Source organism: Papio anubis, chromosome 16 (assembly GCF_008728515.1).
Source record: "Papio anubis isolate 15944 chromosome 16, Panubis1.0, whole genome shotgun sequence".
Lineage (NCBI taxonomy): Eukaryota > Metazoa > Chordata > Mammalia > Primates > Cercopithecidae > Papio > Papio anubis.
In genome coordinates this window covers 41774188-42350903 of record NC_044991.1, presented here as the reverse complement: position 1 = coordinate 42350903, position 576716 = coordinate 41774188, and the positions used below count along the sequence as shown (strand labels likewise).

General features: G+C 41.0%; 2 protein-coding genes across 15 annotated transcripts in view; one reads left to right on the top strand and one right to left on the bottom strand.

The window, feature by feature from the left end:
• Positions 1 to 29366, top strand: part of MACROD2 (mono-ADP ribosylhydrolase 2) — a 2100238-nt gene extending 2070872 nt beyond the window's left edge. For 2 of the 3 annotated variants that reach the window (XM_003905088.5, XM_009216566.4), the window contains 3 exons: positions 20602 to 20679; positions 23951 to 24019; positions 29139 to 29348. In XM_003905088.5, coding sequence (XP_003905137.3) covers positions 20602 to 20679; positions 23951 to 24019; positions 29139 to 29185 — 194 coding nt within the window. In that variant the 3' untranslated portion in view covers positions 29186 to 29348. Of the gene's footprint in view, positions 1 to 20601; positions 20680 to 23950; positions 24020 to 29138 lie in introns of all 3 variants that reach the window. The other variant, XM_021921837.2, reaches the window with a different exon arrangement.
• Positions 29367 to 250407: 221041 nt separating this feature from the next.
• On the bottom strand, positions 250408 to 558965 carry KIF16B (kinesin family member 16B). 12 transcript variants are annotated; one of them, XM_009216573.3, is made up of 27 exons: positions 558751 to 558950; positions 513277 to 513346; positions 511001 to 511114; positions 500450 to 500566; positions 497761 to 497858; positions 496343 to 496452; positions 492879 to 493021; positions 490943 to 491111; positions 490643 to 490774; positions 489282 to 489457; positions 482657 to 482722; positions 479328 to 479387; positions 409816 to 409935; positions 408913 to 408964; positions 406972 to 407109; positions 386579 to 386661; positions 384712 to 384800; positions 361526 to 361558; positions 361118 to 361171; positions 358210 to 359568; positions 353684 to 353836; positions 351339 to 351435; positions 350251 to 350301; positions 335146 to 335268; positions 314563 to 314652; positions 290987 to 291070; positions 250408 to 251880 (listed from the first exon to the last, which is right to left on the bottom strand). In XM_009216573.3, exons 1-27 carry the CDS (start codon positions 558795 to 558797, stop codon positions 251722 to 251724), a joined length of 3987 nt encoding a protein of 1328 aa, XP_009214837.2. In that variant the 5' UTR covers positions 558798 to 558950; the 3' UTR covers positions 250408 to 251721. The 12 variants fall into 12 exon arrangements, with proteins under 12 accessions (XP_009214837.2, XP_003905139.2, XP_021776944.2 ...); XM_003905090.4 differs by lacking the exon at positions 361526 to 361558 and having other exon boundaries at positions 558751 to 558965; XM_021921252.2 differs by lacking the exon at positions 314563 to 314652.
• Between the last annotated feature and the right edge of the window lie 17751 nt (positions 558966 to 576716).

Genomic DNA, 576716 nt, shown 5'->3' with positions numbered 1-576716 from the left:
TCCACCCAAGACTGGGTTAGATGGTCTCTCCTAATTCAGAATAATCCTGAATCACTTTGACTTGCAATCACATCAGTCTGTGGAGGGAAGACTGTGTCTTAGATATAGTTGCTTCTTTGTTGCCTGTAAAGAGCTTGGCCCATGGAAGATGCTCAGCGAATGTCTGCTATGTAACGAAGGCAAAGTGGCGTACTAGACGTTTAGTGGGTGCTTATAGATGAGGACATTGATTTTCTATCTCATACTTGGGCTAAAATTTATTATTAACAAATTCACTCTTCCTTAATTAAGTACTGCATCTTCATTGCAGCCAAGAACTTCATCACTGACTAAAAGCATGCAGCCACATACAGGTGGGATGGGGGAAGGAAATCCATCCCCATGGCCAGAAAGTTAATTCAAAGCTTCGCTCGGCTGTGGTCACAGTCAGCCCATCTTTTTCACAGACAAAAATCTGCATGTCTTCATCTTACATTAATTTACATATGTAATTTACATAATAGGAAAATAAGGAAGCACAGTGTTTGAAGTGTAATCAAATTACATTGTTTAGAAAACAGAGAAAAAGAAAGCTTCCTGGTGCCGGCGGGTCAACAAAGATCTCTCAGTAGCTTACTCATCCACCAACTGAATCAGTCCCCTGTTCCTGTCAATGCTTCTGCCATGACTCATTCTGGTGGGCAAAGTTTTAATAGAAAATGATAAATTCAGGGATATTCACTTTAAAAATATGACAACATTTCCCAGGGACATGAAAAGAAGCAGTATTATTCTCCAAAAGTTAAAATAATACCTGTATTCAGAACATGAGTAGCAACCACTGTCTTCCCCTCACCCACACTCTCCGTGACTCATGATCGCATTCTCTCCCAGATTTTGCTTCATCAGTGACTGCCATCTCTCCCTCTCTGACTGATTTTTGTGTTGGATCCTCCAAGAAGTAGACACCTAGTTGGAGTTAGGAGAGCACAGGGCTCATTGAGGAATAAGACATGCGGAAGTCGAAATGAAGCAGCAGAGTTGTGCAGGGAGAGACAGAGGTGGCATCACCTGCCCAGGGTGCACAGCTAGTAAATGGAGAAGCCAGGATCAAAACCAGGCAAAGCGAGCTCCAGAAACCAGTGGCCTATGCACTGCCTTGTACTGTCTGTGTCTTCCCCTGCCCAGATGGATAGTGTATTTTATTCATACTGAAATAATAGTTGTTTATAATTGGTTATTATAAGCCTAACACTCCACTAAGTGCTTTATTAAATGCATTACCTATCTATGAGGTAGGCGTGGGTTTTCTGATTTTCACTTATTAGGAACCTGAATCACAGTGAGGTTAAATAACATGCCCAGAATCACTTGGCCAATGAGTCGGAGAATCAGAATTCACATCTCAAATTTATGTTCTCCACTCTGACTCTAGGGTCTTTTATACTGCTATTTCTTTCTTTTTTTTTTTTTGAGACGGAGTCTCGCTCTGTCTCTCAGGCTGGAGTGCCGTGGCGTGATCTCAGCTCACTGCAAGCTCTGTCGCCTCCTGGGTTCACGCCATTCTCCTGCCTCAGCCTCCCGAGTAGCTGGGACTACAGGCGCCCGCCACCACGCCCGGCTAATTTTTTTGTATTTTTAGTAGAGACGGGGTTTCACCATGTTCGCCAGGATGGTCTCGATCTCCTGACCTCGTGATCCGCCCGCCTCAGCCTCCCAAAGTGCTGGGATTACAGGCATACTGCTAATTCTTTTGAGTTATTTCTATTCATCTTTGTAGTTACACAATCCAACAAAATATAAGCATTGAATAAGAGCTTCCTGAATTAATAAATGAATGAATGAATAAAGTACTTTTCCAGAAATTCTGCCCAGAATTATGGGTGTTGTGGTCACTTAGCAAAAAGTAGGTCATTTTAGTAAGCAAATACTGCTCCCAATGTTTCCGTTTCTTTTTTAATTTTGGTTACAGCTTTTATGTAATTAATAAAATTTCTAGTAGTGAGTACGTTAAACATGCATAGTAGAAGAGGTCCAAAAACCTTAACGTTGTTGTTTTGGTGAAAAGCAATCAGTAAGCCAATGACTCTCAAGCTTTCACATGTACAAAAATCACTAGGGCAGCTTGTTAAATTGCAGATCACGTGGCTCTGCCAATCACAGGTTCTTATTCCATACAGCTGGTAAGATGTCTGGAAGTCTACATTTTATAATAATCCTGAGTGTATCCAATGCAGATGGTTCCTGGACCACATCTTGAAAAATTCAGATAGATGGACCAGTGGGGCTGGCAGTTGTCTAAGCAGCCTCCATGTCACACATGAGAAACTGTGAAACACACACAACTTTTCCAAAGGATAGAACAGTATGATGTCCATTATTTCCTACAATGATTTCAGAGCTTTACTGGAAGACCTGAGACCTGTAGCACAAATGCATGTATGTGCCAACTGGATCATACATTGTGCATGAATGCATGTATGTGCCAACTTTGCTTAACTGAATTATGCTGCACAGAGCACTTCATAACTATTTAAAACTTGGTATTAATTTTTAGAAGAGCTAATGACTCATTTTGTGTATTCAATGTGTTTATGGTATCTCAGAAGAGTTTTATTTTTCTGCTAATGATATCTTACTGGAATTAAGGTACCTTTCATTGTAAGAACAACTCTTCTGTATATGCCACTGAGAAGGAAAATAAAAAGCTCAAAGTGGAGAGTTTAATATAAGACAACAAAGAGCAGTATCCTCGGATGAGATTGAAGAAGATATAAGAGATGGTGCTGGTCGGGCACGGTGGCTCAGGCCTGTAATCCCAGCACTTTGGGAGGCCGAGGCGGGCGGATCACGAGGTCAGGCGATCGAGACCATCCTAGCTAACATGGTGAAACCCCCTCTCTACTAAAAGTACAAAAAAATTAGCCGGGCGTGGTGGCGGGCGCCTGTAGTCCCAGCTACTCGGGAGGCTGAGGCAGGCAGGAGAACGGTGTGAACTCGGGAGGCGGAGCTTGCAGTGAGCTGAGATCCTCCTACTGTACTCCAGCCTGGGGGACAGAGCGAGACTCCATCTCAAAAACATAAAAATAAAAAAAAAAAAAAGATGGTGTCTTGGTTTATGGCTCTCTAAAAGCAGATCCGTAGGCCAGATCTTGAGGACAGGTGGGTTACCTGGGAGGCAATCCGAGGAAGCACATGTGAGGGGGTGGGGAAATGTGAGGGGTGGGGAAATGAGACCGAGAAGGGAAGGCACCCATTGAAGTATGATCATGAGCAGATTCTCATTCTTAGCAGTTGGGACTCAATCCCACTGAGGCTCCTGTAAAGAATTCTGTAGAACGCACCTCAGAATTGCACAGTCATGGGTAGGGATGCTGGGCTGTTACCCAGTGACTCCCTTTCCTCATTGGTTGAAATTTGTCTGAGGGTGGGGCAAGTAGATCTCTAGCACTTTTAGTGAAGAGCAGCCAATAAGCAAATGATTCCCAAATCCTATGCGCTCAGGATCCCTGGGCTGTCCTCTGCAAGGGCTGAACAAGCTACATTGGTGCTTTTGGTGGAGAAGTAGAAAAATGTAGGCACTTGAGGAGGGATACCATCAGAGTGCAGAGATACTGTCCCCTGCAGCTGCAGTGGAGCCCAGAGGTGGGCTGGGGTGATGGCCCAGGCATCAACAATAGCTGCTCCAAAAGCTAGGAGATTTAGGTATCTTAATTTCAGCATTAATTAATGGAGGTTTAAAAAATGTCCCCTTAATAATTTGGATCACAGTCTAATGTTAAGCAAGTTTGTGTCCTAAATTCATACAAGTGTGGTTCATAGAAGCCTTAGTTAGGGACTTTAAATGATTTCAGGTTGATAATGCTGTCTAGTGACTAAAAAGCAAGTGCAAATCCTCTCTGTCTGAACATGGCTTCAATCCGGGTTAATAACAATTGTAAGGCTATTGATCATTCGATTCATTTCAACTTCTTCAATGTGAAGATGCAGAAAAAATGTCTTCAAAACAATGAAATACAGTAATATCAAATAGCCATGAAATAAATACAGCTTCCTTTCTACATAATAAAAATGTAAAGAGCGCTCCTTTTTCCCCCAACCCATGCAGCCATGTTCACACATACACACAAACACACACACACACACACATACACACACGTCCCAACTACCATGTAGCCTCTTTATAATGGAGGACACTGGTAAAGGGGAACCTGTCTTCTTTCTTTCTCTCAGGTTTACAACCACACAAATGATCAATATTCTATTGAAGTCAGCCAAATAGCAACCAGATTAAATGCAACAGAACCAGGAAGCTGAAAATTGAGGGTAGCTATTCGTATAACTCTTTTATTTGCTCAAAGGAAGCCACAGGGCAAAGGGGGAGGGGGTGTTCCTGCTTCTTACTGCATTATTTTCAACTTTCAAATATGTTTTTTACAAGCAAAAATGTCTATGTAATTCTATAAAGAGAAAGAAATTAACTCTGTTGGTTTTTTGGGTTTTTTTCCTCTTTAAAAAGCCTGGTTTTCAGGTTTTTATTTGCAGACTTGTCCAGGCTTTTTTTTTTTTTTTTTAGAAAAGCATTGTGCCCTGAGATCAATAAATCAAAATTGGATTGCCTTCTCCTCAAAGGTGAATTGTTATCTGGCCGAAGAGGTTATGTGACAGAATCTATAGTTTGGTAAAAATACATGAACAAGAAAAGGATTAAGACTTCTTTGCCTGAAAGGAAAATTCTGGATGCTATTTTTTTCTATGAGAGGGAAAGTTTCCTGAATTGTCTCCTGGAACAAGAGATTAAATGTCAGGAGCTAAAGCAGCTGTGGGCCCATTATTTAGTGCTCACAGAGCCCATTCTGTCATTGGAGGCGCTGTTTTCACACAGAGAATGAAGTCAGCTTGACAACTGCAGGAACAGCTGTGGCAGCCTGAGAGATGGGGCAAGGAAGCAAAGCCCAAACAGAGGGCAAAGAACATCTGTTTGTTGTCATCATTCTGAAAAAAGCAAAGGATTCTTGACTATGGGAGAGACCAGGGTACCTGGAGATATCAGCAGTCAAGACAAAAGCAATTTTCAGCAGTCAGAAGTCAATCAAGCTTAAAGGAAAAGGCCAGTTAAGATGCTTAGCACCCAGGGGTGCTGGAAGAGTGCTGAGCCACCCAGAGATGTCAGGCCTGAGCGGGGCTGGTGCTTTGATATGAATTCAGGAAGCTGCCTGGGGAGGGGGGGTTGGGTGACATCATCACAGACCCAACTGCTGTGGATTGACCTCTGCCATTACTTCTGGGACCCCAGGCCCTCTGGTGATCAAGAAAACCATAAAGCCTTGTGCTGCCTCATTTTTAGAATCTGTCCCCTGGCATTCTAAACCATGCCATAATGCATTTCTAACCACAGGGATAAGAGTTCCAAAGCAACATTAATCTGGTTTTCCAGAGTAAGGCCACAGAGTGATCCCATCTTAGAAAGGAGAATTGACCAGGCATGGTGGCTCACACCTGTAATCCCAGCACTTTGGGATGCCAAGACAGGTGGATCATCTGAGGTCAGGAGTTGGAGACCAGCCTGGCCAACATGGTGAAACCTCATCTCTACTAAAAAAAAACACAAAAATTAGCTGGGCGTGGTAGTGGGCACCTGTAATCCCAGCTACTTGGGAGGCTGAGGCAGGAGAATCACTTGAACCCAGGAGGTGAAGGCTGCAGTGAGTCGAGATTGCACTGCTGCACTCCAGCCTAGGTGACAAGAGCAAAACTCTGTCTCAAAAATAAAAAAATTTTAAAAAGGGAGAATCAAACCACCAAGCTTTGATCCTGAAACATCTGAGGGGGAATGAAGTCCATGCTACAGGGCTCTGCAAATTATGCAGGAGGGGAGAGCCTCAGTACACCACCATTTTACTATAGTCACTGCCACAGATGGCGCAGATCACAGGGCTGTCCCTAGCATGTGACAGGAACTTACTGTCTTCATCGTGACTGAGTTTACTTGACTGTGCCTCCCCCAAGAATCTCAGGAATATGGAAGATGTTTGAGTCAAGTGGATTACAGTTGACCAGGCAGGCCTGTGAAAGAAGGTTTAGGGCCACCTTTCAAATTCCAGCCTCATTTCACCTGCCTCTGCAAGGCTTTCTCACCACTGTCACTAGTGATGGGGTGGAAATATCCCAGAAGTAGAGTTAGGAGAACTTCTGGTCCCAACCTCATTGCTGGGTGGCCTGGAGCAGTCATGCCACTACTCTGGGGTCCTCTGTTCACATCTCTAAGGAGTTTAATTGGACTGGGAGACAGTCAAGGATTTTTTTTTTTACTTTTTGAGGAAAGTGGCCTTTTTCAGACAACAAAAGACAACACTTGTTGATACGCCTGAAAAGTGGAATAAAGCCCCTATGAGGAGGGTTTTGGCAAATATAACATCAACATCTCACAGGTAGCTTTGACTTCTCCTTAGCCAAAGTTATCTGGCTGAGTTTAGTAGCACTTTTGGTTGCACGTTAAGTGAATGGGACCTAGACACTTTTTCAGGAATGTGTATGTGTTTGCTCTGGGAGTAATTACCTCTCAGAAGGCATAAAAATGGTTAAATCCAACAAAGTTCAAAGATTAAGGCCCAGGTATATGTGATATTGCTTTGAGAAAATAAGCTGCCTAGAAAATGGGCTTTCACTGAATGCAGATGTGTTTGGAAACTTCTAGTAGGAAAAAATTCTATCATTTTTCTCTGAAGCTGAAAGAATTGGTGTTGAGAGGCTGAGACCGGAAATGGAATTAACTTAGCAGAACCACATGTGTTTACTTCCAGTTCGGAGCTCTCAGACAACCTTCCTCTAATGCTTCTGTAAACCAGCCGATTATTTCTTGGATGCAGTGTACATTTCTAGTCCTTTGGTCGTGGACAAAGGTGATGCACTAGAGTTTATTAAATATTCAGAACAAATTATGAAATTTAGGAAAATGTGACCTACAAACAGGACAAGATCTAGTGCAAATAATTAAAGACATCTCTAATTAAGAATGTATACAATTAAGTTATTTTTTGACTGAAGAGCTAGATATGCAATCATGCAGGATTTCAACCCTCGCAGTCAGAGATGCTTTCTTTTGAGGGCCTTAAGTGTATGATGAAGTTTCCAAGAATTCAGCCTCGGTTATTTTCAGCACTAAGTTCCTTCCTTGTGAGATTTCACATAAAGAACCATTGAAAAGACAGAAGTTGCCCCTACTGTGGCTCCTTACGTAGTTAAAACCGTATTAGAGTGAAAGAATCAAGAAACTCCTCTGGAAAAAGTACATATCTCTGTGTTCACTAGGACCCTGCTGTGTACAGATTTAGCTGGTTTCTGCAGAGAAACAAAAGCCACAAAGGGTGCGTGATGGGGTGGAGGGGAGTGTTAGCGACACCCAATTTGCATTGTTCCTGCTAGAAAGACCCACAACTGAGATCAGCTCTGGCAGCCCCCAACTGAGAAGGGCCTCCTTATAGTCTTCATTTCATTCCAGCCAAGCCCTGGAGGGGTGGAGAATGCATAATGAGGCTGAATGAGAATTAGATGCTTAATTGAGGCCTGGAAAAGGGAGAGAAAAAGCCAGACACGTGGAATGTGATCAGAATGCAGCTCAGTTAAGCCAAACATGATGACACCTGGGAAGGCTTCAGTGGTTGGACCACTTACAGAGAAGCTGCAACTCCTTTGAAACTGACTCATCCATCTAGTTCCAACTCAAATGTTATTTTCTTGTCCTCAGAGGTTTTTCTTTGTCCTCACAAAAGGTGACTCACTCTCTCTTTTGTGCATCCACCATGCTTGGTTCATATGACAGTGCTTGCTATTTGGCCTCGTGGGTTGTGGATGACTTTCTGCGTTGGCTGGCTTGTGAACTCCATGAGGGCAGAGGTGTGCCTCATTCATTTTGTATCCAGCACATAATAGGCACTGAAGTATCTGGTGGACATTCTTCTTTTTTTGCTCTTCTTCCTAAATATTGAGTTCTCTGTAGAGTAGTTATTCTGACAATGACTGATGATGCATTTCCAAACCATTCTCAAAGTGGCATATGGAGGCATATTATCTGGCCAAACATAAAACATATATCAGGATCTCGTGCTCACCCTCAGCTATCATCACTGCCTTTCATCACTTAGTAAAGACAGTTTCTGATTTTGATTAGGGTAGAGTATTCCCAATTAATACATGAAAATTTCTGATGCCATGGAAAGGGATTTTTGTAAAAACAGGCACATTTTCCACAAGTATGTTCCTGTCAGTGTTATCATTCACTGTTTGACTTTGGAGAGGGGGGCAAATGTGTGTGTCTACAATGTTTGTCCAAGGGATGAAAGAGGTTCGGTGGTCCAGTAGCAGCTTTAGGATGGAGGCTATTTGGAGAAAATAGACTAGGTGAGTAACAGATGGCATACAGTCAATTGTATCTTTGTCCTAAAGACGCACGGGCTAAGTGTAAATCAAGCATATCCATCTGCTCGGCTGCCATAACAAAATACCATAGGCTGGGGGGCTTAAACAACAGAAATGTATTTCTCACAGTTCTGGAGGCTGGAAGTCCAAGATCAAGGTGCTGCTAATTTGGTTTCTGGTGAAAATGTGCTTCCTGTTTCATAGAGAGCCATCTTCTCACTGTATCCTCGCATGGCAGAGCAGAGAAAGATTTCTCTCTTCTTCTTCATATAAGGCCACAGGCCTATCAGATTAAGGTCCCCACCCTCATGACCTCATTTAACCTTAGTTGTCTCCAAAACACCCTGTTTATAAATATAGTAACTTGTGGGTTGGAGGTTCAACCTTTGAATTTTGGGAGGACACAAAATATTAATCCATCATTTCAAGTCTGATCAGAACCATCATTTGAAAAATATTCTTGAAACCAGCTGCTGGCAAAGGCCAGGTGCATGTGACACCCACAACGAATACCCAGAAGTATCAAGAGACTCTGAAGACCTGATCTTGGGTGAAAGGAGGTGGTGTGAAGTCACATTTTAAAACCTCACTCTCCCCGAAATATAACAATATGAAGGAAGAGAAGTTAAACAAGCAAGCAAGTATCATCAACAAAAACAGTAATTAAACAAAAGAAAGGGTGGGTAGCCAGCAAAAGGAAGGCACCTTTCCAGAAATGTGCAGAAGGAACGAGCCTGGTGTTGCCCTACCCCATCCCTAACTATATAGGCTCAGAAATCATCCTGAATAAGATCACACCAACTACCATTTACCTCCATAACTAGCAAAGAAAAGGCCAAGGAAATTTCCACAAGAGCATGAAGTCAGCCATGAACACCTTTTACTCAATCTTTCCCCAGAGAAACAAGAATAACCCACTGTAATCCTCCATGTCAATACCGCTGAAGGAAAATGGGAAAAGGCAGACCAATAACAAATGACTAGAACTAATTATCTCTAGCAAAATCACAGGAATTTCACAAAATAGAAAATTTAAGAGGACATACATAAGGCAAGGTCTCTGGGGTGAGCAAGAAGCAGGGAAGGTGATGCTAGCAGGCCCCAGGTGATGCTTCCTTGAAGAAGGAGCCACTGTTGCTCCCTGACAAGGCTGCAGACGGTTTATCACCTGCTAGTGTGGAAGGCTAAGAAAGAAAACAGCAAAAGAGAATAGAGGAACTTCCAGACTGACTCTTTCTCCTAGAAAGTTCTGAGTCTCATGTTGAATTGAAGGAATTATCCAAGCCCTAAAGATAGCTCCCACTATGGGAAGTCCAAGCCCCAAAGATAGCCCCCACTATGGAAGTCCAAGATGGCAACTGTGCAGACAAATTTGGAGGGAACCTGGGCTGTGCGTGGGATATGCTATACACTTGTTGAGAAATCCAACACAACGAATGTGGCTGCTTTACCCCTCCCAAGGAAAACCTCCAAATGAAAGGCTTCTAGGCAGCTGCTGGAGGACCAAGAAGCCCCAGAGCAAGTTAGAAAGAAGCAGCTTGCTAACATGCATGTGCCATACACATCACCCTGCAAACACACTGAAACCTTGACTGAGAAAGAGAGGGAAGGAAGGAAGAGAGCAAGTGAGCATGCAACCCATTAAAGGGCAGATGAAGAATCTACTATGGAAGAAAATATAACCCAAGAGAAAGATCCAAATTCCCTGCAATGACCACAGATGAATTTTGAAAAAATGTTAACGAACTTGAAGATGCAGTGATAAAAATAACATAACTGATCTGAAATGTAAGAACTAAGGAGATAAATTTTCCACTCTTAGAGAAATAAATCAGTTAAGAACAGCAAAGACCAAATTACTGACAAAGAAAAAAGGTTGAGATTTTCACAGTGAAAAAGAGCACAATGACTCTAAAACAATTAGAAAAAATAATACATATGGAAGAGAAGTAAATTGCTCTATGTGAGAATGATTGGTGTCCCTGGAATTTAGAAGTCAATGTATAGAACAGAAAATGTCTTAAAACAAAGGGAAGCTGAATTGATGATCTAATGGGTAAACCATGTTTCAAAAAATCAATACAGAAATCTCTTCCTGAAACACATCTTTGATAAGTTTAATGATTTTTAATGAAGAATTTTATAGTTGTATCGGCACATGACATGTCACTTAAAAATATCTAAAACTTTTAGAAGAATACATAGTTAGATTTATTCAATGTATCTTAAGGAAAATAAAAAGATGACAATTCAGGAGAAAATGTTGTCAACATATTAGACAGAGAAGGGTTAATTTTCTCAGTTTAGAATATATAAAAATCATGGGAAAAAACCAAATAGGAAATTGGTAAAAATAGAAAAACAGATGACAAAAGACAGGGAGGAGGAAGAAAAGAAGGGAGGAAGAAAGGGTAACCTCACTTATAATGTAATGTAAACCAGAACAATGAGGACATACTATTTTCTTCCCTGAAGTTTGAGGATACTCACAGCTGGGAGATTGCCGAGAAATCATTATCATTATCATGCCCTAATTGGAGCACAGATTGATCTGACCTTTTTGGAAGGAAATTTTGTAACATCTATGAAGATAAACAGTGCATATACACCGGATCTAGAAATTCCCTCGGAATTTTTCCTCGGGAATTATTTACAAAATCTTTCCAAAATATAAGTGCAAGAATATTCACTGAAGCTGTTTGTAAAAGCAACAGTGTAGAAACACATCATAAGTCCACCAATGTGGGCCTGGATAAGGAAATTAAGATATATCCATATTTATGCAATGAGATATTAACACACAGATTACAATGGCATGCTCATTGATATATAGTAAATGCATATGTTAAATAGGCACTAAAATCAATGCACATATTAAAATACAATACTAATCAATGCACGTATGCTAATACTTATTAATAAAGTATGTACATATTATAAATACATATATTTATGTAGAACATAAAAAGGCCAGACTGCAGAGAATAGAACGTATCATCTATATTTTATGTAAATGAAAACAGAGATGAGAGAGGGTATGAAGTAGGGCAACAGTGGGAGAAGAGCAAAGAGAGAGAATGAAAGAGATGGGAATTGTGTGCATTATTTTTTTCTGGGAAGATAATAGGAACGTTTTCACATGGAAAGAGTTGTTCAGGGTCATTTTTCATTAGCATTTTTCTGAGCAGTTAATTATGTGTAAGTGCCCTTTCTGTTCTTGTTTTTTAATGTCACTACAGTTATTTAAGGGTTAGGTTTATTGAGCTTTACCTTTATTTCTATTTGGAAATAAATGCATGCTATTTTAAAAAGTTAGCATGTAGTATGTTTTCATATGTAAGTGGGAGCTAAGCATTGAGCACACATGGAATAAATATGGGAACAATATACAATGTGGACTTCTAGAGGGTGGAGGGAGTCGGGTGGGTGAAGAAACTACCAATCAGGTGCTATGCTTACCACCAGGGTGACAGGATCTGTACTCCAAACCTCAGCATCATGCAGTATTCCCAACTAACAAATCTGCACATGTACCCCTGTATCTAAAATGAAACTTGGCAATACAAAATTATATATTAATAGCTCATTAAATTGTAGTTTGTTTTGGTTAATTAAATCTTCATAAAACATGAAGGTGTCCATAAAAACAAATCTTAAATTCAAGGAAGAAAGGAAGAAAGAGGGGAGGGAAGGAGAAAGAAGGGAGGCAGGGAAGGAGAGAGGGAAGGAAAGAATGAGGATGCAGGAAGGAAGGTAGAGGAAGGAGGGACAAAAGGAAGGAAGAAAAGAGGGAGGGAAGAAAAAAAGAAGGAAAAAGGTATGGATGAAAAGAGGGAAGGAGAGAAGAAATTAGGATGCAGGAAGAAAGGTGGAGGAAAAAAGGACAGAGGAAAGGAAGAAAGGAAAGAAAAAGGGAAGGAAGGAGGGAAGGAAGGGAGGGAGGGAAGGAAGGAAAAAAGGAAGGAAGGGAGAGAGGGAGGGAGGGAGGAAGAACAGGAAAGAAGGGAGGGAGGGAAGGAAGGGGAGGAAAAAAGAGAGAAGGAAGGAAGAAACAAAAGGAAAATGAACAAAAGGTAAGAGGAAGGAAAGGAGAGGAGGGGAAGACTCTGGACACCCTATGTACTAAGAGGTAAAAACTGAAAGTGCCTCTGAAATGCAGCACAATGGGCTAAAAGCCTTTGACTTATTTTGCGTGACTGTGACTGAAGAATTTAAACATTACTTTTGACTAAAAAAATTATTCCTGGCACTTATTAATTAAAACAGCCCATTACCAACTAAAAACTGAAAGAGTGAGAGTAAAATAGATACATGTTAATAAAGTTTTTATATGGAATCTGATTTTTAAGTAAAGACTGGACCAATTTACCTATAGTAAATTGAAAAGAATGAGTCTTGTTCCAAAGTCAGAAAGACAATGCGTGACATTTTATTTTTGATACTTGTTCTTCATGTAGATGTAGAATGTAAGAAAGCTAATTATGGACAAGGAGAAGGAATGAAAGAAAAATGCAACGCCAAAAAGCAACAGTGCTTTCTCCTCTGAGATGTAATCTAGCTACATCAGAGCTCTAATCCATTTAACTCTTTTAATTAAGCGTCATACATAGTAGGTATGCAGCACAACATGCTGACTGTACAAAAGAAGAATGAATGAATGATACCCCAAAGGAGGGATATGTGGTAAATTATTGAATGATATGAAGAGGTGATTCAGCTAAGTTTGTGTTCTTAAGGGTCAGTGATGAAGAGATATCCAGAAGTAGCCAATAAATATTAATCAGGCATTTATGATAGTCAGTCATTATGTCTTTCGATCCTCCAGTTGTATGAGAGAGATATCATTAACTCCCTCTGTAAGTGACAAAACCGAGACTCTGGAAGTGAACAGAATTTGCCCCCAAATCACATAAATAGAAATGCCAGGACTTGGATTTGAAATCAGCTCTGCCTAAGTCTAGTGAGTTAAACTCCATCCCCTTTCACTAATAGTGACACCTCTAAGAAAGATAGCCAGAAATAAGCAGACTTGAGGTTCAGAACCTATCACAGTAGGGGGTGGGGAGGGAAAAAGAGAAAGGGAGATAGAGAGGAAAAAAAAACAAAGGCATACTCAATGAGAGAAGGGATTTATAGAGGCTGGAGTTGTGGGTTGTCAGATGGCATTTGTTGTAGGGAAAGTGGGGTAAATTGCTACCTGTTTTGTTTTGCCTCCTTTCACACTGGATGAATTTTAAGAGCAAGTGTTTACCTCTTACACCCGTATGGATTTTCACAGAATATCTGGATATGAAACCTGGACATGACTACAGCTATGTGAATGAATAAACCCATGCCATTATCAAGGACTGGAATGCTCTTTCAGAGGTTAAATTTATTTAGTTTATGGCTGTTGGAACCACATGATGATTATTTTAGATAGTGCTGGTGACTTCATTATAAGGAGCAGTTTGTGGGAAAGTATCATTACGGCATGGTGTACCGTGGACTCAGCTTCTCTTCAAGCGGGTGTTGATATTGACACTGTGTTATTCCTATTTACGTTGGTCTTTGATCTCCTTTCACTTAGTTGCACATGCATTCTAGACCTAGATAGTGAACTTGGAAATCTGGCGGAAAATGAAATCTAATTGAGCTCATCTTTTCCAACAATCGTTAGCTTAAAAAGAACATAAATTCGTGTCTATGCATGTGGAATAATAGCCTTCTTCCATTTGAGCCTGGGAGTTAAATGTACGTGCAGATGCCCCAAACTCCAAAATGAGTTTTCTCCCATTTTAGAACCATACCGCAGTGAGCAGAGTTTGTTTTATTTTTTGTTTGTTTGTTTGTTTGTTTTTGGTATTATATTCCGTTTTAACACTTTACTATTATTATTATTATTTTATTTTTCCATAAGTTATTGGGGTACAGGTGATACTTGGTTACATGAGTAAGTTCTTTAGTGGTGATTTGTGAGATCCTGGTGCACCCATCACCTGAGCAGTATGTACTGCACCATATATGTTGTCTTTTATCCCTCGCCCCCTCCCACTCTTCCCCCTAAGTCCGCAAAGTTCATTGTCTCATTCTTATGCCTTTGTGTCCTCATAGCTTAGCTCCCACATATCAGTGAGAACATACGATGTTTGGTTTTCCCATTCCTGAGTTACTTCACTTACAATCATAGTCTCCAATGTCATCCAGGTCACTGTAAATGCTGTTAATTTATTCCTTTTCATGGCTGAATAGTATTCCATTATATACCAGAGTTTCTTTATCCACTCGTTGACTGATGAGCCTTTGGGTTGGTTCCACAATTTTACAGTTGTGAATTGTACTGCTATAAACATGCATGTGCAAGTATCTTTTTCAAATGTAGAACTCCCAGTTGATCCAGCAACCCCACTACTGGGTATCTACCCAGAGGAAAAGAAGTGAGCAGAGTTTAGCCTGTTAAGGGACTTCTCCTTTGTATACATTAATTCAGTGTTTCTCAAAGTTTTGTACATGCACCATTTGTAGTTTAATAGATGGTTTTAGGTCATGTAGAGATTAACACATTATGACATGTTAAAAAATTAGCCACAAATGAAGCTCATGATTTCATAGCTATAATTTCTATGGGACAAAATTGAGACAAATGTAGGACTGAATCTATTAGAAGTATATTATTAGGTGTGTTAGTTAGCTATCACTACAACAATGCTTCACATCAAACCATCTTCAACCTCAGGGGATTTAGAACAGTTGTCTGTTCTTTTGCTCATGGATATTAGGATCAACTGCAACTAGTCTGGACCAGGAAGTATGTCCAACTATGAGCTTAGTCCTAGTCCCATCCTCCTCGGATGAGCTGCCCCTAAAACATGTTGTTCTTGGGGTAAAAGGTAGGAGAAGGAAAGCCCCAACTGTCAAATGCATTTCAAGTCTCTCCTTGACACGCTTCTGCTAACATCCCATTGGCCAAAGGAAATTTCATAATTAAGCCCAGCGTCAAGAGAGAGTGAAGTAGATTCCCATGAGGGTGGCAGGTAGGAAGGAAACCATTTCTGAACGAATCATCTAATCCAATTACATTAATAGTGAAGTTGGAACATAGGTATGGAAAAAGTTGTCAAGGTGGTTCAGGAAGGTTTGCTTTGGGTTGAAACCACTTTAATTCGGTACAATTGAGTCCAGACAGGCCCTGCTGTCTGTACCTATCATGTCACCTATGCAACTACAGATTCTGCCAAATAATTACTTGTAATTCTATTTGTTGTGTGAAGTTTACTGTCAATACACATCTCAAAAGAAAAGCTTGGAGAACCCCCCCCCCAACATATCTCAAATTTATATATTTAAAAGTCTAATTAACTACATTCTGTGTGCATCTCAGTATCTTTTCTTCTATGATGACATCTGCCTCATTTATTACTTTTTATGTAAGTCCACTAACCTAGAAAAAGTTGCTATAATCAAGGGTTTGAGGAGTACAGTTGCAGTTGTTGATAGAAAATGAAAATAGTACTGAATGTCCCAGACTCTTTCTATTTCTGCATCTTTTATCCCCTGCTAGGAGCTCTGGAATGTACCTCTTGTTTGTGTTTCAACAAGCAGCAATCAAAATGGAGGGAGGGACAGGCAAACTGGAATAAATAGGCCACAGAGGCCATTTTTGCTTTTATCAGATTATGTTGTCTATGTGAAATGGATTCATTTCTGTAGGGCATTCAGTTGCACTGCCCAGCAGTGTCGAAGCTATTAGGATAGTACCAGTCATGACAGAGTAAGAAATATCTGTCATTCCTCTCCCACTTTCCAAACAAACAACACACACACGCAGCATGCACATGCAAACTCACATAAACATAGCATTGCACACATATGCATCATATTCACAGTACATGCACACACATACACAAAAACCTCATGTGCACTCATGATATTAAATTAATGAACAATCTCTACCAAACATAGTATTGGAGTCTATGCCAATCTAACAGACTATACTTCCCTCTGCTCCAGGAATATAGCGGTATACAGAGCTACAACTTTGATTTCTGGTTTTTTTTCTCTCTGTTTCATGGATTTCAAACCTGCCATTGAATCTCATACTAGTCTGTGCCAATACAGTGGCACAACCTGAGATTTCTCACACATTCCATTGTGAAATGAGGTTAGAAGGACAAGCATAGGGCAAGAAATTTCAGTGTTTACTGTTTTCTGATTTACTATTTGCATTTTGCTTTCTTCAACTTTTTCCTCTCTCTTATCTAACTTTTGTAAGTGTTTTGTACCCTCCCTTATTTCACTAAGCATTGTTTAGTACACTAGAATTATGCCTATTAGATAGAAAGTTCTCTGTGATACCAGAGGGGTTTCTCCATAGTAATGTAAGCAGGGTTATTACCACTGAGAGTAACAACTTAGAAAGATACTTCCTGAAAGAATCAGCTACAGGTACCTCTAGATCCCATCACAAACAAGGACCCTATGAAAATAGTCAAGAAAGTCATGCTTAGATAGAGTTTATCAATTAATTTTTTCCACAGTAATCCTTTCTTATAAATAATAATAATAATAATATATTTTAAATAGCTCTGATGATGTCCCAGAGAGTTAAGATGAGTCAGAATATTTTATAATCATTTCACTAGTGAAAAAGCCAAGGCGCTTAAGTGCCATGAGATTTGGTCAAAGTTATTGAAAAAATTAAGTGACCAGCCACAATATACTCTTTTGTGACATGTCTGTTTGTGTCTTGCCCACTTTCTGTCGGGTTCCCTGTCTTTTCAAGGTTATTTTGTATGTTTATTTCTTATATATTCTGTAAAAGAGTCCTTTGGCTTATTTTCCTCTCCTTAGCATGTTTTGATAAACTTATTTTAATGGTTGGTGCTTTGTCCTGTGTAAGAAAGTTTTGCATAATGATGTGAAGGTCTTTGTCCACATTACCTTTCACATTTATTTCTTTTTGAGGGTAGTGGAAACTATTTCTTCCGTATAGGTCTGTGGACATCAAATTCTCTCAGTCGTAGTCTCCAAAAAATATTTTATTTCAAATTCAAATTTGAATTTCTTTTTTAACACTTCAAAGATGTCATTGCATTATCTCTGGCTTCCATTATTTTTGTTATGAATTTATCTATAAGCCTTATTGTTGTTATTTTGAAGTTAATGGATCTTTATTCACTAGATAACTTTATTTTTTTTCTTTAATGTTTGCTTTCAGCAGTTTCACAATGATTAGACTGAGTGATAGTTTTTTTTTCATTAATTTTGCTTGGGAATCATAACAGTCTTGAAACAGTAGTTTGAGATTATATCTTTCATTCATTTTGGCAAATTATCAGACATTATCTCTTAAAATATTCCTTTTGCTCCATTTTACATAAGATAAATCCTATCTCATATGGTTTCTTCACTCTTACCTGCAGTTTTCATTTGCAGTTTAGGCTTTATATCTTTTTCCAACCTACCTTTTGGCTAACTAACCTCCTCTTCAACTGTGTCTACCTGCTGTCAAAGTCACCTATTGAATTCTTAACTTGTTTTTGTGGGTTTTTTTTTTTTTTTTCCAGTTCTGGAATTTTCATCTGACTTTTGAAAAAGTATCCAACTCTCTGATAAACTACTATGCCATAAAAATTATTCAACTTGGCATCCAATTTCCAAAATACATTAATCGTTATTTAAGCTGCATCTGCAATACCTGGATCTCTGATGTATATCCATATGTCATCTCTTTTATTCTCTTGGTTTTCAGTGACTTGTTCTTGTTCCTCTGAAATGCCAGGTAATTTTCGTATTGAATTCTGGACACCGTGTTTGAAAAACTGTAGAGATAACTTGAGGCTTTTAATCTTCCTCCAGAGAAGATTCACTTTTGCGTCTGACAGTCAGCAGAGCGCTGTAATTCAATCAGGAATTTTATTAATTAAAAGTTAGACTTCAGGGTTTTTTTAAAGAGCTGGTCTATTTCAAGTTCATCCTTGCCCCCAGGATGTAACCCTTCAGGGGACCCCACCGAAAACCTGAGGTAGTTAGCAGGGTACCTCTCCTTGGTAGAACCCAACCTTCAAGTTTTGCTCCCTGCCCCAGCCTTACAAAACACCTGCAGGCTCTATTCAACTTCTTGACACATGTGCAATATCAGCTGTATCATTTTGCATTTCCTCGGGTTTGTCCTGCATTCATGGCACTCTGGGGCCTTACAATGCTATTTTTAAATAATTTATTTGGTGTTTCTAGCTGTTCTCGGTAGAGGGTTAGTCTGCATCATGACAGTCCACCTTAGGCAGAATCCCTTTCTCATTATAATTTTAATTTGCATTCCTCTTGTTGTTAGCAAAGTAAATTACCTTTTCATGTGTTTTGCAGGCCATTTTTATATCTTCTTTTATTAACTGTCTGTTAAATCTCTTGCCCATTTTCCTATTAAGTTGGTGGTCTTCTTCATCTCCGTTTTTAGAAGGCCTTATATGTTAAAGATTTTAGTAACACTTTGTCTATGATAAAAGTTGCAAATATTTTCCCTCAATTTGTAGCTTTTTAAACATTTCTTTTGCTATTTTTTCCATTAAAAAGTTTATTATGTTTATAAAATCAATTATTTTGTTCTTGGTCCCTATTACTTCTGTGTTTTAAGGCATAATTAGCAAAGTTTTCCTGCTCCCAGGCTTAGGGGAGTTCACCAATGGTTTCTTCTGTAATTGTGTGTTCAAGGAGTATGTTGATGAACAATTGAAAAATGGTACATTTCTAGAATAGGCAGTGTGAGAAAGGTATTATATAGTGTTAACGAGTCCAGTTGGAAGTTCCAAGTTTTATTTTTCCTTTTCCACCTCATTCTCAGGAACTAGTGAAAAGCACTCTGGACACAGTGACTTTCATCTTGTCCTTGAAGAATTGAGGAGACCATGAGTCCTTTTTTTCCCTTGTGTTATCGTTTTCCCGAGTTCTTTCATCTACTCCCATACTACGAATGTTACCCTATTTTGGTGTCCCCCAAATGCCCACATGTTCCATTCATAATTCTCTCGTCATAATTCTTTCCTCAATGCTAGATGCAAAACTTGTTTGATATCTCACATAAATGCCCCTGCACTTCAGGCTTTAAATCTAAAAGACTTTCTTCTTCTTTTACCACACTGCTTGTTTTATATGTCATGAATTAATGACCTCTCTGCCATTTGTCTACCTAAGCTCAGAGCCCAGTCACCTTTGAATCATATTTCTTAATTGTCAACCTCAATACATCATTACCAAGAGTACACATTTTGCCTCTGAAGATCTCTTCCTTTGTAGACATTATAAACTGGATCTTTCCTGTCCTTGCTTTTTTCTTGTCAATAGGCACATGAAGTTTAACATACTCTGGGCACAGTAAGTAATCAGGTAATGAAACTAAATTTAATCCTCTCTTTAAAAATGTACAGAGATCATAAAACCTTTAAAATTATGGGTTTTCTAGCACTTTATATATGTATTTGTATTTACAAATGTCCTTGCGCTTCAAGTTATAAAAACTTAAGAGAGATTTAACTAAGAAGCAAGAAATGATTGTCCTTTTGAATACCTGGAAATGTTTTTGCCATATGAAACACAATTCCTTTACTACACTGAAGCGTCTCATTGAAGCACCCTGTGAAGCTGTGCAAATAGAGGCCAGTCACAAAGGAGATCTACTGATGACTAAATTCTCAGCAATCCAAAATGGGAGCATCAGAGGTCTCCTAAGGAAACAACTAAACCATTCATTTCTGTTTAAAAAACAAACAACAACAACAACAAAAACTCTCACTACCAGGCAAATGAATCTTTCAGCTTTCAGACATGCCTAAGGCAAAATTCATTTTCTCTGTTTCCTCTTCTAAGGTTAAACGACTTAAACTCTCTCTCACACCCACCCATGCATACAGACACACTTCCCTAAATTTAAACTGTAGGTTGTTCTGAGGAAATCAACTTTTCCTGCTGTCATGCTACAAGATTTCTAATTTGAGAAACTATATATGTATATATGTGATCATCTCACAAATTGAAGAGAACTTACAAGGCCGCACTAAAGTATTCAAGCAATTCAAGCCTCTGTTTCCTCTTTTAACATTTCTGCAGAAGAAGTTGAATCCCAGGAGTATTTTTGAATTGCAAAGGGCAATGGAGGGTGACAGAATTGATTGGCCCTCAGGCTGTTATAATTCTCTATTAATCAGGGACTGTGGTCTTTTTCTCTTTCAGCTCCAGGCGAGGACACACCTAGAGTGCCTGGGAAAAGTGAAGGCTCCAATGACCTAGAAAATACTCCAGGTCCTGATGGTAAGGTTCTGAGCTATTGGAGCCCATGCAAACTACAAATCTGGCATATGTTCTATGTGTAATCTAGGAATAAGGGAGCTTATCTGTTCTATAAAGCAACATATTTGGTTAGAACAGGGTAAATTTCAAAAACCATTTTGTATTACAAACTAATAAAAATGGCAGCCTCTTATAAAAAAAAAAACAAACCTGTTGCTGTTTTAAAGCATCATATGTCTTGGTTTAATCATATCTTATAATACTGAGGACTCAATAGATACTTTCAAGACTAAAGTGAACTGAAGTCTACCTAGTGAACTTTATGGAAGCATTACTTAACTTCTGCAAAAGGTACTTAGCCTCCTGTTACCCTGCTCCACTCAGCATTCGGGAGAGCCTTACCTTGGGTGTGGGCTAAGATTGTTCCTGTACCTTCATCACTTCACTCCACTCTATCACATCCAATGCCGTGGTTAAAAACATAGTGAGTCTTTAAAAGCACCTTAAAAATAAATTTTCAAAAAACCTTTAAAAACGTACATCTAATTTTGTAGGCATCTAAAGAGTCTGAGTCTCAGGAATATTAATATCCCTTTTCCCCTGCACAATGATGCTAAGGGCCCTTTGAAATACCATCACTTACACTAGAGAAACAGCTATTTGAGCCTATCTGATGTAATATGTATTTGATTCCACTGGCCCATAGAGTTTAGGAGAACCAGAATTGGTTAGGTGATCAGTCATTTAAGTATCTTGCCATTTGGGTTATTTTAGCCAAAGGAAAAAAACAAATTACTTTGAGTTGATAATGACCTTGGAAAACATTTAGCTAATGGTGGATGTTATTTGTAGTCTTAAATAGAATTTCCTATACCAGGTATTCCCTGCTCCCACTGGCTTATCATCACCCGAATTGCCTCCCTTAATTATAAGCCTGTTGGCTTATATAGCCCAAGTTGACCTTTTACTCATGGGCATGCATTGCCCATGAGAATGTTTCTAAGCCCCAGACGCATCCATTAAGAGCCACTGCATGTTAGTTATGAGCAGTTGAACTAAACCTGCTTCAGCTTGGTTGTGATGCTATAGGCATGATTCTTAGCTAGTTCTTTACAAATCATGTTTTGAGGAATATCAGGCCCATGAATAAAAGAGAAGTAAATGTGAAATACTAAGTTTTAGTCCTCGCTTGGAGATTCGCCATACACAGTAAGGGATTGCAGGCTCTCAGAAGTCTCAGAGGTAAAGAGACTTGTTTAACATGATTTATAGTTGCTTTTCCCAAACTTATTTGATGATGGGATGCTTTTTATAGTACCATTTATTAGTAGGTTTTAGAACTAGTATCCCTTGATTGGAAGAAGAAACACTATTTTATCCTGCACACTCCCCCACGGAGAAGGGTAAACTTACAATAACTTTGCAGAGCAGGATGGACAGTGGATGAATGCTTATACTTACGTAGGGTTGCTGCATCTGGCCAGTTTATTTATGGGGTTTAAAATGAGTTCACACATCATTAGAAACTCAGGGCAGTTTGCAGGTGAGAACAAGGAGACCTGCTTTTAAAACCTTCCTTATTGGAAGAGAGTTCGGTGGATGCTGTATAACATCATTCTCTCAAGCCTCTTTGAAGCGTGAAAATCAGCATCTGCCACAACTTTACACTAATTTCACGTTTGTGAAAAAGCAGATATAGGCTGTTGGTTTTGTGCAAATACATGAAAACGGCCCAAATGAGAACAAACAGTGGTTACTTATTCAAAGGTAACTGTAACAAAGGTGGCCATTATCACTTGTGTTTGGCAGGCTCAAAGGCGGGCAGGGGATGGGAAACCCCCCTTTACAGATTAAAAAAAGGGAATACTTCAAGCATCCTCTGATTGGAGGTTGTTGGCATAGAGAAGCTGGGCGTGGCCAACTAGCAGTGGGGCACCTTAAGTGATTGTATTAGGGAATACATGTGACTTTCCCTGGTTGGTCCCAAGTTGGAAGCAGGGGCAAAAAATAGGAATGCTGACAGTCCCTGACCAAGTCCTGACCATTCTGAATCAATTGCTGCAGAGACTGTGTTTTGGTTGCCTTGGCTAGCTTCGGCAGACGTTTTACATAAGAATTCTATCATTATATATGATCTGGTCATTGTCTATTTGTATATTCAGTCTCTCAGCTTATAATGCGGACTCTGATGCTTGAAAAAATACCAATCTAATTAAACCTACTGACCCTTGGAAATTTTTAGAGTGAATGCTATGCCTGCTGTGGGCTACTTCTGGAGAATGGCAGTAATCATGCATTCTATTTTTATGCAAATGCTCACATAGAATACACTGAGTCAGGTAAAAGCACGTGTTTTATCACGACTATGGGATCTAGTTAGATGGTCGGCTTTTTTATTTCATGGCCGCTCACTGCCACTGCAGCAGCTATCTGCAAGTCTGCAAGGTCTGTTTTGAATTCTGAAATTGAGAGTACAGCAAACCAAACAGGCCTGATACTGACATTTTGGAGCGAGCTGCTTACCTCTGCATGTCAGTGATGTGCTTTGCTCTGCCTTCTCTCTTTATTTTCTTAGATATCTATTAAAGCCTTTGAATTTATCCAAGAATCATAATATGTACATCCAAACTGTCAACCCCAAAATCTGGTCTGAAGTGATAACTCAGTTTCTACAGTTGAGGGAAGAAGGCAATCCTGCCCTCCTCCACTGGGTTAGGCCGTTTTTGTGTTGCTATAAAGGAATACCCAAGACTGGATAATTTAAAAAGAAAAGGGGTTTAATTGTCTCATCGTTCTGCAGTCTTTACAGGAAGCAGGGTGCCAGCATCTGCTTCTGATGAGGACCTCAGGAAGCTTACAATCATCATGGGAGGGGACGAGGGAGCATGCATCTCACACAGCCAGAGAATAAGCAAGAGAGAGAGGCAACATGTCACACACTTTTAAACAACCAGATCTCACGAATGAGCTCATTCATCACTAAGAAGATGACACTAAACCATTCATGAAGGACACATTCCTGCAATTCAATCGCCTTTCACCAGGCCCCACCTCCAACACTGGGGATTACATTTCAACATGAGATTTGAAGGGGATGTCTGAGGTATATCCTCTCCTCCCACCAGTAAAAATCTACAAGAATAGTCCCCAAATCTTGAATGAATGAAACAAATGGAAAAGAGGCAACAAATAGGAAATCAGGAAAGTATCAAATCATGGGCCATCTTGATGTGTCTCAGAGATTTAGGTTTAATGAATATTTAACTTTTTTTTTTTTTTTTTCTGGTGACAGTGGAAATGAATAGTCAGGTTGACAAGGTAAATGACCCAACAGAGAATCAACAAGAAGATCAACTAATAGGTAAGATGCCCCTTGTGGTGAGATTTTCAATTGATCGACTAGCCATAAGAACTATTTGCAAATAACATGTTGGATTTCCCTCGGTTTTTGCCAAGTTCCCACAGCATGGCTTGGGATAAACTTTGAAAATCTTTAAACCAAATAACACAGCGTAAGGGGAAAGGATCACCCCTAGAAGCTTGCCATCTTGAAGGGGAAAAGATGAGCTACAGCACATTCAAATCATGTATACCCTGGTTTTCTGTGTTTTGACAAGTAAAATATGTCTCCATCCATCTCACCCCTGGCCTCCTGGAGTGGTCAAATTATTTCAGAAACTCCAAGGTGATTCTGAAGCATTGCTTTTCTAGAAGCTACCTGCTGAGTTACTTGGTATATCTGTCTTTAAGCATAACACTCAATCTTTGCCCTGGAGTTTGTATAAAGGAATATGAGTGTGTTTGGACAGAAACAAGCCCGCCTTAGGTCCTGTTTTTTCACACCACTACCTGTGGACTCGTGCATCTGCAGGAAGGTTTGTTACATTGAATGAGCTTCAGGGAACTCCCAGGAAAATAAAAAACCTGGTCCAGACCATGTTTAGGAGTTTTTCCAGACCAACATTCTAAATCTCTCAGTAGAGACTAAAGTATATTTAGAATGATGAGGGTAACTGAGTCCAAAGCCAGTACTGCTTGCTTCATGGCAGCCAATTACATCAAGAGACAAGGTGTTGAGGCAAGGAAATGACTTTATTCCAAGAGCCAGCAAACCAAGAAGATGGCAAACTAATGTCCTAAGGAATCACCTTAAATTTATAGAATTTTAGGCTCCTTTTATCTTTGAGGAAAGAGAAGAGGGAGGTGGTTGAGATCAAGAGGTGACAGATATCTGGGCTACAGCAAGGGTCCAAGGGGGAGTTGTGAAACTTCTTTGCCCTTGGTCAGGTCACATTGCTCCTATAAATCTTTAATATAATGTTGTTACTTGTGTGCTTACTGTCTTTATCTCTTGCGTGGTTAGTTTTGGGAAGGAACTATTGTCATCTTTGCTTTAAAGTTAAACTATAAACTAAATTCCTGCCATTGTTAGCTCACCCTACATGAAGAGATGAGCAAAAGCAATTAACCTAAAAGATATCACTGGACGGGGGCAGCGGGGAGTAAAATGGAGCTAGTCATGCTAAGCCTCCTTTACACTGCTACTTGAATGGTCTGTAATCCTCTTCCATACCCTGAGGGCTGATGAGAAGAATTGGAAGAAGGAAATCGTGCTTGCTTTTATAACTGTTCCAACTCTTGGTTTAAAATATTTAGTTGAAAAAAAAAAAAAAACCTATGGAATAAATGAATCATGGGTCATCAAGTGTAAGGCACAAATGATACGTTGACACCCTTGCCCCCTATACCTCCTTGCACTCCCTGCATGTTCTTGATGGTTCTCTACACTTTCCTAAGAGGCTTGGCTGTACCATTTTTGTGCTCCAGCATCACAGAAGAATGAAGTTTGGGAATGCGTGAAAGAATACATGTCTTCTTTCTGTATGGTCTTGAACATCCTTTAAAACTAAATGTAATGGTATCTGTGTAATGCATGTATAGCATAAGACTGCTAAAAAGTATAAGCTTATACAAACATGTTCTTATAAACATTTCTTTTTTTTTTTTTTACTTTCTTTATATATTTAAAATATCCTGCTAAGCTGCAGAAATGATATGGTTGAGGAGTTTCCATTAAAAAGTAATGAAGTGAGACTAAGCCTGAACAATTTAAATGCAAGCACCTCGGTGTTTCCTTTCCTTTTACCCTTTTGCTGCCAATAAACTATAGACTTCTTGTCTAGATTTTTTTCTTACAGACATTATTACTTTCCTGTGTGACCAGCATCCAGATAAAGTGCCAGGATTACTCTGTTTTTCTTGGTTAATATCAAAATGATATTTTTCTTGAAAATAAAAATGAACTTATATGTTAACCCAAATGAATCAGGTGTCAAAACCCTTTTTTTTTTTTTTTTTTTTTGGAGACACAGTCTACCTCTGTCACCCGGTATACAGTGTAGTGGCACGATCTTGGCTCACTGCAACCTCCGCCTCCCTGGTTCAAGTGATTCTCATGCCTCAGCCTCCTGAGTAGCTGGGATTACAGTTGCATACCACCATGACTGGCTAATTTTTTGTATTTTTAATAGAGATAGGGTTTTGCCATGTTGGCCAGGCTGGTCTTGAATTCCTGACCTCAAGTGATCTGCCTGCCTCAGCCTCCCAAAGTGCTGGGATTATAGTCCAGGTATCAAAACTTAAAGTCCAAAATTAGTTTAAGGAAACTAAATTCTAGGAAGGAGAAGTGACATGCACAGGGTCACCTGGCTCATAAATGGAAATTTAAATACTCCAATTCAAAATTCTGCTCCCTAAGCAATAGCAAGTTTCTGGACACAGTTGTCACAGAGGCAGAATGAATGACTTGTGCAACATCACTGACTCCCACAGCAATATTTACACAGAAGGGTTTGTTAAGGTGATCTGGTCATTTGACAGGAAGAAGGAACCTTTGCTCCATGAATCATACCTTCCAGGAAATTAAAGAAATACAGTGAAATAGAGAGTTCAAAGACATAATACAAGAATGTTTGGCGTTGTATAATTTGTAATTGTAAAAAATCAGGGGTAGCATAAGGATACAACAGGGGGAGGGTTAAATGAATCAATGGAACACTTTCCAAATGTAAATGTTTTCCAACAAGTATTTGAGGGCAGTAAAGATGGTTATGGAATCTCAACCTTTGGTTCTGGAGAAACATGGAAGACTGAATGTGGCTTCTAGGTTGAGCTTTAAGAGGCTTGTAACTTCCATTTTTGCACTCTCATAATGCTCGCTGCCTGGAATCCAGACACCTTGGAAGAAGCCCAGGTTATCCTATAGAATGAAGGAGGTCACATGGAGAAAAGTCCTAGAAAATGAGAGTCCCTTTCAGATGTTCTGGCCCCAGCAGGTACCACCTCAAGCAGATGAACTGCCCAGCTGAGTCAAGGCCAGATGGTAAAATCATGAGAAATAATGAATCACTCATATTATAAGCCACTAAATTTTGGGCTTCAGATTGTTGATACAGAGACAGGCCTTTATGGCCACAGTCTTGCATTTTAATGCCCACCTTGGACCTTGAACCACTCAAGGTAAGGAGTTGGAACTGATACCTCTACATAAATAAATCTGGGACTTCCAGCTCAAGAAATTAACAGAAAGACTTGGATCTGCACCAGGTACTGCATGGGGAAAGAAAAAGGCTCCCGAGATAGATAGAAACCACAAATACACTGTGAGTTTGAAACACAATTTTATGTGATCCAAAGTCATGCAGTAATAAACAAATTGAAAAATGAACTTAATAATTGATTACAGACCAGTGTGATCCCTGGTGTATGTGGCAAATGGAAATATGAAACTACCCCATGGAGTTTCTGCAAAAGAAAAACAAATTCTGAAGCTGAATTTACAGTTTCAAGACTTACAGAACACACAAGGAAATGATCCATTTTGAGTGAGAGTCAGTAGGTAAAATTACAGGACAATTAGCACTATGAGAATATAAGAGAGTAGGGAATTTTGAAGATTTTATAAAATAGCTACATTTGAATGACAAAACAGTTAAAAGCAGACATAAAACAATCAGAAAAGAGCAACACTAAATAATTAACAGCAATAGAAAAAACAAATTAAAATGTAGTAATATAAAAGACACATGAAGAGACAGGAAGGAGAGCAAGAGAATAACCAAGACATGTTAAGTTCAATAAGAGTTCTACAAGGAGATAAAGCAGTGTAGGGCTATGTATTTGACTGATACCCACCAAGCCTCTCCAGGCTTAATTTAATTTGGACTGAGATTACTGAAAACCAGGGACCGCAGATATAAAATACAGAACCACAATGAAATCCCGCCATGCTCCCACTAGTGTTGAATTATAAAGTTAACACCACCAAATGTTACAGAGGATGTGAAGCAGCTAGAACTCTTACACGTGGCTGGGGAACATATAAAATGGTTCAACCACATTTTAAAAAACTGTTAGTTTCTGGTAAAATTAAGTATATATCCATCCTGTGACCCAACAATTCTGGTCCTATTTGAGAGAAATGAAAACCTATATTCACAAAAGCCTTGTACAAGAATATGCATAGCAGATGTGCTCACAAAAGCCCCAAACTTGACACGACACAAATGTCTAGCAGCAGGAAAATGAACTTTAAAAAGTGACATATACATACATGGGAATTCTAGTTAGCAACGAAGAGGAACAGATTAACAAAGCAGCAACATGAACGAATCTCAGAAGCATTACGCTGAGTGAAAGGAGATAGACACAAGGAGATACTTGTATGATTCCATTTGCAGGGAGTTCTAGGGCAGAAAAGAACTAATTTATGGAGATAGAAATCAGATCATTTGTTCGTTCCAGCAGGAGTGGGGTAATAGGGAAGGGAACTTTCTGGGGTGATGATATAATGTATATCTTGATGGTGCTGTGGGTTTAATGTATGCATTTTTCAAAACAGATTGAAATGTATGCTTAAGATCTGTTTTCCTGTAGGCGGATTACACCTCAATTTTAAAAATCTAAAAAAATAAAACGTATAGGCTCTTCTGGGGCACAGTGTCTTCTTAGCATTCCCTCATGGGTAGTGAAAAAGGCAGATAATTTAATAAATACAGTCTGAAGTGATGGCATAACCATCAATGACTTTTGCAAAGCAGCATTATGAAAATTGTTATTTTTATATGCCGATCCCTGGAAACTAGAGTGTGTGCATGGGCCTGAAAAGGGAAGCCACATCAACTCAGGGTTACAGTTTTCAAAGAATACTTTGAAGAATTGAGTGAATCGTCCCCATCAGCCAAAGCTCGTTGTCAATGTGGCATACATTTATTAGCAGTGATTTATATGCTCTTTAAAGATACCATGTGCCAGCAATTACAGCTCAGATATCCAAAGCTCTTTGATAGTCAAATAAGATATTCCTGGGCCTATGTGAGGGGTGAGAGACATTTAAATGGCTGTATTAAAAAGGTATTCCTTGCTAAGCCTGTGAAGGTGTCTTATCTTTAATCTAACAAATGGCTTCTCTTTGTCTTCAGCAGGGGCACAAGATGAAGCGAAGGAACAAAGAAATGGAACTAAATGACAATCCTCGGTATCGCAAGGCCTCTCCTGGCTCTGGGGGAGTTCGGGAAGATAGCAGCACACGCTGTGGAGGAGGGTGGGGGTGGGGGGAAGGCAAGTCCCACAGAAGGACGGGGAATCCTTTACTCTAATTTCTCCAGCTGCATTTTGTTCCGTTTATCTGCAGAAAAAGAAAGAAAAAAAAGAAAAAAAATTCCTTTAATTTGGTGGAGGGATCCACGTTAACGCATCTTTCAGGCATTATCCTTGTAATCTCTGTCTTTTCTCTTACAACTTGGCCCCAGGGTCACAGTGGCTTGGTTGAACAATCACATGTGTATCCTGGCCCCGTCTGCTTTCTTGGTTATTTCACAAAGCTGGTCACACAGTGGTGTATTCAAAGGAAGGGGAGGAAGACAGTTGTTTAATGAGCTGCAGGCTACATTTTAGGAATCAATGGGCCCAGCAGCAGTATAATCCCCAGACAGAGGAGGCAGGATAGAAAATGGGCAAAAGCCTTGGAAACCACTTGGAAAAGGTCTGGACAGTACGGTGAAAATATTTTCTTCAGGGATTCCCAAGGCACAGTTTATTCCAAGTGGCTAATGAGAAATATGGAAGGTGAATTTTTTCCAGAGCAGAGTGCAGAGGCATAACAGAAGGGTGGGCCCTGGCAGCCATCTGGGTCTCTTCCTTCCTAACCAGGGTGGCAGGTGCATCCTTCTTTCGCATTGACTTTCAGCAGAGCTTACTTGGTTCACGAGGTCTTCACATGGAGACCACCAGTGAGAGGTGCCTCTTCGCCGGATAACTGTAAAGGAGGGCCCTTTGCTAGGTGTTGCAGTTAAAAGCTAAGACAAGGGGCACTGCATTTAGGACCCAAACATACGCCTATGAATATCAAAAGCTCCTCCTGAAATCTCTGTATGTGTTCCATAAAAGAACATCCTGTCTTCACCCAAGGCTTGACAGCCCACAGAGTAGTCTCATTTGAAATTACAGGAAACTAGAGTTTTTGCTTGCAGTTCTGTCTTCCTGGTCTGTGTTTAAATGGTGTCACTTGTTTATGCCAAGTTCAAGGCTGATTTGATGGTTGTTCCCCTCACCCAGAAAACCCTGAAGGGGAGGATACAGCCCTGAAGGGGAACAGCAGTACTAAAACCCCAAGATGCCAGTGGGCACAAGGGATGGCGATCTTGAGGAGGCCAGGCGTCGTCACCGGTATCTATCCTAGAGCCAGTATAAGGCCAGACGCCTACTTCCCACAGCCTCCCCGGGTTCCAAAGTCATGTCATTGTTTTCAGTGGAAACATATCGTTTGTTTCATATCTTCTTAAATCCATCTTCCTTATAAGGGCTTTAGAGTTAAAACTTATTTATATTGTTTTTCCTAACAGAGGGAGAAAAAGAGTGGATTGAGTATTATTTCTAAAATAAAAGGATGTTCTGTTTTCTAAATATTCCATCAAATTCTTCAGTTTTGTACTTTTTCGATGGAAAACTCATCTTCTTATCTTCCTATGACTTTAGTTTTAGCCTTTCTGAATTTGTTACCCCTTCTGGATGGCTTATTTGATATACTGGAATAGTTAACAAGTTATACTTCAGCATACGCCATATATTCTAACAAAACTTTTTTAAATAAAATGAAGACATCAGCAAGAATGACATTTACGTGACCTCATAATGTGGGATTATGGCCTTCTGTTGCTATTCCAGTTTGATATGGAAGCATCTATATCCTCTATTGCCATTAGATGTTGCTTTTTGGAAAAGCAAAGAAAAGGCTCATTTTAAGGAATCCAAGAAATGATGTCATCCAAATATTGACAGTTTCTATATTTCACGCCATCTTTATAACTCAGTTGAAAGTTGCCATCATTCTTGTGAAGTGTTTGACAAGTACAATCTGCTAGAAGCTCGTTTTTCTCGTGACTCCCAAATGTTAGTGCTACTCAGCCTCAGTAATGAGTTACAGTTGAAAAAAACATGAGGGAAACAGAGGGACAGAGATTTTCTAATGAACAATGATGGAAGAGACCTAATGTCCTCGCTAGAAACAGCCAGGATGGGAATTATCCAGCCCTGGCATTCTCCTTATCATCAATGACAGTCATTTAATTCGTTTATTTTAAATTGGGTGGGGTAGAAGTGGAAGGAGGGAATTCTCTGCCTAAAAATTCTAGAAGAATGAAAGTAATCTTTGTATCTAGGAAGCTAAGAGAATGAGGAATAAATATCTTCAGCCCCACTCCTGAATTTGATTTATCTTCAATCTGTAATTAGATTGTGTTTTAATTTTTGCTTCGTCATGCTTGTTGGTTGCTATTTGGCTATACAGTTTTATGCTTTAAAACAAATGATAAAGTTAATTTCCAATTCAATAGTGAAATATTAACAATCTAACTATAGCCAGATCAAAGACACCTGAACACAGAAAACCTTCATTTGCTGGTGCTGCCATTGGCTGGCTGTACAATGGAATAGATTTGAAAAGCTGATTGATTTTCCTGCACATAAATTCTGGATGTCAATTTCCAACCAAACTCCAATCCAGCTATGTGGCATGAAGGGTTACAGGAAGGAGGGAGGAAAATAACCCTATGTTAGTCATGTTTGCATACAGAGGACCAAAGTAGGCCTTCAACATAATAGTTCTAATTAAAATGGTCCTCGCTGTAGGAGAGACAAAGGGGCTTTTCCTCTAGCTGGTAACTATTCAGATGATGGACAAGTCTTCTTTCATAAAAAATTACAAAGAAGGCATCCGAATCACTGTCTGTGATACTGGGTCACATATTAATCACCGCAGCTAATTGTAAATCTTTCTATGAAACACTGAAAAGCCTCTTTGTGAATTAATACAGTTCTGCTTGATGCACTTGATTTGAAAAGACATTTCTCTGTATGTGGTGCATGTCGGCTTTGCTTTGAAAAATAACAAAGTTAGCAGAATATGTTCAATATATTTTCTTGGGGAATAGGGTTTTTATTACATGATTCATTAAGGATTTGCCTTACCCTGACATTTGTGATATAAAGGAAAATCAGAAAAAAAGTAATTTTCTTGATCAAGGTATGTTTTTACTTAATGCAAATAAATGTAGTCTGTTGCTTGCAAGGAAAAAAAAATGGCTTCTGATATCTGGTATAAACTGCTAAATAGGATAATACGTGCCTCTTTTGTTAAACCAGCATTTAAATGCTGGACTGCTTCTAAATCTGTTTGTTTCTTTTCATCTGTGCCATACACTAAAAAACAACTGTTGCCTTCATACTATATTTGTTAGAGCAGAATACAAATAAAATTTGAGAGGATAATGTGAAATTATCTGTGTTTTGTGAAATTTGTTCTTTAGCCACAAGTAATGAGTAATGAAAAATACTCAATACGATTTGACTGCAAATATATGTGAGAGTAAAATTATTCCTGTAAGTCAGCTTTAACTTACTGATAGTTTTCCCTTACTAAGACTGGTCAGCGTGTTGGCCGTGTTTTTCTAATTTTAAACTATAGAGTAGTTTTGTATAGATACAAATCCCAGTGTCTAAGTTTTCGCTGAATACCAGATAATTACTTACCCCTAGCATCAGCCTCTAAGATGCAGGATATAAGTTGTTGAGATAAAGCCATTGGTCCTGTGAATGTTGGTCTATCTTTCAGAACCCATGACCATTGCTGGAATTTTTAATGAGCACCTCTTATGAGCCAGTCACTACGCTGACACGACAACCACGGCAGCAACGATTCTCAGTCTACTGTTGATAGAACAGACAGAATTACAGAATTATTAAGAACTTAGCAATGGGTCACCAAAAAACCACTACAGGAAAAACTCAGCGTTCCTTTGAAAATGGAATATGCTTTCCATCAAATGTAGCTCCCTTCATCTCCTACAGAAGTGGCACCAGTGTTATTATTTGAGGAGGCAATAAAGAAAGCCAACCGCTTTATCAAATAAAGCCAGATACTTAATAGTTTAAGGATAACAAAGTTTTTCAAACTGCTGTACCACCAGAGTGTTTTCCCCATAATAAACAAGGTTGGATGAGACAAAAATTATAGATAGGACAGTCTTACGCTGCAATGGACAACCTCAACACAAATGCTTCAGAATGGCAGTGAGGATAATGTGACATGGCCAGGTACAGTGGCTCACACCTGTAATCTCAGCACTTTGGGGGGCCAAGGTGGGCAGATCTCCCGAGGTCAGGAATTTGAGACCAGCCTGGCCAACATGGTGAAACCTTGTCTCTACAAAAAATACAAAAATTAGCCAGGCATGGTGGCGGGAGCGTGTAATCCCAGCTACTCGGGAGGCTGAGGCAGGAGAATCGCTTGAACCCAGGAGATGGAGGTTGCAGTGAGCCGGGATCACACCACTGCAATCCAGCCTGGGTGACAGAGACTCCATCTCAAAAACAAACAAAAAAACAAACAAAAAAGAACAAAAAAAAAAAAAAAGAAGAAGAAGAAGAAAAAAAAAAGATAATGTGACATGATTCTAGCCCTGCTAGATGCAGTTTTTCATCTCCAGACAATTTTCATATCTTTGCCTGGCCCTCTTACGTTTCTACCCCAACATTTCTGCCCCCATGCCTTGCACTGACCAAAGGTGCCAACAAAGATTGCTTAACTCTGCTGGTGGTTCTCAGGGCTGAAAGGGATAATGGTACCAATTTAAGTTGTTCTCGCCAAGACTGGCCTAGCTGTGGGGTTTTGAGAACTAAACTGCCTCTGTTTCTTGGTTTAGAAGATGTAAATACTAATACATAACTGAACTCTCTTACAAATGTAAACATGAATAAAATGCCAAAATATGATACTTTAACGTGTGGAAAAGCACTTGGTAAATTATTAGCATCAGGTTATGCTATTCGGTACTGTTGGCAAATGGTCCTTTCTCTAGCTGAGGATGCTCCACAAAAAGAAGAAATGATTTTTACAATTAGTAAATACAAAATTTTATTCTACTGAAGTTGATTTAAACTTTGCCCTCAAATTAAGGACCCATGAGGTTAAGGAAATTGTTTTGCTATAATTTAGAGAAGTGGGAAATTTGAGGTCTTAAAATTAAAACATCTACACACTGACAAAATTACTGATGGCGTGAATTTTTTAAAGTCATCATTTCTCTGATAATAACTAGCGAATCTGTAAAGAAAAAAGGTGGTACACTTCTCTCTACTTCTTGGTCCACATGTATAAGAAGGACATAGACTAGCAAGGAGATAACTATACCAATATGCTCTTCCCTTCCCCAGGGGAGGATTCTACTTCCTCGTCCTACTGAAATTGGACATCACTGTGTAATTTCGTTTGTTCAATATGTGGGCAGAAATGGCATGTGTCACATCAGGCAGAAGCATGAAGACTCACACTCTATTCTTTCCCCTATGGTAATAATCAGCAATATCCCAGACAGGCTGACCTGTCACCATAGATCCAGGAGTGAAGACATAGAGTGGAGTTTCAGGCAACCCCAGTGAGAAGGTGGCATGACTGAGAAATAAACTTCGTTTTGAAATTTGGGGGTCATTTGTTACCCTGTGGTAACCTGTCCTATACTAACTGATACATAGGCCATCAAAACATTTAAGTAAAAAGGGTAAGAATCTAAATTATCCTCTTTTCCAACCTCTTCTTTGGTGACTCTCAACTTGGTTTACGATGATGCCAGCATATTGGCCTTCCGTCCACTGCTAGAACAGGCCAAGTTCCTTCCATCCTTAAGGCCTCTGAACTTGAAAGCTCTTTCTTCCCATTCTCAAGGGTCTGGTACTTTGTCATCCCTGAGATCTTAGCTATAATGTCACTTTCTAGACATGCCTCCCCTAGTGGCCAAGTTGAAAATAGATCTCTTTTCCCTACTTGTGTTTGCCTATCTAACTCCTATTTGCTACTTCAGAACACTTACAATAATTTTGTAATTGTTTATTTGTTTATAGTGTAGGGATAAAAATTATATGTCACAACTCAGATGTACAAAATAATGTAGCTGCTCTCCAACCCCTGACCCACGCCCCGGCCCCCAAAAAAACCCCTGAGTTTATCTTGTTTCCAAGCTCTATTCAAATGGTCAGAGGGAGTTGTGGTAAAAGAATTTAAATTTGTCGCGTAAAGGTATCTAGTCATTTCCAGTGTAAAATGCTTTGGAATAAAGATTTGGTCAGATTCAAGGTTTAAACTCCACACTAATGCTATTTCCTGTCACCTAAATTTTGCTCCCTTCCTTCCTTCCTTCCTTCTCTCTTTCTTTCTTTCTCTCTCTCTCTCTCTCTTTTTTTCATACAGAGACTTGCTCTATTGCCTAGGCTGGAGTCCAGTGGCACAATCTCAACTCACTGCAACCTCTGCCTCCTGGGTTCAAGTGATTCGCCTGCCTCAGCCTCCCAAGTAGCTGAGCTTATAGGTGCCTGCCACCACACCCAGCTAATTTTTGTATTTTTAGTAGAGATGGGCTTTCACCATGTTGGCCAGGCTGGTCTCGAACTCCTGACCTCGTGATCTGCTCGCCTTGGCCTCCCAAAGTGCTGGGATTATAGGCATGAGCCACTGTGCCCTGCCAAGGCCTTATTTTTTAATCACTATGCAATAAAACTGCCAATAAATATTAAAATAGTAGCTACTATAATATTTTAAAAGTAATTCTCTAAATGTTTTCTCAAAGAGGGTATCAAGAATAAAATGATGTATTTTTTAGAAAGTAACAAAACCAAGAACACTGCTATGGTCTGAATGTTGGTGACCCCCACCCTGCCTCAAAATTCATATGTTGGAACCTAATACCCATGTGATACTGCTATGAGGTGGAACCTAATACCCATGTGATACTGCTATGAGGTGGGACCTGGAAGAAGTGATTAAGTGTTGAGGGCTCTGCTTTCACGAATGGAATTAGTGCCCTTATAAAAGAGATAGACAAGAACCACCTTGCCCCTGGTGCCATGTGAGAACACAGCAACAAGGTGCCATCTAGGAAGCAAAGAGCCCTCACCAGGCGGATAATCTGCTGGCACCTTGATTTTGGACTTCCAGCCTCCAGAACTGTGAGTAATAAATTTCAGTTGTTGGCAAATTACCCAGTCTAAGGTTTCTTGTTATAGTAGCCTGAACAAACTACAACAAACACTGTTAAAAATGTAAGATGAATCCAAAGCACTATTTAGTAGAAAATTTAGTTTTACATGCTCTAATTGTGCATTACAGCATTTTTTGCATTAAAAATAAAAAAGAAAATAGTATTAAAAGCATTCAAATTAAGATTTTTGAAACACAAAAAATCCAAAGAAAATGAGGATTTTATATATATGTATACACATACATATATGTACATAAAACTGAGAAATTTTAAAAACAATAAACTATAAAAAATCAAACTAAATCTGAGTTCTTTGAAAATCCATTGAAATAGATAAATAATCTAACTCTTATGAGTAATTTTTAAAGGATAGTAACATAGAAATTAAATTTTGAGGATGATATTAAATTTTATTAAAACATGTATTAAAATATTTATTAAAACATTAAACCAATAACAAGTCAAAGAAATTGGAGATTTTTTTTTTTTTTTTTTTTTTTTTGAGACAAAGTCTCGCTCTGTCGCCCAGGCTGGAGTGCAGTGGCGCGATCTCAGCTCACTGCAAGCTCCGCCCCCCGGGTTCACGCCATTCTCCTGCCTCAGCCTCCCGTGTAGCTGGGACTACAGGTGCCCACCACCACGCCCGGCTAATTTTTTTTTTGTATTTTTAGTAGAGACGGGGTTTCACCGTGTTAGCCAGGATGGTCTCGATCGCCTGACCTCGTGATCCGCCCGTCTTGGCCTCCCAAAGTGCTGGGATTTTTTAAAGATAAAATTTACCAAGATCAATATAACATGAGGCAGAAAACCCACAAACAATTTCATAGCAGAATTGAGAAAAGATACCAAAAAGCCACCCAGGCTAACTATATCTATCTACACATATTTCAATTGATCATTCAATCTATCAATCTAGCTATCTAAGAATTATGTACCAATTGTCAAAAACTTAAGAACAATCACAGATAATATTCTTGATTTGTTTTCATTTCATATTATTTCTGTAATTGAATCATACTGTATATCATTTAGGTATACTACTTTTTCAAGTGGTTGTACCACAAACATTTCCTTGTCAGTTAAGGATTTCCCCAAGTCATTTAAAAATATTTCCTCGTATGGCTGTAATTTTTACTTCCACTTCCCTGTCATCTGTATACCTAGGTTCCTTGATTTTTTTTTTTTTAATGAAACGACAAATAACACTTTTAGTCACAAATTTTTGTTTACATCAGGGTATATTTCCAAAAGAAGATTTTCAGGGTTCACAAACAGTTGATGTTTATTATCAAATTACTTTGCAAAGTCAAACTGCTAGCAACCAAAAGTAAGAATTTCCATTTTGTAGTACCCTCACTGGCCTTGAGGGGCCTATAAATATGGACACTAAAACATGTCAGCATGAGAAACATTTGTCATTATTATTTAACCAGCATTTTTTGTTTACTAAGGTGAGTAAACAAATTTCTATCTATTTTTATTTCCTGATTAAGGAATTAATTTGTTCATGTTGTTTGGTCATTTGTCAATTGGGATTTTAATTTTTCATTGATATTTATGAGTACTTTATATACCGAGAGTATTGTCTTTTTATCATATTTCCTGCAAAAAATTTTCTACTTGTGCTTTGCTTTATAATTTTGATTGTGATATTTTCTGACACACAGGCGCTTTTTATGTTTGTACACAATCAAGTCTCTCCCTTTGTGCTGGCTTTCATCACTTTTGGAGTTGACATTGATGGTTTTTGCCTACTAATCATCCAGTCCTACTGCTTCTGGGGACGAAGCCCTTCAGCCCAGGAGAAAACTCTTCTTATGCAATTTCTGGAACTGGCCTTTCACTCCTACTTTCTGTCCAGACAGGCACACATAGGACCCAGGCTGGACAATCAAAGGACTTTATCTCCCTGTTTTCAGTGATTGATTAGAGAGAACATGTGACCCAAACTGTGCCCCTCGATGTCTTCCCCAACACTTTGATTTGGGGAGCCTTTGTTCTGACTCAGGAATACGAGCCAGTAAACTCCTCTTTTAAGAAAGTTTGAGTCAGATTTCTGTCTCATGTGACTGAATGGCTCTCCAAATCTCCCAAAGAACAAAAGTCTTACAATGTCTGAAGGGCTCCCTGTGATGTCATGTTGCCCTCTTCCCCCATATCTCTGCAAACTCATCCTCTGCTATTCTCCCCTATGGGCTTCTCTACTCCAGCCACAGTGGCCTCCTGAAATATGCCAGGCACGTTTCTTGCCTTAAAGCTTTGCACTAGCCCTTCTAGAATTATCTTCTTGTATATATGCATATACATATATGGATACATTGCTCACCTCCTTGGAGTCTTCTCAAAGCTTTCTCAGTGAGATCTGCCATGATGACCCTTTTTAATTCTGCAAACAACCCCCAACTGAGGCCCTGCTCATTGGCTCTACTTTTTCCCCTTTCCATGGCACTTATGTAATTCACCTATTATTAAATTCATTTCAAAGAAAACCATATTGAAAATCTCCCACTGCTTGAGGAAAAGGTAGTCCCTATGAGGACAGGGATTTTTATATGTTTTGCTCAATGAAGTACCCCAAGCATCAGAACAGTCCCTGACACATATTAGGTTCCCATTTAGTGTTTACCGAATAAATGAAAGAATTCCACTGACTACTGTGTTCTGGGAAACACTTGGCAAAACCCCTTTTATGAGACTGCTGACCACCTGGCTAATGTCTCTTTCTTTTCTCTTTGGAGAAAAATGTAGAGGAGAGATGAAATTCAACTCTGATTATTACACAAGTTAATAGGAGGCTCTGCGCCCTGTCCCAGAAGAAAAATATTAATGAAGAACGATGAAAGAGCAAGCAATGTTTGCAATATTATTGTGAGAACTCCCTTTTGGTTCAGAAATTATGCCTACTCCATATTTAATGCAAAAAAAGGGGGAATCTGTTCATTGATCCTTCCTCAAGCTGAGCAAGGGATTGGATTTTGTTTTGATGTTACCATGTTCCATCTTTTTATCTGAGAGTTGATGATGGCAAGAACTGTTTAGGTAGGGTTGGCCAGGCTACCTTAGGAAGACAGTGACATCTCTATGGGTGAACACAATGAAGGTTGACTTGCAACACACCCCTTGTGAGTTGACCAGCTTTCCTACAGGCTTCCATCCTGCGGTGCTGTTACCTTCAATGTGTGGCCTTCACGGTCACCATGGAACAAGAAGAGAGAGTGGAGATTATCAGCCAGATATAGGAAAGATCATACATCTCCACTACCCCCATTTCACTGGTCGCAACTCGGTCAACTGGCCCCACATGATCTCCTGGAAAATGTAGTTTGCCCAAGTACCTAGCAGGAAAACAAATGTTTGGTTATTACCTAGCATTGCTTCTACCTTCCCTCCTTTGAGTCATATATGTAGGCTGTGGACCAGCCCTCAATTTTCATTCCCCAAGACCATGTCAGCCACAGTGGCTTAGGGAAGACATACCACCTGTATATCTTAGATGCTCATGGCAATCTCACATTGGGCAAAGGCTTAATAGTGGAGTGGAAAAACTTGAATGTTGCTCTACGTTGCCTTGTACAGAAAGTTGAGGATGCAGTAAGATAAGCCTTTGCCTGACTTTGTTGTCCTAGAACTGACTTTTTACTTGTTTTTGAGAACACCAAAAGAAAACCTGGTCCAAGGGAGGTGTGTATGTCTAATTTTTCTAAGTCCTAAAATGTGCAGCTTTTGAACTTCAAAAGTCTTTCCCTGTTCAGAGATAGGGAAATGTTCCACCAGATGTTCACCTATATTTTCTTTTATTTGTTAGAAATTCTTTGTGTTTGGGTGTGTGATTCCATTTTTTTACACCTATATCTTTAAGGCACTTTGAATTTATTTCAGTAGTTGGTATTTAGAAGGGAATAACTTGGTTGAGTAGCTTTAAAACTAGTCCTAGCACCAGCTGGGTGCAGTGGCTCACACCTGTAATCCTAGCACTTTGGGAGGCCGAGGTGGGCAGATCACCTGAGGTCAGGAGTTCAAGACCGGTCTGACCAACATGATGAAACCCCATTTCTACTAAAAATACAAAAAGTTAGCCAGGTGTGGTGGCTCATGCCTGTAGTCCCAGCTACTCAGGAGGCTAAGGCAGGAGAATCATTTGAACTCAGGAGGTGGAGGTTGTGGTAAGCAGAGATCATACCACTGCACTTCGGCCTGGGCGACAGAGCAAGACTTCTCAAAAAACAAACAAACAAACAAAAACTAGTCCTAGCGCTAATTATGAAATAACACATCCAGATCTTTTTGCTCCAAGTTTATTTCTTTAACATATACTTATTTTACGTTTATACGAGGATCTATTTTCTTGGCAACATTTTCCTTTGGTTTCTCTAGTGCTATTCTGTTTTAATTAGTGTAATTTTAGAACATGTGCTGATGTTTATTAAGGCAAACTCAATACCTACTCTTCTTTGCTTTCAAATGTTCTTGGCTATTACTTATCTTTTAGTGTTCTAGACGAATCTTAAATTAACCTAATCACATTTCCCTCCTACAGTCCCCCTTTTGTAATTCTCCCTCTCTCAATATCCCCAGAAAAATGAATAAGCCAGTCAGTTTAGCCAGCCCATGCTTAGTTTAGACATTAAAGTGGGAGGGCATCTGTTATAAATGCAGCTTCCTGAGATGTTCCAGAGAAGAACAACATTTCTGTTCATCTCTGGCCTCCTGACAAGGCTGGGCTGTGGTATGAATAATGATTGGTTTCTGAATATTCTGTTACAAAGCCTTTTCCTGACTGTCTTGGCCTCTGGTCTCATCAATCTCATCTGAGTTATTTGGTTCTGCATAGCGAGTCAGGAGGCAAAAGCTAGGTAAATATCACTGTGTCTTGAGTGATCATCCTCTTTAAGTAATCATCCGCTTTGCAGACAAATGCTGAAGGGTTCAACTGAGCTGGTCTACAGGACTCTCAATCTGCAGGCACGGGAATACAGCGTTTGGTTACACATGGCATAGATCTGGGTTATTCTTCAAGAAAACTGAAACAAGATCAGCCTAGACTGTTTAGCAGCCTGGCCTTGCAAAGACTTACACACCGCAACCTCAGAGATGCTGGGCCCTCTTTAAATGATCCAGGCCAGCCAGGGGGTAAAAAGTACTGTTTTTTTGTTTGTTTGTTTGTTTGTTTTGTTTAGTTTTTGGTGAACAGAAAGCATCATAATTATAAACAGAGAACGTATAAATAGCTAATGTGAAATAGCTCTTTTTATTGTTTAAATAACTTCATATATAATTCATTTAATCTTAACAAAAATGATGTAGGTACTATGATTATCCCCACTATACAGATGAGCAAACTGAGGCACCAAGAGACAAAGTAATTTGCAACAAGGCCACCCAGCCAGTAAGCAGCAGCACCGTCATTTGAACAGGAAGTTTGGAGCCAAAGATTACTATCCTAACCACTATATTAAAGGCTCTCAAACTTGGGCCAGCATCAGAATCACCTAGAGGCCTTGATCAATCACAGATCCTGGACCCCAACCTAGAGTTTCTCATTCAGGAGGTTATGGGTAAAAAGCTGGGATTTTGCACTTCTAACAACTTTCAGATGATGCCACTTCTGCTGCTGCCCAGGGACCACACTTTGCAAACCACTAAAATGGTCCCGTGAAGGTGAAGCAGGATGAACAGACCTGGACAATGACTAAGACCTGCAGCTAATTCTCAGTCTCTAAAATCAGAATATCTATATTCTCCTAGTCCCTAAACAACCCAAAGCTGGCATTGCCTGCAAGGTGCCAGCTTACTCTTATTTCCATTAGGTTTATAGGCAGCTATCAAAATAGTAGACAGTATTAAGACCACTGGCTGCAGCATCAAAACATCTGGGTTTAAATCTCAGCCTCATAGTTTACCAGTTGATTTAACCTCTCTAAGATTCTGTTGTCACATCTCTAAAATACTGATGATCATTATTTATCACTTACGATTTTAATAAAGGTAAATTTTATACACACACACATTGCTTAGCATACAGAAAAAAATGATGGTCAATTATTTTTACGAGAAAGAGGTATCTGATCCCCTGCCTTCCTCTCAAATACCAGCAGAGGTATTTATCTCTGAAAAGGCACTGCAGAAAGACTTGTCAGGGTCACATGGGGCACTCAAACTTTCTTTACAGCTTATAACTGTGGCAAGGATAAAAGAGAAAATACACGTACTTGACAATCTGCTCCCGCCCAGTTCTCATCTCTGAGGCCATCTTTCTGTGTGCAGAAGAAACAGAGGAATTGGAAAAATGGGAAGTCCCCAAAGGAGGCGTGCAATTAACACAAAGGGAAGCTGGGCAACTGGTAAAAAGAGAGATCACTTGAAATCATTTTAGTCAGCGTTATAAATGAAATATCCTCTGCAGCAATTATTGAACTTAAAAAAAATTCCTTCTAGCTACTATTTCTTTCATTTATTTAACAAATATATATTGAGTCCCAGTTTTGTGTCAGCCACTCCCCTGGGTTCTGAAGATGTAGGGATAAACAAAACAGGCCGATTCCCTCCACATGGAGCAGGGGAGGGTGATGTGAGGATGTAGGGGAAGAGGTGAGCCAGACCAGCAGGTAAAGACCTGAAGGAAACGGGGATATAGCAGCATGGTCTCCTGAAAGAGGAGCATCTGGCAGTGGCAACCGCAGGAGCAAAGGTCTGGAGGCTGACTCGTGCCCACCTCCCCGAACTGCCAGCGTGAGTAAGTGGGAAGTGGCCAGGACAGAGGGGTAGAGCAGAGACCACCTCCCATCATGGAGAGCCTTGTAGGAAGATAGGTCCCCACTCACAGGATTTTAAACAGAGGAGAAAAATGATTCAACTTTGAAAGTGACTCCATGTCAGTGTTGCATGAGGGAGCTGGGCTGATACCAAATGAGGTCTCTAATTCGGGACTTGGATATAGAGGTGGAAAGAGAGAAAAAGAAAATAAAGAACAGAGGTGCAGGAGAAAGACCTGGGGAGGGACCAAACCCGAGATGAATCCAGGTTCTGTCGACCCTTACTCTCTTCCCCAGCCCCTACCACAGTTTTCATATGACTCTAAAGGGTAAATTGCTAAGTATAATGGCCTTGTCCCCACTACATTGGATCAGAGTACTCAATCTTAACTGCACATTAGAATCATCTAGGGAATTTTCCATTCTATTCTTCCCAAAACCAAACTAAAGGACACTCTACAAAATCGCTGGCCAGCATTCTTACAAGGTGTCAAAGTCATGAAAGACAAAGATTGCAGAACTGTCCCAGATTAAAGGAGGAGAACAAGACGTGACAACTAAATGCAATGTGAGACGCTGGCAAAAAGCATGTGTGCGGCAATTGGCAAAATCTGAGTAAGCTCTGTAGAACACGTCACTACATGCAATGTGATTTTTTATTTTGATTATAGAACTGTGGTTATGTGCATTATGAACATGAGGGAAAGCTGAGTGAAGGATGCATAGTAATTCTTTGTACCCCTTTGTATCTTTTCCGAAAGTCTAAATTATTTCATAATAAAATATGCAAAAAAATACCACTGCTCAGGCCACACCCCCGACCCAATACATCAAGAGATTGAGGTCTGAGGTATAGGCACTTTTAAAAAACTCTCTAGATGATTCCGAAGTGCAACCATGTTTGAAAATCAGCACCTTAAAGTTTTAAAGCTTTCAGGGGGCTTTGCCTGAAAATTTTCTTCCACCCAGGGCAAAATGTCCACAGAGCACACAAAGGCCCTCTCTTCTGAGGCTGTGTCAGCTCCTCCCAGTTTGCCTCCCTAGGCCCAAAAGGAACCTCTTCTGGGTAGGATCAGATATGAGGCCAGAAGGACGGGGAAGGTAATCATGCAGTCACAAGAGATGCATCCTTTGAGACTCTAGCAGAATCTGAGTCTTCCTCCTGGAGAAGATCTGCACTAAGCTAGCTAGCTATTGTTCCCAAGTCCCTCCCTGCCCCTTTGGGAAAAGGAGAGAGATCAGAGGGTCTCTTCAGATCACCTCCAGCCTTGGACAAGTGTTTACCTCCACTGTCAGCTTTGGGATGTTTCTTTTTCCAACAATTTTATCTTATTGCTAAACAGTAGGATGCTCCCTTCCCTGTGGAAATTGGGAATGCTAAATACCTATGTCTCCCAGGAAATACAGCTATAAGAAAATGAGACTTAATCTGTTTTGATTAACAAGGAGAGAGCAAAAGGCTGACCATGCACTGGAGGATGCAGGAGGAAAAACAAAAGAGAGGTAGAAATGTGCCCAGAAAAGCAGAGGGAAAAATCATGGAAGGTTAAGCAACAGAAAAAGATCTCTGGATTCTGATTCAATTTTAGTGGTTGCAAAAACAAGGCTCTTGGCTATTTGCATATAAATGTGCTGGGGGCAGGGGAGCCACAGTACTCAGCTGCGCATTCTAACTTTCTCCTTAAAATCTGTTCCCAAAGCAGCTGCAGAAATCAGCTGCAAATTCCAAATCTAAAAATGAAAGTCACATGGTTGAACTTTGGAGGAGGAAAGGAGAAGAGGGAGAAAGGGCACCACATGGTGCTCCAGTTAACCCATTGGGGCCTGCAGCCCATATGCATTGCCTGGGAGCCTCTAAACACCCAGATAATTAAGCTGCACCCTAGAGCAATTAAATCAGAATCTCTGGGGGTTGGGTCTAGGCATCAGTATGTCTGGAAATTTCCCAGGCAATTTGAATCAACAGCTTTAATTGACTCTAGAGCAGGGGTCAGTCTGCAAACTTTTTCTGCAAAAAGCCAGATAAGTAAATATGTTAGGCTTTGCGGGCTTTTCAGCCTCTGCTGGAACCACTCAACTCTGCGATTCTTCAGCCATAGACAACACTAGTGCGTGTGGCTTGGGCAATGTATGTATTTACAAAAATAGTTTGCAGCCCCTATGCTAGGCCCTTGTTATCCAAAGTGTGGTCCTTGGACTGGCAGCATCAACCTTTCGTGGGAGCTTGTTAGAAATACCTAAGCTCCAAACCCACCCCAGAACTCTCCTGAATCAGTCTGTTTTTAACAAGATCCCAAGATGACCATAGCACACTGAGGTCAGAGAAGTAGGCATAAGGTGAGCGACACTGAGAGGTGACCAGCTGTGGGAACCCCAGAGAGCTGGGCTGTCTTGGAGCACCAATTCCTTTGTCTGTAAAACTATCCTTAGCACTTAGGGTGGTCCATGTATTTAAGGGGCATTTTACCTGTATAAGGACTTTGAAAGGTACAAAGTACTGCAGGAATGTGAATTGTTGATAATGGCAGCAAATGCCCTGGCTTCTCACCAGTGAGGGAACTGTCCCTTAAGCAGGTACTCCGTCATCACTCAGGACAAGGCTGGGAAGGCCTGGCCAGCACAGGCTTTCATCTCAGAGGCCAAGACACTTAAATGCCAGTCTCTGCCAAGCCCACCATTCATAGCCTCACAACTGCAGAGCCCAGGGGCAATGATTGTGAGTTTAAAGAACTCAGCCTTGGAATAGGTTGGTGAGGCCGAATGCCACCAACCTGATTTAATCACTCTAACATGTGGCTTCCTGCTTTTACATCTATCCCTACCCCATGCAGGGAGGTGGCCTGCTTGCTATTGCATCCCAGTGCCTGGCACAGGATCAGAGCTCAAAAATCACTGATGAGTAAATAGACTCAGAGGATCAGATGCTGAATGTTTGGTGGCATCAGTCTTTAGGTCTGGAGTATCTGTAATTGACCAGTGGCCTTCATATATCAGCATGCAGAAGGGGCCGGAGGTTTTTATTTGTTCCAAATGAATTGTCTCTACTTCCCTTGCTGTACAAAACTCTGACAAATGACAACAGAAGCTCTTTTCTTTTCTTTTTTTTTTTTTGATCTGTTGCCAGGGGCAGATGGCCTAAGGCTCTGTGTCCTGGCCCACAAGGGTTAATGGGACTTCCAAAGGCGCTTCAAGTACATTGTGTTTTCCCGAAAGCCTGGGCTGAGGCATTGAGCAGGAAGGTAATGAACTGAGCAGCTCTCTCCAAGTGCCCGTCTGCCAGTCAGCTGGGACTAGCCTGTTGTCAGAGGATGTTTGCCATGTCCTAGAAAAATGCTCTCCCTGCAAAGTCCTGCCAGTGATTAGAGCATGAAGGAAGTGTGTACACACCACTTCATAAACCCTTGCACCTGCCTCTGAGGTGTCTCTGTGGAATGCAGTTTTGACACATTATGTGTAGTGGACTTGGAGAGGAGGCACGAGGGGACATTACAAAGCACTTGAGGTCTGAGATGATGCCCTGGACATCCGCAGCCAGAGGAGCTAATTTGGTATAGAGAACTATTCCTCAAATCTATTGTGCAGATACATCACCTGGGCATCCTATTAGACTCCAGTCCCCGACGCTGGGCTGAGAGTCTGCATTTCTAACAAGCACCAGGTGCTGCTACTCTATGGATAACCTTTGGAGTAGCCCAGGCATAGACTTGTCATTACAATACCCGGGCTAGTTCTCTTCCTCAGACTTCCCCCAAAGCATAGGGTGTAGCAGGTATATTTTCCAAAGATATCTCTGTCCTCACAATGTGACTTAGACTCTCCTCCTATTGCAAGGTAGGGCCTATGTGCCCTCTTTTTAAATTAGGCTGGGTTTGCAATACCAAGAAGTGATACTGTGACTTCTAAGGGTAAGTTATAAAATGTGAGGCCGTTTCCTCATGGTTCTCTTGGGACCCAGCCGCCATATTGGGAGAAAGCCCAAGCATCGTCCCTGGAGAGACCCAAGTGAAGCGGCCATGGGGGCCATTTGCCCCTTGGCCCAGCAGAGCTACCAGCTGACAGCCAAAATCAACCTACCAGCCACATAAGTGAGCTGTACATCTAAAAGCTCCCCAGGTCCATCTTGAAAGTGGATTATCTCTTTCCCATCAGGTTGCACCATCTGGAAGTATATGGAGTAGTAATGTACCCACTGGTCCCTGCCCAAACGGCAGGTTTATGAGCAAAAGAAATAATCCTTGTTCCTTTTCACCTCAAAGTTTGGGGGTATTTTTAAATGCAACCATAGTGTTTAAAACATGGCTTTACTCCCTGGGTCTTCTTTTCACTCTGTATTTTGTTTTTGCACAATCTGACCACTCCCATTATTTAAATTATTATCTGCTTGGACCCCTCACCCCACAGACTACAGAGCTGTATCTCTAATTGCCCATCAGATATTCCCAATATACACAAATCTTTCTCACCTCCTCCATCTCCTTCCCCTCTTCAGTCCCAAACACCTTCCTCCAAGTTTATTTGGTGCTGCCATCAATTTGGTTAATTAAGCGAGCATTTCCTGACCCAAACTCCATCAGGTTGGTATTGCCGTCAGATTGACACTCTGGTTTCTGTTCATCCCACTGCCTTCTCACGGATGTTCACTATCCGGGCTTGTATACGCACTGTCTCTATCCTGAGATGTTCCAATTATTCCTGGGTGCATCTATCATTTCTTAGACACAGAGTCACTATCCGCCAGGCTATTACCTCAGTGATCTTAGCTCTCCCATTCACTGACTCCCTGTGGTTTTGAGAATGAAGTCTAAGAATCGCATGGAATGCCTCTCCTTCATGGCTTGGTTCTAGCCTATTGATCATATCTAGTGCCCAGCAGTAACTGCCTTGCTCTGAGTTGATGTCTTCACAATCTCAAGCTTCATATTCCCCCAGATGCACCCTGCCCTTTCATCTCTGTATCTTTGTACATGTTCTCTCTGGCTAAAATTGTGCTTCTCATGAGTCCTCCCCATTTGACCTGTCCTTCTAACCCCAACTCAGACACCACCTTGACCATGAGGCCCTTTCTAACCCTGTTTCCTCTGTCTGTACACAGTTCTGTTATTTGCTCATCTATTTACTTGCTTCTCTTTGCTGCTAGACTAGTGCTTCTCATACCAATAGCATCAGCATCATCTTGGAAATCTGTACACAGTTCTGTTGTTTGCTGACATTTTACTGCAGCTTACCTATTTACTTGCCTCTCTTTACTTCTAGACTAGTGCTTCTCAGACCAACATCATCTGGGAAATTTTTAGAAAAGCAAACTCCCAGGCCCTACCTCAGACCTACTGAATCAGATGTTCTGGAGTTGGGGCCCAATAACATGTATTTTGACAAGCTCTCCAGGAAAGTCTGGTGTACACTGAGATATCAGAACCACTATCCTGGATCAGTTGGATGGAAATTAGAATCACCTGGCAAGTTTTCAAAACTCCCACTCCAACTAAGTCAGAGTTGCTGGGTATGGGACCCAGGTCTCAGTATTTTTAAAGCTCCCAGTAAATTCCAATATGTAATTACGGTTGAGAACCTTGCTGTTAGATCCTTCCTTCTGAAAGTGTCATCTCCAGACCAACAGCTTAAATAAGCATCACCTGAGAACTTGTTAGACCCACAGATTTGCAGATTCCATCCCAGAGATACTGAATTAGAACCTGTGCTTTACCAAGATTCCCAGGTGATTTGACTGCCTGTTGACATTCGAGAAGCACAGCCTTGTACACCTCTGTATACCAGCCCCTAGCAAAGAGCTTGGAACGTAACAGCCACTTGATAAATTCTAGATAAATTTTAATAAAAATGTCTATTCTGATTCTCATGGTCTTGAAGAATAAGATGGAAACTTATGGTAATGTGCTTTGTAAACAGCTTTATAAATATGAGGTACTAATATTAACCAATACATGAATATTAACTGATATATGAATAACTGGTTCATTATGTCACTCATTCCAAATATTCAATGAATGCCTACTATTTGACAAGTATGGTTTTAGACACAAAAGAGATTGTAGTAAACAAGAAAGGTCAAGACTTCAAAGTCTAGTGGGAAAGACAGATATTAAACAATTAATTACATCACTAGTTGAAAATATAATTTTGATGACTGCCACAAAAGGAAAGCAAGCTGTGTGGTGAGCACACATTGTAACCACCTCCCTGTGTCTCAGTTGAGTGGGTTTTACTTCTCTGAGCTCCCTACAAGGTGCAGTGGGAATATACCTGAGTAAATCAATGATTCAAGTCAAGAGACTTAGAAGGATTTGGATATAAGACTTTGACTTATTTGGGTTTCTTTCAAAGCAGAGTCTGAGACAAGGACGTGGGTACAGATAGCTTATGTGTGAGGAGATCTCACGAAACAGAAATGGGTGAGGGGAAAAAAGGGAACCCAGTAAAGGGAAGACCAGTGAGAGGCTGGGGGTCAATACTACTAGGGACCCTTGGGGAAACTTGGTAAGACATACTTTAAACTTCAGAGTCATCCCATGTGATGTCCAGGAAGTAGAAGCGCATTTATCCAATGACTTCAATTACCCATTGATTGAGGGTTTCCAGGGGACATGAACTCTCCTAACCTTCCAAATTATATTTTTGAGCAGCTGAGCAACCTCACTGAAATGTGGTTCTTTTTTAAAAAAATAATTTCAACTTTATTTTAGATAGGGGGTTCATATGCATGTTTGTTACCTGGGTATATTGTTTGATGTTGAGGTTTGGGATATGACTGATCCCTTCACCCGGGTACTGAGCATAGTACACAACAGTTAGTTCTCTAATCCTTGCCCTCCCCCGCCTTCCTGCTCTAGTAGTCCCCAGTGTCTCTTGTTGCCATCTTTATGTCCATGAGTCCCAGTCTTTAGCCCCCACTTATAAGTGAGAACATGTTATATTTTGTTTTCTGTTCCTGCATTAATTTGCATAGGATAATGGCCTCCAGATGCATTCAAGTTGCTGCAAAGGACATGATTTCATTCTTTTTTAATGGTTGCATAGTATTCCATGGTATATATGCATCACATTTTCATTATCTAATCCACCATTGCTGGGTACCTAAGTTGATTCCGTCTTTGCTCTTGTGAATAGTGCTATGATAAACATACAAGTGCATGTGTCTTTTTGGGAGAATGATTTATTTTCTTTTGGATATATATCCAGTAATGGGATTACTGGGTAGAATACTAATTCTGTCTTAAACTCTTTGAGAAATCTCCAAACTGCTTTTCACAGTATCTGAACTAACTTACCTTCTGCCAACTGTGTATAAACATTCCCTTTTCTCTGTACTTTGCTAGTATCTGTTGTTTTCTGACTTTTTAATAGCCATTCTGACTGGTGTGATATGGCATCTCACTGTGGTTTTGATTTGTATTTCTCTAACGATTAGTGATTTTTTTTTCATATGTTTATGGCCACTTATTTGTCTTATTGTGAGAAGTGTTCATTCATGTTGTAATTTTTAAATGGGGTTGTTTTTCATCTGTTCAATTCTTTAAGTTCCTTATATATTCTGCATATTAGACCTTTGTGAGATGCACAGTTGGTGAATATTTTCTCCCATTCTATAGGTTGTCTGTTTATTCTGTTAATAGTTTCTTTTGTCATGCAGAAGCTCTTTAGCTTAATTAGGTCCCACTTGTCAGTTTTTGTTTTTGTTGCCATTGGTTTTGGGGACTTAATCATAAATTCTTTCCCAAGGCTGATGTCCAGAATGGTGTTTCCCAGGTTTTCTAACTAGTATTCTTATAGTTTAAGATCTTAAATTTAAATCTTTATTCCATCTTGAGTTAATTGTTGTATGTGGCAAAAGGTAGGGGTACAGTTTTATTCTTCTACATGTGGCTACTCAGTTATCCCAGCACCATTTATTGAATATCTCCATTGGTTATTATCATTTTCATCGACTTTGTTAAAGATCAGATGGCTGTTTAAGTGTGCAGCTTTATTTCTGGGTTCTCTATTCTGTTCCACTGGTCTATGTGTCTGTTCTTGTACCAGTACCATGCTGTTTTGATTACTGTAGCCTTGTAGTATAGTTTGAAGTTAGATAATGTGATGCCTCTGGCTTTGTTCTTTTTGCTTAGGATTGCTTTGGCTATTCAGGCTCTTTCTTGGTTCCACACAAATGTTAGAAATTTCTTTTTAGTTCTATGAAAAATGACATCGGTAGTTTGATGGGAATCTCATTAAATCTGTAGATTGCTTTGGGCAGTGTGCTTATTTTAATTCTATTGATTCTCCCAATCCATGAGCATGGAATATTTTTCCATTTGTTTGTGTCACCTATAATTTCTTTCAGCAGGGTTCTGTGGTTCTTCTTGTAGCGATCTTTCACCTCCTTGGTTAGCTGTATTCTTAGGTGTGTATATATATATATGTATGTATAAACAGCTATTGTAAATAGAATTGTTTTCTTGATTTGACTCTCAGCTTGAATGTTATTAGTGTATAGAAATGCTACTGACTTTTGTACATTGATTTTGTATCCTGAAATTTTACTGAAGTCGTTTATTAGTTCCAGGAGCCTTTTGGCAGAGTCTTTAGGGTTTTCTAGGTACCGAATCATACAGACTGCAAAAAGAGATCATTTGGCTTCTTTTTTTCCTATTTGGGTGCCCTTTCTTTCTCTTACTTGATTGCTCTGGCTAAGACTTTGAGAAAAGTGGTTCTCAAACTATGATTCCTGGACCACCATCAGCAGCCACAGCATCCCCTGGGAACTTTATAGAAATGCAAAGCCTTGGGTTTCATCTATGACCTACTGATTCAGAATACCTGAGGGTGGAGCCCAGCAATCTGTATTTTTAAAAGCTTTCCATTGAATTCTGATGTTCACTGAAGTTTGAGAACCATCTCAACTTAGGTTCTTAAACTCATAGAAAGGACTTAGGCATAAAAGGAGAGTTACCAGGACTTGAAGTGTTAAGCCGAGACTGTCCCGAGAGGGGCAACTTAGGTGAACTCATGTGGGTCATGGGGTTATGGGCTAGAGTAGCAACCACATCCATCACAGTCTGCCTGATTTAACCTCATGTAATCTAGGTTTGTCCATTCACCCACACAAGTATTATTCAGCCTTTACACTTTGTCAGGTACCATACTCAGGGTTCACAGCATATTAAGAATGAGACAGAGATGCCCCTGCCCTCATGAATTTGTAGTCTAATGGAGAAGACAGTTGTATGTGATCTGGTCTGAGAGGTCAGGACAGGTTATCCAAACTTTATTGTTCCAAACTTTATTGTTCATCTGAATCACCAGTAGATTGTGTTAAACAGAGAGTCAGTTAAATAGAGTTGGAGTGGTAGTATAGGAATCATATTTTGAGTAGCAAGGCCCTGGAGGACACTTAAGCTGAGACTTGAAGAACAAGCAATAGATAGCCAGGTTAAAGATAGGTAGACCAGCTGTTCTGGTTTGCTTGGCACTGAGGAGTTTCCTGAGACATAGAGCATTAAGTGCTCAAACTGGACTGGATGGCCACCTGGGAAAAAGGGTGAAAGGATGAGGAGGAGTAAGCCTAGTGTTCATGAAGTCCTTGAGGTGTGCTATGGTCTGCATGTTTGTATCCCCCCAAATTTACATGTTAAAATCCTAACCTCCAAGGTTCTGTTGTTTATAAGCCACCCAGTTTATGGTATTTTGTTATGGCAACTTTAGCTGACCAAGAAAAGGTGAGAAGAGCATGCTGTATTATAGAAATGGAATAAGGAAAGAGTGTTAACATCTGGACATCAACAGTCTGCTTTAGCCAAGCTTACCAGTCACTTCTGAGCAATCCACCTGCAGCTGACAGTTTCTATGCTTTATCTCCAGCTGGATATTTCACAAGGGCCTCCATATGGAAGCCCCTACCACATGGAGATATTGATTAACCACTCGAAGTATGGCTAGTGCAACTGAGGAATTGAACTTTTAACTGTATTTAATCTTAACTATAAATTTAAATATAAATTGCCACATGTGGCTAGTGGCTGCTATATTAGACAGTGTGGGTACAGAGAATAGATTAATTCGAGATAAACAAAAGTGGATGCTAGCATACCAGTGGGACAACTATTTCAGGACAGAAATGATGTTGGTTTGAATAAGGTGTTGGCAGCAGGAAACAGAGCAAAATAATAAACCTGGCTTAGACAGGAAGAAAGTATGAAGGATGAGAGAGAGGAAGGAGTTAAGGATAACTTCTAGGTGCCTGGTTTGAGCAACTGGACATGTGGCAGAGCCATACACTGTGGAGTGTCAGGTTTGGAAATAGCATGAGGAAAAGACATTGACTTTGAGGTACTCACGAAACATTCAAGGGAGATGTGGAATGGAAAGTTCCATGAGTAGGTGAAGAGCTCAGAAGAGAGGTAAGGCGGACATCTAATGTTTGTTCTCCTCAAAACAGTCACCCCCTGGCCCCAACGTGCTGGTTTAAATAGGGATGCCAAGATCTTCATGTAGCCCTCACTCCTCCTTAGTCAAGGAATGAGGGGAAGACATGATGTGAACTGGGCCACAGGTCCCTAACTACCACGATGGCCCAAGGATGGGCAGCTGACCCAAGTGCAAGTTCTCAGAGCTCTTCCCAAAGCTTTGCAGCTTAGAGTCAGAAAAACAGACACTCAGACTCTTAATAATTAATCAACTAAATGTATGGGCATTTCCTTCTTATGAGCCACCGTACTGGGCTCTGAGGGAGCAACAGAAACACATAGACCTTTGCCTTAAAAAGCTCACTGTCTATATTGGGGAAGATAAACTGTTAACAAAAGTTTAACAGCAGTAAAACTGGAGGCCACTGCAACAGATGGCAGACCTGAACGTATAGTGGGGTCTTTACATTACTTTCTACTATATTCGCCACACCCAGTAAGTTGATAAAACTCGTCAACTCTGTGACAAAATACCTGTTAAATTAATTCCTCTTTTATAACCTGTAAAAGGATGCATGTAATTATAAATGAACACTATCACAATGAAAAAATAAAACCAAGCATTTTTAAATACCCAAATTATCGAATAAGATGAATAGAAAATGCCATTCGGTAAATAAATAAATAAATAAGCAAACCCAGGAGAAGGATTGCTAGGAAATTGGGTCTTTCCTACCTAGATTATTCTTTTTCAACTCAAGGCCTTTAAAATACATGGTAATTAATCAAAACCTTAGTTTGTGTTAACATTTTTCTAGAAATAAGTCCCCAGGTTAAAACTCTCCAGTGGCTCATATCGCATTTGAGAATAAAATCCAAATTCCTTGTAATGGCTTCTAACATCATCTATTCTTACCATTTTCCTACCTCATTTCCCACCACTCTGCCTCTCATCTTTACTCTCCACAGTCCACCTACACTGGCTGTTTTTGTTTCTAGAATGACCTCTTCACTTGATAAAGGATTCTTTCCCCAAATTATTTCTGGTCTCAGCTTAAAAAGACACATTCCCTCACTCTCTGTGAAATAACCCTGATTTATTCCCCCTCATAGTACATGACCTATTTAAGCATGTGTCCACTGTTTATTTTCTGTCTTCATTAACAGAATATAATCCCTCTGGTAGCTGAGACATTGACTATCCTTTACTACATTATTCTCAAGAGTTCAAAATATGCCTGGCACGTGGTAGACCCTCTAAGCAACAGGGGATGGGCAGGAGGCAAAGGATTTTATCTTGAGATGTCTCTTATCTTTTAAATGGGAAGAGTAAACGCCCTAAAATGCTTCCCTCATGCCTCATTGGTTTGCGTTGGATCATGTGTTGATTTCTGGACCAATCCATGGGAAAAAGAAATAGTATTATTGTGATTGGATTTGACCTATCATAACTCATTCCTATGGAGAGGTTAGGCATCCTGGAAATCAATGGATTATCACTCACTACCTAAAAACAAAGTTATAATTCTATTAGCAAGGAAGAAGGAGAGATGACCATCGGGTAGGCAAAGAGTAGAGTTGGCCATTGTGCAGGATGTCTCATTTCCATGTTGGAGTCAAATCTCTTTGAGTCTATGAAGACTATCTTTGCACGTCAAACCTATGCAAGGTTGTGTTTTTTGCAAAGCCTTTGTGATAGTTATTGTTATCAGGTGTATGTGCGTGAGAACCCTCCCTTCATGGCCTTCTCTGGCTCCAGTTTTCAGGGTTTTAATACCGGTAACTTCATTCTGATTCTGACAATTCTCACGCTTCTCTCTTGATCAAGATCTTGACTCTGAATCCATTACTGATTAATCATTTTGTAGTTAGGTTTTAATTGTTCCTCATTGCTGGAATGGATCTGTCCTGGCTTGTTAGTCTGATCCCACATCACAGGGAGTGATTAGTGGTTAGGTATCAGTGCTAAAACAAACCCTTTTAGCCACATTTGAGCTACAAGAGAGGCTTTGAGGGAGTGGCTCAGGCTAAATCTACCTGGAGCCCACTGTTAAGTTCAATTGTGTTTGTTTCATAGGTGTTGTTTATTATGTCAAAGTGCTGGGCAAGTATTATTCTGTTAGAAGTTGTATCACTGCAGAACTTTAACAAGTAACAGGTACAAAGTTTTAAAAAAGAAAAATACAAAGTAAAATTAATAGTAATAGAATGATCTCAGTTTGCATAGTAGTTTTGAGCCATGAACTTAGGCTTAAAGAAAATCAGTTGAATAAATCAAATGTCCATGGAAAATTAGGTAAAACCTGTTGTAACCATGTGGCCTGTTCTCTTATTTTGTGTATGTGGGTCTTAACTTCCCCAGAGAAATGTATACAGATGCAGTAGGTAGTATTAGAAATAGCACAGGCATGTCCTTATTTAGCTAATAAATAATATAGATCAATTTATCATCTAGCACCCCATGACCCGGCTGAATTAAAGCACAGTGAGCAACAGTTATATTAGGGATACTGCCAAAGTTATCCACTAGGTAGACTAAAGGATCTCTTAGGTCAGGTTCTGTCAAGTTACCAGCAGAAGCTACTGATGGTATAATTTCAATTATACTATTATTCTGCCAAGTGAAAAAAGAAGGCATTAAGAGACATAAGTTTTAATATAATATGGAGTCTTGTTCTGATGTCTTGGGAAAAGCTGTCTACAGCATGAAGCCATCAATTTCTCAACCTGGTTTGCAGTTTGAACATCTCTGACTATGGCATTGGGTAGTTTGATGAATTCTGTGTGGTCCACACATCAGGAATGATATTTTTTCCTTAACATTTATTTAGTTTCAGCTTATGGACTTTAGGAGCAGAGCAGTTTCCATTCTTAGTAATTCTGTGGAAGAAGTTTGGATTGGAGGAACCTAGAAAATTTCAGAATCTAGTCCAGTCCAGATAGAAAATAAAATCTTGAAACTAATATATAGGGCTACAATTTAATAACAGGTATATTCCAGCTTAAAAAAAAAAAAAAAAAAGTAACTTTTTCTCTACAGTCTTCCATTTTTTACCAAAGATAATCAGAGTAAGACAATTTTTTTTCTAAAATAAGTTTAGTTTTCTCAATTATTTACATAAGTACAAATAGGATAGTGATGGACTGTGTAGCAATCTCAGATGTTTTAAAGCCTCTCGAGGCTAAAAAGCCAAATTGAGGACTGACTTTAGATTTTGCCTGCAGTACCTAATAAACAAATTAAATAGGACATTTCAAAGCCTTAGTATATACTATTTTTTATTGTATCCTATCATGAAGAGAGCAAATTCTTATTGACATAAAAATATGAATTCTTACAAATAGTTTCAGAATTTTGGAGGGGTTAAGTAAAAAGAAAAAGTAAATTTTTTCTTTTAAATAAAAATTTACTTCACCAAATTGTTGCAAACTATAGATAGCTTAAGAGAGAAATTTACTTACATTTGGAAAACATTTAGGTAAAGAACTACGTTTCAAATAAAAGTTATAAAAACATTATCTTTATTAGTTATTTAATTTTATGTAATTTTTGTTTGACTTCATCTACATTAGCAGTTTCATGAATGTGTAGGTTTTTTATTTAGAGTATTAAAACATTTTTATTTTGCCCATTGATCTTGTAAACCAAAAATAAAATTTGAAGGCCCCCCCAACCCCCCACTGCACTTTAGCCTGGGCAATAGAGAGATACGCCATCTCTTAAAAAATAAAAATTAAAGAAAAAAGATTTAGCCTCTCTTATAATTTCACAATGTTTTTATATAATCTAATATTTCAAATAAGCCTGAGTTAGTTTAATATCTCTCTTTCATAAACCTTTGAGAGGTGCTAGGACCCTCTGGAACATCCCAAAGTTAGTTTGAGATTAAAATAGACAATGTAGAATTTGATCCTGGGGAAGCCTGCCAAAGATTTTAAAACGTTTAAAACACTTGATTAAAACAGGATCACAGGTCACCGTGAAATAACAGTCATTCATTTCACCAGAGTAATAATCAAAGACTTCAAAAGCAATATAGAAAGTTACATGGTTATTAAAAAAAAAAAAAAAAAAAAGAACTGTAACCCTTTCAAAGCTACATTTTCCTAAGCAATCAAAAAAATCCTAATAAAGACAACATAAAACACAGGAAATGATTTGGCAAAACATAAAATCTTTGTTTTGTAGGCCATTTATCAAAAGGGTAAAGAAAAACCACTTGCAGTGTGATTTTTTTTTCTCCTTAGGAGAAGCCCTTTTAGATAATGGGGAAGTCAAACCTGATAAAAAGATACTTAAATTTAATCAAACATAGAAACAGTGTCTGTTCAACACTGTGAGTATGCAACATAGTATAGAGGAAGATAAACAAGAAAACTAGTACCTTGAGCAGAAGCATATACGGCATTCCACAAAACAGTGGAAAATTTTCTGGTTATATAGAACAATTCAGAAGCCAGGAGTACAGAATCAAGTTATACTGGAGAAAAGCACTGCTTTTCTAGGCCTTCAGTACAAACAGTTCAGCATCAGGCCATCATAGCAGAGTTAGAACCAGAGAAAAATGTTTCAGGAGGTGAGAAGAAAAATTGAAAGAAAGTGTTATCACTCCAGCCAAGCAAAAAGATGTACCTTCTCAACGAGAGAAGGAGGAGGGGCATGTATGACCAGCAAATCACATGCAGTAAGATACAGCAGAGTTCTTACCAAAAATACATATTCGTGCTTATAACTTTTTTCATATCTTTCTCCTATTTATTTGTTCCTTTGTATCTTGCTTGTATTTCCTTCCTAAATTTACTCTTTGAAACGACCTTAAATAACATCTGAATTTAGATAAAAGTATGCTTTTTTTCAATAAAGAACACATTTTTAATGACTTTTTTTTTTTTTTTTTTTTTTTTTTTTTTTTTTTGAGATGGAGTCTTGCTCTTGCCACCCAGGCTGGAGTGTAATGACACAATCTCAGCTGACTGCAACCTCTGCCTCCCGGGTTCAAGCGATTCTCCTGCTCCAGCCTCCCAAGTAGCTGTGATTACAGGCACCTGCCACCACGCCCAGCTAATTTTTTGTACTTCTTTTAGTAGAGATGGTTTCACCATGTTGGTCAGGCGGGTCTTGAACTCCTGACCTCAGGTGATCCACTCTCCTCGGCCTCCCAAAGTGCTGGGATTACAGGTGTGAGTCACTGGCCTTTTAAATTTTTTTAATCAAAAACATGTCTTACATTTTTGGCACACTTTATGTATATAATTATATATATTAATTAGAATTTTCAACTCTTAGTAGCCTTAATTTCTGGTGAAAGTCTAGCTAGCAGGTAATTTTGAACTGTCACATATCAGTATTTGATAGCTGAGACCTATTTTATAATTTTTAAAACATATTTCCCCCATAACATTATTTGTATGTGTATTAATAGATCCAAATATATTTAATCTTTCCATAAAATTTAAGAAGACAAAAATAAACTTACATTTCTGTTCAGCAATAAATGTTTCAGTATTTTACCCATTCATAAATGTTTATTTCATCTATATTCACCCAATTTATTTATTTTAATAATTATACCTAGATTACTTATAAAAACTGAGATAGTAAACAAAACTAGTTATCATTTCATGTTATTTCCCTGTTAACTATTTCCATAGCCTGTGAATATCAGGTACTCACCTAAGTAAACAACTTAAATATATGAATATTTTGCAGACAGATCAGCAGATAATAGCCATTTCAATTAAACCAACAATATTAGTGTTATATATCCAACTTAAACAAAGATCATTCTGTTTGTAGTCAGAGCTTAGAGTTTTATAACCTTAAAACACCGAGCAGACAAAAATATAAAATTGACCAGTAGTAAACCCAGGCAAAAATGTATGCTGAGAATTCTGAAGACATTTTCTGTTTCAATTTTACCAACAATTTTAAAAACAGTTTATTTATCAAAGATATGCTTAAGTCACATGAACTAAAAGGCATTTGGGTTAATTACTATACATAGTATGTATGAGCACGTACTTACTTAATCCAATCTGGAGAGAATTCATTAAGGGATCGGACGGGTGCGGTGGCTTATGCCTGTAATCCCAGCACTTTGGGAGGTCGAGACGGGCGGATCACGAGGTCAGGAGATGGAGACCATCTTGGCTAACACGGTGAAACCCCGTCTCTACTAAAAATACAAACAATTAGGCGGGCGTGGTGGCGGCGCCTGTAGTCCCAGCTACTCTGGAGGCTGAGGCAGGAGAATGACGTAAACCCGGGAGGCGGAGCTTGCAGTGAGCCGAGAACGCACCACTGCACTCCAGCCTGGGCGACACAGCGAGACTCCGTCTCAAAAAAAAAAAAATAATTCATTAAAGAATCTCTAGCCAACAACATCAGATTCTACCATGAGGGTATAACATACAACACAATACACGCACATGCATAAACATATATAAACACACAGATATTATAGCTTTAATTTAATAATTTTAGTCATGAGATAGTAAAACATAGTAATATAAATTTAACAGTTTATTTTTGACTAATTGGGATCTGTACACATGACTAAGCTCTATTCGTCCCTGATTGGTAATCTAATAAAGACTGTTGAACCAAAATTTGGGGTAAAGCAGTTTGCTTTAAAAAAGAAAATCTATTACTCTTTCCCCCTGCTTTGTTCAAGTTTCAAATGAATTGTTTTAGTTTACTCTTGGATGTTAATATTGCAGTTAGGACTGGCTAGAAAATTAAACTAACTCCAAGTGGCCTTGAATTTAGTAACAGATTTATTTTAATGCAAGTGAAAAAATTAGATTAAGAGTAAGCAGAAAAAGAAAGAAGAGAGAAATATCTTAAAATCTCTGCATTTTAACCCTATAGTTGTTTTCTTAGGACGTTTGAATAATGGCCATAGCCAATAATAGCAACAGCTATATTGTTGTAAATTAGAAGCACAAACTTTCTTAAGAAGTTTGAATGGAAATTGATTAAATTCCCCAATCAAAAAATATAGATTGGCTGAATGGATGAATAAAAAGGACCCAACTATATACTGTCTACAAGAAAATCGCTCCATCTTTAAAGGCATACATAGACTGAAAATGAAGAGATGGAAAAAAAAATATTCCACAAAAACAGAAACCAAATTTTTATTGATGCAATTTGCCTATCAGCTTAAGAGTGTGCACAAGAATGAGCCATATATAGCCACTCGAATCCCTGAAAGAAGGTTGTACCTTGTATGCCTTGAGAATTTGAGGATTCCATTTCATTTTTTATTACTCTCTTGAGAGAAAATCCTGTAAACCCTGGCAGGGAATATTGGGGGTTTGGACTAGTGTTTTAGATGATGGCACTGCCTTAGTGGCTTTTAATTGGCCATCTCACATCCCCCATTTAGAATGTTTAACTTTGCTCCTAGAATATTTTCAGAAACAAGCAGGAAGAAAAACAATAAAATATCCACATTATTTACAGATGTGCATAACCAAACCAAAATGAAACTAAAATAAGAGTTCTCACAAAAATTTTAACCCGGGCATGCAGACGAAACAAAACCAGGCATTCAGAAAGAATCAGAGCCAGCAGGACAGCTGACTGGAAGCACCTGGCACTGCTCTCCCTCACAGGACAGGACCAAGGCAACAAACAAACAGCTAAGATGTGACTGAAGTATTGAACGAAAGAGTGCTGGAGTGCAATGGCCGATATAGAGAGGTACCTGTGGTGATTGTCCAGCATGGAGGCACCCTGCCTTTGCTGCCCCATCTCTCTTGTCCAGATTGTCCCAGAGTCAGGAGGTACTTCCCTAGCAGAAAAAAAAAGATAAGCAGAAGATTCCTACCAGCCCCCGTTGTCACTGCAACACCTGCAGTCCTTGCTACAGAAGAATGCCCACAGTCTTCACCAGCCCTTAGCCCAAATTAGGGAGCTACCAGGAATTCACACAGCGATATTGCTCTAAATTAGAAGCATAAGGTGTGCACTCCCCACCTCCCATCTACCCCCTTTGAGATAAACTGCTACAAGAGGGCACCATTGTGATACCAGAGCCACCTCTGGGGTACACCTTCCTGTGGAAGCCAATAGCCACTGCGCCTCTCCAGCCCAGAGGATCTGTCTTCATTCATTCTGCCAAGCCCACATGGGTAGCTGAATGCCACAACTCTCGCTACATAAAGCCTAGACCCCAAACTGGCTGTGACTCTGGTCCTATACAGCAGGGAAACCTAGCCCCCACTGTGCACACTTCCAGCTGGAGAAACAGTCTGGCAATCCTGCCCAGGGTGAACCTGCCCTTGAGCAAGCCCACAAGCCACCACCGTCAGACACACCCCTAGGCTGAATGAGCAATGACACACCACACTCAGTGCCTGAGAAACAGCGTTAGGGGCCCATTCCTGGAGGACATGCCCTCAGGCCTGCCCAGTGGCTCTGTGCCCACTCTTAGAGCCTAAAAAACAGCCCGATGGACATGCTCACAGGTCAGCTAAGTAGTCACATACCCACCTCCATGGCTTGAGAAACAGCCCTGTGGGCCCACTCCTGACAGATATGCCCCCAGGCTGGTGGAGCAGCTGTGTGCTACACCCTGGGCCAGGGAACAGTCCAGCAGTCCCATCCCAGGCAGACACACCTCTAAGCCAGTGAGGCAGCCCTCTGACACAGTAACAACCCCAAGGCTCCAACTTCAGCAAGCCAGATCCCAAGTTGTCCAACCCACTGTGTGCATGTACATATCCCTGACTTGAGAAACAACTCAGCAAGCCCATCACCAGCAAAGCCATGCCACCAACACCAAAAAAGCTTTAGCAGCCTAGGTCACCAAGACACTTGCGAAGACTACTATCATATCATGGATTATAGCTGAAGAAACTACATGAAGACAACACTACTGTAACCAACTAGAACCAAAAGCATGCATCCACTCACCTGATACCACCTATCCATGTGAATAAGTGTCTCCCTATAAAACCTATTCCATCTAATTGGAAGAAGTGACTGTTCTATTGGACACATAGAAATCAGTGTAGGAACACATCAAACATGAAAAAGCAAGGAAATGTGACACCTCCAAGGGAATACAATAACTCTTCAATAACAGATCCCAATCATAAGAAAATACACAAAATGCCGGAAAAAGAATTCAAAATAATTATCTTAAGAAAGTTCAACAAGATACAAGAGAATATAAATAGACAATTTAACAAAATCAGAAAAACAATTCATGATTTGATTGAGAAATTCAGCAGATACCATTAACAAAAGAACCAAAAAAACCCTATGGCTAAAGAATTCAATCAATGAAATAAATACAACAAAGAGCTTCAACAATAGATTAGATAAAGCAAAAAATAATAACTTTTGAACTTGAAGACAGGTCTTTTGAAATAACTTAGGCAAACTAAATAAATAAAAGAGAATAAAGAAAGCCTACAGGATTTATAGTACACAATTAAGTAAACCATTTTTTCCATTCATAGAGAAGAGAACAAAAAGATGTAGAAAACACTTAATAAGATAATAGCTGAAAATTACTCAAGTCTTGAGAGCAATGGACATCCAGATCCAGGAAGCTCAAAGGTCCTTAAATAAATTCAACCCAAACAGGTCCTCTCTGAGGCACATTATAGTCAAATTGTTAAAGGTCAAAAACAAAGAATACTAAAAACAACAAGAAAAAAGTGTCAAGTCACATATAAGTGAATCTCTATTAAACTAAGAACAACATTTTTAGCAGAAATTTTACATGTCAGAAGAGAATGGAATGGTATAGTCAAAGTACTGAAAGAAAAAAATAAGTCAGCCAATAATATATAGAGCAAATCTAGCCATCAGAAATGAAGGAGAAATACAATCTTTTACAGACATACAAGCAAAAACTCAGGAAATTCATCACCACTAGACCAGTCTTACTAGAAGGTCTTCTCCCTTTAGAAATGCTCAAGGGAGTCTTATATTCAGAAGTAAAAAGACAGTAACACTATCATGAAAACGTGTAAAATTATAAAATTCACTGGTAGAGTCACAAAAGAGAAAGAAAAATGAAGCAAAACTTATCACTACAGAAAACTACCAAACTGTAAAAATAAATAATAAAAAAGGAAGTAAGGAACAAAGGATACACAAAACAACCAGGAAAAAATTAATAAAATGACAGGAGTAAGTCCTCACCTATCAATAATAACTTTGAATGGAAATTGATTAAATTCCCCAATTAAAAAATATAGATTGGCTGAATGGATTTTAAAAAGGCCCAACTATATACTGTCTACAAGAAAATCACTTCATCTGTAAAGGCATACATAGACTGAAAGTGAAGAGATGGGAAAAAAAAAAAAAATTCCCCACAAACAGAAACCAAAAGTGAGCAGAGTGGCAATATTTATATCAGATATAAAACAGACAAAGTCAAAAGCTGTAAAAAAAAAAAAAAAACAAAGAAATAAAATATGTAATAATAAAGAATCAATTGAGCAAGAACATACAATTGTAAATATATATGCATCCAAAACCAGAGCACCCAGATATATTAAATATAAAGAAAATATTATTAGGACCAAAGGGAGAGATAAAAACCAACAAGCAATAGGTGGAGACTTCAATATTCCCCTCTTAGCATTGGACAGATCATCTAGACAGAAATCTGTAAAGAAACATTGGATTTAATCTGCATCATAGACCAAATAGACCTAATAGACAGGTACAGAACATTTCACTCAACAGCTGCAGAATACACATTCTTTTCATCAGCACATGGAACATTCTCCAGGACTGACCACATGTTAGGACACAAAACAAGTCTCAACAAATTTTAAAAGTTAAAATCATATCAGGTAGCTTATCTGATCACAACAGAATAAAACTAGAAATCAATAACAAGAGAAACATTCAGAAGTATGGAAATACATGAAAAACAAACAACTTGCTTCTGAACGACCACTGGGTAAAGTAAGAAATTAGAAGAAAATGTAAAATTTTTTTGAAGCAAATGAAACTAGAAACACAACATACCAAAACCTATGGGACCCAGCAAAAAATAGCATTAAGGGGTAAGTTTGTGGCAAAAAAAAGAGAAAACTTACATCAAAAAAGAAATTATTTCAAACAACCTAATGATGCATCTCAAGGAACTAGAAAACCAAGAACAAATCAAACCCAAAATAAGTAGAAGGTAAGAAATCATAAAGATCAGAGGAGAAATAAGCAAAATTGAGATTTAAAAAATCAGTGAAACAAAATTGGTTTTCTGAAAAGATTAGCAGAATCAACAAACCATTAACTAGACTAAGAAAAGAGAAGAGACCCAAATAAACAAAATCAGTAATGAAAAAGGAGACATCACAACAGCTACTACAGAAATACAAAGGATCACTAAAGACTATTATGAACAACTATATTCCAAAAAAAATGAAAAATATAGAAGAAATGGATAAATTCCTGGATACATACAACCTACAAAGATTGAACCAAAAAGAAATAGAAAACCTGAATATACCAAAATCAACTACGAGATTAAATCAGTAATAAAAAATCTCCTAACAAAGAAGTCTAGGACTGAATGGCTTCACTGTCCTAGAAACTTTTAAAGAAGAATTAGCACCAATTATTTTCAAACTATTCCAAAAAATTAAAGAGAAGATAATTCTTAATTCATCCATAAGGCCAGCATAGCCCTGATACCAAAACCAGACATGGGCCCAACAGAAAAAGAAAACTGCAGACCAATATCATTGATGAATATGGAAGCAAAAATCCTCATCAAAATACCAGCAAGTCAAATCCAACAAAACACTAGAAAAATAATACACCATGATCAAGTGAGATTTATTCCAGTGATGTATGGAGAGTTCAACATATAAAAATCAATAAATGTGGTATATCACATAAAGAAAAAGAAAGACAAAAACCATACAATCATCTCAATAGATCAGAAAAAGCATTTGATAAAATTCAACATTAGTTTGTGATTAAAAACTCTCAATGAAGTGGGCATAAAAGGAAAGTATCACAATAAATGAAAACCCATATCTAACTAAACCCACAGCTAACATCAAACCAAACAGAGAGAAACTGAAAGCTTTTCTTCTAAGAACTGAAACAAGAATGGCTATTTTCACCACTCTTATTTAACGTAGTACTTGAAGTCCTAGACAGAGCAATTAGACAAGAGAAAGAAATAAAGGACATCCAAATTGAAAATGAGGAAGCCAAATTGTCTTTGTTTGCAGATCACATGATCTTACATACAGAAAAACCTAAAAACTCTATGAAAAAAAACTCTTAGAATTGTGAAACAAACTTAAGAAAGTAGCAAGATACAAAATCAAATGCAAAAATTAGTAGTGTTTCTACACATGTATAACAAACTACTGAAAATCAAGAAATGAAAGAGATAATCCCATTTATAATAGCAAAAATACAATAAAATTCTAGTAATAAATTTAACCAAGGGGGTGAAAGACTTCTACAAGGAAAAACTATAAAACACTGATAAAATAAATTGAAGAAAATACAAATGGAAAGACATTCCATGCTTATAGGTCAGAAAGATTAATATTGTTAAAATGACCATGCTATCCAAAGTCATACACAGATTCAATGCAATTCCCAGTAAAATACCATTGACATTCTTCACAGAAATTGAAAAAAAAATACTAAAATTTATATGGAGCCACAGAAGACCCTGAATAGCCAAAGTCATCCTGAGCAAAAAGAACAAAGCTAGAGGCCTGATAGTGTCAGCCTTCAAAATATGCTTGAAAAGTACAGTAACCAAAACAGCATCATTCTGGCATAAAGACAGATGCAGAGACCAATAGAACAGAACACAGAACCCAAAAATTAATCCATATATCTACAGCCAACTAGGTTTGGCAAGAGCACCAAGAGCATTCATCAGAGAAAGGACACTCTCTTCAAGAAATGGTGCTGGGAAAACTGTATATTCATATGTGGAAGAATAAAACTAGACTCCTACCTCTTACCCAATGTAAAAATCAACTCAAAATTGATTGAAGATCTAAATATATGACCTGAAACTTTAAAAATACTACAAGAAAAGATTGGAGACATGCTTCAGGACATTGGTCTGGGGAAAATTTTTATGAATAAGATGGCAAATGCACAGTCAACAAAAGGAAAAACAAATGAGATATTATATTAAACTAAAAATCTTTTGTACAACAAAGGAAACAATCAACAAAGTGAAAAGACAACCTATTGAATGGGTATTCACCTAAGTATTCCAAAGTATTCCAAAGTATTTACCTAACAGGAGGTTAATATCCAGAATATAAAAGGAACCCAAACATCTCCACAGCAAAAAAACACACAAACAATCCAATTTAAAAATGGGCAAATGATCTGAACAGACATTGCCAAAATAAGACATACAAATGGCCAACAAACATATGAAATAATTCTCAACATCATTGTTATAGCAAATGATAAAAGGAAACTTTTATACACTGTTGGTGGTAGTATAAACCAGCACAGACATTATGAGAACAGTATGGAGGTTCCTCAAAAAACTACAAATATAACTCTCGTATGATTCAGCTATCCCACTATAGGGCATTTATCCAAAAGAATGGAAATCAGTACATTGAGGAGACATCTGCACCCCCATGTTTATTGCAGCACTATTCACAATAACCAGGATGTAAACACAACCTAGGTATCCAAAAACAGATAAATGAATGCATAAAATGTGGTATATTTACAAAATGGAATACTATTCAGTCATAAAAAAGAATGAAATCCTGTTATGCACAGCAACATGGAGATAGAACTGGAGAATATTATGTTAAGTGAAATAAGGCAGGAACAGAAGGTTAAACACTGCATGTTCTTATTCATATGTAGAAGCTGAAAAAAGTTTATTTCATAAAAGTAAAAAGTAAAGTAGATGATACCAGAGGCTGGGAAGGATAGGAAGAGATTTGTTAAAAGATACAAAATTATAGCTAGATAGGAGGAATAAGTTATCATGTGCTACAGCACTGGAGGACGACTATAGTTAACAATAATACATGGTTTCAAAGAGCTAGAAGGAGGATAGCAAATGTTCCTAAAACAAAGAAACCAAAAAAGGTCAATGTTTGAGATGATAAATATGTGAATTACCTATATCTGATCATTATTCATTGGACATATCAAAACATCAATATGTACCCCATAAAAATGTACAATGTGTCAATTTAAAAATATTTTTAAAAAGTGAATTTACCAGGAAAGATATAGGTCCTCACAGACAGAATGTAATTTCTGTAGATACTAGAGTTCTCAAACCAGAAAGACAGTTTGTCTTTATATCAGAAAGGGCTTGTCAGAAAAGACAAAAAGTCTTGCCATCCCAGGAGGATGAAAAGTCCTTTATTAAGATGGTCTTCTCCAAATCATATCCAAATAAAGTCAAAGAGCTTTTGCCAATAAGAGAAAGCCTTGGCCTGAGAGAAGACTCACCAGGGCAGAAAAGGTGGGCTGTGGAAGGAGAGTGCTCAAAGGGCTCAAGTGAGCACTGCATACTCGTTGCAAGAACTGTCAATTCCTTCCAAAAGTGGTCTTGCTTTAGATGCCACTTTTGACTCCAGATATGTCAATGTAAATAATAGGCAGAGAGGAGACTGTAAAATAAAAAGATATTTATCAGAGTATGTAATGGGAATACACATGCCATAGTAAATTATGTGTGCATTCAAGGAGGTTGGGGTAAAGGAAAGATTTTAAAGGCAAAATGAAGAAGATTACATAAATTATTTTGAATCAATTATCCTTGGCTACAAGCATCAATAACAAAGGTGTAATTAGTCCAAGATTAGACAGGCGGTTGCCAGACAGATGTCCTTCCAGAAGTATTTTCTGTATAAGGTTATGGTGGTATTTGTGCAAGGTTGTGATATTTGCAAAGTCTTTTGTGACAGTTCTTGTTATTAGGCATATGTGCATGAGAGCCTTCTCTTCATGACTTTTCCTGGCTCCATTTGTCAGAGTTTTAACACAAGTCACTCTACTTTGATTCTGACAATTTTCACAGAAAGATAAAAGGAGAGTTTGATGGTGGAGCAAAAGCATTGCTTGAGTAAATTAAATTCAAACTTTGCGTACCTCAGGTGACCTAATAAAAAAGAGTCCTTTAAGAAAAGAACCTGCTGTGTGTAGTGTGTGTACATTTTCCTCTTAAAGCAAATTTTTAAACTTTAAATGAATGTAACAATATCTCCCCAAAAGCAAGGCCCTTACAGAAAAAATGTTATCGATATGCCAGCATTGAGTTCTTCCCTCCACACTTCTCACATTTTATCGATGTAGAAAAAGATCAGAAAATCAATTAATATAATATACTATATTAATAGAATAATGGGTAAATATTACATGATGATCTCAATAGATGGTTTAAAATATTTGAAAATTCAATACCCCTTATGATTAAAAATTCTGAACAAACTGAGAATAGTAAAGAGCTTTCTTAACCTGGCAAATGACATCTACAAAAACCCCACAGCTAACATTATACTCAATGGTATTACATTTTAAAATGGTATCACATGAGAAAGACTATCTCCCTAAGATCAAGAACAAGATAAGGATGTCTGCTATCACCACTTCTATTCAACATTGTACTGGAGTTTCTAGCCAGGGCAATTGGGCAAGAAAATTAAACAATAGGCATCCAGTTTGGAAAAGAAGATGTAAAATTATCTCTATTTGCAGATGACATGATCTTGTATACAGAAAACTTTAAGGGATCCACTCATGCCTGTAATCCCAGCACTTTGGGAGGCTGAGGCAGGTGGATAATGAGGTCAGGAGATTGAGACCATCCTGGCTAACACAGTGAAACCCCATCTCTACTAAAAATATGAGAAATTAGCTGGATGTGGTGGCGGGGGCCTGTAGTCCCAGCTACTCGGGAGGCTAAGGCAGGAGAATGGCGTGAACCCAGGAGGCGGAGCTTGCAGTGAGCCGAGATCGTGCCACTGCACTCCAGCCTGGGCGACAGAGCAAGACTCTGTCTAAAAAATTAAAAATGAATAAAAATGAGAACTAATACATGAGTTCAGCAAGGTTGCAGGATAGAAGATCAACATACAAAAAGCAATTTTATTTCTATGCAGTAGCAATAAACTAAAAATGATATTTTAAAAAAGTGCCACTTACATTAGCATCAGAAAGAAAAAATACTTATGAATAAATGTAACAAAAGACATGCAACACTTATACTTTGAAAACTACAAAACATCAAAACATTGTTAAAAGAAATTAATAACCCAAATAAGTAGAAGAACATCCTATGTTCCTGAATGGAAAATGATAGTGTTAAGATAACACTATACCCCAAATTGACCTACAAATTCAACTCAATCCCTATCAAAATCACAGCAGGCTCTTTTGAAGAAATTGACAAGCTGTTTCTAAAATTTATGTGGGAATTCAAGATTTCCATATAAAAATTGTTTTTGTAGCCAAAACAGTCTTGGAAAAGAGGAACAAAGTTGAAATATTCACATTTCTTGATTTTCAAAAGTTATTACAAAGCTATAGTAATCAAAACAGTAAGGTACTGCCATAGGACAGACATATAGATAAAAGGAATATAATTGAAAGTCGAGAAGTAAACCTACACATCTACAGTCAATTGATTTTTTAAGGGTGCCTTAACAATTCAGTGGGGAAAGAATAATTTTTTCCACAAATGGCGCTGGAGCAACTAAATATCCACATGCAAAAGAACGAAATTGGACTCCTACCTCATAGGAGGTAAATTTTAACTCAAAATATTCAAGTAAACGTCTTAAAAGAAAACATACGTATAGATCTTCATGACCTTGGGTTAGGCAATCTGTTTTTGGTTTTGTGAACTCAAAAGCAAAAACAATAAAAGAAAAAATAAATACATTGGGGTTCATCAGAATTAAAAACGTTTGTGCTTCAGGTGAACACTATGAAAAAAAATGAAAAGATAACTTATAAAAGGGGAGAAAGATTTACAAATCACGTATCTGCTAGGGAAATTGCATCCAGAATATATTTAAAAATTTATAACTCAATGATAAAAATGCAAATTATCCCATTAAAAGATGGGCAAAAGATTTGAACAAACATTCTTCCAAAAAGATATACAACAGGTTTACAAGCACATGAAAAGATGCTCAACATCATTAGCCATCAGAAAATGCAAATCAAACGCAAATCTATCCAAAAACTGCAATGAGATATCATTTCACATCCACTCAAATGACTATCATCAAAAAGGTAGATAGTAACAAGTGTTGGCAAGGATGTGGAGGAATTGGAATCATCATGCACAATTAGTGAGAATGGCAAATGGTGCAGCTGTTGTGAAAAGCAGTCCAGGAGTTCCTCAAAAGGCTAAAGATAGAGTTACTGTATAATCCAGACATTAAACTCCTAGGTTAATACTCAAAGAGATTAAAACATATTTCTACATAAAAACGTGTACATAAATGTTCACAGAAGCATTATGCATAATAGCCAAAAAGGGGAAGGAACCCAGCTGCTTATCAGCTGATAAATGCATAAACAAAATTGCACATCCATATAATAAAATATTATTTGGTAATAAAGAGAAATGAAGTAGTGATATGTACTACAACATAAATAAACCTTCTCAATTTTATGCTAAATAAAGGAGCCAGTCACAAAAGGCCACATATTGTGTGATTCCATTTATATGAAATGTCCAGAATAGGCAAATCCATAGCAAGAGAAAATAAATTAGTGGTTGCCTAGGGCTGAAGTGAGGGTGTTAGAGAGAAATGAGTACTAACTTCTAATGGATATGAGCTCTCTTTTTGGAGTGATGAAATATTCTGGAATTGGTGATGTTTGCAGAATTTTGTGAGTATACTCACAAAAGGACTGAATTGTACACTTTAAATGGGTGAATTATATGTCAATTATTTCTCAATAACACTGTTGTTTATAAAAATACAAGCCTTTCTACTTTTAGAATCTCTTTCCATAGAGATTTTGTTCACTAAAACAAGTTTAAAAGCCATATAGGTAAAATCAGTGGTATGAGGCAGTCACCATGGTTGGGACCTTAGGGACTTTTTGTTTCACAACCTAAAACCACCATTTGAGAAAAACCAAACCAGCAATACTTATTGCAGTTTTCAATTGCAAGGATTGATTTGAACCTATGTGTGTAAACTTGAGCCCTGACAGAGGAAGTCCTGTCTCTTTCAATTCTTACACCCAATTTCCTGATTTTTATTCAGCCTGAAACACTGCTCACTTTGCCAGGGCAGCCCTGTGGAATTGCCTCCTCAGGCCTACCTCCCCATCAACCCAGGCAAAGTCCTGCAGCATCCACTGCCTTGACTTCCTCCTCCTCCTCATCCCTCATCTGCTACGCTGCCTGCCCAGGCAGGCCTTGTGTCCCCAGACAGCTACCTGTCTGCTCACAGGACTCTCTGGAAAAAAACACGCTTTTCAGTTATTTTGATATTTCTTTCTAGCATCAATAGTCACCTGTTTAGCTTCCTTCCTGCACAGTAATTATACTGTATTCATAGACTCATTTGACATTTCCAAAGAAAAGTGTAATTATAGCATCCTGAAAGGTGGAAATAACCTGATGATGATATTTGAGGAGAAAAAAAAAATCACCTTCGAGATTGGCTTCAACTAAACCTCGTAGAAACAGTGTTACTAAATGCTACTGAAAGCAGAGGCTTTGTCATTTTCCTTCACTTAAATATTAAACCTTTCCCAACTTCAAGCATTAAGCTTCTAAAGACTCGAAGTTAAGAGAGCTCACACTAAGCAACTCAGAACTTTAAGAAGAAAAGCTGTATTTCATAGGAGATAGAAGATGAGAATAAACTGTTGAAAACACTTGTAAATTCATCTCATTCACGAAAAAAAACACACTAAGTGGCAATTAGAAGAATATTATTTACATTTACCACAGTTTTAATGAATAATAGTGTATTATTGGGTGCTACAGTATTCATTTCATTTACCATCACCTGGCCAAACACTTTTTAGAATTTGAATGACGATCTTTTACTATGCCTCCTACCAACAGATACTTTTTTCAAGCATTGAATAAGTGTCAGCATTGTGCTAGGTGCTTAATGCACAAGATCACGGCACACAGCCCTGGGTTCAAATTGGGATGTCACCACCTGTTAGTTATGACCCTCCAAGTCCAGAATCTCCATTTCTTAACCACAAAGTGCTATATAAATTTGATGTATTATGTTTTCGCGTTACTGTACCATGAGGATCCCACATCTGCTTTGGTGAGAGATATGGAAGCTGTCCTGTGTGAGATTTTTAGACGACGGGGTATTATAATAAAAGGTTCTATGTGAGGTTGAAGATACTGAATCCTTAAGAACCAGCCCGGGGCACCAGAATCCTCAACTGACCAGATGCACTGATGGTATTAGCTCCTAGATGCCCTTTTAGGCATTCTTGCCTGCAAGGCCTTTTTTTGTTTTTCTTCAGCAAATTATCATTTTGGATGCAGCTCAGCCCAAGGGCAGCTTTAATTAACGAGTCAGGTTTCTGGCATTGATAAGAATTGCTAGGTTAAGGTCGTGTGTGGAGGGCAGTTTTTATTAAATATGCTAAATGTGGTTGCAATTTGAAATGCTATTGTCTGTCTCTTCCCAAGCTGTCTTATGCTAATAGAAGCCATGGTCTTCCAAATCCCAAAGGCAGTAGTGAAAGGGCACTATGGGGAAAGACGTTTACTTTTATCCTGACTATTAAAATAAAACAGTGCTACTACCTATGGATCTGGGCAGGACGGCATGACACCCCTACAGACGGTCTGCTGAAAGACCCCTTCAGACCTCAGTGTCCCCATGCTTATTCTGGGGCTCGTAGCCTACTCTAATGGCAACCAGACACCAGACGTTTTGCTTCCAATCCTAAAACCTAAAATAGAATCACAATAGCATTTAAAATTTTTTAAATTAGCTTTTACATTTATTACTTTCTATTTATAACATCTTTTGAAACATTACATGGAGATTTTTTGCTTTAAGAAAGGTTAATTTTACAGAGATTTTACACTTATTTTTTTTTTCCCTGACTATCAACATCTTGAACCAGAGTGGTGCATCTGTTACAACTGATGAATCTACATTGACACATTATCTTCCAAAGTCTGTAATTTACATTAGATTCATGCTTAGTGTTTTACATTCTATGGGTTTGGGACAAATGCATAATGGCTTATATCCACCAGTGTAATATCTTACTGAATATTTTCATTGCCCTAAAAGTCCTCAGTGCTCCACCTATGTATCCTTGTTTACTGTCTATAGTTTTGCCTTTTCCAGAATAGTTTCTTTTGCTCAGTAATATGCATTTAGAATTTCTCCGTGTGTTTTCATGGCTTGATAGCTCATTTCTTTTTAGTGCTGAATAATATTTCATTGTCTGGATGTACCACAGTTAATTTACCCATTCACATACTGAAGGACATCTTCGTTACTTTCAAGATTTGGCAATTATGAATAACGCTGCTATAAACAGTGTGTATAGATTTTTGTACGAACATCTTTTCAAGTCATTTTGGTAAATACCAAGAAGTGTGATTGTCAGATCATATGTTAAGAGTACGTTTAGTTTTATACGAAACTGCCAAACTGTTTTCCAAAGTGGCTGTATTATTTTACATTCCCATGAGCAATGAAGGAAAGTTCCTGTTTTCCATACCTTCATCAGCATTTGATGTTGGTCATGTTATGGATTTGGCCATTCTAAGAGGTGTGTAGTGATTCCTCAGTGTTTATTAATTTGCATTTATTTAATGACATGCGATGGGAAGCATCTTCTCATATGCTTATGTGCCATCTAGGTATCTTCTTTGGCAATAAAGCATATTTTTATTTACATTTATTTATAACATTTTATAAACAATTTATTTAGACATACTTAAATATTCACATTTTAAAGCATAACGAGTGAAACCATAGGCACCAAAAGAGTGAATTGCAAGAGAAATGATCATATCTTTCAATGGAAGGACCACCAGTCCATAAACATGGGACTAAGCTTCAACAATTAGCACCAAATATCGGCACTCTAAGTTCAGGGAATGAATCACTATAAGATAGTAATTTTAAAAAGCAACAAATAAAAGCAAGCAGAATTGTGGCAAACACCCTTTGTTGCAGCAGAAGTGTTTAGAATTTACCCTGGACTTGCCATAATGTGCAACCAAAGAAACTCAGCATACCAACATTAAACCACAACATCCCCCTGTCATGTAGACAGGCCATTGGCCAGATGGTTGCAGAGGTGAAGGCACTATCCCAGTCTAGTCCTAAGCCAAAAGATGGCTTAGTGAGAGCAGATCTCATGTCTAAGAGGATGAAGATCTGATCTGAGGAAGAAACCTTCCCCTTCTGACCCAGCCACAGATGTGTGGCGTTCTTATTCCTGTCTGTCTATTAAAGAAGTTTTCAGTGTGATTGTATTCAATGTGTGTCCACTAACTACAGGCTAGATGGGTCCTAATCTCTCTGACCCTTCATCTTTGAATAACTTGCTCAAAGCTCAGAGTCCCATTGGGAGCATCCAGTTGGCTGGAGGCCTTAGGCCACATGCTCAATTGCAGCGGCTAAGACGAGGAGAGAGCAAGCATCAGACCGTATCTCCTTTCTTAGTGAAAAGTGGGCTCTGCTCTTGTCAATGGAACATTGTCCCAGACTAGGAGATGGGCTCAGTACAGGGCAGCCAACCAATGACCTGTATCCGCCATACCATCTTTCTCCTCCCTGCAAATGTCAGCTTTGTCTCCTTTCCAGGATCTTTGCTCTTGCAGTTCCCACTGCTAGCTTCTGTCCCGCATGTTAACGTGGCTGGCTCTGTCCCATCCTTTAGCTCTCAGCTCCTCTGAGCACATAGAATACCCATTCTCCCCGAAGCCTCTCTGAACCACCTCTCCCTTTCTCCCTTTCTTTCCTAACTCATCAGTCCCTGACAATTACCTTGAACATTTCTTTTTCCTCATGCATTGTGCATCTTGATCATTCCACCAGCATGGAAACTCCATAAGGACAGAGAGTCTGGCTGTCCTGTTGCTCAGCTCTTTCCCCAGTGTCGTGTCTGCCATGACCACAGCTCAGTAAATGTTTGGGAAGCATGAATGAACTTAATGGCTTCCAGACTCTGCCCCAACATTCTTTTGGGCCATTTACTGCAGATGCATCTGCTTCCATTTCTCAGGCACCAGGATTCTGGTGTAATGCCCTTACTTAACATCTGCCGTTAGCCACCAGCTGGATATTTCCGTTTTTATCCAGGTCTTCTCCATCCCTCGTTCTTTTGAGTGAGTAAAGCTCCATTCCAGCCACTAGCCCTGAGATGCTAGCTTCAACCCTTTGAACACCTATTTTATCCAGTTCCACCTCAGTGTTGGGGGATTGGGAGGGGTGTGGGGAACGTGAGGAAGAAGGCAAGAGGGGACATCTGGATATGAAGTATGACTAGCTTCAAGAAGGGACAGATTTGTGAGTGGAGTTAGGGTTAGGGTAGAGATATAGAAAAGAAATGGGCAGTGTGCTGGAACTGGGGCAGGGCCCTAGGAGAAGAGAAAGAGCAGGGAAACCATGAACGGGGATAGAGAGCCTGAAAATCACTCTCACCTAGGCTGACTAGATGGAGTTTGGAACTCACAATACCATTCGATAAATATTTTTAAGATTCTGCTTAGAACCAGCACTTTTCTGGCTCCCACAGGCATCAGAACAAAAAGATAAAAGCTACGCCCCCTAGAATCCCCTTGGGGTTCATGATCAAGGCATTGCCACGGGGTAAGCAACTCTATGTGTTCCTCTCGCACTTTGTGGGCCAAAGTGTTCTATACATTTGAGACTGAAATTAACAGGAAAAAAAAAAAAAAATCACATGACATACCCTTTCTTGCCAATGGCTAACATAGTAATAGCTCATAATTCATTAAGCCCTTAAAAAGCATTGAACTAATAAATACTTTTCATGCATCATTTCACTGAACTCTCATAACAACCAGTTGAAGTTATTATTAATATTACTGGCATTTACAGGTGAGGAAACTAAACCTTGGACATGTTCCAAGGTCACACAACTAGCTGGGATGTGAACAAGGCATCTCTCTTCGATGGCCTTTTGCTGCCATAGCTAATGCTGTCTGTACAGCCTTTCCCCATCCCTTTCTGTTTTTATCAAAATGATGTTTATTCTTCAAGACTGTTCTCATTTAAGACTTCCTGCATGAAGTCAGAATCGACTTCTTCTTCCTCTATATTTGTATACCAATTCACTTGTACGGCTATTTAGCCTAATACCTAACATCGCCCTTTATTATACAGTCACATGTCACTTAATAATGGGGATACCTCCCAAACATGCATTGTTAAGCAATTATGTCCTTGTGCAAATAGCATAGCATGGACTTACACAAACCTAGATGGTATAGCCTACTACACACCTAGGCTGATGGTATAACCTATTGCTCCTAGGTTACAACCTGCACAGCATGTTACTGTAGGCTATTGTAACACAATGGTAAGTATTTGTGCATCTAAACATAGAAAAGGTATAATAAAAATATGGTATTATAAACTTGTGGGACCACCACTGTATATGCACTCCATCATTTACCAAAACATCATTATGTGCACACGGCTCTAATTGGTTCATTAAGTAGTTATATGCAGGAGCCACAGAGTCATGAGTTCAAATGTAACCCCATCACATATTACTGTGTGGCCCCTACTTACAAGCTGTCTAAGCCTCAGTTTCTCTACCTGTTATGCAGGACTGATAAAAGCTAGCTCGAAAGGCTGTTAGAGAGGTTCAAGTTAGCCAGGGGCAGTGGTGTGTGCCTGTAGTTCTGGCTACTTGAAAGGCTGAGGCAAGAGGATTGCTTGAGCCCAGGGGTTTGAGGCCAGCCTGGGCAACATAGTGAGACCCCATCCCTAAAAGGATTTGACCGAACGCTCAAACTCTAACAACATGGTCACTATTTTTCTGGCTCCTTCTCTGCCCCACTCAATTGTAAGCTCCAAGAGGGAAAGGCCCACGTTATAACTATGTCTGTTTCTTGCCCCCAGTAAGCACCACAGGCCTTGGCAACTGCTAAGCCCTCATTATCCACAGGTTGACTGAAACACGTAACCAGAGGTGGGGATGTGGAGAAGGGAGAGGCACATCCACTTGCTGTTCCAATCACTGATTCCCCACTGGCCAGTCAAGGGTCACAGACTTTGCCCATCCATGTACCACCATTATGATTTGATTTTTTTCACATCTACTCACTTTCCTCTAAAATTTTAAGATGAAAGATTTTATAATAAGAAAAAGGTGAAATAATTTTATGTCAAACACCTATATACCTACCACCTAGATTCTATCATTAACATTGTATTATATTTACTTTATCACATATCTGTCTAGTCTTCTTTCTATCAGTTAATCTTATTTCTGGTTCATTTATAAGTGAGTTGCAGATATCAGTTTACTTCCCTTTTACTTCCAGCATGCATATAATTGACTAGAGTTAAATACATTTTACAATTTTGTTGTAAATTTACATAAAATAAAATTCAAAACTCTTAAGTATACTGCTTTGAGTTTTGACCTAAACCACTATCAGGATACAAAACGTTACTGTCACTCCAGAGTTCCTTCACGTCCATCCCCATCCCCATACTGAGACAACTACCGTCTTGAAGTTTTACCTACCATTGCCTATTCTAAAACTTCATATAAATGACAGTATGTGGTAATAACTTTTTCAAATTAAATAATTTTTTAAAGTAACATTTTATGACTAAAAGAAAATAAAAATTATATCAGTTACTATAAAGAGATTCTATCATTAACATTTATATATGCTTTATCACATATCCTTCTATCTTTCCATCATTTTATCTTATTATTATTATTATTAGTTTTGTGATGGAGTCTCGCTCTGTCCCCCAGGCTGGAGTACAGTGGCAGCGATCTCGGCTCACTGCAAGCTCCGCCTCCCGGGTTCACGCCATTCTCCTGCCTCAGCCTCCCGAGCAGCTGGGACTACAGGCGCTCGCCACCGGGCCCGGCTAATTTTTTGTACTTTTTAATAGAGACGGGGTTTCACTGTTAGCCAGGATGGTCTCCATCTCTGATATAAAAAAAAAAAACACATAAACAGAAAAAAAAGAAACCACAGCCAAAAATAAGTGTCTGTATACTCATAAAATTGCCCTTGAACAGCCTTTGTTCATGAACCACCGTGGTTCTCACAGTGTGTTCCAGGGATCCTGGGGCCTCCAAGACCCTTGTACATTTGTAGGATCAAAACTATTTTCATAATAATCCTAAGATGTTATTTACCCTTTTCACCCTCATTAGTCTCTTGAGTGCACGGTGTAGTTTTCCAGAGGCTGCCTGATGCGGTATCACAAGCGGTTGAAGGAAAAAGCAGATATGAGAAGCTAGCAAGCTGTCTTCTATTAGGCCAGACACTTAAAACACTTGAAAAACTGTAAAACAATTCTGCTCTTTTCATAAAATTGTTTTGTTCAGAAAATGTTATTTTAATAAAATACATTTTTATGTTAACATGTAATCAGTTTATTATTTTAAGTGAGTTAATAACTAAGTACAGTATTTGCATTTTTTTTTCTCAGTGTTAAACTCTGTGAAAGAAAAAGAAGTAATTAAGGCTAAGCCTTTACAGAGGGGTTGGGAGATTTTGAGAAGATTGTACTCACACCTGCTAAAGGTCAAACCACAGGATGTTCCAATAGACTTGGAAAACAACTGAAGTCAATCTTCGTCTGCTTTCAACATCTCTCAGCTGGGAATACCCTAAGTAGCCAATCAGAATGGGTTTGCAATTTAGGATTTCTGACCAGCCAATGAACTACCTTCAGAAACAACTTTTGGTGGAAATCCCCTATTAAAAAACCTCTCCTGTGCTTACCTTATGGGACACTATTCAGAGCTGATCTGACTCAGTTTACCCAAGCTGCACATCTTGGTTTCCTAAATAAGTGGTATTTCCTTTGACCTCTGTGTCAATTTTTTGACACTAATATGGTAAATATTGATACATTTAACTCATGGAAACAAAAGCTCATTGGTATCTGCAATAATTTTCAAGATGGTAAAGAGTACAGTGACAAAAATTTGGCAGCACTGGAAAAGCCAGCCTGCCCTGGTCTGCGCGGCCTTTGAAGTTATGCAACCTCCACTGGTAAATGTTAGAGCCAACCTCTTACTTGGTGAAGAAACTGGCTGGAAACACGTATTTAAACCAAACCCTTTTTTGTACTTATTTGGATTAAAAGAAAGCTTTCATTATAAGACATAAAGTCTATTCTTCTTCTTTTTTTAAAAATCAAGCCACAATTCTAACCAGCAGAGAATGAAATTTAGCAAGGAGAGAATGAACAGAGGCAATGAGAAAGGCATCAGATCATTATGGATGGGATGCAATACGCGTGCTTAGGAAAGATTGATTTGAGCAGTGCATGTAAACAGTCCTGGCTGTGGGGGAAAGGTTCCTTCACATTTATCTTCTCTCAAAACCAAGATAGAATTTGCTAGTTCATTTTTTTTTTCTATTAGCTCTGCAGTCTTAAAAAAAAAATTGTACTCTACTCTTGTGTTGCAACAACTTTCTTTCCTATTTACCCCAACTAGAAGAACAGGATCATGTTTCTGCATTTCAGAACTGTATTTCAAAAACCATTTCAAGAACTATGCCATTCCAGTTCTTCAGCTTTATTTTGTAGGCTATTTTTTTTTTTCAATTAAAGCAGGCTAAGGTCCATTTTTGCCTTCAGTCCTTTAAAACTATAGCACAAAATGCAAAGTCAAGAGGTAGCATTTAAAGACATCGTCCCACACAGTCTATTTTTGGTGTCTCTTCCTGATGATATATAGTTTTGGTCGATGCAACTTGAAGATGTTCACCTGGAGCCCTTGATAAAGGGACACATGTCAGAGCTGAGAAGCCATCTCTTTCACATGATCCCAAGATCTCCAGCTATGCTTTATCTCCAATAAGACTGATGAGAACTAGCTGCTTCAAATACAAATGAGAGCCTCCTTTTATCAATCTGGCAAGATAAATGTTTGTAAAGGTGGGCATTCTCCCTCGCCAAGGACAAAACAGAGGGGAAAGAACTTCCAGTGTAACTGCGGGGATTGAGGCTGAAGGTTGAGCAAAACCTCTGTGAGTAAATGTTATCTACCAGCTGAGGACTGAGCCAAAGCAAAGGTCAGCGGCCATCTCTTTCAGAGAGGGAATGGTGCCTACCAGATTCAGTTGAGAGACAAAGTCATTGTCGGTTGCCAAGAGCCTCTGCTTGGCAGCCAAAGTCCAGAAGATCCGTGACAAGGAGACCAAAGGAGAAAACATGGGGAGCCATGGAGCAGCCACACAGTGCCCTCCACAGCGCCCCTTCCTTACCCCTTCACCTCCCTCCACCCTGATCATTCCTGGGATAATCAATTAGAGATGAGAAAAAAAAAATATTGCAATTCTCAGGGGAATATCTTAGGATGGCTTTTCAACCACACAAGCCTATGATGGTGTGGCTAAAGAAAAACCCTGGAGAATGGAAATTTCCATGCCGATTTAGTCATTTGCTTTGGAATATATTACAGAAATTCGCTTCTCCATTCTGATACAAATTATTTAGAAAAATCTATTAGGCCAGTGTTGATTTTATAAGAGCAGATCCTTTAGGGAAACTCAAAGGTGTCATGAAATCTGTACTCAGGCTGGTGTGCCATGAATGCAGAAACAGCACCGTGGACAAAGAGAACAGATGAAGGGATAGGTGACCTCGAATGCGCATTGCTAAGGCAATTAAAAGAGGGACTGTTACTCTCATTAAAGGTAGTGCTCAAAGTTAGAATAGAAGCCACCTGCTTGTTCTGTGTGCAAACAGCTGCCTCTAAGACTTCAGAGCCCTCCCCCTCTTTTTCTCCTCTCTCCCTTCTCTCTCCTCCTCCTCTTTCTCACCATCTCTCCACAACCCCCTCTCTCTCCCTCTTCTCTTTCCCACTTTTGTCTCCCTCTCTCTTTCTCCTTCTCTCCCCCCGATCCTTTCTTCTCCCAGGCTCATGATACCCAAGAGGCAACAGAACAGATCCGTGAAATCAATTACACGGGTGAATTGCCCATCCAAATCAGGGAGCTTGATTTTCTAACTTGACGTTAAATCACCTCACACATCTCTTAAGGCCAGAGTCACTACAGCGGCAGAGCATTGCTAAAGTTGAGTCTGACAGTATCAGAGGGTCAGACTCCTGGCTTGGTCCTCAGAACCCCAGAGAGAAGGCAGCTGGAGGAAATCAGCAGTGTGATCTCACTGCAAAGTGTCATAACAGTGCAGGGGTGGGGCTGCTTTATAAGACTTTTGATTAAATTCAGTGCTGCCAAAAGGACTTTGGTAGGCAAAGGCATTTATGAGTAGGAACTGACCTTTCTGTGCCGGGCACAGTGGCTCACGCCTGTAATTCCAGCACTTTTGGAGGCCAAGGCAGGCAAATCACCTGAGCTCAGAAGTTTGAGACCAGCCTGGGCAACATGGTGAAACCTCGTCTCACTAAAAATACAAAAAATTTAAAAAAACAATTAGAGGGCTGTGGTGACATGCACCTGTAGTCCCAGCTGCTCGGGAGGGTTGAGGCAGGGGAATCGCTTGAACCCAGGAGGCAGAGGCTGCTGTGAGCTGAGATTGCGCCACTGCACTCCAGCCTGGGTGACAGAGGGAGACTCCATCTCAAAAACAAAACAAAACAAAACAAAAGACTGACTTTTCTGAATTTGGCTTCTAGACAAACAAAATACTACTTTGAACTAAGGTCTCTACATTAAAACAGATTCACATCTACTATCGCATTTGATCCTCACGAGAATCTGCCCCTTTTCACTCTCTTTCACTGGCAAGTGATCTTCCCACACCAAGAAATTGCTGGAGACTAAAAAGAAAAACAGCCTGAGTTATCTGTGGGACTATCAACAATGATGACATTTATGAGTTAATGCCAGATTCTTTGGTATACCTTGCCTGTGAGACTCAGTTGGTTTTTGAAATTTTTAGGTTTATTTGTTTGGTGTCGGTCTTTACTGTCAACCGTCAGTAACAGATGCAATAGATAAAGCCACTTGTTCAGTTGCTTTAATTTGGTTATTTGCAGTGGTTTTAAAGAAGTGTTTTTGTTTTTGGGTTTTTTTTTTGTTTGCTTGTTTTTCTTGTTGTTGTTGTTTTGTTTTACCCTGGCTCACACTGGAATCACCCAGAATTTTAAAAAATATTGCTCCAGGGTCTCACCCTAAGAAATTTTGATTCAGCCAGTCTGGGGTATGTCTTGGGAATGGAGAGCTTTTAAATTTCTCCAGGTGATTTTCATATGCAGCCATGCTTGAAATCTACTGGCTAAAAGCAATGGTTCTCAAATTTAGCATGCCTCAGAATCACCCAGCATGCTGGATAAAACACAGGTTGCAGGACCCCACCACCAAGTCCTAGGTGCAGATGAACCCCAGTTCTCATAAGATCCCAGGCAATGCTGATGTTCCTGGCCCGATGACCAACCTTTGTGAACCACTGGCTTAAACAATTAGTGCCAGCCAGGCGCTGTGGCTCACGCCTGTAATCCCAGCACTTTGGGAGGCTGAGGTGGGCGGATCACGAGGTCAGGAGATCGAGGCCATCCTGGCTAACACGGTGAAATGCCGTCTCTACTAAATATACAAAAAATTAGCCGGGCGAGGTGGCTGGCACCTGTAGTCCCAGCTGCTCCAAAGGCTGAGGCAGGAGAATAGCGTGAACCTGGGAGGCGGAGCTTGCAGTGAGCCGAGATCACGCCAGGGCACTCCAGCCACGACACTCCATCTCAAAAAAAAAAAAAAATTTTTTTTAAAATAATAGTAATAATAATTAGTGCCAACACTTTTCTCTAAGATGATTTTCACTACATTGATCTAAGGAGAGTGCCCTAAGAAGCAGACATCCAATAGTGATAGCATTCAGTGGAAACAGAGCCTTCCTGTCTCTTAGACCTCATGGAACTTCTTGAGTTCTGAGACTATTTATGCACATACAAGAGAAGGGACCAGACTGTGGTAATGGGTGCCTAGGCAAGGGGAATTTGTATCGCTTCTGCTGTGGTTTCTGGCCATAATCCCTCATTTATACGTCCCGGCTACCCCCAGCAGGTACATGGGTCAGTGGAACTGTTCTTCAGGATTATGGGGAAGGGCTAGCTCTGGCTCAGCCAGGGTTAAGGCTGAAAGTCTCTCTGGATTCCGTGACCTTCTAACTTGGGAACCTATTGAGCATGAAATGTGTGCGTGTGCGTGTGTGTGTGTGTGTCTATGAAAGTACAATCTTTTTTCTGTCTTTGGGACCTAATAAGAGGTCATCTCTGGTCCTGTCAAGATTGGCAAGAGCACAACAAAGCAGTAAAGAGCACAGCCCAGTGGCACAGATCCATCTGTACAGTAGAGGAAGAAGCAACCATGGTGTGCCCTCGCCATGCTCCGGTGCCCTCTCTGAGCAAATCTGAAAGCAGGTCTGATGGCTTTAAACTTGGGAAATCCTAGAAGACCTCAGACAACTGGGGACTGGGGAGGCTCCAGTGAGGAACTTCTATATTCCCTTGCTCCTCTGCCATGCAGGGACTCAAAACAATGAATTTCTAAAAGTAAAAGGATGTGATTTATAGCTTTGCTTTTTCCCAAGCGGAGGAATGTCATGCAAGCTGCACATACACATGACTAGAACAAGGCTTTTATTAATATTCTTCATACCCAACAATGATAATCACTATAAAACTGTATCTGTGAAATCTCACTTGACCTACTTAGAACTATAAGGGAGATGATTCGGTTGATGCATATTGTGTCATATGTTTGGGATGAGGAAACAAAGACATAGAGAGGTCACACAATTAACTTAATGCCTCAGATAGGGCTGAATTTCCCAGTCCCCACTGCATGTTGAGGGATAGAGAAGAGGGACTTCAGGGACTACCTTGAAGGCCACAGTCAGGGAGGTGGGCAAAGACCCTCCTCCACTCCAGCCTAAGAATTCTTCTTCGGTCTGTATGTATTTCATGTTTCTGTTTAATATTTTATTTCAGAGATTTTTGTTGGAACACCCGGAACCCCAAACCCTGCAAACTGCATGTCACTTCTTGAGAGCCCGTCTTCCAAAGAACCCCTCTCCATGCTGAAGTTTCTCTTATGTTATAAGAACATGAGATAATTCTCATGGGACCCATTCATTTTTTAAAAATTAGTTAACCCTATTTCAGTGCACATCAGAATCGCCTAGAAAGCTTGTTAAAATACAGGTTTCTGGGCCTCCTACGCTGAAGAACAAGGAAGGAGGCCATTTATCAGGCTTTCGGAGTAGAGCCCGAGAATGTGCATGTTTAACAAATTCCCAGGTAGTGCTGCTGTGGGTCTGGGGACCCTCCCTTTGAAAACCATTACAATAAGACGGTGATTCTCAGATCACCCAGAAATCTTTTAGGTAGTATAAATACCAGCCTCCACTCAGACTAATTAAACCAGACTCTCTACAGGTAAAGTCTGTATTAATGTGTTTAAAATGGTCTCCAGGTACAGCCAAGGTTGAGAACTTCTGCAATAAGGGGAATCCTGTGTAGAATTATCTGATATTCAAACCCCTAGGTCAGGAGTTCTCAAAATGTGGTCCCTTGCCCAGCAGTATCAGCATCACCATCAGTATCACTTGGGAACTTGTTAAAAAAGCAAATTCAGGCCCCATCCCAGATTTGCAGAATCAGAAACTCTGAGGGTGGGGCCCAGCAATCTGTTTTAACAAACACTAGGTGAATCTGAGGCTTGCTGAAGTTGGAGAACTCTTACTCTAAGCTTTTGGCTTCCCTGTAAATGAGTCGCTGAAAGTTGGACTCTTATCTAGGGGCAGTGATGGTGGCAGGCCCACAGCAGGCTGGATGCACCAACTGCTCCATCAGAGCAGGGGTGGCTGAAGGACAAGGAAGGAAACCATTTATCAGGCTGTCAGCGAAGTACCGTGACACACAGCTAACATCCTTTCCAGGACATCTGGTTTCTCAGCTCTGTGAGATAAGGCCTGTAAATTACTTTGTAATGGGTTTCACCTCTGCATACTCAGATGCAGGTTCAGCTTCAGGCAAAATTGGTATGTAGGTAAACCAAGCTTGGGTCTTCCACCTTTGCCTTTCCTAGCCCCTTCTCTCTTTTTCTATCCACAACCAACAATTCTCCAAGGAAGGCTTTGTTCATTGCTGTTAAGTTATTCCAGCCCTGGAGGACAGATCAACAAAGTGGCTGATTGAACTTGAATGTGTCACCACCTCCCGAGGGTATATTTATTCCAAAAGAAGACAAGTAGGCTGGGCCATGTTTAACACAGCAGAATGTGTCTTCAGAGATAGAATACTGAACACTTGACCTCATTGAAAAACAGACCATATCTTTTAGATAATTACCTGTTTCTTTGGCATCAAGTCCTCTTTAACCCACATTTTATATATGTCTACCCCCTTTTGCCTTCCATTTCCTAAAGATATACAATGTGGTAGGTTGCAAAAATGGCCAAAAATTCTTCCCCTCGCATCAAGAGGTGAAGTTTATTTTAGCACCTCTTAAATCCAGGTTGGCCTGGTGACATGCTTTGGCTTAATGGGACATTAGAAACCTTGATGCTGGCAGAGACTTGAAAAATCCTTGAGCACTGGGGCTTGCTTTCGTGCTAAGACTGCCATGTAAATAAGCCCACGTGAGCAGCTTGAAAATGAGAAGCCACATAGAGGGGAATCCATGTGATTTAGCTATAAATGAGACCATCCTCGTTCATCCTACCAGACAATTTGCCTAACGACCACAGATGAAGAAGCCCAGCAGAGATCAGCCAACCTGGCCCAGACAGAAGAACCACCTAGCTGACCCCCAGAATTGTGAACTAAATAAATAGTTCCACTCATGTTTGGGTTGTTTGTTACACAGCAAAAACTAACTGATACAATTGATTCTATTGACAGAGTGAGACTCCGTCTCAAAAAAATAAATAAATAAATAAAAGAAAGTTATACTGATTACATCTAAAGATTATCTGAAGAAAGAAATCATCTCAGAAATGTTACCTCCTCTGGGATGACTTGCCTGAGCATCTGTCTCCCATGTAGCCTTAGCTCCCATGTAGGTTAGGCTAGTGACTGTTCATATATTCTACAGAATCAGTGTTTGTGTCTGCCTAATACTTGTCACTACAATTTCCAGTTATGTTTATCTGCCCCCCTCTACTCTCTGACTGTGAAATTTTAAAGGGCAAAAACCATGTCTTAATTGTCTTTGTACTTCCAGCCCCTAGCTCATTTATTCTGTGTTATGTTGAGCTGCACAAATGAAATATTTGACTCAGATGAGCATGGGGAGGAAGGGTAGGGAAAGCAGCCAGCAACGCTTTGCATTACTCACAAGCTGGAGCCTCGAATCTCCCCTGGAACAATCCACATGCACCAAACTCACAAAATCCAAATAAACAGATGCTTATCTGGGCCAGGACCCATCAGAACACAGAGGTCTTTGTCTTGTGAGACATGGACTATCTACCTCTTTCATTTCATAACAGTTTACAGGAAAAAAAAGTTTTATTCAAAAATTTCAAAGATACCCATTTTACATTATTTTTTTCATTTTACCTCCCATGATGAGACAGGAAGGGACTCTGTTTGCCTGTATGATACATCACAAATCCAGGACTACCAGTCTTACTTCTTTCCCCAAATCCCAGTTTCCCTTGGTCATAGGGAAAAGCTGGACATAATAATGAGAAAAAATAGTTCAGCCTTGCCAGTTGTCACTGGGGGGCCTGCACTGTGCTCTGACCTGAATCTCCATCACCTTGCTTGGTCATTACAATGCTCTGAGAATTTATTATGATACCCATTTTACAAACAAGGGCTCAGAGAGTCTGAGATTAAAAGATCCACACACAGGTGGAAGAGTCAGATCTTGCTAATTCCAAAACTGATGTTCTTAAACCACCATGATGCTGAAATGTATGATCTAAAGGCTGTAGAGCTATTATCTTGATATCTTGTTTCTCTCACCCACCCCACAGAGCTGACTCACTTTGCAAAGGAAAGAGACAGGTGAAAGCTTCACCAAAGGTCACCCAGCAAGGGAAGGGATGGCCTCTGGCCAGGCAATGTCACATCATTGTTTGGGCTATTATGAAGCTGTGTAGCCTATGTGGCCTCTGCAAAGCTGCCACCTAAGTACATTGTTAGCAGAAAGAGTCAATGGGCGGTGGCAGGCAGTCAGACAGGACAGCAAAGAAGAAGATTAAAATAATTACAGCTCTAATTGATCAGCTCTGCTCAAGAGGAGATTAAAAGGGAAAAGGCATATTGAAGAAGGCACTCGACATCCGCCCTGGGCCAGATTCCATCTGCTACTGTAGCCAGCTCTCCTCCCCTCCTCCTGGCTCTCTGTCCAGCAGCCCCCACTGCCAAGCTCCAGGACACAGGCTTGATGAAAGTCATTCTTTGTGGAAGGCATCAGGCTGTGCTCCCGTGAAGAACTGCTTTCACAAACAGCAGGGAAGAAGCAGCTCCCAGCAGCAGACAGTGGCCTCCGTTGGCAATGCTCTAGCATGGAATTGCCAGCAGCATGTGGAAAGGGAAGAAGAAGATGACCAGAACAAGGCCAACCAGGGGCAGGGGACTGGAGCAGCAGACCAGCCTGCACCTTGTCGTCCGATAACCTCAGCCTGGCATAACAGACTGGGCTCCAAGCAGCACTGGCTCTGGTTTTGGCTTAGCACACTTTCTGACTTAGCTTTTGGCTTATTGTCCTTTGGGAGCAGGTCCAGGGAGCAGTTTTGCCTTGTCCCTGGCACCCTTATGTAGGAATTATAGAGGAAGGGCAGAGGAAGGGATTGGGGCCAGGAAGGATAGAGGAAGGCAGATTAGGAAGGAGTAGCAGCAGCCCCGGCTTTGCCAGGGCCATCTGTTTACACAGAGCCTGAGCAAGGTCAAGAGCAGGTGATGGGGCAGGGAGCAGGAAGAAACCGCCAGGTCACCTTTCTTACATATGGGACAGGTGATCACACCTAGTGGAACGGGAACTGGGTCAAACACTCACCTCTTGTGTTTAGGCTCACTTCTGACAGCATGGCTTGCAAGAGGACCAGAATAATCAGAGACCATAAACCTCAAGGTTCACTTTTACCGTATATTACAGGGGCTCCAGCAAGCATTTGTGCAGGCTTCCAAAGATGGTTGGTCCAAGCGGTCAGGGCAGAGTCAGACATCCATCCACCATATGTGCTGCGGGAGCTGAGAGAAAAACGAATCATTTTTCCCTCTCACTGCCAAGTATAAGACAGTGTGTCTCAAACTGCAGGGTCCATAACAATCACCAGGGGCTCATTTTAAAATGCAGATTATGATTCAGAAAGTCCAACATGAAGCCTGAGATTCTCTGTTTCCAACAGGTCCTGAGAGATGCTGATGCTGTCGGTCCAGGGATCAGTTTGAAGAGCAAAAGTCTAAACCGTGCTAGAAATAGACTAAAGAGCCTAGATGGGGATCACACTTAATAATGATAAACAGGTAGTGGAGATCATGGCCTGCAGATAGAATTAATGTTCTCTAGGCTGGGCTCCGTGGCTTACACCTGTAATCCCAGCACTTTGGAAGGCCGAGGTGGGTGGATCATGAGGTCAGGAGTTCAAGACCAGCCTGGCCAAGATGGTGAAACCCCGTCTCTACTAAAAACACAAAAATTAGCCGGGCATGGTGGCAGGTGCCTATAATCCCAGCTACTTGGGAGGCTGAGGCAGGAGAACCATTTGAACTCAGCGGGGCGGAGGTTGCAGTAAGCCGAGATCATGCCACTGCACTCCAGTCTGGGTGACAGAGTGAGGCTCTGTCTCAAAAAAAAAAAAAAAAAAAAAAAAAAAAAAAAAAAATTAATGTTTTCTCTGTCCTTTTCCCTCCTCCCACCAATGGGCCATCCTGACGTATTCAAGGCATAGCAGGGGAAAAACAGAAGCTATAGAGCCGAGAGAGCTGAGACTTGGCTGGTTCAGCCAGATATAACCTAGGAGGACCACATACCAGTAAAGATTCTTCCAGTTGCAAATGCCAAAACCAACTCAAGTTTAGTGAGGCTGAAGGAGGATTTATTGATCCATGTAAACAAGTAACAGACAGGTTGGCTCTTGCCTCTGGGATGGCTGGCTGCACCCAGGGTCTGTGCTGGAAGGACTCTTGTTAGTTCCTCATCTTCTGTTTCCTCTGTACTCATTCACTTCTACTAAGCACAGGCCACCATTCCTTCATTCAAATAGCAAGGAATATGCAGGAGATGTTCTAGCCTTGGATCTTTCCATGCTAGAGCTCTGAGGTGAAAAAAAATATTTCTCTTTTTTAGGTTCAGTTTGGAAAATCCACAAGGATGGTCTTTGGTGAAGGCTGATGGCTAATGAAACCCTGCCTCCTTGTTCAATATGTATTATTCCCTTAAACATCTCATGGGATCAGAGAAGCTGACCCCATCCCTAACTCCCGTGGTAGGTCTATTCTTTAAGCCAATCCAAGTAATCATTTTGCTCTTGAGAATGACTAGTTCCAGAATCCCGACTGAAGCTTATCAATACAGGACATTTTGTTCATTATTGTTATAGGTCTCCAATTAGCACCTGACTCAATCTTGGTCTATCAGGCTAAAGGAATGGATATTTACTGAAATGGGGAAGACATTTTCTCATTCACTTGCTCTCTCTTCCCTCCTCTTTCTTTCTTTCCAAACATTCACAATGAAAAATAAGACCTCAGTTTCTGGGTAACCATCTTGTGACCATGAGAGAAGCCAGCCTGGAAACAGTCATTACAAGAAGGCCGCAGCTGAGAAAATGACAGATAGAACCAAAGACATTATTGTACAATGCCTTAGCCATTCCTTCCCTGTACACTTTGTATTATGTGATAAAATAAATGTCTCTATTGTTCATTGAGTCAGAACGAATCATCCCAACTGAGATATCCATCAAGTTCCCGTGCTGATTGTTGAGCCAATCACAGTGTCTGGAGCAAGGGGTACTATGACTGACCTAGCAGAAATTAATGACATGACGCCAGGAAGATAGAGTTTCAGAACCGTTAAGAGAAAACACACTGAGGTGGGGCAGTTTTCCGTGATTATGGGGTTGATGCCAGAAATAAGGAATGAGGGAAAAATGCTAAGTAGAAATAAAACAGTGGTCCACTATTGTGATGCAGACATATACATTATTAAGTGTATCTAGCATCAGAGGTGGTATTAGAGAAGTTTGCAGACTGACCCACAGTCACTTTGCAAACTTCTCTAATAGCACCTCTGATGCTGGATACACTTAAAAATGTATAGTCTCAAAGAAGGGAGTAGTGGAGACCATGTGGGAGAATCAGGCCAGGTTTCACAGAGGAGATAATGCCTCAGCTGAGTTGTGTTGGTTACCTATTACTGTATAACAAACAATACAAAAACTTAGTGATTTAAAATAACAAATAACATATATTATCTCACGTGGTTTCCATGGGCTAAGAATTTGGGAGGAATCGCTCAATAGGTTGCTGTCAAGATGTTGCAGATCTGGTCAGACCAGAGCTGCTTATCTGAAGGCATGGCCAAGCTTGAAGATCCACTTCCAAATGGCTCATTCACATGCCTGGCAAGTTGATGCCATCTGTTGGCAAGAGGACTTACTTTGTGCCCTATCCCATGAACCTCTCCATAGAGTTGCTTGAGTGTCCTCACAACATGGCAGCTGATTCACCCAATGTGAGTGATCCAAGAGAGAGCAAAGTTGAAGTCACAATGTTTGCTATGATTGAAGTCATGCTCCTTCATTTCCTCAATATCCTATTCCATATGGGAGGTGACAGCATAGGGATCAATATCAGGCAATGAAAACCACTGTGGACCATCCTGGAGGTTGACTACCACGTGGGTCTTGGGAGAAGAGTTCAGAGTGCAGACAAAGCAAAGAAGGAGGATGTTTGGAGAGGGGTAGTCTTTGAGTGGAGCCTTTAGGGATGAGAAGGGTGAATGGAGATATACTGGGAAAGTAGAAAAGATAAAATACTTATTAAATGTTTTAAATTAATTTTTAAAATGTCGTGTGTTCTGCTGGACAAAGAAGTGAGGGAGAATCAATGAAATAGAAGACATAGTCCCTAAAGAATTTTTTTCTAATGAAGGGAGGATAAGACATGCAAAATAGTTGAGGAAATAAAATTATTCTCTCCAAAAGGGAGAAAAATTTTTAGCTTTTGTGAAGATTATTATTTGTACAAAGACAGTGATCTTATTCACCGAGAGAAGACTCACTGGGCTGAAGAGTGGAGTTCATTATTCTCCAACAAAGAAGGCTTGAAAAGTGGGTAAGTCTCTGGATATCTTTGCTTGGAAAGGTTCACATGGGGATACCATCAGCCTTGCCAAGAGTCAAGGGAATGAGATGAAGAATCTGAATTCCCTAGAAGTCCCATAATTAATCACTAGCTCTCCCGTCTTGAAATTCAGTGTTTCTCGAAGACAGAGACTGGGAATTTCTTGTTTTTGTGCATCCATCACCCAGCACATAACTCCTGACGTTTATCTGTATTGACTAACTGACTAAGCACCATCTCTCAGTCTCCAGGCTGCACCCGGGGTTGAGACTCCTATAGAGGAACAGAGCAGGGTCAATCCAAAGTGCCCTTTGTACTTCCGCCAACCTCAGCATTGTTTGTGTGTAGGGAGAGGCATCGTGCACAGGTACATGAGGACTGCATTTGCAAGTCCTGAAGTTTCATAGCAGCATTTAGTGAGGAATCTGTATCTGGGATAATCAATCTGGCAGAACCACTCTTGTAACCAGCAAGTTCCCTCTGCCTACAATCTTCATAGATGGAGGTCACCAATAGAAGCGTCTTGATACTGTTTTTGAGAATAATAATGCTTCAAATATTTGGAGCACCATTTCTCTAAAGCACTCAAAACACTTTCCACTTGGGGCTTTCATGACTGTTTATAGCACTTAGCTCTTCAGGTTTGCCAGAAACCAAAGAAACCAACTTAGGGTGAAAATTATCAGTATTGTTAAATATACACAATACATACTCCTGAAAACTTGTCAAACATTGTTCCACAAGTGGCAAAAATGTACTTTCAAGCACTCAACAAAATGAGACTTCAACAGCAGACTTCAGTCTAATTGTGTCAGTGAGAAGCCAACCTAAATAGCGTTCTTTAGAGGAACGATGTCACGCTCCATTTCCACTGCCTATTTTAGGAGCCTCGTTGTTTCTCCCCTGGACTGCTGCAGTAGTCTCCTAATTTGTCCCTATCTCAGTCCTGAGTGATAGAACTTTCTGTGATGTTCTATGTCAGCACTATCCAATATGGAAGCTATGAGCCACATACGACCAGTGAGCACCTGAAATGGGGCCCGTGCAATGAGAAACTGAGTTTTTACATTTACATTTTTAAAATGTAAATGTAAATAGCCACATATGCTCATGGCTGCTGCATTGATCAGCACAGCAGCAGATTCTCCACAGCTCACCTAGCTGATGTCCTCAGCTACCAGGCTTACAGGCTTGAGGCCAGTGACAAAATGCACAGAATGGGGGAGCAACAGTTTGTAGAAAACTTGAGACAGACACAGAAACCTGGATCTGCCATTCACAGATCTCCTTTTCTTTTTTTTTTTTTTCTTGAAGAAAAAGTTTGAAATCTTTAATTTTTTATGATGTTAAATCTCCATCATGAAAAAGTTCATTAAAAATGAAATATCTTGGAGCCAAACCAACCCCTCCCGCTGGTTTCATTCAGCCCACGGGCCACCAGTTTGCAAGCTCTACTCTAGTTAACTTCCTAAGAGCAAGCATGACTTTATTATACCTCTGCTCCATCACCTCTCAATAAAACCCAAAAGTCCAACCTGCTACTTAAGGCTTTCTCAGCATGCCCTCAAGCTCTCTGTCCCACCTCCCAGGCACTAGCCATCCACTTGTGCTGGATGGATCTTGGGGTTAGTTCCACACTTCACTTTCCCATTCCCTTAAATAAAACTCACTTCTCCTTCTATGATGCTCACTGTCTGCCTGGTCACAGAGCCAGGGATCAACACACCTGCTACTTAAGACTAGAATTTAGTCCCTGGAAGCCAAACTCATCCAATCCTGGTATGAGTGCTGAGCCTGGTCTGTATCAGCTACTTACTTCATGAAGCTTTGTCAAAACTGGACAGACTGAACAGAGATAACTTAGTTTGCCTTTTCATAGTAGTTTCCAGAGCGCCTCATACAATGTTGAAGCTGCGTCATTGCCTGGGGTAATACCTGGGTTTTGTTGTTTCATGCCAAGAAAACTAAGGACATGGACACACATAACGAGTGAGTTTAAGAGCTGAGGTTTCATAGACGAAAGAAAGAGAAAGGAGAACTGAGAGAGAGAGAGAAAGACAGAGACAGAGAGAGATGCCCAAATGGGACTTCTGGCCCAAGATGGAATGCACTGGATTTTATAGACAGGCTGGTAGAGGCAGCTATTTACATAGGGCCCAAAGATTGGTTGAACCAGGTGTGATGTTTACATAGCACATGAGGCATACTGCCCCACCCTAATCTTATTATGCACATGGGGTCTTTGCCTGGCCGGAGCCATGTTGTCTTCTCTTTACTCTACAGGTGGTTTGGCAAAGAGAAGAGAAGATGGAGTCGCCATTTTGAACACACCTGGTCCAAAGTAGCCTTTTCCTACAGGCACAACTGCCAACATTCACCTGTGCAAGCTTCTAGTTTGCCTTTCTGTGTCTGCAGCTCGATTTTACAGGCTGCTCTTTGTTAGAAAAGAAATGATTTTCAGGCTACTTTTCATTAAAAACAAAAACAAAAACCTTACTGAGGACTTCCTTACCCTCACTATCTTCCTAAATAATTTCTTTTTGACTCATATCAACATGAAAACTTGGTGTGTTTGGGATGCCAGGCAAGTCACACGAGGGACGACAACACAGCTAACTTAGGGAACAGCATGCTGTTTGAGTTTGTGGTCACATGGTAGCAAAATCCTTGCTTTTTCATAGCTCAAAGCAGCCAGGAACCCAAAAGGAAAGAAATTACATCCTAACCAACCCTGAAGAAAATAACAAAACAACTTAGTCAATGTGTAACAACCCCAGAGGAAGTACATAACAATGGTGGTTATTCTTTCAGAGTAAAAGAATAAAGAATACCAGAGGCAGTTTTATTCTCCCTGTTTTTAAAACATTGTTAACAAAAAACTTATTTTCAATTCAAAAGTAAGCATGATTATTGAAGGAAAAATAGAGAATGGCAAAAGAAGAAAAAAATAGTCACTCATAGTCCCATGATTCATCAAATAACAATAATACATGCATTGGGCTTTTCTGTATCTTCTGTGTAGTATTTTCTTTCGTTCTCTTTCTTTCTTTCTTTCTTTCTTTCTTTCTTTCTTTCTTTCTTTCTTGCTAGTATTTGATATTCTGTTTTAAATTATCATTATAGTAGGATAATTTTTTCTGTTATTAGACATCTAAACATAATTTCACTTTTTATACTAGTCCCCCAAGTGGATATACTGTTAACCACACTTTAGTTGGCCACTTAAATTATTTACAATTTGCATTCTTATAAATAAAGCTTGCAGAATATCTTAGTGAATACAACTTTTTCCATAGTTAGAATTATTTACTTAGAAAATATCTTAAAAAGTACAATTCCTCGGGCAAAAAATTTGAATATTTCACTGGACCTAATATATATATGTAAACTCACCACTTTTAGGTTGAGACCTCAGATCTGGAAAATGAATTTAGCGAAAGGAAGGAAAAGTGAGCTGTCAATCAGCACAGTCTTTCTCATGTTCCTTCATAATATACCTTAGTTTATGCCAATATATATGCTGTGGTGCATAGCAAACATGATCACAAATTCTTTCCATTGTTGTTTCCTTCTGCAATGTGACTTGGAAGCTCCATCCATCAAGATACGGCAGCTTTATCCATGTGGCCTGACTTGGTTAATAGACATCATCACACATGATGAAAACAGAGGCTTGAAATGTGCTTGCTCAAGAAGGCTTGCCCTCTGGCTGCCTTTGGAACTGAGCTTCCATGTGAAGAAGTCTGGAATAGAAGACACGGAGCAGATGAGGCACCCTATCTGGTTCCCCCAAGACCAACCTGCCTACAATCACCAGACACATAAGTGAGGCCATCCTGGACCATCCAGCTCCCACCAGGCCATAAACACCTGAAAGAGCCTGGCAGATATTAGTGAAGCCACTCAACCTACCCAGAGAATTGTGAACTAAATTAAACTGTTGCTTTAGATTACTAGGTTTAGGGTTAGTTTGTTACACAGTGAAAGCTAACTGATACAGACATAGATTCTAAAACAGAATGAAATAATCAACATACCTGTACCATCAAGGCTGCAGAAAATGATTTCTGCATTTACATGTCTTCAAGATCTCAAACTCATAGCCAGCAGCTCCTTGCCAGCTGACAATATGTCCTTACCATGTTACATATACCAACAAATTCATTTTAAAGCAGTGTTTAAACAAATCTGCTAACTACTTCTTCCCTGCAAACAGAATTCTTCCTTCAAAAGCAGAGCCTTTTGTAAATTTTAGTTTTGGATGTAACAAAGGTCCCCATTTTCCTCTCATACTGTCCTGGAGCCTGGCTACCTAAGGGAAGAAAGGGACAAATAAATAATTGTGTGAACTCATATTCTGAACCCATTCAAGAAAACTCTGGTTCACATCATCAAATACAGATAATATTCCATCTCCCTACTTCCCCACGTCCCACCAGGGGCCAGGTCCTGTGAGCTGAAGGAACCTGTTAAGCTATAAAGGGGAAGAGAGAATAAGTGTGTTCTGAGCATGGGACCCATCTAGGCAATATGTCATATGGGTGAACTCAACTTGCTGAATTTATCCATTTTCCAAAATATTACAGAGACTGTTACCCTTGCTATTTCCTCACGAGATCCCAGAAAGCAGCCCCTTTATAACTGAGTGGAAAGCTCCTTTAAATGGGTCCCTCTGTGCTGGAAAGGAGTCACAGTGCCCCTTGCCTGTCCACACTAGCTCTGAAGGAGAGCAGCTCCTGTTACTCTGACCATGTCTTTCATAGACTGACAGCAGGAGCCCTGGGGGTTTGGCTGGGTTACTACTCCTACGGCACACAGAAGAGGCAGCGTCCTTCTCCCTAGAACCTGGCAATGCTCCTGGAGAATAATTAGAGTCCAAGTACCAGTTATCATTCGCAGGTTTTGCAACCTGAGCAAGTCACTTAACACCACTGAGTCTCAACCTCCTTAACGATTTCACTGATTTCCCAAGGGGACTAAGATAGCACAAAGACAATTTTCAAAGGCAGAGTGTTAAGTGGGATTTGCACTAATCTTGACAATTGGCAAAGGGTAGTACTGAAAGATTCTATTTTTAAAAGCACAATCTAGTCTTCTATCAGACTTTAAAAGGCTGTCCAAATTCTTTACTGTAAAATCTTGTTGTACAGGAAATTGCAACATACAATTGGTCAATTTCAGTTGTTGGAACTTAAGGTTTTGCTTTAATGGGTTTTTGTTCCGAAACAGTTAGTTGGATCACAATATGTGGAATGTAGCTTCTGAAAAGCTCTTAAGACATGTGTATTTGAGAATCTATGCTAATCAATTGTCCAAAATGGTAACAGAAGTCACCCAAACCAAATTAAGCCTGTTTCTAGCTTTCTTTCTAAACACTTTTTGTGGCAATTGTGAATGGGAGTTCGTACCTGATTTGGTTCTTGGCTTGACTGTAGGCATATAGGAATGCTAGTGATTTTTGCACTTTGATTTTGCATCCTGAGACTTTACTAAAGATGTTTGTCAGCTTAAGAAGCTTTTGGGCTGAGACTATGGGGATTTCTAGATATAAGTTAACGTCATTTGCAAACAGGGGTAGTTTGACTTCCTCTCTTCCTGTTTGGAATGTCCTTTATGTCTTTCTCTTGCCTGATTGCCCTGGCCAGGACAATACTATGTTAAATAGGGGTGGTGGCAGAGGGCATCCTTGTCTTGTGCCGCTTTACATGGAGAATGCTTCCAGCTTTTGCCCATTCAGAATGATGTTGGTTGTGGGTTTGTCATATAAGGCTTTTGTTATTTTGAGGTATGTTCCTTCAATACCTAGTTTATTCAGATTTTTAAAACATGAATGATGTTGAATTTTAATGAAAACGTTTCTACATCTATTGAAAAAATCATGTGGTTTTTGTCTTTAGTTCTGTTTATGTGATGAATCACATTTATCAATTTACATATATTGAACCAACCTTGCATCCCAGGGATAAAGCCTTCTTGATCTTGGTGGATAAACTTTTTGATGTGCTGCTGGACTCAGTTTGCCAGTATTTTGTTGAGGATTTTTGCATTGATATCCATAAAGGATATTGGCCTAAAGTTTTCTTTTTTCATTGCATCTCTACCATGTTTTGGTATCTGGATGATGCTGTCCTCATAGAATGAGTTAGCAAAGAGTCCCTCCTCCTCAATGTTTTTGGAATAGTTTCATTAGGAATGGTACCAGCTCTTCGTTGTACACCTGGTAGAATTCAGCTGTGACTCCATCTGGTCCTAGTCTTTTTTTAGTTGATAGGCTATTTATGACTGCCTCAATTTCAGAGCTCATCATTGGACTGTTCAGGGATTCAATTTCTTCCTGGTTCAGTCTTGGGAGGGTATATGTGTCCAGGAATTTATCCATTTCTTCTAGATTTTCTAGTCTATGTACATAGAGGTGTTCATAATATTCTCTGATGGTTTTTTGTATTTCTGGGTGATCAGTGGTAATAACCCCCTTGTTTCTGATTGTGTTTATTTGAATTTCTCTCTTTTCTTCTTTATTAATGTAGCTAGTAGTCTATTTTATTAATTTTTAAAAAAAACAACTCCTGGATTCATTTATCTCTTGAATGGTTTTTCATGTCTCAATCTCCTTCAGTTCAGGTCTGATTTTGGTTATTTTTTGTCTTCTGCTAGCCCTGGGATTTGTTTGTGTTTGATTCTCTAGTTGTTTTAGTTGCTATGTTAGGTTGTTGATTTGAGATCTTTCTAGCTTTCTGATGTGGGCCTTTAGTGTTCCCATTCACAATTGCCCCCAAAGGGATAAAATACCTAGGAATACAGCTAACTAGGGAAGTAAAAAATCGCTACAAGGAGAACTACAAACCACTGCTCAAAGAAATCAGGGATGACACAAACAAATAGAAAAACATTCCATGTTCATGGACAACCAATATCATTAAAATGGCCATACTGACCAAAGTAATTTGTAGATTCAATGCTATTTCCATTAAACTACCATTGAGATTCTTCACAGAACTAGAAAAGCTATTTTAAAATTCATATGGAACCCAAAAAAAGCCTAAATAGCCAAGGCAGAGAGGACAAAGCTGGAGGCATCACACTACCCAACTTCAAACTATACAACAGGACTACAGTAACCAAAACAGCATGATACTGATACAAAAACAGACACATAGACCAATAGAACAGAATAAAGAACCCAGAAATAAGATCACAAACCTACAACTATCTGATCTTTAACAAACCTGACAAAAACAAACAATGGGGAAAGGAGTCTTTATTCAATAAATTATGCTGGGATAACTGGCTAGCTATATGCAGTAGATTGAAACGGGATCCTTTCCTTACACTATATACAAAAATTTACTGAAGATGGATTAAAGACTTACATGTAAAACCCAAAACTATAAAAACCTTGGAAGACAAACTAGGTAATGCCATTCAGACATAGGCATGGGTAAAGATTTCCTGATGAGGACACTAGAAGCAATTGCAACAAAAGCCAAAAATGACAAATGGAATCTAATTACAATAAAAGATCTTCTACACAGCAAAAGAAACTATCAACAGAGTGAACAGACAACCTAAGAATGGAAGAAAATTTTCATAATCTATGCATCTGACACAGGTCTAATATCCAGCATCTATAAAGAACTTAAACAAATTTACAATAAAAAGCAACCCCATTAAAAAGTGGCAAAGGACATAAACAGACACTTTTCAAAAGAAGACATACATGCTGCCAACAAACATGAAAAAAAGCTCAACATCACTGATCATTAGAGAAACGCAAATTAAAACCACAATGAGATACCATCTTACAGCAGTCAGAATGGCTATTCTTAAAAAGTTAAAAAATAAAAGATGTTGGCAAGGTTGTGGAGGTAAAGGAATGCTTATACACTGTTGATGGGAGTGTAAATTCGTTCAACCATTGTGGAAGACAGTGTGGCGATTCCTCAAAGGCCTAAAGACGGAAATACCATTTGACCCAGTAATCCCATTACTGGGTGTATACCCAAAAGAATACAAATCATTCTTTTATAAAGAAACATGCAGGCCGGGCGCGGTGGCTCAAGCCTGTAATCCCAGCACTTTGGGAGGCCGAGACGGGCGGATCACGAGGTCACGAGGTCAGGAGATCGAGACCATCCTGGCTAACACGGTGAAACCCTGTCTCTATTAAGAAATACAAAAAACTAGCCGGGCGAGGTGGCGGGCGCCTGTAGTCCCAGCTACTCGGGAGGCTGAGGCCGGAGAATGGCGTGAACCCGGGAGGCGGAGCTTGCAGTGAGCTGAGATCCGGCCACTGCACTCCAGCCTGGGCGACAGAGCGAGACTCCGTCTCAAAAAAAAAAAAAAAAAAAAAGAAACATGCATGCATATATGTTCATTGTGGCACTATTCACAATAGCAAAGACATGGAATCAACCTAAATGATCATCAATGATAGACTGCATAAAGAAAATGTTGTACATATATACCATGGAATACTATGCAGCCATAAAAAGGAATGAGATTATGTCCTCTGCAGAGGCACAGATGAATCTGGAGGCCATTATCCTCAGCAAACTCATGTAGGAACAGAAAGCCAAGTACCATATGTTCTTACTTATAAGTGGGAGCTAAATGATGGGAACACATGGACACATAGAAAGGAACAACAGATACTGGGGTCTATCAGAGGGTGGAGGGTGGGAGGAAGGAGAGGATCAAAGAAATAATTAATGGATACTAGACTTAATACCTGGGTGATAAAATAATCTGTACAATAAACCCTCCTTACACAAGTTTACCTATGTAACAATCCTGCACACATAACCTGAACTTAAAATAAAAGTTTTAAAAAATGCTATTTTTTTCAATGCCAATAAAACAGATGTTATTACATTGAAAATATGATCCTTGAAATTTTTAAGAATAAACTTTTGTTCAAAAGCCTAAATAAAGCTTCTAAAGATTAAAAAAAAGAAATTAAAAAATACTTTATTGTCATTTTCCCCAAATTCTGGCTGGGAAAATCCACTCACTCTCCCTCAGTGCCAATTGTCTGCATCTTCTATTGCTGCCACAGAAAATTACTATGGACGTAGTGACTTCAAACAACATAAATTTGGTGTTGTATTTTTCTGTAGGTCAGAAATCCAACGTGGGTCTCACTGGGCTAGAGTCAGGGGGTGGACAGGATGTGTCCTTTCTGAAAGATGTAAGGGAGAGTTTATTTCTTTGCTTTTTCCAGCTTCTAAAGTCACCCACATTCCTCAGCTCATGGTCCCCATTCTCCATCTCCAAAACCGGCAATGTAGTAACTCTGAGCCTTCCTCCATTATCACATTTCTTTCTGACCACAGTCAAGAGAGATTCTGCTTTTAAGAAATCATGTGATTATCTTGGGTGTACCCCAGTGATCTAGGAAAGTTTCCCCATCTCAAGACCCTTAATCACATCTACCGAGTCCCTTTTGCCATGTAGGAACCACCCATAGTCACAGGTTCCTAGGATTCGGACATAGTACAGAGTAAATGCCCCTGATAGCAATAAGTCAAGCATACTCTGGGAGTGACCCTGTGTGGGAGACACACCTGAATGTGTGTTCCGAGCTAGGGAATCCGGGCATGGACAACCCAGAGATTCATTCCTTGTCTATGAGGGAACATCTGAGCCCCCTCAGCCAGTCCCATGGACCTTGGGCCATACAGGGGATTGAGGTCCTGCATTTTGGGATAAATGAAGATTGTCAGGTGGAGGTCATTAAGGGGAGGGTGTTAAGTAAAAAATGCTATATGAACGGCATGCTGTTTGCACACAGTTGCGGTTTTCCTGTCCAGCCCACTGCCACTGGACTCTCTCCCCTGTATGTGAGCCCCTAATGAAACCCCATGTCCTGCTTCCCGGCTCTGTGTCTCTTCTTCAGCCTCTTGAACCTGGTGCCTTCCCTATTAATGTTAATAGGGGTTTGGCACAATACATGGACATCTTTGTGGGGCCGTGATTCTGCCTACAACGCCCCTTCACTCATGTCTTCTACCGCCTGAATGCCTTGACAACTACTCTTCATCTATCAAACTTCAAACCACCCTTTCATGCCTCAAGTGCCATCTCCTTCAGGAAGCTTTCCCTGCTCAGTCTGAATGGAAATAATCTCTCCTCTGAATTCCTTTAGTGCCTATCTGCCCCGATCCCTTGGCAATTTAGCTTTTTAAACTCTACATCCTTCAGTTCCTCAACTCATCTTTTGGAGCCCTCTTAAAGAAAGGAGGACGTCCACGTGAACATTGCAAAGATCCAAGAATCTCAATGACACATTTTTAAAGGCTCACAATATTTAGAAATCGTAACTGCTTAATGGATTGATCAAAACTGCCTTGTGCTAAATGTATTTTAATTTGCAGGGCAACCTAAAACAATTAAAAAGACATATATACTTTGCAGTAACCTGGAAAATATCTTTTTGAAGTCAAAAGACATCATGGGAGAAAGCAGTTTGTTCTCTTAAGCTCATAAAGCGATGGAGTATTGACGCCGGTTTATACAGATCACAGAAAATCCTTCTCAGCAACCTATGGAGAGGCTCTGGTATCTTCCCGAAAGCCTACATCCTTCTGTCAAGTGACTCCTCCAAATGTCTTCTCTCCATCCTAGACTTTCTGGTAACAAAGATCTCATCCCATTTTCAGGATCTTCAGTTGTCTTAAGTCATATATACCACAGAAAAATTGCTGTCAATCAAGGTTATAAAATATTTTATGCAAGCAGGCAGTGCAAACGAGATTAGGAAGGGCCTAGAACAATAGGCTGAACCAATGCAGAAATACAGAACAAGTCTTTATGCGAGTATGGAGAAATCAGGTGATCTGTCCTTTAGAAAACTAAGTCCCTCAGGAGAGTGCCTCGGGGTGGGGGATGTGGAATTCTAAAGTACTCCTCTTTCCCAGATCACTTCTTTTACTTTGGTTTAAGCATATAATATAGGTTATCACCTAAAATGCAGTTTCCTGTGCCTAAGAGCAGAATGGCTGTGTTCTGTGTGTGCAGGACCCTGGCAGGGAAGAGTGTATGAAGCTGGTTCTACTATAACACTTCTATAAAACTTCAAAGGCTAGAACTAGACTCCACAGGTAGAAAAAAACCCAGGAAATTCAGTTCAATAATAGGAAGACATTTTTAAAAGTCAGACCTGTCCTCAAATGAAGTAGGTGACCTCAGAGAAGTCACTGTGTGCATGACTGTGGTGCAGGGATGGTGGATAACCCCATGACGTCTTCTAGACTTTGATCAAAGGGACCATTGCTTTTGAGGGTAAGGGACACAACTCTGACCCTAGGGAGGCAGGAAAACACAGGCCTGGGGTGGGTTGCAGACACGTTATCCAAGTTCAGAGACAATGACGTGGACCCTCCTGCCTCTATTTCCTAAGAGAAGCAGGGTGTGACTGAATGGCTGCAAATATTCTGATTCTGGTGTCCTGAACTTCATGTCTGGGCCCTCCACACACTCGCACGCAATGAGGCTATCAGCAGAGCCTCAGAGGGAAGACAAGCATCTTATGGTAAGCGGCAAAGCAACTTGCTGGTATGATTCCCAAACCTTCTTAGCAGGTGCCAGCGAATAGCCTTTGCAGACAAGGAGATGGATATAGAAGTGAAGAACATCACATTACTGGACTCAGCAGAGAGCAGTGCTGTTTAAGATACCACCAAAGTGGCTTTAATGAGAGAAACCTCAATGACAAAAGCTGAGAGAACACAACAGGATACTCTAGGAGAAAATCTCCAAATGAGCTTGCTCTCCCCAGTACCTTATTTTTCTTGTTTGAAGAACAGTTTTTCTTAGCAAAGATGCTGCATCTTGGAATGAAATTTAGGCTAATGCCTGCATAACATATAGATTATATATATGCAAAGCAGTGCCTGGAACATTGTAATAAATGTCCCATAACATCGTTATTACATTCATCCCGAGGAAAAATGGGCAGAACTGCAAATATCTTGACTAAAATACTTGTATTTAAGGACCCTACTTACACTTTTTGATAAGTACACTTTCACAGATGGATAAGGAATGCTTGGATTTTTCATCTCAAATAAAGCAAAAGTGAGTTATAACTGTATTTCACTATGGGCCTGGGCTGTGATTTCCACCCCAGGGAAAGAGGGAGAGAGAGACAGAGACAGAAAGAGAGAGAGATACTGAGAGAGAGAAGCAGAGAGAGAGAGAGAGAGAGAGAGAGCATAGGAAGACAGGGATAGGAGGAACAGAGAAAGAGAAAGGGAGGGAAATATTCTTATCCCTCTACAGACTTGGCTATGGGACGTGGATGTGGATAAGGCCCTTCTCTTTTCAGTCCAAAACTTTGAGTGACCAACAGTTTCTTTAGGACTCAGCACAATTCAGATAAAAGACGGACTGGAGGCAGTATGAGTGTTTCCTATACGTTCTTTGTCTTTATAGTGGATTGCACATGTGTATACTTTTAACCGATAACTTTCTCTTACAGTGTTGAATGTGCATTTCACTGTGATCAACAAACTCAAAAAATGACCTTGCATTGAGAAGACTAAAGGGTCTCCCCAACCAAGATTTGACAAATACTTGAGTAAAACCTCTGTTTCTGCACCTCTCAAGGACCTTGAGCACTGGGAAATTTTTAATGAGGAGTGTTATCTGGATTATTCTCACTAGTGTGCTGGTAAACAATAGTAGCATTACAGAGTGGGGCTGGGGAGTCCTGATTTGTAGCATTTGCCAATTTCTATGGTTTAAATAATCCTACCATGACTAATTTCAAGCTACCAATGGCTCACGAATTTCCTCAAAATTCAACAGTCACCTCTCGTGAATCAGAATGAACTGGCTCACAACACTGAATCTATTCTCATCTGCCTGTGGCAAAAGAAAATGTAACTGTTGGTCGCCTGAGTATTCCCCCTCCCTATTTTTTTTTAATCAAATGTCCTTTTTCCATCACAGTCATTACATCTGCATGGGTCAGCCCATGGCATTATCCAGTAGAAGCTTTTACTCAGGGCTCAAACAAATAGTATGGAGACCCATGAAAAGCACACAGGCCTTCCTCTTGCCAGTTCTCTTTGATTTATTAAATGAAATGTTACCCACATGGCCATGCCACAATTTGGCCAGTAGCTCCAGTTTCAAATAGATTCTCAAAATTCAGAGCACACAATTCCTGTGTTTGAGACTTCTTCTGTCTTCTTTCGTCAGAGGCACCTGGAAGTAATGTGAGGATTTGTCTTTGGGATGCAAGACGGGCACACATGGGAACACAGTGGGAGGACCCCGGGCCTACCTGCCTCCACCTTTGAGCTTATTCATCCTCATCCTCTTTTCAACCAGTGTAGAGAGGACAAGAGACAGAAGAGAATCTGGGGAATCTGCTATCATATATAAAAAAATTCTTTTCATAATTTTAACAAAAGAGGAAGCTCTATGTTTAAAACTGGGAACCCAGTATTCTTTTGGATCAATATTTATTCTCATCTTTATTTTAAAAATGAGGGAGCAGGTTCTCGGGCTTCAGTTTTTGTCCAGGTGACTGAATATTTTCTCCTTTCCTTTTTCAACTTTTTAAAGCTATGACCAACTTGTTCTTGACCAATTGATAGGGAAGTCTGTGGAAGGCAGGGCAGTGACCTCATTTGCTCATAGCTATTGATCGACTTTAACTTGTCCTCTTGTCTTTCCTATGCCCTCTGAGTATTCAGGGCTGGCAACGTGGCCTTTCAGTCCTGGAGGCTCATAGTCCTGATCATCATTAATCTGATACCTCAAAGGCCACTTCTGCTGCAAATTACTTTTTATATGTGTATTGGTGGACATCAGAGCTGAAAAGAAGTGTAAAAGGAATTATTAAGCAAGAGAATTTTGGCTAACACATGCCTACACTGACACCAGAGTGTCACATTCCACACAGGTGCCAAGCAAAGAGCCTGGATTGTTTCCACCAGGTAACCAGAGTCTGTGTTTCAGAAGTGTTGAATCTGATGTGTTGGGACCAATTCTTCTCCCCTGGCATGTTTTTGAGGAGGTATAACAAAGGGCCATCCAACATGAACAAAGAGAATGAAGCTACAGAAGCCCACCCAGAAGAATGCAGGCACAAGAAGCTGAAGGAAAACACTCTGCTATTGATATTTCTTTGGAAAATCTTCAGGGAGTGTAGACTTGGGGAAATTACCTTAAAAATTTAACAAATCTAGAAAAGGAGTTATCAGAAATAAAAATCAGGAATCTCAGCTTGTGTCTTGGAGACCAAAGTCTGTCTTTGAGGATGGGCTCTGAGTTCCCACGGACATCACCTCCCACAATGCACACAGAGGGCAACGTGCTTCTGGCTAGCTTTGCTGTTTTCCGATTAATCCCCTAAGAAAGGAAACATTTCTCCCTGGAACAACTTCGTCATCGCCTTCCCTTTTGAAGGTTTTAAAAAAGCAAACAAAGCAAAGCTACTTCTGGTGCATCACATCGAAGGTGGTCTGAACAAAGGAAGAGGAAAAATACAGTTCATGGTCTAAAGGCTGCCCTCCTGAAGCGACCCGGCTCTTCCTGTTGCCTTTCTTATTTGCTGCTTCCAGCTGGGAAACTTTGCCCTGGCTGGGCTGGTCCAGTCAGATTTTGCTGAACACGCCCTGGGATTCCAACTGGAGTTTACTCTTCCCTCTCCATGTTTGGTTGAAAATGCCCTTCTCTGAGTATTTGTACTTAATGCCTGCCTCACCTTTGAGGCTCAGCTAATGTCCCACAATTCATGAAGCTCTCTCCTCTGTTTTTTCCTGGTCTGAACATCTTCCCATTCCACAATTTTTTGCCTCCTGGGATTCAATTTCCCAGCCATGTTATAAGCATTGCTAGGTCAGGCTGGGCATGGTGGCCAGTCATTCAGTGCTTCGGGAAGTCGAAGTGGGAGGATCGCTTGAGGCCAGAAATTCGAAACTAGCCTGGGCAACATACCAAGACACTTTCTCTACAAAAAATTTAGCTGGACATGGTGGCATGTGCCTATAGTACCAACCACTGAAGAGGATGGCTCGAGCCCAGGAGTTTGAGGTTATAGTGAATCATGATCACACAACTGCATTTAAGCTGGTATGACAGAGTGAAACCCTGACTGTAAAAAAAAATAATAATCCTTAGGTCCTAGGTCAGAAACCAGATCCCAATTTATATTTTTATATTCTCAACAACCTAGAAAAATATTGAATTCTTAAGAAATGCTCAGCAAATCTTCCTGCAGTGGGGAGATAAAAACACTGAGGGTCAGAGAGGTTAAAAATGTTCCCCAAAGATGGAAAGTTAATAAATGGCAGAGCCGATATTCAAATCCATATTCTCCAAATCGTAAGTCACTGAGATCTTTTTCTTTCCTATAGAAAGCATCAGATTTATTTTTAAAATTCTCAAAACTTGATGAATCAATACTGAGTTGGTTTAGGCAGTTTGACTATGTATACTGATAGTTGTCCTTTATTGAACACCTGCTGTATACTGCTGGCACTGTACAAAATCCTCACAGCTATTGTCTCTGTCCTTTTTAAGAACCACAGATCTCACCTACTCCGGTTATGACTGGCTTGGCCCTCAGTTACACATGGGAGTTCCCCAGGTTAGAGAAAGAATGCTGTTCCCAAGAGTTTTTAATTACCTTTGGGATCAGCTGAGTCCATTTTATTATACACATTTTACAGACTATAAATGAGTTGAACCTTTTAGATGACAAGCAAGTTAAGAATAAAAACAAGATTAGAAACAAACATGTTAGATAATAGATGCTTGTAGAATGAATGAATGAATGAGGAGAGGATGCTTTAAAGAAGGAGGACTGGCCGGGCGTGGTGGCTCATGCTGTAATACCAGCACTTTGGGAGGCCCAGGCAAGTGAATATCACCTGAGGCTGGGAGTTTGACCAGCCTGACCAGCATAGCAAAACCCCATCTATACTAAAAATACAAAAATTAGCCAGGCATGATGGTACATGTCAGTAATCCCAGCTACTTGGGAGGCTGAGGCATGAGAATTGCTTGGACCTGGGCGGTGGAAGTTTCAGTGAGCCAAGATCACACCACTGCACTCCAGCCTGGGTGACAGAGTGAGACTGTCTAAAAAATAAAAAGGAGGACCATTGATCAGCTTCCAGATTCTACTTCCTAAGTTGCCATCATCTCAGTTTTCCAATGGAGCCAAGGTAAATGGGTTTTTCATCCCCAGTGAAAGTAGAATTGGAGAAAATGGACTTAGACACTTGCGCTAACAGAACAGAAGAAAATCTTCAGCTTTTCAGCTTTAGAAAATGGAGAGCCTGTAATATTCTCTATGAACTTATGGATTTTCTCTGCTTATCATATTCACAGAAGTATATATTATCTTTATAATCTTGATCTAGCCTTCCCCGGGGGCAGGAGCTGGACCTCATGACCTTTAGAGACATTGCTCATCCTGCTTAGTTTTCTGAACGAGGCAGTGAGGTGTAGCGGAAGGGGCATGTCTTCCTGGGTTTGAATCTCAACTGGTTGTGTAACCTTGAAGGAATTGTTTAACATCCCTGGGCACAGGTCTTCCTCTTTGTAAATGGGGAATAACAGCTACTATTTTGTAACAATTAGAAATAATACTCACGAAATACCTAATTCATGGAACCTGTTTAGTAACTGGTGATGGTTGTTACTGGTGCTGCTTGTTAATACTACAAAGATAAAGATCATTGCTCCTAGCCTCTTGCCGACCTGGGCAACAAAGGGCATCGACTGGGCTTAGTGCATGCACAAGTGCTCAGAAAATGGTCCAGGGCAGATAAGGACTCCAGCTGCCAGGTAAGGAGTCCTGGCTGCCAACTCCTGAGTACCACCAGACTTGACCCAGTTTCATTTCATTCTCCAGTTCTTCTCAGCCTCACTGCTCTTTTTTTTTTTTTTTTAATTTATTTATTATTATTATACTTTAAGTTGTAGGGTATATGTGCATAACGTGCAGGTTTGTTACATATGTATACTTGTGCCATGTTGGTGTGCTGCACCCATCAACTCGTCATTTACATCAGGTATAACTCCCAATGCAATCCCTCCCCCCTCCCCCCTCCCCATGCCTCACTGCTCTTTCAGTTTCCCCATGATCACCTTTAAGTGGATAAATTCAGTCTTATCTAATTAATCTTAAAAATCTCTTTCTTAACTCTGGAGTAAAAAAGGACAGAGTCCAACTTTCTAGGCTGAAAATAAAAAAGCAAATAGAATTCATTTACTGCCTCTAAATAGCCTCTGTGTAACAACCAAACCACCTCTAATGAAGTCTGAAATGATGATCTCCTATGAGCAGTGCTTTATTGATTATACCCTGCTCAGTGCTAATCAATCATTCCAGTGAGGATTTCTGCTGCGGGCTGGAGCTGATGAGCCAGGCTTCATAATACTTCATAAGACATGTATGAATACTCAGACTGTAAGCTGGGAAGTTTACTAAGCACAGACAAAGATTTCTACCAAAGGTCTTTGATGGATTCTTCTATGTCCCATTAAAGCTCAAGTTGCTGGGCCAACAAAATTCTTATCTGGACACAAGGACTTGTTGGGCTCCTAGACCCAAAGAGAAGACCAAACTAATCCTTCCTCAGTTTTCACTACAGCTCTCAGACGCTGGATGCATTGGAGCATGAATTATCTATGACTGCATAATAAGCCACCCAAAACTTGCTGAATACAACAATCATTTATTTAGCTTGGGATTCTCTGAGTTGGCAATTTGGGCTGGGCTCAGCTGGGCTTACTCATACGTATGAAGTCAGCTGCCACATCAGCTGGGAGCTGGTTGCTTTAGTATGACCCTTGCTGAGATGGCTCAGCTCTTCTTGCTATGTCTCTCATCCTCCAGCAGTCTAGCCCAGGCATGCTGTTAACATAGCTTCTCAATAGGGATCCAAGGGTCACTAGAGAGAACATGTGCTAATGTACATGCACTTTTCAAGTCTTGGATTGTGTCATATTTGCTCTTGTTCCATTGGTCAGAGCAAATCACATGGCCAAACCCAGCATCTTTGTGGGAGGGAACTATCCAAGGGCATGGATACAAGAAGGTGTGAACATATCGGGTACACAACAACCTACCATAATTGATTACCATAATTTTCTAGCATAATTTGAGTCTACCCACACTCTCACTTTAGCTAACTTTTGTGGGACATGAACTTGAGCTCATGTTTATCTTTCATTATCAAAATACTATCTCTTGATAGTTTACCATGTAGCAACCATGACTGGAAGCATTTTATTTGTGTCATGTGAGCCACACAATAATCTTACAGGATAGGTGTTATTGGCTGCACTTCAAAGATGACAGAAATGAGGCTTGGACTGTGCAGTAACTAGTCCAAGTTTGCTTCTGTTCCATTAATGACAGAGCTGAGATTTGAACTCAGCGTCATCTGAGGTCAAATTTCAGCCTCTGAACAATTTATTAAACAAACGCCCCTTCCCATAAACCACTTTTTTTTTTTTTAAGGTTTCGGTGGATTTCGTTTTAATTTTGAGGCATCAGATAATTTATTTAAAAGCATGATAATTACTATGCAAACACATTGCCACAGGCAGCTGTGTCTCCTTCCAAGGGAAGATTCTTCCTCAATGGCTAGGGAAGCCCAAGAGCGAAGACAATGAAAAGGCTCTGCTCTGCCCTCGGGCCTTTTCCGAAATAGAGCTGGTGAGCCTGTGGGAGCCACTGAGGCCAGGACAGCTGTGATGGTATCTGCTGGCATTCAGGGCTGCTATGAGTCTGCCTGAGGGGGCAGCAGGCAGTACAAAAAAATATACAAAAGAGAAAAGGGAGTCATTGTTTCATTTTCAAAATGTTGAAATCAGCCTCCTAAAGTTTCCTTGCCCCACAGAGAGCTTGGGAGAACTAACAATGATTGGCAAAGAGCTTGAAAGTTGAAAGTACCTTAGGACTACTTGGGGCTCTTGAATGAGAACTTCAGATTCTCAATTGCCATGTCGGGTCTGCAGAAAAAAAGCTGCCGTTGCATCTAGGCCCACCAAACTGTGCCTCCCTTTAAGATGAGCCCTTGGGATCTCCCCTCTTTGCTCTGTCTGTCTCAGCCTTGTCCTAGAACTGGCCTGAAGAATTACAAGCCACTGATTTTTAACAAGAGTCTAAAAAGTCGCATGGCTGGATCTGTGGAAAATGAGCAGGGATGAGAAGCAGAACAAGTATGCTGCCCTAATTCATTGTACTGACAAAGAGACTTTGATTAGTGCATTGCAGCGTGTAAGGTGTTTGACTTACAGCATCTTATTATACTTTTATTACAGCCCTGGAAGGAAGGTCGGGAAGGGACAACCACCTTCATTTTGCAGATGAAGGCGCTGAGCTCAGTGGGTAACTTGCCCAGAATAACTCAATAATTGAGCAGCTTGGATAAGAACACATCCAGGTCTTCCGGCATTATGGTTTATGTTTTATTTTGCTTTGAATGTTCTTCTGTGTTTGGCTTTCCTTGGACACCCTTAATTCCTGAATAACTTGGAGAAAATGTCTGTTTCTGTAATTCTAAAGATGGCATCATCTGCCTCCCCACTTCAGTTCCTGCCATCGCAAAGGAGACCCCAAATATGGTTCCTTGTGTGGCTTGTGATGGAACAGATGAGAATCAACACAGCAGCAACTACTTGCTTCTATTTTTATAAATACCATTGGATGCCTCTCAAAGAATATATTACTGAGCAATTGGCCTGAAGGAGAGATTCAGTAAGAAGTTTTTAGGGTCTCATTGATTGATTCTCAAGGCTGTAAAGTCCTGTTATTACAAAACCTTCCATTGTCTTCATGTGCACATTGGACAAACACCACATTCTTCAGCCTGCCACCATTTATCATGCAGTTGTTTTATTTTCCCTACATCTTCAGCTTTAACCAGCTGGTCCTCCCAAAAGTCCCTCCGGCTCCCCTTTATTTGAGTTGCACTTCCCATTTGTAATTCCCCATCTCTTCCTCTTAGGAAAATCCTGTCCATTCTCCCAGTAAAGCTCAAAACAAAACTTGCTTCTTTCTGACTTCCCAAGCCCAATCAATGGCAACTCTATCTGTTGTATGACTTAGGCAAAAAAATTTCTGGAATTATCTTCAATTCTTTTCTCTCACATCCATCAGCAAGCCATGTGGCTCTATCTGGCAGCTAAGGCATTTTCACCACCCAGTCGTTCTGTGTCTGATCCAAGCATGAAGCCCTGTTAGTATTTATTATATAACATGATCGGATACTATGCTTTGTGGTAGTTATTTTTACTACACTGGATACTCTTAGAAGACAGGGATCACCATTTATATATTTTTATATAATAATAATACCACTTCATCTGTGAATGGCACTTTGCAGTTCACAAACATTTTTGTTCTCACATACTGTCCTCCACGTTTGAAAAAAAGAGGTTGAGAGATTACTTCTCACAGCCAAAGGCTCAGATCTCCCATGTGAGAGAGCCAGGCCTTTGGATTCCAAGTTCATTGCCTTGTACCCAGAAGGCACTCATTAAATAGTCCCTGAAAAATGTGTCTTTACCCTTTTTAAACAAAAGTACAAGAAAGTAGAAGAGCCCCTTCACTTAAGCAGCACTGAACCCCTAATCTATTCAAGTGTATATTCTCAAAGCATGCAGCAGATCGATTAATTAATTAAATCAGCATGGTGACCAGTCAAGATATTATTCACAATTTTATTTGTCTTTGTACAAATTCCTCAAAAGGAGTTGAGTAATTTTTTTTCACTCCCTGGAGTGTACATAGTAGCCCAAATAGTTTGAAAATAGTACAAACCTCTATCAACAGGAGAACAGAAAAATAAATTGTAGTATAGTCATACAACAAAATCATGCAAAGCAACAATAATAAACATAAATGAACTACTGCTGTATGCAACAACACAAATGAATATTATATACATGATAGTGAGTGGAAAAAAAAATAGTCACAAAGGTATATGTGCTACAAGATTTTATTTACATGAAGTCCAAGAACAGGAAAAACAAACACTGCATATTGTGCTAAATGTCACAATAGTTGTTATTTCTGGATAGGTGAGGAGGGTTAGTATTGATTATGAAAGGGTACAAGGGAACATTCTGAAGGATTGGGAACATTCCATATCAAGGTTCAACAAGATCTATCGTCATGAGCCAAACCTGACCTACCACCTGATTTTGTAAATAAAGCTTTATTAGACCATAGTCACACACATTTATTTACATAAGCTCTGTAGATGCTGGATTGCACTATAAATGACAGAGTTGAGGCCAGTAACGGAGAGCCGTGAGTGGCCTGCAAAGTTTAAGAGATTATTTGGTTATCTGGGTCCTCGACAGAAAAAAAGCTTATGGATTCTGTCTGGATACTACATCTTGAGTAGTGGTTACATGTATGTTTAAGTGTAAGGAAAATTTCTACTGCTTATATACTTTAAATTACTAAGCACTGAAATACAGGAAGGAAGGGAAGGAAGGAAGGAAGGAAGGAAGGAAGGAAGGAAGGAAGGAAGGAAGGAAGGAAGGAAAAAGAAGGAAGAAAGAGAGGGAGGGAGGAAAAGAAATTTTAAACATGGAGAAATGGGTCCTAGAGCAAGTCATTTGAAAAGATCACATCGTGTACCACACTGGTTAATGAAAATAGATACAACCACCTTATGAATAACCTTGTCTCGAGCTACAAGGAAGAGGGAGGTAATGTTATTTTCCAAATGGGCTCATTGAAACAAGACACTGCAACATTTTTTGGATAGCAGACTCTCTTGCGGTGCAACCTGAGTTTGAGATCTTTACTCTCCTACTTTCTCAACGTGTAACCTTACTGTCTCCAGCCCTCAATTTTCTCTCTGTAAGATGGATGTAGTAATGATACACACCTCAAAGGGGTTATCATAAAAGTGGAAAGGCATAAATATATAGAAAGTGCTAGGAACAGTACCTGGAAAAAAAACTCAGTAACTGTTAGAAACTATAATGAAAGCTATAGATGTCCTCACCAGAAAAATGAACTCATTCACATTCATAGACTTTGAAACACAATAACAGGAGAGTAGAGGCTGTCCCTTAAGCCCAGGGTGGGCTGGTTCTTGCTGTTAAGGCATAATAAAAGCATGGCAGGTCCTGTGCTGGCTCCAAAGCTCTGCGAATGCTCAGGGCTGACACACAGCATCCCCTCATCTCACCACAATCAACAGCCCTGAGGGGGCCTCTGCCAGACGGTGGCAAACTGACGTATAGTTGTTCCAGCTTCCACACTAATTTGCCCAGTGATGGGATCCAGGGAGTGCAGGGACAGCCTTGAATGGCACCTGCTATGGGATGAAGCCATCTGGAACTGGGTCCTTGCGTGTCAGCTGCTTCCAAGTGTGGAGATGCAGGCAGGACAGCCCATGGCAGCAGAGCTGAGAAGGGGAGAGCTGGGAAGGTGGCTCTTCAAATTCATTCATCTCTCCCACCTTCAGGGAGCGTTTGTCATTTGCTGGAGCACAGCTGGCCTCCCCAGAGGTACATGGTTTTTGAGAACCAGGGGCAGTCATGCACCCGACAGGGGAGGCACCGACCCCGTCTCCACTAGACAGGTGTAGTGATGCAGTCCTTGGGGTAGGTGCACCGACCTTCTCCACATGCAGCTTGGAGCACTGGGCATAAGCAGATGCCTGCTGGTGCCCGCCTGCCAGGAGATGTGTGTCTGATGTTCCCTGGCACTGGGGGAACTGTTAGGGGGATGGGGCCTCTTGGTACTCCCCATAGCCAGGCATCATAGGAATCTGGCTAAGGGCCTTGCATCAGGCACTGTCCAGGGGCCAGATACCAGAGGACCTGCTGCCCACCTGCAGGAGGGGCTGGGGGGAGCTTTGTGATTTGCCTGTGAAGAGCAAAATAGTCTCTTAACTTCTTACTGTTTCTCCGACAGGAAGACAATCCAGATTCCTTACTGGTTCCTGATGCTTTCTTCACATTGGAGAAGTAGGGATCAGACAAACCTTACCATCTTGGAATCATTTTTTCTAAATGGGGATCATCATTCTTGTTCTATCTGGCCTTAGGAGTTCCTATAAAAGTCATTGACTTCTAAATTCACTCAAGTTGTTGGCAGAACTCATTTCCTTGCAGCCATAAAACAAGACTGTTGGCCGGAGGCCACCCTCAGCTCCCAGAGGAGTTCCTTGCCCTGTGTCCCTCTCCACAGGCCACGCTGCACAGCACAGAAGCTTGCTTCCCCAAAACCAGCAATGAGAAAAAGGACAAGTCTAATTGTTACAGGAAAGGGGTCTGGATCCAGACCTCAAGAGAGCATTCTTGAATCTCACACAAGAAAGAATTTGGGGAGAGTCCACAGTACAAAGCAAAAGCAAGTTTATTAAGAAAGTAAAGGAATAAAAGAATGGCTATTCCATAGACAGGGCAGCCCTGAGGACGGCTGGTTTCCCATTTTTATGGTTATTTCTGGATGATATGTTAAACAAGGGGTGGATTATTCATGTCTCCCCTTTTTAGGCCATATCAGGCAACTTCCTGACATTACCATGACAATTGCAAACTGTCATAGCACTGGTGCGAGTGTAGCAGTGAGGATGACCAGAGGTCACTTTCATGGTCATCTTGGTTTTGGTGGGTTTCGGCCAGCTTCTTTACTACAGCCTATTTTATCAGCAAGGTCTTTATGACCTGTAACTTGTTCCGACTTCCTATCTCATTCTGTGGCTTAGAATGCCTTAACCATCTGGGAATGCAGCCAAGTAGGTCTCAGCCTCATTTTTCCTAGCTCCTGTTCAACATGGAATTACTTTGGTTTACAAATGCCTATGACATATTTTGTCAATTATACCTCAGTAAAGCTAAATAAAATAAAATAAAACTTTAAATTTCAAAAAAATTAAAAAGCCTACAAGCAAGACAGAGTTTTAGATAATGTAACATCACAGGAGTGAAGTATCATCACTTTGTCATATGGTATTGATTAGAAGCAAGTCGCAGGCCCCACCTACACTCAAGAAGAGGGACTTAAACAAAGGCATAAATACTAGGAGGCGGGAATCATGAGGCCACCTTAAAGTCTGTTCATCACAGAGGACACAAAGAAAGGGCCAACTTTGGGAACTATAGGGGTCAAAAGGAAGAAATCAGATACTCATGGTCTTAATGCCCAGAAAAAGAAAAGATCAATGCACTTTGAAGTGCAGATTATAGAAAGAAATATATTGTATGTGCAAATATCTTAGAGTTTACGTTGCAACATTGTGTGTGTCATCTAATATGCTCGCACATCCTACAATGGAGCTTCATTTGACAGGATAAAAATTCTGAGAGGTTAAGAAACTTCTAAGATCACCAGCTGGTTAATAACTAAGCTAGAATTATTTTTCAGGACTTCCGATCCCAAAGCCCATGTACTTCTGTGGTTAGCTTTAAAAGGTAGATGAATGGAGAGTGACATCAGCAGAAATGATGGTGTATGGACCTCTAAAAATCCTCTCTTCCAGAAAAACAATGAGAACACTGGCAAAAAATATCCAAATAAACTTTTGTATAACTGTAAAAATTAAAAAAAAAAAATCTTGCAACAATTTGGAGAGTGTTTATTCAAGAAAAATGGTCTCGACCTCAGTAAGAAAACAGAGTGGTGTGGTGTTTGAATTTGTCCTATACTCATTCTCCTTCCCCTAGATCCATGGTAGCACTGAAAACCAACAGCTTCACAGTCATGGTGAAAACCAGCATCTTAAAAGCCACTGGAGAGGGCAGAATGGGGTTAAAGATCTTCTAAATTCCCATTCTCATATGACTGTCATGATTTGATCTTCCCTGGAAAGTCAAAGTTTATCTTTATTTGACCAGACTCAGAGCTAACTCAGTGCAAACAGCCTTTCATACTGGAGTATATGTTGGAAACAGTTAGTGGCAATTGCTTAACACTACAGCAGCCTGAAGTGGTGATCGTAGTTGGGTAAAAGAGCAAGCTGATCAAAAACTTAAAAGGAAAAGCTTGAAAATGAGATGCCCATGCAGCTTTGTAAAGGTCCAACATGTTCTTGGAAATGTAGACGTATGCATAGTGATATGCTACGTATGCATAGTGATATGCATATGGCCAGGAAAATCTGAGAAGGTCTTAAACTCTTGCCTCTAAGTGACCTTGAGTCTCCACACAAGTAAGAAGTAAAGGGTAAGGCAAAGTTGTGAACTATCTGCTGGAGCATTAAAAATGTGCCCCAATGTGCACAAAGAGCTTCTTCGTATAACCTGTAGACTTATCTGTTTCAGACATTTAAGAAAATCTGTCTAACCGTTAGCTGACCACTAAACGAATGGAGCAGAGATTTCACTGGCTATGCACAACAAATACAGATTTTACAGAATTAGTTCATGAAAAGTCACTAAAAAAAGCAGTAACAACAGTAATGACAAACAACAATTACAGCAAAGTCTTGAAAGAAATAAAACTGATCTATAGTTACCACATTATAATATTCAAAATGTCCAGGTTTTAGCAAAAAATTACAAAGCATGCAAAGAAACAAGAAAGTATGTTCTATTTACAAGAAAGGTAACAAAACAGTCCCTGAGGAAGAACAGACCTTTACCTCACCAAAGATATTAAATTAACTGTCTTAAATATGCTTTAAAAACCAAAAGAAACCATAGGCAGATAAAGAAAGCCAATAGAGCAGAGTTGTTTTTTTATCTTTTCCCAATTTGTTAACAAATTAAAAATATCTATAAAGACAGAAATTATAATTAGCTGGGCATGGTGGCACATGTCTGTAGTACCAGCTACTTGGGAGGCTGAGGCAGGAGAATTGCTTGAACCCGGGAGGCACAGGTTGCAGTGAGCTGAGATCGTGCCACTGCACTTCATCATGGACAATAGAGCGAGACTCCATCTCAAAAAAAAAAAAAAAAAAAAAAAATTAAAAAAAGACAGAAATTATAAAAGAAAATCAAACAGAAAATCTGGAGTGTGAAGATTATAATAACTAAAATTTAAAATTCATTAGAAGCTTTTCACAGAACATCTGAGCACACATAGAAAGAATCAGTGGATTTGAAGATAAGTCAATTAAAATTGTCCATTCTGAGGAATCAAAAGAAAAACGAATTTTTTAAAAAGAAACAGAAACTAAGAGACCTGTGGGACACCATCTAGTAAAGTCATATATAAATGATAGAAACTGCAGATAGAGAGAAAAGAGAAAAAGGAACAGAAAAAAATATTCAAAAAAGTAGTGATGAAGAACTTTTCAAATTTAATTAAAAATATTAATGCACACATCCAAGAAACTCAGTGAACTTGAAGTAGGATAAACTCAAAGAAATCCATACCTAACATATCATACTCAAGCTATCAAAAACCAAACCTTATAAAATAATCTCAAAACCAACAAGAGAGAATGATTCATCACAACAAGATATCCTTAATAAGATTAATAGTCGATTTCTCATTAGAAACTACAGAAGCCAGGGGACAGTGGGATAATGTATTCAAAATGTTTCAAGGCTGCTGGTCAAAAATTCTATACTCAGCAAAACTATTCTTCAAATATAAAGGAGAAATTAAGACATTTCTAGATAAACAAAACTGAAAGAATTTGTGACGAGAAGTAGATCTGTCCTACGAAAAATACTAATACAAATCTTTACAGTTAAAATGAAAGAACACTAGACAACAACTTGAATCCATATGATGAAATAAAAAACACCAGTAAAATTAATTACAAAGGGAAATATAAAAGCCAGCACATGTGTATTTTTTGGCTATAAACCTTTTTCTTCTCCTGTCTTATTAATATCTTAAAGATAGATGCATAAAGCAGTAATTGTAAATCCATGTTAATAGGCAAAATCTTTATAAAGATGTAATTTGTACAAGAATAATAGCAAAAAGGTGAGAGAAGGAAATGGAGACACATAGCAATAAAATTTTTGTAAGTTATTAAAATTAATTTTATATTATTCTAAACTAGACTGTTATTTGGTGTTCATTGTAATGCCATGCACGCACACACATTCACACAAATGTAGTAAAAGAAATGACATAGGAATAAAAATGTTACATTAAAAAAATTTCAATACAAAAATGCAGTAGTTAAAAAGCAGATATAAGAAAGACATATAGACAACAAATGACAAATGACAAAAGGACTTACATCAATACTACCTTCTCGGTAAGTACATTAGCTGTAGATTGATTAAACATTCTAATCAAAACGCACAGACTGGGAGAATGTTTTTTTTATGTGATCCAACTGTATGCTTTCTACAAGACACACACTTTAGATTCAAAGACACAAATAGGCCACAAGAAAATAATGAAAAACAGTATAATATTCAAACAGCAACCAAAAAAGGGCTAAAGTGGCTATACTAATACAAGAAAAAATAGACTTTATGACAAAAATTATTACTAGAGACAGAGGAAAATATTTTCTTATGATAAAAGAATTAATCCACTAAAGATATACAACAATTTTGCCAGGCACGGTGGCTCATGCCTGTAATTCCAGCACTTTGGGAGGCTGAGGTAGGCTGATCACTTGAGGCCAGGAGTTCAAAACCAGCCTGGTCAACATGGCACAACCCCATCTCTACTAAAAATACAAAAAAACACAAAAATTCAGCAGGTGTGGTGGTGCATGCCTGTAATCCTAGCTACTAGAGAGACTAAGACATGAGAATCACTTGAACCCAGAAGATGGAGGTTACAGTGAACCAAAATCACACCACTGCACTCCAGGCTGGGTTACATAGCAAGATTCTCTCTCATATGCATGTGTGTATATATATATATATACACACACACACACACACACACACACAATTATATACACAACTAACAACAGAGTCCCAAAATACACGAAGCAAAAACTGACACAATGGAAGGAAGAAACAGATGATTCAATAATAATAATTGGAGACTTCAGTATCTCGCTTTCAACAATGCATAGAACAACTAGACAGATCAGCAAGAAAATGGAAGACTTGAACAGCACTAGATACCAACTAGACCTAACAGAATATGCCACCTAAAAAGAGCAGAATACACATTCTTCTTAAATGCACCTACAATATTCTTCAAAATAGACCACATGTTAGACCCAAAAAGTCTCAATACATTTAAAATAATTAAAGCTTCACAAGTGTGTTCTCAATTACAATGAAATAGAATTAGAAATCAGTAACTGAAGAAAATTTTGAAAATTTACAAATAAATGGAAACTGAAGAACACACTACCTAATAACCAATCATTCAAAGAATAAATACAAAAGAAATTAGAAAGTGCTTTAAGGTGAATGAAAATGACACTGCAATAGATCAAAACTTACAAAATGCTGCTAAAAATAGTGCTTTTGGGAAAACTATCTAGAAATGCCTATACTGAAAAAAAGATCTCAAATCAATAATCTATTCTTCCACCGTAAGAAACTAGAAAAAAAGAAAAGTAAACTAAACCCAAAGCAAGAAGAAGGAAGGAAATAATTAAAATAAAGAAGAAATAAATGAAATACAACACAGGGAAATAATACAGGAAATCAACAAAACCAAAAACTGGTTCTTTGAGAAGTTCAACAAAATTGACAAACTTTTATTTAGAATAACCAAGAAGGTTATTATAGTATATATAATATAGTAATTCTTACTAAAATTAAGAACATAAGAGGGGACATTAATATACTTTACAGAAGTGAAAAGGATTATATGCCGAAAAATTAGAAAATCTAAATGAAATGGACAAGTTCCTAGAAAGAACCACACTACCAAAACCGACTTTAAAAATACATAGAAAATTTGAATACACCTATAACAAAGAGATTGAACTCCCACCAAAGAACAGCAGTAGCTTCACTGGTGAATTCTAGTCAACACTTAGAGAAGAATTAACATCAATCTTCCAAAAATAAAAGAGCAGATAATACTTCTCAAATCATCCTATGAGGCTGTGTTACCCTGATACTAAACTAGACAAAGCTATCATGACAAAACAAACTGCAGACTAACATTTCCTATGAATATAGATGCAATCGTTTTCAATGAAATCCCAGCAAACAGAATCTATCAACATAGAAAAAGGGTTATACATCATGATCAAGTACAATTTACGTGACACATGCAAGATTTTGTGATATATGATAAATATGCTAATGCAACTGTAGTTCTAAATGGTAGCAATGAACAATCCAAAAACAATTCAATTGATGATAGCAACAAAAACAATAAAATAATTCGGAATAAATTTAATAAAAGAAGCACATGACTTGTACACTGAAAATGATAAAACACCACTGAAAGAAAATAAAGAAGACCTAAATAAACAAAGAGTATCCTGTGTTCACGGATTGAAAGACTTACGTTTCCTAAGATGGCAATGCTCTCCAAATTGGTCTAAAAATTCAATGCAAACTCTATCAAAAGCAAAGCTGGCTTTTTAACAAAATATTAACAAACCAATCCTAAAACTCTTATGAAATTGCTAAGGACCCAGAATAAGCAAATCAATCAATAATCAAAACAGTCCTTAAAAAAAAAAAAAAACAAAGTTGAAGGATTCACCTTTCTCAATTTCAATACTTACTATCAAGCTATAGTAATCAGCCGGGCATGGTGGCTCATGGCTGTAATCCCAGCACTTTGGGAGGCCAAGGCGGGCAGATCACAAGGTCAGGAGATCAAGACCATCCTGGCTAACACTGTGAAACCCCATCTCTACTAAAAATACAAAAACTTAGCCAGGCGTGGCGGCGTGTGCCTGTAGTCCCAGCTACTCAGGAGGCTGAGGCAGGAGGATGGCGTGAACCCAGGAGGCGGAGCTTGCAATAAGCCAAGATCGTACCACTGCACTCCAGCCTGGGTGACAGAGTGAGACTCTGTCTAAAAAAAACAAATAAATAAAAATTAAAAAAAATGTTAAAAAAGCTACAGTAATCAAGACTGTGCAGTACTAGTACAAGAATATATATATATATATATATATATATATATATGGAGTAGAACTGAGATACAAAAAATAACTATGAGTATGGTCAAAGATTTTTCACAAGGATACAAAGACAGTTAATGGGGCAAGGATTGTCTTTTCAACAAATGGTATTGAGACAACTGAATATCCATGTGGAAAAGAATAAAATTGGATCCCTACCTCACATCACATATAAAAATGAACTCAAAATGGATCAGAAACCTAAATATATGAGCTGAAACTCATAGAAGAAACCTTAAACATAAATCTTATGACTGTGGATTAGATTTAGATGTAGATTTGTTTTTAGATATGGCAACAAATGTACAAACAACAAAAGATAAAAATAGATATATTTGGCTTTGAAGCACAAGCAACCAAAATTCTTTGCGCTTCAAAGGATACTATCAAGAAGTGAAAAAGGAATCCACAGAATGGGAGAAAATATTTGCAAAATATATATCAGGAAGGGACTTTTTTCCAGACTATACAGAGAATTCTTACAACTCAATGATAAAAAGACAACCCATTATTTAAAACACAGCAAAGAGTTTGAATAGTTATACATACAAATGGTCAATAAGCACATGAAAAGATACTCAACATCATTCGTCATTAGGTAAATGCAAATTAATACCACAATGAGATACTACTTTGTACCCAGTAGGATGGCTATAGTGAGAAAGACAGATGATAACAAGTGCTGACAATGATACAGAGAAATTGGAACCCTCACACAATTCTGGTGGGAATGCAAAATGGCACAGCTGTTATGGAGGAATGTCTGGAAATGCCTCAAAAGATTAATAGCAGCCAAAAAGTAGAAGCAACCTAAATGTCTATCAATTGATGAATGGATAAACAATATTTGAGGTATTCATACAATAAAATGTTATTCAGTCATACAAAGGAATGAGGTGCTGATACATTCTACAACATGGGTAAAACTTGAAACTAATGCTAACTGAAAAAAAAACCAGACACCAAAGGTCACATATTGTATGGTTTTATTTATATGAAATGTCCAAGATTGGCAAATCCATAAAGACATAAAATAGATTAGCAATTGCCATGGATTTGGGAAAAAGGAGAATGCAAAGTGACTACTAATGAAAACAAGGTTTACTTTCGGGATGACAAAAACGTTGAATTAGATTGTGGTCAATGGCAATATGCTGAAAACCACTGTATTGAACACTTGAAGGGTGAATTTTATGTGAATTATATCTCAATAAAACGTTTGATGAACTAATAAACTGGAAAGAATCTTGGACTGTGAGAAATATACAATCATACAAATACAAATGCTTATTATTAGCATAAAGAACTTCTTTGAAATTACCAGTTAAATATTTGCCTGCATAGAACATTTGTGAATAGAATTTTGTGTATTTATGGTCTATGCAGGCAAATATTTAATTGCTAATTTCAAAAAAGGTCCTAGTGCTAATAATAGGCTGTGTGTCTAAGCGGCATGTGAGGGCAAATAGCTTTAATTTTTAAAAACTACTCAAGAAATACATGTCTGTTGGAGTATAAAATGGTACAATCATTTTTTCTCAATTTCTTATAAAATTAAACAATTTATGTCCGCCTTATGATCCAGCAATTTCCATAAATATTTACCCAAAAGAAATGAAGGATTATGTCCACAAAAAGACTTGTACAAGAATATTCACAAAAACCTTAGGAAAAATAGCTTTAAACTGGAAATAATCCACGTGTCCAACAACAAGAAAATAGGCAAAGAAATTGATGGTATATTCATGCAGTAGAATACCATTCAACAGTAAAAAATGAACTACTCATGACAATAAAATTTTATTTCATCAACATTATTTTGAATAGAAAAAGCCATATCTAATATAGTACACACTGTATGGGAACAAGCTACAATAATGAATAGTGATGAAAGTCAGAAAGTGGTGGTTTCTGGGAGAGAAGGTAATTGAATGGAAAGAAGCATAAGCTAACTTTCTGGAGTGAAAAAAATGTTTTTATCTTATTTTAGGTAGTGGTAAGGTGATTGTATAGAATAATCCAAACTTGCGAGCTAAACGCCATGATCTAAGACTTTTTTATTGTATGAAATTTATATCTCAAAGCCAAAGTGTTACAAGATTATAACTTTTTTTAATCTCAGATAATTCTGATGTGCAACCACATTTAGGAAACACTCGTTTAAACTAAAAAATCTTTTTCCTTAAGGTCAAGAATAACTTGTGTAGGAATTTCTATTCATCAACGATTTTTTGTACTTCAAGGCTATAGTAGCAGGCTCTTGATAGAATCAGCCTCAACAGCCTAAGCAAACGCTGTTTTAAAGAATTAAGTGGTATATTTAATTTATTTTATAATTACAAATCTAGCTCTCTTCTAAACCTTTAATTTCAATCATCTGTCTCCTCAGGCAAAAGCCTGACTAAACTTTGTACCTATGTGATTACTCTAAAATTTCTAATACAGACAGAGAATTCAGTTCTGAGATATGATTGATATTTTAGGGAGCACACTGTCACAGTCCCATGTTATGACTATTGTAGGTGCACGTAGAATAGAACATGAGGTTTATGTTTACAAGCTTGACAGAAGAGAACATCAAAGTGTCTCAGATAAAGCTGAAGGTCACATTTACTTTACAGAAAAGCTGGTGGTACCATGTGTGTACAGAAAATCCCACTCCACATTAGAAAGCATCCAATGCAAGAAATACCTTGTTAACAGAGGCTCACAGATGACCTCCCACACCTCAGAGTTACCCTTGAAAGGGGAGAGATTGAAAAGCTGCTGATGAAAACACATCCCAGAGAGATGAGGACTACACACCAAGAGAATGCAAAGCCAACTCCAGAGCTCAAAGTGACAACCTGGACCAAGAAAATTGACAAACTGAAATGCAGAACCTCCAAATTTAAGGAAGAAGATGCAACACTCCAGTAAAACTGAGACATTGACTCTTGCTAATCCCAGAAACAATTAACTAGACACTTTCACTCTTGGTTTTCTACCACTTAAAAAAAGAAATAGAAATAACGTTCATGCATGAGTCCTTGGTATTGCAATCACTGAATCATACAAATTAATAAAGTTTGCAAAGATGGTGGTCAACTCATTTTTTTAAAATAAAACTGTTACTACCTTTAACTGAGTGCATACCATGTTGTAGGCACAGAGAAAGCCCTCAACATATGCTAGCTATTATCATTGAAAGGTGGGTGCATAGATGTTACTCAGTAGTACTTTTCTTCTGCATTTTTCTTTTGCCCCTTCCTCTCCTGTAGTAGGATAAAATGGTCACAGATTCCTTGCAGCTGTTCCCATTAAATAGTAGAATCAATTCTGTTACAACTTAACCCTGATCTGGCCTTTTAATGTGCTTTGCTATCATGCAGCTTCTGTGTTTAGATCTCAAGTGGTCTTTCAGTAGCTGCTCTTGGTCCTTTGGAATGCTGCTACCAAGGGAAGAAGCCCAAGATAGTCTGTTGGAGACATGTGACCCAGCTGCAAGCCAGCACTAACCAGCCAAAAATGCGAGAGAGGTCATCTTAGACATTCCAGCCCCAGTTGAGCCTCAAGATGACTGCAGCCAACATAGTGGCCTCAGCCAAGACCACCAGAAGAACCACTTGAATGAACACAGCCCAGATGGCTGGCCCACAGAATAATTGTTATCTTAGGCCACTAAGTTTTTGGATGGTTTATTATGCAGCAATAGAAAACTAATAACATTTCTCCTTTCTTGTTCAATATCAAGTGAGTCACCAGATGATTCAAACTTATTAGAAAGAGTTGAGTTCTAAGAGTGATAGGGCAATGGCAGATGCCAGAATTTTCTGAAAGGAGAGATTCAATTGCCTCCTGACAGTTCTGGTAAGGCTCCTTCCACTGGAGGAATGGATGGACGCCTTTGCATAGTTGTCTTAACAACCAAGTTAAATTCCCAGCTTAGTAACTTCCATCAATAGTTCTGCAATTGTGTATTTTCCCAAATGAAAAACAAAATGCAAAATTGAATGGAAACCAATCAATTTAACCTCACCAATAGATATAACATATAGATAACAGCAGCTTAAAGAGCAAAATGTCAAAGTGCCTCTTAGCATCATAGAAAATTTGTACTGTGCAATTTTTATGTCAACCAATTAAAAACTCAAGCCCAAATAAGCCTAAATCAGTCAGTTGCCTGATCAATAATAATAATAGTCTCATTTATCAAGATTTACTATGTATCAGGTACCACCTAAATGGTTTATATGTGATTAGTCCTCCCAACTAACTATAAGATGAAGGTTCTTTTTTTTGTCCGTTTTAAAGATAGACAGGGAAACCAAGATGTCCATTTAACTTACTTCCCAAGCTCTTACAACTAATCACTGGCTTAAGTTAAATACAAACAATTAGATTCTTTAACTAGAGTTCTTGACCTCTTCTAAATGTTTTGACCTACGGATCCAGAACTGAGGCATTCAGCTTATTGGGCAATAAGAATAAAGCTCAGACTATACCCTCTATAGATGTGCTTGGAAAGATACTCAAGGACAGCCCTTCTACCTCTGTCTGTTAAATGCTCAAGCCTAAAGACAATCATTTTGCTCCACTATACAAATGGGTTGTTGGTGAGTCTCTGCCTCTAATACTCCTGACCTGGCTAGAGAGACAGAAGTTTAAACATGAAGGAGGAGGCCATCAAAAAATAGTCTGCAAGCTCACAGGAGACCCACTCCCCAAAATGAGAGCCAAATCCACCCAGTGGATGCTCCTGGAGGTTCTGAGTAGATGATGATTTCCCTCTGGTCCTGGTTCTTTAAGAATTTGAGGGGCACCCCTTCCAAAGCAGTGGTTCTTAATCTTGGCTGAACATTAAAATTACCTAGGGATTTAACTGACTCAGTCTTTTTAATAATTCCTCATTAACATGTTCAACTTTCCACTCCTGGTGAAGTCCTAGGCCATAGTCTATGTATTGGTCGCCCATTCGTTGAGAACCTACTTTTGATGTTATAAGCTGTGTCCTTGGATGTAAAGAAAAAGTGTAGCAGAAAACATGGATATCTCTTTATTTATGATATGTCCTAGAAGAGATGCACATTTCCGAAGAAGTAGCTGTGGGATTTGTCAAGCAATGTATGCCTCAAGACCAGACAAGACCTATCTTCTTACCTCTCAACCTGCAGCTACATATAATGTGTGCTTGGTTTAAAGAACTAGAAAGTCCATATTCTGTTAAGAAACCTGTAATTCATTACTCCCACTGAGAACTGATGGTCATCCTGTAAACTATATCTCAAAAATATTATCTGCATCTAGCTCTAACTATATCTCCTGGCGTGTAATCACAGGAACACTTTGCTCCAGACCAAATAAATACAAGTTCTGCATTTCACCATCCCAAGAACTAGAAACAAAACCTCACAACTGTACAAGCACCTAATACATAATTGGGTTAGCAACCATATATCCCATATATTTTTATTCATCATGGTAGACACTTAAGCTCTAGTTAAGGGCCACTAAAGCTCCAGTCAAGATTCATTGCCCTGCAGTCATTGTTCTTGCCAAGACTCTCCATCTGGTACCCTATCATGTCTAATGCCTGAGATTTAGGATGGTACATGGCATTTATAGCCACATGTGAAACCATAAACCAGAGTGTTTTCCCCATCTGCCATCCAACCAAACAGTGCCCGGAACATAGTAGACACTCCAAAAATATTTATTTAATTAAATAGTAGTGACTCACCACACCACTCACCTCTCCACAAGCCAAAATTATTTTGCAATCACCAAGTTTCTGGACACTGGAATGGTTCCAGACACTTTCTAGAATTAACTGTCCCTACCTAGAGTTCCCAGGTTCAGTCCTCCAGAGATTCTCACATTATTTCAGTCTGTGAGCCCATAATCCATATTGTGATTTCACCAAAACTTCTTTTATTTTTCAAAAGCCAATACCAATGCCACCTTTTTATCTTCACAAAGAAGCTGAAAAAAATAAACCACATTTTCGAATATCCCATCATAATTACCAGTCACCATTGGATATTGATGTCGTCCTCAACTGTCATCTAGTCACCAGCTTGCTCTTAGTCTTCCCAACACAGATCAATTGTCTTATATAGAGAAGTTTCATTGCTTTGATTTAAAAAATGAATTCAGGAATGTTAAGGATACTTTCAAAAACCACTCCACTAATCTGTGATAGGATCAGACTTAGACTCTTGATCTAAAAATTCTATTGGCAATATACAATCACTTTTCATGATCACTTGGGAAGTGTTAAAAATTAAAATATGTGAGTGGGAAAAAGCCACATATATGGTGGGTTCACTTGTTATCTCCCCTTCCATCTTAGAAGAATATTATTAACTATTAGCTGTCCTAAGTATAACAAGACATTGGCTATCCCATAGTTCTTTCTCCTATAGAAAGTAGAAAACAATGCTAAAGTAAAGTATCCAGATTGAGTAAAGAGAACAAACAAGTCCAAAATAGAAATGATCCATTTAATCAAGAAATTTTACCATGGAGATCCTTCTTTTTTCCTTTATTTCACTGGTAAATATTTTATTGAGTGCCTAACATATGCCAGCCCAATTATTATATATGTATATTAGATAAGTGTCCCCATTTTTACCCTCAAAATAGCCAATACCCTCATCATTAATGATTAATGATGCTATTGTTAATCAATCTTATATATGAGGAAACTGAAGCATGGCATAGATTGTTTAGCTAACGTCCTAAAAGTAACGCTGCAAATTAATGTTGAAATTTGGATGCAAATTCAGGCCGTCTGGGTCCAGAGAAGTGCTTTATGCTGACACTACTTCATCATATCATATGCAGTATAGGTCAAGGTAGATGAATTTTAAGAGACAAGATACATTATTTCCCCTGAATGTATTTTGTGCTGGCAACACAGTCAAATATGAGATTTCCAAAATTTCATAGCCCTCAGACATGAATCGTGGTGGCTTCCATCTGACAGAGCAGATTGCACTATCTTCCAGAAATACAGTCTGTAACAGGTTTCCTGGAGAACAGGATAGGAACCACAGATGCCTCATCTGCTTCCTGCTGCCCACTTGGAATACATCCAACTGGTGCCATCTTATTTCATGAACTTTTTCAGCTTGGACTATGTCTAGGTGCCCATTCTCTCCCAGAATCAGTCCCAGACCCTACCAGACACATAAGACTTTCTACTACTCATTTCCTGTCACCGTCAAGCTTCACTGGTGAAACCAGAGTTATTTCTATTGTTATTTGCAAATATTTATTTGCTAAATATTTCTCTTGGTGACAAATGGCATATTTCTGAAGGGCAAACCTATAAAATAAGTTAGAGATTATCTTGGGAACCCCATGAGAGTTAAGCATGATGTGGTAGATTGAAAAAATGGCCACAATTTTGCGGTTCCTCCCATCAAGAGCTGCAATTTATTTCTCTGTCCCTTTAATCTGGGTTGTCCTTGTGACACACTTTGGAACAACAAAACATTAGCAAATGTGACACAAACTGAAAACAAAAGAGTGAACATTGAGGCTTGTCTTCTCTGGTTGTGCTTGAAATCTTGAGACCAACATGTAAATGACCTTTTGTTAGCCTGATGACAATAAGAAACCACCTAGAGGAAAACCTAGCCACCCCAGCCAATAGCCGCCAAACTGTCCGACATGTGAGTGAGTCCATCCTAGATCCGCCAGCTGACCACAGATGCTTGACAGAGCCCAGCAGAGACCCAGCTGGCCCAATCCAGAAGAACATCCCAGCCAAGCCACAGAATTATGGGCTAAATAAAATGTTTGCTATTTTAAGCCACTAAGTTTTGGGATGGTTGTTTTTACAGCAAAAGCTGGTACACATGGCAAGCCATAGTAAGGTAGTTTGAAAGAAAAACAGTGGGACTTCTGGTTTCTGGTTCAGCATGCAAAGAGCTTGGAAGTCACCACTCCATCCTAACAACAAGTTAAAAGCTGAAAAAATTGCAAATGAACAGCTCTTCTTGCATTCATAAGAGAGGTGAGGACACAAGGCAAACTGTTCCCCCCAAGTTTGGAGAGACAGGTGAACACAAGAAGTCACAGTTTCTGGGGCAAAGAGCCATGAGCAGAGACCACCATGAGAACCAGTGTTGTGGTAGGAAAATCTGAACTGTAATTGATGAATGGCTGGAGGCTCAGCATGGACAAGTCTGAGAGATAAAAACTCCAGGGGATCCTGTCATAGGGGAACCTCCACACTTTGGTGAGTTTTACTTCCAAGAGTTTGGCCAGGTTCTCACAGTAAACATCAGAGAAAATTTGTTTCATGCTTCTGACAAGGGGAGGTAAAAGGAATGATTTTGAAATACACTGGAATACGGTTCTTCTGTGAAGGCTTGCATTCAGGAGAAACTATTTAACCGGAGCCTAAAATGCTGGGGTATTATCAAAGCCTAACTGACTGGGGGAAAGAGAAATACCCAAACCCACCCAGCTCTAGCCACTCTCTCCCACCTAAGTGGGGAGGAAAAAAAGAGTTCATAGTCCAGAGGCACAGACTCACTGAATGACTGAGGCTTACTTTCAAGACTGCAGAGTGCTTCCCCTCCCCTCACACCTTACCACCACATTATGAAAGGCTGATTTACAACAGTTACTTTTACTAGGTACATCATGTCCAGCTATGAGGAAGAAATTACAGGGCATATTAAAGGCAAAAAAAAAAAAAATACAATTTGAAGAAGACAGAGGATGTATCAAAACCAGACATGGCAGGGATGCTGGAATTATCAGACTAGCAATTTAAAACGACTATGGTTAATATGCCAAATATCTAATATGCCAAAGGCTCTAATAAATAAAGTAGACAGCATGTAAGAACAGATGGGCAATGTAAGCAGAGAGATGAAATCCTAAAAAAAGAAAAAAAGAGAGAGATGCTGAAGATCAAAACTACTGTAACAGAAATGAAGGATGTCTTTGATGCTCTTATTAGTTCACTGAATGCGGCTGAAGAAAGAATTTCTGAGCTTGATGTATCAAGAGAAACCTTCAAAACTGAAAAGCAAATTGAAAAAGAACAAAATGTCAAAGGACTGTGGGACAACTACAAAAGGCATAACATACACAAATGGGAGTTCCAGCAGAAGAAAGAGAGGGAATATTTGAAACAGTAATGACTGAGGGTTTCCCCAAGTTAATGTCAGACACCAAATCACAAATCTGAAAACCTAAAAGAACACCAAGCAATACAAATGCCACAAAACCTACACTTGGGAATATCATTTCAAAATTAGAAAATCAAAGATAAAGACAAAATTCTGAAAGAAGTGAAAAGAAAAACGTCTTACATATAGAGGAATAGAAATAAAATTTACATTGAACTAATCCTCAACAGCCACGCAGTCAAGAAGAAAATGGAATGACATGTTTAAGGTATTAAAAAAGGAAACCACCAACCTAGATAGAATTTTGCATCCTGAAAAATTATCCTTAAAAGATGAAGGAGAAATAAAGCCTTTCTCAGACAAACAAAAACTGAGAAAATTTCTTTCCACTAGTCTTGCCTTGCAAGAAATGTTAAGAAAATTCTTTAGAGAAAAAGGAAAACAATATAGATCAGAAACTTAGATCTACAAAAAGAAATAACATCAAAGAATACATGAAGGTAGAACTTTTATTTTCATTTGTTTTCTTTTTTTGAGACAGAGTTTTGCTCTTGTTTCCCAGGCTGGAGTGCAATGGCGCGATCTCAGCTCACTACAACCTCCGCCTCCCGGGTTCAAGCTATTCTCCTGTCTCAGGCTCCCAAGTAGCTGGGATTACAGGCATGTACCACCACGCTTGGCTAATTTTGTATTTTTGTAGAGACAGGATTTCTCCATGTTGGTCAGGCTGGTCTTGAACTCCCACGCTCAGGTGATCCACTCACCTCAGCCTCCCAAAGTGCTGGGATTACAGACATGAGCCACTGAGCCCAGCTTATTTTCCATATTTTTATTTGATCTGACAGATACATATTTTCCAAATAATAATAGCACTAATGTATTTGATTATGTACGTTTATGTATGTGTGTGTGCATATACATATATATATGTGTGTATGTGTATATATATCCTAGGAGGCATATATATAGTTATGTATGCTTATATGTAAGTGAAGGAATGACAATGATGATAAAATCAATAGAAAAAATATATATTATTTTTGTTTCTGTTTTGTTTTGAGACAGGGTCTCATTCTGTCATCAAGGCTAGAGTGCACTGGTATGATCTCAGGTCACTGCAACCACCACCCTCTGGGCTCAGGTGATCTTCCCACCTCAGCCTTCCAAGTAGCTGGGACTACAGGTGCACACCACCACACCTGGCTAATTTTTATGTATTTTTTGTAGAGATGGGGTTTTGCCATGTTGCCTAGGCTGGTCTCAAACTCGTGGACTCAAGTGATCTGCCTGACTCCGCCTCCCAAAGTCAGAGACTACAGGCTATTTTGTTATTAAAAGGAACTCACACTTTCTTTGAAGTGGTATAACTTTATTTGAAGTTGTGTTTAGTAGTAAATGTGTATTGTGATCTCTAGAGCAACCACTTAAAGAAGGTTAAAGAAAGAAGTATTACTGATATGACAAAGGAGACAATGAATCATGTGAAATACTTAGTACTACAAATGGCAGAAAGAAAGAGTTGAAGACAAAAGTAGAAACAAAGGGCAAGAGCACCAAACACAAGACAGTAGCAAATATAGTATATATTAATTCAACTACACCAATGATAAATTTGAACAGCAATGTTCTAAATTCAGCAATTAAAAGGGAGATTGTCAAAGTGAATTAAAAAACAGGACCCATTTCTATGTTGTCCATAAAAAACCTACTTTAAATACAGACATATTAAAATTAAAAGTAAATTGAGAAAAATATACAATGCTAACACTGATCCAATAAAGGCAAGAGCAGCTATATTAATTTCAGACAGAGTAGACTTTAAAGCAAGGAAAGTTATCATGTATAAAGAGGGCATTACATAATGATAAAGAGATCAATTCTCCAAGAAGACAAAACAATCTTTAATATGTATGCACCTAACAACAGAGCATCAAACTACTTCAGGCAAAAATTGATTGAACTGCAAAAAGAAATAGATAAATCCACTATTACTGGAGATTTCAACACTTCTCTGTCAGAAATGGGCAGATTCAGGAGGCAGAAAATCAGTAAGAACATGTTTGAACTCAAAAACGCCATCAATCAACTTACATGCTTGTCACCTACAAAATACTTCATCTAATGACAGCAGAATACACATTCTTTTCAAGATCACATGGAACATTCACCAAGATAAACCACATTCTGGGCCATAAAACACACCATGATAAATTTTAAAAAATAGAAATCCTATAATGTCTACTGTCAGATCACAATGAAATTAAACTCAAAATTAATAACAGAAAGATAACTGGAAAATCTCCAAATAAATGGAACATAAACAACACAATTCTAAATAACATATAAGCTAGATAACCTCAAGAGAAATTAAAATGCATTTCGAATTAAATGAAAATAGAAACACAGCTTATAAAATTTGTGTGATACAGTAAAATCGTGCTTAGAGAGAAGCAATATCTATTGTATATATATTTAAAAAGAAGAAAAATTTAAAATCAATAATTTCAGTTTTTATTTTAGAAAACTAGATAAACAAGAGCAAATTAATCTAAAGCAAGCAGAAGAAAAGACATAAGAATCAAAGCAGAAATCAATAAAACTGAAAGCAGGAAATTAATTCAGAAAAATCTATGAAACAAAAAGATGGCTATTTTTAAAAGATTTAAAAAATGAATAAGCCTTTAGTTAAGCTAACTAAGACAAAAAAGAGAGGGGACACAAATTACTAATATCATAAATGAAAGAAGAAACATTACTGTAGATCCCATGAACAGTAAAAGACTAATAAAGGAATATTATAAATAATTTTGTGTTTTAGATTTGAGAACCTAGGTGAAATGAATCAATTATTTGAAAAACATATTCTGCCAAAACCCACACAAGAAGAAATACACAGGCTGAGTGCTGCGACTTATGCCTGTACTCCCAGCATTTTTGGAAGACTGAGGCAGGAGGATCTTTTGAATCCAGAAATCTGAGATCAGCCTTGGCAACACAGGGAGAACCTGTAACTGAAACAAGAAGAAATATACAGGCTGGGTGCTGTGGCTTATGCCTGTAATCCCAGCATTTTGGAAGGCTGAGGTAGGAGGATCATTTGGACCAAGGAGTCTGAGATCAGCCCTGGCAACCCAGGGAGACCCTGTCTCTACAAAAACTATTTAAAAATTAGCTGGGCATGGTGGCACGTGCCTATGGTCCCAGCTACTAGAGAGGTTAAGGAAGAAAGATTGTTTGATCCAGAGAGGTCAAGTCTTCCATGAGCCATGATCTGCACTGTAGCCTGGGCAACAGAGCAAGACTGTGTTTTGAAAGAAAGAGAGAAGGAAAAGAAGGGAAAAAGAAAGAAGGAAAGAAGGAAAGAAAGGAAGGAAGGAAGAAAGAAAGAAAGAAAGAAAGAAAGAAAGAAAGAAAGAAAGAAAGAAAGAAAGAAAGGAAGGAAGGAAGGAAGGAAGAAAGAAAGAGGAAGGGAGACGGGAGGAAAGGAGGAAGGGAGGAAGGAAGGAAGGAAGAAAGGAAGGAAGGAGAGAGAAAGAGAGAGAGGGAGGGAGTGAGAGAGGGAGGGAAAGAAGAGAGAGAGAGAGAGAAAGAAACAATCTAAACAGAGCTATATATATTAAAGAAATTATTAGAATCAATAGTTAATAACCTTTCAAAACAGAAAACACCAGGTCCACATGGTTTGACTGGTGAATTCCACAAAATATTTAAGGAAGAAATTATGCCAATTCTCTATAATGTTTTTAGAGGATAGAAGCAGAAAAGATACTTCCTAACTTCTTCTATGAAGCCAGCATTGCCCCAATACCAACAGCAGAAAAACACATTTTAAGAAAACTACAGACCAATATCTCTTATGAACACATAAGAGATGTGTAAAAATTCTCAACAAAACATTAGTGAATTGAACTCAACATATATATAGAGAGTTATACAGCACAAGAAAATGATATTCATCCCAGCTGTGCAAAACTGGTTCAAGAATCAAAATTAATTAATGTAATCTATCACATCAACAGCCTAAAAAAATTACATGAATATATCAATAGATGCAGAAAAGGTATTTGGCAAAATCCAACAGGTATTTATGATAAAAACTCACAGTAAACTGAGAATAAAGGGGAACTTTCTCAAGTTAATAAAGAATATCTATTTTTAAAAAAATTATAGCTAACATCATAATAGTGAGAAACTAAAAGCTTTTCCACTCAGATCAGGGACAAGGCAAGTATATCTCCTCTCACAATTTCTCTGCAAAATTGTACTGGAAGTCCTAGCTAATGCAATAAGACAAGAAAATGAAATAAATGGTATATGGATTAGAAAGGAAGAAATAAAACTGTCTTTTCTTACAGATGGCATGATGGTCTATGTAGAAAATCTAAAAGAATCAACAAAACAGCTTCCCAGAATGAATAACTGATAATATCAAGGTTTCTGAATACAAGGTTAATATACAAAAGTAAATTGCTTTCCAATACATTAGCAATGAACAAGTGGAAATTGGCATTAAAAACACAATACTATTTGCCTTAGCAACCCCCAAAATGAAATACTTAGGTGCACATATAACAAAATACATACAAGATCTCTATGAGGGAAACTACAAAACACTAATGAAGGAAATCAAAGAACTAAGTAGAAATATTCCATGTTTATGGACAGAAAGACTTAAAACTGGTAAGATGTCATTTTTTCACAACTTGATCTAAAGATTCGATGCAATCCCAATCAAAATCCCAGCAAGTTGTTTTCTGGATATCAACAAACTGATTCTAAAGTTTGTATGGAGAGAACAAAGACCCCAAATAACCAACACAATATGGAAGAACAACAGAGGACTAACACTGTCCAACTTCAAGATTACTATAAAGCTACAACAATCAAGACAGTGTAATATTGGTAAAATAATAGACAAATAGATCAACAGCACAGAATAGAGAGCTCAGAAAGATAGACCCACACAAATATAGTCAAATCATCTTTGATAAAGAAGCAAAGACAATACAGTGAAGCAAAGATAGTCTTTTCAACAAATGGTATAGGAACAACTGGACATTCTCATGCAAGGAAAAAAAAAAGAAAAATGATCTAGACAAAGCCCTTATACTTCTTATAAAAACTAACTCAAAATGGATACTAGAATCAAATTCAAAATGTAAAACTATTAAATCCCTGGAGATAACAGGAGAAAAATCTAGATAACCTGGGGTGTGGCGATGACTATATACACCAAAGGCACAATCCACAAAAAAAATAATTGATAAGCTAGACTTTATTAAAATTAGAAACTTCCGTTCTGTGAAAGGTAGTGTCAAGGGAATGAGAAGACAAGCCACAGACTGAAAGAATATATTTGCAAAAGATGTATCTGATAAAGGATTGTTATCCAAAATAATCAACTCTTAAACTCAACAGTAAGAACAAAACAAAACAAAAACCAATTAAATAACAGACTAAAGACCTTGACAGACACCTTACAAAAGAAGCTATACAGAAGAAAATAAGGATATGAAAAGATGTTCCACATCATATGGCTTCAAGAAAATGCAAGTTAAATTAACAATGACATACCACTACACACTTATTAGAATGGCCAAAATATAGAACACTGACCATACGAGATTCTGGTGAGAATGTGGAGCAATAGGAACTTTCATTTACTGTTGGTGAGAACGTAAAATAACACAGCCACTATGGAAGACAGTTCGACAGTCTTTTACAAAAATAAACATATTCTTACCCTGTGACCCTGCTTTTTGGTATTTATCCAAGGAAGTTGAAAACTTATGTCCACTTAAAAATCTACACACAAATGTTTATAGCAGCTTTATTCATAATTGCCAAAACTTGTAAGTAAGCAAGATGTCATTCAGTAGGTGAACAGATAAATAAACTGTGATACATTCAGACAATGGAATATTATTCAGTGCTAAAAAGAGATGAGCTGTCAAGCCATGAAAATACATGGAAGAATCTTACATGCATATTACTAAGCGAAAGAAGCCAATCTGAAAATGCTACATACTGTACGATTCCAACTACATGACATTCTGGAAAAGGCAAAACTATGGAGACAGTAAAAAATAGCAGTGACTGTCAGGGGTTGTGGGGAGGATGAATAGGAGAATAACAGAGGATTTTTAGAACAGAAAAATACACTGTACGATACTGTAATTGTGGATACTTGTCATTATTCATTTTTCTAAACCACTTTGGGTTAGAATAAAAAGTATATCAAAGAATAAACCTTAAACTACGGACTTTGGATGATAATGTGTCAATGTTGGTTCATTGCTTGTAACAAACGTACCACTCTAGTCGAGGATGTTCATAATGGGGGAGGCTATGGATGTGTATTTACCTATGCATGGCTAGAGTATGAGGCTATATGTATATAGGCATAGGTATATGGGAAATCTCTATACCTTCCTCTCAATTTCGCTGCAAGCCTACAACTGCTCTAAAAAAAGTCTTTAAAAATGTGAATAGTTTAAATCACATCAATTTAAACAACCTGCAAGAAATAAGAATGTAGTGAATTGTTTTTCTCTACACCCGGATCTAGTAAAAATGCAGACAGTACATTTCCAAAGCAAAATGGCAAAATAATGGGAAATTTCAGAGAACAGGGCTTTCTTTAAAAGAAAAAAATGGTAATTTCTGAAATAAACAGAGCAAGACCCTATATGCATTTTGCAGATTGTCAAAAGTCACCTAACACATTCTGGACAACACCACAAAGCATTATATAACCCACTGGACCTTGCCCATATGAAGCACAGAAGAAAACCTTCTACTTAATCATGGAAACCTTGCATATTCTGTTTAGTCATTCTCACTGTCAAAAGAATCCCATCTTCATTCATTAAATCATTCCACAAATATGTATTAGCACATGTTGTGTGTTAATTTAATTATTTTTTAAATTTTTGAGATGGAGTCTCGCTCAAGTGACCCCTTTCCCAGCTCAATCCTCCTGAGCACTGACCATCCTACTCGGTAGGTGCGCTTGGGCCTGAGAAGTGACAGGCTATGGGCAAATGTTGAATGGGTAAGTAGAATGACTACTCATGCTTAAGGCTTCTTTGATAAGTTGTGGTGTGAAACTACAAGGAGTCCAGGAATTCGTAAGGAAATCTGGCTCTCCAGATCATTGTGAAGGTGTATTTGTCAAGACAGAAGGATGGAATATATCTTAACAGCTAGATCGATTTATTATTTTTAAATACTTAGGCATAGGGCATATGGGCCTCCATGTCTATTCTTACCCAGGGAGCCACAAATGTGCAGGTTTGCTAAACAGGTAGGTTGCTGCTGAAGGACACAGAGCCTTGCAATAAGTATTTCTCAAACTTTAACGTACCTTTGAATTACCTGGGGATCTTGTGAAAAAGCAAGCACTGATTTCTCCATTCTTAACAAGTTCCCCGGAGATGCCCACATGGCCTGTGTAGGGACCACACTTTAAGTAGCAAGGCTGTAGGGCATGTTAAGGAGTTTACTTTTATCTAATTTTATCCAAAGAGCCATTAGAAGTTCTTGAGGGATTTCAAGGGACAGATTTTCATTTTGAAAATAGTACAATAGTTGAGGTGTGCAGTATGGATTAAGTGCAGAGGAATATGCTGACAACATTGGGCAGGAGAGAAAGTAAACACATTGGGAGATATTTAGAAGGTAAGATCTGCAGGGCTTAGTGAATTGGATGCAGGAGGAAGTGGTATGACCTTAGGAAGGACAAAGTTCAAAGAAGTGAATGGGTAAATAAATAAATTAAAGAATTCCTTCCCTGTCATTCTCTCAACTGAGGTTTCAGAATAGCAAGACTCAGGATAGTTTCAGTCATGGATGATTTAAGAGAATTAAGAGGCTTTTTTCTGCCCCCTTGTAGATAGTTGGAAGCCATATTTAGCCAAATTACATTTAACTTTCCTCTTCTTATAGCTCTCTATTCAGAGAGCTAAAATAATAGAAGTGATAGCAGTTGTAACTATACCCATCTCAATTCACCTGCATTCCTTCTGCAAGTAGTAAGGTCATCTGAGCAGTTTCTTCCTTTAATTAAGTGGTTGTGACTGTCACATGTTCTTCTCAAAATGATTTCTCCAGTACCCAAGTGATTAAACATAGAACTCTGTTCCCCCTACTCTTGAGATCCTGAGAGCCCAAGTGTCCTACAGGAAAATGCAGGAAAATGCTTTCTCCCTGGTGGCTGGCTCTCGAGAGGCTTGCTTGCATACAGGTTGGGCTCTTGGAGATGTTTCCTGACTGCAGAGGGACTTTCACTTTGGTAAATTGGAACAGGATTCGAGGTCCTGCTGAGCTAATCACTCAGCTGCACCAGCTGCAGAGGAGCACTGTCCCGTGGGAGCCGGTGCCTCCGGGGAACTTATTGCTTTCTTCAGCAGAGGATGCCAACAATGGGTTTGCTGCTCTTCTAATTCCACCCCTGACTTCCCCCTCTCTAGCTTTCTGCTGTGACTCACAAAAGGCAAAAGAAGCAATACTTGGAGAAGCCTCCAGCCTAAATTTAGGCAAGGTGTCTTCGTTCTCATAAATACCCAAGGAAAATTTTAAATTCAATGCACAGCACTCTTAGCCTCGTGTATCACTTATTTCTCATTCTCACGCTGGGTAAGCTTGATTTGCATACATTTCAAGAGCATCTTTATCTTTTTTTGTCTTTATTTATTGTCCTCTCCTCGTCCTACTTGCTGCTTTAGAACTCTGTATCAAATATTTATATATCTTTATTTCCTGGCTGTAACCCACTTCATCATTCCCTTCCAGAGAGCTTTATGCTTCACACAACCTGTTTCTTCCCACAACCCCCGTGCACACCCACTGCCTTCTCCCCCCACAGCCACAGTACAAAACTGCCAGACTCAAGTTTAATTCAGGGGAGTCCTTGTTTCTCCCTCATTCTGTAACAACCTCAGAAGAAGGCATTTTTGTGCTTCATCCTCAGCATCTGCTTTGCCTGGTGATGATGATGAATAGACAGGCCCAGGTGCCTGGTGCCCAAGGATCCTAATTTAGTGTCTATCCCGCAGGGGCAGAGCATCAAGAATGACACAGGCCTGGTAATGCAGTGAGAATCTGGGGCCTGTGGTTGGCTGGAGAGCACATGTCCCACTGCCAGGGGACAGCCACTTCTCAGGTCCCGTTATTCTCACACCTTTCTGTTTTTCACTGGACATTGAAATCCAATTTTAATGTGAAATCTCCAGATGTTCGTCTTTTGGTTCAATTAAGAAAAAACCATAAAGTGCTCAAATAGCACATCAGCAAGCCAGCAGTTTCTGTACTCTGGTTTGTAGTTCTCGTGGTGTGAAGCAGTTCACAGACACATTCCCACTCAAAGGTATTTGGAAACACATTGTATGTGCTCTCCCGGCACTTTTTAAAAACTTTTTAAGTTTTGGGGTACATGTGCAGGATGTCCAGGTTTGTTACACAGGTAAACATGCGTCACGGTGGTTTGCTGCACCTATCAACCCATCACCTAGGTATTAAGCCCAGCATGTATTAGCTCTTTTCCCTAATGCTCTCCTTACTTCCCCAGACAGGCTCCAATATGTGTTGTTCCCCTCCCTGTGTCCATGTGTTCTCATTGTTCAGCTCCCACTTTTAAGTGAGAAAATGCGGTATTTGGTTTTCTGTTCCTGTGTTAGTTTGCTGAGGATAATGGCTTCCAGCTTCATCCATGTCCCTGCAAAGGACATGATCTCATTCCTTTTTATGGCTGCATAGTATTCCATGGTGTATATGTGCCACATTTTCTTTAACCAGTCTATCATTGATGGACATTTGGGTAAGTTAGTTCAACCATTGTGGAAGTCAGTGTGGTGATTCCTCAAAGATTTGGAACCAGAAATACCATTTGACCCAGCAATCCCATTACTGGGTATAATATGAATATAAATTACCCATTTATATTACCCAAAGGAATATAAATAATTCTCCTGGCACTTCTCACTCGCAAGTGCTCTGGACATTAAAAGGAAGAGTAATTAAAAGATCCTAACCTGACTATAACTAGGCATCTCTGAGGCCTGTCTTTGCATCCAACAATAACAATAATAAAACTCTGCCTTTTGAAACTTGAAGAATAACCGTTCTTTATTCTAGATTTCTTTAAGGGGGTAGCACAAGGGCATTACCAAGGTCATAGAATTCTTTTGCAAATTCATCTTTAGACATCTCTTTTTCTTCCCAGAGTTTCTCACTCTGCAGCTGCTAAGTGTCATCCCATCTCTCTTGCTGCCTCAATGTTCCAATAACACTCATTCCCTCTTTTGCATCCCTCTGCTCAGTACATGACTCTCCTATTTGGGGGAAAATACACTACTTTCTTTTTTTCTCAAATAAATCAGCCCTCCTGCCCTGTAATCGTAGCAAGAAAAACCATCCACCTAAAAGTAACAGTTATCCTTATTATTCTGGTACTCTGATATTTCCCCACATAACAATATAATCTCTAAAGACTTTATCATTATCTTGTAATATTCGATCATCACTTGAAGTCCGACAGAGTATTGGCCATGATCATGAACAGTACCCAGGGAACTTTCTGGACTTCAGCTCATTCTTAAGGCTAGTTTGCTAATAATTAGTTGCCTAATGATCAAGTTATCTAATATTTAATCCTTCTCCGAATCCTTTCCATTATCTATCTTTTTCTGAAATTCTACTTGGCTTTTTTTTTTTTTTTTTTTTGAGACGGAGTCTCACTGTGCTCCCAGGCTGGAGTGCAGTGGCCTGATCTCGGCTCACTGCAAGCTCCGCCTCCCAGGTTCACGCCATTCTCCCGCCTCAGCCTCCCAAGTAGCTGAGACTACAGGCGCCCGCCACCACGCCCGGCTAGTTTTTTGTATTTTTAGTAGAGACGGGGTTTCACCATGTTAGCCAGGATAGTCTCGATCTCCTGACCTCGTGATCCACCCGCCTCGGCCTCCCAAAGTGCTGGGATTACAGGCTTGAGCCACCGCGCCCGGCCTCTACTTGGCTTTTTAATCATTTTTAAGCAAAATTTGCCTAGGGTACTTCTGAATTATCTTTATATTTTAAATATCAAATTTCCACTATTCTGTAAATCTGTCCTAATAACCTCAGAAGAAGGCATTTTTGTGGTGTCTTTTGCTATTTTATGTCCATTTCAACACTTTAAGGACATTTAGCCAACTTGTCTGAAAACTTTTTTTATGAATTGATGCTTTAGGGTCACAGAGGTTTGGATTCTAGACGATCTCCATATGAAGCGATGCACTGTGGAACTTTCTACACTGCTGGGGGCACAGTGAGTACTCTTCTGTGATGGCCTCACCAACGTCTGTCCAGGTAACCCCTGCGGTCATAGGCATCGCTGAGGTTCCCTCTACTGAAAGGAATCTCTTCTCATTTAAAGAAGGTCCCCATCCTGTAACCTGAATTACCCAAATTTCTCCCTCTGACCTTCTTCTCTGTTGTGGGTAGCTTACCCCTACCTACCAGAATAGCCTAGCCCCTAACCCCCAGGATACAAAACATCCATACTCATCATGGATTTGATTCCCACCTCAGTAACTTAGTAGCCAATGTCTTTGGATAAGAACCTAACCTCTCTGAATATCTGGTACATAGGTTGCACCACCTTTAATGAGAAGAATCACAACTACCCTCGTAAGTTTATGTAGAAATAGAAACAAATCTATGTACTGTGTGGATGCCTAGAAGGCATTCAATAAGGAAGGAGGAAGAGTGAGAGGAAGGTGGGGTATTTTGTTTTTCTACAGAAGACAACATCTGAACAACAGAATAGGCAGGAAGACACTGTCTAAGATTTAGAGAAAACTACATCCTATCAACTGGGTCTTTGCTTTATTGAAAAATGAAAACAACAACCAACTATTCTTTGACTTCTTTGAAAATAGCCCCCCAGAAAAATCTATGAAAGCAATCTATAAAGTGTTGGTTCTAGCTGAATTAAAATTGTATGGGGAAAGAAATCAACCTTTAAACTTGTTCATTATAGCGGTAGATCTCTATGCTCCACAACCCACCTCCTTGGAAGTATTTCTGGCAATGGTCTTATCCAGAAAATTCACTGAATTACTGAGTCCAGGTTATAAGTGTTTGTGCTCTTTCCCCATTTCTTTAGCCAACCTCCCTGCCCCAAACAATAAATTACCATTTTCATCTGCACTTGCCTCAAGCAGCACCTCTTCATTAAGAAATTAACAAATAAACAAACAAAATGCAATTAGCCAGAAGCAACTGTATGAGACTTTTATCTCTAATGGGATGGAAATTGAAGGCAAAAATAGAGAATATTGATGACAAAATATTTGAATCTTGTGCTCTTTTCAGGGATCTGTACAGCATGTGTCTGGTAACAGAGAGGAAAATATGTTGGGGACAGGGATGATACGTTCATTCTAAGCTGCCTTTAGATGTACCAGCGCCATCTGGCCCCCCATAGCATCTTAGAAATGCAACATTTGAAGTGTGGGTTCTTCTCCTCAACTACCCCTAAAGCTGAGTCTTTCTCATTTTCCCCTTAAAGGAGGAAGCACATTGTCATTATCATCTTTCCCATTCTTCACTCTGGAGTTCAACTTATTTCAGAATAAAATTGTCACCTGTCATTGGATATGACCAGTGACTGCTAAGTTTATCACAACACCCAGTTCAGTTTCCATAAAATCACATCCTCCTTTTCAAAGCCAGAAGCATCCAAGAGTTCTCAACTACGATGCTGCAGGGAAGACGCCTACTCGAAGTAGAAATGTGTCAGTCCTTCATGTAACAGCACAGGGAACTGATTCTTGTCAGTTTACAGCTGATGGCAGCAGGTGAAGAAGAAACCATCTTGGCTAGAGACTAAGAGCCTATGATCCTGGCTGAACTTTTCCACTAACTAGATGTATGACTCTGCACAAGTTACCCTCCATTTAATTTCCTCCTTTCCAAAGTCAAGGCTTGTGCATGAAGATTCAAATGTCCCTTCCGGCTTCACGGTGCCCCTTAGTCTGCCCACCCACCAGAGCCCCTCAGGCTCCAGAAAGTCAGCAGGGTCTAGCTCCGTGCATGGCTTGACCTAAAACACTTTCTTGGTCTTTTGAAATTAATGCAAATGTTTTCATCTTTTCAAATTCCTTCTTCCTCTTATCTGATTAACTTTTTCCTTCTTTCAAAAGCAGCATATGCTTATTGTAAAAATATCATATATACAGATAAGCAGAAGAAGAAAAAAGTCACTCATAATGCCAAGTTCCTTCAAACTGTGACATATATTTAGAGGTTCTTCATACTATCTGTAGTGTTTTCCAACTTTATAAGCCATTGACACATTGCTCCTTCTCTTTTCATTTTATTTGAAAACATAATTTTAATGGCTACAGTTGCTATATCATATGATTGTGCCATGCATGAATCAATTTTTTTATATATATATATAATTTTTTTTTGAGACGGAGTCTCACTCTGTTGCCCAGGCTGGAGTACAGTGGTAAGATCTAAGCTCACTGCAACCTCCACCTCCTGGGTTCAAGTGATTCTCGTGCCTCAGCCTCCTGAGTAGCTGGGACTACCAGCATGTACCACCACACCTGGCTAATTTTTGTATTTTTAGTAGAGATGGGGTGTCACTGCATTGGTCAGCCTGGTCTTGAAATCCTGACCTCAAGTGATCCGCCCACCTCAGCCTCCCAAAGTGCTGGAATTACAGGCATGAACCACTGTGCCCAGCTAAATGTACTAATTTATATTTTTTTAGTTTTGCTATCATTTGTATCACCCTGAACTCTCTTCTTTGAGGGATGTACCTGGTTACTCTAAAGAGTATTGATAGATGAGGGAGATGCTCTTACTAACTACTGGCATTTCTTTAAATGGCTGCAAATGCTTAGAAACTCCTCCAGTTGAGATGTCGACTGTAATTCTCCTCCTATTTAATCTGGTTGTATTTATGACTCACTCGTAACAATAAGGCAAAGCAAAGATGTGTGACTACTAAGGCTAGATCAGAAGAGGCTATGTAGCTTCCACCTGATTATCATGGAAGACTTGCTCTTTGGCTGCTTCTTCTCAATATACACTTTCTTGGAATCCAGCTTCCATGCTGTGAGGAAGGCCAAACCATGTGGAGGGGCCACATGCAGGTGCCGTGGTTGACTGTCCTTCAGGCCAAGCACTGGATGTGAGAGCAAGGAAGCCAACTTGGAAGCCCTACTCAGCTGTCCAAGATGTTTAGGTAACCCCAGCCCACAGAGTCTTCCTTGTTAAACCTTCAGTCACAATGGAGCAGAGAAGAGTTTTCCACTCTGCCATGTTCAAATTCCTGGCCCACACAATCTGTGAACAAATAAATGTTGTTGCTTTATACCATCAAGTCTGGGTGGTGGGGGGGGCAGCAGTAGTACCTGGAATGCCACAGACCAAACCTGCCATGATTAGTAGGTATAATGGGAGGCACATTCTAAAGCAGCGGTCCCCAACATTTTGGCCCCAGGGACTGGTTTCCTGGAAGACAATTATTCCACGGATGGGGGTGAGAGGGATGGTTTTGGGATGAAACTGTTCCACCTTAGATCATCAGTTAGATTCTCATAATGAGCATGCAACCTAGATCCCCCATATGCGCAGTTCACAATCCACTGATCGGACAGGAGGCGTTGTTCAGGTCGTAATATCGCCCACTACTCACCTCCTGCTGTGCAACCTGGTTCCTGATACACCACATGGACTAGTACCAGTCTGCAGCCCAGGAGTGAGGGACCTCTGTTCTAAAGAACAATGTTAGGAAAGAAAGGGGAATAAATGAATTTATCTTAACCTGCAGAGAAAACAAAAAGACTGCAGTTCTGGAAGTAGCAACCCCCAAAGGATTCTGTTTGTCTCCTATGTAAACCTATCAGCAGCAGCATCTTTTATGTTTGAAAAAACCAATTATAGATGCTGACAATATGACTGTTTCTTTGAAAAGAGTGTCTTACCAAAAAAACACAATGAGTTATGAAAGAAAAATATTTCCAGCATTTATATTTGGAGTACGGTTGAGGCTTACGCTAAAGGGGGCAATTTTGCAAAGCGGTTCAGAGTAAGAGTTTTAGAAGCAGATTCATCTGGGTTCAAACAACGGCCCTATGACCACTTTGCCAACTCTGGAAACTTGCATTCCATCATCTCTGAAACAGGGAGAAGGCTGCTGTAAGGACTAGCAGACATAATGGATGTGCTGTGTTCACATGGTGCCTAGTGCATGGTAGCGCTTGGTCAACTGTCACTGTTCTTACTATGTTCTTGTTATTGCTCCTCTTATTGCTAAAGTTGTTTCAGCCTAGCCCAGGAAGAAGGGTGATTATTTAGTTCGGAAAAAGAGAAAACACAACAAGGAATATATTAATTCATTTCTGACCCAAAGGACCATTTTATGTCTCTGGTCTTTGCAGTGTAGGAAAGCAATAGCATTCATTGTTAAAGAAAAAAAAATCATTCAGTGACACTGGATAAAGCACAGGAAGGCAGACTTTATTCAGGACCATTGTGACAGGTATAGGGGTCATGGTAAGGGGATTTTGCAGTGAAGGAGGGAGATTGGGCTCAACTCTGCGTACAGCATGGGCACGTGGGAATTAATAGCTAACGAGCAGGGTGGGGTCGATGGGTGGAAATGACTTACAGGATATATCAGGAGTAAGGGGGATTCTGGCCAAACGAACCTACAGGATTTTTACAGGTGATGTTGGAGGAGGAGGAACCTGATCAGATATCAAGGCTAATCAGACAGAGAGAGAATGAGCAGTTCTTGCTAAATTGACTTATCAGGGTTCTTGCTAAAACTGGGTTTTACAAAAACATGCACAGATGAGCCTAGGAGAAGGTTCCCCAAGAGACTGACTAAAGTTTAACCAAGCAAAGAATCTTTGTTATCAGTCCATTTAGAATATTAGGGCAAAGCCCTAAGAGATTACGTTTAAGTCAGAAAACCAGAGGACATGAATATACTCACTTTTTTACCGCATTGCTGAGGTTTAGATTTCACTCACTCAATCGGCTATTCATTTAGCAGACACGTGTACTTATTAAGTATCATTATATGCTGGGATCCATGGTAGGCACTGACAATACAGAAAAATTAAAAACAAACAGGACTCTAACCCTCCCTGTTCACATTCAACCTCTGCAGCTCGTATGCACTGTGTCGTAAGACATTCACAACTGCATAGTACCCTGAAAGGGGAAAAAATGAAAAAGAAAAATTAAGAAAGTTCTAAAAGTATGTTACACTTTACAAAGCCCTTTTCACATTTGTCATCTCATTGAGTCTTCTAAACAACCCTGGAAAATAGATACTATTATAATTAAACCAACGGTATCGATAAGAAAACTGAGACAAGAAGACTAAGTAGCATATTCAAGATCACATAACTAGTAAATAACAAAGTTGGATCTTGGACCCTATCTTCTCCATCTGTGCTGGGTCATCCTGTGTCATTTCAACTCCATCAGACACATGGCTTTGTTGTACTGTGGCAAAGATACTGAGCTCTCACCAAATCTACCCATGCTTTGAAGCCTCCTTTAGAGTCAATTAGAATCACATGACTAGGACTTCGTCCTGAAGCAACATTTCTGGGCTAAAGCAGTTGACAGTCAATTTGCCTCCTCCATGACCCTCTTCCTCTTTGGAAAAGAGCCTCAAAGTGAAAGGGGCTTGGATACCCAAGTACCTGCGTGGAGGAGAGTCTCTGCCAGTCCATCTCATATCTCACACCCAAGAGAAAACACCTTTTGTGTGAAGCCTTTGAGATTTCAGGTCTTACTTGTTACCACAGCAGAGCCTCTCCTACCTGACAAACACAAACCCAAGAACTCTATACCCAGCACCATGCTGGGTGCTGGGAACAACTGGAATTGTAAGATATTCGAAGATAGCCTTTGAGGAACTAACAAAGTTACTAAGATATTACTTAAATTGAAGGGTTTTCTCAACAGATGGCCAGGCTTAGCCAGCAATGTAGGGCCCATAAATACCAGTGACAGGCTTGTTATCACATCTGAGAAGAGCTGTAGCCTCGACACTGTTTGGTGGTGCCTGCCGTTTTGAAGATGTTGCTGTGCTATAAGCTAGAAGGCCAGCGCCAAACCTGATAACCACCCAGAACCTGGGGCAATCCTTATTACCTCGATAAATAATGTTTTAATTTATTGGTTAAAGAAAACACGTTAAGAAAACATGTCCCTGTAGCCTTGTCTTTTTTCAGGCCCATCTTTTAATGTCTTTTCTCTACTCTGAGAATTTGTTCCCTTATTCATTCACTTGCTAAACATGTGTCAAACATCAACACGGTTGCACTGCTGTGTTAAGAGCTGGAGATGCACAGATAAAGAAATCATGATTCCTGCCTGGCAAATGACAGTAACTTTTTTTTTTCCGCAACATAGACCTGAACTCAGGGGGCCTAATGGGATTTATAAGAGCGGATCAGCAACTCAGGGTCACTTAGAAAGGCGTCTTAAGTCTTAAGGCATAAGTAAAAGTCCACCAACTTTTATGTCTTTGTGATTTTTTAAAAGCAATGTACTCTTCAAGGATGAACTGTCAGATTTTCTAAGGAGAAAAAACAAACAGCGTATTTCTCTGCTTTCTCAACTGCCTGGTTCTTTCATTTTGACATTTGAGACTCTTGTTTCACCATAGACTCAATAGCATTTATTTAGAATCCCAAAAGCCAAGAACTAGACCTGTGACTCTGAGCAGTTTTCTGTCTTCCTTTCTCTGGGGCAATCAACCTCAGCTTCTCTAGTTTTAAAAGTACAACCTATAGGAAACACAATTTCCAAAAAGAGTCATTTCATAGGATTATATTTCAAAACATTATCCCTGTTATATGGAGTAGGCCTGGTATCCATGAGGTAGCAATGTGTTCCTTTGCTAAGCCAAGGAGTCCAGTTCCACATGCCATGGAACTGGCACAAAGTCAAAAATGTTAATCCTACTTGCTGTGAGGTTGTTACACAGGGAAAGTTCCTTAGTGAGGCAGGCGTGGTGCGGCCCCCAATGTATACACCAGTGGACTTGGTTTCTATCATATAAACCCATTAAGCATCTGAAGAAGCCATTTACATTTTCAGTACCTTTACTGATTTCTCAGAGGCTGTCTCTCAGGGAAGCTGCCCTCACCTCCCTGGCCCACTCATGTATAGTACCAAGTGCTCCACCACAGTAGAGAAGAGAAGCTGCTGCTGTGATTCCTTGATTCTTAATTAATTTATCAAATGGAGCATCTCTGTTGAGTCCCTATGCTTAGAAGAATAGTGACTAGAACCTAGTAGGAGCTTGAATACCTTGTTGCACCATAGACTCAATGTTTTTTGAATAAACTGTTTTTTGAATAAATAATACATGCAAATAGAAGGGTTTGTAAGATTCTTAAGGAAAGTGTAGAATTTGCCTCCCTCCTTGGCCTCACACTGGATTCCTTGAGGATTTCCTTGGGGAAATACTTTGAAGGCTCCAGCAAAAATGCAAATATGTCTGAGAGGATTAAGAGATGAAGCTGTTATCAGTCAAACTCAAATTGTAATAGCAAATACCACAGGAAGTGTAGATCAAAAATGAACCCCAAAGAGTGGAGGAGCATATGAGATCTCACCCACGCTTCATAAGGAGAGCCAGGAATAGGACAGACAATACCTGAGGGGCCACACCTGGGGATGGGAAAAGGGGCTTTCATTCAAGATAATGGGAGGTGGAGGTGGGGGAAAGGCAAGAAGTCAGAAACAAATACCAGAGAGCCAATATGGGGAGCATCAGGACCTTGTTAAATTCCAGGGTAGAAGTCCAGAGTTATGTATCCAAGTTTGGCCATGAACCCAAGAGTCAGGATGTAGAAGATGAGACCAGTCAACACCAGGTAAGAGTTTCATGGCAGTGAGTGGCGCTGGGCAAGGAGGCCAAGAGCTATCAAGGGTCTTACTGCTTTTATGCAATTACAGAGGGACCACAGGGGCTCTGCTGCCTGTGCTCTAAAGCAACGCTGTCCAAGAGAGCCACCGAAGTGAGCCACAAGGGTAATTTAAAATTCCCCATAACCACATTTAAAAAGAAAAAGGCAAAGGAAACAGCTAAATATGTTTCATGAGATAGATATTTTTCTTTCTTTTTTTCCTTTGTACTGTGTCTTCGAAATGTAGTATGCATTTCATACTAAACTCGTTCAGCAATTTGCACAGTAGCTGCACGCGCTTAGTGGCTACCACACTGAATAGCACGGTTTTGGGGGCTCCACTCTGGTCATCTTCTGGCCACATCCCTCACCATGGTGAGGAGTTCGTGGGGCCAAGGAGACCTGCCCACCTAGATCCTCTACAACCTTCTAGATCACACACCAGATACCCGAAACCCTGAAATGCCCTGCCCAAAGGGCCCATAGCCTATTCTTAGGGGATTGCATTGGGAGGGCATTAGAATGTTCATATGGGCCCTTCCCTGGGTCCATCACAGGATGGGTCAACATTTCTGGGCGTGAACTGTGCTGCTGTTCTGTGCACTCTTAGCCTGGAGGAGGTCAAGGTATAGCTGATAGTGGAGAGGCACGAACGGAGCCTGGATGTGGTTGGGATGCCTGTGCAGGACAGAGATGGGGTAGCGGGAGAGAAAAGAGATCAGTCACCCACTGGCATAAGGAGCCTGGGCCATTTCTTTCCACACTCCACATGCCCGTGTAAAACTCCAAGGCATCTGAGAATTCTAAATTTGAAGCTAAATTTGACAAGGTAGGAGAACAGAACATATTTTATTTAAGAGTTTGTTAGCCTAATTTATAAGTTTAAAATATTTAGATCAGAGTGAGCCTTCACTTTTCACTCCTGCCAGGAACCCCACAAATGCTGGAGGCAAACCTGATCCTGAGTTTTCATTATTTACCATAATATCTGATATTTAAATTCTTGTCTTCAGGGAAAGAATGAGTAAATTGGCCCAACTTAAAAGGTCAGAGGTACAATGAACTCTATGTAACACAAAAGGAGAATAAATTATTTAACATAAGGATCCCAAATTCAGTCTTACAGAAGTTTTACAGAAATTTTAAGGAGATAAATACATATCACCTCCACTCTGGAAACCACCCTCAATTCCAATTAGCATAGTTAATTACTCCTTTCTTTCTGTGCCAACAGAGCACTTTAGTCAAACTTCTTTTTGAAGAATATAAGTCTATATTTTCTTCAAAAATAATGTATTGCTTTATTTTAGGAATCACAGATTCTTTTGAGAATGTGCAATGAAAGTCATGAGTTCTCTCCCCAGGAAAAAAATATGCAGATACGTGCAACTGGGAATCTGATTTCACAGAGTTCACAGACTTAAGCCTAAGACGCCTCTGTTTGACAGGGCTGCGAGGGAAGTAATGACACCGCTCTGCACCATCTGATAAGTACTCAGCTCAGATAGGATGATCAAGCAGCATGTTCCAGGCATCTGTTGCTGTGTTAAAACCATCCCAAAACTTAGTAGCTTAAAAGAAGAGTAGTTGGGATGCTACAATCTTGCAGGACACAGTGGGGATGGCTCTACCCGTGCACTGTTGGCCAGGTGCCTTCATTAAGGAAAGGAGGAGCCACAGTGGCTTCACTCACATGTCCAGTGTCTGTGGCTAGCAGCACTGGGAGCCGGCCACATTGGTGTGTGTGTCTCTCTTACTTTCCCTGTAGTCTCACAGCCTCCTTGGCTTCTCTCCTCATGAACTCTCCAGCAGGACAGTCAACCCTCTCTGTAGTGGTCTAAGGCTTCAAGAGGGAGACTGCGTGTGTCGGGCATGCTAATTTCTCATTGGTCAAAGCAAGTCACATGACCAAGCCCAGTGTCAGTGTGGGAGGGGCTTCACAAAGGTATGACTATCAGCACACATGGCTTATTGGGGCCACCAATTAACAGCCACTGCACAGCTTTTCCATAAACAACGTGGAGGGATAACTATTAAAAGAGCAAATAATCATAATCTCTTAGAGATACTCCACAATGGATGTGGGGTGTCTACTCATTCCCTGCATCACTTAGGCCTCAGACCAAAGTCTTTCAGAGCAGTCTTGTCTGACTAGGTCACATCTTCCTGTTAGGCACCATCCGAGAACCCCGTGTTTTTGGTCTTAGATACATATCACAGCTTGTATTTATGTATTAGTGTGAATATCAGATTTCATATCACCCAAACTGAGCTGTGGACTCTTTAAGGACAGGAACTACAACTGCTTTCTCATTATTACATCTCAGCTTCTGGCACAGGATCAGACACATGGTAGACCCCAGTAAATATTTGAGGAAGGAGAGAGGGAGGGAAGGAAAGAAGGAAGGAAGGAGGGAGAGGGGAAGGGAGGGAGGAAAAGAAAGAAAAAGGAAGGAAAAAGGAAAAGGAAAAGGAAAAAGGAAAAGAAGAAAGGAAAGAAGAAGGAAGGAAGGAAGGAAGGAAGGACTTGGAAGAAGAAAAGGAAGGAAGAAAAGGAAGAGGAGGAGGAGAAGAAAAAGAAGAAAAGAAAAAGAAAAAGAAGAAAAAGAAGAAAAAGAAGAAAAAGAAAAGAAGGAAGAAGGAAGAAGGAAAAAGAAGAAGAAAAAGAAGAAAAAGAAGGAAGAAGCAGGAAGAAAAAGAAAAGAAGGAAGGAAGAAAAAGGAAAAGGAAAAGGAAGGCAGGAAAAAGAAAAAGAAGGAAGGAGAAGGAAGGAAAAAGGAAGAATAGAAGGAAGGAAAGGAAGGAAGGAAGGAAAAAGAAAAAGAAGGAGGAAAACAGAAAAAGGAACAAATGGATGGGAAAAAGAAATATATGGATCTCGGGTCTCGGGAGTCAAAATTATGATCAGTCTGGTAAACATCAGTGAATATATATAGATATAACCTGCTCAAATAAATATCCTAATATTCACTCTGCTCTCTCGGAGGATATCATCATCCACCACACCGTCGAGAACTAAACTTCTAATCAATCATGGTCCCCTCTCAGGCTGAAGAGCTGGCAAGTGGCAGAGCTGGCATTTGACTCAGGGAAGCCTAACCTCAGAGCTCATACCCTTAAGCACTTGTAACCACTATTTCCCCTGTAAGTACAAATTAACATCTAGAAATGAAAGGAGAGCATTTAAGAACACAAAGCAGCTTGAGTGTCTGCTCAAGGACTTATGAAGAAAAGATGTACACATAAATAATCAAAAGAAAGTGAAAGAAATGCTTGTTGCTTTGTAAAAGAGAAGGTTATCAAAGAATAGTGGCAATCAAGCCAAACAAAAGAAAAGGGGCAAAAAAGGACAGCATTAGGGAGATAATGAAGCAGACAGGACTGGCAGAGAGGAGGACCCTCAAGTGGGTGGACTCACATTTCATCAGAAATGGGGTGATGCAAACACCTCCCAGGAGGTGGGAGAAGGACTCGCTGGTTAAAGTATTGAAATTGGCCTAGCAAAAGGCATCTCCCAAGATAAGTCGCAATTTCAAAGCACCGTGGACAAAAAGTGTGCCAAGTAGGAAATTTTATAGCAGAAATGAATTCTTATTAATCACAAAGCCCTCGTATGAGACTTCTAGCTTTCTGCTTCAAGCAGAGATAAAACATATAAATCTTTCTCTATAGAAAATTTTAAAAGGCATAGCCCAAACCCATGAGGAAAAAGATGTCTACACTGAAGCATTGATGGGGATGGAGAACAATGGAATTATTCCATTCGTTGGAATACCCTTCATTCAAACAATGCTCTGTTGCTGGAAGTGAAAGCCAGTATACCCACCATGGAATACCATCAGCATCTATGAAGCTGAACCTTCATGCATATCCTAGGACCCAGTAATGTCACTCCTGAGCTTTTATCCAACAGAATTGCATTCATATATTCAGAAGGTGTATTAGAATGCTTATAGCAGCACTATTCATAATGGGCTCCAAATACAAACCACATAACTTCCCATCAGCAATAGAATGGCTAAATAAGCCATGGTACATTCACAGCTTGAAACACTACACAGTGATGAGCATGGAAAGTGTATAATTACATGCAAAGTTATGAATGAGCCTCACACACATAAATATTTAAAGTAAAAAAATAAAATAAAAGAGGCAAACTACACCGTGGAAAGTCAAGATGGGGACTACCCATGTCAGGAGAGGGAGGAGACCTGGAGGGGCCTGAGAGAGATTTCTTAGGTGGTTTGTCTATTCCTTTTATTGATATTATACTACCGTAAAAAATTTCAAAGAAGGTATGACACATTCAAAAGCCAAACAAATGTCGTCAAGAACCCAACATTGAATAGAAATACGAGGAGATTGGGAGAGAAGCAGCAGTGGGCATGAAAACGTCACTGGAACTTTTGCAGCAATCTCCTCTTCACAACCTGTTTAAAGGGCAGGCGATCATTCTGGACATTCCAGCAGGAACCCTTAGGTTAGAGACCTTGGGTGGGTTCATATCCCTCCCTCCTGAGGTCCTTGTGTTAAGTCAATTCTGAGAAACAGGAAGGGGCATGCCTCTCGTCTTTTTCACTCAGCTCTGAGCATTGTACCTTACACATGGAGGGGTCAGGGTAAATGTCTGGTGAGTAAGTGATGAATAAGCAGGATTACATGGCTCTCTTTTCAAGGGTGTGTCCAGGTGTATTCCTCTAGCAAGGAATGCATGAGTTTATTTGGTAAACATCCCCAGGAGGTTCCTGTAGGGGGTGAGGATGAAGAAGCCAGTACAGGGTGAATGAATGAACAGATTTCTACTAGGTAGATATTTTGCAATTAGAATGATCATGACACAGACTCAATTAAAAAGAAGAGAGAAACAACTAAATGAAGGACTTTACACACAGAAGGAAAAAAGGAAGGAAGAAAAAGGAACTCTAAAATTCAACCTTAAGAAACTCAACAGCATAAGCAATAGCTAGCAGAAGGTCAGTGATCAAGAGGAACCCAATACGATTTTTACTGCTGATTATTTACTAAGCACTAATGTGGCCACAGATAGGATATTTAAATTATATGTCACATTCCCTTGAAGTCGTTATCTAATGATGTCCCACTGGGGAGCTCATAGTGAAAACACACCTCAGAATGGTCCCATCCAAGGTGTGAGGAAGCTCCGTTATTGATCCTTAGCTTGCATTTGTGCTTAGCTAAAGGTTACTCCCAGAAAACTCGCTCCTGGCTCATTTGGAGAGCCCACATATTTTGGAATTGGTTAGGGGGCAGTGGTATGCTGAGGGGAAGAGGGAGAGATACACCAAAAGTGTCTGCTAAAGATGTCCACAAAATATTCTTATTGGAAACATAATTTTGTTTTCCTCCAGTGATGGATATGGGCCATAACCAAGGACTGGAGAGATAAAAATGGGGCAGAAGAGCTGAAAGTAAAAATTGTGAAAATCTTAGGAGGAGGCAACTTGAAGACCCTCCTCCCTGGCCACTCTTTGATGTTTAAATCCCTTCTCCACGTTGTTCACTCGATGAACACCCCCAAAGAAGCCTACCTGAAAAGCGTTGAGGAAAACAGCAACTGCACCTCCCATGTCCCATAGCTCTCTTTCCATCTGTCTAGAGCCCCATCCTTTTTTTCTTTTTAAATGGAGTCTGGCTTTCTCTCCCAGGCTGGAGTGCAGTGACGCGATCTCAGCTCACTGCAACCTTCACCTCCCATGTTCAAGCGATTCTCCTGCTCTAAGAAGGCACATGGGCTGCTTGGTCCACGTTCATACGTGACTTACAACATGAGATGCTATAGTTTTCAACAGTGAAATATTGTACAAGTGTTGGCTCCCTGTCTTTGGTTTCTATCCCAGCATCAATTAGAGGCTGGAAAGAATGCAAGATTCATTTTGAAAACTCCGCCTCTGGAAAAGTCATTCAGATGCCAAGCTTTAAGATCAGTGCTGAGAAGGTCTAAGCCTCAGCTGCTTTGGAAGCAAAGACTCTCCAGCCCAGCTCTCACTCAACCCCCTTGGTCTCATCAGAATTCTCCCACTATAGCTGTTATTGCTAATTTCATAATGACAGCGGAGCGTTGATGTAAATTTTAACAGTTCCTCAGTTATTCATTAAAATTAGTCTATCAGGGTGAAGAGATTTTCTACTGTTTCCATGCCATGTAATTTCAGGTAATAAGTGAAATGATGGAAAAGGATTTGAAATGTATTATAACCCATGGAAAGCACTGAGACTGCTTCCATAGACATTTTGAAATGCCAGAGAGGGCCACAAACAAAACAAAAACAAAATCTAGCTCCAAGCAAAGCTCATTTGGATATACTTTCTAGGGAAGGCACTAAAAGCATGAAGATCTGGCAAGAAGGGGTAATTTAGAGACGCCCTTTTAGAACTGCTCCTTGGGAAAAAGCAGAGTCCTTGAACTACCATTTGGTTTATGGCATGGTAAAAACCTAAAGCTACTAAAGCTAAGGCCAAGTTTTTATTTTTAAAAGATTTATGACTATGAGTCTAAAGAAATACACAGTACAAGGAATACCTGCCTAGTTAGACTTATTGTCAGCTCCTTAAGGTGACTGACCATACCTAAGTACCAAGAAGCATTATTGTTTTTCAGCGGCAATGGTGCCCAGCCTGATAATGAGTACGTAATAGGTTCTCAATAAACTGTTAATAAGAGTAAATATTTTAAAGTGTTGTCCATGGGACTACATTTTAGAATTTGTTTATCTGGAAATAATTTCAAACTTACAAAATTTGCAAAAGGAGCTACATCTCTTAAAAAGTTGAAAAAAGTTTGGTGTAACTGGGAAACTGTAGTGTCAGCTACAAAGCCCAGTAAAGGCCTTGGGAAGAGGTGTTTTCTCACACTAGAGTTGGAGTGCTTTGCTCTGTGGTGGGGAGGAAGTGGTTCAGAAGATGTGACTGGCTCTGACAGCCCACTTTGGTTTCTTTAATCTTCACGCCCCATCCACTGGGAAACTAAGAATAAGAGCATTCGAGCTGTAAGTAACATCTCCTTTCTTTTATTTTTTCTTTTGTATTTAGCTTTCAGACTAGTTGAACATTTCCCTAGTGTCTATAAATCCCAGGGTTTCTGAAAGCTCTATAGACATGAAATCAGTTCCACACAAAAGATCTGAAAAACATGTGAGATAATGTGTGCAAGGAAGGTTCAATGTAGGCGGTCCCTCTTGGGTTTCTTCCTCCTCATTGCAACTGGATTCAAGGTTATTCAAATGAATGTTGTATTGTTGTCATTGTTGTTTTGTTTGATTTTAACCCCGGTGTGCTCCCAGACTTTTGAACTTCCTTGTCTATTAAACAGAACAGAGCAACTGAATGATGAGCTAAAACCCCATTGGTCTTAGACTTCTTTTGTCACCTTTGTCCGTGGATGTCATATTTTTTGTGTATTTTGCTTTGTTTTATAACTGACTTGTAACTGGACACTGATGGAGGCAGGTAGTTGGGGGAAAGAACCCAAATGATAACACCTATGTCAATTTCCTTAATGCCAGGGAAGCATGGGCCAAAAAATAGATCCAGGATCAAGTCAGAGATTTTGTCTATGGCCATCTGTGACAGATTGTATTTCGAGAGAGTCACAACATCTCCCACCCATAACTCTCTTATGATGTACTGGGACACTCCTCACATTCAGATGTGGCCTCTATATTCCCTCCTCTTGATTTACGGCTTATGACTATGGCAAAATGATGTTATGTGACCTCTGGGGTTATAAAAGGCTGGTGTTTTCATGAAACACTGGCTTAGAGCCCTAAGCTGCCAGGTCATCAATCTGACTGTCCTGCCCTGAGGCAGCCATGCTGGGGGGAAGCCCAAAATAGCCCATGCAGGGAGACTGCATGAGAGGCTCTGAGACTACACAAAGGGAGAGAGAAAGATCTGACAGCCACCAGCTGCTTCAGGCCCTCCTGTTACTGCTCCAGCCACCTTCTAACTGCAGCCACATAAGAAACCTGAGATAGAACCACCCAGCCAGGCCCTTTCCAAATTCTTCACCCTCAGAATCCAAGAAAGATGACGAAATGATTGTTGTTGTTTTAAGTCACTAAGTTTTGGAATGACTTGTTATACAGCAGTAGATATTCAGAATACCATTTATATCCTTAAAAGATTTACAATCCCAAATTGAGGAAGAATTAGTAATAAGTGAGACACCCATCTATCTATAGAAATACAGTTGACCCTTGAACAACATGGGTTTGAACTGTGCAGGTCCACATATTCATAGATTTTCTTCTGTCTCTGCCACCCCTGAGATAGCAAGACCAATCCCTCCTCTTCCTTCTCCTCCTCCTTCTCCTCCTCCTCCTCCTCCTCCTCCTCCTGCTCAGGCTACTCAACATGAAGGTGATGAGGATGAAAATCTTTATGATAATCTCTTCCACTTACTTAATAATAAATATATTTTCTCTTCCTTTAAATATTTTAATAACATTTTCTTTTCTTGGCTTTATTCTAAGAATACAGCACACAATACATGTACAAAATACACGTTAATTGAATGTTTATGTCCTCAGTAAGTTTTCTGGTCAACAGTAGGCTATTAGTAGTTAAATTCTGGAGGAGTCAAAAGTTACACATAGATTTTTGACTGCACAGGGAGTCAGTCCCCCTAACCCCCACATTGTTCAAGGATCAACAGTATACATTTTTAGTGATAGTGTAATATGTTTTCATATGAATGGGGTTTATCAACGATGTGATTTTAACTCTTCTCAACTAACTTACTTGTTTCCAAATGCATGGGTCACAAGGCCAATTTGGAAATATAAACCCGATCAATCTAAACTAGGTAGATCTAACTAAACAATCAGTTTGATCTTGGTGTGTAGGGAAGAAATTATTTTTATTCAGTCTCCCAGACACTCATGAACATGGTAACATGTTATATAATTGATTTTCAAAAGGAAACTATCCAGGCTTTAAGAGTCTGAAGTTTCAAAAGCCTAACTCTATAGAGACCCAGTTTACTTAGTCACATGTACTTGACTCACCTCAATCTGTATTGTGCAAAGTGAAAGAGAAGAGCTACTGTGTATTTAACATAGATTTAATGTTGAAAGAAGACTTAGTGACGTCACTCATAAAAATGTAGCCCTTGAATCTAGGGGAACAACTAACTTCCTAAAAGCCAACTCCTGTCGCACATGGATTTTCACCTTCCTGAAGACTTCTTGGTATAAATTGCACCCCATTTGGGCAAGCTGTCATGTGCTTTGAGAAGAGGAGCATGTATCAGTTAGCTTTGGTTGTGTAACAAACCATCCTGAAATTTAGTGGCTTTAAAAGATAACCATTTTCTTTAGTCCATGATTCTGTGGGTCAGTTGGGTGATACTTCTGCCTGGGTTGGCACGGCTTATCTCTGCTGGGCTCTCATGTATCTGTGATCAGTTGTCATGTTGGCTGATGGCTGAGTGATCTAGGGTGGCCACCCTCAGTTGTCTAGCAGTTGGAAGTCTGTCAGTTGAGTTAACAAGGGTGACCATCAACTGTTGTACCTTGTTTCTTCTCCTTATCTTCTCTCATTTTCTTGCAGGCTAGCTCAGCCAGGTAACGTGAGGGTCTCAAGATTATAGATGCAGCACGGTAAAGCAAACTCCAACAAGTGACTTTCAAGCCTCAGCTGACATCCCACTGGACAAAGCAAACCTCATTACTAATTCCGGATTCAAAGTGTGAAACAGGGACTCCACCTGTTAATGAGAGATGTGGCAAAATCCCACTGGAAAGGGATGTGCATTCAGGACTTCGGGGCCATTTTTGCAATTTGCTACAGGGATTTGCTTATAGTCATGTTGTAAACCTACAGCAAAAATCTGAGAATCACAGCTTTCACTCATTCACCAGGAGCTGTCAAGAGGACACAGAAGCAAACAAACAAACCCAACCCCCTTTCCAGTTCTCTGACAGCCTGCCATTGCCCAAAGGGGGCCAGGATATTTAGTTCTGGACAGTCAGCTTTGAGACACAGAGCATAATATTTTTTTAAACACATAATGATGCTGATTCAATGTAACAGCTGTGAAATGATCATAAAAGGAGAAGTTAGAAAAAGGCCCGTCAGAAATAAGATTAGGGATGATATTTCAGCTCTGCAGTTTTCACTGGGCTCTAGGAAAAGAAACACAGAACAAAAGGTTAGTTAACTTTCTCCCACCTAATGAACATTATGAGGACAAATATTCTGTTCACATGTACCCCTCCGGCAGCCTGGTTAATTTGTTAAGCCCAACTGGACACATAAAGAGAGCCCCTTTATCTTCATTAAACCCGATGAGAATGAATGGCAAACCTCAGCATCATTACTCTGGCCTGATGGGTTTCGTCAAAGGGCCTGGAAAGCTCTTAAAACCCCAAAGCTTGGCTGGGTTAGGGTTTGTTTATCTCTTGCAATAAATATTGGCTGCTCTTACCTCCATCCATAGACTCAGGCAAGCCAAAACCTGCTTCCAAGTATACGCAGCAGAGAAAGACACAAGTACACATGCACACATGAGCATGCATGTGCTGGTGTATGCATACACACACACACACACACACATACAAAATCCTACCTCTACTACTTTCCAGCTGCGTTACCCTAAACTGGTTATTTAGCCTTGCTAAATCTCAGTATCCTCTTCTGTGAAACAAAATAATAACAAAACTATAAGGTTATTGTAAAGGTAGGTTAATCTTTTCAAGTGATCGAAATAGTACCTGTCTCACGTTGAGTATTATATAATTGTTATTGAATAAGCATGGCTACTAGAGTTGGCAAACTGCCCAGGAGTGGCTTTTGTGACTCTCTAGGTTGCTTTGGAGCCCAAGTGACAAAGTATGGCTGAAAATTGGCAATGGGGCTTCTTCTGCACTGAGTCTTCACAAGCCTTGGAGTTGCCAAATCCTGAAAGCTGTTAAATCATTCCTCTTTGACAGGGACCTTGAAATGAGAGTGTGAGGGAAGGGCAAAGGCAGGGATGGAGAACCTTCAGGCAGCAGAGGAGCAACAGTGATGATCGATCATGTGATGACAGCAGAAACCAATATGTGAGTACATGTGAGACATCAATTGTGGACCTCTCAGAAATACTATCCTAGGGGTGACTTGATGATTGTTGGGGTTTGAAATCATCAAGAGGTGTCTTCACTCACATGTTGGGATATTGGTGTTGACTTTCATCTGGGACCTTCTCTTTCATACTTCCTGTGTGCTTGACAGTAAGCTGAACATCCAAAAGTGGCTTCTTCACTGGCCTGGGCTTCCTCACAATATGGCATCCTTAGGGTATTCAAACCTTCTTGGTGACAGCACTCCAAAAGCAAGTGCTCCAACTATCAAGTTGGAAACTGCATTGTCTTCATGACCCAGCCTCAGAAGGCACACAGCATCACTTCTACCACACTGATTACTAATGAGACATAAGTTTGTACAATTCCAAAGGGAAAGTCACAGATTGCACATCTTGATTGGTGACAACTCAATGTCATGTGGTAGATGAACATGTGGGATGGGAGATATTGTGGCGACCAAAATGCAGTCGCCCACAGGGGCAATCAAGCTGGAAGATATTTACATTGTATAAATAAATAATTTTTTTTTCATTTAAATGTGTTTAAACTTTGTATCAATCTTCCTAGGCTGCCATCACAAAATATCACAGACTTGATGGCTTAAACAACAGAAATTTATTTCTCACAGTTCTGTAGGCTAGAAGTCCAAGGTCAAGGTGCTGGTAGGGTTGGATTTCTAGTAAGAGCTCTCTTCCTGGTTTGTAGATGATGCTTTCTCCCTGTGTCCTCACACAGCCCTTCTTTGATGTGTGTGTGGGAGGAAAGAAACGGAGAAAGCCTGTGAGCTCTCTGGTGCCTCCTGTTATAAGGACACTAATTCTATCAGATAAGGGTCCTACCTTATGGCCTTATTTAACTTTAACTACTTCCTCAGAGGCCCTATCTCCAAATACAGCCACACTAGGGAGTTAGGGCTTCAAATTATCAGTGGACATAAACGTTCAGTCTATCATATTCTTCCCCTGCTCCCCTGAAAGTTATGTCCTTCTTGCATGTAAAATGCATTCATTCATTCCAACAGCCCCCAAAGTCTTAACTCATTCCAGCAACTACTATAAAGTCTATAGTCCAAACTCTCACTTAACTATCATTTAAATGAGATATGGGTAAGACTCAAGGTACAAATCCTGAAGTAAAATTTCTTTCCAACTGTGAATCTGTGAAACCAGACAAGTTACGTGCTTCCAAAAATCAATGGTAGACAGGCAAAGGATAGATATTCTCATTTCAAAAGAGATAAATCAGAAGAAAGAAAGAGGTGATGGGTCCCAAGCATGTCCAAAACCTGGCAAGGCAAATTCAGTTAGATCTTAGGGCTCAAGAATAATCCTCTTTGGCTTGATAGTCCTCCAGATCCACTGGGATGGTGGTCACACTGTCTAGACTCATGCGGTAGAGATTACACCCTTTGGGCTCTGTTGAGTGGGACTCTTGACCCCAACTCCCCCACTCCCCAGACCCCACATGGTGGCAGCCTGGCCTGTAGAAACCTCAGTAGTGGCTCCACCCTTGGAAACCAAGGAGGCAGCCCTGATCGCGTCTGTGTCACCTTCAGGGTTACTCTTCCCTGTACTTGAAGGACAGTGCACATCACAAACATAGCTCTACTGGCCTGTCCCATAGAGTCTAAGTCTAACAGCCTTCTTTCCTTTCATCCCACCTCCCTTCCCTCTGTTCCAAATGCAGTGTTTCTGCTCATATAATCCCACAATACCTTTATTGAGTATTGTCCAGCTACCCTCCTGGTGTTCTCTTCTAAACATACTTTCTCATTTTTTGCAATATGAACAGGCTGACAATTTTCCAAACCTTAAATTCTGGTTTCTTCTTGCCAACATTATGCTCATGATTATTTATGTATTCACTAAGAAAATGGAGGTATTCTCGCCAGCTTTCCTTTTTTTATTTCTGTGCCTTCATGAAAATCACCTTTAATGTCAATATTTCTAACTTTATAACAATCTAGACTTTTCCCAGCATGCACCTCAAAACTCCTCCAGCCTTTATCCATTACCCAGGTCCAAAGCGGCTTCCACACTTTTAGTTGTTTGTTACAGCATCCCACTTCATGGTACCAAAATCTTTGTAAGTCTGCTTGGGCTGCCATAACAAAATTCACAGGTTCCTGGATGAATTGAAAAACAGAACTTCATTTCTCACAGTTCTGGAGTCTGGGAAGTCCAAGATCAAGATGTCGGCACGGTCAGTATCTAGTGAAGGCTCTCTTCCTGGCTTGTAGACAGCTGCCTTCTTGCTGTGTGCTCCAATGGCCTTTCTGTGCACGTGTGTGCTCACACACACACATAGAGGGGGAGAGAGAGAGATCTAGCGCCTATTCTTGTAAGTATATTAATCCTCTTGGATCTGGGCCCCACCCCCACAAACTCATTTATTTAACCTTAACTACTGCTTTAGAGGCCTCTTCTCTAAATATAAGCAGGGGAGGGTTTCAACATATGAATTTGGAGGAGACAACAACATTGAGTCCGTAAAAAACTTTATCTAAATAAGTAAATGACCTACTTTGCCTACACAGTCTTTGTCTTTCTCTATGGCAATATTACAAAAGACAGTCTCAACATTATGCTGCCATATGTGTTTTGTTATGGAATGGAAATAAGAACCAATGAGTTAATCATATTCTTTGAAGCATAACAATTCTATATGGTGAAATGTTAGCAAAACTGGGTACATTCGTAAAATTCTCTGATTAGTGAGAAAAAAAAAAAAAAAACTATTGGGTCCTGTAGCCAGGAAAGATGCTGAATGGCTCACAGAACTGAAGGAAAGACCTACATGACTGGAGAGCTCCAGGATAATAATTGGAGTCTCAGCCCTGCCAGCTTTCTCTTTCCCTGTCATCTCTCATCTCTGCTTGTCTCTCTCCTTATAGGTTAGTTTTGTTGTCTCCTACTGAAGACGTGAGACCTTCTCCATGAGACTGGAAAAATGATCAACACAGTAAGACAGAGCTTCCTTCTTCTGGTGTCAACATATTAGTTCCAGAGGACTCTGATTGGCTCTCTCGGGTCACATGACCAACCTTTGGCCTTATTACTGAGGATAATCCTCCACACTTAACCAGGGCATCACATGCTCACTGCTTGACAAAGGGGTCAGGATGTGTTGCATTTACTGAATACATTTTTAAAACTTTAAAAATACGTGTGTATTCAGAAATAAACAGTATCCCAAAGTCCTAAAAAAATAAAAACCTTCTTAAGAGTTTTCACATACTCCTGTTTTCCACAGGAATCTTGGTTGGGAAACGCAGCTATTTTAACTATAAGAGCAGGTTAGTATTTCTGTCTGGCAGGGTTGGAAAACACCTACAGACATTGCTTTGTGTTGGCTGGAATTCACAGGCAAGCAAATTAAATGGTTCACAATCTCTCAATTCCAGTATCTGGAATATTGGAGGATCCCTTGTCCTCTGAGAGGTTGATTTTGGGTGTAATTGTAGCCCCTGCTTCTAGGGGCAAAAGTAACCCATGGCCCCAGCTATTATAGCTTGCTGCTGGGCAACCATGGAAAATTTTCCACGGTCATTAGCTGGCAATGAGAGGGCTGACACTGGGAAATGATGGCAGGGCTAAAATAAACCTTGTTGCAACCTAATGAAACCTAAAAGTAATTTTTCAAGGTTTTAACAAAGTCACACAGGTCTGTCCAACCCTGGGTGATGAAGCAATGTCTCAAAATTAACTAAGAGTCCTTCTGGAAGACAGGAGGAGACTGACTTCAGCTCAGTGTTGTTTGGCTCAATCATATAAATTTGGTTTTAATCAGTACCATGGTCTAAATTTTTGTGCCTATCTCTCAAGTTCATTTTTTAAAGTCCTAACCTCCAAAGTGACAGTGTTAAGAGGCGGAGTCTTTGGGAGGTCATTGGGTCATGAGGGCAGAGCCCTCATTAATAGGACTAGTGCCCCTGTAAAAGAGAGACCCCTTGCTCCTTTCACCATGTGAGAACACAATGAGGAGAGAGCTGTTTATGAACCAGGGAGTGGCTCTCACCAGACCCTGAATCTGCTATGCCTTGATCTTAGACTTCCCAGCCTCCAGGCCTGTGATCAATGAACTTCTGATATTTGTAAGCCACCCAGGGTATGTGTTTAGTCGTAGCAGCGCAAACAGACCAAGAAAATCCACCACATCTTTTGAGAGCTATCTTGAAACCAGCTGACAGGAATACAGACAAGTGTAGGAGCTGGATCACTCGTGAGCACCTTGACCACTCCGCAGCATCCCCTCTCCAGCATGTCGGCTTATCCCAGTGTCCACAGTGCAGTGATAACTGAACTTTGGACAGTCGTGTTAGGGAAGAAACAACATGCCTCGGCTCAGCTTCTCTAACTGTGGTGCTCAGGGAGGACCGACTTCCAAAAACCTGGCTCAGTATTCAAAAGTGGTTGACATGTCATCCATCTGTGGTAGATTCTTCCCTAAGAAGATGGACACATCAACTCCTCCCATCCATTATGCCCTTTGCAGTGTGATGTTGCCATCTCTTTACCAAGAAGTGGGACCTATCTTCCTTTCCTTGAGCCTCAGCAGGCCATGGGACTGCCACTGATCCAAAGAATGTGACAGAAGGGAGGTTGTGGAACTTCTGTGTGCAGGCCTTAAGAAACCTGGCAGCTTCCCTTTTTGTCCTCTTGACGTGTAAAGAAATCCAGGCCATCTTGCTGAAGAGGGAGGCCATGTGGGAAAAGAAGCTCTGGGGGAGAAGAGAGGCCATGCAGAATAGAACTGAGGACCCCAGCCAAAAGCCAGCACCAAAGCACTAGACATGTGAGTGGGGCCATCTTGGCTTCTTCAGCCCCAGTGGAGATCCCAGCCAACACAGCGTGGAGCAGAAAAGATCTATCTCCCCTTGCTTATGAGCCCCACCCAAATCTCTGACCCACAGAATTGTGCACAATAAAATAGATACTGTTTAAACCCGCTCAGTTGTGGCGTGGTTGTATGTTGACAGAGAACTCATCCACCCTCTCTTCCCATTTGGAGGAATTAGTCCCACAAATTGGGAAGTTCTGCCCAAATCTGGGACCGTCACAAGGATCAGAACATGCTTTGTGTCATTTTCACTAGGTTCAGAGCATTTCTCTCAGCAGACTCAAATCAAAACTAAATGAGTTGAGTTGCTTTTCTGTAGGGCTGGGTCATGCTCTTCAAATTCACAACTGTTTTATTTAGTGCTAAAAACTGTTCCAGTGGTCCTTTGGGGGTCAGCGAACAGCCCCAGTTTCCTGAGAGCCACTGGGTGCCGTTTTAGCAACCCTGAGTCTCTTCGACCTTTGTTGATCTTCTTACAGAGTTTGACAAATAGCTGTTGACAGAAAATTTTTAAAATATGAGATTCAACCTCTCTCTGGGTCTACCTTTGCAACAACGTTTCTATTGGATATCAGTGGGAACACTCAGGCCTCTGAACTCAGAATCCTAATCATTTCCCATATCCGTATCAACACCTACACTCTGAAAGTGATCCATTCTGCCTATTGGTCTCTATGGACTGAGGAGAACTTTCCAGCAGCTTAGGCATGTCTTCTCATTATCAAGTGATCAATAAATCATTTGCCTAGGTGCCTTTTATGGTTGCCCAGTACGCAACAGCATAATAAAAGTTTGAATTAGGTAATGTTCCTTTTTATTATCAGAAATGAATTACCTCATGGGGCCAGCAGATACACAAATGTAGCACGCCCTTCCGTTAAGTGGAAGGCTTTTTCAATCAGCTTCCAACAAATGCAAAAGGCAAAAACAAAATCATTGCCTTCCAAAATTGCCCTGTATCAATATTATAGGTTTATTTTATTGGGAGCATTGTTGCTCTTCGTTTAATAATAAACAATACCATAATTTCCATAGCAACCACGCAAGCCATCAGAGTAATATTAAACATAAACTCTAAACTTGCAATGTGTATTCCTAGCCCAGAATAGGAAGGTTTCTGCAGGGCATGATGAAATGTTCACACCGGAGGAAACATCTGTTTTTGTTCCAAGTAGACCCTGGAATGCTGGTAAAACAGCACATTATGCTAATGAATATATGTAATGACACCAGCATCCATGTTTGCCATAAAAAGGTATATCATACCGAGTGGTGGCATATTCCGGTAACTTTAAAGTTCCTGTTCAATTTTTAATTAAAATTCCTCACATAATAATTAAATGCTTACTGCATGCAAAGGATGGCCTCCTGATTTTTCAGTTTTTGGAGTCTATGAAATAGGACCAAGATACTCTGATACCCAGCCCCTGTGTCCCTCAAGGGTGAAGCCAAGTCTTCATCATTGCCCTGTCTCCAATGTCTGGCATTCAGTAGGCACTCAGTTAATGCTTACAAATGAACAGACACTTCTTGCTGACACAGAGACAATGAAAGTGTAAGAAGTTTTCCTAGGGCAGGAGATCCACAAATGGAGTCTGAAAGGATGGTAGAATTTAGTCCAGAAAGGGGAAATGAAAGGACACCCCAGGCATAAAGCAGCCGGGAAGGAGGCATGGACAGGAGAAGCTGGGAGTTGCATGCTCTGATATTATTCTTGGGTTAGTGGAGGGTAAAAATGAAGCCAGGTAGAGAGGCAAGAGCCAGGTCATGCAGGACCACAGGGGAGTCCTGGGGGTTTTAAGCAGAGAAGGGTCTCCATCAGTTTGCTGATTTATAAAGATTATTCGGTTCTGGGATGGAGATGGAAGCATGGGAGGTACAGCTAGGTCGAAGGAGAAAACTTAGGAGGCCAGTGGGCTTGTCTGTCCTGACACCTCATGACTGCTCCGGCAGGTGCACGGCACATGCTGACATTTGGCACTATGTCCATCCCGTGGCCACCTGATCTCAATAAGGTCATACAAAATCACTCAGGGTCTTGAGACATCTCAAGTCCTGAATGCTGTGTTTAGAGAGAGCATATTGTTTCAGAATACAGTGGCATGCTCCACCCCCACTCCCCTCCTATCCTCCTATTAGTGGACACAGTAGAGTGGTTGCTCAGGGTGGACAAAAGAGATGAAGTGTCACCATCTCTCTGTTAGCTTCAACATTTCTTAGGACAATCATCCCTTGGAGTTCAAAGAGTCCCTCCTGTCTTCAGCAGGGAGGACATTGGGAGGGCAAATCTTAAATGGTTGCATTTGCCGAAAACTTGCTTTACACCTAACGGAAAAAGAAGGCCACATCATTCCCTGATGATTACCATCAGAGATGGATCCAAAAACCGCAGGCATCCAGGTCCACAGACTTTCCCAACCAAAGCACACCATGAACCCACTTAAGTGCCAGGCATTGTTTTCAAGGTGCTTTCAAGAGCACTGGACAGGTTTTGGAAAAGAAAAGCCCAAACCTTACACTATTTTGTAAGCATCAGAAACTGCTTGCCTAATGCAGGCCCCTTCTAGACTGGTCTGTGAAAATAATAGGATATTTCAGAAGAAATAGTTAAGCAAGCAGAATTACTCAGAGTAGATAAGAAAAATGTCATTAAGGACTCACGGACTCCTCTGAACCCAGGTGTTTGATCCATATAGAAAATGGAGCCTAAGTGGTTTGCCAGCTCTAGCCTAAGCCCAGAAAAAGAAACATGCTTGCTTTTTATCAAGAGAGTTTAATTTGGACAGAGGAAATTTTACTGATTTAACAACTGAGGGCTTGTTAGGGACTGAAGTGGATTATGAAAAACCTGCCTTCTAATTCATTCCTCAGCAAATACTTACTAAGCACCCACTGTGTGCTGAGTGCGGTTCTGTGCTGCATGAATTTACTTATGAATAAAACAAAGATTCCTGCCTAACTGGAGCTTACATTCCATCATAGGGACTAAGGGAGACCAACCAATAAGGCTTGATTACTGAGAGTTGCGTGAGTCACATGGGTAAAATATAGTGGGGGCACAGCGGATATAGTTCAGTGTAGGGACAGTGGAGTAGGTACATCCCAGTGTGGGAGCAGTGAGTACAGTGCAGGGTGGGTACAATGATGTGTAGGAACAGTGCTGTGTGGGACAGTGGGTACAGCATAGCATAGTGAGGGTGCACCACAGTGCAGTGTGGGTACAGTGCAGTGTGTGGACAGTGTGGTGTGGATCCATCACTGTGTGGGTATAGTACAGTGTACAGTGTAGATGCACTGAATACAGCACAGTATAGCTACAGTGCAGTGTGGGTACTGAGCAGCATGGATACAGTGTAGTGTGTGGACAGTGCAGAGTGTGTACTGTGCAGTGTGTGGACAGTGCAGTGTGGATACATCACAGTGTGGGTGCAGTGAAGTTTAGGCGCAGCACAGTGTGTGTACAGTGCAGTGTGTGTGTGCAGTGCAATGTGTGTACAGTGTAGTGTGTGCTGTGCAGTGTGTGTGCTGTGCAGTGTGTGTGTACAGCACATGTGTGTACAGTGTGCTTACAGTACAGTGTGTGTGAAGTGCAGTGTGTATGCTGTGCAGTGTGTGTACAGTGCAGTGTGTGTGCAGTGCGGTGTGTGTGCTGTGCAGTGTGTGTGCTGTGCAGTGTGTGTGCCGTGCAGTGTGTGTGCCGTGCAGTGTGTGTGCTATGCAGTATGGGTATAGTGCAGTGTGTGCTGGGCAGTGTGTGCGTTGTGTAGTGTATGTGCTGCGCAGCCTGTGTGTTGTGCGGTGTGTGTACTGTGTGGTGTGTGTGCTGTGCAGCATGTGTGTTGTGCAGTGTGTGTGCTGTGCAGTGTGTGTGCTGTGCAGCGTGTGTGCTGTGCAGTATGGGTATAGTGCAGTGTGTGTGCCATGCAGCGTGTGTGCTGTGCAGTATGGATATAGTGCAGTGTGTGTACTGTGCAGCGTGTGTGCCATGCAGCTTGGGTATAGTGCAGCGTGTGTGCTGTGCAGTGTGTGTGTGCCGTGCAGTAAGGGTATAGTGCAGCGTGTGTGCTGTGCAGCATGGGTATAGTGCAGCCTGTGTGCTGTGCAGCATGGGTATAGTGCAGCGTGTGTGCTGTGCAGTGTGTGTGCTGTGCAGCATGGGTATAGTGTAGTGTGTGTGCTGTGCAGTGTGTATGCTGTGCAGCATGGGTATAGTGCACCATGTGTGCTGTGCAGCGTGTGTGCTGCAGCATGGGTATAGTGCAGTGTGTGTGCCATGCAGCGTGTGTGCTCTGCAGCATGGGTATAGTGCAGTGTGTGTGCTGTGCAGTGTGTGTGCTGTGCAGTATGGGTATAGTGCAGTGTGTGTGCTGTGCAGTGTGTGTGCATGTAGACAAGTATGGGTATAGTGACAGTGTGTGCTGCCTGTGCCAGTGTGTGTGTGCCCTGAATCCTGGAGAAGAACGCAATCCTGGCAAGTGGGGGACAAGGGCTGTGGCCATAAAAAGAGCAAAGGATGCTCTGATGTCTGCTTAGAGAACAGCAGGACTAGAGGAAGAGACCAGTGGAGCCATTTCTGTGATGACACAAGTGAGAATGATGAGACCCTCCGTGAATGCCTGGAAGGATAGGAGTTCATAGCCATTTAGATGGAATCTGTGAGAAGGGGACTTCGGCCATAAAGCTTTGAGCTTGGGTGCATGGAGGGTGCAAGGTGTTGTGAGCACACATGGGGAGGAGGGCAGGGGGAGAGATCTGGCCTGAGTTTAGCGTCAGTATTGAGAGCCTCCTGGAGGTTTGGAAAGACGTGCCCTGCATGTGAGTCCTTCCAGGACAGCCACCTGAGACAGACTTGCTTTGGGGTCATCAATATGTGTTGTGTGTGTCCCCAGGTCAGGTGGCACAAAATCCAGAAGGATCCTAGATGTGGGTAAATAAGATGACACAGTCCCAGAGAAGAGCAGTGCACATCTTCTCCTGTAGACTGTGGACAAATCAATGAAATCCCTAGTTGCTCACTGCTTGCTGCTTAGCCGAGGCTAGCTCAGTACTGGGGGACAGCCTTATTTAATCATCAGAACCTGTTAGAAACTTGGTCCTCAAATCCCTCATCTCCAGTATGAATCAAAACTCCTGGCTCTGACTTTCCCTAGATGGCTACAGTTGCTTCACCCAGGCTCTTAGAGAGCTTGAGGGAGGCCCCATCTTAGCAGAGGCAGCTTATCCACATCCCTGCTAATCCACCCTACAAGTGATTGGATTAAGCCATCTTCACACTCGGCCTCTCAAAACAGAAGCCTGGTTTTAAGGGCACCGTGGACAAGAGAAGTACAGTGTGGCTTAGAAACTCTCCAACTTGCAATCCTCAGTCCTCAAGGTGATGCAGTTTATAGCCAGGGCTCCCTGCTTTGTGATCTCCTTGGAGCAGACACAGTAGCTGCATAAGACTGAGCTCTTCCCTAGCTGACGCTGGCAGCCTGGCCTCTACTGAACCTCCCAGCTGTTTGTACTGCAAGGGGATATCAGAGCTGAGTCAGGCTCTACTGGGGTTTCCAAGAATGGTCAAGAAGCAACTATATTCACCTTACCCTCTTGGCTGGGCTCACTAACACCGATTTGCATCCCTTGCTTCTTGACGTCAGAGGTCGGGGACAGTCCCCGGAAGACTGGCACTTCTGTTCTTCACAATCATAAAGCGCCTCATATTCTTCACAGATTCCCAAAGGGATATATGGGGTGGCATTATTTTCCTTTCATACACAATCACCTAATGTAAGGTCCCCCAAAGAATCTCCCAACCCCTGAAGTTCTTCATTATTTTCTTTTACAGTAACCAGGACATGCTCCCATTTGGAAGTAAAAAAAAAAAAAAAAATGTAATTTCAAATAATAGCAAATACCAAAAGATGATATAAAGAATACAGCAATGAAGCACGTCGCTTCATTTTTATCCCTCTACAATGTGGTGACACAGTCACAGATGAAGATAAAATAGTTCAGGGGTCAGCAAACTTTTTCTATAAAGGGGCGGAGATGAAATATTTTAAGCTTTGTGAGCCAGAAGGTCTCTGTTGAAACTACTCCACTCTGCCAATATAGCATAAAAATGCCATAGACAATATATAAATAGGGTGTAGCTGTGATCCTGAAAATGTTTATTTACAAAAACAGGTGGTAGGCCATGTGTGGCTTGCAAGCAGTAGTTGGCCAAGCAACAGTTTGATGTACTACAGAGAGACAGAGTGGGGTAAAAAAGAGGACAAAGCCTTGAGGAAGAGCAAAATTTAAACCATCAGGAGTACAGAAGGAGTGAAAGCCTGATTACAGTGGGCTAAAGAGTCATGAATATATGTATATGCATATGTATAGGTACATACACACATAAAATATATGTGTATATGTACATATATGTATAAATATGTATGTGCACATATGCACACACATATATTTCTTTCCGTGTGTTTGTGTGTTTGTATGTACATATCATACATATGCACTTCAGGATTTCCATTTCTTGCAGTTAAGAAGATTGTGTATATTGAATTTCTGTTTCTTGCTTTTTCCTATTGAAAAAGCAATTCTGGATGAAATAATGCATCTCTGACCTGCATAGGGAGGAAGAAATCTTCAGAAGAACATGGAAACTAGAGTGAAAGGAGGCACCCTGAGTGTTTGCATCAACCATGGAAAACAATGAGATTTCTCTTTGTCAGCTGCATGGTACCCAGGGAAAGAGAGATAAAGTCTCAGCCCAAGCAAGGTAGGAAACCGAAGAGGAGGCCCCCGCTGTGTTAATTACATGCCAATAACCTTAGGTGCTCCACTGCTGAAAGGACCACAAGACTCAGTTTATACTCAAGGAACAGATTTATCAGAAAGAACCAGCACAGCAGCAGCAGCAGCAGGACGTGAATTTAAGGTGGCAGGAGACCACAGGCCACAGCTTCTTTGTCTTACCACAGCTGGGTCTTATAGGAGAGCTTCGTCTCCAGGTTTCTAGCAAGCACTGGCGTGTGTGTGTGTGTGTGCGCGCGCGCGCGCGCATCTATGGGCCTTGTGTGTATATGATTATGTGTGTAAGGCACCTTGGTAGCAGGAAGCCTGTTCATGGTGCATGTCTCTCAAAGACACCTTCTAGCTATGTGACCAGCCTTAACCATTAAAACCCATGCGCCATCTCCAGCCTCCACAAAAACCAGGGACAAATCAGAAACACAAATACTATTACTAAACAATGCTGGCAGACTGCCACCTTCTGCTCTGAAGCAACTCACTGATCTATAATTACAGAACTCTGTTTATCTTTAGCGAACACACTCCAAAACCTTGGCCAAGGGTCAGAAGCTCAGGAGATAAGCACGTGTCCGTACAGCCCAGTGGGCAAACCCCGGCTACTCGCCACATCAAACTGGGGATCCTGGGTGTCAAGAATACTTATGTGGTCCAAGATACCGCAAGAGATCATTTGACTTAATGTGGTCCCAGATTGGTAGTGCCCAGATAACAGGCAGGAACAAACAAATCCTTTATGGACAAACTCAACTTCAACCAGGGCCTCAAAGGACTCAGACAGATGAAGTTCCAGGGAAAATGGGCAGCTCACAGACAAGCTGCCACAAGCAGAGACAGCAGAGACAGCAGAGAGCGGGACCAGAACCACAACATCTTCAGATATTGCAGTTATCAGGCTCACGGTGTAAAATAACTATTGTTCATGTTTAAAGAAATAAGAGAAATTTGAACATACAAAAAAGGAATCAGATACTGTAAGGAATGCTCAAAATGAGTTTTAAAAAACAAATAAAACTTCTCAAAATGAAAACTATAATATAGTCAATGTGTCATTGAGCAAAGAGGATACATTCTGAGAAACACACTGTTAGGTGATTTTCACATTGGGCAAACATCATAGTGTGCACTTACACACATCTAGATGGGGTAGCCTACTACATACCTAGATTCTATGATGTGGCCTACTGCTCCTAGGCTACAAACCTGTGCAGCAGGTTACTGTACTGAATACTGTAGGCAATTATAACACAAGGGTAAGTACTTGTGTATCTCAGCAGAGAAAACGTACAATAAAAATACAGTATCATAATTTTATGGGACCATCACTGAATATGTGTTCCATCATTGACTGAAATGTCATTATGCTGTACATGACTAGATTTGAAATGTTTTAAAATGAATTAAACAAAAGCTTTAACACATCTATAAAAAGAGAACTGGTGAAGAGATAGAATGAAATTGTTCATTATTTAGCCCAAAGGTACAAAGTGATGAACCAAATAGAGGATGGAGGTGCTCTTGGCCAGTGAATGATAAAGCCAGGATCCACTCCAGCCGTTGCCTCCAGGTTGGCCCAGTTTGCTAGATCTTCTGTTTTGTTTTGTTGGTTTTAATGAGAAAACAGAAATATGGCTTTTTCTGTAAAATCTCGATGGTTAAATGTTGGAAACTAACTCAATTGAAACAAGCAGGTGGGTCTGTAGGCGTGACCAGCCAATCAGTGACCTTGGCTTTATGGTGCCGAGGACAGCAAGGAAGAAGTCAAACTCTAGGAGAAGACAGAGGTGAACAGTGGCAGGAGGTCATCACAGGCCAGGAGGGATGTGGTTTCAAGTTTGTGTGGAATGGATGGACTGAGTCATGGACATTAAGGGGAGCTGCTTTTCCTCTGGCAGGAGGGACAGAGGTGCATAGAGGTGGAAGTTAGCTTGGTATATCCCAACCAGCTAGAGGAGGTTACCAAGACCCTGATATTCTATGAACAAACTGCTCTTGACCTTTATGCCAAGGACATTCTAGTCTAAGAGTTTCTATAAAAGCAAACCGAATCTTCATTCACAGCACTAGGACAGTAAACATATTAAGTAAATAAAACACTGGCATGCTGGACATCAGAGCTGTTGGAAAAAAATCTCAGAAACATAGTTTCTCCTGCTGCCAGGCAGGAGATTAATTTTATTTACAAAAATTAAACAAAGGGAAGTTATCCTTAAATATTCACCAAGGATGAAGAGCTATTCTGGAACAATGTTACAAGGAAATACCTTTCCTGATGCTGATTTCTGAAGGAAGACTCCCTACAGTTTAAGAAGTGAGAGAACAAGCAAGTGGCAAGCAAAGTAAGAAGACAGAAGGGGGTAAAGTGAAGAGAATCGAGAAAATACCATTTGATGTTTTTGAAAGCCACTAAAAAGCAGCAAGGTGGATTCTGAGTCACAAGTAAAATAGTGACATTGTTCACTGAGGTCCTCAAGAATTTCCAGACAATCTGGCATAACAGCGGAAACCAGGGGGTCTGTGTTTTCAGGCCTTTGTGGACTGTCTCCTTGCTGCTCTCTGTATGTACAGAACTGAGCATAGGGGCCAACAAATAAGAGCTCAACAACGGTAATTTCTCTTTTCAGCCTAGACCTGCCTACATATGGGTGTTTTTTCTTTTTTGTTCTTAGGATGTTTTTGTGCCCATTCTCAGCAGTTACTAACCTCCCTTTTCTGTTGCTTCAAAGAACCAACATTCCATGCAAAGAGGCTGTGTGTTGTGCTACAGTCTTAAACTTAAGATGAGAGGGCATATTTGATTAAGATCTATGTAAATTCCACCCACCAACAGAGTGAATTTTCCTTTGCTTTGAAAATACAGTTTGCCTCTGTCTGTATTTGTGTTTCTACAAGCAGCAAAGCCTTCACTTGTTTTCAATCACCATTTTATATTCAAGCTTTCTCATTCTAAATTCCTCTTTGGAAAAGTAATGTCTCCCCCAACAGATACCAGCCTTTACAGAAAAAAAAAAAATCAAAAAAATATCTCTTTTTGTATCTTGTGTTCTGTACGTGATATGTTTTCAAGAGCATCACTAAGCCAAGGTCCAATTCTTGCAATTTATCTTGAATATTGCCTTTTGGCTACAGTTTTGAATCATATTTTGCCTGCAAAACTATTAGGCAGCTTTCTCTAAAATCCAAATATATGCAAGTAGTATTTTTAACACATTTAAACAGTGTATAATATGGAAATCATTTTCATGTTAATCTCTCTGTCGCATTAAGACAAAAAATTATAGATGGCCTCTTTCCCCCTCTGAGAAGTCTTGTTACTGAATTTTCCAGAGGGACACTTCCTGAGCCTTTCTGTGCATAGGAACTAAGTGGGGATCTCACTGGAACACAGAGTCTGATTCAGTAGATATAGGGTAGAGTAAAGATTCTGCATTTCTAACAAACTCCCAGGAGAGACCTATGCTACTGGTTCAAGGACCACATTTGGAGAAGCAAAGAGACTAAAGCAGTGGTTCTCAGCCTTGGCTTCACAGGTGACTCTTCCAAGGAGCTGTAAAAGCACAGTTGCCCAGGTCCTACCCCAAAGATTCCAATATCTGGTCTAGAGGGTGGCCTGGCTATTAAAAGTATGTAAAAGCACTCTCAGGGGACTGGACACAATGGCTCATGCCTGTAATGCCAGCACTTTGGGGCCAAGGAGGGAGGATTGCCTGAGTCCAGGGGTTTGAACTCAGATTGGGTAACCTGGTGAGACCTTATCTCTACAAAAAAAAAATATTTAAAATTAGCCAGGTGCGGTGGTGTGCACCTGTATTTCCAGCTACTCAGGAGGCTGTGGCACGAGGATCACTTGAGCCCAGGAGTTCAAGGCTGCAGTGAGCTACGATTGCATCTCTGGGCAACAGAGCAGGCTCCTATCTCTTTAAAAAAAAACAAAAAAACAGCACCCAGGTCATCCAAAAGTGCAGCTCAGGGGACAAATCAATGGTCTAAGGCAGGGTCCAACTGACAGACGTTTCACACCCTTGACTGTGAGCTTCTGCAAGGCAGGGTTTGTAGTTCTGACATCTCTTCCTCCTGGAAGGCTTTATATAGAGACTATTAAGGAATCACAGCACTGTTAGCAATGTTATCCATGTGCTTAAAATTAAACACGACCCCCATGAGGTAAATTATCAGGATTTCTTTACCACTTACATTGGGATCAGCATATTTGAGTCAGTGGCTCCCGCTGACACAATCTGAGTGGTCCAATATGAGAGTTTTTATAGCCTTGTATCATTGATCTCCTTTAAGGGTCACACACAAAAACTAAGAGGAAGATATAATGTGTATTCTCTAGGTAGAAGGCTAACGCCAAGATAGAGTAAATATTTAGGTGATTAAGGGCTCATCTAGGACTGTATTTCCCAGAGGAAAGCAGTATTCTATTTCCGTTTTACAGAACAGCATAAGCACACTAAAAGTTTTGGCAAAGTCTTAAGGTAAGAACTTACATTCCTGAGGATTTTATGGGCAGCATGTGGTTGTCAAAGAGTCCCAAGCTACAACCCAGGTGATATCAAAGATGGGTAGTCAAGATTATGTCTCTCCCTGACTTAATGACCCACCAAGGTGCCCTCACATCTGCGGAGACCCACCCATAACCACAGGTACTATGTGACTATCAAGGTTCCAAAATATGTTGAAAGGAAGACACATACAATAAAAGAAATGCATTGTGAAAAATGATTGGAGAAAGAGATGCTAAAGTCAGAGCACTCCCTGGGCTAATTTTAAAAACCCTCCAGGTTTCTATTTCCTTGGTTTGGAACTGGAAATAGTGATACTCCTTCACTAATTCACTTTTAGAAACCTATAGGTCTATAGATATAACTCATCATGTTACTATCTACTGGCAACTGGAGCTTAGATTCTGGTAAATTTTTAGTTGATAGTTGAACTTCTCTATAAAACATCATCCATTTCCTCCATTTATTTTTCTCTCCTCTCTGTGACCTCTAGAGAAGGCTTCAAACTTGAGAAGTTCAAGTTCAAAGCACCAGCAGGTTCAGTGTCTGGTGCAAGTTGCTTCCCCACAGATGGCTTCATCTAGGTATCCTCACGTGGCAGCAGGAATAGAAGGGGGAAAGAGGTCCACTGTGACCTCACTTGGTGGAAAAGAACAAATCCACTCCCTCAAGCCCTTTGATAAGGGCCATGATTCCATCCAAGAGGGCTCCATCTTCATTACCTAATCACCTCCTAAAGGCCTCACCTCTTAATACTATCACTTGGTGATTAGGTTTCAAAATATGAATTCTGGGGAACATGTTCAGACCATAGCAACAACAAAGGAGAACTCTAAGGGCCAGATTCTTCTGGGTAAGAAGGACTCCAGGGCTTACTCTCATAGCACATTTCCTACTGCACACATCCTACTCTGACACATTGATATGTTTTTAGTAAAACATACCATTGCAACAGGATTGCTTCAATGAAGAGTTCAAATCCAGGGCTCATTGCAAAGGCCAAGTTTAAACCAGTCATCACTAGCATGCAAATACAGATGGGGATCACAATGTTGGGGTGACTGCAGCTTGCATTTAGACCTCAGCAAATCTATTTTTCATATTTCTGAGACTTCCAAGGGGGATTCTGATATGTATTCAATTGCCCCAAAGGGCACTTCTGCTGCCCTGCCAGATCTCACTCTCCTCTAACATCAAGCCACTAAGTACTGTAGATTTGCAATGTTGCTGATAGGCACCAGGTTAAGTGTATATTAGAGAGATCCCTAAGCAGGGTTGCTTGGGCCCCAGGGTGATCCAGTACTTCAGTCTCTTTATAGAGAGCCCTGGCATTCATGGGGTCTGTCTGATACAAACCAAATTAGAGTCCCAGCTCCCACAATATTCACAATGTCTAGTTCCCTCCCACATCATCTAAGACTCCTGATGCCCTTTTACATAATGAGTTTTCTTCCAGGAGACGCCAAACAAATAGATGTCAGTTGGACTCTCCCACCAGCCCACCAGCCATGCCCAAGCCTTCTGGACACAAGCAGTGGGCACAACTGAGACTGAGGCAAAGATCAGTAAAAGCAGAAAGGTGTTCTGCCATAGACCCAAGGAGATACATAGAGATAATGCCATTTTTTACTTAAGTCCCCTTTTTCAAAACCAACAAACATAATGTTTCCACAACAATAGGAATCTACCATGTGGTGGTGTTATAGATGTTGTTGGGATCAGAATCAACTTGCCAAATGGGAAAGCCCAAATCAAGTTATTATTTAAGTAAACAAACTGAAAATGAAGGCATTCCCAGATGCTTTCGACAGGGGCAAATGGACTACTAAATCAACCATTTCATAAATAAATTAGCAAAACGCATTATATAACACTCACATTAATGACACACACCAGATTGCCAAGATTCTTCATCAAATCTTTTCAATCTGGGTCCTTACATTGTGAAAGGGTCGCTTCTTACAGAGAGCTCATAACACTAAGCAAGTCTCTCCATTGATGTTTCTGCCATCAACAAATATTTTCCTTCTGATCTGTCTCCAGGCCTGACATTTTTGCAAATTAAACTGGATTACATTATTCACGATGGCTTAAATTCAATTATCCAAATAACTAACCAGCCAGCTCCATGACTAAATTATCCACCTGCTGCCTTGAACTTTTTGGGATTGATAATGTCGTGGTTTCATTTCTATTTTGAAAAGTAAAAGTGGATCTGAATTTCTCTTGGAAAAGAACCTAAGAATGGTCTTTCCTTTTTATGCATTTATTTAATTATTTTGTAGAGATGGGTCTTGCTATGTTGCCCAGGCTGGTCTCAAACTCCTGGCCTCAAGTAATCCTCCTGCCTTGGCTCCCAAAGTGCTGGGATTATAGGCATGAGCCATTGTGCCCAGCCATCTTTCCTCTTAAACATTACTTTACAGATACATGATCACATCCTTACTGTAAAAGAGTCAAACAATGTAGGGGTGATTAGAAGCCAGGACTGAGTGTCCCTCTTCTTTTCCCTCCTCCTCCACTCCTCCCAGGATCATTCTTCCAGTCTGCTTTTCTGGCAGTTTATTTAGGTTTCCAGTTTAACACAATCTCAAACAATGTCAGAATAGACGTCTTTACCTTTGTGCACATTCTGAGGTCATAAGAAAGTCATCTTCTTATTAATAAAAATACTGTCATATCACCCAAAAGACTTTGTCGGTTTATAGTCCCTCTAACAATGTATAGAAGTGCCTTTTCCCTTCACACTTATCAACACTTCATTCCATGCTTCGTTTTATACATCTTTTACTTTTGCCACAAAAAAACTCACTATTTGTACTTCGATTTTTAAGGATGTAACAAAAAAAAATCCAAGATGAAAAAGTGCCAAAATATGTTGGTAAAAAATTTTAACTAATAAATAAAAACACAATTTTCCAGCAACTGCTGAATGACTGAAATATATTTCTCTCATGCAAGACATGAGAGAAACATATTTTCAAGGCCCTATTTGAACAAAAGAATAAAAAAGTAGAGAGAGATTTTTTAGAGTTGAGAGCAACTCTGAAGAGTGTTTAAAGATGAGAGAATTGAACCATTTGGGCCTAGACATTTTGATTATCATGTAAGTTTTTATAGCTACCATCACAGATAACCACAGATTCGGTGGCTTAGAGAAGCATAGACTGATTATCTTACAGTTCGGTAGGTCAGAAGTCCTGCAGGGGTCTCACCAGGCTGAAAATAGGATGTCAGCAGGCTGTATTTCTTTCTGGAGTCTCTCGAGGAGCACTGGTTTCCTGCTCATTGGGGTTGTTGGCAGAATTTAGTTTCTTGTGGTTGTAGGACTGAGGTCCCCATTTGCTTGCTAACTGTAAGCTGAGGGCCATCCCCACCTTCTAGAGACTACTGCATCCCTTGGCTCAGGCCCCCTTCCCACATCTTCAAACCAGCAATATGGGTTGGGTTCTTCCCGCATCACATTTCTCCAATTAACTCTTTCCCTTTTCCTCTTTTAAGAGTGATTGTGATTACATTGGGCCCACCTGGGTAATCCATGCTAGTCTTTCTATTTTAAGGTCAGCTTCTTAGCAACCTTAATTCCCTTTTGCCACGAAACATAACATATCCAAATGTTCCAGGGATTGGGATACCTTTGGGGTGATAGATTGATCATCACCCTTTAAGGTGATGGAATGTTCATGGAAGCCCCAAGGAATGACATACCTTGTGTTTTATTGACTTTTGCCCCCAATGATTGAATTTTTAAAAAGGAAAATATTAATAAAAAAGAAAATTAATTGTGACCCTCCTTAAAGCTCTGAAGGTATTTTTGGAAGCCCCCCACCCTGATTCAGTCAGCTACCACATGGAGGTTGTGGAGGTTGCCATCTCTTTCCTTTTCTCTTTCTCTAGGCCCCCTTCCCTAACTGCAAGGCACTGGACATCATTGTGACTTCACTGTGGTCTTCCAATGTGCCCCAGTCATGCCCAGCTTTCTCTTGAGAGAAAGTAGGGGACACAGCCCCTGCCTAAACCTGTGGCACACTTTACTGCCTGGGTACCCTAGCAGCCCTGCCGCCACTGCTGGGTCTCCCCAGGTCTCATGCTTCTTGTGGGTCTTGGGAGGAGCTGGGTGAAATATAGGGGTCCCTTCACCCCCTCTCCTCGCTCCTTTGGGAGAGGGGGGTGGGATCCTCAGTGAAACTGACACTGGGCAGGACACAGTTCATCAGACATGTCCAGAGGGGTCTGATTCTTATAAGTACGTACACACATACTGCACACATATATATACGTGTGTAAATGTGTGTCTCTGTATATGTGTACACATATGTGCACACACATGTATGATAGGCAGATACACACACAGTGAAACAAATAATCTGCTTTTCTCCCAAGGAGTTCAAATACTATATTTATTATATTATTTATTCTAAACTGGTCTCTGTAGAAGCCCATATAAAACAAGAAATAGTCTCATTTGTCAGACTGCAACATTTAGACCTAAGAATAAAGGTATTTTTCTCAAGTTCATCAGGATAGCTATAGCCATCAACCCTGGTACATAGTAGTCCCAGCCAGAAATAGATCATCATCATGCACTAACTTATACCACAGCATTAAAGGAGTTATTAAGACATTATTTTCAGCAGATAGAATGAAAAGGGATCCTTGGGAAGTTTTGGTTTCTTTTAAAGCAGCTCCAGAAACGTTTCTTGTCTAGCAGGGGCTTCAGGAAAGCCCCAGCACTTAGAGCCCGGCCAGCAAGCTTTAATATGCAAATACCGGCCGTTAGAAACTGGGTCCAGCCAAACATGGCGGTTCCTGCATCTTCTTCTTGCCCCAACATGTGCCTGGCAACATGGCGGTGCCCACATATTCCCACGTGTATAGAACAAAATGGCGCCCTGCTTTTGCATATTAAAAGACTAGGATGGGAGGGCCAGTTTTCTCACAGGCTACATGAATGACATACCTGATCACACCAATCCCCTGAACCCTATGCAAGTCAGACACCGCCTCCTTCAGCCTCCTCATATAACCGGCTGTTTTCTGCCACACTCAAGGTTTCTTCTCTGGGCTTGGAGCCTCTCTCCCTCTGTCTCTGTACAGGGGAGCTTCTTCCTTCTTTTTTGCCTGTTAAACTCTGTGCTCCTTAAACTACTCCACATGTGTCTGTGTCGTTTTATCTAAATCTGCATGAGGCCAAGGACCCTGGTGTTCCTCTGGTCATCGGAGTCGTATCAACAGCAAGATTTAGACACAGGCTGAGATGCCTCCATTCCTAATTGCCTTTCAAACGTGGAACCAGGAAAAAGTTGTGGAAATGACAAAGCACCTATGGGTGTGCCTAACTTTCGGTTTCCTAACAAACATTATCATCTCAAAAATGGCATAGGTTTCCATGTGGCAGAAATGCTGGGACATTCAGTCTGGGGATGATCCTCCAGATTTGGGCATCTTGGCCAGAAGCCTACTTTGACCCCTGTCCTACTGTGTGAACTGTGATAGAAACCTAACTAAAATGCTATATTTACACCCAAAACTTTTATTTGACTCACTAAAGAAAAGGAGTTGACTAGATTGACTCAGAATCCTGCAAAATTGAAGGACCATGTAAAATCACTGATGGTGCTTTCATGTTTACCTAATTCAATGCCTTATTTCACAGAAACAGAAAGTAAAACTCAACAAGAGGTAATGACTTGCTCAAGATTATGCCCCTCGTTCTTATCAAAACTGGATCACCAAACTCCCAGTGACTCCATTCTCCTCTGTGCTGTGCTGCGTCTCTGTCACTCATGGATCCCTAATATTCAAAGAAAGAAATTAGCAGCCTTCAGATTAAAGATGACACACACACTATGTTCATTTGCTTGACCATAGTAAGCATTTACTATGTATATGTATGTCAAACCATCAACCTGTAAATCCTAAATATATAGAATTTTTATGGAAAAAAAGATGGAACATGGAGTGTACTCTTTTAGATCCCTTTCCTCCCCAAACTGAAACAGAAAGGAAATAAGATGATTCAACAGAAACAAAATGTAGGAATCTTGAAAGCAGATGAGTTGATGTTAATTAAATCTACAAATCTGAATCCTTAGCCAAGAGAACCTGAAATATATCACAGAACTCCCCAAAGTTTCAAGAATTGTTTGCATCAAGTACCTTTGGAATGGGAGTTATTGGTGGAATGTAGAAAAGGAGAACTGGTTGAAAGTCTACTTACGAGGCCATTAGAACCCAGGTCTATATGTGATACAGCAAAGCCAGTGGCCCTCCCTCACTGCAAGTGAAGAATGGTAGCAGGTAAGTGAGAATTAGGGTTTGTGTATGTTGAGTAATGGTCTTGATGGCAGAACCAAGGGCTGAGGAGTCTGACAAGGTCAAGTGTCGAGTAGCCATAAATAATCGTATTAAAACTGTTTTCTTCCATATTTTTCAGGTGTCAACTCCCAAAGTAAACATAAGACTCACAAACAGTGAAAACCAGAGCTGCCCCTGCTGTAGATGCACACCAGGTAGGACACTAATGGAATCTTAGCTCATCCCTCTTCTCATGGTGACTTTGAGTTAATCAAAGGAGGTTACCTTGGTAAACCTGACTCAGCCAGAGGGAGCTTTGTAAGAAGATGAAACACCAAAGAGACATTCTCCTGCTGGACTAAGAGAAAGTAGAGAGCCCTGTTGTGAATTATATGTGGGGGCCATGTGGCAAGGATCTGCAGGAGGCCTCCAGGTACTAAGAGTGGTCCCCAGTTGATATCTAGCAAGGAGGCTATACAGTCATACAGGATATAGTCAGTCATAGAATCATAAGGAAATGAATTCTGTCAACAACCAGTCAGCTTGGAAGAGAACCCTGAGCCTGAGACAAGAATCATGGCCCTGGCCAACACCTGGACTTCAGCCCAATAAAACTTGAAGCAGAGAAATCAGCCAGCACATACCCAGATTCTTGAACCATGGAAACTGAGAAAATGAATTTATGTTGTTTGAAGTCACTAAGTTTGTGTTAATTTGTTAAATTGCAATGGACACCATTACCTCTGGGCAGTATCAGTGGAAAATAATGGCCAAATATATATATATATATGGCTGAAGTAGGCCACAGGCCAAGTACACTGCTACTTTAGCAGGAGTGAATTTTTCATCTTATGTTCTCCACATTTATCCTCCCACATCTTTGTTTTGTTTAGTTTTTTGTTTTTAATAGCTATCTAATATTTTACAAACCTATGGGGCATGTGTGGGAGTTTTTAACATGCATAGAGTGTGCCTGAATCGAGTCAGGGTGTTAAGGTATTCATCACCTTGAGCACTGATCATTTCTATGTGTTGGTACTATTTATTTATTTATTTACTTATTTATTTTGAGACAAAGTCTTCGGCTGGAGTACAGTGGTGCAATTACGGCTCACAGCAGCCTCGACCTCCCAGGCTTAAGTGATCCTTTCACCTCAGCTTCTCAAGTAGCTGGGACTACAGGCACTCACCACCATACCCAGCTATTTTTTGTGTTTTTTTTTGTAGAGATGGGGTTTTGCCATGTTGCCCAGGCTGGTCTCAAACTCCTGGGCTCAAGCAATCCTCCTGCCTCAGCCTCCCAAACTGCTGGGATTACAGGCATGAGCCACCTCGCCCAGCAGGTCATATTTGAAGTCCTCTCTTTTAACTTCTTTGATATATACAACATAGTGTTGCGAACCTCACTTCTAATTGGAGAGCAGACTATATTTCCCATTTTCCTGACTCAACTTGGAAACAGGCTTTGAAACTTACTCATCTCACTCAGGGTGGGGAAGGTCCAGACCAGACTCTCATCCCATGGGCTCCTCGGAGGGAGTGGACTGGGTCAAAAGTGACCAGACTAAAGGCAGAATGTTCTGTACAACATGATCTTAAATGGAAGTGGCTAGAAATATGACTCAGAACAAATATCCAAGAGAGGAAAATCAAAAGCAGAGAACAAAACCTAGAGCCCCAGTTACAGACAGGGCCAAAGCCGGGAAGCAAAAACAGAGACCGAAAGCAAAGAAAGCCTTGTGCTGTTTCTAGGAAGAGCCGTGGCACAGTGGACACCTTGGAGGTCAGCAGATGAGTGGTGTGGGCATGCCAGGCTCCTATAAAAGTGTAGGGCTGCACAATTACTGTGGCCCTTCACTAAGCTCTAGCATACAGGTTTGGAATGTCTCCAAGGCAAGCCCTCAGTGGCTCCTTTGGAAAACTTTTTACAGGTCTGCCTTGGAATGTGTGTGTGGGGAAGGGAGCCAAGAACCCACACACCATGGCTGGGATAAGTGGTGTGTAGAAAACATCCCCCCAGAAGCCACCCAGCTTAGGGTGGGCCTTGCTAGGAACACCCTGCTGGAGGTCTTTGGGGATTCCCAAAGGAGGTTTCAAATGGAATCATTGTGAAGACAATTCATGATCTTAGAAGTGTCTCATGTGGTTTCCTTGTGATGGTCTTGTTCCATTTTCATAGAATTCCTATGTGTATATTCATTATATTCATTTTTGCAGAGTTGATTCATCCCTTAACAAGAACAGAAAAATAGAAGACCCAGAACATTTTGGCACAGACTCACCCTTTAACAGCCCCTCGTAAAATCCAGGTGTTGGAAGGAACTTTAGTCAGCATCCGTCCAATCTCCTAAACCCAAGTGGGGAAACTTGGGTTCAAAGAGAATAATATGGCTATGGATGAATCTAACAACTTCTTCAAATGTTCAAACACTAGTGTAAGACAAAGTGATGAAGAAGATGAAATTGGAGACCCAATTCTATGCTCACGAGTGGTGTGATCTCAGGCAAGTTACTTTATGTCTCTAAACTCGAATTTCCTCATCTGCAAAAATGAATATAATAAATATACACATAGGAATTCTGTGGAAATTGAACAAGGCCATCATGCGAAAACACACAGCGTCATGCATGACATATAACTTTTCTATACATTTGCTTGTGGTCAGTTGTTCTTGCCTCTCTTCTCTTTGGACCCATTCCATCTTGGAAGAAGTCAAAAGCATTGATTTTCAGAATCTGTAGTTCTAAATCTTGAGTCTTAGAACAAACTGTTCACCCTCTCCAGGCCCAGAATAAAATAGAGCTGGTGTTCCCAGCATCTCACGACAGCCTCTTAACCTTGTAGGAACACTCATAGAGTGGTCTGCAGAGTAGACGCAGGAAATATCAAAGCTCCAAGTCCCAGTCCTGAACACAGTGAAAGACAAGCTGTCTTGAAAGGATCAGCTTGCTCCGTTGTAGGATGCTTGAAGCATGTTAAACAGGAACTAACGGCAACAATGGGACCATGACTCAAGGCAGTGAAACTGCAGCCATTAAATTTTCATGATTTCAGAGCTCAGGACACACGAGTTCATCACTATGGCACTTTTTATGTCAGCGAATTTATAATGAGCATAGCTGTTGAAAATCAGCACTACACACAGCCATAGCTCAGTACATAATGCTGCCCGTTTAGAAATTGTTATCAAAACTATTTTACTACAAAAACTAAAAGAACATTTAATAAGTAAAGGAATCTAAAGGCCCCAGCTTCACAATCATTTCTCAAGGGGCTAAAAATGGTTTAGAGTTGTCAGCTCATGCTTTTGTGCTGTGGTACCAGTTGGGCTTTTTTTGTTTGTTTGTTTGTTTTGTTTTGTTTTGAGATGGAGTCCCACTCTGTCGCCCAGGCTGGAGTGCAGTGCCGCAATCTCGGCTCACTGCAACCTCCACCTCCAGGATTCAAGCAATTCTCCTGCCTCAGCCTCCCAAATAGCTGGGATTACAGGTGCCCACCACCACGCCCAGCTAATTTTTTTGTATTTTTAGTAGAGACGGGGTTTCACCATGTTGGCCAGGCCAGTTTTGAACTCTTGACCCCGAGTGATCCGCCCACCTCGGCCTCCCAAAGTGCTAGGATTACAGGCATGAGTCACTGCACCTGGCCAGGCCATTTTTTTAAAGAAGACAATGTGATACAGAAAGCTTGGTGATTTGTTTAGCTAAGGGGTAGTAAAATCTGAATGGGCTTCTATCGCCTATCCCCTAGTCCAGAGTAATTTCATATGTCTGTCCCTAACCCATCATCTCTCTCACACACACACACACACACACACACACACACGCACGTGAAGACACTAATTTAAAAAGAGGAACTCCTCAAGGGGCCAGCTTGCATTTCCATATCATCACCAGGAGCTCTCTCTGACTTGTCACCCATTGGCTGTGCAGTCTGAGGACCTTATCAGATTGAGCTCTCCTAGATCATAGATCCTGAGACAAGGATTTGAGTGAAGATGGTTTATTGTGGGGGAATGGGTGACCTCAGGAAGCACTAGTAGGGAGTGGGGAGTAAAACAGGAATGGGAAAGTGGTCAGTATAAGGTATTTTGATATGCAAGTTACTATGATGAGGCTCAGTCCCACTGCGGACCTCTTGGAGACTGTATAGAACATGCCTTGGAGTAGGTCCCTCTTTAAGGACTTAAAGAGCTGAGGTGTTTATCCAATAACTTCTTTACATCCTTAGTTAAAAGCTGCCCCCAGGTGAACTCCTCTGTACTCCAACCTACCACACCCATTGACCAAGGACACACCTGCAGCCAGCAAAAGCCCTCAGGCTTTCTCAGGTGCTGGCAATGGGACATCATTAACATGCACAGGAATGGTGAGTGGCAGGCAGATACAGGCAGGCCACTGACGATGTGTGTGTCAAGCTACTTATAAACCGCCTCAGTTCCAGGCTCTCTCAAGTGGTCCCACTACCACTTGCCGTCTCCTTCCTAACAGGTCACTCAGAGATGGGCCCTGGCAGCTTTCTCTGGAGGACCTTGCCTGCAACCTGCCCTTGTGCACAGCCCTGACAAGAACCAACGCAGGAAAATAAAAGAGAGAGAGAAGCAGACGGGCACCCAGTGAGAGGCAGCACGTGTAGTGGTTCAGAGCCTGGACATGGGTGCTCCATACCCTAGAATGGAGCCCAGATCTCATATTTTCCACTCCAAAGTTATTTCAACACTGGACCTTGATATTCTCCATGAGCCAATTCTATCAGCCAGACTGTTTAAAGATACCCTCTAAAAAGTAGCACCAAAGATATGCCATGTTCATATGAGACTTTCTACAAGCCACCAATACAGACCCAGCAGGGGAGGCCTGGTGCTCAGAGGCCAACCCATGCAGCGAGAAAATACTGTTGTTTTCTGGAAGAGCCAGTAAACATCCAGGGAGGGAGCTGTAAGGGACAGGTAGCTAAAAATAATGACAGAGATGCACGGTTTCATTACAGTCCCACAGACCACCAGCAAGGGAGGAAGAGCCATCTGGAATCGATTGGACATAAGCAAGGTCCAGAAGATTTTAATTTAAAAACAATTTGATTATTTTAAAAGTATAAGCAGAACCTGGAGGAAAACAAAATGGTTAAGGGTGCATGTGAGAGAAAATTCTTGTGTATGTTCATCGGTGAAAAGAGATAATGAGAAAGAGGAAAGCACAGAAATAAATAGACAGAGAACTGGCCGGGTGCGGTGGCTCATGCCTGTAATCCCAGCACTTTGGGAGGCCAAGGCAGGTGGGTCACCTGAGGTCAGGAGTTTGAGACCAGCTTGAATAATATGGTGAAACCCTCTCCTACTAAAAATACAAAATTAGCCGGGTGTGGTGGCACATGCCTGTAATCCCAGCTACTCGGGAGACTGAGACAGGAGAATTGCTTGAAGCCGAGAGATGCAGCCTGCAGTGAGCCGAGATCGAGCCACTGCACTCCAGCCTGGGTGACAGAGCAAGACCCATCTCAAAAAATAAAAATAAAAAAATAAAATAAGAGAACTAAATGGAGAGGGAGAGAAAATGAGGGAAAAAAATAAAAGATGTATGAGTGAAAGGAAGGAGATAATTTTGCCTTTGAGGCTTTTTAGTTCTAAACAACAGAAAATAAGTCTGAATTGATTCAAGTTTTAAATTACCTACTGGAAGAATAGTTCATAATGCAAAAAATAGAAAATAAAAAAATGAATAAGCAGGCCTCAAGAGAATGGGGGAACAGGAATGAGACAGTTCAGCTCCCCAAATCTAGGCAGCAGGAACAAATGGGTGATCTCTGCCAGTGTCTGCACACAGCACCAGCTACGTTCTATCAGTACGACACTGAAGACTCAAATTCCCAGCAGGAAGAGCATGGCCTATTTTGGTCACATGATGTGCCTTTGATTAAAGGTTGCTTGGGGAGGGGAAGGGAGACTTGACTAACAGTCCCACATAGATCACATGGAATGAGGGAAGGATGCCTCTATGATGGTAACGAAACAAAGAACAAGACGAGCCAGGCAGGCAAAAGCACCAGCTGTCCACCACCCAAAGTGAACCCAAAAGAGAGGAAGACAGTGGCACCCAATGGAAGTTAGAAGAGGATCAGCCACAAGTGTAGGAAAAACTTGGGAATAGGAAGTGGAAAGGATGAATGAAGAGAGAAAATGTAAGAATTTACGAAAATTATCCAGAGGAGAGAAGCTAATAAAGGAAGAAGGAAACTAGCTTCTGTATGAGGAGTGAGGAGCCAGACAGGAAGAAGGGAAAGGGAAAGGAGAGAGTGTCATGGGATGGAGATGATGGCAGAGAATCACTTAGGGCTCACTCATGACTTCATGAGTCTGTGAGGCTGCTCACTACAGACCCAGGCCTTGCCAGGCCTGTGAAGCTGGTGGAAAGTAGGAGGGTCCAGGCCATCTCAAGACAATGAGATTTGACATTCGCTCCATTCGGAATGGACATCCACTAAGTGATTTGGTATCCGTGATTGGTATCATTCCATTTTTCCTGCTGTGCAACAAGCCAAAACTTAGTAGCTTAAAATAACGTCTTATCATCACTCATGGATCTGTTGCGTGACTGAACTCAACTGGGTGGTTTCCACTTGGTGTGTCTCATGCAATGCAGTCAGGTTTGTTGGGGCTACAGTCATCTGAAGGTTTAATTGGGCTGTAATGTTCAAGATGACCCAGTCACACGATTGGCAGACAATGCTGCAGCTCAGCTGGAGCTTTCAACTGAAACACCTCAATGTGACTTGGGAGTTTCAGTGTAGCATCTGTGTTCTGAGAAGGGGATACCCAAGAGTGAGTGCAGGACACCACCAGGCAAGTTAAGCTGAGCCTGGAATGGACTCAGCATCACCTCCGCCATGTGCTACTGGTCAAAGCAGTCACAGGGCACACCCAGACTCAAAGGAGTACAAAGTAGATTCTTCCTCTGGAAGGGAGTTTGGAAAAGTTACACTGCAGAAGAACATGTGGGATAAATGTTTAGAAAATATAATCTGCTGTAAGTATCCACATTCTTGACTGTGAAGAATTATTTCTTGCCTCTTTAAACCTTTCTGAGTTGTTAGTTGCAAATTGAGCATACGGATTGAGAACTTTCAATCCCACGTGACTTCCAGAATGGCATCATTTCAAATACATGTCCATTGGTCGGAGAAAATGATATCTTTTCTAAGACTCTAATCACTACATTCTTCTTGAAAGTACATCCAGTGTGGGCGCACCAAGTCTGTAGAGAGTACACATATGACAAATGCTTGCCATACCATCTTCTTCTCATGATTCATTCATTTATTCCTTAAGTATCTTAGTCTCAGGCACCATGGTAAATATTTGGGATGCATAGATAAAAGGCACAGTCTCTTAACACTCAAGAGTTTGGCAGCCATGAGAGAGGTTTATTCACATCTCATCTTACAGACACCTGGGGAGTTAAAGTTAAAATTCAGCAAATAAGTTTAAAATTGCGTATTTTCAAAATTACCCTTTAAAATCCCTTAGGAAGTCACCACTTTGTATACTGTCTTGCAACAAGCCCAAAACAGATGTTTTTCATCCATTGTTGGAAACTGATTCTTGTTTTACTTTATCAAGCACTAAATAGAGCAGTCACTTTGCATATAGGAGCCACTTCTCTGCTCTCAGCACTCGTCCTCTGGACTGAACTGGCCTCCTGGTTGGTCTCCCTGCTTCCTACCTTGCCCACCTACAGCCAGAGTAATCCTGCTTACGCTGAGGCTGGATCACTTTACTCCTCAGCTCAACGGTAACCAATGCCCATGTTACTCAGGAACACATCAAAAGTCGTTTCTGTAGACATTAAGGTTTTGCATGATGTGACTCCTGTCTAACCTTCCAACATCACCTCTAATCACGTTCCCCTTCACTCCCCATACTCCAGCCACACGAACACTTCCTCCTTCATGCCAAACCCAGTTAGGCCTCAGGACTTTTGGATTCCCTGCTCTTTCTGGCGAAAACATCCTTTCCCCAATTAACCCATGCACTGCTTCATCTCCTTCAGGTTACTACTTAAAAGGAGCCTGGGCAGAAAGCTCGTCCCTGGGCACACTATATGAAATAACCTCCTCTCTCATTTTCTGTCCTCATTATCTTATCTTATGTATCTTCATAGCATTTGTCATTACCTGAAATTGGGCATCTGCCTCCCCCACCAAAACGTAGCCTCTATGAGGGCAGGGCTTTCATTAGCTTTGTACTTTAATGTATCCCCAACTCCTAAGATAGTGACCAGCACACGGTATTCAATGAATGTGTGTTGAGTGAACAACAGGATATGTGGATGGGTTAGTTGGATGGGTGAGCAGAAAAATGGATATACATTTATCCACTGATAAACAGATACCACCTCTGGGTGGTGGAAGCTGTAATGTGCCACGCAGATCTAACATTTTTAGGACTGAGATACCCATTTCTCTAGCTACCAGGAGTACTGGTTACTATTGGCTTCTAGCCATGGCCCCTTCAGTAATTGCCGTCAGCTAAAGGAGCTACCTTGCCCAAATTTGTGCCCCCTTCCTAGGGTCAGCTTGTATCTGTTGACTGGTAGAGTTGGAGGTGCATAAGCCTGGCCCTCTTGACTCATTTGGGGACAATTCTAAAGCCTCATTTGCAATTGCAACACAGTTTAACTTCTCCTTACCCAATTCTCCTCCCTTGCTCTAAGGATATTGGTCCCAAGATAACTCCCCAATAAACCTTCTGCCCCCAAATCTCCATCTCAGAGTCTGTGACCAGGAGACCTAACTCGGGACAGTATGGTCCAAAAGTACACTTAAAAACACTGGAATCATAGGCAGTTTAGGGTTTGCTCACGCCACAAGAAGCATGTAGGCATTGAGAAAATCTAAGTAGTCCATAGATTGAAATCTTCCATTTTACTCTCATCCCAAGGCACTTGCTCCCAAGTAGAAATGCTGGCAAAATTGCACACCTCATTTGAACTCTGCTGCTCCTCTTTCCACACGGCTCATGGAGTTGAGCCCAATTACATTAAACACGGATATGATGCTATCTCACTGTGTCCACTTTGAAAAGGTATTTCACCCACAGTAGACAAGCTTGTTGTAGAGTCTGGAAAGAACATTTCTCTTCAAAAAGGGGCAAACTAGACTCTGATATACATGAACTCTGAACTGCTAATGGCAGGAAAGTCAGCAGAAACTCAAAAGATGTCCCAAGAGCTGCCAAGAGGCATTGCATGAATTGAAGTCAGGAAGAAGCGGAAGCATTTGAAAGAAGAAAATACGCAGCAGGAAAAAAAGCTATGAGACACAGAGAGAGAATGCAGAGGACAGGGTGAGGGAGCCAGCCGTTAGAAGGGGAAGAACAAGAAACATCTTTTTCTTTTTAATAAGCATATAGGGTACAAACTTTCAGTTATAAATGAGTAAATTCTGGGAATCTAATGTACAGTATTGTGACCATAGTTAACCACAATATAGTTGAGTATTATTTACTTGAAATTTGGTAAGAGCAGATCTAAAGTATCCTCACTACATGCACACTCAAATGGTAACTATGGGTGGCCATGAATGTGTTAATTACTTAGACCGTGGTAATCAGTACACAATGTATGCATGTATCAAGTCATCACATTGTATACTTCGAATATACATAATTTTTTTATCAACTAAATCCGTTTTTAAAAGCATGTGTTCAAGGATAATCAAGAACATTTCAGCCAGGTGTGGTGGCTCAAGCCTGTAATCCCAGAACTTTGGGAGACAAAGGCTGGTGGATCACTTGGGCCCACGAGTTCAAGACCAGCCTGGGCAACATGGTGAAATGCCATCTCTACAAAAATACAAAAACTAGCTGGGCATAGTGGTGTGCGCCCGCAATCCCAGCTACTCAGAAGACTGAGTTAGGCAGGTTACCTGAGCTAGGGAGGCAGAGGCTGCAGTGAGCTGACATCATGCCACAGCACTCCATCCTGAGCGACAGAGCGAGACCCTGTCTCAGAAAAGATAAATTGCAAAAACAAAGAGAACATTTTCATGTAATATTTTTTGTAGTAGCCAAATTATCTAGTAGTCCATTGGTAGGTGAAGATTGGTTAAATATGTTACAGTATACCCATATTATGAGATGCTATGAAACCATCAAAAATAAAGCTGCTCTCGGCGGGGCACGGTGGCTCACACCTGTAATCCCAGCGCTTTGGGAGGCCGAGGAGGGTGGATCACGTGAGGCCAGGGGTTTGAGTCTCCTGAAGTCATGGGGAAACCCCGTCCCTGTCAAAAATACAAAAATTAGCCAGGCGTGGTGGTGCACACCTGTAGTCTCAGCTACTTGGGAGGCTGAGGCAGGAGAATCACTTCAACCAAGAAGAGGAAGGCTGCAGTGAGCCCAGATCATGACACTCTACTCCAGCCTGGGTGACAGAGCAAGACTCCGTCTCAAAAAAATAAATAAATAAAAATAAAAATAAAACTGCTGTATACATGAAAGAATGAATAACATTTAAAATAAAATTTTCGTTCCTATTTAAAAAAAAGGGGGAGCACAGAGAGGAGAGTCAAGTGAAGGGAAACCTTAGAGTAGGAAGCTATGGGGTCCAGCTGCTCACCTCCCCAAAACTTTCTTGGGGGCTCAGTGATGATCCAGCCGTATGCATGTCCTGAGGCCCACATGTACTGTGGGTCTCCTAGTCCCACTTGTTGAATTTCCCCATATTCATTACTACTCACGTGGCTGGGATTATTATTTTTCCAATTCCTGTAAGTATTCTTTCAATAAACCCATTATATGAGGCTTATGGGCTCCTTAAACCCCAAAATATCTTACTGGCAAACATAATTATTACAAAATAATAATGGCTACCATTATTATTATATACTATTATTGCATATGTTATCACTTACCATTATTATTATATACCAGGCATTCACTATCTCATAAATCCTTATGACAATTTGAAAGAGTGAAGAACCTGAGTATTTAGAAAGAGTGTCCAGTACTAGGGAATTGGTTGGATAGATTATTGTAAGTGAGGTCAGTGCAGCTGAACTGGATTCAAAACTGGCTCTATCAGATTCTAAATCTCAAACCAGTCTGATTCTTAAGCACATGTTATCATGGCTGGGCTCTATTCTGCAGCACTAGGTACTATCAAAGGAAGTGGAAGGAGGACAGAGGAAGACATGGAGCTGGGAGGAGGGCCCTAAGCTGGACTGAGTGTCACAGTTCTGCACTTGGTGCCAAGTTGGAAGCCCCTGGCTGATCCCTGGTGTATCCCCAAAGGCCAATTCTCAAGAGGGTTTGCCCCAGTGAACCCTTGGTCTGAGAGGATAATAATAGTACTGCTATGCAGACTGACCACGAGGAATTCAACTATGGATTTTTTTTTTTTTTTTTTTTTTTTTTGAAACAGAGTCTCACTCTGTCACTGAGGCTGGAGTGCAGTGGCATGATCTTGGCTTACTGCAGCCTTCCCCTCTCGGGTTGAAGCTATTCTCCTGCCTCAGCCTCCAGAGTAGATGGGATTATAGGCATTTGCCACCACACCTGGCTAATTTTTTAAAACAATTTATTTATTTTAGTAGAGACAAGGTTTCACCATGTTGGCCAGGCTGGTCTCGAACTCCTGACCTCAAGTGATCCACCCACCTTGGCCTCTCAAAGTGCTGTGATTACAGGCATGAGCCACCACACCTGGCCCGACTATGGATTCCTAAAGAAAATCAGACAAAAGACTGAAAAGAAAAGTCATCCTGCCACTTGCTCTGCTGGGCCATATGGATGAACAAAAACCATGCCACAGCAAGGTTTCTCTCACTCACAGGTGATTCTAACATCCATTTACCTAACCGTTCTTCTTTTTCTGCATACATACATATGGATTTTACAACTATGCCATCTGTGTTACCATAGTTATGGTCCTGTGAGCACTTCCATGAAAATGATAGTAAATCTTTCTTTTCTGGGGTTCATCAATAGCCTATAAAAACTGGGTCTCGGCTGAAACTTATTCCCAACAGTTTCCAGTCATGACACTAATAGATTTCGTTAGCAAATAAAGTAAATATCAGTTTACTTGGCAAGCTAAAAAAGCACAAATGTTTACTATTTCCAGAGGCAAACAGGCACTCGTAAAGGAGAAAAACAAACTAAATCCCAGCATAACCAAAATTATAGACTTACCCTTAATTTTAATGTCTGTAAGTCATTCCTTTGATTAATTTAAAATGTTAAAAAGTCAGATTAGGACTGTACAATGTACAGATGTTTCCCGTTTGCATTTGCTAGAGAGATTTTTGATAATAAGCAACAGAAATAGGAAATGGCTACCTTAGGCCAGATGCAAATTCACCAGAGGGATTTGTAGGATCACACAGGATCACTGGGAAGCAGGAGAGGATGCTGAGGAGCTGAGGGTGAATTGAATGGAAAGCAGATCCAAATTGTCTTGGCAGCACAAAATGCTGGACAGCACCTTTTCTGAAACAAAGGCATTCTAACCCTTTCACTTCTCTCCACATCCTTTCAGTTTAGATTTAAAATCCCGTGAAAGGGTGTGGCCAGCCAAGCCTAAATTACGTGACTGCCGCCTATTTCGAGGGCATCTGATCTTGATGTTACCACAGTGGGAGATGGGGAGTATCCAGCTGTGTCATTTACAAATGCCAAGAAAGAAAGAGAGACAAAGAGACAGAAAGGAGAGAGGAGAGAAAGAGTGGGAGAGACAGTGAGGAAGAAAGAGAAAGAAGAAAGAGAAAAAGAGAGAAAGAAAGAAAAGAGATAAAACCACATGAATATCCAATACTTGATAATTAGAGGGATAAATTATGCTAAAAATACACAACGGAATGTCATTCAATCATTAGAAATTATGTTATAGAAAAACCATGTAGGCCAGGTACAGTGGCTCACACCTGTAATCCCAGCACGTTGGGAGGCAGAGGCAGGCGGATCATGAGGTTAGGAGTTCAAGACCAGCCTGACCAACATGGTGAAACTCCATCTCTACTAAAAATACAAAAATTAGCAGGGTGTGGTGGCATGCACCTGTAATTCCAGCTACTCAAAAGGCTGAGGCAGGAGAATCACTTGAACCCAGGAGGCAGAGGTTGCAGTGAGCCAAGATCGCACCATTGCACTCCAGCCTGGGCAACAAAGTGAGACTGCATCTCAAAAAAAAAAAAAAAAAAAAAATGTAATGACTTCAAAAACTATACTCAATACAGTGTTAAGTAACAAAGTAAGTTAAGAGTGTGTTCAATATAATCCCATTTTAGAACTAAATAAATAACCGAATAAAATAAGAAAGCATGTGTGCCTAGAAGAAAAATTGTTGATGGGATTTCAAGTTATTTCTACTTTCTTATTTCAGCTAATCTCTGTGATCTAAGTTTTTAAAAATAGATCTATGTTGCTTTTGAAAAAGTGATTTAAAAAAATGAAAAGAACTTTAGAGGTTTCGAAACTGCATCCTGAGTTTGAGGTAAATCTAACAAGTACTGTAGTGTTACTATCCCATTCCATAGATGGGCAAGTTGAGGTATAGAGAAGATATTTTCGTACAGAATCACAAGGCAGAATTAAGATAGGAGCCAGGACATTCACCTCAATGTCTCGGTTCTCTTCCACTAGCCTGCAAGTGGTCTTGTCTTCTAGGAAAGCTGGAGTCACCTGGCCGTGACCTTTGACAAAGGGGTAAGAATTGAGCATTCAATTCTCTTCTTGTGAGTCAGGTCAGCCTCTCTACTTACTTTAGCTTTAAGAGCTGACTTGGAAGCGAATTAAGCTTGGGCTTTTTCTCCTTTTTTTTTTTTTTTTTTGCCAGAGAGGGTAATTGAAGTGGTATTGGAAATTCTGAGTGTTGTATCGGAATCACTGAATGTTATCTTTCTCATGCCATTTTGAAATCATCTCTGTGTCTGAAAGGTCACAACCAGTGGCTAAATAGCATTGATTTCCAGGCACTTACAAATGTACATGACAACTCCTGAAAGGGGCTTTCATGGATTGAAGGCTGAGCCAATGGGATGCGGTTGGTAAATATCTTCTTTGAACAATGTGCACTGAGTCACTATAAAGAAAGTAAATCTGTAGGCGTGTGTCACCAGCAGACCTGAAATGGAACCGTGCTTTCCTGAGATGAAGGCTGCAACATCCTTAAAGTCCAGCTGACCTGGGCCACAGCTTGGGGACTGACATTTGCCTGCACGGACACTATGATTGCCCTAAGAAATGAGCTCCTCCCTCCATGCACCCAAGGGACTGGAGTTCCATAATGGAAAAGTGAATTAGACTTAGTCTGCGGTGTGGGGCAGAGCACAAGGTTGATGGATGTTGCTTTTCACTGTGAATTCAGAAAGCTCTTAGAAAACGCAGTCAAATTTAATTTAAATGCTTTTCATTTGAGATACTTCAGTCAGTGCCGGTGACCGATGGCATTTTCTGATTTCAGGATGTCAGTTGAGCCATGAGCCCACCTTTTTTTCCTGGCAAGAAAAGCAGTGGAGTAATGTCAGCAGTGGGTCTGCCTCACGTGGCCCCCTGTGCCTTTGCACGGTGGCCGGCCCTCATGCCCCACAATTAAACTTGTGTTGAGAGCCTCGGCCTCGGCTGTATGTGAGGGCACGGTGGGCTCCAGTCCCAGGGAAGGGACCACATTGAAAGCCCAAGCAAGTGAGTTTGTTAATCCCCTAAACCAAATGCCAAATTAATCAGAAGAAATCTATATTCCAATAAAGATGACTCCTGCCTGCTGTGTGGATTTCTATTGTTTGCTTTTTCCTGAGCATTTAGGTAAGGGTACTTTCCTGGATTATTTCCTGTGTAGCACCAAGTTTTCGACAGGAGTAAAAGGAACATTTGATCTCATGTCAGATAGGCCTCAAAATATGGTGCAGGGTTCCTGAAGGGTCCCCCAGACCCTCTGGAGGCCACACTAAGTCGAAACTATTTTGTTTAATAATGCTACAATGTTATTTGTCTTTTTCATGCTCATTCTCTCACGAGCATACAGTGGAGTTTTCCAGAGGCTGTAAGACGTGTAATGTTATCACCATTCTGATGGCCATGGAATGTGTGCTTGTGTATTCTTATCTTTCAAAATTCTGTGTTTTAATTTTTATAAGATAAATATTAATAGAAATCACCTGCGTAAGCAAAAGCTCCTTGGGATCTTCAGTAAGTTTTAAGAGTGTGTGAGAACTGTTGATCTAACTTCTTTACACCTCTGCTTCCCAATGTGTTGACAGGCTGTGGTGAGGATTACATTAGATGAAGCTCATGGCATTGAGACAATATATCAAAATTTATCCTTCTCTGCTCAAATGCAGCCATTGTTCCAGGTTGATCTGAGCGTTCAACTTTACCCTCTATGGGAGTATCATGCCTGCGTGAAAATACCCATTGCCCCCTCTCCATAAGGCCCTGCCCTTAGCTCCAGGCCTCCCCTTTTATCCAACTGCCTACTGCAGCCTTCTCTGGGTATCATTTCGGTAGGTATCAGGTGCATTGTACTTTTTCAAGGGTACCTATCTAGTAGACCCCATAAGACCATACCCCTGTGGGACAGAGCCAGAGTCTTTCTTGAAATGAGAAAGTCATTTCTGGTATCAACCATTCCAAGATGCAGAAGGTTTGCAGACAGCAACCAGATCTTGGAGAGGAACTTCTCAGTGTCTTTCTGGGTCTCACTCTATTGGGTTAGGATTGTTTAGGATGTAGTATATTTGTGATGGCTCCCAGATGTGGAGGTGAGATGGTTTCTGGCACTTGGAGAGAGACAAGAAGCCTGGAAATCTACATGGGCAGATTTCTTCCATTCTATTAATCCCTAAACCCTCTGTATTAACTTCTCAGGGATCAATCGTTCTTCAGAAAAATACAGTTCCCATGTCCCTCATTCTGTCATGTGTGAGATCCTGACATGCCCATTTCCTCTAAAAGAAGTCAACTCTATTCCATGTCAGAAAACAGATGGAGCAGAAAAAGTCTCATGACAGAAAAACCCACCAGAGAGGGTGGAGACTGAGAGGAAATCTGGATTGGACAGATAGTTCTCAAGTAAGAATATCAGGATTTATGATTGAGTAGATGTGGGGAGTGAGGGGAAAAAAGCAACTGAGGCTGACTCCAAGGGTCAGGCTTGGAATACAGGACTAATGGACAGAGGCCATTCACTGAGACGGTGTAACCGGAGTAGAGCTGCTGGATTAGGGGGAAGGAGGAAGAGTCATTAGAAATTCTGGCCTAGATTGTAAGCTAGGAGGTCAGCCTTAAAAGTCATAAAATGGCAGCTGAATCCCACAGGGAGTGTGCTCTGCCTCTGAGACATTTCTGAAGCAAATTCACAGCAGAACTCACAATAGAAGAACCAAGCTGGCAGAAAATCAGCCATCTGTTCTGTAAGATTCTACAGAGTCCCGGTTGCTGATTGTTGTTGTTGACTGCCTTTCCTGATGGCACTTCTGGTTCCCTGACTTGATTTCCCCTTTGGCCTTCAGATGTGCTTTTGTACCCAAAAACTTGGCTCTCTCCCTCTGCTCCTCAAGTCTTCCCTCTTCCAACACTTGCCCTCCTGAATCCACCTGGGAGGGCTTAGAACATCCAAGGCAAACACTGCATAACTGGCTCTGCTGCTCAGTTCACCACACACCCTCTTTTTTTGCACACTTCCGAGACCATCCCAGAAAATCCTTTATTCTCTCTTTGCTGAGTCTCTTTATTAGAAACTTGAGGGAGAGGGAGACCACACAGGGAGGGCATGTAGAGCAAGAAGAGGAAAGGATCTCAGTAGAATATGAACAATAAAGCAACCATTAGCACACTTGAAAGACTCTCCACTTTCTTCTATTGTGTGCTTTTCCAAGTTTTGTTTTCAAGGGAATTATCTTAAATAGCAAATTTAAAGAATTTATGTCATTTGGTACATTTGGATTAGGGCCAGATCTCTTACCCTCAAAATTCATTGTAGCAAATGTTATTCCATTCAAAAGTCAGATGTAACAACAGGAACATCAGAAACAACAAAAAAATCTGCAACCTACACAGAGGTTTCTTTGTAACAATTGTGTGTACAAATAATGTCTTCCATTTTAAGAATGTAGGTGGTCCTTTATAATTCACTACTGACCAAAATTTGTTGTTTACTAGATATTTTACAGGAAGATGAGAAATTAGATGAGGTAAGGCCAAGAGTTTGTTTAATTTGGATCACTTGCAAGTTTTTGCTGAGTGATGAGTAAACTAAAGAACTGTACTGGCTAAATTTCCTAGTAGGTGGTGTGAAAGTGAGGAATGTGGCAGGACTTGTTTTACAAGATAGAGGTGGCAAAGACCCCACTGATAAAACAGGTTGCAGTAAACAAGTTGGCCAAAACCCACCAAAACCAAGATGGCAATGAAAGTGACCTCTGGTGGTCCTCACTGCTCATATGCTAATCATAATACATTAGCATACTAACAGAATTTCCCACCAGTGCCATGACAGTGTGCAAATGCCATAGCAACTTCCAGAAGTTATCCTATATGGTATAAAAAAGGGAGGAACCCTCCCTTCCAGGAATTCACCATCCCTGTCCCAGAAAACTCATGAATAATACACCCCTTGTTTAGCATATGATCAAGAAATAACCATAAAAATAGCCAACCAGCAGCCCTCAGGGCTGCTTTGCCCTATAGAGTAGTCATCCTTTTATTCCTTTAATTTCTTTTTTTTTTTTTTTTTTTTGAGACGAAGCCTTGCTCTGTCACCCAGGCTAGAGTGCAGTGGCATGATCTTGGCTCACTGCAACCTCTGCCTCCCAGGTTCAAGCAATTCTCCTGTCTCAGCCTCCCGAGTAACTGGGACTATAGGCACACGCCACCATGTCTGGGTAATTTTTGTAGTTTTACTAGAGATGAGGTTTCACCATATTGGCCAGGCTAGTCTCAAACTCCTGACCTTGTGATCCGCCTTCCTCAGCCTCCCAAAGTGCTGGGATTACAGGCGTGAGCCACCACACCCACCCTATTCCTTTACTTTCTTAAAAAAAAAAGTTGCTTTCACTTTGTTGGCTCACTCTTGAATTCCTTCCTGCCTGAAGCCAAGAACCCACATGGCCTCCTGAGCTGAGCTCCAATTTTGGGGTTCTCCATGTGATAAGAGTGTTAGAAGCATGGTTTATCTGTCAATTCTGACATAAGTGATAATTTGTAAGTTCTCTGAAATGCTATGTGTCAATAATCTACTTGAAATGGATGAAGAAACTTATACTAGTCAGAACAGGCTAGGTTATGCTGCAGTGATAAACAGTCCCCAGATCTCAATGGTTTGAAGAGCATATTTAAGATTCATGTTCATTGGTGGCAGATGAAGGAGTTTACTCAATATCGTCTTTACTCAGAGACCCAGGTTAGTCACAGTAGCAGGAGGGAGAGGGAAAATGAGGAATCATCATTCACTTTTAATCCCAGAAGCTACAAATGTCATTTTGTTCACATTGTATTAGCCCACAAGTCACATAATTGGTTTAAATTCAACAGAGAATTGAAAATAGAAAATTAAGTATTACATTATGAACAAGTGTATAAAATTTAACAGAACAGAAATAAAGATGTCTTCATTTTTAAATCCTAAGTTCGTCATCTAAATATTCCATATGAAGACAAAATCAAAGAGAAAAATAAAATATTGTGACCCTAGACACATGTTGAGAATTTGAATTATATGATGTTTAGAAGTAAGTTATTTGGGGAACAAAAACATATATTCACATCTTACTTTATCAATGAAATTCAAGCAGTTTATGTGACTTGCCTAAGATCACACAGGTAGTTAGCAGTACAGTGGTCTTTGAAATAGGAACTCTGCAAAGGCTAAATTTTAAAATCACAACAATAAAGGAAAGGTTTGCATGAGAAGCATTTTATGTTTACAATCATTAATTACTTCTTTATTCTTTTTGTAAGGGGCTAATTGCCACTTACATCCAATGGGAGTAAAATCAAATCACTACTCAGCAACCCCCATGCTGAACATATGCTTAAGCATGACATTTGAAGTTAAGTACAAAGGTTGGGAAATATTAAAGAGGCCTAAGAGAGCCTGATTCACCCCAAATAGAGTTCTCCAATAACCATGTGCTCTTAATATTCCACAGAGGAAATAAAAGAGATGGGAAATTAATTGCAGCATAAAATATCTTGACCATAAACTCTGGAATAATTAATTTCCCTTCTGAGCTTGCTTAACAATCAAAAATGGAAAAAGTCACCATGCATGCTTTTCTCATAAGACCTATTCTGTTGGAATAAAAAACTTGTCTCCAAGAATCACAGAGAAACATAAGGAAAAGCAAAAAATAATAAAGCAAATCCATGAGAAGAAATGACGCCTGTATGATGAAGCCTGAACAGGCATGACTGAGGATATTTTAATTGTGCTTTGACAACGGAATTGAACTTTGAGGACTGCGGCTGAAAAACAGCCAGTGAGATATCAGCCATGTTTTAAATTAAGACACTTGTGGCTCACCTGGTTGTGATGCTCCTATAAGTTGTAGACGAACAGGAGGTAAATTAGTCAATTACGGCATCTTAGACATTTTCTTCTCCAAACAATTCTTCCACTGTAGGACCTTCTCTTGACAATCTGCTTGATGGTCACTTTACTGCAGGTTCAGAGATTGGGTAGCTCACGGCAACTGAAGCTCTGAGAGTTAGTAGGTTTTTCTTAAGAAAAAGAAGCTGAAATTTGCCTCACCAAAATTTTTCTACCATTTATTCTTATCTGTGTCCTCTAAGGTGAGGCAGAAAAAGCCTGTCCCTTCTGCCACTAGTTTTTCAAATATTTGAAGGTAGTTTTTCTTTTTCCATTTGGATTTTCATAACACATAAAGTGAGCTGCCTATGAAAAATCTTATGGATACCTCAAGTGTGTCAAGGTATTTAAGTAGCCAGACCATGGTTCTATGCTCTACTCATCTACAGAGAATGTGCCCCCTGAGATCACACATGCTGTCACATGTCGGAATTTGACACTCCACCTGGCTGGGTGTATTTCCTGGAAAAGACATTCTGGAAAAAGAAAAAGCAAGTTGTGGGAACTGAGACCCGAAGGGCACAAAGTAGAAGGACTTTAATCTCCTCGATGTTGCAAGTGGAAGTTAGCTTGCCATGACAATGATCAGCAAGCTTTTGGCCACGCTGCTGTTGTGGTTTGTGCTGCTGCTCTTTTGATTGTGTTAGAGGGGATGAGTCATCCCTCTCATCCCCTGTGGTCACCCGGTTGTGATGATCCTAGTGAGATCCTGGTGGCTCCTGGTGCTCCTGGGGGTTGAGAAGGCTAACTCATCCCCCTAAGCATATTGTTTCTTGTTTAGCTTTTATTTAACAATCATAAAATTAAATGTGAAGTCTGGCTAGACTTGGAAAGAGGTAAGGCAGGTACGAAGCCTGAAGAACTATAGCAAAGGAGACCTCAAAGATTATGGGATATGAGAACAGACTGGGAGTGGAGGTGTTCTCCTTAGCTGAAGAAGACATTGTTTGGTGATAAAGATAACATAAAATCAAATTATGAGAGTTCTTGGTGCAGCAGTGGTAATCTTCCTGCTGTCTTGTCAATCCTACAGACAAAACATTCCATGGATTCCACATTATTCACACCAATAACCATAGGCTTGCCATCCAGCCAATCAGTATGAATAGTGTGGACTAAAAACCAGGAACCATTTTTATTGGGCCCATCATTTGTCATGCATAAGATCCCAAAACTCATATGATTCAGCATGAAGTTCTCATCAGGAAATTTCTTCTCATGAATGCACTTGCCACCAAGGCCATGATGGCAGGTGAATTCCCCACCCTGACACATAAACTCTATAATAATTCTGTGAAAGCATAAATCTTATAACCAGCTGGGCGGGAGGCGAGGGAATCACGAGGTCAAGAGATTGAGACCAGCCTGGTCAACCTGGTGAAACCTTCTCTCTACTGAAAATACAAAAATTAGCTGGGCATGGTGGCACGTGCCTGTAGTCGCAGCTACTCGGGAGGCTGAGGCAGAAGAATCGCTTGAACCTGGGAGGTGGAGGTTGCAGTGAGCCAAGATCACGCCACTACCCACCAGCCTGGTGACAAGAGTAAAACTCTGTCTCAAAAGAAGAAAAACAAAAAAAAATCTTATAACCAAACCCTTTTCTTCCATTGCAAAAAGCACTGACATTTTCTGCTATCCTTTGGAACTTGGACTGAAACAGCTTGAAAGAGATACAGTGTGGGCTCTCCATCATTGGGGATGTGTTGCATAATACAAGGGGATTGACCATGGCTAGGAGCAGGAGCAGAGTGGATTGGCAAGACTGGTGTTCTGAGTGATGGCATCTATAAATCAGGAACCCTAACACACTTAAAAGGGCAAATTTGAAAGTGCATGTATTAAAAACTCTATCTTAGTGCATTTACGATTACTACCACATCCCTCACTGGAGTGGAAGATGAATTATATAAGAGTGTTTTAAAATACACTGAGGTAGAATAAGGAGTTGAGTATATAGAGCATCTTGCCATGACTCGGCATTTTCATGGTTTTACAGAATGCCTTTGCTAAACAGGAGCTGCTAATCTGAACTTTGTCTAATTTACAGGCAAGTAAATTGAGGAACAGAAATACTGACCACCGTATTTCATCTCTCAGCAACACTCAAAACTATTGACCTCTTGAAACATTCTCTAAGCATAACCAGGACCCCATGGGAATTGAGTCTTCCAATTCTTGCACCCATCTGAACGTAAGCACTGTTTCTGTCTGGGGAGCCTTGCTATTGAGCTACACAATACTTGAAGAGGATATTAATATTTTTTCCCATTTAACAATATGACTTACAAGTGGAACATTATGAGAAAGTGTGAGATCCACATTATTTCAGGGACATGACCCTGCACACCTCCCCATTCATGGAGGAGTTGAATGTTTGGAGAAACATCAGGAAATAGGAGCAAGACCTTTCCACACACCCGTGGAACTTGTGATTCTGACCACTAATTCCTCTCTGGAGCATTCACGCCCACAGACAGGTAGTACCCAGCCTGAATGCCATCTTCACTAGCTTACTTCTCCCTTCTTCAAAGGTTGCTCTTGAGCTTTGGGTGGTGGGGGGTGTTTGTTAAGACAAAAAATTCATCTTCCTTAAGGTTGATTTTCATCAAATACGTTTCCTATTAAGTCCTATTTTGCTGTTTATTTGCATATATTCTTGACATTGTGTTATATTGTAGAGACACTGGATTTGTTATGTTCCTCTAAAGAGTTTTATTTTTATTGTTGTTTTACTGTTTGGCTTTATTTTAATAGTCAGGTAACATGTCTGTACTCAAACTTCCAACTCTCAGATCAGTTCTTCTAACCTTAACTGGGATACTTGGATTCTGCCCCAAGCATTCATGGTTGTGTGATGAGCCAGAGAACTGTAATGAGTTAATACACAGAATTTGGAGTTCCCCTTTTCTGGTTCTCTTCAGAATTTGTCCTCTCTTTGCAGTGGATGGGGTAGCCCTGGATTCTGTCTTCTTCAAGCTAGTAAGACTGTGGATTTTATCAAGTTTTAGCCTACCCACATGGTGCTGAGTGAGTTCCTCAGGCTAAAAGTTGTAAAAAGATGGGAAACTCACCCACTGTTGGTCTGCTGGCTCTTTATTCCAGAAGTAGAACCCGTTCCAGTTTCTGCCTGTTCTCCAGTGCCCTCAGTATACATATGATATATATGTATGTGTGTATTCGTGTCACTATTACTGAGAATCAGCTTCAAGGCATCTCCACAGTTCAAATCTCCAATTTGATAGTTGTCTTAGTTGTGTGACTCTGGGACAGTTTTCTGAAGTGTAAAACAAATAGAGTAATTCCTATCTTATAAAATCATGATGAGTACTAAATAAGACAGTGAATGTAGTAGTCATACAATCAATGCCAGTTGACTCTCCCCACTTCAGCCCTAAATGAGCACATGGCTAATTGTCAGATATAGACGACTGAGTCTGTCAGAATCACGTGAGGAGTTTTTTGTTTGTTTGTTTTTGGCTTTTAATGGAGCATTGCAAGATTCTCAGAGGAGATTCTGTAGTTGGGCAGAGATAGAGCTGAGATTTTTAATGATCTTCCCCATGGAGTATTTCTCAGACAGCTCAGCTATTTTTCCAATCAAATTGATGATATACTTTCCTTTGCTTCTGCTGAAAATATTCAAGCATTTCCTGAACAATGGTTATATTCTGATTAATTTGCTATAGCAGTTCAGCGTCTATTTAAGGAAACAATAAATAAAAAACAGTACCATCAAACTAGTTATAATAACAACAATAAATGCAATCGCATATAATGTATTGCTGAAGTTTCCTGCGGGACTGAAGTGCAAAGCTGTAAGAGTACGTACAGAAATAACTTGGAGTGCGGAGTCCATACACAAAAGTTTATTAACAGGAGACCAAACCAATGTACAGTTGAGCATGGGAACCAAATTGTAAACAGATCCACAATTTCTTACTTTACTTACCAGATTCTGCTTCTATTGTGTAAATAATCCCCTACAGAAGACACAGCCATAAGTGAAGCAGGGTATAATGAACTACCTTTGGTGTTGGTTGGTAGCCCTTGACCATGAGGAATACATACAATAGAGTGTCTGTTCCAAGCATATTTCCTGTAAATTGTCTTCTTCTTATGCCTGTTCTTTTCTTGAAAGTCTCATTAGTATCTGCATAACTTGGCGACCAGTAAGTGGATTAGTGGTGCCTTTCGAAGTGGATTAGTGTTCCTTATACATTTAATTAAAGTGGACCTCATTCTATCATCCTTAAGAGCAAAATTATGTAGAGAGAAATTGCATATGCACAGACATTGATTACAAATATGTCTCCCCCTTGGGTCCTTAATGTGACTAGGTGGCTGCAGAGATCAAAATTTCTGGAATACCATACAAATTCTGTGCTTTTTCTCCTGAGAATAGTGGTTTCAGCTCCTCCATGAGTGGGAAGAAGGTGTGCAGGGTCATGTCCCTGAAATAATATGGATCTCACACTTTCTCATAATGTTTCACTTGTAAGTCATATTGTTAAATGGAAAAAAAATATTAATATCCTCTTCAAGTTGATAAACTTGAAAAGGGAGAAGTCAATCAGGATATTCCTCTGGCTTATAGATATACTCAGGTCATTAAGCCCATTCTCATCAGAAAATACCATCTCAGGACTTGTTAGTGCCAAAAACTTCAAAAGAAATTATTTTACACGTGGGCTAACTTAATGCCCTGATTCCAGCTGGGTTTCCATTCTACATAGCTGATCTTACAATAGAAAACATTTTAGCCCTGAGCCATTTTATGTCCTGCAACGCACTTACTGCCTGACTTTGTTCATAAAGACAATAGCAAATGACCATAAAACTGCTACCCCAGTGGTCTGCAACTATGGCTACCCATTAGAATCACCTGGAAAACAATTTTAAAATCCCATACCTGGGCCTCACTCAGAAATTCTAATTTGACTGGTCTGGAATGGGGCCCAGGAATAGTAAATTTATTTTTTTCCAAGCACCATTGATAATTCTGCAGTCAAGGTAGAGAGCTAAGGTAGAGCGCCACTGTTCTCTCCAATTCTTTTTCCCTCTGGGGTTTGCAAAAAGTACTTTGCACGTTTCAATAAGATAAAATCATTCTTTCTTGACTTTTTGGGTTAATTACCCTAAAGAACATTTTTACCTAGACTAAGGAAAACATCTACCTATTGAGTCTAACTTTGCCTTTATCCCTTGGCTTTCCAAACGGCAATGGGCAAGGTATGAGAAAAGGGAGCCAGGGGCAGAGCACTTGGGAGGAGAGTCCAGGCTTTCCTCATTCCTGTTGCAGGTAAGTCAAGATCAATGGCAGGGGAAGGGAGGGAATAAGGCGGGATGCCACTGTTCTAATAGGCGTCAGAGGAGACTGATTTTGGGGCTGGGGGATTAGCTGGGAGGGGAGAATCCAACAATAAAGAATGACCAAGTGGAAAATGGCTACAGGGTTAAAGAGCCTGCAGACATTGGTGACTACACCCACTGGGTGGACCACGTGACCAATATCCCCTCCCCCACCCCACCCCCCAGAGCTGTTTCTAACTTGTTTCTAACTTCTGCTTCTTTAATTGTAACAGAGTCAGCAAAACCCCCAGCTTCCTAGGCCTGTGCTCTAAGACGACATTTTGCATAAGTCTATCATGTGCTTTTATCTCATACATACACAAAATCTTTACCTTAAAGATTGGATTGGGTTTTACAGAAGCTCCCTCAGTGATGTTCAAAAATGAGGTACTAACAATGCCTTCTCTGTAAGGGACACCTGAGAAAGCACAAAGATAATGCAAATGAGACTCATCTTGAGGCACTGATGATGCTGAGCAACAAATGTACTTCTGATGCAAGGTTTACCAGAAATAGCAAGACACTGCCAAGGGGTGTTCGCTCAGAGAGGTCAAGATGATCAACCCTGCCTCCAAATGTTGGTTTTCTCCTGCACCAGGATTGTTCTGGTTCAGATTTCCCATGTGAACTTTAAGAACATGTTGTACATGACTTGAACGGAGGAGCAACTCAGCTACGGAGCATCTCCTTTTTCTACCTATGCCTCTTTCCACCTGACCTAGGATGGCACCCGATATAACACAAAGACAATGCAAATGAGATTCAACGTGAACCATTGGTCATACCTAGGACGAGGTTTACTTTTGATTCAAACTTGATGAGCAATAGCAAGACACAGCAATTACACAGCCATGTGACATTTTCCAGTGAGCCGTGTCTCATATATCCATAGATTTCAGGTTTATTTACAATAAACAGCTGACACAGACTGGGTATATATTCTGCTATAAAGTAGTTCATAGTTGAGAACTCTTCTTTATCTTTCCGCTGGTAAACACTATTTGTGGTTTCCAGGAAGTCTGCTTACTCATGAGTTTGAAAGGGAATTTTCCTGGTTTATTTCTTTCTTTCCCAGGTTTCCCAAATAAAGGTCAAAATTAGAGGTCAGGCCTGCTGCTAACCTTTACCTTTCTGTCATCTGACAAATTTTTAAAAACACGTCTATACCCATCACCATCTTTACTTCATGAAAACAATCTCTAGCAGTCAGGGCAAGATTCTTCTCTGAGGAAGGGGGATTCAAACTTGGAAAAATTAAATGAGTACTCTAGGACCTTAAAGCAAGTTGGGGATAAAGTAGCTTGAGAAATTCAGCCCTTGCTTCATAATATTCTGTGTTATACTTTTCCTCATGGGTCATGATTCTTTCTCAAGAAGAAGATGTAAGTCACCCTTGAAACTCATATATGTATACATATGAATAAACCATTTCAGAAGCACTGTTTTAAATAATCATCCTTGTGTAATGTACTATGTGCTATTGTAACTAGTGAGAGCAATAAAACCTAGAGCTCTGAGCTGCATGGGTGACAGAGGAGCTAACAGATGTCTTTCCAGCCACTATTTCCAAGGAGAAGGGGACAGCCTTTTGGGTCATAATAATAATGATCTATTCTTTTATGCAAACTTGATAGTTCATCATTTAGCACATGTAGCATGTTCTTCCTGTATTCATCTTTGAATCTTTGGTGCCAGGCATAATATACCCTGCACGTAGAAGGTGCATATTAAACACTTTTGTTGGACTAAATCATCTATATTTGGAAATTCAAAATAAACTTTTGAAGTGGGCAGTTCGGAAATAATTATCTTTACCCTGCAAATGAGGAAAGTAAATTAAATAGCATTTCCAAGTTCACAGCTAGTAGGTATCCAAATCAGGTCTTATAACCAGATCTCTAGGAAGGTTCTCCTTCCCTCCTTCCAGGGCCTGTGAATACTACAGCCATGCCTTCTTGCTTCTTTTTACAAGGCCAAGGTCAGCATTGCTACTCAATAATGTCTTCAATGCTTATGTAACCTCTGCCTCTAATGATCCCCAGCTCAACTGTTGTCATTCAAAAGGCAGAAACTGAAAATGTTCTAGACCCTTATGGTCAATAAAGTTTCACTATGAAGAGTAAAAACTGCACACTTAGTGCAAAGGTCCCTGCCACTAAATACCCCAGTGCTCTGAACAAGACCCTTAACCTAATAAGCCTCCTTTTCCTCAACTGTAAAAGAAAGGAAAAATGAAACCCACTTATTTAAGTGAGTCTCAATACACTGGAATTATATTTTCTGTCTTCATGGTAAGTGTATTAGTCAGGGTTCTCTAGAGGGACAGAACTAATTTTATATATATATATACACATACATACACACACACACACACACATATATGAGTTTATTAAGTATTAACTCAGATGATCACAAGGTCCCACAATAGGTCGTCTATAAGCTGAGGTATAAGGAAAGCCAATCCGAGTCCCAAAACTGAAGAACTTGGAGTCCGATGTTCAAGGTCAGGGAGCATCCAGCATGGGAGAAAGATGTAGGCTGGGCGGTTAGGCCCATCTTTTTTTTTTCCCCACATGTTTCTGCCTGCTTTGTATCCTAGCCTCACTGGCAGCTGATTAGATGGTGCCCACCCAAATTAAAGGGTGGGTCTGCCTTTCCCAGTCCACTGACTCAAATGTTAACCTCCTTTGGCAACACCCTCACAGATGCACCCAGGAACAATACTTTACATCCTTCAATCTAATCAAGTTGACACTCAGTAGTAACCATCACAGTGGGGCAGTTTAATTTCACTAACCGTAACATCCCCCAAGCAAATACATGCAAGGTCATCATCTTCAACCTCCTTCTGGATTAATCTAGAGTAGGGTCAAACCTCATCTTAACTCAGGGCCTGAGTAACTCAGTGTTTAATCACTTTCGTGCCCTTTAGATATGTCTCTTTCAATCCATAAATTGTGGAGAAGCAGAGGACATATTTAGTACAACTTTCACTTCAGGATAAACCAGAAAAACCCAGGGCTTCTATGAACAAACAAAACAAAACAAAACAAAACAAATCCCTTGCTTAAAGTTTAGCAACGAGATCAAATAAATATCCAAACATCACAAAGAAGAGGCAAACAAAATGGCAAGAATGAGAAATGGAGCAAGAGAAAAGGGAAAGCAAGAAAAAAGGAAGAGAAGAAAGAAAGAAGTCCATTGAGCTCATGAAGTATTAGCCCATCCTGGGCGTGTTATCCATGTTGTCACACTAGACTTGCACAACAACCCTGTGAAACAGACTTGGTTCGCATCTGACGGTTGAGGAAAATGAGGCTGAGGTGGTTATAGACTTACATCACTCCAGGGAGGGTCAGGTGACAGACACAGATTAAGCGGGAAGGGAACGTTGAGGCCACAGAGAAGACAGGAACTGGTGGTGAGCTAAAGAGAACTTCCTGCAATAAAAAGTACAATTCCACACTCTTACCAGCTAAACTGGAGATCTTTGTTGGCCAGATTCAGCTGTGGACCGACAGTTTTTTTTACCTCTGGTAAATGACAGCTGGTTCATAGAAGAACCACCCTTCAAATCTGTGCTTTGGCCACTCTGGGCTGCATTTTTCATCAGCAGAGGCCAGGATCAATTTTGTCAAGGTTTATTTTATTTCTCTTCCCATTCCTAGCAGCCCAGCCGACTCGGCATTTCCAAATTCTGCAAGTACTCAATCATGAACATCCTCAGACACTTGGTAAGTGAGAAAAAAGATGGAAGGGCAAGGTGTAATTTTTCTAAGAAGACTTTTAGAGGTTCTTGCCCTGCCCACTTATTTCCATTTCCAGAGGTGGGTGGCTCTCCCAGGAATGCCTTTGCTTAAAGTTATGATTGTCCTTCATAGCTGTCATGACTCTATACTCTTGGACGGGAAAGAAGACGACACAGTCCTAGCCCGGAAACACCACAATTAACCCACAGCTCCTCTCAGGTGCACGTCCTCATTGGCCAGAGCACTGGAACCCAGTAACATGTCCTCTATGGGTTTGAGTGTTCAAATGCATGCAGCTGAGCGGCATGGATTTACAGGAAGGCATCTTTTAGTTAAAAGCCAAACAAGATTGACTTTCAGGTTATTCAAGTGACAAAAACAAACAAAAGCCTACATAAAAAATTCTACAGGGCTCAAGAAATTGTGATTTTTATCCTAAATTTCTAGCCAACCAAAAGTCTTGGCCGTCTTCCTTCGAAATTTAGCCACAGAAGTAACAATCTGTCTACCTAGAGGCATTATTTATAAATCATTAACTGATGATAGATACATCAGTGCATTTATTTTTATCTCTTTACGTACAATCATCGGCAAGTTCGTGTAGAAGAAAGAGACCTTGGATGTTTTGAGGGAGGTGTGTAATTTCAGTGTTCTTCATTCCAACTGCACAGCTCATACTCACAGCATCAGTTTTACACCTAGAAGATAAGCCCAGTTGAAGAGAATGAATTCGAGTGGCCCTGAAACCAGCAGAGCCCAACCTGGCCAAGCAATTCCTGCCTAAACATTAACTATTCATCTGTAAGTCTAAAGGTTCCAGAGCCCAGACAAAATACAAAAATTCACTGTCATGGGCTCCATATTTTGTGCTGTCATCACGGAAAAGGTGGTGAGGCCGGGCGCGGTGGCTCACACCTGTAATCCCAGCACTTTGGGAGGCTGAGACGAGTGGATCACGAGGTCAGGAGTTTGAGACCAGCTTGGCCAATATGGTGAAACCCCATCTCTACTAAAAATACAAAAATTAGCCGGGGGTGGCAGCACACACCTGTAATCCCAGCTACTCAGGAGGTGGAGACAGAAGAATAGCTTGAACCCAAGAAGCGGAGGTTGCAGTGAGCCAAAACCACACCGCTGCACTCCAGCCTAAGTAACGGATTGAGACTCCATCTCAAAAAAAAAAAAAAAAAAAAAAGGAAAGAAAGAAAAGGCTGTGAAAGTCACATTTCCAATGAGAAAATGTAGCTTTTATGATATAGGTCTTGTCTTCTTCTCCTCCTGATTATAGGCACAAAACAAGACATTAGTGAGCAGGCAGGCAGTTTGTTGGAGTTCAGTGTACACTGATATACATTGACATGCTCGCTGTGTTTTATACAATCTCCTGACCCTTCCCTGCTGCCTAACGTAAACAAAAATTATTTGTAGTTAAGTTATTCATTAAAACAAACATCATCAGTGAATGCCTACTATGTGCCAAAGCTTACATCAAGTCCTTTGTATCCATTGTTTCATTAAAAAATCACGGCAGGCCAGGCGCAGCGGCTCATGCTTGTAATCCCAGCATTTTGAGAGGCCAAGCCAGGCAGATCATTTGAAGCCAAGAGTTGAAGACCAGTCTGCCCAATATGGCAAAACCCTATCTCTACTAAAAATACAAAAATTAGCTGGGCGTGGTCATGCACAACTGTAATCTTAGCTACTTGGGAGGCTGAGGCACGAGAATGGCTCGAACCCAGGAGGCGGAGTATGCAGCGAGCTGAGATCATGCCACTGCACTCCAGTCTGGGTGACAGAAGAGTGAGACTCTGTCTCGACAAAACAAAACAAAACAGTAATTCTATAACCTAGGGGCAATTAGAATTCCAACTATGCAGATGATGAGAAATGAGCTTTAGAGGGGTTAATTTGTCTGAAGCTACACGTCTAAAGTTTATGAGCCAGCATTTCCGTCCAGGTTTTTCTGATTCCAGAACAATGTCTATCTCTAGCACTGCTCAGCTTTTATTTATTTAGTTTTTAATCACTCTTCTCCCTTCTCCAATTTTAGCCACAACTTCTTAGGCTCCTCAGGCCAGTGCTTTAGCCGCATCACAGCTCCCAAAATATATCTCCCCCAAGGCACAGTTTTTCTGCAGGCAGATAACAGTGTCAGGATTCTGACAGTGGTTACCTGACCTCCAGCTTTCAAAGAAAATAAACACAAAGGAGTGACCCTTCACTGCGATCCTGCCAGAGCAGTGTTAACATGGAATATACTTTGGGCTTAGAAGAAATTGCAAATATGCCTGCAAGGAAGGTGTTATTCAGGGTCGTTTCAATGTGGTAAATCCATTGACCATTGGAGTTAATTTTTAGCAAAAACCAAATGAAATGCACCTACTGAGAAATCCTGACAAGTCAATCACATTCTTCCCAAGAGTTGCTGCTAAAAGTGTCTGTGACTTTGACCAATTCTTGGTCACATGGGCAAGAAGCTCCCAAAAGGAAACAAAAGTCTGACAATAAGGATGAGTTTTCCTCTGCGTTTTCCCTATATAAACCTCTCCTCTTTGAAAATGGGCTCTGTGAGTGATATAAGAAACCACACTTCTGAAGTCAGAGAGGACTGGTTGTAAATACCAGCTCAGACATTTTTTCGTGTGACGTTGGGCAGAAAAGTGACTTCATCTCGCTATATTCTTTAGTTTTCTGATTTACAAATCAGGGATAACATTGCAAGTTAGGTTTTCCAGAAGCAGATTCTAAGACGAGAACTTGTACTACTAAGAAAGTGCTCCCAGGGGAAACTGGAAATTGAGCAGGGGATGCAAGAGGGGAAAACAGAGGAAGCTAAGCAGGTATGTAGTCTCAGGCAAAGGTCCAGCAGACAGAGGGTAACTTTAGCCTAATGCTGCGGAGACCTCTGTGTTGTAAATTACACTTCAGAGTTGGCTTTATCCATAGGAGCTGGGGCCTTCATGTTTCTGTATCCATTAGTCATTGGTTAAGGGTGGTGGGAAAGGAGGGTAGATGTAAATTTTGAGGCACTTGCAGCTCTGTAAAGCAAACTCCACTGGCCCAAGGAAAATCTTAGGAAAAAATAGCTTGAGATGCTTGCTGTTAAAAGCAAGAGCACATTCAAACTGGAGGTGCACAAAATGGGCACAAAGGGACCCCGGGTGGTCTGAGTGAAGCACCAACGTTGTCCAGCACACATAACCATACTTCTCTCGCTGGGTTATTATGAGCATTTATAGGACACACTTGATAAATATGCATGACTGTTGTTGTTGCTGCTGTTGTTTTACCAACCTTGCCCATAAAACCCTCTAAAGCAGGTCTCTCCACACTCACAGCTGACAGTCCCACTAACTGGACTTGGTGATGCCCATGTTCTGGGTTTGCCAGCCAGGGTGGCTCCTGAATGCTGATTTCACATCATCAGCTCTCTCTAATTGGCTCTGTGTTTGTTGCCCAGTCTCATGACCACTGTCCTTTTGGGATCTCCTCTAGTGGATCAAAAGGCCCCTCTTCTTGCCAAGAGGATGTTCTTGAGAGCGGGACCTGGCAGAAGTGCCAGGTGTGAGTGCTGCCTTCTCTCTCAGTGGTACCATTGGCCTCCAGCAGGACTTGACAGTCCCAAATCCTCCTCTTATTAAATAAACTCTTGACCTTTTAAAGTTTTGCCCATTCAGCTTCCTCCCCTAAGGGGAAGGGATTCCTTGGAATCCACAAAAGGGCTTCTTTTCCCTTTGTGCCTGAGGTTCTATCCCAAGGGAACTTGTGCAGCCCCTTCCTCCCTAGGGAGCCTAAGATACCCACAGGAACAATGGGGCCTGCTCCTTATTTGATGAATCTTCCCTAACAACCAGCCTTTCCCAGGTGCAGGCCAAGCAAACTCATCTGTGAGGGAGCCTCCCCTCTGGGACTAATCCTCCACGTTAAAAGATTGCGCTTTTCTCCAAAGCCACCCTTTATACACATCAGTTCGCAAGAGCTGCATCTTCTCACAATGCCCGACGGCCCCCCTTGGCCACACTACTCCAGGCCCTCATTTTCTGGGCTGCTATCATCCCTGAAATTAATCTGAGAGAGGCCCCTTTTACAAGAGTGGCAGCAAATATCCGATTCAATTTGCTTTCACCCAAGATTTCCCAGGAGTCATGCCGAATGAGATAATCAATGATGATTATAGGGTTTGGCCTGCCTCACTGAGCCAAAGTGTTAAAAAGGGGAGGGGGGAATTTCTGCTTCGGTGCTCACCCAAGTCAGGCACTAATTCGGGCAGATCCATTACTTTTCTCGGCAGCTCTAAACCATATGTGCTGCAATAATCATGCTGGGTAGGTAGAGGCGATCAGTCCTCCCACCTAAGCAAAGAAAATGCATTTTTACTTCTCCAACGCAAAACAGCAACAACAACAAAAATGTATAGAGCATCTGCAGCAAAAATGAGTAAGCTGTTCAAACCAATGATGCCAAAGAGATTTAATTTAGACAGGCTAAACTGTCCATGTCTCAGCTAGAGAGACTAGTCAATGCCTTTGCTACTAATCCAATCAAGATAAAGTATTAAATTACTTGTTGCTGCGATCTTAACCCAGAGAAGACTGTTTTCTGCTTGGTTGATTGTTCTGAAAGACCATTGTTTCCTTCCCCCAAGGAAGGAAAGCAGGAGGGAATGGCCGAGGGACCAAAGAAATCCTCCAGATTCTTCACACCCTTCCCTGTCCTCACCCCTCTCTTTCTTGCTCCTGTTAGTCTTATACTGGCTGTTTTGGGGTGGGGTGCTCCTGGGCTATGCACATTTTTGCAAAGACTGTGTATTAGTCTGTTCGTGAATTGCTATAAATTCCTTCAAGTGGGTAATTTATAAAGAAAAGAGATTTAATTGGCTCACAGTTCTGCAGGCTGTACAGGAAGCATGACTTGGGAGACCTCAGGAAAGTTACAATCACGGTAGAAGGCCAAGAGGAAGCAGGCATGTCTTACATGGCTGGAGCAGGAGAAAGAGAGGTGGGGAGGTATTACACACTTTAAACAACCAGATCTCATAAGAACTCGCCATCAGAATGACTGCTCCAAGGTGGATGGTGTTAAACCATTAGAAACCACCCCCCATGATCTAATCACCTCCTACCAGGTCCCAACTGTAACACTGGGGACTACAACTAGACATGAAATTTGGGTGGGGACACAGATCCAAACCATATCAGGCAGTAACCCAAAATATGTGTTAGTTATCCACTGCTGTGTAACAAATACATACCCCAAAACTTAGAAGCTGGAAACAACAAATGTATACTCTCACCGTTCTTCCGGGTCAAGAATGAAGGAGCATCTTGGCTGTGTGGTGCTGAATCAGAGTCTCTCACAAGACTACAATCAGAGTGTCAGCCAGGGCTGCAGTCGTCTCAAGGCTTGGCTTGGGGAAGGTCAGCTTCTGAGCTTACCCACTCTCCCATGGCTGTGGGCAGGCCTCAGAAGATCAGCTTCCAGGTTCACAGATGTGGGCCTTTCCACAGGGCTGTGTCATAGCATGAAGGCTGGATTCTCCCAGAGTAAGCAACCCAAGAGAGAGTGTAAGAGCACACCCAGACCAAAGCCACAGCTTTTTTTATAACCCAGTATCAGAAGTGACATCACACCACACTTGCAATATTCTATTGGTTAGAAGTATCAGCTAATCCTGCCCACACTCAGAGAAGAGGATGATACAACGATGTGAATACCAAGGAGACTGAGTTATTAGAGACCATTTTAATGATGACTGTGACAAACAGGAGACTTTCCCTCTCGTAGATATCATCTGAGCATAAACATTGAGAAGTTTTGTCCTGTTAGATGCATAGCTCTTACATGTCTGAGGCAAGCTCCAAAGGGAGTTTCCTTTTTGTGGTGCAAAGAATGTTATATAGAGAAGAAAAGGGTATCTGCACAAAATTGATCTGGATATTCAAGATCAGAATTAGACCTGGAAGCAGGGTCTGCCTTCCCAAAAACTTGACTAAGGGCAATGGGCTAAGGATGTGCATGTTGGCCTAGCTGCTGCCTGGGTACCCTTTCTAGCACCAAAAGTCAGAGCACACATGAGAGCTACAGATTAGGACTGCAGAGACGTCAACAGGTAGAGAACAGGACAACCCAGGACAGGAGACCTGGGTTAGAAAGATCTGGTTGGTGATCTCTTTTATCCTTCTGTGCAATATGGTTACAGTCATAGCCCAGTGAAACACACCTCTCAGTATCCATACCTTTGTGTAGTCCCCTCCCACACTGACTCTGGGCTTGTCCATGAGTCTTGCTCTAGCCAAGTTAACTAGGTGTAAGCAGAGGCTTGATTTGTGCTTATGAATTTGGGCATGCCCTCTGGAAATGCTCCCCGAAGACCATCATGCCAAGAAGACTCCAGGATGTGAAGAAACTCGAATGAAAGACAACATGGAGAGGAAGATCCAACCAACGTAGCTGAGTTCAGTCAACCTTCCAGCTGAATGCAGCTACATGAGCAATCCCAGGTGAGACCAGTGGAAGAATCACCCTATAGAATGTTAAAATAGTAAGTCACTGTTATATTAAGCCATTAAGTTCTGAAATGGTTTGCTTATACTGCATAGTTAACTGATACAAAAATCGGCACCTGGAAGTGGATGCTGCTATTGAAAATAAAATTTTAAAAACCATCTTTATTAATGTGGCATTGGCTTTGGGACTGGGCAATGGGCAGAGGCTGATAGAGAATTAAGGAAGCTATTAGTAGAAGCTAGAAATGCATTGAGAAAACTGCCAGGAGAGGCTGGGAAAATGTCAAGCCAAGTTACAATTGAGGAGCAACTGGCAAAACTTTCATCTGAAGTAATTTGAAAGACGAGAAATGTACTAATGAATGTGTGGATCTCCCTAAGGAGATGACGAAGCAGAATGCTGACAATGGTTATTGGCTTTTTCTAGCTGAGTATGATAAGGAATGAGAAGAGAAAGAGAGATGTACTAAAGTCACTTCTATTTGTAAGCAGAATTTAAAGAAAGTACAGAGGACCTGATACATACTGAGTTTCTAAATAAAGCTGGTTTTCTTTGTAATATTTCCAGTCTTTTCAACAGGCAAAAGATTATCAAGGGAAAAATGAAAATGGCTCCAGGATCACAATCAAATCAAGAATGTAGGTATAAGACTCTCTGAAAAATTAAGATGTTGTCTAATAGACCTTTTCAGCTAGACAAAAATCTTAAGGGCCTTGTCCTACAGCAGCACCCTGAAATTCCCCATCCAAGTACAGAAGAATCTATTTCAAATATAGTTGTGAATACGGTTTTTGTTTAATGGAGTATAATGTGATACACAGAAAACCCAAAACATTTTTAAAGGAGTTGTAGCAGCTTGGATTGAAGAAAACACACACGGTTTAAAACACAAAGAGGACTGTGATCCCCAAAGTTTATAGTTAGAAAGCAGGCTAAGAAAGCTACAAACATGAACCCTCTCTTATGGAAGGAAAAAGAAATTCAAAGAGTAGAGCCAAGAGCCTAGAAGGTGAATTTAAGGGCCAAGGAAAACAGCTGATTAAGAAACTACTCCCAGAGAGAAGAGCCAGGCCCTAGTAAAGGAATATTCCCTGCCTTGGGTAGAGGGCTCTGATGACATGTGCCTGTGCCTGGCTAGTTTTCAGAATTGCTATGTACCAGTGACTGCTAGTGCCTCTTGCTCTTCTCCTTTTTGAATAAGAGTGACTATTGCATCATCTAGTCCGTGTCCCTTGGTGCTTTAAATTCACGTTTCTAGATCAAGAGGATCTGCTGCACCCAAGAGGCTTTTTCTGTATCCAGACCAGATGAAGATCACAAGCTCCAGGATTCTGAGCCTTATGTTATAACTGGGTGAGATTTTTGAAGATCTTGGGAGGTGTAAATTTATTTTGTATCTGGGAAGACTATTAGTAACTGTAGTCAAATGGAAAACTGTGGTAGGTTAAATATAGCCACAGAGCTTTGCAGCTAGCTCCTCCCCTCAGAAGATCGAATCTATTCTGACCTTTGAGTTTGGCCTGGGTTTGTGACTCAATTTGCCCAGTGGAATGTAGAAGAAGCAAAACTATCTGTGTCCTAGGTCTAGTCCTCAACTGGGCCTTGCAGCTTCCTCCATCATCCTCTTTGAGCCTGTTATGTCCTCACTGTAAGAAAGCTGGTCTACTTGGAGACTAGAATCCACGTGAAGGAGCATCAGGGTGTCCTAGCTAAAAGCACCAACTGGCAGATAGGTGAGGAAGGCCATCTTGGACCTTGCAGCCTTGCGGACTCTCCAGCTGGATGCAGTCCCATGAGTGGGCCCAAACAAAACTGTCAGAGGATCAACCTAGACAACTCAAGGAATTATGGGATATGATAAACTGTTGTTGTTTTAGGCTGCTAAGTATAGAAGTAATTTGTTACACATAAATAGTTAACCAGTTTACTCTCACTACCACTAGAACTGTCAGACTTACCTGGACAGGAAACAGTGGAATTTAGAACAATCCTGTGGTCCTAGAGGTTCCCAAGCCCGAAAGCAGCCCCTGCCCAATGCCTGCTCTTTCTCTTTTAGTTATGTTACAGAAGTAGTTTACAAGTGTCTGGTGATCCTTTTATTCTCCAGAGGCAATTGGACTCAGCAAAAACAGCTGAATTCCACGGCAAACAACTCTGACTTAAACAAGATTATTCTAAGAAATCACAAACCAAAAGCCCTTTTTAAAATCAGGGCTTCCTGAGAGTCCAGGGGAAATTGAAATGGAGTGATTCCAGTGGATGATGCTCAGTACAGTGGCTGTAACGCCGTAAGATCACCTGCCCAGATTGCTCTGGAGGAAAACTGCATTTGATTTCACCAGCAGGTGAGCAGACTGGATCACTTTGGTGACTTGAATGTCCTGGGATGCCATCAGGCCATCCTTCTGCTGTTAAGAAGTGCTGCCTGGACAGCACGGTTATCACAAAAAGAAATCCTTATCTGTTTTTTTCCCTGGGACTAAGCCAGCTCTCTAAATTAGTATGCAGAGTGAAAACCCACTGAGACATGAGGGACAGCTCTGCCACCCTGCTCTACTGCCTGGTAAAATTCCACTAGCTTGTCAAGATCCAGTAACAGCATCGCTTCCTCTGGGCAAACGTCACTTGCTTTCATTCCACTCCCCCATGTGGTAGAACAATAATGCCAGGGACTGCTATCCTTAACACTGTTGTACATCATGAGTACACTGCCTTAGGGTTGTCTGTGCCTCCATCCTACTGACTCAGGCTCACTTTAAGAGGAAGGATTTTGCTGTAACTGTCTTGATACATCCAGTATGCACCTGACACACGGAAGACATTGGGTAAATAGCTGCTGAATTAATTCATTCAGCCACTATTTATCAAATTCCTACTTTGTGCCAGGTGCTTGCTCTGGTGTCAGAGCAGGAAACAAAACAGACAAATTCTTGCCTTCAGAGATCCTAATTTCCACTCAAAGGAGTCAAAGGTTACATAGAAAATAATAGATAAATTATAGGGTATATGAGAGGATAACAAACGTTATACAGAATAATAAAACAGGAAAGGAGAATGAGGAACAGCAGTTTTAATAGAAGCTTGCATTTGAGCAAAGACTCCTAGGTATAGAGGAATTTAACCAAGTGGATCTGGGGAAAAAGTGTCCTAGGCTCAAGACACAGTCAGTGCAAAGGTCCTGGGGTAGGGGTATGTCTCGTTTATTTGAAGAACAGCAAAGAGGCCTCAGTGGCTGCAGCCATGTGAACAGGGAGCATCTGTTACAAGATAAAAACAGAACTGGTAACGGTGTTGGGTGTTGTTTGTGTAGGAATTTGTAGGGCAGAGTAAGAATTTCAGCTTTTATGTTGAGAAGAGGAGTGACACAACCTAACATAGGCTTTAAAAGGTCCCATTAGACTATTCAATTCAGTAAAAATAAAAAGAACTGTAGGAAGGTTTGAGTGGCAGCGGTTAAGAGGCAACAATGACAACTTAGGTGAGAGAAGATGGTGGCTTGCACCAACGGTAGCAATGAGGGTGGTGAAAAGTAGTCAGGCTCTGGGTATATTCTGAATAGTCTTTTCTAACAGATTAGGTGTGTTGTGAGAAAGAAGGAGAAGTTGTGAAGAGTCAAGGGTAACTCCAAGATTTTTGGCCTGAGGAACAGAGAGAGGACTTACTATTGGCCGAGGTGAAAAGGACAGGGGGTGGAACCAGTTGTGGAAGAGATCACAAGGCCATGTTTGGAAACGCTGAGTTTGATATTTCTACCAGCGAGACATTGAGGAGATGGTGGGATATTTGAGTCTGGAATCTGTGGAGAATGTGTGGGCTAGAGATATAAATTTGAAGGAACTAATAAACTTGAGCACATTACTCTTTTGATTTTATCTCCTCAACAGTAAATTGAGGTGGCGGGAGAGGATACTAGGCAAGATATTAGAATAAATGATTATCTGCAATTCTTTCCTGTGCTAACATCAAGCAATTTATCTAAAAGACAATTCAGCATCCCACACTGCTCACCTCTGGCATTCTGCCTTTGCTGGCCTCTCCGCTTGTGATTCCGTTTTTCAGGCTTCTGTGAGACATCACTCAAATGAGAGCCCAGATGTGACAGCAGAGCCAGCTGGTGGCAATGGATGGTGACACAGCTCTTAGATACACTGGGCTACTGGCTGTAAAGAGGGCAAAGCAGGCAAAGGAAGGTATAACTGCTTTATCACGAAACAGCAGACCCAGAGATAGCAACGGCTACAGGGGGCAGGCATGAGGCTGCCCTCTTGGCGAAAGAAGCCAGTGCTGTCCACCAGGCAGTGGTACAAATGGCATTGTTCTTTCCAGCACTGAGCAGGATGCTATTTGCAGGATTACTTTAGAAGCAGGATAAATGTATGCCTTGCTTTGCCCAGGACAGTCTGAATTGGCATTCTTTATTCCAGTGTAATTATTAACAGCAGCTTCTTTCACTCTCAAAATTATCCCAGTTTGAATGATAAATTACATGATCGCTCATCTTATAAGCTTGCCTCTTCACACCGTTTTCCCGGAAAAGCCCTAGCATGGTCTTTCCCTCATGACCCAGAACTTTCTGACTTTTGATCAGTTATGAATTAACTCAATGTCCATGGGCCAACCCTGGAAACATAGCAAAAGCTCCAGATTTTCTTTTTGCTGCTTCCAATTCCCAACCCACTGAAAAGCAAGGGACCCAGGCTTTGCTTCAATGGAGCGAGGGTCCATGGAAGGATCCAGACAATGATTTCTGCACGTGATTCTACTTAAGAATCACTCGGGTCACTGTAGCTTTCTTGGCTCCTGAACTTATCTTCTTTGTGTCTAAGCCTCATAAGAACCTTGTAGCCAATAGTGTAAAATGACTCCGGTCACCTACACAGCGGGGATTTGACCACATTGCCTGGTTCCACATTCATTCATACCATTGCTTATTAATAAGCTCTCTTTGGCTGGCGTGGTGGCTCATGTCTGTAATCCCAGCACTTTGGGAGGCAGAAGCAGGCAGATCACCCAAGGTCAGGAGTTCGAAACCAGCCTGGCCAACATGGTGAGCCCCATCTCTACTAAAAATACAAAAATTAGCCAGGAGTGGTGGTAGGCACCTGTAATCCCAGCTACTCGGGAGGCTGAGGCAGGAGAATTGCTCAAACCTAGGAGGCAGAGGTTGCAGTGAGCTGAGATCATGCCACTGCACTCCAGCCTCAGCAACAGAGGGAGATTTCATTAAAAAAAAAAAAAAAAAAAAGCTCTCTTTCCATTCATGCAACAAATACCAGATGCTTCCTATGTGTAGATACTCTCAGGTCCAGCATAAAACAGAGATGTCACCACGACTTGATGTAGAAAGTAAGAAGACAAAAAAAAAAAAGGAGGTCCAGCTGACCAGAAAGCAATCTGATGATAAAAGTCCTCCTGTCCTTCAAACCAACATTTTGCACATTGATTATTCACTCCATAAACATTTGTCCGGTGTCATTAATCGAGTGCAGACCACTTGACATCGTTTATTGTATTTAATCCTTACGGCCATACTCTGAGGTCGATATTATGATGTCAGATTGGTAGATGGAAGCCCGAGGCTCAAAGAAGTTAGATGACTTGCTGAAGGTCATGAGGTTGCAGCACAAGAATTGGAACCAAGGTCTGTATGTATACTTTTTCTAGATGCCATCTCCACACAAGGCACTGCCAAAACCCTCTTACCCAACTCTGCTAAATGTGAGAGTTCTTGGAAAACACAGCTGAGATCTCGGGGAAGGACCCACACCCGCGTCCTTTCTGACTGAAGATAGAACTAGGACTAGGGTGAGGCGGGTGAGGCACTAGCCTCAGGGGCAAGACTTAAAGGACACAAAAACCTCAATAATAATGATAATTAATAATTCAATGCAACATTTTTTAAAATAATGAATTGCAAATTTGTAACCTTTGACCAACAGCTCCCCATTTCCCACAGCCCCATCAAACTTGCAGTTATAAGATGAGTAAGTTCTGGAGGCCTAATATACAGCATGGTGACTATAATTAATGATAATATATTGTGTACTTGAAACTTGCTAAGAGAGTAGATCTTAAATATTCTTACCACAAAAAAATAAAAAAACAGTAACTGTGAGGTGATGGATATGTTAATTGTCCTCAAGCATGGTAATCGTTTCACTGTATATATGTATATCAAAATATCACATTACACACCTTGAATATATATCATTTTTATTTGTCAATTATACCTCAATAAAGCTAGAAATAAAATTTTAAAAATTGGCAAACTGCAGCCCTTGGCCCAGCTGCCTGTGTTGGTAAATAAGGCTTTATGACATTTCACATGTCAAGGCAAGTCACCTCCACTGGCCCCAGGTACTTGGCTTCACTTGCAGAATAAAGGTTTTCTTTGCCTTTTTCACCTGGAGGGCAGAGCACTTGTCTATAAATAAAGGCCACATGCAAATAAAGGTCCTGGACTATCACAAAGAGTGACACAAGGAGGCAGACTGCTCTTCAGTTCCTCCCCAGGGCCAGAGTAACCCTGAGGTGATTTTTAGACATGAACAAGAAACAGGCAGCCAGGGTGCAGATAACTGGAGAAGAGGAACCCAGAGGTAGGAGGACAGCGCAAGGTGGCTCAAGTCCCGATCCCAGAGGGATGAGTTCAGCCATTGGTGTGAACATGGAGGGACGCAGTAAGAACTATGACGTGTGCTGTCACTGTTTTTAACGCAAATACCCTCCGCGACCTGAGCTCCACCATCCACATGCGGTGACTCCAGCTCTGCTGCCAAGCAATTATTAATGGGAAAAGAGTGCTGGGGCCTCCAACAGCCATTTTTAACTGTGGACATTATTGCTCAATTTTGAGCTGCACCCGGGGACTCATAAGAGGAAGACATAATGCTTGTTTGTGGAACTTTTATAGCTAATTGACATTTTTTCAGTGCTCCCCCGACAGCTGTAGTTACTCCTGATTGGAAGGGCCATGAAAAGCATCAAGTTGCGCACCGTCTCCAGATGGGCCCATATTTCTGATGTACAAATGAAAAAAAAAAGAGTATAAATAAAAAGCCGTCAAAATAAACACACTGGAAAGTGATAAAGAGGAGCTGCAGTGATTGGCGAAAAGATTTCTCTTTGTGCAAAAACGAGTGCTATTTTCATACTAATTGAGGAGGTTTTACTGTCTGGAGCTGTCAGACCTCCTCCTTTCTCAGAAACATTTTCCATCCTTCTACATCTGTTTTTGCTCCACAGAGAAAGGGGAACAGGGAAGCAAATGTCTCCTTCCCCCGCTAACGTGCCTCAAACACCTGGCCTCAAGTGATCCTCCTGACTCGGCTTCCCCAAGTGCTGGGATTATAGGTGTGAGCCACCGTGCCCAGCCTGAAATTTTCTTTCATTCAGTCAGTTCAGCAACTCTGAGACAAAATGGGCTCATCTGTCTCCGTGGTTTCAGCACAAGTACCGAAACAGGCTGTTACTGGCCCTGCTGAGGTCTCGTGCCATCCCTGAACCAATTACTGTGGCTGGGGTGATGTGGCAAGCCTGGGTCAGGTAGGAGGCTGGGAAGGGCTGGTCTCAGCCCTACTGCATCATGGGTGGAGAGGTAGCGTGGTGCACTTACCCAGAGGAAAATCTGGAAGCTGCTTGTTACAAGAAGAAGGGGCAAAGGATGCTGGGCTGGGAAAAACAACTGACGTACATTGCAACATTAGCTCTCATAAGAGCACAGTTTTTTGGAATGCTTCAATGCCTGAGAGTTTTAGTGTTCTAGTTCTCTAGCAAACAGACTCTGAGATGAATTAGGTGCAGGTGGATTGTTGCAGATGGCTCTTGGGACAGCATCAGGGAGAGAGGCAGGGAAGCTGGATTGGGCAGAAGTAGGAGTGGGGCTGCTATGCAGTTACAACAGCAGTCTCAACTCACCCCACAAGGAGCTCTAGAGCTCAGACAGCTCTTGCGGGTTACCCTGAACTGAACCAAGGGGCCAGCCCTTGTTACCTTCTGCAGTGACCAGTCATTGGATGCGGTCTGCCCCTTAGTAAGGGTCCTAACCTTTAGTGAGAAGGCTCTCTTCAGTCGAGGGCAATTCTTGGGGGAGGGACTCCACTGAGGACCATCACTAGGCACCATTCCTAGCACTTAGGGAAAGGAGTGCCTCATCCTGAAGGGGAGACCTGGAAGGAGGCCCAGAATGAAGAGGGTCCAAGTGGGGGGCAGTCAAGTGAGGGAGTCAAAGTAACATTCCCAAATGTGAGGCTTCAAACTCTACTTACCCTGGTACCAGCAGTCAGTGCAGCCTGAACACTCTGATCTCGGGAGAGCTAGTTCGATGCCATCTCCTAAATCTCTCACATGGGATTCTAAGAGTACCGGAGGGTGAGAATAAAGAGTCTCTGTAATTAATACTCTGTTGTTTTTTAAAAGCCTGGGGAACTTAAATGCTGGTTGTTGGGGTTTCAGTTCAAGAAAATTCTATTCAGATTTGGGTTACAGAAACTACATTAATAGCCAAGGAAAGAGGGACATGGGCCTCACACTAAATCAGTTCAAGGACAGGAAAAAAAGCAGTTGTTCAAATGGGAACCCTCAGGGGCCAACAAGAGTGTGTTTCTTAAAGTGTGTCAGGAGAAAATCAATTTCCAAAAAGTGGTAGGAAATGAAGAGAAAGTCTTTAAAAAAACTGTAATCAGAGAATTAGTCTAAGGCTTCTTATTAAAGGTTTCTTTTTAAAGGAGAATCACACAGAAATCCAGAAAATTTGGTACAAAGAAGGTGGGGGATTCTGAAACAAAGAAGAATGAGATCAATATAGTAGGATATGGCCAGTTCTGCACAAATAGCTTTTCAGAGGGAGAGGTGTGAGACACAAAGTCTTCTCACTTCTCTTCCATTGCTGATCTTTTCTTACAGGAGTTACGAACCTAACGCTTGTAACTGTGCTCAAGCTGTCCACAGATGCCTGAGATGGAAAACAAATTGTGTTTGCACAAATACGTTCTTCTGAAGGGAGCATCCGTAAATTTCAGCTGATCCTTAAAAGCAACTATGATTCCGTGAATGTTTAAGAACAAAAATCCAGCCCAAATACTGACTGTAGTGGACAAACAATTATAATGAGAAGGGGAAAAGAGTTAAAAATACTTTTATTTCCTTTTTGAGTAGATTTCTCATTTTCATGTTTCACAATTTAAAATACATAGTGTGTTCAGTGAATTGTTTTCTCTCCCTCCCCTGCCCACTTCCCCCTGGTTTTCCTCCACATAGCAAATAATATTATCAGTTTTGTTGTTGTTTCCATAATGCATTCTCTATATATTTGCATGTTATATATACAGACACATATACGGGCAAGCATGTTTTTTATATATATATATATACACACACACACACACACACATATATATGGGCAAATATACACGTGCATCCATATATTTGCCCATATATGATGTGTATATGATGTTACATTTATGTATGCATGCATGTGTATGTGTGTGTGTATATATATAGTTTTGTTTTGAGACAGAGTTTCACTCTGTTGCCTAGACTGGAGTGGGGTGGCATGATCTCGTCTCATTGCCACCTCTGCCTCCCGAGTTCAAGTAATTCTCATGCCTCAGCCTCCCTAGTAGCTGGGATTGCAGGCATGTGCCAGTACTCCCGGCCAATTTTTGCATTGTTAGTAGAGACGGGGTTTCACCATGTTGGTCAGGCTGGTCTCAAACTCCAGACCTCAGGTGATCCACCTGCCTTGGCCTGCCAAAGTGCTGGGATTATGGGCGTGAGCCACCGTGCCTGGCCTATATATTTTTACCCAAAGAGCAGCGTACTATAGAACACTATTCTCTGCTTTCTTTCTTTTACTTAATATATCCCTACCTGGGCATTGATGGACAGGTGGTAGAATACATCACCCCAAAATATGTCACTTTGGCAAAGGATTATTTTGGAGCTAATGACATTTGAAAAAGAACAAATGCCAGAAGGGCATTCTAATCTCCTGTTTTCTTCCTGGAAACACGAGATAAAAACTCCCATGTGAAAGGTGCCCTCCCTGTACCATTAGAAAGGAAACATTCTACGGTAGTAAGTCATAGCTCAAGAGAATTCTGTACAAACAGGCCTTGTTAAAAGACTTCTTATCTTCCTTGAGCTTCCCCACATAGTTTACTTTTCCACAATTGTCTCTCTTTGTTCAACCTCATATAAAAGCATTTCGGTTTTGCCAATTCTTTGGGTCTTCATTTCCTTTTGAAGGCTCCCATGTCATGTAAAATTTATATGCAGTTGTATACTTTCCTTCTGTCAGTGTCTTATGTCAATTTAATTCTCAGACCCAGCTTAAAACTCTACAAGAGAAGAGGTAAAATTTTGCTTTCCCTGCAACATAAAGATCTTCCTTATTATTTCAAAGGGCTCTTAGTATTCTATTGATGGATATACCATAATTTATTGCGCCAGTTCCTCAATGATAAACATCTTGGTTATATAAAAATATTTTACTGTTATGGCCGCTGCAATAAATAAGCTTGATCATGCATAAATTCGTGTAAAAATATCTGTAAGATAAATTCCTTTAAGCAGAATCTCTGGGTAAAATGGTAAATACATTTGTAATTTTGATAGGTATTGCCAAATGACTCTTCATCAAGCTTGTACTAATTTAAACTCCCTACAGCAATATATAAGGGTGGCTATTACCTCATACTTTTGTCAACAGAGTGTATTAATAAACTTTTTATCTCTAGGATAATAAGTGATAAAAGTATCTCAACAAAATTTTACTCATATTTCTCTTATTTTGAGAAAATAGCATCTTTTTATATAAGTATTATTCATATTTTCTGTGAGACACATCTTTATATACTCTTTCCATTTTTCTATTTATTTGTAGGAGATTTTTATATATTAAGTTAATCATTTTTTTATTTGAGATGGTCATCAGAATGAGTGTTAAATAGCTTTCAAAATGTATAGAAAGAAAAAGAAGCCCAACCATAAATGTATTCTAAGAGGAATAGAAATAGGAAAAAAAAAAATGGCAGAAAGAATTAGAAGGGATTAGGATAAGTGGGCTAAAGAGGAAGAAAGACAAAATATTCCTGAGAGTTAAACATTGAAACCTGGAAGAGAGATATAACGATATCCTATAGAATAGGAAACAAGAGTATATGTAAGTTAAGATAGGCTAAACAGCTGTAACAAATACATCCAAAAATGCAGCAAAGCAAATATAGTAGCAATTTATATCTTGCCCAGTAACTGTCTGGGGCAGGTGACTCAATGTGGAGATTTAAGGACACACATCCATTCCTTAGGGTCTTTGTTCTGGTTTGCATCCACTTGTGGAAAGAAAAGAAAGTATGGAGCAGGTTTGCCCACTTCTTAAAAGCATTGGCCTTCTAATGTTTTGCTTCACCTACACTTCTATTCCATTGGTAAGAAGTAGTCACTCTTCTACACTTCACTGGGTGGGGAGCTGGGATAGAATGAGCCTGGCTGGGCAGCCACTTGCCAGTGACTACTCTTTCTATGGAAGTGGGGAACAGTTTTCGTGGACAGCTAGCTATCTCCAACACGGGCAAGAGACACAGAGAAATAGATTAGGTACAGAAGACTCAGAGAAATGAGGCATTTATAATAAGCCTTACCTGGCTTCACAGACCAAGATCGGGATGGTCAGATGTGGCCCGCCCTGCTGCTGAGAGCACTGGCAGAGCTGTCTGCTGTGTTCCCGATTTTCTCCTCAGTGTCTAGAACACTGGAGCATAGCAGTACTCAATAAATTACCTGTTGAATAAAGTTTTCCACCAAGAGGAACCAAAGCTGAGGCTGAGGGTGGCAAAGTGCACTGCCCTGCCCAAGACTTGCCCTGGCATTGAGGGTCACAAGGCTACTCGTAGACTCAGGCCCCACCTTGCTTTTCCAAGTCCCTCTTCAGTCTTGGCCTGGGATTTTTCTTTTTCTTTTTTTTTTTTTTTTTTTTTGAGACGGAGTCTCGCTCTGTCGCCCAGGCTGGAGTGCTGTGGCCGGATCTCAGCTCACTGCAAGCTCCGCCTCCCGGGTTCCCGCCATTCTCCCGCCTCAGCCTCCCGAGTAGCTGGGACTACAGGAGCCTGTCACCTTGCCCGGCTAGTTTTTTTTTTGATTTTTTTTTTTTTTTAGTAGAGACGGGGTTTCACTGTGTTAGCCAGGATGGTCTCGATCTCCTGACCTTGTGATCCACCCGTCTCTGCCTCCCAAAGTGCTGGGATTACAGGCTTGAGCCACTGCGCCCAGCCGGCCTGGGATTTTTCTTGTTTGACTTGAAGACCTTCTCAGCATTTGAGCTCAGTCTCCATATTTCCACAGAAGTTCAAAGTGTTTGTTATCAGCCCTCGAACTCCTAAAGACATCTCTCTAAAAGTCTTGGATTTTAGTGTGAGTAAATAATAATTTTGATTTTGTTTATTACTTTCCATTCCTCCAGTGACTCCTCCCAATTTCCTGCTCCTTCTCTTACCCCTAATCCTCAAAGAAAAATGTAAGGCTCAAACAAAACATGAAATTGGAGAATTGTCATTCCTATTCCTTCCCCCAAATACTTTGGCCCCATTCAATAGCATCATAAACTAGGGTGAGTTTATCAGCAGCAGTCAGGCTAAATCCAGTCCATTCATAACTATTTCAGCCTCATGACCTACAATTGTAAACTCAGATTCGTAACATGTGTAACAACTCCCCTAGCTGTAGTCACAATACTGGACATGACATTGTGTACCAATGCCAAGGCCATCAATGGAGGGTGCTGCTGTCTCATCAGATCTACCTCTGAATTTTTAATTTTTTAATTTAAAAAGGTATGTTTTACACAGAGGAAGTCATCAAAGCTGTATGAAGCAAAACAAAACAGGCCAAGGCATAGCCCGTCATAGCAGAATTGACATAGTGATAACCATGCCAAGGTTTCTGCAGGAGTCGGAATGAACAGAGACATACTATTGGCTTCTGCCTTAGCTCACTGTCATCTGGATTTGGGACACATACAGCTCAGGGACCCCTAAGCATCAATGACCAGGTGAATGCAGTGGGGAAAGGCCACAGGAGAGTGAAAGACAGTAGCAGACATTTCAAAGCATGTCCTGTGTCTAGAAGAGTGTTGGGTTTCTGGTGTGTTATTACTGTATTGACCACCAATACGAACCTGGGAGGCCTCTCCACATTTCATAGGAGAGGCAGTGAACATGCTTGTTATAAATAGCTCTACAAAATATGGCTGCAAAAGAGGTCCACAATCCTTTCTTAACATCCCTTCAAGCCATAGAACTTTACATTGAGTTTCAGATTTGGAAAATGTAATGTGATCCAGTGACCCTAGATTACGTGATACCTCATCAGGGCCTGAGTGAAACTCCACTGTCATCTAAAAGGACTATTTCTGCAGCAAAACATAGAAATATGCTCAATGAGAGGGATATGTGGAGATTGTTTTTAAAACCTTACATCACTCCTGGTCAGGTTTTTCTCCCTAATGAGACTATCAAACTTGGGGGGAAAAAATCTGATTTCCAAGCATTCTTGGGGTTGGAATTATGAATTAAAATTATGGACTTTATTTTTTCCTCTTCCTATATCATCTCCTACCAGCCTTCCTTGTTTCATTACTTTCTCCCTCTCTTCCTTCCTTCCATCCTGCAATCTTTCCCCTTTTAATTGCTAGAGTATATTCTGTGAGATTATAATAGATTTTATGTCTACCCACAATTGCTTCCCCATCCTTCCCCATCTCAAACAAAGAAACTGAAAATAAAGAAAGATTCCATGACCAAATGATTTGAAAAAATTAGGGGATAAAAATATACCTCTACTGCAATAACTATGCAAAACTTCAGTATTATAAAACATTTTGTTAATTTAAAAAAAAAAAAAAGAAGAAGAAAAGAGAGAGAGATGGTTTATTTTTGACCATGGACAGCCATGGTGGGTTTTTGAAGATGGTGCCCCTTTCTTAAATGACCCACAGAGTAGGTCTCCCTGTGTACTAGGAATAATCACTTTTCCACGTTCAGAACTCCAGGCTTAATTGCATGTATTAGTTTTGAAGAATTTAGCTGAGACCTCTAAGGATTCCTGTTGCAGTGCTGAAAACTGATACTTAGGTTTGTCCCATATTTTAGGAATCTTTGACTGCTAACATTATAAATTTCTTTAAAATACGTGATAAAGTAGGAGTTCTTTATTAAGGTAAAAACTGCATTTTTCCACTTTTTTTTTTTTTTACATTTTATGCATTGCAAATGAGTCAGTCATTTACAAAAATGGTATGTGGCATTTCCGAAGGAAATTTGTCACCAGATTTTGGGGAGACAAGATGTTCTAATAAGGACCCCAGTCGGAAATACAGAAAATACAGATTCATCCAGGGCTTTGAGAATAATGTGTTTAAATCCATAATGCTGAAGCTGATCATCCATTGTAAGGTCGTCATTTTTGGGATGGCAGCACTACATGTGAGAAACACAGATACACACACACACACACACACATGCACAGTCTAGGAAAACTTTTCATGAACATAAGTAAATCATCAAGAAGTGTGAAAAACAATATGTCCTTGGTTTCCTTTTTAAATACAGAAATGGCTATAGAAATAAATATTGATCCCTCCATAGAAATTCCAAAAATATAATTTTCACCATGACCTACATGGTGGCTCAGGATTCCCAGATGGCCAAAGTGGAAACTGTCAGGTCATTTAAGGCCTCCCTTCAGAACTTGCACACTTCACTTCTGCTGCATTTTATCAAAGAAAGTCTCCAAGTAAGCTGGGATGTCTGATGGGAGAACGGAAAATCACACGGCATCAGGGCATGTAGGATGAGAGGAATTGTTCTGGACACAGTTGCAAACAATCTACAGATAAGTCAAGCTTATGAAAATTGTAAAGGCTTTTGACAAATACAGTCCCTTTAGAGAGAGGGCACCAGTGACATTCCTACAGGAGTGGGTCTGTCTGTTCTATGCATTCTCTAGTGATGTACCAGAAATATCTTTAAACTTTTATCAGTTCAAGGCATTGCAACTGGCAGTCCAGAAATAACTTGATTTTAATTTTTACTTCCTGGTAAAGTTGAACATATATTGGCCTGTCCGTTGGCCACTTAAATTTCTTTTCTTGTTAACTGTACGTTCATATCCTTTGTCGCTGTAAAAATTAAGGAATTTAGAAAAGTAATTTAGAAATGAATTGTGCGTCCTCTTCATTAATTTGAAAGAGCTCTTTACACATAAGGTAATTCTTTATCACATAGGTTGCAAACTTTTTTCCGGCTTGCACTTTACATTGTTTCTGAAGTAAAAACCATCTGCATCCTTTCCTGTCAACATCCCTACCTCATTCAGGCCCAGCTAATCTAGATTTTCCTATGCGCTCAGTCCCGCAGGCACATCCTCAGCACAGGTTCCTGGATGGATCAGCCACTCTGTGGTGTATCTAAAATGCTCGCTTATCCTATATAATCCACCAATTCTTCTGTGGAGTACATATTCAAAAGAAAGGAAATCGGCGTATCAAAGAGTTATCTGCACTCCCATCTTTACTTCAGGACTGTTGACAAAAGCCAAGATATGGAATCAACCTGAGTCCATCAGTGAATGAATGGATAAAGAATATATGGTATAAACAGAGTGGAATATTTTTCAGCCATAAAATGAATGAAATCCTGTCATTTGCAACAAGTTGGATGGAATTGGAAGCCATTATGTTAAGTGAAATAAGCCAAGACCAGAAACACAAATATTGCACATCCTCACTCATGTGGGAGCTAAAAAAGTGGATCTCACAAAGGCAGAGAATAGTTTGGTGGTTACCAGAGGTTGGGAAGGGAATGGGTGAGGTGGGAAAGGGAATGAAGGGGGAAACAACAATATACATGCATTTATTACCTCTGAACTGTGCACTTTAAATTGGTAAAGATGGTAAATTATATACACACTGGTCTGTATATTTTACCTCAACAAAATAAAATACTAGTTCAGGAAGCTCACTCAGGGGATTGGACTGGGGGACTTGGCTCACCGTGGGCTGCGTTTCTGGAGTTCAGCGTTCCCACCAATCATGTTGGATACTTTTACAGCTTAGACTGGATCTGAGAGAAGGAGTAGCAGGCTGAGGGTGTCTCAGCAGGGTTAACACAGCAATCCGGATTCCTCATGATCCAGTGGGGAACCGAGCTGAGCTGGTTGTTAAGGCCTTGGGATGACGCTGTTCCTGTTTTCATCCATGCTTGAGCTATACCTAGAGACCATCGACTTCCCCTTCCCAGACTCAGAGCCTGCCTAGCACCTCAGAGGAGCCTTGTTCACTGGCCTCCAGAGAAGTCATACCTCTCAGAACCTTTTTAGGCGTGGAGTGGATCGAGCAGTGGCTTGAGGAGTCTGGAAGCTCTGAATTACAAATCAGGCCTCTATGATGCATTTTTGATGGTGAGGCTACAGTCCTCAGTTAGTATCAAATGCTAACCTTGGTGGATTAGGGTTCTCCAGATTGACAGAACCAATAGGAGACAAAGAGACAGGTGGACAGACAGCTAAAGATATGTGAGGGGGAGATTCATTAAGTGAGTTGGCTCCCACAATAATGGAAGCCAAGCAGTCCCACAACAGGCCATGTGCAAGCTGAAGGCCCTGGGATGCTGGCAGAGTGGCTCAGTTCAAGTCCAAAAGCCTCAGAACCAGGGAAGCCAATGGTGGAACCCTCAGTTGGAGGCCAAAGGCCTGAGAACTTGCGGGCCACTGGTGCAAATCGTGGGGTCTCAAGACCAGAGAGCCTGGAGTTCTGATGTCCCAGGGCAGGAGGGGAGAGTGTCCCAGCTGCAGGAGAGGGAGAAGCTCCTTTTCTCTCCTTTTTTGTTCTCTTTGGGTCTCCAGATGACTGGATGACCGGCCGTCCCACACCGAGGGCCATCTCCCCAGCTCAGTCCACTGACATCCTTGCAACTCCTCTGGAAATCCTCACAGACACAGTGCTTTACTCATTCTTAGGTGTTCTTTAACCCAGTCAAGTTGACACTTAAATTTAACCATTATACTCAGTGTTGCTGTGAAGGCATCTTTCTGATGTAATTAAAACTTACCTAGAGTCATCAGTTGATGCTAAGTAAGGGAAATTATCTTGGAAATTTAGGTGGGCCTGGCTAAAGTCTTTGGAAGGCCTTAAGAGGAAGACTGGTGTGTGTGCGTGTGTGTGTGTGTATGTGTGTGTGTTTGTGAGACAGAGAGAGAGGAGAGAGAGAGAGAGAAGAGAGAGAGAGAGAAAGAGAGAGAGAGAATTCTACTTGTGGATGACAGCTTTGAGGTTTATGTCTGTGGAGTTCTATTCATGCCCCACACACTTGCCTTGCTTAATGCTACCTGATGAATATTGGATCTATATGGATATCAAACTTGCTTAGCCAGCCCACAATTGCACAAGCCAATTCCTTGTAAATAATAAATTATATATATAATAGATAGATACAGCTTCTAACTTTATCCTCTTTGGGAGAAGGTCTTAGGCCCCTGAAACCCTCATTGGCCAGGATGCCTTTGTCAGTGGTGTCCTTGGGGACTCTATGGGCCTGGATTTTGAAATCTGTCCCTGGGTGGGGCAGTGGAGGGAAAGAATAGAAAGCAGAGAGGGCCTGGGCTCAATCTAAGCCTGTAAGCCTACTGATAGACTGAAGGAAGGAGGAAAGGGACAGGCTGACTCACCTCAGTCTTTATTTGATGCTGGGTTATATAGGAGGCATGACCAAGTGTCAGGAGTTGAACTTGAGCAGTGGGAAGAACCGGCTCTAAGGCGCTCCAGTGCTTATCTTCCCTCTCCCACATCTGTTTGGTTGTTTGTAAACCTAGGCCATCTCTTGTTTCCCATAAACCTCTGGCTGAGAATCCCCTCCCTGGGCCTCTGCCACACCACGTCCTCCTCTCCCTCCAAAATCTGATTTCATGCTCCAGTGTGCCATGACGGTCCCCCAGGTTGGGGCCATCTGGCTGCAGTGTGCAGTTTCCAGACTTCCTTGAAACCCACTGTCTCTCTTCTTCCATGTCCCACAGACGTGCACATGCATCCGCCACATCTGGAGTGCCTGGGAGCCTCCAGTTATAAATCTCCACTTTCCCATTTGTTTGGGCCTTTTACTAGAACAAGAAATAACAATGCATTTAGGAGCCTGGAAGCAACTCTCCAACTCTGTGGCTGGGGGTAGCTCTTCCAGTCTGTTTAAGCTGAAGCAAATCACCAATATCTTGACTTTTCCTTTACTTTTACATATTAATTGGCCATAAATTTAGGACAGCTTATAGTTTTAGAAGTTGGTGAGCTATGAAATCACATTTGATGCCCGTCCCATGAAATCCTGTTGATTCTGCCTCTGCAGACGCCCACCCCTACTTTCCATCCCCAAGAGGCTGCCCCAGCTGAGTTCCTGCCACCTTTGCCCCTTACTTTTCTCACTCCATTCACTGTGGGCCCTCAAGTCTGTTTAGAAGTAGCAGCCTGAGGGATCCTTTTTTATAATGTGAAATCAGACATCATACCCCCACCCCAAAACACAACCCACTCCTTCCCCATCCCAAACATACGCAACCATTCCTAGTTCCAAACACACACACCCCTTCCCCATCCCAAACACACACACCCCTCCCCATCCCAAACACACACACCCCTTCCCCATCCCAAACACACACACCCCTTCCCCATCCCAAACACACACCCCTTCCCCATCCCAAAATCTTCGACCGAATATACTTTTCCGATCCGGAATATTCTTCCCCGATCTTAACACGACCCTTTCCTCGAACATCTTCCTCGACCCTTAAATTATTCCCCTCGATCCGAACATTACACCTTTTCATCCGTGAATACACTTCCTCGATTTTAAATATTACACCCTCTCCCCATCCCATTACACCTTTCATCCTAAATTGACACCTTTATCCGGAACATTATTAACTTTTTCCTCGATCTGAAATTACACCTTTTCTCGATCCGCCGAATATTATTATTCTCGATCCACTTTCCGATCCGGAATATTCCCTTTCGATCTCGGAATATTAATTTTCGATCCGAATATTGATCCATCTTTCTCGATCCGAACACTTTTCCCTGATCCGAACCGATCCTTTATCCGAACATTATAGACTTTTCCCCGACCAGAACATTAATTCTTTTTCCTTATCCGAATATTACACCTTTTTCGATCCGAATACATTCCTTTTCCTTTATCCGAAGATACCTCTTTCGATCCGGAATATCTATGCCTGGCCCGAAGGCGCCGATTTCGAATTTATACTTTTCGATCGAATATTCTGATTCGAATATTAATTTTTCGGAATTTACGCCGATTCGAATATACTTCTGATCTCGAATATTTCGGATCTCGAATATTATTATTTTCGGACGAATATTATGACTTTCGATTCGAATATTGTTTCTCGATTCGAATTACTTTCGATCTCGAATATTGTTTTTCTCGATCTTTAACAATTGCCTTTACCGAATTTCCTCGATCCTGAATATTATATCTGCGCTTCGATCCGAATACCTCGATCTCGAATATTAATTTCGATCCGAATATTCACTTTTCCCTTATCTCGGAATATTACCTTTATCGAAGAGACTTTTTCGATCTCGAAGATATACTTTTCAAGATCCGGAATATTATTGCACTTTTCTCGATCTCGAAGATATATCTTTTCTCGACCGAATTTTCCCGAATGACTTTTCTTCATCCGAATATATAAGACCTTTTCTCTTTATCCTAACAACACACCCTTCCCATCCCAACACACACGCGACCCCTTCCCCATCCCAAACACACACACCCCTTCCCCATCCCAAACACACACACCCTTCCCTATCCCGAACATATGAACCAACTCGATTTATTTGAACATGCCAGGCACTGAACTAAGAGAAGCAAAGTAACAAGAGGAATATGGTATTGTCCTCCCTGAACTTACCACCTGCACGGGGAAGCAGGAGGCTGCCAGATAGGTTGTCAAACGCCATGAGATATCCCACTGAGTCTGGAATGGATCTAACTCCCTAGGCCCAGGCTTGCCTAACTTGGCCCCAGCAGCCTCAGCTTCATCCCAGCCCTCCCTCAGCCTCACCACATGGCCCCTGCTGGCCCTAATGCACCAGGTCACCGTCACTCCTCCTGCTGGTCCTAACACACCAAGTCACCCTCACGCCTCCCGCAGCCTCACCACGTGGCCCCGGCTGGCCCTATCGCACCCAGGTGGCCTTCACCTTCTACTCCAGTCTGGAGAGCCCCACTTCTGTCATCTTCTGGTGAATTCCTCCTTGCGTTCTCACGTGAATTTCATGTGTTTACCTCTAGAAAGTCTTCCTAGAGACTTGCAGGACAGACACGAAAGCCTTCTGAATCCCTCTTCCTATAAGAATCATGCTGACCTAATCTGGGCCAATGCTCTTTTAGCCCTGAGATGGTGGAAACATTCTGGACACTCACAGGGATGAGGCAGGGGAAGGAAGCAGGGAGAGGAAAGAAGGAGGAGAGAGGGAGGAAGCAGGAGAGAGGGAAGAGTGTGGTGTTGAGTAAGTCACCATCCCTATCTACAATATTTATTGGGCACCTCCTGATGTTGGAACAGTCACCGCCATCTGTGTGCTAACTGGCTGTGGGAGGAGACAGATTCTTGAACAAATTCATGTCCCCATGCTAGTCAGGCCCTGGGATCTAAGCTCACAACATGGATTTTGGTGTCTAAAGTTTGTTTGTTCCCCCCACCTTCCCCGACCCCCATAGGACTATGCTAGCTGTCTTTAAAAAGAAGAAAAAAGAAAGAAATAGGCACAGTGTGGAACACAGTCAGTAAGTCGACACATTTTACTGAGTAAAATTACTGAATAACTCACAGACAGTACAACCCACCCTTTCTAACATATGGTTCTGTGAATTTTGGCAAACGCATACAAAATGGTATCCTCACCCCAAAACATCCCCTCCTGCTGCCCCTTGCAGTCAACCCCTCCCCTGCTGCACCCCACACTGCTCCACTGGCAACCAATGACCTGTCTTCTGTCCTGTGGTTTTGCCTTTTCGAGTTTGTCTTATGAATGGAATCTTACAGCAATTATATGAAATAATCATCAGGAATGTATTGCTTGACCCAGTTCTCTAATGCTCTTTGTCCACTTTCTTTCGTTGCATTTTCTTTATCATCTCTGCACCAGACAACGACATAACATCATCTTCTTTAGAGAAAATAGATGTTAGGATTTCCTTGACATCACAGATTCTTAGTGGAAATGCCACAGCGTGTGGAGTGCTTCCAGCGTAAGGGCAGGTCCTGCGGCAGGTCTTTGCTCTCCCCCTGCCCCCGCCACTGTGCAGCTGATGTGGGTGATGGAAGCAGCCCGGGGGCCTCAGTGGCATCCCCACCAGGGGTGGGGGGATCCTCAAGCTGGGGCAGAACTCCCCCACCCCACCCTTCTGTGAATGGCCTGACTGCTGCTTCCTTCCTTGTCTTCACAGGAGCACTCGGGGACCTTAGAAGGAGTCTCTGCATGTGAGAGGTTTAAGCTGAAACATCTTCATGTTAAACATTATCTCTGCCTTTGCCTTTCCCTTAGGATATCACAGAGGGACTCAGGAAGCAGCAATGCCCCGCAAGCTTCCACAGACACTTCGCAGTGTTCACAACGCGTCAACACTGCAGTGCAAAGACGGCACATCAGCCATTCTCAGTCCTTCCTGCTTACAGAGAAGAAAAAGGGGACACAACTCAGACACCCGGATTTGGAAGGAGAGACTTGTTAATAGGGTAATGAAAAAGGAAGATGAATCGAAATGCTTGCCCAGATTTTCTGGATCACCAGTATTTTGCTATTCCCTCTCTACCAAGTGGGTGCTGGTTACAGAGATCGCTGAAAATATGTTTCACTCTGTTCAGACTGCCCCTGTGGAAGAAACTTCACTGTCAGCTGAGTTCCCCTGAACTCACAGCTGTGGTTCTGCCTTGTCTCCACCGATAAGCCTGTGACAGTGCACTTCTCAGATGGCAGGCAGAGACCATTACGGCTCCTGGCACCTTTACTGCAAACAAGATGAAGCTTTCTTTTTGATCAGATGTACTCACAACTACTTGTCATCCCTCACACCCATGAGCTGATCATCTGTCATTGATACTAGGAAATTTAATGAAAACAAATGAAATTCTTTGAGCTTCCTGGGCAGCATCCATTTCAAGAGGAAGACAAACACCAGCCCAGCCATTGCGGGCTGGGTGGAGGGGTGAGACCTTAAGCAAATGCTCAATGTTCATTTCATTTCCTGAGGATTTTATTACAATATTTAGATACATTCAAGCCCCGGAGCTAGAAGGCTTTTCTATGCCATCAGAATTATTTCTTGTGATGTGGCCAGTTCTCTTTCCGAACACATTTCCTAAATAATTTCTCCACCCCCACCTCCTCTCCCACCCCTCTGATCTAACTTTTGGCATAGGTGAGCAGAAAAGCTCAAATGGGAGGTCAGCTCTTAGATTCATGGCTTGGCAAGCTGGTCTCACATCAGAACAGTAGTCATGCAGAAAAACCAGTCAGAGGCTGGGAAAAGCAAGACCAAACTATGCCTCCCATGTCTGTTTACGGGATATTAGTTATCTTCAGGAAATAGCTATTTACAAGTTCTGACCCTCAAAACAGTCAGGAAAACAGCTGCTTCAGGTCTCTGAAGGTCAAAGTCATGGCCCAGAGCCAGGAATGTTATAGCTTACCTTGCTTCTCAGGATAAACACAGAGAACTAACTTATTTCTCAGGTGAGTAGCACTTCAAGTCACTTGGGTAGAAGAGATGAACCTGCCCACCTTGAACGTTGAGGCTGTGGGGAACAGAGACGATTCTAACACAGATTAGTAAAGGGCTGTTGACAGCTGCAAGAAGAGCAAAGAAACCACTGCATTTCATCAGCAGCATATAACTGCGGGTCCCAAAGCCCTGACTCATAGAGCTTACTCCTCAGTGGATGCTCTAGAAACACCCTCATCTTTTGCCCACAGGGCATATCCACAACGTGGCTCTGCCTCACATGGCCATGGAACTAGAGCAAGTCCTCCCAGATCCATTTTCTTAGTGACCAAAGCAGCTTTCTTGGTCACGGAGGGAAGAAGAGAGAAGAAACTATCATCGTAGTCCAGGAATGGGTGTCCTAGGATGCTTGGGTTCCTTTTCTAAAGCAGTCTTTGAACAATTCTTATAATCTCAGGAAAACAAGCCCGTGGTATAGTCTGGGCAGAAGATGCACGTGGGAGGATGGACACTGCACTGTGCAGGACCCCATGGCCATGGCTGCTGCTTCAAGAGAAGAGTGTCCAGTCTCTTTGGCCACCATAAGGGACAAATTTTGCCCTTGCTGAGTAAGCTCCCAGAGGGCAGAGGCCATGTAGATGGAACTCCCAGGCTTCAGTGTCCCTGGCCCAGCAACTGGCACAGGCAACAGCTTGAGAATGCCCAGTGATGAACTATGGTGGGGCTTGGAGGGTTACAGCTTCCAGATGGGTCTCCTGGAGTCAACTGAGAGCTGATGAGGGTTAGTCCCAGCTTCAACTGAAGCAAAAACTCAGGGTGCCAATTAGTAAGCTCATATCTCCCAGCTTCAAACCCACCCTTCTCTCCTCTGCTATGGGATGCTGGGGCTGGGACCTGCAAGGCTGATTCTTGCTTTGCCAGATGGTCCCTAGTAGGCTCTGCCAAGACAGGTACTCAAGGGAGAGCACAGGGCTGGAGGAGGAAGAAGGGACCTGCTCCTTTGTATTTGTTGTCTGTTCCCATGAGCAGCCTCCAGCAGCACTTCCTGCCTGCTTCCTTTTCCTCAGAGATCACTTCCTGTTCTTGTCAGCATCACTTCAGCCACACTTCTTCCCCCAGGCAATGCAAGTGCCTGCCAGGAGCAGCAGCTGGGTCCAGCTTGCAGCTTTCTCAACATTTGCCAACAAGTTTCATTGTGCCCTGACCCTCAATGATGCCAGCACACCCCTTCAGGGGCCATGGTCCCAGCCCCACAAGACTCCCTCTACAGCTCAGAGACCTCCTGGGGCGTCCGAGTTTCCATGCTGTGGGGGCTTTTCCTCCATGTTTCTGCATATTAATAATTCCATGCTCCCCCAGCCCTAAGGGAGGCAGCTGCTTGCCATAGTTATAACCTCTGTGACAACTTGGAGTTTTTGTATATTTTCCCCTTTTCAGTTCACTGTAATTATTTTAAATTCTCTTTATGAAAATAACTGGTGTGACTTCTACCTCCTGCCTCACCCATGACTGATGTACTCAGTGTTTTTCTCTAATCCAGGCAGTGGCAGGGAGCCTGGAGTTAACACAGAACATTGAGACTCAGGTCCCAATTAGCTCTGTCACTTGGATAAGTCAGAACCTCCTTCAGACGGTCTTACCTTTAGAGATCATTTTACATTCGATTGTAAATGGAATGGTGGCCATGGGCAGATTGAAGCCTGTGTATGTGTCAGCCTCTGTCCCGCGCCTGGGTGGACAGTTTTATTATGCAACCTGAATTTCTTTCGGTGGAGCACGTCTTCCCCATTTACATCTATAATGTCTGTCTAGCCCCCGATTGGCCCCTGGATCCAGATTGTTTTCAAGGCTCCTTCTAGCTCTGACATTCTTTTGTTTCCAGCCAGGTGCAATGCTGTCCTGCTCATGACCTGTGCTTTTGCTGGGAGCTTGGAGAATGTCACCAGGCAGTAAAAGTGATGTAATTGCTCCCAGCCACAGACGTAGGAAAAAACGCAAGAAATAACTGGTCCCCCTGTCTTGGGCACGCTGAGAAGTGCAGACTCTCTGGAGGTATAAAACAACATGCTAAAGTTGTGCTCTTTGGAGTCCTTAGGGGCTGTAGCCCATTCCTCATCTGCAGCGGTTACTGCCTTACCAGCAGATTTGCTGGAACAGATGGAGACTTTTCCCCTGACTTGAGCATGCAACAAGAGGCTTGGCCACTGGTGGGAGAATGGTTGTGGTTTTCTGGGAAACTAATAGATCTCTTGCCACCTCTAACCATCATCAGGATCCTTGCCCAGCTCATCAAGATTGCAGCCCGTGTGTAAGAAAGTGGCATGTGGAGATGATGTGGCATCTTACTTGATGTCAAAAAGTAGCATCATGTGCAGCTGGAAAGCCCTACAGAGTCCAGCTCCTCCTTCCTTCTGCTTTTAACTTCAATAGATTTGTCTCTGGGCAAGAGCTACTCAGAGAGACTGCCTTTGAAGGATCTTCACTTCCACCAAAATAAACTCTTGCTTTAGTACACACTCTGAGAAAGAAGGCCTTTGAGGTTGAACAGCTGTGAGCATTGTCAGCATCAAGGAGAATGTGTGTGAGCCTGGCTGTTTGGGAGACACAGAAGCTGCAACGAAGCTAGGTACCCCTCTCCCTGCCTGAACACGACCTGCCACCCACATCCTGCTGCAACTTCTCCTCACCTGAGATGTGTCCTCACACCTCAGGGCCTCTTGCTTTTGTGGGAAGCTGTCACTGGCTGCAGCTATGGCCAGTGGCAGTCTGTCCCCCATTGGTGATGATGCCATTGGAGGGACTAGGAGGACCTTTTCTGCTTGCACCAAACTGAGAAGTTAGTTCACTAAATGTTCCAGTGAATTAATACCTGAAGCACAATTGTCCTTTTGACTAACAGCGCTGAATTCATACAAACTGGACCATGCTGAAATTTTTTGGAGGCCCTAGGTTAGGAGTATTGTTACTGAAATGCCAGGGTTTTGGTCTAGATCCTGTTGCTCACTGCACAGAAAGCCAGTCACTGGGATGAATACTGCTAGGGAAGAAGGCTTTAATTGAATGCTTCAGCAAAGGAAGTGGGAGATCAGTCTCAAATCCATCTTCCTGACTGACTAAAATTAGGGATTTATATAGCAGGGAAGAAATGTAGCCATGAAACAGAAATTAGGGAGGGGCAAGGAAGAGGGGTTGTTCAACAGGAAGCAGGTGGTCACTTGGTAGTCATGCTGGGTGAGGGGTCTATGTCTCATTGTCCAGATGTGGTGATCTGGTGAAGTCCAGCTTCTTGATGCCATCTGCGAGGCCTGATGGTTGGTTTCCTGAGAAAGGAACTCAGATAAGTCAAATGTAACTTTCTCAAGTTTAAACTCTGGGAGAATCATTTTCTGTTTGTTCAAAGAAATCATAAACATCAGTTCTATGGGACCACTGGGCCAGTTTCAGTATCAGCCTACGAGCCATGTGCTCCATAGAAACTGACCTGCTTCACTGAACCACACACACTCAGGGTGGCTGAGCTTTTGGTTCTATTCAGCAAAGGGGTTGTCTGTAAATGCAAAGCATGGATTGAGCAACCCATTTCTGATGGCCCCACATAGACACTTCATATTAACATTAATTTATAGGCCGTCCTGTTGAATCTAAAAATAATCTTTTCATTTATGGACAGGGCCGACATGATTATGTTGAGGCCCAGAAGGTCAATTGGAAGGTCAAGGCGGGTGGATCGCTTGAAAATCAGGCTGGGGATAAAATCAGACGCTATGCACAGATTATCTGATGCCCAGGCATCCCTGGGCTTAAGGACACAATGCTCCTGTGCAGTTGCCGGTCTAAGTCATAAACGGAGCACCACAGCCAGCACGTAGCTTTGTGACAGCTGTGCCCGCATGGGGCTTTTGTCTTCTGTTCACAAAGCAAGGATTAGGTAGGAGCCCAAAGACAGGACGGGAACTTTACTTGGGCCTGCTGGCTGCTGCAGTACATAAGTTGGACACACTGCAGCTGGGCATCTGAGGGTCTGAGGAGATGACGCTTCTCCATGGCAAGAGCCTCTGAGATCTCAGAACTCCAAACGCACCAAAGGTCAAAGAAAAAGAGCAGAACAGCCAGCCCCTGCATGGCGCAGGACAGCACTCTGCGCTCCGATCTTGTCCTTTCGTTGTTAATATTTAATTCAGAAGCTTGTTTCTTTCTCCCTATTACGTGCGAGTTTGAAGGCTGAGTCTCGGCTGTCACGTGCCCTTATCTTTCCTCCCCCAGGAATATCCTGAAACAGTGGTAGCTAATGGGAACACATGACTCCCTTTACAAAACTGGTCAGCAACCTTTCAGGCGCCCTTTAATCTGGCCTCTACCTGCCTCTCCAATCCCACGCTCTCCTGTTTTTCTCTTCATGTCATAGCCAGGATGGGTGATTTGTGCCATTCAAGGTCTTTTCTCAATCTGGGGTGATCTCTCTGGCACACTTCTCAACTCTTAGATCTCAGGCCAAATGTCGCTTGCCTCCGAGCCTCCCAGACTAGAGCATTTCTCTAGCACGTGCTCTCCAGCATCCTTGACTTTTCCATCATGACATGTATCACAATTTGCAGTCATACAGTTGTGCCATTATTGGTCCACATCTCGAGTGGAATGGGAGCTCCCAGAGGGAGGACCTGTGGCCATGATGCCCACACCACCCACCGCTGCATGTCTGGCACTGGGCCCTGGGCCAGGATATAGAAGACGCTTGTGAATGTGTGTTCATTGACTGAATGGTGGATTGCAGGGCCCCGATGAGGAGCCAACTCTTCTCTCACAAGGAGTAAGAAGGACACAGCCAGCTTGCTCTGCATTCTCTGTGCCATGCTCCTTCTCAACTAGGTGGCCAGTGGAGCCACACAAACAGCCAGAGTTCCTTCCCCTCTCCCACTGCAGGAGGAGGGGCTGGAGATGTGGCCATGACATGAATCTACACAGGTGGCTTCAAGTAGGGCAAGCGTCCTCCATTCCTTATGAACATTCTCAGGCCAACTTCAAATACCTTGGTCATCTCACTGTCCTTGTCCCTCCCAACCCCCAGCCCCCAAGGGGTACAAAGTGAGAGAGGGGCCATGGGGATGGCAGGCAGGGAAGAATGGCACACGGCGTATGCTCATGAGGACCGATGTTGGGGAGCAGGCTTGAGGTGTGCAGTGGAAGACCCTGGCTGGCACCAGTGTCTTCTGGGCAGAGCTACACACATGGACAACTCTTCCAATGCCCAACTTGTCCAAACTCTTCGGATAAGAAGTCTGAAGGAACACTCCAGGCCCCAAACCCTCAAGGGAATGCTGCACTCCTTGGCCGGAAATTCTTTACTAAAAACAAACAACTACACATAGGTGCGCTGAGAGACTGTTGCTCTAGGAGAAGGCACTGAAAACCCTTCATAAATGTAAACATGGCCTTTCCCATTCACTTGTAAGGGATAAACAGCCAGTATTTTAATCACTCTGCAGCTGAAGGCTTGCACCCACCATGGGTCAACTCTTCGTATTAGATTCACTGAAATCAAACTTTAAACACCACGAAGTCATTTGTGATGGCAGGCCACCACACTCCTTGTTTGGCTTCTAGCTTGTTTTTAGGAGAAAAGCTAACAGAGTTTAGAAATCAACCAAAGTTCAATTTTTTATTCTAAACCCTTAATTACCACAAACTGGTATTTCTTATTGTTCTCTGTGAGATAGTCCTGGCAGCTTTGACAGAGCAGTCGCAGCCCGCCTTCCTTCCTTCCTTCTGCAAGAGTGGGAAGGAACGCTGGAGTCACAGGAATAGCAAACCCCGAGGCTGTTCTCCAGTGAGATGCTCTCAGGCACAACTGTAAGTGCTACTGGAAAGACACAAACACTTCTGCAAATGTTAGCTGTGCGTAAGAATTCTGGACACTTTGAGGAAAAGAATTGTGCTTTCAAGCAGTGATAAGTGATGTTTAATTATATTTTTCACATTTTCCCCACCGGATTTAATTTCTGGAGAAAGGCTTCCCTCTTTCTGGTGATATGTCTCGATGTTACCAAACCATTTCCTCTATTTTAATCTTGTGGGGCTTTCTGCATTTTACTTCCCCTTCTTCGATGCTTAGAGAAAGATGGCTTGTGCATCTTTTTGCAAACATAGCCATTTGTCTCTCTCTGAATGGGGAAGAATCTGCCTTTTCGGCAATGGAGAAGGGGAAAACCAAGTAAATTCCGTGTTTGGAGAGGTAATCCTTAGGAAAAAACCTCATTATGTCATTTTCAAATACAAGAGTATATTTCAAATGAGGATAGTCAAAGAAAGGATGTTTTGCATTTAGTCAATTTTGCAAGAGTCACACAGGAGAGAGCTTTCTAGAAAGGCATGGGGTAACCTTGGGAGATGTGCCACAGCCAGGCGCCCAGAGTTCCTGGATGATAAGTGTGCGCATGCGCTATTTGCAGGTAACAAGGATGAACTCACATCCCTCAACCCCTTCAGTTCAGTCGACTGCCTTTTTGTTCCTTCTACCATTATAAAGTTTAACAGGGTTCTACTGGATCCCAAATAATCATTCTCAAGGTAACGCCCTGGTCAACACTAATATCACCCCTCTAACTTAAAGGTACCACTACAGGATCAATTTGAAACAGGATGCTTCAGAAATTTGTAATAACGGGCAATTTTTGTCAATTTGGAAATAATTCCCTGTGTGCAAAGTTCAAAATCGTGTACCACAGAATCATTTCCCATCTAATGAACTGTCATCAGTGAAAGCAGTTTCAACAGAAAAAAAAAAACCAAAAACCAAAAACCAAAAACCAAACAAACAAAAAAACCAAGAAAGTCAATAGCCAGGTCTTCTTGTATGTGAAAAAAGCCGTTTTGGAAAGGAGGAATACACAAGGTTTAATTTGCAAGAATGAATCTCTGTAGATTAGTTTTAGTCTTTGATTAGTTTTCCCAAAACCTAAATCATGATAAAACTAAAGCAGTTAATTTTGCCATCTCACTGTCCTTGTCCCTCCCAGCTCCCAGTTAATTTTGCCATGGATTTATTTTGCCTAACTTTTCTACTCCCCTTCTTTTATCTAACATGAAAAAAGAAAGACCTTTCTGATAAAGTCGGATGGGATCTGAATCCCTCCTATAGGTGTGTCAGATTATGGGAGGAGAAGGGTCTCCTGAGGCAGAGACGTTCAACTGTCAACTGATGACACCTCAAGGCAACATTTTAGGCATTTATAAACGAGAGTGTACTTGGAAAACCTAATGCTACTGTTTGAAGCATGTCAGGCCTGAATCGCTATGTACATTCTCTTTGAGGAGACAAGGCAAGCCTTGTGGTAGGCTCAGAATATCGGTAAGGAGCCACATCCCCTTAGCACGGGGGGCTCCCCATCCCTGAGTGAGCGTCTGAGGAAATGGGGTCTTGCGGTTGTGTGCTGCAGGAGATGTGTCCAGAAAAAAAAAAAACAAAAAACTTGTCTTTAACAGTTGAATCCAGAACACCAACGTGACCCTGCACCACAGATGCTCCCCAAAGCGGTCTCCACCTCTGAGTCCATGGCATGCTCTAGCCGTGAAAGCTTTTGGCTGCTTCTGCCCAGACTTGGACATGTATGCTGTCTACAGTTCTGAGTAGATCAGGGACCAAATTGGGCAGAACTAGCTCCCTCTGCATAAAATTGTAAATAGAATCAGCCCTGGGGTGGGATACTCTGTGTATCCTCAAAACATCCCCCATTATGAGCCATAGAATCTTCTAGATGTCAGTCATTGGGGAAGCCAGCATGACCTGGTTACTCCCTATTCATATGCCAAAATTAATCACAGAGTTAAATGTGAATCTTTCTAATTCAGTAATAGCAAGGTCTGAGTGGGAACTGGGTGGAAGGTTACAATACCAGTGATATAAACAAATTTGGTACACATATTAACCATGCAAGTAAGACCTAGGAGTGAATGTCAAAACTACTTAAATAAAAAATTCTGTTTAAGTTCCTTAGATTTGTCCAACTGACTGCCAAAGTATTTATGTTCATGGCACTTTAATGTGAATTGCCAAAAGTGGTCAGCTTGGCGTTACTTTGTTATTAAGTAATAAAATATCCAACTGCTAATCTTCTTTTACTCTTTTAAATTAGTCCAAATCAATGGAGTTTCCATTTGTTATCCTAACTCTGTCATCTGTCTTATCTTCACTCCAGAAAGGAATTCCGTTATTTGTTTAGATGTGACTTTTCATTTGCTTTTCCACTTTCCCTCATGTTTTATTCAGAATCAGCTGCCTTTAAATCGGATTGGAGTATGTACTTCCCGTCCACACACGAGGGACTGAAATGAGTCCGAATGACGTGGTTTATTCCTCTGCTGTAACCATGGGCTAGAATGAAACTCAAGAGACCATTCAGTACCACAGCTTCATTTTCAGATGGGGAGACTGAGGCCTAGAGAGGCAAAACGACTCCCATGTTATGGCTGACTTTAGCCAGAGCTTGCTAGTAGTACTCAAACTCTAAACTCAACTGTAATTACTTAACATGAGGATTAGAATAGAAAGATCTTCTGATTCCTGTACTTCTTACAAACACATGTCGATCTATTCTTGCCAAACCTCCTGTATGATTTTAACAAAATGCTTACCAGGAGCCTCGTCTCCAATACTGGCCTCAAAGGCCAAGAGATGGATTATCTGGTCAGTTTGAAGAAAAACCACTTAGTTTACTCAGCAAATGAGGGACCATCTTTAGTGCTTAAGACTCCTCTTAAATAAATGACCTATGGTTAATTATTATCTACCCAGCTCTTATCCCTTAATCCCTAGTTTGAAATTCTCTGGTAGTAACTGCTCCTAAACCTATGCCTATAATCACAACTGCAGACAAAAGCAGGTCCTTCTGTAGCAAAAATGTCCTCATTTTTTTTCACACTAAACTATGATATTTAATTAGTGCAGTACTAGTTTTCCCCCTTATAGGGATAATTGCCTGTTTACACATATTTTTCAGGTTGGAGAACTTCGTTGTGAAGGCATTCTCTAGAAGACTGAATGCAAACATGTTCTGTTAACCATTCATTTATGACTTCAATCATTACTATCACTGCATCTTCAGCACAAATGCTGAGTTATACATTATGTATCTTTCCAAGCACATTAGATCAATGTTTAAACAGACTACTATGAATGATCACGTCACAGACTTAAAATAAGCTGAGCTACAGGGTTGGATGCTGTATCTTCATTTAATATTGATAGCAGCTCAATTTAAATTTTGAAAAAGCAAACACATTTAATAAATTTGGTGTGATAACATATTTTGATGGAACTATTGTACAGAATGTGTACATATATAAATCTATAGATAGAATTATATACATTTGAATATATACCACATACATATTTTTTCCACTCACATTTTTCTCTTTAGTAAAACAAAGCACTTTTACTGTACACAGAAGTGCAATGCTACATTAAGTCCTGAGTAATTTAAGGTATCATTAATAAACTGCTATAAATTCTAGTTTTCCAGCCAAAGATCCAGTAGATTCTGTAACAAAAAATGTGAACAAAATAATACTTAAAAATATGCATTTAGCTTTGCGTTCATTTTGTGCTTAGCAGAAAAAGCCCAAGAATGCACAGTAGCCATTTAGATTTGGGAGAACATTCTTGAATATTCAAGGTTAAATAAATATTCTATTTGTAGGGATTTATAGAAGTTTTAAGTGATGTTGTCTACATCCAATTTGTCAAGCATGGAAGACTACAGTCATGACTGGATCAAAAAATCCCTTTTGCAGAATATGAAATTCTGTGTAAACATCAGTGTTTAGGTTTTATATAAAAGTTTGATTCAAATGAGGGAAAAAAAGAAAAAAATACAATGAAATAATTTAAAATGCTTTTCTTGGAATATAGTCAGCCACATGGAAGGAATATTAAAAATATGAGTGTATTTTGGTGAAAGGGGAAATCAGATGAAAGTCATTTAAGGGTGGTCTGGTAAGCCACCCACTTTGGGAGGTCCCAGGCTGGCTTGGCTCAGGGAGCCCATGATGGCCAAGCCACATCTATCTTGCCACAGGGGACGAACTTTGCTGCTCAGTGAGAAGGAAGCACTGTGGGAAAAGGCCACGTTCATCCGCAATGGAACGGTAACGGCTGCCTGCAAGGGTCACATCAGCAGGCAGAGCATCCTATCCCCAAACTCAGGCACTAGGTATGAAAACATGAGGTGGCCCGGGCCCGCTGCTGCACGTCTGCCTTCAGCAGGAGGAGGCAGACCCGGATCCTCGCATGGGGGAGCTGCCCTGCATTGGAGCCCGCTTCGACGAGAAGGCACTGCTTTGGTGGTTCCTCCATCAGCCCTGGCTCTACCCCGTCCCGTGGCTGCTGTAGTCAAAGACTCCTTTCTTGAAGAATGGCGAAAACTCACAGATGGTGTGTTTCGAGAGAGTCAGCCCCACTTTGTTGATGTGGAGGGGAGATGTTGCGGACTGGAGCATCACGCTGAAAAAGTCCCTGAGGTATTTCTGTGGATGAGACAAGAGTTAAGAACATGGTCAATTGGGAGGTCAAGGTGGGTGGATCGCTTGAGCTCAGAAGTTTGAGACCAGTCCGGGCAACAGGGAGAAATCCCATCTCTACAAAAAATATAGAAATTAGCTGGGCATGGTGGTGCACTGAGGTGGGAGGATCACTTGAGCCCAGGAGGTAGAGGCTGCAGTGAGCTGTGATGGTGCCACAGCACTCCTGCCTGGGTGACAGAGCAAGACCCTGTTTCAATCAATCAATCAATCAATCAGAACACGGTCAAGATATTGTTGGGTGGTGTCAAGAAGAAGAGAAGAAATTTCCAGAAACAAGTTCCCATCCAGCTGGAAAGTGCTATCATTGTCATTAAAACCAGCACGTGAGGAATGTCCTCCACTGTCTCAGCTATCATCAGACCAACCAGAGAAGATGGAGTCACAAAACACATATGCACAGGAGAAATATCTTCGGCTCAGCACTGATTCTGGGCAGCACTGCCTCAGGTCTATGGCAGACAATGCCCAGGGAAATGTCAAGGGTGCCGGGCACAGGGGGTCTGCCTCTCAGCCGCAGTGTCACTAGTTAATCTCTTATTTAAAAAAGTCATTTCCTCCCCCATTCCAGTTACTCATTAAACAGAAAGACGATTAAAAAAAAAAAAAAAAAAAAAAAAGGCCGGCCATCTGTACAAGGTTAAATATGCTGCTTACTGGTATTTTAAAATTGCACAGTCAGTATCTGCTTCGAATCCTTCTTATAAAATAAAGGGAAAGAAATACTGGGGACAAGACGGTCAGTTCCAAGCAATGATATTTACAGATCTTTTTGCACATCCTGTAATCATCAACAAAAAGGAATCCTTACTAAGATTAATTGTTCTAGACCCCTACTGCACGTGTTTGTTGCAACATTATCTGCCTTTTTTGGCACTGAGAAAGCAAAGCATGTGTGAGACTAGGCTCTGGGAACTGGGGATAAAATCAGACGTGGGAGCTGGAGGGATGTGTTAAAGGAAAAGAGGGCACACAAGAATAGTTAATATATTTGAGGCCAGGCATATCTCATCTCTAACAGAAAATGGGCTGGAGGGAAGGGGTTAGACCCAAACCTTTATTATTGTCTCAGTGTGCTTAAAAAACCCAAACAACCCTGGTACAATCTTAGGAATTAAACATAATAATTCTGGACTCTGAGCAACAACAACAAAAAATTTGTCAAAGCAACATGGCCTAAGCCTGGAGCAGTAGTTCCCAACAAGGGGCAGTTCTGCCCCATAGGGTATTCAGCAGTGTTTGGTGGCAGTTTTGAGTGTCACATGGGGGTGCACAGGCAGTGCCCCTAGTGGATGCTGGCCAGGGATGCTGCTAACATCTGCCAATGCACACACAGTCCCTCTGACAAAGAATTACCTGGCCGAAATGTTGACCATGCCACAGTTGAGAAGAGGAAGTGGAATTTAGCTACCTTTATGAATTGCCAATCTGAAATTTCCTTCTGAAAGAAGACATGCTACTCGAGGAGAATTTGTTAATTCTCCTTGAAAATATTAATGAGGACTACTAACAACAACACTTGTAAAATAACTGAGTTTCTAAAAATCTTCTAATATCCAATGTTTTACACTTAATGGAAGTAAAACTGATGCATGGTAAATTGTACATTTTTTTTTTTTTTTTTTCTTAGATGGAGTCTCGCTCTGTCTCCCAGGCTGGAGTGCACTGGCGCAATCTCAGCTTACTCAGGTGACCTCTGTGTCCTGGGTTCAAGCAATTCTCCTGTCTCAGCCTCCTGAGTAGCTGGGACAACAGGCATGTGCCACCACGCCCAGCTAATTTTTTTGTATTTTTAGTAGAGATGGGGTTTCACCACGTTGGCCAGGCTGGTCTCAAACTCCTGACCTCAAATGATCCTCCCTCCTTGGTCTCCCAAAGTGTTGGGATTACAGGCGTGAGCCACCGTGCCTGGCCAGATAAACTGTACATTCTTTAAATGTATAACTTAATGGGCCAGGCACGGTGGCTCACGCCTATAATCCCAGCACTTTGGGAGGCTGAGGCGGGCAGATCACGAGGTCAGGAGATCGAGACCATCCTGGCTAACACGTTGAAACCCTGTCTCTACTAAAAATACAAAAAAAAAAAAAAAAAAAAAAAAAATTAGCCAGGCATGGGGGTGGGCACCTGTAGTCCCAGCTACTTGGGAGGCTGAGGCAGGAGAATGGCATGAACCTGGGAGGTGGAGCTTGCAGTGAGCTGAGATCCTGCCACTGCACTTCAGCCTGGGCAACAGAGTGAGACTCCGTCTCAAAAAAACCAAAAACCAAAACAAAACGTATAACTTAATGAGTGCTGACCCGTGTGAAACCACCATTAAATCACGATAAATGTTTGCATCTCCTTCAAAAGTTTCCTAAGGCACCTAACTTCATGTTATCCTTACACCTGGCCTGGAATGACATCTTCTTCTGGTATTACCCATTTCCCAGGAAGGAAGCTATTGCCAGGAGAGGTGAGTAAGGCTAGTAATCTAGAAAGAAGACTTGAAAGCAAGTATTCTCGGAGGTTTTTTCTTGTTCAATATCCCTGACTTACTAGTCTCATGGTACCCTCTCAAGAAACGATCCTGAAACTGAAAGTAGGTGTAGGTAAGAAGTTATGAAAATCAACTGCTGAAAAATGAAGATCTTAATCTTAGTAATTATTTTCATCAGAGAGGCAAAGGCAGACTTGCCTTCCACTTTTCTGTGGGAAGGGACCCTGAGAATATCAACTTTAAAGGGACTTGAATTGTGTTAAACAGGGTCAGCAGTATATACTGTAGACTACATTCAACCAGCCAATGCTCGTGATGAAATGCACGTGCACAACTGATTGTTTTGGGAAGGTCAAGGGGGAGATGATTTGGAAAACGGGAGATGCAGAGCTTGCTGACTTGTGCGTGGAGCCGCTACTCTTTCACAGTTTAATGCATGGATAGAGCAAGGCTCGCTGCACAGGCCTCATCTCAGGTAGCTCCTGTGGGCTCTGGCTTCAGGTCTCCCACAGGCTGCATTAACAGGCAGGCTGATGTTTACAACAAAGTTGCCTTCAGGATGAACTCTGACAGACGGGAAGGCAATTGAAATCTGGGAGCAGATGTTTTATCAGCATTTGTCATAATTAGTGCACAAAGTAGGGTCCCTTTAAAGGGCCAATAAAGCCTAAAGGGTATAATGAGAAGAGAAGTGAAAGTTAAAAATATAAATGAAAGGCAAAGAGGAAGTATTCGAGACACCCTCCCTTCCAGAGCACCACCATAAGAAGAGAACAATACAACTGCCAGGTAATGCCTTCTTCTTTAAATAAACTCATTAGCGTAGTTTGATAAAAAACTCCAGATAGAGTGATCTGATTTGACTAATTCTAAACATTACAGAAGAGTTTTCTCTTTGCAAAACAAATTTCTGCCTAAGGAGAATTAGGCAGCTTTCGCTTCTTTATAACAGCCTGCTTCCTTGGCGCAAATAAATGATTAGACTAGGAAGTGTTCTTTGCAGCGACCTCAAAGTGCTCTAAAGTCTGTTAAGATGAGGCATGACCTTTGTTGGCCATGTCCAGAGCCACATGCTTAAAATGTGCTGAACAAATTCTGGCAAATGAAAAAACCAAGGGACTGGGGCTACGGCTGGCGACACAAGTCAGAACCAAAATTCTAGAAAGTTCTTAAGGTCACAGTCAGTGTCTCATTCTTCTCTGAAGCCCCCTATCATCCCTGGAATACTGCCAAGCTTAGGAAACGTGCTGAGAAGAAACCTTGCTGATTTTAATGAGTTATCTTTTTTTGAATTAAAGTATATGCACAGAAAACCACACACCACAAGTGTACAGTTGAATACAGTTTCACAAAGTTAATATATCTGTGCCATCAGCATCTAGATATAAATTATGCAACACTTCCAGCCCCCAGGCAGCCCTCCTCATACTCCCTCCTCTGGTACAAACTTTCCCTCAAGGGCAGCTGCTATGCTGATTTCTAGCACCACAAATTCGATTTGCCAGTTTTTGAACTTCATATGAGTGGAATCATTTGGGATATACTCTTTAGTGTCTGGCTTCCATGGCCTCATGCCATGTCTGTGAGATGCGGCCATGCTGTGCACATAGCTGTGGTTTGTTCAGTACCAGCACTGTGCAGTATTTCACATCTGAACAAAACCACCGACTGGCTTTAACACAGGGATAAGCGTTGGTCACCGCTTTGGTCCTTTAGTCTGAACTCTTCTTCACTAATGAAATCTCCTTCCCAATATTACTGGTGTCTGATGAGTCAAGTTTACCACTATCCTTCCAATAAAGAACTTTCCCGTAGAGATTTACACTAAAATCTAAGCTTAGCCAATGTACTCAAACTCTGCTATTTTATATATATATATACAAAAATATTTAAAATATACATACTTACCTAACACACATTCATATTAGTAATTTTTAATGCCTATGCTCATAATGTTTTCCACAGCATCTGTGGCTGAAGGGAGAAAATTAAAATCTCCCTGTCGAAGCTATCCCTTGTCGTTGACCCCAAAGTCACCCTTGCCCTCCCAGGATGTGAAAAGTAAGTCCAGGTGTCAAGCTGCATCTCCCCAGGACAGCACGCTTTATAAAACAGCATTGCGAAAACTGAAGGATATTAGGAGTTTAAGTGACTTATCCAAGTCCGAAGGGCAAAGTGGGGAGGGAAAAAGATGTGTGAAATCCAGTATCCAATCTGTTTCTGACTTTCACAGGACATTTTCTCCATTATAAAAAGAAATAAAAGCAGGCATATTTAAACCTCTAGCACGTCAGGGACCACAGAAGGCCTGTAGCTCTTGCTCACCTGGTGGACAGTGACACAACTGAGTCTTTGCTTTGTCAAATGCCCTGTGTCAGGGCCACTGAGAACAGCAAAAGCACCTCCTGGGGTTGCACGACATGATGGCCCTGACTTGGATAGTTGGAGGAGGAAAGGCAGATTAAACCAAATCCTCTTTCAATACGATTGCAAACCGGAAATGAGCAGGGATGGCGGAGCCAGAGGGGGCCTAGGAGAGGGTCTGTCTGACAGTGAGCGATCACAGGAAAGAGAAGAGGCTGAGAGAGAAAGGGGACCACAGAGAGACAGAGGGGGCTGTCTAGGGGAGGACAAGAGAAACAGGGCTGGGATGGAGGGGAAGACAAAAGAGATGGAAATAAAAAGGAAACCAAACCAGCATGACAACACTGGAGACGCGTACCCGTGATTTATTTGTTTACCAAGCTGGCAAAAAGAATTTAAGAATAATAAGAAATATATCGGATACCTATCTAGGTTATTTACTTTTTGTGACTTGGACCAATACTTACCCATACTTTCAGAAAATCAAATTTAGATGGCTAATCTTTATGACATATTTCAGTGCTGACACAGAGTGCTTTGATTTCATGAACTGCCTTTCTTCTACAGGTTTTGGGCATATTTTGTTGCTCAGGGGCAGTGAGCAGGGGGTACAAGTAACTGGGAGACGTGGACCCCCATGGGTCTGTTCCAAAGGAAGTGTGACCCTGGCACATGATGCTTAAGATCCCCCCAAAACAAACACGAAATCCTGTACAGGACTATGAGCTTTTAAAGCGGAGGCCAGAAGACATGAGCAGAAGGATGGGGGGTGTGCTGATACAAGAGACACTCTAGACTCAGGCTCCTGGCTGCTACCCACAGCACCCGCCATCCCTCGCTTCCCAGTCAGGTCCCGTCTGCTGAGCCGCACGCTCTCACCGGGCGAGTCTGTCTACATCGGGCCTCTTAGCTGCTTGGGTCAGATGCACTGCCTTTCCCAGGCCTGACGGTGCTTTCGTGGGGACCAGCGGGCACTGGTTCTTCCGAGTTAAAAGTTTCTTACAAACACGGGGAAGGTCCTCTTTCCCTCCAAGGCTCACGCTCTTCTACAGGGAGCCAAGGCAGCTCAGGGAATGCTTCGATATCTCCCTTACAGTGCCTTGGTGGGCACTGGCCATTCTCTGACTGCCCTGTATCCATTTCCCTTCGCAAACAGCACCCCAGTCCCCTTCTGAAGAAACACCTTTCCCCTCTCTGGGAATAGGTTCACTGGTTGAGTTAAGGTATAGGACAGATAAGCCTTTCCCATGATATTCTGGGTGGACACCTTACAGCCAAAGAGCTAATCAAGCTACTAGCACTTGGAGTCTCCTGGAAACAAGGGTCCTTTGGGGCACACCTCTTCCAGATTGTGTAGCTACTGTTACGGAGCATTTTCAAGAGTTTGAGACATTCAGGAAAGCTGGGCAAGTTCAGGACAGCCTTTGGTCTCTGCCCATTCCTCAGGCTAGGAGTGAATGATTCCATCCGTTTACTGTGGTGACAGTCATTTTCTACTGTTTACCATCAAGTTAACTAACAAGAATCTCACAGCACTGGCAGGGGGCGGACAAGGGTCAGGAATCAGAAGAAACCTTCCTTGTAGACCACAGTCAAGCTCCTCCAGGGCTAGTCTATGGTCAGATGGAGGCATCTGTCTATCACGCTCTTCTCTTAGGAAGAGGTCGATCCTAGGAGGCTCTGGAGAATCACATTTCAGATAGGTCAGAATATCCCAGTGGTCCGTCCATAGCTAGGCCTGAAGCTGGAAGGCTCCTGCCCCAGACCCTGGTCTACACAGAGCCCAATCTTTAAATTTCCAATACCATTTCAAAACACAACCACTAAACATTATCAATGTTTTGAACCAAAACACAGGCTAATATGGTCTACTGGCTGTGTTAGTAAGTTCTGAAAGGCAAAATGAACTCCCTACAGCAATACAGAGTAATTCAGCAAGAATTTAGTTCATTATATTAGAGCTTTAGCATGACACCTCAATTAGTTTATGCATCAGGAAAAAAACAAAAGGAACATATAATGTGCTGCTACATGCTATTCCATTTAGACATTCTTGAAGAAGGTCATTATCTTACTATGATTCATGTGTGACCTACACTACAATTTCAGTCTGAGCTCTGCTTGAAAGGAACATGCTTTGAAGTTACCGGAAAAAAGTGGGCAAAATCTGGCCTTTAGGCAGCTTTCTGGGTTTTTCTTTTGAACTCTAAATCTTCTGGGTGAAATGCTGATCTGCTGAGAGGAACTAACCATGGATTTCATAGTCCATCCTGGCAAAAACCTGTGGAGTCAGCAGGGCGTTGCCTGGTGTGGCTTCCCCACTCTCTTACACCCAGTCCCTTTTTGGTCTGGGACCTTGAAAGAAAGGATAATTTTAGACCAGGGGATGGGGGGAAAGACGGGTGGTATCCAAGTTCAGTGAACAGTCTGAACAAGAGAGCAAGGCCAAGGCCAGCCTGTGCAGGGATCTGGGTGGGGAACAGCAGGATGTGAAGCAGAACGCAGAGGGCCTTGAATCTGGATTCAGGCCTGCAGGCACTTCGTACGAAGTTTCTAGTTCATGAGCTCGTGTGAGCCTCTAAGACACCCTTAGGAGAGGGACATGGATGGATATCCTTTGTTTACAGATGAAGTAACTGAGATTCCAAGAGGCAGTGACTTGGCCAAGGTCAACAGGTCATAAGAGGTTGACAAAGTAACCAGCTCTTCAAATGTAGGAAAAAGCCATTATTGCCTAATTTAATTCTCAAGGTTCAAGCCCATAAGCCTGAAAGGTAACATGGCCTTTCTTTGGGGCTGTCCATACTATGCTCATGCGGCCTCCCAGAATTTTCCCTGAATTTCAGTCAACTGCTCTGTGTGTGTGTGTGTGTGTGCGTAGAAGATGCAAGAATGAGAATTTGGGCCTTCAGATGCCTTTGAAAGACCTAAGCCTCCTTATCTGTTGGCTCTCTGCCTTCTATTTTAATTAGCAAGGAGATAAAATTGTGACCATTTTATGTTATTAAAAAGTTTCTGTTTTAATAGGGCTCATGACTATAACGGCAGCCTACTGCTTATTTCATGTGCAATATATCACCCCAGCCATGTCATTCTAATGATTTTTCCAGCCATCTCATTGTTGTGAGGTCCTCTTTATTTTACAAAATTTTAACATAAATCTGTAATTTAATTTAAAGTTATTGAAATTATTAAAATTGAAATGTTCTTTAAAAATGTAATGGAGCTTTATCCACCTTTCCATAGTGACATATTAACAGGGAAGGAGTTCAGTGGCATTCCTCATTCTCAGAAGTCATTAACCACGGTGGCAGCTTAAAGACAAGTATCAGTCTAGTAAGACTTAGAGGTCTCATTTAACTCGCAGCACTTGGAAGATTCATCGTCCACTGATGGGCCCTGAAGATGGATCAGACCTGAATGGAGCTACCCAGGGATGTTTTTAGTCCTGAAAGAGTTGTGGTCACCCCTGGCCATGTATCATGAATTGACCCAGTGTGGTCAATATGATCCATCCAGTCAAGTATTGCCAATTCTAAACTCCCATAAATTTAAGTCTAAATGCCTCTTGTTGGCTTTTTAGGAATCCTAAAGTTTGGCTACACTGGGTCAAACAGGCTGGGTTCCCTTCCCAACATGCTCCCAAATGTGCTCCACACTTCAAGGAAATCAGGACAGCTTGGTTGGGGTAACTCATCCATCCAGCGCAGTCACTGCACACGTGTTCTCCAAGAAGCAGTAAGCCAGGCCTGGGCATCGAGCGGAATGAAACAGACTCGGTGCCTCCCCTCCTCCCCGCACAGGCACATGCTGGCTGGCACCATCCTCCACTGCTCAGAGTCTCTCCTTGTTCCCATGGGTGCTTTGCTCCCACCATCTAGATCCTTCTCATCTTCCAAGGACTGGCTCAAGGTGTGTTCTGTATTGACGCCCTTCTCTTCAGACTTCATTCATGCAACCAACAAGTACTTGCTGAGAGCTTTCTACACACCAGTGTTGGGCTAGGTGCTGGGCATTCTTTTCTTTTTTTTTTTTGAGACAGATTCTCACTCTGTTGCCCAGGCTGGAGTGCAGTGGCATGATCTCAGCTCACTGCAACCTCCTCCTCCTAGGTTCAAGCGATTCTCCTGCCTCAGTCTCCTGAGTAACTGGGACTACAGGCATGCACCACCATGCCTGGCTAATTTTTGTATTTTTGAGTAGAGATGGGGTTTCACCATGTTGGCAGGCTGGCCTCCAACTCCTGACCTCAGGTGACACGCCTGCCTCAGCCTCCCAAAGTGCTGGGATTACAGGCATGAGTCACTGCGCCCGGCGGTGCTGGGCATTCAATAGCGAATACTACTCAGTTCTTGTGCCAAGTAACACAGTCCTGCCTGCCTGGGAGACAAACAGGTAAAGCAGTAATTACAATTAAAATATGACTATGAGAGAACTGTAATGAGGTGATTTGGGACCCCAAGGGAAAGGAAAGGCTGCATGCCTAGTCTTGGGAATTGGTTACTTTTATGCCAAGCCCCATAGGATGATGAGAGTCAAGCAGGTGAAGACACTGGAGGAAGACACTGGAGGAAGATACTGGAGGAAGCCTGTTCTGGGCAGAGCAGGAAGCACGTACCAAATCTAGCGGCTGGGAGGCAGGGCTTCGGGGCATCACCAATTGTCTGGCATGACTGGACCGGGCAACAGGCACAGAGCACTCAGCAGATAGGACAGACTCCTGGGAACAGGACTGCTCCCAGACCTGGCCTCTGCCAGTCCTCATGCTGGGGGCCCTATGCAGTTGGGTGGTGGCACTGTGTGCTGGCGGTGGTATCTCTTCTGTATGGTGAAGTCCTGCCAGGCCTTCAGGAAGTCTCTTCCAGCTGCCATACATAATTGTTGATCAAGTGATGCTTATGACACCAGAGGACTTTCACGAGTCTCCAAATGCCTGCTAATCCCTAACTTCTACTTAGTCTACCACTTGCCCGAAGGTACTTGAAACCACCATAAAACGTCATTGGAACCTCCACCGTGAGACTTTCATTGTGTTAATTGCAGCAAGTTTGGTGTGCTGACACTTGCATACCTTTTCCCAGCCTTTGTCAGTCTAACTCAGGGCAGGGCAAGCTTTTTCTATAGAAGGATGGATGGTATACTTTGGGCTTTGTAGGCAAAAAGGTGAAATTAAGGATATTATGTAGGTGTTTATGTAATAAGAGAGAAACTTCCGGCTCCATCCCATCCTGATTTCCTGGGGTGGGCTACCCAGGGTGGAAGGCGCATTTTGCACCCAGTGCTGGGCAGGCCACTGTCATGGTCAGTTTCACTCTCTGCCTGGTGGTGCCAATCCCAGTGTGCCTCTCTCTTCGCACAGAGCCCGGCCATCTCAACTGGGGCAGCTGACCAGAGGCAAGACAACTTCCCAGACTGAGACTCCACTGCTTGGTGACTGGCAGTTGCCAACAAGTCCCCAGTGTGTAGTCGGTGACCAGCACAGGCCCTGGGGAGCAGCGAGCCCCGGCTGCCAGCCGAGTGCTGGGAAAACAGGCAGTGAGCCCGCCGGGTCTCCATGGATCACAGGTCTAGCATATCCAGGCCATGCTCGCAGACAGTATGAAAACAGGCGGCAAGGTGGATGTGACCTGAGGGCCTATATCAGTTTTCTATAGCTGTACAACAAATTACCACAAACATAGCGACTGGAAGCAACACCTATTCATTAGCTCATGGTTCTGTGGGTCAGAAGTCCTGCCACAGTGCAGCTAGCCTCTGCTTATGGTCTCCTGGGTTGAAATGAAGGTGTTAAAAGGCTGGGCTCCTATCTGGATGTCCTGGAGAAGAACCACTTCCAAAATCCTTCAGGTTGGCCAAATACAGCATTCTGTAATCACAGGACTGGGGTCCTGCCTGAGGTTCCCTTGCTGACTGTCAGCAAGGGGCTGTTCTCAGCTCCTGAAGACCACCCACATTCAGTGGCAGCCAGCCTCCTCCACATTTGAAGCCAGCCATCAGATTCCCCTCATGCTTCTGCAAAAGTTGTAAGATTCCAAATAGAGTAATTTGTGTCAAACCCCGGCAAGTGGAGCTGGGGAAGGCCATGAAGAGAGGGCTCGCATGCTTGATCTGCCTGATCACGGGAACTATCACAAGACATGAGTCACACCAGGACAGCCACTGGCACAAGAACAGAGAGCTGATTGCACAGGAACACCTGCCTGACACACTGTTTTGCAAGCCAATCTAAAACTATAAGGACCTAACTGTACCTCCAAGATTACAGGTCCTATCTGGCAACTACTGACACTTGCCACTCAGAACTTGCCAGCCCTTGCAAGCTGCCATCAGCACCATAAGTTTTCTTTCAAAACAAACTTGCAAAACCTTCTCCTTCCCCAGTAAGCCTTAATCTTTTACTTTTTCTCCTGGACATTGCCAGAGGCCACCCTGGTCTGTATGTATGTCCCGGATTGCAATCCTATGTCTTGCATATTATCCCAAATGAAACAATTTTTACTTTTACTCTCTCTTTTTCACAGTACACTTCAAATCTCTGCTTCCTCTTCTGTTACCAGGCAGAAAAAACTCTGCTTTTATGGGGCTGGCATGATTAACTTAAGCACACAGGGATACTCTCCCTTTCGCCATGTCGTGCAGCACAATCACACTTCCTCACGAGTTCAAAGAGGGGAGGATTACAATGGCACCAGGGAGCCATTCTTAGAATTCTCCCTACTACAGAACTGTAGTTTGCCAATCCCTGGTCTAAACTGTAACCCACAATATAAAACATATGGCAGAAAGACAGGCCACAGCACAGTAGATGCCACCTGGCAGAGAACACACCAACTCAAGAGAGCCCACGCATGCACCCTGGCCAGGAACACCCATGGCCCAGGCCTGAGACTCACAGGGTGAGCACATGCCCTCCCACCTCCCGCACGCACACCCACAGGCTCAAGGTGTGTCCAGTACGAAGCATCCCAGAGCATCATCATCTTCTGGAGCTTTCTAAGAGGACGGAAGTGTCTGTTATCTGTGCTGTCCGTTATGCTAGCCATGTGGCTACTGAGCACTTAAAATGTGGCTAGTGAGACTGAGAAACTAAATTTTTAAAATTTTACCTTAATTTTACCTTAATCTTAATCTTACTTTAAAATTAAATAGCAACATGTGGCTGGTGGCTACTGTACTGGATAGCACAGATCTACACTAACATTCTGGAGTAACCATGCCTTCAAATGTGAGTTCTGAGCACAGAGGATGCATTAATATTCCTGTTTTTAAAATTTATTTTTAAAATATGTAATACTTTACTGACTGAAAATGTCATACACACACAGATATTTATAAGTTGAAAGGGAACTTTTCATTGTTTGTACGTGCATGTGTACATGTCTTTGCTAAAGTGAAAAGAATCCCTTCCAATTCACTTGTGTCTTCTCAAATCTCCAGTGCATCCAAAAAATTTATTGTTATTAGTTTTTTTTGTGTATCTTTCTATGGCATTTTTATGCCTACATAAACAAGTACATTTTTGTACAAAATGTACAAACAAAGTATGTAGGCATACATTTTCATGCCTACATAAACAAGTATAGATACTCAGCCAGGTGCAGTGGCTCACATCTCTAATCTCAGCACTTTGGGAGGCTGAGGTAGGTGGATAGCTTGAGACCAGGAGTTTCAGACCAGCCTGGGCAACATGGCAAAATCCTGTCTCTACAAAAAATACGAAAATATTAACCAGGTGTGGTGGTGCACCTGCAGTCCCAGCTGCTTGGAAGCCTGAGGTGGGAGGATCACCTGAGTCCAGTAGGTTGAGGCGGCAGTTGAGCCATGATTGCGCCACTGCACTCCAGTCTGGGTGAGAGTGAGACCCCGTCTCAAAAAAACAAACCAATCAACCCCCAAATCTCACAAACACAGATGCCTCCATTTCAACTTACACAAGCAGGTACCTAAGCAACATACTCTTCTGCACCTCACTTTGTTCACTTAACAACTTATAACAAAGAAGAAGTACATAGTTTCTCATTCTGAAATTGGTTGTACTAGCTCATTACTAATGAACATGTAGGCTGTTCTAATCTTTTGCAGTCCCGCAAGTAGTTAAGCTATACATGGTAGATAATTTTTCACTACTTTAGTCAAAGGATGTATCCCCAGAACTTAACACAGTGTCTTGTACACACTAGGTACTTAGTAAATATTTGTTGAATGAAATAATGAAGAATGAAGATTACTACAAATAGCACTGTAATAAACAATCTTACATATAAGCAAGTGTATCACTTTACCCGTAGGGTAAATTCCTAAAATGGAATTGCTGGGTCAAAGGGTATGTGCCTTTTTAATTTTGATAGACATTGCCAAATTGTTTTCCACAGGCACTGTGCCAATTTATACTCCCTCCAGCCATATTGGAGAGTAGGCACCCAACATTTCTGTCTGACTACTCCAGAGTCTGAAAAAAATCTTTGAAAGGTAACCTAGTCCTTTCTCTAATTCTCATAAAATCAGCAATGTTGTTGCAGCTGAGGAAACTTAGCTAGATTCTTTGATCCTTCAATAAAGAAGGAACTACAGCTGAGAGAGGTTGGATTAGAATTCCAGCATCCTTAAACATCCAGTCATCTTTCTCCCATACTTATTCATCTCTCTGGGCAGAATCATATCACAATTGAGATTGCTAATATCCAGAATTCCCAGAGTCATTTAAAAATAACCTTAGTCTAAAAGTGGAATCCATTTCTGTCCAATACAAACTTCCAACTAACCAGTACAAGGTCAAGCAGAGGTGAAGATGGTCATGAACAGGCAGCTAGCTGGGACAGTGGTATGTGTGATATTTGCTGTGCTGGTGGCCCCAATGAACCACATCACGCTTCCTGGGATGCATACCCTGTGTGGCTCTCTTCGTTAAACCTAGGTGGGGTTTAGCCAATAGAATGCACTGGCACTAACGCCATGGGTGACTTGAGTGCCCCAGCTGAGTCTCATGCTTATTGGAGCCATGATCAAAATGCAGGCCCATAAATGGCACGACCTGATACCACCTGGAGTATATAAACCATCCAGCTGAGCCCTGCCCAAATTTTCCAGAACCAAATAATCATAAGCAACAAAATGGTGGTTGTTTTTAAGGTGCCAAGTTTTAGGGCAGTTCATTATACAATGATAGATAACCAAAATATATGGGTTTGGGAATAAGGTAAAATATGAGAGAATAAATGAAATTATTCAAAGCAGAATGAAAAAAAGATTCTTTGGTTTCTATTTCTAATTTATGACTAGACATAAAGTCCAATTCTACTTCATGCCAATCTCCCAATTCTTTTAGTATTTCTAATGAATAATTCTTCTTAGCAGGTATTTCTTTCCTATGAGTTACTTTTGCTATACTGAGTTTTAAAGTAAATACTTGAAATATGGCATTTATTTCTTGATGTTATAGAGAAGTCTGAGAGCTCCAAGTTAAAATTCATCAGGGTGAAAATGTTAGTCTGTGATTACAGAATCAGAACTATTCATTACAGCTATTCAGAGAATCTTCTTTATGAGTTTAATGACATAAGCATATTATATTGAATTATTATGGTACTGCATCAACTGGATTCATAAATTTAATATACTCAGTCTGGTTCACATATTCTAATAAAATCCAGCAAGCTTTAAAACTTTTATAAGAAATGTGCATTTAAAGTCCATGTGATATTCAATTTTTACAGGGTGACGTCCTTGCTCAGGGTATTAAGTAGTTTCAATGATGATGATGACCCAGCCTGGCAGCAAGCTTCCGAGGAAACCTCACAAATAGACAAGCCACATTAGAAAAACCAAAACCTGCTTTTCTCCAGAGCACAGGTCAAAACCATGGGGTGGAAGGGGGTGGGAAGAGAAGAATTGAGTTTATCCTGCACCTGTGGAACAGAAGTGAGGACACGTAAGGAAGGAGGCAAAGAGCTTCCACACAATCTGACGGGTGCCACTCAGCCTCACTTGGTTGAAGCAGAAAGTGGGAGGATGCTGGGGAAGGAGCCCAGTTCCCAGTACTCACTATGGATCTTTGACCTGTTGATATGTCTGAATCTACATAAATGTTTGGCAACAAGCTCAATATAGATGCATTAGGACTCAACTTCTTCAGCATTGGGAGAAGCCTAGGAGAGCCGTGGAGGCACACTATGGCTGTTTGAGCTCTAATGTAGCCCCATGAGCTGGCACCCTAGGCACTCAGTCCTATGCAGCTACCATGCTGGGCACAAAGACATCAAAGCACTGTGGTTTGAAGTAAGCCCCTTAACTCCTCTGCACCTCAGTTTCCTCCTTGTCTGATTATAGTATTTTCTTTTTAGGATTAGAAGATTAAAGGAGCTATTGTCTGCAAAATGCTTAGGACGGGGTCCACTTTAGAGAACCTTAGTAAACACAGTATTTACTGTTGATGGGTTTACTGTGATCCCATCATAAGTGGAAGAGCATCTGTATGGTATGTACCTTAGTAAGTACAGTATGTACTGCTGATAAGGTTATTGGGATCCCATCATAAGTGGAGGAGCATCTGTATGGTATGGACCTTAGTAAACACAGTATGTACTGGTGATAGGTTTACTGTGAGCCCATCATAAGTGAAGGAGTATCTGTTCTTAGTGAGTACATATTGCACAGATGCTCCTCCACTTATGATGGGATCCCAATTAACCCACAGCCAGCTGAAAATACCGTAAGTTGAAAATGCATTTAATACACCTAACCTACCAAGCATCACAGCTTAGCCTAGTCCACCTTTAAATGTGCTCAGAACACTTACATTAGCCTACAGTTGGGCAAAATCATCTAACAAAAAGTCTAGTTAGTGTTGAACATCTTATGTAATTTATTTAATACGACACTAAAAGTGAAAAACAGAATGGCTGTATGGACAAAGTATGGCTTCTACTAAATATGTATCGCTTTTACACCATTGTAAAGTTGAAAAATCTTAAGGAAAACCATGAAGTTGGGGACCATCCAGAGTTGATACTATCTATATAACTTTGTCCTCAGAGAATTGATAGGCAAATATGTTAATTTTCCCCTCTTTTAGATGTTTGGAAACACATGGGCTTAAAATGTGGAAGTGTTTAATGTTTTCTCCTTCAAAGGAAAGTACAAGCAAGAATTTGAAATGGCTTTTTTCCAAATCACCTCATATCAGATGCTGGTAGACCCTTTATTTAAATAATTGTGTTAAAACAAAGAAGAGTAAACATGTTTCAAAATGGAAAATCACATTTAAAAATAAACTGAAAATCTAACCCATGTCAGGTAAATTGGTTCTTTTCCAAATCTTGTTTTAAGATACATTTTAGATGCTCTGATTCTCAAAAGTGCCATTTGGAAAACAAAAAAGATGTATTATCTTCTTTGTTTTTAAGCTCATGGTTCCTTCCTTCACTGTATAAACCTTCAGATTCCTAGCATTTGGAGATACAATGACTGCTCCAAATGACCAATTTGTCTGACACAGGCTGTCAAATGAGAATCTTGCTGTGTGGTACCTCTAGGCTATAATGCACTTGAATTCAAATTCAAAGAATCAGGACCTAAAAGGCTCGGCCATCGAGGAGAAGTTGTACATTATTTGATGGCACCACAAAGTCTCCCTTTCAGGGGAACTCCAGAACTGGATGCATTGGGAACGCTGAATGACTCTATCGTGTGCCTGTCCAGCCGTGGCTGAACAGAATGAGCTATGCCTGTAATATCTCACCTAAGGTAGTTTGTGTAGTGAGGGCAAATCTCCTTTGGTTAAAATTCAGCTGGCCTTGGACGAGTTGTCTGAATAATACTGAGTCTCTGAATTCAGGGCAAGAGGGTAAGCTTTTGAGACACCAGGAGGGATGACCTGCTGACTGTGTTTTGTTCTCCGGACGAGGGGTGCCTGATGCTCCTGTGAGAATGTTTGCCTTGGAGATTAACCTCTTGCCTTGGGAGCTCTTCCTGAGTGTCCAGAGACTGCCCTGTGTCCCTTGGGGGAGCCAGGGTCAAGCCCTAGGTGTGATGAGGACTATGGCCCCAAGTGGTGGGCCTGTGACCCCACCCCATGAAGAAGACGAGCTGGGGATTTGAATTATTTGCGCTAATGATCCTCTTCACTGGAGACAATGACTGAGGCCTGAATATGTCAGTGAAGAGGGAGGCAGGGAGAAAACTTCTCAAGTGCCAACATCTCTAACTCTAAAACAGAATGGGGTAGGTGTCTATTTCGTACAGGGAAATGCAAATTAAAAAGTTCCTTTTTCAAACAGATATTATCTACCAAATTAAGAAACTAAGTTTTAGAAATTGGGCTAGGTGCTAAAAAAGAAAAAGAAACCAAGTTTAGAAGTATATACATTGAATATATGTACATCCAGCACAGTACTTTGCTTTTAAAATATTTGTTAAACAAATGATGCAATGAATGGCTATAGACAATGCTGATAGGCCTTGATAAACAATGAGAAGCATGGGTTTTCTTTCTTTAGGACCTTAATTCTAAAAATTTCATAGGTTTACAATATCTTCTTACTTCTGTGTAAGGGAAGTTAAATTACTCTAGAGAAGGAAGTCTATCAAATCTTAATTAGTGTTTCAAAGCCACACTCTAGAAACTCTTAAAAGTATACTGGTCGTCTCATTGCTTAAGGTCTGAATAGTTGCTGCAGACAAAAAATGAAGAATGGTGTCGATTAGGCAGTTGATTAAACATGTGCTTCCTTGGACACATGTGTCTGGCTGTGTTAAACACCAAATGAACCTGAAAACTATGTAAGCATCAGTCTTGCAGTCATCAAAATTTTTAGCACGAGTGACTTTTTTTAGCTGCAATGCTGCAATAGGAAAACAGGAGTTAAAACGAAGTACTGGCAAAACCTGGATAGAAAGATGCCCCTGCTCAAAGGAAAATCTCATCAGTTAGGGGATCCTGAAGGAAGCTATGTGGCCATATAGTCTAAAATATACTGGGTTAATTGAGAATAAGTTGACATCCAGTTTCTGCCACAAGGAAATTGCCTTTCAAAGTAAGAAATGTCAGTATGTATTGACTAAGCTATTATTTAAATATGCCCAGATTCCTTCAAATAAGTAAACTGCAAATAAATACAATTTTGTGAACTAGAAGATAAGCACTATAAGGAAGAGGAAAGGTGAACATATACCAGGAAGCATAAATACTGCATACCCTAGAGATATTAAGGGCAGAAGCAGACTTCCTGTTGCTCACAGCATTTATCCAGAGAGCTCTGAAATACAAGCCCTAGGGTCTACTGAGGCTGTGTTTCCAGCTACCTAAAAAAAAATCTACTGAGAAAAAGGCAATGGCTTCATTTTGTACCTTTTTCAACTTTGATTACCAAATGATTTCTTGATTCCAACATGAGTTTAATTTTACTTATAAATAATATGAAGCAGGTGATTTCAATTAGAAAGCAGATTAGACAAAGTCTTACCTTTTTTAAAAAAATGTTTTTGGTTGCCTGGAATGAAAAGTATATATGTAAATGTAAATGCATTGCAGGGGATTGCTGGTAACAAAAATAAGTATATCTAAAAATGGATGGTAGCTTTACATGGGCAAATGATAAAGGTAAAAAGTTGTGTGGAACTGGAACAAACTGATGTTCTCATCCATTCCCCCCCTAAATATTGTCTCAAAGGATTGCATCATATGCTGTGATTCATTAACATTATGAAACATAACTGACACATATAGAAGAAAAAAGGGTTGTCAGGGGAAAAAATAGCTGAATTCTAAAATAAAGATGCAGTTTACACAGCCAACAAAGGACAGCATGAGGTTCACTCGCAAAGACCGCAGTGAGCACCTTTTATCTGAACAAAAGCACAAGGTATTTGGAAAACAAATCTGAAAAAAATGGAGTTAGGGGAACTGACGCATTTGCAGGAAAGCCTAATGCAAGAAAGCAAGGCTTCATGAAAGAGGGACGATTCCTGAATGTTGATATAAACAATGAGCAGAGAACTTAGTGGGCATGAGACAGACAGTGATTCTTAAAATACATGGATGTGCAAGAAGAATTTTAAACACATCTTTTAGGCTGTTGCAACAAAGGGACTGAATGGAGATCAACTAAACTGACATCAATGGAAATAAATAAAATTGACTATTTCAGCAAGCAAGAAGTTAGGCCTTCAGGTTGACAACAGCACTAAAAGATGCAAAAGTAGCAAATGCAATGTTAAAACAAGCGAAGAAAGAATCAGGCGGACCACATGGTGCAGTGCTTCTCAAATAATATGCAGAAGGGAATCAGTTGTTTGGTTGACAGAGACAGACAGAGACAAAAAGACAAAGCAAGACAATGACAGGGATAGAAAATACAGGAGACAGAAAAATCAAAGGATCAGACCAGGAGGTTCAACACTGAACAAATGGAATTCCAGAAACAACAGGAAAAACAACAACAACAACCCCTTAAGAAAACAAAATCATTAAGACAATTTCCCAGAAATGAAGGATACGGCAGAAATTGATAGAACCCATGGAGTGGTCAGCTGAATTGATGAGCTGTTTACCAAAGTAGAGTTCTAAAGGTTCAGAACATTGAGAACAGGAAGAAGGCCCTATAAAGGCAGCTCTATGGGTTTTTGGAAGGGGAGGAGGAAGGGATAGGTCACACACAAAGGATCAAGAATCAAAATGGCTTTGAACTGCTTAGTAGCAGCACTGGAGTTAGAAGACAATGGAGAAATCCCCCTGAAATTCTGAATTAAAGTGGTTTCCAACTAACATTTTATATCTAACCAGTGAGTGGGTAAATGAAGGCATTTTCAGACATGTTTCTAGAAACTTACCTCTCGTACATCCTTTCTCTGGAAGCTACTACAGACATGTTTCATTAAAGTAAGGGAGTAAATCAAGAAAGGGAAAACATGGGTATAAGAGGCAGGCAAAACAATTCAAGTGAGAGACAAGGATGATGGAGAAGGACAACTGTGGGGTGGAAGGGAGCTGTGGTGTGGCTCAGTCTGACTAGAACAGGCAAGAGGGTTCCAGGGGAGGTTTCTGCAAGGAGGCTATGAAATATCTGGTGCTCTGAATGTTGGAGAAGAAAATCATACAATTGAGCTATAATTTGAAGTTGAATTAGAGATGAGTATAGTAAACTAAGCAAACAAGCTGAGCTCACCACAGTTCTGACTCAATGCATGGGAGGACCAGGCAGGGAGGGCAAGTGTCCCAGAATATTTGAGGAGAGGGGCTGGCGGGGGGGCGGTGCGTGTTGGGGAGCCATCTTGCACAGTGGGATGTTAACAGCTCCTAAAAATTTTTAAAAAGTCAAGAAGAAGGAATATAGGAATGCAATTTTAGTTTGGAAGAAAATACAAAAATGGAAGAAAATACCAAAAGGAAAGAGTTGCTGCTGCCGGGCGCGGTGGCTCAAGCCTGTAATCCCAGCACTTTGGGAGGCCGAGACAGGTGGATCACGAGGTCAGGAGATCGAGACCATCCTGGCTAACACGGTGAAACCCCGTCTCTACTAAAAAAAAAAATACAAAAAACTAGCCGGGCGTGGTGGCGGGCGCCTGTAGTCCCAGCTACTTAGGAGGCTGAGGCAGGAGAATGGCGTGAACCCGGGAGGCGGAGCTTGCAGTGAGCTGAGATCCGGCCATTGCACTCCAGCCTGGGCGACAGAGCGAGACTCCGTCTCAAAAAAAAAAAAAAAAAAAAAAAAAAAAGAGTTGCTGCTGCGGAAGGGGAAATGGAGGGCATGAATAGGGGACAGAATACTGCTTTCCAGAAAAGCCTAATCAAACTGTACGAGCATTGATTTTAGAAACGTCACAAAAATTGCATATACACGCAAAAGAGCAGTAAGTGTAAACACACGCGCGCACACACACACACACGCACAGAAAAACAGTCAGAGAAAAACAGAAAAGATACACGCCCAACCACCCCATGAGAACAGTTACCTCCCAGCACTCAGCTCGGTTTCACAGCCTCTGAGAGCAGAGCCTGAGGCAGTATGGAGGGGTGATGGTGATGATGGAAGCGAAGCATGGGGGTAGGAAAGCGAGCGAGAGAAAAGGAGAAAAGCCAACAAAGCGGGTGTTGTTGAGTAGGTCACCACTGTGGGTGACTCAGTCCTGCTGGGGACCCTTTGAGACACACAGAGCACATGCTTCTGAATCGTCCCCATGCAGGATGAGAGGCAGGCCCACTTATCCACAGACTTGCATCCTCTCTTGTTTGAGAATGATCTCCAGGGCCTCGCCTGCTCCCAGCCTTTGGGACTGCCTGGGTCAGGGCCTGCGGGGCCTGTCTTGGCTTTAGAGAAGGGTGAGGAAGAAAAGCTGAGAGACCTGGCAGGGTGTGGCCACCCACACCAGAAAGGCCCACCATGGCCATGGCCAATGTCACAGGTAGGGCAACAGCACAGCGTGTGTCAGCCTGTGGGATGGAACTCGGGCTGATGGTAAGTAAGGGGGACTCCGGCTTTAGCCATAAAGGGGCGCCCTTTACGCAGTGGTGCATGCTAGCCACCCTCCTGAGCTAGGGCAATGCAGGGAGCCATCTTTTGCTCCTGGCCTCAGCTGCTTTGGTTGTTACCACTTTGTCTTTAGCATCCAATTTTCTGATGAGGACTTTCTGATTCACAGCAAGCTTACTCATTATTTTTCAAAGGATAAATGAGCAGTTTTAGGAAATTAAAATGCGAGTTTAACTGCAGCCTTGGGAGGTAAGAACGCAGGTAAACATGACTAATACGCTGGACATAAGCGAATCCATTATCGAAAAGATTCCAAAGCATCTAGAGAAGATAAAGGGCAGCCCATAAGCTCTTAACTTGCCCAGGGTCATAGTGCGTTTCCCCCGGGCCAGACTATGGTGTCACCATGGGGAGCAGGCCACAGTGGCTGCTGGCCTGAGGTCTGTGCAGCTCTGGGCTATGCTGCAATCCTTCCAGGAACTTATTTTATGTTTTCACAAGAGTGAATTAATATTGTATTCTACTGCATAACAATTCTATCTAGATATATCTAAATATTACATACAATATTGAATTATATCTATAATTGATACCTCTATACACATCTATAATCTATACAGCTGCAATCCATATTAATATAACTATATGACTATTTAAAATTATACCTGTAATTATATATAATCTACTGACACTTAAATCTATATATTTATATATCTTATTATACTAGGTTTTATCTTATTTCATAATTAATAATATATCACTGTATGTCTCTTCTCCCAAGAAACACTAGCCAGATATTGGCTGTATTTAAAACAATTCAATTAGGGGACTCTAAATGACAATCTGGTCACCTGATCATGGCAGGAAGGGACTATGAACCTTACTCATGGGCCATCCATTTATTTACACACAGGACGAGGAGTGTACTGAAGAAGAGGAGAAATAGCAGGTTCTGGCAGAAATAAGCAGCTACAGCTGAATAATCAATACACCACCGGTGGCAAGTAATGATACTATGGTATATATGACTCAAAATGGTCACGAATTTCAAAACCATTTTCATAACTCAGGCATCACTAGTAGGTAGTCAATGCTTTTTCTACCACTAGTCACAGCATCTTGAGTATGGCTATTCTTTCCCCCATTTTTAGCTGTATTTCTATCTCCCAGGGGCCCAGGAGCTAATTAAGAGCTTCAGTTTCAAAGACCTTTCCTTCTCACCCCTGTTGTGCCACAGCATCTATGTGAACTGTAAAGGGCAGCAAAATGAGAAAATACTAAAAGGGTATTTAATTAAGCAAAGTAAACAGTGAGGTCAATAGCAACTGGAAGCTAACATCTGTCTTCAAACAAGGCAGGTGAGCCACCTTCAGGTATAGGCAACAGAGGAGTAAGTTTATGCAGGATGCTCCTTTTGTCTATGCCACTTGTGATATCTACTTCTGCTTCAGAGGCGAGGAGACATTTAATAAAAGAAAACAAAGAGTGATGCCTTGCTTTATCTAGGTGGAGAGGAGAAACAGCCCTCCAGCTGTTTAGCACTGCGATGTTCAGGCTTCTTTTCATTTTGCTTTTAAAATTAACCCAGGAAATGAAAAATGTTCTACACTGAACTCCAAATAAACAGCACATACACAGCTCTAAGTCTGCCATCTTGAGCCATTCTGTGCTACCTTCTTCTGATGCTATTTCCATAGATAGGAAAGAGTTGGAGAATCCCTGTTGTGTATTTGCCAAGCCTCAAACACCTTGTAAATGAGCGTGGGAGCTGGGGAGGTGACAGATGTTACCAATCTAACAACGGGGCTACACATGAGGTGGGATTGTAACTGGGATTGATATTAGAATATCTAAAGCCCAACAAATGGACAAATTACCCCTGCAGCCATATCTGGGATGAATAAAAATGGCTTCTGTGATGGTCAATTTTATGTGTTAGATTGGCTGGGCCATGGTGTCACTAGATATTTGGTCAACATTATTTGGGATATGTTTATGAGGGTGTTTTTGGATGAGATTAATGTTTGAATCAGTAGAATGGGTAAAGCAGACTGCTCTCCTAATGTGAGTGGGGGCCTCATCCAGTCAGGTGAAGGCCTGAATAGAACAAACTCCAGAGAGTAAGAGGGAATTAATCCTGTCTTACTGACTTAAGCTGGAACTTCAGTCTTTTCCTACCTTTGGACTCAGACTGAACCATCAGCTCTTCCTGGGTCTTCAGCCTGCTGGCTTTCAGACTGGAACTTACACCGTCATCTCTCCTGGTTCTCAGGCCTTCACACTCAGATCGAAACTACACCATTGGCTCTCCTGGGCCTCCAGCTTGCCAAATGCAGATCTTGAGACTTCTTAGCCTCCAAAAATCACATGATCACATGAATCAGTTCTCTCTCCCTCACTGCTTATTGGTTCTGTTTCTCAGGAGAACTCTAACAGAGCTTCCAAGCCACAATTTATGAAGTGGTAAAAAAGCACTACTTCAATACCATGGGTTATGTGTGGAAATGTAAAATTCACAAATATATTTAACATTATATTTCACTGTCTAGTTAAGATTATATGTCCAGGCTGAGCGTGGTGGCTCACGTCTGTAATCCCGGCACTTTGGGAGGCTGAGGCGAGCAGATCACGAGGTCAGGAGATCGAGACCATCCTGGCTAACACAGTGAAACCCCGTCTCTACTAAAAATCCAAAAAATTAGCCAGGCATAGTGGCGGGTGCCTGTAGTCCCAGCTACTCGGGAGGCTGAGGCAGGAGAATGGCGTGAACCCGGGAGGCGGAGCTTGCAGTGAGCTGAGATCACACCACTGCACTACAGCCTGGGTGACAGAGCGAGACTCTGTCTCAAAAAAAAAAAGAAAAAAAAAAAAGATTAATGTCCAGGGTTTTGGGTGTTCATACCGATTTTATCACTGCCTCCCAGGTCTCATTCAGTTGAAGGACAAGCCATACTGATCCTATCTCACGTGTATGTCTCTAATCTACCAGTTTTTCTCATCCCAGCTGCCAGTGCACCTAGTTTAGGACACAATCATGTCCCCCTGGAAGATGGGAACACCCTAGTCACTGCTCTTCCTGCCCCCAGGCTCCCCTGCTCCCACCATTCTCTCCACAGTGATAAAGCCTCATTCCTCCACTTCGCTGCTGACAACATTCCATTGGCTCCTGGTCCTCTGGATCAGGTCCAAAGTCATGGAGATGGCCTGTGGAATCTGGCTTTTCCTTCCCTGTCTACCCTCAACCACCAATCTCACCTTTCCACGGTAGATCCAGATTCCTGAGTCCCACCCTAGTCCTGGTGAATCAGAATATACTGGAACAAGGCTGGAGAATCTGTATTTTTCAAAAAGCTGCTCAAGATAATTTCAAAAATTAGGCCAGATAGATTTGAGAACCACTGCTTTGGGACTCATGTCCTCTGACCTTAACAAAAGAAGTCCATGACTATCCCTGCAGTTACAACAGTCTCCTGTAATGATGTGTCTCTGCCTCATTAGAATTGTGAGCTCCTTGAAGATAAAAGCTATATGACTGACTGCATGCAGAACTTGTTATTGGTTTATTCAGGGATTCAACCTCTTCCTAGCTTAGACTTGGGAGCATGTATGTGTCCAGGAATTTATCCATTTCTTCTAGATTTTCTAGTCGAGGTGTTTATAGTATTCTCTGATGGTAGTTTGTATTTCTGTGGGATCAGTGGTGATATCCCCTACATCAGGCTCAGTGCAGGCATGGGAAGCAGTCCTGAGCATGAATGGTGACTGTCACAGTCACTGAATGGCTTTGATAAAGACAGCAAAGACCCTAAAACAGAGACCATCAGACATCAAGTGCTTCCTGTAAAATGCAATTAGAAGTACAGTCCCCCCGATAAACTGTTCTTGCCAAAAAAAAATCAAACCTGAACTTAATCAAGCCTCTGGTTTTCAGAAGATGGAGGATTAGAGGAGCATGGTGAACGATGCCACGGGGTTGCACTCAGCGAAACCCAGAACGTGAGGAATTCAACAGGTAAATGAAACGCTGTCCTCAACAAATAAATGGTGAGTAATAAAAAAAAAAAAGAGAGAGAGAAACCTATAGATTGTGAGAAACAAGAAAGATGTATCAACCAATGCTATGTGTAAATATGTTAGTCATGATTGAAACATATATATTGTAAGACATGAGAAAATTGGTATGGCTTCAACACTGAATATTTGTTTATACTGAGATTAATCTGGAGTGTGTGTGTCTGTGTATATGTGTTTGATGATAGCATTGTGGTTACATTTAAAAATTAAAGTCTTGCTTTCTTAAGAGATATAGCTTAAAATATTTATAGGTGAAATAATATGATGCCTGATACTTGCTTTAAAATAATCCTGTGTGTGTGCATGTGTATGTGCGTGAGTGTGTGTGTGTGTGCATATAAGTAAGACTGATCCCGTGCTGATTATATGTTGAAGTGGGGTGATGAAGAGGGTACATTGGGGTTCATTACATTATTCATTCTGGTGTTCTATATATTGTCATAAAGTGAAAAAAGAGAAAATATAAGGTATTAGTTTCTACATCACAGTCTCTGAGATTCGCTTTAATCCAATGAGGCTTGGAAAGTTTGAGATGGTTGTCTTACCTTTTGCATGGTAGAAATTGGTTAATATAACAGAGCTGGATTCTTTGATTCTAAGAACTCATTTAACATCTGATATTAACACAGCCAACACTCTTAGGTAAAAGCAATTTGCTCTTTTGAACCAGAAAGGGTTGCAAAGAATTGCCACAGAAGGTCACCCTGTACCAAAGAGAACTTTGGCTATGTCCTTAAATGAAGACATTCTCATTTCCACGAAAAATTCTAACCACATTTTGATATTAAATTAATGTCCTCAAGTACTTCTGGCTGTGCACACTAACTTAATAGAAGATTATGTCAAGTTTTCTGTCTGACAGAACTAAGAAGAATTTAGTTTCAGTACTGTAGAAAGTTAAGAGGTGGAGGCAGGAACAGCCTTTATTAGATATCTTAAGTGAACCTTGAAGAAAAAGCTTTTACAATTTATACTAACAGTTAAATCTAATAATAGGTCACTTAGAATATCATAAGTGATACTACAAGATAGAAGAACATAAAGACCCTCAACCAAACACTAGTGTGAAAAAGCGTTTGCAATAGTACATGAAAATTACAGGGGAAAAGGATCTTTACAGCTGTTTGTCCAATTACATCAGTGTTCCATGAAGCCTCTCGCCTACTTAATGACTACATGTGATTACAACATATTTCCTTCTTGGTTTCTGTGTTCAAATGTTTTAACGTGGAAAGGGAATCCCACTAGGTCTAATTTGCAGACTTGGGAAGGCAATGACTGATTCACATAGACAGATATTGAACTTGAGTTTGGGAAGAACAAGTGAGTAAATATGGTGCTTGATAAAAGATACAACAGTGAATCTCATATTTTAGAGTAATGAGTGAGCCACTTCTAATAAAACATAAATTATCATACGCCAAGCAGTGGAAAATACATATGAAAAACATAATTGTTTGGAAGAAACATTCCTCTTAATAACAGTTTAACATTATACTCTCAGGAAAAAATGATTAATAGTGTCAAATCTACCCATCTGTCCATCCACCCAGCCACTGTTCTTCTCTTCCCTTTTCTTCTTTTTCTTTCTTTTTTATTTTTTTAAGCAAAGCAATAAGGACAAAATAAGAGGTCGGAGGAAGGATAGAAGTGAAAGAGCAATTAAGAGAGAAAAGGAGGAAAGGATGATTATAAATATGTAATTACCACATGATGACTTATTTTTAAACATGTACCTTTAAAAAAATAGATTTTACTTCTTAGTTTTAGAGGTTGTTAGAAACATTGAATGTAGTATACAAATTTCCCATAGAACACTTGACCCCCAAATATGCACAGCCTCCCCCACTATCAAAATCTCACAACAGAGTGGCATATTTGGTAGGATTGATGAATCTACACTGAGGTATCATTATCACCCAAAGTCCGCAACTTAAATTAGGGTTCACTCTTGTTATACTTTCTATGGGGTTTGAAAACTGTATAATGACATGCATTTACCATCATATATCATACAGAGTAGTTTTACTGCCTTAAAAATCCTTTATTCTCTGCCTATTCATCTCTCCCCTCCCTCAAATCCCTGGCAACCACTGATTGTTTTATTGTCTTATTAGTTGTGCCTTTTCCAAAATGCCATATAGTTAGAATCATACACCATATAATCTTTTCAAATTGTCTTCTTCTACTTAGTAATATGCATTCAATGTTCTGCCAAAATCTCTTCATGGCTTGAAAGTTTGTTTCTTTTTAGTGCTACATAACATTCTACTGTTTGGATGTACCACAGTTTATTTATCCATTTACCTACTAAAGGATATCTAAGTTACATCTACACTTTGGCAATTATGATTAACACTACTATAAACATTTATGTTCAGATTTTCGAGAGGGCATGTTTTCAACTTCTTTGGGTCAATGCCAAGGAGTGAGAGGGCTGGATCATACGGTAAGAGTATGTTTAATTTTGTAAGAAATCACCAAAACCTTGCAAAGTGGCTATACTATTTTTCATTCTCACCAGCAATGAATGACAGTTCTTACTGCACATCCTCACCAGCATTTGGTACTGTTTATGTTCCAGCTTTGGGCCATTCTATTAGGTGTATGGTGGTATCTTGTTTTCATTTCCAATTTTCTAATGACATATGTTATTGAGACTCTTTTCATATGCTTATTTGACATATGTATATCTTCTTTGGTGAGATGTCTATTCAAGTCTTTTGCCCATTTTTTTCTTTTTTCTTTTCTTTTTTTTTTTTTTTTTTTGAGACAGAGTCTCGCTCTGTCACCCAGGCTGGAGTGCAATGGTGCTATCTTGGCTCACTGCGACCTCCTGGGTTCAAGTGATTCTCCTGCCTCAGCCTCCTGAGTAGCTGGGATTACAGGCATGCACCACCATACCCAGCTAATTTTTGTATTTTTAGTAGAGACGGGGTTTCACCATGTTGGCCAGACTGGTCTCAAACTCCTGACCTCATGTGATCTGCCCGTCTCGGCCTCTCAAAGTGTTGGGATTACAGGGGTGAGCCACCATGCTCGGCCTCTTTTGCCTATTTTTAATGAGGTTGTTTATGTTCTTATTGTTGAGTTTTAAGAGTTCTTTGTATACTTGGAATTACACCCCTTTATCAGACATGCCTTTTGCAAATATTTTTTCTCAGTCTGTAGATTCCCTTCTCATCCTCCTGACAGTGTCTTCTGCAGAACAGAAGTTTTAAGCTTTAGTGAAGCCTATCTTATTTATTTTATGAATCACGCCATTGGTGTTGTATCTAAAGTGTTATTTCCACACCCAAAGTCATCTAGGTTTTCTCCTATGTCATCTCCTAGGAATTTTATAGTTTTGTGTTTTACTTCTAGGCCTATAATCCAGTTTAGTTTTTGTGAATGGCATAAGGTCTGTGTCTAGATTGGCTTTTTTGCATGTGGATATCCAATTGTTCCATTTATTGAAAAGACTATTTGTTGAAAAGACTATCTTTGCTTCATTTTATTGCCTTTACTCCTTTGCAAAAGATAATTAATTATACCTATTTCTGGACTCTCTGTCCTGTTCCATTATCTATTTGTCTATTCTTTCACCAGCATAACACTGTCTTGATTACTGCAGCTTTATATTAAGTATTGGAGTTTGGTAGTGTCAGTCTTTTGAATTTGATTGGGAGTGAGTTGAATCTATAGACCAACTTGCAAAGAACTGACATCTTAACAGTGTTGAGTCTTCCTATCCATGAACATGGAATACCTCTTCATTAGTTTGTCTTTGATTTCTTTCATCAGAATTTTGCAGTTTTATTCATATAGAACTTGCACATATTTTGTTAGATTTATACACAAGTATTTAGTTTTGGGGGATGCTAAAGTAAATGGTATTGTGTTACTAATTTCCAATTCCGTTTGTTTGTTGCTGGTATATAGAATAGCTATTGACGTTTATATATTAACCTTGTATTCTACAACCTTGCTATAATCATGTATCAATTCCAGGACTTTTTTCTTTGTTAGTTCTTTCAAATTATCTATATAAACAATCATGTCATCTGTGAATAACACAGTTTTATGTATTACTTTCCATCAGTATATATTTTTTCTTGTCTTATTGCATAAGCTAGGATTTTAAATGTTTACTTGTAAAATTATACTGTAAGTCACTACAAGACAACTGCAAAGTAGCAATAGCTTAAAAAAACAATAATAATTTCTAGTGTTTGCTATGTATCGGGAACCTATCCAAATATTTTATATGAATTATTTCATTAACCATCACAACTCTATAAGATGGGTAATATTATTTCCATTTTATGAGTAATAAAACTGACTCACAGAGAAATAACTTGTTCAAGATTACTCAGTCATTAAGTAGCAGAGCAATAATTCATAACCAGATCTAATGGTTCTATAGTGTAGTTAACTTTATCGTGTATCAACTGAGGACCTATTACAAACTATGTTTTCTGTTAGGTACTTTTTACATGCCATTCTCATTTGATCCCCTCGACAATCCTGAAAATTAGTTTTTCTTATCCTTGTTTTGCACTGAGAATAATGATGCTCAGAGGGGTTAAATAACTTGCCCAGTGGCAGTTTGCAATTTGGTACAGCAATCTCTCAAACCCATGTTTACAAATGTGCTCTCATTTTGAATTTTTTTTGTATTTTTTTTTTTTGTCAGAACAAATATCTGCTATTTGCTGTTCAACACAGCTTTAACTGGACACTGAACAAATATTTACTGAGGACCTATTAAGGGGCATATATTGTTCTAGGTGAACGAAACATTTGGAATCCCTGTCTTCACAAACCTAGCTTCTCATAAAACATAAAACACTTTGTAACAAAACCAACCAATCAACCAGCAAAATACTTTCCAACAACTGTTAAATGCTGTGACCAAGAAATAACAGGGGGAATCTGGTGGATGGCATTAGGGCCAGGACTGCTTCTACTCAGTGGGCAGGGCAGGCCTCTCTGAGGAGAATACATCTGAGCTGAGGGAAGTATTCCAAGCCCTGAGATGTTTTGGCCGACTTAAAACACGATCAATAAAGAAATGAAGATCCTGATTTCCAGCTTAGAGCTTAAATTGGAAGCCCAAAGAAGGAGAACAACTTTCTGCTTATAGTGTGTTTTGACTCCCTGAGTGATTACCCATCATCTCAATACTGAATGTCATTTGGGGAATAAGAAGGAGACAAATGGCAGAGTACAACTGTTTGATGACAGTGTAGTGAGTCCTCCCTTTTCTCCCCTAGACTTCCATCTGAGTTTAGAAGTTGTTATTATTTTTGAAAAGAGTTGTCTTAATTTTGCTTTCCTCTTACATCAATGACTGCTCATGAAAACCAAAGTGAGATTTTTCCTACTTACCCTCCAATTGGAGACTCTCACTCATTGTTGCATTCATAAAGCACTAACACATATACATAGGATTTCTGTTGTATAAAATGATTTGACAGGCAACTAGCCTCAGGATTGCAGCATCTTCAGCTTCTCTGACTCCAAGAGCCACCAACATGGAAAAGCCCCCATACTCTAATTCAATTTCCTTGAATACTCCAACAGCCACTAAACATAATACCTTTCAAAAATGTTTTGCTACTGATTATAGTGGTAATGGACTAATAACAGAAAACAGCTCCTGCTAATGTAAATAACTAGATAACCAGAAGAAAAAATAAAAACTTAAATGAGGAAGAAAACGGTTCTTCCTATGAGGTATTTATTTAATCTCTATGTTTGATAATGGTTCTATTATTATATGTGCTGTAAGATCAGCAGAGAATAGATGAAAAGAACATTAAATGTAGAACTGCCTAATATCTTTCCAATAGGTAAATGACTGAGGAAACTCAGAAATCCTAGGATTTTTACTTCTTGATATTTACTTTGAAATCGAAAAGGCTCAATCTATAAAATGTGTAAACCAAATAATTCTATTATTGAAAATTCAAGGTTTGAGAGTAAAATAAAACTAAAGTAGAAGGAGAAAGTGTTTTTAGTCAGGAAAAACTAGGCTGTGTGTTGCAGGCACCATAAGCCAGAAAGGTGACTCCTGGCTGTGGAGTGGTGGTGGTGGTGGTGATGTATCAATACTGACAGCCATTACTAATACCTGTATTTGGCAGATAAGTCATTTGAACTACCGAGACTTTATTTTGGAAACAGTTCTTCATTTACTTTACGTCTCCCATTAGACAGGACAATGCCTATAAACTCTGGGCATCCCGTTACTGAGAGAAAAATAAAAGAAAAGCAGTTAGAACTGGTCTGGCATTCTCACAGCTAAGCTGTAGTGTTCTCCCGTGGACCACAAACAATTTCAAAGAATATCAGCGCCAGACAAGGCTACTCTGTGACCATGAAGGATCAAGCCCAAAAAATAAAAATAAAAAAAAAGACCACTCTATAATAGTGTCAGATCAAATACAAAAACATGAACACTGTGATCAAATATAATCAAATATTTCCTTTTCTGGGCTAATACAGTGCTTTTTATCATTCATACTTTGTATTGATATGCTATAGTTGCACATATTTTTGGGCTATATGTGATGTTGATAATCTGTATAAAATGTGTCATTTCAGGGTAACTGGAATATCCATCACCTCATTTTTCTTTGTGTTAAGAACATTACAATTCATATCTTCTAGCTATTTTGAAATATACAATAAGTTATAATTAACTATAATAGCCACACTGTATTATCAAATACTAGAACTTATTCCTTCTAATTGTATTTTTGTACCCATTAATCAACTTCTCTTCACCCACCTTCATCCCCTTCTCAGCCTCTGGTAACCACCATTCTACTCTCTATCCCCATGAGATCCACTTTTTTTGCTCCCACATATGATTGAGAACATGCAGTATCTGTCTTTCCGTTCCTGGCTTATTGCACTTAACAACTTAACATAATGACTTCCAGTTCCATTCATATTGCTGCAAATTCTTTTTAAGGCTGAATAACATTCCACTGTGTATATATACCATATTTTCTTTATCCATTCACCCACTAATGGATGCTTGGGTTGATTCCATATCTTGGCTTATCAATCATGTTTTTTTTTTTTTTTTTTTTTGAGACAGAGTCTTGCTCTGTCACCCAGGCTGGAGTGCAGTGGCGCGATCTTGGCTCACTGCAGGTTCCGCCTCCCGGGTTCATGCCATTCTCCTGCCTCAGCCTCCCGAGCAGCTGGGACTACAAGTGCCCGCCACCACACCCAGCTAATTTTTTTTTTGTATTTTTAGTAGAGACAGGGTTTCACCATGTTAGCCAGGATGGTCTCGATCTCCTGACCTTGTGATCCGCCTGCCTCGGCCTCCCAAAGTGCTGGGATTACAGGCTTGAGCCACCGCGCCCAGCCTCAATCATGCTTTAAACCTCACTCTGTTCTTCTCGCTTTCTAGATAAGAATTATTAATACACTCAATCAGAGAATTGCCCCCAGCATCCAATCCAGAACAAAGTCCTGTTTTCCTGCATTCTTCCCCAAATTATCTATTACAAATCCAAATTCTTAATAACTTCCTTTTAATACCTTCTTACTGAAAAGCTTGCATGTTTCCTGTGGTTCACATGGTTTTTCCTTGTTGTGGTAAATCAATAAATCTAACATTGCTTTAAAAATAGACGTATTCCTGGGATTTTTTGGCTGAAACTGATTGATATCTATTTCTTTCACAAGCAGAAGTCCAAGGCATACACCAAGTCAGCTGGGGACTTCACAGTGGGCAGTCTTGCAGTCAATGACCTGGTAGACATGCCAAGAGAACTAAGCAGCTGTAAATAACCACTGTGTCAATCTGGAGGAACTGTGCTCCTTTCATAATGATCCGATGCCTCTAATCTTTATCATTTTGGACAACAGCTCCACCATGATTAAATCTTTCAGAAAGTCATTTCTATTTTTCAGATTACAATCTTACAGGTTGAAAGACAGGCTGGTATTACAGCCAGAGTTCCGGTATCTTCCAGGAATCATCATGAATAAGAACAGTGACACGATTTTAGTGTCTCTATTGATTTTGCAAGTAAATGTAATAAACTGAGATACTACTATTGTTACATTTCATGTAGAGCTGGGGAGTGGTGCTCTTTTGCCTTCCCTTGGCTCTTAAAACAGCTCTGAAATGTACCATAAGGCTCCATCATTTTCCTTGTCATCATTATCACCATCACCACCACCACAATCATCACTATCATCACGGGACCAACTAACATTTTTGAGTGTTTTTCTTTGTACCAGATTCTGTGTTACACATGCAATCACATTTAATTCTCAGTACAGCTCTAGGACAGTGTTATTATAATCCTCATTGTTCAGAGAAGGAAACTGAAACAGTGACATTAAATAATTCCAAAGGAGCAGAATCAGTACTCAAAACTAAGATGATCTGCTCCAAGGTCCACACTCCTAGCTATCATATTTCTTTTGATCTATCTTAATGCTCAAGCTAAAGAGATGAAAATGGGGACAGAAGAGGTAGATTTCAGTTGCTGGCTGCTCCAGTTTTCTAGGCAGTTTTGAAGAAAATTTCCTAGGATGTCTCACCTTCTTACTTCCAAAAGTGACTGTATTATTCTGGTAAGTTTTGTGGTTTTAGAGGATTTCATTTTTTTCATTAATTATAGTTACTCCTTGAAATGATAGATTATTAAAATGATTAGCAGAACTATTTCCAAGTAGATAATGTTCTCTGAAATTAGAAACCCAAAATGCACCTTTCATCAATGAACAAAAATAAAACAGAAAACTCATTAACTTGGGGCTAATTTGGAAAGATTTTCTGATAATTCAGTGAAGGTGAAGCATGTGTGAAGTATAATGGGAGATTAAGAATTGAATTAGACATCAATTCTGCCGACTTCAAGTACTGAAGAGCACAGCAGGGAAGATGTGAGACATAAACATAGCTTTTGATACATGTAAAAAGTGACAAGAGTCTTAGAGAAGCAGAGGTGAGGTTTCATGAATGTTCCAAAGCAGTGCTACTCAAAGTGTGACCCATGTTTCAGACACTTTTACTTCAATTTAACTAATTTTATGTCCGTTGAATCTATATATATTAAAGAAAAGAATTGTACTTCTATTTTGTATGTCCTTTTTATTTATTATTTTCTTGTAATTAATTGTCATTCATTGTGCACAAGTACTGATAAGTGATGGAATTAAATAACTGGTCCTTCATCACTGGCAGTTTGAGAAACAGAATATTCTAGAAACATATGGTTCAGCTTGAGATGTTTCAGGCCCATGGTTAAGAAATACTACATACCACATTTATTAGAACTCAATTTGATATTCATTTGGATATACATATTTGTATACTATGGATATGTGTATATTTATTATATATTTATTTTATATAATATGCACAATATTTAAAGCCACAAAAATGTCTTTAAAGATATTCTAAGCTTATATTCTTCAGTAATTCACATAAAATGTCCTTTTTTATACTTTGGTGAATTTGACATACTCTTAAATCCTCACAAGAACAATGTGACATCTCATAAATAAACACAGCTGTAAGCAACTGAGATTCAGAACCTTTTATTACTCACAAAGTGAATATTTGAAATCAGCAATCACAATAAACATCTTTCCTTGAACAAAGAAAATAGGATTATAAATAAAAGCCATCCTTACTGCCATGGTTACTTAAGAGATGAGGAAAGGGGTCTGTGTTATGAACTAGTTTCTTCAGTTCTAGAACACTGCTTGGCACACAGTAGGTGCTCAATAATTGCTGAATAACTGGAATGGCATTTAAGAATAAATAATTAGACAGTGGATCTTAGTTAACACTGTAGTGATAACACTGGAAGGTGACTTTTTTCAACAGCAAAGGCATTTCTTTACAGGAAGAACCAACTCCATTCTAAACTTAGAGTATGTTGATTAAAAGAAGGGGTTTCTTCTAAAAGACAACTGAGTATGAACTGTGGCTTTGCCACTTACTACCTTTAGTGACCCTCTTTCTCCTCCCCCAGACATAGTCCTTCCCCTGTAAGATGAAGATAATGGTAGAACTCACCTCACAAGCTGGTTGTGAGGAATATATGACAGGATATCATAAGCACTTTTCACTCATGCTTGGCCTTAATAAACAGCAGGCAAATGTGGGAAAGCAGGCACTATGTGAAGCATATGAAATTGCTGATACTCCACCATTTCTGGTCTACAACACAATGGCAGTTTCTAATGGCTCAACCTAAGTTACACTACCTCACTGAAAATACATTAAGAAGCACCTTTTGCTCAAACTAACGTATCAGAGACTAGGTACATTCTTTTCCTGTTACCTCCACTGCTGTATCTGCCAACACATGTCTCCCAGGCAGCTGTCAGGGCTACCGGAAGGAATGTCTGGAGCCTGGGAAGTATGTCACATATGAGGAATGTTGTTAGCACAAGCCTCTGACTGCCCACAACATGCACAGTTACACTGAACTGGTTGAGCTGAGCCAGGATGGCAGCATAGGGCGATCTACCCATGTTAGAAATCTTCTAAGATTCTATAGTTCTTTTTGAACAAAAGTGCTGGGAGCATTTAAGCATGAGATGTAAAGCAATCATTAGCCAGATTCTGAAAAAACTGGCTCCAGCTACAAACCAAAATTGGCTAGGTATCAGTGGAGAAGATAGAAGGTTGGCAATGAGATTAGCACTTATGACTCAATTTATACTCCTCTACCTACTATCTTACCATCATCACATTCTTACTCCTGCCTTTATGTGGTGCAATATGTTAAATGTTACAATTTCCAGCCCCTACACTATCACCACCCACAACCAGACACACAACCAATACTCCTTGCTCCAAGGTAAAAAAATTAATCTCCAAAACATCTGACAACAGCGAGAAATTTCTGTTCCTATCCATCATTTCTAAAAATAAATATTTTAACAGACTTAATTTTTATAACTTGAGAGTGCCAAAATGGTGTTTATGTTTTTAACATGAAAACACTTTATACTTTTGCTAATAAACTCAAACACGAGGTCCAAATCTTAGAAATATCTTAATAGAAGGAAGATTAAAACACAATTGAATGCCTACTTAAAATACTACTTTATACAGCTATATCATGGTGAGGTTCAGAAAGTTGCATTTCTGGATATTAATAATCGGTCAGGTAATTTCTTTTAAGCAGACATCACACTAGGTAAAGTTTCATATAGGAATTTAAACACATGCACTTAGAGGAAAGGAAATATCTCATTTGTCTTTGTATTATATGTAACACCTACCACTGTCTCCAGCATGTAGTAAGGAATTAAATAAATGTTTGTTGAATTAAATGGGAAGTTCAGGGAAAATAACTAAGTTGATTTTCATATGAAAATAGTCGCAGGGAATTAACTCAAGAATCTCAGATTAACTTTCTATTAAAGTGAAGGTTACTTATACTTGCTCCTTGAAAAGAAGATAATATTTTAAGATTTAACAGTCAACATTAGGTGAAATGCATTAAATTTCAAAAGTAAGTGCTTATTTCCATAACGTGTGGAAGCTGTTCTCTAAAAGATAATGCCACAGATAAATAACAGTCACAGCCAAGGGAAGGAAGGGTTCCTTGCCTAGGCAGAGACATTAACATAAAACTCTGCTCATCAACAGCTGATGGTTTAGAAGGGTTAAGTGATGAAGTATCAGATGTCAAAAGGACAAACATAGGTTCCACCTGAAAGCATTAACAATGAAAGAGTGCCCTGAACTTTGCTCTAACTCAGGAAGTTGGAATGGAAAACCAAAGGTACCCAGTGCTGTGCTCACAAATGCACGGCACACAAAATGCCCAATCGGTCATGGCACAGCTGTGCACCATGTGAGTTTAACCACAGCCCTGAGTAGCCAGGGAGGACAACAATCTATTTTCTGTTGACATATAAAAACAAGTTTATAAACCATCATTTTCCATGTTTCCAATAAAGGCAGATCTAGTTAATGAGGGCAGGGAGGAGTTAGGTAAAGAAAATAATCCCCAGTTCTACTGTTATTTTTTAATTTTTTTGTAAGATACAATCAAACCTTTGAGAAAACTTGATCAAGCAGACTCACTGCAATCACCTTTTCCTTGAAGACAAATTCTTCAGTTGGGTATCAGGATCATGCCATTCTAGGTTGAATTACTTCTTCAGATGCATAACTCTACAGTCTAACTCAAATGCTGCTACACATGGCTGCATCCTGAAACTCCTCTTTTATCAGAGTGGTTCAATATTCAAAATCTCAAAATTCTAAAATGCTCCTCATGGACAACAACCTCCCAGTCTTCAATTTCTCCTTTGCTCCCACTTCTCTCCTTCTGCTCTCATGGGAACCTCCAGCCTCTAGAAATTTCCCTAATCCTTGTTCAGTGGCATTAAGTGCATGCCATGGGCAGCCAATTTTAACTGGCTGTCACCAGGAATGAGAATACCTACTTTCTATGTAGCACTTCACAATCCAGAAAGGGCTCTCTCAGGACTTTCCTTTTTTGACTTTATTTCCAATAGGTCTTACTATTACTACTCTTAAAGTAGCAGCAAAGGGCCGGGCGTGGTGGCTCATGCCTGTGATCCCAGCACGTTGACAGGCTGAGGCGGGAGGATGGCTTGAGGTCAAAAGTTTGAGACCAGCCTGGCCAACGTGGTGAAACCCCACCTCTACTAAAAATACAAAAATTAGCTGGGCGTGGTGGTGCACACCTGTAATCCCAGCTACTTAGGAGGCTGAGGCAGGAGAATTGCTTGAACCTGGGAGGTGAAGGTTGCAGTGAGCCGAGATCATGCCATTGAACTCTAATCTGGGCAACAGAGCGAGACTCCGTCTCAAACAAAACAAAAACAAAAACAAAAACAAATGAAGTAGCAAGGGGAATTCTGGGTCTCCCTGAAAGCTTGCTGACACTAGGTCGTCATTAGCTGTCTGTACTTCTGTCCCTTGTCTGCCTCAATGGTTCACAATGGCAAGACAGTGACCAACAAGCAAGGACCAGCCATGATCATACTTTCACCATTCTTAAAGAAAACAACTGGTCCCTGCCTTGGTGAAAAGACTCAGCCTCATTAGCATCTCCAACCAAATAAGCAACTATATCCCGAAAAAGAAATACAAACTAGATAAAGCAGTCAACAATGTGCACTGGCAGTGAGGCAGTCCGAAAAACAACAGTTGTGTTAAACCAGAGTTCTACATGTAGTTGGCTTGGAAGATTAAGTTAAAATAAGTCGAATGAAACCTACCCATGACTAAAATAGGTATGTGTCTTTTTGCTTCCAACTCTCTTGAAAAAGCAACAATGATGTAATACTATAAATCTTCAGTTAATTAATTCCAAGTTTTTGCAGCGAGCTTTGTACTCTCATCCTGTATCACATACCATCTGTCTATGGTGAATATTTAGTTCTCACTCACATCCTGCTTCCTAACCCTTAGAATAAATGCATCTTCTTAAAAATAAGAAAAATGTTCCGCTAGACCAGAGGAAGATAAGGACTTGTATTTTAAACAAGCTGATATCATATCTTCATAATCTACTGCTGCCATCTCCTGTGTTAATGAGGCAGCACCTTCACACTTGTGAAGAAATGTAATAGTACTTAACAGAAACAATGCTTAATGGTCAGATGGCACATTTTCTACATACACAGAGGAAAAACAGCTTAATTCTGTTACCTCTAAGTGACTTCGTCTCTCAGCAATCACACGTTCATCCTTATTTCCAAATAGTTTCTTTGGAGGAAATTCAAGGGCAGCAAGCTGAAATAGACATTTTAAAAGACATGCATTAACACCACACCTATTAATTGTTGGGCTATTATTAATCTATTATTTGAAATCTCTTCCATGGGGTGAAAATAAAGAGGCTGAAAGTTTAAAGATAGTGGGTTCTGCCTTGCTTTATCACCAACTGTGTGACCTTCAACAGATACAGCAACCTTGGCTCAGATTCCCCAGTGGTCATATGAGAAGACAGGACAATGGGAACTCCACAGAAGAATGAAACTGATTCTCAACATTCTGTCTCAGATGACATATCAGACTCTGTGCCAGGTGGTGTTTTATACTTTTTGTTTTTTAAAACACGTTTGTTCTTCTTTCAGTCCCCCTTTTTAACTAGAATTCAATTAGTTTTGTGTTGAAATAAGAATTTGAAAATTCAAACTACACACTACCTGAACATTCTGTAAAATCGTTTTCAGACTATTGCTAAGGTTCTCTAAATATTCAGTACTGTCTTTTCAGTTACCACTGCGAATGAAGACTGCCCATGTGAAAAGAGGACTTCTCTCTGCATCTTTTCACCTTGCTTCCTAAAAGTGAAGGTTCAGATTTCGTTTTAGCCTGATCTTAGCATTTCATAGTATTTCTCTTATGCTTTCCTTCTTGAACGTACAAAAATTATAAACAATAAGTTTTACTACAGATTCCCAGGTAAGATAGGATTATATAATCTGGCGAGAATCCGACTAGCCAGTGTTGCCTTGGCTGGATAAATGCTAAGGAGCAATAATTGCTGCAGTTGCGGAATTCACTATTTCCTTCCTTTCTCAATTTGTCGGGACCAGACAAATTGAAGCCAATGAAGCATTACCAAGAAAAAAATGAGCATTTCTCCCACAATGTAGGGCACAATATGTCACAAAATTCCAATTTTATGCCTATGCAAATCACTGAGTTGATTTAAATTTATATTGCCACAGTGGGAGTCAAAAATTAAAGACTAGCATCTGTATATATAATACTTTTAAAACATAGTATTAAAGTATAATATACATACAGAAAAGTGCACATATCACAAGGGAAGAACTGGATGTGTTTTCAAAATCTGAACACACTGTGTAACCAGCACTCGGATCAACAAACAGAACACTGCCAGCACCCCAAGAACCGCACTTGCTCCCTTCCAGGCACTTCCTCTCACCCCTACAAAAGTTAATGCAGGCCTGACACTATGACAATAGCACTGCTTGAATTTTTCCTACTTTTGAACTTTATGTCAAAGATGTCATACAGTATGAACTCTTTTGTGTCTACCTCCTTTTGTTCAGCATGATGTTTGTGAGATTCAACCATGCTGTTCTGTGTAGCAATAGTTTGCTCATTTTTATTGTGGTACAGTATTCCACTATGTGAACATTCCATAATACATTTGTTCATTATCTTGCTGTTGGGCTTGTTAGCTTCCAGTTTTTGGCTGCTAGAAATTGTGCTGCTATGATCACTTTCCTAGAAATCTTCTGAGAAACATATGTACATATTTCTGATGGTCATACTCTTAAGTGTTGGAAATGCTGGGTTATATAGTGTGTGTGTGTGTTCAGCTGTATTTGAAGCTAACAAATGGTTTCCAAAACAGTTTTAGTAACTGACACTCCTATCAGAAGTGACTGAGAGATGTGGTTGCTCCAGGTCTTCACCAGCACTTGGTACTATGGTCGTCCTTCTTAGCAGTGCTGCTGAGTCATGTCTACTGTGGTTCACATTTGCATTTCTCTGCTGACTGATGTTGTCAAACATCTCTTTACCTGCTCATTGACGTCTGGTTAGTCATTTTTAGGAAGTGTCTGTTCAACTCTTTTGTCCATTTTTAAATTTGTTGTGTGCCTTTTCCTTAAGTAAGAATAACCTCCCTTTTCACTCTCTTAAAGTTGTCTTTGATGACTTTATAGCCTGTCTTAAAAGTTGACTGAAGTTGGGCAGATGTTTGTTTCATTCCCCCTAGTGTTCTTTCTACCAAAGCAGAGAAACCTTGGAATGGGTTGAAGGTAACACCAAGGGATGGGTTTCCCCATCTCTGTTTCTCACCAATGTTTAGTTGGTTGACATCCAACTTTAAAATCAGTTGAAGGTAAAGTGAAAGACCATGGGCGCTGAGGCAAGACAGACCCCGTCTGAATCTTGGCTTGACCACTAACCAGCTTACTAGCTACATTTCTCTGAGCCCGAGCATTCTCTGCTATAATAAAACCATAGAAAATGAAACCAAACTTTAAAAGGGTTCCGTGAAGATTTAGTGAATGGATTTTAGCTATATTATTAGCTGTCAAAGATCTGGTAATTACTGAGTACGTGGCACGCCCACATTCCCGTGTGGCCTCTCTGCATCCACTGGGAAGCCGTGGTGACATGGCTTCAAGGAGCAAAGGGTTTTCCGGAAGTTGGCCTCACTGGCACAAACACACTCTCCCATGCTGCAGCTCAGAGAAGACAGGTATAGCAGAGTTCATCTTCCGGCTCCCTCCAGCCTCCATCTCCTCCAGTACAAATGTACCTCCCGCTTCCCCCGATGCTGTGGTACTGAAAGCTTGGCAAGCATGCTTTCACAGTTGGTTGTTTTGTCGTTTTATGTGGCTGATGAGGTGATGTGGTTTCTGTCAGGGGAAATTTATAGTCACACTCACATGCTCAATCAGAAACCGTGCAATAAAAGGACTTTAGGCAGTGGAAGTGGGGAGGGAGCAAGCATTCACTTCTCCTCCTAGTCAACAGTGGCGTTCCCTCTCCAGACCCAGGTGGAGGCAAGCATTCGGTGCTATTAATATTCAGCCTGTGAAATAACTATGTGTAAATTATGTGCAACACTCTTGTTCAGATTTTAGGAGGAAAGGGCCAATTCTAAGTGACTTTCAGGCCTATAATCACAGGACCATGACACTCAACTGTCTGACGTTAGAGTTTAAGACACCCAGGCCCAGAGTTAAGTGACTTGGAAAGGCTCAGAGTCATGGGGAAAAAGTCAGGACCGACTCCAGGCCTCTCGGGATAAAGCTATAAGGGGTGTCTGCAGTGCATGAAAGACACTGTCACAAAGTCTTTGGGGATCTAGGGTAAAGATGAAAGAGAGTGATTCCTCCTAAGTGTATGTAACCAGAAACATGAACATACCACTCCAAGGCAGTCATCAACAGTTCCAACAAGAGTTGTCAACGGGACCCTGCTAAGGACCTGTACCCCAGTCCAGGGTCAGCACAGCAGTGGAGAATAGCAGGAAGCAGGATGGGGCTGGAGCTCCCCAGAAGTCCATTCCAGGACATACAAAGTTAGTTAGCAACTATCATCTTAACCCTCTCCAAGTAAAAACTAAGAACAATGGTAGCTATCTTTATAATAAAGTATGGGTAGGATGGAGAAAAAGAACAGCTGCAGAAGTTCCAATGAGGCTCACGATAGAAATGTGAGCTAGTGGGCCCATGTCCTATAGGTGGAGCTGGGACATGAACAAGCCAAAGAAGAAAGCCAAGGCCTTAATGTAAAATATAGGAAAAACATGCCCCCATTAAAATAATGACATTTACATCAGAAACAGCTTCAACTGCAACATGAGTGAGTCCCTTTCCTCTGATACAGTGGAAACCATCTCCATGTCTCCTCTTTAGAGAATCCTAAGAGTGCCACTTAGGCCTTGCTATCTATAAGCTTGAGTTGGACAAGATGAAATTGCCAGTTCTGTAAGTTAAAAATTGTTGAATATCAGCAATTTCATCTAGCTAACTCCTGCATAAAACTTCGACACTTAAGTGACTGCTAGGGTCACTTCATTTTCCATCAGCTGTGCTATCTGCCAAGTAGTAAAAGTATCTCATTTGATGGTTGCTGATCAGCTATACCTAAGCCAATCCATTTCAAAAGAATATTTTTCTTAAGGCACTCAAAAGTAAAACAAAAACTAGAAGTATCTTATATTTTAAAACATACTACATTAAAATAGTGAAAGCATTGGGATAGCAGGGCAGGTGGCACAGGAGGCCATCTGGGGAACAATAATAGCTGACATAGAAGATAATACAGTCACATTCCTAAGTCCATCGTCCTAAAAGAAAAAAAGAGCATCATCTTTACTTGAATTGGCTTCCTCAGCTCAAATAAAGGAGTCTCTGAAAAATGAGGACCTTCATGTTGACCTGCTGAATGACTGGGATGAAGAAGGCGGAGAGCAGGGGCAGGAATTACCGCTTCATTCCTAAAATAATAATACAGCAAAACCCCTTACCACAGGTTAGATGGCCAGAGTACAGAAGAGGGCTGGACTATTATCTCTCCACAAGTGCAAAGCTATTGCCTCATTTATTTCAAAATAGATCAACAAAAGCAATTCTCTGTAGGATTCATTTCTGAAGTGTAAATGATTTAAACTGCCCAAATAGTTTTAAAAAATGGACAATTTACTAAGATCAAAAGAGTCACTGGTCAGGACAAATAACTGTGCCTGGAAGACCAAACAAAACAACCAACAACCAAAAAACCTTTTCCATTTTGCTGAAAGTGCTGTTTTCTGAAATGTAACACTTCTGACAAATTAAGAATATAAGAGAGGTTCGCAGAAGGCACAATTCTGAATTGTCCCTGACCCCTCTACCCATGTCCCCCACACACCAACATCTTTTATTTGGTTTCTCATGTTAAATAAAAAGTTTAAAATGAAATCACAAATATTATCTGAACATTTTCATTCCCTCTCAGGTACTTTATATTTACACATTTTCATTTTTATTGCCTCATTTTTCTAATAGAACAGATATTCTAGTTTTGATTTTCTTGAGGAAAGTACTGTCAGGAACAGTGAATGACAATCCGTAGGTGGAGAGACTCCTCTTGGATTTCCTCAGTAGCCTCTAACAAAGGAGATACAGTGTCCTATATTTCAAGAAATTTAAGTTCCTGAAGTTCTATATATTCCTCTCAACAACTACATTCTAAAGGGTGTCAGGTAAGTATTTCTGAATTACATAAAAATGTTCAAGATACTTGGGATTCAGTAATGGAGGAAAAAGAATTTCTTTCTGTAAGATTTCATTTTCATAAAGAACAAGCATCATCATTTCCCCTTATAACTTTTTTGGAGACAGTCTCATGGTGAAAAGCATGACTACACCAAAAATAATCTTTCTGCAAGCCATAAAAATTGGTGAAACCATTCTGGTTAAAGATGGTGCAGCAAGGACTTGATTTGTTTCTCTCACCTTCTTCAAAAGCACCGCTACCACCACAAACACTGTCTCTGAACTGGGAAACCGCCACAGCTCAAATGATTGGCCAGGCAGCAGCATCCAGAAGACCATCAAGGAGAGAAGAGATGATGGGAGACAAGGGTGGCCCAGAGCCACCCTCACCCTCACCTGCATTCCGCCCACGCTGGGATTAAAGAGACTAAATACGGGGATAAGAAAAAGATCAGGATGCAATTCCACTCAAGGAAGAAGGTTAGCAGGGGCTGTGAGAAGAGGAGCCTGGGGAAGTCCCTGTCTCCAGCGACAGAGGCAGGAAAGGCCAGAGAGCAAGCGTTTGACTTTATCACCCACAGCCAGCAACTCCACAGCCCCCATGAACCAGAAAACAAGAGAAGATGTGTCTCAAAGTGAAGGAAAAAACTGGTGAAAACAGTTTCAGGACAATTCTAAGCGGTCTGTGCATGCCATAGCTGCCCTACTCCTCCCCAGCGTCTGCCTCTCCTTGCTCCCACAAAGCACTGGTGTTTTCCCACAATTAGTCCACTTCCTTTAAAGATGAGAAATAATTAGAAGGAACCAAAACTGAAACTATGTGTAAAAAGGGTGAGGTGAGGTGACATTGAATGAAACATAAGCAAAAGGCAGCTCAAGAGGATACACCGTAAGTGGGATCCTCTTACGTAAGTGGGATCGGCCAAAGCTACCCAGGAGGAATTCAGAGAATTAATAGTCACGTAGGAGCCACAAAATCCATCTCTAAATAGAGCCCAAAGAAGTAAATGATACACACGTTGAAAGAAGAGAAAGGAAGGGTAAAAAAGAGGAAGAAAAGCAAGCCAGTTCTTGGAGAAACGGCTGATTCCAGGATAGGGGAGGGAATACAGACGATGAGCCAGCAGCAGCCTGTGGCACCAGAAAGCACGAAGTGCTTGAAAACAAAAACCCAAGATGCGGTGTCTCAAAGGAACACAGGCATCAAGTGAAAGAGCTCCCAATGGCCAAAGCTGAGACAATTTGAAAAAGAAAATTAAAAAGAAAAAGTATTGGTGGATAACCCAAAATAGAATAATTGAATAAATAAATGGCGGGTTTAAGATTCACTTTGAAAAATAAAATAAAATATTGGTGGGTAACCCAAAATAGAATGACAGAATAAATAAATAAATGGGTAACTCAACTATCATTTCAGAATAAGTCCAAATAATTTATGTAGATGTTTCACCCTCAGGAAAGTAGCCCATTATTTCCCCACTCCTGAAATGTGTGCCATGCATAGTGACCTCCTTCCAAATAATACGGAGTGGAAAGGAAGAAAAACAAGTAACTTTACAGTAGAGAAACTTCAGCCACATGATCAAGTATCAACAGTGGTAAGTCATACTGATAGTATACAACCTTGAGATGATATGATAAAAATACCATTTTTACCTCTGTGGTTTCCCTCCCAAAAATGCATAACAAGTCTTCCTCAAGAGTGTCAAGGTCACTGAAAACAAGAAAAGTATAAGGAACTGTCACAGTGAAGAGGGGCCTAAGGAGACGTAACGACTAAATATAATGGGGAGTCCTGGGTGGGATCCTGGAACAGAAAAAGGCCATTAGGTAAAAACCAAGAAAATATCAATAAAGTATAGACATTAGTTAATAATAATGTACCAGTATTAGTTCACTAGTTATGACAAATGTACTATATTAACGGCAGATGTTAATAATAGGGGAAACTGAGTATGGTATATGAGAACTCTGGACTATCTTCAGATTTTTTCTATAAATCTAAAAGTATTCTAAAATAGGACTTCTGGTTTCTGATCCTACACACGAGGAGCTGAAAAGTTACTCCTGCTCTCATGACAAGAAAAAAGCTGAAAAAATAAATGAAGATCAACAACGCTTCTTAGATCCAGTGGAGAAGTGAGATTACAGGGCAAACGACTGCCCTCAGACTGCAGAGACAGACAGGTGAACACAGAGAATCGTAACTCAGCCTGGCACTGAAGCCTGCTGCTGGAGCCAGTATTGGTAGAAACACTATGAACAGTAATTCCAGAATCACTGGAGGCTCAAATATAGACGAGCGTGATTGTTAAAATCTCTGAGGGTGGCCAGTCTTGAGGAAGGTCTCCACACTTTTGAGAGTTTTACCTCCAGGAGCCCCACCAGGTTCTCACCGTGAAGTTGGATTCTAGTTTTCAAATGATGTGTTCTCACTGTGACACTGGGGGATCGAGTAGAGGAAGGAAAAAGGAACCATTTTTAAATACTCCCAGAGCTCTCTGTTCTTCACAAGGCTTGCTCTCAAGAGAAAGTGTTTTACCAGAACCTAACTACCTTAGGTTTTACCAGAGCCTAACCGACCAGGGCTAAGTGAAACACTCAACGCAGGCTCACGAAAAGACTGAAAACCACCCTAGGACTATAGAAGGCTTCCTCTCACCGGATCTTACCATCACATCATGGGGCTGCTGTATCACAGGGGATTACAGCTGAAAGAACTGTAAGCCTCAGACCCTATTTTAAAAGACTCCAGGAAAGCCCAAAGACAACAACGGGAGACAAAAACAAGGGCACTAGAGGAAATTTTAGCCTCTGACACCACATCTATACCAACCAGTAAACCCAGCCTATATCTTAGCCAGATAAACATAAAACCTCACACTAAAAATCAATCTACCTCAATTCCTTTTACCCAATATATCGTGTCTAGCTTTCAACAAAATATTACAAGGCAAATTAAAAGGCAAAAACACAGTTTAAAGCTATTCTAAAATGAAAAAAAAGAACTTTAAAAAAAATCAGTGCCTCTGCACCTTCCTTCCTTCCACAAAAAAAATGTGAGCCAGCAGGACTTAACAAAGAAATGGAAGAAACAAAAACATGATGGGAATGAAAGCCCCAGTAGAAGGAACAAGTGTAGAACAAGCACAATAAAAAGAGATTAGTACGTAGCACACAGAGTTGAGAAAATAACAACACAAAATAAAATGTGATAAAGAAATGTGACCCAAAAAGTTTATATCTAACCAAAGGGTCTTTCAAGTGCGCAGGCTACAAATACACATTCTCAAGCAGATAAGAACTCAGATAAAACACATCAAGGTGCATCTTTCAAAAACATATTGAATGTCCAAAAATATCCAACCATGAGATAGCGCAATGTACAGATCTCAGAATATAACTTAAAAAAATTGGGAGGTGGGAGAAAATAAAGTTAATTTTCTCTCTGTTAGAAGAGTCAATTGGTAAATTTATAAAATGGAAACACATCATTTGAAAACTAGTGACCTTAACATTTCAATTTTAAAAGTAATCTTAAAGTCACATATATTTTAGAGACAATATATCATGTGGTGAAAAAAATTTAATTTGAAGTTCAGCAATTTCTTCAGTTTTCATTTTCTTTCACTTCTGTTCAATTCAAGTAAAATTAAATGTAATGTTTATACTTAAAAATAGCATATCCAGAATAAACACAATGTCGTAAAGTTGTTTCACTCTTTTTCCCTATTCTTCGATTTTAAGTTCTTTTTTGTCAGTCTACATCTCCGTTCTCTTATCTGTGCCTATTCATTTCGACACTTAAAATAATGTTCATTAAATGGTAACATTAATTATATTTATAGAATCATTTTGGGACAATCTGTTGCTTTTTTTCTTATATTTCCTTGTATTATGTAAAATTTTTATAAATGACCATGCATTTTTATAGAAACAGTAAAAAATGATTATTCTTTTTACAAATTTAATGGAAGAGTTAAATTAACACCATATGTCTTTTTCTTTTAATAACCTAAGATTTGGGGCAATTGGATTTCAAGTCTCAGCTCAGCAAATAGCTGGTTGTATAATCTGGAGCAATGTATAAAAACTTCTCTAGTTCCTAGTTTCATCATCATGAAAATGAAGAAATTGAACCAAGATGTTTAAGTTTCATTTCAGTTCTGAAATTCTATAACTCAGATGCTGATGATTAAAATCTCCCTACACAGTGTTAGAAGTAACACTTTAGATACCACGGAGATATTTTACCTATTATTTTGGCTATACTGCTTTTGAGGAAAGTATCTTACTTCCTATGAAATCTTCATAGTATTCTCATTTCAAGTAAGGCTCAGATGTGCAGAAGGAAAATGGGGCCTGATATAATAATGAAACATTACTTTCCAAGAGGTTGTAGAACAGAAAAAGGACAGACACAAACAGAATGCAGTATTCATGAGAAAACCCTTAAAATGGCATCTTTTCCTGTTATAGCTATTATTTTAACAGCAGGAGTGGTAAATGATGCAAAGATATTTGAGCTCTTATGGGAAAACTGTGTATTAAAGTTAAAAATGATGACTGAGGTCAAATAAATTGGACATTTGTGACACATATGATAGGCCTAGAGAATGCTGAAGGAGAGTTTAACAACAGCCCTATGGCCTACTTTGTCTCATTATAAAATTTGGTTATGCAGAGTAAAACACAGGAAACAAATGAGGATTACAATAACATATTTCTTAGGCCTAAGAAAAGCATAATAGCAAGTTTGTTTTGTAATTCAGTAAATAAAATATATTCAAAAGACAAAAGAACTGAAATAAAAGCCATTAAAACAGGAAATCAATAATTTGAGGCCTACTGATTTCCAATGAAATCTGCCTTTCCCTTCCTCAGTGCTTGTGAAGTCTAAAAACTCAAGTAATTAGCTTTATTTTGGATGTTTAACCAACAAGCCTCTAAATTTTTGGTTGAAAAATAGATCTATATGAAGAATTTTCAAAAGAGTAAGCTAAGACAATCAGCATTTACTTAAATATTATAAGCTATTTTGTAATATAATTATTTTACAGCTATTTGTGAATCCCACGGTTGGGAATTATGAAAGCATTGAGGATCATCCATCTAGCAAGTTAGCTAGCTATATGTATATGTATGCATATTAGAAATATAATCAGCATTCTCTCTGCTGATATTGTAATATTTCTTAATGATCTCAGAGTGAAATTTTCATCTACGAGTTGACTTTTCTCTTCTGATTCCCAGTGAACTGACACAGCCCAATTTTCTTCTAAGAGTTATCAGGCTCAAATCCTGACTTCAATGTTTATTACATTATAATAAGATAGGTCAGCCAGTCTGCTGCCATCAAGAAGATATGTAATGGAAAAATGTAATGGAAAAGTTTCCTGTTTTTGAAAGCCTTTTCTCTTGGCAAAGTTCACATTTTAGTTGAGCCAGACCCTGTATTAAGTGCAGGTGGTCTTGGAGGCAACAGACAGCATAAGCCATTTTGATAAATGGCATTGCCATTACTTTGGATATAAATAATGGCGGCCCTAAAATATAGAAAAGAAATTAAAACGGGTAATAAAAAGCCTTGCCTATCTTTTATTATTTTTAACAATTGAGCAGCTAAAACTGGGTTATAAATCACTGAAAGAAAATTGAGAACTAATAAAGTTGTGGAGTCTTTACTAATAAAAGGAAAACATTTGACTTCTGTTAACACCTGATAAAAGTGTACTTTGTTGTCATTCCTCATTTACTCGTCATTTTCTTTACTCCTGTGATATTTGGCTATCTAACTTTTACTCAACTGTTAAAGATTAGAAGAAAAAATACAACATAGTACTCGAACTGGTCAAATCTGCTATAACCTGTCTTTTGCAAGTAGACCCACCTACATGGTAACTAGCAGCTTTTGAAACATCCGCACCCTGGAGGCTTGTGGCTGTAAATTTAAGCCATTCCAGCTTTTGAGAAATGCAGATAATAAAAACTCATCAAAAGGCTCTCATAATTCTCACATCTGACTAGATGGAAGCATTTCTGACTACTCAAAATTAATAGCAGCTCCCAAGGCCTTATAAGAACAGCTGCTACTGAGAAATATACTCACAAACAAATACGCAATTCTCTTCCAAGTTTGATTTGTTAGAGGCATAGAGCAGCAACTCTTCAGGACAACCTAGCTGGATTAGTAAGGGAGTAATCAGCTACCTTTAACCCTGATAGGGTAACTTAAGCCCATACCACACAATATTTAGGAACACCTCTTCTGAACCTAGACCAGAGTTTGCAACATACTAGACCCTCCTGAAATATCAGCTGACTGAAGGAACAAGACAGAATTCCTCGTTGGTGGTCAATATGAAGCAGCCAGTGATTAAAATCAGAATATATCCCTAATAGAAGCTGCTGTCCTGTTGTCACCAAAGAGCTAAAACTTAAGAGTCATCCTAGGTATAAAATCAAATTTGGAAACATAGCTAGCACTACACCACCTTCCAGTTATATTCTGTATAAATATTGTAACTTTTCCACACAAAGTCTCATTTTCCCCAAAGCCCAGTGTCAGTTTCATTCAGGCATGACCCAGTGAACGTAAACTTGAGGACATTCATATGTGCCACAAAAATTTTTTATAGTAAAACATACTTCAGATCTGTGAATATTAAATATTTCATTTTTAAGAATAAATATGCAGATAAACTAACTAAAGTGTATTTTCCATTTCTTACTACGATTCGAATTGTCGCAGAGACAGACATGACAGGAACCTGTCATTGCTATCCATGGAGACTTGTTATGTAACAGATTTTCACAGGGAACAGGTTTTCTTATCTTTGGTCTCATCTGGAGAATTCTGTGAATTTTCCCTTTTAAAGTGAACATGGCCATGGAGAGGGAGGTTCAGACAAAGAGCATGGGACCAGTCTTGCCCCATGCCCTAAGTCTTGGTGTGACCTTAACAAAAGTCTCCATAGGTATTTGATTCCTCGTTTCTAAATGAAAGCTGGACTATCCAATTGTTGAGACCCCTCAAGGTGCTGGCATTTCACAATGTGCAAACAGTTCCAAGCTCATTGCTATGAAAGTTTCCTTGTTTATTGCAGAGGAAAGAGTAATAAAGTCCACATCTTTGGTGATCAAAGAGACAATTAACATTTCTTCTTCACTGTCTAGGTTTGAATGAGTCTGTCATTAATTTTGACAAGAACATTTGTTACTGGAAATCATCTTTTAGGTCTGGTGCTTTACACTAATGAAAAATCAACCCGCTGCTGAATTCTATCAGACATTCAAAGAAGAAATGGTACCCATCCTATTGAAACTATTCCAAAAGATAGAGAAAAAGGGAATCCACCCTAAAGCATTCTTTAAAACCAGTATCACCCTAATACCAAAACCAGGAAAGAACATAACAACCAAAAAAGAAAATGACAGGCCAGTATCCCTGATGAACATACTTGCAAAAATCCTCAACAAAATACTAGCTAACCAAATCCAACAGCATATCAAAAAGATAATCCACTATGATCAAGTGGGTTTCATGCCAGTGATGCAGAGATGGTTTAACATACCCAAGTCAATAAGTGTGATGCACCACATAAACAGGATTGAAACAAAAATCCCATGATCATCTCAAGAGATGCAGAAAAGGCATTTAACAAAATCCAGCATTCCTTTATGATTAAAACCCTCAGGAAAATCAGCACAGAAGGGACATACCTTAAGTTAATAAAAGCCATCTATGACAAACTCACAGCCAACAATATATTGAACAGAGAAAAGATGAAAGCATTCCCCCTGAGAACTGGAACAAGACAAGGGGGATGCCCACTTTCACCACTTCTATTCAACATAGTACTAGAAGTCCTAGCCAGAGCAATCAGACAAGAGAGAGAAAGAAAGGGCATCCAAATCAGAAAGAGGAAGTCAAACTGTCACTGTTCACGATGATATCATTGTACACCTAGAAAACCCTGAAGACTCATCCAAAAAGCTTCCAGATCTGATAAATGAATTCAGTAAAGTTTCAGGATACAAAATGAACGTATACAAATCACTAGTGCTGCTATACACCAATAGCAACCAAGTGGAGAATCAAATAAAGAAATCAACCCCTTTTACAATAGCTGAAAAAAAAAAAAAAACTTAGAAATATATATAGGAAGTGAAAGTTCTCTACAAGGAAAACTACAAAACACTGCTCAAAGAAATTATAGATGACACAAACAAATGGAAACACATCCCATGCTCATAAATAGATAGAATCAGTATTATGAAAATGACCATACTGACAAAAGCAATCTATAAACTCAACGCAATTCCCATCAAAATACCACCATCATTTTTCACAGAACTAGAAAAAAAACCCTAAACTTCGTAGGGAACCAAAAAAGAGCCCACAAAGCCAAAGCAAGGCTAAGCAAAAAGAACAAATCTGGAGGTGTCACTTTACCCAATTCAAACTATACTATAAGGCTATAGTTACCAAAACAGCACGTTACTGGTATAAAAACAGGCACATAGACCAACACAACAGAATAGAGAACCCAGAAATAAACTGAAATACTTAGCAAACAAAAACATAAAGTGGGGATAGGACACCCTATTCTACAAATGGTGCTAGGATAATTGGCAAGCCACATGTAGAAGAATGAAACTGGATCCTCATCTCTCACCCTATACACAAATCAACTCAGGATGAATCAAAGACTTAAATAGAAGACCTGAAACCATAAAAATTCTAGAAGATAACATCGGAAAAACTCTTCTAGACATTGGTTTAGGCAAAGCCTTCATGACCAAGAACCCAAAAGCAAATGCAACAAAAAAAAAACATAAATAGACGGGACTTAATTAAACTAAAAAGCTTCTGCACAGCAAAAGAAATAATCAGCAGAATAAACAGACAGCCCATAGAGTGGGAAAAAATCTTTGCAAACTATGTATTCAACAAGGGAATAATATCCAGAATCTATAAGGAACTCAAAGAAATCAGCAAAAAACAAACAAACAAACAATAAACAAAAAACAAAAAACCCAAATAATCCAATCAAAAAGTGGGCTAAGGACATGAATCGGCAATTCTCAAAAGAAGATATACAAATGGCCAACAAATATATGAAAAAAATGCTCAACATCACTAATTATCAGTTAAATGCAAATCAAACCCACAATGTGATACCACCTTACTCCTGCAAGGATGGCCATAATTTAAAAAATCAAAAAAATAAAAGATGTTGGCGTGGATGTGGTGAAAAGGGAACAGTTTTACACTTGCTGATGGGAATGTAAACTAGTACAACCACTGTGGAAAACAATATGGAGATTCCTTAAAGAACTAAAAGTAGATCTATCATTTGATCCAGCAAGCCTACTACTGGGTATCGACCCAGAGGAAAAGAAGTCATTACATGAAAAAGACACTTGCACACACATGTTTATAGCAGAACCATTCACAATTGCAGAAATATGGAATTAGCCCAAATGCCCATCAATCAAATGGATAATGTTATATATATGTGTGTATGCATATGTGTATATATACACACACACACACACGTATGTATATATATACATGTATATATACACATGCGCACACACACACATACATCATGGAATACTACTCAGCCATAAAAAGAAACAAAATAATGGCATTTGCAGCAACCTGGATGGAATTGGAAACGATTATCCTAAGTGAAGTAACTCAGGAATGAAAAACCAAACATCATATGTTCTCACTCCTAAGTGGGAGCTAAACTCTGAGGAAACATGATACAATGGACTTTGGGGACTCAGGGGAAAGGGTGGGAGAGGGGTGAGGGATAATAGACTACACACTGGGTACAGTGTACACTGCTCGAGTGATGGGTGCACCAAAATCTCAGAAATCACCACTAACCACTAATGAACTTATCCATGTAACCAAACACACCTGTTCCCCAAACATCTACTGAAATTAAAAAAAAAAAAATCAACTAATGCACCCAAGAGAGATGCAAAAGACAATAGGCAATGTCTTAATCAGTGGTCCAGAGAGCATCCTATGGAGGATTTTCTCCCAATTACACACTCCTGAGCCCCAAGTCAGATTTACTGAATAAGAAATTCCTAGTTTGGGGCCTGAGTCTGCATATTTTGGAAAAGCTTCCCAGGTAATTTGGATGCTCATTGTGCCTCCACTCATCCTTGAAAGCAGTGATTTAAATGCTATTTATTTACCAGTTGAAGAGAATGGTGTGATACAAACCACACAGTGAAATACCTGGGCCTCTGATAATGTACAAGGTCAGGAAGCTGGCAGTATTCTATTTTTGTCTGCATAGCTGTTTGCTATTTAGAAATTCAAGGAGGCTGAGGGCTTGGTGCAACTGAATTTATCTAAGGCTTACTGGGTGCTCCCTGTGGCTACAGTTGGTAGCATTGTAATTTGGGTGGTGAGCAGATTTGCAATTTTTATATTAAACTTGAAATGCTAGTAATAAAACTGCTATAATACATTTCAATAATGGATGGCTAATAGTTGTCCAAGACAAATAAAAGGCCAATAGCCAAATTATTTTCATTTCTTTCTTCGGTGCTGCTCAGAAAATCAAGAAGGTGAGAAATGTTTCATCAGCACCAACTGAAAAGTCCATCTACAAATTAAATAACCTCTTGCCTAGTCGTTTTCTTCCCTCCCACTGGTAATTACTGGGCACCCAGAGAATGCCAGATGTGAGAGAACAATTGCTCTAACACAGCAATTTTCCATTTTTATGGAAGGCTCTCAAAATATTTTTCTCTCAGCTTTGTGGGGAGAAGGGAGCTCCCTAGGGATGTGGCTGATTGAGGCTGATTGTGCTTGAAACTTGGGGACTCTAATGACTCACTGTGATAACTTAGTTATGATGAAGACAAGCAACATGAACTGTTCCATGTAGCTTCCACGCTCATGATGCACAGGCATCCCTTACCACTTGCTTTGATTGTACATTTTAATATATGAAATGTCTCATTTTCAAAATTCATTCTCTTGCCTCTAAGCACAGCAGCACAAACTGGCTTCAGAATCATTCAGCCAAGAATATCATAAAAAGACCCTCAATGAGTGATTCCAGTGCTTCATCTGTTTCACTGTGAGATTTTTGTCCTTGAAAAATAAGGTGCCTGACTTAGTCCATTTGGGTTGCTATAACAAAATACCTTTGACTGGGTAATTTATGAAGAACAGAAATTTACTGCTCACAGTTCTGGAGGCTGTGAAGTCCAAGATCAAGGTGTAAGCAGATTCAGTATCTGCTGAGGTCTTGTTCTCCACAGATGGCGCCTTCTGTGTCCTCACATGGCAGGAGGTGGGGGCAAGCTCCCTCAGGCACTAATCCCATTTATGAGGGTCTCATGACCTAGTCACCTCCCAAAGGCCCCATCTCTTAATACGAACAAATTGTAGGTTAAATTTTAACACAATTTAGGAGGAACACAAACCTTCAGTCCATAGCAGGGCTCATGAGGCTCTAGCATTTGAAAAGAAGGACTCCTTGTGAAATGTATGGAAATAAAGTCTTCTAAAATAGAAATCAGACAGGAGTTGGCATCTCTGAATCTCCTGGAAGCAGTAGCTCGCCTGATGACCTGTGATGTTCCAGCCTCATGTCATACAACTTTATTAAAATACCAGACCAGTCATCCAAAAAACTAGGAAGATACTAGCTCTTCACTACTCATGTTAATGGATGAAAAAGAGATGTGGTTTTAAAAGTTTTTTTCTCTTCAGCTTGATGAGCAATGTTTCTGTCTTGTTGAACTCTCGGATTGTGACCTGGATCTATAGGTAAGCTTCATGAATACCAGACAGAAACAGTAACTCTATCTCCTCCTCATAGAAACAAAAAGAGAACACTTCATGGGGGCTTTGTTTCTGAGAATGTAACTTGATTGATATTTAAAAGCCTCACACTGATTTTAATCGAGTCAAAAATACATAGTTTTCATATAGAAAAAGAGCACTACAGAAATTATTTGCATGACAAAATTTCAAAGATCTGCTCTCTGGCAGATGCTGCATAATACTTCAGAGTTGCTTTCAGTAATACATTGTATCTGAGGCTCTCACAATCTTCTACAAACTAGCTGTGGCATTATCATTTTACAGACATGAATTGGAAAACATAGGTTTAATTTGATTAAGATTCCATACAAGGTCAATGAAGGAGAGCAGAAAATGAATGCCAGAAGGAGCTATTATCTTGCATAATACATGTCAATAGATGAGGAGATTTTATTCTTAAAATAAAATTCTTAAAATAAAATCTATTCTTAAAATAGATTTTAAACCCATTTAAAATCTAGAAGAAACTGCTAAGATTAAAGAAAATTAATAAATAAAAATAAAACAACAATTTAAAAAACCCTGAATAACGCAGCACCTCCAGTGAAGAACTCAGCCTACTCACACGGTGAATCTGAAAACAGAATGGCAATAACATTTGCATATGATTGAAGATCACGTGCAGCAAATCTGTTCTTCTTCAGTATTACAAAGTACAAAAAATTTATGTTTTCTATTCATAAAATTTGTCATCATACAATTAAAAAAAGGACTAAATTTTTCTTTGGTTTTTGCTTTTCCTCTGCTCTCAACCCCAACTTCCCAGAATTTTATGGAACCCAGTGTCTTCTTGTCTTCTCAAATCATAAGTTCTATTTGTAATAACCTTAGGTTGCTTCTATTTTATTCAGAGACTTATCTTATATCTAATAATCAACCACTCCTTATCACTTTAATTGGCTCACCACCCAAATGTATATAAAGTATCCCTGAGGGGTCTTCAGTTGACCAGCACATCACTCTCCTTAAGGAGACATTATAGTAAATAATTAACCAAATGAATGTGAGTGAACAGGGAGATTAGAAGGCTTAGCTGCAATGATGGTTAAGGAATTCTTAAACTTTCTTGCTAGGGTGATGGCTTTCAGGGCTCTCAGTCTACCTAACTTAGTGCATTCTTTACAGATCTTGGTTTTTCACAAAGTCTTTAAGAACATTTAAGCAATTATCAAATTTCTTCACAGAAAAAGTCTTACACATGAACCAGAAGACATACAGGTATGTTCAAGAATGTTCACAGAGTAGTAGTCACAACAGCAATAATTGGGAAACTACCCAAATGTCCACCAACAGGATTCTGGAAACCTGATAAGATGACATGCCAAGTTTGTTACGAGGCAACGCTGCTCATGCTCATGGTAAAAATGACACCCCCGACTCCCTGCCTCAATAAGTTGCATCTGGACAGGGGGAATACAGCTATCTGGTGGGGAGCCATAGCTTTAGGCTTCTCTGAGTGAGGTGACTCATAACTCAGCAGACTTCTGGGACTCTGGAAATTCTGTCCATGGGGTTGTTACTAGAGACACTGGTTCCCTTCTGGCACGGGATTCTAGGCCAGAGTGGTTCTCACACACGCCCACGTGGGGCTGAACTCTGTGTACATTAGCTATCACCTGGAGAAGTGAGGCAAGGAACAGCTCTCAGACAGCTGAGTGGACTGTTCCAGAGACTGCTTGGGGGGCTTCTCCAAGCCCCTGCGCCCTGCTGGCAAGCAGTGGTTCTTTTCATGTATCCTTCCCAGGGAACCTGATGCTGAGCATGGGCTATGGGAGTTGTGAATCTGAATGCATAGCTGGACCCAGGAGGACTTCCTGGTGAGTGTTGCAAATCGTTTCTACTGAGGGTTAGATTAAGAAGAACTTTCACATTCCATGGATATATTGTTGAATAATGTCAATCTTCTATAATGAACATGTAATTTATTATTGGGGAAAAAGATTACCGAAAGAAAACAAGTATCCATCAAGAGACCTGTCACATCAAACTGCTTTAAAGTTATATCTCCCAGGAGGATGAAACTCCATGGCTAAACTCCAGATGAAATGTGAATGGGCAGGATATCATTTTAGACAAAGTTCCAAAAGACTATAGGCTATAACTAAAACAAAAGTGTTAAAGTAACAGAAGAGTCTATCCTGGCAAGCATATAACAATTTCTGTATATTTTGAATTCCAGTGTGCTTGGCTTTTCAATATTTCTTGGCTTGATTAAAATTTTGGAGCCTTGTATGGCTAGGTAAATTTAATATGTGTCATTTAAAAATATACTATCATCAAACATTTTGTTACCCTTGCAATTAAGAGAGCCAGAATAGTCTTCTACTTCCACAGAAATAATGAGCCCAATCTGGTGAAGGAGTGAAGTAAATAAAATATGTTCCCACTTGGCTATAAAATAGTCACTCATGACAGGAAATTTTCAGGATCCTTTTGTATCAACCCTTTGGCTTTCCTGAAAGAATTAGGTCTTTAGCAAATCAAGTGATTTCTAGGATGTTGTCAGGCCAAATAGTCCACTTAGAGGTAGCAGATTAGCATTATTTACAGAGATGGTAATAACATAAGCACTAATGAGAGCAATAATAATCGACAAATACCTAATAAACATTGATCTCAAGTCCCAACAAATACTCAGCAAGTAAGACTACGTGAAGCTGAGCTGCGTAAGAGAAAAAAGAACTTTACAGGAAAAAAGACAGCTGATATTCAACTTAATTTCAAGCTTTATCTTAAAAATGTTAAATGGACAATGCTGTTGTGAGTGAAGTAAGATTTAGATCCAGAATGACAGGCTACTGTGTTTTTAGAAACAATTCTTTTTTCCCATTTTTATATTATTGTTGGTTTAGAAACAGAAAGTAGAGTGCAATGGCCTGGGACGGGCTTCTGCTCATCAATTGTTTGACACAAGGCAAGTTATTTACATCTCCCGCTCTTCAGTATCTGCCTCTGTAAAACGAGGAGGGTAACAGCCCCCGCACTTCTCAGTGACGCCCGAGAACCACATGAGATGCACAGCATGGCACCTGGCCCACGGTCAGCACCCTGTAAGTGTCGGAGTTGTGGCTATGGACACAAACAATGGCATGGCACACCTCGGGGTCTGTACCTTTCAACATGTGCTGTTTGTTTTAGGAGCTTACTGCAAGGTTTCAAATCACCACTCCCATAGTCTGTTTTCCTTCAAACACATGCACACATGTTTGTAGGTTCTCTTTTACATATAACATTTTTTTGTCCTTATGAGAGAGTAATTATAAGCCACAAAATTAAACATGACATGGAAAATCAATTTCCATTCTTGGCTATCACTGAGATCCTGAGCCTGTCTTCAGGAGAAGGGGCTTCTGTGAGCAGAAGTCGCCTATGAATAGAAATGGTCTGAAGACTGAAACTTAGCTAGAAATTGAAGCAGAAAAAAAAGGACTTTACTTAATTAGTGTAAAAGAAATAAAAAAAATTTTCTTAATTATTCCTGATCCAAACAATAACTTGTGTTTCTAAGAGAAGGTTCATAATATGTTTCTCCCTTAAACTTTAGGCTTATATCCTTCATATCTCTCTCGATAGTTCCAATTGGGTGTTTAAAAGTATCCTCAAATTAATGTCTAAAATGACTTCTGGATTTGAGCTCTCTAGCACCCCAACAATCCATCCCATTAAAATCACCTTTTAAGAGTGTAAATAAAACCACTTTGTTACAGGGTTTCCTGTATACTGTCCAGTGGCTTCCCATGCACGATGAATACAGTTCAAGGCTCCACATGATAGAGTCCCTTCATACCTCTTTGCCCACATTCCTCTACCATCCTCACCACTTCTCCAGGCCTTTTTGTTCTTGGAACAAACCAAACTTGGTTCTACTGCAGGGCCTTGGCTCTTGCTCTTCCCCTGAGTTACAATGTACCCACCTCCAAATTTTCACGGCTGGCTCTTTCTCAACATTCAGATCTCAGCACAAATCCCACACTTTCAGAAAGGTGTGCCTGGCCTGACCCACCTAAAGCAGTCCACTGCCCAGCTCTCATGCCACACTATCACAAGGCCTGGTTTAATTCACTTTACACAAACTGAAATTGCCTTATTTGTTTACTGTTTGTTCTGTCTACTTCATGAGAAGAGGGAATGCAGCTGTCTTGTTCACACTGTGTTCACCATGCAGAGTTGCTCAATACAGTTGAGTGAATTAATGAATGACACCAACTGGATTTTCTTCAGTTGAAGGTTAATTTTTTAAAACATATGTGTAATACACCCTTTTTCCTCTTGAAAATACTCTTACCTATGTGATAATCTATGTTCATTCATTTTGCCTGGTACCAGGTAATTTCTTTGACTCACTGGTTCATGTCATTCTTAACCTTGGGTACGTTTTCTTCTATTATATCTTTAAAGATTGTTTCTGTTATATTCATTCTGGAGTTTTCTTTAAAAACACAGATTAGAGTTGTATACTGGTGCTCTGAAAACTCTTTTAAATATCTCTCAGCTAATATATCAACCAGAATGCCACCTTGTCAGAAAGCCCAACCCTGAAACAACCTTGTACGAACGTGCCCAACCCCTTCTGCACCACCATTCTTTATTGCTATTTTTCATACAAGGCACGTAACTCACTTTAAATGGTAACTGCAACACTGCATGCTTACTCTTAAAGTGCTAGTTACTATTTTCTCCTTGTTTACTGTCTGCCCCATATTTAAGATATACAGAAGAAGAAATTTTTGTTCTTGTCTACCACAGTATTACTGGAATCTAGAAAAATGTGCCTACACAGAATGGGTTAAACTAATTAAAGAATCAATATAAAATAAATACATCCTGGAATGAATGTGTGTGTGTATATATAAAGTCTGAGTGCTTTTATTTCATGGAAATTGCTTTTTCTATGTATTGCTTTGGGAATTCAGTGACTTTAATCAAATACGCAAAATCTGACCACTATTAAAATACTGATGTAGGCACTTAAAACCAAGTGGTTAATGAGCTGCAAAGCTCACTTTAAAAACAAGCTGCTCTATACATTTCATATGTACAGAATACTTCTTTTAACTGTCAATATTGATTTGAGACATGAAAGTTAAACCGCAGATACAAACTTAATAATTTGATTTTGAAGTTATTACAGTTACTTCTGGAATGAAGCCTCTTGGGAACAAATTCCCACTTGAAGTTTCCTAAATTTTTAATAAAAGGCTAGAGTGTGACAGCTTAGTAACAGAATTTCAGAGATAGCTTAAGATATGGTTTGGATGTGTATCCCCACCAAATCTTATGTTGAAATATGATCCCCAATGTTGGAGGTGGGGCCTAGTAGGAGGTGTTGGATCTTGAGGGCAGATTCCTCACAAATGGCTTGGTGGTATCCCATAGTAATGAGTACCTTGAGATCTGATTGTGAAAAAGGGTCTAGGACCTCCTCCTTTCTCTCTTGCTCCCTGTCTCCCCATGTGACACACTGGCTCCCCTTCATCTTCCGCCATGATTGGAAGCTTCCGGAGGCCCTCACCAGAAGTGGATGCCAGCACTATGCTTCATGTAGAGCCTGTAGAACTGTAAGCCAAATAAACCTCTTTTCTTCATAAATTACCCAGTCTCCAGTAATCCTTTATAGCAATGCAAACAAACGAACACAGCTTAATTCTACCTGAGCTGAAGATTCTTCTATACATCAGGGAACCATTTTATTTACAAAAAGTTATTTTTCTTTGTATTTTATATCAGATTTTAAAAAGGGTGGAAGCCATGAGAATGTGAAGGAAACATTATTTAATGTGAACAAAATTAGTGAACCAAATTTCTAACTAAATTATTTTTTAGAATGTTAATTAAAAAAAACATAAAAACAGTGCTAAAAACCAGTATTTGGTGAAAGCAGGCTAATTAGATGATTGTTGATTGATTTGCAGTCAGTCAAATCAATCCCAGAAATTCCAGAAAATTCCCAGAAAGCAGGACCTAGATAATGCTTCCTTTAGTTGAAGTAAAATTATCACTATCATCACTTGGAAAACACACATTCATTCTAGGAACACTTTGCTTAACATTACTTGAGAAACCAGTGTTTGTTCAAAAAGGAAAAGACGATTAATGTATTAATACCCTCTGGGTATTTGATCTGATGCATGAAATGCTTTCTGGCCTCTAGATAATTCTGCATTTTCTACCTACCTTTCCCTCTATGTTCAATGGCAAAATAACTGTTATGACTTGACTTCTCATTAAGTAGAAGACTAAGCATGAATGTAGTCTTTCTTTTTTAAAGAAAAAAGTGTAAATCTATGTGAAGAAGTTATTTTAATTTTAATAGGTCTCATAATTGAGAAGTTATAAATTGATTAAAATATTTATTTAAAATTAACCATAAAATTTATGAGAAGGATGGAGTTCACTTACTGTCACTGTACTATCACTTTCAAAATCTTGTGTTTAGAAAATGTTTAAATTGTGTAGAACAGAAATGGAACAAAGAATAAAAATTTAAAAGTTATCTTTGATAGATGGATAATTGAAATAAGACTTGGTGACACTAATAAGCTAGTATCTGAAAGAGAGAGAGAGACAGACAGAGAGAGAGATAACATTGCTAATGCAATCAGCTCATTTACTTTATAAAATGAATGCTTTTAATTGGAGATAATAATTTCATGACTTACCTCTGCATACTTTAACTTCAATGTTTTATGCATTTCTCGAAAACGACTGTAACGCCTGAATACAGTCCATGTCTCATCTAGGACAGTAATCTATTAACCAGGAAAACCAAAATGAATAAGCATTAAGAAGCAAAAGTCACCAAAATTTTTCAAAACAATTTAAAAATTAAATTAACAAAAAGTGATTAGCATGTAAAATTTCTCCAGAACTGAAAACATGAATCTAGCTGCATAAATACAACTTAGAAATAATAAATGTACTTTACTTAACTGTGCAGCTTTGGCTCTCAGATCTTGTTACAGTCAGTTTGCCTATGGAAAGTGAGGGGCAGATGGTCATCTCTTAATTGGCTATAAAAAGTGCCCCTTTTTATAGAAACATTTCTAAAGAAGAGGAGGTGGAAGAGGAAAAAAATCTCACTGCATCTCAGTCATTGTTAGTATAATAACACAACAGTATATTTCGCCTTTTTTCAGAGGGAGAATAATCAATCCAGCCTTTAACAGGCTGCCTGGAGTAGAAACTCTGTTGCACATCAGCTCAAATAGGAAAGGTCACAGTGACAAGAGGAGGCAGGTAGACCACATCAGCCTTTACAATCACACCTAAAGCACAGGCCAATGAAACTCCAATTCCTTTCTCCACTTCCCACCTTTCTTCTGAGCTCCAGACCCACGTACCCAACTTAGACACATTGTTCTTTCCACGTCACCCAGGAACTTCCAATTCAATTTGTCCAAAACCATACTCAACATAATCCCTCCAGTCCCAGCTCCGGTGTCCTCCATTTCAAAGCGTTCTACCACCACCTACCAAGCGATGCCAGCCAGAGATGCTGAAGTCATCCCTGATCTCCCTTCTCTTCCTATCCCTGCATTCAAGCAGGTGCTAAGTCTTGCTCCATTTGTCTTCTAAACATTTCTTAGAACTTTATCCTTCCATCCTTTGCCATCAGCACCATTTGATTCTAGGCCATTGGGTCTCCTGTGGACTCTGCAAGAGTGTCTCCCAACTGTCCACCCCATATCTGCCCTCTCCAATCCCTTTTCTGCATGACTGAAAAGAGATCTTTTAGAACTCAAATCTAATCATTTGATTTGGGAGGTGACCCTCCTTAAGGGGAGCTTCACGCTGCTCACAGAAAAAGACCTATATTTTTAACCTGCCTACAGCAGCCGGTGTGCAGGCCTCTCCCACTAGGTGTCCTCACTCCTGCTGCATCCCTGAATGCACATATTCTCTGCCACCTCAGGGCCTTTGCATGGTCCACACGCCTTTACGGGAACTTAACTTGCACATAAGGGAAATGCTCTTCTCAAGTACAATAATTCAGCCTGATTCTCCCGCATGTAAATCATAGGGCCATCAATAGGAAAGTAGAAACAAGAAAGAGAGAAGACACAGGTGGGCAGCTTTGTAAAGAGGAGTGAGTCTGAGTCCCAGCCATTATCTGACTCGCTCACTTCCCAAAGTGGCAAATGAGATGATCTAGGGTGTATGAGGATGTACATGTTGAAATTTTTCGTCATCCTGATTCTGTACTCATTTTTTACAATAACTTTTCAATTGTGGCAGGTTTCATATGAGTTTCCTTGAAAAAGACATTTCCACAAGAAAACAAAAGTGAATGTATTTACAGAAAATAATTACAAACAACAGTGCAGGTGTTCTGCAGCTGCAGTAAGCGTTTAAAGCTGGTAAGCACATCGCATGAGCTTGGGAAACACCGCTCCTGGCTGCGAGGCCAGTTGGCCTTCCTCTCTGGCTTGCTCCTCAGCAGACCCCACTGAGGCACTGAGGGCAAGGCCAGCACAATCAGTGAGGATGTGGGGCTTCCTCCAGGCCACAGCCCCAAAATCCACAGTCTTGACTGGACACAAACCAGGTGGCAAAGACCAACTGGAGCATGAGTGGGCCCTGCTGCCTTCCAACATGGCATGCTGCTGCCTGCTTGCCTGGAAAAGCCCAGAAGTTAATGGAACTACTCCATGACCTGTGAGGAGCAAGATGCAGGATGTTTCACAGGTGAGACGATACTATACTGGGACTCGGGATTCCTCAGAAAGCCACTTCCAGAAGCCTAGGTTTCTCGCATTCCTCAGACTCTGATGTTCCCGGATCTCCCTCCTTCTCCTGAAAAGCTTCCACTGCACTTCTTAGACTCACGGGCAATCATCAGCAAAATCTCCCAGAACCTCAGGCTCTGCTGGAACATCCCCTTCATCTTTGCTCTAACTGAAACCCTGCTCTCCCGTGAGGAAGCACTTCCCTGGCAATGCTCTCCAGCTGGGACCGTCTTCTCCCCAACACTTTTCATCCTACCATGCTGGGATGGGGGTTGATATTCTTGTTCTTCACTCCAACTTCCAAATAACTGCTCCTGTATCCTTTCTGAAACCTCTACTCTGTGAGCATAGTGCCTTCAGACCCTGCCGCTCTACCCTCCTCCTTGCAGGCAGCCATTCACCCTGGTTGCTTCCCCAATTCCTTGAAGGTTTAGAGTTGCTCACTGTCATCTGCTTCGGTCCTACTGATCTCCTGCATGATTCTTGGTAATTTCATTAATCACACAGATGATCCCTCCAACACCCTGACCTCTAATGTCCTTTTATCTCTGCCCTGGTTTCTTCCTCACTCAACTTGAAAACCATGAGAAATCCTCATAAGCACAAAACCTCAAATCTGTCCCACTCTTGAAATTCTCTGGACAAAAATAAATCACAACTCTTGTTAAAACCAACTGTCTGCTCACTCCCTGCCTGCACCTGCCCAGCAGAATGGGGCTGAGGAATAACACACCACCAAACAGACTGATCTCATTTTAAAGTCACAATTGCCACTGTCAAGTCCGCCTCTGATGACACCCACCAGTCACGCCACGTTTTCCAATTCTGTGCACTCTTCCATTCTCTTACAAAATGATTACTCCTCTTTGTCCTCAAGTCTTCACCACCTCTCTCCATCCTCTCAGCTGATAGCCTTAAGTCCTTAAAACAAAATTCCAGGGAATAATGGGAAGCAATTGATGACATCAAGAATACGCTTTTTCAGGAATTTTGTCTTAATGGAAAGGACAGAAATGCAGTGGTAGATGGAAGGGAAAGGGAAGTCAAGATGGGAGTTTAAGATGAGAGAATTAATGGTGCGTTTAAATGCTTATGGAGTAGTGTGATAGAAAGGAGGCTGTGTTGGTGCAGGAGAGAGGAGAGAAAATTGTTAATTGTGGTGTCTTTCAGAAATCTACTCACCATTCCACCCAAACTACTCTTATCAAGGTTAGCAATGACTTCTGTATTGCTAAATCCACTGGTCAATGCTGGTTTTGATTGTACTTGGTCTATGGGAAGGATGTGACACAGCTGTCTGATAGCGTTCTCCTCCTTCAAACATCTTTTTCATTTATTTCAGCTTCCAGGTAGCTACACTCTTATCTTAGTTTTCTCTTCATCTGGGATTTCTCATCTCCCTGACCTCTAACATCAGAGTCCTCTAGGGCTCAATCCTTGAATATGTTTTATTTTCTACCTGCACTCACTGCTTTGGTGACCTCATCCCATCTCGCAGCATAAATTTACATGTGGATGACTCCCTGGATGCCCGTACCTCTCTCCTGAACCCAGACTCGTATATCCTACCGCCTACTTGACAAGCTGGCCTACTCGGATGTCTGATATGCATCTCACACTTATCATGGCTGCACTTAACAAAATTAATCTCATCCAAACCTGCTCCCCCTTCCCATCTCAGTAAATGACAATATTCTTCTCCCTGTTCCATGCAAAAACTCTGGCATCATCCTTGATGTCTGTCTTTCTCATTCACACCTCACATCCAGTCAGTCAGTGAATCCCTTCTTGCCAAACTTCCAAAATAGAATGAGAAAATGACCATTTCTCACTATCTCCACTGTTCATATGTTGGTCCAAACACCATCATCTCTTGCCTGGATTATTTTTAACAGCCTCCTAGTTGGTCTCCTTGCTTACAGTCTTGCCTCCTTCCTTCATTTTTTTTCTCAACACAGGAGCCTAAGTTATCTTGTTAAAAATTAAGTATGATGGGGCCATTTCTTTGCACATATGGAGCATCCTCATAACGTGTCCCATCTGACTCAGGGTACGAGTTTGAGTTCTTCCAGTATCTACAAGGATTTCTACAATCTGTCTCCTCCCTGGCTCTTCCCCAACCACTCTCTTCCTTGCTCATCTAGGGTGTACCCAACATGCTACACAGCAAGTACGGCCTTAGAGACTTTGCTTATGTTTTCCTCTTTCTGGAATGTTCGTTTCCCATGTTTTCACATGACTAGCTCCCTCATTTCCTTCAAGTCTTTGCTCAAAAGTCACTTCCTTAGTGATGTCCTTCGTAGATATCTTATCTAAGACTGCATCCTCTTTTTCCCATTCAATACTGCTTACTCTTCTTCCCTAATTTATTTTTCTGCTTAGCACTTCTGATTACTTAACATGGTCTGGATTTACTAATATATCTTGTTTCTTGTCTCTCTTCCCAACTAGAATGTAAGCGCTAAGGAGAGCTAAGATTTTTACCTGTTCGTCACTGCACCTTAGAGGAGAACCTGACACATCACCGGCATTCTGAAGAGTTGGAAGGGGGAGCCCCAGATGGACTTGTCTTAAATATACTCTGCCTCTTAGTGACAATGAATCAGCAATGCCTTTTTAAAATCTCTCTGTGCAGGCCTCAAACAAAATCAGGATAAAGGAACTGGACACTCAGCTTGTGGGGATTTAGCCTACGGTGTTTTCCTCTTTGTTGCTTTCACAGCTAATTAATGTTGCACCATTTTTTGAAATCTCCGAATAGTGAAACGGTACTTTAAACCTGCCTCACAATTTTGGGTATCATTCTTCTTTCCCACAGTGGCCCCAGAATAGTATCCTTATAAGTGATACCAGCTTCTCTAATGAACTGCATACACCAAATACTGGGGAGAACGTGATGATATAGCTAAGTGATTTCCTAGGCAATAGATACAAAAGGCATTCGGGCACAAGATGACAAGACAGCGAGAAGATAAAATCCCCATCTAAGAAGGTTCCCCCAAGACACCCCCTTCTGCCTTAATAACACCTTCCACCCCGAGTGCTTATCACAGAAGGCGGGATGCTACCATTGTGTGTGTGTGGAGCTGGGAGGAGAAAGAAAGATGGCTCAATGTGAAAAGAACTTAGCTGCCCAAAGCTACATTTTCTATGTACAGTTAAATCCACACTTAACATCGTCAATAGGTTCCTGGAAACTAACTTTAGGCAAAACAGCATATAGCCAAACCACGTTTTCTCATCAATGCTGTTAAAAAAATGATGTTGAATGAAATGACATCATTCGAGGACCTGCTATAGTTGGTTTGCTTAAAGTTGCAGTTTCCAAGAACCTAACAATGATGCTATAAACTTACTGTATTCCTCTGAATTGGGCTTAATGAGGTCAGTAAAAGTATCAGAGGAGTCTTTTTGTGACTCTTCTGGTGACTCCAGGAATCCTACCATTAATGAGAGAGAGGCGACTCTCTGGAACCGTTAACCCTGTGTATATAATAAGGTCTCAAATATGATGAACAATAAAAATCATTACTGGCATATTCTGGGTAGTGATTTTTGTCTCTTACCTTACTTGATATTTTAATAAACTCACATACAGAACCTCAATGACTTCTGCCCTCGATAGTTCAGTTTAATGTCTAAACCAGTGCTGAGCAGCATCAGCTGCACTGGGGCACTTGTTAGAAATGTGTGCTCTGAGGTCTCACCCACAGCTCCTGCATCAGAAACTCTGGATTGGGGTCTAGCAGTCTGTTCTGACCATCCCTCCCAGCGACTGTGATGCAGGTTAAGGTCCGAGCAGCCTGGCTGTAAACCACTGGTCATGTTGTCACTTCAAAATCAGATGTCCCACTACCCTCCCAGGCCAAGGCCCTTAGTGCAGCATTTAGGAACTTTCCCAGGCAATCCCAGCTCCCAGTGAACTAAAAATCTCACAACCAAGACAACGTGTGAATAAAGAAATATGGCATATTCATAGGTCTTCTGAAGGGTCTTCTGAATGGCCTCCTCAACCACACACCCCTTTCTGCACCTGGAGAGCTCCTGCTCAGTCCCCCGGGTAGTGTCCAAACCATGATTTTTCCTTGGGCAGCAGCCCCGTTCCCACTCCTTTCTGCCTGGAAGAATCACTTATTCCATCTCCTCCATGATCCCTTAGCATTTAGTTCACACCATGATTAGAACACACAGCACAGGATATTAATTGCATAATGTTGCACTAATTGATTTATGTAACTAATATTAATTATACATCTCTCTACTTAGGAGATTTTAAGCCTTCTAAGGGAATAAGCCATTTGTCTTTGGTAGTAACTGGGGTGGGGTGGGTGGACTCTCATTGCAGAGATACACATTTACTGAGCTCCTGCCATGTGCCTGGTACCATGTTAGATGCTGGTAGTTTTCTGAGAGACATACTTGACATCATTTTACTTTTCAAATTAGGTAAGAGTTCAGGCTTGACCTCAATTGGCAAAATAGAACGCATGGCCTACTGGAGTCTTGGTTGCTGTTATTCTGTTCTGGTGGTTTCATTAAGGTTCACATGAATCAAAGATTACTGAATTAGTGACAACAGTATGACTTAAAAAAAAACTGCAGAGAATATGGTGTATTCTCGATATATTTGTAACACAAGTTCATAGTAAGGCATGAGACATTTAAAAATTCTTCATTCTTGAGATTTTCACCTGAATTCAGGCTAAATATGGGGATTAGCAAGGCTCAAGCTTCCCCCTTTATATATAACACATTTGAATATCCCCTTATCTATCAACATGCAAACAAGATGAAGATGATGCATATCACCAGCAATCATATCAGAAATGGTAGACAAGGCAACTGCATGTATGATCGCTGCACAGAAAAATGGTTAAACCCTTTCCCCGGAATGGAAAGACCCCACGCCTGGAGCTGAGGATCTGCTCATGGGAAGCTTGAGAAAAAATAGACAGAAAGGCAAAAGTAAAGACAAAATTAAAGCCCTCTTCTGTCCCAAATTAAAATCGGGCATGAAATAGGGTGCTGATGCAGAAGGGAGGAACAGAAGATCAGTACACCAAGTCAGTCAGACCAAAACACTTCATTATTTTATTTAACGTTGAGAATGCAAGGTATCATTACTGCATATATTTGAGGAGCAAATTCATTGCTTCTCTCCCTCTGAGTGGTCTCACTGATACAAATCCTTCTTTCCTGGGCCATAAAATGATCAAGCACAACTTAAACACCATAAACACGTCCTCAAGATGGACTGCATTTCCTTATCAACAAGTCTCAGTTGAGTGCTTCCCACAAATTTATGTCATACACTTATTTTGCTGGTTTAAGGATTGCCAGTGTTAAGATCTGTCATCAGTAGATACTTGGTTATGTATATCTAGTGGTGTAAAGAGGAGAATCAACAGTTTTTCATTCAAGGAATCATACTCCAACTGGCTGCCTTTAACCAGTTACTTGTAGAGTCCTCTTCAGTAATATTTTTTAAAACAACATATGGGGGAGCTACCTCAAGCATATTTTTTAAAAATCCTTGTAATTAGTAACTGTTTAGAAGAAACAGTCTAATAGCAACCTAATATATACTAAAACAAGTTTTGTCTGACTTTTGCAAAATAAAATTTAAGCAGTGACATAACTATGAACATGTTTGAGCAAATAGGAAATATATTCCTAATGAACATGCCTGTATGATGGTAACAAGCATTAATGCATAAGGTTTAATTAAAATCTCCTTACATACTATAGAAAATGAAAACTAATATATACCCTCCCAGTTGGCAGGCCTCACGGTGGAAGACATGAGATGCTCCATGGGGTATGGAAAGAAACTATTGGTACTTCTCTTTTTTTTAATCTTATTCTTTCTACATCTCTACTTCTGAAAGTGTGTTCTAATAAATACTATGTACAGTTAGTAAATGTTATACTATCTAAACAGATAAAAATCAATATAGTGGGCGTGCCCGCTCAATAACTTTTCCAGTGATAGCTATGTGTGATTTGAAAAGTTCAGGCTCTGTGACTTTAAGCTGTGGCTGGTAAAAGATGCATGCAGGAAGGCCTCAATGTTTCCAAGAGAGCAGGGTCTAATTAACCAAGTCTACTGAAAGTCTTCTGCAGCAACATAACTATGAGTGTGTCTGAGAAAACATGAAATATATCCCAAATGTATGAATCTATACCGTAACAAGCATTAGTGTATTAGATTTAATTAAAATCTCTCAGACAACTGTTGCAAATTGTACTAAGCCGGAAGTAGTAAAAGAAGCCAACACCCCATTAATCATGCCAATCTCCCGGAGAGATCACAGGCTGCCATCTGATTGCTCCTCAATGTGATCTGCTCCTGCCATCCCCAAATCGAGGACAGACAGCGCCAGTGCTTTCTGATTTCTGTGGGCATGCACACCCCGTAGGTGCTGACTCTGCCTGGCTGTCTTCACTGTGACCTCTTCCTGGAGCTTACGTCCTTTCTCTCTGATCAATTACAGAGGCTGGACTCCAGGTTAGTCCTCTTGGCCCTGGGAGACCAGCACCTCAAAATTCCTGACTCCCTAGGCCTTCTGGTGGGGCCCATCGGAACAGTCCCCCAAACTGAGAGCCTGTGGTGTCAGCCTGCTCTCCTGGGTGCTGCCCTGCACTGCTGAAGACAGTCCCCTAGGACGGTAGAATGAATTTACACTACAGGTATGCCATTTTAGCTCAGCAGTCACTCCTACTAGGAAATCCTTCCAAATTCCATTCTCTGCCATGAGTATTTCAAAATGTCCTAGATTTTTCCATCCTCACAATGATCTCGGTTTACTGAGATGATTAGAGTCAGCTAAGATCAACTCCCTGAGTATCCTTTTAGCACATTTCAAAATGATGCTGTTGCTACATTCATTTTCTTTCCTTCAAAACTTCTTCATCCTCACTTAATTTTCCTGATTCACTTCTACCTGAGAGGAGAGCCCCTCTTCAAGCTTAGCCTCCTTCTGTACTGTTTCCTAGTACCAACTCATCACTTGTCCTTTTCTACCCTCGGGCCTCCATCTTTGTTGTTCCCGTTGCCCGGAACACCTCCTCTCTCGTCTGCACTCACTGAAATCCACCCATCGGTTTCAAGCAAGCAAAAATGTATATCTGCCTTGATGTCTTCTGATTATGCCTCTATGAGCCCACTGGCTCCGTGCTGCTCAATTTTTCTCATGTGTTTCTCTTCCCACACTTAGTTGTCTCCCGAATGGATGAACTGCTTATTCATATTTTCTGTTCCTCCGTATCCTGATCCTTCTAGTATGGTCTTCAAAAAAATTATATTACAGGTACCAAATACTTGTTATGCAATAAAAGAAATAATGGAGACAGTGGCACTCACAGCCTCTTTTCAATATACACTTTTCTATAACTTTTTCATCCTGAAGTGTGGGCAGCAGTGTGACCTGCATTATAGTCCTTTTCTGACTTACCTATAACTGTTTAAAGGTTTTAGAAAGTAGGCATTAGGGGACATAAAAGGGCAAATTGTAAAGCAAAGAAAGAGAAAATCTCATTTACCAAATTCCCTTTAGAGAGAACACTGATTTAGAAAACATACTGTGATAAACAATTTTGGGGTAGGTAGGTATGAGGCTCCTAAAAGACACATTAAGAAACAACAGATAGTCTCTAAATTGCCTTTAGGAGGGTGGGTCCTGTTAACCTACACAGTCTGGTGATAAAGGCTGAGCAAGTAGGCTGGGGCTGAACTCCTAGGCTTAGTAAGGTGGTAGTACTTGGAGCTCCCAGGAATATCTAGGCAGGAGGAATGGAAAGGCTGGTGCTCTTGGGAGAACACAATAGTCTAAAGGGGTATTTTCAGTTATTTGCTCTGAGATATATCTGCAATGTATCCCCTCCACTGGCTCCATGAGGGACACTTCGGGAACGTTCACAGGCTTCTCCTTCTGGGGAGCCCAAAGGAAGGCAGAGCTCTGCAGCCATGTGGGAACGAAGAAAGAGAGACTCGGTCAGCAGCCATCCAGGGACACGAGGCAAGGGAACAGCTGCCATCTGGACCATGTCCACAACTGTGTAACAGTTCCTAATCCAAGCAGGCTTCCCCCTCCAGTGCAGTGGGCCCTGTGAACCTGAAGCTTGACCAACTGCAGAAATTCTGTCTCAAAGGTACTTGAGGGAAGAAGCTGGGCCTCTGCAGGAAGGGCCTGGTTCTAAAGACAGCACACTGCACAAGGAAAGGGCAGTCCAATGCCAGTCCTCGATCTGCCCGTCTGTGGGTAACACAAATGGGAGGTGTATGGAGCTTGGAGAGTGCAGATTCCTGAAAGCAGGAGAGCCGCTCAAATAGGAGATTCCACAGCCATCCGATTCAGGAAAATCTCAGACATACTTTTACGCAGGTGCATCACTGACAAGTACAGAAAGTGCCTCAGAGCCTCAGGCTTGTGAACCTGGTCTAAACCTGGTGTGCTAGGAAGCAACGAGCCTGGTGATTGACTCCCAAATCACACTCACACTCGAGGCAGCTATGAAGTGCCGCTAAGTCCAACAGGGCTTTCAGGCTGGCCCAAATCCTGCCTTCTGCAATAACCAGAAATAATGACTTCCCCATGTTTTAACTTCAGCATCTTCAAAATAGGCTGTAATACCACTTATTTTAGTATACTTACCTCACAGGGTAGTTTGAAGGTAAATTTGATAAAATGTGTGAAGGCCCTGAGATTCCGGAAGACAGATGCCTTTAAATCTAAGGTTGTTGCTGACAAAGTGCTTCCCCCTCTGCCAACACCTCTGTGAAGCAGGTGAGGAATAGCGGGAATCATTCTACTTTAACACGGTGGGAAATGGCGAGAATGGCAGTCGAAGCAATTTTCCTTTAAATTACCCAGATATTCAGAGGCAAACCAAGGAATGTAAACTCTCCACCAATCATCATGGGATAATAAAATAATGAAAAGCTCTGAATTAACTCTGACTTGGATCCTGACTTTAGCCCAGTAACTTATTAGTTGTATGATTTTGGATAAATTACTCAATGCTTTCAGGTTCCGATTTCTTCATCTGCAAAATGCACTCATGATACTTAACCTGCAGACGAACTAAAAAAAAATGTGAAGAGACTAGGCACAGTGCTTGGACACTCAATAGATGGTGACTGCTGGCACTGTGACCCTGTTTCTAAAAAGGCGTTATATTATTCATTATTGAAAGGCAAGTGTATCCATGGGTAGCAACTGCAAAAAGGAAAGTTAAAATGATTCTGTGATTTTAAAACAAATTTTATTCTAGGAAGAGATGCAAAACTCCCAAAATTCTGAAGCCAAGGAAGGAGGAATACTAATACAGTCTTATGACAGAAAAATAGAAATTTAGGTGAAATGGAATTTGAAAGCATGACCATAAAGTAATAACTGCTTTTCTCTGGTGCTTGTAACTCAATCTCATTTCTTCTTAGTCACTTCTTACATAGGAAGTACTTACTTTGTGAAGATAAATATGGCTGTCCAAGGAAGGGCAATATAAAAGATCAGTTGGTTTGTGTGAAAACTGGGGAAGAAAAAAATTTTTTTTTTTTTCACTTTTCAGTAGAAGACTGAAAGTTTGCAAAGAGAGGTGAGGGGTGATAAATTTTTAAAAATCCCAGGATAAAATGTGATTCTTCAAGTCTTAGTGTAGTTACTTTCACTTGCTATTTTATGTTTTAAAATAGTACAGAATCTGAAGATTTAAATCTAGATGGACATGGCACAAGCAACACTCCATTTGTCTCGGCTGTGCTAATACACGTGCAGGGAGATAATGCATCACTTACTAATAAGCACAGATTCCGACAGCAACACTCCACACTTTCTGAACATCTATATTCTATCAAGTGGGGAGTATTTCCAAAAGATGTATCTGTACATAGTTTATCTAATAGACTGGAATGGCTTTTATTTCTGTTCTGCCAAATAAAGAGAAATTTCTTGGACTGCAAATGTGATTGCTTCAACTCCCAAACTGCAATTTTTCTGGGCATTTCTTCTTCATGCTTCCTGGCAGGCCAATCTACCATCAAATTCTTCAGGTTTACCAAAGCCTTAACGACAGCCCCAATTTACAAAGTACCCATGACTTGGTCAGAATTCAAGGCAAAAAGTGAAAACATATACAAAACTAACAGTAGATTTTGAAAACAGGTAATGATTTGAAAATGACCATTATCTCTAGGGCAATACTAAAATATAGCCTCAACTTATAAATGTGTAGAAAGTAGTGATATTTGGAAGGTACATTAAAATGAGTAAGTAAAGGAACAAGTGTGGCTCAGTGCACTTAGACCTGACATGAACATTAGGAATCTTGATCTACTAACTAGCTGTGTGGCCTTGGGCAAGTCATTCATAATTTCCTAATTTGTGAAATACGAATACTACCCCCATTTTGGTACATTCTCCAAATTTGTGGAAATGTCTAGCAAAATGCCTTGGGTAAAGAAGGTTCTTGATAGATGTTAGCTTCTTTCCTTAAAGAGCTGCAATTGCCTACAGAGATCAGTCAGGAATGAAACCCAGTGTGGTCCGGCGCGTGGATGTTAAGCGAGAGCACAGCGTGAGTCTACCATACTATCTGAGAACATCCAGTTGTGCTATAGAGGATGGATGCAGCTAATTAGTGTTAAATACAGCCAGCAGGTAAGCTAGAAGCTTACGAGGTATAGACAAATCTCACAGGATGTCAGAACAGATCTAGGACATGTAAGCAAGCAGCCTGTGAGGTACAACAAAATTCCTAAAGTGTGCAAGACGTGTTAAATACAGGCCACAGGTTGATAAACTGTAAGACCATGCCAAAGATAGAATAATTTTAAAAAACCACATAGGATGGAACAGACGAGAATGTTACTTAGGGACAGAAAGGGAGGGAAATGCTACATCATGATATGCACCCTCCGGGATGACAGCTAAGTTCCCCCTGAACTGACCAGCCCTGATGGCAACCAGCCTGGTCCCATCCTGGTACTACACATGCTCTCCTGGAGAAGCACAGGTGAAACCCAGGACTGCTCATAGCAGGTGGCTGGCTGGGTGTGCCTGTGCCTGCTTCCTTTCATGGAGAAGATGTGCTGGCTCTGGGCACCCTTTTGTCTGCCATGGCCCCTTGTCTAAAACTTCACTCTGGTCCTTGTAAGCACATAGTAAGTGGGGAAGGTTGAGATGACAGAGACAGGACAGGTGAACTAGATGTGACCGGGGTCAGACAGAACACTCGGCCCACCTGCTTGCCCACCCTCAGGGTGCCACCTGCCCTTCCTTTCTGTACGTCTCTGTGAGCTTTTGAATGCTCTGTGAGCCTTTCTGTACGGTGCAGTTGGACTCCGAGTGTCCCTCGAGGCCACCATGTCATCAGGGTGATTTTCTCCATGACAGGAAATCCCAAGGTCTATGGCCAAGTGGAGGGCACACACCGGCCCTAAAAGGAGCTGTTGTTCTGCCCTGTGAGTGCTGTCTTGCAGGAATGTTGGCCCCAGTTCTTGCTTGTACTGACTTTTCACAGGATCTTGGCAAATCTGGGTTTCTATGTCAGGTCTCCCAAGTTTTAAATACTGACAATTCATGCAAAATTTAAAAAATCTGCTCAGGCCAACAAAACCCCACATCCCTCACCACCAGTTTGCACCTGCTGCCTCGGGTTAATACTGTTCCATGACTTTTGACAGTCCCTGCCCCACAGTGCCTGTCATGTGGTTCTTCAGTTGTAAAAGCAAGATCCAATTTGAACTGCTGCCCTGCAGTTTTGCAATTTGCCGTGTCTCACTTCAGAGTCTTTTAGGTTCACGGAGGACCCAGCAGATGAGATATCTTGGCCCTAAGTGTGTAGGGCCAGACTGACTGAAATTAGAAAGGGGAGCTCACAGACCTAAATTCACACAATGGAAAGGAGAACGGCTGCCACTGACTGGGGTACTTGATAATTATTTGCAGATGGTCTACAAGTTTTCCCTGGAACACTACTGTGAGGTTATACATCCTCGTTATCATTCATTACTCGTGTTTTCTCTGCTTCTTCCTCCTTCTCAGGCCACCGATCAGGAGTCAGAGCAGAATGAGACAAGAGGAGACTGTTACTATGGTACCTAAACAAAACCCAGATGATTAAAATCAGGAAAGCTTTTGTCCTGGACATCACGTGTGTGACCTAAGTTGTCTGTGTGTAGTCCTGCGTTTCTTGGGTCTTCAAGTGGACAAAAGTGATACTGGTCAATAGGGCTGACGCCCTGCAGCCATGTGAGAAAAGGCAGGCACCTGGGAGCATAGCTGGAATGCAGAAGGCTCCTTAGAGGAGATAACAATGGGACACGTGCTTCTAAGAGCAAGGGGCTGGAGAGTGTCTGGCAGCCAGGACAATGTCCAGAGGGTGGGTGGGGGCATACAGGTCTACCTCTCTGTTAAGGAAAGCCAAGACAAAACAGATGTACCCTGCGGGTGCTGAACTCAGCCCAGAGCCAGGGCATGGGTACGCTGGAGTGCTGGAGGGTGGTGCTGAGAAGGCAGGAGGGAAGGTGGGGAGGAAGGGAGATGGGAGGCTTTGGTATGCTTGGACTCGGACACAATCAAGAAGCTCGACTCGCCCACACTCCCCCTGCATGACTAAGAGCCACCAGCCACATCACGAGGATGAGCAAGGGGCAGAATGGCTCATCACTAACTCCATCAGTGTGGATGGAGCATGAGGAGCTGGGCGGGGACGGGGGGAGGTTTACAAAGGGCACACGGTCACCCAGTCATCCCCGAAGCTCCAGACAGGCTGTGCCTAATGACAGCACCTGTGGCCAGGCTAGCATGCATCACGCAGCTGGGTGATCCGCTGGGTGACTAGTACCAGTCAGGCACGGGGTGGGCACTGGGGGGTCTGTGTTGCACAAGACTGAAAGGGTCCTGGGAGCTTGTGTCCACAGAGGAAGACCAGCAAACAAGACAATGACTGAAAATAACCAGACTGAAGGCAACACGACTGTGAGCTATGACCCTGGCTGTGAAAGAAGGGAGTACCTCTGGTGACAGGATGGAGAACAGGGCAGAGGGTGCTACTGCAGATGACCACTCAGAAAAAAAGATGAGACAGCAAACTCTTCTGCAGACTACTTCCAGATTTTATAAGAATAGAAATTCTCAGGAAACAAAATATTAAAAAATAAACACACCAGTGTGGTTTATTTCTTTATGTTACTGTGTTGATATGTAAGTTAAAATGCAAGGGATTTCAAACAACGCTGGAAACACCAGTTTATTTCTATGACATGAGTGTGATAGTCTCTGCTCGTCTTAACCATCCATTTCCCAGGTCCGTGTTTTGTGCTATGCTGAAATGTGATTTCAAAATTAAATTTTACCCACTCTGGTCCCAACTAACTGAAAATGGCAAGCATAACGCAGCATAACTGATGCCACGTGTCAGTGACTGAGAGGCATGCGAAGCGGGGTTGTGAGATGACTGCTGTCGACTGGTTAGTGGCATTACTTGTGGCAGGTGCAGCTGAGCACAGGCACAAATTTTACAGCTTCATTCTGCTGACCAGCAGGTGACACACAGCAATGTTCAGCCCAGAACGTCCTGTTCTCAGAGAGAAGCCAGATTGGCACTGCTTCAGCTTCCCCAGCCCATCTCTGTCTCTGAAACCAGTCAGCAGGACGTGCATCTGCGGACACAGTTCCAGGCGGATGTGCTACTAGCACCTGCAGGAAGGTACAGTTTCAACGGTAACAGGAATTGATACTCTGACCCAGGGGTTCCTGGGAGGATGAAAACAAAGTGGGGGAGAGGGGCGATACCAAAATGCTAACCTTTTGTATCACTGGGTAAGAATATCAAAACAAGGGCGAGGTGGCGGGCGCCTGTAGTCCCAGCTACTCGGGAGGCTGAGGCCGGAGAATGGCGTGAACCCGGGAGGCGGAGCTTGCAGTGAGCTGAGATCCGGCCACTGCACTCTAGCCTGGGCTACAGAGCGAGACTCCGTCTCAAAAAAAAAAAAAAAAAAAAAAAAGAATATCAAAACAAACACCAACAGGAAAGAAATGAATACACAAATTGTGACATATCCATACAGTGGGATGCTATTAATATAAAGAAACAAATTACTGTTATACTCAACTACATACGTAAATCTCCAAAACATCACATTAAATGAATGCAGCCAGACACAGAAGATAAACGCCATCGGATCCCCTGTCCTTGGTGTGCTAGAGCAGACACGACTAATCTGTAGGTGCAGAGGGCAGATCAGTGCTCGCCTTGGTGCTGCAACATGGGCGCTGACTGCAAGGGGCACCAGAAACTTCTGGAGTGCCTGCAAAGTTCCAAATCCTGACCAGAGGGCTAGTAACACGGGTGTATATATATGCCAACACTCATTCAACTACAACTAAAATGTGTGCTTTCACTGTATGTAAGTTACGCCTCAACAGAGTTGATTTTAAAAAACTAAATAAGATCAAACAACAAAAACCTGTCTATTTATATAACCTCACAGTTATTTCATAAAAGAGTTGTTTTTCATCTCACTCCCCCCCCCCCCCACAAATAAAGCAGGTATAGAAGACAGTCCTGTTGAATTAAATAGATTTTGGTTTAAAGAAAAACTCTATTATTCTCATTTTAAAGACCAGTGGCAGAAACCTCCTCAGGGCCTAGCAGGGATCAGAAGATGAGCATCTGGGAACCGCCACTAGCTTCCTGCCCTCCCTCGAAATCACACGCCCTGTGTGCTCCCTGAACATTCCCTTAACAGGCTCCTGCCTACTTCATGTGGCGATGGGCAGACCAAATTGGAGCTCCCACATTGCGGATTAAAATGAAAATGGTCAGGAAGAAGGAATGATTTCAATGACTAATGAGTCCTACCTAAACAAAGGTGGGCAGAAGAGTGCAGGAAGCAGAGCGGGTGAGGAGGGCGACGGGAAGATGACAAAGGAGAACCCGGGCGGCTACACCCCTGGCGTGCTGTCTCCTTCCCGAGGCCCCTCAGGCTTCACACCACGTGGGCCCTGGTGTGGTCACACTAATCAGCTGGGACCCTAAATAAGCTGGCAGTGACACCAGCAGGCAATACAGCAAACAGGGGTCATGTACCGGGGGTGTCAGAGCCTGCCCTGCTGGTCACAGAGGGCACGGCATCTCACTGTGTGTGCTCAGGACCATCATGGGGAATAATGAAAAACAAAAACTGATTTTTTAAAAGAGAAGCAGCAAAGATTTTTCTAAATTATAAAGTATAATAATATATCTATGTATGTACATTAATGTTAAATCTCCCTTCAAAAAAGCTTAAAACTGAAGAGAATACTCTCTTTTAAAAATAATACTTTTTACCTTAGCCTCCTTAAATAGCCATTGGTTCACCAAGAGAAGAATTTAATAGTAGCCAAAATATTACCATATATTACCATAAGCATGACTATTTGTTCTAGAAAACAGGGTCTATGCACGAAATGTCCAAATGACCGAGAGAAAAGGTCAGCAATCTCATTTTCAAATTCCAAATGTTGAGGGCAACCAAACAACCAAAAAGAAAAAAAATCCCAACAAAATCCAAAACTCTCATCAAAACATAACTGTACATCAAAAGTCATGAAGGGGCCTCACAGTAAAGTCTCACTCATCCCATTTTTATTTTTATTTCTTTTTAATAACCAACACTTACCCAATACTTAGCATGTGGCAGGCACTGTTTTAAGCACTTCACACATACAAACTCATCCACTCCTCATACCAACCCAGTGGGGTGGGTTTTATGATTCCCATTTGACAGGTGAGGCACAGCGAGGCTGTGTGACTTGCTGAGGTTGCCTGGAAATGGCAGGATATGAGGGTTGCGGGGTGGGGGGCTGCTATTTAGCAGCTACCTCTTTGCCTGGATTGAGGCTGTTTTTGTTGTTTTGTTCTGGGGAAGGCCTGTATATTCACGTCATGTCTGTTTCTAATATTACCCTGTGACAAGGTATCAACATGGGGTGGAGGGCTTCCACACACCTGCCTGTGAAGGTATCAGGAGGCCCTGTCTAAATGGAGAACTAGACATTCCCCAGGTTGGTGCTAACACATTCCTGGTGCTCATAATTATAGCACCTAAGGACGAGCAGAAAAAGGAAGCAGAACAATGACACACTTCAGAACTTGCTTTGAGAAATGAAAAGAGAGCAGAGCTCTGTGTATTTGGAATTTATTTATCTTGAAGTGATTGCCTAGATTCCATAAGGCCTCATAGAATTTTCTGTATTTGGTTTCTCTAACTTTCATGGACAGTAGCATCTTCACATTTTTGGCCATATCTGAACACCACCTGACTATTATTTGCTTGTAATTTTTATTTAAATCAATGCAGTTTTAAAAATATTAAATATCTTCTTTATCTGAGTTCTATACATGAAATTGATTTAACAGTTATATTTTATTAACACATTTATGTGTTAAAGTAGAACAAATCGATGTACCAACTAAAATCATTGCATGTCCTTCACTGCTGTGAGTTCTATGTGCTGGGGAATTCTAATTCTTAGCTAATGGAAGCCAGTCTTCACTCTCTAATTAACCAACATGGCCATAATGCAAACACAACTTCAGAAATTGTTTTTATATTTATAATCACATATATGTACAAATGAAATTCTATACACACACACGCACACATACACACACACACCACACACACAAAATCTGGAATGGTTGAGAACAAATGAAAAATAAATTGACCAGGAGATAGATATTACGTCAGGGGCAGTGGGAAGTAGTGGATCAAGGACATAGCATAACATTTAAATAAGAATCCACATAATCGGATCAATAAAGTTAAGAATAACAGCAAAGGCTGGGTGTAGTGGTTCATGCCTGTAATCCTAGCACTTTGGGAGGCCAAGGCGGGTGGATCATGAGGTCAGGAGATCGAGACCATCCTGGCTAACACAGTGCAACCCTGTCTCTACTAAAAATACAAAACATCAGCCAGGTGTGGTGGCACGTGCCTGTAATCTCAGCTACTCGGGAGGCTGAGGCAGGAGAATCTCTTGAACCCAGGAGGCAGAGGTCGCAGTGAGTCAAGATCGCACCAATGCACTCCAGCCTGGGCAACAGAGTGAGACTCCGCCTCAGGAAAAAAAAAAAAAAAAGAAGAAGAATAACAGCAACAACAACATGCAGGCATCATGCTTTCTCAATGAAAACCTCAACTATATAAACTAATGCCCTGTTGTGGTTTTTTTTTTTTCTTTTCTAATGGAAAACTTATTATATAGAAATAAAATCCTAAAAGTCTGATTGGCTAGAAAAGAAGTTATTTACATTATTTCCTCAGGAAGGTTGAAAGAATGTGACATCTGAAGGGAGGGATGCCCCAGAGCCCAGGGCTGCCCTGAGATGCATCAGGTGTGGGGACAGGCGGTGGGGAGGGCTGGCTTTAGGCTCCTTCCTCCCTCCCCACTCCCTGCGTGCCCAGCAGCTCCAGGTTTCTCTGCCCTTTATGGTGTCCTTCCACATAAGATATTCTTTGAACAAAGACATTTCTCAGATAAAACAAAATCTGGAGACCACTGGTACTTTCCAATTTCCTCATTGTATCAATGGGAAAACTGAGGCTCAGATGACTTATGGCCCCTCAGCAAATTGCAGCAGGGTCAGAGTCTACAGAACTCAGTATCCAGATTCATGGTCTGGTGTTGATCTGAACAAAACCACCTACAGCCTCCAAGAACACCCTTATGCATGCATACACTGGTGATCCTAGTGGACTTCATTACATCAATACCCTTGCTGATCCTTGAAAACAAAGAAGTGTGATTTAGCATTACTTCCTTGAGGAGAGGATGGTGGCCAGCAATATCATTTAATAAAGTGTTATGACTCAATGAAAGCAAATTAGCAAAAAGATGAAGTCATTATTTAGAAAACCATGACGTAAGGAAACAGGCACATCTCTTCCTGAAAAGTTGTATAAATCAAGAAACATTTGAAACAAATGAGGAAGGCTTCCTAATTAATAACAGAAACAACAACGAAAATAGCAGTAGTAATAGCAGCAATAGCTACAATTTGCTGTTTATACCAGCCACAAGATGCAGCACTTTATATGCACTGATATTCCTATGACATAAATATTATTAGTCTCATTTTTATAGAGAAGAAAAATTAAGACTAAGCCCATGGGGAAGGTGACCAACTGTCCTGGTTTGCTCAGGACTGTGGGGTTTCCCAAAGTGTGAAACTTTAAGGGCAGACGTTAGGAAAGTCCTGGGCAACCTGGCTGGTTGGTCACCCTACCTGTAGGGTGTGGGTGATAGGAATTCCATTTCTGTCTGCCTTACCAACACCTTCTATGAGGTAACTTCCTTCCATGTGTTACAGTCACGAGTTTTACAGACTGGTTTAAAGAAGGGCAAGACCAAATATTTTACAAACAGGATATTCACATGCAGCTTCATCCCCTTTTGAAAAAATAAAGACAGAGAAAGCACTGCATAGTCTCCAATCCCCATTCTCCAGAAGAGTCAAGAAGATACTCACCTTGACCTCAAACTCGAAGTGTGCATCCTTTCCTTGCCCGCAGAGGATGTAGCGTGGGATACTAATTTTAATTGGGTCCTTCAGGTCATCTGGATTTGCACCCAAAGAGCGAGAAACCATCCGCTATCAAAGGCACGTCAGATAGGGAGAACAAAGAGAAACCAGAATCACTCCACTGCAAATATCCTGCTTGGGTAGGAGGGAGAAAATGTGTTTCAAGTAGAGAAAAGAGCATCAAACCAGTAGGGTTTATTTAGAAAAATGATGGTTTCCTTTGAAAGAGAAAAGCTAAGCCTCTCTCGTAACAAAAAGACCATGATTTTAGGTATGTCATTCCAAGGAGTTAGGGCAAAAGCACTATGAAGTGTTGCTTGGCTTTGAAGTTTCCTTCCAATTTATAAGAACAAGTAAAAACAGGGACAAATTACATTATCCTGACTTAAAAAAAAAAATCAGTGTAAACCAGATTGTCTTCTGAAAAGTCTTGACCATCTGACAAACTTTTTTCTTCACACACTATCAGACAGCTATACTTATAAAGCTGCAAAAGCTGGAGGTTTTATTCAAATTTACTTCATTTTTAACTTTTAGGCATTTTTATAAGCCAGTGTAGTGTGGAAAGCTCTTTAAACCACAATTAAAACAAATCCCAAGTATTTTCTTTAGGCCCCATTTGATACTCAACTTGGCTCTGACAAATATTTATGGCCTGGGCCGTGGGGGACTAGTGGGGTCTGAGGAAGAGGCATTACAAAAAAAAAATAAATCTTCCAAATGAAGATCTTAAGTGTGAATTGGAAGAAATCTCTGAACAATCCTTATTGTTTGCACTAAGCTGGGGCTTTAGAAAACATATGGTTTTGAAGTAATAGCAATAATAAAATAATTAGAATCATAATTAGAGTTAGCATTTATTGGATACTCATTATATGCCAAGGACTACATTAACCAGTTTACATGAATTGGCTCATTTAATCCCCACAATTCCCCCTACGAGGTATTAGCCATTATTAACCCTATTTATCAGATGAGAGGCCCAAGACTGAGGGTTGAGCTCACTTGATGGAGGTACAGGGTAGAGTCAAGATTTAAACTTAGGCCAATCTAGGGCCCACTTTCATCACCACTACTCTAGACTGCAATCATGAAATTTTACAATAATTACATCCATCTGAGATACATTGAGCTAATGAACACTTCACACATACACAGATTTTAAGATGCTGACAATTCCATGATTATGCAATGGAACCCACTTATGTGACTATAAAGAAAACAGGGGGCAATAAGCTCCCTTTCTCCCAGGCAGAAAGGGTTCTCAGCCAGGTGTAACTTGAGTCTCAACTTAGCTGTGTGCACGAAAGCTTGGACTTCCAGAGGACACAAGGACATACAATTTGCTTCAGATTGCTGCTTTCGATCTAGCTGACTGTGTGTGCATTTTGGCATGAAGTTTCCAAAGCCTATCAGAGGATCTTAATTTTTCCCTGTATGGCTGGTCACCCAAAGCAAGAAGAATTAATTGTTTATCATAATGGTACACCAATTTAGCTGTCCCTGATATCAAAACCATCAAGAAATTCTTAAAAAGGGGATTTCTCATGATAAGCCTTGCTAAAGGCTTTTCAATTCACTAACAGTCCATTTCCAAATTACTTTAAATGTAGACATCTCCTAAATGTGTAGTATATTTATCAATTTAAAGGTGAAAAGGCAGAGAAATAAATTAGTGGTTTTACTTATAAGACATGCAATGTTAAGAAACATCTTTAACCTACACATGCCACAGTTCAGCCAACAAGTTCTTGCTCTGCTGCCTAAGACCTGATCCCTTCTACGTCATGCTTAATAACTACAGGTTTCAAGTAGGAATATCATCTCTTTTCCAGATCTGTTGTGATCTCTCATGGAATCAATCTGTTGTTGTTGCTGCTGCGTGTGTATATGTGTGTGTGTGTGTGTGTGTGTGTATTGGGGATTAGTGGGCATATTGTAGCTAGGGGCAACCTCATCAGAGGGGAATGCCACAGCAGGGACACTAAGCAACAACTAGTAATGGGTAATACCAGTTGAGAAGGGAAGATCCACTTGCTGCACCTTGGGAGGAACATGGATCCACCTCATCAGTTAGACCAAAAGGCCAACACCACAGCTAATTTGATGAAGAGCTATCTCTGAGCAGCTATGGGCTCTGTCCTTAGAGGTGAGGAGGAGGAAAGGCAGGAGGGAAGGCAATTAACCTTTTTTCCTTCAACCAACAATAAATAGTAAATAGTAAAAAATTTTTAAACATCATGTGACCTTGTTGAGGGATGGATCATCATTAGAGTTCTTTCAAAACTATATGCACAGGCCGGCCGCGGTGGTTCACGCCTGTAATCCCAGCACTTTGGGAGGCTGAGGCAGGTTGATCACTAGGTCAGGAGATTGAGACCATCCTGGCTAACATGGTGCAAGGTTGTCTGTACTAAAAATATAAAAAATTAGCAATATAAAAAATTAGCCGGGTGTGGTGGCACGTGCCTGTAATCCCAGCTACTCGCGAGGCTGAGGCAGGAGAATCACTTGAACCCAGGAGGCGGAGGTTGCAGTAAGCTGAGATTGCACTACTGTACTCCAGCCTGGGTGACAGAGCAAGACTCCATCTCAAAAAAAAAAAAAAAAAAAAATTATATGGGCTTCTGTCACTTGAGGCACATGGCGGTCACACACACACCTGTGAGGGAGATGATCTGAGAGGCAAACTTCATGTTTTTCACAGTTTTGCCTAGAGATACCTCCATTTATGTACTTGAACCTTTTAGGATCACGTGACTTGGGTTCTCAAAAAAGTGTGGATAACAGTATCCAAAAGCATAACATACTCTAACTGTATCTGCTTCCCTGACGTAGTCACAGGAAATGGACATGGGATTCCAGGTGATATTCACTTCAAGACTCAGAAGGAAGGAGAAGATGTGGAATCCAATCCTAGTTCTGGGACTTGGTCTCGGAGTAAGTCTCTCGCCCTCTCTTCACCTCAGTTCCCCTATGGAAACGGCCATGATATTTCCAACTACTTGGGAGGGACCCAACTATGAATACAATAGTGCCCCACCCTGTGGGACTTAAGGTCTGAGGCAGACTCTGACAAGTGAACTGGCAATCACAGCAGGATGAGAAAGTTGTGATGGGGAATGGAGTGAGAACAACTATGAATATGTATCTTGTCATCCAAATGTCAGGAATTTTACTGAGGAAGAACAGTGGTCAAAATTGCCTCGGCATGTTCTGTCAACTAAGCAATGGAGACTTACCTTTGACTTTCTAAATGCCTTTTCTTTTAGACACCCCTAAGATATATAATGAAACATTGCTATTTTACTGGGTACCACCTATGTGCCACACAGAGGGTCAGGCCTTGGGAATACAATATAACTTTTACAAGTATTTGTAATTTCTAAGACCTTTAGTTTTTCTGAAGTGCACATGCTTGGAACAAACATTTGATGTTTCTACTCTACATGGATTTATATTCTAAAGGTAGATTTGTGACCTGAACTTTCTTTTTTCATAAGTCAGTTTTTAAAATGAGGTAAGACTGGAACTGATGGTCCAGGCATTTTATGACTGGTGATATGGTTTGGATATTTGGCCCCATCCAAATCTCATGAGGTGTTGCAATATTCTTGGTGTTGGAGGTAGGCCCCGTGGGAGGTGTTTGGGTCACATGGGGGGATCTCTTAGGGCTTGGTGCAGTCTTTGCGATAATGAGTGAGTTCTCACCAGATCTGGTCATTTGAAAGCATGTGGCACCTCCCTCCCACTCTTTCTCTTGCTCCTGCTCCCACCGTGGGATACACCTGCTTTCCCTTCACCTTCCACCATGATTGTGATCTTCCCGAGGCTTCCCCCGAATAAAAAGCCAGTGCTATACTTTCTACACAGCCTGCAGAACCTGACCCAAATTAAACTTCTCTTCTTATAAATTACCCAGTCTTGGGTATTTATAGCAAGGCAAGAACAGACTAATACAACTGGAGAGTTCTCCATTTCTAAGAATGTACCAGGGTGAAACCAATCCCTAATACAAGGAAAGCTGCTTCAGGCTCAGGCTCATAGATTCTTCACACACACACACACACACACACACACACACACACACACACACACACACAAAATCCCTGCCTTTGATAATTTCACTGGGCAAGTGAATTGAGTAGGGACCAGGTATTTGAGAATGAGTAGATCTTATAATATTTATGTAGCCCACCTCAATCTAGGGCAGTCCTTGACACACTAGCAATTGCCTGGACCAATACATGGCTCTTGGCTGGATATAAGAGCTACTGTCCCAAACAGGACCAGACAGTGAAGCGTAACAGGATCCTCTGCAGAGAAGAAAGATATTTCTCTCCATTACATATCATACGGGGGACGGGAAATACTGCCAGAGTCCCCACTATCACCCTTGGCTACACTTTACTTCAATCTTACTGATTTCATATGAACTAAATATTAATGAGTATACAGAAATGAACAGCTACAGAAATGAATAACTAAAATACAAGGTAGGGATCTGAGCAAATGCATAAATTCAAAAATCAAAATGTGTTCCCATCAAATCATCACTGCGGTGTGAATTTGTAAACATTATTTTATGAAGTCAATTTCATGAGAAATGTGGAATTCTCAGGGTACAGTGTAAAAAATTCTTGACATTCTCCTAAACTATGTTTATACTGGACAGGAAGTAAAGCTAACATAAATGTCTCTTAAATTTATTTTTGATTTGAAAGTGGCTATATTTTGAGTATCTTGAGGTTTATACTAGACATGCAAATGTTTGCTGTATCCCATTATATCCCATTATTTATGGGAGCTTTTATATTTCGATGGCATTATTTATTTTGGAATCTGTCACAGTTTCCCTATATGTGACAAAGAAGATTCTTAGACTCTGAAGGGGAAGTTGATGGCATTGTAGTAGGAGGTGTTCGGAACATCTCTCCGTGGGCAGAACTGGCATGGATGAGTACAGAAGACAGTATAAGCAATTTTAAATGTGTCATGGAGTCGTCCTATTTAGAAATAAAAAGTCAAGAAAAAGTAGATAATTGGTAACTTGAATTACATATCTGTACATAAGAAATATCTTTAAACGTTAAATACAAAAAATATTTTTTCTGACAGCTTTTAATGAAATAATGCTCTGTGGCAACAAATATGCTATTTTTCCACTCTTGGTGAAACACTGTAGCCCAGTTCTTAGCTGAAAGAAATAGGCAGAACATAAGGTACACTGTAAATATTCAGTTCAAAGTCTTCTTTTACTACTCAGGCCATTTCCTTCAAAAGGAACAAATTGAGGAAATGAACAGGAAGTGGCACTAATATCCACTCAGATCACCGCGGGCTCTCAGAGAACATGAAACGGTCCAAGTCCTCAGGGAGTCATCAACAGTTGTCCCAAACATTCTAATTATGTACCAGATGGTCAAATTCAGTCTACACTGATCATGACAAGGTCTGGCCTAAGGACTGCCATCTAACCTCCAGGAGCCCACAGCCAAGCTTTGCTTCTGAAATACAGGCAAACCTGGCTTTTTATTAGATTTAACAAAGTTACAAATTCTCCTGTCCCTGTTCCAACCATAGCACATATTTCTAATCCTTCCTTTCTTCAACTACACATACTATACTGAGAGTTCTCACTAGAGCTACTGTGTCTCGAGTACCTATTACGCCCCAACAATTTGAAAGTGGAGATTTGGGGAAAGAGACGATGGAGATCTGGGGAAAGAGATGATGGAGATTTGGTATAGCCTCCAACATCAGCCAGGTTGTAAGAAACAGGGAAGAAAGATAACATGCAGGAACAAGCACAAATGATGTATATGGTAAATAACCAGACAGGTTCCTATCCATTTCCAGTAGAGAAGCCTGCCTTTGCTATAAGGGGATCTTGTCTTAATTAACACTACTCTATCTTTGAAGGCTTGGCAAATACAACAGAACTGGGTTTTGCCAAGACGTGGCCATACAGGCACATCCTGTCCATCCCTGTGAAGGATGGGACTTAACGACAGCCTGGTGTGGAGAAACAGTGCTAACATTATCTCATTTCTAAAGTGAGTTTGGAAGACTCACATCAGCAAACAAATACAAGTTTTGATATATATATATCTATCCTGAGGGATAAGTTACCCAGAAGATGGCAAACTGTTGGATACTGGTACTTGTAGAATACCTTAAGTTTAGTGGCCTTTGGGTAAATCTAAAAGGTTTAGTTGACATTTCCAATCCATGATTCTCACCAGAATCAATTAGTTCTTCTACAAAGATCTGAGCTGACCAACATTGTTTCAAGGTTTGGAAATACTGAATATTGGATTAATGTTTCAACCTGAAACTATTAAAAGTGTCACTATTTTTCTCTAGATCACCAGATTATATTAAGTGGTCATCATCTTTGAACAATGTATCAATTAATGGCTGATTTTAAAAAGATTAAATGTGGGGTCTATTATACCTGGCTGATAATGTAGCAACAACTGCTACGTGGCTCTCACTATTAAGCATGAATACAGACAGGTTAGGACCCTCAGGGAAGAGCGGATATTCTCCCTTCTATTATAACGGTACAGTGTCATTGATTAATCATGAAAAGTACCACTGATGTTCACTCACTGATTTTTTGCTGAGCCCTGGCTTTGGTTCAAACCATGCTGAATGCGATGCCCAGGAGAAAATAAAAGGCAGGAATGCACTTCCAGCCAAAGAAGCAAAAGTAAACATACAAACTTACGTGCACCATATTCACACTATGACTGTGTCTAAGCTTTCTTTTACAGAGCTGAAAACACAGAGTGCAAAGAGGAGAAATAAGATCCATACAAGGAAATAAAAGGAATTGAAAAGAAACTTGTAAGGCAATCCTTGAAAACAACAACTCATACAGACAGAAATAATTATTAATGTCTAGAATTCCAAGAAAATAAATTTACAAGTCAGTTAAGAATCAACTTAGCAATACTTGGAAATATATATTTCAGCATAGTCATTCCTATAAAAAAATCAATAAAAAATTTTACCAATGTCAGGAATAACAGTGACTATGAAATAGTTTTGGTACTGTGGACAAATATATATATTCTAGAGTAGAAAAGTCTAGATTTAAGTCCCAATTCTCAACCTAGTAATCCTTTTTGAGTCTAAATTTCCAAATCTGAAATGGAGTTCAATGTGAATTCCTGCATTCTAGTAGAATCACCGTAAGTATCAAAAGGAACAAAATATGAACAAGAGGTCCTATACATTGTAAACCACCATATAAACAGTGACTGGGATTGCTGTCATCCCTATAACCCACCGCACCTTCAGCAACAAAAGATTTTAACCAGATATTAAAAGGCAGGAGGAGTGACTTACAATAGAATCTCTTTCATTCTCATCAACTAATTTATTCAATTCCATTCCTCATAAAGAAGGCATACTACAACAGTGCATCCTTAACCAGAGATTTGATGGTGATGGTTTGAAAAACGTATTGTGTAAGAAACAGTGGAGAGACGGAAGGGTGTTGGAGGTAAAGGAGAAAAATCAGAGGAGGCAGACATACGAGAAGTGTCTTCTCTGAAGGGTTGTGTATAATGCAGATTGCAAAATACATTTGTTTTATTCTGCAACAGAGGGTGCTATGGATGAACAGACTCTGAAGACTATGCAGATGGAGATCACAATAAGGAAGATTATGGAAAGAATGGTGTAACAGTAAGAGCAGTTCCCAATGAGTAAACTGCTTCAGAGGTAGAAAGCAATCAGCTCATCCATGGAGATACTCAAATTGAATAGGTAACTTAAAAGGTCCTAGGGCACACTCTTCCCGGTACCTGAATGTTTCCATTAGGGAGAAGTCCTACAAGTTTCATCCGAGTCTTATCTTTTAATAGAGCTTTGGGAACCTTGACATAATACATCCATGGAAAATTAATTGCCGGTCCCAATTCTTCTCTCCCTGTAGTAGCCGTACATATCCAGAATCTTACCATGGCCTCTTGATGGATGGAGGCTTCCTTGCCCCTTGATTTGGGGCTTGGTCATGTGACTTGTGTTGGCCGGTAAGATGTTAGCAGACACAGGCAAAGGCTTGCAGGACTGCCCTTCTGTGTTTCTGTCATCACCACGATGGCTACTGCCCCTTCTGAATAGATCCCAAAACGACATGTGCGGAGCAGACCAACCCTGGCTGAGCAACAGATGACCTGCAGCCTATAGCACAGCCACTCCAATCTACTTGCAAAGCAGCAGAATAAAATAAAAACATTTTTAATGTGCCACTGAAATTTGGGGGGGGGGTTGTTTGTTATTTGGCAATTGCAGACTGATATAACATCTGTCACAGGAGATATTCTAAGGAATGAGGCAGAGTTGTCTAAGCTACATACTGGAAATTGTGTAACTAAATTAACAAAATGACCTCATTAGAAACTGGTCTATCCAATAAGCCGGGTTGATCATCAAAGAAGCATTAATGAAAGTGGTTCTAATCTATTTATCATACAAAGCTTTAAATCATCTGGGAAAGAGAATGTAAGCAAAAATTACTGTAATTACTACTGCTGGAAGGCTTAAGTACTCTCTTCCAAAGGGATGCAAGCACATTTTTAAAGTAATGAGAACAGGGAGACACACTGTTTTGAAATGTTTTTCAACAAAGACTAAATAAATTCATCCTGCCAACCACAAGTCTGTAAAACAGGCAGCTGTGCGCAAAATGGATTTTAATCAAATTCAGATGAAATCACTATTTCAAAAGTATTCAAAGAGCTATTGTCTAGAATGTATTAAGAAGTCCCACAATATAAATGTTTATGCCTATACTGTAACAATGCAGAATGCCACATAACCAAGAATGCATGCGTCTATTTTTTTCTGATTCAGAAACTCATTACAGCTGAGATGTCGTTACAGTAGGTTGAATACTCTGACTCTCATAGTTGCTCCACTCTAGGGGTGCCGTGGGCTTAGATAAACTCCTGAAGAAACGAGCAGAGGGAGCTGCTAGGATTGAAGCCGCAGCAGAGGGAGCTGCTGGGATTGAAGCCACAGTGGATAATGGCAACAACAATACTCCACTGGCTTTCACAGGCATCACGACCCCCTTAATACTTATTTCACAGACTCTCACACCCAGGAACTATATCTTATCTCAAGGTACAAAGCATGCTTAGGTGAGAGAAGTGACACGCGGAATCTGAATGCTGCAAGCTGCTTCTATCATGTGGTACAATCCGAACATGATCCTCACTGTGGCCTTCTTCGATCATAAAGCAGACTGCAGAAGTTATAATGAGTGATACAATTTTTATACAATGCTCATATCTGCTGCATGTTCCAGCTCTGAGAAATCCTAAAGACCAGGATTTGCAACATGGTGGAATTACGCTTCTGTGCCTGTGCAAATAAGCACATCTGTCTAATAGTTAATACTCTTTGTTAAAATTATGTACTGTTTATTCATCACTCCCTTCTTCCTGACCATGGCATCCCTCTGCTGGCATCTTAAAGTCTATTCCCTGAGCCCTTCATAATCATTAATTGTTTTTCTTTGTTAACTTGCACAAGACTACTGCAGTATAAATCTGTTTTTCTTATCAAGAAAATACGAGAAAATACTGGGTGGAACAACTTAAGAAGAAAAAAGGAATGCAAAATATATTAGTTTTAAAAAGTAAAAAAAAAATAAATTAGGAGAAATATTATTGATAAGATATTAGAAAACTATCATGGTACGTTTTAGGAGTGTTTGTTCATGATGGAAGATGACCTACCAACTAAGATAATGACAAATTAGTGACTAATTTTAATGATGTCCTCATCAACGAGTTAAAAGCCTTTAGGTATAAGGTAAAAAGGTATTTATGTATGGGGGTAGAGGGTGCTTTGGAAGTGACAAAAACATGCTCAACCTAAAAACATGAGAATCCAGTTGCCTCAAAAAACCAAATGCCTCCACTGGTCAGAAGCATACACGGCTGCAGCCACCGGTCTGCAGATCGTAACAGATTCTTCAATTCCCTGTCTTTTCCTGTTGGTGTCTGTAACACTAGGTAGAGGAAAATATGTGGGAATGTAGACCCAGTGTAGGTAGCTTGTCAATTCCTCCGACAGGGGAAAGAGGGAAGACGAGCACTTTCTGGCCAAAAGAAGATGGTAAGTTTCTGTGTGTGTTAAGCTTTGACACCATCTCTGTCATTGATTAGGAACAGAAATGAAGAAGGCACTACAACATTTATGTTGCACTTATCCAAAGATTTGACCAGAATAGAAAATGCCCCTTCCATGCCAGAAGAATCACTGACTCACTCAGCTGCGTCCAACATCCACTGAGAGCTACCGTGGGCTAAAGAGGGTTCGGCTGAGAGTGGACGGAGAGTGGGCAGAGCAAGACAGAAGCAAAGGCAGAAGCACATCTCCTTCCTTCTGAGAACTCTGGATTTAGGAGAACACACACCTGAGAGGGGAGAACAGCGGCAGAGCAACTAGGGTCAGATGAAATTAAAAACAAATACAAAACGTGTAACCTGATAGGATTTTTTGGACAGAGGGGGACCGAAAGGGTTGATCAGAGGAGCTAGAGACCCTGAAGAGCACAGTTTGAAGCCTCTCACCTAGGAGGAGGCAGCTGACTACTGGGTGGACCTTCATGGAGAGAGAAGCCCCACCCTGGGCAGATGCAGCAGGGAACTTGTCTGAGAAGGGAGGCCACCGAACTGACCAGCTGGGGCCAGGGCCGGCAGGAGACCTCGATCAAAGGTTGTAAGTGGTGGCTGGGTGAGATGCCAGAGGCAGGTGCCTCTAAGGGGACTATATATTTGACAAGACAGCAGAAAGAAGCCACGAGAACAAAGTGAGACTCTGAGATAAAGAGACTTACAGGACAGAGAGACAAAAGTTCTGAGAAAGAACTGGAATATGGTGGTGATGGGGGATAAGGGTTAGGTGGAATAGCCGTAGGTACACCAACAAGTGAGGAGCTGAAATAGCAAGGGTTAGAAGGGAATCATCAAGAAGTATGAAAGGAGGAAGGTAAAGGCAATTAACTGAGGAAGAAGACACTGCAGGGCATGCATCACTGTCTCGATTCCGCATACCATGGTGATGGGAGGACACTTCAAATCCCTGGGTCCTCATAGGAAGCTTGACGCATCACTAATGTGCTCTGCTACATAACTATCCTAATCACAGCTGAAACCAAGGATGTCAATGAAGGTCACTGCCAGACTGGACACTTTTTCAGGCAGCACAAATTAGCCTGCTGGAATCCAGCAGGCACAGACAGATTCCAAGCCACCCCACTATAAATCGACATGAAGCCAAACAATCGGAAATGCTTTAATCACCTCACAAATAATGAGGCAGGCACAAATTTATAAGCCTGAGTTTCGAGAAAATGAAGCAAGGTGGTCATAAAGATATTTTATCAGGGCTCTGCTATTAGCTGTTTTTATTTTATTGTAGATATTTAAAATATGTACATTTTCAATTTCAGAGGTCTGCATTTTTCCAGTTCCAATTCAATTAGCTACACGGAGATATTCATGTTGCCTTGACTGTTTTCACAATGCTTATTTTATTAATGATCTCAAAAAACATGTAGTGCATCTTTAAAAGTCTCCTCCTTAGAGTCTTGTCAAATGTGAGATTAGCCAAAGAGCCTCATCTTGAGAATTGAAAGTAAGTTTCCAGACCTCATGTGTGACATTCTGACTGCCTTGAAGATACAATGGGGTGGTGAACAACTGGACATTTGAGGATTCCTGAAGGTGCTCAGGTGGACTATTTCTGGAACCCACTGAAGGTTTGAGTTTCGGTAAGAAGACTAGTTCTACTGTTGACACATTTTTCTTTTCTGGAACAACAGCACACCTGAATTCACTTAAAGCATGGCATTTGATCACATCAAATTGTGCACCTGGAGGAGATATGTTTTGAGATCGAGTGCGTGGATAAAAAACACAGTCTTCCTTCACCAGTGCAATGTGGGTGTTCAGAAGGACTAGCGACCAGCACTGGTCACGGCCAGAGTCACCCACGACTTTCACTGTTGTATAGAGCAGTAACTGAACTTCTGCCAGGGAAGGGACATTGCCTTCCATATTTCCATGAAGAAAGTAAATCATGTCAACCAAGGTAGTCTGGAATTTGGATGACACCTGAACTCCATTTGGCAAAACTAAATCAGGGATTTCCGCTTTCCAATCAAGAGAAAGCTGAACCAGATCTTGCTGGAGCAAGGGATGATTAGCGCAGGCAGCGGCATCAGGCTCCGGCATCAGGACACACAGGAGGTCACGACACAGCTGTTGAGACAGGTATTTGTTGTAACTGAACACAGTGAGCAGAAGACCCTCTGCAGAGCTCAGGAATCGAATACTCTGTCCACCAAAGCCAATCTGAATCTCCTGTAGACCAGAGAGAGGTAGAGCATGAAAAATGCTCATTGAGCCAAGGAGACTATCTGACAGGACCAAAGCACATAAAGTTGACTGAAGCAGGAGCAAACACGCTGGTTGAGGGTCAGGTGCCGTGCAGTTAGCAACAGCAAGCCAGTAAATGCCTTTGACTTCGTTCATGTTGCCCAAAGGTTCTGGTAGAGAACAAGTCACACGCCTAAGAAGGTCTTTCAAAGGGCACTCTTGAAGTTTCAGCATTTGGTCCGGGAATTGCACAAGGCTCTGCTTAAATGCAGAGCTCTTTCTGGCATCTTCATATTCCAGGCGAAAAACAGAGCTTGGCGAGGAACCCGGTAAACCTGCAGCTGCAAAGGCAGACGCCTTGTTAGGCGCCGCACCCTCTGCTGGCCTCAGGCTCTCTGCAGCTTCGCTCTTGGTACTGCCAAACCCAGCTTCCGGAGAATGAGATTCTGTTGACTGCATGTCAATCTTCAAGGGCATGTGTGGGGCTAAGTGCTTCAGAAATGGCAGGCTTCTGACAAATGTTGTTACCTGGGAGGGGAGCCCCCTTGGGGCACACAGACTCCCCACGAGCCTGGCTTGGCTGATCGCTTTTGTGCCAGCCTGAAGCAGGTGACTGCTGGTATCTTTATAAAGGTCTGAGAACTTGTGGTAAAAATATCCCAGTCCGTTGTTTCCTTCTGTTCTGATATTTATCAGTGACTCTGATGAGCTCATTTTTTTAGCATCCAACTCTTCCTCACCTTGCTGCTCACTATAAAACTCAGAGGCCAGTACACTCTGCAGGGCACTGCAGGATGCTCTCTCCTCATGGGAAATGCCTTCAGACAGAACCAAGCGGAGCACCTTGCCTTGCCTGGCCTGCTTGCCTCCACTATTTATGGACACTTCTTGGGATGTGTGTTGCAGCAAAGTCCAACTGGACTTGACTCTCAAGCTGTGTTCATCTTTATGAGTCATCAGCTCACTGAAATTTTCTGACTTACTCTGAAAATCTTCTGCATCATCGGTGTTACTTTCATTAAGAAAAGAGATTTTAGGTAGATTAAAACATTTTGGTTCAAAATGGCCAGCAGGCTCGAGATGACAATATTTGTTTTCACTGTCCTGGAATACCTCGGGTACTGAGGACTGATCCCTTTGCTGGTGAGTTCTCTCTTGTGATGCCGAGGAAGTTATTTTAGGGCCTGAGATGCTCCACAGCATGGGATGATCCCAGGGGTCGTTCTGATCCACCTCCCTCCTCTCCTCTCTAATGAGGCTGGAAGTCTCAGTGGCATCTCTGGGCAGAAGTGGGTCAAGATACCATGCTGGGCAAAACTGCCTTTTCTGTTCAAGGTGTCAAAAAAAGTTGAAAATGGGGATGTGGTTTCTCTTTCTGTGATTCTTTTGCACATGATGATTCTTGTCATTGGTTTCATTGGGTAGATTAATTCAGAGGTTAAATAAAAAGCCTAAGCCATTTGTATTGATACATGATTAAAGAACTGATTATCTGATTCATCCATAGAACATCAATTTTCCATATTATATATATTATAAATCACTGAGAATTTTAATAGAAATACATTGTATGGGATTGATTCACAGTACCCACTTCTTGATCTAATATTTCATTTTCCCTACAATAAATTCCAAGCCCTCTGATTCAATGTTTAGAAGGTCAAATTTAGTTATGAAAATAAGTCCATGATCATATGTCCAAAACGCAATAAAGGCAAACTTAATGAAAATCAGATAGCAAGGCCAAAAGAAATGCCCAAGTGTTCTAGCCCAGGTTACATTTCTCTCTCCTTTTGGTTTGTTTCATGGGAATCAAATGTTTCCATGAACATTAATGGGAATTATCATTACTGTTATCTACAAGTCATCACCATGGAAGGACTACTGTGCACCTGCTATGTGCAAGCTACTGTGGACACAAAGAAATGAAAGCCAGTGGCTTGCTCTGTAGAGGAGGGAGATAGGTATCCAGGGGAAGCTCACATCATTACTGGATGACTGGCAGGAGGGCGTGGCTGCGGCCAAAGTCAGCTCAGCCTCTGTGAATATCCACCTCTTGCTGTCTGTTCAGTAATGTATGAACACTATCTGGAAAATTTCCATCACCTACTATTTTCTGGGGGTTGATTTTTTAAAATTTACAAATATATGGGAGGGACATGCCTCTTAGTGGAGGAAAATACCAGTGAAATCTTACAAATTGCATGCCCAAATAAACCTTGGTTTGACAATCCACCAGAGAAACAAGTTAATCTATCAAGAGTGTTTCCTTTGTACTACTGCCAACTCACAGTCTATAAAATGGACAGGAGGAGTACGGAGTTTCATTTCCAAACCCCATATCTGATTCTGATTATATAATTCTGCCTTTTAAATGCAGACCAAGGGAAAATATACTGTCACAAATGAAAAACTGGGCAAAGCTCCACCACAGCTACATGCCATTCAAATAAAGTCAAAGCAGTTTCAATCTGCAGGATTCCGTTTAATTTTAAGTCCGTATAATAGCTTGCCTTCCCTATTAGCCATTAATCTCGTTGGGACCTCAAAATTCTAATTATGCAACTAAACATTAAGAAAATGTAATCACATAAGCATGCCATAATTTAAGGCGACCCTATCAATCTGAAAAATCATTACCTACCTCATATTTTAGTTTACGTTGAATGGTGCCATTGTGAAGTTTCTCATTATCCTGAAAAGAAAATAAAAAGTCCTCTATATTAAATTATAGCAAGTTTATGGGGTGGGGGACTGATTCGATTACAAGTATTTATGGGAATGGAAATCTAAATAAACATACTTGTCATTCAACAATGACAACCCTTCTAAATAATTTATATCCCCAAGATAAACACGACTCTATTGATCCATCTGCCATCAGAGAACTGAACTATTACTCCTAATCCTAAAATTCTAAGAATAGTATTAAAAACAAGATTTCCTTAGGGCATTTCTTAATTTGCAGGATAGAAATGCACGGTCTTTATTTCAATATAGACTTGTCACAAATATGTATCTTCTAAAAGTCAAAATTCTATTTATATTTTGGATAATTTACAAAGTAAATTAAATAAATATGGAATTTGGAAGTATTTTGGAAGAAAACAGAAGAATGTTGCATGCAGAATTAAAAAGTATTTTACACTTTATAATCGCTTAAAAGTTGTCACAGAATTATAAAACTATAAAATAAAGTTACTTTTGAATTAATACTATTTATAAACTGTTACACTCTGCCCAAGTAATATTTAATATTTTTTCTAGAACATTCCACATCTGAATTTTCTCACTGGAAAACAAAAGAACCCACCACCACTACCCCCAAAAACTTATCTTCAAGGTCATCTTGAAAGATTAACGGGCTGAGTGCGGTGGCTCATGCCTGTAATCCCAGCACTTTGGGAAGCCGAGGCGGGCGGATCACTTGAGGTCAGGAGTTTGAGACCAGCCTGGCCAACATGGTGGTAGAAACCCTGTCTACTAAAAAATACAAAAATTAGCCAGGTGTGGTGGCGGGCGCCTATAGTCCCAGCTACTCGGAAGGCTGAGGCATGCGAGTCGTTTGAACTGGGAGGTGGAGGTTGCAGTGAGCCAAGATGCTGCCATTGCACTCCAGCCTGCTTGACAGAGCAAGACTCAGTCTCAAAAAAAAAAAAAAAGAAAAGAAAAAAGGAAAAAAGAAAGATGAATGAACGTGTTACTTTGTGTTATTTGGCTCCTTCAGCTTACCTTCATCATGTCTGCAGATGTACTGCAGCCTTCACTAATCACACGATGCAAATCCTGAAGGCGTCTTTGGACTTCTTCTTCAATGTAAGCATTGATCCTGAAACACAATGGAGATGGAGTACAACTGACACTTCTAACCGCACAGGACATTCTGAGATCCTTTATTTACTATGCCCTTCACGACAGGGAGCAATCTCATTCTAAATGCCAAACCTAACGACAACTTGAGAACTTCAACATTTTTACTTTTTTCAAGAAATCTGGTGCTACGTGTTCACTATCTGGGTTTTGCCCAAATGAGGCAGAACTGAACAAGTAATAGAATATTGGGAATGGAAAGGAGACTAAGTGATCCCATCCAAGTCCTTAGTGGAATGCTTGCTGTAGGATGGGAGAAATCAGTCACTGGCTTCAGAAGGCTCTGCGGTCTCTGATGTGACGCCAAGACAGAACATTTCATTCACAGAGCCTTGGGTTCCTCATACAGAAAAGGATAATACAGATGATAGTTATTTCTCACATCTCAAGGTCATGTATGAGAATTACCAAAAAAGAAAAAAAAATAAGCAAGAGATGGACATACTCTCTACGAATCTTCCTCATTCAGATTGAACAACGTCTTGCATACTTGTATTCCCAGTCTGTCTTGTCTCTCCAAATGGGTTCTCTGTACCTGGCCAGCAAGACCACATCTTAAAGGTCTCTACCTTCCAAAACGCCTAGGACAGGGCCAAGACAGAGATGAAGCCAAACACTGCTGACTTTTGAAGCAGCGTCAACTTATTATCTGATATCTCATAAAATGTAGGTGAAGTTGTATGAAGCAAAACTATCAGCCCTGACCACCTCAGTGGATTTTGGTCTTATCTCTGGTCATTCCACCTCACTGTTTTTAGGTCATTCCACTGGAGGAACCAGAGAGACTAGAGAAGTTTATCTTCAACGAAAATCTTTCTAGTGGCAGAGAGTGCCCAAATGGAAGTCATTCTGTTCTAGACTCCCCTCCTCCAATTCTACAGGTACTGATTAGATGGATTATTACTATTTTTGAGACGGAGTCTCACTCCTGTCTCCCAGCCTGGAGGGCTGTGGTGTGATCTCCACTCACTGCAACCTCCGCCTCCCGGGTTCAAGTGAGTCTCCTGCCTTAGCCTCCCAGGTAGCTGGGATTACAGGTACCCGCCACCACACCCGGCTAATTTTTGTATTTTTAGTGGAGACAGGGTTTCACTATGTTGGTCAGGCTGGTTTTGAGCTCATGATCTCAGGTGATCTGTCCAGTTCGGCCTCCCAAAGTGCTGGGATTACAGGTGTGAGCCACCATGCCCAGCCAGATGGATTATTTTAAATTAAATGGTTTCCATGTTTATATGTTAGCACATTCACTAAATAAATAAGTAAATCTGCATAAACGCATGCATAATCCTGTAATCATTTCTATACTACAGAACAAAGAGAAAAGATTTTCTAAAATGTTAGGCAAAGAGATTAAAATTTTAGGTAAAAGAGCCCAATCATTGTTTTCTTATAGGCAAAGAATAATTAAGCTGATTTTTCTAAGGGCTCTAAGCCACAGAGCAACACACAATGCCACCTAAGCTGAAAATCACTTAACTAAAGTAACATTAGATATAGATTTATTATACTCACAATCATTCTGAATATACTAGTTTTTATAACAAACTTCATCTATTAGTAATCCATGACATATAAATTAACTGTCAACACAAGGTCCTCCTCCTTGGTATAGTTAAGTTAATTCTAGGTCTTTGTTTTTGTCAACCTGGCCTTGCCTCACTTTGTGCTGGATGAGCTGGTTCCCCTGCAACTTTTCGTTCCACCCTCTCATTCAAACCACACTTGACCCTTGAACAACACAGGTTTGAATAGCACAGGTCCACTGATATGTGAATTTTTTCCAATAAATACAGTTGGACCTCCCTATTAGTGGTTTCACATCCACAACTGTATACAGATTGAACATGTAAGGAGGGCAACTTTTTCTAACCGCAGGCTCCAGAGGGCTAACAGGGGGACTTCAGAATGTGTGGATTTTGTATCAAAGAGGCGTCCTGAAACCAATCCTATGCAGATATCAAGGGACAACTGTACCTGCAACAAGATGGATCTGGCTAGCCAGGTCTCAAGTCCTTGACTTTCTCGAAACCACCCCTTACCCTACCACTGGCAGGCCAATGGCAGATGAAGGCAGAGCACATCTCAAGCACATGTACTACCTGTTGCCCTTAATACAGCCCTCCAGATACAAAGTAGTTCAATAGAGAAACAATGAATCCTTGGGTCACATCAAATGAGAAGCCTGGAATCACTTTCATGTCCAGTACCTGGCATCCATGAGGGGAACCAGGTGTGATTTTTCAGCACTGACTGGCAAGCTGGAAGAAGCCACCTTCCCTTCCAGGGTCCCATGATGACTTTTTTGAACACCATCGGCCTCATAAATCTTCTGCTTCAGCTGCTGGATTTCATATTCTAACCTACACAGATAGGAGCCACATAATTCATTCATTAATAGTATTTCCTGATCATCCTTACTGTGTGAGATATTGTTTTAGACAACATGGGGGATCAAGATCTGTCCTCTGTGTACAAAGAACTTTACCTTCTAGTAGAAAAGGTGCCACATACCCATAAGACAAGACATAAAGTGCCAATGGGCCACAAGAAGGGTTCAGGACGAGCACTGGAGGCATCCAGAAGGTAGAGTAAATTTGACCATCAAGAGCAAAGATCTCTCCACTGTGCTCCAAACAAGTCCTAGAGGTAGGTGTGTAGGATTCTGAGGCCTGTAACTCCTGCTTCAACAAGAGTTGGTTGTGGACTACATATCAGGGTTCTGGTAAATACTTACGTTTGACGAAAAAGATCTGTTTTAAAGAGTTTTAAAAACCACAAATCTAGGAGAAAGTTCAGTCAAGGCAGTTCTAAGTTGAGTCTCCAGAGGCCAGTGGGAATTTAGGCATTTGGAGATGATGGCAGAAGACTATCTAAGTGCAGAAAGCAATATGAGCAATGGGGCAAGGCCATGAAAACCAGGCATCCACTTTGTGCGGAGGCAGAGGGCGTGCGAAGGGGAAGCAGAAAAGACAGGCCTAGGAAAGTAGGTTGAGTTCCATGAGAAACTAAAATAAACCATAAAATTTACCTCCAATGATAAATGATACATCTATATGAGGTCAAATGTATGTAAGGTCTTTCTCCCACCGGCCCAGGCATACTTGAATCCAGGGCCATCAGGCCAGAGGGCCAAGCTTGCCAGTGAATTTGGCCTCAGGAAGCATGAGACTGCAGTCCACTCACTGTGTGAACTTGGTGAAGTTATTTAAACATGGGTCTCAATTGCCTCATGGATCAAATGAGAGCGTCAACTAATCTCCCTCAATTCCTTCAGCTCTAAAAATCAGAGACTCTGCCTTCAGATGCCAACACACCATGATGTTGCCAACCCTCTGGTGTCACCAGCAGCAATCTGACTGCTCTATCTTGAACACGAAAGCCAAGTTCTGAACTTTCCGACATGGATCACAGGGTCATGAGGGTAAGCACTCAGGAGACCCACACGAGGCTGTGCCCAGTTTAACTCAGCCCTTTCTTGGTCTATTGATTAGCAAGTACTTCTAGAGCATCCACTTGCGGAACATACAGTATTTTCAAAAGACAAGACATAAGCAAAAAAAAAAAAAAAAAAAAAAAAAAATGTCAGAGGCCTGGTGGTGGGCAAAGAATTGAGGAGCAATATTAATAGGGTATTATCAATGGCCAAAACAAAACAAAACAAAACAAATGAGCTGGATGTCAGCAGGCAATTAGCAATGTTTACAGTTAAGAAAACTCCTGCTGGGGTTGTTAAGAATTGTCCTTCAGTACAGGGCCAGTGGCCAGTGAAAAAGATTCCACAGAGCAAAGGAGGGTTTGAGTGGTATCCTGAAGCCTGAGTGAGATTTAAATGGGTGGCAAGGGACAAGCTGGCCTCCCGTGTGGCAGACGCATGGTCAGAAGACTAGAGGGCTAAGTGGCTCAGAGATGGGTGATAAGATTGAGATCTGACTTACAACTCTGCCACTTTCTGACTGTGTGACATTCATCCCCAATGGTCATACAACTACTGCAGGCTTCAGTTCCCTCATGTGTAAACTGTAGACGATGGCACTCTTTATTGGAAAAGTAAATGACAATGCACACACAGCATTTAAAGCAGGATCTGAGGTATACACAGTTATTTTTCATGGCTTGCCTCATGACTATTATCATCGTTGCCATTGTTAAAGGACTCTGACAAGAAAACAGGATTAAGTGTGAGTATTAACAACTTGCCTCTGTTATCCCTGCTATGGTGACAGGAGGCGTTTCCAGTTGGGTTACCTGATCCATGTCAATGGGGCAGCTGGAATGAGCAGGTGGTGGGAAGAAAGGCAGGAAAATGGATTAAACCTGGTTCACAAAGCACTGAGAAGGCAATGGGAGAGCCAAGTTCAGGACATTCTTGTCCAGTCTGGTCCCACATGAATTTAGTATTTCACACTTGTGGAATTTTACAAGGGGCCAAGTCAGGCTGCATGGTGAATCCTGGCTTAGCCGTGAGAACCCTGGGAGAAAATGAAGCACAACAGAAATTCCCATAGAAAGCTGTAGGGGCATCGCAGTCAGAACACAGCGCCCGGAATCTGTTGGCCTGAATTAGCACTTAGCTAAGTCTATTTCATGAAAACTCATGAAGCTAACAGGCCCCTTTACTTGGCTTCTGAGGGAACAATCACATTGTGTAATCACTTCTGTGGAATCTGCAATACTGTATCTGCTGTTATACAGTATTAATACTAAATGGCCAGGTGACAAAAGCCAAGGACATCAAGCTAAAAGCTCATGCTGCATTCTTATTGCACACTACAGGCTACAAATTGAGAGTGTGCCCTCCACTACTTTAAATTTCCTGGGGCTGGATCTTTGTCTAGCAATTTCATTTACATAACATACCTGCAATCATTTTCTTAAACCCCCAACCTATTTCTCTGAAATAACAGCATTAGGGTTTTTGATTGTTACTTTGTTGCTGTTTTGCCTGAGGGAACTACCAGACAGTGGTGGTAAATATAATCCATAGCATAACCCAGTCATTTGAATGGAAGTTGTCCTGACCTTTTCAGGCAGTGTGATGGGTGAAGGCTACAGTAACACTTCTGAGTGAGTCTTGCCTTGTTATCAGCAACCAGTCCCATGTGTCTGCTAAATGCCAAGGTGGGGTGTCCTGGCCAGTACACTGGACCTCTGGTGCAGCCCCCTTAGGAGGTGCTGTGGGTGGGGGAAGTACTGCAGAGAGGGCAAGCTTTCAGCTCTCCAATTTGAGCTTAAGATCTCAACTGAGCAGGGAGTGGTGGCTCATGACTATAATCCCAGCACTTCAGAAGGCTCAGGTGAGAGAACTGCTTGAACCTAGGAGTTTGAGACCAGCCTGGGCAACACAGGAAGACCCCATCTCTTTAAATAAATAAATAAAAAGCCAGGCATGTAGTATACACCTGGGGTCCCAGCCTTTTGGGTGGCTGCGGCAGGCGGATTGCTTGAGCCCAGAAGTTTGAGGCTGCAGTGAGCTATGATCACACTACTGCACTCCAGCCTGGACCCAGAGCAAGACCCTGTGATCTCATCCATCCTCCTCTTATACAAGTGGTGACACTGAGGCCCAGCGATGAAAGATCCTGCCCAAGGTAAGAACATCCTACCATCTTGATAGGAAGGAGCTGAACTAGGCTATAAATTCCTCTTGCAAGTCTCCAAATCGGGTGATGTTTGCATCACCCAGGTGGCTGTTGGCCTTTCTGTGAGTCTTGTCATCATGTCTTCAAGGCTCCAAAAAAGGTGTTCTCAAATTCACGTACTATTCATTTTGAGAACTTATGGTCTGGTAAGCATGGTGACAGAAAATAGGTGAAGGAAGATAAATATTCTTATCTTACAAGACAAGAGTGCTAGTTTCCTAGTTTTATTTTTCACGACAACAAAAATAATTCCAGTAAATCACCAAACGTGTTCTAATATCCCACTGTGCTCAGAATCATCTGGAGTTTTGTTTGTTGGTTTGGTTGATTGTTTTATAATGTAGAGTCCTGAGGCCTCCTCTTAAATACTGTGACTCAATAGGGGTGGGAAAAGTATTTATTTTTTATTCCCAACAGGTTGTAGAAATCAGTAGCCTGTATGCAAACCATGAACTCCAGGGATGATACTTACTTCAACAAGTGCTAGTCATGGAGAAGATGCAAAACCATTGGTAAGAAAGGGCAGGGAAGCAGAGATAGAACGAGGTGAGGGAGGAGGGCGGAAAATAGGGAGAGAAGGAAAGAGACAGGGAGCAAGCTTTTAGGGGTGAGGAGGGAACGAAGAAAGGGGAAGGAGAGGAAAGAGAGAGGGCAAAGGAAGAAAAAGGAGGAGGAAATAGATGCAATGGAAGAGAAAGGAGGGAACGGAAGGGGAAGAACAAAGAGAAAAGAGAGGGAGACAGGCAGGGGAGATAAGAAAGAAGGAAAGGAGAAATCAAAGTGGAAACTTTCTCAGTCTTGCATTTATCAAAATATTATAACACACGCATTCCATAGGTGAGTGGGATAATGAACATGGGCTTTGCTTTTGTTCCTGTGTTTTTCAATTCTAGGCCAACAATTCTAAAACAAGGACACTAAGGTTTAGGGGTACCTTCCTCAGTTCTGGCAAATACAAGCATTTGCCTATGTATTAGAGAATATGAAGGCTAAAAGAATAACTTAAAAAACAGTGATAAACACAACATAAGGAGTGAAAAATGAGCACTCATTTGGCACCCACTGTATGCCACACCCTTCCTTCCCAATCTCACCTCTCCTGGTCCTTCTCCAGGGCTTCTCGCTCAGCCTCCAGGCTAGCCTGAAGCCCTGACTGCTCTCTGCTGCCGCTGTTCAGACTGGCAAGTTTCTGCCTCTGCTCTTCAATCTCCATGCCCAGGGTGGAGCGCCTCTGCAGCGCAGAATGTCTCCTCTCCAGCCTGGCCAGGGCCCGCTCCAGCGCCTCTCTCTGCTGCTTCTCTCTGGACTCCAGAATCTCCTTTTCCTTTTTCCTCACTTTTTCCTCCTGACGCGCAATGTTGGCAGTGAATTCAAAGGTGGCTTGGAGCTTCTGCAGCTGGCTTGCATTGGCCTGGTACTGTGCAAGCTGTTCTTCTTTTTCTTCCATTTCCTTTTCTACTTGATAAAGAGTGTTGTCTAAGCTGAGAGGGCCTCTGTCAAGAATTTCAAATGCTCTCTGCTTTTCTTCCAACAGAGTTGGCAAGTGATTCTGCAGGAGGTACTGTAGCTGGCGTTCTTTATATTGCAGCCTGTACTCCACTGGCTTTATTTTCTCGAAATCGTGAGCCACTTCTGTGACATCTGTGACACTCTCTTCATGTTTTCCCAACAATCTAGACTCTTTGTCATGTTCACATTTTAAACACTCTAGGATCTCCTGTTCTTCTTGGACTTCTTTTTTCAGGAGGTCTTTCTGCTGAACCAGGTCCTTCTCCAAGTTCACTAGCTTGACAAGCTGCCTTCTCTTGAATTCGAAGAAGCGCAGTTGAGCCTTTTCTAACTCCTCGCCATCTTCATCCCCTCCGGCACGAGCCTCCTTCACCCGCAGCAGGGATTCCCGAATGCCTTCCAGGTCTCTCTTCTCCTCTTCCACCCATTGCACCTCCCCGCGCCGCAGGAGCTGGATCATCTCCTGCTTCTCTCGGAGCTGCTCTTCCAGATGGGCCACGAGCATGACCTGCTCCTTCTCCTGCTCCTCCAGTCTCTTTTTTTCCAGTTCAAGCTTGGCATACTGTTCATCTTTTTCCTTTTGGAGCCGGTCCAGTTCTTGAAATATCTGAAACTTCTCAGCCTTCTCGTTGTTGTTGAGTTCTTTGAGTCGTTGGAGTTCTTCTTGGACGCGGAGAAAGGTCTCTTCTTCTTGTCTCTTCTTCTGCAGCTCGATTTCCTGCTGTTCCCTCAGCCTCTCCTCTTCAAATTTTTCCTTCTCAGCAAGCAAATCCTTTAGCTTGTTCTCGATGTGGAAGCTGCGGCGTTTGAGGCTCTCCTCCTGCTTACGAATCTGGAGCTGCACGATTTCTGTCTCCTTGCGCTGGGTCTCCACCTCCTGCTGCATCCGCTCCAGTTCGGCCTTGTCTGATTTCTGCTTTTCCTCCATTTCTTCTATGAGTTTCCTGAAATGCAAAGCACTGACTGGTTGTGATCTGATCATTGTTCAAATGTTGCTCTAACTTTACTGAAATGTTCTGAAAATGCACAGACGACCAGGTCAAAGCCTCCATTAAAATAAAAAAAGAAGAGCAACTGCTTTCCTTTAAATTTCCAGCAGCACCCTGTTTAATTTTTTTATTTTTTAACTGTCCAACATATCATCTGCCTATACTCCTGAAGTGGCTTCTGATATCATTTCTTTGTAGAGCCTATAATCATAATGTGTTATGCATGATATAATTTTAAAAGGCCCCTGAGCTCGAAGAGAAAGAACCATGCCCAATTTAAATTAAGTGTGAATAACTTTATTCAGCCCAATGACTAAAACTCAACAGAAGTTCAGTTACAAGACAACATTAAATAAAAACGCTTATGCTGTCCTCATCTCATTGGGGTCAAATATCAAAGTCATGATCATCGACAGTTCATTGTTCCAGCTAAAAAACTACATACTACGTAGCATTTAATCACCAGTTTGGGACAAATGGTGATCATCAAATGGCCCAAAATGTTAGTTTATTAGTGCATAACACTGAAACTAACTGGAGCCTCCATTAGAATATATACATGCGTACTTTTGCAGGCTGGTGGGGAGGTGACATGTTGTGTCTTCTGTTGGAGAACAAATGATCTCCACAGGGCACTGTACCATAAAGTTTAGGGTTGGGATGGCCTCCAGAGGAAGAGCACCGAGTTAGAGTAGGAATACACGGCCTCCACCTCCTGATCCACCAGATGTTTATCCTGGATGATGCTGGAAACTAAGACCATTTATTTGTGACATTTAAACTCCAGGTCCTACAAAATAAACATTTACTTTGCAGATTTTCTATAGCTTTAGTTTTTACTCTAATTGTCATCTTTGGTCTACGTCTTGGCTGGTTAAATAGGACAGGAAAGACAGAAAAGGAGAAAATACAGTTTTATCAGGTAAAGAATTATTTCAGAACATATAAAGAACTGTTCAAATCAATTAAACAGCCATTTTTCTCTCCACCCTGTGCCCCCATACACAAAAGAAAAGTGAGCAAAGAATAAGAAAAGCAAATTATACATGGGGAAATACAAACGGCTAAACAGCATCAGGAAAGATGTTTTAAAAGCAGGGAGGTAGAAGGAAGGGAAATTGTCATTCTTCAGGCTTTTTAAAAACTCAGGGGATGTTATTAAGAGAAGATTTACTTTTGACTACATTTTAAATGAATACATTTTGGTGTATTAAATTTAATTGGTGTGTTAAATTTGCCTACTGACTCTATTTCTCGTTTCTCATAAATATTTGAAGACGAACTGTTTAAAAAAATTTACACTTGAAGAAAAACCAACTACTCCAAAAACAAAAACAAAAACAAAACAAAACAAAACAAAAAGACCTGCAGTCGTTAGACATGTAAATAACAGACACAGAGCAAGAGCGAAGTACTGAAGCAGACACAGATGAAATCAGTCCAGGATATTAACACAGGAATCCAGACTACAGTAGTGTTGAAACTTGAACCCCATGTGGCTTACCTTTTACTTTCTAATTTTTCAAGTTCTTCACGCTGTTGCCTCTCAAATTCAAGTCTAATAAAATCAAATGAAAATGAGTCACTTTTCTAAAGAGCTTTTCTCTCTCTCTCTCAGTCTCTCTATACAGAGTCACATATTCAAAAGGGCATCAGTTTTCCAAATATTACTATTAATTACCATGGATTAGCAAGATTAAAATGCATTCTTTGCTTTAGGACTATGATTAGGAATTAGACATACTTTTGGGTACTTGAACTCAGGCTGAAAAGAACAGATTTTACTTGAAGGAAAACAAACAAAACAAAAACTGTATTGAAAAAGCAGAGTTAAACAAGACTTCTAAATGAGAAGCACGTCTACTCCATGCAGCTTAGCACTGATGAGTATATAAAAATGGAGAATCTCTACCTTAGACAGATGGGTCCTTTTATAGGGAAAAGACTGCCAGGGAGGTAGAGAGAGAGAGAGCACAGACATCAATTAAGGAAAGCATTTAATAGGAAGGAATATCAGGAGAAAAGCAGTAAGGTACTTAAAAGCCGACAGCCATGCACAAATTGAAACATCTTTTTATAAATATAACATTTCCCAATAATTTCATGAAACAAACACTCCACTCCAAAAAGTTAGCTCTGTTATGTTTTACACTTCTCACACTTCTCAAGATAATCATAGTAAATAACTGAGTACCAACAATAATTATAAATAGTAATCAAACTGGCACCTTTACTACTGTATAGATAGTTATACTGCATGTAGGTTCATCAAGTTCCTGCTATAATTAATAGTTATGCAACATAGGAGTTATGGGGGTTGTGAGATTGTGAACAGATTCATAGTGGTGGTAAAATAAAGGGATTTAGGTCATCGGGAGTTTTAAAGCAACTCACTAAAATAATAACACAAGCTGATTTCTTATCAAATATTATATTTAATTATTGCAAAGTTTAACTATTCTTATTAAGCAGCAGAAACTGTATTTCTTTATTTTTTTTTCAGGGTTGGGATTGGGGTTGGGTCAGACACTGCCAGCTACCCCACCCCCCCCAGCCCACCACGCTTGAACTATAATTCTTAAGCTTATATATTTTTCTGTTGTGGTAGAGGGCAGATACAGCTAAAAAGCTTGGCTACAGAAAAGTCACCATAAATCTTCTTCCTTGAATAATGTGCAAAATTCAGTTTGGAAACAACTACTTAGTCATGAGCGAACAAACACTTCAAATAGTTCTCTTTCCAGTTTAATCACGTGGGGAAATATTGAGAGTAAGATGTCTGGTGGATTTCGTTTTGGGGTTGTTTTTTGAGACAGGGTCTTGCTTTGACGTCCAGGTTGGAGTGCAGTGGTGGGATCATGGCTCATTGCAGCCTTGACCTCCTGGGCTCAAGCAATCCTCCTCTCTCAGTCTCCTGAGCAGCTGGGACTACAGTATGGTGGCGTTTTTAGGCAGAACTATCTCTTACATGGTAGGTGCTGTGTGGGGTGATTTGCAGATAATCTCCCTCGTCCACCCAGCAAATTCTAAAGGCAGCAAACAGTATCTCCATTTTACAGATGAGGAATCCAGAAGTTGGGATATGTTGAACACCTTCTCCAAGGTCACAGAGGTAATAGGTAGTGGAGCCAGGATGTGAACTCATGGCGGCCTGCTTCCAAAATACCACCTATTAACTCAGTTTATGAGCAATGTTCAAATTTGTGATATAAAATAAAAGTATTAAATATCTCATTGAAACTTGTTAGATAACAATATATTTATTCTACTGACAAACAAAAATAATCTGTACCTTAGCATGAGAAATCAGCCATATAAATCTAAATGAAAAGCATTTGCCAGTCATGAAGGCTAGCCCATATGCAATTGCATTAAGTAGTCTTAGGACTTCGTTAAAATTAAAATTTGATCATTCCTTTTTATTTAAGAATAAACAGAACCTTAGGAAGGATTCCAAGTTGGTATCTTCACACTTCAGTAGAGTTCAGTCTTTCTAGAGATATTTACATAGTCAAAAAGAATCACTGGATCAAATACTTTTTAAAACCTAAGCATTTCCCTAATGGAATGAACTGTACTCTTGATTTTATTTTCTGTGAACGAGAGCTCAGTGCGCACACCAGTAGAGCTGGCTTTGACAGTGTCACGTGTGCACAGCCAAAAATGCTACACTGAGCACTGGGCGTTCGGATGGAAACCTACCATCTGAGGACTGTTTATAGAAACAAGTTCTGCGCATCACAAACTGGAGCCTGTCGTGGGGTAGGGGGAGGGGGGAGGGATTGCATTAGGAGATATACCTATGGTAAATGACGTGTTGGTGGGTGCAGCACACCAACATGGCACATGTGTACATATGTAACAAACCTGCACGTTGTGCACATGTACCCTAGAACTTAAAGCATAATAAAAAACCAAATAAATAAAAAAAGAAAAAAAAAGCGAAATGACATCTGGAACCCTGGCAGCAAAAACAAACAAACAAAAAAAGAAACAGGTTCTGTGTTTGACAGTCAGCATGCCCTCCGTCACTTGTTCTTCCAGCCTTAGAAAGCATATTTCTCATCCCTTTTAACAAAGCAGGAAACTGAGGCTTAGAGTACGTAAGCAGCAGAGGCAGGACTTGAATTCAAGTTCGGTAATAAAATCTCTGCTGCCAATCACAACTGTTGCTACTAGTGAGCTGTATGGTCTCAAGGAAGCAATTAGTTCTGAGTTTTAATATTTAATGTGACATTTTAACTGAGCAACTACTTTTTAAAAATTGAACACAGTGTCAAGTACTGTGTTAGGCAAGAGGCTTCAACAGTCTGTAAGAGAGATGTGGTCCTGTCCCCACCAGGCTCCGGGTCTGTAAGTGACAGTCAGAGTGTCAACATATGAGCATGGGGTACTGAGCCCAGAATTTGGTAGTACCTAGGATCAAGCAGAGCTTCCTGAAGAAGCATATATCTAATCTGGGTCATTCTTTCTCTTGCATGATATAGAAACTCAAAGAAAGCTAATAAAATCAGATGTGGGCTTGCTATAGGAGAGGTGGCAAGATATGAAGTTCAAGAGGACAACAGAAGCCGGACAGTGAAGAGCCTTGGATGTTACGTTAATGACTCTGAACTTGATCTTAAAGGAGGTGGCAGAAAAATGTCTTGGGCCAGGACTGTTGAAGAACACATACTCCTGGTGTTCTGTAGAAAACAGATGGGTGCAGGAGCAATACAAGAAGACAGAGACAAGTTAGTGGTAGAAACTTAAGTAGATGACAGAGCAGGACCCAAGTCAACTGTTTGCCTTGATCCTAGGTACTACCAAATTCTGGGCTCAGAACCCCATGCTCAGGTGTGACACACTGACTGTCACTTACTGATCAGGAGCCTGGGGGGAACAGGGACCACATCTCTCTTACAGACTGTTGTAGCCTCTTGCCTAGCACAGTACCTGACATCGTGCTCAATTTTTAAAAAGCAGGTGCTCAGTTGGCCAGGCACAGAGGCTCACACCTGTAATCCAGCACTTTGGGAGGAAGGCGGATCACCTGAAGTCAGGAGTTTGAGACCAGCCTGGTGAACACGGTGAAACCCCATCACTACTAAAAATATAAAAATTAGCCAGGTGTAGTGGCGGGCACCTGTAATCCCAGCTACTCGGGAGACTGAGGCAGGAGAATGGCTTGAACCCGGGAGGCAGAGGTTGCAGTGAACTGAGATATCGCCACTGTACTCCAGCCTGGCAGACAAGAGCAAAACTCCACCTCAAAAAAAAAAAAAAAAAAAAAAAAAAGTAGGTGCTCAGTTACAACGTCACATTAGATATTAAAACCAGAATTTATTATCCTGGTGCGAGGGATAAAAGAAGTCTTGTGGTGGCTCACGCTGCAATCCCAGCTGGGAGGAGCGAGACAGGCCGGATCCGAGGTCCAGGAGGTCAGAGACCATCCTGACTAACACGGTGGCTTGCCGTCACTTGCTGTAAAAAATTAGCAGGCGCGGTGGCCTGTAGTCTAACTACTCAGGGAGGCTGAGGCAGGAGAATGCGGCCGAGGGAACCCGGGAGGCGGAGCTTACAGTGAAGTGGGGCTCGCTTCCCACTGCACTCCAGCCTAGGCTGACAGGCAGAACTCTGTCTCAAAAAAAAAAAAAAAAAAAGTGAAGCTCTCTCCTGATACTCAGCAGGTCGAGCTGACAAAACCTGGCAACTGGTGGCATTTTGGTGGGGGTGGTAAAAAGAAAGAAAAAGGCAAAGATGACCCTCAGGTTTCTGTCCAACTCCTATAGGGGGTAGGAAGGCAGAACATAATTACAAAGAGACTGAGTCCAGAGATCAGCAGGTGTGAATACAAATTCTAGTGTTCTGAGACCATGAACAAGTTATTTAACCTTGGATGCTTCATTGCTATAGAGGCTGAAGAAAGTAACAGGCCCCACCTCAAAGGGCTATAGCCAGGATCAAGTGAGACGCGACATGTAAGATGCCTGCCTGGCACCTGGACACACCAGGGGCTGAGTGTTGCCTCGCACTGCTATGGTTCACCGAGATGAGGAGAGCAGTTGGCGGGGGGGCTGGGGAGTGGCAGCTGTAGCAGTGCTGGCGCTCAAGGTGGGAGAGGCCAGGGCAGCGGTTGACACTCACTGAAGCTAACGACCACAGGGGACTCACTCTATACCTGGCACTGCTCTAGGTACTGTGAATTTAATCCTCACAGTGACTGTGAGGTCACTGTTATCATTTCACACATGAGAAATGGCAACGTCACTAGTAACTGGCAGAATCGGGTTTGATTCTAGAGCCTACAATTTTAATCTATTCTCTGTCCTGCTTTCAAGGTAAGTTCAGTTTTACACACACAGAAGCCAGTGTTTACAAAGGGTCATCCAACTGAGATGTCCAACAGGCAGCACGATACATGCCATAAGCAGGTATCAAGGCTGAAGATGTGGACTTGGCCTTCACTGGCATGTAGACAAGAACTGGAGCCCCAAGAGTGGGTGAGGTTACCCAAGACACACGTGCAGAAGGAAAACAAAGGAGCTTACTGTGAAGTCAGAAAGATCACAGACTTCGCAGTGACTGGCAGAGATAAATGGCCCTCTAATGAGGCTGGGAGTGAGCAGTTAGAGATACAGAGAAAAATCAGGGAAGGACAGACATATGAAAGCAGAGGGAAGAGGGTGTCTGAAGAAAGAGAAAGAGATCAGTAGCATGGAATAATCCAGGAATGCCAAGTAAAATGCAGAGCCCAAGGAATACCCAATGACCTTCGCTATGTGGAGGTTCATCTTGGAGAGACCTTTGCTGGGCTGGGGCTGAACTGCAGAGGTCTGAGGAGTGAGTGAGAGGAAACTGGAGACAGTGAATGTAAATATAGTAGAGCGCTTTCTTGGTAGGTTTAGTTATAAAGGGAAGGTGGTGGTTTTAGGAGAATGGGTGCTCATTTTAACACACGAAATAGACTTGTGCCTAAATCCTTGTATGGACTTGTTCATAAATCCTTGTATGAAAAAGCAGGAGACAGAGAGATTGAGTGAAAAACTGGAAAGAGGCTGGGAATATCTGATGGACAGAGAGGTCTCTGAGCGGGCAGGAAAGGAAAGGGTAGCACCATGGGTGAGAGCAAGGGTTCGGGCACAGGTGCCAGCCCAGACCAAATTCTGGCTCCTATATGACCATGGGACAATCTCTCAACTTTCCTATGCCTCAATTTCCTCATCTGAACACAGGCTCAAAAATAATCTTAGTTCTCAGTTGGTGAGAGGATCCAACAAGAGTACTCACAACCACTATTAACTTAGTTAATAAATACTAGCTATTAATCCTATAGGATCCATAGTACAGGTAGGGGAAGTTAGTCTGAGAAAGGCAAAAGGGGAGTTCTTTCATTGGGACAGGAAGAAGAAGAAAAGGATGAATGCAAAGCAGACGTGGGATTTAAAGGTGCTGCTCTCTTAGGACTCCTGTGTTCTATACGGAGTCAGAAACAAGCTCCTCTGCCTAATGACTCCTCTTCATAAGAGTGAGGAGAAATAATGGCGGGGTTAGAAGTAAAAGAGTCAGGAACATTATTTCTAATAATGAAGAGGCCAGTGGGCAAGAGAACTGATGGAGGAAATGAGCAGAAAGGCCTGGCTGGGCATCATTCAAGCTTAGAGACTTAATTTACAGGGGCACTGATCTCTGTGTTGATGTGGTTTTCTCTGTTGCACTGAGCTCAGATGTCTAGATATAGGCTTAGGGCAGGGAGATAGCGCAATGGTTCTAGAATCAATGGGACTCACATAAGTGGAAGAACAGAAGGACCATCTGATGATCTGGGAAGCAGATGGCTAAAGTGCTGGAGATGAGGGACTTAATTGGATACGGAAGTAAATGGAGACAAGACAAGACTTACAGGAAAAGTGAGAAATCAAAGAAAGTCTCCAGGCTGAAGAAGGGAGTGCTATTTAAGTAACTAGATTGCAGGATGAGTTAGTTTCAAAGAATCACTGAAGATAATATCACAACTTAGAATGATGAAAGGCTTAGAAGGAAATGTCTGGAAGGGGAGGAGAAGGCAACAGTACAGACAGGCAAAGAGTGCGAAAGGCAAAAAGCGGGACAGGCAGATGTCCCAAGTGAGGCTCAGAAGTGCTCCAGTGGGCAGAGGAAGGATGGTCTGGAGCAGCTTGGAGGAGGATCTAAGAGTCTCTGGGTTGGTGAAATCACAGGTCATCCTTAGGGGAAGCCTTCACTTATTGGGATGGAGAAAGGGAAGTATGTGCATTAAGGGAAGCTGTCAAGACCAGGTGCTTGAGGCCATTGCTCTGGCCCCTGAAAGTAGTACTGTAAAGTACTGAGTCAGAAATCAGAGAGAGAATACCATTTTAATTCTTAATGAAGACTTGTGATTTCCTTTCTGTGACCAGTCTCTAAATAGGTAGAAACTTTGGTTGTTTTCTACTGAAAGCAAAATACCTTTGGTAAACAATGATACCTGTTTCCTCAAAAATAAGAGTAACATTTAAAAAACAAACAAAAAATACCATAAAGATGTTCAGTCTTAAATCACAAACAGTATGAGGGGAGAGTCATTCCAAAGTTAGAGAGTATTTTTAGATATGCAGTGATACGAGTTGCTGCTCACATTAGATCACTTCTGTTAAATATTACATATTTAATAATCATACTCCAAAATGCACCTATTTCCATAATCAATGATAATTACTTGGGATAATAAACCTCAGTAGATTGTAAAATATAAATGTGAGTGTGTCATTATCAAGGAAAGAACATCAAGAATAATTGTATTTGAAGGTGGCTTCATTTTAAATATGTGTAATTCATTATCTTACTTTACTGGAATTATCATGGCCCCCTATTCTAATTTCCCAAATGTTATAACTAAAAGGAAACCACAAAGGATGTAATTTTTGCAGGTGTTTTTAGCATTTTAAAATGACACTTGGAAGTATACTTACTGTGTTAAGTCCAACAAAAAAAGGACAGGACAGCATACAACCTATTATTTTTTAATCAGAGATAGCCTTTTCTTTTACATTAAAAGAGATCTATCATTTTTACGTATAACTGCACATATTTCAATTAATCTTTCTGTTATCATCGGCAATAAAAAAATGAGCGAGTGGGAATGTCTCAGCTTATACCATAAAGAGGGAGGAACGGAGGAAGGAGGGAGGAGAGAGAAATGAGGAAGATTTAAATGAACTGAAAGCATAAACACCTGCATCCTTGTGTGTCTTCATAGTCATTCATGTTGTACCTATGATGTCGTTTCACTTTCTAAACAGAGTATGACTACCCAGGTCCAGTCAATGCTTGAGCAGGCAGTTGCAGTGCAGGTAGATAGGGAGGGTAACGGAAGCTGAGTCCAGCCCACAACATGCATGGAAGGGAGACACCCTGGCAACAGAGGCGGTCTCCCTATTGGACAGTCATATTGGTAAAGTCCCTGGCATGGATATTACTCTATTATCTCAGTGGGCATAGGATCAGATAAGGAAAAACTTCTTGGTCAATGTGTAGGCCTGGCTTTTTCCTAGGTGACTTTTAGGTTGTTGTCAAATATAGGGATTACTTCATGGGCGTGCGACCCATGCAGCTGCACAGGGCCCTGTGCTCAGACAAGTCCCATACTTGATGCTCTGCTGTGGCCACCTTTAAATTCGCAATGATATTAGAACAAGAGGCCCAACTTTCAACAGGTACCGAACTCTGCAAATTATGCAGATAGTTCTGATCAAGCATATGTCATCTTTGAAAGAACTCCCGGCCTTGTGCCTGGAATGCTCAGTGGTATTCCTCAGTCCAGATCTGGTAAGGAACTAGAAAAGCACTAGAACTCAGTGGACGATGTTTCACCTTTCCCTGATGCTTCACTAGGGTTTAGGTTCCAACTACAGAGGGTTCTTCAATGGTTTAGACAAAAATGTTGACCTTTTCACCACACTACCATCCCCTAGGAAACTTGAGTCATCTCAGGCACCTCACAAGTGAGTGAATCCCATGGAGACGGGAGGATCTTAAAGACTAAAGAGAAAGTTTGAATTTGGGTGAGGGGGTTTGTGCTTGTCCTATCCAATCTTCTTCCCAACCTTGCAAACCCTAACATTCTAGATGTTCCTTGAAGGCTAAGCAGAAAGCAGTTATTTCACCCAGGGTAGGCTCTGGGAGACTGAAGAAAAGAAGAACCCAGCCATCCATCAGGTTTCCAACTCTTCATGGAAAGGCCTTGAAGTCTTTCCTATGTGAATCAGCTCTCAGCAAACTTTCATTAGAAAGCTAGGAATAGCTGTTTGGTAGACACAATTGGAATTTCTACACTATTCACTCCCTCTCATCCTTTTTCCAAATCATTGTCAGGGTATCCCACAGTAGGTGGACTTACATAAAATTACAATTCAAGGTGTGTGTATCAAGATGGGGGTGGGAGACAAGAAGTCTCACAATGCAATTTAATCTAGAAGGTTGTGAAATTAAACCCTCTTAAATAAACCTCAGAGTTTGTAACTTAAAAATTCAAAGCACTCTGGGAATGATTTTCTAACAAATTTCCAAATCCCTGGTCTAGAGGGTACTCACTAAAGACTTTCCAAGGAGCCGGTCTTAAGCCTTTTGCATTCCAAATGGAAAGTGCCCTAAGAAACAAGGATTGGTTTTTAAAAAAATAATAAAATTTGATATTATAAGCATTTTCACTAAGTTTCTCCCCGGCCTATTTCTCACAGCAGTGGTATAACTTGCTCTGAAAATGACAGCTAGGAACATAGATGTGAAACCCAGAGGTTTTCCTAATCAAGCGAGAGGATCACAGGCAGTCTGAACTTGATAAGGACTTGAGATAGATCATACACTGAACTCATACACACCCCGCCTCCCCTGCCCCTCCATCCTATTTTACAGGCCAGGAGAATGAGGCCCACAGAGTGTGAGACAGAGGGCCCAGGTGACCTCCTTTTGAGAGTCAGGACTCAAGCCCACCTCTTCCAACTTCTCATCCATTCTTCTACCCAGCCCGGAATTCTATCTTACCTTCTCAACCAAACCATGGTACTTTTTATCCCAGAAGGAGCCTCTCAAAAGTTAAAAATGATCCAATATTGCAAAATATATCTCTTTCCATTGGACAAACCAGAAGAATGCACCACATAATTTTCCTTCCACTTCCTTCAGCCACGCATTCTACACATACAATAAAACTTGTCCTGGCACCTGCTGTGAACAGGCAGGACTCTGAGTGGAATAAAGAATGGACAGCATGCCTTTGGGTACTCTTAAGTGAGTGAAACAGAGTGAAAGGAAGCATGCTCATGTATCGATCACACACAATGTAAGGAGGCCAATTGGAAAGGGCATGTTTTCAACAGGAGATGGGGTGGAGGGACAGCATTTACAGGGATGAGAGGAAGCCTTGCAGAGGAGGTGTTGTCTGAGCTTGGCCTTGAAAAATGGATGGAACTGTGATGAGCATAGTGTTGTGGGTGGGGGAAAATCCAGTGGAAGAAAAATAGGAGAAGGAAGACAAATGAGAGGTACACAGAGGAAGCTGTACAGAGCCTCAGTTGGCTACTGCTCCAATTAAATAAGGAGAAGTGGTGTGAAATAACAGGGAAGTTAGACTGTGAGCAGAATATTAAAGGTCCAGATGACACACTCTTGAGGGCACCTTCCTGAGCAAGCTTCTCTTCCGCCGCCCCCGCCCATGAGTCCTCTATCACAGCACGGAGCAGGACTTTCAGAAACTGCTGGTTCACTCACCCATAATTCACCTAGTCAACATGCCAGGCACTCTCCTAGGCACTGTGGTCTCAGCAAAAGAAATCAAGTCTCTTCCCTCATAAACCTCTATACCAGTGTGGGGTTGAGCTCACTAATACAGAGTGAGTATGCCGTGAGATACGTACTCTGAAAAAGCATAAAGCTGGGGAAGAGGAAGGACTGGGAAGAGGACACTCGGGAGAGAGCTGCACGAAGGAAGTGAGTGGCCATGACGATGCATCTGGTGCCAACATGAGAGACGAGCCAGGCCACAGGCCAGGAGGGGATGTGTGCAGGACAATGGAAGTACAGAAGGACCACATGGTGCCAACAGGAAAAGAAACCAAGGGAGGGTGGCCACAGGAGAAGAATCATGGCCCAAGAGAGAGCTAGGGTGGACACCATCCAGGGCCTTACAGGTCACAGAGGGCAGAGGTTGTCTCTCCCTCCACTGGGGTTTTCAGAGGACGGAGATCCCCATCTTGGCTGACTGTGTATCTTGAGGGCTTTTTGTAAGGCACAGAGTAGGTTTCAACCAATGATTGCTGTGGGTAGTGTTTTGAGGTCAGTGGCATGAGCTTGACAGCCAGAAACACAATGACAAGGAGTTACAGACCACCTGGGTGAGACGGTGTCAACCGATGTCCGTCTCTTTGCCATAAGAAATAACTTTTAATACCCTGCACACTCCCATGTTTAGAATAATTCACTGCAAAAAATTTGGAAAACACAGGTAAGTGTCTCGCACCATGACTCCTTTATTTTGTTCCCAGCCCTCAACCTTTCCGGCCATAAAGATGCACTCACAGAGAAAAGCCTACCAGAGAGTCTATTTTTTAATCATTTCCTCATAATATACACCTTGGACAAATCACCAAATGATTATTATTCTACAACATAGTTTAATATCATGGAATTCTATAACATAGATGTACCATGATTTATGTACACAATGTCATATTGTTGGAAATGTACATGGGAAATTATCCTGAAAAACTATTTTGGTGAGGTCTATACTGGGTGGCCCAAGAAGAGGCTGGTTTAAGGAAAGAAACACTGTGCACATTTGTGGGTAGAGGGAAAAGAGAACAGAGAAGGGAAACTTGAAGATGCAAAGAAGACTCATAAAAGGCACTGCAGTTCCTCTGCCATGATGATACACTGTTGAAGTGAAGAGCTTTGCAAGTCCACCTGACACACGCGAGCACCTCTGAGATCGCACAAGAGAAAGACAATACGCCAACACCCCTAACCAGGCAATACTGAGATGTGCGCCTCAGTATCTCAGACCAGGGCTGCCAGGGGTCTCGGGGCACCAGCCTGTCCGCCACGCCCAGCTCTCTGTTGCAGTGCGTTTTCTTTTCTAGGTATCTGACGCAGTGGTATATTCCTTCCTTTCCTTACTTCTCTCCCTGACATTTCCCTCCTCATTCCTCCCCATGTGGCTTTAATTTAAGCAGCAGCTGCCACCAAAAAAAGAATTCTGGGTGTGGATTTAGCTGACAAAATAACAAGGTAGACCAAGATTTATATAAAGAATTAATTGAAATGTTACCAACAATTTACATGGGAAAAAAAGGAAATAGTTCTGAATGTCCTTAATGATTAGTCAAAAGTTAAATCAGTGATGATATAAACATAAAATGAAGAATCATATTCAATGGTGTGAGAAAAAGCACACAATAAAATGTTTAAAAAAAGTAGAAACTGTATATCTAGTGCAACCTCAATTCTGTTTTTTTAAATACTCTATATAATGCACAATTACAATATTTGATGTACACTTAAATATATGTACTTAAAATATAAGCAAACATTACAAATGTAAACCAATCATTTTTTTCTTGGTGAAAAGATTATGAATACTTGTGATTACTTTATTCATTTCTGAATGTGTTACTTTTTATAATAAGCATTTCACTTTATAATGAGAGTAACTACCTGTTTAAAAAATTTTGTTTAATCTATACTGATTACAGCAACTGTTTTACTTCTGCTTTGCTTGTATCAATCTGTGGTTCATTTCCATTTATTTCCAACAATGATGACAATTAACCTTAGGTCATGAGATATGGGAGTTGCTGCTGGTGACTAAACATATGGTGTCACTGACTTGGAAGCCAGCCATTCCAGGTTAAGAGTCACGATCTGTGATAAAAGGACGGTATGGAAGTTCCTTAGTTCCTTGTCTGGAAACAGTTCACACATACACACATTCAGTCAAGAATTATTCCCTTAAACACCTACTCAGAAGTCAGAATACAGTACTGAGAAAACCAGACTCTTTCACCTACCACTAAATACAGAGACCAAGAGTAGACAATTGCACAAACAGATATAATCACCAACTACTTAAAGTGTTAACAAGAAAAGATAGAGGATGCTATGAATAAGTAGGCCAGGAGGTAAAATTTGGATTGCGTTTGGTAAATCCTCTTCGAGGAAGTGACATTTAAATGGAGATTTTGGAGACCATGTAAGATTTAGTTATGTGAAGAACCAGTGGACAAATGGACAAGTGTTCTAGGAGGAGAAAATAGCATATGCAAAGACCCAGAAGCAAAAATGAATGTGTACAACTGGAAACCTTGACTGAATTAGCAACATGTTCTAATCAAATGAGTTAACAAATTACAGAGCCGCTGACATGTAATCAAGTTAATATGTTACTGCCATGGAAAATCATGCTGTCATGTAGGGCTAGGAGGAAACCTACTTTCTCCCACCATTGCCTATAACTGCCATTCATCATTTCACCAGAACAGTCTGATTTGCTCAGCTGACCTTGACAATTCAGCTTTCGATTGCACGGTTATAAAATGGCTGAAGCAAAATGCATCCTACCACTCAGACAATACAATCTGAAGTAACTGAATAAAGGCACATTGTTCTTTGAATTCAAGGGCTCATCTCCCCACCTACTTTGAAAACAGAAAACACCTGAAGCTCTTCAGTTAAAGTGGCTCACAGTGGAATAATATTCAAGGACAAAAGGAAGAAAGCAAAGTCTGTAATTAACACTAATCTCAGTTAATGGAGGAAGAAGCCCACTTCTTTCAGTTGCTTTCATCACATGTTCCCCAAGATTGTGTATCTTAACAAGCTATTTAAGGCAATCTATAGCCAACTGTAAAGTTAGTAAATGGTCCATAAAAATGCAAAACAACTGAGACCAAAAACTGGAGAAGAAACCAGCCTTGCAGCAAACTAAACTTTTGAAAAATGGTAAGGCCCAATAAAATAAACCAGCAGAGATAAACACAGTAAATAACCATCAACTAAAACACAGGCTAACTACCAAATTACCAGCAACATAAATACTGCCAACTCCATGTATAAAATGTCCATGCTCAAGGTCAGTAAGAAAAAAAAAAAAAAAGGATAAGACAATTTATAAAGTAGCAGCGAGTGAGCGAGAAGAGGAGAGAAAAGTGTGCTTGCAAGGGAATGTGGTCTTCTTCCCTCCCAGGACACGCAGTGGGGACCATGACCTCACATGAAGGTGCAAACCTTGTTGAGAATATCTCTAGCTACCAGTAGATTCTATTTCTGAAGCCCCTTCTACATTGTTAGAAAGCAAAGGGGAAAAGTGCATTCCCCTTAGTTCATGTTTATTAGACATCTACGTTCCAAGTATGCTGCTGTGCACTAAGTAAACAACAAACTAGATTCTATGTCTGTTTTCTGGAAGTGTGCAGTCATGGACAGCAAAGCTAAGGCTCAGTACAACAATGGGCATACCCCTGTTATTGGTGTCTTCTTACTTTCTCCCTAATGTGATGTATTCATCCTCCCAGTTTAGTGAAGGCAGAAAGGAGGTGAAGAAGGAAGGGAGAGAGGGAGGGAGGGAGGAAGATATGAAAGAAATAGGGAAGGAGTGGGACACAGGGAGGAAAATGAAACTATTTCCTTTCATATAATTGTTGTCATCTGGGGAGAAGCCCTTACTATCACTTTGGTGCCGTTGGCTTTTTGTATTCAAATCCCAGGACTCTTCATTTGGAATCTAGTTCTTTCCAGCTTTATATTCCGGAAATCCATTTCCATTCTTAATCTGAAAGTACCAGGAAGGCTGATGCTAATGTCATAGAGCATTCTAGTATAGCAAGTAACTCAACACAGAACGAATTAGGAGCTTGGTGAGTCTTTCTTGATGACCAGGATGCCCAGGGCTTGCTTTTAGAGATAGCCACTGTTTGCCAGATTCCCTAGACTCTAGGGCCTGTGAATACAGCCTAGAACTGTGTCTAGGAGGGCGTAATTATATTGACACATTCAACACTCTAAGAAGGCCCATTTTCAGCTTGAAAAACAAAATAAAAAGGATAGTCTCATCTACCAGTGGGAATGGTGGTAATATATATATAAACATTCTGTAGAATAATTTGTGAATATGCAGCGAGAGCCTTAAAACTATATGCACTCTGGCCTGGCCATTCTACTACTACTTCCTCCCCGCTGAGGAATTAATCATGGCAAAATGCAAAGATTTAGCTACAAAGCTCTTCAGCCCAATAACTTGTGATAGTTAAAAATGAGATAACAAAATGCCTACCAATAGAAGTTAAATAAGGTATGGAAGGGGTCCCCAATCCCCAGGCTGCAGACTGGTACCAGCATTCGATTTGCACAGGAGCGCGAACCCTATCATGAACTGTGCACACGAGCGATCTAGGTTGTGCGCTCTTTACGAGACTCACCTAATTATCTGAGGCGGAAGGGTTTGATCCCGAAACCATCCATCCCCCTCCTCTGTCCCTGTCCCTGGAAAAACCATCTTCCACGAAACTTGGTCCATGGGGCCAAAAAGGCTGGAGAGCGCTGAGGTAGCGAACAGTCATACAATGGAATATCATATGGACATTAAAATAATGTGAAAGAATTTATGAAAGAAAAAAATAATAAGTGCAAAAAACTTGCAAGTCCAACATTAATCCATCTTGGCACAAGATATAAAATATAAATGTATATATATAAATGTGTGCACATACATAAATGTGTGTGTACATCTACAATATTAATCCATCTTGGCACAAGATATAAAATATAAATGTATATATATAAATGTGTGCACATACATAAATGTGTGTGTACATCTACACAAGGAGAGGCAGAGACAAAGAAAGATGGACAGTGGAAGAAACAGGGGTATAGGCTGGAAGGTACAGTAACATGTTAACTGCAGTCACTTCTTTTTTTTTGCTTGTGATTTCTCAATTTCCCATAATGAACACATTAAAGTAAAAAATACATTTAAGTATTACTCATCCGCCTTCTTCCCCGATCATCGGTAACTTCAGACCATCCTCTGAGTTAGGGGCCTTCCATGGCTGCGGGGTCTGCACTGGCCCTGATGCTAACCAAACCCCCTCAGGCTGCTGCACTCCTTGGATGACGCTCCTCCAATGGCTCGCCAGATACAGGTTTGATCTGATTTTTGATATTTTTTAGTTTAACTGGGTTTGAAAGCTAGGTGTTTCTCCTCTTTAGAATTTAATTATTCAAATACATCCATTTAAATGGGCTCACCACTGGTTAGTGCTCAGAGGAGGCTAATGCGCCAGTGAAAAATTCTTTTATTTTCAAGACTGAAATGAGCTTGGAAGTTATCTAATTTTGCTTTGAGCACTTTGAAGAAGCTGTGAAAGCTTCTGCAGCTTGCCAAATGAGCCGCCTGTTTGCAGTCTCAAAGCAAGGCAGAGGAGGCCCGAGCAGTCGGCTTGGTTTCTTCTGAAAGACGCTGCACCAGCTGAGGAGGAATGTTTCCCCTGCAGGAAAATTATCTCCTGGCAAAGACCCTGGCTGGGCACCTCTCCAACGTGGAGCTAACTCCCAAAGGAAGTCACCAGGCTTCTCTGCCTAATCCCAAAATTCTCTGGCACCAAGTATCACACATGTGTGCGTACAAATCACGGCTTCCAGGGAGCTTGAGGTGTGGGCCAGCAGTAATTTCCCAAACTATGTTCCAACTCTATGTGCCCAGTCAGGCTGATATAATGTTCTTGGGGAACAAGAACTTTGCTTTTAAAACTGCAAATCTTACTATAATTCAGAGCACAGGGTATTTTTTTTTAGACATGGGCTGTTTGGAAAATTAGTAGATGGCCTACTGAACAAAGACAAAATTCACACTGCTCTGAAGATAACTTGGCGCTTACTGGATACAATAATTTGCAAACCAGTCATTCTTTTGGAGAGCTCTGTTCTGGGAAAAACTGAGTACTACGCAGCAATTTTTCAGTCAATTGCAAAGAACACACTCAGGTCTACACAATACCAAAGAAACCAAGAGGTATGGTCATTGTAACGCCACCAAATGTGTAGAAACACATCTGTGTGGGTGAGTGACTCACAAAGATAGGGGCCAAGTAATGTGGAGATAGGAAACTGCACAGGGACCATGAACAAAAGACCTGGGCAGACTTGTGAGAGGGTAGACACATCCTTTGTGCTGAGAGCACATCTGCTGGCCAAAACCTACAAGCTCAATGAACATTTGTGAGGTGCCCACTCTGTGGGGTCTTCTGGAGATTCCAAGATAAATGAGGCACAGTGCCTGCCCTGAAGAAGCCTAAATCAATTAAGTACACAAACATCAAATGAACGAATTTGGAAAGAGCTAAGACACACGAATGCACAAAATGCCTGCGAGAGGATACACAGGAAGCACTGAGCTCCAACTGGAAATGCACAGAAAGCTTCCTGAGGATACGACTCTATGCTCAGCTTAAAAGAGGAAGATGACTGGCCAAGGGAAGAAGAAGGGGAAGGAGTCACAGACAGTGTTACAGATGCAGAGGCCTGCAGAGAGGTGTGACCCACGTAAATCACAGGATAAAGTTCGGGGTGGAAAGTGACTGAAAATAACATTGGAGAACAAAGTCAGAGATGATCAGGTTGATGCTTGGAAGTCACCATCTGGTAGGTACTGAGGGGCCAGGCCAGATGCTGAGAAGAGGAGGAGGGGGTGACCAGGAAGGGCTAAGGAGGTGTGGTGAGCTCCTTCCTCAGGTTCACGGCAGGGACAGGACTCCAGGGGCAGGCCCACAAGTCTTCCCTGTGCCATCAGAGAGAGAAAGTCAGGAATCACAGTGGGAACCATGCCAATCAGAGCTCTGCAACATTTGCTGCTCCTCATGTATTGACCCCATTGTCCATTTAAGGAAAAAAAAAAAAAAAATCTGTCCTACATGTTCTTTGGTAGTGATGGGCAACAAGATTTCCTAGAGTGAAAGATCCCTATATACTTGCTGAATGTGGGGGCAACAAGAGGAAGAGTGCTAGGAAGACAACGTACCGACGTGGAGCCAATTAGGGAAGGAAAAAAATTCCCAAGGGATAGAGTGGGTGATGACTCAACCTATAGGAAAGCAGGTGGCTGCAGAGGGACCTGGGCAAGGGAGGGGAGGCCCAGCATTGTTAGGCAGAAGCCAGCATGAGGGCTTAGCACAGAGAAGGAGGAGGCCAGGAGGCGCGTGTGTTTGTGCATGTTGGGGCGGGCAGGGAAGCAAACATTTAATAAGCACCTGCTTTGTATTACACAACAATTAAGAGGGTCAGCAGCTAGTTTGGCCTAAGAGGGGGGAAAGTAATAAAGAGCAGAAGAAAGCTCTCAAACAAGTCTGTTTGAGTAGGAGGTGCCATCAATGCTTTTGACTCCTGTTAAAACTTGTCCTGGAGAGGTGATAAGGCAAATATGGGGTTAAGGGTCTCTAGACTCCGTACTTCTCGGCAGGGCTTAGTCACCTGCTGAAGCTACGAGACTGCTCACAGGGCTTGGTGACTATGTAGGTGCCCTAGGAGGTGACTTAAAATGAGATGCGACGCATTGGGAGCATGGGTCTGGGGTGACATGTGCAGCTTTCCCTAATTTAAAGACCTTCAAACTCATCCAAGTCTGGCATGTGCAAAGATAATACTACCACCGTCCTGATTTCTGACAGGCTTTACAAGTGTCTTCCCTGTTCACTAAATCATGCTCCGAGATGACTGAGCCTCGGTCTGTCTCAATCACTCAAGCCCCAGCACAAGGATGGACAAATGATGGGCCCTCAAGCACCACTGAATGAATGAGGTAAAATGGCAGGGCTGTGAACATCTATTTTATTCAACACGGGGATCTGCCTTCATCCTCCAAGTGGAGAAATGTCGCCTTTGACAGGCCACACAAACCCGAGCTTTTTCCATGGGTGTCTGATCGCTGACGGAGTCACAGTCACTTACAGGAGAAAGTTCAAGGCCCAGGGCCTAGTTTTTCAAGGTTGTACTCATTATCCTCCCTTCCTCTTGACAATCTACTCCTCCTCCTGCCATATTTCTATTTCAGTTGAGTGGCATGTAGCACCCAACCAGTTACTGAAGCCAGAAACTGCAAGTCAACATCTTTTCCTTCATTATATCCCATATCCAATTCATCATCCAAACCTCAGGACTTCCTGCCCTGACTATCTCTGCAGCTCACCCTTCTAGGTTCCTCCCACTGCTGCCTCAGTTCAGGCCCTCACCTCTAGGATCCTTGTGAGCTTCTCCAGGACTTGTGCTGCCTAGCCAGTTCCTGAGAAGTCAGAGCAATGCCTTTCAATGCAAGGATGAATGATCATGCTTCTTCCTAGCTACAGGCACTCCTTGGACTGACTGGGTTTTGAGAAACATGCAAATGAGCTAGTTGAACTGAACTTGGCAGAACATGAGAGAGGTCATGTAATCATCAGGAAATCCATCCAGGATAGATTTACGTTAATCATTTATTTACTATACTTACTGGGGGAACTACATTTTGAGATTTTCTTTCTATATTTTTAGATACCATTTTCAACGTGGGACACTTGAGAAAACAGAAGAAAATAAAGATGAAAAGAATACAATAAGATACTGCCTCACACACATTTTGATGTGTACTATAAAAACAGAAAATCACAAATGCTGGTGAGGATATGGAGAAACTGGAATCCTTGGGCCCTGTTGGTGGGAATGCAAAATGGTGCAGCTGTTGTAGAAAATAGCATAGCAGTTCCTTGAAAATTAAAAATAGGGCTACCATATGATCCAGCAGTTCCACTTCTGGGTGTGCACTCACAAGAGTTGAAAACAAGGACTCCGACAGACAGTTGGACACCTATGTTCACAGCAGCATTATTCACAATAGCCAAAAGGCGAAAACAATCAAAGAGTCCATCAACAGATGAATGGATAAACAAAATGTGGTATTATCCATACAATGGAATACTATTTGGTCATAAAAAGAAAGGAAATTCTGACACCTGCTCTATTGTGGATGAACCTTAACTAAAGACATTACGCTAAGTGAAATATGCCAGTGAGAAGAGGACACACACTGTATGATTCTACTCACATGAGGTACCTAAAGTGGTTAAATTCATGGAGACAAAAGTTGAGTGCTGATTGTCAGGAGTTTGGGGGAAGGAGGGAATGGAAATTATATTTAATGAGTACAGAGTTTTAGTTTTGCAAGATGAAACTGGTTGCACAGTAATGTCAATGCACTTCACACTACTGAACTATACACTTAAAAGTCATTACCACGGAGAAGAATGTTAACTGAAGATTGGGCCCTAGAAACCCACCCCTCAGGCACCTAAAATTCATGGGCAATTACTTTCTACAGCAGGTGGCAAGTTGAAGGGGTCTGGGAACCAGAAAGAAAGAAAGTATGATGAAGTATTAAATAATTTTTATTTGCATTTGTGTCAATGGTTAATGCAAGGGGTAGCATGTGTACTTGAAGTCAGGTGAACAGGCTGCATAATGGCAGCGTCAGATGCAGCCAGAACCAACTGTAATTCCGTCCAAAACAGATTTGCTTCTCCTGAATTCTCTGATTGCCTTGGCCTAGTTCTTCATTTCAAGACGAGGCCCTCTTCCCACCTATGGCTTAAAGATCCTGAACATGATTTTGAGATTATTCAAGTAACTGCAGTATCCCCTGGGATTAGGCAAACAGATTAGCCACAAAACCACATTCCTCTGCATAATATGTCTCGTTCCACTTATTTGGAACATCCATGCCCAAAGAAATTTTAAAAGCCTTTCCCAAAGGGACTCATGTGACTTACTAAAATTTTATTCTTAATCTGTTTACAAAATTTCTATTAAGCATGTTATGTGAATGACATCTTATACAGAAAAGAGTAACACAAGGCCCCTGACCTTAAAAAGCTTCCATTTTAACAGGAAATATACATAAGCAGAATTCTTACCCGACTGCTAGCCTAGGCCTGCCCTCCCTGGCTCCCCCATCTCAGGGAAGAGTGTACCACCTGCAGCAGCTGTTGAAGCCTGAATCCTGGGAGTCACTCTTAATTCCTTGATTCCACTTTGCTCCACCCCTACGGCTGAAGTGCAGACCCAAGCCACTATTACCTTTCACTTGGACCGAGGAAATAGCTTTTTCTAAATGGTCTCCGGCTTCTATGCCACATTCTCCAAATGGCGTACATCCTAATATTTGTATTAAGTACATTTTCAGGTTACTCCCTTGCTTAAATCATTCTAGTGGTTTGCCAGCTCTCTTAAAAAACAGTCAAACCCCTTCCAATTGCCTGCATGGCCCTACATTAGCTGGCCCTTGACCTCCCCACCCTCACTTGTACCACTCTTCTTGCTTACTATATCCCATCTACTCTGGCCCTCTCTTCACTTCTCATTTTGAAGCCATCACACTTGCTTTCTCCTTCTGTCTCAATGCTTTCCATTCTCCCCCTTTCTGTTTTATGAATGTCGTTTTCTCTCCATGTGAGTCTCAGACCAAACATCCCTTCTTCAGGCAGCCACACCTGATCAAACAGTGTCCTAAGACATTTGATTTCATTTTCACTTTCTGGATTTATTTGTAAATTATCTGTTGATTGTATCTCTCCTCCAACAGGCATGCAAGCTGACCTTCTCGGGATTACTGGCAATGGTGCCCCTGTCCTAGAATCCTGACTGGTTCATACAAGGCATTCAGAGAGGATTTGTTGATAGATGAGTGTATGTTACAAAGAAGACAAAATAAGGAGGAAAGAAATGGAGTAATGTACAGTGAAGAGGGGACATTGATTTTTGGTTGTGGGGAAGAAAAGTCAGGAATCGCTTCCACAGCAGAGATAGTCTGTACTATGCCCTGGAGGATGAGTAGGTAGCCAGGCAAAAATGTATCCTAGTCTCTGGAGCTAGCAAAGGAAAAGCCCCAGAAGCACAAGCTTGTCCACCTGTAACTGACCAATAAAAACAACAGTGGGAAGCTGGAGCTCAGAACACCCGGACAGAGGCCCGCAGACGAGCATAGACAGTGGACAGCCCACGTGACATGGTACAGGCTGGAACTTTATTTTTTAGACCATGGAAAGTCATTGAAAAGTTTTGAGGATGAAAACTGGTACACTTTGACCTGCATTTTGTAAACACTGAAAAAAACTATTTGAACTTAAATCTAAAAACAAAGAATGACATTACTTTTAAGAGAGCTAGACTTTCTCCCAAGTTTTAGGAAGAAAAAAGACTTCCATCCCATGTGTACATGTAAGGCAAAGAGAGGGGCCTGTGGCAAAGGAAAGGCTGACTGAAGATCACGTTTTGGTTTCCAAAGACATTCAATAGCCATATTACATTAGCAAATGGTTTCAGATTAAAAGGCACCACCACTGTAGAGGATAATAACGGTTGTATCTGGATTCCAGGATTAACTAACTGGGTCCTGGGCCAGGAGACACATCCAAGCCAGCATTCTTCATATCATAGGACAATTTAACTAGACAAACAATATTTAAGAGACAAGATCACACCATTTAAGCTGAAATTAACACTAAAGATCTGTGTATTATATTAAACTTAAACATGAGCAATTCCATCTCAGTCACAATAAAAGGCAACTGCTAAAACTGCTGTTAAGGACCTACAACAAAACGTGCCTTCCGAAGTACTTATCATTTAGTTGCTCTGACAGTGTTCTCCCATTTCAGAGGTCTGACTGACATGGCTGATTTCAGGACAGAATTATTTAATGAGCACAACTTTCCTCAATGACCATATAACAAAATGGAAAGATCAAATGGGAAAGACAAAGGCTGACACAAGGGAGTCAACTGCTGGTGCTTCCAGAAATCCTGGAAAGAGGGGGGCGCCCAGGAGTCCACAGCCACAGGGCTGTACTACCTGGCTTTTTTCTTAAGTTCAGGCAGGTGTTGGATTTGGGCTTTAGCTTGCTGGCCCATAAAATAAGGAATCCAGAAATGTGATCAAAGATGCCTCCTATGACACTGAAGAAATTACTTGCAGGTGTCTGCTTTCCACAAACCAGAACATTGGCTTGGGCTGAAGGAGTGAATGGCTTTCAGCACATGGCTCGATGTTTGCGAGAAATCTCAGGGTTGAGGGTGAGGGAGTAATGGAAAATGGAACCAGTCTCCTAACTGCAGTAAGGCAGGAGGTAGCAGAGTCAAAGCACGGGTGATGGAATCAGATAGACCTGGATACATGCCTCAGCTCTGACTGTGAAACTGACGGAGAGCAAATGTATAAACATTTCCCCATATGTAAAATGGAAATAGGTTTGTGAGAACTAAAAGAGAATTAAAAGATCAAGGTTCTTAGCATAGTGCCTGGCATACAGTAATTACTAAATAAATGACAGTTCTAGACAATGTTGTTCTTGTTACTTTTTTCTCACTTATTCAGTCATTTGATTTACCTCCATTATTTTACATGAGATTATCCTGGTAGGAAAGATAAAACTATGGAACCTCACACAACCAAAAAGGGCCCTCAAAGTTCCCTGTTTTTAGGCATTTTCATTTTAGGCATTGTCACTTTATTGATGAAGTCACTAAGGACGTGAGTTAAGCTGACTGTCCAAGGTCACCCAGCCACTAAGTCCATTTAAAACATTCTCATTTGTGCTCTCAGTAGTCCCCTAGTGTTTGAAGTAGTAAAGATAATTTCCTGCTCTACTGGATGGCCTAAGAATCAGGCGGCCTCTGTTATTACAAATAATTTATAAAATAAGATAAAAGTGCGTAAGCCAAAGGGATCATGCACTGAGTAATCAAAGTGCCAACTCTAAAATATTAGACAGTTATGAAAATGATAATGAAGCTTGTAACAACCCTTATAATGCTTATTATGCTGTTAAGCAAAAAATCAGAAAATGCAAACTGTTTATGTTGTGATTATAACTAAGTAAAATTATGCACATATATAGTAAGGGCTGGAAAGGAACTCGGAAAATGACGGCGGCTGATTTGATAAGGAGGCACCGTTGCAGAAGTTTTATTTTTATCTTGTGACTATAATGGAGTTGGCACAATAAATGCAAAAGTGATCGTCACAGGGAAGGAGATGCTGCTGTTCACTCACCCGGGGTTATACAACATGACTGCAGACAGGTTCTCACGGGACTTCGAGAGGTCGGTCATGGACAAGCTGAAGGAGGACAGAAGGCCACTCTAAGGGCAGACACAGGGCAGAGTGGTTACCTTAGCAGAGGAAAAAAGGTCACTGCTCTGGACTCATTGCTTCCAACATGTGAGAGACAATGAGGTACATATGCTCCTACTTAACACACACCACAATTAACTGATCTATCTGAGGAAAGCAGATCAGGGCAACAAGACCCTGATACGGCCGGGCGCAGTGGCTCAAGCCTGTAATCCCAGCACTTTGGGAGGCCGAGACGGGAGGATCACGAGGTCAGGAGATTGAGATCATCCTGGCTAACACGGTGAAACCCCGTCTCTACTAAAAAATACAAAAAACTAGCCAGGTGAGGTGGCGGGCGCCTGTAGTCCCAGCTACTTGGGAGGCTGAGGCAGGAGAATGGCGTAAACCCGGGAGGCGGAGCTTGCAGTGAGCCGAGATCCGGCCACTGCACTCCAGCCTGGGCGACAGAGCGAGACTCCGTCTAAAAAAAAAAAAAAAGACCCTGATACATTTCAAACCCAAGCCTTCTGCTAAGTACAGTAGGACCTTGGTCTTCTAGAGCTGGGGAAATTCATCAGGAATTCCACAACCCTGTTGGTCTCCCCTGCCAGTTAAAGTCAAGGAAAGGGGTTACAATATCTTTGTCATCCTCCATTACCTGGCAGGCAGCAGTCTCCTGTAATCAGCGATATCCACTCACACTTAGGGAGCGATAAAGATGAAGGCAGGAGAGATGAAGGGAGACCAAAAGAGCGAGCTTGACCTATTTTGCTTCCATGAGAAGTTACTGGCAAACATGTTTTTTCCCTCTGTTCCTCTGAAACTGTGTACCAAAAAGGACCCTCTAGGGAGACCCTGGGCTGCAGCAGATAAGAGGCTCCACTGGCTGGAAAAAGCCACCCAGGAGAAGGGTGAGGTCTGCAGCTTTCTTGTTATTTTCCATCTAGGGCACTGGCAACCTCGGGCATCCCTTATAAAGGAGACAGAAATGAGAGGCTGGGTAACCAGTGGTCAAGGGCAAACGCTTCTGGTATTCAAGTCAGTACTGCAGCCAAGGCTCCCCACTTGCTGGCTACGGAACAAGTTAGGGAGAGTTGCTCTTGGTCTGTTTCTCACCTTGACCAGGGGGTGACAGCATGGGGGTATTAACGGCTGCTGCACAGATAAAGTGACAGAATATATGCACAAGTTTAGCACCATTTCTGGCTCATAGAAATGTTAGCTGTAGCCTTTATTATCTTCTTCAGTCTAAGGACCAGCCATGATGTCTCTGAACAGATTTCTTTGCTTCTTTCTCTGGTCCTCAGCTCCCTTCCCCATCAGCACTTAAACTGCCCTTTAGATATCCCCTTCCAACCAAACCAAAGTCTTGCCCAGTTGTCCTAAACCCACCCCTGCCCTTGCTTCCCACCTCAATGAAAAATCTGTTTACTGTGGCTGATTTTGGATTAATGTGATTCCAATTTTGGGTTAATTCCTAAGAGATGCTGGTTAGAGAAAGTCACTTTCCACCTAATGCAAAATGATGCCCAATTCCTTGGTGGGAAGGGTGGAAGGCTGAAGAGAAGGATCTAGGAGGGGCAGTTTCTCTTTGTCTGCTCTAGAATTTACTTGCTCGCTCTCTTACTTCATCAGCCAATCATCTGGTGGGAAACAATCTCCCTAGAATCAATCCAGATCACAGAACTACTTTTCCAGTGGTTCTGCACCCCAGAAAGTCAAAACGTTGGGACCAGAGAGACTACCACCCACTCATCCCCACATCCGATCAGTGGTTCCCTCCTACAGACGCCGTGTCCCTCACCTTCCTCTTCTCCCTGAGCTTGGCAGCTTCCTTTGGATGGTTAAAGCGAAACATATTGGTTCTTCCCAAGAGAATCACAGCACCTGAGAACATACAAAAACAGTAATGAATTTACAGTAAACAGTGTGGTCAGTTGCCAATATAATAAAATGGAATTCTACTGTTGAAATGTAATTTCCAGTGTAATATAAAATAATAAGGGAAAGTTTTAGTCTCAAAAGTCCGCTTACTTAAGACAATTTCAAATCTGCAAATACCTTTATTTTTACAGCTGAGTGTCACAACACACATAATATCCTCATATCCATAATATCCAGCAGAAGTGATGAATCTAAGCATTACAACGTATTATGAGATTTAAAACTTAACAGACATACAATTAGACGTTTGATTGTCGGGAAGAAAAAATAAACCAGTTCTCCAAAGAGAGGTAGTATCAAGCAACGCATATGGTCACAACTTTAGGAATGTTTATTGATGCTGATAAAAGAAATCTCAAAAGAAAAGTGCTTTCAAAAGAAAACATGATGGAATTGGCATAGTATAGATAACTATCACTAAAATCTCCCTCAGAATTTGACGGGAAAGAACTTGTGTAAATTTAAGATCTATTTCCAAATAAAAACACTGCTTCTTGTCAAAACCCTATTAAAATTCCACATCAGACACACAAGAAAGGGTCCTTTTGATTGATGAAAGTCTTCCTTATTGAGAAAACAACTACATAAGGGGCAAAAGAATTCAAGGGAAATACCCAAGGAAAACAAAAGCATGGGAAGAGGCAAATTTCAGCTTGATGAAGCAAACAAACCCATTCGAGGGTCGCAGCTCTCTAAAGCAGGCACAGGTGCCTGCAGGGCTGTGAGCTCCTTGTCACCAGAGGCATGTAAGAGAAACGATGTTGCAGAAGAGGTTCACTGTCTCTTCTGAAGTCCCATCCATGTATGAGGGGCTATGTGTACGGCCCCAACCATGTATGAGAGTCTACAATGCCTCAGGGCATCAGTGAAGATAAAACACATGTACTGACAGTCAACCATGAAGAATGACATGTGAGTGCTTAAGTGTCTAGCACACTTAGCTGAGTGTGTGATTAAGTGACGAGTGTAGCCCAGAGTAGCTGGGGACAGGCTTCTGCACCAAGGACCTAAGCTGGGTCTCACTGGATAACCAGAGGGCAAAAGGAAGTGTTCCATGTGGGGTAACTGCGGGAAGAGTCGAAGCTATAGACAGGAGAATGGCCTGCTATGTTCAGGACAGAGGAGAGAGTCATGTCCATCCAAAGTTCAGGATGTTTGAAACAGAATCGATACTGGATAGGTGAAATAGACTGTGAAGACCGGAGAACAAGGATGAGAGTTTAGACCAGAGGTCACAAACTGGTGGCCAGAGGAAAAACTTCAGCCTATAGATGTGTTTTTAGTCTTCCCTGTCATGTTTCAAAAACAAAATCTTTAGTTGGCAAGAGTTAAAAGTCCAGAGAGTTCACATAAAAGTCTGGGCACCTTTCTAGCATTCCTTCAAAATTCCTAAGATATGCTATCAGTAGATCTTTGTTTGTACTTGGCAAAAATCCCTGGGCTGCTGAGGGTTGCCTCCTTTGCACAGGTGACCTCTGGTTGACCACAGTCACTAGCCTCTTGCTTGGGTAATATCTTCACCTGGGCCCTGCAGGAAACATCATAATACCAGGTATCTATTCTGGAGCTCAGGCCAGCACATCCACCTGCCTATTCGATGTATCATTTTGGACAGCTCAAGGGAGTTTCAAATTCAATATGGTTAAAACCTAACAGGTTTAAATCACAACCATAGGGAGCAACTGATATGGGTTGGTTTTAGTGGTTGTCATTATTTAGCAGAAACGAAGTCACTATGAAAAGGAGGAAAAGACAGTTTTAGGAGCCCTAGCAGGGCAGCAGCAGATACTATTCACTCTACAATTTGCTTATCCCTGTGATGTAAAATTGCATTTGTATGTTTTCCAATTATGGCAAGGCACCATTACCATGATTAAAAACGGTGTTTCCCATGCCTTTTACGACTAGGACTCAGAGCAGTGTGCCGCATAGAAAGCCAAAAGCTAAGCAGCCACATCTAGGATATATGTATATTTAATGCTGTTAAAGTTACATTAGAGATTAATAAAGCAATCACATTCCAGGTGTTAATTACATCTCCAATTCTTCTTTTTTTTTTTTTTCTGTTAATCAAATGTCTAGCCATGCAAGTTGAAAATTGCTAAAATATGTTAATGGAAAAATAGAATCGAATTGCAGAGACATATTTCAAATTGTATTAAATCATTGCAAATAATCTTGCCACCCAGGTTATTTGCATGAAATGCACATAAAAAGCCCTTTAAGGAGTTACAAAAGAAAGCAAAACTATCCATGACAACTCACTGCTTCCATCTAGATAATGTTTGAGTCAACTGTTTGGCATGTAAAAAGGAGTCCATTAAGGCTGGTTTCCTTCCCTTTCTTCTTCTAAGCACCTGTACTCAACAAACCTGGTGAATTTAAAAATTTGCTTCATTTTTACATGATGCCACTATTTATTCATTTAGCAAATACTTAATGAACACTTACTGTATGCCAGTCGCTATGATAAACATGGGGGATACAGAGTTGAGCAAGTCAGATGTATGCTTTGCCTTTACAGAGCTTTAAAAAACGTCAGAGAGATAAATAATCAAATAATGAAATAATTCCAGAAATAAATGCAAAGCTGCAACTGAAGGAGAACTGTGTCCTGGGCTCAAAGAGCAACAGTGATAAGGGTTTATTATAGGGGAAGCTAGAGAAGGATGTCTTCAAGGGAGGTGGTATCTAAAACAAGCTCTGAGAACAAGTTGGGGAGAGTGTCTTGTGTAAAAGCAATCATGATCATGATCATGATTGATGGTAATAATGAGGAGGAAGAGGCCACCAAGAATGAGTGACTGGAAGACAACCATGTGGCTTGGCAAAGGAAACAAGGGTGAGCACTGCACCAACATAAGGCTTGAGAAGGAGGGAGAAAGTGAACCAACTCAAATGGTTCAGGATGTAAAGGATCTTGTGTTTTATCTAGTTGTAAGAGGAAGACACTGAAGGGCTCTGTACAGCAGCACAACATGATCAGATTTCAGTTTCACCAAAGATCATTCTTGCAATGGTGACTGAAGAAAGGCCAAACAGGGCAAGAGTGAATGTGGCTAGGCAAGCCAGGTGGCTACTACAGTGGTCCAGGTAAGTGATGATGACTCAGGATTGGGGGAAAGGGGTACCAAAGCAGAGAAGTAAAACAAAACTGGAAGACATGTAGGAGATAAAATCAACATGATCTCATGATGGGCTAGATACAAAGAGGAGAAGGGGGTGAGGAATATGGCTTCTGGGTTCTGGAATGCATCGCTAGTTGGATGGGGAGTGTTCTGCACAGACTGAGAACACTGGAAAAGGACCAAGATGGGGTGGGGAAAAATCATGAGTTTGGTTTTGGACATAATGAATTAGAGACGCATTTGGCAAATGAAAATATGGGTTTGAAGCTCTAGAATAAAAGTCTGGGATGTCAATCTACCTTCCTACCCACTTACCTACATATATATACACACACACACACACACACATATATAGAGACATATACATACACATACATATGCAGGTTGACTATTCTTTATCCAAAATGCTTGGGACAAAAAGGGTTTTGGAGTTCTGATTATTATTTTTTTATTTCAGAATACTGGAATATATATAATGAGTTATCTTGGAAATGGGACCCAAGTCTAAACACGAAATTTATTTATGCTTCATATATACTTATAGAGAGTCCTGAAAGTAACTTTATACAACATCTTAAATAATTCTGTGAATGAAACAAAGTTAGTGTACAGGGAACAATCAGAAAGCAAAGGTGCCACTATCTCAGCCACCCACGTGGACAATCTGCAGCTGCTTAGCATTACCATCGTTCCTGACTCTGAATTTATATGCTGCTGAGAAGCAATCACCCGGTGATCCATGTCTTTTTGTTAGCATAATGAACAAGTAGGAAATTCACTTGGTGAACTGAAAACAGGGAGGATGCAAGCTTTTGCTTATCACAGCAATTTTACATTTACGCATGCCTGTTGCATTAGCACATCTCAGCACAGTTATTCTGTCCTTGGCACCCTTAATTCCTGTAGGGGTTGCCTCATTGTCTGTAGTCAGTGTCTTTCTAGGGCAATAATGCCAAAACGGTGATGTTTCTTCAGCATTACAGACTTGGTTCTGATGTTAGATTTTCATCAGCAATGACCTTGACATACTCGTCAATAAACTTCTCTGCTGCCTCATAGTAAGCAGATACTTTATCACCACAAATCTTTAAAATTTAAAGCTGTGTCTGTTCCTAAATGTCAGCAACCAGCCTGCTGAATATTCACAGTTTTCTTCAATTTTCAGTTCATTGTGATAGAGTTTTGCTTGTTTTCATGATCAACTTCCCATTAAGTGGCAAGTATTCACTGTGACACTGACATGATCCACTCTTTTAATACACAATTGAGATCTTCACTTTTAGCTTTATGCTATGTTTTTCTATTTTCCATTTATATGTATTTATTACTTTGAGCATAGAACTTAGCCTTCTGTTTCTTCAGGTCATATATGATGGCCACTTCAACACTATACTCTTCTGTAAGACATTTCACACTTAACACCACCATCCTGTTTCTCTAACAGCTTTACTTTCTGCACTACAGATCAACATAAATTGTTCCTGTTTCTTATCACTGTTGTCTACGGGGTAGCTGCAGATCTTTCTGACATGTTCAAACATTAGCTTTACAGCACAGAGCAGAGAATAAGTAAGGAAAAAAAAAGTCACAGTGAGTAATGCATGCAGGTCTTGGCCCTGCGCAGGGTTATCATGGGGAACATGCTATTGTCATGTATGGCCTGAAACCTGCCATTTTATTGTCCTTTGTGGGCATACTCATATGGGGAATCTGGACATGTGCAGAAAAGATATACTGAAGCTGAAGGGGGCTGGGGGGTCTCTTTTCCTTTGTGAATACTGAACAAACTGTGTGTGTGGTGCACCTAAGTTTTGACTGCGAACCCATCACATGAGGTCAGGTGTGGAATTTTCCACTTGTGGTGTCATGTTGGCCCTCAAAAACGTTTGGACACTTCAGATTTCTGATGAGGAATGTTCAAAGTGTGAGAGAGAGAGAGTGTGTGTGTGTGTGTGTGTGTGTGAGAGAGAGAGAGAGAGAGAGAGAGACTCATTGCTAATAAATGAAACTACAGGAGTAGGAAAGAAACTTGAGGACAGAATACAGAGGTAGAAGACAAGAGGACCTAAGACTGGGCACCTGAAGGAATGCTGACTTCTAATGGCCAAGTAGAAGAAAATAAACTTACAGAGGAAACAGAGAAGAGACCATGAGAGAGGGAGAAAAAACCCTCCAAAGCCAAGGAAAAGAGGGGCTGACAATGCAGAATGCTTCTCAGAGGTCAACTAAGATGAAAAGACTAGAAAATACCATTTGGTGCGGTGGCATAGAGGTCACAAGTGGCCTTAGTGGGAGCTGATTTGGTAGTACACCGAGGCCAGAAAGAAGAGACTGAGGAATGCAGAAGAGATATAGAAACGTAGATGTACTGAGCACAGGCAACTTTTTCAAGAAGTCTATGAATGAAGAGAAAGAGTTGGTAGCAGCCAGAGGGGATGATAGTGTATTAGCCCATTCTCACGCTGCCAATAAAGACATACCCAAGACTGGGTAATTTATAAAGTAAAGAGACTTAATTGATTCACAGTTCAGCATAGCTGAAGAGACCTCAGAAAACCTAACAATCATGGTGGAAGGGGAAGCAAACATGTCCTCTTTACATGGCAGCAAGAAGTGCTGTGCAAAAATGGGGAAAGCCCCTTATAATACCATCAGATCCTGTGAGAACTCACTCACTATCGTGAGAACAGCAGAATGGGGGTAACCACCCCCAGGATTCAATTATCTCCTACCAGGTCCCTCCCATGACATGTGGGGATTATGAGAACTACAATTCCAGATGAAATTTGGGTGGGGACACAGCCAAACCATATCAGATAGATCCTGCAGGATATTTTATTTTTTGTGAAAAGAAAACTCATATGTATACTTAAAATGCAATAAGCAAACTGAAGGGAATAAAGAGGAATAAATGAATGAAAGAATGAATGAATGAGAATGGCTGATTATGTAAAGTTTCTTGATGAAACCTGAAGAGTGTGTGCTGCCCAGAAATCTTGGTGTGGCTAAGGACAAGTCAGTGCTTAATCTCTCCAGAATTCAGTTTCCTCATCCAGTCATCAAACTGGATAATTTCTAAGATGCCTTCCAGATCTTAAATTCCTTTCAACTATCAACCATTTGGTCTGAGGTCAGTGTGATTAACAGCAGCAGATGGACTTTATGTGATGCACTTAATTTGTAAGTTTGCAAGCATTTCTAAACCTCCTTGAAATAATGACTTCTTTGAGATTAATTCAGAGCTTGCTAAGTACCCAAAGACAGACAAATTCCAGGCAGTCTTCAGAGGGGATGGAGGGGACATGACATTGTGAAACAGTAGACAAAGACATTGCTGGTTTCACATGAGACTCTCTATTTTAAGATTTCGAGTAAGCTGAAAGAAGTAAATCTGTAACGTTTCTAGTGATTCCTAAGGAATGCAGGGACAATAATCATTAATATCATCAATAATTACCCTCTTCAAGTTTTATGAAATTTTCTAATTCTGCTACTGCACAAATAAAACAACTCATTTTTTCTCCTAGTGTTTTCATATGAATATTTTTGAGGTAATGATGTACCAATTATTTCATTTTGGGTTACAAATACTACAAACATATGAGACAACCGTGTTCCCAAAAGTGTGTGGTTCACACTTTAGAGGCTGCGGTGTCGATAAAAATGAGAGGCCCTTTTAAATTCTGTTTCAGGACTCCCAGTTCTACATTTTATTTTAGAAACACCCCCTGCCCCCCACCAACCAAAATATACCCCCGTCCTCCACCAACCAGCACACAAACACACACACACAGAGGATGCAACGCACTGTGAAAGCAAGCTCGGGGAAAGAAAGGTTATCATTTTATATGTGACAGGGGGAGAAAACAAACTCTGTCAGGAACATATAATTTTCTGAGATGGTATTCAGTGAGAGGCTGAAGTGAGGTAGGGCAGGTAAAGTTCTTATTTCATTGCCTGATTCAAGCAAAAAGAAACTTGCTTGTGTGTGACATTTTCCTTCTGATTTAAAATATCTTAAAAATATTTATCTATATTAAAATAAGTTATGGTGATGGTACCATTTGGGGAAACTGATAAGAGAACATCTAATTTCCACTAATACATACCAATACTTAAGAACAGATTAAGTAATATGTTCTAGGGCCTTGGTGACACAGATTTTATTATTTCAAACATGAGAATTATAGTAATTTTTCTCTATATCAAAAATGGTTTTGGGAAGTTAGATAGGAAAAGATGAAGATCTAACATGGTGTCTGTGGTGGGTAAGAAAATTTCATATAAATACTAAACAAATTCAAGCAGGACATATGGCTTGGTGTTAATGGCTGGCTTGCCAATGAATGACAGGCATTCTGCAACAAAGGCAGCAGGAATCAGTATCAAAACACGCCATCAGATTATCAGTTAGTAGTTCTGAAGAATAAAAATGACATGATACCTTACCAAAAAGCTACATTGACCTTGTCCCTTCCTTTTCAATGTTTACAATTCAAATATGGATTTACAATTTCCTGCTTTAGATAAATCACTTCAACCTCTGTTTACTCTTAGTAAAGTGAAAATTGGAAACTTAGATTCTGGGACTCTGGAGAAGAAAGAAAACTGATTTTCAATGTTTGCTACTGAAGTTTCCAGCCAAATTATCCATCAAGAATGATTTGCCCAACTGTGTGCACAAGCTGAGTTTGAAGCTTTGTAAAATTTCGAGATGCTCCAGTCCCATTCCCAAAGAAATTTGTAGATGTGTGTGTGGGAGCAGGGAGAGGGGGTGGTAAGTGGGAGCTGATATTTTTCTTAACACTTCATGGGAGAAACAAAACAAGCACAGATAGTTCCCAACTTAAGATGGTTCTACTTACAATTCTTCAACTTTATGATGGTGCAAAAGTGATACACATTCAGTACAGTATTCGACAAATTACGTGAAATATTCAACACTTGATTATAAACTAGGCTTTGCGTTAGATGATTTTGCCCAGTGTTCTGAGCACATTTAAGGTAGGCTAGACTAAGCTGTGATGCTCAATAGGTTAGGTGTATTAAATGCATCTTTAACTTAGGATATTTTCAATTTACAATGGATGTATCAGGACACAGACTCATTGTGGTTCAAGGAACATCCGTATAAGGAATAGGTCTGTCCTTCTGAAGGAAAATGTAGAAAGCATAGGAAATGATTAGAGGGCAATTCAAGACAGTGTATAGTCACATGATAAATTCCAAAGTACTGAAGGGAAAGCATTACACAATCGGCCAAGCTATTAGTAACTTTCTTTCCATTCATGCCCAGTAGTCCACATTCTTTGTTACCAACTTCTTATTCACTATTAGCCATCATCTCAAGTATTTATTTCTAGGCTCCTACACACTCCAAAGTGTCAATATCCTATTGTTCCTTCCAAAATAGTTCTTGCACAACGCCTCCCTTCTCTCAGCTCCCAAAGTCTTTTACCTTCAACCCCTTTTCCTTACAGCTCGTCTATCAGCCTCCCTTCAAGCTAAACAAAAGCTGCACCATCTTCACCTCTCAGCCCCCGTTCCCATCTACTGAGAGGCCAGCACGGACTCCCATTCATGCAACTGATCTAGGACCTAAGAGCCCTACAGACCTGCCCATGACCCAATAGCCTTGGTCTCACTGCTCCTACTCCTCCCTCCATCCCCGTTCCAGTCTTGGACATTTCTTCACTACACACTTTGGCTGAAGAGCATCTAAGTCACTTTTTCATTATATGCCATTAAGACAAATACTTTCACTTCAGAATTCAACTTTGGGTACATCCCCCGTTTCAGCAGTCTAAACCAACCCCTGGGAGGAGTTTTGGTTCTGCATAAGCTGAAACAAGCATGCTCCACCCTGTTTCTCCCAATAAATGTATTTCTCCCAATAAATAAATCTCTTCAGCTATAGCCTGAAGAGAATGCATGCAATAGTTATTTCAGGGCCTTGGAAAGTAAAGAGTAGCTGATGCACTTCTCTAATAATCAGTGGTGTTAAGCTTTTCTTCATATGTTTCTTGACTACATGTATGTCTTCTTTTGAGAAGTGTCTATTCATTTCCTTTGCTCACTTTTTAATGTGTGTGTGTTTTTTTTTTCTTGTAAATTTGCTTAAGTTCCTTGTAGATTCTGGACATTGGACCTTTGTCAGATGAATAGATTACAAAAATTTTCTCCCATTCTGTAGGTTGTTTGTTCTGATTATATTTTCTTTTGCTGTGCAGAAGCTCTTTAGTTTAATTAGATCCAACTTGTCAATTTTTGCTTTTGTTGCAATTGCTTTTGGCAATTTCTTCATAAAATCTTTGCCCATGCCTATGTCCTGAATGGTATTGTCTACATTTTCTTCTAAGGGTTTTATAGTTTGGGTTTTACATTTAAGTCTTTAATCAATCTTGAGTTAATTTTTGTATAAGGTGTAAGGAAAGGGTCCAGTTTCAATTTTCTGCACATGGCTACCCAGTTCTCCCAGCCATTATTCCCAGCAAACTAACACAGGAACAGAAAACCAAACACCACAGTTCTCACTTATAAGTGGGAGCTGAACAATGAGAACACATGGACACAGCGAGGGGAACACCACACACTGGGGCCTGTTGGGGGAGGGTGGGGTGGGGAGACCACCAGGAAAAATAGCTAATGCATGCCATTAATACCTAGGCGATGGGTTGATACGTGCAGCAAACCACCACGGCACATGTTTACATATGTAACAAACCTGCACATCTTGCATAGGTACCCTGGAACTCAAAAAAAAAAAAAAAAAAAAAAACAGTAGCAGGTGGATTGAGGAAAACCGAGACTGGAAGCACCACTGAACTAACCGTGAATTTACCATTTTTTGCCTGCAGTGCTTCCCAGCTTGGTGTAGGAAGAAAGCCAAAAGTGGACATCAGTGCAAACGAGCGAACTCCAGAAGAAGCCCCCTAGTTCCGGTTGGAGGAGAAGCAGAGAGTCCCTTAGCAGCAACAGTGGACCCATGAGGAAGGGGAATCTTTCTTTCCCATCAGAGAAGTTGTAGTCCCCCAAGAGGGTGGGCAGATCCCTGTTGCTTTTTTCTTTCCCTGTACTCTCACTTCTTGGTTGTGGACATGCAGACAGGCACAGGAAGTATATGAAAGAGTAGAATAAATAAAGCTCAAGATTTCCAGAGAAGGGAAGACCCGAGGGAAGCAGTAAGTGTAAGAGAGATGGTGAAGAGGGAAATGTGGAAGAAAGCAATCCCACAGAGTTGTTTATTAACTCCTGGGCTCACCCCTACGTGTGTACACGTGGATCTGATCCTCAATAGCAGGCTAAGACTTTGAGAACTGAACTAAGCGACAGACCACTGCACAGGCCCGAGCCTGGCCAATGGGTAGCACACCCACTGCTATTGGAGGAGCACTGGGAAGGATCTGAACACTGAAGCAGCAGTGGAATGGCAGACACGATCTACACAGGCTGACTGTAACTTATGGACTGCATCCAACTAGGTAAACTGTCTGCTGAAACAAAGAGTATAAAAATTTCCCATAAGATTTAAACAAGACCCAGGATGTCATAATATTCAAAACATCTATGACACAATCTAATACTACTCTTCAGCACAGAAAGAACCAGGAAAATCCCAATGTGTATTGCAAAAAAACAACCAACAAATGTTTATACTGAGATAACAAAAAGCTCCAATACATGTTTCAATACTCTTGAAATAAGTGGAAAAAAAATTTTCAACAAAGAAAAGATATAAAGAAGAATCCAACATTACAACTGAAAAACACAACATTCAAAATAAAAAACTCATTGGTGGGCTCAAAGGCAGAATGGAGATGACAGAAAAGTCAGTGAACTTGAACACAGGTCAACTGAAATGATCCAATCTGAAAAGCAAAGAAAAAAGAATTTACCAAAAAATAAAAATAGGTAAACAGAGCCTCAAGGAAGTGTGAGACAATACTAAAATATATAACTTTCACGTAATTATAGTCCCAGAAGAAAAGAGGAAAGACTATAGTGCAGGAAAAAACCCCAAAAATTAGCAAACAATGGCAGAAAACTTCCCAAATCCAGAGGAAGACAAAAGCCTATGAATTTGAGAAGCTTGGCAAAACCCAAACAGGTTAACCCCAAGAAATCCATGCCAAGGCATATTGTAAAGCCAATGTATTGAATATAAAGCTGAAAATGAAGTTTTAAAAGGAGAAGAGAGATCAAGTAAAATAGATGTGATAAGTGAAAAAAAGAGAAAAAGGGGTTAAACAGATTGACAAACATATGTCTCATGTGCAGAAGTCTGGTGCACCAAGAAACTAACTCCAGTATAACTAGCTTTGGCCACTTGCTCTCATATTCAAACACATGAGAAGTCAAATTCCAAGCCATCAAACTGACTGAGCAGACCCCCTCTTAGCCATGGGGACCCCAGAGAAACGCTGGAAATCAAGTTCCTGGACATGACAGGATGGGAGGTAGGACATGCTTTCTTATACTCCCTCCTTTGCTAACTGTCACGGTTTTCATTCCTCAGGGTTCAATCGAAACCAGCCCATTGGAAAGACTTGCTTCACCTCTGATTTCAACCAACTGTGACTGCCCCTACCTTCTGCGGTTTCCACACAAAGGACCAGCATTGCCTCCTGATAAGGAACCATTGACCGTGGAGTGGTTCTGGCCAATCTACAGGGTGCACAGTGAATGTTTCCATGTCCTCTGCTTCATCTTTTGACATCAGAGGGCCAAAAACTCTACCCTTGCATCATGCTAACCCTGCCAGTTTTTGTTAATGCAACCCATGAATAGGCATAAGCTCAACTGTGCATGCTCATGTTTCTCCTCTCATACATATTCATGACTCCTCCTATAGCTTATTAAATATGCACATTCAGCCACTCAGTTCAGCATAAATTCCTGCTCCCTTTTCCCCTCCCTTAATGTGTCTGCTTCTGGCTTCTGGCTGGAGGCTACACTTCCCAGCCTGTCAGAATGGCCACGCTGCAGGCCTTATAAAAAATAAAGCTCTCCTTTCCAAATTTACAAACCTTGTCATTCTTCAGTTGACACATGCATCAGAATCACAGACATAAAAAACCCGATTGCAGGGCCTCATCCCCAGATTTTCTGGTTCAGTAGGTCTAGGACGGGTCCTGGGAATTTGCATTTCTAACAAGTTCTCAGGTAATGCTGATGTTGATGACATACTTGGAGGACCACTAGCTTTAGGTATAGTCTTTTAAGAAGAGTTAGGTCTTTGACATTAAAAAATAGCTGTTGAATCAGCCCACATACAAGCGACAGATGTCACATTTGCACGTCTCTAATCTGAGGAAGACATATGATGAACGCTTAGGGTCAAGTGCAGGTGAGTCAGTGGAGGAACAGACATTGATATTTGCTGATAGATAAAAGGTCTCCTCTGTTAACTGGATACCTTGGCTAAACCACTGGGAGATCTGTTTCTCTTTGTAGTTCCACCAAAATTCTTCTTTAATTTGTCAGTGAACAACTCACAGCAGCCCTCCAGCAGATGAAAATTTTATCAAAGTCTCCTCAGCACCACTCTGCAGACAATCATCTGTTCCCTCTGAGTACTTGAATAGATGAAAATATATTTTGGCACACAAGCATAACACATTCAAATGTGCCCAAGTATAAATTTCCCAGATGCCAATTCTGTAGCACTTCTAAAAGAAGAGATGAACAGTCAATGGATCTGACAAACAAGTAAGACCAAAGGAGTCCACTTATGTGAATGGAAAAATTAATTGCATTTAACAACTATCAGCTTTAAAATAACATATTACAGTCAAAAGAAAAAAAAGTAATTAAAATAAGAGAGAAGAGTTCCTAGCAATTATAGAACAAAAGCTGAAATACTGTTTCAATTGCAACGCATCTGACTGTTGTATCATTTCATATTAAGTATATAAAACAGAAAAAAGAAAAAAAATCTAGGGTCTAAGCCACTACCAAGAAGAGCTCAAGTTCTGTGGACTAGTATCATGATCAAATTCACATTTTCTTCTTGGTAAAATTCACACTTTCTTGAAGAACTGGCTCCTCTTTCTTTGGAATCCTATGTAATCACAGTATGGAATGAGGAGAACTAAGCTTTGGAGAATACACTAATTGAAGAGCATGTTAGATATAATGTTACATATCCCATCACTATTTCTGGAAGAACTGAAAAAAGAGGACAAAAACTTTAGGCAATACACATTATATATGTCATCACAATTAATGTTCACAATAATAGCAAAGGTTTTCATTTGAGTGAAGACACTAACAGATGAAAACATTTCCTATAATTTAAGGTGGGGAAACAGTTTATGCAATCTGATATAAGTGAGGCAGTTAACTGATACAGAAAAATAATTTGCCCTCAATGGTGACAATCTGCTAAATTTAGATAAATCTCCTATTAGTTGGCATTCACATGTATGGTAAGTAATTTAGATAAGGAAGTGATAATTATTACCAGTGTTTTTTAATGGGACAGCCTAAATAACACATTTCCAAATGAACAGAAATTTACTAAAATAAAGAGACATCTGAATACCAAATATCAGCAATAAACTGGAAAGGGGTAGTGGAAAGGTAGGAAGCTGCTGGTAGTGTACGGTGAACCAGTAATCCAGTCAACTGTGGAGTTAATATAGCTAGGAATCATTGTGACTTCAGTTACCATGCAGCCGCAGTCTCTCTTCTTGACATCGTTTACTTCTATAAAAGGAAAACGCTGCTTGGGTCTGCCTCAAAAGGTTTTTATTTTATTTTATTTTTTATTTTTTGATCTGATCAATGGGCCAAACACCAGTGAGGTCCATTCTGAGGACCAAGAAACAATGGGTCAGAAAGGGTCCTAGGCCAACAACCACTCCAATTAACCAGAAACTGGGATGAGGACAGCAAACGTGGGAAACCAGGATTACCTGGACTTAATGATCTGAGGGCTGCAGGTGTGACCTAACCTGGCTTAGAGAGCTAATGAGATGAAACAGCGCACACATTAAGTTATAATTATTTAAGTTTCAGAGAAATAATGCATGAATTTGGGCACGAATGATAATGAATGGTCTGCTGTAATTATTTTTGGACAGGGGTCATGGGTGAGGGCTAGGGGATGAAGGGCTGATCCAATATGGTAAGTATATAGCTACCTAAGACCCATTTCCAAGAGACTTGGCTGCTATCTGTTAATTCAAATCTGACTTCGTAGAAATTAACTAAGTGAAGGCAGGACTATGCAGAAATAGTCCTGTTTTATTTTATATTTAATGCTGTTCCCCATTTATTATGTTTTAACGAAGTTCATATGCTTTTTTTTCCTTTAGCTTTTTGTTTCCTTACAGATATAGTTGAAAATCCATTTGTAGCTCCACCTGATATAACCCTCTCCTTCTTCTCCAGTGGGTAAGCACTATTCTGATATAAGAATGTATCTATCTCATTCATGTCTTTTATTTTTACTACATATTTTCATAACCAGAAACACTATATCACATCATTTTGTGTTTTAAAAACATGTTCCAGTCCTCATTTTAATAATCCACAAACATCATGAAAGGTTAAGTAAAGAATTCTAATCCTTAATTTCTGAAGGACTATAGACGTTTTTTCTTTAATGAGATCTTTCAGTCTTAAAGTATCTGTAATTAAAAGAAAAGTTACCATCTTGCTTCTTTTGTACAATGCCTTGAAACAAAGTCATCTCGTATTTTATTGCCCTAAGACGTGCTAATGACATTTACATTCACTGCACAGCGTTTTAACACCTTCAAACATAGTATTTTTATGTTAATTTCATTAACAGTGATACTGAGAAAGCTGTTCAGTAGCACAGCAGAATGCCAGAGGAACTCAAGCCCATTAGATCCGAAGATCATGGCACCCTGCTAATAAAACAATTAAGAGCATCCCGCAGGGAAAGACAATTCTGACAATTAACCTTCAATGCCAATTAGTACCAGTACTTTCTGAGGAAAAGTCATACTTTCAAATGAAGATAAAAAATTTAGTTCCTAACCTGAATCATTAACCAGAATAGGCATATTATTTAAATGAACTCTCAGTTTAGGAAAAAGTTTAAGATCAAAAACCACTTAATAAAAATACTATGTGGGAGACACATTATTTATTTACCATGCCTCAATTCACAAGACAATTAGAGAGGTAATCATAGCTATATAAACAATTTCTTCTAACTAAATAAATAAGCAAATAAGCTTTACTGAAGGCAGTGGGGAAGGTAGAAGGATAACCCCAAAATTAAATTTTAAGTTCTAGACAGTGTCCGTGTGTGTGCTCTAAAAGTTCCTTTTTCTTTTTGGTGTCTGGAATTCAGTACTGATTTTATCACAGAAATAGCATTACATGCTAGCTTCTCAGCAAATCCACAAGAGACTATTTTATCCATAACACAGCAGGAACATTGCTGGTAAATATAATCTACTCAGCATCAAGTGGCCAGGGTTGTAGGTGGTGGGAGCTCCAGGAGCTCCAGAGAAGAGTGGCTGTGGCAGAGAACTATTCCAAAATAGTTCAAAAGTGGGGGGCAACAAAGCCAGGTGGATCCAGCAGCCAGTATGGATGTTTGGGGGCTATTTGTGATTTAAGAACTGCTTATACTAAAGAATTCCCCCAAAGTAATCTCAGTTCTATATAACTATAATATGTTTGGAATTTGTATACATAAATCAACACAGTTCAACAAATGTATACATTAAAAACTTTCAGTGTTTTACTAATAGATGACAATTCAAACACAAGAGGGATATTGCATAAGCAGAAGTCTCAAGATGGAAATATATTTTTCCAAATGAAAATAAATCAAATGAAATTAGAATCTAACTCCTCAAATTATATTTTAGCACAACAAAACTATCCTACAATTTCTTTAAAAAGTTAATAAGCACACATAGTAAAAACACACTCCAATGAAAATAGAGATTAAAACATATTATAAAACAATAAACATCAAAACTGTGTGATACCAGTTCAAAAATGAAAACACAGAGTACTGGAACAGGAAGGCCAAGAAATAGACATAATGCTGTATGTGTTTTCATTTTAGGTAAAGCGAGTTTCTTCAAAAGGGAGATGACTATAAGCAGGGAAAGGTTATAATAAATGGCATACCAATATGGGGAAGAAAAAAGTTGGAGCTATGCTTTATAAACCAACGAACCCCAGGTGTATTAAACAAATATTTCAAAAAAAATCCTGAAAAATAAAATAATTAAATCACAGGGAAAATAAAAACAAACGTTGACTAGTTCTGTGGCAGAGTTTAAAATTACCAAAGAAAACACAAACAACAGATTAAAGCACATGAAAAGTTGATTTTAAAAGTAACAAAATTACATTTAAGTAGAAAACACTACAAGAGTGACAAAATAACTAAAATCAAATATGAGAAAGCAGTTACAAGGAGTTATAAAGTTTTATGGAGTGTACACTCAATCAGGGGAAAACACACATGCTTTACTTCCCACGATTCTGAGAGGCAATAGTGACCTTGTTCTACTCATGTATTAATAATTTTGAAAACCAGTACAAGCCTCTTGTAAAAATCCTGTAACAATAAACAAAGTGATTATAACAAGGTTACTTCCTTCTGACCTAACTGAAGGAGATGCAGCCAGTACATGGAGCTCTACTGTGTACATTCCTCTCTCCCTGGGAAAAGGAGACAGTCTGTCATCATAACCCTGTACCAGTCTGTACCAGCCTCTGCTGCCTGAAGGAACAGCAGCAGGACCTCTGTCTGAGGTTCCCACAGAGAACAGACAGGTGATGTGACTACAGTCTAGACTCCATGTACAGGATTCACTGAAGGGGTTGTCAGTAAATCGTGTTTTAACTGTGTATCTTCCCATTACTCCTGCTGTCAGCACTAGAGCCTGTGAGTTCCCAAGCATGGACTGCCTCTGAAGAGCCCTACATGGTGACCTCTCATCTGCCAGCCAATTATGGCCACTTTCTGGGCTGAAGGCAGATATAGCCTCCCACCACAACTAATCCTGCTGCCGGAAATAACCTGCCACTCCATTCTACATTGCCAGAGCCCTTGTCCCATTGCAAAAAAGCAGGAAATGCTGCATTGGTAATAATCACTGAGGGATCACTGAGTGCTCACTGCTTTGGGCTGGTCATCTACAACTGCTGACCTCTGATCTTCCTGGCCAGCTCCAGAGTACTCACATATTTCCCCTGCTCAACTTACCTTTATAAAGTCGAAAAAACAGATGGAGAGATGAATGGTTGGGTGGATGGATGTGGATGTGTACCCAGGTTGGTGCTCCATCAGCTGCTGTTAGAGCATCTTTGACAGACATTATGCACCTCCTCCAAAAGCATAACGTCCTTGGTCCACGCTATGTCTCCTTCATTTCTGAGGTACCTCCCTGCAACTGACTTCTGCTTACAAACTTGGCTAACCCAAAATAAACTACATGCTTTCCAGCCCCCATCTCTCCAATTCCTACGTCACAACAGACTCAATTATATAGTGCGCAACTATTAAAAACTGTAATTATAAAGACTATGTATAACATATGACATACAAAAAGGGGCCTAAACATGCCAATGTCTTTCTTTCCCTCATTCTTACATAGTTCATCCCAAAAACTACTAGGCAGGCAAGAGCAAAGTAGGCATCAGCATGAGAGTGGAGGCAAATGGCCTGGGCTGAGAAAAGTTTCTGCACTATGGAAGGGTGAGGGCCGTGATAGCCAAGCATAGCCATGCTCGTGGTCTGAGCAAGAAGAGGAGGGTCTCAGTGTGAGGAGGAGGGCAGAATAACAGTATATGGTTTACATAATGGAAGCCAGGTTCATCACTGTCAGAAAAAGGAGCTAGGAATAAGTGAGAAAACTACAATTAACCCTATGATATTGGGTTGGGATTAGAAGTATTGGTGTATTGGTATAAACTCCTCGTTAGCAATATAGATACTGAAATACAGATATTTCAGACTACCAATATAAATAGATATAGAAGTACAGTTGTAAAAGTTGTACACAAACACAAACACACACACATTTTCCTAGCTCTGTTCACAGAAAGGATATGGAAGCAGTGACACTCCAGTAGCAATGAACACACCTGGTTGCTAAATATCATTCTGTACCAAAAGGAACCAGGGCTCCTTGGAGAATTGGTTAGCTTGAGGAAAGTACAAGATGAGTCTGGAATATCTTGTGTCAGAAAGTAATGAAGTGCTTACAGAACAATGAGGACAAGTGAAAGGACACGAGAGCCAGCTTGAAGAAACAGTGGCCAAATCTAGGACAACCTGATATTGAAATAAATAATGACAAAAAACAGACCAAAACCTAGTAAATAAAATTGCAAGCTGTGTGACCCTTTAAATAGATAAATGGCAAGAAGAGAAAGTTCTTACAATGAAAATCCAACTAATAAGTGTAGAAAGAATGACGAATTTTTTTTTAAATCACCATTTGGCAACAACCATCAGAATAACAATTAATTCAGCCAAAAATAAAAAAATAAAAAAGAATGCATTCTAAAACCAGTGGGTGAAAGTGGTAATATTCCATAATGGAATGGAAAATTTACAATATCAAAGTACCTTCAATCTCAAAGTACTTTCCCACATACTTACTAATAACAAAGAAGAAAAGAGTAACTCCCCACTGGGGAGGCCTGGCAGCTGCACCTTAGTTGAGTGATCAAAGTGAACATCGTCAGTCGTGGGACAAATGGAAACCGTATAATGAGATATGAGAAAAACAGCATCATTTCTCTGATATTCCTGCCAAAGATGCATATTAGTCTAATCATAAGGGGACACAGTCCATTCTCACACTTCTATAAAGAACTACTTGAGACTGCATAATTTATGGAGAAAAGAGGTTTAATTGATTTCCAGTTCCACAGGCTTACCAGGAAGCATGACTGGGAGGCCTCAGGAAACTTACAGTCATGGCAGAAGGCAAAGGGGAAGCAAGGCATGTCTTCTCATGGCAACAGGAGAGGGGGTCGGGGGGAAGTGCCACACACTTTTAAATCATCAGATCTCACAAGAACTCACTCACTATCAAGAGAACAGCACGGGGGAAATCCACCCCCATGATCCAATCACCTCCCACCAGGTCCCTCCTCCAATATTGGGAATTACAATTCAACATGAGATCTGGGTGGGGACACAGGGCCAAAACACATCAACAGATGAATCCTACATTTATGTAGAGGGACATTCTACAACATATCTGACCTACTGTTTACAAAACTGCCAAAGTCATAAAAGTCCCTCCTCTGATATTGGAAATTACAATTCAACATGAGATTTGGGTGGGGACACAGAGCCAAACCATATCAACAGGTGAATCCTACACTTATGTAGAGGGACATTCTACAGTATCTCTGACCTACTGTTTTCAAAACTGCCAAAGTCATCAAAGTCTAGGAAAGGTCAAGGAAAAGTTCAGGACTGAAAGAGAATAGAGAGAGGTAACAACCAAATGCCATACAGGAAATAGAATTAAATATGGGACCCACAAGGAACACTGTTGGGACAAATGGCACGACTTGAATGAGGTCTGAGGATCCAATGTTAGAAATGTATCAGTGTTAGTGTCCTAATGTAGATGTTAGTGTTTAAAGGAAATACATAATGAAGTATTTAAGGATGGCAGGACACTATTTACTTTCCAATAATTTTGAAATTAAAAAGTTCTTGGTACTATTCTTGCAACTTTTCTATGATATTCAAGTTATTTTCAAAACAAAAAATAGACATGATACCAAATCCTCTATGTATGTTACAATTATAACTATTAAGATGAATATAAATAATAGAAATAAAATTATTAAAAGAAACCATTGTGTTAAGGTTTTGCATTTGAGGGGTACTTTTTAACTTAAAAAATTCCTTTAATGTCTTATTTCCGTAAGAACAACTTTTCAGATAATTGTTCACATTTAATTAAACAAGACAATGGGTATTATAAAAAAGTCCTCCAGCCAAACAGAAGAGGAACAGCCTATTGAAGCAGTCTCACCCTTTTTATACCTAATCAGCAATTAATTCTAAGAGGCACATGTTCCCCCATTGCCTAGCTAACTTGTTTTCTCACAACAATATATACAAAGATCTCTGAAAATTAAAATGAGATACCTTGATTTAGATGTGTGGCTTCCATGATCTGAACACCATTCACAGAGCACTGGGACCCACTCAAGGGTATCAGAGTCACTGTCCCCCCAATATTTTCAAAGATGCAATGCTCACTCTCCAGGTCAAGGCCATGAAGAACTAAAGCGGAAAAACAAAGTAGAAAGAATTTTTCCCCCTTTTGTATCTACTGCAATGATTCCCAGCAATTTATCTATCAATTTATTTATTTTCCTTTTGAATACTCCACGTAAGTATCAAAATAAATAAATACAATTTATTTATTTTCCTTTTGATACTCCACATAAGTATCATGAAGTGAACATTTATGTTTAGTGAAAAAACCGAACTTCAGGAGCTCATGACATTCACTGATAGGACTGGAAGATCCTTAGAATGTTCTTCAAGGGGTCTGGACATTACCTTTGTAAGAAAATCAGTTCTGGGATGTTAACTCATTTCATCTTTGCGGAGAAAACAGTTGAGTAACTTGTTTTAACTGAATACCATGGAGTTGCCCTGTTTGATACTGAATAAATTTCCTCCATCAGCCCCCCAGAGGCCACAGAAAATAGAAGCAAAAGTGCTCCATGGGTCAAGGACTTACTGAGACCTCTGCACTAACAGGCACTGCACTCCAGGAGCAGAAACCCAAGGTGAACTTGGCATGACATGAATCTTGAAAAGCCCAAGAGGTCTTCAGAAGCCATACTGAGACACCTGTTGCCTAAGCCTGTGTCAATTCTGAGACGTCTCAGGGCATGCAGCTGCTGAAGTTTATCTATTCATGTATAACTCTCCTGGATTCTTGTTTGAAGAACGGTCAAACACAGATATGAGCATCTGTCAAATAAGCCTACATGATTGTAGGCACAGATCTTGGCTAGCGCCTTGGGAGTACAAGCCAACTAGTTTCCACTGGATCCACAAAATTGTACTACTGATCTGTGATCACAGAAAACGTGTGTTCTTACCACTTACCATCATTTATAGCTATCCCAAAGATCAAACACACAATTTAACAATTAGAAGAGGCCTGATGCCTAATTCTACTCAAAAATAGGTGAATCTGGGGACTTCTAGAAAATGGTTTTTATCTCTCTCAGTCTCACAATAAATAGTAAATATCAGGTTGGTGCAAAAGGAATTGCGGTTTTTGCCATTACTGTTGCACCAACCTAATACATGTAGGAACATGCTAGGATTGGCTCGATTAATAGCTTATACTTGGCAAGAAAGCAGGTTTGTTGCCAGCAATTCTAAAAGCAGTTGAGACAACATAATTCTTCCCCTGCCAATCCCTACCTTGCCACACACATATACACACCCACCACCAACACCACCAATTGCCTAAGTTATCCTCCTAAAGCCTGGAAGGACCTCATCTGTGTAGGCTAAGTCACTGATTATCTGTGAGTCCTGTGAAGACTTTCAGGAAACCCAAAAAGCCATGCTTCCACATGTGTGTATGCTGCGTTTTCTCCTACTTTCTGTTGTCATCTTTGTGAAGCCAAGTGTCTACAACCCTCCTCTTCAAAAGACCTATATCTTTTATCTGTGTCTGTTGGTATATTTCCATCAATCATTGTTCCATCGTGAGACAATGTAGAGTGATTTAAGTAACTGTGTTCCTCAAAGACCTGACAAGGTATGGAATGTAGGGTGGGGGAAAAGGTTTATTGGCCCATTGTATTCACCAAATTAGTTGTTCTGCATTATTCATTTGAGTTGTATTCTAAATTACAGAAATATATATATATATATATACACGTATATATATACACACACACACATATATATATACACACACATACATACTGACCAACACTGTACTTGAAAAATAATTTTCTATAATTACTTCAATGTCAGTCATTCAAAAAGATTCTTCCTTGAACACAACCTTAAAAAAATCATTGGGAAGAGATCACTGACAAATATGCTCACCAATATCTTGCTCCGTGGAAGCATCTTCTCTACCAACATAGGTCTGACCTTCCTGGGAAGAAAAGCCAAGCAAAATGTTTTAGTAAGAAGAGAAGGAATAGCTTGTTTCTTCATGTTTCATTTAAGCCCAAACAACATAGTGACCAATGGGATGAACAACACCCTGGCAGGCCACAGCTTCAACGGAACGAGAGCTCCCCACAGCTCTGTAAAAAAGCTCCAGTTGTCTGGAAAGGTTTAATGTACAGCAATGGTGAGGCCCTGCTGTGGCAGCGTCAACACTTTGCTCATGACAGGAATATCACTGATGTTCCTGATCCTTTCTGGGGAGGTTCTCCAGTGGCCATGATATTCTTTGTGTCTAAAGATATAGTTTATGCAAGTCTGCAAAACACAAACGCAGTAGCTTTCTCATTTTAAGTTATAGGTCAGAGAGGGCACTAAGGTCAAGGTCACAGAGGCACCCATTAATACTGATGCGGAATTCTGTACTCCCAAGATGAACTGCCTGCTTGGAACCAAGCCCAATAATGCAGGTGAGAAGCACAATTTCATAATTACCACCAGGGACCAGGAAACTGTACATACAACAAAATCCCCCCAGCTGTTTGCAACTTCTCTCCTTCAGTCTGTGTGCCTTTTTGTTCCTTACCTTCCTCTTGCTAATCCCACAGAATAGAAGGCAAACCAATGGCTCATCATTTAACTTTAGATAACAAGGGAACTTTAAATACCAAATCCCAATGAGCTGCTGAAAATCCCCAAAGGGCTCAAGGATTTGTCGTATATTCTTTAATTTAATTTAGTTGTGTTCATGACCATAGAATATTATAATAAACCTAGTTAGTGTCTAATGGAGAAACTGGAAACAAAATTAGAATGTTCCACTTAATCAGTTTCTACCTTTAAATGATACAAGATGATTCCAGTACTCAAAAGGTCATCATCGATGCCAATTAAATGAGGCAGTTCAGAATCCAAAACAACTCCAATCCCTTCTTTCCTGAGGGCTAGAGTTTGTTCCTGAAATTAAGAGGAAAAGAAAAAGAAAAGGTTACTTTGGGAAAAGAAAACTTCATATTAGGTGTTCTTCAGATTGTCAGAATGGGCAACATTTTATTTCTCATCTAAAAAACTGCAAGAAAAATGGACCTTAAACTTTGTGTTGAAATCCTGGCAGGTAGTAAGCAAAGTGAACCTGGAACATACAAAAAGCACAATATAAAATGAATTAAACTCATTGCCTGATATACAACCTCTTCAAAGCAAATCTTCCTTCAGAAAGGTTCTAGGAACATCCAAACTACAAAGTAAACTTTCTCACTCTTCAGAGCCTTTATGTCATTTAATATCAAGATGGCGCCTTAGTTGATGGTTTTCTCTCCACTTACCATGGCTGAACTGTGCATGGTCCTGAGAAGAAGCCTTCCTGTGCATTAGTTACCCTGCACCAGAAGAACCTGGCCCTCTGCCTCCTGTGCCATCAACTTCTCCTATCCACTGGATCATTCCCTGCTCTATATTAATATCAATCTGCTATTCACCTCCCATCCCCAACCCCCACCATGTCTTTCGGCCGTGCCTCTTCTTCTAGCTACCATCAATTTCTCTGTGCCTTTTAGAGAAAACTACCTCCAAAAATTTCCCTATACCTACAGTTCTTCAGTTCCTTCCCTCTCACCCTTTCTTGAACTTGCTCTATGAAGGCTATTGTCTTTGGGACTCTTCTTTACCAACACTGACTCTCTTGATGGTCTCTTTCTGTCTCTTGACTTTACCTGCCATCAATATGCTGATGACTCTCAAATTGCATCTTCAGGACAGATGTCTCCCTTAAGTCCCATACTCATACATACCGTATATACGAGTATACCATATGTGTGTGTGTGTGTGTGTGTGTGTGTGTGTGTATACCAACCCAACTCAGTTTATCTATGGAGACGTCAAACAGGCAGCACAAATTTAACACATTTAAAAACAAAACAAAACAAAAAAAAAACCTTGATTCTCTCTGCCTCCCAAACCTGCAGACTATCCTATCTCAGTAAATACCAACTTTTCCTGTTTGGCCTAAATACCATGCTTACACTTTGCCCCTTTCTTTCTCTAAACTCTACATATGTAGTGTTAACTCTACCTTCAAAATATGCCCAGAATCTGGTAACATCAAACCACCTGCAGCACGTGCCTCTGACCCAAACCATCGTCTTTCACCTGGGTTACTGCAATAATCCAGGTCACCACTCATGTGTCCCATGATATACACTCAACTCAGCAGCCAGAAGGCCATCAGGGCAGGTCACTCTTCTCCTCAGGTACTTTAAATAGCCTCCCATTTCAGTGAGACAAAAGCTAAGGTCTTTGTGATGTTCTACCAAATTCTACCTGATCTCATCCCGTGCTCACTTGCTCTCATCTCCTGCAGCTCTCCCTCTTGCTCACTCCTCTCCAGGGATACAGGCACCCTGCTGCTCTTCAAACTTGCCAGACTGCCCCATCTCCAGGATGCACTCACTGTGGTTCCTTCTGCCTTTGTGGTTGCTGTTTCCTCTGTCACTGCTATCCTTCTCTTCCCCTACAGTAGGGTTTCCGGACTGCGGCACAGCTGTCATTTCAGACCAGGTAATTCTTCATTCTTACGCACAGTAGGATATTTTGTAGCACCCTTGCCTCCACCCAATAGATGCTACCAACACATCCGACGTTCTGACAACCAAAAATGTCTCCAGACATTTGAGAAACATCGCCCTAGATACATACGTAACATGGTCCCTTCCTTCCTTCAGGTCTCTGCTCAAAAGCCACCCTCCCCATCACCCCATACAAAATAGCAGCCACCAATGTTCCTCATGGTGATTTCTCTCCTTGGGAATGGCAAGTATTTTATCTATATATATGTGTAAAATATTTTAAATATATATATAATATATATAAAATATATAAAGTTTATTACCTGTCCTCTGGCTAGAATGTAACGCAGTACCTAATTTCATGTCCCACACATCAATTAATATTTGCCAGCTGAAGGAATGAGTACATGCACAGAGTTCAGTGGAATGCAAAGGGAAGGTCAGAGGCAACCCTCAGGAAGAGAATGGGAGGCCCTATCTTAACATCAGACCCATCTGAGCCCAGACAAAAGACCTCTAAAGCCAAGCTTCTGGGGAAGTCTGAAGTAGAAAGCAGACAAATTCCAGAAAGTTGAAGGTAAAAGTTGCAGTCTTGAGGTTGGGCTGAACCAGGTTCAGACTAAATCATGTACAAGAGCATGATATTATGCTCCATGACTGTACGAGCAACAGTAAAGCCAGGTCCAACTACTAACTGGGGATCCTGGTCAGAGATGCTCCTGGAGAATCTCCTTCCCTCCCTGACTCCTACAGTCAGACGCAGTGACCAAGACACATCTCGGTAACTCCAACACTCCAACACCCAGCACTGCCCTAAACATAAACACGATTCCTTACAATCCTGGAATCAATAAATGTACTCTGTGTCATTTAAGCATTAAAACAACCTACAAAGTCTACCATTCGCTAGGTGATGGATTCAGAACTTCTCAAGCTAGTGTAAGACCATCAAAGCAAAACTCAAACCCTGTAGACAAGGGAACTCCTGAGAGGTTTCTGGGGCAGGGCGAAGAGAGAGAAGTCTCTCAGGCCTCTGCAGATATTTAAGTTTCAAATGCACACTGAAGACCTGAAGTCATGCGAGAGGGCAGTGAAATGAAGTAGCAAAAAAAAAAAAAAAAAAAAAAAAAAAAAGAGATGGCTTTAAAAAAAAAACATAAAAATCACAATGTGAAAGAAAGCAATTTAATTTAACAACCATTAAATAGATACGCAGAGAAAATGACCAATGCATAACTTAGATTCAAGAAAAGGAAATGAAGCGTGTCATTGTTCTTCAATTACTCCTCTTATCAGCCAACCTCCCATTCCATGGCTCAGAACCTCAGGCTTTGAGGCTGGAGACTTCAGTAACATTGATTTACTATAGCAAGGAACATGCAAATCTCAGCTAAACTGAGCACTCTCCATAAGCCAACCCCTACTCCTACCTCTCGGATATTAGCAGAATTCACGCTTTTTCCTCCTGACCATGAAATTCGAGCAGAAATGGGATGTGATTTTTTTTAAAGACATATATTACAGAGGAGAATTTAATCACACAGCTCTATTTCATCAAATGATGTCCTCATGGGAAGGTCTGGTAGCTCTGAACTGTGACCAAACTGCACACACAGTCAGCAGCCCCATGGCAATGAATTATTACAGGCCTCTAGGTCCACATGAAAAGGAAAGTGACCATTCTCACAAGTCCAGAGGCATGTGTATTTTCTTTCTGCACAAAAGTGGACAATGACCCCCCTACCCCCCAAAATGCAATATTTCAAACTTTAATAGCTCCCACTCAAACTAGAGAAATTGCTTTGGACTACATCCCAGTTTAGTTTAATATTCTTTCTTTTATTAACCATTGAGAAACACTTTGTTTTTCCTTGAAATAAGACTTTGAAAGGCACTGGAAATTCATAGTTTCAGAGCCATTAGGTCAAAAGTTTTACTTGTTCCCACCCATCCCCAGCATGTACACACACACACAGACACACACACACACACTCACACACACACACACTCATATACACTTCCATACATATAATGGGTAAAATCTGAATTAAGAGGAAGTTTTCCAGGATTGCAAGTGGGGAAGGATGAATTTATGATTAATGCTGCCCTAAAGCTCTATGACATTCAAGCTGCATTCAACTACATGATATTATAAAAGTGTCACCTCATAAAACTGGAAACGAGGGTTTAAATCATTGTTCAAGTGAAAAAGTAATTTCAGACAAAAATATCTATCACGTATAAAATATTTATTGAGTGGCATCTACTGTTATACATAATTTATGAAACACCTCTTGGATAAGATGGAATACTTAACATAGAAGAGTGGGCCACCCTCCCCCAACTCCAGACACAGAATCCCAAAGAAATCAAGGTAAAATATGTATACTTGTATATATTTTACATTGAAACAAAGATTTCGGCAACCATGCTTATTTGGAATAAAAAAAAAAAGCCCATAAACTGACTAAAACTGTCAAAACATAGCATCAGTTTATTTTAAGCATCATGTTCACAACATTTACAAATGATATGCTCCATACGTTTTTCTTCAACCTCCAGGCATCTATTCAGGTGAAATCCATCTGAATTTAAAACATATGCCCTTTGCTGGGACAGTCACAGAATCACTTCTGCCCCTTCCGGTGGCTCTGGTGATTGCAGGCAGGGCTGCCCAGATCCCGCGGGAAGACCAGAGGAGGACTCGGCTCAATGCGCAAGGCCCCTGTAACCACCATAATGGTTTATGAGAGTAAGCAGGGAGTCTAGCTCTTTTAATCACAACCACATCCTCAGTGCCCAGCACTTGCCTTACAAAACTCCACAACTTTCTTGAATAGGTAAGTGAAAACAATACAAAAACTTACCAACAACAAAAATCTATTTTTGTTTTTCCTCTTAGAAAGACTACCTGGGATCTAGATCATACTTGGAAAAAACTGGGAAAAGTCTGACAGTGTGTCTGCCCCACGTAAATTAAGATCTCTTTAGGAATAACAACTATTTGTCTTCACAGAGTATGTTAGGTGAAGGTAGCTGCAGCAGGCACACAGTAGTTACTTACTAAGTGCTGATTATTTGGTACTATAGGGAGTGAATTCTAAGTGGCACTTCTTTTTTTTTTTTTCTGGACAAGAATGAAATGTCAGAATCTTTTCGTGAAAATTTATGCAACAGAGAATTATATATTTCACCAGCGAGTAGAATTTTGTAGTTGACTCACATCATAAAGTGCACATAATTTCTGCAAACCCGACTACAAACACAGCAGATGTCTGGGGGCTGGGGACTGGGGACAATCAGGGCTTACAGCATATGTCCAGTGTGGGTATGAGGATGGGGATGAAGTCAGATAGCCAGAAAGATGTCGATAAAAAATAAAATTATCCTCTAGTAAAACTACTTTTTAATTTTAAAAAGTTGTATGTGATTTTATTTAAATTTAACAGAATGAAAAGAAACTATTTCAACCATGTTTCTTTATTATTAATACAAGAGGTATTTCCTAAAATACTCTTGTGAGCCAAGAGGTTATGAAACATATTCACACTGCATACACATTTTTCATAAGTGTTTCAGTTTTAAGCACCATTACCTGAGTCTGTACCAGTTCGAGAACGTTGCTTCTTGCCTTGGCATCTGAATGACATGGTAGCTGTGTCAATATGGGGCGGCCACATGGTGCATGTTGGGCAGTACAGTACTTTCTTTCCTCAGAAGGTTAAAGACATGGCTCCACCCTTTTCAAAAACTGAATGCTACTCTAAAAAAATTAAGCTAGTCTGACTTTTAGTCCACAGCAGACAATTTGGTTTTAGGTCTGGATATTTAAAGAGTTTCTTCTTTATCCTTGAAATTCAGTGGCTTAATTGGGATAGATCTCAGTGCTGAACATCTTCTACTCTATATTTTCCTGGAACACAACACATTCTTCTGACCTGCAGACTCAGTTCTTTCATCTACTTATTTTTCATTTCACAAAGCTTGTCTTATTTTCCATTTTCTATTTCATTTGTTGACAGTCTACTTTAAGAACACCAATTGTCCTTATATTACACTGGTCTTTGTCTTCTATTTCCTTCACCTTCTGATTGCTTTACTATCTTGATCACTCCATTTATGTTCAATGGGCCTAACAAGCCTTTATTCTCTTAGTAATCTGATTTTCAGTGGCGTCTATTCTTTTCCTTGATATTTTCTAATATTATGTATTAGTCCTGCAATAATGTTGTATTGGGCCTCAGAGGCTTTCTTTATTCTACAATCTCTCTTTTTTCATCTCAGTTTGCTTTTTATTACCACCTTGCTTTGTTTATTGAATTCATGTTTCTCATTCATTTGTTCCACAGAATGAAACAATTCTGAGGAATTCCCTTCTCTCCTGTGAAGTGTGTTTTCATCTATATTGGGATCTTTTATCTTTTGCAGGCTATATTTCTCGTCTTTCTTGTTCTCTACCTGCCCATCTGCCCATCTGTCCATCCACCCATAGCTATAGTTATGTTTATAAAATTGTTCTACTTTTTTTTCATCTTGTATATGCTTAGGTGCAAATATTCCATGTGCTCTAACATAGGATAGGAAACCCCTCGACACTTGCCTGGCCGTATCTGTGACATTTCTAGTTGACTGAGTAGTCTGCAGTCTACCCACTTTTCTCTAGTGACATGGAGTGACAGAGGGCCACATCTCACCTGAGGCACTGCAAGCTTTGTTTGAGTCCCAGCCCTCTCTTCCTGGGCTCCCTAATGACTGGGAAGGGGTCCTCTTCCCAGGGGTAGGGAAAGGGCAGGACGACCTCGAGTTTCCCCAGGCCTTCACTTACAAGAGACAGTCAGCTCAGCTCTCACTTCATTCCAGTTACCACCACTGGCCATCGCTATTACTCCTCAGTAACAATAGGAAAATCAATTCTGTTCCTTCGATTTGAGGGTACAGTGGGGGGAATTTTGGGTTCATCACTGAATCAGCTTCTCAGGTGCAGGTTTAGGAATATCCCCTTCACAATCTTTCCTTTTCCCCAGCAGCCACTCATGATCTTTTCTCACATGCTTCCTCTTAGTGACTTCACAGTAGTACTGCTGCTCAGGCTTGTATGTTTGTTATGCTTTTTATTATTTCTTCATTTCCTTGAAATCTGTGATGGAATCACCAACTGGTTTTTTAACATTGAAGACAAGAATAGCATTAAAAGGCTACAAAAGGGAAGGATGAAAACAAGCGGTGCTCCAGGTTTTAGGAGATTTCTTGAGCAAAGATACAAAGGCTAAAAACATGTGCACACAGTCATCCCCCGATATCTATGGGGGACTGGTTCCTGGACTCCTGAGGATACCAAATCCAAGGATGCTTAAGTCTCTCATGTAAAATGGCGTACTACTTGCACATAACCTATGTATATGCTTCTGTATACTTTAAATCATCTCTAGATTACTTGTCATACCAAATACAATGTAAGTGTGATGTAAATAGTTATTATACTATATTGTTTAGGGAATAATGACAAGAAAAAAGTCTGTACATGTTCAGTACAGGCAGAACCATCATAGGTCTAACAACATAATACATATCAGCAATAATATAGCATTTTCTCAATTTTTTTCTAATATTTTCAATCTGTGGTTGGTAAAATCCATGGATGCAGAACCTGCACATATGGAAGACCAATTGTATACACAAGGAACCACTGCACATCCAGTTTAGCTAGTAAACCTGCAAACATGGTCTGAAAAGCCAGGCAGATGAGTCATTATTTGATTCAGAACTGGGAAGGCATTGACAATTTTGAAAATAGGAATTGGTTGATACTTTATCAGATGAATCTGGCAGGATGTATAGGGTGAATAAGAACAGAGTAAAAAGGGGGATGGGATTAGAATGGAAGTGACAACTTGAGAGTCACTGGAGAGCTATGTGGATTCTATGTGACTAACAGTTTGGGTTGATGGACCTTAAGTAAAGACATTCTCCTCAACTGTTTTATTCCTCTTAATGAGAAATATGGAAACTGGAGATACAAAAAAAATTAAAGATGCCAAAAGATTTTTATTGCTAGGCAAAAAATATACTTATGTTTCCTTGTAATACTTTCCAGGGAACTCAGTAAGAAGATATTATTTATGTGTTAAAAATCACTCACAAATTTGACTAGCAAGTGGTGTCTAGTAACTTACATGTTTTTAATAATGTACAAATGCTAAAAGTCATTATCAGCTGGGCATGGTGGCTCATGCCTGTAATCCCAGTACTTTGGGAGGCTGAGATGGGCAGATCACTTGAGGTCAGGAGTTCAAGGATAGCCTGGAAAACATGGTAAAACCACTATCTACTAAAAACACACACACACAAAAAAATAGCCAGGTGTGGTGGTGTGCGCCTGTAGTCCCAGCTACTGGAGAGGCTGAGGCAGGAGAATCACTTGAACCTAGGAGGAGGAAGTTGAAGTGAGCCAAGATTGTGCCACTGTACTCCAGCCTGGGTGACAAAGCAAGACTCCGTCTCAAAAAAAAAAAAAAAGTCACTATCAACAAAAACCAATTAGCTCCGAAACCCTGAAAGTAAGCAACAAGCTGGCATTCATCCAGAAGCTACTGTTTCTCATACAGTAGGCCCCCTTGTATCTTAAGTTTTGCTTTCCCTGGTTTCAGTTACCCAATGTCAACTGTGGTCCAAACATAGGTGAGTACAGTACAGTAAGCTATTTTGAGAGAGAGACTATTAACATAACTTTTATTACAGTATAATGTTATCACTGTTCTATTACTATTGTTCATCTCTTACTGTGTCTAATTTATAAATTAAACTTTACCATAGGTATATACATACAGCGAAAACAGTGTATATAGGGTTCATATTGTTTGCAATGTCAGGCAACCACTGGAGGGCTTGGAGTATATCCTCTGCAGAGAAGCAGGGGTCTATTGTATTCTCTTTTCCACATAGGAAGAATCATGTCCATCTAACAAAGTAGAAACAGCCACCAAGATTACTAGGAAGTCAGCGAAGCTCTGTCAACTGCCTCAACCACCATCCTGGCTTTCTCCTCCTTTGATCCACACAACCTAAGCAAGTTATGATGAAAAGATGTTAAGAATCTCCTTCATCCTCCTCCAGGAAATGACTTTTTTATTTTTGCTGTGTTCCCAGAGAGTGACGATGTGAATAAAAACCATATTGGTAGGCCAGTAACATGTTCTATGTCCCGCAAAGTTGATTAGTAATATGTAACCCTTCAGGTAAGGGCTCTATTAATTATGATCTATGAATCACAATCAGATTTAAAAACAAACAAAAACAAAACAAAACAAAAACAAAAACGAGAAGGGAAAGAGCGGTCTGTGAACGTTAACAAATGGAAATCCACTGGGGATCAGACTCTGTTAGAACTAAGCTCCAGGAAGGAGGAAGTTCAGGTGGGAAGGCAGAGTTCACAATCCACAGCTTGGGAAAAAGAAGAATCAAGTGGGTCAGCCTAGAAGTCACCTTTGACTCCTCTCTTTACCTCAGACTTCACAGAGCTCTACCTCCATGATATGGTCTGAATCATCCACAACTTTCCATCTCCACTGCTACTGCCCTGGTCCCAGTAACCTCCACAGCCTGCCTGAGTCTCTGATATCCCCCAATTAGCCTTTCTGCTTCTCTTGCCACCCTATCATCTACTCTCCATATGGCAGCAGAGCCACCTTTTCAAAATATCAAGAGACCATGCATAAAACACTACAATGGTTTCCCATGCATTTGGAATAAAATGGTCACCATATCTCACTTAATCTTGCCCCTGCCCACCTCTCCAACCTCAACTCCCCTCCACTTTCTACCTGACAGTCACAGTGGCCTCCTCATTCCCACTGCAAGGCTCCTCCATGTGCTGTTTAGTCTGCCTGGAAAATTCTCCCCTAAATCTCCATGGCTTGCCCTTTCCTGTCAGTCTGCTCTATTGGGGACCAGAGACACCAATGAGTGAGACTGTATTAGTCCATTTTTGCACTGCTGACAAAGACATGCCAAAGACTGGGAAGAAAGAGGTTTGAATGGACTTACAGTTCCACGTGGCTGGGGAGCCCTCACAATCATGGAGGAAGGCAAGGAGGAGCAAGTCACATCTTACATGGATGGCAGCAGGCAAAGGGAGAGCTTGTGCAGGGAAACTCCACCTTATAATACCATCAGATCTTGTGAGACTTATTCGCTATCACGAGAACAGCACAGAAAAGACCTGCCCCCGTGACTCAATTACCTCCCACCAAGTCCCTCCCATAATATGTGGGAATTCAAGATGAGATTTGGGTGGAGACACAGCCAAACCATATCAGAGATGAACAAGGTCCCTGCTCAGACAAAGCTTATTCCCTATGCAAGTAACTCCACCCCTAATCCCAGACACACTCTGTCATTCCACCTGGCTTACTGTCTTTACAGCACTTAAAGTGATCAAAATTTCTCATACATTAGTTTATTTTCTGTCTGCCCCTCCAGAAAGCAAAGAATAGGTCCAAGCCAAGATGTCAAGCCCAGAGAAGGAGAGGTTAGGATGGGGTCAGTGAGAGCCAAACTATTAAAAACAATATCCAAGGCCAAGACTGTCTCTTATCAATCCCATTTTTAATGCTCCTTGCCAGTCAAAAGCAGCCCTTAAAACTCAAAACAATAGTTAATATGGCCAGAATAAGCCAGAAGCAAATATGGGAATTTTGTTAAAATGTTAACATTTAATTCTAATAAACTATCATCATAAATAATTTAATAACTGTCCCCAAAATCTGTACCTAGCATCACATCAGACAGGCACCTAATATGTCACTGAAAATGAACTAAAAATATAAAAGCCTTGCTTTTTCCATGACTTTAAAACAAGCCATATCACAATACCTATGGTTAAAACACACACACGTACGCACACACACACAGGCACACATTTAGAACCAATGTGGAAGAGTCACAGGACTCACCAGGGCAGAATTAGGAAGAGAAGGGTCTGGCTACCACCACACCACGGCACCAACAAACCTAGATGTCCTGGCCTTACTGGCAGTCAGCCCCTAAACAGTAAATATAATTAATACTGCCCTTTTAATGAACAGAAACTCTTGGGGCAGTTCAATTTCCACTACACTTCCCATTGCAGAACCATCGTTCTTTATTTAAATGCCAAATAGCTAAGTGTTGGCACACAGTTCAGAGAAGATGCTGTGTAGATCTTTCTGATGAAACAGTCCTCTCCGCTGGCTGAGCAAATCATCCAGATGTCGGTATTTAAATTATGCAAAACGCATAAAACCAATTAAAGAAATTACGTGTGAAAATATGCAAGAGCAAATTTCCTCACATTAATATTTAACTAGACTTTTTAAGTAGAGCAGCATCTTCTGATCACAAGTACTTTAGTATATTTAACCTAAATGGAAACCCAAAATATTCAGGATGGTTCGTCAGAAGATTCTACAAGGGCATTTTCTATATAATACAAACATTAACACAGGTAAAACAGTTAAGGGAAAGGATTACTTTAAGTGGGATGCTGTAGCCCAGAAAGTATCAATCTGATATTGGCCTTATACTTTGGTCTTGTAAAGCTGGCCTGTTCTTGTTTCTTACCCACAGGAATACGTCATGCTCATCTTCATCTTCCAGCCTGGGCTCTAGTAATAATGTCCTCCTAAGATAACCCTCTGATTCCCAGTTACAAGTGTTTCCCCTTCCCCAGGAGTCATTTAGAGCCTACTCAGGTCTACTGTGACCCCTTCCTCTGCACTCCACAGTTATCAGGCCTAATCGCATGGATCTCCGTCAAACACAGATCAGTGACTTTACATTCACGCATTGCTTGTTTCTCCTGCTAGACCAAGGAGCTTTCAAAAAATTGGTATTTTTTGAAATGTCAAAATATCAAAAAAATATCAGGCTTGCGCCCACACCAGATCCTCTGAATGAGCATCTCAGGACCAGGATCCAGGCATTTTTTTCAACTCTCAGGAATTTTACATCCAGGGTTGGGCATAATTTTCTGTATCCTCCAAATGACACCTCTATCCTGCTGGGTGCACTTTGAGAATGCTCAAAAGGGCAAGTACTGCGACCTAACTCCTTCATTTGCCAGCTACCTTCTTCTGTGATTCATTCAACTGACACCTAACGACCATCTGCTACTTGACAGGTGCTAGTCTACATTAGGGATATATCAGTGAGTAAAGCAGGCACCCTCTTATATTTTATATATATGTCTCTGTCTTTAGATCTAAGTCTACATCTGTATTATATGTAAAGATCCATCCATATTACATTAAAGAATCTACAGATATACAGTCTGGCATCGCTTAATGACAGGGATGCATTCTGAGAAATACGTCACTGGGTAATTTCATCACTGTGCAAACATCTAAAGTGAACTTAGATAAATTGAGATGTGGTTACCAGAAGCTGGAGGGGTTGTAGGGGAGGGTTGGGAAAATGTTGGTCAAAGAATGCATATTTACAGTGATATAGAAGGAACAAGTTCAAGAGATCTACCGTACCGCATGGTGACTATACTTAATGATGATATATTGTATTCTTGAAAAATGCTGAGAGAGTGGATGCTAGGTGTTCTCACCTCAAAATGATAACCATGTGAGATAATGCATTTGTTAATTGGCTAGATTTAACCATTTCACAATGTGTGTGTGTGTGTGTGTATATATATATAAAAAATAGATGCCTATCTAATATGATGCTAGGTGTGTATATATATACACATACACACACACACATACATATTATATATAAATATATAAAATATATATAATATAAATATATTTATACATGATAAAGATATACAATTTTTCATGTCAATTTTAAAAATAACTACATTTGATAAATCACACCATGAAAAAAAATCTATGACAGAACTTGTAATAGTGCCTTGGCATGATTCTGTGATGATAAATATATCCTAGCTTTTTAATTACACAGAAAATGAAATATTAAAGCCAAAATCCTCTGGTTTATCTCTTTTGCAAGCTACTCTGTACCATTCTTTCACATAAAATTGGAGTAGGGTGGGAGGAGAACCAGCAGCAGTGGCAAAAGGAGGTCTTCTCTAACAGGTGAGATGTTAGAGGTTAATCCCTAAGCCTGGTGCACAGCCTTCATTTATTTCTTAGCCAACTGAGGAGCCAGTATCATTATCAGAAGGGAATTTAGGAAAAAGCAAGAAGGTGATGAAGAATGAGAGGGAGGAAGAAAAGAAGGAAAAGGAACAAACTTCCAGCTTCTCACAATTCCCTTCTGAAAGACGCACACTCCCATGGCAAGGCACGCTGGTGAGTAGGTAAAAACCATCCCCTAATGAGTAGGCTCCTTGCTGCTTCTAGGATATGGGTTAAGTAGTCCCAATCTGAAAATCCAAAATCCAAAATGCTACAAAATCCCAAATGTTCTGAGTGACAACGTGATGCTCAAAGGAAATGTTCACTGGAGCATGTTGGAGTTCAGATTTCCAGATTGGAGATGCTCAACCAGAAATAAAATCTGTTTTTCATGGAGAAGAGAGAACATAACCCCCTCCCACCTTCTATTAATCAAATATTCACTCCAATCACTAAACCCAAATTCGTCAAATAAATCAAACTCTTCAAACTACTGCTTACACCATCAGTAATGACAGTATGCCAAAGAAAACAGCGGTATAGAAGGGAGTTTCTTCTTTGGTTGTGCAGTAAACTTGGTGAAAAGGAGGGAAACCACAACCCAGCCACAGGACAGGTGACTGAATAAATTGTCCTCTATGAACCCAAAGAGTTAATATTTTGTAAAACCATCTGCCACTCAAGTCCTGTCTCATCCTGTCCCTTTGAGAGTTCACACCATGTATATCATAACAGAACACTTTACATGAACACCAGCCCCAAAGGGGCCCCAAAACCTCTAATCAATTTGGCCTGAATACAAATGCGTATCTTGGTTGTATAAATACTATTATGGGCAACAATATTTTACACAAGTATTCCTGTAAGTGATACATTGCACTTTGACATTATTAATATATCTTTAGCAAGATAAATTACCCAGTAAATCAAACAGGCTCATTCACTCGGATTATGCAGGAGAGGACTGCTCCAAAGTCCAAATATAATTTTGAATGTTGACTGCGCATGGCCCCAATAGTTTATTAAAATAAGAAATATAATCCATTTTACAAAGAGAATTACATTAGAAAGCTTTTTGTAAGTAAAGCACATGCGACTAAGGTTATAGAACTTGTCAAGGAAATGTGAAGTTCAAGATAAAAAAAAAATTGTGTTTCCTGATCTGGTCCATTAATAGTAAAGCAGTAAACCAAATATAACATAACGTACACATGCAACACTTTCCAATCACACACATCAATTAGTTTTGCTACTATGTGCAGTGCAAGTCAGTTATCTAAACATCTAACTTCTCACAACCACAGTCAGGAGTCAAAAGGAAACAAACTCTTTCCTAAGCCATTACGAACTTCAACCATAAAATCTCACATCTTGCATTAGTTAAAAAACTATTTGCGTGTTGTAAACTGGATACAATCACTTTGGAAAACTATTTGCTAGTGTCTTCTGCAGTGAAATAACATCCACATCACATGCCCCAGCAGCTCCATCCCCAGGCCCTATGGTAGAAGTCAGCCAACTATGGCTGAAGGCCAAATAAGGCTGTCTGCCTGTTTTTGTATGGTTGGAATGCTAAGAGTGATTTTTATACTTTCAGATGGTCAAAAAAAAAAAAAAATCAAAAGAAGAATATTACTTCATGATGTGTAAAGTGTATAAAATTCCAATTTCAATGTCCATAAAGCTTTATTGGAATACATGTTCCATGTTCTTTCATTTACAAATTGCCTGCTGCTTTTTGCTATCATGGTGTAGTACCGTGGAGTACTTGCGACACAGGTGGCACGGGCCAAGAAGAAGGAACTGCTTACTACCTAGCCTTTCAGAGCAGCAGTTTGCTGACCTCTGCACTAGGCATACCTGTTCACTGAATGACATACTAAAAAATGCTCATAGTTTTACACAGTTACATAAAATTCCATTTTTTTGTATCTACTTTAATGTATGTATCCTGTGCACTGTTTGTGGGCATTTAAATTGCTCTTGGAACCTTTGCAATCATTAGTTATTGCCAACAATGCTGAGATGAAAAACGCCGCACATACCTTGAACCTTTCAGTGCTAGCTGAGAGAAAGGACAGATATTCATGATTGATTCTCATTTACATGTCAGAAGCCACACAAAAACCTTCCTTGAAGTTTCGATTCTAAATAAACTAAGTTCTCTACTGAACTCAACTGCGGGCAAAAGCCTCCTCTGTTTCCAGAGTCTCAGCATAGAGAGTATTAGTTATCACATGTGCATTTCCTGTAGATTGTGAAGGGAAAGGGGGAAATACAAATATACGAGCAGGCCAGGCATGGTGGCATGCACCTACAGTCCTAGCTACTCAGCAGGCTGTGGCAGGAAGATCATCCGCCCAGGAGCTCCAGGCTGCAGTGAGCTACGATTGCACCACTGCACTCCAGCCTGGCTGACAGCAAGACTCTGTCTCTAAAAGAAAGAAGGAAAGAAAAAAAGAATATACGAGCACATATATTTGTTTTTACTGCCATTTTAAAAAAAATCTATAATAAATGCACACATAACTAACATTCTGTACACCTGGACCCTGGAAGCAGGAAATTTTTGGCCTCAGAAATATATGTACATCTATATTTATTCATTGTTATTTATTCATTTTTATTCACACACACGTATATACATGATGTGTATGTATAATGATAATGTCTATGTGTGTGTGTGTGTGTGTGTGTATTTTTTAATCTAAAGTCATTCTAACCAGGGACTTTACGAAACTAATTTTATTTTTAAGTGAGCAATTTGAGTAACAAAAAAAAAGTCACAAATGGCCTAGAATTTTCAGTGCTCTCAAATGGCATCATCAGGAGCAGCCTTGACGACCTTTTTCTGAAAATGTGGACTTAAATGTCCGAATCAGGTTTTTGTCCAGGTCAGCACTTTCAGCAGGGAAAGGCATGTCAGGGCCTTTTTTGCAGAACCAACGAGGTACTTACATGGTGACACGAAGTCCAGAGCAGTGTGACTCAGGAGAGTATGCAAAGTGCTTGCTGCCTTTCCAGAGTAAGTGCCAAAATTAAATGCAACCACTGAGAAACTGAAGTGCAATTTGACAGAGTAATTTTATAAACATTGCATCTAATAAAATACTGGGGCTTCTATTTTTTTCTGTATCTCTTTTTTTCTACTTTATTATGTTAGTAGTTCCTTTGTATTGCACTTTACAGAAAAGTTAGTCTGTGATGGATTAAAATGTGAAAAAATAACACCCTGCATTTGACCATAGACAGTGTAGACAACCTCCTCTTCCTGCAGAATTCCTCCAGAATGGACAGCCTGTGGGAGTGTAGAAACCTGCTGTTGCTGCCTTGATTTCTTCAATGTCCCATAAAGAGTGTAAGAGCCAGAAAAAAGGAGGTTGTCACCTTTAATAAAAATGAAATTTACCCTTGTGTGTCACTTAAACCATGAGAAAACAATCAAGAAAGCTAAAAGTCCACTTTATTGCTAAAAGGTGAATTTGAAAGTTTAGAAGAAACTATAAAGGCAATTCCATTGCGGTCTTAATGAGAACAATGCCAAGCATTAGCTTATTCCAACTGTGGCAGCCCTGTGGTCATTATCAAAACACCAGATCGGGGTTAGTTTTCACTTTAATTAATCTAATGAACCGGCTGTCTGGCTTCAGCAGACATTTTTTAAATGTCACTGCATACCTTGAGGCCGCAGCTGAGCTGGTGGCATGTTCCCCTGCACCATCTTGATTCCATTAACTCTTGCCTATGGTGACATTTTACGTCTGCATCCTCATATGCCTTGATAATGTAGTCAATTTGTGCTTTATTAACCCAATTAAAATACAGAAATGTTAGATAACGGAAATCAACAAAATTAAAACAATTCCTTAAAACAGATTAGATCCTTAATTCATAAAAATATATATATAACTATAGCTTCCAGACTTGGTAACCTAAAAAGTCCCTGGATTCTAATGTTACATTCTAAACAGGGAAAATGTTGATCTAATCATAAGAGAATATAATATTTAAATGCCAGATATTGTGTTAATTTAGGCTTAAACATCAGTAGGCACGCTAGGTCGAATTGTGAATTTCTGAAGACTTTGCAGAGTAAACAATAAATGCTCCTACACAAAACTTGCCGGCAAATTTGAAAAAATACTTGGACTCACAATAATCTATCCTGCACTAGAATAAATTCACCCATATTCACCAACTCTCCTCCCACATCTTCAGAACAAGGACCTTGTCTTTTCTAACTTGTTCTTCCCAGTGCTGAGCACAGGGCAGGCACTCAAATATAAAATGAATGCTCCCTTGGAAACTAAGTGAGCATTTTGTAAATCGTTCAAATGACAGGCCATACCTGCAAATTGGAAATGAGAAAAGAGCTTAATACATTCTCTTTAGGGGCTTATCTGATTTACCTTAGATGTGGGCCACGTAGAACATCTTCATTTTAAGTTCCTCTTGTTCTAAAAAGATTTACTATGGCCTAAAAACTCTACTCTTAAATTAGTCAAGGAACTACACAGTTGCAGCTAAGTAATAAATCAGACTCACTCCGATGTTAAAAAAAAAAAAAAAAAAGTTCCTTTTTTTGATCACCTTCTTGAACTAAGATCACAGACCTGCCACCTGCCTTTAACTCTGCAGATCATGGGGAGTCGGGTGAAAGGGGTCCTAGAGGATGACCTGCAACATCACTAGAAAAAGAAAAGGTGTGACAGAAACTTATACTAGAAAGTTCAATAAAAATGCCTATTATGGCTGGGTGCAGTGGCTCACACCTGTAATCCCAACACTTTGGAGGCCTGAGGTGAGAGGATCATTTGAGGCCAGGAATTTGAGAGCAGCCTGAGCAACATAGTGAGATCCTGTCTCTATTACAAAAAAAAAAAAAAATTAATTGAAAAAAATGTCCACCCCAAGCTCTAACAAAAACTCTGGCTTAAGATGGCAACTGCTATAGTCATAAACAGCTGTTTCATCCTCATCTGTTTCTGTTTTAGATGAAATGCAAACTAAATTCAATATTTCTAACAAACTAGAAATATTGGTTATATCGGCCATACCCTGAGGAGAGAGTTTTATGAATAAAACTATGGACAAGCCACGCGTGGAGGTAGGCACCTGTTGTCACAGATACTCAGGAGGCTGAGATGAGAGGATCACTTGGGCCCAGAAGCTCGAGTCTAGCCTGGGCAACACAGCAAACATAACAAGACTCTGTCTCTTTAATAACAAAACAAAACAAGGACAGGTGTGTAAAGTAAAACAAAAAAACAGCAAGCTTAAGACAGGAAGATTTCTATCTGTGCTTCTTCCTCCCTCCACTGCCAATTGTTGGCAGAAATTATTTTCTGAAGTATCCTGGGCTATGTCATCATACCAACCCAACCATCCCCATTGATATTGCTCCTTCTCCACCAGTTCTCACCCAGTCATGATCACAGCCATCTCCACAGGGTGGAGGAACAGGCCATTGCACACTGTGTGTTGGTACATGGTAGAGGCAACAGGAAGGGACGGAAAGAAAGCTGTGCATACAGTGTCCTACAAAGAAGACAGTTTTCCATACTGTGCTTATGCTAAGATAAAAAATGCAGATGCTTCCACGTATTATGGATAAATCCTCCTTTAAATAATCCCATAAGATATTATGGAAATAAGCCTTTCCTTATCAGAAAGATAAACCAAACTAGACAAATGAAGAATCTGGCCAAGTGTAGACCACCTAGCCCAGTCTTTCAGCTCATGACCTTGCACAGATTTCTAACTGTGTAAGAAGGTAGGCAGTGTCAGAGAACAAAGAAAATCCTCCTGGGCCTGGACAGGCCACTCCTCAGCCAGGCAAAAGCAAAAGCAAACAATCATCAAAAGCAACAACAAACAACAAGCAACAATAATAACACCAACAAACATCAACCAACATCAATGACAATAAACAGTAAGCAACAACCACTGGCAAACAATTTAAATAAGCAACAATAGCCCACGACAAGAGCCAACAACAACAGGAGTTCTCCTAGCAAAAAGATTTTCCAAAGCAAAATAAAGGGAACAGTATATTCAAGATCGCAGAAATGAAGTGTTTTGCTCTATTCTGCTTACAATAAGAAAAAGAAGCTAGTCCAAGAAAACATAACCTTAAGAAAAAAAGAGAGAAATATGAAAGAGAGAGAGAGAGAGAGAGGGAGAGAGGGAGAGAGAGAGAGACAGAGAGAGAGAGAAAGGGAGACAAGGAGGAAACAGTTGACATGTGAATGGAAACTCAGAAGTAGATTCTGTATTAGAAGGAGAAAGAAAGAATACAATCTACACTTCATATAATCAAATGAGTAAAATCTGAAAGCAAACATGAAATGCAGTCATAGAATGGAAGTGTCAAGAATAAATAGATGAAAATAATATAGAAGAAGGTAACAGATACAGAGAAAGAAAAAATGGAAGTTGTCAATGAAACGTAATGGGAACTGCAGAGGAAAGCGAGAGAAGAAATGAGGGACAAGCTACACTCAAAGAGTCAATGGAAATGAGCTGAAAAGAGGTCAGTGCCTGACCAAAAAAGGGGGGTCTCTGAATAGGAAGACAAAAGGAAGGAAGAACCTTGTTGAAAATTTTAAATTTTAAAAATAAAATTTTAAATTCTATAGTATCAAAACAAAAAGAGAATGTTTACAAAAGAAAAAAAAATGTTATGCTGATAAAAGAACGTCCCTTGGCTATACTGAGCTCCAGAACATAAGAAAGTGACTTTCACAGCATTTTGAGGGGAAAAGATCAAGAGCAAAACAGTTCTTCACTCACATAGTTCTTCATGTGCAAAAGTAGCAAAACCATCAAAAGAAGGTCTACTAACTTACAAACTTGCTCTGAAAACAATGACTCTGAGATGATAAATAACAGATAACCTAAACAAAGAACCAAAGAACAGAGGTGAGAGATGGTCTAAACTGAATGGAAGCAAGCATTAAAACCAGTTCAAAATAAAGGCTGATCTCAATAGTTGTTGGAAATAAGGTTATAAAACTGAATGCAATGTCAAAATAGGTAAATTAAATAAAATTATGAATAACAGGATATAAAAACCCTTATTATATAAACAAAAGTAAAATGGATTGAAAGTTGGTGAGAAAATTACTGGAAAAATAGTTGCTAAGACATGACTTGCTTCAACAAACATTCATTGAGCACCTCATGACCACTGCACCAGGGCACATGAAAGTGAACCAGAAATATAGTTTTTAATGAGAGTAACTATAAGAATGAACAGCAGAAATACTAGAAGAAAATCTAAAGAATTAAGAGGAAAAAGAAAAGAAAGATCATAGAAATGCTTGCTTTCAGAAAGCATATTACATAAATTGATATACTATGGACAGGCTGGGCCATGGTTACAAGAAAGGCAAACATACGCTTTTTAAAACTTATAAATGTGATCCAGCCTATTTCAATATTTCCATAGATTGGTAAAGTTTATGAGTGTTTGGTCAAAAATCCAATTTTACAGATCTATTTTAGAGATCTTTGCTAATTTAGATCACAAGGAAAATATATAGGAAGCTAGAAAAGACACAAATATCTACACACACACCTAAGTATTGGTGTTTATGCAACTTGGGGCTGGACTCATTTCAAAAGAAATGAACTTTACAAATAAGCCCTAACTCTACCATGTAACATCTGCATACAGAGCTCAAAGAGCTATCAGGTGCCTTCAGCTTAAAGTACCAAAATGCCAGGTCAGGCTGAGGGTTGGCAAAGTTCTACTGCAAAAGCTTTCCCAGCATGAAGCAGACAAAGGAGTACAGAAGAGCCAAGGACCTGAGAACCCTGAGCACATTCACAGACAGACTTGCACACACCTCCCCACCTGCCCCGCAGGCTGTTCCTCCACTCCAGTCCTCCACATCCCACATGCCTTGTTACTATTCTCTCTGTCTGACTGCATTGTCATGATGTGCTGCCTCCCTCTCTGGGCTGTGAGTTCCATGAGAAAAAGGCCAGCATCTCACTGGGGTTTGGAACCGCAGCACCTCACAGTACCTGGTGTATGGTACACTCAACATGTGGTGTCAGGATGAGCTGAGCTTTAAGCAAGAAGAGATGCTCAACAGCAAGAGGAAACAAACGAGTCACACTTGAGATCAGATTTTGATGACAGGAGTTCAAAACCAAAGAGACTTGAATGTGCCACTCTTTGAACACAGATAAATAGCAAAATGATGTGAGCGGGTTATAGTTTACTATTTGTCACCCCAGACTGCCACAATTTGTTTTAAGTGACAGGCAATGTGAGGGTATGAAGAGAGTGCTGCACATCTTCTGTCATGCCTGTGCGTTCACAGACAGGTTTGGGTCAGTCAAAATCTCAGTATCAATGTTGCTTCCACATTATATGGAAAATAGGCTTGTCAGCATAGACTCTGCAAGCTGCCTTCCAAGCTCATATAGAATGTACGTCTGGAAAATACAAATGAGAAAGACTGAAATAGAGCAAGTCGTTTAGCGTCGCATGTGGCTAATGTCTTTAGGGAAAACATTTCTATAATTGTAACTTCCTTATTTGGCCTTCTGATGGGAGACATTTATAGCAGCAAATGTACGATGCTGCTAGACTTGGGAGACATAAAAACACATTTCATAGAATAATGAGAGACAGAAAAAAAAAAATGGAGCTCCTCTAGCCATTTGGAAAGTTTATGAAGCATACAGAAGTACACTTCTCTTAGTATTTAAATTTTCACTAATGGTGATTCCTGATAAATCATAAATGGCCCAAAATAGCACTCCTAAGTAGTTTGAAGACTTCTTTCTTTGGATCACTATGCCATCTGCATTAAAGTTGAAATAATTACTACCATGGTAAAAAAAAAAATTACTTTGCAGAAGAATTTAGTCAAGTTCATTTAAACTCTACCTTGTGGACTTGAAAATACAAGTCAGGAGAGAAAGCAACATTAAACGAACTTCGTATTCATGTCACCCTATCCAATGCTATTGAAGATTACAAACCCAATACACACTAAAGATTCCTGGTATTTGTAGAAAGGACTGGGGACCAAACTTTTTTTTATTCAGACCTTGATTTTATTTACTTTAATGTTCAGTATTTTAAAGCTAAGCTCATGTTTACCTATTTTAAAAGGAATATGTAGAGTCTATCCAGACTCTAGAAAAGGTATGGGCACTGCTCACACTTGACTCTTCCTTCTTGTCCTAAAAAGCATGAAAAGCAGCTGGAAGAATAACTAGAACCTCTAATCATGTTTACTTAAATAATATGAGTAAGTGAAGGGACACCCACACCATCAGAACTGATGGCATGGGCGGGGGGCACCAGCTAAGAATGGGTGGGGAGCCAGGGTCACTGTAAGTAGCAGACCCAGAAAACACCAGCAAATATTCACCAACAGGAGGAGAGGGGCTCAGGCTCAGTAGGAACTGCTCTGGGCAGATCTGAGAATGAACGGGGTGGAGCAGGGAGCAGTGAGAAAAGCAGAGAGAGACGTCATGGAAAGTGAACAATGAGTCCACACCATGTGGCAGAGAAACTGCAAATTCAGCAGCAAAAGAAGCTACAGGATACTGAGAAACCGAGAAGGTTGCCCTAAGTCTTCCGCCCTCACAGGACCCTCATGCTAACAGAAAATTCAGAAAAATACAAAGAACTTGAATATGAGCAAAAAAGTATGGAAAACTGCCATGTCCCCTATAAGAAAAAAAAACTATTGCTTCTCAGAAGCAGAAGAAAATGCACCAGTAAAGTATATCCACAAACCTGGAAAGCTGCAGTGAAACATCCTAAAACTTCGAAGACATGACCAGACAACAGGGATGCAGAAGAAAACGCATAGAACTCAGGAAGGATGAAGGGGGGCGGGGGGGGAAGAAGTGAAGAATTTCAAAACAGTAAGTAAAGATCAATTTGTAAATACACATGTGTGGAAACCAGATAGCCATTTAGAAAAAGATGAAACTGATGCCATACATTACATATTTCACATGGGATTAACTCTAAATAGACCAAAGTTTCAATATAAAATATAAAATTATCTAGCCTGGGCAACATAATGAGACCCTATCTTTACCAAAAAAAAAAAAAAAAAACAAACAAAACTAGGTTTAGTGGCATGCACCTGTAGCCCCAGCTACTTGGGAGGCTAAGGTGGGAGGATAACTTGAGCCCAGGAGCTCAAGGCTGCAATGAGCTATGATCACACCACTGCACTCCACCTTGAGCAGCAGTGAGATCCTGTCTCAATCAATCAATCAATAGAATAAAATATAAAACTATATAAAAGAATGAAAAAATTAATTGTACTCCTTTATAATCAAAAAGTAGAGAAAAAATTTCTAATTATAATTCAAACTCCAGAAGCCATAAAATATTATAAATTTCACTATAAAAACTACTGTGACCATACTATATGTTTTAATAAATATACATACACATATATCTATAAATACAAACTTCTACATGATTCACATACACACACATACAAACACCAAAGAAGATAAAATGGATAGACAAATAAAACACTGGGAAAAAATATTTACAATATATATTACTGACAAAAGGTCACTAAATGAAGAGCCATGAAAATTATGGGAAAGTGCAGTGATTGAAAACACAAATGGAAAAATGGGAGATTTATAGGAACATATTTCACAGAAAAGGAAATGTAATTAACTGGCCCTTAAATAAAAGGCTGTCTTATTTTCACTCATTAATATTCCAGAAGAGGAATACAAATCAAAACCACCATAATCCATTTCTGATCTATCAGACCAGGAAAATTTTTAGTTTGACAACAGCATTGAAAGGCTGTGGAAAAGCAAAAGGGTACAACTCTTATGAAATGGAATTTGGCAATATCTTTCTAAACTAAGATTACTTTATCCTTGATTTGGCAATCTCACATCCAGAATTCTAGTCTATGAACTTGCAGGAAGAAGTACAAATGACGTGCACACACACGTGCACACATGCATTATTCTCATTCCTTACGATACTGTTTATATTTCAAATAATGGAAAACAAGAATGCCTAACAACAGAGAAATCTTGGGGCGATCTACAATGTATCCACATACTAATGTACCGTGCATTTGTGAAAAAAAGGAAAATCTCTAAGAAGATTGGGGACATACTGCTACGTGAATAAAATCATGATGTAGAACAATGTATAGTTTCTTATTTTTTGTAGCAAGTGCGGAAGATTACAATATATATATTCAAATTTGCTTACCAAAAGCATATTCACATTATTCATATTTTCCATAAGAAAAAACAAATATCAGTAATAATTAAAATGGCTCCTACTATAGTATACCAGTTTTAAATTTCAGGATTTAAAATTTTAGGATTTAAAATTTTAAATTATATATATTTATATATTAAGCTTTATATATAAATAAAAAATATATATGGATATATGTTTAGGTATATATATAATATGTATTACATTTATGCAATTCTACAGTCTAAGTCAATATAGAAAGGTATATACAGATAAATCTTACTTTTATTGTTGTCCCCATAGATAACCATGGTAGTCTTAATCACATTTATTACTTATTTGATTTATTTGAAAGCTGTTTTGAAACAGCATTACTCACATTATAATTAATAATAAAATTACTTAATAAAGTTTAAAATATCTTTGTAGATCTTTTGTACTCAAATGCTGTTATTAAGGAAGATGTGTCATCAGAGTGCTTTCAAATCAAGTAAGTAAACAGAATAAACTCTTGTTAATGGACTCAGGAATCAAGGCTTTCAGCATAAGGGAAAAGACATAATTATGAAATCAAATAAATACAAACACTGTATTTATGAAATAAATAGCTTAGAAGCAACAGCACCCCAACAGCAATGAGCACCGTAGTTCTCGGAAGCAGAATCAGAACTCTCTCAAGAAACAGTTGGTCTCAACTGTCAGAGAGAAAAGGCTCAATATGTGCATGGGACATCTTATTCTGGCAGAAAGCAAGAAAGCTTTCAGAGATTTACAAGGTTGTATGGGGACACAGGTTGAAAACAGCCCCTCAACAACGTTGTGAGTTTGTGCATCTAAAAAGTAGAATGTCTATCATTAACTGAAACATACTGAATCTAGGAAATTCATGATTCTACAACAATAATCAAAAGAGAAAAAGCCAAAGAGGAGGGAAATAAATCATTTGTCTTCATTTGAAATGACTATAAAACCAACTTGTTTTTTAAAATATATTTATAACAAAAACAAGAGAGACAGGGTCTTGCTATGTTACTCAGGCTGGTCTTAAACTCCTGGGCTCAAGTGATCCTCTTGCCTCAGCCTCCCAAAGTGCTAGGATTACAGGTATGAGCCACTGCACCTGGCCAAACCCTCTGCTTACCTTAAAAAAAAAAAAAAAAAAAATTATAAAAAGAAAAAAATTAAACATTTATTCTGCCCTTGCAGAGGACTGACATGGACTCTGGTAATCAGGTGAAGGCTGACCTTTCAAACAATGCTGGCAAATAAAGGAGGAAGGGATGAGTAAACTTAGAATATTCCTATCCTGCAACTTCCTATGAAATCACTGACTCAGGCAAGAATTGTCAACTGTTGTCAAGACGAATAAATAGTTCATGGCAACTCAAGTGACAATGTATACTCTTTATTACTTCTATTCTAGTGTCCAACACGATTTTGCATATAATAAAGACAAAAACCAGAAAAATTTAGAATAAGGAGAGAAAGAAAGAGACAAAAGGACAGTAGGTTACATTAAGGAAAGAGAACAGGCTACAAACTGCCTGCCAGGAAATCCTACATACGTATTTGTTTGGGGTGGGACAAACCACTGAACCTAATTGTACCAGCCAATGCAGAGAGAATGTGTGTGGCTACCTGACTCAAGGTCTATTAAGTTTAAAACAAACCCTTTCCAGCCCTTTCCTTGATACAGTAACCAAAGACACTCAAAGATCCTGAGAGGACCATCCTTCAAGGGTTCTCACAGAGCCACACCGACCTGTCCTTGACAACACCTCAGATTATACTTGGCAACTTGCTTTCTAGAGCATTTCTTACAACATCCTTCAACACGGTATTTTTCCAAAAGTTAGTTCAATAAAAGGAATTCTACTGGAGCCAATACAATACAATACAATACAATACAATACAATACAATATAGACATATAATTCTGATGGTCTGGCCTAATCTGGGAAACGATTTCTGGGTATCCTGAATCCAAATCACCATATATAAACACTTGGCAGATTCACATTTCCTAAGGGAGACTCAGTTTGGAACACATAGTTTTCAAATACTTAAATTCTGAAATTCAACATGACACTAATGTCTTTGCAATAGATTGTTTTTCTTTCTTTGAAAGAAAAATAGCACCAGAAAAGGCCCTCCACATCCTTGCTAAAAATAGTCCCACTGTTTTTCTTATTCCAATTAAGATACACACACACACGTGCACACACACAAACCCTTTATTCCAAAACATACATACCTTGTGTGCTCTCTTAACCAACAAGATCCTTGATGGAAGGTGGGACCCTCTAAGCCCCAAAGAGGGAAACAAATAGGCACTAAAAGAGATCACTAACATCTTAAAGGCTAAAATATAAGCAGTTTACCCAAATTACATAAGTGGTAAATAGTGTACCCAGATTGGACCTTAAGTAATCTGACCTCAGAGACCATGACATTACAACAGTACGCTCTGCTACTCAATGGTACTCCCCCACTGCTCCCTCCCCCGAACCATGGATTCTGTGCCTATGTTTTTGCCACATCTGCCTTGGAGAAGAACATGAAAATGGAACCTTAACTCGCTTGCCATGTTTAGTGACCTATGAATGCTGCACAGCAGTCAAGGCCCATCCAGTGTGGTAGGACCTCCCCACACAGCTTATAGGCTTCAGGGCATAGAACTGACTATTTCTAAAGCCTCAGGATGGAAACAGATCTATGATGCCTGAAGATCCCAATCACACATCAAATCAAGACAAAAACATTAATGATAATAACCTTTCCCTCCTCCTTTTCTCCAATGGCTGTTACTTACAAGTTAATCCCAGTGAGACAAAATGAGTTCTGGGTTAGAATCTCAGCAACTCTTACTCTTGCTTTATTTTGATAAACAAACAACACTTCATTTTGGTGCATGTTCTGGGAGACCTTTGGTCAAAGTTTACTTTAGAGACATGTAATGCAAGTGTTTCATTTTTTTTAAGAACAACAACAAAAAAACAGCAAACTGTGTCAGTAACCTAGTATTTCCAAATAAGATCTGTGTGATCCACTGCCAAATGACAAATTATACATATTCTGAAAAGGACAAAAAACATATAAAGTTGCAAAACTTCTATCAGCAATCTCTCTCTCCTAAAACCATACTCATTGCTGTTTATTAATGAAAGTTCAATGTTTGACTTTGCTAAAATAAAATTTAAACTTATGATTTGATGTCCACTCAGCCTTTCATTTCTGCCCCAGGAGATACTACAAGTTGGGGACCAGGGGGGCGAGGCGGCTGGAATACATCCAGCTGTTTCAGGCCTTCACCTGCCTTACCCATGCAAAGCCTGGCAGTGGCTCATAAGCCATCATCAACAGCTGAGTATGTAATATGCTGCCTAGCCTTGTCTTGTGCGGAGAATGAAGAGAATACTAAATAATCCGTTGAAAGGCCTTTGCCTCATGGAATCTTACAGCTTCCAGCTCAGTGTGTTTATAAAAAATCACAGTAAGGCCTGCCCTAGATAAGGAGCTCCCCCTTGACATCCACAAGGACTTGAAACAGGGCAAAAACATCAAGCACAGCTTCACAGTTTAGCCATGCCAGCACTCTGGTCCAAGATCACAGAAACATGGAGGAAAAATCCATTTTTCCTTTGGAGAAGAAAAAAAAAAATCTTACAAAACTACAACCTGCATTACATAAGTAAAGCATAAGCGAGAGGAAACTTCAGAATCGAATCAGTGTTTTAGCAGATGGGAGAGAGAGATAATTTTCTTTTGGCCTCATGAAGCCCTTTTACTTTAATCAATCAAGAAATCCATTAAAGATTCTGCCACAACCCAGATCAAAACGGTATAGTTTTGCTGTGAGCTGCTTTACTGCCAAAATACAGCTGCTGTAAGAGCAACCCACAAAGGCTCTGATGGCTGTTGAAGATGAATATCAAATAAAGAAAATGACAGATGCCACATAAACAACTGCCCAAATGAGCAAGTTCTAGCAAAGAAATGAAAATAATACAAAATTAAAATGCTTGCTCTATATAAAGAGAAAATGTTAAATTAAAAATAATTTCACCTTCTCACAATTCTCACTTTACCTCTTAATTACTTGCTTTTGTCACCTAGGCAATTGCTCAGCCCAAGGATGGACATGAAAATAAAAGCAAGTATTAAGAAATCAAATTCTATTATAAAAGTCAAAACAGGAAGCTGTTGCTGAAATTCATGTTCCGACAGCATTTCTGATATCAATTTTTGATTAATGATCTCATGTGTATGGGTAGTATAAGCTGCATTTTTTTCCAGAAAACTCTGTCTTTATGAATAAGTGTGGTTTAATTTTCCAAAAATGGTATGCAATTCTTTGAAACATGAGGCTTAACAAAATGCCAATTTCTAGTCAAGATAGGACTATCATCATATGAAAAGCAAAGGGAAGAAGGGAGGGAGAGAGTGGGAATAGAGGGAAAGAGAGAGGAAGGGAGGGAAAGAGTGAACCCATGTACAGGTATATACACCTCCCTCCCCCAACACACACACACACACACACACACACACACACACCACTCCCCATTAGCTACTCTGTAAGAAAGCCAAAGAAATTAATGAGATGATTACTGGAAAGAGCTTTGAACTCTTTGGAAGAAAGGGACTATATAAATGGAAGGTATCCGTTTTCTTATTCTAAAAGGCATTTTTATTCACATCAGGATGAAACATAATACAACTAATATCCAGTCTGCTCTCTTTTAAAAATGAAAATTAATCAAATCACAAGTCTTTTAGAACTTATATTGAATAAACACCAATTCCCCATTTTCCAGCTCTAATGCTTATGGTATAATTTTTTTAACAAGTGCATAGAGTCACAATTTCTTGCCAAACTAATTTAATTTCAAATTTAATTACAGGTATACTTACATGCTGACTTTTAAGAATTACGCTCTCATCATCACGACAACCATACAGAAATATTCATTGACAAATATAGAGAAGCATGAAATGTAGTCCCTGACCTCAAGAAGTTTGCAATTATAGGGAGATAATATATGCATAAAATACAGAAACTATACATTTAATCAACACTGTGGCTTGGGGGTGGCTGCCAGTTGTTCTCCACAAAAGAATTTTCCTAAAAGCCTAGGTCTTCTTTTACAGAGTCCCAAACTGTTTTCTCAAATGTAATTATATTCAAGGGCAATTTTCCTAAAAGTAGCAGCTCACTTTCCCAGACTGTGGAGTACAGCCCACTGTCCTCTCGCCCTGGGTCTCTGAGTCACCATTTGGACCTCAGATGACTCAAGTGTAACAGAACTCAGTCCAGGTCTTTGGTGGCGCCTCTGAAGGCCATGTGGAGGCTGCTTTCATCCTCCACCAACGAGTCATCAAAGTGCTTGGATTTGTTTAAATTATTCTACTTCTTTAAAAATCAGCAGGTTGTCACTAATACAAGCTATCTTGGGCCTGCTCCTCACAGCTCCTATCTCACTTCTAATTGGATTTTTACTAATCTCCTGTGGGTTAGGAAACTTAAATCGCATCTTAAAAGTTGTTATGCACCAAAAGATCTCATGTGAAAGTCCCTAAAACATTCCAATACTTTCCAGCCTTTTCTTTACTTCTGACCTGTGCTCTAAGGACTTGCTCTGTTTTAGTATTCATCTAGTTTCTAGATAGTTGAAACTGTCAAATGCATGTATGTCTCATGTTTCTACTTACAAATACCTAGTTTAAAAGAATAATAGGATATGAAAATGGAGAAAATAAGGAGTAGTACTAGGGGGTAAAAAGGTAATATCTTTTTTCAACAACAGAAATTTCAAATTGTTTTCAACAGGAACCCAGACAGACCAAGACCTGCGCATATTATAGTAACATGCTTTTAAGATAAACAGAAAATGCTGCAAAGAACTATAAATAAAATTTAAATGCAGGTTGGCTTCAAAGTAACAAAAATCAGGTTGGCCTAAAGTATATCCTTGGCTTGAGAACCTGGATGAAAAATACAGCATATCTAAGCTTTAACAAAAACACCATGAGGCCCCTGGCTGAGCACAGTGGCTCACGCCTGTAATCCCAGCACTTTGGGAGGCCATGGCAGGCAAATCACTTGAGGTTAGGAGTTTGAGATCAGTCTGGTGAAACCCCGTCTCTACTAAAAATAGAAAAATTAGCCAGGTGTGGTAGCAGGTGCCTGTAATCCCAGCTACTCAAGAGGCTGAGGCAGGAGAATTGCTTGAACCCGGAGGCGGAGGTTGCAGTGAGTGGAGTTCGCACCACAACACTCCAGCCTGGATGACAGAGGAAGACTCCGCCTCAAAAAAAAAAAAAAAAATTTGCAATGAGCCTTATAGACAATAAAGCTGTCATTCAAAAACAAAAACCAAGGTCATTTCAGAGATGACACCTCTGTTCATCCAATAGATAAACCAAAATGAAGATGAAGAATGGAGGAACCAAAGGTCAAAGGCACTGATGGGAAGCAACGAAAACCAGAAAAAAAGTATTACGCTTATTAATCCAAATACAGTTCAGATATAAATAGAAACACTGAAAAAAAAAAAAAAACCAGACCATGAAGGAAGAGCATAATAATAAATCAATAAACTGGGATGAAAATCCCAACATATCAAAAACTCAAGGAAATTTTGAAAACAAATATCCTCCTACATACCTATTGGGACAGTTAAAAAAAAAAAGTAAAAAAACAATAATTATAAACTTCTAGAAAATCTAAAGAGAAATATTAGGTATTAAAATGTGTAAGATGCTGCCAAATTCATACTCAAAGGAAAATGTATAGCCTTAAGTAATTTCATTGTTATACAAAAAGCCTAAAAATAAAGTTTTTAAAATATAAAAAAGTAAGGAAATAAGACATGCAGAAATTAATATTTTGAAAACAAGATAAATGTAAGATTTGAAGGCACAAATGGGAATAAAAGAAAAGCAAAACCTTTGATACACCTAATGTAAGAAAGAAAAATATAAATATACAAAAATTAGTAGTAAGAAAGATAGAGAATATATTTTTACAATAATAATATATATTTTCTATATCTTTTGAGTAGTAATATTTCAACCTTGTTTCTTCTTTAATCCAGTTAGAATAAAGAACCCAGAAGCTCATGAAACCAACTGGTTCCACTTTCCCCTGGAAAAATAAATCAACATGTAGGAAAAAACCAAAATGTCAACTCTACTTAAAACAAACAGACCCATTTTGCCTACTACTATACATGAAAAAAATTAAATACACACAACAAACAACACTGATCATAATGAAGCCATATTAAAAGTAATTTATAATTCATACATTAAAAAAGTATCAGTAATTGAAAACCACAAATAACTCAAGACCACACTGAGGATATACAACCGGATAGAAGGGCTCTTCCTAAAAAATCACAGACAGATTTCTTAATGGAATACTGACTGGCAGCCAATATTTTCCAGTAATTCCCAATTTAACACTTAGGAATACCAAATTTTGGTGACCTAGGTTATTAACAAGTAACTGTTAGATAAAAGAATGAAGAAAACCCAAAAAAATGTGCATCGTATGCCCAAAAGAATTAGAGAAAAGACATGAATCGTTAGCTTCTAGTGATTCTCAAGTAACTAACAAAGGCAGTTATTTAAGAATCAGTGGGCCGGGCGCGGTGGCTCAAGCCTGTAATCCCAGCACTTTGGGAGGCCGAGGCGGGTGGATCACGAGGTCAGGAGATCGAGACCATCCTGGCGAACATGGTGAAACCCCGTCTCTACTAAAAATACAAAAAAACTAGCCGGGCGTGGTGGCGGGCGCCTGTAGTCCCAGCTACTCGGAGGCTGAGGCGTGAGAATGGCGTGAACCCGGGAGGCGGAGCTTGCAGTGAGCTGAGGTTGCGCCACTGCACTCCAGCCTGGGTGACAGAGTGAGACTCCGTCTCAAAAAAAATAGAATCAGTGGCTGGCCGGGCCCCGTGGCTCACGCCTGTAATCCCAGCACTTTGGGAGGCTGAGGCGGGCAGATCACGAGGTCAGGAGATCTAGACCATCCTGGCTAACACGGTGAAACCCTGTCTCTATAAAAATACAAAAAAATTAGCTGGGCATGGTGGCAGGCACCTGTAGTCCCAGCTACTCGGGAGGCTGAGGCAGGAGAATGGTGTGAACCCGGGAGGCGGAGCTTGCATTGAGCCAATATCACACCCCTGTACTCCAGCCTGGGCGACAGAGCAAGACTTCGCCTCAAAAAAAAAAAAAAAAAAAAAAAAAAAAGAAACAAAAAAAGGAAAGAGAATCAGTGGCCAAAAGCAGCAGTCTTCAAACGGGTAGTTCTCTAAGGGCTGGAACAGAGACTATTAAGCATGGGTAGTTTTAAGGGTGTACATTTCCAGATCTAAGGCCGGGCATGGTAGCTCACGCCTGTAATCCCAGCACTTTGGGGTGCTGAGGCAGGTGGATCACATGAGGTCAGGAGTTTGAGACCAGCCTGGTCAACATGGTGAAACCCTGTCTCTACTGAAAATTAGCTGGGTTTGGTGGTGCACACCTGTAGTCCCAGCTACTCAGGAGGCTGAGGCAGAAGAATCGCTTGAACCCAGTAGGTGGAGGTTGAAGTGAGCCAACATTGCGCCATTGCACTCCAGTGTGGGCGGCAACAGCGAAACTCCATTTCAAAAAAAAAAAAGTTCAGATCTTCAACTTCCATATGTACACTTTTCTAAAATGTGTCAGCCTGAGAGGGCCCCTGCAATCCTCACCCAGTTCTCTCACAACTCCTTTTTCACCACTGTTCTTTCATTTCACAACAGAAAGACATACCTGCTACCCATGTTAAATTTTCTACAGAACACTTGATGTGCCAAACAGAGAAAATTTAAAAATTCAAATACATTGGGAGTTAAGCCTTCTTAATCAAGATCTATGATAGGACTTCTTGCCTTTCCCTGTCTTATACATTTCTGTTAAGAATAAATCTAGTGATAGAATCTGGGTGTTTCAGCCTGTGTTGGGATGCTCTAAATTTAGATATATCAGAGTCCCTTGAGAGCAAAGCAAACAGGAGGAACTGATACAGGAGCTCAAAAAAAAATTATTTAGACAGTGAGGATAAGAGAGTCCTTGGCAAGGTTTCCCTTTTTATTAAAAAGCCCCAAAACCATTTCTCTTCTAACAAAAAGGAGCCTAAAAAACTCGAGCTGCAAACATAGATAAGCTAGAAGTTTGCATGGGCAAATGCCAGCAGCTGTGCAAACAGGAAAAGGCGACCTGGGGACCAGGCACATTCAACAGGGAGACTCCATCTTCCATTTTCTTTGTCAACCACATGTTCAGTAAAGGAACAGGAAACATGGCACTGGTCAGGTAGAGAACCCATCTGCATAAAAAAAGATTAAGTTGGAGTGGCTAGTTTCTTCCCGCACTATGCAAATGACACATCTAGTCCTAACCAGATCTTCGTGCACTATGCAAATTGCACACCTAGTCCAATCAATCTTGTGCTCCCTATGTAAATCAGACACCACCTCCTCAAGCTCATCTGTAAAACCAACCGCATCTCCCTGTGAACCTAGAAGACCTGCTGAGGGGGGTGGGCCTCTCTGTTTGCAGGAAAGAAAGCTTTTCTTTCTTTTGCCTAGTAAACCTCCACTCTTAACCTCACTCCTTGTGTGTCCACGTACTTGATTTCCTTGATATGAGACAATGAATCTCAGGTATTTCCCCAGACAATGATGCTGTTTCAGAACCATAAAACATGTTGAAGGCAGTTTCCTTATTTCAAGCTGGCAAAGACACAGTAAGGCACTATTATCTAGTGCTCCCTCTCAAAGTATCCTAGCATTAGAAAACAGAAATGGCATAATAAATATTAGCATATTTGTTTGAACTGAAGAGTGAAGTCAGATGTTTTTAAACAAAAAGACTGATTTTTCTAACTGGAAAGGCAATAATTAATTCCAGAGTGCCACAGTTTTCTACAGACACACACACACACACGATAAAAATGCACTTAGAGTCCATAATATAAAAACGCTTTCCCAACCTTTCCAGAGTATATGGAATTTAACAAGGTGCCTTAAAGTGTAAAAGCAACAAGTATGAGTGATAGTCTTCTGATAAGTCCAGGTAAAGCCTTTTTGGTAAACTTCCCAGAAATTGAGAAAGTAAATGATTCTAATGACTGGGTAACAGGGCCTTTTTAGAAGTCAGGTGGTTTCCAATTCTTGGCTCTCAACAAAATTAAAGGAGGACCAAATCTCAAGTTGCCAGCATACAGAGTATTAAAAACATTTTTTCATGACAGATCACATTAGCTTATTGCATAAAAACATTTCAAAGATTTGAGAAGCACTGCTAAAGCAATTCTTTTAATCCCCTCAACTCTTCTGCCTGAAAAGGCTTACCAAGGGTAAATCCGTGGCCCCATCAAAGCCCTTTGGATAGTCATCCAGAGGTACGTGATCGAAATGAAGGGAAAGCCCAGTATATTTTGTTAAATGACATTTCTAATAACATTTTTAACGTCTAATAATTAGTTATCAAAATGTATAATACTTACGTTGCTCTGAAAAAATGTGTGCTACTAATAATTATAATGGTAACTCACACTGGAGGAAAATTTTTAAAATAATTAAAGTCTCACCATTACAGGAAATATTTAATTACATTTAAATTTACTTGCATGATTTAATTGCAAGGGAATATAATAGAATGATCAAAGAAAAACTTCCAAACACATTAAACAAGCAAACATTTTATATGACAAATTGGATATAAAAATTCAAGGAGAAAATGAATGATATAAAACTCTGACAGTTTAAAAGAAAAGATCTTTAATATATTTTTAACGTTAGTGATGGTGGGTATCAAGTCTCTAGGGTTTTAGATTCCACCAGATGCATTTTAAAAAGTGACATAAATTTTAGTTTAAAATATCAGTATTTACAATCCACCAAAAATTCCATCTCATGAAAACAAACATCAAACTTATGACACAACACAGATACCAACTTATAAACAGTCAAGACGATACACAGTTTTGCAAAATTCCTATAGCAAATATGGAGTGTGAAGGCCCCTGCCCTCTAGTTCCCAAGCATGGCTGCAGCTTATAACAGGCATACACTCCAAGTTCCAGATTCAGTCATTTTTCTGGGGTACCCAAGCGCCCATTGTTAAGTTCTTCTTCAAATGTCTTGAACTCTGAATTTCTTTGTTTACTCTTTCATACTTGTATCCCAACTGCCTAAAAGTGTTGGTTTTCAAAATAAAATGCCATTAGAAGGGTTAGAGATTAATTCCTTGCTCTCTGAGAACCTGTCCAAGCTGAATATTTATCAGATACAGCAGATCAGATGGGGTGAACTTTGGACTATGCATAGAGAAGCCAGGAGTAAGTTTCTAACTACCATGAATTCTTGGAACGACCTTTGATAAATCATTTAACTGTCAGATGCTTCATACAGGTTCTCTTCTACTTAAATATAAATACCAAAGAGATAAGGACTCTTACCCTATTGCAAAGGAGGCCTCAAGTGGATTAATATATACCTGAAAAAGCATTTCCAGATCCCAGAAGAAAGAAAGGCTTACACTGGGACAGAAAGGATTTCTAGTAGTTATTTATTTTGGTGTATTCTCTGCCTCAAGATAAAACCCAAACAAACAAATTCCGTAGTGAGTGCTGGGGGCTGCACTGGTATTTCATCAAAATAAATGGGAAGACAAGAGCTTTTTAATAAAAAAGACTCTTTGCTAATGCAGTTTAGGTACATACCCTCTCAAGTCCTTGCAGATGGTCAGTATCCGTCCATCATGCAGCCTCTGTCCTCCGACAATGAAGCATGTCACACCCCTCTGAAGTACCATGTGCAGAGATTTCAGTGGCCCCCTGCCCTATTCCTTGTTTAAATTCATTTTAGCATGTTATTTTAAAGCATGTGGCTATATCCAAGCACATTCCTACATAAATACACACATATTTGCAAAATCTTTACATGAATTATCTTATATAATTTACCAACTAAATGTAAAAGAAAAAAATCACTCGTAGGCCTTCCAACAGGAATCCCAAACACATGTTTACATATATGCTTAACATTCATTTAGTCACATCACATATTAAGTTCTACATAGCCAAGGCTGAAGAAAGGAGTTCTATCTCTCCTCTCACTTAAACATTCATACAGCCAACAGACACATGAAAAAATGCTCATCATCACTCGCCATCAGAGAAATGCAAATCAAAACCACAATGAGATACCATCTCACACCAGTTAGAATGGCAATCATTAAAAAATCAGGAAACAACAGGTGCTGGAGAGGATGTGGAGAAACAGGAACACTTTTACACTGTTGGTGGGACTGTAAACTAGTTCAACCATTGTGGAAAACAGTGTGGCGATTTCTCAAGGATCTAGAACTAGAAATACCATTTGACCCAGCCATCCCATTACTGGCGATATACCCAAAGGATTATAAGTCATGCTGCTATAAAGACACATGCACACGTAAGTTTACTGCGGCACTATTCACAATAGCAAAGACTTGGAATCAACCCAAATGTCCATCAGTGACAGACTGGATTAGGAAAATGTGGCACATATACACCATGGAATACTATGCAGCCATAAAAAAGGATGAGTTCGTGTCCTTTGTAGGGACATGGATGCAGCTGGAAACCATCATTCTCAGCAAACTATCGCAAGAACAGAAAACCAAACACCACATGTTCTCACTCATAGGTGGGAATTGAACAATGAAGTCACTTGGACACAGGAAGGGGAACATCACACACCGGGTCTTATTGTGGGGAGAGGGGACAGGGGAGGGATAGCATTAGGAGATATACCTAATGTAAATGATGAGTTAATGGGTGCAGCACACCAACATGGCACATGTATACATATGTAACAAATGGGCACATTGTGCACATGTACCCTAGAACTTAAAGTATAATAATTAAAAAAAAAAATTCTAAGTGGAATTCTTCGTGAATAGACAAATCATTCCTTCTTATTTCTTTTTCTTCTCTTTTCTTCTTAAACACAAGAAATTTCTAAGAGAAGACAGAACCAAGCCCTTGCCTGTCTCGTTCCATATCCCCAGTGTCTCAGACCCCGTCTGGCATGTAGTACGCACAGAAAAGTTACTTGTTAAACAAATGATGCAATAGTGATCCAAATATAAAGGGTGATGTCTAACCACCACACATTTTAGAAGTGCAGGACAGGAAAATAATTTCACAATGAGCTGTTTTAAAGGAAGTTTGTTTAGCCCATTTGTATTGAAATATAAATTATTATAATGGGCAAAATATTACTAACCACAGATGATGACATGAATGAGAAACCATGGCTGGGTTTCATTTCAAAGAAAAAGAAAACTGAGACCTGAATTCTAGTTTCCAGTTCAGTATGTTCCACATCTTAGAAGTCACCACTCCATCCTAACAAGTAAAAGCTGAACAAACTGAAAAAGTATCAACTTTACTCAGATTCACCAGAGAAGTGAGGTCACAGGGCAAACTGCTACCCCAGAAAGGGAGAGACAGACAAGTGGTGATATGGTTTGGCTGTATCTCCACTCAAATCTCATCCTAAATTGTAGCTCCCATACCTCCAAGTGGGACCCAGTGGGAGGTAACTGAACCACAAGGGTGGGCTTTTCCCATGCTGTTCTCTTGACAGTGAATAAGGCTCAGAAGATCTGATGGTTTTATAAAGGGCAGTTCCCCTACACATGCTCTCCTGCCTGCCAACACGTAAGACGTGACTTTGCTCCTCCTTTGCCTTCTGCCACGATTGTGAGGCCTCCCCAGAAACGTGGAACTGTGAGTCCATTAAACATCTTTTCTTTATAAATTACCCAGTCTTGAATATATCTTTATTAGCAAATGAAAACAGTTTAATACAGATGGACACAGAGAATCACAACTTACTGGAGCAGAAGCCCATCAGCAGAAAGCTCTGCAAGGACCAGTACCAGGGCAGGAAAACCTAAACAGTAATTGACAAATTGCCAGAAGCTCCATGTGGACAAGTCTGAGAGCTAAAAACTCCAGGAGTGGCTTTTTCTAACTCAGTAAGTTAAACAAACACTACAGGAGGACACAGTCACAAGGGGATGAGGGGGCATGCTTTTGTGAGTTTTACCACCAGGAGCCCACGTTCTCATACTTTTGGGAGGGAGAGAGGAAAAGAAATCACTGTGAAATATGGCAGGGCATTCCGTTCTTGCTAACAAGGTTTGCCCTTGGGATAAAAGATTTTACCAGAGCCTAACCTGCTTGGATTATATCAGAGCCAAACCTACCTGGGGTAAAGGAAATAACCCAACTCCAGCTCCCTGCAGCCATCCTGTTCCACACTAGGGTGATGGCCAGGGTAGGGACAGGATACTAAGAAGCACTGTGAAGTTCATCAGGGGCACAAGCTCATCAAAACACTGAGACCTAATCACAGGACTACAGAATACTTCCCGTTCCCCCACGCCTCATCACCACCTCATGAAGACTTCTTTACCAGAGCTCCTCTTACCCAGCACATCATGGCAACCTTTGACCAAACACCTACAAGGCATATTAAAAAGCAAAACACAGTTCTGAAGAGACTGAATAAGCATCACAACCAGCATTCCTTAATTATGTCAGGAAGGTTAGAATTATCAACCAGGGAAATGTTTAAAACTATGATTAATACACTAAGGGTATTACCGGAAAAAGTAGACAACATGCAAGAACATATGGATCACGTAAGCAGAAAGATGAAAATTCTAAGAAGAGATGAAAGAGAAATGCTATTTCTGCCTTCATTTCGTTATGTACCCAGTAGTCATTCAGGAGCAAGTTGTTTAGTTTCCATGTAGTTGAGCGGTTCTGAGTGAGTTTCTTAATCCTGAGTTCTAGTTTGATTGCACTGTGGTCTGAGAGACACTTTGTTATAATTTACTTTTGCTGAGGAGTGCTTTACTTAAGGAGATAGAGACACAAAAAACCCTTCAAAAAAATCAATGAATCCAGAAACTGGTTTTCTAAAAAGATCAACAAAATACATAGGCCACAAGCAAGACTAATAAAGAAGAAAAAAGAGAAGAATCAAATAAACACAATGAAAAATGATAAAGGGGGTATCACCACCGATCCCACAGAAATACAAACTACCATTAGAGAATACTATAAACACTTCTATGCAAATAAACTAGAAAATCTAGAAGAAATGGATAAATTCCCACATACATACACTCTCCCAAGACTAAACCAGGAAGAAGTTCAATCCCTGAATACACCAATAACAGGCTCTGAAATTGAGGCAATAATTAATAGCCTATGAACCAAAAAAAGTCCAAGACCAGATGAATTCACAGCCAAATTCTACCAGAGGTACAAAGAGGAGCTGGTACCATTCCTTCTAAAACTATTCCAATCAATAGAAAAAGAGGGAATCCTCCCTAACTCATTTTATGAGGCCAACATCATCCTGATACCAAAGCCTGGCAGAGACACAACAAAAAAAGAGAATTTTAGACCAATATCTCTGATGAACATTGATGCAAAATTCCTCAATAAAACACTGGCAAACCAAATCCAGCAGCACATCAAAAAGCTTATTCACCATGATCAAGTAGGCTTCATCCCTAGGATGCAAGGCTGGTTCAACATACGCAAATCAATAAACATAATCCATCATGTAAACAGAACCAAAGACAAAAACCACATGATTATCTCAATAGATGTAGAAAAGGCCTTCGAGAAAATTCAACAGCCCTTCATGCTAAAAGCTCTCAATTCCATGTTGATGGGATTTATCTCAAAATAATAAGAGCTATTTATGACAAACCCACAGACAATATCATACTGACTGGGCAAAAACTGGAAGTATTCCCTTTGAGAACTGGCACAAGACAGGGATGCCCTCTCTCATCATTCCTATTCAACATAGTGTTGGAAGTTCTGGCCAGGGCAATCAAGCAGGAGAAAGAAAGAAAGGGTATTCAATTAGGAAAAGAAGAAGTCAAATTGTTCCTGTTTGTAGATGACATAATTATATATTTAGAAAACCCCATCATTTCAGCTCAAAATCTCCTTAAGCTGATAAGCAACTTCAGCAAAGTCTCAGGATACAAAATCAATGTGCAAAAATCACAAGCATTCCTAATCACAAATAACAGACAAACAGTAAAATCATGAGTGAACTCCCATTCCCAATTGCTTCAAAGAGAATACAATACCTAGGAATCCAACTTACAAGGGATGTGAACGACCTCTTCAGGAAGAATTACAAACCACTGCTCAACGAAAAAAAAGAGGACAAAAACAAATGGAAGAACATTCCATGCTCATGGATAGGAAGAATCAATATCGTGAAAATGGCCATACTGCCCAAGGTAATTTATAGATTCAATGCCATCCCCATCAAGCTACCAATGACTTTCTTCACAGAATTGGAAAAAACTACTTTAAAGTTCATATGGAACTAAAAAAGAGCCCGCATTGCCAAGACAATCCTAAGCAAAAAGAACAAAGCTGGAGGCATCACGCTACCTGACTTCAAACTATACAAGGCCACAGTAACCAAAAAGGCATGCTACTGGTACCAAAACAGAGATATAGACCAATGGAACAGAACAGAGCCCTCAGAAGTAATACCACACATCTACAACCATCCGATCTTTGACATACCTGACAAAAACAAGAAATGGGGAAAGGATTCCCTGTTTAAAAAATGGTGCTGGGAAAACTGGCTAGCCATATGTAGAAAGCTGAAACTGGATCCCTTCCTAACACCTTATACAAAAAATTAATTCAAGATGGATTAAAGACTTAAATGTCAGACCCCAAACCATAAAATTCCTAGAAGAAAACCTAGGCAATACCATTCAGGATATAGGCATGGGCAAGGACTTCATGTCTAAAATACCAAAAGCAACAGCAACAAAAGCCAAAATTGACAAATGGGATCTAATTAAACTAAAGAGCTTCTGCACGGCAAAAGAAACTACCATCAGAGTGAACAGGCAACCTACAGAATGGGAGGAAATTTTTGCAATCTACTCATCTGACAAAAGGCTAATATCCAGAATCTACAAAGATCAAAACAAATTTACAAGAAAAAATCAAACAACCCCACCAAAAGTGGGCAAAGGATATGAACAGACACTTCTCAAAAGAAGATATTTATGCAGCCAACAGACACATGAAAAAATGCTCACCATCACTGACCATCAGAGAAATAAATGCAAATCAAAACCACAATGAGATACTATCTCACACCAATTAGAATGGCAATCACTAAAAAAGGAAACCACAGGTATTGGAGAGGATGTGCAGAAATAGGAATACTTTTACACTGTTGGTGGGACTGTAAACTAGTTCAAGCATTGTGGAAGACAGTGTGGCAATTCCTCAAGGATCTAGAACTAGAAATACCATTTGACCCAGCCATCCCATTACTGGGTATATACCCAAAGGATTATAAATCATGCTGCTACAAAGACACATGCACAAGTATGTTTCTTGTGGCGCTATTCACAATAGCAAAGACTTGGAATCAACCCAAATGTCCATCAATGATAGACTGGATTAAGAAAATGTGGCACATATACACCATGGAATACTATGCAGCCATTAAAAAGGATGAGTTCATGTCCTTTGTAGGGACATGGATGAAGCTGGAAACCATCATTCTGAGCAAACTATCGCAAGGACAGAAAACCAAACATCGCTTGTTCTCACTCATAGGTGGGAACTGAACAAGGAGAACACTTGGACACAGGGTGGGGAACATCACACACTGGGGCCTGTCGTGGGGTGTGGGGAGGGGGGAGGGATATCATTAGGAAATATACCTAATGTAAATGATGAGTTAATGGGTGCAGCACACCAACATGGCACATTTATACATATGTAACAAACCTGCACATTCTGCACATGTACCCTAGAACTTAAAGTATAATAATAAAAAAAAAGAAATGCTAGAAATCAAAAACGGAGTAACAAATGAAAACTGCCTTTGACAGACTCATTAGTAGACTGGACACAGTTGTGGGAAGAATCTCTGAGCTTGAGGATACATCAATAAAAACTTCCAAAACTAAAAAGCCAAGACAACGAAGACTGGGGCGGGAAAAAAAAGAATATCCAAGAACTATGGGATAACTATAAAAGGTGTAACATACACATAAAGGGAATATCAGAGGAGAAAAAAGAGAGAAAGGAACAGAAGCAATATCTGAAGCAATAATGGCTGACAGTTTCCCCCCAAATTAACATCAGACACCAATCTACAGATGAAGGAAGTTCAGAGTATGATATATGCCCCAAAACAAAACATAATAAACAAACAAACAAAAAGTATACCTGGGCATATAATATTAAAACTTTAGAAAATTAAAGGTAAAGAAAAAAATCTTGAAATAAGTCAAAGGGGAAAACACCTTATCTATAAAGGGACAAAGCCAAGAATTACATCCAACTATTCCTCAGAAACCAGGCAATCAAGACGAGCATGGAGTGAAATATTTAAAGTTTTAATAAGAAAAAAAAAAAAAAAAACCCTGCCCACCTAAAATCTGGTACCCTATGGAACTGTCCTTCAGAAATGAAAATTAAGAGATAAAGAACACTGGAGAAGGAATAAATGAAGATAAAATTTTAAAGTTTATTTCTTTATTCTTAATTGATCTAATAGTTAACAGTTGATATGCTAGGAAAGGAGAGAAAATGGAATCATACAAAATGCTCAATTAAAAGCATAAAAGGCAGAAAAAGTGTGCAAGACAAAAATAGAAACAAAGAACAAGATAACAAGTAGAAAACAGTAATAAACATAAATATTAATCCAACTATATCAGTAATCACTTTTACACATCAGTGGTCTAAATAAACCAATGAAAAGACATACATTTTCAGAGTGGATCAAAAAATAAGACTCAACTGTCTATTTAAAAAAAAACCCCAGTTTAAATGTAAAGACAAATTATGACTGAGAGTTAAGACCTGGAAAAAAAATATCATGCTACTCTAATCAAAAGAAAGTAGGAGTAGCTGTATTGATTTCAGACAGAGTAAATGTCAGAGCTCAGAGAGTTATCACGGATAAAAAGGAAATTATAGGCCGGGCGCAGTGGCTCATGCCTATAATTCCAGCACTCTGGGAGGTCGATGCGGGTGGATCACCTGAGGTCAAGAGTTCGAGACCAGTCTGGCCAACATGGCGAAACTCCGTCTCTATCACAAATACAAAAAAAAAAATTAGCCGGGCATGGTGGCAGGCGCTGTAATGCCAGCTACTTGGGAGGCTCAGGTAGGAGAATTGCTAGAACCCTGGAGGAGGAGGCTGCAGTGAGCCAAGATCAAGCCACTGTACTCCAGCCTGGGCGATAGAGTGAGACTCTGTCTCAAAAAAAAAAAAAAAAAAAAAAAATGGAAAACTATATAACAATAAAGGAGACAATACTCCAAAAATACAAACATTAATGTGTATGGCATAACAATAGAGAGTAAATATACGTGAGGCAAAAACTGACAGAGCTGAAAGAACAAATAAATGCATCTACTATTAGATAGTTGAAGATTTCCAACACTCCTCTTTGAGAAATGCACACATCCAGCAGGCAGAAAACCAGTAAAGACACACTTAAATTCAACAGTACTGTCAATTAAGGGAATCTGATTAACACCTATAGACTACTTCATCCAACAACAGCAAATTACACATTCTTTTCAGTCTCACACGGAACATTCACCAAGACAGACCATATTCTGGGCCATAAAACATCTTAACAAATGTAAAGGAACATGGGCAGAGTGGTTCATACCTATAATTGCAGCACTCTGGGAGGCTGAGATGTGAGAATCGCCTGAGGCTAGAAACTTGAGATCAGCCTGGGCAATATAGTGAGACCCTATCTCCACAAAAAATAAAAAATTAACTGGGTGTGGTGGTGCACGTGTGTAGTACTAGCTACTTGGGAAGCTGAGGCAGGAGGACTGCTTGAGCCCAGGAGTTGGAGGCTGCAGTGAGCTTATGATGGTGCCACTGCACTCCAGCCTAGGTGACAGAGCAAGACCCTGCCTCTTAAAAAAAAAAAAAGTGATTCCAAAATGGTTTCCTTTTGGACCACAATAGAATTAAACTAGAAATCAACAACAGAAAGATAGCTGGAAAATCCTAAAATATTTACAGATTAAATAACGCACCTGTAAGTAACATGTGGATCAAAGAAGAAATCTTGAGAATTTTAGAAATATTTTAAACTAAATCAAAATGAAAACAACACTTAGCAAAATTTGCATAATACAGTAAACACATTAGGGAAATGTATAGCATTCAATGCACGTGTTAGAATAGATCAAAATCAATCACCTAAATTTCCACCTTAACTTAAAAAAAAAAAAAGGAAATTAAATGCAAAGTAAGCAGAAAAAATAAATACTAAAAATTAGAGCATGGTACTACTATTAAAAAGGTCAAAATTCAAAACACTGATAACACAAATGCTGACAAAAATGTGGAGCAACAGGAACTCTCACTCACTGCTGGCAGGAATGCAAAGTGGCACCACCACTTGGCCAGACAGTTTGGCAATTTCTTTTGAAACTAAATGTGCCCTTTCCATAAAAATCAGTGATCATATTGTTTGGTATTTATGCAAATGAACTGAAAACGTATGTGTACACAGAAACCTAAATACGGACGCATACAGGAGCTTTACTCATAATTGCCAAATCGTGGAAGCAATCCAAAGGCAGGTGAACGGATTAAAAACAAAACAAACACACACACAAAAAAGGTGGCACATCCAAACAATGGAATATTAAATAGCTCTAAAAAGAAATGAGTTATCAAGCCATGAAAAGATATGGAGGAATATTTAATGTGATTACTAAGTAAAAGAAGCCAATCTAAAAAGGCACACATGGTATGATTCCACCTATATGACATTTTGAAAAAGGCAAAACTATGGAAAAAGTAAAAGGATCAGTGATTGCCAGGAATTAGCAGGTAGAGAGGGTTGAACAGTCAGAGCACAGGATGTTTTTAAGGCTGTGAAACTATTCTTTATGATGTTATAATGGTGGACTACATCTTTATACATTTGTCAAAATCCATAGACTATACAACAGCAAGAGTGAAGCCTAAGGTACATTCTAAATTTTGAGTGACAGTGATGTGTCCATGTGGTTCCCTGATCGTAATAAATGTGTCACTGTGGTGAGGGATGGCAATAATGGGGGGCGGGTTGTGCGCATATGAGCCAGGAAGTATATGGGAACTCTCCACACTTAAAGCTCCATTTTGTTCTTTTTGTTTTGTTTTGTTTTATTTTGAGACAGGGTCTCACTCTGTCACCCAGGTTGGAGTGTAGTGGTACGATCACAGCTCACTGCAGCCTCCAACCCCCCAGGCTCAAGCAATCCTCCTACCTCAGCCTCCTAAGCAACTGGAACTACAGGCATGCGCCACCATGCCCAGCAAATTTATTTATTTATTTATTTTTGTAGAGACAGGGCTTCACCATGCTGCCCAGGCTGGTCTCGAACTCCTGGGCTCAAGCAATCTGCCCTACTCAGCCTCTCAAAGTGCTGGGATTACAGGCGTGAGCTACTGCGCATAGCCTCAGCTCAATTTTGTTTGAACCTAAAACTCCTCTAAAAATAAGATTGATTTCTTTTTAAGCAAAAGTTAAACAATAAAATCACACTGAGATGGTTTCCATTTCTACCCCAGGGTATGTGAGCACAGCACCTTCACTACGTTCTCACCCCATCTTCCCTTATTCCTCCCTCAATTCTCAGATCCACTAGTAAGTGAGACAGAAAACACAGGAGATACGAAGAGAAAATCAAATGGGAAGTAGAAAAATGAGCGGGAATAGACATTGGGCAAAAACACATTCTCAAGTAATCTCTACTGAACGAGGCTTTGAACAGAGAGCGCTAACCATCATGAAATCTTGGTACCTCTCAAACTCTACTACGAGGCCCTCTGGAAACTTTCCTTCTTCATGAATTTACAAAATTTTAAAAATTGACCCAAAAAAGCCAATCTTGCATTGAAAAGCAGTATGAATAACTGACATGAAAGGGTAAAACGGAAAAAATTCTTTGATTTGGGAAGCATAAAATACGAGTCCTAAAATACACCTTCACTATCACTCTGTGAAGACTGAGCCTCCAGGACCAGTAGCTTTCTCTCTGATGGAAAGTGGTCCCTTCTTGCAAGATAAAGAGTTCTGCCCCTTGACCAGCATATTATAAGCACTGACACAGGTATGCCCCAATGACATGATGGTAATAATGCCATACGTGGTAAATGGTAAAATTTTTTATCATCACAATTTGAATCTCTGCCTCACAATGACACAATCTTGAATCTTCCTTGCAGATCTCAAACAGAAACTCACTTCACATATTTAACCACAAACAGCGTAGACATCTCTCTTACAGAGACAGCTCATTTTAAAATAAGGATATGCCTTAATATTTAGTCATAAAAGCCTTAATAAAAATATGATTTTAAAAAATCCATCACAGAACGGTGCACAAGCAAGCTGAGGGCTCTTTTGACCCACACACTGAGGCCAAACTACCTAAAGCGATCATTACACATACTGAATTCACTGTGAGACAGAAAGTATGGCTAATTTACTACTTTTGGTACTTAAGAACTTTCCATATTTACTCTTATTTTTTTCATTAAGGTTTTTTGTTAATCATATCTTCTGAAATTCTGTGATTACACAAACACCAAAGATAATGACATGACTTACCTTGTTTCTTACATATAGCTCCAAACATTTAAACAAATATGAGTCCAAAATTCAAGAACTTCATGCCTGGCCCAATGTTAACATGAAACGAGGTATGAACAACAAAAATTACAACCATAGCTACTATCGTCTATTGGGCACATTTGATGTGCTAACCCAGGGGTCAGCAAAATAATGGTCTGAGGGTGGCACTCTGCTGTTTTTGAAAATAAAGGTTTATTGGACACAGACATGTCCCATTTGAGGTCTTTTTTGTTTTGTTTTGTTTATTTTTGCTTTTATTTGTGACCGAATCTCGCTCCATCCCCCAGGTTGGAGTGCAGTGGTGCAATCTCGGCTCACTGCAAGCTCCGCCTCCCGGGTTCATGCCATTCTCCTGCCTCAGCCTCCCAAGGCGCCCGCCAACATGCCCAGATAATTTTTTGAACTTTTTTTTTTCAGTAGAGACAGGGTTTCACCGTGTTAGCCAGGATGGTCTCGATCTCCTGACCTCGTGATCCGCCCACCTCAGCTTCCCAAAGCGCTGGGATTACAGGCGTGAGCCACCGCGCCCCGCCCCATTTGAGGTCTTATCTGCATCTGCTTTTGTTTCACCTCCACAGAGATGAGTCATTGTGAGGGATCATACAGTCTACAGGGCCTAAAATAGTTACTATCTGGTTCTTCACAGAAAGTCTGCCAATCCCTCTTGTAGGCACAGTGCTAAGTACTTTATATAGATTATCTCTTTACATAGATTATTCCAGTGAGGTGGAAATGATTATCATCCCCATTTTAAGAAGGAGGAAACAGGTTTATCAAGATTGAGTCACAAACAGCCAAGCCAGGCTTCGACCCCCAAAACTGCCAAGCTCCACTGGGTAGGATTGGAGAGCATAACATAACCCTAACTTCATGGAACTGCACTGGTATAAAGGTCAAGGCCTTCCAAAGCATCTGAAATTAAAAAAAACAAAAAACAAAAAACAAAAACAAAGTAAAAGGACTAAGCCCATCTCAGGAACAGAGAGACTCCCACACACCCTGTAGAAACACTTCCTGAATGGCGTCATTATCATTGATATCACGGCATTACCAACTTTCCCATGATAACATCATGCCCCACACTCTCACTACGCTGTGTTTAGGGAACAAACCTCTCGACTGACTGACCGCCTGCCTGCCTATTGACTTTGCATTCTGCCCTTGCCAACCTATTCTATGTGCCACTACCATGCCAAGAGAAAGTCATTACCTAAGGGCATATCATTTGTTTTGAGTTAAACAGAGTTGGATAGACCAACCTGAGAACCTATCCATGAGGAATATCAATATTCAGAGGATAAAATATTCAGATCTAGGTTCCGAGAAACTAAGAACATCAATCATTTTTCAGAATGCCACTATTTTCTAAGACAACAGGTTTTTTTAGCAGAAAAATTTTCACCTTTTTAATAGGAAAAGACCAAATGGTAACCTACAAAGAATAAAAAGCAGTTCTGTTATAAGGAATCCATTCAGGCTACAAGTCTTCTTAAGTCCTGGACACCAAAACCGCAAAAAAGCATTTAGCTTAGAGCCCGACAGAAGTCCTCAGAACACAAGGAAGTTTGGAGCAAGCAGACCCCCCTCCATTCATCAGACTTAGAGCCACAGACCACAAGAGAATCCTCAAGGCTTTCCCAACTTTTTATAAACAGGCCAGCTAAATTTTGCTTAATCTGACGTTTCCCCAGACATACTTAAGCAAAGATTTTTCTCTCCCTTTACAGAACCATATTAATACTAAAACAGTCCCTCAAAAAACATTTCCCAAGGGTCTGCTGTGTGATAGGCACTGAACTAAGGGACTGGAACTAGTATCTGGGGAGGATACATATTAAATATAAAATTGCAAGTTATTAAATGTCATTAGTGCCCCATGGAAGAGACTGCAGGGACTACAGTAGATGCTTTGAGAAATGCTAGTATAGGAAGGACACTGGACTAGGAGCCAGAAAACTATATTCCCATCTCAACTTGGATCCTAACTTCCTATGTAATCCCAAAGATCACTACATAAGGAATGCAGTATGTGCAGACCTCAGATTCTCCCAACTATGACATGACAAGGTAGGATAAGATCAGCTCTGACTCCACCCGTTTTGAACTCATTCTGTGTCATTAATTCAATGTGAAATGAGAGAAACGAATAAGAAATTTCAATACACTACTTAGACACTTCAAAAGAAATACTGATGGCTCAGATAATGAAACTAAACTGGAAAAATGTCTTCAGAATAAATGTCCAGAATGTAAATGAGCTCTGAGTATTTTTCCTGAAGCAATAATGAAGCAGTAAGAACTTTAATGGGGAAATTAAGGTCTGACATGATCTAATCCACACTCCTTCTCTAGCCCTGGCATCTCCATCCTCCCTCCCTGCTGCTCCAAGCTCACTCAGTGTTCCCAAAAGCTCCAACCTCTTGGGTAATAGAATTTTCTGAACTCAGGCCATCAGAAAGTCCTTCTTGCCCAACGCAGGACCCTTAACATCTATGTGGTTCCATGGCTACCCTCAAGGTCAACTCTCTCTGAACCCCTCCTGACATCCGCGCTACCATCTTCCAAAATACCTAACCTGTTGACCAAGCCCTCCTTTGTGACCCACCAATCCTAACACTGGCTTTTAGCAGGCCTTGTCACTTACTAGCTGTGTCAAGTTTCTTATCCACTCCAGCTTCTGTTTCCTAACATAGAATAATGAATTTGTATATTGCAGGATTTTTATGCAATTCCAATGTGTATAAACATGTGAAGTGCTTAGGGCAGTGCTTGGCACATAGCAAGTGCTTATGCTCAGGATAGCCTCCTGCTTTCCCTTCCTTCCTTATGAACAGAAAGTTAGTTTTATTAAGGGGCGCAATATACTCAGCTGAAGAAACAACTTCCTAACCTCCCTTGCAAGCAAGATGCATCATGTGGCACAGGTCTGCTATGAAATATAAATCAGAGTTGCTGAGTGGGGCTGAAAAGAGGAGTAAACTCAGCAAACATATACTCCTTTGTCCTTTCCCATTTTTCCCGACAAATTTTAGATGTGATGATGTGTTCACAAAAAGGTCTCAAAACCATAAGGGGGAGACCAGGAGAATTACAAAGGCCTCAGCTCTGCAACCACACACCACTAAACCCAGGCCACCAGCAGTCAGTCTAGTTCTGTAGTTTTTGGTGAGGGAAAAACAGAGACAACTTTTAACTGCCTTAGGGTATGTTTTCACAGGTTGCTCTTACTTGCAGCCAAAAGCACTCTCTGATCCAGTTAACGCTTATTATTACTAAATTAGCACCTGCAACAATTTATTTCATTATCTGTTTACGTTTGGTTTCTCTACCAGACAAAAAGTGTCTTATTCATGTTCATACAACACCTCTCACCAAGCAAGTGTTCAATAAAAGTTAAATGAATGAATGAAGTGACAATAATGGCCATCAGAGTTTGTCTCCAGTTCTTTTATAAGAGAAAAACATTACTCTTAAGTTTCAGAAATATTTTTCTTCCTCCCTAACTGAATATTCTTCAAAGAATTTAGCATTTGTAAAAGTTCCCATAAAGTGCCTGAACCTAAAGTTATTTCTTTAACAAGCCCTGACATAAGAGTATTGTGTGCCAGGCACTGCTTTCAATGCTTTCACAAACAACTCCTTTTATTCTCATAACAACCAAATGAGTTAGGTACTATTATCCCCATTTCTACACATCAGGAAGCTGAAGTGCAGAGAGGTTGAATAAGTTACCCAAGGTCATACAGTCAGCAACCAGCAGAGCCAGCACTGGATTACATACAATTTGGTTCCAGAGTTCATGTCCTTAACTGATATTCTCCACTACTTCTCAACCACTAACTGTGACGGTACATTCTTTCTGTTTCTGTGTAAACAAGGAAGGAGCTGGGAGAAATTCGATCTGAGTATCTATGAAGATTCTTGGCTCCACAGACCAGCTGGGACCCCATGCAGAGGTTACTTGGCTAGAGTGGACATTATCAAATGTACAACGAAGGATGACAGAAATAATTGTGCAAGGAATTGTACGTTTTAATTCTCTTAAGAACTTCTGCAGTTGAAGATGAGGAAAATGAAAGGCAAAAGAAGAAATGATATTACAAGAAAAGTCTTTTAAGTGGCAAATACAAGTAAATGACTCAAAAAGCTTTCTAATGGCAAGCTAATCAAAATGACTACCTAAGCCCCAATTTTAAAAAACCTTTTAGCTGTAAGATATTACCCAGGTACTCTGCTCTTGAAGCAACATTAGAAAAATTATTTAAAAGAACTCCAGGAATGTGAAGATGCATTTTCATCTTTCTGCAGCAATTCTCAAAGTAGCTACAGGAAGACATTCCAGCTGAATGATTACTTATACTAAATTCTGCACAATTTATCTCTCACACATATTCTGCATCCCAGTAATTGTCAGCAACCAGGCCCAATTCCATGGTATTGACAGTGGTATCTGTCACGTCTTCAGGCAACTCCACTACGAAGGGCCCTGCAACAAACACAAACAAGCAGAGCAGAGCATGTTCTCCTATCTACAGTGACATCTAGTGTTAAGAAACTAAAACGCACTCTGTAGAACATTTATTCCCATTACTATTGTATTTAAATGCATATTATAAAACAGGAATATATAGAACTCTTAAGGTAAATAGTTTTTCCCATAATTGGGATTGCCAATTGTCAATTGTATTATACTCCAATCTTTAAAATATCTCATAAGATTAACCCATTGAGAAGACACAGTTGCTTTGTTAAAGTGAAGAAATCCTTTTGTCCTCCAACAGTTTTGTTTTAAATGCAAACATATCTTTACTTACTAACAGCAGACTGGAATGTCAGGGGATTTTGCAGACATTAAAAGACACCTTGTTAAATTTAACAAAAAGCAATCTGGCTTAATATAATAATAAATACAAGCCCTTTATTCAAAATCAACTTGTAAAATCTCTGAAGGAGAATAATTTAAATGCAAATGAGCCCATCATAGAACCGTTTCTGATTTAGGTATATCATGGGCTAAATCTTGTCTCCAAATTTTACATCTTAAAATTAGATTCTAAAAGATGCAGGCTAGCCACATTCTCCTCATCAAAGTGAAGTATCATTTCGGTTCTGACAACAAAGGTGTTTGGATACCTTTTTTATTTTATTGATTTATTTATTTAGAGACCGAGTCTCGCTCTGTCGCCAGGCTGAAATGCAGTGGTATGATCTTGGCTCACTGCAAACTCTGCCTGCCGTATTCAAGCGATTCTCCTGCCTCAGCCTCCCGAGTAGCTGGGACTACAGGCGTGCACCACCACACCCGGCTAATTTTTGTATTTTTAGTAGAGATGGGGTTTCACCATGTTGGTCAGGCTGGTTTTGAACTCCTGACCTCATGATCCACCCGTCTCAGCCTCCCAAAGTCCTGGGATTACAGGTGTGAGCCACTGCACCTGGCCTGGATACCATTTTTAAAGGTAAATAAGGCAAAATTAAAGACCACTGGATTAGAAATGAGAAAACAGAATCCAGCCCTGGGTCCACCTAAAAAATTCTGAGACCAAGTTATGTAATTTTTCTTGCCTTCAATTTCCTTGTGTTTGGTTTTTTTTGTTGTCGTTGTTATTTTTTTTTTCCTTAAGAAAAAAAAAAAAAAAGAAAAAGAAAAAAGATGGTGGGGAAGACAGGGAAGAGTTTAGCCTAGATTCTTTCCTGGACTCTTGGCTCTAACATTCTATGTTCTATGAACAAGATGATCTCTAAGATCTCTTTAAACCTCACTTTAGTTATTTAAGTCATACACAGTGCCACAGCACTTTGAGGAGAAGAGTGTTAAGACACATTAAGACTCAAGCAACAAACAAAGTTTGCATTGAAATCGGTATGGAGTAAAAGACCTCTTTAAGATGTTTAGATGATGACTCCTGACCCAAGTCAAAGATGTACCAAATCCCATCCACTATGACTCTGCACTTCCAAAACCAGCAAGTATCATCTAAAGTCTCTTAATAAAGACGTTCAGAAATCGTGTCCTTTAAGGGGGCTTTATTGCTAAGCCAGGATAGTCATGCACATGCTGGGTAAGTGAGGATTTGCTAACAGAGTACGTTTTAGGTCTTTGTTTGGGTTACAGGGAATGTTTGCTGAAAAGGTTTTCTAAGATGAAGAAAGAATTCTAAATAATTCAAAATATGCCTGGCATTTTCTACTACAATTATGGTTATTACTCTCTTACTTGGCAGAAACAACTTTGACCTGGCTGAAAAGAAACAGCTAAGGCTTAGAGGTAACAGCTACAAAAGATAAAAGGGGGAGGAAGCAGACCAGCAGAATGAGTAGTCAAACTAAACAAGGAAGAGAGAAAGGAAATGAAACAAGCAGAACCCAAAAGACTCACCACAGTTGGGATGGCTCCAGACCACTGCACTGGAATACCCCAAGGACCTCAGAAAGTACCGATGGGCGTCTGGGACGAGTGGTGACTGTATGAGTGACAGCTCTCCAAGATAACTGGGATGGCAAGTTTATGCAAAACTGAAGTGGAGTGAACAGGAGACAGTTGGAGGAGTGCCCAGAGGCTGAGGATGTTAAATGCTGGGACAAATCACTCGATGACAAGGTTCAGAGGGCAAATCATTTGAAAATGATTAAATTAAAACCAACCAAAAGTTTTTTCCATACCTTCAGGAAATTCAAAATAGAACCATAATGTGATACAACTAGATACCCACTAGAGTGGCTAAAGTGAAAAGGACAAAAAACAGTGAATGTCATGAGGATGTGGAGTAACTGGGCTTCAGGGCAGGTGGGAATGCAAATGGTACAACCACATTGGAAAACTACTTTCAGTATCTACTAAAGCCAAACATACAATAGTCCCCCTTTATCCGCGGTTTCACTTTCCAAGATTTCAGTTACCCACAGTTAACTGTGGTCCAAAAATATTAAATGGAACATTCTAGAAAGAAACAACTCAAAAGTTTAAAATTACACACTGTTCTTAGTCGCATGATGAAATCTCTCACCTTCTCGCCCAGGACACAAATCACCCTTTTTCCAGCATATCCAAGCTGTATCTCCCCCAGACTATTAGTAGACAGTTATTAGATCAACAGGTGTACCGTTTGTATTCACGTCACTCTTATTTTAATTGTTCATGGCCCCAAAGCACAAAAGTAATGATGCAGGTATATTGTTACACTTATTTGATTATTAGCTATTGCTGTTAATCTCTTACTGTGCCTGATTTATAAATGAAACATTATCATATGTATATACATAGTATACATAGGGCTCAGTACTATCCGAGGATTCAGGCATTCACTAGGGGTCTTGAAATGTATCCCCTGCCGATAAGAGGGGACTACTGTATACCTGCTCAATAACCCAGCAATTCTACTTCCATGTATACACCTAACAGAAATATGTGCATACATTCACCAAAGACATGTTGAAGAAGATTCATGGCAGCACAATTTCTAACAGCCCAAACAGAAAACAACTGAAATTCAAAGAGTACAATGAATAAACTATGGTACAGCCACATTGCATTATACAACTATGTACAAAGACATAAGTAGATCTCGTAAACATAATACGGAATAAATATGGTAAACATATACCATGGAATACTATGCAGCCATAAAAAGCAGCAAGATCAGGTCCTTTGCAGGGACATGGATGGAGCTGGAAGCTATTATCCTCAACAAACTAATGCAGGAACAGAAAACCAAATACTGAATGTTCTCACTTAAAAGTGGGAGTTGAACAATGTGAACAAAAAGAAGACACAGAACAACACATGCTGGGGCCTGGAGACGGCTGGGGCAGGGGGAAGGAGAGCATCAGGAAAAATAGCTACTGAATACGGGGCTTAGTACCTAGGTGACGGGTTGATAGGTGCAGCAAATCACCATGGCACACATTTACCTCTGTGACAAACCTGCATGTCCTGCACACGTACCTCAGAACTTTAAAAAAAATTAATATTGAATAAATAAGGCCAGTCAAACACAAAAATATACAGTTGTGCACTACATAACGTTTCAGTCAGCGATGGACCGCATATACAATGGTGGTACCATAAGATTATAAAAACCCCATATTTTTACTGTACCTTTCCTATGTTTAGATACGTAAATACTTACCATTGTGTGCCAACTGCCTACAGTGTTCAACAGAGTAACATGCTCAACAGGTCTGTAGCCTAGGAGCAATGAGCCGTACCATATAGCCTAGGTGTACAGCAGGCTATACCATCTAGGTCTGTGTAAGTCACTCTATGATGTTTGCACAGTGACAAAGTTGCCTAATGACATATTTCTCAGAACACATTGTTGACATCAAGCAACATGTGACTGTGCTCTGTACATTCCATGTGTCCAAGGTTCAAAGCAGACTAAACAACACTAAGCTTTCAGACCTCAGGCTTGACATGTCCCTTGGAGGGAGGCGGAGTACTGCTAGAAGGGGACACGGCAGGGACTCCTTCAGGGATAACACTGTGTTTTTCTTCACCTGGGTGCTGGATGTACGGGTGTGCTTAGTTCCTGAAAACCTGCCAAGCAGTACTTGTGATTTGCATAATATTTGGTATAGATATAATATATAAATGCCCAGATAGAGGCTGGGCTCCAAGGGCATATTCAAAAAGGAAGAGTATTTCAAAACAAAAACCCAGAAACAAGGGACAAAAAGAAGGCCCTCACTGAAGATCTTTCATGACAGAGAAACACAGCAAGGTCCTTACACTCAAGACATGGGCCCTCTGTACAGCCTTCTAAGGAAGAATCCAAGTCTGTCTTAGACAGAAGGAATCCTCAGAGTTCTCCTAGACCAGCCTACCCACTTGTGATTGAAAAAGCTGAGACCAACAGAGAGAATATAACTTAGTCAAAGTCACAAAACTAGTACGTGACAGGTCCAAGGGCAAATCCAGGTCACCTCAGTTAATAAGACTTAAATAATTATAAGATACTCAAGATATGTTAAAAGAATAAATTATGTGAAAACCCAGAACGAGTAGGAACTCAAAAAAGGACAAGGCTTTTGTGTATTTCATTCAAATGAGATAAGCAGTGAAGAGGTGACACAATGCACGAACATCCAGAGAGGAGGAAAGAGCTAGGAAGCTGGCAATGTCTACACATCTTAATTTGGAGTGCGTTACATGGGGGTACACAGAGGTAAAAATTCATGAGCTGCATATACCATCTCTTCACACTTTGTGTACGTTAAATCTCAAAAGTCTACTCAAATGGTTTTTTTTTTTTTAATGTTCTATGAACAAATAACTGCATTTAACAAAATGAACCTATTCAGTTAAAATTTCTTTTCAAATGGCATCACCCAGTGTCTCCAAATGCTTGTATGAGTGTACAATTTGGGGCTTGCAAAACATGCTGAGTTAAATAAACCATTTGATTCTATGAACCTATTACCATGCAATAAACATGGAGGGATGTGTTTGAAGGGATGATCTTCCATATGCTTTAGGGCTGTGGTTCCCAACTCTTGTGAGGTTCAGGACACTTTCGTCAAAAATAGAGATTTGGGGATATCACACCCCTAATCATTCTCCTGCCATGTGTCTGCAGTAGGCTGAGAAAACTGTTTTTAAAAAGATCCCCCGTGATTCTGAGTGGAAACCACTTCTGTATGGAAGTGGTTTAAAGACAGGGTCTCACTCTGTCACCCTAGCTGGAGTGCAGTAGTGCAATCACAGCTCACTGTGGTCTCAACCTTCCAGGCTCAAGCAGTCCTCCTGCCTCAGCCTCCCAAGTAGCTGGGACTACAGGTGTATGCCACCTGTCTAGCTAATTTTTTTCTGTAGAGACAGGGTCTCTCTGTGTTCCCCAGGCTGGTCTCAAACTCCTGACCTCAAGCAATCCTCCCACTTCAGCCTCCCAAAGTTCTGGGATTAAAGGCATGAGCTACCACACCTGTACAAAAATCAACTTCTGAGGTGGAGAATAACTGCTATATGTGGTTTTGGATGAGAAACAGGACTTAGCAACCTAAAGAAGTGTCACGTCAAACTCTGTTGCTTGACTTCCATCAACTCTGCTGGGAATGCCAGTACACTTTCACTCTAATTGCGAGAACAAAAAAGGTTTAAATGTTTAATGTACTGGACCTAGAGGAAAATGACCATCTTCCGTGATGTCTGTGTTGCTAGATTCTTTCAGGGAGAATTCAGAGCTATTTGGAACCAACTCCTCTCATCCATTTGACAAAGACAACTTAGGAAGGTTGGTTTTAGTTGGAAAAGTTTCACATCAAAGAGGTTCAGAGTAAACAAAATTAAAAAGGAAAAAATGGATGACGTTACTGTAATGTTGACTGTGTGCTAGACACCACTCTCAGCACTTTGCACTACTCCTTTCTCACCTTGTATGACAGGTACAATTACTGTCTGCATCTTAAAGTGACCTGTGACCACGGTCAGAAAGATGACAATGCTGGATCCAGAATAACAAAGGTGACACTGTAAAGTACTAGATAAGATGTGAGAAGTGCACAGCCATCTCCCTCCTTGGAAATATCAGAATATCCTGGTGATAGACATCCACATGCAACTTAGGCCCTTATTCTTTTGTCAGTAGATGCCCATTAGCTAATTATGCTGATTAGCATAATCTGATACTTACAGATACATACTTCTTAATACCAACACTTCTGCCTGGAGCTCTGCTGCCTGGAGTTAAGAGAAACTGCTATCATCCTTAAATAATGCAAAGGCAAAATCGACCACGATGCTAAGGAAAAGTAATCTCTGAAAAGCGGCTGTTGTGATACAAATGGAAGGCAAGTCCAACCTCCCGCTCCTAGTAACTGTTGAGAGGTAGGCTGGGATGGAAAACACCAAGCTAAAGAGGTCAATGGGAAATTGAGCCAAATTCAAAACTACCTATGAAAGACTGGAGAAAAGAACACACCCACATTTGGAGCTCATTTTAAATCATGTAATCAATCTAAAGGAGAAAAGGAAAATGACTTTAAATACATAGAATTTGTTGTGTGCCATTCTTCAGTTCTAACACCAGAAAACAGAGGGCTCTCCTGTTATGGAACGTTCACACCACAGTACAGATATTCAGCTGCTCTTTTACATAATTTTTCAGCTCAGTACAGGATTCCTGAGTCATAAATATTTTCTCTTAAGAAGTAAAAGAATGCTTCAACTCATGTGCATCTCCTGTTTGCCTTGAATATATATGACACTATAGTAAGTGCCCAAGTTCTATATCTATGGTAGCAAATGTGAATGGTGTCACCCAGAGTCACCTGCTCCCCCAACCCCTGCTCACAGAAGCTGTGGTAAATGAGCTTGACCTCACTCCAAAGGGCTCCAGAGGTGGTCCCTGATTCATCTCAATCAATCAGGGTAAACTATCCCTTATCACACAGGTTGGTTTAGATAACCTAGACCTAAGCCAGTCAGCATACAGTGTCTCCCTGGCCCCAGAGACTGGTTCAGAAATGCACCATTCAGTGCAGAGTTCAAAATGTTGTTGGGAACTCAGGAATGCACACTCCTTGAATTTGGGTACGCATTAGGGAGATATGAAGCTGTAACTGCTGCTCTCCCTTTGCCGTTCTGAGGGTAGACAGCCTGAGGAGTTAAGTCGATACACCAAAAAGTAGAACCAAGAAGAATCCTGGTGAGCCAGAGCCCTGATCAAACGATGCCTAAACTCCATTCCACCGTTACTCTTCTGTGAGCTAGTAAACCCCCTGTACCATATAATCCAGTTTGGAATTGGGTTTTCTGTTATTCAATGTAAATAGGCAAACATAAAATGCTACCTGATAAAATATGTCTAAGTAACACCAGCTTGTATCTGTATAAAACTACATACTTTTAAAAGTTTCCATATACATAATTTCATTTCTTTTCTGCCCAGCTGAGAAGATAGGTATTACATCAGAACAGATAGATTCAGAGTAAACAAAATTAATAAGAGAAAAAGGATCACATGCTGTAATGCTCACAGTGCTGACCATGTGCTGGACACTGTCCTCAGCCTCTGTGTGTGTTCCTTTCTCCCCTTACATGATAGGAACTACTATTGTTGGCATCTTGCAGTGAGGTTCTGAGAAACAGAAAGTGACTGGTGACCGAGGTCAGAAAAATCATAAAGCTGGGCGCGGTGGCTCACGCCTGTAATCCCAGCACTTTGGGAGGCCGAGGCGGGCGGATCACAAGGTCAGGAGATCGAGACCATCCTGGCTAACACGGTGAAACCCTGTCTCTACTAAAAATACAAAAAATGAGCCAGGCGCGGTGGTGGGCGCCTGTAGTTCCAGCTACTCGGGAGGCTGAGGCAGGAGAATGGCGTGAACCCAGGAGGCAGAGCTTGCAGTGAGCCAGGATCGCGCCACTGCACTCCAGCCTGGGCGACAGAGTGAGACTCCGTCTCAAAAAAAAAAGAAAAAAGAAAAATCATAAAGTATTGATCCAGAATAACACACAGACAAAAGTCACTAGTCTAGGCAGGCAGAAAACCATCTCCTTGCTCCCTGGCTCACTATTGCTCCACCAACCACCAGCTCCTCTCCAAGCTCACAAGATTTAGATATCCTCCAAGGTGAGTTAAATGTGTTCCTGGGAGACATAAACAATCAACTTATCTGTGCCATGAACTTGCGTTTTTTTAAGCTTCTTAACCAACTAAACCAAGTTCCTACGATGCAGCATCCACTGAGTACAAGTGTACATAAAGCACACTTCCATATGACCAGTCAATCTTTTCCTCTCTGACCGCAGCAATAAATATGCAGTCAGAGCCCATCAGTGCACATGCCTCACTGCAAAAGATCAGAAGGAAAATCCCTTATGCGTTCAAAATAATTTATTGCATGGCACCAACATTTAACATGGTGCACATGAATTATTTCTGAGCCTTTTTGCTCCAGAAATGTTATTCAAAAGTAAGAACCAGCATATACTTGGAATACCTTTATTTATGAGCAGCTCCTTCAAGATGAGAACTGCAATGGAAAATACAGTAGGCTTGGCATTAATAACCACATCAGAGCTGGTTCTGCGAATAGCTCAGCTCAGCCTCTGACCCTGCCAAGTGCGACAGCACTGACAGTCATCTCCCCTGTTAATTATCAAGTCCCAGTTGCAGAGAACAATGAACTTTGTTTATTACTTTGCCTTTCAGAGAGAATCTTAGAAAAGGAAGAACACAGTTTGATAGAAAATAGCAGCCAGAGTCTAACTTTAATGAGAGGTTGACGAATTAACAACTGCATACTATATAAAATACAGTAACATCTTTTTTCTCTTGTTTTAAGATCAAGGAAGAGCCAATGAGATAGTATAGTAAATGCATTAAAAAAAGATAAAAGGATTTGCACGAGATGGTACTGGTGGCGGCTTTTGTTCAGACAAGACTCAAAATCATCCATGCTAGTCTGCAAATTAAAGCAGACAGACAAATAATATCTCATAATCCTCTCTCAAGTCATCTTCATTGCAACCCCTGATCCCAAATCCTTCCTCCTTCCAACGCTCTCTTCTATAGGAAGACAGGAACACACACTCATACACACACAGTGGCGAACCACCGGGGCCAGCAGAAGGCAAAGGAGCAAAGAAAATAGAGAAAAAAAGATGCTCGTGGCAGATTTTTTTGCAAAAAATGACAAGAATTACTGATCTCCCTGTACTCATTCTTTTGGGTATTCTCCCCACTCCTACACTCTGGTTGTACCCATGACAACCTTCAGCCAATGAAACATTAGCAAATGAGATGCAACTGAAAGCCTGAAAAAGGCTTGGACACTGGGGTTATCCTTTCTTGCCATTCTTAGGATCCAGAGACCACCATGTAAAGACCTAAACTGATGGGGACGAGAGATACAAGACCAAATCATTCCCAGCTGACATCGAGCCAGCCATCAGCCACGTGAGTCCATCTTAGACTATTCAACTCCAGGGCATGAGTGAAGGCAGGAGAAATCCACCAAACCAGGCTGGTCCACAAAATTATGGGAAATAATCACAGTCTGTTTAAGCCACTAGGTTTTAAGGCAGTTTGTTCTATAGAAAAAAACCTCAAACTTGTCCTGAAACATCTCAAAAATGGAAGAACAAGCTGAGTTCAAAAATTATTCATGGAACACTTCCTATTTATAAAGAGCTACTGCACAAGACACTAGAATTTTTAAGGGATTCAAAGATGAGCAAAACGTTTTCCCTGACCTAAAGGAATTTATAATTTAACTGAGGGAATGACAAACATATGGATAGTTACAACAACACGAAGGATCAAATATCATCCCCTCCCATCTCCAGGAACAACTGTCATGCCATGTAGGAACTCGTTCCTCCAAATAACTTCTGCAGTAACATACGGCCACACTGGGCCTTTGAAACCAACCATTCAGTGTTCAGACCTACTGAGCAATAAACAAAACAGACAGAAACTGTGTCCTCATGGACTTTATATCCTAATGGATGTCAATTTATAGAATACTTTCTATACTGCAAGGGCTTTTCAAAGTGCTTTACATGTATGTACACAGACATGCTTATGTATACACACGCGTATATAAATTCACTTAGCGTAAGTTATCTTTTTAAGTAAACTTAACTAATAAAATACTAGAATTGAAAAAGTCTTATTTATTTTACATAATCTCAGGCTTCAAATATCAGAGATTCTGCGAGCCAAACTCTGATATTGTTGTATCAACAAATGTATTTTAGGCCCGTTTTGGTTAGAAATCAGAGGACAAGACTAGATGAGACGATGGGAGCTTTGCATAACAATACCCAATTGTGGGGAAAAGTCTTCTAAGCACTTCTAGAATGTAATCTCCATGAGGGCAGGGATTCTTTGTTTTGCTCACTGGGTACACCCGGTGCCCAGAACTATGCCTACCACATAAGATACTCTCAATAAACATGTGCTTAATGAGGGAGGGAGAAAGAAAAGGAGGGAGAAAGGAAGGGAAGCTGGGAAAGAAATTCTATTATGGGGAGAATATTTTCAAACTCATAGTAATGCTAGGAATTTCCTTCTCAGCATAGGTAGCAATCCCAGTTCATCAGAATGTCAGCATGTCAAAGGATGCCCACCACCTCTCATCTCTTCTTCGCCCAAAAGTTTTCAAAAGTTTGAAAATAGTTTTTTAAAATTACAAAAATGCACCTCACAGGAAATTTACTGAGATCCTACAGGCATGACCTACACATGGACTGCATTAATCCACAGGCGCTGAACTATACTGACTTGATTTTTACAATGAAAACCAAAGGGGAAAGAGCACTGACTTCTCAAATTACCACTGCAGCCAATTTCTGCTTGGATAAACACTTGGAAACTCAATATATTATCGTCACGTAGCCGAATGAGCTCTGGAGTCAATACTTTCTATTTTTAGAACGGCGATAACTAACTATAAACAATATGTGTGATTATCTGAGGTCAGAATGTTGAAGCATCAAATGCCCAAAGAGTTGTCAGTAAGGAAGCTGGTAACCCATGGCTGAAAGAAATGTCTCCTCCTTCATCTAAAATCTAGGGGAAATCGATGACCATAAATAAAAGTATCCCCCAGATCTACTCCCAGGTTCAATGTTTGTACCAAGAAGAGGTCAAGATAAACTGCATTTAAACAAGAGAGGTCACAAAAAATGTTGTCTCCCCCATGCTTTGTCTGTAGGTTTTCCAGAAACCAGAGGATTCAATGCCCTGGACAACAAGAGTCCAGACGACCACAGGAAACTTGTTCCACAAACCTGACCTGCCACGAGCCTGCTGAGCAACAGCCCCAGTTAGGAGAGCTGCTTCCGAATCTATTACATTCCCAATACACATCTCCACGAAATGGAAAACTGCAGGCAGCCAGAGAAAAAAATCTTTTACAGGTTGCCATAATCTTCTGGAGACAAAAACTTCAGTAGATTGATTCTATTATAAAACAGATATAAGCTGGTTGAAAGCACACCTCTCCATGAAATTTAAACTCAGAAAATCTTAAGCCAGAAAAGGATCCCAATCTCATTTTACTATATCTCTTGTTAGTCAAAACATTTTGAAAGAGTAAAAAGCTCTCTTTCATCGGTGTGCTATCCACCCCTGCCATGGCCCTGTAGTATCCTGCCTCTCCTACTCCCCCAGAGAAGGAATATCAAGACATCAGCACAAATTTAAACTTCAATCATTTACATTAGGATCCCATCATCACATGGATTCAAATATGCTCCATCCTCCAAATTCAGTTTTCGACAAACACTAATTGTTAAGTGTGTAAGATACCTAATAATTCCACATAAAGTCTAAAGAAAACAACTTCAATCCAACTTATACAAATTGCTCACTTTCCAAGGAAAAGCCTCTCCAGCTAAGCATCCGCATGTGAGCGCCTGCTTCTCCTCTCCCCACCCGCTGCCACGCCACAGTCAAAAGTCCTGTGCAGGCAATGAAAACACCAAAGCCAGCCAGACATTGGAGCCATCAAAGGATATGTTTTCAGCAAAAAAAAAAAAGGGACCTTATTGATTAAAAAATGAGAAGAATAACCAATGCCGGAAGGATTCAAACAGAGAGTACTCTGAGGGCTGCGAGGACCACTTTGCAGCTCTGCTCTGGACAGACACTCACAGAGGCAGTTCTACCTTCTGCTGCACCATCTGTCAAAGGGTTGCCAGCTTGGCGCTGCAGTCCAAACTGTCTGTGAGTTATTTTGAAGCACAGAGCTCAAGGAGTTATTTGGAAGCCAGATGACATACCTTGAGCATTTTTCTTTTAACTGTTCATAAAATGCTAGAACAGAGAAACCAAAATGTATGCAGGACAGATAAACCCAAAAGGGCATAAAGACTGGGGTGAGGAAGGAGAACACAGGAATAGAGAAAAAAACTGGGGATTCCTCCTCTTAAAGGATCACTTCAAAAAAATCATTAGCAATAAAACATAGGGGACTTGTAAAAGCCAAGCCTAAAGGTACACAGGGCAGGGGGATTGAGTAGTCACTTTATAAACTACTTCAAACATCAGGCAGTCAGCACAATATTGTAGCCACACAAAAGGGAAACTGATATGAAGGATCTCAACAATCCAGTGATGTCAAGGCTAGATTTATCACAACACTAACTTCCCAGTTCCAAGAAAATCACTGCAGTTGGAGATAAATTTAGCCAGGATGAAAATCACACTGAGGCAGCATCCTAACAGAGAGACCAGAAAGACCCAAGAAGAGAGCTTCGTATGTGAACAGAGCAGATTCTGAGGTGCTGGCAGTGCAGTCCAGAGCCTGCATGTGGAACACACTTGGGTATCAAATGTATCAGACAAAGCCTAACCACAAAACAGAAACTGCTTCAGTATTTAAATCCAAGGGACTTTAACACCAAGAATTGGTTACTTAGCTGAAGGAACAGCTGGAAAGCCATTGGGAACAGTAAGGCCACCCACAAACTGGCAACAGCAGAGACCAGCATCACCCTAGGCAAGAGGAGCAAAGGCACGAGGGGGTATTTCCTGAGGGCAAGGCTATGTCACCTGGCAGAACTGCAACCACAATGGGCTGGTCCTCACTGCGGGAGCTGGGGCCTTGGGGAAGAGGTACCTGCTGCTGGGGATGCTAGGCGAGGCTGAACAGGGAGGGCCTAGTTTCCCTCTTCCATCTCCACAGGGATCCAGGAGCCCAGAAAAGGGTGGCCCACAGGGGTCAGCCCACGAGACAGGGTAGAGCAGGAGAAGAAGAACAGGTATGAGGACAAGGAAGCCTAAGACCACTCAGCATTTCCTCAGTGTGTCTAAATCAGCACTGTCACCCCAGCACTTTGGAAGGCCAAGGCAGGAGAAATGCTTAAGTCTAGGAATTCCAGACCAGCCTGGCCAATGTGGTGAAACCCCAACTCTATAAAAAATACAAAACTTAGTGAGGCATGGTGGCACATGCCTGTAGTCTCAGCTACCTGGGAGGCTGAAGTGGGAGGATCACTTTAGCCCAGGAGGTTGAGACTGCAATGAGCTAAGATCGCACCACTGCACTCCAGCCTGGGTGACAGAGTAAAACCCTGTCTATTAAAAAAAAAATAAAAATCAGCACTCAAACTGGAAGGTACAGACTGGAGATCAACTGGAAGATCCCCGGGGATCTTATTAAAATGAGGATTCTGATCCAGGAGGTCTGGAGCTGGGCTTGACGGTCTGCATTTCTAAGCAGCTCCCTGGTGATGCTAATGCTGCTGTCCATGTTATGCTCTGAACAGCAAGGATCTAACTGATCCAAATGAAGGACTGAGCTGTACTTCAGCCATATTCCCTCTGAGAATAAAAATGCACAGTCATCCAAGAGTCTTTCTAGTAGGAATGAGAAAGTAAGATGAAAAACATAGCGAAGAGCACAACTGGGGCAGGACTGCTGCCTGCACCACACTCCCTGTCACTCTGCCCACTAGGTCATCAGATTGGTATGGCTCAGGGCTGTTGCTATGGGCTGGATTACATCACCCTAAAATTCATGTTGAAGCCTTAACCACTAGTACCTCAGAATGTGACCGTACTTGGAGATAGGGCCTTTCATTGTTAAAATTAATTAAGGGGATTAAAATGAGGTTATTAGGATGGGCCCTAATCCAATCTGACTGGTGTCCTTATAAGAAGAAGAGCTTAGGCCAGGCATGGTGGCTCACGCCTGCAACACTTTGGAGGCTGAGGCGGTTGGATTACCTGAGATCAGGAGTTCGAGAACAGCCTGGTCAACATGGTGAAACTTCATCTCTACTAAAAAGACAAATAATAGCCAGGCATGGTGGTGGACACCTGTAATCCCAGCTACTTAGGAGGCTGACGTATGAGAATCGCTTGAACCTGGGAGGCAGAGGTTGCAGTGAGCCGAGTTCACGCCATTGCACTCCAGCCTGGGCAACAAAAGCCCAACTCCATCTCAAAAATAAAAGTTTTAAAAAAACACACAAAAAAGAAGAGAAGCCTAGGATACACACAGGGAGACCAAGTTGCAGGCACATAAGAAAAGGCCATATGGAGATACAGACAAGAGAGGACCATCTGCAAGCCAAGGAGGGTAAGGAGGGGGGCCTCAGGAGAAGCCAAATGTGCCAGCACCTTGATCTTGGACTTCCAGCCTTCAGAACCGTGAGCAAATAAAAGCCTGTTGTTTAAGCCATCCAGTCTGTGGTATTTTGTTTTGGCAGCCCTAGCAGATTAATACAAAGGGTTTTATTTTTGTTTCTTGATACTAACCTAATCCCGTACGTTCTCACCGCATGCCTGCTCTATGAGAAGCAGAGTGCTAGGAGCTGGCTCGTGGAATGATAATGAGACAGTCCTTGGCCAGATCCTGCTCCTGTTTCTCTGTGTGTAAGAGTTGGCAGAAAGAGGAAGAAACCAATACCATCTAACTCAGAGGACAAAGAATCCTGTGGCAGAAGCAAAACCAAATACTGCAGAAGCACAAAGGAAAAGAAAATTCATAGTAATGGGGAAGTAGGGGAAAAGAGGAGTGATCGGGGGGAGGGGGGCTTCGAGGTGGATTTTGCTAGAGGCACAGAAAGGGGACACATCCTGAATGATGGAGTAACACAGGCAAAGACCACAAGACACCAGGAAACCCAAAGCCCTGGTGCGCACACTGACCAGCAGCAGGCCCTCTGGCAGGGCGGGAACTCCAGGGGTGGTAGGCACAGAAAGAACTGTGCTAGGACAGATGACACCAACAAGGAGATTAGTGCCTGTAGGGGCCAGGCAAAGTCTGGATTTTAGAAAATGAAAAGCAATAAAAATGAGGATGGTAGACTAAGGGGCAAGAGAGTGGAGACATAGAGTACAGTACAGAGGATAATAGAACTCTCTCTCATTACCTAATTGTCTAAGAACTGCCTTATTAAAATAAACACATGTTCTACTGTCAACTACTTTCAGAATAACTCAGAACTTTATGATGTCTTCCTCTGTTAACTTGGATATAAGGAAGAGGTTGCCATCCGCTGTGATTTCCAAGCTGGGAAGTAGGGTACGTGGCAGTTATGGATGAGTGCCATGACCCAGTGAGTCAGAAAGAGAACTGAAGACTAAGATCCAAGTTCTGAGTTCTGCAGATCAAAGCCCAAGGCTCCAGCCACGATGACCATGTTGCCACCAGCTCTGCTGCAGTCAGTGCCTGCTGTCAGAGCTCACACCCACCCAGCAGTCTTTCGCTCCCTCTCCACCTTCATTCAACAGGACCATGGATTCCACTCACCCAGGGCAAGGGAAGCCACCGACTAGGTGTAGAAAGAAGGGAACAAAGTCACTCCTTGCTTTTGAGTATCCAAGAGCTTAGGATCTGGTGATTTCCAGGGAAATTTAAGGAACTTTCAAAAGTAATTCTGACCTCAGTGGACCTTCGCCCTACCTACTGACTTCAGCCTCCTGCCCCGGCATGAGAGGAGGTTTCTACAGTCACTCCTCATGATGTATGCCAAAAACCAAACTCACGGCTCATAACTCAAACAGGGAATATGAGCACACAGCTCAGGAAATGGCCACTGAGTTGGGGCGGGTTTTATGCAGCATTACTGGAACAATGACTGACTGATATAAAACTCTAACAGCAGAAATACGGGAAAGGATCACACAAACCACACAGATACAAACCCATCAACTAACAATCAATTTCTAAAGAATGTCTTCATAAAAAACATTTGAGTAGCTCTCCTCTTCACCTTAGTCTTCAGGCACTGTCTTTCAATAAGAGTTTAAGGCAGCCCTTAAAATATCAAACATGAGCAGAAAATGACTACAGGTTTAAAGCACAAATACCAGCAGAAAAGTCTAAAACATGGGTTTATAAGGTCGAGAAAGGGAAAAACATTGAAATAGCGTTCTCCTTTCTCACAACGTTTAACACCTAGCAAGCATCACATTTTTTTCCCTTCTCCTATGAAAAGTGATAAAAAAGAAAATAATTAGACTTATTTTAAAGGATTGGAATTGAAGGAGGATTTAACTTCGGGACCCAAAATCACCTTCTGAGAAAGAGCATAAGAAAAAGTTCAGGCTGTCATAGCTCTCCGCGTGGATACCCTTTCCAGAAAGCTTATAAAAGCCGTAGTACATTGACATGGAGGGACGCTGCAGCAGCAGCAGAGAAGACAGAGCTTCCGTCTTTTCATCTCCTGCAGCACTGCCTCCTGTGCTAATGTGCACTATGTATACTAATGACTTTTCAATAGCCAACAGTTTGATTTCTTTTTGTTCCTTAAGTAGAGCAGATTTTAGTCCTCCCTCTTTGACAAATTTCTGGAGCAACATTACACAGTGCCAGGAAAAGTCAAATGACTTGGGCTTCAGGGGCTGAGGCACCAACACCTCTTACAGGGAATGCAACTTAAACAACAACAAAGTCACATATTTGGTGAACTTACTCCACATCTGACTATTCTGAAATGTGAATGAAGTCTTTGCTCAGTTTCCTGCACAAAAATCTCTCAACAAAGGAAACATTGCAGAAGTACATCAAAATAATATGACATTATCATTGTAATCAGGAGGAGACTTTGAAAAGTCTGAATGCAGAAACCCTCACTTGTTGCAGTACAGAAGCTGGAAAGGCCATCTCTAGGACCATCACAACCTACCACCATCTAAACTTAAGCACAATCTCTGATGTCGTGAGATACAATCTTTCTGACACCTGAGCAAGCCAAGTTGCCTAAATGGTGCAAGGAGAACATTACATAATGCTGAGCCGCCTGCACTCTGAAACAGTTGTCAGATGCAGAACTCACCTGCAAATCCAAGGCTGGATTTACCTGGTGTAACAGTAACTAAGTGTGCCATTCTCACATGAAGGTAAGCCACGTTAGGATTTTGCCAAGACATTTGGCCAAGACTCATCTATCTGGTCTCATCAATATCAGATGGAGATTTTTGTTCTTTGGGAAAGTTTTACCTCAACAGACGTCAAAAACAAATCTCACATTCAATAGCTTCTGAATTCTTTTTTCTTGTGCACAAAGTCGGCCAGATACCACCAAAGCACAAAACTCGAATTTGTGTCTCAAACCTGGTATGGCTGACTCTCAATAGATGACAGAGGTTTTCTACCAACTCAGCAAAAAATGAGAACAAAAAGAAACTTGTATTTTGAAGCATTATGATAAATGGAGGCTACTGCTGACATATTTTCACAGTGAGTCTTGCCAGAAACACAGGCCATCCCAGTCTAGTCCTTGAGACATACAGAAAAATATTTTGACAGGAAATTACTAGCTTTGAAATTTCTGAAATCTAGCCATGCTTTGCAAGCATATTCTATAACATTGCCATGGGAAATTTTTTTTCATTTAATATGTTGCTTTGATATTGGCTTTAACAAAAGCAGAAAAGCAAAGTGGATATATTTGAATATTAAATAGAGTTCTAATATGTGCTGAGTCAAAAATGGAAAAACCCCAACAGGTAAAGACAAACATCTTAAATATCAATATAACCTGTACATATTAAAACACACAGCTATAATGTCTAATAGCCTTCTTTCTCAATTCTTCAAAATCAAACCAGAACTCCCATCCCATGAAAGTCACTAATTAGCTCCAGTGATCTTACCTTAACAAAGTATATAACTGCCATGTTTGGAGATTTAAAAAAAAAAAAGTTTTACCAGTTTAATCCACCATAGTAAGACTAAAGACTTTTTTAGTTCTTACTTTCAAAATATTTTGGGTTTCATTCCACTTATTTGTCCATTCCTTGGTCAATTCTTGAACCTGAAAAGAAAAATATATACGTGACTGGTTCATAAAGAAAGTTTATAATTTTCTTCTAGTTTCCAAATTCCAATATCTCGTGGAAAGATGTACTATAATTTTTTAAATGAGATAGCAACTTTTAAATACCGACTTTTATCCCTGAAAGAGCCATCACCAAAGATAAATAAAACAAGCTGATTTCATCCTACAACCTACATTATGGCAAAGGAAAGAACAGACAGAAATTTGTCGATTTGCCTAGAATTTCACAACAGTGTTTTCCATGGTGTACTCAATAAAAGCAGCTTCCTTGGATTATTAACCAAAATTCCAAGTTTAAGGATGACAGCGTCCCACTAAATTTGTTACTATTTCATGATTATACTTTAGATCCTAAAAAACAGTGATTTATTTTTATTTCTAATTAGATGTGATTAAATCACCTTGGATGCTGTAGTTTTCCTTTAGGAGATAATTTGCTTTAGTAGCTAATTAATAGAGCTTATAAATCTCATTCTATCTTTTTTGTTGTTGTTGTTTAAAAAAGGTGGTTCTTTAATTGACTCTTAGTAAAAGCAAAAATCTTTTGATAAAAATCACTTCTTTCCAGTCCGCTCTAACTTAGGGAAGAAAACATGCTCAACTGTTGAACACAGTACAGCTGGAAACTGCTTCTCAAAGTTAAGGGAAATGTTTTGTTAGTTCCCTAAAACTTTTTAAATGATCCTAGTGATTAATTCATTAGGAAACAAAAAGTGATACTTGAGAGGCAGGAAAAATATGAATGAAAAATGTGTTCTGTGGAAAGGAAGAGACCAAGGTCTATAAGACAGTAGCTTCAGAAAGCCTTTTCCTTTCAGCACCTTTATCATTCCTGCCACCTCCTCATTCCCAGCAGCAGACACCCTCCCATTAAAGCTACCTGGTCTCCCCAGTAAGTTTCCCTATTTAATCAGGCCAAAACGAATGCACAGAATACATCTGCTTGTACTCTCACCGCTAAGATAAAGTGATTTTCTATATGCCATTAAGTATAGTAACTGGAAAGGATATTCAAGTCAGCAAACTTAATGAAAGAAAACATCAGTTATTGACAAGTATCTGCAGTGATGGTTTATCCAAGAGGGAAACCAAAATATATCTCATTCAGCTATAGTCAATCATTCAGGGGTCCTCAATTTATCTCAAATAAGACTGTGGGAATTCTAAGTTAACTTAAAAAAAAATAATGTTGCTTCTTTTACTAGTTATTAGTGCCAAAATCTATCACCTTCTTGATGAAAAACAAAGGAAACAGGACTGGAAGAGCCTCTCGAACTCTGTGCTTTGCTTGTTTTGTTGTTGTTGTTGTTGTCTTTGGGGTTTTTTTTGGAGATGGGGTCTCACACTGTCGCCTGGGTTGGAGTGAAGTGGCGTAATCACGGCTCACCACAGCCTCTACCTCCCAGGGTTAGAGTGATCCTTCCACCTCAGACTCCTGAGTAGCTGGGACTACAGGTGCACACCACCATGCCCAACTAATTTTTGTATTTTTTGTAAAGAAGGTCTCATCATGTCGCCCAGGCTGGTCTTGAGCTCTTGGGCTCAGGCGATCTTCCTGCCTCAACCTCCCAAGGTGCTGAGATTACAGGCGTGAGCCACTGCACCTGGCCTGCTTGTTTTCACTGGTTTGGTAAGACTGTCCTGATTTATCTTAAACCAGTTCTACACTCCAGTCCTTCATTTCATTACTTCAGTGATACCAACACTACAGACTCCTGATAGCAATAAAAGTCATGTGGCTCTCCTGGCTTTTTGTTTTGAAAAAGCTTTCAGAGAAGGAATATTCTTATGCTTTCTCTCCCTATGGAAGGGGAAAAGACTGGTGTATTGAATTTACCAATTTATACTCATCGGTTAACAGACTGCCACTGGCAATTTATGTCAGAACACAAAGCACCCAACAGTAAATGATTCTGCATTTCACCAACAGATAGGTTTCTCATTGAAGAAATGTGAGCAAATCAATCCTGTTTGAATTCAAACAATTTTAGCTTAGAAAAAGTAAGTATGCCTTGGATTTATTTTACTGTTGTATTTAAATGAAATAATATCCATTTAAAACATTAATTTAAAAATGCAAACATATGCTACTACTTCTAACAGTGGGATCAGGTGATGAGATTTCTAACCAAGCAAATTGCAAACAATTAAAATGGGTCAGCAAAAAACTAGACGATAATTTAGAAAATGTTAGGAACAAAATAGGCAGTCATTTCTGTCACAGCATGTATAATACATCCAAATTAATATGTTTATTGGTTTTCATTAACTTATTTGGTATTCACGAAAACTATTGTTAAGAAACAATTTAAGACTATATCCAGATATAGTTTAAATCATAGCACTCAAAATTAGAATTTGAAGCATTAATACATAAAATTTCATTTAAAAATAGGGATTACAAAATTAATGTTTTACTAATGCTATTATCAGGATATTAATCAGCATAATTATCCTAGACATGTCAACAAGTTCCTAACTACACTCCAATTTTTATCTTCCATATTGTGTATTCTTGAAAAAGCTTTTACCAACAGAATCCAATTTTCTTTTTCAATCTGTTTTAGCCATTCAGCACTATGAAGAAAATCGACTCCAAAAATTGTTCTAATGTCTGTTTCTCTTTTCACAGAAGTTTAAAAAAAAAAAACAAAAAAAAGCATAGAACCAGGTCAGTCATAAAACTGGCTTTTCAAAGGCATGGGCACACACACTGGCTTTAGCCCATAACAGTTCCAGATCTCTTCTCTCTTTGGTTACTCACTGCCAGTCTCTCCCATCTCAAACCTCATCTAGCGTCACAGAAACTAAGCACCTAACTAGAGTAATCAGAGATTCCTCAAGCCCCGCTCTTCCCATTGGAAACAACAAAAAGCTAAAGGATGGTCATTGTTGAGCCCATGGGGAAGACTACTGTTTCATAAATGTTGAACACAGACTCCCTCAAACAGGGACTCCAGTCAACTCTGATGACCCAAGCAGCCTCACTGTTTTGAAGGATCTGCATGTCCATTTAACTAAACATCATGTGCCAGACAAATCCCATTTATTAAACCACATAGAATGTTCTGCAATACATACAATGCCAGCTATCGTGCTTCTTTAAAAATGATCACCAACGAGGGAGGGAGGTTAAGTACAATAAAGAAAAAGAAGGCATCTCAAACGGCAAGTCCTAAAAAAGCATGCACTTAAAATAATAGTAAAAGTTATGATTTAAAAATATAAGCCAAAGTATCACTTACTCTTGCTTCATTCTGCTGAAGTTTTTCCTCCATACTTAAAGCTGTGGGAGAGTCTAAGAGGGCAATCTACAATATAAACCAAAAAGCAATCAGCAATTAATAAACAGCAATAATCTAGGTTTTTCCCTGAATATAGAAAATTATCCAAAATTTCACAGAAACTATTAAGAGTAAAAAGTAATGTCCTATACCCTGCCAAAAAGTGTTGAATATCACCAAGTCTTTACTCCATGGGATACATCTCTCATAATATTCAAAACCATGACATCCCAGTAAACCTACATTTGCAATACAAATCAGCAAAGCGAAAGATGTAACATACTGACATTTTACCAAAATCAAACACAATCTAAATCCCTAGATCTTAAGGATTCTCCTTTTTTAATATGTACAGAGTACAACATTCAAAAGGGACGATGCCTAGGTCTTGCTCAACCACAGGCTTCTGAGATTTGTCCTTGCTGATATATGAAAATGAGATGCATTTATTTTCACTGCTGATGGTATACCCCATATGGCATGGCTACATGACAATCTCTGTATCCACTTCCTCATCCCTGTCGAAGAAGTGTAAAGATTGATGTGAGAATGATAAATACCAAAATCAGTTTAAAACTGAGCAGGATAAGCAGACAGAGACATGAGAGGGAAACGGAATCAGGCTGGGGCTTAAACTGCACTCGTAACATGTAAATCCCCTGACCTCAGTGGCAGGGACACTGTGCTTCCTATTCTGCCTCCTGTTCTCATGGTCTAAGATATCTCTTGGAAGAAAAAAGAAAGAGAGTATCCCTCCTACCCTACCTGCAGGCAATCACTTTTTCCCAATTTGGTTGTGTAAACTTACAGTTACTCTAGTCATATGCAAGCATGTTTTTGTTGTGTTTTTAAATATAAGTGGCATAAAAACACTATTCTGGATATTGCCTTTTTAACTCACCAATATATCTTAGAGAAAATTCAGTAAAAATAAAAAACTGCTTCACTCTTTTTAACAATTCCAATTTCGTTATACAATATTCCATTGTATAGATTTCTATGATTCATGTTAGTGCTCTCCCATTAACATAAATGTGGTTTTCTTAATCTTTCAGGAGAACTATCCTCATGCCCATTGCCTACAGTATGTATGAATAAATAGAATAGAATCTATCAATAGAATAAATTCCTAGAAGAAGAATTTGTGAGTCATCTATATGTGTAGTTTTTATTTTTCACAATTGCCAAGTTATCCTCCCCAGAGACTGTAGCATTTTTTTAAATGACTATTTACTTTTCAATTTCTCATAAAACAAAAATACCCACAAGGCGGTCTTCTTCGGCACAGTTAAATGTTCAAACTATGAAGACTACCATGGGCCACACCTGGCATGTGTGTACTGAATGAAAGCAGAGCTGGCCAGAAGGGAGCACAGGCGTTCATCTTGGTGGGCAAGGTCCTCGTGACAGTCTATGCAGTAGTCCTCAGAGATGTCCCAGAGCTATTGTCTTTGGCCTTCCTGAGTAACCATTCACACGTGAGGGGTCGAGATTCACATGGGCATCGGCGGGACCCACCCTGGTTAGAAGCCCATGCCCACAGAACCCAGCATCTCTTTCAACAATACCACAGGCACATCCTCCAGGGGCCCCACAAGGGGCACACCCTGTTACAAGAGTCACTGCCCTCCAGGAAACCCAGAGCTGTGGCTTCTCAGCTGATATTAACAGTATATATGTAGTTCATCCTAATCCAGATGTAATTCACCAGGTAGGTATCATTTTCATCATTAGGGATGTTGCCTAATTAGACAGGTGTCACCCCACTTTTATCTGGTTTGCATAGAATGAAGCCAGAAAGTTAACCCAAGGTCAAATCCATCCTCAGTGAAGAAAAGGGAGCTTTGTTAGCACGTTACTACAATGTATCATTGCATCTAACATGTTGTCTTGCACACAGATGGTACTTAATAAATATTTTTCATTGAAGACATGAAAGCGGCAGATGTTAGTATTACTGCATTGTTTATATATGGTTGACAATTTTCAAAACAATTAGAAAGTCCTTTATAACGTGGGTAATTTTACAGAATCCATTGTTGAGACTTTTATTGATAATCAAAGCTGAAACATTTCTGCCACATCATCAAGTCAGTAGATAATCAGTGACTGAACAGAAGCACAAAGACTCATGACCAGCACCCTTTAAGAAACACTATTTTTAAGCACATGTAAAGAACGACCTTCCTAAAGCCTTTTAAAGGAAATCATTGTTAAAAGTACCATTTTCAATTAAATTATTATTTACAAGGTGTATCTTTAGAAGAAAAATGTTTCTTATCAAATAATACTCAGATTAAGTTTGTATGCTGTTAAATCAAAAGTAACACTACCTCAAACAGACTATTACACAAGTGGAGTAATAGCATTTCTACCAACAACGTATACAGGCACCCCTCACCTCACACCCTCGTCAATACACTGTATAGTCAATTTTGTTCTTTGCCCAACAGGTGAAAAGGATATCCTGCTTTTAAAGAACTTTGAGGTATCATTTACACACAGTCAAATACATAAATCTAAGGTCCACTGGTTGATGTACCCACGAACATGTATATGTATACTCATTTCACTATTCTTAAAATCTGTATTTATTGTATTTCAATGATGTTGAACATACTTTCATATGTACAGAAAATACTTGAAACTCTTTATTTCTATGGATTGTGTTTACATCCTTTGCTCCCTTTCCTGCTATGTTGTGATGTTGTCTTACGTTTTCATAGAACTTCTTTTCCTAACAAAGAAGGTAGTCTTCTGTTGCATGAACAGCAATCTTTTCCCTGGTTTGTATTGATTAGAGCAAATTTTCATTATGTTACGTAAATATGCTTTGTTCTTACTTTTGTCTATGTGAGCTTTCACAGAATGAGAAGGAAGAGTTCAAGTTTTCTGTGACAAATGTGCGTAGCTCTGTCTCCTGCTATTTCCAACAGTTGTGTTGTTTTCTTCACTTATGAAAGTTGGCATCATGTCTGATTTAGTTGTGAGTTCACGCTTTGACATGATAAAGTGCTCTTTTTTAAGCTCACACAATGCTGTTTCTGCACCACTTTCTTTCCTCTTGAATTCACTGGTAGCCCTTTGTCCATTCTTACAAACACCATATAATTTTTACTTGTGACGGTATCTGAGATGTGTCTTCTTTAAAGTTTACACATAATGATACTTTTATTATTTAAAATTTATCTTTAACCTCAGCTACAAAAGTGAGTGATTCATTCTACTTTCATCTTCCCTTTCCCATCATCCTCTTTGCTTCCCACCTTTGGTTGTGTTTTTCATTTCTATACTGTTTGATTTACTTGTCTCCAGATACATTCAAGAGAGATAAGGGAGTCAAGGTACATTTTCTCTCTGCCAAATTAAATGTAGAAATATCTGAAAATATGTTTAAATATAGTAAAAGAGAACACTTTAAAAAAAAAGATATTCAAATACTCAACTTTATCAATAGCCTGAGAAGTACAAAGTAAAATTATTCTACAATTCTGGTATATATCCATTAGGATGGTTACAATGAAAACTGAACAATACCAAGTGTTGCAATACTAAGAATTGAACCAGCACTTTTATACACTGATGGTGGTCTATTAACTTGCACATCTACTTTTAGAAAATTGCTTGGCAATATCTACTAAAACTGAACATATATACTTCTTCTGACTCACCAATGCCACTTGTAGACATAAATCTAACAGAAATGTATCTATATGTTCACTAAAAACACCTAGAGGAAAGTCTACAAAGCACTAACAGCCCGAAATAGGAAACCCCCCAAATGCCCGTCTAAAGTACAATGGACAAATGAGCTGGAATATATTTGCATGATGGAAGACAACTTAGCAGTGAGAATAAATGGATCCACTACTACATGCAACAACATGGGTGACTCTCACAAACATAATGTTGACTGAAAGAAGTGAGATCAAAAGAGTGAATATTTTTCATGATTTCATTTATATAAAGAACAAAAACAGGCAAAAATAAAAACTAACAAAGCCTGTAGAGGTCAGGAGCGTGGCTACCCTTGAGAGAAAGGGGAGTAGTTCCTGAAAAGAAGGATTAAGGGGGGTTTCAAGGATACTGGTACTGTACTCTGTCTCTTAAGGTAGAAGCAGGTTAGATGGGTGAATTTAGCTTATGAAAACTCAGTGAACTACACATGTATAACGTGCAATTTTTGGGGATAATACTTCAATAACGGATATATGTAGATATATATATCTACATATCTAGATCTACATAGTAGAAGAATCAAACACATGTCAAAACCTTTTGCTTTACTAAAATGGTGCTTTAAAAACTCTGATGCACATGACTTTTTGCAATGGCAAAGACAGAAAATTATTAAAAGCAGAAGTTGATTTTTATTTAGCTGTGCTTAAAAAAATAAGCCTAGAAATAGAACTCAGATTTGAATAACATTCTCAATGAACCACAGCAGTACCTGGGATAGAATAGTCTAGTAATAGAGCAATACTCCCAGAAAAATTTATACAGAGATGTTTAATGGACATTTAAGAACACCTGCTGTTTTTATTAAGCTTCATAAATTTAATTAATTTAGGATAAGCCTATATTGTCTCAAAACAATTTATAGCTTCATAGCATGATACATTATTTTAAATTGGATTCACATTTTTCTTGTAATATATTGTATATTAAAAATTTTATTTGCAATGTGTTCTGAAATAGACTTAACTGCCTTTTATATTCTCACCCCCAAAATTACAGCAACAAAAATACTCCCTTAAATACAGCAGTGGTAATAGGTCATAAAAGGAAAAGGAAAAAAGACTACAAAATATAAGGTAACTATATGACATACCAGTATCTCTGAAGGCATTTTTTACAGAGAAAATGTAAAGTTCTAATAAATTAAAGGTTTTTGATCTATATAAGGTTTCTTCCAATGATTTCCTCAGTTTAGTTTAAAAAACTTAATATTTTTTCCCTTCATTCTTTTAACCTAACAAAAGGTTAAGCACAAGAAACTGCACCCAGAATTTTCCAAATACTTTCCTTCACATATAGTAATTTGAGTGATCCAATCAAATCATCATTAAATTCTTACTTTATATAAACAATGTTTTAAAAACATTGAAAAAGATTCCAGGCCGGACATGGTGGCTCACACCTGTAATCCCAGCACTTTGGGAGGCCAAGGCGGGCAGATCACTTGAGGTCGGGAGTTCCAGACCAGACTGGCCCACATGGTGAAACCCCGTCTCTACCAAAAATACAAAAAAATTAGCCAGGCATGGTGGCAGGCACCTCCCAGTTACTCGGGAGGCTGAGGCATGAGAATTACTTGAACCTGGGAGATGGAGATTGCAGTGAGCCATGATTGCATCACTGTACTCTAGCCCGGGCAACAGAGTGAGACTCCAACTCAAAAGGTAAAGAAAAGAAAAAGATTCTAATAACAAGGTGTATAAATAAAAATGACTATTGTGGTTCATGTTATAAGGGCCTCATCACATGGAGCTGGACTCTTCATTCTGACAACTTCTTTCACACAAGGGAGGCTCCACACCATAGAGTAAAATGCATATGGAGATATTTTTAAGCACAATGAACAATTCCTATTCAACTGCTGTCCACCATCTTGTGGGAAAGAACTGCCAGGTACATTTCAGGACACAGGAAATTCAGTGAGGTTTTCATCCCATCAGTATTTTCAAAACATTTATGGGATGCCAAGAGCTTCAAGTGCCACATAATCCCAAATGGAAAGCACTGCTCCAAGAGGGACCACTTTGCACTAAAGAAAAGCATTTCTTTTCACGATATACTTAAGACATCCATTCATGAGTTAAGAAAGCAGGACAACTCCAATCTAACATCAACATTTCAACATTTAAAAAAGCTATCCTTCATTTTCTTTCAAGGGTTGCCTTTCTTCACGGCAGTATCTAAGCCTACCAGAGCTTTACTTCCACCATTCATCACAGAATGTAACTCTGTACATACACCATGCAGACTATCAGGACGCTTACTGAGAAAATCACAAGACAAGGAATCTTCACTAGAATCCCAACAAATCCTAAAATGAGACTATTTCAACAATCAAGCGAGGGCCCAGGGACAGCATTTCAGCCAGGTCACAGGTGTAATACACATATGTCGCTGGGCCACCAGAACCACCTCTCTAATAGGTGATATGACACAGGCATTCAGAAAGGTGTTCAAACAAGTCTTTTACTCTGTTAAAACACATTTTAAAGTCATAAAATGCATGGGTGAAATTTTAAATACTACTCTAAGCATACCAATTTCTTTCCACTTCAAGAGATTATGCCATTAATCCTATTGCATACTACATTTCCATCCATAATTGACAACTATTAGATAGTTAATCATTTCATATTTAGTGAATAAAATCTTACACACTGGGCCCATAATGAATGTAAAGGCCAACAAGAGGTTGATGTAAACGAGGGACTGGCTAACTCATTCAAAGCTTTACTTAGCACTTATTTACTCAAATCAATAGCATGAGTGAGAAAATTGTCTCATTAAGATCTAGAAATAGACGCCATTACTCAAAGAAAATTATCCATAAATCTCAGAAAAACCCAACCTGATTCCCTTGAGCAAGCAGCGTTTTCAGTCTGGCTATTTCAGCTCGCAGCTCACGGATAAGTTTGACGTTGGCATCCTCATTAATGGTAGGCTTGTTGATGATGTTTTTGGCTCTATTTGCATAGCGAAGAGTACTTAGGGTTTCTCCATAATTGACATCAGCAGGTGAAATGGCTGTGAAGAATGTATTCAAAAAATAATTTACCCAGCACTCCATATTTCATTTAGCACAAAGTTGGTTTGTAATTTAAAAGTCAGATTAACCCCAGGTCATTGGACAGACTAAATATTCATTGCCACAGTAATGAATATGAAAAATTATCTAACATTTCTAGGAAAGAGTGTTCACAATACAAAATAAAGTGTCATTTTGCTCTTCTCAAATCTAGAATCAACCACCTAACCAAGTCTAAAATGAGATATGAGAGACATTCCCCTATAGTTAGGTAGTTTTCCCTGTTGAAAATGTAAGAAGGTGGTTTAAAGACTATTTGTCATCTCAACATTAAGTAGGAATTCAAATACTTCTAAAAGTTCTGGCAAAGTCCACCATCTGGAAAAAAAAAAAAAAAAAAAAACCAGAATATGATGTTTTGAAAAGGGTCACCAATCAATCCATTCTCTTCTTAAAGCTTGGTTAATCTTACCCACCTCCACCACCACCAGTCAACTTTAAGGCTGAGGTGACTATACAAATGCATGTGGGTGTACAACCCAGGGTAAATCCCGCGGCTCCATAGTTAGCACATGGCATGAGGCATGGGAAGGGCATGAAGAGAGGGGAAGGGAAGAGGAAAGAGAGGAAGAGGGAAGGGAAAGTAGAGTCAGAAAGGAAACAAGTCCTGACTTCTCCCAAGCAATTATCTCCCCTTTCTACATTTGTTCTCTATTCTGCTTCTTTCAGTTATCGGCTGAAATATAGACATAAAGCATATTACTGTTAACACTATTTGTTTTATGCATTGGGTTTTTTTTCCCCTCCCAATTCTTACTTTTAAATTCCACATTTACTGCCTTAAATAAAAAAACAAAGTTGGGTTATTTTTACTTTGTGTTCCTATGATTTTTCGCCTATGAGGTAAGTTTCTACCTTATACTTTAAGCAAAGAAAAGATGAAAAGTCTTCCTGCATGTTATCACAGCTTCCAAAATATGGCAAGGTGATATAACAGCTAATGATGATACTACAGACTGAGTCATAGCAGGATCACAGGAGGTGATTTTCTTCAAGATAGAAAAACCATTACTTTTTTAAGATGTAAAAGGTGCTGTTTCCTAATAAGACACTTTAAAGTTAAATATTTACAGTTAATTCACAGAAAATATTGTATGCTCAGAAAAGTAACTTAAAACGCTTACTGGCAATCATGATAGTTTTAGAGTTTCCTCCAAGGCTATCTTTTAACAACCAAGTCAACACAGAATCCCTGTAAGGCACAAAAACTGGCTTCTTCTTTGCAAGAGTGTTTGTGGCATCCTGAGATAAATCGGCTATGAAAAGGAAGAAAAAAAGGGGAAAAAGGATAATTAGTAAAATTTCTTTTCCTCTACTTTTGCTTCATAAAACCTTGAGGATATTACCTCAGTTTGCAACACAAATGTTACACATGAGGAAAAAGAGGGGGAAAAAGAGGAGGCGGGAGCCAGGCGTAAGCATACCTAAGGCAGAAATGACGTTCCCCAGAGTCACGAGGGACTTGTTAATATTTCCCCCTTCCTTTAGCCTAACCCCGGTGGCTCCAGTGGCATCTGCACGCTCACTTCCGGCAAGATCAACCAAGTGGATCTTACTGACGGTTTCACATGGCATTTCAGAATCAAATTTAGCCTGTGGTAAAATAAAAAAGTAAAATTGAAGAGGTGCAAAGGGCCCTGATGTTGTTCATGATACGAATTCTAATTATTTTCCACTCCTCACTGAGATCTCTCAGGGCAAATATTTTTCAGTTTTGTTGTTTTATTGGCCTTCATACTGATTATAGAAACTTCTCACATTTAATCCAGTGCAAAAGAAGTTACTGTATATGATTCTTAAACTTTCTGAAGAATCTTTCCATTCTCAACAAAGCCCTGCTGAATCAGGCTGTGGAAAGAACAGAAAATTAGGCACTGAGTGGCACTCAGCTGAGAAATGTAAGTAAACAAACAATAACTTTTATTCTCATCTAGAATCCCAGCCTTCCAAGAACAAAAGCTTTCCAAAATATGATCAATGTAGACAAGTACAGAAAAGAGCATTAAACCATCATCGGATGTTAAAACATCTTGTTACACAGATTTTTTTTTAATGTAAAATCTTAAATACTATATTCCTTGCTTCTGAATTCTACCAAAATTTTATGTTCACAAAGATCTATGTGTTACACTTTGAACCAAAATGCCCCCCAAATTACCATATTTTTATAGAAATATAAACCTATTAGAAATGAGAGATGGTGGCCAGGCCCAGCAGCTTATGCCTGTGATCCCAGCACTTTGGGAGTCCAAGGTGGGAGGATCGCTTGAGCCTAGGAGTTCAAGACCAGCCTCGGCAACATAGTGAGACATCATCTCTAGAAAAAACTTAAAAAAAAAAAAATTAGCTGGGTGTGGTGTTGTACACCCGTAGTCCCAGCTCCCTGGAAAGCTGAGGTGGGAGATCATTTGAGCCCAGAAGGTTGAGACTGCAGTGAGCCGTGATCACAACACTGCACTCCAGCCTGGGCAACAGAGTGAAATCATGTGTCAAAAAATAAAAATAAAAAAATTAGAGATGGTCATATGCTAATCAGGCACTAACCAGAAAGCAGGAGAAAAACCAATCAACTTGAGTAAATCAAAAGGAAAGGTCTAACAGAAGATTAACATATGGAGAATTTAAGGCAAGTTGTTCTGACTGGCCTTAGACAATTCATTTTCTTGCTCTTTGATCTCCCTCATTAATAAAATGCTGCCTCTTTGTATCTGATGTGTCCAACTGTTAACACAGATGAGGACATCCCCAAGTTCCTAGCATATACTTAGACCCTGACAGGACACTTCATTTTTGCATTCATCTATTCTACTGGCCTCAGTGTTAAAATATTTACCCTCAGTAATTTCCACAGATGTTCAAGATGCTCTCAACCTCTTGATCATAATGAATTCTTACATTAGTACTTATAAATATTCGCTGCCCTTTAATATCACTCTAATAATCATAATCAACACGGCAAGGTGAGTGCCATGGAGCGGTAATGGGTAATGCACTGCACTGAGCTACTCACCTTGGCTTCCAGCTGGTCTGACTCACAATCCATTATATCCCACAGAGTTTGCAACAATGAAAACTTTTGCTTAATTAAGCACAGAGCAAGTTGTTTTATGTCTAGAACAGGGTGGAAGCCTGCTAAGTATTTCTTAAGGGTACACATCAGGATATTTCAAATTACTGTGATTGTAACCACAGAGAAACTCAGCACACAGCACATGTTCAACTCTAATTAACAAGAAAATGACAGTCAGTCACCTTTACCTGCTGCTGCTCCTGGTTCAACAATGATCGGTCCTCAGCTGGTGCTAATCAGCAAGTAAAGACCTCAGGGATGGAGCCAGCCGGGCCTGCAGCTGCCCTTACCTGAGTGAACTTGATGGTGAAGATGGCATGAGACCTGCTGCTGACGTCGTTCATCCCAGTCGCTGCGGTGGTCCGGTTGATATTACCCGCATCCATAAGTTCTTCTACGTCAGCATAATTCTGTACTAAATGTTTGGATAAATCTGAAAAAAAAAATGGAAGGGGTGAAGAAATCCCCCTAATATATAGAAAATGGAATACCAAATTGCCCTCTATGAAATAATACACAACTCCAAAATCTGCTGACCCGTCTGAAGACCTCACTTGTCTCTCTAGGGCGGTGGTATGTAACACAGACCTGGGAGCTGGGTGGCTGGGGTCGAATCTCAGCTCTGCTGCTTACTAGCTGTGGACTTACATAGTTATGGACAAGCTGCTTCACCTCACTGTGCCTCAGTTACCTCACATGATCATGTGTACCTACCACATAGGACCACGGTCCCCAACTTTTTCGGCACCAGAGATCAGTTTCATGGAAGGTTATTTTTCCATGGATGAGGGGTAGGGGGAACAGATTCAGGATGAACTTGTTCCACACCTCAGATCATAAGGCATTAGTTATATTCTCATCAGAAGCATGCCACCTAGATCCATCATACGTGCAGTTCAGAATAGAGTTCGTGCTCCTATGAGAATCTAATGCCGCCACTGATCTGACAGGAGGCAGAACTCAGGTAGCAATGCTCGCTCCCTGGCTGTTCACCTCCTACTGTGCGGCCTACTTCCTAACAGGATATGGATCAGTACCAGTCTGTAGCTCGGGAGTTAGGGGCCTCTGACATAAGGTATTTAAGATAAAGGTTAGCTATTATATTATCATCAACCTCATTAACATTAGTCATAGCACATAGAAGAAAAATGAAAAAGCACTGCCTCCATGCAAAACCCAATGGCATTTTTTAAATCGTTTAAAAACATTGTTTCATTAACATGTTTTTGGAACATTCATATGGTTCTAAAGTCAAAGGCTACACAGTTACACTGTGTAAAGGGTCCCTGTCCCTATGCTATAGCTCCCCACTTCCCCTTCTGTCAGGGAACCAAATGTTACATACCCTTCTAGAAATAACCTATACATATACAAGCAATCATATTTATCTATAACTATCTTTTCCCCCTTACACACAAATGGTAGCATACCATAAGCATTAGTTTGCACCCTGCTTTTAAATGGAATAATACATTAAAGAACATTCTATATCAGTTAAGGTGTTTCCTCATTCATTTTTAAGGCTGCAGGGGATTGGATCATATGCATGTACCATGACCAATTTAACCATGGAGACTACAGAAGTTGTTCATATTTGGTTTCCAATTTTAAGTAATGCTGCTACAAATAGTCTTGCACATAAGTCTTTTCAAATGCCTGTCAATGTTTATACAGAATAAATTCTTAGAGGTGGAATTTCTAGACAGTTAAAATTTTGATAACAATTGCAAAATTGTTCTCCATATAGGGCAATTTACACCCAGCAGTAGCAAGGTATAAGAGTGCTTGTCTCCCAGCACCCTCCACAATACTGTCTTATCAGGATTATTTACATCTGCCAAAGATGGGTGACAAATGTTACCTCCAAGTATTTTTATTTTGTTTTTCTCTTAGTATGAGTGAGGCTAAGCATTCCTTCCTGCATTTAAAAATCATCTGTATTTCCATTTCTATGAACAGCCTAGTCATACATATTCTTTGTTCATTTTTCTACTTGGTTGTTGAATCTGTCCTTACGGATTTATAGGAGTTCTTTATATAGTAGAAAAATAAGTCCTTTGTCTAAAACTTGAATTCAAAATATTTTTCCTATTTTGTAATTAAGCTTTTTACTTTGCTTACAGTGTTTCTGTCAAGCATGATGTTTTATTTTGCTATTCTTTGTTTAACCATTTCTAATTTAACATTGTTTATTTTACGGTTTCTGAGTTTTAAGTTAGGTTTTTAAAAGCCTTCTTTCCTCCAGGTTTCTGGGAAAAAAAATTAACTCACAGATTTTTATAGTTATTTTATTATTTAATATTTTTACACTTAAATCTTCGGTCTAGTTACCATTTATCCTGGTGTAAAACTGAGTTGTGGTACCAATTTACTTTTTTCTCCTCCTAGACAGCTTAATAATCCCTCCAATAATTTCCCTAAGGTTTGAATAGCACATTGATTATAAACTAAATTCTCCTAAGTATCTAGGTCAGATTCTGGATGTTTGCCCTGTTTTGTTATTCTGTCTCTTCATCCATCAGTTTTATATGTTTTAACATGTGATAAGACACTTGTCAGAAAACATGAAGGCATGAGTTAGGCTAAAAACTCTTAACAGTAATAGCTATACCACATGCCCACAGAACAACTACATACTGGCACACCTTGCTTTGCTTTGGGCATACAAGGCAAAAGTTTAAGTGGAAATTTATTAAAATACAGATGGGCCAGGCATGGTGGCTCATGCCTGTAATCCCAGTACTTTGGGAGGCCAAGGCGGGTGGATCACGAGGTCAGGAGTTCAAGACCAGCCTGGCCAAGATGGTGAAACACTGTCTCTACCAAAAATACAAAAATTAGCCAGGTACGGTGGCAGACGCCTGTAATCCCAGCTACTCAGGAGGTTGAGGCAGAGAAGTGCTTGAACTCAGGAGGCGGAGCTTGTAGGGAGCTGAGATCACACCACTGCACTCCAGCCTGGGCGCCAGAGTGAGACTCCGTCCGAAAAGAAAAAAAAAAAAAAGAATACAGATGGGGTCCTGTTGTATCTCCCAGTAAAAGAAGACAACCAAAACCAGGAAGAGCTTTAAACCTGTGCCCAGTTCTGTCCTACATCCACAGAGACACAAATGAAGAACATGAAAGCATGTCTCTACGTGTGATTCCTGCAGGCCAGCCATTCTAAGTTGCCTTACATAGAGGAGGTAAGATCAGCTTCATTAAGAGGACAGTTTTAAATCCAGCCGATTCTTAAATAATTAGCAAAGGCCAATTCTGTACTCATCATTGCTTGTGTTATTCCTCACAACTGACTGTGCCACGACTAGCGTATCACAACACAGATGCCGAAACCCACAGAGGAAATCCTCCAAACACACTTCCTAAGAGGCAAGAGGTTCAGAATATCTTTATTGTCATATATCACCATTAGGGTCAGTAAAGATACACTGCAAAAATGCAGTGCCATTTAGAGAGACAGACTGCAGGTTTGCTTAGCTTACCTTACATTTGGAAAAGAAAATTCCAGAGATTTCTTAAAAACAGAGGAAATCTATTGGTAAGCCTCATAAAATCAGCAAATGGCCAGTGAAGTAGAAATTCACTAACTGAACATCATGTAGCGACAGTTCATGTCATTCTTACTCTAACAAAATTCCAAAATTAAAATTAAATAAATTTTTAAAAGCTCACCATTATGCTGCATTTTTTCTTTGAAAGTGTTATTTTTACATAGATCGCAAAACGAATATGGCTGTGAAATATCCACTCTTACCCTCAACATAAGGGCCTTCTTTGGGATGCTCACGGACTCTCAAATTGAAGGTTTTAGATGACTTCCGCCGAAGTAGATCTCTCACACGTTCGTTATAAATTTCTAAGTAACTAAAAATTTTAAATAAAATTGAATTCAGAAAAATGATTTCGGACATTAACATCAGTAACAACACATAACAGCAGCAACCTGCTAACATAAATGGCAACAGCAGCAGTTACTATTTACAAGTGGTGACTATGTATCAGGTACGATGAGTCCTCACTTAAGGTCATTGACAGGTTCTTGGAAAGTGCAACTTTAAGGGAAAGGACATACAGTGGGTCCTCAAATAACACTGCTTCCTTCAACATCGTGTTGCTATGTTGATAAGAAAAAGAACTGGTTTCATTAAATGTTGTTTCACTTAAAGTCAAGATTTCTAAGAATGTATCAAGAAATGACATTAGGTCAGGGGTGGTGGCTCACGCCTGTAATCCTAACAGTTTGGGAGGCCGAGGCAGATGGATCACTTGAGGTCAGAAGTTCAAGACCAGCCTGACCAACATGGTGAAACCCCATCCCTACTAAAAATACAAAAATTAGCCAGGCGTGGTAACAGATGCCTGTAATCCCAGCTACTTGGGAGGCTGAGGCAGGAGAATCACTTGAACCTGGGAGGTGGAGGTTGCAATGAGCCAAGAGCATGCCACTGTACTCCAGCCTGGGCAACAGAGTGAGACTCCATCTCAAAAAAAAAAAAAGGAAGTGATGTTACGTAAGGACTTACTGTACCATGCTAAGCACTAGACATGGATTATTTCATTGAATTCCTACAATACACAGAGATAAGTACCACTACTATCCTCATTTTATAGGTTAGGCAAGGGAGGTTTAGTGTGATTCAAATAACTTGTCCAAGACCACACAGCAGTCAAGTAGGTGTAAAAAACCCTATATTGCCATATCTGTGTCTGCCCTTGAAACTACCAAAGAGACTGGCTCCCCTCACAGGTTTAATTTCAAGGAGGAAAAAGCACCTCAACCACTCAGATTTACTCATAGGTTAGATTTATAGTGATCTAGCCAAGATAAAGAATAATATAAACCTTACTAAGCTAAAAGAATGAGGCAAGTAATTGGGCATACACTTAAAAGTCAGCAGCTCACTCCATTTGAGATGAACATCCCACATTAGTTTCTGACCAAGCTGTTATTTCTACCAGCTCCCAAATCCTTATCCAAACTATACCCAAGAAAATCACTAAAAACTTATGTGTTTTAAGCTTTATCCCCAAACCATGATCACAGGAGGGGAAAAGGGAAGACTTTTTCTTTAGGAATCTAAAGACCTTATCCATTTCCAGCACCTAAATGCAAGCCAACCAGCATTGACTCTAATCAAGCTCACACTCGGTTACTCAGGCCACAGGCCCTACCTGACTTCAGTTCGAAAAGAAGCTTCATCCCATCTGGTGGTTTCATTTATCCGACTGAAGAGCCCTTCACAGATCCGAGGTATTAAGCCAGAATCTCCCTGCAATGGGAAGGACTAATGTCACAGCTGTCACTCAAAATAAAAGCAACTGATGATTGAATCTGCCATTTGCTGGTGCGAACTTAGACTCGAGTGGCCTGTATGCCAACCCCTGGCCTACCACGGCCCACGCCATATACCCCCTCCAGGGCTGCTTTCTACTCTATGAAATGAAATGATTGAGGCTTCTGATTTATACATGCTGGGACTCTGATAATATATGGTCATCAGTTGTTAGTTAAATCATGGCTTACAAACAAGGAAACTTAATCTCTAACATTTAAATAAGACAGTCTATAACTGTACAATAAATGTTAAAAATATATGCTCAAATGACCAAGGTAGGTGAAATACACACCAGGCAAAAAAAAAAAAAAAGCAAACAAACAAGAAAAACTTAGTAATCCCCATGGCAGTTAATAATTGTCTTAAAAACTTAGGTAACAAGACCACATTAAAATCCATGCTTGCCGGGTGCAGTGGCTCAGCCTTTAATCCCAGCACTTTGGGAGGCCGAGGCCGGTGGATCACCTGAGATCAGGAGTTCGAGACCAGCCTGGCCAACATGATGAAACCTTGTCTCTACTAAAAATACAAATATTAGCCAGGTGTGGTGGCACATGCCTGTAATCCCAGCTACTGGGTAGGCTGAGGCAGGAGAATCGCTTGAACCTGGGAGGCGGAGGTTGCGCCATTGCATTCCAGCCTAGGCAACAAGAGCAAAAATCCATTTAAAAAAAAAAAAAAACACCACATGCTATGTTCCTACTTTGATAGCTAACCCCTACCATAGCCTTCCTCGATGGAAAATTTTAATACACCATATTATTTATACAATGTGGGTGTAACATTCAATAATATTTATGTTTCAGTCAGCCTTAAAAAGCTGATGAACCTCAGAATATAGTAAAAATCAGGCAAAATGATCTTGCTAGGAAACCAAGGCAGAGCATCAATGCTTTCTTGTCATGCTCCCTCCCTACCTTCACTCAACCCCCATGCCCAAAAACTAAAAGACGGCATGACTGTGTTCAGAGATTGTTTTTTCTTTGTATCATTAAATCAGTACTAATTCTTAACAAGGAAAAATGAGTCTTACATCATATTTTTGGTTCTTACTTTAAAATGAAGAAAGGATACCCAAGCAGCACTCAACTGTAAGATCAGAGAAAAACACTTGTAATCTGTGAGTGCTTTATAAATATTTGACTTATATAAAATAGTTACTAGGGAATCAACATACAAATTTCACTTTTAGAAGTTTACTTTTTTTTCCAAAGATACAGTAGGAAAGGAGGAACTGAGAAGTAATGATAAAAGGAAATGTGAAACTCTCGAAATTAGCTGTTTGTTCCTCTCATTTGTTCTTCCCTTTTCAGATTGAGAACTTGCCAAACAACACTGACTGACTTCTTGTGTAAAGGAAAAGCCTGGATGTAAGCAGTGAGGTTACATGTCCTGAAATAATTTATTCTGGAAAGTTCTGTTTTCTAACACATGACTTCCATGAACCTCCAAACCTTCAGCATTAAAGACACCACACGTCTGCCAGCAGGAAACCCTCAATCATCTTCCACTAGTGTCTCTACATCTCGACCATGCCACAGGTTTGGCAGGCAATGAACAGAGCTTTCATTAAGAAATAAGAAAAAAAGAAAACAGGCCAGGCACAGTGGCTCACGCCTGTAATCCCAGCACTTTGGGAGGCCAAGGCGGGTGGATCATCTAAGGTCAGGAGCTCGAGACCAGCCTGGCCAACATGGTGAAACCCCATCTCTACTAAAAATACAAAATTAGCCAGGCGTGACGATGCGCACCTGTAATCTATTTGGGAGGCTGAGGCAGGAGAATCGCTTGAAACCAGGAGGCAGAGCTTGCAATGAGCCGAGATCGCGCCACTGCACTCCAGCCTGGGCGACAGAGTGAGACTCCATCTCAAAAAAAAAAAAAAGAAAAGAAAACAGAAGAATGATCTAAATCTGCAGAAAACACAGAACAAGAAAGTTCTTGCAATAATTCCTAGTTTTTACTCCTCTGTATTTTGGGGCAAGTATAACATTAATACCAGTTAACTTACAGAGCTTATAAAACTGCATACGGTGTGTTTATAAATATGTAAACTCTATATAAACTGTATAATTCTAACTTTTTAATGTATTTTCAGGATTTATGTAGTACCTTTCTATCAAAGAGTTAGAATTTTTTTTACATTTTACTTGGGGAAAAATGTTTTGAGTAATTTTAAAAAGAACAGACTTCAGTAATTTTATTCAAACGGTTGTGTTGGCAGAAAAGAAGAATAAATTACTTATGGGCCCAACACACTTTTTTGATAAGATTATAAGGCCTTTAAAAACAGAAAATGAACAGGGACTTGCATCCATTATTCATGCTTATATACTTAAAATTATTTCTAATTTAAAATCTCTCAAAGGAAATTTAGTCCAACTTATTACTGAGTTTTATCTTATTACTAAAGAATAATCAGAACATGAAAAGTTAGTACAGACCAAATAGATAAAAGAGATCATTCTACCAGTGCAGAGAAAGATAATGAGAAATTTCCTTCCCACACAGTATAAACAACGTACAGAATTTCCCATCATAGTGTATGACTTTCCAGATCCAGTTTGCCCATATGCAAAGACACAAGCATTATAACCTTCAAATGCAGACTTCACGACGTCTGTGCCGAGGGTTTTGAAAACCTGAAAGCCAGAAAGAACACACAAAAGATACAATTAGCATAGATTTTAATAAAAGCCCCTTCAGTGTTGACAATGTTCTTGAATGATACTTTCAGCTCTTAAGGATTAGACCATATAAATAAATCACTGCAGAACCATTTACAACAACATATGTATATACCACAGTTTTCAATCATAAATAAACTTTTTAAGCAAACAAAAAGCAGCCCCATCCTCTTTCCTACTTAAGTTTACCAAAAAATATCCTGAAGTATAAAAATGTAAACAAGGCAAAGTGACAATCATGTTTAGAAGCAAAGACTATTTTAAAGCATCATGATTAGCCATTCACAATTATATAAATATATAAAGCTATTCATTCTATCAGAGCTTCCAGAAACAAAATATTCAAAACCTGAAGGTCACAGCAGACAGAAATTCCTGCCCAAACCAAGCCAAATCAATGCCTTCATTTTAAGGGTCCAGCTACTCATCAAAATCAACCTCTGCAGGTGCTCATGGAGCTGAGTGATGGGTGGGTGCAGATGAAGCTCGGGTGGCTGGGCTCCCCCATGTCAGTGTCCAGGTGCTTTTTCCTATTTGGACATTTGCCCAGGATGGAAAAGGCAGGGAGACAAGCTGTGTGGGGCCAGGGTGGGGGTCACACCTACAATGGCCTGAGTCCACGTCCAACATTCCACATAATTCCAATTTGGATAGTGAAAGGAGGTGAAATACAAATGCTTCACCCAGACAACTGATGGTAAATGAAGGAAATCAAGGTTCAAAATCTTCTTAGTTATAGCCAGCTGGAAAGAGACAACCAAAGCTTTCATGTAGTCTCCTGTCCCCTCAGCCCAGCACACTGAGGGCAGATAAAGCATCTCCCTGCTTCAAAAGGTAGGCACAACAGCCACTGAGGAGATGCCAAAAGGGAAGCTCGCTCAGCTTCAGGTGAAGGGCTCCTCTGTGGTGTCACCACCGTCCAAAGTGGGGCCTCAGCATCCCTACAAGAGCATTCAGTCTACGACTGACACCACATCAGCCAACTCATGGGACCCAGAAGGATCGACCAAAGAGTCATCACCAGCTACTGCCAAACCAAGAGCAGCAGGTCCCAAACTTTGCAGCACATTACAACCGCTTGGGAAGCCTGGAAAAGTCCAATGGCCAGGCCGGTAACCCAGCCCAATTAAGTATGAATCTAAGGGAGTGTGAATCTAGGAATCCATTCTTCTAAACTCCCTATGTGATTTCAAAGCATGGCAACATTTGAGGAGTGACCTAGAGCACTCACATCTGCCAGTCAGCGCAGGCAGTACAGGGACCCTGCGTGGAGGCCAGATTCCCATTAGGATGTGCACACGGCCCACATCAGTGCGGACATATGGAGACAACACCCCTCTGGCCACAACACCCACCCCCTAGACAGGGCCGATAAACCTGGCCATCTGCATCTCAGCTCCACCTCAACCATCCCTGCTGATAACACAGCCTGTCATCCAAGGACAAGATGAAAATACAGCCAACTGGACCTCAGCTGTCTTCAGATCTATCTTCCCACTGACTTCTACAGACTTTGTTTCCTCAGCCTCATCAGTAAAAGATTTCAACAAACTGTCATTTCAATTGAGTCATTTCCACAAATTGCCAGTCTCACTCATTCTGAGTTAATTCTTAACCATTTTAACTTTAAGAGCTGACAGTTTTCGATCTTGCTCTCAAATTCTGACGACTTAAGTCTCAACCATAATGGCAGCTCACACTTACTCCGGTCTTTCTAAACCCTTTCGTGTGTTCATGTATAATTCTCACCAAAACACTACAGGGTGAGTAGTGTTACAAGACCCATTTTTCAGATGAGGAAGCTGAACGGGGAGAGGCCAGGTAACTGGGCACACACCAGGGAGTGCCAGAGCTGAGACTGCATCCAGGACTTTCTTACCACTGTGATGTGCCCTCTTCCCACACCCCCGAAAGCAACAACCAGGCCCCAATCCTACCTTGAAGGGCCCCTCCCCGATCTTCTCTTACGAAGCAAAAGTCAGGAACCCCAGGGACACTCAGGACTCCAGACCACCAGTTGGAGTCTTATTTTCACCAACATATATGGAATATGAGTAAAAACTAAATATTCCCCCAATTCTCTCAGATTAAACAAAACACAAAAGGCAAATACCATTTTTTTATGAATTCACTAAGTAAGGAAAAAAGTCATCTAAACACTTCTCAAAGAATAAAGAAGGATCTTTTCTCATAGTTTGGCCTGGGACTAAACCAAAGTCATGAAAAATATCACATTTAAACCAAACCCAAAGGTTTTCAGAATAAAATTATTTCCTAGGGTTAAAATCTATGCCTACCACTTTGCTATTACTTCATTGCCCAGAAAGTTAACACAGGCGGTTTTCCAATTCAGTGGATCAGCGGGGTTTGGTTTGGGGGAGACATGACTGCAAACGGGTCTAGAAAATCCAGGTCTGGAGGCGCAGAGACCCTGGGCTGGCTCAGTCTCAGCCTCACTCTCAGTGGGTCTCGAAAAACCCACCCAAATTTGGTGCCATGACCTAGAAAAGCGGCCGGCACTGCCTGCATCTCTCCAGGGGTCTTGGCAAGGAAATCGAGATACCCCCATCACAGCTCCCACAGAGGATGCACCAAGCACCGCCCCCACAACCAAGGTAGGAAGGAGGGCCTGCTTTATGAGACTGACAACCGCTCTTCCCTGCTGGCATCAGAACCTGGCTGGCCTGGTTGCCTGAAACCCACCTTGCTGCCTGTCAGAGCACAGACTTGAAAGCTGATTTCCTGAGTAATGCAAGGCATCACTGGGGCCTCACTTGAGGGCAACTGCCCACAAGAGGGCACTGTTAAAACAAAGACGCGCTCATCGGGCATGTCAACTGGGAAATGTTAGGTTTCAAGTTTCTCCTGGGTTGAATTAAGGAACAGGTTGTGTGAGATCAAAGCCTCCCTTTGGAGTTTTGAAGAACCATTAAGAAAAGCAGACCTTGTTTAATCGTCTTTAATTCACATGACTGTAGATTTAAGTTGCTCATTGATTTTCTAATTCTAAAATTAATTTGGGAGAAAAAATATTAATGGTCATCTTACTTGGTATTTGTTCAAGGTTAAGGGAAACTTGAACTATAGTAGTAGACACGATATATTTTCTAAATATGCCTTTACATTCAAATCACACACACACACACACACCCCGCCCACACACACCATGCTACACTCGCATCTTCCCCTATTTATAGCAGGGATGCGACCTGTCAGCCATTTCCTGTGCCTGATCCATCTGTCATCGAGAACACACCATTCCTTCTCATCCACATCCTTAAGACCTTCCAGTGGCATCTCCAGTACCCTATACAACAGCCCCATGGTCCAACTCTGCTACTATTAAAAGTCAATTAGGTCTACAAACCTGAGCAAGTTCCTTAAGCTTACTGAATCTCTTCAACAAAGAAAAGTGGAGTTAAAATTTAACACATTTGATTCCTGTGAGGATTAAACAAGATAGAACATATGAACACCAAGCAGAGTTTCTGACACCAATAGAATTTCACCAACATCAGTTTATCTTTCCTCTCCCAGGCCTTCTTTCAGACCAGGCACCACCTCTCTCTGTGAGGCTCCCATTCTCATCACTGCTATTCCTTCCTACTTTTTCCTAATTTTTTAAGAGACAGGGTCTCGCTATGTTGCCCAGGCTGGACTTGTCCTGGCCTCAAGCAATCCTCCTGCCTCAGCTCCCCAAGTAGCTGGGACTACAAGTGTGCAACGCTGCACCCAGCTCCTGTTTTTCCCAGATGTTTGATTCAGTATCTTCTGGATACAGTCGCTCCAGTCCTCCAACTTTAACATTTACACTGTCTCAGAAAGCCAACTTCCTCCACAAACCATTTGCAAACGGACTACATTTCTCAAATGTTAAGGTGCACACAGAGAACTGGGGATCTTGCTAAAAACAATTCAGATCTAATTCAGTAGGTCTTGGAATAGGTCCTGAGATTTCACATTCCTAACAAGTTCCCAGGCGGTACTGATGATTCTGGTGCACGGACACATTTCAAGCTGCAAGAAACAAGTACTTTTGGTGGCTGGCAAGATGGCCAAATAGGAACAGCTTTGGTCTGCAGCTCCCAGTGAGATCAATGCAGAAGGCAGGTGATGTCTGGATTTTCAGTTGAGGTACCAGCTGGCTCATCTCACTGGGACTGGCTAGACAGTGGGTACAGCCCACGGAGGGTGAACAGATGTAGGGTTGAAAATAGCCTCACCCAGAAAGTGCAAGGGGTTGGAGAACTCCCTCCCCTCGCCAAGGGAAGCCATGAGGGACTGTGCCATGAAGAATAGTGCATTCCGGCCCAAATATTATGCTTTTCCCACGGTCTTCACAACTCGCAGACCAGGAGATTCCTTCGGGTGCCTATACCACCAGGGTCCCGCGTTTCAAGCACAAAAGTGGGCAGCTGTTTGGGCAGACACCAAGCTAGCTGCAGGAGGCTTTTTTTTTTTTTTTCATACCCCAGTGGCGCCTGGAACACTAGAGCGACAGAACTGCTCACTCCCCTGGAAAGGAACCTGAAGCCAGGGAGCCAAGTGGTCTAGCTCAGTGGATCCCATCCCCACAGAGCCCAGAAAGCAAAGATCCACTGGCTTGAAATTCTCGCTGCCAGCACCGCAGTCTGAAGTGGACCTGGGATGTTCGAGCTTAGTGGGTGGTAGGGCACCCACCATTACTGAGGCTTGAGTAGGCGGTTTTCCCCTCACAATGTAAACAAAGCTGCCAGGAAGTTTGAGCTGAGCGGAGCCCACCACAGCTTGGCAAAGCCCCTGTAGCCAGACTGCCTCTCTAGATTCCTCCTCTCTGGGCAGGGCATCTCTGAAAGAAAGGCAGCAGCCCCAGTCAGGGGCTTATAGATAAAACTCCCATTTTCCTGGGACAGAGCACCTGGGGGAAAGGGTGGCTGTGGGTGCAGCTTCAGCAGACTTAAACGTTCCTACCTGCCAGGTCTGAAGAGACCAGCGGATCTCCCAGCACAGCGCTCGCGCTCTGCTAAGGGACAGACTGCCTCCTCGGGTGGGTCCCTGACCCCCATGCCTCCTGACACCTCCCAGCAGGGGCTGACAGACACCTCATACAGGAGAGCTCCCGTTGGCATCTGGTGGGTGCCCCTCTGGGACAAAGCTTCCAGAGGAAGGAACAGGCAGCAACCTTTCCTGTTCTGTAGCCTCCGCTGGTGATACCCAGGCAAACAGGGTCTGGAGTGGACCTCCAGGAAACTCCAGGAGACCTGCAGCAGAGGGGCCTGACTGTTAGAAGGAAAACAAACAAACAGAAAGAAATAGCATCAACATCAACAAAAAGGACATCCACACAAAGGTCACCAACATCAAAGACCAAAAGTAGATAAATCCACAAAGATGAGGAAAAACCAGTGCAAAAAGGCTGAAAATTCAAAAAACCAGAATGCTGCTTCTCCTCCAAAGAATTACAACTCCTTGCCAGCAAGGAAACAAAACTGGATGGAGAATGAGTTTGATGAACTGACAGAAGTAGGCTTCAGAAGGTGGGAAATAACAAACTCCTCTGAGCTAAGGAAGTGTGTTCTAACCCAATGCAAGGAAGCTAAGAACCTTGAAAAAAGGTTAGACGAATTGCTAACTAGAATAACCAGTTTTGAGAAGAACACAAAAGAGCTGATGGAGCTCAAAAACACAGCACAAGAACTTCATAAAGCATACACAGGTATTAATAGCCAAACAGATCAAGCAGAAGAAAGGATATCAGAGATTGAAGATCAACTTAATGAAATTAAGCATGAAGACAAGATTAGAGAAAAAAGAATGAAAAGGAATGAACGGAGCCTCCAACAAATATGGGACTATGTGAAAAGACCAAACCTACGTTTGATTGGTGTACCTCAAAGTGATGGGGAGAATGGAACCAAGTTGGAAAATACTCGTCAGGTTATTATCCAGCAGAACTTCCCCAACCTAGCAAGACAGGCCAACATTCAAATTCAGGAAATACAGAGAACACCACAAAGATACTCCTCGAGTAGAGCAAAACTCAAGACACATAATCGTCAGATTCACCAAGCTAGAAATGAAGGAAAAAATGTTAAGGGCAGCCAGAGAGAAATGTTGGGTTACCCATAAAAGGAAGCCCATCAGACTAACAGTGAATCTCTCGGCAGAAACCCTACAAGCCAGAAGAGAGTGGGGGCCAATATTCAACATCCTTAAAGAAAAGAATTTCCAACCCAGAATTTCATATCCAGCCAAACTAACCTTCAGAAGCAAAGGAGAAATAAAATCCTTTACAGACAAGCAAATGCTGAGATTTTGCCACCACTAGGCCTGCCTTACAAGCGCTCCTGAGGAAGCACTAAATATGGAAAGGAAAAACCGGTACCAGCCACTGCAAAAACATACAAAATTGTAAAGACCATCAATACTGTGAAGAAACCGCATCAACTAACGGGCAAAATAACCAGCTACCATCATAATGACAGGATCAAATACACACATAACAATATTAACCTTATATATAAACAGGCTAAATGTCCCAATTAAAAGACACAGACTGGCATTTTAAATTAGATAAAGAGTCAAGACCCATTGGTGTGCTGTATTCAGGAGACCCAGCTCATGTGCAAAGACACACAAAGGCTCAAAATAAAGGGATAGAAGAATATTTACCAAGCAAATGGAAAGCAAAAAAAAAGCAGGGGTTGCAATTCTAGTCTCTGATAAAACAGACTTTAAGCCAACAAAGATCAAAAATTAAAAAGAAGGGCGTTACATAATGGTAAAGGGATTAATGCAACAGAAGAGCTAACTATCCTAAACAGATATGCACCCAATACAGGAGCACCCAGATTCATAAAGCAAGTTCTTAGAGACCTACAAAGAGACTTAGACTCCCACACAATAATAGTGGGAGACTTTAACACCCCACTGTCAATATTAGACAGATCAACAAGACAGAAAATTAACAAGGATATTCAGGACTTGAACTCATCTCTGGACCAAATGGGACTAATAGACATCTACAGAACTCTCCACCCCAAATCAACAGAACATACATTCTTCTTTGCACCACATCACACTTACTCTAAAATTGACCACATAATTGGAAGTAAAACACTCCTCAGCAAATGCAAAGGAATGGAAATCATAACAAACAGTCTCTCAGACCACACTGCAATCAAATTAGAACTCAGGATTGAGAAACTCACTCAAAACTTCACTACATGGAAACTGAACAATCCATCACATAAATAGAACCAATGACAAAAACCACATGATTATCTCAATAGATGCAGAAAAGGCCTTCGATAAAATTCAACACACCTTCATATTAAAAATTCTCAATAAACTAGGTCTTGATGGAAGGGATCTCAAAATAATAAGAGCTGTTTATGACAAACCCACAGCCAATATCATACTGAATGGGCAAAAGCTGGAAGCATTCCCTTTGAAAACCAGCACAAGACAAGGATGGCCTCTCTCACCACTCCTATTCAACATAGTGTTGGAAGTTCTGGCCAGGGCAATCAGGCAGGAGAAAGAAATAAAGGGTATTCAATTAGGAAAACAGGAAGTCAAATTGTCCCTGTTTGTAGATGATATGACTGTATATTTAGAAAACACCATCATCTCAGCCCAAAATCTCCTTAAGCTGATAAGCAACTTCAGCAAACTCTCAGGATACAAAATCAACGTGCAAAAATCACAAGCATTCCTATACACCAATAACAGACAAACAGAGAGCCAAATCATGAGTGAACTCCCATTCACAATTGCTACAAAGAGAATATAATACCTAGGAATCCAACTTACAAGGGATATGAAGGACCTCTTCAAGGAGAAGTACAAACCACTGCTCAAGGAAATACAAACAAATGGAAAAACATTCCATGCTCATGGATAGAAGAATCAATATTGTGAAAATGGTCACACTGCCCAAAGTAATTAATAGATTCAATGCTATCCCCATCAAGCTACCATTGACTTTCTTGACAGAATTAGAAAAAACTATTTTAAATTTCATATGGAACCAAAACACAGACCATACAGCCAAAACAATCCTAAGCAAAAAGAACAAAGCTGAAGGCATCATGCTGCCTGACTTCAAATTATACTACAAGGCTACAGTAACAAAACAGCATGGTGCTGGTATCAAAACAGAGATATAGACAAATGGAACAGAACAGAGGCCACAGAAATAACGCCACCCATCTGATCTTTGACAACCTGACAAAAACAAGCAATGGGGAAAGGATTCCCTATTTAATAAATGGTGTCGGGAAAACTGGCTAGCCATATGCAGAAAATGGAAACTGGATCCCTACCTTACGCCTTATACAAAAATTAATTCAAGATGGATTACAGACTTAAACGTAAGACCTAAGACCATAAAAACCCTAGAAGAAAACCTAGGCAATACCATTCAGGACATAGGCATGGGCAAAGACTTCATAACTAAAACACCAAAAGCAATGGCAACAAAAGCCAAAATTGACAAATGGGATCTAATTAAACTAAAGAGCTTCTGCATGGCAAAAGAAACTATCATCAGACTGAACAGGCAACCTATAGAATAGGAGAAAATTTTTACAATCTATCCATCTGACAAAGGGCTAATATCCAGAATCTGCAAGGAACTTAAATTTACAAGAAAAAAACAAACAACCCCATCAAAAAGTGGGCAAAGGATATGAACAGACAATTCTCAAAAGAAGACATTTATGCAGCCAACAAACATATGAAAAAAAGCTCATCATCACTGGTCATTAGAGAAATGCAAATCAAAACCACAACGAGATACCATCTCATGCCAGTTAGAATGGTGATCATTAAAAAGGAAACAACAGATGCTGGAGAAGATGTGGAGAAATAGGAACGCTTTTACACTGTTAGTGGGAGTGCAAATTATTTCAACCATTGTGGAAGACAGTGTGGCGATTCCTCAAGGATCTAGAACCAGAAATATCGTTTGACCCAGCAATCCCATTACTGGGTATATACCCAAAAGATTATAAATCATTCTACTATGAAGACACATGCACACGTATGTTTATTGCAGCACTATTCACAGTAGCAAAGACTTGGAACCAACCCAAATGCCCATCAATGATAGACTGGATAAAGAAAATGTGGCACATATACACCATGGAATACTATGCAGCCATAAAAAAGGATGAGTTCATGTTCTTTGCAGGGACATGGATGAAGCTGGAAACCATCATTCTCAGCAAACTAACACAGGAACAGAAAACCAAACACCAGATGTTCTCACTCAAAAGTGGGAGCTGAACTATGAGAACACATGGACACAGTGAGGGGAACATCACACACCAGGGCCTGTCAGTGGGTAGGGGGTTAGAGGAGGGATAGCATTAAAATGTAGATGTCAGGTTGATGGGTGCAGCAAACCACCATGGCACGTGTATACCTATTTAACAAATCTGGACGTTCTGCACATGTATCCCAGAACTTAAAGTGTAATTTAAAAAAAAAAAAAAGAAAGAAAGAAAGAAGTACTTTTTCATGCCCTACTTTTCGAGATGCCATTGCATGGATTACAGCCCAGGCCAGGCAGGACAGGAATTCTTATCCCCATTTTAACGTATGGAGACCTACAGCAATGTATCTAAAGAAGCTGTCAACAAGCCAGGAAGAGGCCCAGTGATGAAGCCTGCGTTTTTCCTTCTATACTGGTGCTCCCCATTTCTAACCACACTCTGCTCAAATACCTGGCTTTTCCTCACCCAGAGAAATATACTTGTCCCTCTGCTCACCTGAAATGTCTACATCAGTGTCTTGATAGGCTTCTGCGGGTACCTTTGTGTCTGTTCTTACCTGTCCACTTCACATCTACATTTTAGCCCTTAAAAGCCTACAGGCCAGGTTTCTTGGACAAATTCCAGCATCATTCTAGATTCTAGAAAGATTCTGAATGAAACATTCTTTCTTTCTAGAATCCACTCTAAAACCTGTAATGATCCACATAAGCTGGGAACACATGACTTGGGTTTGAGGTTTCCTCCTAAATCTCCACACTGAATAGCATTCAAGGTTAAGTGGCTTTTTTACTGGGCTTAGCAGCATACACACTTCCCCCCAGAAATGCTTTCCATGTAGAGCGCCTTCTAAACAGGAACCATATCCAGGTTTTGAAACAAATTAAAAATTATCATCATTATGCTCAAAAGTGGAAAAAAAAAAAAATCAACCTTTTGAGAACTGAATTCTTCTCAGGCTTAAATAAATACTCCTAAATAACACTCAGAAAGTTAAGTTAGCAAAGGCTAATTTCACATAAAAATTACATTCAGAAGGAAATTGGCAAGATATTTTAAAGTATTTTAGGGTAGGCATGTTTTCCTCAATGTGAAAATAAATCAACATAAATATTTTGAAAATATCATATACCATTTCTTGTGAAACGTAATCTGGGCTTTTCGTATCAGCAGAATAAAAAGAAAAGTCATAGGTGAAGGTCTTGGTCCGTTCTCTTCCTGAGTCCCCAGTGCCTCCTTCTGGTATCTAGAAAGAAATGATTAGGATAATAATAATAATGTAAAGAGCACTGCCATTTGACCCAAACTTCCATGTTTCTATGCTGACTAAAAAGCATTTCATTCCTGCTGGCTTCTCTAAAACAATAAACAAATAAAATTGAAATATGAACTAAACTCCTTATAGCAATCCGTCTGTCATACGACCCAAGAATACTATTCTGACCTTTTTTTTTCCACGATTAACTCCTAAGAACCCAACACTCCAGCTTCAGTGACTTTTATTTACTGTTTTTCCAGCTTCAGTGACTTTTATTTACTGTTCCCTCCACCTAAATCCACCAGAGTTGGGCTTTGCACAACTACGAGGGTGGTATTCACATAGATCATGGTAAGATTGGCACCTTCTAGAGCTGTATGATTTGGTGGTCTCATTGAAAATTCCAGGGCAGACGTCTCCTCTTTCATGACACTTCCCTTGGACACTGCACAGAGAAGTAATTTCTCCTACCTCCGACAGCCTAGACTCTTTCAGGACACACCATATTGTGAGTTTATTGTAGGTGTTTGCATGTATCTTGTCCCCCTTGCTATATGCTTAAAGTGCACCCCAAAACCATGTTTTAAAATCTTCATATTGCTCCCAAAGTCTGTTTATTGGACATATGCTGAATAACTTCAATGAGCACCATATTTTCCACGATTCACATATTATAAAAAAAATTATGATTCTTATGAAAACACTAAAAGTCTGGGCATCTGTTCTGGTTACTGAAACATCAGATGATAAAATGTTTATAAAACTCAAAAAGCAACAGAGTAATCGAAGAAAACAGATTAATGCACAAAGAAAGGAGACTCATCCAGGGTCAGTGGTCTTTTACCAAAGTACTGTGAGCATAGAAAGGCACATGAAGGAAAGACAAGGTAATTACCAGCAGGGAATGGACAAGTGACAACTGGGTAGAAACATGAGAAGATGCGAGAGGCCAAAGGAAGGGAAAGAAGCACCGTGCAGGCCAGACAGAGCTGGAATGCACAAGGGTTGTGCTAAGCAGAGAAAGAAAGGCATCCAGTGGAGAATGCCTCAGGTAAAGGACACCAGTGCCTCAACGGAGGAAATCAAATGGTCCAGAGGCTGCTCAGTTGGAAGATGGGAGCATTTCCCAGCTTCTATCATTGGAGATCAACTCGCACTACTTTGAAATTGGATCTCAAAGTACCCAGTCCTTTGAGCCACATATTAGTAGAAATCTGCTCCTCAGATGTGAACAGGAGATGGATCTGACTTGGCCATGGAGCATCATGTCTCAGAAATCCAGACCTAAAAGTTAGTGACAAATATCGAAGGAGAAAGGCAATGAACCCACAAAGTACTTCATTTCTTTCTTTTTTTTTTTTTTTTAAATTTAAGATGGGATCTTGCTCTGTTGCCCAGCGTGGAGTGCAATGGCATAAACAGGGCTCACTGCAGCCTTGATCTCCCAGGCTCAAGTAATCCTCCTACCTCAGCCTCTCAAGTAGCTAGGACCACAGGTGTGCACCACCGAGTCTGGCTCTGATTTCTTCAATATTAATTTTATACCCCTATTACCTTCCTCAGTGAAAAGCATTCAGCGCCCTTTAAAAATTTCCTAACTAAATAAACAAACAGGATGTTTTAAGTGCCAAAGGAGAAACCTGCCATCTTGAAAATATTTTTTAACTTTTTTTTCCAGAAAAGAAATTTGGTGATTTTTTTTTTAATCTTTCCTATCCTGAGTTTTGAATAATAATACCAGTTCTTCTTCAAGGATTACCAAACATGATTATTTTTGTTAAAAAATAGAAAAAATCTAGGGGCAAAGCTTATTTAATGTTCACAAAACACAGTCAATTGCCAGGCTACGCCCCTACCACGAGGACACAGGATGAAAATGCCCGAATCTGGGATAGACTCAGGACCTCCTGGACCAGAGCAACGGCTTGGATTTGGCTTCCAGACCAAATAAAGCCAGGGATGGGAAAGGAAACAGGATCAACTCTTCTGCTTCAAGACTGAGCCCGAGCCAGGTGCAAGCTGACATGGCTAACTGTACTGGAAAGGAGGGTGTGGAAACAGCAGACAGGCTTTATTTCCCCGTAAGTCATCCCCACAGTAAAGCAATCATGGGGCTCTTAGAACTTAAGCAAGGCCAGGTCACTACTTGCCTTTAAGTTTGTGATTGTTGTTTTGCTTTTCTCCATCTGAATAATGAACTTGGCCTCCAAGTCCTTTTCCCTGCAACACAAATAATTCAGTAGTGGTTAGAAGAGAAAAGATTATTAAAAACAAAACAAAACTAAACCCATTTGTTTTATTTACTTTTTACATTAGGAGTTTATTTTTCAATGGCATCTGAGGAGCAACCTCAGATACCACTCCTTCCAAAACCTTACTAATACAACATGAAGATACGCAAAATGATGCCACCATCAACAATTATGACTGATACAGTGTGTTGTTAAACCCTGAAAGAATTTCCAATTGTAAGCCAAAGGAAGAGTAAATGAAATAACAGACACCACAATGGGCCAAGACTCACCAAAAAAAAGCAGCCCCACTCACTTTGTTACAAAAAGATACCTTAGCCCCCTACACAAGATGCAAACCAAAAAGAAAACTGGAGTGGTTACAAGCAGGTGTTGCTTCCAGAAGCAGCCAGGGCACTGTTCCCTCCTCCTACCTTCTTTCTACATCTGTTCAGAAACTGCATTTCTCAGAAAACAGCAGAACAGGAGGACTCCTTAAGAGTACAGTTCCCTAGAATAAATGACCATACATTTACCCAATGGAGTGTGACGCCACTGAACAAGGAATGAGGAATATCTCTATATCCTGTTATGGCGTGGCCACTGGGATATACTGTTCAGTGGAGACAAAAGATGGAGAAAATCTATGTAGAAAAATACAAATCATATTTTAAAACTTTTTTAAAACCTATGAATTTTTCAAAAGGCTACCTGGGGAAAAAAGGGAAATTGAGGATAAGGATTTGGGGCGGACAAGGGACGTGGACAAGGATAGAAGCTAGATTTCTGCAAATATACTTGATCTGGAGGTCATCTTTAGAATGATAAAAATAATGTATGCAAAAATGAAACAAAAATTTTTAAAAACAAGCTAAAATTCAGAACTAAGTTGAAGCAAATGAATCTAGTTATACACCACAAAGTGGGAAATTATTTCAATTATGACTCTATAGAGGAATTTGACCATACTGTAATGAGATATATCCTTAAAAAAAAAAAAAAAAAAGAACTACAAAGAAATCTTAAACCATTTTTAGTAATCATATTTTTGGTGGTAATGTAAGTGTCATTATTCTGAGATTTCTGTCTGTGTACTATGGGACATTACAAGAGTAATTATGTTGGTGCCCTAGAGAACCAAGGTTTTTGAAGTGGCTGAATGAGATACAAACATAAGTTTGATGAGGTTAAGTAAAAACTGTAGTCTTGGCCAAGCTACAGTTGGCTCAGGCCTGTAATCTCTGCACTTTAGGAGGCCGAGGCGGGCGGTTCACCTGAAGTCGGGAGTTCAAGACCAGCCTGACCAACATGGAGAAACCCCATCTCTACTAAAAATACAAAATTAGCCAGGCATGGTGGCGCATGCCTGTAATCCCAGCTACTCCGGAGGCTGGGGCAGGAGAATCGCTTGAACCCGGGAGGCGGAGGCTGCAGTGAGCTGAGATCGTGCCATTCCACTCCAGCCTGGGCCAACTCTGTCCCAGAAAAAACTGTAGTCCTGAATCTAATTGGAAGGAGTAGCAGAAACTTCATCTTTCATCCGAAATTAAAAAAACAAACAACTCCCTTGCTTTGTCCATTGAAAAGGCCTAGAATCTTATGCTCAGATTACAGCCTATAAATACCATTTTCCACTAAAATAAGTCAGGGTTCCTTGGAGAAGTGACTCAATCCAAATATTGAACCATTTCCTCACACAATAAAGCAGGAACACTAACACAGGTCACTAGGGCTGTGGCGGGCACCCTGTAACATGGCTCCCAATGATCGCCCAGTACTCACACCCTAGTGTGTATGATCCCTGCCCTTGAGTGTGGGCTGGACCTAGTGAGTCACTTCTAATGACTACAACCCAAACACACCCAAGTGATGGTCTGTCACCTCCCAGACGGGCTTTCAAGACTGTGACTTCTGTCTTGCTGGCTCTCTCTTCTCCCTTCTCTCTTAGAGCCCTGGCAGTGCGAAAAGCCAGGGATGACAGAGTGAGGACCCCTGTGGACAGACCCAGCCAGCAGGAAACAGGGGCCTACCAGCAGCACGCCAGACACCCTGGCAGGGCACGCTCCCCAAGCCCACACGGGGACATGACGATGAAACATGACTGGGCAGCCGCCTGGCACCCTGACTGCAGCGTTAGGGGAAAGCCAGAGTCAGAAGACCCTGCTAAACTCCACCCAGATTCCTGACCCATAGAAACTCTGAGATAATACAGGCTGCGTTTTATTGTTGTTGTTGTTTGGTTTTTTTGAGACAGAGTTTCACTCCTGCCGCCCAAGCTGGAGTGCAGTGGCATGATCTCAGCTCACTGCAACCTCCACCTCCTAGGCTCAAGCGATTATCCTGCCTTAGCCTCCCAGGTAGCTTTGACTACAGGCACGTACCACTGCACCTGCCTATTTTTGTATTTTTTGTAGATGGAGTTTTGCTGTATTGCTCAGGCTGGTCTCAAACTCCTGAGCTCAAGCAATCCACCCGCCTTGGCCTCCCAAAGTGCTGGGATTACAAGCGTGAGCCACTATGCCTGGTCAATACACATTGTTTTAAGTCCCTAAGTTTTGGGGTAATTTGTTATACACTAAAAGAAAACTAATACAAGGACCCTGTCAAAAGGACTGAGGAACCAACCTGCATAAGTTCCTGCTGCCCAAAGTTGAGAAATCTAGGCAGCAAAAAAACTAAAAACCAACTGAAATACATAGATATTTAAGCACATAAACTCATAACTTAAAAATAAAAATTCAACGGTCCCCTCTGAAGGATCAAAGGATCTGTCTCATTATTTTGAAAACTGTTAAAAGAAAGAATCAAGCATTTATCTTGCATTTCCAAAACTATCTGTACTTCAAGTAACCAAGTAACTGTGAAAGAAAGTTTCTCCTTTAGAGATATTCCTGCTAAAAAAAAAAAAAAAAAAAAAAAGAATAACAAAATTAAAATATCATTTCATCACCACCAGGGAATTAATGGCTCTAGGGAGGGACCACCAATGGTTACCAGGCCAGCCACTGTGAAGTACCAAGGCTACTGCCCCAGGGTTCCTGTCCTTCCCTCGCAGGGATGGCCTGGCTCTGACCTACAGCTTCCCTACAGGGAACCAGCAGCAAAGACAAGTGTAAGTGGGAACATGCCAATATCCTCAGGCAAGGGAATCAGCAAAATCCAGCCTGTGGGAAAGACGGCAGGGTAAATGACCCAGCATATTCCAAATTATGACAAATTGCAAAGAATATAAAGATGGAAGGGAAATCTAAAGCTAAAAAAGACATTAAAAACATATCAACCAATTGGATCCCAATTCAAACAGAAAAAGCACTTTAAAAATTGTAACCATAGGCGGTGTGATTGGCTCAAACCTGTAATCCCAGCACTTTAGGAGGCCGAGAGGCGAGTGGGATCCGAGGTCAGGGGAGTCGAGACCATCCCTGGCTAACACTGTGACCCGATCTCTACTAAAAAAATACAAAACTAGCGGCGGGCGCAGTGGGGCGGGTGCCTGTAGTCCCAGCTACTCAGGAGGCTGAGGCGAGGAGAATGGCGTGAACTCAGGGGCCGAGGCTTGCAGTGAGCTGAGATCCGGCCACTGCACTCAGCCTGAAATGACAGAGCCAGACTTTGTCTCAAAAAAAAAAAAAAAAAAAAAAAAAAAAAAATTGTAACCATTTGGGAGGCTGAGGCAAATGGGATCACTGCAGAGGTCAGGGGTTCGAGACCAGCCTGGCCAACATGTGAAACCCACCTCTGCAAAAAGACAAAAAGCAAGCCGAGTGGTGGTGGGTGCCTGTAATCCCAGTTACTTGGGAGGCTGAGGCAGGAGAATCGGTTGAATCCAGGAGGGAGAGGTTACAATGCTTGAGATCATGCCATTGCACTCCAGACTGGACGACAAGAGTGAAACTCTGTCTCAAAAAGGAAAAAAAAAAAATTATAACTTACATAGGGAAATGTTAACACTGACTAGATATTTGATGATGTTAAGGAATTATTACTAATATTGTAGGTATGATAACAGTATTATGACTTTTTAAAAAATCTTTTAGAGATACATATTGAAATATTTACAAATCAAATTATATGTTGCCTGCGATTTACTTTAAAATAATCCACGTATGGGGAAACCAGCTAAGGGGTAACATCTTGGCCAGCTCAGATGAAGACAGACAAAATAAATATCAGTTGTGAACAATTAAACCCAAAAAGCATTTGCAGTAAACACCATTCGGGAACTACAGTGGATTCCCAGGGCCAAGTTTAACATTTCCAAGCCTGAAAAGTGCTTCCACTCCAACCCACCAGGAGCTGGACAATTCCATTGTGGACCCAAAGGTAAGAACTGCTTCAAGGACACCCCATGTTCATGTGGCTGCAAAACAAATACTTCATAAAATTAAACCTTTCCTACAGCATTCAACTATCAAAGCATGTCCTGCTCAACAAGAGAACAAACCACCTGGGTTTACTTATATCACAGACAGCCACCTCTAGATTCCTCCCATTCCCACACGGGTCATTTCTCAGTCAATCACTAACCTCATGTGTCTAGAGCTTTCATCTTACAACCACTATTATCAACAAATACCTCTCATGAACACAAAATCATCCAGCTACATAGAAATATTAGAAGTGATCGTGGTATTGCTCATATTGACTTGTCAATTCTTGCCTATAAAATGAAGTAATGTGGCTCATACTATGCCCACCACTCCTGCTGGAAGCCAGAGACTCCATAATTCACCATCTCAGAACCTCACACCTTTGGAGCAGCTCAATTTAAAGGGCCCTCCCACATGATCATGTATTCTAACCTGCAGGTAACCAGGGCAGTGTGTTCCTAGTTTTAAATTAACATCCATTCTATAAAAGCACTAGGAAAGATACTGACTGAAAGACTGTTACGCAATATGACTGTATTTTTATTAGCCACTTCTAAAATGAAAACTGAAGATGCAGGTAGGTTTCAAAGGTTTCACAACCTCCCTGAAATCCTATGCACTGGGATGAGTGGGTGGGAAGGGGGATGAGGAGCAGGAGGCAGGTTCACTATTCTAAGGGTCCACAGCTTTCCTCAGTTTCTCAAAGAGTTCCATCACCCTAAAAGATAGGAATCCCTGCTCTGACCCTTAATGCTCAAAATATGCTCCAGGAACCAGCAACATCAGTGGCTCCAGGGAAGCTTGACAGAAATGAGGGTTCTCAGGCCCCACCTAAAACCTACTGAATAGGAACCTACATTTTAACAAGAACTGTAAATGATTCTGATGAACATTAAAATTTAAAAAGCACTGCTCTGACGTTGTACTTAATATGACATAGTAATAAATGGGTATTAGGTTTACTCTTATGAAATAAACTCTACAATATTATCTACTTCTTATACTGGGAAACTCATTAGCCTTTGTTCTTTGACTTTTAAGTTTTATTTTTAAAATCATGTGACAGGATATGGCTGGATATACCATAAGTCAGCTAATACTGTCTCTGTTCTCTGCTCTTAAGTTGTAAGTGCCTTCTGACCAAGAGCAGTAACTGCTGACATAATCTGATGAAAGATGTCATGGGAATGTCATGACACTCAGGTTCCCTCATTCTCACCCTACCAAACCATGAGTGAGTTTCTAGCCCTTTCTATTCCCAGACTGTGTTTCCCAATGTCAATCTAAGGCTATAGCCAGTAATTTAAAGTCCTATCAAAAAATAATTACAGGTCATCAAAATTAAGATGGAGGCCACCTGTTTCAGAAAAGAAATTTCACAAATAATTTCTTAGCTTGATTCCTTCTTTAAGCATAAAAACTGAAAGTTTAAAAGAAAAAAAAAAAAAAGTGGCTGTGCGCAATGGCTCCCGCCTGTAATCCCAGCACTTTGGGAGGCTGAGGCAGGTGGATCACAGGTCAGGAGTTCGAGACCAGCCTGGCCAACATGGCAAAACCCCATCTCTACTAAAAATACAAAAATTAGCCGGGCATGGTGGTGGGCTCCTGTAATTCCAGCTACTCGGGAGGCTGAAGCAGGAGAATCACTTGAGCCCCGGGGATGGAGGTTGCAGTAAGCTGAGGATCATGCCACTGCACTCCAGCCTGGATGAAAGAGCAAAGTTTTGTTTCAAAAACAAAAACAAAAAAGGATCTTTAATCTTATTCTTAGTATTTATAACAAAGATACTGGCTAGAGTTTTAGCCATAAAGAGCAAATCTCTTCCTAGTTCCTGAAAACACTTATAGAAAAGCCAATATATTTTTTACTGTTGAGTTGAGTTCCTTGTACATTCTGGACATGAGTCCCCTATGAAATGAGTAGCTTACAAAAATTTTTCCCTATTCAACAGGTTGTCTCTTCACTCTGTTTCTTTTGCTGCATAAATGTTTTTTAGTTTAACATAGCCCCTGTCTATTTTTGGTTTTGCTGTCTGTGCTTCTGAAGTCTCACCCATAAAGTCTTTGTCTAGAACAATGTCCTGAAGAGCTTTCCCTGTGTTCTCTTCTAGTAGCTTTGTAATTTCAGTTCTTACATTAAAGTCTTTAATCCACCTGGAGTTGACTCTTGTACACTGGGGTAAAATGATATCTCTTTGTGAGGTCACTGTGAGGTCAGTGAGAGAGGGAGGTCGTGTTTCTTTCTTCTGCATGTTCTTATCCAGTTTTCCCAGCATCAAGAAGAGAGCCCCAATGTATGTTCTTGGCGGCTTTGTCAAAGATCAGTTGAAAATACGTGGATTTATTTCTAGGTTCTCCGTTCTGCTCCATTGGTCCATGTGTCTATTTTTATATAATACCAATACCATGCTCTTTTGGTTACTACAGACTTTTAATATATTTTGAAGTCAGGTAGCATGATGCCTTCAGCTTTGTTTTTGCTTAGGGTTGCTGAGGCTATTCAGGCTCTTTTTTGGTTCCATACAAATTTTAGAATATTTTTTTCTATTTCTCTGAAAAACAACGTTGGTATTTTGATAGGGATTGCACTGAAATTGTAGATTGCTTCGAGCAGTATGGTCATTTTAACAACATTAATTCTTCTGATCCATGAGCATGAGATGTCTTTCCATCTGTTTGTGTCCGCCTCAATTTCTTTCATCAGTATTTTGCAGTTTTCCTTGAAGAGATCTTTCACCTTCTTGGTTAAATGTATTCCTAAGTATTTTTCTTTGGTAGCTATGGTAAATAGGATTGCCTTCTTCATTTCCTTCTGAGCTATTTCATTATTGGTATATACAAATGCTATTGACTTTTGTAGGTTGATTTTTTTATCCTGCAACTTTATTAAATTCATTCATCAGTTCCAAGAGTTTTTAGGTGAGGTCTTTGGTTTTTCTAAATATAATATCATGCTATCTGCAAGGAAGGACAATTTGACTTCCTCTTTTCCAATTTGGATGCCTTGTATTTCTTTCTCTTGCCTCACTGCTCTGACTAGAGCTTACAGTATTATCTTCAATACGAGTGGTGAAAGTGGGCATCCTTGTCTTCTTCCAGTTCTAAGAGAAACAAATTTCATCTTTTCCCCATTCACTACAATGTTAGCTGTGGGTTTGTCATATATAGTCTTTATTATTTTGATAACTAATCCCATTAAAAATGGGCAAAAGACATGAAGAGACATTTCTCAAAAGCAGACACACAAATGACCAACAGATAATATGAAAAAAAAAGCTCAGTGTCACCAATTATCAGGGAAATGCAAATCAAAACCACAAAGAGATATCATTTTACCCCAGTTAGAATGGCTATTACTAAAAAGACAAGAAATAACAGATGCTGGCAAGCATGCTGAGAAAAGAGAACTCTTATACACTATTGGTGGGAATCTGAATTAGTACTATGGAAAACAGAATGCAGATTTCTTTAAAAATTAAAAATAAAACTGCCATGCAATCCAGATATCTGACTACCGGGTATTTATCCAAAGGAAAAGAGATCAATATATTAAAGGGATAACTGCACTCCCATGTTTATTGAAGCACTATTCACAACAGCAAAGATGTGGAACCAACCTAAGTGTCCAACAATGAATGAATGGATCAAGAAAATGCAGTATATATACACACAATGGAATACTACTGAGCCATTAAAACGAATGAAATTATGTCATTTGTCACAACGTGGACAGAACTAGGGGTCATTATGTTTAGTAAAATAAGCCAGGCACAGAAAGACAAATATCACAAGCTCTCACTCATATGTGGGAGATTAAAAAGCTGATCATATGGAGGTAGAGAGTAGAATGATAGATATCAGAGGCTGGAATGCATGTATGAGGGTGGGAGTAGTGAACAGAAGTTGGTTAATGGGTACAAACATAAAGTTAGATAGAAATAATAAGTTCTAATGCCTGTAAGCAAAGCAGGCTGACTATACTGAACAACAATGTATTGTCTTTAGAATAGCTAGAAAAGAGGACTTGAAATGTACCCAACACATAGAAATGATACTCCAGTGATGGATATCCCAAACACTTTGATTATTACACATTCTAATACACATACCCCATAAATACGGACACAAATATCAAGTTTGTCAAAAAAATGTTTAGAAGTAAAACCAAAACCAGTGTGACATCTATGATGGTTGGAGCTATTAAGTGTTGAAACTAATTCTTTGTTATACATCTTCCTTTGTAGATTCCGGGAGAACTGTTGAACTTCCAAATACCTCAAAGATGAAAGAAAGGAAGAAGGCAGGCTCCAGTACTTCTTCCCCATCCACACCCTGCGAACCAACCCTGCCCAGCCCCCTTCATCCACTGGAGACTCTGGCTTCTGCTCTTGGTCTTCTCTTCACCCCTAGGGGCTTTAACTGTCATAGGTGACTTCAGAGTCCATGTGACACTCCATCATATAAACTTACCCCCAACTCGTCTACCCAATATTCAATTACCTAGTCCCTTCCAATCTACCACCTGTTGAACTGAATCAAATCTCCCCACTTTGTAGGCCCTGTCCCAGGTCAGGCTACCCCCACCTCTAGTTTCTTTGCCTCCAGCCTCATCCTCTCTCACGCACACTCCATTCTCTGCTGCCAGAGAGAGCCTTCATAATACACATCTCACCACGAGGCTTCCCTGCTTTAAACTCCTTTAGTGACTTCCCAAAGACTACAGGATAAAGTCCAACTCTCAGTGCTACTATACAAAGTCCTTCATGATCTGACCCTAATTGACATTTCTATTCCAGCACTATATCCTGCCCCATCCTCTTCCCATGGTCAACTCCCAACCATCCCTCTAAATTCGGCTCAGACTTCACATCCTCTGTAGGGCCTTCACCAAGCCCTCTATCCCATCCCCTAGTTTACATGGCACTCCTGCTTGTCTCATCCACCAGACTGTTAACTTTTTAAGAGTAAGGACTCTGCCTGTCTGGGTTTATATCCCCAGCCTCTGGCACATTGCCTGCAACCTTGAGGTGCTCCTAAAATGGCTGTTAAATGTGATGAACTTTCTGAAATATTGAACAAATAGCTCTTACCCCAGTGTACTCTTTACCACACTCATCCTCTTCCCACGCTGGTCTCCCTGTTTGCCCCCTACATTCTTGGTTCTTGCATTCCCACATACTATAGTATCTTCCCACTTCCCACCCATATGTTCTTTTTCTTTTATTTATTTATTTATTTTTTTTGAGACAGGGTCTGGCTCTGTCACCAGGGCTAAATTGCAGTGGCGCAATCTCAGCTCACTGCAACCTCCGTCTCGTGGGCTCAAGCAATTCTCGTGCCTCAGCCTCCCGAGTAGCTGGGACTACAGATGTGCACCACCATGCCTGGCTAATTTTTGTATTTTTAGTAGAGACGGGGTTTCTCCATGTTGGCCGGGCTGCTCTCGAACTCCTCCCTGGCCTCAAGCAATCCACCTACCTCGGCCTCCCTAAGTGCTGGGGTTACAGGCATGAGACACCATGCCCAGCCATACCCACATTTTCAAGTAAGGCTTGTCTTGGGTCCAATTTGACTCACCTCCTCCTGATAAACCATTAGAAACAACACCCCCTCATACACCTACCTAGTTCATCTCACCTGCATAGCTTTATTCCTGCTGATGTCATCTCTCCAATGAGTCCAGAGAACCCCAGAGAAGACCAGCTTCCTTCACATCCACACTCTGAGTCCACCAAGCACACGGGCACCACCCACAGTCAGCACTGACTGCTTCGTCTTGTAATTCTTCAGCTAAAACTACAACGCCAGACACTGATATTACCCAGTCTCTCAGGTCAATTTCCTCTGACATTTAAGAAACACAGCAAATAAATCTTGACATTCTTCTTATATTGTAGAAAATAAATAATCCTAAGATATTATCTGACATTAATTTGATAATAGGGAAAAATGAACTATGTTGCTCCCTGGCCACTTTGGTGAATTGGATTTCTCAACCGAAAAGCCAATTACGGCCCCTTCATATAAATAAGTAATTTATTTGAAAGGTCTGGAAACTAGATGATAAGATGCTACAAATGAGCCAGCTGGAGTACATATACTTAGTTATAGATCAATATGGGGGGAGGAGGATGAAAGGAAAGGAAAAGATTTAAAATACTCTACCAGGAAAAGAGATAAATTATGTCAGCATTCAGATACATGAGTTAGAAGAACATTTACTTTTTTAAAAAATCCTATTGATACAGTTTCTACATTTGTCCCCACACAAATCTTATGATGAACTGTAATCCCCAATGCTGGTGGTGTGGCCTGGTGGGAGGTGACTGGACCACAGGGGTGGATTTCTCATGAATGGTTCAGCACCATCCCCTTGGTGGTGTCCTTGCACTGAATGAGTTCTTGTGAGATCCGGCTGTTTAAAAGTACATGACACCTCCCCTCGCCTCACTCTTGCTCCCATTCTCACTATGCGATGTGCCTGCTCCTGCTTTACCTTCAGCCATGAGTAAAAGCTTCCTGAGGCCTCCTGAGAAGCAGATGCCACTATGCTTCCTGTATAGCCTGCATAGGAACCAATGCAAATGAGTCAATTTAACTTCTTGTCTTATAAATTACCCAATCTTAGGTATTTCTTTAGAGCAATGCAAGCACGGCCCAACAAGAAAAATTGGTACCAAGCAGTAGGGCATTGCTATAGAGATACCTGAAAAGATGGACACAGCTTTGGAACTGGGTAACAAGAGGTTTGAAGAGCATGGAGAGCTCAGAAGACAGGAAGAGGAGGAAAAGTTTAGAACTTCCAAGAGACTGGTTAAATGGTTGTGACCAAAATGCTGATAGTGATACAAACAGTGAGAGCCAGGCTGCCGAGGTCTCAGGTGGAAATCAGGAAGTCACTAGGAACTGAAGCCAAGGTCATCCTTGTTATGCCTTAGCAAAGAACTTGGCTGCATTGTGTCTATGCCCTAGAGATCTGTGGGAGTTTAAACTTGGGCGTGACCTAGGGATCTGTTGCGGGGAAATTTTCTAAGCAGTGAATGACTTCTCGTGAGATCTGGCTGTTCAAAAGTGTGTGACACCTCCCCCCACCCTTGCTCCCATTCTTGCCATGTGACATGCCTGCTCCCCCTTCGCCTTCCATCATGAGTAAAAGCTTCCTGAGGCCTCCCCAGAAGCAGATGCTGCTATGCTTCCTGTACAGCCTGCAGAACCATGAGCCAATTAAACCTCTTTTCTTATAAATTACCCAGTCTCAGGTATTTCTTTATTGCAATGGAAGAACAGCCTGACAGACCTATGTTAATTCAAATATCTTGAAGATATTTTTAAGTTATTCAGCAATTCAAATTGATTCCATCCCCTCAGGTGATGATATCTGGTCACTCCATAATAAACAGCTAGACTAGGTGATGTTGGGATCTCCAAACTGAGCCATTAGCCTGGAAGATTCTAAAGAGTGACTTACTCACCATGACTTCTGAAATAAACCTGCATCCCAACTGCACCTTAAAAGTTACATACTATGAACCAATATTTAACTGCCCTCATTTTGGTGGCAAGACACTTGATAGCAAAAATGAAAATAAAAACTATACTTTAAAAAACAATACATGAGCTCCGTGTATACTAATATGGAAAGAAGTCCAAGGAACCCTGTAAGTGGAAAAGCAAGCAGCAAAACAGTGTGCAGATGACAATCAAGTTTGCAGCTCAATAAACAGATTAATAAAGCCATATAATATGCACATGTATGATTCTAGATGCACAAAACATTTCTGAACATTTCTGAAAGGATAAACAGGAAGCTATTCACAGTGGTGACCTCTGGAGAGTGAGTGGGAGCAGGGCTTCAGGGGATGAGAAAATGAACTTAAACATTCCACTGCTGGAATTCATTTTAGCAAGATTTGATACTCCTTCTACAGTTAAAATAAATTTAGTTAATTAAAAGACAAAAAGTCCCTGTTTTGAAATTCTGGGTGGCTCTTCATGCTCTAGAACAAGGTCTACATCCTTATGTGGCATAAAAGCAAAAGCTATTGACCCTCCTCTCCTGATGACACGGCCATAAAACAGACAGCTCCTCGCGCCCTTGTACTTTCACACCTTCCCATGGTACCGAGTATCCTCATGCACTGCCTACATCTGCCTCTGCTGGTCGCCATCCCTCTGCATTTCCACCTCGTAAAATGATACCCACATTCAAAACTAGTCCCAGTACCCCTTTCTCACAAAGCATCCTAATACCCTAGCTCCATGAATTAGTTCCTCTGTTCCACCCAAGACAGCTTCTCTTTTACTCTTGTATTAGGTTCCAAATAAAATACAGGAAGCCCAATTAAACTGAATTTCAGATAATACTTAATTTTATATTATGACTGTGTCCCAAATATTGCATGAGGCTTCCTCATGCTGTTTTTGCTTGCTAGGTCTGACACACTGTTTCTTACCCAGTGGTCTGCACTCATCAAGTGCTTCCACAGTTAGATGCAGATGTATTTGCCTCCCTACCCCAAGCCCACAAAGCAAGCACCCCGAGTCTACAGTAATGCCTGCACTTTCAGTACCCAGCAAAGTGGCAGAGGCTCCGTAAGTTTGTGTCACCTCACCTATCTCAGGGTCTGAAGACAAACTCAGGGAGAGCTAGTCTCCTCCCTGAAACCATGTCTTCCTGCTGTTCCTTATTCTTTCCTATTAGAAAAAGAAATTTGTGCACAGCCTGTGACTCCAACCACTCCTCGTTGTTCTCCATGAAATCATGAAAGCCTCCAGCTTAATTTTTTGAGAAAAACCCAGGGAATACAGACAGTAAAAAATTCTGGAGTGGGTTTTTCAGGCAATCACCCTGACTTCATTTTGGCTTCTGAGAACACAGCTCACCACACAGCAGTCAGCTAGAGGTCAGTGGCACCATGACCTACATCCAAATGCCAACCTCGAGTGGCAGCTTGTGAGAAACTGGCACAGCCTCCACTCCGTTCTCCAAGGGCTGCCAGAACGGATGAGCCAAGGACAATGATGCTATCACAGCCTGATGAGTCTCCCATGCTAAGTGAAATCCTCACTTGACCTCTGCCACAACAGGAGGCCATTAAGCTGAGCCTTTCATGGTCTTTCATGGCCTAGGGAAAGGGTAATAAACCTAAAAAATTAGGCAAAGCACCAACTGTTACAGTTTACAGGATGGGATCCCAGAGAAACAGACATCTGTGGGAGTGTAGCATGCAGGGTGTTCATTAAGGTGTGTCCTTGGGATCAACTCCTGGGAAAAGAAGGAAACTGAGGCAGGCCCAGGCAGAGGGAGAAGTGGAGCTGCAGCACCGACCCAGGGACAGCCTTGGCCAACTCCACAGGCAGTCCTGGGGCTAGCGTGGCCCTTCAGAGTTGCCACGGGTTGGGCACAGACAGCCAGGCTTTTACACCCCTGCTTTGAGCAATCAGGGACTGTTGGCTGAGCTGACAGCTGAAGGCTGGGCCAACCATGCTCCAGCAGCTGGGCGACAAGCCCTCAAAGACAGAGGATCTGGGTGGCAAGCATGGTGCCCACTGTACCAACCTCCCCTTTAAAATGATGCTTTATAGGATGCACCGCACCCAAGTGGCAGCATTCACCACTACATCAACTCCCCAGCAGAGGCAGAGAGGCCTGAGCTGGGGCTACCAAGCCAGACGGAAGGCAGATACTTTATTTTCTTCAGCTGAAAGGAGACTAGCCTAACGATCAGAAGCGCCTCAATACAAAATGAATGACCTTAAGATGTGCAGAACCATTACTGAAGAGGTTTAGTTAGAAGCTAGAGAAATCCTTATCTGGGATGCTATATGGGAAGATTTTTACATCCATTCATTCATTCCATAAATATTTAGTGAGTATTAATCCTTTCACATACCAGATAATAGTCTCAGTGCAGGAATAAAATGCTAAACAATACAGTCCCAGCCTGCATTTCACAGAGAGGCTTAGAAGAAAAACAAAATAATACTCTATCATTTTAGATTGTGGTAAGTGCTATAAAGAAATAAAGGTATGTCATGGAAAAGGACTAACAAGCAGAGGCAAAGGAAGGCAAGCAGCCAGAAAAGACCTCTCTAAGGGGGTGAGATATGAACAAACACCTGAACGGGGCCAGGCCAATGGCCCAGATTAAAAAACAGCAGGTGCAAAGGCCCTGAGGTAAGAACCAGCCAGAGGATTTGGGGGAAGGACAAGAAGGCCACTGTGACTGCAGAAGAGAGAAGATGAGGTCAGAAAAGCCTTGAGGTGGAGGCCAAATCATGCCAGTTCTTGCAGGCTTTGGCTAAATGGCTAAGACTTCGAAACTTAAATGTAATAGGAGGCCACAGCCACCAAAAGGTTTTGTGTACAGGGAAGTGGCAAAGTCGTATTTACATTTTTAAAAGGCCCCTCTGGTTGGTGTGCATAGACTCTAGAGGGGTGGCAGTCTAGCAAGTCTAGCAAGGAAACCACTCAAAAGGCTACACAAAGGATGCTGGGCCAGTGTGCAAGAGTGGAGATGCATCCAGATGATGGGGGGTGGATCAGCAAGTCCCCAGGCCTGCTGACAAACACTATCCTCTGAAGAGCCCAAACCCAGACCTACCAAACAAGAATCTCCAGGGCAGGGGCCCAGGAATTTGTATTTTAAGCACCTAGGAGGTTCTGATGGTCAACTGGGTTTGGGACCACCACACTAGTTTATCTGTGTTTCCTCTGAGGAACTGGGATTCTACAAGCATGTGAAAGCTTAACTGCCTTTCAGGTCCTTGTGAGATGCTGTTTCACTAGAAGGTGGTTTCATCCCTTCTTCTGAATGGAGCCCAACCCACCTATGCCCAATTCCAGAACAAAAATCCAGAGCAGACTATGCCTTTAGCGTTATCACCACTGACTTCCAACTGAGGTGCTCCTCTTCTGAGTCCTAGAACACCACAGTTGTTTAAGTGACTATTTTCTCACTTTTCCTAAAGAAAGTGTATAACTAGAATTATTCCAGAAGCATAGGAGAGAAGTCAATTCATTACACATAACAGACGCCTTACTCAAGGTATTAGGACTTAATTCCATCTTGGAACCCTGGTTCCAGTTGAGAAAATCTGGTAGACAACCGAAATATTTCATACGTTACAAAATTCATGCCCCAAACCATAAAGGACTAAATTTTGCTCAAGACCAAAGACAATACTGACACTTTCAAGGGGAATTTTGGATACTCTGCCCAAAGGACATTTGGTAAGCAAGATGGTAAGCGGCTTGAGAGTCAAGCTGAAGTTCAAGGAATGGAGCACTTGATAAGAGATGGACTTGGAAGAGAGGAGACTTAGCCCATGACATCACCTCACACATAAAGAAATGAAGGTCCAGAAAGGTTAAGAGACTTACTCAAAGCTCCTACTACAGAGTCAGCGTTGTAAAAGGTTACAGGAACTCAGTAAGCAATCAATACTTCAAAGCCACGGAGAACTGCTGAGAGCAAAGCTAGCACTCCTAATCTGATTTCAGCTACATCTTCCTGGAGAGGGTATGTAAGCTTGGGCTCCCAGGGGAACACAGCGAGCCAGCCAGTATATTTAGAGAATCCATACGATTGCAGTCCAAACAGCGTGGAAGTCATCAAATGCATCAGGCACCGGACAGGAGAAACAAGAAGCACACTTAGCCTCATTTCCCACCACACGACCCAGAGGCATTCAAGTTCCCCCCTCCCATTCCAAACTGTTCCTTCTTGCAGGACTCACAAAGATTCGCCTCTGTGAGTCCTGGGCCTTGCTCATGCTGGTCCTTCTGCCTGGAATGTACCTATCTCATCCAAGTGACTTATCCTTCAAAGCCCATAAAAATATTTCCTCAGCTGGGCACAGTGGCTCACACCTGTAATCCCAGCACTTTGGAAGGCCAAGGCAGGTAAATCACTGGAGGTCATGAGTTTGAGACCAGTCCTGGCCACCATGGTGAAACCCTGACTCTACTAAAAATACAAAAATTAGCCAGGTGTGGTGGCAGGTGCCTGTAATCCCAGCTCCTTGGGAGGCTGAGACAGGAGAGCCGCTTGAACCTGGAAGGCAGAGGTTGCAGTGAGCCAAGATCACGCCATTGCACACTCCAGCCTGAGTGACAAGAGTGAAACACCGTCTCAAAAAAAAAACAAAAACAAAAAAAAAACTTCCTCCTCCAGGAAGCCTTCTTAGACCCCTCCTACCAGCATCTTCTGGGTGACATTCCGTAACACACCACAGCAGTTACCACATTTGACCTGCTTACTGATGGGCTACTACACATTTGTCTTCCCCACCAGTGTAGATGCTTCCTGAGGTCAAAGATGATGCCCTGCTCTTCATCTGCTCTTGACATATTTCACAACATCTAGCACTGTCCTTACATACAGCAAACACTTGATGGATGGATGAATGAATGAATGTATAAGCAAATGAAAGAACAAATGAAATAGCTAAGACAAGATACTATTCTTAAACTAGAGCACTAAAGTTAAACTCATACTTCAAAATTTAGAGTAAATTTTTAATTTTTAAATGCTGATGCACTTTCCCCAAAAATATCAATTAACTTGGCAAATGTTAACTCCAAAGACAGAAATGAAGCTCGTTTCTTCCTGCAGTCACAGCTTGACTCTGACTCCAGGACCAAAGCATAGGGGGCCTTCCATCTCCTCCTGAGTATCTTCTTTTGAGTCACGGAAAAAAGATACGAATGTGCACATGGCCAAACTTCTTTGATATGCTTCCTCAAAAGACACAAACAACACACTCATTTTAAAAAATGGAAATTTAGGCCGGGTGCAGTGGCACACATCTGTAATCCTAGCACTTTGGGAAGCTGAGGCAGGCAGATCACTTGAGTCCAGGAGTTTGAGACCAGCCTGGCCAACATGGCAACACCCCATCTCTACTTTAAAAAAAAAAAAAAAAAAAAGCCAGGTAAGGTGGCTCACACCTGTAATCCCAGCACTTTGGGAGGCTAAGGTGGGTGGATCACTTGAGGTCAGGAGTTCGAGACCAGCCTGGCCAACATAGCAAAACCCCGTCTCTAGTAAAAATACAAAAATTAGCTGAGTGTGGTGGCACGTGCCTATAATCCCAACTACTCAGGAGGCTGAGGCAGAGAACTGCTTGAACCCGGGAGGCAGAGGTTGTAGTGAGCTGAGATCGCACCACTGCACTCCAGCCTGGGTGACAGAGTGAGACTCCGTCTCAAAAAAACACGTGGAAATGTAAAAGGGGTATTGCAGAACATAAGAACATTCATACTTATTTTTGTTTTCCTGGGTTCAGACATTAAATAGACTATTCAATGCCCAAAGACATCCTAGTTTAGTACTGCAGCACCATGAAACACAAAGAAGTGTGTTTTCTCTGCTCTTCACATCACTATAACCCTCTTCCCAGTTTTATCTCTATTTTAGAAAAATGTTCTCAGTGACAGCTTACAAAAAAAAAAAAATACAATAGCTGGCCTATAAAATGGAGATTGATTCCTTTTATAACACTACCAGCTAAATGCCATATACCAGTTAGGGAAGGGATACTGGTATAATTCAATCTAAATTGCAGAACTTTTTCTTCAAAAAGACTTCAAATCAGAGTGGAACAAGATGCAATTTTGGTTTCTTGTCACTTTTTTACCAAGCATAGTGCCTAAGCAAGTATACCGCCAAGCACAGTGGTTTAATAATTGGGAGAGGTGGCACTAGGTTTAGGGGACATGGGTTGAAATCCTGAGTCGTAGTAGCTTTGCGACTTTGGGCACATTATATAACTTTGCTAAACTGTGGTGTACTAATTACATAGCAACACTGTGGTTATTGAGCTGCGCTGATACACAGTTTTTTGCTGAAAGATGTAGTAGAAGAAAACAGACAATACAAGGCCAGCTATGGAGTCGACCCTCAATCTATGTGTTCATCTTCATCATGAAATCAAGATCTCTCCGTTTATTCAATTAATGTTTACCGTATCTCTACTATGTGTCAGCTACTATTTGCAGCACCTGGAGATACGCCAGTGAACAAAACCAACAAAATGACCGCCGGGAGCTTACATTCTGGTGTGGAGATTCACTTTAACATAAGCTTTCCGACCCTTTCCCAAAATAGGTGCAAGTGGAATCTAGAAAATAATGTTGCCAAGTGTTCTGGCCAGATATCAGGAAAATGCAGAAGCACCACACAGCTCACTTTATAAAAATTTTCAAAAGCTTTGTTCATGAAATGCTTTATCTTCATCAACTCAATGCAGAGGCACAATTCATAAACATAAGGCTAACAGAAACACACAAATTCTTTCACTTATATTTATTTATTTATTTATTTGAGATGGAGTCTCACTCTGTTGCCCAGGCTGGAGTGCAGTGGTTCAATCTTGACTCACTGCAACTTCTGCCTCCCAGGTTCAAGCAATTCTCCTGACTCAGCCTCCTGAGTAGCTGGGATTACAGATGCCCACCACCCAGCCTGGCTAATTTTTGTATTTTTAGTGGAGACGGGGTTTCACCATATTGCCCAGGCTCGTCTCGAACTCCTGACCTCAAAGGATCTGCCCGCCTTGGTCTCCCAAAGTGCTAGGATTATAGGCGTGAGCCACCATGCCCGACTTTCTCTTATTTTTAAATTATTGTGAATTATGTCTAATTATTCTGATGACATATGGACTGTCCCATCTAAAGACACATAAGCATGCTGTGTCCTTCCTGTCCCATGCTCAGTGTTCCCGTCCATCACCTCTCCTGAGGCAAGCTGGCCATGCCCACTCTGCCCACTCATGGCCAGAGGCAGGACAAACACATGCCTCCCCTTTACAAGGCTGTGAGGGATACAGAAACATTAATATCAAGGCTCATGCCCTTCAATGGCCCACAATCACCCCACATGGGTGACAGCAAATGGCTAGTGCTGTCAATCAGGCATGGGTGGCCACACCAAGGAGATACCTGACTTCACCAAGGAGATACCTGACTTCACCAAGGGGATACCTGACTTTAGTAAGTGAAACAAAGTGAGTCCAAAAAAGAAGCGCAATCACATTTTTTATACTGGGGGAAAAGGAGTACGTCACCAGAAAGTTCCTTTCCAGAATGTTCTTTGAAACTGTGTCATATCGCCTTCTTCATTGCCTCCACAACCTCAGTTTGATAAAGAACTGCTCCCATGGCCGGGCGCGGTGGCTCACGCCTGTAATCCCAGCACTTTGGGAGGCCGAGGCAGGCGGATCACAAGGTCAGGAGATCGAGACCACGGTGAAACCCCGTCTCTACTAAAAATACAAAAAATTAGCTGGGCGCGGTGGTGGGCACCTGTAGTCCCAGCTACTCAGGAGGCTGAGGCAGGAGAATGGCATGAACCCGGGAGGCGGAGCTTGCAGTGAGCCGAGATCGCACCACTGCACTCCAGCCTGGGTGACAGAGCGAGACTCCTTCTCAAAAAAAAAAAAAAGAACTGCTCCCCACCTGCCTCTGCTCTCACTCCTTTCCAGAGCACGCTGCTCAGACACAGAGAATGCTATTCCCCACCTGCGCTTTCTGAGGAGCGCTGCAACGCACACAACACAAAGAAACAAAACAGGAAGAAACAGCAACACTCTAAACGCAGGCACATTTTCATTTTGCCGTCAGCCAGGAAACACCAGGGCATCAACTGAAGGCGAGCACACTGACCGTGGTCCAGGGCACACTGCGTCTGGTGCACGTCCAATAAACCAAATCCCAGCAGGGACCCCCAACCCGGGAGTTCTCCAGCTCTGCTGCTCACAGGACTCTCCTGCAGCTTTAAAACCCCTGATGCCCAGGCTGCACCCCAAACCAATTAAATCTGACTCTCTGCGGGAGGGAAGCGAGTGTCAGCTGAGAAGGCTGAGAATCAGCGTCCTAATTCTTGTTTCTCTAGCTCCCCCATTAAATGTTTCAGAGGCACAATTAGTGGCTTATCCCATAATGAGATGTCACTACCAAAGCCTAAAGGAGAAAATAAACTATGACACAGATCTGATCCCAACAGCCAATTTCGGGTCTTCTATTAAATAACTGACCAAGGCTTTGACAACTGCTCAGCCTCTGTCTACTCATCCATAAAATGAGGATCAGTCTTGCCTGCTCTACCACGTCAGAGGGAGCTACAAGGTTCAGAGGATGGATTCAGAGTGCACACAGAAAGATAAAGCTGACACAGAAGCACATCGCCATTCAGCACTACCAGCCCCAGTTGCAGAAGCTCCTTTCAGAGCTGTATCTTGTAGAACACGCATCCCAAAGCCCTGGGTCATGAAGCCGTAGTGGTCTATGGGCAGATAGGAACCAGGCCACTCAGCAGGAGGTGAGCAGCAGGCAAGCGAGCATTACCACCTGAGCTCTACCCTCCTGTCCTATCCGGGGCATTGCATTCTCATAGGAGAGCAAACCCCATTGTAAATGGCGCATGCAAGGGATCTAGGTTGTAACCTCCTTATTAGAATCTAACTAATGCCTAATGCCTGACGGCCTGAGGTGAAACAGTTTCATCGCAAAACCATTCCCACCCCTGTGCCCTGCCCATGGAAAAACTGTCTTCACAAAACCGGTCCAAGAAGGTTTGGGACCACTGCTGTAAAAGATCCAGATTCCTGGCTATTTCCACACCCCAGGAGACAGACCTGCTTTCCTGATCTTAGTGACTAGAACAGGACCAGCTTGTTCACGCAGTAACTGAGACGCAAGGCTGCTTGTGGCACAACGGGACAAAGGCCACCGGAAGACACCTCACCTCCCCAAAATACTAAAAACACTAATACAGTAGGAAAGCAGTAAAGGGAAATGGTGTAAAGTGAATAAGGAGTTTTAAATAAAGTAAATAAAAAATAATCTTAAAATATTCATTTTCTTTTCTTTTTCCCTAGAGAGCTTGCTAAAACACATGAAACATTCTTTTTTTTTTTTCTTTTTTTTTGAGACAGGGTTCACTCAGTCACCCAGGCTGGAGTGCAGTGGTGCGATCACAGCTCCGGTAGCCTCACCCTCCCTAGGCTCAGATGATCCTCCCACCTCAGTCTCCCAAGTAGCTAGGACTACGGGCACGTGCCACCGTGTCCAGCTAATTTTTTCTATTTTTTGTAGAGATGGGTTTTCGCCATGTTGCCCAGGCTGGACTCGAACTCCTGGGCTCAAGTGATCCACCATGACCTCCCAAAGTCCTGGGATTATAGGCATGAGCCACCATGCCTGAAACATTCATTCTAAACTAGAAGTTTTAAAATGGCATCCCAGGGCTAGAACTGGTACTCTAAAACATTTTTAATTAGTTGCCAACATCTTTAAAATAATACTTTACACGAGAGCCTGGATTTACCACTTCTCTCCAAACACAGGAGGATATGGCCACCTGTGCCCACTTTCCAGAGGAGAGCAGGGGTGGGAGCTGAGCAGCATCTTCACCAGGAGGAGTGCTGAGCTCCCCAAGGTCCAACCCAGCAGGCCCAGTCAGCTGCTCCCCGCCCAGACATGGAGTCAGAGCCTACAGGAAACTTACAAGGGAAGAAATTATGCCTCTAACAGTAAGAAACTTTCTTAAATGACTAATTGTAGCCAATCTAAAAAATATGATTGTGGCTTCTCAAATGACCATCATGTACTTTCTGTTAGATTTTAGTATCTTCTCCCATCCATGATGCCTCTAAGGGAGAGAGAAGCAATGAAAATGCTGGCTGATAGGATGAAAATAATCAAGCTTACTTTGAACAAAACATGCTTTAACCCAGCTAGGAGCACATAAGGTGTGACTGTCCAGGTTTTCTAATTTCTTATTTAGGATGTAGTGAAGAAACCACCAGTGCGGGGCTTTCTCTTCTTTTTTTTTTTTTTTTTGAGATGGAATTTCACTCTTGTTGCCTAGGCTGAAGTGCAATGGCACACTCTGAGCTCACTGCAACCTCTGCCTCCTGGGTTCAAGCAATTCTCCTGCCCTGGCCTCCTAAGTAGCTGGGATTACAGGCATTTGCCACCATGTCCGGCTAATTTTGTATTTTTAGTAGAGACAGGGTTTCACCATGTTGGTCAGGCTGGTCTCGAACTCCTGACGTCAGGTGATCCACTCGCCTCAGCCTCCCAAAGTGCTGGGATTACAGGTGTGAGCCGCCGTGCCCGGCCGAGGGACTTTCTCTCTCCTTTCCTCCTGTCTTTCCAGTGTGGGCCGCATCTCTCCAGCTTTGATTCCTTCTGACTCCTTGCTGGTGCCGGTACCTCCCAAGGCCCTAAAGGTGTGCAACTTTTGAAGAAGGAGCCTGCCAACCCCTGGAGCTGTAAAGCAGGCACAATAATAGCAGGTTCTTATCACTGAAGAATTCATCCCAGAATCCTTGAAACTGAATACACGACCACAGTTTGCAGACAGAAATGAAAGAAATAACCTTGTCCTTAAGCCAGAAGGGCCTGAGGTAAGAAAGCCCTCTGATGTCATCAGTGTTCCTTGCAATCAAGCATAGACAGAGAGCAAAACAGGTCTGGCCTCATTTCTGTGGCTCAGCTGACCGAATAGTCTGTGCCCAAGAAAGCAGGCCCCCTCCCATGACAGCTATAGGAGGGCAAAGGAAGGCTCAAGTTGCACCTGGTGGGACAGTTACATCTCTAATTTAGACATCATTTCAAAGGAGGGCAGGGGGGCGGAGCTAACATATAATGTAATGCCACCCACCGTCCGAGGCCAAGAGGGCTCATCTTGAGATAACGCGATGACATCAAATGAGCAGTTCGACTTCTGTTTTACTCACGTCCTCAACTCTCAAGTGTCACTCTTCCGCTCTTTTATGATTAATCATGCCTTTTCATTCAGCCTCGCCTCTCCTGCACACTGACACTTCCCCTGAGCCCCCCTTAGGTTTCATGGCTCTGTCTGCATTTTCAAAGCTTGACAGACCCAGCTCAGCACTTGAAATAGGAAGCTCTCTAACACAAGAAGGCCCTTAGCTTCCTACAAGTCATACAGAGAAGGGAATTGAGAACAGCTACATGTGCCTCTGAAAACAAACAAGTGGATAAAATCGTATCACGCTGAAGCCAAACGGAGGACTCAAACTGCTGGTATCACCCCAGCATATGCAATATTAACACGCAGCCATTATGAGCTTCGTTGAGGTCTTCGGGTGAGGCCTCTGGGCACTATACCTGTTGTTCCAGGCTGGTCCCCACTTCAGATCTGTCTCTCCAAGTACCTTTCCTGATGCCGCAAGTCTGTTAGACCCAACACTCACCATGGGCTTCCACAGCACCACAGCACCTAGTATAGCAAAGGCAAGAACTGTGCCCAGTTTGGAGACACTGTATCCCGACATGCAGCCCAGAGGTTTTTAAAGGTCTTAGGGGGCTCTGCAAGTTAAAACTATTTTGATTATGACACCAGGACATTATTTGTCTTTTTCACTTTCACATTTCTGATGGCTAAGGAAATGTGTGCTTATATATTCCTATGTTTTGACTTTCTAATTTTTTTTTTTTTTTTAAGACAGAGTACAATGATATGATCTTGGCTCACTGCAACCTCTGCCTCCTGGGTTCAAGCAATTCTCCTGCCTCAGTCTCCCGAGTAGCTGGGATTACAAGTGCCTGCCACCACACCCAGCTAATTTTTGTATTTTTAGTAGAGACAGGGTTTCACCGTGTTGGCCAGGCTGGTCTCGAATTCCTGACCTCAAGTGATCCACCTGTTTCGGCCTCCCAAAGTGCTGGGATTACAGGCATGAGCCATCATACCTGGCCTCTATTTTAATTTCTAATGGGTGCTGGGTGTGGTGGCTCACATCTGTACGTCTGTAATCCTAGAACTTTGGGAGGCGAAACTGGGAGGATCGCTTGAGGCCAGGAGTTCAAGACCAGCCTGGGCAAGGCAGTGACACCACATCTCTACAAAACTTTGTTTTAATCAATCAGGTATGGTGGTGCACACCTACAGTCCTAGATGCTGGGGAAACCAGGGTGGGAGGATCTGTTGAGCCCGGGAGTTCAAGGCTGCAGTGAGCTATGATCTGCCGCTGCACTCCAGCCTGGGTGACAGAGTAAAACCCTGTCTCTAAAAAGAATTTTTTAACATTTGCCAGATGCAGTGGTGCACACTGTAGTCTTAGCTACTCAGGAAGATCACTTGAGCCCAAGAGTTCAAGCCTGCAGTGAGCTATGATCATGTCACTGCACTCCAGCCTAGGCAACAGAATGAGATTTTGTCTTTAAAAAAAAAAAAAAAAATTCAAATGTGGTAAATACAGATTAAAATAAAGATTTTAATTTCTACTGTGATGAAACAAGAGCTCTTTGGAATCCTCAATAATGTTTAAGCATTTAAGAGGTCTTGAAACCAAAACTTTGATCATTGCTAGTCCAGCACCAGGGCTGGGAGTAACAGGCCTCAATCAATCAATCAATCAATGATAGATGATGGATGGATGGAACCTCTTTCTAGGAATACTCTGAGGTCTAGGGTATGGTCTGCTATGGACAAGAGATAGAAAGAAGAGGTCCTCAGGAGTCAGTTCATTCCCTCTTGACTAGGAAGGAAAAGAAACAGATTTGGGGAACCACCATATGAAGCCATTATATGAACCATCATATGAACTATCATGTGTGTTCCAAGACCCTCGGAACACATCAGTGACTCCAACCATCCTCTCCCACAGCTCTCTCCACCATGTTTCGCTGTAGTTAATGCCACGTTCTGCACTGTTTAGAAAATGACCACAGACCATGTTACCCAGCCCGTCCCCCCAGTCACCCAGAGCTATCACCCATTCCTCTTCCCACTCCATCTTGTCAGTCACTATGAATTCTACCTCTTAATTATCTCCTAGATCCTTCAGGATTTAACTTGGACATCCCTTCCTCCAAGCAGATTTCCTGGCCCCTTCTCCCTATCAAGTCTCTCTGTTAGAGGCTCTTACAGAAGCTTCTTCCTTCTTTTCTAGAGTATTTCCCTCAGCCTCTAAATGCACACACATTTGTGAGATTTTCACAATGTCTGTCTCTCCAACTAGACTGTAAGCTCCAGAAAGGCTGGAATGCAGCTGGCCTTGCTGACCATGGTACCCTGAGCACCTGCCTAGAAGCCTGGGACAGAGGAAGGGCTTAATAAATGATGGATAGCTGGCTAGTTGGTTTGGCAGGTAGTTGAGTGATGAGGTTTGGGTAGTTGGACACCGTAGGTGGATAGGTGGAAGGATGAGTGGATAGAGGTGGGACAGGTGTACAGATGACTGGCTGGGTAGCTGGGCGGGTGGAGAGGTGAGTGGGAGAGTAGAACCACTCTCACTGCAAAGCACTAGTTCAGGCTCATACCATCAGCCTCCCAAACAGGGAGGCTCCCTCTCTGGCTTTCTAATAAAACAAAGTTCATTGCGTTACACCATTCGTAAACTGGCTCCTATCATCCACAGAATCAGCTGAGAGGTAAATCATTTTTAGAAGAATGGGTAGGAAGAAACAATAATAAAGTCCAAAGAGCACAGCTGGTCTAACAAGGTACCCCACAATTTGGCCTCCCACATCTCTGGTCTCCACTCTCACCACCCATCTGAAGTTTCAACCATTTCCTGAGACTTTGTAGCTGACAGTCACACTCCAGAGCCTGGGGCCTCTGTATGCTTTCTGCTTAAAATGCTAGTGCCAACCTTGTCTGTTGGGTGACTCATCCTGCCAGGGAGCCCTGCCCTCAGTGCTGGTGTCCTCTAGGGTGTTTCTCCAGCCCTCCCAAGGAGCTCTACTCAATGCCTCCTGACCCCATGCTGTCAGGCCTGATAATAACACAACATTATTAACTAAAGAACTTGTGAGGTTTTGTTTCTGTTGTTCCCACAAGATCATGAGCTACTTGAGAGTGGGGATCGTACCCTTACTCATCGCCAGCCAAGAAAAGCTCTGTGGCTTTTACTGAGCCCAATGAAGAGACAGACATGGAGTTTTTATTGAGCCCAAGAGAGCATCTACTCTTCACCAGCCAAGCCTATTTGGACCTCAATAGCTCAACTTCCCCCAAAACACCTTGCTTGTAAACATAAGCTTACACTGATGTTCCTTTCTCCAGACACCTACTGTACTTTACTATCTACACAGCAGAACTTAGAACTCGGTGACTAGTGGACTTTGTCCATTCATTATTGAGTTATGTAAGATTCTGCTCCACACTGATAGCAGTGGCCCACCTGGAGCAACCACTGCCAAGACGCGGCAGCAGCGGGGGAGGCACAGCTGGGCTGCATGCTCCACAGAGCCGGAAGGAGCCAGGAGCAGACAGGAGCCCAAAGCAGGCAGGAGCCCTAAACTGTCACAGCCTGGCCAGGTGTGCACACACTTGGGGAAGCACTGACATGCAGCCGCTGCTGCTTCAGCCCCCTCCAGACTTTTGGCACTGATGAGCATGGGAGGGAAGCTGAAGTGGGACCGAGGGCAGCTCAGCGCCAGCCTGCAGGCGCCCCTTGGCATGAACAGCCTGGGCACCATGAACAGCAACAGGAGGCAGGCAGGCTCCTGGGCAGAAGAAGGTGGGTCCTGGGTGAAGTCCCAAATTCAAACTGAGGAGGACCAAGCCTGGGGGCCTGGGGGCCAAGCTGCCAGTCCCGCAGAGTGGAGTGGGAACTTGTGGGGTTTTTTTCCAGGCCCACCCATAGCCGCCCATGGACCAATCTGCACATACTTCCTACCCTATAAGGCCCACAAAAGCCCAGGACTCAGCCAGACTCAAGAAGACAATGACCGGCCAGCTGCAGAGAGGAGTTATCCACTCCAGGGTCTCCTCTTTGCTGAGAGCTGAACACTCATTGGGACACCCTACCTGCAGACAGGAGCTACCCAGTGTGGGTCTCCTCTGAGCTGTTCTGTCACTCAATAAAGCTCCTCCTTGCCTTGCTCACCCTCCACTTTCCCATGTACTTTATTCTTCTTGGACACAGGACAGACACTCAGGACCATCAAATGGTAGAGCTAAAACAGCTGTAGCACAAACAGGGCTGAAACATGCCCCTTGCTCACTACGTTACAGGCAACAAAAAGGAGACAAGAGAGGAGAGAACTGTGGCCCTTTGGGAAGCCCACGCCTAGGAGATCCCCGAGCCAGGGCTGTCACACCCTCTTTGGGGCTCTGCAGTTTCTGGTGTCTCCAAGCTTCCGGGTGCTACCACATTCCCCAGTGCCAGTTATGGAAGCTGCTTGCAGTACGTCCAGTCCAGCTGCAGCCTCGCAGGGAGCTGGCACCCATGCCAGCATTGGGAGTTGCCCACCCCACTGCAGCCAGCATGCCTGACTGTGAGCAGTAGATGGACCCCACACTCACTCACACACCCTTCACCGCTCCATGCCTGGACTTGCCCTTGGCAGGCATGGGATCCAGGCTGAGAGCACAAGCTGAGCACAACCTGCCAGGCTGAGTGGGCAGAATGAGCCCAGTAGGCCTGAGCAAAACTTGGGCAAAAGTGCCACTGGCCACAAAGGTTTCCAGCTGGCAAAATGACACCCCAAGGATCCCACACCAACATCACCACAATATTCATGTAAAACCCTAGGTACAAGACAATATTGTAACGTTACATTGATTGTGCTTACTCTGTGCAAGCACTTCACAGTCATTAATTCTTGAAGTCCTCAAAATAACCCTGTGAATAAGGAACATATTATCCTATGATCCTCTTCACTGTACAGAAGAGGATATGAGATGAAATCAGAAGACAAAGTGCCATGTATAAAACGACGCAGGTGGTTAGTAGCAATGGCAGGATGTAATATTAGAATCTACCCTTCCACATCCATGCCTCTGCCACACTCTGCACTGTACTGGGCATGATGCAAAAGTTTGGGATTATGAGACTGATGACATCCCCAAAGAAACCTCACTAATTTAATCAAGCCATAGTCCAAAGGTCATCCTCCAAGGAAAAGCTCATACAAGGAAAAAGCTGTTTCTCACATGCAGAAAACACTTAATGTCTGCTGAACAGATGAATAAAGAAATAAAAACAAAGCAAATCAATAAATACAAATATGCTTCAAGGGATTAAGAAGACGATATAGAAAAATACATCACCTTTGTTCAGTACTGATTAGTGATAGAAAAGTCAGAGAAGGTAAAAGGGAAAAGGGGGAAGATGACAAAAACAAAAACAATCACAAAACTTACTTATTCTTCAAAATCAAAAGAGAACGGAATTCAAGCGAAGATCAAGTCAAAGACAACCAAATCAGTTTCATGAGCACTTAGGCTCTAGAGAAGGAGGAATGGATTATTTCTACTGATCCATTAATTCATTTATTAGTCATGAGAAAGGGCAGAAAATCTGAAAACTATTTGTTACTAGAAAACACGGGCTATGTTACTCTGGAAACAAGGTTCCCTTGGGGAAAAGCTTGCCTTGGAGTGTTCCTAAATTCCCTCCTTTACCATCCTCCTCCTTCCAACACTGGTCCACTCATTAGACACTGATAACATCAGCCCCCACCTCCCCAGCTCATCTTCAGAGACGGTCCACTGCCAACAGAGTAAAGGCTGTTCATCTCAATGCTAGAAGAAACTAGCAGGTCACTTGGCTGCAACTTCTTTACATGACACTCTAGCTGGTGATCAGCCCCACCAAAAAAAAAAGAAAGAAACAGCACAACCAGGTGGTATCACACCTGTCTCCTCAACAGAATGGCTCTCCACATTCTCACACTGCTCTGCCATGAACCAACTGCTCACTAACTGGCTACGCAGAGCTTCCAGAGAGTAAGGACTATGCCCACTATGTCCCCGGTGCAAAACATGATGCTGTGCACTCTGTACGTAGTCAGTAAATGCTTGCTGAGTGAATAATCATGACTGTATACATCCAGGCCTCTTGCTCAAATCACTGTGTGTCTATTCTTGCCCCCTGGGACTCTGTTCTCCACTAGCAGCACAAGTGACCTTTTGACAACATATGTCAGGCCACCACATGTTCTCACTCCTCCAATGGCCCTACCACACTTAAAACCTAAGACTTTACCATGGCTTAATAGGCCCTACATGAGCCACACTTCCCTACTCAGGGTCCACGGACTTCCCTGCATCCATTGCATGTTCCAGGCATGCTCCTGACACATGGCCTCTGCATTGGCTGTGACTTCTGCCTAGAATGTTCTTCCCAGATATTACTACGGTTCATTACCTTACTTCCTTCACCAATCACTTGCACAGACAGTCCTTCCCTGACCAATGTTATCTGTGGTTAGCGACCCCTTTACTGTGCTTTATTTTCTTTACAGAATGTTACCACCTACCACTACCTTATGATCTTTTGTTTACTGACTCGACCTGTGCTGTCCAATATGGCAGCTACCAGCCACATGTGGCTACTGAACACCTGATACGTGACTAGCCCAAATTGAGTTGTGCTGTAGGTACAAAATCACACCAGATTTTAAAGACGTATTTACTACAAAAAATGTAAAATAACTCATTAATATTCTCTCTCTCTTTCTATATATATATATATACACACACACACACACACACACACATATATATATACACACACACACACACATTTTTTTTTTTGAGATGGAGTCTTGCTCTGTTGCCCAGGCTGGAGTACAATGGCGTGATCTTGGCTCACTGCAACCTCCGCCTCCCGGGTTTATGAAATTCTCCTGCCTCAGCCTCCCGAGTAGGTGAGATTACAGGTGCCCGCTACCGCGCCTGGCTAATTTTTGTAATTTTAGTAGAGACGGGGTTTCATCATATTGGCCAGGCTGGTCTCAAACTCCTGAACTCAAGTGATCCACCTGCCTCAGCCTCTCAAAGTGCTGGGATTACAGGTGTGAGCCACTGTGCCTGGCCCACTGTGCATTTTTTATGTATAATCTACCCCATATAGTCATCACAGTAACACCAGAGGAAGAGGGAAAGAAGGGAGGACTATTGAAGAATCTGAGGCTCAGAGAAGTACAATAATACCTCCAAGCTCACACAATGAGCAAGTGGCAGACTCAGAATGCAAACCCGTGTCTTCCAGCCTCAGTCCCTGGCACCTGGCCCTCCACCCGAGGCCCAGGCTGGCAGCCGGCAGACAGCATCACTACCCACAGAGATTATCTGTTTGGCCTGCATCGCTTGCTTTAGTTGTTTGTTTCCACTATAATCTTTGCCAAATATTTGAAAATTTAGGGATTTTAACAGTCCAGGTTCCCATTTTTCAATGAACACCCGAACACTTGGTACACGCCAAGCACAAGGAGCATAATCCAAGAACAAGACAGAAGTGGCTCCAGCGCTCACAGAGGGACTCAGACAACAAACCAGGAAGTAAGGAAAATACCTAAGAGGCCACATTTTGGTAAGTGCTGTAAATGAGGAAAAATAGAGAGGTGGGATAGGAAACACCAGCGATAGGGGGCGCTATTTTCAATGGCATAACTGAGGAAGCCCACATCGAAGAAGCGTCATTTGAACAAAAACTCAAGAGAGGAGGAGTGGAGATGTGGACATCTGGGGAAAGAACACCTCCAGCAGCTGTGTGGCAAGTGCAAAGGTCCTGAATGGCATCGCTGATCAGAATGGAGAAACATCATCTGTCTAGACACAGGGTGGCAGAAAGAGACAACTTCCCCTTCTGGGTACAGAAGTGTTACTGGAATGTGGCTCTTAGCCAGGAACAACAGGTTCCCAGCCTTCCCTGCATCCGGCGTGGCCATGTGGCGATTCTCATCAACGAAGGGTGAGCATTATTGATATGTCTCTCCTACACCAAAACAGCCAAGAAGCGGGTATGCCTCCGCCACCCTCTCACCTCTTCCGCTGGCTAGACAGAGATGACAGTGAGGCCCCAGAGATATAAAAGAGGCTCCAGGATATAGAAGAAAAGTCACCTGCTGACCAGGAACTGGTCAGATAGCCATCTGTTCACATGACGAAAGATAAACTTCTTTGGTATCTTTAGTGCAAGCCATGAAAACGTGGGGGTAGGCCACGTGCGGTGGCTCACGCCTGTAATCCCAACACTTTGGGAGGCCAAGGTGGGCAGATTCACTTGAGGCCAGGAGTTCCAGACCGGCCTGGCCAACATGGCAAAACCGTGTCTCCACTAAAAATACAAAATTTAGCTGGGTGCGGTGGTAGGCGCCTGTAATCCCAGCTGCTCTGGAGTCTGAGGCACAAGAATCGCCTGAACCTGAGAGGCGGAGGTTGCAGTGAGCCCAGATCATGCCACTGCACTCCAACCTAGGCAACAGAGGAAGACTCAAAAAAAAAAAAAAAAAAAAAAAAAAGTGTGGGTAAATTTGTTACGGAAGCTAGCAAGTGCCCTCCACAGCCTATTATCTCCCTGATTGTGAAGCTGAAAATAAATTTATTTTCTCCTCTCTGCTCACGGTTTCTAACGTAGAATTATTCCAGGTCTGCCCGACCCCTAAAGGCATTGAGTTTTCAGCCCTTGTACTATATTTTTAACAATTCTGCCTAAAACCAATACTTGCCACACCACTGAGACCTGTCTTCCTCCAACTCACTCTAAACTCCAACCCTTTCCACCCCACCAAGAATCAAAATGCCCCACGCCTCATCTGATAAGTGAAAGTAAACAATCCAGTCAAGGTGTTAACACCCCGAAGTGCCTATCTATAGTCCATCAAAGGATGCCAGGAGGCAGAATTCCTCAATCTTTTGAATGGACAGAGGTATCCTGGAGGAAATGCCATCTACTCTTACCCTAAATATGATTATCAGTATAGGCAAAGTTGCTCCTAATACCAAAAAAAGTCTTAACTAAGAATGTTTCACACAGCTGGGTTTAACAAAAACAAAACAGCAACAACAACAACAAAGACAGTTTATGCCTGTAATCCCCACATGCTGGGAAGTCCAACACAGAAGGATCACTTGAGCCCAGGGATTCAAGACCAGCCTGGGCAACATAAGGAGACTCCATCTCCTACCAAAAAAATTTTTTTAATTACTAATAGCTGGGTGTGGTGGTGCATGACTGTAGCCCCAGTTCCTCGGGAGGCTGAGGCAGGAGGTTCACTTGAGCCCAGGAGGCCGAGGCTACAGTGAGCCATGATCATGCCACTATACTCCAGCCTGGGTGACAGAACAAAAAAGACCTTGTCTCAAAAAAAAAAAATGTTTTACATGATAACGAAATGAATTTTGTTATCTTGGACTGGATCCCAGACCAGATAAAAGACATTGCTGGGGCAATTTGAGAGATCTGAATAAAGTCTACAGATTAGTTAATAATGTATCAATATTACCTTCCTGGTTTTGATAATTATAAGATAGTTATAGGAGAAAATAACATTCAAAGAAGTTGGGTAAAAGGTACATGGGAACTCTGTACTATTTTTGCAAATTCTTCAAAATAAAAAGTTAAAAATATTTTTTAAAAGAAGAAAAAAAAGTGCCTTAATTGAATCATCACATGTGGGCACCAGCCAAGGACCACTGATACCTTCTCACAAGGGCCCACCTACCTGGTCAAATGAAAACACCAACTTTAGGGAAAAGGATGAGAACAGACCAAATATTTTTGTAAAGCCTTATCTGGCAAATTGCTTCACTTTTGAGCTAGTCTCCATCACCTAGAATCATTTTTTCTTGACAGTTCCCTGGGGAACTTTTAAGTCCTGCTCAGAGGAAGTTCACACAGTGACTTACCTGGGCCCCAGGCAGAACAGACTCTGTCAATAAGACGGGGAAAATAAGAATCAGCAGGTGCAATGAGGTGAGACCACAGGCCCCTGGGGCAAAGGACACCAAGTTCCCGAGAGCAGGTATCGCATGCGGGGTTCAGAATCCTATACTCCTAAAAGTTTAAAATCTTGGTCTGAGCAATGGCTCAAGCCTGTAATTCCAACACTTTGGGAGGCCAACGCAGGTGGATCATCTGAGCTCAGGAGTTCAAGACCAACCTAGGCGACATGGTGAAACCCCATGCCTAAAAGAAATACAAAAATCACCTAGCTACTTGCGGGGCTGAGGCTGAGGTGGGAGGATGGCTTGGGCCTGGGAGGTCAATGCTGCAGTGAGCCATTTTCGTGCCACTGCACTCAAGCCTGGGGGACAAAGTGAGACATTATCTCAAAAAAAAAAAAAGAGCTCTAACCAGCTAACAAGAGGAAACGGAATCGGCAGTCACTCTGATGGCATGATGTCTCAGTGTTGTCTCAAATAACAAAATCGGATTTTACCAACTTCTTCTCTGGATGATAAATTCACTTCATCAGTGTTTTTTCAAACTATGAACCATAAAATCATTTTAGTGAGTAACAATCATCTTTTTTTAAAAAAAATGTAGTAGAGAGGCCAGGCGCAGTGGCTCATGCCTGTAATCCCTGCACTTTGGGAGGCTGAGGTGGGTGCGTCACCTGAGGTCAGGAGTTCAAGACCAGCCTGGCCAACATGGTGAAATTCCATCTCAACTAAAAACGCAAAAAAAAAAAAAAAAAATTCGCTGGGCGTGGTGGAGGGTATCTGTAATCCCAGCTACTCAAGAGGTTGAGGCAGAAGAATCGCTTGAACCCAGGAGGTGGAGGTTACAGTGGACAGAGATGGAGCCACTGCACTCCAGCCTGGGCCACAGAGCAAGACTCTGTCTCAAAAAGAAAAAAAAAAAAGTAGTAGAAAGTAGAAACAAAAAAATCAGCATGCATTGAGAGGATGAATGTCTTACTGTGAATCTTGTTTGAAGCACACAGTTCTATACAATCATCATCAGCCTTCCAAATCACAAGCGTCCTTCATTTCAAATGATATGACAAATCCTTTCTCACTAAGTCAGAGGGAAAAAAATGTTTTAAATAGTTTTTATATTCACAATAACTTTTATTAGAAAATCTGAGATGTGTTCCCATGAGGGGAAAATTCTTTTGCAAACTGAAGTCAAAAACTTTAAGTATCTCCCCCAAGATATTTATTAATTATAAACAGGAAAAAAATAAATAAAACATTACAGTGGAGAAACCTTGCAGATACCACCTTAACCACACACTCAAGGTCAACATCACCAATAATAAGATATACTGACATCACATACCCCAGTATCATATGGACACAAAATCACTTTTGTGGTATTCTTGCCAAAACTGCTTAACTTCAATTTATTTGTGATAAAACATCAGAGAAAGCCACACTGAGAATCATCCTAAGAAATAATGGACCAGTACTCTTCAAAAATTAAGGTTACAAAAAACAAGGAAAGACTTACAAACTGTCACGTACCAGAGGAGACTCAGGAGACATGCTACTTTTAGATGCAATGTGGGATACCGGATTGGATGCTGAACCGGAAGGAAGACATTAGTGGGAAAACCAGTGAAATCTAGATAAAGTTTAGTTAATTTCTTGGTTTTGATCATTGTACTGTGGCTACATAAAGGATAATATCACAGGAAGTTCAGTGATGAGTTCATATATGAGTACTCTCTACTATTTTGCAACTTTACTATAAATCTACAATTATTTCAAAATAAATTTTTTAAACACTTTTTCTGAAGAAAGAAACAAGAGTATTCTGCCCTATAAACTATATATCACTTTAACACAGTACAGTGCTGTACCATAGTGCTGTACCTCCAACTCTAACCTTAAGGGATAATCATAATATGCACTGAGTGTGTAATCTTAAGTAATCTTAATCTTTATTGGGAGTGTAATATTAAATAAACTGAATACACGGGAAAGAGCTGAAGCTGTCCTTCTTTACCCAGGCGCTTGCTCAGCCCTCTGTCACCCCTCGCATCTTCCTAATACCCAGTAGGAGGATTGTCAAGATGCTCTTTTCCTCCTCACGGGGAACAATGTGAGACATGCAACAAATGCCACGACTAGGGATTCCCAATCCCTCACGAGCATCCACAGAAAGTGCGAGGCATGTGTGAAGCGTGAGGGGAGATACTTATTAATGCAACGAATACTTTCTGAGTGCTCATGTCTACCCGGCACAGTGCCAGGTCCCGGGGAAACAGTCATGAACAAGACCTACATGGTGACTGGCTCTCAGAGAGTTTGAGAGATAATAAGCAAACAAAAAAATATATTCACACATACACACACACATACATTCATAAAATGGGGAATATTACCAAACCAGAAAATCAAAGTAAGGTAATAAAGCCTTCTCTGAAGACAGGCATACAAGATAGAACCTGATCCTTCTCTGAGACTCAGTTTCCCATCTATAAGACGAATCTAATGGTGTTCACCCCTATAGAACTGTTGTGAAGAAGTGAATTAGATAAAACAGCGCAGGATTTAGCAGAATTCCTAGCAAGTGAATGAGTGGCCAGAAATAGTAATTAGTGACCAAATTACTGATCAACCATTACATTGAAAGCGTTAACTTTCTCAATTTACTTTAAATTCTACATATCCCACTGAAATGTACTTAAAGAGTCTATGAATAAATGACTGATTACAGAAACAGCTATTTCCTCTCTTCTGGACAGCAACAATGAAAAATGAATAGATTTGGAAATGGACAGATAAAAAACCACAAAGCTCAGCTTGCTCAGTGACTGAAAGCAAGCTCCCTGGCCCCACTGGTGGTTACCTCCTTTGTGCTTGGATGAATGTGCGGGCTAAGTCCAAGCCAGTGCTGACCAACCTCCCTGGAAGGATTTTTTCCCCTGTCTTTTTATAACTTGAACTTGAGGAAAGGCAGTCAAAGCCACCAAAATAAATCTCTCAGTCCTCAGGAAGGGGCTAAAACACTATTACTTCTTTTCCCAGGCTATAGGTACAAGTATAATTAACATATTCTCTTTCACAAAACAAGCTTCAGTAAGAGGGCATCCCAATTCCAGAATATGCAAACACAAAGCTATCAAAATAACTTAGAAAAATAGTCAAGAAACAAGGAAGCATCATATAAATCAACTTTAAACCAAAGTGCTATAGATCACACAACTGGACATTTCTAAATAACTTCTCTCTCTCTCTGACAGGCAAAAAGAAACACGTACACACTCTATCTCTGCCACTGCACTCTCTCCCACTCCACTGTCACGCTCACACACACAGTTTCCATGTTTAAAATCAAGCAATAGAAGTTTAAAACCAAAATATGTTTAGTAAACAGTCTAAGTCACTCAAGAGCACCTTTTAAACTACTAATACATCTTGTACAGGTGTATTTTGCACACAAAGATATTTTAAAATATTGCATAAGGAAAAACACCAGGCACTTGCATCACATTACTTATCAAGTTCACCTAAAACAAAGAAAAAACTTCCACGTGCTCCCAACTCAAGGAGTCAGCAACAGCAGCAACTCTCCCCTCCTTTCTCTTTCCAGCAGCCAGCCGCGCCTTTCCTCCCTTGCTCCTCCGGCCTTCTTTCACCAACCCCCAACTCCCTGTTTTCTTTTTCTCTTCTTCAAAACAAAAAGAGACAAACAAACAAAAAAAAAATCTGTCTTCTGCTGAGCCTGGCTTTGTCATGTCCAGGTAAGGGCTGGGATCCAGGGATGTAGACCAGGCCATGCCTCAAACAAGGAGTAAAAAAAGTTTCAAAAGATTATAGGAGTCAACCTCTGCACAGGTGCACGCAAACGAGGCTTTCTCCTTCCTTTCATCTCTCCATTCACTGGAAGGGCAGCAACAGGCCACCTCCAACGCCCTCACAGCCCAATCACACTGCACACACCTCCCACAAACATGGCACTGCCTCCCACCCCTCAACTAGAACAACTCCCTCCAGAGACTTCAGCCCGACCGCCTGACTGTGCAGCCTTCCGCACTGGCGACCTTCTCTCCTCCCAAGCCTTGAGCCCCTTGGTTGGGTGTGACATTCTACTCTCCTGTCTTCCTCCCTTCCTCTCTGCACGTCCCTTCTCTCTCCAACTTGATCCTCCACTCCTACCTCCCGAAATCTGGCTGTCAGTAACAATAGTGAGTATAAAAAATTATAGTAACTATGATTTAGTGGACAGTTATTATGTATTTATTTATTTCATCTGATCTCAACGACTTACACAGCATTATTTTACAGAAGTGGTTCTCAAATGTTGTGGCCTCAGGACGCTTTTATGGGCTTAAAAAATTACTGAGGAGACCCAAGAGCTTTTATTAACATCAATTACCTATTGATAGTTACCACATTAGAAATTAAAACTGTTAAAATTTTAAACAAAATGCATAGCCCACAGAGCCATGACATCATCACACATCATGCAGTTTCTGGAAAATTCAACTGTACCGTCACAAGAGAATGAAAAAATGAAATATAGCATGTTAGTAGTACTGTGAAAACAGTTCTGACTTTGTGAACCCCTATAAAAGAGTCTCAGTGACACCCAGTTGTCCCTGGGCCACACTTTGAGAATCACTGTTTTACAAAACAGAATCTGAGCCTTGAAGAGGAAAATCAGCTTGCCCAGTCACTCGACTAGCCCAGTGAAGGGCTCCAGCCTGAACCCGGCTCATGCAGCACTGCTGTTACCCTCTCTCTTTCTTCCTTACTGGGCTCTTCCTAGGAGACAGAACTCACTTCCACCACAGCAACTATCACCTTCCGGTGACCCACCTGCAAATGCACATCCGCACAGCTGATAACTCACCCGAGTTTCTACTGCCCAGAGTTCCCACAAGCACCCCGAAACAAATCAACAGACCACCAAGCCCTTCCACCCATCCCGACCCGTGCAGGGCCAGCATCGTTTCCTTTGGGAAAGGTCATTCTTCCACTTAATAAGGCCCCAAGCCACTCAGAATCATCTTTGACTCCCCATTTCTCTATGTCCTGCTGACTGGTCTTTAGAATGTCTCTTGCAACTGCCAAAAGCAGAATATAGAAGTGTATACATTATGTTCCTACACAAACGGGAAAAAGACTAGGTACAAATGCACCAAAAGTTTATGAGTAGTTAGCTCCAGATCGTGGGATTATAAGCAATTTGCGATTTGATCTCTTCCGTATATTTTTCTGTATAACACACGTTTCATAAGCATACATTATTTTCATAATCAGAAAACACAGTGATTGCTTCTTCAGGGGTTTGTTTGTAAGTTTTGCCCCTTGCCTCTGCCTTTTCCAATTACAACCAAGCCCAGATTCCGATCACCATGGGTCATATTTCAGTTCTCTTTACTGTCTTCCTGCACTAGTTGTCAGCACTCAGACAGACATCTTGAACCTTAGTCTTGTGTAACAGAGTGGTGGCAGGAAAGTCAGGGAGATAATAATGCATAAAAGGCACTTTGCACAGCCCTTGGCAAATGGTAAATAAAAGTTCACCGTTACTGGTGCTAGTATTATTATTTCCCTACACTGCTATTAGATGAAACTTCAGAAAACACTAAATGGCAAATGACAGCCCTGTTTTAGAACCATTAGTAGTTCACAATGCCTAATAATATACCTGATATTTACAGAACCCTTACTTTTGGACCCAACACTGTAAGAAATGCTACCTCACTCAATTACCATTTCAGCCCCACGAGGTGGTCCTATGGAGATCTCCATTTTACAGATGAAGAAACTGAGGCACAGACATGTTCAATAAAGTGCCAAGGCATGAAGCTAGAAAGTAAAAGAGCTGGAATTCAAGCCTTTATTCAGTCTTGTTGCACAGGAGAATTTTCCAGGATGGTGGAAATATTTATATCTGCATTATTGAATATGTGTCTATTGAGCATTTGAAGTGTGCCTAATGCAATTAACTAAAATCCTTATTTTATTTTATTTTATGTTAACTTAAATAGTCACATAGATGGCCGACAGTTATCATACCGGCCAGCACAGGGATCTAGAGATGAAAAACCCAAATGCCCAGGCTTAACAAAGAAAAGTCCTCACAACACCCTGTCTACCAGACTTCCAACTAATTCTTACAAAATCTTCAATTTGTCTAAAATCATTAGTGAAGTAAACATGTTCCCACCTTCCAGCCACCCTCTGCCCACCTCTCGCCTAAGTCTTCTGTATAATGAAAGGACTTTAGGAAGTTAGAGTAGGGGAGACTTGGGTTTAAATCCAGCATCATAGTATACTAGCTGTGTGACCTTGGGCAGTCTTGTTTATTTTTGAGCAATCAATCTCCTTATTTCAGTCTCTGAGCCCTTGTTCCTCATCTATAGAATGGGCTGACAATGTCAACTTCCAAAGAGTATCAGCCAAGCACCTAACAGAAATTATCTATAAGGTCACTGGTCATATCCCTTCAGGGCTCAACTCAAGTTCCACCCTCTTACCTAAAGAGACTGCAGAAGCCCTGGAGATCTCTTCCTCCAGCCTCCATAATTCCCTAGAGGTTCCATCTCAACCGTACACAGATTCTATTGTTATTTTTTTGTGTAGTGTGTTCTCCAATAGGCACTTCCCTGAGGCCACGGGCTTCTGTCATCTGTAAGCCCGAGGCAAAAAGTCTCTACACAAAGGGCTCTGAAGGGAACCGGAGGAGCTGGCTCAATCCAGCATTATTATCTGAGGGGTCTCAGTCCCCCCTCTGTAAAACGGGGATAAAAAGTGAGGGCTTGGCAGGGCGCAGTGGCTCACGCCTGTAATCCCAGCACTTTGGGAGGCCGAGGCGGGCGGATCACGAGGTCAGGAGATCGAGACCATCCTGGTTAACACGGTGAAACCCCGTCCCTACTACAAATACAAAAAATTAGCCGGGCGTGCTGGCGGGCGCCTGTAGTCCCAGCTACTCGGGAGGCTGAGGCAGGAGAATGGGGTGAACCCAGGAGGTGGAGCTTGCAGTGAGCCGAGATAGTGCCGACTGCAAAAAAAAAAAAAAAAAAAAAAAAGTGAGGGCTTTTATCAGTCAGTCAATTGGTGGGAAGAAGAAATGCAATTGCCAAGGTAAAGAAATAAGCGTAGGGCCAGGCTGGGCGCAGTGGCTCAGGCCTGTAATCCCAGCACTTTGGGAGGCCGAGGCGGGTGAATCACGAGGTCAGGAGATCAAGACCATCCTGGCTAACACGGTGAAACCCCATCTCTACCAAAAATACAAAAAATTGGCTGGGCGTGGTGGCGGGCGCCTGTAGTCCCAGCTACTTGGGAGGCCGAGGCAGGAGAATGGCGTGAACCCAGGAGGCGGAGCTTGCAGTGAGCCTAGATCGCCCCACTGCACTCCAGCCTGGCGAATAGAGCGAGACTCCATCTCAAAGGAAAAAAAAAGAAGCGTAGTACCTGATACCTGGCAGTGCCTTGACAGATACCTCCCGTCCTTAATACAAGACATGTTTGTCCTCATCATCACTGACCTAAGAGGCTAACCATGAACTACTTTCCCTTTGACACTATCTTCTTTTCAAAAGGGGAAGACGTCAGTACACGCTAAAGATATCTAATCCAGGCAAAATGCCACTGGTGGTTTTTTTCTTCTTTTTCTCTCCTGAACTTGATAGACTTGACACTAGATTCTACCTGAGAGGCTAATCAGGAAGAAAGGCTGAGAACAGTAAGGAAAGAGAAAGAATGGGGTGAATGTGCCCTATCAGATAAGCAAGGACGTTATAAAACATAGCTATAAAGCTGACACATCACCAGCACTCAGTAAATATTTTTTGGCATTTTTTAAATACTTGCTTTTGAATAAAGTTACAATTATTAAACTGTAAAAATAACAGTACTGACAACAAGCACTCTTCATGGCGCCCTTGCTGAACGCCAGGCTCTGTGTGGAGAGCTTTATCCACATGCGTTATCTCACCTGAACCCACAACAGTGTTTTTCACACCCAACTGCAACTCTTTTGTGGATCACACCTGTAATCCCAGCATTTTGGGAGGCCAAGGTGGGAGGATCACTTGAGCCCAGGAGTTTGAGATCAGCCTGGGCAACATAGGGAGACCCCGCCTCTATAAATAATTTTAAAAATTAGCAAAGTGTGGCGGTGTGCACCAACAGTCCCACTTACTCAGGAGCCTGAGGCAGGGGGATCACCTGAGCCCACCAGGAGGTGGAGGCTGCAGTGAGCCATGACTGCACCTCTGCACTCCAGCTTGGGCAACAGGGTAAGACCCTGTCTCAAAAAAAATAAATAAATAAATGGCATATCTGTGACGGTCTTAAGAAACTGACTTTGACTTTGGGCAAGTTAACTATGTGCTATGATCTGAATGTTTGTGTCCCCCTAAAATTCAAATATTGAAACCTAACCCCTCACTGAGATAGTATTAAGAGGTAGGGCCTTTGGGAGGTGATCAGGTCATGAGGTCCTTGTGAATGGGATTAGCACCCTTACAAAACGGGCCCAAGGGAGTCTGTTTGCTCCTTCTACCACGTGAGGACACAGCAGGAATCTACTATGTATGAGGACCTGGCTTTCACAAGATAGCCTATCTGCTGGCACCTTGATCTTGGATATCCCAAGCTTCAGAACTACGAGAAATAAATGCTTGTTGTTTATAAGCCACCCAGTTTATGGTGTTTTGTTACAGCAGTCCAAATAGACCAAGAAACTATGTCTCCCAATCTGTATAATGGCATAACAATAATAGTCTCCACATGCCAAGCTGGCTGCAAAGATTAAACTGGATTTTGTACCTGGAGCTGGGACCAGAGAGTCTGGCACAGAGTCAAGTCTCAATAAAAGTGGCTACTACTTTGCCTACGCAACAGAATCACTTCCGCATTTGAAATGAGTATTATTGCCACATAATTGAAAGCTACAAGGCAATAAAAATAATCTCATCACATCTTAGCCTGAATCAAGCGCTCACATTCCTTACAACGCTGACTGATTACTGCAAAGGCCCCTAGTTTAGAAACTCAGTCAAACTCAACACTCCACCACCAGCAGTCCTTACTTTCCAATAACTCTGGGACTTGTTTCTCTGTAGGTTGCTTTTCCTTTGCCTGAGGCTCCACTACTCTAAAGATTACCATTAAAAAAATTATTAACAACTTCCTTCAATCCTCCTCACAACCAACTGAAACTTCTCCAGTGCCAATGAATTTTGTAGGTGACTTTTTAAAATTACCTAAATAAGCATTGCTGGGTCAATAATTAATTCTAAGTATTAATTATAAAACTACGCATGAGAAAAAAACAAACAGTAAAAAGAAAAAAATGCCTTTCACCTTTGCCAAATGGATTCATCATCAGTCCTCCTCTTTAGAGGTATCAGTGTTAGGTTTCTTATAAACCACTACATACAGATGAACCTGTGTGTGTGTGTGTGTATGTGTGTGTACATTTGTTAGCACACACATACACACAACTTTACTCCACTGTGGATATCTTGCTTTTCTCAATCCTCTACCTTGGAACTCTTTTAAGATCAACACCCTCTTTCTAAGAGTTGCATAACATTCCACCAAATGATTTAGGCCGTAACTTAACAAATTTCCCAGTTTTGTATATTAAGGTCATTTATGATTTTTTGTTATAAACGATGATGCAAAAATCATCATCTTTACACATAGATCTTTGTAGGCAGAAATATAATCCATATAATAAAAATTAGAAATTAGAAAAACTAGAAATTGTCAGATCAAAGAGTTTATAGATTTCCAATTTTTTTAAGGGAAGCATTTTTTGCTTAAGTATAAAGATTTCTAATCTTGACAGCTACTGTCAAATTTCCCAATATGAAAGTTTCAGATGTTTTGATCCTTTATGCTTCTGTGACCAATGCAGAGGCGTCTGTTTCATCACTCCTCTACCAGCAATTGATGCTCAGTTAACATTTATCAATCTCGCTGGCTAAAAAATGGCATTTTATCACTATTATAGCATGCATGTCTTTCCTTATAAATTAGGTCAAGTATATTCAGTTGCCAATTTATATATCTCTTTCCACTCACTGCCAACTTCTGAATCATTGACTCTCCTTGAAAGTACTGTTGGGAAGGTTATCAAGTAGCCTTGTCTTCGAGACCAAGGACACCATCTTATTCTCATCATCCTGGCAATATTTGACACTAACCACTACCACCTCCTTCAGGATGCTCGTCTCCCTTTCCTGCCATGACTATTTGCTGTGCTGGTTCTCCTCTATGGACTGCAAGTCAATCTTCTCCCTGAAATCCTAGAGAGGGGGATATCCCAATGTCCAATCCCTGGCTCCCTTTTCTTCTCACGTAACATCCTTAAATTGTGGTTTATGTGCAAAAGATTTCCAAATGTCGATCCTCAAATCACCTGAGACCTAATCCCGCATTTTCAGCTTTCTGCTGGACACCTCTAGCAGAGGGATGGATGTCCTTCCCACACTTCAGATAATGAACAAGGTCAACATGCATGAAACACTTGCTCTGTGCTTGTACTTGACACGTATTGCATCTCATGTAACTCTCCACATCCAAGAGAGAACACAACAACTTCATTGTCCACCTTCCTCAATCTTTACTCACCTTCTTCAGCATCAAACCTCAGTTAATGATTCTACACTCGCATCTTTCCCCCTTCTTCCCATCCAGTGAGCTGCCAAATCCTGCCAATTCTGCCAGTGAATGGTCTTCGTGTAACTATCCTGCCTTCCCATTTCACCTCTGGCTCAGACTGCTGATCACCTGCCTCTTACCTCAATCTTGACACCACCAGAGTTCTCTACTGAGAATATAAATAACATCACATGAACCTGCCTCCTCAAAGCCCAAGGCCTCTGGACTTATTTCCTGCCATCCCTCCATGTCCCTGGGCTCCAGGCCTACACTGGCAAGGCACTGAACTCACAGTTCCTGTCCCAGCAGGCCCAATATTTCGCAAGACTCATGCCAGTACATAATCCCTCTCTCACCAGATCACGGGCTCACCAGGTCTCATTCCGCTTGTATCCCAGAAAGCATCCAGCACAATGCTATGTGTTTGGTAGGTGCTTAACAAATACTTTCTAAAGTTACACAACACAATTTGCTAGCATATGCTCATATTATTCCAAAGGAGAAAAAGAACTTCCATATATATGAAAATCCATAATAAAGAAAAATCTTTGTAAAGTTTATCTTCTATGATTGAATGTACACAGAAACATAAAAATTCCCTTAGAGCAAAAAAGTCAAACTCTTACTTTAAACAGCTTTAGAAATAACTCAAAAGTCACAAAAAGCAGACTCTAAAAACATTGGGTTTTAATTATTACAAACCAAAATAATGATTTCCTACTTGCCAAGAGAAGAAACAGATTCAGATGAGTCAAATAAGGTTCTGGAAATCTTTTGATTTTATGGTCTTCAGATGCCCCAATCAGGCATCAGAACTACCAAACATTAACCTCCACAAGTTGATATGACAAAAGCAAAAAAGGCCTATGTTAAGTCAAATATCCACCAACTTGGTAGAGAAGTCAATAAAATCAAATAGCTCTGTGTGAACCTCGCCTATCACCTTTGAGGACACATCCCATTTAGGTCTACTTCATTCTTTAAAGTCAAACCAATTTAAAAAGTAACTTTTCCAAAGAATCTTTCTAAACTGATTAAAAGAGGTCATTGAAAAGGGAGCACACACTATTTTTCAGTGAATGAAGATAAGGATTCTGAAAAGCATTACTTTGTAGAAATACATAACAAGATTAAATTTTGTGTGTAACACTCTTCCTCTCTCTTAATATCAGAATATTTCAAACACGTGTAAAGCGTCCTTGACTTTTTTCTAGGAGTCAGGACTTTGTCAGAGTTGTCTCTGACATAAAGTTAGGAAGTGATAAGTTATGGATTAGACATTCACGGAATCAAAATCATCTCTAACTGAAAGATTAAAAAGTAGCATGGTTAATTGTTAAGAGAACTTCTGAGTTGGTAGAAATGAGGGGTTCGCCTGACAGCTCGTGGTGCCCCCCTCAGCACTCTCACCATCCCCCCAACTATTTTACATCTTCATGGTAATGTTCCCTTGATGCTTTTTTAAAGGGGGAACAGGAAAAGCTCAAGTTAATAGGGTGGAGAGAGTTAACAGAATCTTCTCCTTTACCACCAGGGTCCTCTCCAGGGCAATGTGAACGGGACAGCAGTGCACGAAGTCCTCCAGGCCCCCAGAGGCCACAGCTTGGGCCCGGTGGGCCAGGACCAGCCGGTGACACTTTTAAGTCCAGGCTGGCTTTGGGGGAGCTGGAAACAGGCTTCCTCTGGGTGGGCGCGCGACAAGGGGGCGGGGCGCGGGCGGCCCCACTCACCTGCGATTCATGGGCCGGACCCTCACGGCCACCTTGACCGATGCCATCGCTCATCCCGACCCAGCCCGCGCGGGGTCCCACCAGCCCAGAACTCCGCGGTCGCCGGCGACGCTGGCGACTCAGATCCCGGCTCCCGCCCACTTCCCTCTCGCCCCCGCCCCTCTGCTCCCGGCCGGACCTGGAGTTCCGCGGCGGCCCCACCTGCCAGGCCACTGAGCATGCCCAGAGCGGCTCCGGCCCGCGTGATCCGTGCGCCGCGGTTTGGCGACGGCCGGGCGGCGCGGAGGGGCGGGGCCGCGGGGCCTGGGCGCCGCCTCCGGGATCCCCTAGTCTGGAAGGGCCACGTTGTGGACCGTGGCGCAGAGGTTATGGAGGGCGACCAGGGACTGATGGTTTCAGGAAAACTAGAATCCACCCTTACAGCCTGAAAAACTGGAGAGAAGAGGATCGCAGCAATTTAAAGCCAGCGGCAAGGATCACAGTCCTGGGGTCAGATGACCAAAGCAAGGACCTGGCTTCACCCAGTCAAGCATGAGTTAACTCATCCATTTTACCCTCGAACAAACTGAGTCGCAGAGATGATCACAGCTTGTTAGTGGCGAACTCCGCTAGGGCCTTCTCTGCTACCCTAAGGAGCTCCAAGCGGTTAATAGGGTGTTGGATGTTTTAAATGTGTGCGGGAATGTCGTTATATTGGCTAGAATCAAACCTTATTTGGACTCGTTTTGCACTTTTGTTACACTTTAGTAATTTTTAGTTTTAATCATAAGGGAGTTAAAGGCAAAGACAACTGGTTTTTTTTTTTTTTTTTTTTTTTTTTTTTTTTTTTTTTGAGACAGTCTTGCTCTGTCACCCAGTCTGGAATGTAATAGTGCGATCTCGGCTCACTGCAACGTCCACCTCCCGGGTTCAAGCGATTCTCCTACCTCACCCTCCCGAGTAGCTGGGACTACAGGCATGTGCCACTACGCCCGGCTGATTTTTGTATTTTTAGTAGAGACGGGGTTTCACCATGTTGGCCAGGTTGGTCTCGAACTCCTGACCTCAAATGATCCGCCCACCTCAGCCTCCCAAAATGCTGGGATTACAGGCGTGAGCCACCGCTTCAGGCCGACAACTGGTATCTTAAGGCTTAGAGCCTCTGGTAGAAGTGAGCTCCACCTCCCTTCCTGTGTAGAAAGTAAATGCATTCATTCACTGAATCCAGCATGCATGAAATCGTTTACACACACCCAGAAGCCCACCTGTGAGCCACAGGAGCAGCCCCTCCAAGAAGCCAAGCTATAATGGGGGACTCAAGGAATGGAGGCGGAGCTCCTGTTTTTAAGTCCTAGCTCCAACACTAGCCTTGTCAGCCATCCATTTTGAATTACTGGGCGCCTCTGAGGCTTCTTGCCTCATCTGCAAATCAGGAACAACGGCATAGAGTTGGTGAACGCATCAAGTGTTATGATGTATGCAAATACGCAACCCACTTACACAAAGAATTATCTTCCCATAACCTTCCCTGGATCCCTAGGGCCAGCAGGGATCATAGCATCCCTTTGTTTCTAGAGCGCGGAAATCACTGGGTTTTCCCTGTCGGGAGCAGAGCTGGGTGCGAATTTGACCAATGGGTGGCAGGAACACCCGGAGCAGGATATTAAGGAGCGGGCGAGCGGGCCAAGCATGCGCAGTAGCGGGGGGTTGGTTTGAGGAGCCAGCGCGGCGCCCTAGCTGCGGGTGGCAGGGGAGGGGCCCGCCTTATATGGGAGCTGCGTGGGGACAAACTGTGCGGGCCCAACGCGCGGAGCTGAGAGACCTCCACGCCTGCTCCGGGTCACTCCGGCCACCTGGGGGGCGTCGGCGCGCAGAAGCTGGCCAGTTCAGTATTCAAACTTTTCAGGAGTGCTAGCTTACTCATGACAGCGATTAGCAGGTTTTGCTCATTCATTCGTTAATGTAATTCCAACAACCTACATGTGTTTATAAGCCCCCTGTCCATCCACGACTTTGCCGTCTGACACAAAACGGACCATCGCCCCCCGGCAGACGCTTTAGACAACAAACAGCATGCCTGGAGCTTCTCAATAGGAGGCAGTAAGGCTTGATCATCGCAGACGATATGGAACGGGCACTTTCTTAGCAGAAAACATTTCTATTAGAGCGTGAAGGAAGTTTCTGAAAGGGAAGATTATTATAAGATAAGGGGTTTGCTCATCTTCTCAAACTTTAGTGTGCCTACTTTGAAGTGCTTTGCAAACTTGAATGTTTAAAGGAATCACCTGGCGGTCTTGTGCAACTGCGGCTTCTTATGGGCAGGTCGGAGGGAAAGCCTGAGACGTGGCATTTCCAGCACGTTCGGGGAGTAAAGATGCTGCCCACTGCCACCCTCCCTGCAAGGAGGCAGGGGATAGATGACCTCTACGCAAACTGTGCGAGCTTAAAATACTGATAGTGAAAAACAGTTACAGAAGCTCTAGGCCGGGCACGGTGGCTCATGCCTGTAATCCCAACACTTTGGGAGGCCGAGGAGGATGGATTGCCAGAAGTCAGGAGTTCGAGACCAGCCTGGGCAACACGGTAAAACCCTGTCTCTACGACAAAACAAAACAAACAAAAAACAAGCCACTCATGGTGACGTGTGCTTGTAGTCCCAGCTACCCAGGAGGCTGAGGTGGGACAATCGCCTGAGCATAGGAGGCGGAGGTCGCAGTGAGCCAAGATGGCACCGCTGTACTCCAACCTGAGGGACAGAGACCCAGTCTCAAAAAAAAAAAAAAAAAAACTCTAAATCCGGGGCCCAAAAGGTCAGTAATAGAATTTAGGGATCCATATCAGTCATGTACTGATGCATAAAAATAATTGCCAAAAATGTGGAGGCTTAAAACAAAAACCAGTTATTATTTCTCTCAATTCTGTGGGTTGCTGGTGTCACCTGTGCTTTGTAGCTGGGGTCTAGGCTCAGCTGGGGTGAGGAAAAGTTGATGCATTTTGCTTTTTCATCCTCAAAAAGTTTAGACCAGTTTCCAGGTTTCTTGCGGCAGAGAGACACGCCTCCAGGAGAGCACGCCCTATGCACAAGCATTTGTTGAACTTCCACTGACCAAAGGCAGTCACATGGCCACGCCCAGTCAATGTAGGAGGGGGCCCCCCAAAGAAGGGGTGGGTACTCAGGGGAGTCACTAAATAACAAACCTACCTTAAGATCACATTACTTTCTAACATTTTGATAGTTATAGTTCAGTATAATTGATTTTCCTTGTAATCCCGTTTATTTTATTTTATGCATTTTAAAATGTTATTCTGAAAATGTTACTCTCACCAAACAACCCAAAGGGTCCACGGCATAAAAAAGGTTTAAGAATCTATGATCTTAAAATTCAATTGGAGGAATAAAAGACATTTTTATTTTTATTGTGTGTGTGTGTATATATATATATACTTTTTTTTTTTTTTTTTTTTTTTTTTGAGACAGAGTTTTGCTCTTGTTGCCCAGGCTGGAATGCAGTGGTGCGATCTCGGCTCACTGCAACCTCCACCTTCCGGTTTCAAGCGATTCTCCCACCACCAAGTGCCCACCACCAAGCCCGGCTAATTTTTGTATTTTTATTAGAGACGAGGATTTCACCATGTTGGACAGGCTGATCTCAAACTCCTGACCTCGTGATCCGCCTGCCTCTCCCTCCCAAAGTGCTGGGATTACAGGCATGAGCCACCAAGCCCGGCCGACATTTTTGTTTTGTAAGAAGATTGAATTGCGATGGGAAGGAGAAGAGAAAATTCTGAGATCTGGATTAAAACCCAAATGGTCTCAAGATGCATATGTGAGGTGGGGGATGTGGTTGTTTAGTTTGTTTTGATGTAGTTTATTTTGGTCTTCATTTATTGACCTTTTTTTCCTGATGTTTAGCAATCTCTTTTTTAAAACTTCTTTTCAAATTTTTTTAATCTCTACTTTAAAAACTTTTTTAATGCCAAAAACTTTTCAGTGACTTAAACTCTCTGAGTCTTAGCTGCTTCATTTCGAAGTGAAATAGCACTGTAATAGAATGTTCATTCCACCTCAAAATATTTGAATCATCAGGGAATATTGTCATCAGAAGAAAAATACTGTATTTTTCATGAGCTGTGCTTTTTCTTCATCCTAGCCTCTGAGGAATAAAATTGATTTACTTTCTTACAAACATGACTTTTTGAAAATCTTGATGAACATCAGACTGGCAAACTTCAATTGGGACAAAGGATATAACTGACACCTCATAAACCCATCCATTTCCCTATGTGCTAGAAGTACTGACCATAAGCATTATATCACATGATATGCTTAATATCTATTACAGGAGTGCCTTACACCAAGGGACTCAAGTTGAATTTAAGAGTTATGTGGTTAGCCAAAGAGAAAAACAAGTGTTTTCTGGGTTTTCAAATAAATGTATAATAAATAATAGTACCAGAGACAGGAATCACAGATACCAAGTCCAAACCCAGCACCTTTTTTTTTTTTTTTTTTTTTTGACACAGAGTCTTGCCCTGTCCCCCAGGCTGGAGTGCAGTGGTGCTATTTTGGCTCACTGCAACCTCCACCTCCCGGATTCAAGCGATTCTCCTACCTCAGCCTTCCAAGTTGCTGAGATTACAGGTGACTGCTACCACACCCGACTAATTTTTGTATTCTCAGTAGAGATGGGGTTTCACCATGTTGGCCAGGCTGGTCTCAAACTCCTGGCCTGAAGTGATTCACCTACTTCGGCCTCCCAAAGTGCTGGGATTACAGGTGTGAGCTACCGCTCCTGGCCTACGATTTTCATTTTCTAAGTCACAAAATTTAAAGTATATTTAGAATCTTCTAAAATACTAAACATTAAAAGCAGGGATAAATTTGAAAAAGTATGCTTTAGGGTCAGATAGAAAATCTGAACTCCAAAATCACAGTAAAGATAATCGCAAAAATCATACTAAGTAATTTTAGTAAAGCTTTAGGCAGGTAGCCACCAATGCCTGCTTTCTTTTACAGCAAAAGTGAATAAAGAAATTACAGTAGATTCAATTTAATAGACGCTATCACCCTAAATCATAGTCATTTTATATGCTAAGATAAAAAAGATTGTTTTCAATTGCATCTAACTATATGCAACTATATATATAAAGCTATATGGTCATAAATAGTTCAGAACTGATAGACTTTGTAGAGTCTGTGGCCTCATTTTAACTTCGAAAGAGTGAGAAACCATATTTATTTAAAGGGATAGGGAAAAGTTTCATGGGTGAATTAGTTTTGGAGATCGGTCTTGCAGGAGGGACAGAATTTGAACCCCCTAAAGCAGAGGAAATTCCTTGAACAAATGTTTAGTGTTGGAAAAACAAGTCCTGCTTCTGGAATAGTGAGAAAGCCTCTTTGCCTGAAACACAGAATAAAGTTTAAAAATCGTCGTAAATGCTTCTCTTCCCAGGACTCATACCTTACAATGTCATTTTGCAGCTCCCCTCAAGAAGTGGAATCTCTTTCTCCACCTCTTCAATATGGCTGGCCCTGGAACTTGCCTTGGCACACAGAATGCAGCAGAATTGGCTTCATATCGTTTCTAAGCCTTGGCCTCAGAGGCCTTGCATGCTTCCTAACTCTGGCTCTAGGAAACTTGTTGCTGTCATGTGAGCAAGCCCAGGCTAACCTGCTGAATGCTGGTGTGTCCCAGTCAAATTCAGCCCTGCAACCAATAGCCAGCCAGCTACCAGACATGTAAGTGGGCCACGTCACTCCAGCCAACCTCCACCGAGACATCAGATGTATGAGTGAGAACAGCCCAGAACGACTGAGCCCATCCAGAGCAGCTGAATGACCAAGCTGACCAGTAGACTTAGGAGCAGTAAACGGATGATTGTTATGGAAGCCGTTCTGTTTGGGTGTGTGTGTTATTGCTTGCATCCAAAAACATCCTATGTCATCTAATGAGAAAAGGTCCTGCTCAAGGACTTTTGCAGCTGTAGTTGGGCACCAGAAGTGTCTTTGTGGTCATTTCTTACTCTATACATGAGGAGATCAAGGCTCAGACCAGGTAGTGTGACTGTGGATGACACTTTCGTTACCCTTCTGTGGCACTTAAATCAATGAAGCAGGTTCACAGAAGCATGCATGCTCACCGAACACAGTATTTGCATTCCTGCCTCCAAACCTTTGCTCCACCCGTGCATCCAGTAAGAATGCCTACTTCTCTCCTCCTCTCCTCTGTTGAGTTTTTTCTTTGAGTTCTACCTTCCCCAGTCTTCCTCCACTGCACCAACCCACGGTGATCCCCATCTCTTCCAAATGCTTGTAACATGGTAGGCACCACTCGCTTGTGACTCATTGGAGCATTTTAAAACTCGGTTTTCTGTGTCTCTCTTCCAATAAAATTACACATTTTTTGAGGGTAAAAAGCAGGCCTAATAGTTCTCTGTACTCCCAGTAGTGCCAGCGTGGTAAAAATTTAACTTGACAATTAGCAAAACCAATAAATTCATTATACTATTCTGTTCCTGTAGGTAACCAGTATATGAATATGGATTCCTATGTGATGATTTTCTGGCCTATTTTGTCCCCTTTTTTTTTTTTTGTTACTTTAACCAGGCCATAACATAAAGGTTATGTCATTTGTTACTGTCAAGCTTAATTAAGCCCATTATAATTCGTTAACCCCTGTGCTTGCTTTGTAATTAACATTGATTAACACAAACAAGTACAAAATAGGCCATCAGCACTCTCCAGAAGTGCTGATTACAATTATATTGGTAATTCAATACAGTACAGAAGATGGCAGGATAGTAACTTGCACTCTCTTTACATAAGGAGACAAATGCTACCGTGCAAAACTAAGCCAAGAAACAAAATACTTTCCTCATCCGACTCACCCATTCAACCCTTACCCTGTTAACTCACCCTATGACTGTGTAAACCTCCAGTAAGATTACTGAAGGCACAGCTCCAAGTAACTCGCTTAATTGCATTCCTGGGACAAAAGAGGGAAGCGCTTCAAAGCTGATGGACAGATGGTAGAGTGTCCAGTCACAGCAAAGCAGGCCCCGAGGCTCATGACAGACAACTCGGGGGCTGAGATCTCATTTGTAGTTCTGGGATAAAGTCCAGGGTTTGATGGCAGCAGGCTGACGTGTAAAGATGCTCAACCATGCACACCCCAGAGACATTGAATCTGAAAAGCTTGGAGTGAATAACAATCTGGAAATGAACTCTGTCTGCCTATTCACCATTCCCCCTACAAAAAATTCCTATATTCCAGATGGTGTTCAACTTCCCTTTCCCCAGGACCTCAGCAGTCAGGGAGGTACTCCTGCAATCCATGTGAGGGAAGTTCACCATGCTCACGTGGGAATGCAATAGATTGCCAGTAGGGATGCCACACCTTTGCACTTCCTCATATTTCCAGAAACAAAGCTGAGGTGCCCAGGAACTGCAGTAGTTTTTCTTCTGTGTAAAATAAGCAAGGAGGACTCTGCCCCACTGCACTCCAGGGAAGGATTAAGAGAATTGATATCATCCAAATCAATTGGCCCTGTGCAGATGACTTGATAATGAGGCCATTGAGTTTTTATGGTTCACTGTTATTGCTACAAAAATTATGCTACAGAAATCATTCAAATGCTCAAAAAGGAGCATTAGTAGGAAACAGCGTGCTCCAAAGTTGTTGCTGAGAGGTGTGTAATGTTCCTGAAGATCCCCGAGGTACTGAGACTTCTGTGTACATGAATGACTCATAGAGAAGAAACACACCAGATGAAAATATATGGAGAAGTTTGCCAAGGGTCATATAACTTGTAAGTATTAGAGCCGAGGTCTGAACCCTGATATCTGTGTCCTTATAGCTCAGGCCTTTTCCTTCAGCCCCTCCTTCTCAACAGAGATGTGTTGGAGAAATCACTAGAAATGGAAAAGCAGCTGTCAGAAGCAGAACTGAATAAAGCGATAGGGGAAAAACAAATACATGTTGATACAAAGGGTCAGCCTTAAGCAAGACTGTGACATTGATGCAGCACAGGAAAGCCTCAAAATTGGGACTTAGCCCAGGAGGGTTCTTGGCTTCACCCAGGAAAGAATTCAAGGGTGAGCTGGTAGTGTTAGATTGCAACTATTACTGCAGTGGCAGTGTACAGCAGTAGCAGAGGCACTGCTCCTTGTGGAGCCGGGATACCCCATAGCCACTGTGCCCAGAGTAGCGGCTCAGAGGCGGTTCTGCACTCATATATATAAAACCACTTTTAATTACTTGTAAATTAAAGGGTGGTTTATGCAGAAGTGTCTAGGAAAGTGTGGTAACTTCTGGGTTGTCGAGTTGTTGCCATGGAAAGGGGTGATAACTTCTGGATGTTGCCATGGCACACTGATGGGTGTGTCTTATACAAAGCTGGTCCTCAATTTGGTCCAGTGTCCCAGCGCCACCTCTGGAGTTGAATCCTGCCTCCTACCTCAACTTTGGTGACATTTGTCTTTGGTGGCCACAACCTTTCTTTCTGCCATTATCAAGCACCATACTCAAGGTCCCATATCCATCCCAACAGGGTTGTAGACAGTCATTTGATCCTTTTCCTCAGCATGCTATTTTCTCTCCCTCATACACACACACACAGACACACACACATGCACACACACAAACACACACACTCTCTCTCTCTTTTGTTGTTGCTAGTATAAGTTACAACCAGACTTTTATTTTCATTTATTTTTTAAAATAAGATGTGAAATACATTCAGTGGTGCGCATAAAGTGCACAAATATTAAATGTTCAACTGGATGAACTATTTCATATGTATATACCCATGTAACCACCACAGATTCGGAATGTTTCTACCTTCCTAGAAAGCTCCCTGAAAGTACAGGCTTTTTATTTTAAAGTCAGTTGTATTGGGATATCAGTTTCATATAGTTATATTCAGAGTTCTTAGTATGCAGTTTTATGAGTTTTAACAAACGCATACATTTGTGTATGCATATCAATATAGTCAAAATATAGAACAGTATCATCACCCCAAAAATGTCCCTGCACCCCTTTGTAGCAAATCTCTCCCAGCCCCTGCCAATCACTAATCTGCTTTCTGTTCCTACAGTTTGTCTTTTGTAGGATGTCCCATAAATGGAATCATATATTTTGAGTCTGACTTCTTTCACTTAGTATAATACATTTGAGACTCATCCATGTTTCAATAGTTCCTTTTATTACTGAGCAGTATTTAATTTACCACAGTCTGTATGTCCATTCACAAGTAAAAGGACATTTGGGTGTTTCCAATTTTTGACAATTATGAATAAAGCCACAACAAACATTCACATGTAGGGTTTTGTTTGAACCTAAGTTTTCATTTCTTCTGGGCAAAAACCAAGGAAATCAAATTTCTTGGTCTATGCCAATTACCTGTTTAACTTAAAAAAAAAAAAAGAAAAGCAAAAACATTCCCTGGAGTGAGTGTACCGTTTTGCATTTACACCAGCAATGTATAAGAATCTTCCTTCTCCATATTCTCACCAGCAGTGGGGATTGCCAACTTTTTAAAGTCATTTTACCAGGTGTGCACAGATTTTTGAAGCTGCATAACATGTTCATAGCATGTTTATTGTCATCTTCAGAGAAGACTTAAGTTCAGTCTTAAACATCTAACTATTTATGAGAGCAACTTGGCTCATACTAAATAGGCAGTTCATATTAACATTCCTAACTAGAGTTACTTTTACTTATTCAGTCAAATTGATTACTTGTTCATATCATAAGCAGTATCTATGCCAATTTCCCTGACACACTTAAAAGCAAAACTTCTGATTCACACCTGCTGCTGTCCTACAAGGTATGCCTGAAAGATATGGCTCCTCACTTCTTTTCGGCACCTTTAAAACCCTCAGTCACCTTCCTCTAATCACGCTTGTTTAGGTGTGTTTTCCATACCAAGAAAATGAAACATCCCTCCAGCTCCTACATTCAAAAATACATCTATCGTGGAAATCCATTGGGGTGTCTCCATAAAAATACATACACACACACACACACCCCTATATACATATGTGTATACATATATACATATATATGTGTATGTGTACATATATACATTTTATATATATATATGTATAGCTCACTGCTAGGCTGGAGAAGAAAAAATGCTTCATTTCAGTAAACAAATTATCACTCAGTGACTTGCTAGAAAATTCAACCACTTTCCTACTCAGTCCTCAATATGCACATGACCACACACTGCAATTCTCTAGAACTAACCACTGACGATTTTTCTGTCTCAGGCAGAAGCATACGTAGTCAGAACCTGGTCTTCTCAGATTTGTCATACAAATTCCTCTTGGCCTGTTGCTACTTTCTGGATTTCATTGCTAATGCCTTATTCATTTGCATCAGCCTCTCTCATCTGCTGGTGCCAACAGGATGCTATCTCCAATTAGGCTGTGATACATGTGCTACTTCCTAAACATTGCTTACGTCCCTCATTCCCTGCACCCGCCCCACCAGCTATTTCTGTCTGTCTCATTCCCAAACAGGTGAACATACTGGACATCTCAGCTACATATTTTAATTTTTTAAACGTTATTATTTACTTTAAATAATGCATGCAAAAGAACAAAAAGGTACAAAAAAGTGCTAGAGTTGGCAGTCTCTCTTCCATTCCTTTCCCTAGCTCTCCAGTTCTCTTGCTCAGAGGTAACTCCTGTTACCAGTGTCTTGTGCCGTTCCAGAAGGAGAGATTTTATCTACTTACAAACATATCATCTCGATATTTTTATTCTTTGCACAGATGGTAACAAGCAATAAAAACCTTTTAGAAACTTGTTTCACATAAAATCAGTATCTTGTAAAGCATTTCATTTCACTATATCTGGATATTCTACATGTATACCTCAATAGATTTGATTCATTCTTTTTAAGAGTTGTGTAATATTCAATGTTGTGTACATAACATGATTTATCAAAAACTTTTATCTAAAGTAATGATTTAGTGTTTTAAAGAAGATAGAAGTTCAGGCTGGGCGCAGTGGCTCATGCCTATAATCCCAGCACTTTGGGAGGCTGAGACGGGCAGATCACCTGAAGTTAGGAGTTTGAGACCAGCCTGGCCAACATGATGAAACCCCATCTCTACTAAAAATACAAAAATGAGCCAGGGATGGTGGCACAGACTTGTAATCCCAGCTACTCAGGAGGCTAAGACAGGACAATGCTTGAACCCGAGAGGTGGAGGTTGCAAAGAGCCAGGATTGCGCTGCCACTGCACTCCAGCCTGGGCAACAGTGTGAGACTCCATCTCAAAAAAAACAAAAATAGAAAAGTTTATTTTGTGTACAAAATGAGCAGAGTTGGGGTAACCCAGGGCTGCTGTAGGCAGCTACAGTCTCCAAAACTGAAGCTCTTTATGTCTCATTGTTCTTCTGTTCTTAGTGTATCACTTTCTTCTCATGTTGGAAAATGGCTGCTTAAGCTCCAGGCTTCACTTCTGCATTTCAGCCAGGGGAAAAAACCAACATGTTCCCTCGTGAGAAGGACACCTCCCAACTTTCAGTTTTATCTCATTTTACAAAACACACAAAGGAGGATAGAAAATGCAGTCACAATCCAGGATATGTGTTAAAAATGTGGGACTCTATTAAGAAGGAAAAAGGGGATAATGAATATTGTGGTATAACAATTAGTTTCTGCCCAGAATTATTGCTTATCTTTTGTTCTTACCTTAAGTGCTGAAGTAGGTTTTCTTTCGGGTGCAACATTTCTTTCCTTTCTTTCTTTCTTTTTTTTTTTTTTTTTTTTTGAGCTGGAGTCTCACTGTGTCACCCAGGTTGGAGTGCAGTGGCATGATCTCAGTTCATTGCAACCTCCAACTCCTGAGTTCAAGCGATTCTCCTGCCTTGGCCTCCTGAGTAGCTGGGACCACAGGTGCAGGCCACAGATGTGGGCCACCATGTCCGGCTAATTTTTTGTATTTTTGATAGCGACGGTGTTTCATCATGTTGTCCAGGCTTGTCTCGAACTCCTGATGTAAGGGATCCGCCTGCCTCAGCCTCCCAAAGTCCTGGGATTACAGGCGTAAGCCACTGCACCTGGCCTTGGGTGCAACATTTCACACTGTGTTGTAGGGGGGGTCCATAGAATTTCTGGGTTACAGGGTGTGTGCCTTTTAATTTTCATGGATATTATTACCAATTACCATTTATTGACAAGGTACCAGTTCACATCCTTACCAACATTATAAGAGAGTGCCTGTTTCCCCACATCCTCAATAGTCCTGAATTGTATTCACACTTTTTTTTATCTTTACCAATATGAGGGTTAACATGTGGTATCCCAAATGGTCTTAATGGGACTTAATAGGACTTCCTCTTACTTTTTAGTGAAATTGTCCAATGTCCAGGAACCATTTGCACTTCCTTATCTCTGAACCATTTTCATCACTTGCCCATTTGTTCACTGGATTATTTTCTTGTAACTCTGTAGAAATAATTTATAAATCTGGAAAAGTAGCATTTTCTGTGTCATTTGTTATAATTTTTTCCACAGTTTTGGCTGTTTTTTGTGTTCTTGTTTCCAGATTTCTGTTGTTTAAAGAAGTAAACCGCTGGGCGCAGTGGCTCACGCCTGTAATCCTACCACTTTGGGAGGCTGAGGCAGGCAGATCACTTGAGATCAGAAGTTTGAAACCAGCCTGGCCAACATGATGAAACCCCATCTCTACTAAAATATAAAAATTAACCTGGCATGGTGACACAAGCCTGCAATCCCAGCTACTCAGGAGGCTGAGGCACAGTAATCACTTGAACCCAGAAGGCAGAGACTCCAATGAGCTAAGATAGCGCCACTGCACCCCAGCTTGGGCGACAGAGTAAGAGTCTGTCTCAAAAATAGATAAATACATAAACCTTTATTTTCTTGTTTCATAAATAAAGCTGACTGAGTTCTTTGGTCTTTAGGGATTAGTCAAAAAGACCAAATCCCACATCCTTATTCAACTCCTGCAGCCCATCCTTTGCTTCAACCTTGGCTGGGGAAGCAACCACAAATGCAGCTGGATCAGTCAAGAAGATCTTGACCTTCTCATGGCAGGGGAAGGTGAACTCAGTCTCCATAGACAAAGCCAGGAACTGCTTGTACCCACCGATGACAGCACGAGGAACTGACGTCACAGGTGGGTACCCAATCAGCATGCACATGGTGGCAACATGGCGGACACCCTCCAGGAAGTGAGAGTGCAGTTTCCTGTGTAATGTCAAGCACTTCGGGTGGCAGGGTTGCCATTGGCAAACGCCTGCTGGGTGATCAGTCGAAGGAGAAGGAGAAAGGAAGCATGTCAGCACCTTTGGCAGCATGGCTTCACCAGCGGCCACTTTGTCTCCAGTCTTAATCAACTGCACATCACTCAGGATTTCCATGGTGATTTTTTTGTGTAGTTGAATTTATCCCTTTTAAAAAATTGCTTGTGGGTTTTGTGACATGTTTAGGAAGGCACTTCCCATCTCAACGTTATAAAATAAATTATCTTGTGGTTTTCTTTTTGTGGTAATAATAATTATGAAGAGGCTCCAACCTGATTTATTTTAACATGACTTCTGGTTATCCTGGCCCCACTGAATCATCCATCTTCCTCCAGTGACTTGATATCTTGGCTGCATCTTAAAAAGAAGGCAGCAGTTCCTTTCCACTTAAAATGAGTGCATCTTAATTCCGCTTTCTATTTGATATGTCCTGTGTGTCACTTATATTATTCCTTATACTTTAGCATTACATATTGCAGTATATCTAGTTTGCCAATGAAGATAGCTAAGCACTGAGAGATTCAAGCATTCAGACTCACCAGGAAACAGCCTAGATACTGAACCATTTAATGCTAAACCTCAGGGAGTTGTTGGGGAAGGAATGCAACTTTTGGACGTTGTTATGGGCCAGACTGTGCTCTCTACCCCCCAACCCTCATTCATATGTTGAAGTCCTAACCTCAGAATGTGACTGCATTTAGAGATAGTCTTTAAAGATGTAATGAAGTTAAAATGAAGTTATGACTATGGGTCCTCATCCAGTATACTGGTGTCACAAGAAGAAGAAATTAGGACACAGGTGTGTACAAAGGGAAGACCATGTGAAGACACAGAGAGAAGACAGCTATCTACAAACCAAGGAGAGAGGCTTATAGATCTTGCTGACACCTTAATCTTTAGGCATCTAGGCTCCAGTACTGTGGGCAAATAAATTTCTGTTGTTTGAACTACCCAGTCTGTAGGTACTCTGTTATGGCAGCCTAGTAAATTAATACAGAGGTACGCAGACCTGGCTGAATCAATTAAAGGTCTTTGGCTGCAAGCATTAGACATTTAGTCAGGTCCAGTGTCTTAGTCATATTTGCTGAGTCTGCTATGGAGATCTGCATGCAGCAGGTGCATTGGGAGTGCTCACTGGAGCAACACCTGTAGGGGAGTAAAGGAGGATGGGAGAGGGAGAAGTTGAACTGTGATGTAATTGCAGCAGAGGTCTCAGTTGATCCTAGGAGGAGCTCTGGAGCTGGGATGGCCCTTCAGGGTTGTCCAGATTGAGACAAGGGGGCTGGACCATTGTCCCCCAGCAGACTTTCCCCTAGAAGAGGGTCAAAACTTAGGCAAGGAAGCTCTGTGTGGCTGAGGGCAAGTGCTGAGAGAGACTCAGCTGTGAGTCATCAACAGCCAATGCTGTTGGCAGCTGGAGAATGAGTATCTGTGTCCTGGAGTAGGATCTGGGTAAAGCACACCTGCAACCACCACTCCCACCTAAGCAGAGGGATGGATATGTGGGATGGGATGGGTATGTGCGAAACTTGCAGCATGGAGGGACAACTTGAAGGAGTGGGCCTCAGGACGGGCATGGCCCAGTGCAACATGGGGCGTGGGAAGGCAGGAACAGAATGGACAGTTTCTCTAGTCAACAACCACTGAACTAGATCAACTCCAACCATCATTATGCCATTCCCTTCAACATTCAGATTCTAGGAAAGAGAGAGAGTCTACCTAGCCTGACTTTGATCACCTACTTGCCCTTTGGACAGAGTGGGGTCTGGCACTTTGACCGTCCCCAGAAGGCTGCACAATGTGGGGGAAGGGTGGTTCCCAAAAGAACAATCGGGATGTCATCACTAGATGAAAGGGGATGGACACTGGGCAGGCGAAAACAACACATGTCCACTGGGCAGGGCAGCTGCATTGGAATCTCAGTTTTAAGTGACTTTGGGCAAATAGTTTGAGCTTATAAAACTCCAGGTGCTTCATTTGTAAAATATAAATAATACTCCCTACCTCAGAGGATTTTTCAGGCTTAAATGACATATCAATATCTACCTATATGTAAGTGTGTACATAAATATATGTATATGTATACATAAACAAATTATGCCAATATTCACATATATTCATGCACATATGTAGATGTATATGATCCCTATAAATTGAGAGCTGCCATTTATTTGATTTATGTCTATGGCTCCTAGGACTTCATTAAATTATTTTCTATAATGTTATCCATATGCATTTGGCATTCCCATCTCTTCTTGAGAACAGGAGAAGCATTTCATGTGTCTTTTTGAATGTGTTAATTGGTTGGGTATGTTGGCACATGCTTATAATCCCTGCAATTTAAGGGACTGATGTGGGAGGATCACTTAAGGCCAGGAGTTTGAGACCAGCCTGGGCAGCATTGCGAGAACTAGCTCTACAAAAAATTTAAAAATTATCCAGGCATGGTGGCATACACCTGTAGCCCCAGCTACTTGGGAGGCTAAGGCAGGAGGATAGCTTAAGCCCTGGAGGTATACACTGCAGTGAGCTATGATCCTGCCACTGCACTCCAGGGTGACAGAGCAAGACTTTGTCTCAAAAAATAAAAATAAAAAAAAGTGTGAATTCCCAAACTCTAGATCTGGAAAATCTTAGAAACGCCCTTTTGCTTCATAGAGAGAACTGGGAAAGTGAAAAGTTTCACAATTTTATATTTTTCATTATTATTATTATTATTATTATTTGGAGACAGAGTCTCACTCTGCCACCCCGGCTGGAGTGCAGTGGCACGATCTTAGCTCACTGCAACCTCTGCCTCCCAGGTTCAAGTACTTATCCATTATCCATGCCTCAGGCTCCTGAGTACCTGGGATTACAGGCACGCGCCACCACGCTCGGCTAATTTTTGCATTTTTGAGATGTCCAGATCTTGAACTCCTGAACTCAGGCGATCTGCCTGCCTCGGCCTCCCAAGTGCTGGGATTACAGGCATGAGCCACTGTGCCGGGCCTATATTCTTCATTTTGGATGTGGGGGTATATATGATTTTACATTTGGAAAACTAAATAAAATAAATAAAAATAAAAATAGTCAAGAGTGGAATGAAAAAACGAAAAGGAGAGTGTGCCCTCTATGTCATCTGTCTGCTGGGAGGTGTGCAGGCAGAACCGTCTCATGGTTTCTCAACAGCAGATGGAGCGAGGCAGGAGATAGTCCAGGGTGAAGACGTCAAAGGCTACCCCCAAAATGTCAGAGGCCAGTGAAGTTCCAGAATGGAACACGTAGCCCCATTTCTTTATTTGCTGATTTTCGAGAGAGACGTTTGTCATGAGGCTAGGAAGAACTTGAACAGAGAAGAGGAAAGAGAGGGTGGCGTGGCATTTTCTTCCATACATCTATTTTCAAAAAGGATCTGATTCCAGCAACAAAGTGTCGACTTCACTCCCCAACAACCACCAAGAAGAATGGCTTCTGTGGACACTTCCCAGCTTGCAAATATTTCTTCTCGGAGGTCACACAAATAGCTGAAACATCCATTTCCCTGAAAAAAATGCCATCATGGAGGTCTTCTTGTAGCTGTCAGAGGTTATGAGCAGTGTTGATGGAGTAGGGTAATGACATTGCAAAGTGATTGAAAGGGTTTAGGATGTGATTTCCTATTTGGTTCAGACAAAACAAAACCATTATCTGTGCTTCATCTTTTTTAAAGAGATTGTTTCCTGAGCTTTTTCGTGCTTGAAGCTTGTTGCAGCACCCAGGGACAATATTAGCCTGTCACAATTATAGATCAGTTCATCACCACAGTCAGCCTCCAATCTCCTTGAACTCTTTCCAGAGGAAATGACTTTTCTGGGTCTGTATTATCCCCAGGTATGTCGACTTTTGAAAAAGACGTTGTTGCAGTCATTCATTTAACTGTGGAGAGCTGTCTGCCAGCACAGACCCAGGCACATTGGCGAATTTGCTGGTAGCTGCTTATAAGCAACCAAGACCTCCATTAGCTCATGTGTCAAGGGAAATGAGACACTTGGACATGGGGATGCAGTGGGGGCAGCAGCTTCCTTGAATGGGTTATAGATAGACTTAACGTTGAAAGGACTAGGGTTCCCTAGTGCCTTTCTTATCTGTTACTAAACTATGCCTGAATCAGTGAACTCATGTGGCCAGGCCACAGTGAGGGTTTCAGGAGGGCTGGTAGTATCCTCTCTCACACACTTTTACTCTCTGCTAATGCAGGAAGCTATCTCATTAATGTTCTGCCTCCCAATTCCACTTCATTCAACAACAGCCTGTCACCAGACCTAGTACCTGATTTTCAGGTATTAGATTGCTAGCTCTACAATGCAAAGGGATTTCCAACCCAGGGACTTTCTAAGCATCAGGCTTTAACTCAGCCTCCACACAAGGGATAGAAGATCCCATGGCCCAGAATCAAAATATCTTTAAGTCATTTTTCATAGGTGAATGCAGCAAATGTATATAGATATCAATTGGTCTGTTGATGTTTTTTTTTAAAAAAAAATTAGAAATATGAAATTTACAAATCTTTGCCATTTTGAAGTGTACAGTGCAATGGCATTAAGTACATTCACATTATTGTACAGCATCACTACTATCCACTCCAGAAATTTTTTGTCATCCCAAACTGAAACTCAGTACCCATTAAACAACGACTCCCCATTCTCCCCTCCCTGGCTATGTCATCCTTACCAATGACCAT

Coding starts and splice junctions, on each gene's coding strand:
- KIF16B (XM_009216569.3), bottom strand. CDS start 558,797: ATGGCATCGGTCAAGGTGGCCGTGAGGGTCCGGCCCATGAATCGCAG. Junction 511,115..513,276: donor CAACAATCACAAACTTAAAG/GCAAGTAGTGAC, acceptor ATTTCTTTCTAG/ATACCAGAAGGAGGCACTGG. Junction 493,022..496,342: donor AGAAGGCCCTTATGTTGAGG/GTAAGAGTGGAT, acceptor TTTTTTTTTCAG/ATTTATCCAAACATTTAGTA.